Consider the following 414714-nt stretch of genomic DNA (forward strand, 5'->3'; position numbering starts at 1 on the left):
GGGGCGGGGGAAGGGAGGCCGGGGGAAGACATGTGGCCGCTGTGTCTTGTCGCGGAAAGTCAGCCCTGGCTGTGCATGCCCCACCCGGAGGAACCGGCTTGGAAACGGATGCGGACTCTGGGAACGGCGGTGGGAGACTGGGGAGGGGTTGGGTGGGTCCCCACCAGGAAAGAGCTGCCCGCTGGCGGCGGTTCTGGGGCGTCGGAACCGGGTCTCCCGCCCCCCGGGTGTATCTGGAGAGGTCACACGTGGGGGCTCAGCCAATGTCGGTCTCGCTGGAGACAGACCCGAAGACCCGGAGGCGGGAGCGGCGACGGCGGGTGGCGGGAGTGGGTGTGACTCCGGTGTCGTGGGACCCAGACACCCCAGCGCCGCGGGGGAGGATTTCCTAGCAGATGTTGGGGCGCTGGTGCGTGTCTGGGTGGCGGACGGAAGGTCTCGGTTCCTGGGGCGTGCAAGGTTGTGCGTCGCCTGGACACCATTTGGACAGTTTTGTGTATCAGGTTCTGTGGATCTCCTCGGGCAGGAGAGGGGGACCCACGACGAAGATGCTACCTGACAAGGGGGTGGGGGGTAGGATGGGATCCAGCTGTATGAAAATCTGGGAAAGTGGAGGGGCACTGACAAGCTGGGACCGGCCCAGGGATTGCGCCCTGAGAAAACCAGGCCCAGGGAATTAGTGTTTGGACTGGGAGGACTCAGTCTGATCTGAGACTTTCAAACCCCAGGTTTCTAGGGGTCTTGAGTTTACCCCTACTTCCGTTCCTGCCTCCTGCAGGCCGCAAGATTCGCACACACCTGAAGCCTTTGGCTAAAGGTGAGTAGTCTGAGGTCGATGGTTCTCGGCTGATGTGAAGTAGACACTAGGTTACTCTGGTTGGTGGGTGTGGAGGCCTCCTACACCGAATTCTGCTGTGAGGACAACCCCAGACGAGACTGGGGGAGAGAAAGAAAGATGAGGGACACTGACATAGACCCTAATATGGCCCATTTAGACCTGCACAATTTGGATCGATTTCTGTCCTATATAGACATAAAGTCTTTTAAAATTAGGGACTGCCATTTTACGCCACTCATACAATAGTTGCTCAGTAAGTGTTGGATGAAGTTTACACGGGGATGGGTACTATGTAAGAGAGGCGGAAGACAAATACTTTCATCAGCATCTCTGCTAGATGGGTATTTCGTTCTTTCTCCAAATAGGGAATCACTTCCCAGATGAGAATGTTCTGGATGCTATGGAGGTCACAGGTAAGCCAGATGGAAAGAGGGCTCCACACACTGCCAACTAAGTGTAAGGGCAACACACGGGGCTCTCCACTTTGTGTAACATTAGCTAGGCTGCAGAATTTGTTAGTGAGTGTCTGTGTTTTAAAGCATACTAATTATAAGAACATGAACTCCGGCCTTGGTGAGGAGGTCAGTTTATTCTAATCACAAAGCCATACACATATTCCAACATCTCATTTGTTTGAAGAAACCCATTAGGATGCAATCACTGAACTTTCACCCAACCTTGAATCTTATCACTGACTAGGAGAAATGCCTTAAATCCCTCACCCCCACCCCCTTTTTTTTCCTGAGGAGGCTGGAGATAGAAAGCATAAACATTTAATTAAAATAGTGTAATTAGTATTGGCCAAAGGTGGCTATTTCAGTATGTCAGCTCTCATTATGAAGTTATTTAACATCATTCTAGGAGCCTGGGCAAGGTGGCATATGCCTTTAATCCCAGCACAGGACTCAGGAGGCTGAAGCAGGAGGATCTCAAGGTATGTGCTGGAATTTTAGGCATACATCACCCCAGCCAGTAAAAGTTAATATATATGACCTCGGATTTGTCAATGAATATGACATCAAAAGCACAATGAGAACAGAAAAAAAAAAAAAAAAACGGGTCATCTAGCCGCAATATTTGAAACTATTTGCTTCCTTCAGTAGACACTGTCAAGAAAGTAAAATAAGAAAGACAGCCTGGCACTGGTGGCTCACACCTGTCAGCCTAGCTCCTCAGGAAGCTGAGATCTGAGGGTTGCTGTTCAAAGCCAGCCCAGACAGGAAACTCTTGAGATTCTTATCTCCAATTAACCTCCAGATAACTGGAAGTGGTGCTCTGGCTCTTAGTGGTAGAGCATTAGCCTTAAGCTGAAGAGCTCAAGGGCAGCACCCAGGCCCAGAGTTCAAACCCTACAACTGACAAATAAAGAGAAAAAAAAAGCAGTAAAATGATAACCAACCTGGTAGGAGGAAATATTTCTCAATCATATTTGATAAAGGACTTGTACTTGAAATATAGAAAGAATTCTTACAAATTCAATAATGACAAGATACTCCAATTAAAAGTCAAAAGGTTTGAAGAAACATTTCTTGAAGCTACTGCAATTGACCATAAATATGTAAAAAGGCACTTCACAATGTTGGATGGAAATGCAAGCCCAAACCACAATGAGGTAACACTACATTCATGAGAATGGCCATAATTTTAAAAGTCAGATAATAACCAGTGTTGGTGATATAAAGAAATCAGAACCTCCTACCTAAGAATGTACAGCAGTACAGCCACTTTGGGAAATGAAATCAGGTTCACATAAAACCTTACTAATAATACTCATAATTAACCCATGTGTGGAAATGTCTACCAATTGACAAATAAAATACACGTACAACTTATTCATTTATTAAAGAGTTAAGTACTGATACCTAATGCATTAATGGGCCTTTTAAACATGCTTTGTGAAAGGAAACATCATAAGAGACCATTAACACTATAATATCACTTTTGTGACCAGTATTTACTAGAGACAGAAAGTAGATTGTTACTCAGAATTGAGAAGGAAGACTTGTAACTTTTTGTTTGTTTCTTTTGTGGTATTTTTGACACTAGGTTTGAACTCAGGACCTTACACTTGCTATGCAAGCAATCTACCACTTGAAACACTCCCTCTTTTTATTAATAGAGTCATTAAAAGACCAGAGTTTTTTATGTAATATGATTCACTGTTTTTCCTTATATGAATGTGGTGTCTAAATAAGGAGTTGATGCCAAATCTATGGTCTTCTAGTTTCATATTCTTTAGTTTTTTGTTGTTTGTGCTTTGTTTTTGTTTGTTGGCTGGCTGTTTTGAGAGAAGTTTTTGATATGTAGCACAGGCTAGCTAGAACTCAGTCCTCCTGTCATCAGCTTCCCGCATAGATTACAGAAATGTGCCATCATGCCTCTCTATGGTTTTGATTTCTGAATGTAGGTCTACCACTAACTTTTATTTATTTGAGTTTTTGTGTTGTTGTTATTGTTCTTTGGGTTTTCTTGTTTTGTTTTGTTGCTGGGCCTGGAGCTTGAACTCTGAGCTTGGGAACTGTCCCTGAGCTTTTGTACTCAAGGCTAGTGCTCTACCACTTTGAGCCCCTTCTGGATGGTGGTTAAATAGAGATAAGAGTATCATGGACTTTCCTGCCTGGTCTGGCTTTGAACTGTGATTCTCAGATTTCAGCCTCCAGAATAGCTAGGATTACAGACGTTAGCCACCAGTGCCCAGATGGGAGTGGTGTGTGTGTGTGTGTGTGTGTGTGTGTGTGTGTTTCTCAGATTTCAGCCTCCAGAATAGCTAGGATTACAGACGTGTGTGTGTGTGTGTGTGTGTGTGTGTGTGTGTGTGTGTGTGTGTGTGTGTGTGTGTGTGTGTGTGTGTGTGTGTGTGTGTGTGTGTGTGTGTGTGTGTGTGTTTGCAAATCCTAGGACTTGGACTCAGGGCTTGGGTATTGTCCTTAAGCTTTTTTGCTCAAGACTAGTACTCTACCACTTAATCCATAGCTCTAGTTCTTGTTTTTTTTGATACTTAATTGGAGATAAGAGTGACTTTCTTCAAGGCTGGTGCCAAACCAAGATCCTCTGATCTCAGCTACCTGAGTAACTAATATTATAGGCATGAACCATCAGCATCTGGCTTTAGTTGTTGTATATTGTGCGAGGTAAAGATTGAGGTTCATTTTTGGGCCTTTTTCAATTTTCCAACATCACTATGGACTGAATTCTCTTTATATGTTTATCAAAAATAAATTGAGAGCCAGGCACGAGTAGCTCACGCCTGTAATCCTAGCTACTCAGGAGGCTGAGATCAGAGGATCATGGTTCAAAGCCAGCCTAGGCAGGAAAGTTTGTGAGACTCTTAATTCCAACAAACTACTTAGAAAAAGCCAGAAGTGACTCTGTGGCTCAAGTGGTAGACTACTAGCCTTAAGCACAAACAGGCTCAGGGACAGAGCTCAGGCTCTGAGTTCAAGTCCCAGAACCAACAAAAAAGAAAAAGAAAAAAAAATGAGCTGAGCAGAGATGGCTCACATCTGTAATTCTTGCTACTCAGAAGCCTGAGGGCTGAGGATCTCGGTTTTAAAGTTAGCCTGAGCAGGAAAGTTTTTGAGACTCATCTCCAAATAAACACTAAAAACACCAGAGTGGAGTACAGCTCAAGTGGTAGAATGCTAGCCTTGAGCCCAAAAGCTCAGTGACAGCAACCAATCCCTGAGTTCAAAGCCCAATACCAGCATACACACACAAATAAAGAGATCATTTGTGTGCTTGTCTGAACTCTCAGTTCTACTTCATTGATTTATATATGTACCATTTTACCAATACTCCACTACCTTGATTATGATAGTTTTCCGTTAAGTATTAAAATAAGGAAAAAAGAATCCTTCCTTCACATTCATTCTTCTCTTTCAACCTTTGGTTCTTTTTCCCTTCCACATGAATTTTTTTTTTTTGCCAGTCCTAGGACTTGAACTCAGGGCCTGAGCACTGAGCTTCTTTTGCTCAAGGTTAGCACTCTACCACTTGAGCCACAGTGCCACTTACAGCTTTTTCTGTTTTTATGTGCTGCTGAGGAATCAAACCCAGGGCTGCATGCATGCTAGGCAAGCACTCTACCACTAAGCCACATTCCCAGTCCATTCCACATGAATTTTATATTAAGCTTATGAAATTCTACCACCAACTCATGCTGAGATTTTAATTGGAATTGTATTAAATCTATAGGATTATTAGAATAATTAGAATAACATCTTAACAGCCTTGAATCATTAGTCCATGAGTACAGTGGTTGTTTTATTCTTTATGAACTTTGTTGAGCTGCAGTTTACATGCTGTGTAATTCACCCATTGAAAATATATACATTGGTTTTTTTAGAATATTCACCACTCCCAGCATCACAATTTCTTCAGTCATGGGAATAATGTTAACTTCTTTTTATTTTTTATTATTTTATTTTAAAGGTGCTGTACAGAAGTGTTATGGTGACATAAGTAATGAGTACATTTCTTGTTGAACATTGCTTGGAATCATTACCACCCCTTATTCCTCTAACTTTGCCTCATTGGGTGCTTCTGAGATTTTAGTAGTGATGAATCACTTGGGGGACGTGATCAAAGGCAGATTCTGATTCGGATTCTGATTCAGCAGGTCTGGTGTAGAGTACAGGATGCTTCCATACCCTTCCAACCCTCGCCTATGTTGCTGCAGCTGCTGGTCTCCATAGTTCTATCAGTAGTCTTTAAGTTGCTTCATTTTTAAGTTTCTAGTAATTTCTTTTTTTCTACTGATACAATAGGGAAAAAGAAAATAGTGATTCATGAAGTCATGTATAACTCTAGTGATTAGCTCCCTGATGTTAAAAAAATAAGTTTAAAATTCAATATATAAATTTACTAGGCAAGGTTAAATTTACCAGAATTCTCAGGGTCTGCTCTAATCCTGCAGTCTTTTGGCATTTCTTATTGTTTCTGCCTTTCCAAAGTTAACTAACATTGATTCTCTAATGACTTAGAGATTTTCATGGAGAATTCATTTAGATCTGGAAAGCTTAATTCATTTCAAACATTTGGTTGCTTGTTTCCTATATTGAACTTCAGAAGTCTTTTAATAATGTTTATTATGCCTTTAACATTTCCTGTTTTCTTCCTTCTGGTGCTGGGGATAGAGCTCAGGGCTTTGCATGCTAGGCAAGTGCTCTGCCGCTGAGCTCCATCCCCAGCTCTTTGCCTTTTCTTTTCTTTTTCTGGTCATAGGGCTTGAACTCAGGGCCTGAGCGCTGCCCCTGAGCTTCTTTTTGCTCAAGACTAGCACTCTACCACTTGAACCACAGTGCCACTTCTGGCTTTTTCTGTTTATGTGGTGCTGAGGAATCGAACCCAGAGCACTCTAGCACTAAGCCACACTCCCACCCTCTACTGTGCCTTTTCTCATTAAAACATTCTCTGGAAGAATAAAGGAATGGAAGTTGAGTAGTTTTTTTCTTGTTTTTATTATCAATAAGTAGTTGTGCAAAAACAGTTTGCCTTTTTTGTCACCTGTTGGCATTGTGTCCTCATGGCTTTCCTCATTTCTTGTTCATGCTCATCTTGAAAAACAAAAAATGATTTATGAACTTCTTGTCATTCTCTTTAAAAGCAGAAATTATCTAAGCCTGTAAGAAAGTATCACTTCTACAAGGTTTGTACTCCTCTTTCTTGCATGCTGTTAGCCAGCCACCAGTGATGCACGCCTGTAACCTTAGTTACTCAGGAGGCTGGAATCTGAGAATCACAGTTCAAAGCCAGCCTGGGCAAAAAAGTCTGTGAGACTCTTAGCTCCAATTAACTACCAAGAAGCCAGAAGGGGAGCTGTGGCTCAGTAGTAGAGAACCAACCTTGAGTGAAAAAGGTCAGAGCACCCAGGCCATAAATTTAAGCCCCAGTATCAGCACAGACAAATAGAGATAATGCATGCTCCTTAAAGTCCAGTCTCAGAAAGTCCTGTCTTCTGAGCACCCGCATACTCCCTGGAATTTGACAATGTGGCAGCCAGTCCAGAGGCTGCCTCAGTTTCCCGGAACTAATATTGCTCATTTTCACATAGTTCTTTTCTAACTATGTAGCTATCATCATGGGACCATCACTATTTCTTCGATGTGCCTAGAAAATTCATGTAGTTGAAGTCCCTCAGAATACTAGTTATTGCCATTAAATTCTTAGTCTGTGCTGGGCTCAAGTGGTAGAGCCCCTGCCTGGCAAGGAATAGGTCCTGAGTTCAAATCTAGTACCTACCTACCCACCCCCCAAAAGAATGGAGCCATACATAACTGTGTATTTTAACAGCAGTATCACTTCTGTCATTTCTGCTTCATCCTATTCATTATCCACTAATGAACAGGGTTATGCTATGTCCTCATCTTTCTTATTGTAGATATGGTCCTTCTCAACAAAACAATATTTCCTTTACTATTTCAGTCCTAAGTTCCTTTTCCCCAATATCTATTAGGTTATGTATATAACTTGTTGATTCCCCGCCCCCAAATTCTCTCTTTTGCCATTAATTCTTCCTAAGATATCTAAGGTCATTACATCGTAGTCCAAGTTGATTTTGTCTGTTTCACTAAGTCCTGTGTAGATGAACAGATACTGATACTGATGGGTTGGTATGGTGAATGTGTTTTCTTTTCTTCACCTGCCAGCATGCCAAGCTAATGTATTTTAAAAATATATTTGCCAAGGAAATGTATACATAAGAACTGATTAAAGGAATTCAATCCAAATACTGAAGGAAACTCAGGGTATCTAACATTTCCTATAGATCTGGTATATAATTCTGTTCCTGTGAAACAGAATTATAGTCAAAGAGTTATATTTTATGGAGGGTATCTTTTACATTATTAATGTTGTAATTATTTCTTCAAAAGAAAAGTTCTTAATTCATGGTATTTTGTGTAGAATTAGGTCTTCAGTATGAAACAAACAAAAAAAAAAGGCAAAATGAGAAAATGCCAAAATTCTTTTTTTTTTTTTTTTGGTTCCGGTCGTGGGGCCTGAACTCTGGGCCTGGGCGCTGTCCCTCAGCTCTTCAGCTCAAGGCTAGCACTCTACCACTTGAGCCACAGCGCCACTTCTGGCTTTTTTTTTTCTTTCTGCTTATGAGGTGCTGAGGAATCGAACCCAGGGCCTTGAGCATGCAAGGCAAGTGCTCTACCACTGAGCCACCTTCCCAGCCCCAATACCAAAATTCTTTAGCTAGATGAGGTGTTCACATCTGTAATCCTAGCTACCCAAGGGACAGAGATCAGGAGGAGGGCATCTTGACTCAACGGTAGATAGGACAAAAATTAAAAAAAAAAAAAAAAAAAGTACCTGTAAACCAATTGCTGGCTGTGGTTGTCTGTACCAGTCATCTGGGCTATGTGGGAAGCTTAAATAAAAGAATCATGGCTGGGCATCAGTAGCTCACCTGTGATCTTAGGATTGTGGTTTGAAGCCAACCCAGGCAGAAAAGGCCCTGAGGCTCTTATTTCCAATTTACAACCAGAAAAGCTGGAAATAGAGCTGTGGTGCAAATGGAAGAACACTAGCCTTGTGCAAAAAAGCTCAGGGACAGTGCCCAGAGCCAGAGTTCAAGCTTCAAAACCAGTATAAAAAGAAAGAAGAAGAATGATCCAGACAGACCTAGATATAAGTATGAAAATAAAGCAGATAGGGCTAGGCGTATGGCTTGAGTGGTAAAGCACTTGTCTAGCAGTCATGAAGCCTGAATTCAATCCTCAGTACCTCAAAAAAATTGCTTTATGAATATTTTTGCATATCAGAGTTTTAATCATACCTTGAGTTTCCCTACTTATAAATTTTCTTTGCCTTTGATATACCTTAGAGTTATGTGAATATGCTTTAGTGGGACTTAAACATCCTTGAACTGTAGAAACATAAACTTAAGCATTGCCTAGAACCAGGAACTTCTGTTTCAATTGGCAGATAAAGTGATAGCATTTGCTATGGATAAGGTCTAGTAGATACCTTATACAGTTGTTTTATAGCTAACCTAGTGAAATGGGGTTTCCCAAAAGCAAAACATAAGACAAGGAATTTTATACAGTTGTTTATTGGGGAGGTGATATCAGGAAGCACAGATGTGAACGTAGAGAAGTAAGATGAAGAAGTAATAGTTGGGTAAATGAACAGATTGCTATAGTAGGCAACTGGGGCTCCAGCATTTAGGGACCCACTGAAAAGAACTGTACCCATTGTGCCTCCAAATTGCCCAATAGCAGCTCTAAAAGACTGTGTCTCACTGACTGGTGGAGGATTTTACCTGGGTGCATTAAATTACTGGTACTTCTGTGCTACACAAGCTCCTATGGCTCCATAGGCATAACAGGAAACAAAGGCAGGTCCAGAAGTTGCAGGTGACAGGCCATGGGAACTGTCCCAGCAGCTCCAACAGGCTATGGAGCAAAGCAGCAACAGTGGCTCTTGTGCTTTAACCCTGCTTTAGTTTAAGAAACTGGAACTGGGAAAGGTTACCAGCCCAAGGTCACCTTGCAAATAAGCTATAGAACTGAGCTCCATTGTGAGTGATTACAATCGATGCTCAGGATTACTACTAAAGCAGATGAATATGCAGACACTCCCTGAAGGTCATAGAATCAATCACAGAAGTTAGGAAGTACCTTAGAGTTTTCTGAGTAAATTCTCTCAGACAAGGAACTGAAGTCCAGAAATGCTACACTAATTTGAGTCTCAGATCTCAGAAATGGATAGTGGCAGAGCAGAGCCTGGAGCCAACACTCCAGATTTCCACACAATCAGAAACTCCTTCACATAATTACATTTATCCCATTAAGAAATAGAATAACAACAACAAAGATGCATATTTATTTTTATTGCCAATTTAACACACATTACATTGGAGAGTTAAAGTTACAGAAGGGTCTTATTTCTTCTAAATAGTATCAAAAACTCTGAGCCTGATGGAATTTTAATCATCCTTAAGATTATGTAGTTGATTTTTTTTCTGTTCTTGTTGCCTGATGCTGTCTTCTATGAAGTCATTTCTTAAATAAGAGCGTTACTGCTGAAATTAAATTAACAATTAAAAATAAATGAACTGCTTGTTACAGTCTCTAGAAACTACTTTGGGCAAATGAAAGTGTTATTCAATTAGCAAACTAGAAATTGGCAGCATAATATTATTCATGTTTGCAATTTCATGATGGTGTTATGAAGAGACTGGTATAGTTTTAAAATATTAGAAAAGTAGTATAAGATGTTTTCTCTAGTGCAAAAATAATTCCAAAAAGACAATAACTTTAATCATTTAAAATGATTAAATATCCTGTCAATTATGATTATAGTAGGAAGACCCCTACTCAGGTAGGCAAGCCCACCTAGTCATCTGGAGTGACAGAGCCCACCGCAACGAAGTTGTTAAGAAAGAAGCAACTTTATTGAGAAGGTTCCTACACTGACCAGCCAGGGCCGCAGCACAGGCTCGGGAGCTGATACTGCAACCCCGAGTGGCCCACATACTTAGGTTTTTAAAGGCAAAATTCACAAGGTCGAGCCTGGTCACACGCAGGTGACCAATGGGATCATAATCGTAACACACACAATGGATTGTATGGTCTTACCAGACCACACACAGGTAGCCAATAGGTGGAGTCACCAGTTGGAGCCAGATTACAACACATCTGTTTTATGGGTAAGTCTTTAACTGAACAATCAAGGTGGGTTAGGTTGTTAAGGGGAGGGAGACCTAGAGGCATTCTTTCCATTCCAAGAACTGGGCTGGTTGGAGCCAAGGTCGAGGTAACCTTGTTTAGAGGTTTTTTTGTTTTTGTTTTTGTTTTTTTTTTTTGGGGGGGGGGTCCAGTCGTGGGGCCTGAACTCTGGGCCTGAGTGCTGTCCCTCAGCTCTTCAGCTCAAGGCTCGCGCTCTACCATTTGAGCCACAGTGCCACTTCCGGCTTTTTTCTTTTTGCTTATGTGGTGCTGAGGAATCGAACCCAGGGCCTTGAGCATGCAAGGCAAGCGCTCTACCACTGAACCACCTTCCCAGCCCCTTGTTTTTGTTTTTTTTCCCCTACAATCCCTAAAACAGAGGCAAAGCCTGGAAAGAAGCTGTACCAGCTCAAGTCTCCTCTCAGGACCCACTTCAATGATGTGCTGAAATAATTCAGCAAAATACAGCTAAACATCCTCATCTGTAATAACCCTAAACCCACTGCTTGCATCTAGAGGGAGAAACAAGTCTTTATTATAACCTAATTTGCAAATCAGTGCCTCTTATGGGGATCCTTGTATAGCAAGATCTAGTCTCAGTCCAATCTTACCATTATTCCTTAAAATGAAAACTTCAGCTCACACACCTTGGACTAGCTCTTTTCTTCATTATTTATGCAGCTGTTTCTTTAAAAAAAAAACACTATAACATCTTTATATCATTTAGGAAATATTTAGTTTACATTATTAATAACATAATTTAGTTTAAAGAACTTAACTGTTTTATTTGTGATCTTAAAATCCAGAAATTCTAGGAAATCTCATTCTATAGAATAAACCAGGGGCTGGGAAGGTGACTCAGTGGTAGAGCGCATGCCTTGCATGCCAGAGGCTCTGGGTTCCATTCCTCAGCACCACATAAGCAAAAAGAAAAAAGCCGGAAGTGGCGCCTAGGCCGAGTTCAGGCCCCATGACCGGACCCCCCCCCCCCCCCAAAAAACAAGAATAAACCAAGTGTTCCAACAAGTTGAATAAGGAGTTTGGTTTTTATAGACAGAGTTCTAGAGAAAGCAGAAAAAACAAAATATGGATTGATTATTTTAAACTTGTTTTCCTCTCAACCAGAAACAGGAAAACAGAATAGAACAAATAGATCTGTTAACATATAGTTATTTCAGATAACTTTTTTTAGGGGAGGAAGGATATGGCTGTAATTTTTCTCTACTGATGTCCCTGAAAGGTTTGATAACAATTTAGTGACACACAATTTTAAGAAAAGCAATTCCATTCTGCTTTGTAGTCCAGTCTGTTGGATGTTACAATAGGAGCCAGACGAAGTGTATTTTTCTTTAGCAGGTTTTAAAGAAGGAGGCCATAGAGGAGAACAGGGAGCCTAACAACAATGAAAATGATTAGCTCTTGTAAAACAATCAATGGAACAAAAATATCCATTGAAGGAAACAACTTGTTATACCGTTCATTCTTGCTTAGAGAGCAGTAGTTACTTTGTTTCCTAAATATTCTTGCCAATATCCAGAGACTTTGTCTTGATGGAAATAAATATTGTCATGTAGAACAGAGAATCTTTGGACAGATCCACGCCCAAATAATGTTGGGTAAACAAGACTCATTCTTTGATATCAATAAAGAATAGTAAGGAAAGAAAGTAGTTACTTTACTTTGTTTTTAAAGTATGTTTACACATTTGTGTGCTCAAAGAATGACTGGTCTTAAAACTGTAATACTTGCATTTCATTGAGGAAGCTGCTTTCTGTATTAGATTCCAGATGTAGAGCTATTGTACTATGACTTTGTAGATACTGTCCACTCAGCAAATGCAATCTTCTTCTGCACATTCCAAGGCTCTCTGAAACCAGTCTATGTCCAACAATTCCATTCAGTTTGACACTGCCTAAGTTGGTGCCAACCCCATGATTGGCAGCTTTGTCCTAGAAGACTGCTCCACTTCAGACACCAACTACACTCTCAGGTATCTCCCACATTTTTTACTAGGCAACATGGCTACAAAGTCAGGGCTCCCCATCACCCCTGAAGATCTGGTTACTTGCTAGGATTCAAGGCATCCAAGAAAGTGCCATCCTTGCAGATTTCTTTAAGAAGTATACAACTTAGAAATGGCCACCTGGAAAGGAGGCATTAGAGGAAATCATGAGAGATGGCACCTACCTTCCCTGTGTGCCGATAGGAAACTGCCACTGTTGCCCCATAATGTATGTTCATCAACCAGGAACTTTGCTGGACCTTGTTAGCTTTCATTCAAGCTTCATTACATAGGCAAACTGATTAATGCATTAACTCTAACCTCTAGCTCTGGGCTTGCTCTTGCTGGCCCCTCTTGCAAAACTACTTAAAGGCTACCTTAAGCCACTTCAGTAGCTTAAGTTCAAATATGTTTGAAAGGGCTCATTATGAAGAATAAATTACTTATAATAAAGACTGAGGTTTCCTGTGGGATAGCAGAATAGCCAGCAATGACAATGACGATCCTCTGTGTATGCAAGATTAGTGATAGTTGGTAGAGAGGTGTGTATGGGGCAGAAACATACACATTTGCTTTAAACACTAAATCAACATTTAATTAACATTAAACCATCAAATTATGGCATATCATATATATGACATGTGAGAGATATATGTATGAAACATTTGCTTTAACATTAAATCAACATTAACATTAGGCTGTCAAATTATGGCACTTCATATATATGATATATGTGAAAGTATACAAGATATATATGTATGAAATATATATTATATATCTCATACATCATATATAATGTATACACACATATTCACTGGTACATATCCTATTTAGTTTTAGGAGAAAAGAGTCAGATGCTGATCTGTTTTGTTATCTGTGTAGCCAAGGAAGTCAAGTCAACTAAGAAGATGGCCATCCAGCTGAGATTGGAATAGAGGGAAGGGGTGACATTGATCAAGATACATTGTACTCATAGACTGATATGCTGAATTGAAACTCTTTGGACAACTACTTAGAGATAATTTAAAAGAAAGAAAGCAAGGAAGGAAGAAAGAAAGAAGAAACAACAAAAAAGGTGGCCATCTGATACATAGCTATAGAAGGAGAATTTTCCAGAAAAAGTGACAATCTGGGCACACAATGATGCCTGCCAAAGCCAAAACTTTTAGGATAGTACAATTCCTAAGGATAATTATAAGTACACAGGAACACCTGGGTTGGTACAATGAGTGGAAGGATGCTATAAGATTTTAGGCAGTGTCAGGAGTCTCAAGGTATAAATGTCCTGAAATGCTCAAGATGATCCCATCAATAGACTTGTCCTGACCAAAGGCCAAAAGTGCTTCCATGGATAAACCTTTTATTTATTTATTTTTTTTAATCAGTCATGGGGCTTGAACTGTGGTCCTAGGCACTATCCCTGAGCTCTTCATCTCAAGATAAGAAATCTACTACTTGAGCCAGAGTACCACTTCTAGTTTTCTGGTGATTAATTGGAGATGAAAGTCTCACAGACTTTCCTGCGTGGGCTGGCTTTGAACTGTAATCCTCAGATCTCAGCCTCCTGAGTAGCTAGGATTACAGGAGTGAGCCATCGGTGCTGGCTTAATCAACCTATTTCTATAATAATAAACTCCCATTTTTAAACTGAGAACATGACTATTCAAAACAAAGTCTCTATTTCCAAGCTTTTAAAATAAGATGTGATAGGACACTACCATTAGAATCTAAGCTAGAGTCATGTACAACTTTTTCCTTCCTTTCCCTTTTCTTCCCTTCCTTTCTCTTTCCTTTCCCTCCCCTTCTCTTTCCCTTCTTTTTCCATTTCTCTGTCATTTCAGGATGCTGGGTATAGATCCCAGGGCTTCATGCATGTTAGACAAGCATTCTAACACTAAACTACAGCCCCTAGCCCTTACCTCATGCAAAAACTGAAGCTCAGAAAATTTAGATGACTTGCTTGAGTTCACACATGTTGTAGTCGGGAGACACTAACTTCAAAGTCTGTCTGTAACCCTGCTGGCAAAGATAATAAACTAATGAAAATGAGAACAAATGGATAATGATCATCTAAACTGGCCAGGCCAAGTGGCATACATCTGTAGTCTCAGAACTTCAGAGGCTGCGGCAAGAAGATTGTGAATTCCAGGCCAACCTGGGCTACATAGTGAAATCCTGTCTCAAAACTAAAAAGCTAAATTGCCAGTCATTTACAATTAAAAAGCAAGAACTATACTCTGAATCTCAGTTACCCCGGCATAGTAGAGATTCAGGATAAGAAAGCTCATTTTGAAATTTGGGGAAATTCCAACTATCTGTATGTATGCATTTGCCAAGGATTTTTCTGGCTTCCAGACTTTTTAATAGAGTACTAAATTTGGTTCCTCAGCACTCTTTAGATATGTGCCAATTGCAGATATAAACATCCAATTTTAATAACACATTGAGCAGATTACTAATAAGCACACCATAGCTACATGTAAAAAGGAATGTGGGTGAACTGCACCCTCCTTTGAAATCAATGAAGTCTGTCATGGGTGGGAGGAAAGGACTGGGGTCCAATATCCCTTCAAGGGCATGTCAAGAACTTAGCTTCCTTCCATTAGGCTCCACCTCCTAAAAGTTCTACCACCTCCAATAGTACTACAGAAGGTAACCAAGTCTTTAATATATGGCCTTTGGGAGACACTTAAAATCCCAATCATAACATTTACCAAGGACCCCCCCTCCTGGGATCATCATATTGGGGGTTAAGATTTCAGTATATGAATGTTTGCCATACTCCCCAACACTTGTTCTGAAGATCAATAGAGAAGAGTGTTCTAAGGTGTGACACACAGGAACAAGTGACTCCAGCCTTACACTGTTGGCTGAATGACACCTGTGTTACTATGTCACAATACTAAGGACTTACACAGATAGATCTTGGCATTCCTCCCTGTTAGAAGACTTCAGTGTCCTTGTGTAAAACTCATCATTTAATACCCCAACACACACACACACAGAGCTCCATGGTAGGTACTATTCTCTCCAATGGCTTACCTCCAATTTGTCACCGTCTCTACCTATTGTACTCAGGAAAAATGACTTAAGAAAATATGATGTTTGCTTACATTATGTTAACCTTCTGACTCTCACATGCACTCCCAGTATACCTGGTTTTCAATCCCAGGACTCCTTTAACCATTACTCTCAATCTCTTACCCTTCATCTGAGATGACTTCCTCACTATCCAACCACCCCATCACCTTCCTTCCAAGTTTGTCCATGTTCTAGCTAGCAGCCCACCATTCTGGGACTGTCCATTGCCTGCTTTCTCTGTGTCTACCCTCCTGCCCGCCATGATTCTGTGTCCTAGTGGAAAAAAAAAAAACAAACAAAACACCTTGTAATCTTGTCTGGTTGGAAATCCTGTTAGCCTCTTCCAATACCTGTAAATGATACACAGACCTTATCAATGCTTCTTTCTCTCTCCTAAGTACTTGTGCTTAGCAGAGAGCAGCCTCTTCTATACCATGGGAAATGGAGATGATTGTATATAAAAATGAAATACCCCACAGCTGAGGCAGAGACTTCCTGTCCTCCCTCGTTCCTCCTAGACATACAGTGCCGCTTCACACCTTGCCTTGCAGTTCCACATCATCTTGTGACTAATTTTCTTTGCCAGTAGAATTTCAGTAGCATTGGCTTATATTACTTCTGTATCTGGTCTACAAAAATGTCCACATTCTCATCATCATTGTCTTTCTCCTCCTGGCTACCTGTTGGGTGACATGGAAACCAGTGTGTTAAAGGTAGCAAACTTGCCATCAGCCTTAATCTTTGAGTAACTACAGAGAACATTGTGATCTGCTTGCCAAAACTGCACTAAGTATGACACAAGAAATAAACTTTGGTATTTGGACCCAAATACCACTACAAGTTAGGGTCTATTTGTTACAACAGTATAGTCTAACTAGTGCAATATCTACTTTTCTTTTGTTTATTCTATTTATCTATATTTTTTTGGCAGGGTGCTGAGAATTGAAGCCAGGTCCTTATTTGGGCTAAGGTTAAGTGTACTTACCACTGAGCTATGTCCCCAACTCTCTCTTCTCTGTAGAGAAAGTAGAGAAAGTAGCTTTCTCTTACCCTGGCCCAGGGAAGCTTTCTACCTGAACTCTAGACTTATCCGTTCGTGGCTCTTTTCCCTCCGCACATAGACGTGATCAGATCTGTTTGAAAAAAATCTTAAGTTACATGATTTGATAGTCTCTTTATCTGGACCTGCCTTTTCTTCTTTCCTTCACTGTGAAGTCTTTCTCACCCCACTTTCTACCTCTCCTCACCCCTTACTCCTCTGTGACCTGGCCTCTGTCACCGCTCTATTCTGACATTGTTTCATATTGCTCCAGTGACCTGACTGGCTCTGGTCCTGTCTGACTTCTCATCTACCTTGACAGAGACTCTAGAAGGCTGTCTCTAATTCCATTTCTGCAATATGGTACTTACTCGCCGTGGCTCCCTCAGTCCCCTTCTAAGTCTCCTTCACAGCTTCTTTTAATCCTTTGTCTTTGGTAATGTGGATTTAGTCTCCATCTCTTCCTTTTCCACTGCCCAGCTATCTCTTTCTAACCAAACTCATCCTGTGATTTAAATGATCACTATTGATTTTAATGCCATGTATCCTTAGTGCCTCAAATTTATATCGCCAGTTGCTCTTTAGATATTTCTGTCATTATGGCCCATAGGCACCTGAAACTTAGTATGTCCACTGTGGGAAAATTGTCCTGACCCCTGTCCTGACCTCTTCATACCTCCTGTATTCTGTGGTTGTCCTTGTTTAATTATGTGGATAGCTTCCAGGTTCTAGAGCGTAGGCACTGTCCCTTAGCTTTTCACTCATAGCTGCCACATAAGCAACACTTCCACTTTCAACTTTTTGATGGCTAATTGGAGATAAGAGTCTCTTGGACTTATCTGGGCTGGTTTTGAGCTGTGATCCTCAGAACTCAGTCTCCTGGGTAGGTATGAGCCACTTGGACCTAGATTCTATCTTCTTTATATCCATTTCCAGCAGTGCCAGGACAACATAATTACTCCAGAAACAGTTTTAATAATGAAGTATCTACAAAGGAATTGGGGAAATTCTGCCTGATATAGGAATAGTATATTGTAACTAATCATCCCCTTACTCTGAGGCTGTGAAAGAGAAAGAGAGGTCTGGCCACTAAACTACCGGGACACCCAGAAATCTAAAGCAATTGATTATTTTCCTTATATTCTCTGCTTTCTACTCCTGTACACTTAGTAATTCCCCTTTCAATTAAAGATAACCTGATTACAGCAACACTTCTAATTATACCTCTTTCCTTTGTTTCTTGTCTTCTTAACTGTTCTAAATCCAAGCTTCCTTCGATACTTTGGCCCCTTTTTGACTAAATTCTTTCTTTCGATAGCAGGTATTTTGAAAAGTGCCAAAGAGGAATTCTGTCCACTTATAGACTGAAATGTCCACCCAAGCTTCCTGACAATCACACCAAGAGACACAAGGAAATAGACACAAAGAGAAGCTAGAGTTTGTTGTGAAACCTTTCTTTAAATAACTACAGCAAAGGCTTTATGTTATAGAACCATTTTCTCCCTCTCAATCCTGTATCCTATCTCCCTCTGTATCCTATATCAAAACAGACCAGTATATATGTTTCCAGTTCTTTTTTTTTCTGACCTAGAAAAATTAAAGCCAAGGATTCCAGTCCATTCATGGAAAAGTACCAGAGTAATGCTGGAGATTTTAAATAAAGCTCAGCAAATGTGGCCTCAAACATAGTCTCTAAGATTGGTCCCTGCTAATAGGTATTGCTGTACCACCAACATACTTACAATGCCTTCTCTTGGTTAAAAAATAAAAATAAAAAAGATAGAGAACAGATGCTGATGTCAACTCAGACATTGTGAAACAAAGTCAGAAAATGTGAAACAATGAAATGAGTACAGGAGAGAAGAGGGTCAGATGACAGGGGAGGAGAAATAGCAAATTTGTCATGGGGAATGATGAGAAGATGGTGGGAAAGTGGCAGAGGGGCAGGTTGTGTGAAGGGAAGACAAGAATGACTTACAACAGAAAGAATTGGAAAGCAAAGCTAAAGAATGATCTAGCTAGGTGTTATCACCTATAATCCTAAGTACTCAGGAGGCTAAGATCTGAGGATTGTGGTTTGAAACCAGCCTGGGTAGGAAAGTCCATGCAACTCATATCTAATTAACCACCAAAAAAAAAAAAAAACAAAGCCAAAAGTGGAGCTGTGACTCAATGATAAAGAGCTAGCCTTCAGCAAAAAAGCTAAGGGCAATGCTCAGGTTCTGAGTTCAAGACCCAGTACTAGCATGAGAGAGAGAGAGAGAGAGAGAGAGAGAGAGAGAGAGAGAGAGAGAGAATGATGCTAAGATGCATAGATAAAAACACTCAAGTAATTTAGTTGTATAAACAGGACTGGTAAAGAACACTGAGAGGCTCTTAAGATCTCAGACTAGAAGGATCAACATGTGGACAGAGAACATAAAAGGAGTTAGCAGCTGTGAGGGGGGCGGTGGTGGCAGTGCTGTAATTCTACCTCTTCACAAGGTTAATGAAGAATACAACTCTGCTCTACAAATGGTAAATAAATTAGGGTGAATGGGCTGGGAAGGTGGCTCAGTGGTAGAGCACTTGCCTTGCATGCTCGAGGCCCTGGGTTCCATTCCTTAGCACCACATAAGCAAAAAGAAAAAAGCCGGAAGTGGCGTTGTGGCTCAAGTGGTAGAGCGCTAGCCTTGAGCTGAAGAGCTGAGGGACAGCACCCAGGCCCAGAGTTCAGGCCCCACAACCGGACCCAAAAGATAAGTGAATAAATAAATAAATAAATAAATAAATAAATAAATAAATAAATAAATAAATTAGGGTGAAGTCCATAGCACTTCAGTAGAAAATGAGAAAATTAGGCTAGCCTGTCATATTCCTTTTAAAAAAAAACAACAAACAACAACAAAAAACAAGTCCTGGGGCTTGAACTCAGGGCCTGCACACTGTCCCTGAGCCTCTCTGTGCTCTATTACTTGAGCCACAGTACCACTTGTAGCTTTTTCTAAGTTGTTTTCCTGGGATAAGAGTCTCACAGACTTTTCTGCCTGGGCTGGCTTCCAACCCTGGTCCTTAGATCTCACCTCCTGAGTAGCTAGGATTACAGGCACCGGTGGCAGGCTCAACATTTTTAATCTGTGAAGAAAACCATTCCGTATGCAGAAACTACATCAATAAGCCAACATAGAACATTCTGTACAAATCTATTCCACTCACGAAATTTAGACTAAATAAAAACAAAGTAACATGAGTATCAAATACCTTAACTGGTAAAAACATAATTCCTATCGATTTTGACTTACAAGACAATAAACTACCCAACAGTGATTTTTTTTTCCAGTCACAATTATGGAGGAAAAAGAAAGTGAGAAACCACACCAACTTCCGGGGGGGGGGTGTCTCTCAAATTTGGACTAGTGTCGCTGGACTCCTGGAAATTAGGGCCCAAGGAAAGGCTGCTCAGGATCTCCACATCTAGAAGGATTTGGATGGATCCAAGATGAGTCTCCTGGTTCTCAGTACTGATGCTGGAAAACCTGAAATGGCTCCCAGTGTTGGTAAGGAAAGGCAACTTTTGGGCCACGGCGGTGGAACACATCTGTAATTCTAACACATCTGGAGGCAGAAGGAGGATCAGTAGTTTGACGCCAGCCTAGGCAAAGATAAGGGAAATGTATCTCAAAAACAACAAAAAAGGCTGGGGGCGTGGCTCAAGTGGTAGAGCACCTTGCCTAACCAGGCCAAAGCTCTGAGTTCAACCTCTAGTATCACTAAGTCCCCCTTCCACTCACCCCCTCCCCAACACACACACACACACAATCAAAGGAAGAAAGAAAGAAAAAGGCACCTTTCGGAGAGACCACAGAGTTCCTGCTAGTCTGTCCGCCCCCACGCATGGACTTGAGCGTCCCTCGCGCGCGCGCGCGCTGGGAGAGGACAGAAACCGACCTTCTATTGCTTTTGTTTCCTGCACGGCCTGGCGGCGACTCCGAGGATCGGCCGGTCGCCTTACCTGCCTGGCGCTTCCCGGGCTCGAGCGGCTGCGCGTCCTGCGGAGCGGTGCGTGGCGGGCCCGGGTTCAGCCGTGACCTCACCTAGCGCGCTCCCCCCCCCCCCGCCCCATGGCTGTGACCTGCCTGACTGACTCATCTGGGATGGGTGGCGGGAGGTTGGGGACACCTCCGAGGGCGGAGGGACCGGAGGAGGCGGGCCAGGCCCTTCCCCCCGGAGCCCGGGAGGAGGCGTTGCCAGGGCGCAGGTGAAACCGATCCGACCTATCCTGGGAACTTTCGCCGTGGGGACTGGCTGCGAGAGGCCAGCGTCGCACCGGGGCGGCCTGGGACCCGCCCTCTCCCACCCAGGCTGCGCGCGAGGGGGCTCAGCCCCGGGGCCGCCCTCTGGGGACCCTCGGCCCTCCCGGCGCCTGGGCGGCTGATGGAGACGCGGGGTGCCGCGCTGGGTGCAGGTGACACCCGCGGGATCCAGGTTTCTGCTGGAGGCGGAGAGCGCTCCGAGGACCCGACGCAGGCACCTCGGGGGCCAGGGATCAGGCAGCGATGGCCCGAGAGCTGAGCCAGGAGGCCCTGCTGGACTTCCTGTGCCAGGCTGGGGGTCGGGTGAGCAACGCCACGTTGCTGAGCCACTTCAAGAGCTTTCTCCGAGACCCCCATGCGGACCCCAGCCAACACCAGCACCGCCGCGAGCTCTTCAAGGGCTTCGTGAACTCGGTCGCCGCAGTGCGCCAGGACCCCGACGGCACCAAGTACGTGGTGCTCAAGAGGAGGTACCGGGACCTTTTGGGGGAGGAGGGACTGCAGAGACCCCGTGAGCCGCGGGAGGCCGCCGTCCCTGCCGGGGGAGCGGCGTCCTGCTCCCCGCCCGGCGCGCGCCGCGGGGAGCCGCCACCGCCGCAGTCCCGCCGGCGGCGCCGCGAGAGGAAGCGAGAGGAGGAGCCAGCAGGTGCCGCAGCCCCGGCTCCGGACGCGGGTTGCAATGGTCTCCCCGCCAGCAGGGCCCGGGAGGCGGCCCGGGAAGAGCGCAGGCGGAAGGGCAGCCCCAGCCAGAGGTCACCCGCACCCGTGGCTCAGGCGATCGCGGCCCAGGTGGGCAGCAGGTGTGCGGCGGTCGAGACACGGGGCAGCTGCTGCTGGGAATGTCAGCAGAACGGCCTGGGGCGGTTGCAGGGAGACCCAACGGCACCAGCACTCCCGGACTCTGCCGTCACCGGGGAGGAGCCGGCGCGGGCTCCACCTGCCCGGGGGCAGCCGCTGCAAGACGCACCCACCGAGCGCGCACCGGTACCTGCAACTCCCCGCTCAGAATCTGCCACCATCCAGGCTTCTGGGAGCCGGGCGTCGCCGCCTGCTTTCCCGCTGTGCCCGACTCCCTCCGGAGACCCGCCGGAGCTGATGCCTCCGGGCTCGCTGCACCATTCCACCCATCAGCTGCAGCAGCTTCGCACTCAAGAGTGGGTGGCCAGACATCCGCAAGTGCCCGAGGCCCGGGAGCAAGTTCCTATCCGGGCCTGGTCGGTGCTGCCTGACAACTTCCTCCAGCTACCCTCGGGACCGGCCTTCTGGGTCTTGGAGACTACTAACACCTCGCTGTCCAAGTCTCCGCTTTCCTCTCACTCTCTCCATCCTGGGATTCCCCAAGGGTCTTCGGAATCGTGGTCCGAAAACCGTCCACCGGAAGTCTTTCGTAGCATACGTTGTCAGTTGTCCCTCCAAGATCTCGATGACTTTGTGGACCAGGAGAGTCATGGCAGTGAGGAGAGCAGCAGTGGGCCCAAAGAGTCCCCTGGGGGTTCAGAGGAGGGGCTGCCTGCTGCCCTGGGAACCCCAGATTGGGGAAAGCTCAGGAATCCCGTGGCAGGACTATCTGTGTCTCCAAAGGAAGGTAGTTCCAGCCAGAGCCCTCAGACGCTCAGGATCAGAGAGGATGGCCACACTTCTCAGCAGGCCCCTGTGGGGGCTAAGGGATACACACAAGAGCCTTTGTCCTGGCCAGCTCCCAGGTTAAGGAGGTCCCTCAGAAGGAGCTATGGGGCAGGCAGAGCCAAATTGTCCTCCTCTGATGAGGAGTACCTCGATGAAGGCTTGCTGAAAAGGAATCGGCGCCCACCGAGATCCAGGAAACCCTCTAAGGCAGGTCTGATGCCTAGCCCACGGTTGGATGCAGCTTTGACGCACAGATTGTCAGATGTTAAGACTGTTGTGGCAGAGAGAGGTCTGTCACACAGTACGTGGGTCTCCAGCAGGGATGGGCATGCGGCCTTGGTACCCCGAAGATCTGAGCACAAGTCATCCCTGGTCCCTCTAGATGCCAGGGAGCATGAATGGATTGTGAAACTTGCCAGTGGCTCCTGGGTTCGGGTGTTGACTTTGTTCTGGGAGGATCCCCAGTTGGTTTTGCACAAAGATTTCTTGACCGGGTACACTGCCTTGCACTGGATAGCCAAACATGGCAACCTCAGGGCCCTGCAGGACTTGGTCTCTGGAGCACAGAAGGCAGGCATTGCACTTGATGCAAATGTGAGGTCTGGTTGTGGGTATACCCCACTACACCTCGCAGCTATTCATGGCCACCAGGGGGTCATCAAATTGCTAGTGCAGAGGTTAGCTTCTCGGGTGAACATCCGAGACAGCAGTGGGAAGAAGCCATGGCAGTATCTAACCAGTAATACCTCTGGGGAAATATGGCAACTCCTAGGAGCTCCTCGGGGCAAGCCCATTTTCCCTGTATACCCCCTGGTCCGAAGCTCTTCCCCCACTAGGAAGGCCAAGAGCAGGGATGTATCTAGAAATGTCACCCGAAAAACTTCCCTGGCTGCACTACTCAAAAATCAGCACAGTAAATTGAAATTGGCCAACCAGTATGAGAAGTTCCATGCTCCCCAGGAAAGAGAAGAGTACAGTGACTGATGGAGTTTCCTCTCCAACATGCAAGAACCACACCCCAGCTTTGAATCACCAGTGAGAGAGTCTGGGAGTTGTAAAGAGATAGGTCAGGTAAAATAGCCTTCCTGGATTTCAATCAGTCCCATGGACTTCATCACAACTTTTGGAAGGTCATGTCCTTGGGTGGGTCAAAACTTAGTCAAGGGACAGAACAAAGCACTTCAAACCCAGGAGTGGCTCATCCCTCTCCAGTGACAGTGAAAATCTGGCCAAAGGCAAACCCTGTGTTTCTCTACATCAGCAATTCCAGGTCTTTGCTAGAGAGGGAACAGATGTCCAATCTAAAGAAGCAATGCAAGAGATTCACAAAGCTCAGACAAGCTCCTCTCTGGCCCAGAGCTCTCTGGCTTCTCTCCATCTGGAGAATAAATCTTGGCTGGGAGTGGAAGGCACCAGGTTTGAAATCAGATGGCGTGCTTTCTTTCTCTTTATATGCTTTTTTTGGCATTCACTAAAATAGAACCATTATTGGAGAGCAGAATTTGATTTAAAGAGATTCTTCAGCCTTGTGTACGAATCTCCTTCTGAATGTCACCTGTGGTGACTAGTGGGTGACCTGATTAGTGCCTCCCGTAGGTATCTTACGAGCAGAAAAGCAGTTTGGTAAGATCTGGTTGTGACCTCAACTCCACTCCCTAGAGAAATGATTGGCATTCAGGCCCTGCATTTTATTATCAACCCAACAGGAACTTTCCAAGTGCAAAAACAGTGTGGCTCATTTGCATGGTAACTGAAACCATCTTTCAGGGAAACTCCCTGAGGAACAAACAGAATTCTCACTAGTAGTTTTCAATAAGTTTGAATGGCCAACCTTGCTACTCATGAAAATAAAGGATTTCACTCTGGGGAAGCAGTAGTATTAAGAGGAGAATGTCTCTCCATCAGAACTCTTCTCAGCTGCTAAATATAGTTTTATTTGCACTAAACTTCTTGCCAATTAAGATTAAAAATTAGCCTGTAAGTACTGTGTGTTTAACAGGAAGTGTTCCTTTCAATTGCTTGGGAAGCGACCGGTCACTCTGAATGCCTGAAACAAGAGTGACCAGTGCACAAACCACAGTAAATCACCAAGATTTCTGAATGTAAATTCACACAGGACTGGAAAATTAAGTGTTCAAATTGAAATTGCTCGTGTGTGTGTGTGTGTGTGTGTGTGTGTGTGTGTGTGTGTGTGTGTGTGTTATGTGTGTTCCTTCTGGTTATTTCCTTCCATTAAAAGATCAGAAGATCTTTATTATATTTTATTTGTGCTGATTAGTGTTGCTTCTTTACAAACTGTGTCCCAGTGTCAAATATTTTGTAAATTTGTATTTTTACTTTAAAATTTTGCTGAAATGAATCTCTCACACACATACACATACACACCTCCTTTACCTCTCCCTCCCTCCTTCTTTCCCTCTCTCCCTCTCTCCTCTAGGAATTCAACACAGGGTCTTGGTAGGCAAATGCTCTACTACTGGGCTATACCCCTAGCCCCTATCTCTTTATAAACAACAGGATTGGGAGAGATGGAGGAGAAAGACCAATCAAGATGCTCTGTACTTATAAACTGATTTGTTTAATAGCAACCCCTTTGTACAGCTATTCAAAGATAACAAAAATACAATTTAAAAAACAATTAAATCTGTAGGCTTTCTCCACTCAAAAAATGAAATACAGGATGAACAATTGGCAAATTAAAGAGAGAGAGAGAATTCCAGATGAAAGCATAGTTAGCAGGGGCAAAGATTGCAAGATAAGCACATTTGTAAACACCTCAGTAAATGTCAACTTCTTTTAAAAAGCTATTTTAAAAAGGTATTTTTCTTAAACTGGCTTTCTCACTTATCAACTTACCCAACAAATACTTCACAACTGCTGTGGGATTTATGAGAATCTAACAATATTGGTTCTTTTTATTAAGTAGTTGTACAAAGGGGTTCCAGTTTCACAAGTCAGATTATGAGTACAATGCTTGTAGATCAATGTCACTCCAATTTTTTGATTGCTTTATACCTTGTCTTGCTTCCAGATTGTCTTTTAAATCTGTATTATATGAGACATAAGTTTGAAATACTAGAGAAGAGGAATAAAGAGGGCACCAAGAATAAGGATACACAGTATAATAAAATAGAAGGAAAAAAAATTTCAGTGTCATAGTATAAAATTAAGTGACATGGAAGATTGACAGAGACAGCAAGAAAGCAAGTAAGAGAAAGAGATAGAGAGCAAAAGAGAGAGAGGGAGGGAGGGAGGGAATGATAGGAATAGGGAGGGAAGGAAAGAGAGAGTTCCAGAGCAAGCACCCTTAGGCTGGGAAATCTATGTGTGAATGATACTGGCCTTCTCATGAAACCAGATTTGTTAGTTCTACCACATTCTTGCTTTCTGCTTCAGAGTATGCTTTACACAGCCCTGGTGTTGGCCAATTGCTCCCTAGTTGGGACACAATTCTAGGTCCCAGGTTGGTTCTCATCAGGATCCATTTCTCATCTCTTTTGGGCTTTGGCTACATGTCACACTGGACCAGATCTACTTTCTTATAGGGTTGGCATGCTGTGTTGGGTCAGGGCCAGGCAGAAGACACTGTTCAGTGAGCAAAATAGATCTGAACCTGTTGTTCCTGTTGCAAAGGCCAGGCCAGTGGGGCTGCCTGTCTGATCTGGATCTGGAAATCTTAGGGCTACTCCATAACCAATGAGGCCCACATAGAAGCCACCGGAGCCTCCTTAGGTGCTTTGGTCGCACACTCGCAGTGTCTGACATGGTGCTTAATTTCTTCTACTTAGAAACCATTTTTGGTTCATTTTTTCTGGTAAACTTACTCATATTCTTCAAAGCACAGATCAAAGGCAAACTATAACTAGGATCCCAAGCTGAATACCACCAAGCCATTCATGCCAGCTACTTCACTTGCATTCCCAGAATTCTGTATGTACCTGACATTTCGATTTTCCACATTGCATTAAAGCAAATTGCATGCTTTAGCTTTTTTAAGATGTTGAACATCTCAAGATTAGAAAATAATAGTTTGAACTCTTCTAAATATAGCATTTTCCTCTATTCTTTTTCTTTTCTCCTCTGTGTATGTGCACGCACACGCATGTATGCATGCACTCACACATGCTCGTGTGCATGTTGAAACTTGAGCTCTAGGCTTCCCCCTTTAACTTGTCTTCCTCTCAGAGTTGGCACTCTACCACTTAGGACATACCTCCACTTCTGGCATGTTGCTGATTAACTGGAGATTAAGTCTCTCAGATTTATAACTGCTGGACTGACTTAGAACTGTGATCCTCAGGTCTCAACCACCCAAGGAGCTAGGATTACAGGCATGAGCCCAGCTTTTCTTCCTTTCTTTTTTAAGAGACAGGATCTCTCTATGTTGCTATGACTGATTCCAAACTCCTGGGCTCAGGTAAGCCTCCCAATTGAATTAGAACTCAGATAGGCCGTTGCTCCTGGCTAAGTTTTCTAGAGAGTCGTCAAGCATCGAATCTGAAACAAAGACCTAATTTCCTGCTTCAGGAGTTCATTGACTGAATAATAACCAGGCAACTTGACAGTGGTGAATTCAAGCATCTAGGCTTGAGAAAGAGAGTGGCATGTATATTAGATGTTTTCTGTGTCCCAAACTATAGGCTTGTGAGGGAAACACAACATAAATCAAAACATCCTGTTCTGATGGAGTTCTGACTGAGGAAGTCAGGATGTGACAGGATGTGAAGAGGAGAGTTGGAAAGAATTTCTTAGGAGAGGAAGGACCATGAGAAAAGCTATGAGAAGTGTCTGAAGGTACTTAGTCACTTCCTGGGGTAGCAGTAAGGCTGTGTGGAAAGAAATGGAAATGGAAAGGTCATTTACCACCACATTGCATGTGTCAAATATATAGACATTGTCTAAAAAGCCAGGGATTATGGAAGTTCCTCCCCCAAAAAATCTTTGATGTTTTCCTACCGTGTGTGTGTGTGTGTGTGTGTGTGTGTACCTACCAGTGTTGATGCTTGAACCCATTAATTTCTGTGTGTATGTGTGTGTGTGTGTGTATGCGCGTGTGTGTGTGTGTGTGTGTACCTACCAGTGTTGATGCTTGAACCCATTAATTTCTGTGTGTGTGTGTGTGTGTGTGTGTGTGTGTGTGTGTGTGTGTGTGTGTGTGTGTGTGTGTGTGTGTGTGTGTGTACCTACCAGTATTGATGCTTGAACCCAGGGCCAGGGCACTCTTCCATAGCTTTTTTTGCTCAAGGCTAGCACTTGAGCGGCACCTCTAGGCATTTTGTGCTTTGCTTATTTTTCATTTAGTGTCTTGTGCTTTTTACCTGGGCTGGATTCAGGCTGCTTTATGCATCCTGTGTCGCTAGTATTCCAAGCATGGGCCTATGCCCAGCTTCTTTGTTGAGATGAGGATCTCAATAACATTTTTATGCCCAGCTGGTCTTGAACCAAGATCCTCCTAAGTGTGATTTATAGGCATGAGCCACTCATCCGACTGTTTCTGTCTGTCTGCCTGCCTGCCTCTTTCTCTATTTTTCCCTCCCTCTCTCCCTGTAGTTGCATGTAGTATAAGTGTTCTTAGTTTTCTACCTCATTTGGCCCTAAATGATTATATGCCAAATATGTAATATCCAGAAACAGGATAAAGGAGAAGGGAGTATAAAACTATACCAAGGCCATCTAGTCAAGGTCAGATTGCTACATGGACACTAAACATTGCTAACACACACACACACACACACACACACACACACACACACACACACAATATTACCAATGTGTAGAAGCAAATAGGGACAAAGATAGAACAGTAGACTCGTCTTGCTTTGACCTGGAGCTATAAGTTCTCCTCATAGAAGCTTTACCTCTGTTCCTAAGGGGCACCTGCCCTAAGTAGTATTTCATAACATCTAATTACCCTGCCACCTTCTAGGCATTGAAGAAAGATCATAAGACAAGGCCTTGGATTATGTAAACAAGATCCCTAACACCTGTTGTTAAAAACTCAGGAGCACTGAGTTCCCAAAATACTTTCAACATGTAGGGGCCACACATTTCCTTCAGAAGCAGTGTCTCTACTGTGGATTATAGTTCACAAAGTTCTATCTCTCTCTCCCCCCCTCCTCCTCTTTCACTCTCTCATATGCTGGTACTAGAACTTAAGTTCAGGGAGTACTCCTTTAACTTTTTTGCTCAAAGCCATCACTATACCATTTGAATCTCTTCACCTCTGGCTCTCCGATGGTTAATTGGAAATAAAAGTCTTATGGCTTTCCTGACTAAACTGGCTTCAAATTGCAATACTCGGATCTCAGCCTCCTTAGTAGCTAGGATTATAGGCATGAGTCACCAACACCTGGCTCCAATTTTCTCTTCTCTTTATTCTTTTTTCTTGCTCTTTCTCTTCCTCCTTCCTTCCCTCCCTCCCTCCCTGACTCCCTCCTTCCTTCCTTCTTTCATTCTTTTCTTCCTTCCTGCCTTCCTCTCTCTCCTTTTCTTTCCTTATCTCTCTCTGTCTCTCTGTCTCTGTCTTTCTCTGTCTCTGTCTCTGTCTCTCTCTGTCTCTGTCTCTGTCTCTCTCTGTCTTTCTGTCTCTGTCTGTCTGTCTGTCTGTCTGTCTGTCTCTCTCTCTCTCTCTCTCTCTCTCTCTCTCTCTCTCTCTCTCTCTCTCATGGCAGTCCTGGGGCTTGATCTCAGGGTCTGAGCACTGTCCCTGAGTTGTTTTTTTTTTTTTTCCTCAAGATTAGTACTCTCCTACTTAAGCCACAGCTCCACTTTCAGGGTTTTGTTTTGTTTTTTAGTAATCAATTGGAGGTAAGAATCTCATGGACTGGGGCTGGGAAGTTGGCTCAGTGGTAGAGCGCTTGCCTTGCATGCCTGAGGCCCTGGGTTCGATTCCTCAGCACCACATAAGCAAAAAGAAAAAAGCCGGAAGTGGCGCTGTGGCTCAAGTGGTAGAGCACTGGCCTTGAGCTGAAGAGCTGAGGGACAGTGCTCAGGCCCAGAGTTCAGGCCCCACAACCGGACCAAAAAAAAAAAAAAAAAAAAGAATCTCATGGACTTTCCTACCTGGGCTGCTTTGAACTACAATCCTCAGATCACAGCCTCCTGAGTAGCTGGGATTACAGGTGTGACCACTTGCTCCCAATTCTCATCTTTATTTTTATTCCATAATTGCAATTAAGAGGCTGATACTTATTTAGTATTTTATATTGGTATTTTATATTAGTATAAATACTAATACTTATTAGTATTTTAAATTATGTAATGTTTCAATTATGGGTGGCTCTGACATTCTACCTGTATGTCTACTGCATAGATGATGAAAGCTGAACAGGTTGAGTTTATATTCTTACCTCAGAGCTTTATTGTATTTATTTCAGCTGTCTCCTAGATTTGTAGAGCAGGTAGGTGGCTGGCTCCATGACTGCTGAAATTCCTCAGGAAAAGCCCAAGTTTGATTGAGGAGGGAATATGGTTAACTCTGTGGACACAGGGCAAAGACAGATCATCCACAGCAGAGGTGTCACCTCAGAAGGACCCTACTGCCTTATATGTGTGCTATCTACAATCCCTGGTCTCTTGGGTTCAGAGATCATCTGCTAACAGCCTTGCCCCGGCCGCCTGGAAGAGTACAGGTGTGTAGAATCACCTGGTTCTCCTGGAGCTCTGGATGCAGGCTGACTCTTGGTCTGATGACTCTTCCTTCTCCAACACTGTGGTGTTATAGGCCTTTATGTGCTATTTTCTCACATGCTGAACACTTATGTCTTTTATTCATTCTCTGAGTTGAAAAACAGCAAGTTGTATCCTTTAAAATTTAAAGCCACAACATGAGGTCTTTGCTGTGATATCCATTGGACTTGAAGTTCGAGGCTATCTGTTCCCGAAAGGAAATGGACCATGTTCTCAGAGAGTCACAAATGGAAGGGAAGGTAATTTTTGTGTTTCAAAATGAAGCCCAGGACCCTTAAGCCCTTTGTGCTTATCATTTATCATTGTATTTAGAGGCATAAAATGAGTCAGTAAACTGGGCATGGAGACTCAGGCCTGTAATCTTAGCTACTCATCATGATTCAAAGCCAGCCTGGGCAGGAAAGTTGCTGAAACTCTTATCTCCAATAAACTACCAACAATAAAAAAATAAAAAGCTGAAAGTGGAGCTGTGGCTCAAGTGGTAGACAGCTTGAACAAAAGAAGCTCAGGGACAGTGCCCAGACCCTGAGCTCATGCCCAAGGAAGAACCAGAACACACAAATACAAAACAAAACAAAACAGCCCATTAGTCAGTAAACTGGGAGCTGGGCGCTTACACCTGTAATCCTAGCTACTCAGGAAACTGAGGTCTGAGGACTGAGGTTCAAAACTAGCCCACACAGAAAAATCCATGAGACTCTTATCTCCAATTAACCACCAAAAATCTGGAAGTGGAACTGTGGCTTAAAATATAGAGTGTCAGCTTTGAGTGAAAAAGCTAAGGGACAGTGGACATGTCCTGAGTTCAGGCCCCATAACCAGCACAAAATCAAAATAAGACAACAACAACAAAGCTAGTCAGTTGACAAGATTTTGTATTTTATTTTTATTTTTACTTTATTATTTTTTTGGGGGGGTGGATCCGGTCATGGTTCTGAACTCTGGGCCTGGACGCTGTCCCTCAGCGTTCAGCTCAAGGCTAGCGCTCTACCACTTGAGCCACAGCGCCACTTCCGGCTTTTTTCTTTTTGCTTATGTGGTGCTGAGGAATTGAACCCAGGGCCTCATGCATGCAAGGCAAGCACTCTACCACTGAGCCACCTTCCCAGCCCAGATGTTGTGTTTTATGTATGGGGGAGCCTCACACGTCCTAGCCACTTGAGCCATTTGTTTACTTATTTGTTTAATTATTTATTTAGATATATGGCCTTCCCATATTGCCCAGACTAATCTTGAATTTGTGCTCTCAAAGTGGTTTTGCTGGCTTCAGTCTCAACTTGGACTACAAATATATATCACCAAGACCAACTTTACATGTTTTTAGGTTTTAAAGACTTTAACAGTGATAAAGAATAGTACATGCTTATTATAATGAAAGATCTACAACATATAAAAGAGCAGAAAGTAACTGCCCCTAATTTCTCAATTTAGCTCAAGCTAGTCATGATAAACTTTGGGGAGTACCTATCTATTATTTATAACAAAAATAAAACCATACTTTATGTTGTTAATTGCCAACCCATCTTATTATTTAGTATGTTAATTTCATCTTCCATAAGAGCTGGATATTATATGTTGAGCCAGATACAAGAAGTCTCTGTCTTCAGATCATGGCAAGTAGAGAGGGTGAGCAATTTGTAGACCATGCTATGACCTTATGCCACTTGCTTTGTCTTCTAGGGGCTACATAAGAAATGTGTGTGTGTGTGTATGTGTGTTGTTCTTTGCTTTTGTGTTACTAAGTGTTGAACTTGCTAAGTAGGCACTCTGTCACTTCAGCCATGCTTTGACCTTGTTGCTTAATATGTATCTGTGTGTGTGTGTGTGTGTGTGTGTGTGTGTGTGTGTGTGTGTGTGTGTGTGTGTGTGTGTGTGTACACATTTATGCACATGCAGCACTCCATTACTAGGGCTTGAACTAGGCCTGGACATGCTCCCTTTCCTATTTTCAACCAAGGTTGGTGTTTTACTACTTGAGACAGCTCTACTTCGACCTTTTTGCTAGCTAGAGATAATGGACTTTTCTATTTGGGGTGGGGAGTCTTGTTCCAAATTATGATCCTCGGATCTCAGACTCCTGAGTAGCCAGGATTCCAGATATGAGCCACTAATACCTTGTGTTAGTTATTTTGGAGATAAGGTCACCAATTTATGCCTGGTTGGGCCTAGACCACAGTTCTCTTATTTATGCTTCCCATTTAGCTGCCATGACCTAGAACTCACCACCATGCCCAGCTAGTGACTGAGGTAGGGTCTTGCTAGTTTAATGCCTGAGTTGGCCTTGATCATCCTAATCTCCTTCTCCTAAGGGGCTGGATTACAGGCCTGAGCCACCCTGTTCTGCCTCCTTTCTTTTGTTTTAAACAGCTTCTTTGCCAATGAGCATGTGACTATACAAGAAGGAGACTCTTTCTCTAAAAGATTGTTTACCTGCTCCCACCAGGACAGGAAGATGAGGAAACTCCCTCCGGTGGCCACCCACCCACCCATCCCCTACAGCCTTTCTGTTTGCCTCTGGGGCCATGATATCATTGAACAGGTGTGCGTCAGATGGGCCTGATAAACATTCACTCTGCTAGATTTCAATTCTAAATGGTGAGATCTACCAGTACCACTGGGCAGGCTTTCCATCATTCAACTTAAGGATATGAAAGGAAATATAGAAATCTAATGAGTGTGTATACACATATATATTTTCTGATCATATACTCTGTGGGGGGGGGGGGTAGGGGGGGGGGGTGTGTGCGCGTGCACGCGCCCCAATCCTGGGGCTTAGTGTCTGGGCACTGTCCCTGGGTTGTTTCTGTTTAAGGCTAGCACTCTACCACTTGAGCCACAGCTCCACTTCCAATTTTTTGGCGGTTAATTGGAGATAAGGATCTCATGGACTTTCCTGCCAAGGCTAGCTTTGAACCGTGATTCTCAGATGTCAGTCTCCTGAGTAGCTAGTATTATAGTTGAGAGCCAACTTAAAGTATGGTCTGAAGGGGCTGGGAAAGTAGCTCAGTGGTAGAGTGCTTGCCTTGCATGCATGAGGCCCTGGGTTCAATTCCTCAGCACCACATAAGCAAAAAGAAAAAAGCCAGAAGTGGCACTGTGGCTCAAGTGGTAGAGCACTAGCCTTGAGCTGAAGAGCTGAGGGACAGCGCCCAGGCCCAGAGTTCAGGCCCCACACACGGACCCAAAAAAAAAAAAAAGTATGGTCTGAAGTTCAAGATTGATGCTAGAGTTTTTCAGTACATTCAAACAGTTCAAACATACAAAAGATATAACCTAATAATAAATAGGACCTAATCATTCCATGCCCCTAAATCCCCTTTTAACTTTTAGTTGCATAGTTCTAGCATGTTGTATTTGATTTTACTTTGTGTTATTTTTTACCTCATACCTCATTTATTCAAACAAATTTCCTTCTTCACAACTGTTTGTTTATAGATTGGTTGAAGTGATAGGAATCAAACAGATTATTTACATTTTTAATAGCCAGAAGTAAACTACCATATAATATATTGGAGTTTTTTTTTTTTTTTTTTTTTGTCGGTCGTGGGGCTTGAACTCTGGTCCTGGGCACTGTCCCTCAGCTCTTCAGCTCAAGGCGAGCGCTCTACCACTTGAGCTACAGCGCCACTTCCGGTTTTCTGGCGGTTTATTGGAGATAAGAGTCTCATGGTCTCTCCTGCCTGGGCTGGCTTTGAACCGTGATCCTCAGATCTCAGCCTCCTGAGTAGCTAGGATTACAGGCGTGAGCTACCAGTGCCCGGCCATATAATATACTGTATGTAGCAGTTTGCCTAGTGAGTCTCTTACCTCTTTTCCTTTTTTTTTGTTGTTGTTGTGGGGTTTGAAGTCAGAGTTTGTGCACTGTCCCAGAGCACCTTTGCTCAAGGCTAGCACTCTACCACTCTGAACCACAATGTCACAGCACCACTTCTGGTTTTCTGGTGGTTAACTGGAGTAAGAGTCTCATAGGGACTTTTCAGCCTGGGCTGGCTTCAAAATATGGCCCTCAGATCTCAACTTCCTGAGTAGCTAGGATTACAGGCATGAGCCACTGGGAGTGGGACTAACATTTTTATTAAGAAACATTAGTTTTACAAAGGGGATTTCATTGTGACCTTCCCATACCCACCAACTTCACCCCCACCATTCCTCTCCCTCATTCCCTATCCTTTTGGAATTTTAGCTTTTATGTCATTAATACTGATAAAAATAAATATGTTGGTAAAAATAATGATGAAGTTCTTTTTATTCTTGGCTGTTTTTTTCCCAGGTACAGTCATATAGCTGTTATTACTCAATATGAATTGGATCATGTGAGTGCCCTAGCACAGGTGTCCTGCAAGCTAACAGTGAGTCTTGCAACTTTAATTTCCTCTCTCTGTCTCTCTGTCTCTGTCTATTTTTCTCATGTGTGTGTGTGTGTGTGTGTGTGTGTGTGTGTGTGTCTGTGTTTTTTAGGACTTGAATTCAGGTCTTCTTGTTCTTGCTCAGCTCCTTTGCACACGATTGGTACTCTACCACATGAGCCACACTTCCAGCCTGGAGGTGATTGCTGGTTAATTGGAAATGGAGTCTCACAGACTTTTCTGCCCAGGCCAGATTTGAACCTAGATCCTCCAAATCTTAGACTTTTGAGTAGCTAGGATTACAGGTGTGAACCCCAAGTACCGGTCCCAATTTTTTTTAAATCGAGCAACATTTACATTGAATTACACTTTTTTTTTTCTTTCTAGCAAAACTGTCTTTCATGACTAACAGACATGTAGATTTGTATTATTAAAAAGAAACAAGTAAGATATTCTTGGCATATTCATCTAAATATTCTTTTATTATCTGAATGCAAAAGGCTGAACTGGATTGGATCTTTGGAGGCAGGTAATCAAAGGAGTATGCAGAGGCAGTGAGGATCTGGGGAGTTCAGGTGGACCGGAAGGAAAGGAGGTCAGGGTAGAGTAGAGGTGTTAAGGCTGACACTTCAGAATTGTTGGTTCAGAAAGTGAGGGGATGGATGGGTTGGAAGGGATGGGTTGAGAATGTTGAAAGAGATGACATTGATCAAGTTACATGGTATTCATATACTGCTTCATAAAAAAGTAACTCCTTTGTACAAGATAATAACCATGAAAATAATTGTTGACTCAGAATCCAGATTAATGGAGTAATTTAATGGACTAAAAATTGTATCAAATCAATGGGCAGAACTAGGACAGTTTGAGCACCAAAGTAGTATTGGATTATAACCCAAAGCATAAAATAGATACAAATATGCTATTGTTTCATCACTATAAATCGCTAGTTGAGTAAATTTAAAGCAGAAAGGCAAATATCTTAGAGAATTTCAAATAAACTACAAACTATGTAGACAGATACTTCACTACAAACTATGTAGACAAGACAGTACTGGGGCTTATATTCAGGACTTCACAGTCTAGCTCGGCTTGCTCACTGGGCTGGTGTTTTACCACTTGAGCTACACCTCTAGACTAGCTTTTGCTTGCTAATTGGAAATAGTCTCAAGGACTTTTCTGCTCAGGCTGGCTTTAAGCCATGATTCTCCACGTCTCAGCCTCCTAAGTAGATGGTGTGAGCCACCAGCACCTTGTCAGATAATTCACCTGAAGATAGAGAATGATTCCTTGAGTCCTTTCTCCAAAAGTATGAGCTGCATAGAGGGACTGCCTTTGTAAGCAGTATGAAAAGTGGGAAAGAGGACATTTCCAGTAGAGAAGTTTGATGACACTTCCTTCGTTATACCATCCCTGTCAGTATCAACAGACAGGAGTTATGTTGTCAATATCTAGACATGATGTCATGAGAATGGCACTTACTGCTGCAGTCTCCTGTCCCAACACACATAATCAGGAGTGTGATCTTGAAGAAAACATTCCTCAAATTCCAATACAGAGGTACTCCACAATCTACTTGCTCAAAACTTGTTTTGTTTGAAAATAAGGAAACGAAAGGCAGAGCCAAGAGGAACCTTAGGAGATAGAAGAGCTACAGGTAATATCCTGGTGGGATCTTGACAGAGGAAAAGGACATTAGGAATTCTGGCTGGGAACGATAGCTCACACCTATAATCTTAGCTACTCAAGAAGCTAAAATCTGGAGGATCAAACTTCAAAGCCAGCCAAGGCAGGAAATTTCATGAGCCTGTCTCCAAAATAACCAGCAAAAATCTGGCCTGGATGCATGGTTCACGTGATGGAGTGTCAAATGTGAGCAAGCAAGATTAGCATACTTGAGACCCTGAGTTCAAACCCCAGTTTTTTGGGAGGAAAACCAGAGTAAGCTATGGCTTTGGTTGACAGGAAGGTGTCAATATTGGTTCATTAGTTATAGGTAAGGGGTGCAGTAATATAAGATATAATCAAATGAGAGGGTTGGTATCTGAATGCTATGTGCTATCTGCTCAATTTTCCTGTAAATCTAAAACACTTCTGTAAAAGTATTAATAAAGGAGACAGGAAGGACAATACACAGCTGGGATGATAGGTCTTAACATCTGAGTATCAGAGTAAAATGTAAGCAGAAGTACTTGTTCAGGTCTGCAAACCTGGAAGTTATTTCAGACTAGAAATAAAAGTGATCAATTATCCATTTCTAGAACTTCTCCTGATCTAAATATCAACACTTTCCTGGGCGCTGGTGGCTCATACCTGTAATCCTAGCTACTCAGGAGGCTGAGATTTGACAATCACAGTTTGAAGCCAGCCTAGACAGAAAAGTCTATGAGGCTCTTATCTCCAGTTAACCATCAAAAAGCCAGAAGCGTAGCTGTGGTTCATGTGGTAGAGTGGTAGCCTTGAGCAAAAAAGCTAAGGGATAGTGCCTAGGTCTTGATGTCAAGCCCCAGTGCTGGCATTAAAAAATTAATAATAATAATAATAATAATAATAATAATAATAATAATAATAATAATAATAATAAACAAATGCCAGATGCTGGTGGCTCATGCCTGTAATCCTAGGTACTCAGAAGGTTGAGATCTGAAGATCGAGGTTCAAAGCCAGCCTGGCAGGAAAGTCTGTGAGACTCTTATCTCCAATTTACCCCCAGAAAACCAGAAGTGGCACTGTGGCTCAAGTGGTAGAGCCCTAGCGTTGAGCTGAAGAGCTCAGGGACAGTGCCCAGGCCCCAGAGTTCAAGCCCCACAACCAACCAACAAAACAAAACAAAACGTAAAAACCCACACAGTTGATACTTGTTTAATCTAAAAAGACAGTATTAGTAAATAGATTTAATCCCAGCTAATGAGAACGTCACATGGTCTGTTACTAGGCAGAAGCTGGGCTCCTGGTAAATGGACAGGGGATCAGACTATTCTAGGGTAGTTTTAAAAAATGGTGTAAATGCCATCCAACTGGCATATCCAGGCAGCCACTGCAGTTTTGAACGGGTACATTGAGCCTGTCCCCTCTGGTAAGCTTCACTTTTTCTAGAATCTCTTGCTCATGGCCTCCTTCCTTAACCTCTCCTCCTGCCCTTCTCATCAATTTCCTAGAGGTGCCCTCTGGTCCAGGGATCCTCACTAATTCCCATAGAGTGAAAAACTTAAAAGGGAAAGGAAGTAGGGAGGGAGAAAGGAAAGGAGGGAGGGAAGGCAGGAAGTAGTTGTAAAGTCTAACAACCAGAGTTCAGAAGTTCAGGAGACCACTGAAGTATTGTGTGTGTGTGTGTGTGTGTGTTGGGGTTTGAACTCACACTTCGTAATTGGTACTTTACCACATGGACACACCTCCATTTCTAAGGCTTTTACAGGTTAGTTGGAAATAAGAGCTCGATTCTCGGATCTCAGCTTCCTGAGTAGCTAGGATCAGTGTCTGGTTAATTTTTTTTCTCTTTTTTTTTTTAATCGGTCGTGGAGCCTGAACTCTGGGCCCGGGCACTGTTCCTCAGCTCTTCAGCTCAAGGCTAGTGCTCTACCACTCGAGCCATAGTGCCACTTCCAGCTTTTTCCGCTTATGTGGTACTGAGGAATCAAACCCAGGGCCTCATGCATGCAAGGCAAGCACTCTACCACTTAGCCACCTTCATCTGGTTAATTCTTTTTTTGTTTTAACTTAGATTCTAGAGAATTCTTTGTATTTTAATCAGATGCCTGATAGACAAGTAAGATCTCAGGATTATCTGCAAATGAAATGAGTGAATCCCTTAGAGTTTGGTGTTGACATGCCCCCTCGATTTCCTATTTTTCCAGAGAGATTCCAGCAGCAGTCAGACCTGTGTTTGGCAGGTATGGGGCAGCAAGCTCAGACACAGGGTGCATGATGCCCCTGGGGTATCTTTGGGAGATGGATCCCTGCCATCTGATGGCAATCTACAAATTTGAAAATGGTAAAAATTACCATCAAAGTGCCAAGGACACATTATCACATCCTATCTAAAGCCCAAATCCAAACAGCGACAGATTATCCAAGATTATCTTGAAGTTAGAACATCTGCAATAGTTTTCAGCTTGCCTTCCATTAGCAGACTTCCCAAAGTCATCAGGTTAGAAATGATAAAGCTGATGGTTCACTTCTTGTGTTACTGTCCCAGGTAACAAGACATAAAATACTCATTCACACCAAACACATAAGCATTTTCTCACTACATACTTTCTAGTTTCTATTTTTTGGATGCACAATCTAAGGAATGTACAGTACTTTGTAAAGGAAGTTTGGTGAATGTTGCAGGATTTCACGCCACAGCAGAGCTCATTAGAATAGCCACCTCTGATATCGGAGGGTGATAGAAAACATATTTTCTCATGTGTGGTCTATGGCTTAGCTGGAGTTTGCTTTGTAGATCAAAAATGGCAAGTGACTGAGCTGCACCCCCAATTTAAAGAGTCTGATTCTGCAGCAGAATTGAGAACCTCATCCACCCAGCGGCTCTGCTCACACAAGTCTAAGGAGGGGCATCTGCTCTGCATCCCCTGTGGATTGTGTAATGGAGGATAATAATGCCAGTATAGTGTAAGTTTTAGAGGGACTTTAGTTTTTTTTCAGTTAATGTTGGACTACACATTTTCTGATTTACTGATGGCGCTATGACATCTCTTAAAGCATTATCAACCTTTGTTTCATGGTTTGAATGTGAAATTTCTATACAAAACCTTCATTAGAGACAGACATCCATTTTAGTCACATAGGCCTTTAAAAAGTTCCATGTTATTTAGCCAGCTCGTGCCTATAACCTTAGCTACTCGGAAGCAGAGATCTGAAGGATCTTGTTTAGAGGCCAGTTTGAGTGGAGTAGGGGTGGGGAATCCATGGGACTCCATCTCCAAAAATAGCCAGGTAGGCTGGAGGTGTGACTTAAATTGTGAGCAAGTAAGCTAAGCAAGTGCAAGGCCCTGAGTTCAAATCCCATCTGGTACAAAGTTTCATGTTGTTTCAATGTATATTGTGCTTTTCAAATTTGAAAGGTAATAAAAGCATACTTAAATTTAGAAAATGGGAAAAAAGAAAATCTATGCATTGTCTTACCACATACCATTAGCATTTTGATGTATTTCTTACCATAGCTTGCTGACATCTGCCACCCCTTTTAAAATATTGGCAATCACAGTACATTGTTTTTAATTGCATTAATGCAATGATTTTGTTTTGAAACAGTCTTGCTAGGTATCCCAGGCCTGGAACTCATGATCCTGACTCTGCCTCTGCCTCCTAGATTCTGGGATTACGGTTGTACACCATGTCTGGTTTAGTAGAAGCTTTTGTTGCGTTGACTAGAATATATACAGTCACTGCTCATTCTCAAAGCATTTGCCTCAGATGCCAGGCACTGTGCTGGAGAATGAGACATATGTACAGAGCTCACAGTCCAAGGGCAAAAGGACAAGCCAAGTAAGTATCACACAGTATGGAATGTGATGGGCTAACACTGCATACCCCAGTTCTTTCACACATCTGGTTTAGACAGAAGTGGTTGGAGAAGGCTGCTCTGAGGATTTAACATCTAAACTAGAGCCTGAAAGAATGCACATTCCAGGAGAAGAAATGGCAAACTGAGACTGTCTTAGGAGCCAATAAAAACATCCTGGAGAGAAAACAGTTGGGCAATTTCTCAAAAAGTTAAATATAGTTACCATATGGCCCAACAATTGCACTCAGGATATAAAGCCTGTAAATGGTTTGAGTGTGTATGTATCCCAAAACTCATATGTCGAAGGCACTGTTGGATCATGAGGGCATTGGTTCTATTATGAGTCAATCCACTGATCAGTTCATAAGGAATGAGCTATTAGGGAGGTCTGGTTGGAGGAAGTGGGTCACTAGGGCATACTTTGAAGCCCCTATTCCTTCCTTCTGCCTCCTGTTTGCTATGAGGTGAGCCACTTTGGCCTATCTCCTGTTTTCTGCCATAATATTCTGTGTCCCTATGCACAGGCCCAGAAACAATGGAAACTATGGACTGAGCCCTCAGAAATTGTGAACCCAAATAAATCCTTCCCCAATGGTTTTCTGAGGCATTTGTCACTGTGATAAAAAGTACATAATAGCACAGAACCAAAAAAAAACACTGAAAACATTCATACAAAAACAAATGTCTTTATAAGACCCCAAAAGGGGAACCCCACACATATAACACCCAAAAAGAGGATAAATAAAATGTAGTATATCTGTACAATGGAATATTACTAAGCCATAAAAAGGAATGGAATGCTGATACATGCAAAAACATACATGAATATCCAAAACATTACACTAAGGGACAGAAGTTAAATATTGTATAATTCCATTTTATGGAACAGGTACATCGAGACAGATAGTTTAGTTGTTGTTGGGAGACAATGTAAAGAAGGAACTGGGGTACTGCTGATGAGTATAGGATTCCTTTGAGGGTGGATAGAAGTGTTCTAGACTTGAATAGAGTTGACATTTATTCAAGATTATGAATCATACTCTTTTAAATGGTTAAAATAGTAAGTTTTCTGTTAGATACATTTTACCTTGTTTTATTTTTACTTTTTTAATTTTGTAAGTTGTGGGGCTTGAACTGAGAGGCTGAGTACTGTCTCCGAACTTTTTAGCTCAAGGCTAGTGCTCTACCACTTTGAACCATATATACACTTCCATTTTCCCCTGGTTTTTGGAGATAAGAGTCTCATGGGAACTTACCCATCTGAGCTGTCTTTAAACTATGATCCTCAGATCTCAGCCTCCTGAGTAGCTAGGATTGTAGATATGAGCCACCAGTGCCAGGCACCTTCTATTTGTTTTATTGGAAAAGAAATCCTACACATGTGAAATTCTAATCATGATGCAGGAAAGAGGCAAGGTCCATGAGAAAGAAGCCAACCAGTGAAACCCCAAGTAAATTCCATTCTATCTCAACACCCCAACCCATTAACACAGTGACATTTCCCTTGTTATAGGCTGCCCACGGTTTCTTTTAACAACACAGTAACATTATTTTTGCTTTGGTATCATCTACCACCACTTACCACTTATTTTCTTCACCCATTGAAGAATTAAAAGGCAGGAAAGTGTTTAGAGAAGACAAAACAAGTTTATTTGAAAGTGAAAAGAGCCGGGTGCTAGTGGCTCATGCCTGTCATCCTAGCTACTCAGGAGGCTGAGATCTGAGGATCATGGTTCAAAGCCAGCCTGGGCAGCAACGTCCATGAAACTCTTATCTCCAATAAACCACTCAGAAAACCTCAAGTGGTGCTGTGGCTCAAGTGGTAAAGCACTAGCCTTGAGGTGAAGAGCTCAGGGGCAGTGCCCAGAGTTCAAGCCCCACAACTGACAATAACTAAGTAAAAATGAAAGTGAAAAGAAAGCAGTGAAAAGAGTCCAAAGAGAGGGGCCTCAAAAAATGAGTCTAGAGGAGTCCTCTTCAAGGCCATTGTTATGGTACAAGGCTCCTCCCATACCTCCTCCTTTGCTCTGATTGCTCAGTGGCTTGTGCATGCACTGCCTGGCTCTTTTCATTGGTTGAGTGGACATCCAGGGCATTATGGGAAAAAGTGTTTGAGCAGAAACCCACAGCATTATGGGAAGAAGCATTTGAACAGGAGCTCAACACACTATTGGAACAAGAAGCATCCTGATGAACTACATGTTACTTGCCACATGTTATGTCCACCACTTGGTATCCCGATCCACTTAACAGTTCCCCTATCTTTCATTTAATTTTGCCTAAGAAAAAATTAAAATTTAAATAAAAAAAGAGAGAGCAAGAGCTCAGCACCTTTGAGCTAGAACTGTGAACTTCTCCAAGCCTCAGAGCTGGAAAATGCCCAAAGCCTGAAACACAGAGAACGAATGAGGAGTGGCCAGGATGAACTGAGAAGGTAACCTACCAGATCTCAAAGGGTCATCAAACTGTATTAGTGAGCTTGGCTTTATCTGAGGCCACAGGGAAGCCTCGGCGGAGACTCCTTTGCTGGCAGCCTGGCCTGAGACTGTGTGGTTTTGATGCACAAGCATTGTGGGTTCTTGTTCTCTGGTAATATAGAAATAAAACCAGGGACCAGGAGCACAGTTGCAAAGAGCTTATTTAGTAAAGAGAAAGGAAAGGCCACTCAGGAGAAGGAGCAGCCAGACCTGGAAACCAGCTGTCCATCCCGTGGTCAGGGACTAGCTGTTTGGTATTGTCCTTCCCTACCTTTTTTTCCCTCCCTTTTGGAAATGTATCAGATGGTGATTTGGTTTTGGTTTTGTTTTTGAAACAATGAAGACCCTCCCCTGGATAATAGCCACAAGATGGTTGATTGCAGGAGGGCTGGCCTGAATTATGTCAGGACCCAAGACACTTCCCTGCAGGGTGGTTTGTAAGAAGGCTAGCCTGGGTTCTGGCAAGAACCTAGACCCCCGGGCAGTAGTCATGGGTGAGTGATTTGTAGGAAGGCTGGCCTGGATTTTGGCAAGACCAAAGACCCTCCCCTGATGGTAGCCACCAGCAGTTGTGGGGGAAGGGGTGGCAAGATGTCTGGAACCAGTTGATTGATGTTCTCCTTCACTTTGCAGAGCAAGTCTTACTACAAAGAAAGGGAACCGAGACAGGGAGGTTATTTGACCTTCTTGACTGTCAGTTCAGGACAATTACAAACTGACCTGGAATGTACAACACATAGATATTTTATAGACCAGAACTGTAACTGCTCAGGAAGAGTAGGTGGAAGAAGCTTCTTAGCACCATTAAACCCCAACTAAGACATTATACATTGGTAAAATAACCTTAACAAAATGAGCCTCTGAATAAATTTTGTGTGTGTTGGGGGGAGGTAGTACTAGGACTTGAACTCAGAGCCTCACGCATTCAACTTGGCATGTTCCACTCAAGGCTGGAACTCTACCACTTGAGCCACAGGTTCTCTCATGGACTTTCTTGCCTGAGCTGGCTCCAAACTACAATCCTCAGATCTCAGCCTCCTGAGTAGCTAGTATTATAGATGTGAGCCACTAGTGTCTGGCTTCTGTTGCACATTAAAAAAAAATTAGCAAGCAGCTAAGCATGGTATCATTTATACCACTACCCCGTGAACTCTCTGAGGTCCCTAATTTTGTGTGTTTTTGGTGATTCAAACATACCATGCATCAAGTTTCATCTGTGAACTATCCAGTTTTCTTCTCATTCTTCCCCGACATTGGTATCTTACAGAACTATGATGTGAAATATTTTCAGGCAATACAAGAATTGGGCTGTTCAGATGATGACCTTGTCTCTCTCCTGCTAGAGCCATTATTGCAATGTTATTTTTAGTTGTGCTTTACAGTTAACCTTCTATGAAAATCAGATATCCTTTATAGCATCCATATAATTTAATTCTTAATAACATTATTGCTTGTTGCATTATAAAGCCTACCAATAAAATGTATTCCCATATAACTTGGCAGTTTTTATCAACATAAAACTTGTCAAACTCAGCTGGGTGCCAGTGGCTCACACCTAAAATCCTAGCTACTCAAGAAGCTGAAATCTGAGGATAGTGGTTTGAAGCCAGCCCTGGCAAAACCACCCAGGAGGAAAGTCTGTGAGACTCTTATCTCCAATTAACCACCAGAAAACCACAAGTGGTACTGTGGCTCAAGTGATAGAGTGCTTGCCTTGAACTGAAGAGCTCAAGGACAGTGCCCAGGCCCAGAGTTCAAGCCCCACAACTGACAAAAATAAAAGCCTGAAATGTGTCAAATTCATTGATGAAAGTGAACTATACAACTCGTGGGTGGAGATGGGAGGGAGAGAATGGGAGAGAAGGAGGGAACAGATGACACTGTATGAAAGGAAATATATTTATTACTTGACTCATGTAAATGTAACCCCTCTGTACATCATCTCTTTAATAACAATAAAGTAAACTTTTAAAAAGAACTTGTGAGTGTAGACATAACAGAATATATGGCATAACAGAAAATTACTCTGGGGATAAACATGAGTATTTGCTCTCTTACAGAGAGGCTAAGATTTTTACTGAAGTAGTTGGTGGCTGAGAGAGCAAGACAGATGGGAGGTTTAAATGCATAATGGAATAGTCAGGGAAGGCCTCTCTGAGAAGACATCATACCTCAGGCCAGGGCTTAATATGTTCTTGTCATATATGCAGGTATATTCATATATATATATACATATATTGTGTGTGTGTGATGTATCATACATGTCTGTCCATGCTTATCATAATGCCTGGGACAGAGACAGCATCCATCACATATACTGAGTTTAGCATCTTCATATATTGCCACTTGAAATAAAACAACAATCTAAGAATTGCTCTTTTCCCCAATAGAATGCAAAGAATCACAGAATTTTTTTTCGGTTATGTAAGAGAAGCAAATACTCATTTTTTTTTCCCCCTGAGTAACTTTCTGTTATGTCATATATTCTGTTATGTCTACATTGACAAGTTCTTTTTTAAAAATTTACTTTATTGTTATTATAGAGGTGATGTACAGAGGGGTTACATTTACATGAGTCAAGTAATAAATTTCCTTTCATACAGTGTCATCTGTGCCCTCCTTCTCTCCCATTCCCTCCCTCCCATCTCCACCCAGGAGTTGTATAGTTCACTTTCATTAATGAATCTGACACATTTCGGGTTTGTTTGTTTGTTTTTTGTCAGTTGTGGGGCTTGAACTCTGGGCCTGGGCACTGTCCCTGAGCTCTTCAGCTCAAGGCAAGCACTCTATCACTTGAGCCACAGTTACTTCTGGTTTTCTGGTGATTAATTGGAGATAAGAGTCTCACAGACTTTCCTCCTGGGTGGTTCTGCCAGGGCTGGCTTCAAACCGCAATCCTCAGATCTCATCCTCCTAAGTACTTAGGATTACATGTATGAGCCACTGGCACCCAGCTCACAGAATTTTTATAAACATAGGTGGGTCTTTAGTTATGGAACAAACTTTATCTATTAGTTATTGTTTTCTTTGTTTTAATCCTGTCTCAGGTGCTTAACAAATGGTGAACCATATGTTATACATATATACAGGTGTAGTCCAAAATTAATATTAATAATCATATGTAGCCAGGCATGGTAGCTCATATCTGCAATCCTAGGTACTCTGTAAACTTAGATCATAAGGACTATAGTTTGAGGCCAGATCAGGCAAAAAATTCACCAGACCCCATGTCAACAGAGAAAGCTATATAGGATAATGGTACCTTTACTTCAATTACAGCAGGAAGTCTAAATAAGAGAAGTACAGTCCAAGAAAAAGGTGAGACCCTATTTTAAAAATACCCAGAGCAGGGGGCTGGAAGGTGGCTTAGTGGTAAGAGTGCTTGCCTTGCATGCATGAGGCCCTTGGTTCCATTCCTCAGCACCACATAAGCAGAAAAAACCAGAAGTGGTGCTATGGCTCAAGTGGTAGAGTGCTAGCCTTGAACTGAAGAGCTGAGGGACAGCACCCAGGCCCAGGGTTCAGGACTCAGGATTGACAAAAAAAAATACCCGGAGCAAAAAAGCCTGCTCAGGCAGTAGGGCACCTGCCTCACAAACATGAAGTCCTGAGTTCTAATCATAGTACCATCACCACCTAAAATAAACAAATAAATTATGTCGTGCTTGAAAATTAGGGAAGAACTTTTCTCCATAGTTGAGTTTAGAATACACCAGACAAGGTTCATGGGTGGGGAGATTTTTTAATGCCTGTCTTCCTTCCTTCCTTCCTTCCTTCCTTCCTTCCTTCCTTCCTTCCTTCCTTCCTTCCTTCCTTCCTTCCTTCCTTCCTTCTTCCTTCCTTCCTTCTTCCTTCCTTCCTTCTTCCTTCCTTCCCTCTTTTTTTTTCAGAAACATTTTTTTCTTATTTTCTCAGAAGCATTCCTAGGGAAGAAGGTACAAACAATTACCAACAAAAGTTTTGTTTATTTATTTGTTTTTGAGACCTGATCTTGTATTGTAGCCCAGCTAGTTCAAGCTTGTGATTCTCCTGCTTCAGCCTCTTGAGTGCTGGGATTACAGACATGCTCCACCACTCTCTGCAAAAGAAGTTTCCTAAACACATTGAAAGATATTGAAATATAATCTTATTATTCTTGGTTGTCTAGCAGCTTGTCACTTCAGGAAGAACTGATCCTGGGCTTTCTTTTTCTTACCCTACAGTCAAACTCTAAAGAGTTGGGAAAGTTCCTTTTCTTTACTAAGGAATGAAGGGTGAATTTGGACTTTGAAGTGAAGAGCAGGGAAGTAATTTGTCCAAAGTTCAGAGGTGATACCTACCTCACTAGTTCTCTATTTCATTTGGTAGCCCAAATGGCCAGGAAGTATGAATAACAGTGTTTTTGATACAATTCATTTTCCATCCTATGTTATTTTTAGACACAGTGGAGTAACATGGTAATCTGACCCCAAACCATAATAAGGTTAAAAATAATACTTAAGGGCAAAGCATCAGTAATCCCTACTTATTAAACACAAGAAAGGAACTTCATTGTAAGAGCATTCCTGTTTTATTAGCTTCCTATAGATTGTAAACAAGATTAAACATTCTTTACCTTTTTCTATCCATTGTGTTTACTTGTAGATTTATAGGCACATTCTAATTATTACAAATGAGGGAGACCATGCAACTTACGTTTCTTTGGGTATGGCTTACTTCACTTAATATATTTTTTCCAAGTCTTTCCATTTCCTTACAAATGGAGCAATGCTACTCTTTCTGATGGAAGCATAGAACTGCATCATGTATATATAACCACATTTTCTTGATCTATTTATCCACTGTGGGGCATCTGAGTTGATTTCATATCTTGGCCATGGTAAACAATACTGCAATGAACATGGTTGTGCTAGTAGCTTTAGTGTGGCTTTGTTCTATTGGATGAATGCCCAGGAATGGGATTGCTGGGTCATAGGGAAGCTCTATGCTTACTCTTTTGAGGAACCTCCATACTGCTTTCCAGAGTGGCTGACCAAGTTTACATTCCCACCAATTGTGTAGTAGTGTTCCCTTTTGGCCATATCCCTGCCAACATCTGTTATTGCTCATTTTCTTGATAATGGCCATTCTAGGTAGAATCTCAATGTTGTCTTGATTTTGCATTTCTTTTATCTCTTCATGTGTCTATTGGCCATTCTTATTTCTTTTTTGGAGAAGTCTCTCTGAAAAAAAAGTTAATCCACCAGCCACCTTGCCAACTAATGTGATTTTTCTTAGACGTAATCAGTTCCAATGTACACCACTAGGCCTTTTTATGTCACAGCTTTTCTGAGATTAAGTTTATTTGTTCTTTGCTGAATAGTCCTAGGATACACTTGTTTATTGGATTGAACCCAGGGTTTCTGGAATGCATATACTCTGCAGAGCTTCTCCTTCAGACCCTAGATTTGTTTTTCAGGAATAGTCTGAGGACCTTCTGGGCTCTGTACAGATCCCTCACAGATGTACTTCCACCAGTTCACAAGATCCGGGGAAAGGATCTGCATAAATTATTGAATGAACAGCCCAGAAAGCCTCAGTCCTGGTAAGGTGTTTAGATGCTTTTGAGGGGAGTTGCTGGTTTCTGTTAATGTAAGGAAACTGAGTCATGAGAGTATCAGGATAAAGAAAGGGCAGAAAGTGAGTTCAACAGAGTTTATTCAGAAGTGAAGCCTAGGAAGGGCAACCAAGATTTCTTCAGCCCTGCTGAAGGGAAAATGGCATACCTCCTGTACAACTAGGCTTTCTTTAAATATTAGGCAAAAAGCGTGATGTGGGGGGCAGATGGAAGCAGGGTGTGATGCAGCGGGGTGGGAGAGCAATGTTATTTGGACTGAGGAGTTTCAAGGTTTCAACAGCATCTGTGTTAGGGGTGGCAGTATCAGATATGGCCTTGGTCTCAGGCTCTCTTCAAATCCACTGTACATTTGTTCAAGGGGAAGGTAGGGGAGATGGTTCAGTGCGGTGTGCAGCAAGGACAGTTCTAAGATGAGGCCATCAGAGAGGAAGTGAGTGCTTTAGATTAACTCATTTTCCATCGGTTAAAATATTCTAAGCACAGTGACTTTATACTGAAAGGTGTAGACAGAAGGTTGGGGGAAAAATCCATTTCCATGACAACACAGTAAAGCCTCTTGAATAAACTGCCCTTCTTTCGTTGCAATTTCAGGTTCAAAGGTCCCCAAAGTACAAAGATCAGAGGCCTAGCCTACTGCCAACAATGGAAAGGCAAGCAGCCTGGCCGCCCAGTCAGACTCTGTGGAAGATACAGTGCAGCATTTATTAACTCGTGCAGTGCACACTCCAAGTGTAGACAGAAGGTTGGGGGAAAAATCCATTTCCATGACAACACAGTAAAGCCTCTTGAATAAACTGCCCTTCTTTCGTTGCAATTTCAGGTTCAAAGGTCCCCAAAGTACAAAGATCAGAGGCCTAGCCTCCTGCCAACAATGGAAAGGCAAGCAGCCTGGCCGCCCAGTCAGACTCTGTGGAAGATACAGTGCAGCATTTATTAACTCGTGCAGTGCACACTCCAAGGCCAGTAAGTACCAGGGTAACTTACAGTCCGTTTATTTCTACAGTGAAGCCAATGTACCAGACTCAGCTTTTCACACTGTCATCACCGCAATACTGGCTCACAGGTTCTAAGTGTTTACATATGTGAGACATCGCTAATATTCAGGAACTAGTCACTATGACAGCAGACTCAAATCAGAGATGAAGAAAGATCGCAAACAAGATGGCTTCCTGGGGCTCACACCTGTAATCCTAGCTCCTCAGGAAACTGAGATCTGAGGATCATCATTCAAAGCCAGCTGGGTAGGAAAATCCAGGAAACTCTTATCTCCAATTAATCACCAAAAAAGCTGGAAGTAGAGCTATGGCTCAAGTGGTAGAGTACTAGCCTTGGACAGTTCCAAGGCCCCATATTGAAGCCCTAGGACCAGCAATCAGGCATGCGCACACGCGTGCATGCACATATGCTCACACACAGAATGCAAACATTTTGCCTAAGTTTTCTCACTTAACTAATAGTGAGCTTATAGTAGAACTAATTAAGGCTTCTTTCCACCACACAATACCTACCCAGCAACATCCAAAACTTTAGCAGTGTAAACGTTGCTTTTGTATTGACTGGAGAGAGAGACAGAGACAGACAAACAAACAGACACAGACACAGACAGACAGAAAGGCATTTGGGAGCTGGGGATGTAACTCAGTGGTAGAATGCATGCCCTTAATCAAACAGTAACAACCACAAAACTGCAAAGAGAGATTTTGACTATAGAGAACATTATGGCAAAAATGTTTAATGATGAGATTACTGGAGCAGCTTTACTGCCTTCTTTTCTTTTCCTTATTTTTTTTTTTTTCATGTTGGTACTAGGCCTGGACTCTATCCTTTGTCTTTTTTACTCAAGGCTGGTGCTCTTTGACTTAAGCCACAGCTCTACTCCTGGCTTTCTCGTGGTTGCAAATAAAAGTCTCAGACTTCTTTTCTGCCTCAGCTACCTTCACACTGGAATCCTCAGATCTCAGCCTCTAGAGTAGCTAGGATTATAGGCATGAGCCACTGGTGCCTGACTCTTTACCCCCTTCTACTTGGGCTCAGCTGTTCCCGCCACCTGCTGTGACATCACCTTTCACCTTTCACAGCCACTTCATTATGTAAACAAGGATCTTAAAAGATATGCAGTGTGAAAAAGTTAGATGAGATCACCACCTCTCAGATTTCTTTTAACTCCAAAATTCTATGACCTGGTGAGATTAGATGCTAAAGAAAGGTACCATGCCTATTAAAATTCATCCAAATAAATTGAAGTGAGAAAATATGTTGAATGTGCTTAGGGGAAGCAGGTGAATGTGTGTGTGTGTGTGTGTGTGTGTGAGAGAGAGAGAGAGAGAGAGAGAGAGAGAGAGAGAGAGAGAGAGAGAGAGAGAGAGAGAGAAACAGAGAGAAACAGAGAGAGACAGAAAGAGACAGAGAGACAGAGACAGAGACAGATAGATAGACAGAGAGACAGAAAGAGACAGAAAGAAAGAACATGCAAGCATACATGGATATAAAATTTGGTGTTCCCACTTTTAGAGGATTATATCAGAAATGGTCATGGCCACAACCAACAGAAGGCCTGATTTATGGTGGCTGAAGTGGGTATGGGTTTCCCATTTCTGACCTACGAAGAGATTGAGAGTCAGACAGCTGCCAGCCTAGGCTCAACAGTCCAACTATTCAGGACAGACCTCTGGGACTCTTTTGGCTTGTCTTGTTGGGTCACAAGAATGCAGCCTGTGACAGCCATGGAAATTTACCTCTCAGCCCTCTCACTGTGGGGAGAAATGATGGACAGTTCCAGCTGTTTGGACTCACCATGTCATTCATGCTCTCCAGGCCAGTGACTGAACACAGCAGGGATTAAAGTGCAGGCCTAGTCTCCAGATGCTCCAAAAGACATTAGACAATCTCTAAAATTTGAGTAAGATCTTCAGATTACAATAGAGTAGTGAATAGATGCTAATTTATTCTTGTCTAGATTTTGATAAACTGTGGTCCTATTAAGATAAGGTCATGTTTTAGGACACAGCGCTGCCTAGAAACAAAGGGTTCTTGCATCGACAGCTCACTCAGATATGATTTGGAGAAAAAGCATAATGGAACAGACAGGTGAGGGAAACAGCAAATGTCAACATTTGGAGAATCGGGTATATAGAAATTCTTCTTTTGCCACTTTACTGTAAGTCTATAATTGTTTCACAATAAAATGTTAAACATGCTGGGCTCTGGTGGCTCATGCTTCTAATTCTAGCTACTCAGGAGACTGAGATCTAAAGGTTATGGTTTAAATCCAGCCTGGGCAGTTAAGTCTGCCAGAGTCTTATCTCAAGTTAATCACCAGAAAATCAGAATTGGTACTGTGGCTGAAAGTGATAGAGTGCTAGCCTTGAGTAAAAGAGCTCAGGGACAGTGCCCAGGTCCTGAGTTCAAGCCCTATAACCAGCATACAACAACTAAAAAAAGTGAAACGTGTAAAAAATATGATGAAGCTGGGTGCTGGTGGCTCATGCCTATAATCCTAGCTACTCAGAAAGCTGAGATCTGATGATCGTGGTTCAAAACCAGCCTGAGGAGGAAAGCCCATGAGATTCTTATTGCCAATTAATTACCAAAAAAAATCAAGTGGTAGAGTGGTAGAGTGCCATAAGCACTAAAGCTCATAGACAACACCCAGGCCCCGAGTTCAAGCTTTGAACCGCGATCAAAAGAGTCAGAAGTGGAAATATTGAAAGAGGTGGCATTGATTAAGATGCATTGTATTCATAACTTGCTTTGTTAAATGGCAACTCCCTTGTACAACTACTTCAAGATAATAAGAAGACATTCTTTAAAATATGAAAAAAATGCAGAGATTCAAATTATGCCTAGCAATGTTAATGAATCTGTCAGGTTCTATAGTCTGAAAAAAAGCATGCCAAAATCAAAGTGGTATGTGGATTATTTATGGTGTTTTTTTGTTTTGTTTTGTTTTGTTTTGTTTTGTTTTTGTTGGTCGTGGGGCCTGAACTCTGGGCCTGGGCGCTGTCCCTCAGCTCTTCAGCTCAAGGCTAGCGCTCTACCACTTGAGCCACAGTGCCACTTCTGGCTTTTTCTGCTTATGTGGTGCTGAGGAATTGAACCCAGGGCCTCATGCATGCAAGGCAAGCACTCTACCACTGAGCCACCTTCCCAGTCCTGTGGGTTTTTTTGTTTTTTATGTCAGTAACGAAGCTTGAACTCAGGGCCTTACCTTCTTGATTAGTTTGTGTTTTTTTGTGTTTTTTGTTTGTTTGTTTTGTTTTTTGCTGCAGCTGGCATTCTACCCACTTGAGCCACATTTCCACTTCTGACTCTTTTTGGTGGTGACTTAGAGTTAAGAGTCTCTCCGATTTGTCTGCCTGGCCTGCCTTGAATCTTGATCCTTAGATTTCAGCCATCTAAGTATCTAGAATTGCAGGAGGAGCCACTGGTGTCTGCTTTAGATGCTACATTTGACCAGCTTACCCAGTATTTTTATTTTCTTATCACTTAGAAGTTTCCCTGATGAAGCCGGGTGCTGGTAGCTCACGCCTGTAATCCTAGCTACTCAGGAGGCTGAGATTTGTGGATGGCGGTTGAAAGCCAGCCCAGGAAGGAAAGTCCATGAAACTTTTATCTCCAATAAATCACCAGAAAACCTGAAGTGGTACTGTGCCTCAAGTGGTAGAGCTCTAGCCTTGAGCTGAAGAGCTGAAGGACAGTGCCAGGCCTAGAGTTCAAGCCCCACAATTGACCAAAAAAAAAAAAAAAAAAAGGTTTTCCTGATGAGTATCTCATGTCAATCAAAGCTTGCTACTACTCAATGTGAATTAGGTAAACATAACAATTTTTATTTTGATTTTTTGTCGGTGGTGAGGCCTGAACTCTGGGCCTGGGCACTGTCCCTCAACTTTTCAACTCAAGGCTACCACTCACTCTACCACTTGACCACAGCACCACTTCTGGCTTTTTCTGCTTATGTGGTACTGAGGGATAGAATCCAGAGCCTCATGCATGCAAGGCAAGCACACTACCACTGAGCCACCTTCCTAGCCCCAATTTTTAAGGCTACTGAAGGAAACAGAATTTTCATCCCCTTTCCCTGCTCAACCTCTGACCTTTCATCTAGTCTCTAGGCTTTAGGGTTTTAACCACAGTTCTGACATTGTCCTTTCTGATCTTAGGCTTATGTGTTTATCTCAGGGTCAGGTCTCTGGATTCCTCTCTATTAAACTCCAATTGAGATGATCTCTTTGACATGCTTGGTCTTGTTTCTCTAAATGATGCTTCTTGTCTAACCTTGGTCCTTATAAACTACTACTTTTCCAGCTCTTGGCTTGAAGACATTCTACCCTGCTGTCCCTCAGCGTGTCAGAAATGAAATAACCTCATTTATTTATCCCCTCAAATATTTATTAAGAATTTATGAAGAACCAGGTACTGTTTTAAGCCCCGGGAACAACACAGACAAAAACCATACCTTTGCATAGACTTTGTCTTGCAGCACAGGTAGATAGAAAACAGAACAGAGCAAATAGAACCATTTGATAGCTAATCATAGAATGGTATTAAAGAAAAGAAGATAAAGGGCGTCCTCTTCCTTCAGCTGCTGTGGTGCTGCCTGTATGAAGTGGCATCTGAGGAGAATCTGGCACTCACTCGCGATGGCCCACAAAAAGCCCAACGAAGGAGTCAAGACTGAGAACAACGATCATATTAATTTGAAGGTTGGTAGGGCAGGACGGTTCTGTGGTGCAGTTTAAGATGAAGAAGCAGGGGCTGGGAAGGTGGCTCAGTGGTAGAGTGCTTGCCTTGCATGCATGAGGCCCTGGGTTCGATTCCTCAGCACCACATAAGCAGAAAAAGCCAGAAGTGGCACTGTGGCTCAAGTGGTAGAGCGCTAGTCTTGAGCTGAAGAGCTGAGGAACAGCACCCAGACCCAGAGTTCAGGCCCCATGACTGGCAAAAAAAAAAAAAAAAAAAGATGAAGAAGCATACACCACTTAGTAAACTAATGAAAGTCTATTGTGAATGACAGGGTTTGTCAAGGAGGCAGATCAGATTCGGATTTGATGGGCAGCCAATCAATGAAGCAGACACACCTGCACAGTTGGAAATGGAGGATGGAGATACAATTGATGTGTTCCAGCAGCAGACAGGAGGCATCTACTAAAAAAGGGAACCTGCTACTTTGCTCCAGAACTTTGTTCTTATAGACCAAGAATACATTCTTAATTAGAAAACTGACTACTACAGTATAGTTTTCTCTATTCTTTTATTTTCCCCTTCTCCATTCCTTTATCGTACTTAAAGTAACTGGTATATGTGCACAACCATATTGCTTTTCTTTTTTCTTTTTCTTTCTTTTAAACTAAATGGCCAATGGTATATTTTGGCTGACATCAAATGGAGATGGGATGGGGGAAAAATACTGGTTCTGTGAAAATATCCCCCTTCTCCATTCATGGCATGCTCATTCCGCTTTTATCTTTATATTTCAGTAAGTTATTTTGCTCTCACTGTTTTAACCAAAAAAAAAAAAAACAACAAAAATCCTTTTTTGATCGGAGAATTTAAAATTTTTTCATTTATCATTGTAAAACCAAGGACAATTTTATATCTTTTTTGTACGTAGCTGTTACATGTAGGGTAATCTGTCTTTAAGTAGGGGTAAATTACTCTTAAAAAAAATCCTAGATAGTTTTCCCTTCAAATCAAGCGTCTTGTTGTTTAAATAAACTTCTTGTTTAAAAAGAAAAAGAAGGGGCTGGGAAGGTGGCTCAGTGGTAGAGCACTTGCCTTGCATGCCTGAGGCCCTGGGTTCGATTCCCCAGCACCATATAAGCAAAAAGAAAAAAGCCGGAAGTGGCACTGTGGCTCAAGTGGTAGAGCGCTAGCCTTGAGCTGAAGAGCTGAGGGACAACGCCCAAGCCCAGAGTTCAGGCCCCACGACCGGACCCCCCCCCCAAAAAAGAAAAAGAAAAAGAAAGACAAAGCTTATCTTATGGAACCTTTAGGTTCAGACCCAAAAGCAGTGACAGAGACTAAGAGGGCCAATGGGTAGAGTATTGTTATGAATTCTGAGAAGTGACCAAACAAATATCTATTACACTACATCAAACTGGCACAAATTCATCTTATTCTTTCTAGGAAGAAGAAGTGAAATGTAATTGGGACTTCTGAAATGAGCAATACAATATTCTGACAGTAAAGGGAAGTGTCTTACTGTTGAAAGCACCTAACCATCCTGATTTCAAGGTGCCATGACATTAACAAGGCATTTTCAGGGACTGGGAACTTGAAGGTGTAGTTTGTAATCTTTACCAAGTCTGAGGCAAGCATGGAGCATGGAGTCACCTGGTTGAGGGGACTGCTGATTCTAATCATTCAGGGAACACATTCAATGGGAGAATCAGCCTAGTCCGATTCTATTGATGGAGCTTGGGGCCAGACAGAAAGCTGCCCCTGAGTTCCACCAAACCCTCCCTTTTCCTATAATCAACTTATTGAGTCCATCCAAAAGTGTCCTCAATCTACTACTCACTTTTCATCATTCCATTATTTCATGGCAGGGAATCTCAGAATCAAAAGAAACCAATCAAGCCATGTCATCTCATCATAGCTTCTCTGAGAGTTGAGTATATTGTCAGTTGGGAGGATAACATGGTGAGTCCTGGGCCTCAGGCCAGATCTATTTGAATTTCTGGGAGGCTCCAAATGACTGGTATGCTCACTGAAGTTTAACAAACACTATTCTCTTCAAACCTGGAATTTTCCAAAGCCTCCATCAAAAAGGCACCTGTTCTTCTAACTTCCTGGTGCCCCCATTTCAAGATAGACCTGACTTGTAAAACAAACTGGTTCACAGGCCCAGCAGTCTCCAAGACAGAAGCCTAGGATTCTATTTAATAATCACTCTGTGTATGCCTGTGTTTTGCTTTTCTTTTATCATCAGAGAAGTCAGTGAACTGCTCTGAAAGTCTAGCAGGATAAGTTTTAAAAATAAGACAAGGTATCAAGCCATCATTCAACTGGCTAAAAACACACAACATAGTTCAATGGCATAAATGTTGTGGTCCAGTTAGATCTACTGTAAAAGTTACAGTAAGACCATGTGGCATAAAATAGAATCATTTTTACTGTAAAAAGTCATGTCAGCAGGTCTTGAATAATAATAACAGCAGTAAAAAAGATGTGGTCTATCTTCAGAGTGGAATGATTTTTAATTCACTGAAAATGGAATCGACAATCTGAATATGAGTAAAGCAGGAAAACTGTAATAAGTAGAATGTGAGATGAAAATAGAGTATAGTTGCATGACTTGAGTTTTTAGTGGGAGTTTGTGTATAATTTTATTGAGCTATCTTTGTGTGTGTGTGTGCCAGTTCTGGGGATTGAACTCAGGACCTGGACTTCTAGGCTAGCACTCTACCACTTGAGCCACAGCAGCACTTCTGGCTTTTTCTGTGTATGTGGTACTGAGGAATGGAATCCAGGGCTTCATGCATGCTAGGCAAGCACTCTACCACTAAGCTACATTCCCGGACCTATTGAGCTATCTTGAGTGAATCTTTGATCTTTACAACCATTGAAACTTGCTTACAACTGCTGAAAAGTCTTGTCTTAGTCCACTTGGGTTGCTTAGTCCATTTCTACTATAAGCTACAAACAATAGTTTATTTCTCACAGTTTTGGAGGTTGGGAAATCCAAGATCAAACAGGTTGTTTTTTTTTAATATGAATCATATCTTTTAAAATTTGCTGTATTACAAATTAAAATAAAAAATTTGGTGGGATTGGGGTTTGAAGTCAGAACCTCATTCTTGTCACAGAAGTGCTCTACTGCTAAATCATGTCCCCAGCCTGAGAAGCTTTATTTTCTTTTTGATGCTGGGGATTGAAATAGGGGCCTTATGTGTACTGAGCACATGCTCTGTCATTGAGCTACATCCCTAGCCACCAGATGGAGAAATGTTTAACCTTTTTACTTATCCTTTTATTTAAAAATAGCATTCAAGACCATTTGATTGATGATAGGAGTGTTTTACATTTTTACAAGTGTGAAAGGGTAAGAGAGGGGGAGGGGAAGAGGGATAAGGAGAAATGTACATCAGGGATATTGCAGTTCCCTTAGAAGTGGTTCTGTGTCCTGGTCTCTGCACATTTAAACATGATGGCTACCTGGGTTTGCCAGTCAGGAAGCAGATGGAGATACTGGGATGACACATGCGAATTTGGATGTAGCACTAGCTAGGATGCAATGCTTTGATCTTGTGGCTGGTGCTACTTAGTCATGACCTGTGGCTCATCAGCTGAAATAAAAACTTTGTTCTTATAAGCTGGGACAAGTGCCAGGTACCAAGTTACCTGTATGAGGATAGGGAAAAAGATAGAAAAAGTGGAAAGAATAAATAATTTATTCTGTATTTTTATTTTAATTCTCAGCCCTGAGGAAATCTTATTGATATGAGAGACTGTCTTTCTCTATTTGGAGCTAATTTGACAAATGGTATGGGGTAGGGGTGGAAGAAGACCACCAAAGTATCAACCAACCCATTCTATAGGCAAATGTCTATTTGAAAAATAAGACCTGGGGCCTGGGATGTGGTTTAGTGGTAGAGTGCTTGCCTAGCATGCATGAGGCCCTGGGTTCCATTCCTCAGTACCATATAAACAGAAAAGGCCAGAAGTGGTGCTGTGGCTCAAATGGTAGAGTGCTATCCTTGAGCAAAAGAAGCTCAGAGACAGTGCTTAGGACCTGAGTTCAAGCCCCAGGACTGGCAAAATAATAATAATAGTAATAATAATAATACCTAGTTATTTGAGATGGTAGGAAAATATCTCTCCCATAAACTGTTATTTGGAGAAGATATGGGGAGCTGCTAGGAACTTTTCAGTCAACAACAAGTATCAAAAGTCTTAGAAAATTCATCTACTTCAATCAAGGAACAATATGTCCAGGAATTTATTCTGAGGTAACCATCTTAACGTTTATACAAAGAATAATTCAGAAAGCTCTACTCTTCTGTGTTATTGCCAGTAATGAACAACGCAAATGTCCACTGACATAAATGGGCTACATTAGCATTAAAATATGAGGCAGCCATCAAAAGTTACATTCAAAGGCTGGAAAATGATTTTTAAGTGGAGAATGCATGAAGGTTCATGTTGCTATTGTCTCTGCCCTGCAGAGGGGGCGAAATTCTCCATAATAAAAAGTGGTATTGGGACTAAAGGGCCTCACAATTGCTTGGCTGCTTTACTCATATATATATATATATATATCATTCTGTAATTGTGTGTGTGTGTGTGTGTGTGTGTGTGTGTGTGAGACTATTCATATTTTTAAACAGGGTATGTTGATAGTGGTTATTCCTCTGTGGTTCAGATATGGGAATTTTATGTTTTCTTTTTTGCATTTCTTCATATTTTTAAAGATTAATAAGCTGCATTACTTTTATAGTCATAAAAATAGAAGTATTAAATGGGAAGATAGTCTTTTAAATCTTTTACATAAAGGGGAAAAAATCTGACAAGGCTGAGTCCTAACTCCTGACATACCAGGTGTGGGATCTGGGGCAAGTATCTGTGTGTATGTGTGTGTGTGCACGTGTGTGCACACTTGCATGCACACATTAGTACTGGTATTTGAACTAAGGGCTTCACAACTGCTTGACTTCTTTACCCTTGAATGATGCTCTATCTCTTGAGTCATGCTTCTACTTGCAGATGCTTTGGGCTAGTTAATTGACAGTGAGAGTCTCACAGACTTTTCTGCTGAGGCTGGCTTTGAACTGACCTTCAGATCTCAGCCTCCTAAGGAGTTAGAATTATAGGTGTGAGTCACGGGTGCCTGGTTTGGGGAAAACTTCTTAAACTTCCTAAGACTCACTCAGTTTATGTACTTGTATTTTTTAAAAAGCACAACAATGACTCTCAAACTGAGCACTGGTGGTTCACACCTTTTCCTAGCAACTCAGGAGGCTAAGATGAGGACATATTTCAAAGTCAGTCCAGCCAGGAAAGTCCATGAGACTCTTATCTCCGATTAACCACCAAAAAACAAGATGTAGAGCTGTGGTACAAGTGGTAGAGTGCTAGCCTTGAGCCAAAAAGGCTCAGGTACAGCATCCAGGTCCTGAGTGTAGCAAGGACTGGCACACACACACACACACACACACACACACACACACACACACACACACACACACACACACACACACACACACACACACACACACACCAGAAAAGAGAAGAAAAATGAACTGACGATTCCTGCTTTGTGAAGTTTATATGAAGACTTTAAAAATGTAATCTACATAAAGCTTTTAACATGGCATCTAAAGACAGTAAACATCATTTTAATAAGGTCCAAGTCTGGTGTCTGCTGTAGTTGTGATAACATAAAATACTTGAATAGTCTCCACTATGAAATATCTAGAAAAGTGAACAAGCTATTAAAACGACTGTCTTTAGGCACTGGAGAAGAGGCAGGAAGAGCTGGGTTACTGCAAGAAGAAAGCAAATTTAATGAGCACTCCAGTTCCCTGGAGACAGAAAGGAGGCGGGTCATAAGCAGAACGTGACAGCCTGAAACTTTGGAGAGGTTGAGGCAACTGGAAGCTGTGAGAAAATTATCAGAGAGAAGGGACTATTGCAGCAAAAGGTATACTTAAGTGTTCCTACAGGTGCTTTTGAGTCTCTGGCCACACGTGTGAGGTGAGACTCCACAGCTACACACAACTACTGGGGAAAGAGGAAGTTCCACAGGTGCATCTGGAAACAGCAATCCTATGAGCTTGCCTAAGACTTAGAGACATTCTAGCTCTAAGCAGTGAGACATTCAGCAGATTCCAGTAAGGACTCAGGAGCAGACCCACAGTTAAGGGTACTTCAGGAGTTCCCCCAAAAGACTTAAAAATAAGACTCAGGGAAGAGTGGATTCCAAACAAACTGCCTTCAGCAAGAATAAAATGACACTTTTTAAGGGAAAATAACAAAATCAAAACACACAACAAGACTACATTCATAATGTCTAGACTCCAGTGCAAACATGGTAAGAAAATGAGAACATATGATACTTCCACAGAAGAAAATCAGTCGATAGAAATAGGCCCAGAAGTAACAGATTGAAGGATTTTAAGAATACTGAGCTGGGTGCCAATCGTTCATGCTTGTAATCCTAGCTACTCAGGAGGTTGAGATCCGAGAATCCTGGTTTGAAACTAGCCTGAACAGACAAATCTGAGAAACTACTTCAATTGATTAATCAGCAAGACATACAGGTCAAAAGTCTGTTAGTAGTCTGCTTCAGTTCAATGGTGGAAATCCAACTTTAAAAAGCAAAATGCTCCATGACACCTACCCTGCTTTGCCACAGCCCTCCCATTCCCAGTCACTCAGACTTCTGAGTCCTCTGTGCTGCCTGGAAAGCCATGGTTTGTGTCTTCACAATGGCTTGCTCAGAGGCTTTCTCCTTCTCAGTTGCTCAAGACTCTGTCCCCACCATGCACTAACTGGTGGCAATGCTGCAGGTTGAGAAGAGAGCCAAATTAGCCACCACAAAGAACACGAGGCAAGCTGAACTAGAACATCTGTTTCCTATGTAATGCCCTTCAGAAAGCATGGTATTGTGGGTGATCCAAATCAGCTTCCAGCAAGCGAGGGGGAAATCCAACACCAAAGGTCACTGGCATCCAAGGTAGGCCTGGCTTTACTGGGATTTTACACCCTGCGCATATGGGATCAGGGAGTATTTTTACAGCCATCACCACCATTCTACATACCTTGTACACCTTTAATTTCACCAGGGAAAGCCCTCTTTCTCCTCCTCCTCCTCCTCTCCTCCTTTTCTCCCCTTCTTCCTCCTCATCTTCTTCTTTCTAGTCTTCCTCCTCTTCCTCTTCTTCCTCCTGCTCCCTTCCCCCTCCTCCTTCCTCCTTCTTCCTTCTTCCTCCTCCTCCTTCCTCCTTCTTCCTCCTTCCTCCTCCTCCTCCTTCCTCCTTCTTCCTCCTCCTTCCTCCTTCTCCTCCTCCTCTTCCTTCCTCCTCCTTCCTCCTTCTTCCTCCTTTCTCCTCCTTCCTCCTTCTTTCTTCTTCCTCCTCCTTCCTCCTTCCTTCTTCCTTCTTCCTTCTCCTTCCTCCTCCTTCTCTTTCTCCCCCTCCTCCCCCCCCTCCTCCCCCCCTCTCCTCCTCTTCCTCCTCCTCCTCCTCCTCCTTCTTCTTCTTCTTCTTTTTCTTCCAGGACTTGATCGCAGGATCTCAAGTTGGCTCAGCTTGCTTTCTCACTTTACCACTTCCCAGCCTTTTGCTATAGACATGAAAAACAATTTTAAGGTCAATTATGCTACTAAAACCTGGCTGGTTTCCAGTACCACCCCTGACAGTGTAAACTGCTGGCTGATGTGTGGTAATGCCATCTGGCTCAGGTTTGATATGAGCCTCCTGATGTCCTGCTGCACATTCTTGATTAATTCCAGGGTTTTGGATTCACTGAGAAGCATGTGGTTATTACTACATTATAAGTGCCAAATTCTTAAAAACTAAATTGTATACAAAACACCTGTGCATAAAGAGCTGGCAGGTATCAGCTCAGCACTAGCTGGGTTCTGACCATCCATTTCCTGGGATGGCTCTATGTGTCTCTGTCTTCTCACCATAGGGGAAAAGCTCCAATAAAGCAAAGCATGTGGAGGTTGGTCTGTAAAACCAGAAAGGCAGGGGCTGGAAAGTTGGCTCAGTGGTAGAGCGCTTGCCTTGCATGCCTGAAGCCCTGAGTTCGATTCCTCAGCACCACATAAGAAAAAAGCCGGAAGTGGCACTGAGGCTCAAGTAGTAGAGCGCTAGCCTTGAGCTGAAGAGCTGAGGGACAGCGCCCAAGCCCTGAGTTCAGGCCCCACGACCGGACCCCCCCCCAAAAAAAAAAAAAAAACAAGAAAGGCAAATTGCAAACAACTTCCCAGTAGTCTTTCCATGGAAAGGATGAGCACATTTCTCCCTGACACTGATACAAGGGGAAAATACCATGTCATAGGGCACATGTTGAACATTAAAATAGGAATAAGCAAGGTTCTGTGTGGCTGGACTGCAGCAGGTATAGATCTATTACAAGTATTTGAGTTCATAAACTGGGGTGTTTTCCTCCTGATCTGAATATAAATGGCCATTGACAACTTCTGGCCTAGAACTCCATGCTCTGGGGGCCCTCTGTTCAGAGAATGTGTCACTATTCAGGGCCACTGTCATTTATTACATTTGTGTGTGTGTGTGTGTGTGTGTGTATACATGCCAGGACTGGGGCTTGAACTCAGACTTCTTGCTACTGCTTCTCCTGCTTGAGCCACACCCCCACTTCTGGCTTCTCACAGGTTAATTAAAGATAAGAGTTTCAAGGACTTTTCTGCCTGGGCTGACTTTGAACCACAGTTCTCAGATCTTAGCCTACTGAGTAGGCAGAATTACAAGAGTGGACCAACAGTGCCAGGCTCATTTATTACTTTTTTAAAAAATCAGACTTTCATGTTATTCTGGTCCTGACACCTTAGTAATATCCACTTTTCTTTGATAGAAGTTTGGAGTGCAGTCTAATCCATTGATGAGAGAGTTAGCTTATCACATTCACTTTGGGTGTCTAGATTATACTAGTTGAAATTTCAGGGATGTTTGTTGGGCAGTGTTATTTATTTATTTGCAGTACTGGGATTTGAATTCAGGGCTTTGGGTTTGTTAGGCTTGCACTGTGCCTCTTGAGCCATGCTTCTAGCCCTGATTTTTGCTGCTTATTTTGGAAATGGAGTCTAGCCAACTTTCCTATTCAGGCTGCTCTCAAACTGAGTTCCTCCAGATCTCAGCCTTCTGAGTTAGTAGGATTACAGTTGTGAGGCACTGGTACCAGTCAATATTCTTTTAATTATGAAGGATGGAAAACCTAACTCAGTTTATAAACTTTCTGGCAGAGTTAGATCCAAGGTTCCATGCTCTTGGCCAAGTCCTTTGGACCTATATTATATTGTGTGGGCTTCATTTTCAGGTAGATGTTTTTTTTACTGCCAGGGAGTGGTCCCTGATAGCCCTTCCCAGTTTCAAGTCCAGTTGAAAGAGAGTTAATAGTTCAATTAAAACAAAACTTCTACAATGAAGTCTCATTGGCGTGGCTTGAGTTATATGCCCATCCTGAATGAATTGTGGTGATACCTGGGTTACGTAGAGCCTGATTTTATAACCACTCATGAGATCTGGGCTTTTGTGCATGGTTGAGGGAGTATGAAGTAATGCTACAGTTGCCAGAGATGAATGGAGCCCAGGTAGAAAAACTGGAGAGGCTACCTGATTTCTGTCTCTTGTGTATGTTCTTGGAGAAGAGTATTATTGCCCTGTTGTGTGACATCTTCAAAGCCAGTCAGTATGGATAATGTCATCCAAGAACTCAGCCTGACAACATGAATAGACATATATGCAAATAACAACACTATGTGAAGACACAGGTATTATATGACTAGTATGGAGGAAAAATGGGACTTATCACAGTTTAGAGGAAGAAGGAGTCACCATTGCCTGAAAAGGCCGAAGGGAGGGATCTATAGAAAAGCTGGCACTTGTACCTGGAAGGCTAGGATAGGGTTTGATGGGCAGAGATAAAGGGGGAGGGAACTGGAAAAACAAAAACACCATGATTAAAGAGAGATGAATGGACATGTTAAATTAAAGATAATAAAAATTAATAAATAAAAAAAGAATAGCCAGGCATCAGTGGCTCACACCTGTCTTCCTAGCTACTCAGGAGGCTGAGATTTGAGGATCAGGGTTTTAAGCCAGCCAGGGCAGGAAAGTCCAGGAGACTCTTATCTCCAATTAACCAGAAAGAAAGAAAGAAAAGGAAGGAAGGAAGGAAGGAAGGAAGGGAGAAAGAAAGAGAGAGAGAGAAAGGAAGGAAGGAAGGAAGGAAGGAAGGGAGAAAGAAAGAAAGAAAGAAAGAAAGAAAGAAAGAAAGAAAGAAAGAAAGAAAGAAAGAAAGAAAGAAAAAGAAAGGAAGAAAGAAAAGGCAGAAATGGAGATATGACTCAAGTGGTAGAGAACTAGCCATGAGCAAAAAGCTTAGGGACAGCACCAAGGTCCTGAGTTCAAACTTCAAGACACACAGAGAGAGAGAGAGAGAGAGAGAGAGAGAGAGAGAGAGAGAGAGAGAGAGAGAGAGAGAGAATAAGGTCTACCAGAATTGGTACCCACTGCAGAGGGTAAAGGTAGTTGTGATGGTGCCTTGTGTGGCTTCTACTTAAGCGTTTCCAAAACCATAGTCCAGGACACTGTATGACATTTAGGTTTCTGCCTGATCCCAGACTTTACAGGATTGGGATCTCTGAGGAATGTGTCTGTTATGCTTTTTATCTGGGGCTGAGCCAAGCCTACTTCAGCCCAGCCTCACAATTTGGCAGGAAGTGGCAGCCTGAGCAGGAACCACAGCAAGTGTTGTGGCCTGTGAGCTGAGAAGCCTGGGGTTTAGCACAGAAGGATAGAGGCACAGCTACAGACCTTTGATCTGTGATTGGAGATCTTATCAGATTTCCAGGATCAGAGACTTGTACTTCCTATAACTGCTCTCTATGGGTAGATCCGTACTGATCACGAGGAGAATTTGTTTGGGAAAAGCTAGACTGTACGACTTCCCACAGTCCTTAATTTGCAAAGTCAGTGAGCACTTGCAGGCACACACTGCTGCTGGGTGGCCTCTGGGCCTTTGTAGCGGTGGGTGGCCTTACACTCAGGTAAATAAACCCTTCAATGCAATGTAGGCCACACTGTCAACAGCTGAGGTTGTCTGCCTGCTACTGGCTCTGCATTGGGGAGCCTGATGAGTATTACTCCAGAACAGAGCATGTGCGAGGCCCTCCAGAGCAGCCTTGCCACGTTCACCGTACTCTGTGCATTCAGGAAATGGTGCCAGAATTTTTTTGGAAAGAGGAACAGTGGACTGTTCTGTTTGTATAATTTAAATTGAGCAATCAGCTGATTTGAAACTTCTACAGCTCGACTAGACACTGAAGAGGTAAGCAAAGGACCAATAGCCCTAGAAGATCTGCATCTTTTTTTTAAAAAAGGAGGTGAGGTGGGTGGTGTTGGGGTTTGAACTCAGAACCTTGCACTTGATAGGCTGGTGCTCTACTCCTTGAGTCACATGCCCAGCCCTGCCTTTTGCTGATTATTTTGGAGAGAGCATAGAAAATTTTTCTGCCTGGGCTGGCCTTGAAACATGATCCTCCAGATCTTAGTCTCCCAAGTAGGTAGAATTACAAGTGTGAGACACCAGTGCATGATAGATTTCTTTCTTTCTTTTTTTTTTTTTTTTGGGGGGGGGTCCGGTCGTGGGGCCTGAACTCTGGGCCTGGGCACTGTCCCTCAGCGCTTCAGCTCAAGGCTAGCACTCTACCACTTGAGCCACAGCGTCACTTCCGGCTTTTTTCTTTTTGCTTATGTGGTGCTGAGGAATTGAACCCAGGCCCTCATGCATGCAAGGCAAGCGCTCTACCACTGAGCCACCTTCCCAGCCCCGATTTCTTTCTTTTTTAAATTCATTCTTCTTTCTTTTTTTCCTTCCTTCTTTCTCCCTCTCCCTCTCCCTCTCTGTGTCTTTCCCTCTCTCTTTCTTTCCTTCGTTCTTTCTTTTGTTCTTTCTTTCCTTCTCTCTTGGTTTTAGTGTAGATAGTAACTTTCCTGATGACCTAGCACACCAAGCTGGGGGGTTCTGAGGGGTCCACCATGCAGTCATTCCATCTTTCTACTAGGGAGCTGTTCTGAATTAATTATGCTGCCCAGAGCTTCCTTCTCTGGACTGGGCCAGGCCTGCCCAGGGACCCCAGCTGGGCTCCCTTTAGGGTTCTTCAGGCTCAGGGCGCTTGGGCCCACACATTTGCCTGTGGAATCCTTCCATTTGTGATCTCTGTGACCTGGCTCGCGCTGATTGGCACAGGGCAGCTTACAAACCCCAGGGCGGTGAGTCCCCCAGCTCTTTCTCCATGGAGCGGGCTCCCTCTGCCTCACTTCCTCGGTACCCTTCCCCCTCCGTGGCATTTTGTTCTGTTTTCAATTCCTTAGGAGTGTAAGGGCGATCCTAATTCCCGCTGGGTGACGCCTAGTGATTTCTTTCTTCCTGGTTCCGCAGACACAACCTTTGGAATTTCTTGGCTCACTGTCAGAAGTTCTACTCCTTCCCAGCATCTGTTTAAACACCACACTTCCGGTGGCAATGCCCTTTGCTTTCTTAACCTTTTTGTCATCTGGCTCCAAGTTCCACTGGGGATTTTACTTCTGGTTAGGTCAGTAACACACAGTGCCCTGTACCGGAAGCCTAAATAATGCATTTCCTTTATGTATGGAGTTGCCAAAGTTTGTAAGGCTGGCACCCAGGGAAACTGTCAAGTTTATGCAGCATCTAGTAGCCTGGCGTGTGTTGCCCTCCTCCACGTGGGCCAGCCGGTCTCTCCAGACTTTTCTCACCCTAAAACTGTGCCCTTTAGCTTTCTCTCTACCTCCCCCATTACCTGCACCTCCTGGACCTTTCTTTCCTAAGCTTATACCTCTGTCAGGAGGATCCCTTCTTCTACTCCCTTGCCTGATTCTGTAGGATGCAATTCTGGCCCTTATTCCTAGTGTCAAAGACTACTCTGAATGCATCCCAGATCCCTAGTGTCAAAGACTACTCTGAATGCATCCCAGATCCCTCTCTACCTGATGCATTCTCTTCCAGCCCCTACACTGCCATTGTGGGATTCTTGTATATTCATCAGTCTAAGAGTCACAGCTTTTTGGTTATAGCTGTAAGGTAAATTAAAGGTTTAATTAGGTAGCTGATAAAGAGAACACCACATGGTATTCAGGCAGGAAGAGAAGTTTATTATTTATTCTGAATTACCTGGCCTGCACCTTGCAAGACCACATGGCTGAAAGGGGCAGGCTGAGGTCTGGCCTGGGTTTAAGTAGAGAAGGGGGTTGGGGGAGAAGGTGGGGAAGGTGAGGAAGGTGTGGCCACACCTGATGCAGATGTGACCTCAGGGCCTGGGACCAGCTCCCCCCCATGGGAGGTGTGACCAAGGGTGGCCCAAGTTATGACCTTGGGGGAGGGGGTGACTGCCTACAGGTGTGCCAGTTACCTAGGTGACACAGGTACAGGGCAGAGACTTAGCCAAGAGGTGGGAGGAGTCTGCCCTGCCTTCCCAGGATGGACCTTACAATAGCTATATTGAGATACAAGTTATCCACTTAAACAGTTCAATGGTGTTTAGGATAGACACAGCTCTAAAACATCCTTCCAATCAATTCTAGAATATTTTCATTGCCCTAAGAAGAAGCCTTGTACCCATAAGGTGTCACTCATGAATCCTTCCATCTTCCCCATCCCTCAGTGACCACCAATCTAGTCTCCATTTCTGTAGGTTAATTCACCTACCTGAGATGTTCCAGTAAAGAGAATCATAGGGTACGTGCTGGGTGGTGGCTGGCTTTTTTCACTTAGTAGAATATTACCAATTTATCTATGTTGTAGAAATTGTATAATGATATATCTTCAAATCAGTGATAGTGTAGTTTAATTAGTAGCACTCTCTCTCTCTCTCTCTTTTTTAAAATGATGGTACTGGAGCTTAACCTCAAGGCCTGTGTATTGACCTTTAGCTTTTTTGTTCAAGGCTGCTGCTCTTTCAGTTTTTTGCCTACACTAATTTCAAACAGTGATCCTCAAATCTTACTCTCCTGAGTATAAGGTATTTAATATACCTTACATATTAAATAGGTAGGTTTCATTAGGTAGCCAATGAAGAGAACACCACCCACTATTTGGGCAGGAGAAGTTTATTTACCGAACTGCTGCCCCCGCCATGCATGGTGGAGAGGCATGGCTGAAAAGGAAAGGGATGACCCACTCCTGGGCCAGGACTTATCTAGGCCAGGGACAGGAAGAAGTGTGGCCAGGTGGGGGAAAGGTGTGGCCACACTGGATCTGGATGTGACTTCAGGGTCTGGGACCCTCCTAAGGTCAGATGGGAGGAATGTGACCAGAGGTGGCCCAAGATGTGACCTAGCAGGAGGGGAAGGTGACTGCTTCCAGGTCCGCCAGTTACCTAGGTAACAGATACTGGGCAGAAACTTAGCCAAGAGGTAGGGAGGTGTCCCTGTGCAGACCTTACACTGAGTAGCTAGGATTACCAGCATGAGCCTCCAGCACCCGTTCTTTGTTACATTTTTGTGACAGTTTTTCACTGTTTCCCAAACTGACCTCAAGCTTGCCCAAAATGGCCTCAAATTTACAATTCTTCCATCTCTGACTCCTGAGTGCTGGGATTAGAAGCATGTGCTACCACGCCTAGCTTTTTACTATTCATACTTAGAATAATGATGTATCTTCTAGTTGATTGTGTCAAATTCAACAAAACGCTGCAGTTATGTCTCCCTTTTATCCTTAATCACCATCCGCTTTATGACCAAGTCATCTGTGGATCTGTCTTGTCTTCTAGTGGGCCCCAGAATGATGAGAGCTATGTCTTAATTATCTCCAAATGCTTTAAGGTACCTAGCATGGAGCTCAGCCCTTAGGAAGTGTTCAATTCATACAGAGGAAGAGCTAACGTTATGTTCTAGGATATATTTGCCAATAATAGTAAGAGAGCAAGCGAGAGCTGGTGGCTCATGTCTGTAATCCTAGCTACTCAAGAGCCTGAGATCTGAGGGTTTCTGTTGGAAGCCAGCATTGACAGGAAAGTATGTCAGAGTATTTTCTCCAAAGAACCACGAAAAGCCAGAAGTGGAGATGTGACAAGTGGTAGAGTCCCAGCCTTGAGTGAAAAAAGCTAAGGCCTTGAATTCAAGCCCCATATTGATACACACACACACACACACACACACACACACACACACACACACACACACACACACACACACACACACACACACACACACACACACACACACAATTACATTACAATGAGATGAGAGGCTGCCAAATAGTCTCCCAGGCAGGACAACTTTGCCTGCTCACCCATTGGGTCATTGGAATGACCTTTGTTTCCTCCCCAATTCCTGTGCTGTTTTTGAGCTGTGTGATCTTGGGGGAGGGGAGAGCAGTTCCTGCTGGAGTAGCTGGGTACTGCCCAGGGTTTTAGCAACCTGCAGGAATAATGCATGTGACCAAGGCCTTAGCTGGGCCATTGCACATTACCTGTCTCTTCACAACCCAAGTCTGAGGCCTTCGTGGGCTACTACTTAGCAAGCCAGATGAGCAAAGATGTAAAGTAGGCATAAGAAAGGTTTGGGATGCACCGTGATAGAACTCAGGGAGCTATGAGGAGAAAGAGCACTGGGAGTTGGGTTCTGGTGTGGGGACTGAGGTGGGATGTGAGAACACATTGCTGACTAGAGGAGATGGCAAATTAATTCCAATCCTATTCCTGGATGTGCTGTGTGAAATGGCTTGCCATATAGCTAAGCAGCCCTAAGGGAAACATCAGCTTTAGTTTTATTCAAAGAAAACTCAGAAGAATTCCCTAAAAAAAAGAGATGAGTGTTTTTGTGTGTGTGTTGCTCAGAAGCCTTCCAAAGAGAATAAGGCACCAGATGTGCTGCTTGGGTTGCTCCAGCATCTTCCTGTTCAAGTCAGATGTATGTTTTTAGCCAGTAACCCACACTTAGCTAGCTTCTCTTCCTTCTTATTTGCAAATCTGCTGGCCTCTTGTTACACCCCTTCTCTCTCAGCTTCCCAGCCTCTGTGACCAAGGACTTAGACCCCGTGTGGCAGCCAGCTGTCTCAGCAGAGATGGAGACCCCGCTGGGAGAAGAGGCTTGCTTCCAAGCTGGGAGGAGCCAAGCCATCATTTCCAGTGTTTGAAAAGCAAGCTGGGACTCTTAAATTGTGCGGTATTTTAGAATGTGAGCCCTAATTTTATGTTGTTAAGAATGGTCTCTCATTAAGCATTACTTGCCTTGAAAAGGATTATCATTAGGGAGATATTTCCATTGTTTATGGGCTTGGTTTTTCAATCACGTTTGCCTTCCATTTAAAATCTGTTATGCCTATGACTGTAGTCTGCAGACATAATTTGGGAGGACGTTGGATTGGATCTTTCAAAGCCTGTCCCTGAAGCTCTCAGCCTCTAGTCTTGAGGTGATACCTCCCTCTGTGAGCCACAAGGTTCCCAACTTAGTCTTTCTTCTCATTGCCTAAACATGGGACAGTCTCTTGAGAGATGCAGTCTTAGAGAACCGGCCCATCACTCATCAGCTTGTACAATGACAAAGCCCAGCAACAAACTCATGTGCATGTTTGTATGTGCACCTGGTTTATGTTGCAAACATGCCAAGTGCATGAAAGTGCACCTTCATGGGTGGAATGTGGATACACCATTTAATCATCTAATCATTTCATACTTCACACCTTCATTAAGATCTTGAGCTAGGGCTGGGAATGTGGCTTAGTGGTAGACTGCTTGCCTAGCATGCATGAAGCCCTGGATTTCTATCCCTCAGTACCACATAAACAGAAAAAGCCGGAAGTGGAGCTGTGGCTCAAGTAATAGAGTGCTAGCCTTGAGCACAAACAGGCTTAGGGGGAAAAAAAATCTTAAGCTAGGCACCCTGGTTACTCAGGAGGCTGAGATCTGAGAATGGAGGTTTAAAGGCAGCCCAGGCAGGAAAGCCCATGGCACTCTTATCTCCAAATAACCACAAAAAACTGAAAGTTAACTGTGGTTCAAGTGGTATACTGCTAGCCTTGAGAGAAAAAAAAAATCTAAGGAACAGAAAGCCCAGGCCCCGAGTTCAAGTCCTAGGACCAGCACATGCACACACATACACACCAAACCAGGTTGAATGTGAATGGAGTCCTTGCCTCAACCATTATGAATTTCTGATCCATGTTTTCTACGCAGCTCCTTTCTTCTCTCTCCCAATGCCTGTGTCCCATCTTTTCCCATTCCTAAGAGTATCTTTACCCCAGGCTTTGAAAACGACTATTTTGGAAACCATGAAGTAAATAAAAGAAATCTGGTTGGCTGCTGTCCACAAGCTAGGGGAGACACAAGTGTGGGAAAGGAAGGTGGGGAACGGAAGGAGGCAAGGGGTAACTGGCTGGAGGAATGCACAGTTAACTCCTCACCCCACACCAGAGGCGGCAGATCTACAGACTCTGCAGAACCCCTGCTCAGTGTCAGATCTCCGGATGTTTCCTTTGGACAATGATGTCTTCCACCCTATGTCTTGTCTGCTGGGGGTTGGTGAGAGGAGGATGGAGAAGGGGGCCCAACAGGAAAGTAGGGACGGAAGAGGAGGAAGTCTTCAGAAAGAGAAGCAGCTGGAACTCATCTCCTGAGTACAGGCCAAGAAGGGGGCCCAGGCCCTGGGAAATCTGCTGGCCTCTTGTTACACAGCTTCTTTCTCAGCTTCCCAGTCTCTGTGACCGAGGACTTAGATCCCGTGTGGCAGTTCCCTGAGACAGGCAATTGTCCTCAGCAGAGGTGGAGACCACGCTGGGAGTATCAATGTTGTTAATGGTTGTAGTGTGTGTGTGTGTGTGTGTGTGTATGGCAGGGGGTATATGCAACTCTGGTATATGCATGACTCTGATTCCAGCCAGGGGCAGGGTGGCCTGGAAATGCTGGATTCTTCATGTTTTCGGTGTATCTGCAGGCTTCTAGTCCATGTCTCCAGGGAAGCTCAGCAGAGGGAGAAGGAAGCAGGAAATGAGTTTGATGGAATGAATGTGGGCAGAGTTAGAGTCATCTGGAGAGGGTCTTAAAGTCATCCCAGACTGGTTTTAAATTTAGAGAAAATTAGATCATCCTGGAAGCATCCTTGGGCTGTACATGAGGTCAGGAGAAACTATGTTGGATAATAGATCATGTCATGTCTTTTCTCTGCTTGAAACCATCAGGACTTCCACACACAAAAAGTCAGGCACAAACTCCCTCAGGCTGCCTGCATACCTCAACAACATGGATGAACGTAGAGGACATTAAGTGAAATAAGTCAGACACAGACAGATTCTGCATGATCTCATTCCTTTGTCAAATCTAGAAAATCTGATCACATAGAAGTACATATACTAGTGATTACCGAAGGCTGGTGTCATAAAGGCTCAGGGTATAATTGGGAAAGACTGGCTAAGAGGTACAAAATTATACTCAAGAGGAATACATTCTACAGATTGTGTACAAGTGCTGAAACATCACACTATCCTTTAAATATGCACAAGATTATGTATCAATTCAAAACAAAATAAAGGTCTGGACATATAGCTCAGTGGTTCATTAGGTCCTTAGCATACAATCCCCTGGTTCAGCTTCTAGCATCACCTAAATCAATTTTAAAAAGATGTTGTTCCTAGCCTCACTTTATGATATGCTTTCTTTTTTGTTGTTGTTGGGCCTGAACCCTGGGCCTGGGCGCTGTCCCTCAGCTTCAGCTCAAGGCTAGTGTTCTACCACTTGAGCCACAGCACCACTTCTGGCTTTTTCTGCTTATGTGGTGCTGAGGAATCAAGCCCAGGGCTTCATGCATGCAAGGCAAGCACCCTACCACTGAGCCACCCAGCCCCTGATTATGCTTTCTAACCTACATGTTAAGACCTATTAGTGGGTGGTGAATTCAATTTTGTGGGTTATTGCCATAGTCTGTATCTTGACTCTCCCTCCCAGCCCCCCTTTAACTATGGGTTAAAGGCTTGGTCCCTAGGCTGGTGCTATTGGAGGCATGGAAACTTTCAGGGGTGGGTCAGAGAGGGAAAAGTGAGAAGGTAAGACTCTGGGGAGGGACTTTCATGGGAACATTAGAATCTTGGCCTCCTCTCTCTCTCTCTCTCTCTCTCTCTCTCTCTCTCTCTCTCTCTCTCTCTCTCTGCTTCTCGGTTCTGCCAAGTAAATAGTTCCTTTTGCCCTGTGCTCCCACCATGATTTGCTCTCTTGCCACAGACCCAAAGCAACAGGACAACTGACTAAGGGGCCAAAACTCCAAAGCCTAAACAAACTCTGGCTTTAGTTTTAGTGTTTGTATTTTGTGATCCTCTGAGATAATCCACATATCTCAGATATTTTGTCATAATGAGGTAGCACTGATTAGCAAATAGTCACAATTCTTGAAGTGAATTTAAACATAAGAGAAAATATTGGAATGCATCTTGTAACCGAGACAGGTATTATTTTATGAAATATGTAGGCATGCCTTCTGGTTGCTATAAAGTAAATTTCTTACTACTGGGTCTCAAGCTATAAATTTTGTAGCCACCAGCTTAGAAATGGGGGATAGATAATTCAGGCTTTTTCTTCCTTCCTAAGGAGCCACTTTGATTTATAAGAAGTGCTGTGATTTCTTTGTAGAGGACCTGTTACACATGCCTGCACCTGGCCCTGGAGATCATTTGCCAGCGTAACAACTTAACCATGTACCATGCCACAAAAGAAAGGGAGTGTGGTAGTTTGCAAAACAATCACAAGTTCTTCCATTTTCAGCTCTCTGACTCCCACAGTGAAACCCAGTAATCTCTTATCATGAGATGGACTTGATTTCACTATCTCTGCGCCTACCTCGTGATATGTTTTGCTTTCTGTGTTTTTGTTTATTTGGAAGTGGAGGTTGAGACAGAGTCTTGCTATGTAGTCCCAACTGGCCTTCTATTTTTTTTTTTTTGGTCGGTCGTGGGGCTTGAACTCTGGGCCTGGGCACTGACCCTCAGCTCTTCAGCTCAAGGCGAGCGCTCTACCACTTGAGCTACAGCGCCACTTCCGGTTTTCTGGTGGTTTATTGGAGATAGCGGGCTGGCTTTGAACCTCGATCCTCAGATCTCAGCCTCCTGAGTAGCTAGGATTACAGGCGTGAGCCACCAGCGCCCGGCTCCAACTGGCCTTCTAACTCATCTCCTCCTATCCTAGCCTGGATTATAAGCATGCATCACCCTTGTAACTTGCTCTGGACAATTAAACAGTAGCAAATATGACACAAACACTTGAAAATGACTTGAACCTTGTGGCCTGTACACTTTTACTGTTCTTGGGATCCATGCAAGCACTCCTAATTTATGAGTCTTCCAGACAGTGAGGGACCCCTAACCCTACCACCCTACCACCCCAGCTAAAAGCCAGCAAGACCATCAGGCCAGGAGGAGGGATATCCTCAACCAACCACCCTCAGCGGACTTTGAACTCCTACAAATCCGGTTACAATCAGGTTCTAGATCAGAAGAACTAGGTATTTGCTACATAGTGGGAGCAATAAAACATGATTGTTATGTGAAGTCACTACATTTTGGGCAGCTAGTTATGCAGCAAGAGCTAACTAACACAAGGAGAGTGGAAGTAAGAATAAAAGTTAAACTGTAATTGGAGGTTGTTGGGTCACCCACATCTCTCTAGGTCTACAGTAATCCAGGAGGCATATCCCTGTATCTCTGGTGATACTGCACAGACCAGCTCAGTACCTACCTCAAAGGCCTTCAGTAAATATTTGTGGAATAAGTCAATGCCTTGGGGATCAACTCTGCCAGGGAATGATAAGGTAAGGTTAGAAATTGGTTACTCACAGTCTAGATGTATGTCTCCATGGTATAACTACAAGAATGTGACCCCTGATTCAAAGCTCTTTGGCAAACACAACACTTTAGCCAACCCAAACTCCTATTCTCTTGCTATGTGCTGTTACAGAGATAAGAAAAGTTCAGTATTCCTTTGTTCCCCACTCCCTTCCAGATCACAATGGCCATATAACTCAGATCAATGAGATGTAAATGAAAGACTGCTGGAATGTTGGTAGGGAATTCTCTGCTTTTCTAATAAAAACAGCCCTGATTGGTAGCACATAGTGGCTCCTTTTTTATTCTACTTTTGAGTGCAGATGTGATACAGCTGTTTGAGTCTACAGTAGCCATCTTTTTTTTTTTAAGTTTTATTTTTTTATTTTTGGGTCCGGTTGTGGGCCTGAACTCTGGGCCTGGGCGCTGTCCCTCAGCTCTTCAGCTCAAGGCTAGCACTCTACCACTTGAGCCACAGCACCACTTCCGGCTTTTTTTTTCTGCTTATGTGGTGCTGAGGAATCAAACCCAGGGCCTCATGCATGCAAGGCAAGCACTCTACCACTGAGCCACCTTCCCAGCCCAGCAGCCATCTTTTGATGATAAAGAAAGCTCAAGAAAACTCAGAGAAGCTGACTTTGATCATTGTGAGTCCTGTGAACTGTGGGTGAGACATTTACTGAAATCCCAATGACTGAAGCCAAGTTCAGAGTCAACAGATAACAAATTATAGCACAGAGTGATACAAGCATATGGCTGGATACCAGCAGCACAATTCATTAGGACCATTATATAAGCTTTACCTCCTTCCCTCAGGACACTTTATTTTAATCTATTGAAACTTGTCATATATACATCTACTAAAAAATGGTTGTAAGAGGTCAAGGATGTCTGAAGTGTGAACGGTATCCTGTTAGATGGGGTAATGTGGTACAGGGTACAACCTATTTGACTGTACCTACTAGCCCTTGTAAGTTTCCTCATTCCATTCTGGTTATGATTGAAAATTAAGTTAAATTAAATTAAATTATGCATCTAATACTATGCCTGGCATTTTATGAACCTAGGTCTCCTGTCACTTTATCCAGATTTCTTTGAATTTTATGTGAAGGAACTGAGACTTTGATATGTAATCTTCTCAAAGTCACACAGCTACATATAAGGTAGGACTGAGACTGGAATTCAGGTCTGTTGGCTTCCAAAGTACATGTGAGTACCCTCTTCCAGTATTACAAGAGGAGAGTACCTCATTAAAAAAAAAAATCATTTGTTAAATGCAGATTCCTAGGCTCCCAATGACTCCTGTCTGAAGCTTGGGGAAGCAGAGCCAAAGCTAGACTTGGACCCAAGAGTGCAGAAAAATGGAAAAAAGAAAAACCATTGGCTGGTGAAGTAGTGGAGACCAAGAAAGAAAACAATGAGAGATAGGATGAGACTCAGAATACACTGTGAAAAAGGGGAGGAGTAAAAGGATGTGGGTGTGATTTACCTGGTAGAGTTTTTGACTAGCAAACAAGCAAGCAAGGAGGCCCTGCTTCAATCCCTAACTGGAGGAGGTAGGGGAGAAAGAAAGAAAGATGAAAAGAAAGAGAAGCAGCATTCTCTTAGGGCTCACGAAAGGAAATCTGGACTTTGATTTTACATGATCCAAATGATGGTGCTCTCCCACCCCATACTGGGGCTGAACTCAGGACCTTACACTCACTTAACTTATACTCTGCTCCTGAACCTTGCACCCACTTCTAACTTTGTGCTGGTTAATTGGAGATAAGAGTCTCCTGGATTTGTCTGCCTAGACTGGCTTTGAACTGTGATTCTCAGATCTTAACTTCCTGAGTAGCTAGGATTGCACTGTGAACCACCAACTCCCAGAAGCTATTTGTTTGCTTGTTTGTAAAAGAAACAAAGCACAACAAGCCAAGATCTTAATAGTTTTGTTTTTCTAACTGACAGGCACCTAAGGAGGATACTGTTAGACACAATGCTATGTGTATCCGCTCATCCAAAATGATATTTCTTGAAATGAACTCCAGGAACTGAAAACAAGGTTTTTTTTTTCCTTTGTTACTGTTTTCATTTTCTTTTCTTTTTGTCTTGTTTGTTCATTTATCTCTTTGAAAGGGTAAGGGGAGGCACAGAAATGGAGGGACAAAGGGTGAACAAATGCAGCAGTGGTACTCACTAGACACTATGTTGAAAATGAACTATACAACTTGTGGGTGGAGAAGGGAAGGAAAAAACTGGGAGAGAGCAAGGGAAGGGGTGACACTGTCCAAAAAGAGCTGTACTCTTTACTCCACTTCTGTAACTGTAACCCCTCTCTACATCACCTTTATTAAAACAATCAAAAAATTTTAATTTTTTTTAAATTAAAAAAAATTTGGGGGGGGGTCTGGTTGTGGGGCCTGAACTCTGGGCCTGGGCGCTGTCCCTCAGCTCTTCAGCTCAAGGCTAGCACTCTATCACTTGAGCCACAGCACCACCTCCGGCTTTTTTCTTTTTGCTTATGTGGTGCTGAGGAATCGAACCCAGGGCCTCAGGTATGCAAGGCAAGCACTCTACCACTGAGCCACCTTCCCAGCCCCTCAAAAAAATTTAAAACCAAACTGACAGAGCCTGGAATACCTTCTCCGAAGATTTACAAACATGGCCATGGGCCAGACAGAGCAGGGATCATTGTCTTAAAGGAAAGACTGCAGACCAAGGCTTCCCCCATCTCTTACTGCAGCCCCAGACCCCTCACAGGCAATTGTAAATGACAGTGCTCTTAGTTACACCCCAAGGCAGGGTCCCCCATCCCCTACGCTGTTCTTCCTCAGCAGAGGGGAGAAATGAGAGGAAATGAGGATTTGGAAAAACACTAGGCTCCAGCTGACACAGAAGAAAAAGCAGCCAGGATGAAGCATGCTGGCTGCCATTCTCCTCCCTCCAAGGTCACAGGAAGTGGGCAGTGCCTAGGAACAAGCATGTCCTCTGTGCAAAGTGCAGGCGCAGCAGGATGCTTGCACCAGGGTGCCCTCCCCACTGCCTGCTTTGCTTTCTCCTACTGGAGCACTCACCTAGGAGAGGCAGATGAGGACATCTCCACAGTCAGGGAAGCCTGGGGCCAGGGATTGCTGGGGAGAGGAAAAGAACTAGGGTCTGAGAGGACAGACAGACAATAGGGGGTTGAAAAGCTGCCCCCTGCCCTAGGGGCTGGGCATTAACCAGCCATCATCCATCCATCCTAGCTAAGTGACAGACAACTGCTACCCAAGCAGCTGCTGGAGAGCTTAAAAATAGGCAGTCCTATGGTTTTTCTCCATCGGCTTCAGCCCACAGGATGTGTAGGAGATGGCATAAGGATGAGAAAAAGAGAGGGAGAAAGAGAGAGAGAAGGAGCAAGCGCCTTTTGTCCTTTCTAGTAGCAAGTGCAGACAGCATGAACCATGAAAGTAAATTAAAAAATGCATTTCTCAGAAATCTTAAAAGAAAGTGATTTGTGTCACAGATGCAATTATTAACAACCTTTCTGAGCTATTTCTGACTTGCATTACCTCATCATATTGCTTTTAAGTTTCACAGGCTTTTTGTAATACATAAACACATGTTGCCCCTCTCTCATCTATACTGGGAGAAAATAGAATGGGGGGGGCGTTGCAGTCTCTTGAGTGTATACAGTAAATCAGTCCCTTCTGACACTTAGGCACAAAGGGAAGCCACATGGAAATGCAGGTGAAGCATGCAAGTCTTAGATTTAATCAGTGCCAAACCCAGGACAACTAAGCTCTAGTAGTGTGGTTCCAATGAAAGAAAGGAAGGAAAGAAAGAAGGAAGGAAGGAAACAAGGAAGAAAGGAAGGAAAGAAGGAAGGAAGGAAGGAAAGAAGGAAGGAAGGAAAGAAGGAAGGAAGACGAAAGATAAAAGGAATCCTAGTTAGGAGGCTGAGATTTGAGGATTGTGATTCAAAGCCAGCCTTGGCAGAACAGTCCATGAGATCCTTATCTTCAATTAACCAGGAAAAAGCTGGAAGTAGAGATGTGACTTAAGTAGTAGAGTTCCAGCCTTGAGTGGAAAAGCTAAGGCACAGTCCTGAGTTCAAGCCCCAGTAACAGCATCAAAGAGAGACAGAGAGGGCTGGGAAGGTGGTTCAGTGGTAGAGTGCTTGCCTTGCATGCATGATGCCCTGGGTTCAATTCCTCAGCACCATATAAGCAGAAAAAACCGGAAGTGGTGCTGTGGCTCAAGTGGTAGAGTGCTAGCCTTGAGCTGAAGAGTTGAGGGACAGCACCCATGGCCAAAGTTCAGGCCCCATGACTGAGAGACAGAGAGAGAGACAGAGAGACAGAGAGAGACAGAGAGAGAGAGAGAGGCAAGAAGGAAGGGCTAAAGCCACGCACTGGTGGCTCATACATGAAATCCTATCTACTCAAGAGGCTGAGGCTGAGATCTGAGAATCATGGTTTGAATCCAACCTGGGCAGGAAAGTTTGTGAGACTCTTCTGAAATTACTCACCAGAAAACTAGAAGTGGAGCTGTGACTCAATAGAGTGCTAGCCTTGAGTAGCTCACCTAGCCCGAGTTCAAGCCCCATGACCACCACCACCACCACCAAAAAAAATAGAACGAACAAAAGAAAGAAAAAAAGAAAGGTAAGAAATCTCTTCAGGGTATTTTGCAATGCATTTCCTGCTTCCAAAGCCTCCGGTAGCCTTCTCATTAGAACTCTATTTCCATCTTTGTTCTCCTTATATCTTCTTCCAACATTCCTCAGCTAACAAACAGGTAATGAGGCTTGAAGAAGTATCTGAAGGGGGACTCAGCATTAACCTGATTGTTCTGTCCAGACGTCCACTCTTTTTAGATCTCAATCTGAAGCAGAGGCTTAAGTCTCCTCCTGCCCCTCCTACCAGCCCCCTCTACTCCTCCCAGATGACTTCCTCTTCCCTCCAGGGCCTTTGGAGGCGCAGAACCATTCTCAGGAGAGGGAGTGAAGATGAGTGGCCATTTGGTCTTGGTTTTATGCTCCTCAAGGGGTCACATATGGCCCTTTGGCCTTGTCCCGTAATGAGATTATACAGAGAGTTCTTTTATTAGTGCATGCACCTCACAGCTTTAGTTCATTAAGGACTTTTCAAAATGTCTTTTGATTGATTTATTAGACCTTTGAAATGTACCACACATTTTTGTGGTTGTTTTAGAATATTTCCCCCTTTTTTGAGACAGGGTCTTACTATACAGCCCAGGCTGAGCTGGAGCTCATTAGCCTCCAGAGTTTTGGACTCACAGGACTGCACCACAAGGCCCAATATGTGTTTAGTCCTAAAAAGTACATTCAGAGTGTCCAAAAGGAGTGGCTCCAGACAGATACCTGTAATCCTAGCTGCTCTGGTGGCTAAGATCTTTGGATGGAGGCTGGAAGCCAGACCCGGCAGGAAACTCTTAAGAGATTCGTCTCCAATTAGCCACCAAAAAGCTGCAAGTGGAGCTGTGCTCAAGTTGTAGAGTGCCAGCCTTAGACAGAAAAGTTCAGGGACAATGCCCAGGCCATGAGTTCAAGCCCCAGTACCAGCTTAGAAAATAAAAGGAGAGAAAACAAAAAAAAGAGTGGTCCGGCCTCTCTGTTCCCTACTGAGAAGAGAGCACGTGGGCAGGGAGGCTCTCCTTGGGGGCATCAGGCAGAAGCCCCCATCCTGCGGTGGGGCCTGGGAAGCAGCTAGAGGAAGAAGGCATTTTGATTCCACCCTGGGGCGTCTAGCTCTCTAGATAGAAGTCTTTTCTGTTTCCCCAGGCCTCTGTGGCGGGCTCTATGCGTTGCAAAGCAGCAGCTTAATTAGAAACAAATGTTTTCCCTTTGGCGCTCAGAAGCCTTGGCTGGAATCACAGCTGCAGGTGTTTGGAGGAAGCGTGGCCACGAGGACCCACGCCCACCTCAGGCTGGGGGTTATATAAATGCAGACAGGGGAGAGGAACACAAGTAAGTGGAAAGCCAGGCCGAGGTGTGGCCTTGGCACCCTTGGATTCCTGGAGTAATAGAGAGGCAGGAAAAGAGGGCTGATGTAGCAGCACAGGGAAAGGAGACAGGCAGCCTGGGCTGACTGTGCCCAGAGGCTAGATGGCCCTTTAGCTGCCAGTGCCATGGATACTGCCCTTGCTCCTGTCACCAAGGATGGAGACCTGGGAAGAGGTACCCGGTGCCAGCCTGCAGGAGATGGGAATCCAAGGTAAGTGGACAGAGATGGCTTCTGCCAGGCCTCAGGCCTGCAGCGTTAACACCCAGCGAGGCTGCCAATTTGGACTGTTCTAGAACTTCACAAAGGTGATCTGTTGCGGTGTGTCACTGTTGTTACAGTGATTCCATACTTGTTCTTGCTGTTGTTTTTGTTGGAGGTCCTGACCGTCCAGAAAAGGGCACTGTGTGTTGACTTCTGTCCCCTAGAATCTATGTTGAAAACACTGGGAGTCAAAAATGCATGTCTTGGGGCTGGGAAGGTGGCTTAGTGGTAGAGCGCTTGCCTTGCATGCCTGAGGCCCTGGGTTCGATTCCTCAGCACCACATAAGAAAAAAAGAAAAAAGCCGGAAGTGGCGCTGTGGCTCAAGTGGTAGAGTGCTAACCTTGAGCTGAAGAGCTGAGGGACAGTGCCCAGGCCCAGAGTTCAGGCCCCACAACCGGACCCCAAAAAAACAAACAAACAAAATGCATGTCTTGGTTGGGCTGGATGGCCCCAGCCTGTGTAAGTCCTGGCTGAAGCAGGAAGGTGGCTGGAGCTCAGGGGGTCCATGGCGGCGCCTGCCACACAGCAACACACCACCTCTTTTTTCAGAAAAACAAAATAGAAATGTAAGTGAATGTACTACACCTGATGTCCTAAAATCCTGGCTCAGCTGTTTCCCTTCATGCTTGTGTGGTTGCCAGGGAGAAGACTGTAGTACTTATCGCTAGCTAGGGAGGTCAAGATTCAAAGTACAGCTTCTCCCGAATATACGGCTTTTGCAGCATTGTGAAGTCAACAAATCACAAGTCAGGGTTCATGTGTGCTTGGCTCAAGCCTATGTGAGGCCAGTCCCATTTTGCAGGTGATCACTTTAAGGCGTGGGATAATAGTGATCTAGGTCTGAACGTGGCCTGTTTGGATGATGTTTCTATCATAATGTAAATACAAGAGACATGGGGCAGAAATAAGGTTACCAAAGATGGGGAAACATTGAGCCTCAGGACTGAAAAATGATGAGGAGCCCTGGGAGAGTGTTTGGAGGGATGTGTGCACACATCCATGCATGTGGGGGGGTGTGTCTGGGGGGGGTGAGTCTGTGACAGACACACATAGAGAGATAGCTCTATCTTTGGTCTTGATGCTTGGGACTAGGGCACCTTTGAAGTTCTGCTCTTGTTTGGGTTACTGTGCTTGCACAGGTTGTGGCCCAGTTGCCTGACTCAGTCTGCAGCAGGTGTCCCAGGTAATATATCACTACAGATGCAGTAAAGGGGAAACTGTGCTCTCGTTTGTCTGCACTGGCTCATATTCAGTGGGAAAGCAGAGATGGAGTCACACACAGCCGGGCAAATGGAACCGAGGGCAGCTTGTTTTACTGAATGTTGAGTTGTATATGTTCCCATCTGGGTCTTTTTAATGGCATAGATACTTGGTGCTTTCTTCCTCTCTATCTAGACTGACCTTTAGAAAAGTATCTTCTTTTAGTACCTGAGTATGAATTATATGCCCATGATTCACACTAAGGTGAAAATGGCTAATAATTATTATGTATTCAACAGGCATTTAATGAGCATACCCCTAAGACTTTAATTCCCACTTGGAAATTGGAAGGGTTTAGTTTTTTTTGTTGTTGTTGTTGTTTTCTGTTTTTTTTATGGGGGCGGGGGTGGAGTGGGGGGAGATAAGGAAATCTTTGACCTCAAACAACTTTTAATCAATAGAAGTTAATTACAGATAACCGAGTCCTAAACCTGGGAGAATATTTTGCTGTCATGATAAGAGTAGAAAAAAACATTGACAAGAGAATCAGGGCACAAGTCCCTCCCTTCTCTCATAGAGGTTCCGTGTTCCTCCCCATACCCTTGAACAGCCCTGTGTTTAGACCCCTAGTGGTCTTCTACATATGCAGGCTACTAGGCATCACAACATAATCCATTGCCCTGGAAGACTTGGGCGTGAACAGTGTGCTGATTGGAGCCTGCAGGTGTGCGGTGGAACATGTGTCCAGTCAGAGGGGCTGAACAATGTATGGAGAGCTCATGCAGGCCATGTGGAGCCTCTGATTAAGTCTTGGCACAGATCAGCCCTCTGGCTGTCCAAAGATCTTGAGAATCATGTAGCTCCCTCCTCGAGACACTTCATTAATTCTTGCATGATGCACCCCAGCCTCGTGCTCTCCTTAGGGAACCCTACCGTCTCTCAGGAGGTCTGTTTATCTGTTTTCAATAAGCCTTTGCCCCTTTACTTCTTCTCTGAACTCATTCTTTGAGACCATCAATGCAAAGGACCTGATCCATATGTTGTAGGATTTTCAGTTAAAAAAAAAAAGCTGAGGAAACCATGGGAGCTTTTTTTCTCTCTCTCTTTCTTTTTGCTTATGTGGTGCTGAGGAATCAAACCCAGGGCCTCATGCATGCAAGGCAAGTGCTCTACCACTGAGTCACCTTCCCAGCCCCACCATGGGAGCTTTTATGTGTCCAAATCCACACTCTCATTTCCTTGTACAGCCCACCACTCCTGAAGATCAGAGGAGAGCCACTGCTTTGCAGCACTGCTCTGGTTAAATGCGGGCCCGGTGGGTTGTTTCAAGAAATATTGAAGGCCAGATTAGAAATGCCTGCCTATGGTTTAGTAAATTCAGACAGAATTTACTGGCCAAAGCAGAGTACCTTTGATGGGGAGAAGGGTACTGTGGGTAATTACACCGTGCTAGTAAGTGTACAACAAGATTGTCCCAGGAATATAGGAATGACTGGCTCAAAAAGGTCTGGACAGGGTCACCCAGGGCTAGACCAGGCCACTGGGTCTGAAGTGACCTGCAGACAGTGTGTGAATGGTAACCTGAATGACAATGCATGACATCCAGTAATCCTTAAGCCAGTAACATACTTCTTAATTTTTCTGTTGCTGGAGTTTGAACTCAGGACCTCATATATGCCAGGCCAGGCAAGTGCTCTACATTTTTTCTTTTCCCTCCTTCTCCCCCCTGTCCTTTCTTCTTTCTCTCTTCCCCTTCTCTCTTCCTCTTTTCTCCCTCTCCCCCCATTTGTTTTTGTTTGTTTGAGGCAGAGTCTCTCTACATGGTGTGAGCTGGCTTCACATTCATGATTCTTCTTTCTCAGCGTCCCAAAGGGCTGGGATTACAGGCATGCACCTCACAGACAGAACTGTATTCTTCTGAAGTTAGAAGTAAAGTTTCCTTAGTATCACATCTTGTCCAAATCTAGTCTTCTGTCAGTTAAGAAATTGATATCATGGAATTGTAGTGTTTTTTGTTTTTAAATTTGTCAATCTTTCTGGGTTTTTTTTTGAGATTTTAAAATAGGTACACTTATCTTTTTGTTACATGTATTTATATTTATTGTTATGTCTTTCTGATGAATTGAGGAATTTCTCATATGAATTATCCTTCTATCCAGGGGCAATACTTAGTACCAAAGTCAAATTTTCCTAATGGTACAATGACTCCAATCTTACACTTATTGATTACATAGTTTATCTTTCTTCATGTAATGCTTTGTCTATCAATTGATATATATATATATACACACACACACACACACACACACATGTACATATATATGTTATAGAAAATACATAGAGGGGTCTGCCTGTGTAATTTACTCAAAACTTCTGCCTTTAAATTGGAGTATATAGTTGAAGTAAGGAGATTGGGTCTAAGCAAAAGGCCTTGATAATAGGGGATATTCTTTAGATTACAAATGTGTTCTGAGTTAGTAAGTTCCATAAAAGTCTTACTCTCCTTAGACGACTGGTTCTTAATTTCCCTTGTGTCCACATTTGATTTGTTTTGGCTTATATTTAACACTTTTGTTAGATATGAGTGTTCACTGGTTTTTTTTATTTACTTTGATTGTGTTCACATCTTATTTGCTTTCTACTTTGTTAAGATTAATTCCATGCACCTTGTGTGGGTTTGGGGTATAGAAGCCCTGTGTTGTATTCAGGGGGTGGTAGGGTTTTGTGACAGGAATCCCCCTGCTGCCCACTGGTGCTTCAATGAAGACCCCAAATTCAGCTTTCTAAGTGGTTGCTTCTCTTTTCTCATGACTGGATTACCACACAGCATAGTCAATTAAGATGTGATAAAAATTCTATATTTACAAGGTTACTTAAGGTTAAATTTAAGACAATTGTGTTATTGTTTTCTGATTCCTTTGTCCCCCCTCCCCCCTAGTCTTATCTGCCCCTACTGGTTGCTTAATTATATTTATTTTTTGTGCTCATACTGGGGCCTGAACTCTGTGCATCAAGCTTTTCTTCCTCCTGGCTGGTTCTCTAGCTCTTGAGCCACACTTCCAGCCTGGCTTTTTGCTGATTAATTGGAGTTGGGGTCTGTCTGACTTTTCCGTCTGGGGCTGGCTTTGAACTACATTCATCCAGCTCTCGGCCTCCTGACTAGCTGGGGTTACAGACGTGAGCCGTGGTGCCTGGCCCCTTTCCTGAATTGTGATGATTTCCCAGCTCTTCTTCCTTGTTCACCTGACAGAGCACTCAGGTGGATGTTTTATATTTGGTTTAGCTTTGACAGTTTGTGAGTGTGGGAGGATTTGTTTATTAGGACTAATCTCATACTTGAAATGAATTTCCCACTCAGTTTTAAGTGAACATGGTCACATGATTAGAGGAAGCGTTTCCTAGGTATGGCTATATGCCTCGTTCCTGCCAATGGAATTGAAGCTATGTGTGTAACAGGGGAACACATTCTTTAAAGAAATTTACCTGTCTCCTACGTTCTCTTTTTTCTCCTCTTGTGGTCCTCAACCATAAAGATATTCCTTAGGGAACATCAAAGAGATAGGTAGGAAGGAACCACAGCTCGGAAGATACTATAACCCCAGATACTTTGAAGGCAGAGCTTTGGAGGATTGAGGTTCAAGGCCAGCCTCCATCTCAACCAGTAAAGCTGTAATCCAAGTTACATGGGAAGTATAGGCAGTGTTCATGGGCTGAGGCTGGTCCTGGGCAAAAATATGAAATACCTGAAAAAGTAGAAAACCTTGGAGGGATGTCTCAAGTGGTAGAATGCCTGACTGGCAAATGACAAGACCTGAATTCAGACCTCCAGACCAGGAAAAAATAAATAAAAGGAACCACAAACGTCCACAGTGTCATGAATCAGAGCCAGTACATGGCTGTAGGATAAAGATGTATTTGGTTGATGTCAAATAACTTGATGTCCTAGTTTCTAATTTCTCTCACCTTGTTTGTTTTTGTTTCAGTGATAGGGCTTAACCTCTGGGCCAGGGCACTGTCTTTGAGCTTTTTATATTCAAGTCTGGTGCCCACACATTTGAGTCACAGTTCCACTTTTGGATTTTGGGCAGCTAAATGGAGATAAACGTCTTGGGGACTTTCCTACTTGGGCTGGCTCTGAACTACAATTCTCAGATCTCAGCCTCCTGAACAGTTAATATTGTAAGCATGAGCTACTAGCATCCCACTCTTCCTATTAATAACAATAATATTGTTGTTGTTCCAGTCCTGGGGCTTGCACTCAGGGCCTGGGCACTGTCCCTGAACTTTTTGTTGTTGTTGTTGTTGGTCCCGGGGCTTGAACTCTGGGCTTGGGTGCTGTCCCTCAGCTCTTCAGCTCAAGGCTAGTGCTCTACTGTTTGAGCCACAGTGCCACTCCCAACTTTTTCTCTTTATGTGGTGCTAAGGAATCCAACCTAGGGCCTCATGCATGCCAGGCAAGCACTCTACCACTGAGCCACCTTCCCAGCCCTTGTCCCTGAGCTTTTGTACTCAAGGCTAGCATTCTACCACTTGAGCTACAACTCCACTTTTGGCTTTGTGTGTATGTGTTTAATTGGAGGTAAGAGTGTCATGGCCTTTTCCTGTCTGGGCTGGCTTTGAACCTTGATCCTCAGCTCTCAGCCTCCTGAATAGCTAGGATTATAGGAGTGAACCGCCAATGCCCGGCTCTTCTCTTTTCAACATGAGATATAATTAGCAGTGTCATTCACAGACCTTTGATGTTCTGTTTCATGAGGGTCACAGTCCCACTCATCTATGGATAGAAGAAGAATAAAAGATTTCCCCTGCCCAGATAGATAGGGCACCTGGCTGAGACCCTGATTACAGAAGACAGAGACGAGCTTGCACATGTATTGAATGCGAGCCTTGTGTGATATGGGAGTCTTCACCAGGAAGAGAGCAATCTGAGCCTCATGTGCTGTATTTGGAGCAGTGACTAGTCATAAAAGGCGTAGTGAATACTCAGAAAAGGGAGACTGGGTAAGGCTCATGGCTCAGCGTTGGAGTCCACACATCTTTGGAGACAAATGTGCTCCAAACTCTAAAGGGTCTGCCCCAGGGAAAGGGGAGAAATCCTGAGGTTTTTTTTTTTTTTTTTTTTTTTTTAAATCTTCAGAGGAGAAGCAGGGGAAGGTCCAAAACATCTTGTATATGCTGCATCTCAAATGCCATCGGCCTATCATACTTACTATGCCATAGTTTGGAGATAACTGATTTGAGCCCTATTATGCAGAGCCAAAACAAGATACAGAATATTTCTATAATTCCAGACATTTTCTCCCTGGGCTTATTTTCAATCAATTTGCTTTCCTTCTCTCCAGGCAACCACTTTCTTATTTCTATCATGAGAGATTAGTTTGGCCTTTTCTAGAAGTTAACCGAATCATCTGTGTGTGAGTTCTTTTGCTTAATGCCATGGTTTTGAATTTAGTCTGAATTGTCACATGTATCCATAAGTATTTCATTGTAGAATTTTTGCCGTGCTGGGAATGAAACGCAGGGAAAGTTAAACAAGTGTTCCACTGTGCCTCCCCTGCTTCCTGCCATTGCATTATTTTGTGGGAGTTTGGATGATCAGTTCACCTGCTAGCAGACATTTAAGCTGTTTTCAGCTTTTGGGCTGTTGTGCATCGAGCTGCTGTGGCGATTTTACACCAGTCTTTTGCATGTGTATATGTGTATGCCAGTACCAGGTCTTAAACTTGGGGCCTTGTACTTGCTTGTTCAGCTGGAGTTGTACCACCTGAGCCATGCCTCCAGCTTGGCTTTTTTTTTGCCAATCAATTGAAGATAGTGGCTGCCAGACTTTTCTGCCTGGGCTGGCTTTGAACTGAGATCATCTAGGTTATGGCCTGAAAACCCCATTGTAAGATGGAAACTATCCCAAGTTAAAAGTTTGAATACATCAAACGTACATTGGATCTTAGCCTAGCTCAGAATACTTAAGTAAACTACCTTGCACAAAATGTTCTGACCCAAAACCTGTTTTCTGTATGGTGATCAGGTAATTGCATGGCTGCCTATAGCTAGTTGCCATCAGCCACTGCCATTGAAGGGCATCACTAGCCTGGAAAAAGACAAAGAGTGAAAATTCAAAATATGCTTAATACTGAATGCTTATCATATTCACACCCCCAGTGAGTCAGAGTGAGTGAGTCAAGCCTTTATTAAGTTGAGGACCATCTGTATGTTTATTTCTCTACAATACGTGCTTAAAAATGCATTCACTAGCCGGGCGCTGGTGGCTCACGCCTGTAATCCTAGCTACTCAGGAGGCTGAGATCTGAGGATCAAGGTTCAAAGCCAGCCCGGGGAAGGAGAGACCGTGAGACTCCTATCTCCAATAAACCACCAGAAAACCAGAAGTGGCGCTGTAGCTCAAGTGGTAGAGGCCCAGAATTCAAGCCCCACGACCGACCAAAAAAAAAAAAAAATGCATTCACTAGATCGTAGTGTAAGTGTTTGGTTTTGTGCCTAAACTTTTAGAGTTGTACAAGCTCAGGTGCAGTGCATAAAAACCCCATTTCCACACCAGGTACTGCAGTTCACATCTGTAATCCTAGGCATTCAGGAGACTGAGTTCCAGATGTTGGCTCAAAACCAGCTCAGGTAGAAAAGTCTGTGAGATTCTGCCTCTGATTAACCAGTAATAACCAGGTCTGGTGGCATGGCTCAAGTAGTAGAGTGCCAGCTGAGAAACATGAGCAAATACTCAGGCGTGTGTGTGTGTGTGTGTGTGTGTATATGTGTATGTGTATGTATGTGTATGTGTGCATGTGCGCATGTGCCAGTTTGGGGTCTTGAACTCAAGAACTGATCTCTGTCCTTGAACTTTTTTGCTCAAGACTAGTCCTAAGACTAGTCCTCTACCACTTGGGCTGTAACTCTACTTCTGGCTTATTTATTTTATTTTTATTATATTTTGATGGTTAATTAGAGCTAGGAGTCTCAAGGACTTTACAGCTGGCTTTGAACCATGATCCCCAGATCTCACCCCTGGAGTAGCTAGGATTACAGGCATGAGCCACTAGCACCTGGCTAGGGGTTTTGTATTTTTAAGTAATGTAAAACACAATTTTGGGGGTTTTATTTGTAATACATTTGAAAGAATTGAGGATGCTTCCTCCAAACAAGGCCACATGGTGTTTGAGAAAACAGCAGAAGTCAGTTGCTTGACAGTGCTGCTATTGTTCTGGAAGCGTAGTAAGAGCTCTGACCAGGCACCCCCCCCCCAAACCTGTTTCTCCCCCCAGGTCATAGCCTTTTGTGCAGTGATGACTTCTGCACATCTACTTCTCATCCAGCCTGAGCATGACACCAGTTTGCCTGTTTCTTTAGGCCTTCACTTCTGAAGACTCCTGTGTCAGGTCAAACTTTTGTCACACCAACTAGTAAGCTTTTCTCTGGCTTGCTTGCTTGCTTATTTATTTATCAATGCACAATGGGAAGCATTCCCTTTTCCTCATCTCTGTAGACGTAGGAATCCCTTTGTTAGATTCCTTCCACTGATTTCTGATCAAGTTGATCTGAAGAGCTAGCTCCACTTTTGGAACTCTCATTAGCTTGCATCAGGCCTGGGTAATTGTCTAGAGTAAAGGTGAGCATACTCCTGTGCCATTCCTCCTCCTCCCCACACATTACTTAGTCCTAATTGAAATCCATGTCTTTAGCTTCTCAAACACATCACTCCTCACTCAGCTTTTTGCTTATTCTTAATTTAAAAATTCCTTGTGTGTGCGCATACGTGTGTGTATGAATGCAGGTGTGCGTGTGTGCCAGTCCTGGGTTTGAACTAAGGGCCTGGTTGCTGTTCCTGAGCTTTTTTTACCCCTCAGGGCTAGCTCTCTTCCATTTGAGCCACAGTTCTACTTCTAGCTCTTTTGGTGGTTAATTGGAGATGACTGTCATGGATTTTCCTTCCCTGGGCTGACTTTGAACTGTGGTCTTAGATTTCAGCCTCCTAAGTAGCTAGGACTACAAGCATGAGCCTCTGTTTTTAAGTAACAATTACATCTACTTAGGGATACATTTCTGACAGTGATTTTAAATTTCTTTACTACATTGTGGGAAGACCAAATCAGACTAACTCATCACTTCAAATACTGTTTCTTTATGATGAAGACATTTAATATCCTCTCTTTTAACTATCTGGAACCATAAAGTACATGATAATTGAGGGTAGTCAGCCCAATCACTGGGCTGGGCAATGGAATGGCAGAAATAAGTCCTTCTATCTCATGTTGACTGTTTCCTCTTTACCTGTTTCTCTCAGATCCTGCCCCTGCTCTATATGCTTGGACTGACTTCACACATGATGTCATACATGAAATCATTAACTATGTGCGTGTCTGCCTGACTTTCTCTTCCCTCTCCCCACTTCCTCTCATCTAGCTGGATATTGTGCATGTTAGCCAAGCACTCTACCACCGACCATTTTCCCAACCCTGCCTTAGTTTACCTAATGGATCTTCTAGGTTTACCCATGATTTACAAAGGACAGAATTTCTCATTTTTAAAGATGGAATAGACTCTCACTGCATGCACACACATACACACACATCACATTTTATTTTCTTTTGTTTATGTGGTGCTGAGGAATTGAACCCAGGGCCTCATGCATGCTAAGCATGTACTCTACCACTAAGCCACATTCCCAGCGCATATATCATATATTTTAAAAATCAATCATCTGTGGTTGGATTTAGGTTGTTTCTATATCTTGACTATTGTGAATAATGCCACAGTAAACATAAGAATTGCACAAATCTCTTGAACATAATGACTTCAATTCCTTTCGAATACAATTCCTTTGTTCCTAGTACTGGGATCAGTAAGACCAGATAGTAATTCTATTTCTAGAGTTTTTTTTTTTTTGGGTCCGGTCGTGGGGCCTGAACTCTGGGCCTGGGCACTGTCCCTCAGTTCTTCAGCTCAAGGCTAGCGCTCTACCACTTGAGCCACAACGCCACTTCCGGCTTTTTTCTTTTTGCTTATGTGGTGCTGAGGAATCGAACCCAGGGCCTCAGATATGCAAGGCAAGCGCTCTACCACTGAGCCACCTTCCCAGCCCTATTTCTAGAGTTTTAAGGATTTGCTGCACTAATTTACCATCAATAGCATATTGGGTTCACCTGTCTCCCCATTCCATGCTGACTTTTTATCTTTACAACAAGTGGTCATCTAAGTCTAATAGGTATCAGGTGATATCTCACCATGGCTTTATGTTTTGTATCTTTTAGGATAAAAGATAGCATTTTTTCATGTGTGGGCCACTTGAATGTCTTCGTTTGAGGAATGTTCATCAGATCTCTTGTTCACTTTCAGTAGGGTTATTGCTTTGTCTAGAAGCAGTTTGAGTTTCTTGTGTATTTTGGAAGTTTTGCTCCTTTTGGTGAAGATTGATGTAGATATTTGAGGTCTTTCATGGTTCTGTATTAGGATTAAGATTGCTTGGGCTGGGAAGGTGGCTCAGTGGTAGAGCGCTTGCCTTGCATGCCTGAGGCCCTGGGTTCGATTCCTCAGCACTACATAAGCAAAAAGAAAAAAGCTGGAAGTGATGCTGTGGCTCAAGTGGTAGAGTGCTAGCCTTGAGCTGAAGAGCTGAGGGACAGTACCCAGGCCCAGAGTTCAGGCCCCACGACCGGACCCCCCCCCCCCCAAAAAAAAGGCTTGCTTTTTGTGTTTTTATAACATTTGAATTTTGATAGGATTGCATTGAATCTATGGAATGCTTTGAGTAGCATTGACTTTGGGGGGCAGATATTGGGACCTTGAACTCAGAGCCTTCTGCTTGTGATACAGGCATGCTTGCCTCTGGCTCTTTTTATCTCACTGGCTATTTTTGAACAGTCCATTGAGACAGAATCTGATATTGAAATGTTACCGATTGTGGATTTTGTATCTTGCAGCTTTACTGATGGTTATTAACTCCTAAGTTTTTTTTGTTTTTGTTTTCTTCAGTGAAGTCTTTAGTATTTTCTTTATACAGCCACATCTCAGCAAACAGACAATTTCACGTCATCCTTTCCTAGCTTGATGATTTTTCTTTCTTCTGCCTAACTACTCTGGGTGGGATTTCTAGTTTTTTTTTTTTTTTTTTGGGGGGGTCCAGTCGTGTGGCCTGAACTCTGGGCCTGGGTGCTGTCCCTCAGCTCTTCAGCTCAAGGCTATTGCTCTACCACTTGAGCCACAGCGCCACTTCCGGCTTTTTTTTCTTTTTGCTTATGTGGTGCTGAGGAATCGAATCCAGGGCCTCATGCATGCAAGGCAAGTGGTATACCACTGAACCACCTTCCCAGCCCAGGATTTCTAGATTTATGTTGAACTGAGATGGCCAAAGTGAGCAGCTTTGTCTTATTCCTGATCTTACAGGAAGCTTTTGTTGAGTAAGATGTTAGCTGTGGACTTGTCATGGATGTCCTTGATTGTGTTGAGGAATTTGTTCTATACCTAATTTGTTGAATTATGTTAAATGCTTTTTTCTTTATTTTTAAATTGCTATTATAAAAGTGATATACAGAAGGGTTTCAGTTATGTAGGTCAGGTAAAGAGTTCATTTCTTTTTAGACAATGTCATCTCTTCCCTTGCTCTCTCCCAGTTTATCCATTGAATCCCCACCCACAAGTTTTATAATTCATTTTCCATTTTCAACATAGTGTCTAGTAAGTACCCCTGCTGCATTTGTTCACTCTTTTTGTCCCTCCATTTCTGTGCCTCCCCTAACACTCCCAAAGACAGACAAACAAGACAAAAAGAAGGGCTGGGAAGGTGGCTCAGTGGTAGAATGCTTGCCTTGCATGCCTGAGGCCCTGGGTTTGATTCCTCAGCACCACATAAACAGAAAAAGCCGGAAGTGGCGCTGTAGCTCAAGTGGTAGAGCGCTCACCTTGAGCTGAAGAGCTGAGAGACAGCACCCAGGCCCAGGGTTCAGATCTATGACTGGCAAAAAAAAAAAAAAAAAAAAAAAAAAAAAAAAACACAAAAAGAAAACAAAAATAGCAAAAAGAGAAAAAAAAATCCTCTCATTTCCATTTCCTGGAGTTCATTTCAATAAATATTTTATGATCAGATGCACATAGGTATTGTGCCCTTGTGTTCCTTTTTTAAGAGTATCCTCCTTTGGTCTTGTGTTTCTACTTTCATATGTCACAAGATATGTAAAATTTCTCTCCGTAGTTGTCCACTAGCATATTGTTTAATGTCTACGTATTTGTTCATTTCCCATAATTCCTCTTGTTACTGAATTCTAGTTTTCATAGCATTATGTTTGAAAAAGATGCTTAACCTCGATTTTAAAAGTTTACGAGGTCTTGTTTGGTGGCTTAACATGTGATCAGTTCTAGAGACTGTTCTGTGTATTCTTGAGAATAACATCTATTCCGTTGCTATTATGCATAATGTTCTGTATATTTCCAGCCCACTGGGTTTAAAACAGTTAGCCATAGTTTACGCCCAATATTCCCTTAATTTCTGGATAATTTGTCCAGTGTTGAAAGTTATATTTTGAAATCCCCTAATATTTTTATGTGTGTTAGTCTAGATCTCTCTCATTTCCCTTAATGTGTGCTTTGTATATTTAGGCACTTTTATATTATGTTTGTAATTGTTATATCATCTTACTGAATTGAACCCTGTAACACTAGTAATGACTGGTTTTGTCCCTTTTTTTAAAATTCAGATTTAAATGATTACATAAATTTCACAGTATTGTGGCATAGTGATACTTAGTTAAGGTCACAAAAACATTTTAGCCTTCACAAGGCACATTGTCATTATCATGGTCTATAAAGCTTATGAACTCTACAAACTTTGACAGTACAGCTATTTCTTCCAAATGGGGTGATTTGTACATTTCTTTCCTTTTGCTTAGTGTTAGCTGTTCCCTCTTTCCCTCTCATTCCCTCCCTCCCATCACTGCCCTTGAGTTGCTTAGTTCACATTCATCAATGTCCAGTGCAGCTGATGGACCCCTCTGCTGTATTTTTTCCAGTTTCCCTCTGATTCTGTGCCCTCCTCCTACCTTCCCTCAGATGTGCACATGTATATACCATATATGAGGTAAAGAACATGGAGTCATCTAGGAATGACGTGACAAATTAAGTAGAGGTCCTTTGTTTCTTGAGTCCTGTTTACTTTGTCATATCTCCTTGCATTTTGAAGTTAACATTCACATATCAGGGTGCCTTTGTCCCTTTTCATAATTTTGACCTGATGTTGAGTTTGTCTGAAATAAGGATAGCTTTCCCAGGTCTTTTTTACCTGGACTTTTCCATCTTTTCATTTTCAATCTGTGGATGTTCTTTCAGGGTAATATTTGTCTCTTACAGAAATGGATTAAAAAAATCCATTCAGCCATTGGAGAAATTAATCCATTCTCAAGACACAATTTCAAGAAATGAATCCATTTTCAACATCTGATTTTGTTGTTTTGTAGTTTATTTGTTCTTTATTGCCTTTCCTCTTTTGAAGTTTGATAGTTTTCTCTGATAGTATGTTTTAGGTCCTTTTTTAAAAAAATTCATTTGTATGTTTACTATCGGCCTTTTTCTTTGAGGTTACCTGAAGATAACAACAATAAAATAAAATTCCTTATACTTTTAACTATATTTTAAGCTGGTAAGTCAAGCTTGATTGCAAAAACAAGCTCTACAGTTTGCTCCCTCCTACATGTATTGTCTTTAATGTCACAATTTACTTTTTAAAATAATTTGTGTCCTTAACAAGTTACTTTAGCTTTAGCCTTTTTTTGATTTTGTTTTTGGTGTTCGTCTTGGGGCTTGAACTCAGGACCTAGGCACTGTCTCTGAGCTTTTTTGCTTATGGCTAATCCTCTACCACTTCAGCCACAGCTTCACTTCCAGTTTTTTGGTGGTTAATTGGAGATAAAAGTGTCTTGGGCCTTTCTGCCCTGGCTGTTTTCAAACCAGGATCTTCAGATTTCAGCCTTCTGAGTACCTAGGATGACAGGTGTGAGCCACTGGCACCCAGCTGTTTTAGTTGTTTTTTGATCATTTTTCCTTTTAGCCTTTTATCATTCCTTTTATCATTACAGTGTAGAGCATAAAAGCTTAGGGACAGTAACCAGGCCCTGAGGTCAAACCCTTAGGACCGGTACACACACACACACACACACACACACACGCATGCACGCACGCACGCACGCACGCACGCACGCACGCATGCACACTGAGCACTGGGGGCTCACTCATGTAATTCTAGCTACTCAGGAGGCTAAGATCTGAGAATCATGGTTCAAAACCAGCCTGGGCAGGAACATCTGTGAGACTGAGACTCTTATCTCCAATTAAACCATCTAAAGCCAGAAGTAGACTGTGGCTCAAGTGGTAAAGTACCAGCCTTTAGCAAAAAAATTAAAGGGCAGTGTCCAGGCCCCAATACTGACAGACAAATGAAAAATTTCCCCAAACAATTTCAAACCAAATGGTTGTATATTTTATTTCTTTTTGCCTTCAGAAAATAGCTTTAAAATTTTTCATTGTCCATGAGCCCTCTTTGTTGATTTGGTCCTTTAAAACAATTATTCCATTGTTATACTATAGAACAAAGCCACCTCATGCATTAGTTAGAGAAAGGATATAGCTTTCATCTATTCACATGTACTTAAACAATATTTAAAACTCTTTCTTTAGACACCTTCTATATTAGCTTGACTGATGTAAAACGCTTAATTTTTCTTTCAACTCAAAAATGCTAAGTTTCTACTTTACTCAGAGTTTTCCTCTTCTAGTTTTTACTTGTTCCAACTTTTTCTTTAAAAAGTCATGGGAATGAAAAAAACAAGAAGATGCCAGGCACTGGTGCCTCACGCCTATAATCCTAGCCACTAAGGAGATTAAGATCTGAGAATAATTGTTCAAAGCCAGCTCGAGGAGGAAAGTCTGTGATACTCTTATCTCCAATTGATCACAAAGAAAGCTGAAAGTGGTGCTGTGGCTCAAATGGTAGAGCACTACCCCTGAGCAAAAAGGGGCTCAGGGACAACACCCAAGCCCAGAGTTTGAGCCCCAGGACTGGCAAAACAAAAACAAAAACCAAACAAACAAGATGACAAGTATGTAAGAGACATGGAGACACAGAAAGAAGAGATACCCACAGGTAAGTACACAAAGGTCCTTAAGAGCAGAGCTCAGAGACTGAGATTGATAGATATAACACACCCACTTTATTTTGTCGTTGTGGGGCTTGAACTCAGGACTTAGGTACTGTCCTTGAGCTCTTTTACTCAAGGCTAGCATTCTACCACTTTGAGCTACAGCTCCAATTCTGGGTTTTGAGTTGATTGTGGAGATAAGAGTCTCATAGGGACTTTTCTGCCCCAGCTGGCTTTGTACAGTGACCCTTAAATCTCAGCCTCCTGAGTAGCTAAGGTTACAGGCATGAGCTACTAGCGCCCAGCTTATACCCACTTTAAACTGGCCTCAATTCCCACCTATAGTTGGGCATTTTGAATAGTGCAGATGGAGGGAGCATTGGAACTTTTTTTTTTTTTAACCCTTTGTCCTTCAATAAATGGGCTTTCCACTTGATACATGTTATTTTCTTTGAGAAATGGTTCTTAGCCAATCAGCAACTATAAAATTCAGTAATTCCAGAAGATAATCTATGGTGATAATCTAGAAGAATATATCTGTGCCCATTACCAATTTATTGCCCTTCAGCTCTTCACTAAGATGATGGAGCAAATCCCTTCTAACATCTTTCCTTCACACTGAGCACCATACTCCTCTTTCTCAGCAGAGGGCGCTAGAGCAGTAAGAGGGGAAGAAAGACAGTGGCTCCTCTAATGGGACGATGTTCCATTAAATCTGTACCAAGTTGAAAATACTGTACGATGAAATGCACTTGATAAACCTAACCTACCGAGCATCCTAGCTTAGCCCAGACTCAGAAGACTTACAAACTATTGAAGACTCAGGTGATTTACTGAATACTATATTGAAAGTGAAATGAAATGGCTATATGGATGCACTTCTGTACCATTAAGTTTTTAAGAAGTCATGTTAATCCATTATAAGCTGAGGGCTGTCTGCAGTCTTGCTGTTAGCCTTAGAGTCTGTTGCTTGATTGGGTGAGTGGTGTGGGCAAGAGGGTATCTAATTGAATTCTTCTCCATTGCCTATGCCCAAAATGTATGTTGTCTCAGTACCTTACAGCTCCAGCTTGTTGGTAACTTTCTCCTGTGCCTACTATGAACCCAAGCCCTAAAAGATTCCTGTCTCCATCTGTGCCCTGGGCTCAATGCCAATACCAACTCTAATCTTTCCCGGTCACCTGCAACCCAGAGGTTCTCACTGAGTGGCCACCCTTTCTGTAGGCATGGTCATTCTGTTGGTTGATGCATTTGCATGCCCAGGCTATTTCTTGCTTGCCCAGGGAGCGCAAATCAGTGGGCAAACCATGGAAGTGAAGCTGTGGCTCTAGTGGCAGAGTGCTAACCTTGAGCAACAAAAACCTCAGGGATAACACCCAAGCCCTGCGTTCAAGTCTCAGTACTGATATAAACTATAAAGGTAGACCTCCAGGCATATGTTTTAATTATTAAACTTCTAGTGACTTTAGATCAGATGTTAGCAATGGATTGCTAGGGGAGTTGGGATTTAAATCCTCCCAGGGGACCTCCTTCAAGCTCTTAACTCCTCACCTCAAATGTAGCCACTGTTTCTTAAGGGTTAACCCAAACGGGCTAATCTTTCAGTCTAGCGAATCTGCCAGTTGAGCAAAATGAAATGTAAAATGTTCCCTTGCTGCAAAATACAAACTGTTTGGTTTCGATAGTGTCTCAGAGAAACCCAGACACTTCCTCTGACTCCTCCCTGCATTCTTTGGGGCTGAGCGGCCACAAGAAACAAAACAGCAGGAGAAAAGGTGGAGTCACCTGGCAGGTAGTGACAGGCCCAGGACTTCCCCACGTGGCCCAGGGCAGGCAGACCTGCTGACTCTGTGGCAGGACATTGTCCTTCCCCCATTTCCCCAGTTGTTTCATTTGAGCATTGCACAACATCCCACCTAATTTGTAACAGGAAGCATGGCTGAAATGACTGATCCCCAACAAGCATGCTCAGTGATTTCAGATTTGTTCTGAAGTGCACATTGCGGCTGCTCCCATGCTCTCTCTGGGGGGATCCTGTTAGGAGGAAGGGCTTCTGATGTGAACCTTTGAATAGAGGGAGAAGAATGCAAAATGTTGAAGGGAAGAGAACACAGGCTTCTTTTCTTGCCTACAGGCATCAAATGTAAATTCTGAAAGCCAAGTTAGTCATTTCTTCAAAGCACAGAGGTTAAGTCCCAATACATGTCACCTTTCCCCGAGAATCAGATTTCAAAGCCCCACTTTGGTACCTGACTCATTTCACGCAACACACTGTGATGAAAGGGAGGGACATGGGCTGTGGCCTGTCAATCATCACCTGTCACTCTGCTGTGGGAGTCACTTCTTCATGGATGAATTAGAAAAGTCACCAAGAAAATGGAAGTCAACTCCTGAGTAGCAGGCATTTGCTGGCCAGCTCCAAGCTGGTCTCACTGCAGGACCTGAGGACCCAGTGAGGTGGACTCCAGGCTCCTGGCTTGGCCCAACTCTAAGGACTTGTCAGCCAGATACAGTTTTTGTCTCTCGTGATTAGTGTGGCTATGGACTGTGGTCCCTGCCTGTCCAGATGGGGGAGATGGGGACTGGGAATGTGTGAAGCCTTTGAAACCATTCCTGGGAAAGCAAGGTACTGATCCATTTCTACTAAGGGCGCCACACAGTGTATGTCATCTGAAAAGAAAAGCAATAGCTTTGGTTGTTTACCAGCAACTTCTGGGTGCTGTGTGGATTCTAAGTTAATCATAAGCCATCTGCACTGGGATGAAACTAAAGTCTTGATCTCTTAACCAGATGATAAAAAAATGCCATTAGGCAATAAAAATATAACTAAGGAAAAAAAGGGCATTTGGTGTATCTTTGGGGTGTGTGTACACGCATATGCTCCAGTATTGGAGTTTAAACTCAGAGCCTGGGTGCTGTCCAAGCCTGATTGGTTGGAGGGTGTCAGTCTACCACTTGAGCCACAGCTTCATTTCTGGCTTTTTACTGGTTAATGGGAGATACATTCACAGACCTTTCCTGCTCAAGTTGGCTTCAAACCTGAGTCCTCAGATCTTAGCCTCCTGAGTAGTTAGAATTACAGCCATGAGCCACTAGCACACAACCCTTTTTTTTTTTTTTGTCAGTCGAGGGACTTCAACTCTGGGCTTGGGTGCTGTTCCTCAGCAATTCAGCTCAAGGCGAGTGCTCTACCACTTGAGCCACAGCGCCACTTCGTTTTCTACTAGTTTATTGGAGATAAGAGTCTCATGGGCTTTCCTGCCCAGGCTGGCTTTGAACTGTGATCCTCAGATCTCAGCCTCCTGAGTAGCTAGGATTACAGGCGTGAGCCACCGGTGCCCAGCTTTTCTGGTGTTTTACCAGCTCTGAGCAAACATGCACTCAGGAGGAACCACCTGCTCAAAGTAGGAGGCTTCTGCCATCTCCAGTGGCTAGAAACAGCCTGGCCAGTGGCCCACAGCCTCCTCCTCCCACCTTCCAGTTTAACATGCTGCCAAGTTGGGCAACAGAATCCCCTGAGTTGCCACCAGCAAACCACCGTGGTACAAATCCAGAGGTTATACTAAAAGTATAATTGATAGGTTTGATAATTTAGTAAAAACAACTTTTCAAAAACCATCATTGAAATAGCCTGATAAATATATCTCACTAAATCAGCAATAGTTCAGAGTGAACTGTATGGGATGACCGCATGAATGTTTTGAATTGGTTTGAATGCTGAACTTCCTTCTCCAGTTGTAGAGGCTTGAGAAAATTTAGTACTAGGAAACACGGGGATAAGCATTTTGCTTAAAGTCTTCCCCCTGAGAAAGCCAGGGGATGCTGATTGGTACAGGAGACTACTGACCAAGTCAGAAAGGGAACTCGGATTCCCTCAGTTGAATGCAAGTATAGAATACTGGCTGATATTTATAAAAAATAATCAGACAAGTAACGAGAACAAGGAAAGAAAAAACGAGTCTCCACGCTTGATGCGGCTGTCTTTGGAATTCTTCATTAAGGTTTTCACAAAGTACAAAGTTCAAACATAATTGTCTACATCCACCACAAAACAGAATCAAATAAGTGGTTAGCACACAGACATCATGATCTTCATTTTTAAAAATATAAATAATAACAAAGTTCAAGGCTTTACAACTTCCTTCTCAGCGTGTGTGTCTTTTTTAAGGCTTCGTGTTGTTGACCCTTCATGTATGGTATGTGTACCCGGTTATCAGGGCACGCTGCCTACCAGCGAGGAAGGCCACTATGGATACATTCCTGAGGGTGACACTCACTGATCTCAGCTGCCTCGGTCTGTTAAAACCTACATGCCCAAACACTATCCACGCACTGGTCACAGTTTCACTAACTTTCCTTCTAATACTAAGTAATAAGAGAAAGGGGTAAGTTTCCAGCAGCATCCAAGCTCTCAGATCAATCAGGAAAGGCAAGAAGGAAAACCCAGGCTTCTTCTTGGATAGAATTTTCTTCCTTTTATCCAGGAAAACCCCAATCACCCAGAGTTTACATGGTGGTTGACAGTGAAACACTGCAGATTAAATAGTGTTGAGGGAAGTGATGATCTTTTGGTGGGGTCTCTTAGAAGAGGTTAAAGTGGAGAGGTTAATGTGGGGCCCAGGCCGGTGACAGCACAGCGCCCTACGGGGGTCCCTGAGCTCGAAAGGTCTGCAGGCAGAGCCAGGGCCCCGGTCTTGGGAGTGAAGTTGGAGGGAAGACTCTCTAGCAGACACTTGACCTGCTCCTGGCCCAGCTTTATCTTGTCATCTAGTTTTCGCTGCTCGATAAGGAGTGTAGACTTCATTTTCACGAAGTGCTGGTAATCCTGGAGTTGTTCCTCTGAGAGGTAATTGGCCAGGATGGCCAACACGGCGCGTTCCCTGCGGTCCAGGTTCTCCTTGAGCTCCCTCGCATCCTCGTGCTGCCCGGCCAGGACCTTCCTTTTCTCATTCAGAGAGCTCTGCCAAGGAAAGATGAAAAGATTAGCACAGGGCAAGAGGAAGGGATGGAGGGAGGGATGGAGGAGCGAGATAGGTCACCCATAGGGCAATGTTATATAGGACTGCAAAAAATCTAAGTTTCAGCTGGGTGCCAGTCACTTATGCCTGTAATCCTAGCTACTCAAGAGGTTGAGAACTGAGGATCGTGGTTTGAAGCCAGCCCAGGCAACAAAGAGTGTGAGACTCTTAGCTTCAATTAACCAACAGAAAGTGGAGCTGTGGCTCAAAGTGGTAGAACACTAGCCGTGAGCACAAAAGCTCAGGGACAGCGCCCAGGCCCTGAGTTCAAGCCCCACAAATGACAAAAGAAAAAATACTTCAAGTGCTTGGTTATTACTTCAAATACAGTCAGTAAGGAGACTGATAGTTGGAAGAGCAGCTTATAACCTTGTTGTTGTACTTATATAGCATGCCTTTCTCCCTTATGAAGTCACTTGGTAGTTTCAGGATGAGGGGGTAAAATGGTTGGGGTAATGACCTGGCTTTTGGGGTCTAATCTTAGAGGCAATTGATCATCCAGGCATCCTGAGGACTTTTATGATAATGGCTCCCGCAGCCTCTAGTCTACTGGCTGAAAGTCTCTGGAGAAGGAATCCTGAACTCTATGTGTTAACAGGACTTGGGGATTTTTTTTTTTTTGACATTTCAGGGTCTCTCTCTAATGTAGAACAATTGCAATATTCCCCAGCTCTGAAGACATTAATTTCCAACTTGTAGGTTTATTCAGCTTCTGAATAAAAAAATGAGGGATTCATATTAAAACTGTAAAAACTTTAAAATGACATTTTACTGTTCAGACTTTTCATGCTAAAGTGATCCCCTAGCCAGCTGTGAGATCTCATATGGCAACGCCTGGAGGGAAAGTACAACATTACCTCACAAATACCTCCATCTTCATAGGCTGCTTTCCTTAACCAGAAACAGCCCTAAAACAGCCCTGAGGGAGTAAATCTAGTGAATATAGGCACTTTTCAAAATACTGTAACTAGAGGTTAAAAAAAAAAAACAACAACACATACACACGAAAACCAGAACTTTGAACTCACCTTTAAAAAAATCATATGCCATTGTAAACATTAGAAGTGTACAGCAAATGCCCACCACTCAGTACATCCAACGTTAGCATAAATGGTTTTTATATGTATTTCAGAGTTCCACTGAAGCCTTATGGGTAATCTCCAATGCATAACTACTGTGCTCTACTGGCAGATACAGGGCCCCTGCTCTACTTATTTCTATTCATGCTTAGTTTTATTTTTCTTTTCTTGTGCTGGCACTATGATTGAACTCAGGGCCCTCATGCTTTTGCTCCTGACTGGCATTCTACCTCTTAAGCATGCCTCTGGTCCTGCTCTTTACTGGTTTTTATTGTAAATGAAGTCTCAAGGACTTTTGTACCTAGGCTGGCTTTTGAACCTCAACCTCCTGAGTAGCTAGGATTACAGGGGGGAACAACCAGTGCTTGGCTATTTTCAGGTTCTTACAAAGCACCAATCAGAATAAAAAGCTCATGTCGACAGGCTGGGCATGGTGGAATATTACCAGTTGCAGGACAGCCTGGGCTACACAGTGAGCCTCTATTTCAACAAACACAAAAGGGGAACCCCTGGCCCCTTTTATGGATGTAGGACATAGTAAGAATTTATGAGATGGGACATAATGAAAGTCCTTAGGTGAATTTTACCCAGGGAGGCCAGTGCATTGTTAGCTGGGCTCCTCCTTGCAGGAAACACAGAAGAGGCCTCAGTGCCTTTTGCTGGTGCCTGGGCCCCTCACAGCGGAGTCCCTGGAGCTTCGAGTTTATATTCCTGCCCTTCCATTACCCCTGTTACCTTTGTGGCCCAGCTCTGTTTTAGAGCACAGCACTTATCCTCATGGGGAAGCAGCTGGGAGGACATGCACTTGGGCACCTGTTAACCACTTTCCCACATGTGCTCTGAGTCCTAAGGGTCAGCATTACACCCTGGCATGGCAGAAGCCACTTTCTCTCTTGGCCACTTATATTTTAAGATGACCACAATCTTCTTGAGAAAAGAGGCCATGTCTAACTGCACCTCTCGTGTGTGCACAGGCTCAGACAGAAAGCTCCTTAAACTGCGCTGCTAGCCCACATACCCTTTCTTCATTACTGGCGTCTTCCCCAAGGCCACTCAGGACGTTCTCAACCCGGGCGAGGCGCCCGGAGAGGGATAGCAGCAGGTTGACCACCTTGTCCAAGTCCCCTATGAACATCTTGTACTTGTCAAACTCGTTGGGCTTGCATAGCTCACTGATCAAAGCCTCCACCTCTTCTCCCAAGGCGTTGTTAAGCTTGATATCCATGAGTAGACTCCCCTTTGCTTCCTGGAGGATCTCAAGTTTGTGGGTGAGGCTTCCAATGAGCTCAGCCTATGATGGAAGACATACACATAGAGATGAGCCAGCAGGATTCATACCTCACAGACACATCAGGGCACAGCTGAACGTTCCTATCTTCCACACTCCCAAATCAGGTAGAAGGGTGTGTGTGTGTGAATTTAGAGGTGTGTGTGTGTGTGTGTGTGTGTGTGCTTGAATTTAGGCCCTGGGCATTATCCCTTAGTTATTTCACTCAAGGTTAGCCCTTTTTCACTTGAGCCATAGGTCCATTTCTAGCTGTTTGGTGGTTGAGTGAAGATAGGAGTCTTTCCTGCCCCTGTTAGCTTGAAACTGCAATCCTCAGATCTGGGATTACAGGCTATGAGCCACCAGCAACCATCCAATCTCTCCTTTTCTTGAGCAGCTACACCTGCCTTTTTCTGAACCTATTCAGCCTTCACAAGCTAACACCTGACTGATTGCATGTGCTCTCATCAGGTTTTCTAATTGTCAGATTTTGCCTTTCCAGTTGGTTAGTGACTCACACTGAAAGTCCCTTTGTGGCATGTTCTTGTTTGGTGTAAGGATATCCTGGATAAGCAGCAAAGTAGGCTGACATGTTTCTTGAAGAGTCAGAAGAATGACTGGATCTGCCCGAGGTCTGAGCGCCGAGGTGAATATTAGTTGAAGAGCAGTCACTACATAGCAATATACAGTGTGAGAAACTGTGCCATATCTCATTCGGCACCCTCCCCAACCCACCCCCAATCCTGTAGAGATGACTACTCCTCACACAGCAGGCGAGGCCAGGAAGACTTTGTGATTATCAAATCACATGCATAAGGTAGACTACCTTGAGTGCAGGCAGCCTGACTGAGGGGCTCTCCTGTACCACCACTACACACACTGACACCAAACTTCACCAGAAAGCCAATGCCTTGGTTTCATAACCTCGCTGTTCTGAGTGACCAGACTCATGCACAATCTACGTACACCTATAAGACAAGGCTACACAAATACCCAGCACATCTAACTGAAGGAATAAAACAAATGTCTTTGTGACTTCAAGTCTCATTTCATTTGCATTAATAGATGTTATTTACTTTGCTCCAAGAGAAATTCATGATTTCATCTTTTTCATAGCTTAAGGCAGCCAGGAAAGAAACAACCAAAAAAAAATCTATTTATTGCACACAAAAAAAGTTGGAGCTTGCTTAGGGTTAAGCGATGTGGAATAACATATGTAGAATAACATGCGTCCCTGGGTTTGATTCCAAGTGCCACAAATACCAAAAAACTCCCACCAAGTTCCAGCTTAATCCACACACTTTTAAGCCAAGTTTTATGTCTCAAGCTGAAAACTTGGTTTGCAAAAAAAAAAAATATCAAGGTTCCAATCAATCTTTTGACTATATCTTCATTTTAAAAATTAAGGGAAAAGAACGTGTGTGTGTGTGTGTGTGTGTGTGTGTGTGTGTGTGTGTGTGTGTGTGTGTGTGTGTGTGTGTGTGTGTGTGTGTGTGTGTGTGTGTGTGTGTGTGTGTGTGTGTGTGTGTGTGTGTGTGTGTGTGTATCTTGTGTCTAGTAAAACCAAAGGATAAGAACGTGTGTGTGTGTGTATCTTGTGTCTAGTAAAACCAAAGGATTCTGACAGCTTCCTGTATTCTCTCTCTTCGTGTGAGTGCAGTTAGGAATAATATCATAGTGACATAGGAAAGTCTTTATTTCTCTATGATCTGTCCATTGGAGGTTCTTTTTCCTTATCTTCTCCTGGAAAACTCCACTGCTTTCCACAAAAAGCTCTTCTGGCCGGCGGCTGTGGTATATATCTGGCAGGGACCAGAAGAAGGCCTGGCAGGGGCGATGGACTACGTTCATACGAAGAGAAGAGCATGGACACTGGAATGAAATGCAGCAGGAGACAGCACTGCATGCGGAGTGTCATCTAGTGCTCCCAAGGGTCAGGGCTAAGACCAGCTAAATGTCTCTACTATTCCTCAGGTAGATCATAAGAGAAGCAGACAGCTACACAATGTCAGCCCTGGGATTTTTAACCTTGTAGTTTAGAGCGGTTAGGCTGTTCACTCTAAATATTATGGCAACACTTTCTTGTAGAAAACTGGGTTACAACAAACTGCACACACTGCATTCTCAGGAAAAGGCCTTCTGCTCATTCTCAGGAAAAGGCCATCTGCTCATTCCAATTTTTGGCATCCACTTCAACCTCACATCCTGAGAAGGGAAATTTCTAGAAAATACTTAAAAAAAAATCTGAATTGTGGGAAGAAAGGAAAGTAACAGGTAACTGCCTCATGGTTTTCATTACCCTTCCATTTTTTTTTCCTTTTTGTGCTGGTACAGAGTTTGAATTCAGGGCCTGGAAGCTGTCCCTTAGCTTTTTTGCTCAAGGCTAGTACTCTACCACTTGAGCTACAGTTCCACTTTTGCTTTTGCTGGTTAACAGGAGATAAGGGTCTCACAATCTTTTCTGCCTGGGCTGGCTTTGAACTGTGATCCTCCTTGGACTCCTTAGTAATTAGGATTAAGGTTTGTGCCACCAGTGCCTAAATGACATCTTTTGAAGGTCACACTGCATGTCCTTATTCCTGGAAGGAACTTAAAACACTGCTTGTAATGTAATTTGTCTTAAAAGAGCCCTCATTATAGCTTTCAGAGGCTGGACTCAAAAGGGACAAATGTGACATGTAACTATTGGCAGCAGGGATGAACAGATGGCCCTGGCAGGATGTGTCGTGATGAGGCTGGGAGAACTCGACCTCTTGAGGTTCTTCTCAGGGGTCTCAGCCGATCAGCAGTACGCAAGGGGCAGCTATGGAGTAAGCAGGGCTCGGCATACAGGATGGCCAAATGGTCTGACACAGCCAACGGGGATCAGGCTCGGGAGCCTCATCTACTAGGGCTTTCCATTCCAGACCAGTTTTGTTTTTCAAAGGCACAGATGCTGGCCAGACATAAATATAGGTCAGGAGTTCAAATGTATTCTATCTGTAGGCTTCATGGTCTAAAAAACAGTAGGAGAAGAAAATGTCTGGGGTGAGAAGAGGGAGGCTTCTGTGGGGTTTATTTTTATACTATCAAGCCCTTAAATATGAAAATTTGAATTTTAAAAGTACAGGGAAGAGGGATTTTGAATAACTGAAGGCATCAAGGGAAAATTGGCCATAGAAAGTCATTTCTTGGCCAGGCAAATCTCTATTTAAAAAAGAATATCCTAAACTACTCATTTCTACCAGCAGAATTTGCTGGGGGAGAAGGGCAGGGCGTGTGCATTAATATCAGTTTCTCTGGTGCTATTTGGGAAGTCATTGACATTTATCCACTTCTCATCTGGTATCGAATGTTAACTCAGTGTGCATGACATACCACTTATAAGGGCACATTCAGACATAGGTTAACAGACCTCCCTCCTACCTCACCATCTGTACATACAAGGCCCTGCTGGGACCTTTTTCTCTGCTTCATGGCTCCAGGATGAACACAGTCTGAGTCAGAGATTGGGCACTGACTTTTGGCATTTTGGTGTGGTTTTTTTTTTTTTGGAGATAAGAGACTTGAGGACTTTCCTGACTGGGCTGGCTTTGAATCATGATCAGATCTCAGCCTCCTGAGTAGCTAGGATTACAGGTGTGAGCCACCGGCACCTGGTTGAAGTAGGTGTGTTTGTCATTTGCATTCACTGATGAACAAGGCAAGGGAGACTGAAGTTACTGAGCTCACCTACATGTCTAGTAAGTGTCAGAGCCAGGCTTCAATTCAGGTTGTTTGGCTTCAGGGATCAGACCTGTAATCACTAAATTAAAATAGTTTACTGGAATATGACAAGGCTCAAATGAAATAAGGCTATGCTAGCACTTGACGAAGTAGAAAAGTATCACACATGTTTGGTATTGGTGTGTGTGTGTGTCTGTCTGTGTGCATGTGTGTGCGCGCTCGCATGCACACTGGCCTAAGAACTGGACACAATCTGAAGATCACATTGCACTCATTTTTAGGTAGATACCTTGAGGGGACACCCAGTTTCTCCCCACACATGATGCTTGCCTTCTGGTGACAACGATGCCAGTGACATCATTACAAACACATTACAAACACATCTATTGATGATCTTCATCTGAACAAGTAAAATTCAGGCCTACTGGCAGGATGTAAAAACAGACTAGGAAGCCGGGCACTGGTGACTCATGCCTGTAACCCTACTCAGGAGGCTGAGATCTGAGGATTGTGGTTCAAAGCCACAGCAGGAAAATCTGTGCAATTCTTATCTCCAATTAACCACCAGAATACTGGAGGTGGCCTTGTAGCTCAAAGTGGTAGAGCACTAGCTTTGAGCGAAAGAGCTCTGGGACAGTACCCAGACCCTGAGTTTAAGCCCCACAACCAACAACAACCACCAAAGAAACAGAATGGGGTTTAGGCTTCTTCTAAAAACCAAAACTGGGAAAAGCCACTTCTATCTCATAGGCTTTGATTCTTTCTTTGGTTCTAAATGGGAAAAGCAGGCTGAATGAAGGACATTACTGCTTTCTTTGGCTGAATTTCAACCAAGAAAGACAGGGTCAAGGCAGTTTCTGTCCAGCAACCAGACTAAACCTTCATCGGCTGCTGTGTGACCTGATCAAAGCAAAAAGATTATAGGGCCTGACAACCATGCCAAACATTTTCTTTCTAGCACATTTTCTGCAAAGAACCCATTGGCATTTCCTCTGGAGGAAGCCTGCAGCCAGAGTGCCATCATGTGGACTTGGTACTTTCTCTTGGTCCCAAGTATCTTTGACAACAGGCGAGAAGCTGTATTAAATCTCTAAGTTCCACTAACTCATTCCCCTCTCGCAAATGGTCTCCCATTTTTCCCGTTTCAGGAGCTAGGAAGTGAGTCACCCTGGTCCTTTTCTTCTCTCCCATTCTAATCTATCACCAGTTCCCATCTGTTTCTCTTTAATTCCTCTCTTTCTTATTGCTTTTAAACGTCTCTGCATGGTGGCTATCACCACATTCCGTATCTTGGCTGGGAGATCTCTCACCCCCAGTGACCCTGCTAACAAGGCCTCTCCTTCTGTCTTCCATACAAAGCTGCTGAAGTGATGGTTCTAGAAGATACAATTGCTATGTGTCTGTCTACTGGTAAACCTACGTAGGGACAGATGAGGCCATAGTCCCTTGCTGCCTCTCCTCACCTTATATTATAATTAAAATGTTGAGGTTCTGAAAAGCTTCCTGAAAGTTAGCTACTGCAAGGACCCTGAAGTACAACCGGGGTGTGTGTGCTTTCTGTCTCCTCAGCTTTTTATGTTCTAAGTGTGACCTGAGGACAGCCCAGGGCCACAGGCTTTAAAGCCTGAGGATAGGAAAAGCTGCTTTCTTCAGCTCCAGTGAGGGAGTGTGGGGGGGCCTTTCCAACCCCTCTCCCCTCTTCCTCTTTCCTCCCCCCACTCTGTCTCCCCTTGCCCAGCTATACTGCACAGTCGTGGTCTAAGCACTGCCAGCCCAGGAGAAACTTTTCTGCTTAGAGAAACTGGTCGTGTGTGTGTGTGTGTGTGTGTGTGTGTGTGTGTGTGTGTGTGTGTGTGTGTGTGTGTGTGTGTGTGTGTGTGTGTGTGTGTGTGTGTGTGTGTGTGTGTGTGTGTGTGTGTGTGTGTGTGTGTGTGTCTGTGTGTGTCTGTGTGTGTCTGTGTGTGTCTGTGTGTGTCTGTGTGTGTCTGTGTGTGTGTGTCTGTGTGTGTGTGTCTGTGTGTGTGTGTCTGTGTGTGTGTGTCTGTGTGTGTGTGTCTGTGTGTGTGTGTCTCTGTGTGTCTCTGTGTGTGTCTCTGTGTGTGTCTCTGTGTGTGTGTCTGTGTGTGTGTGTCTGTGTGTGTGTGTCTGTGTGTGTGTGTCTGTGTGTGTGTGTCTGTGTGTGTGTCTGTGTGTCTCTGTCTCTGTGCGTCCTGTTACTCCACGCCCCTCCCCCCTTCACTGAGGGTCTTCCCAGGTAGATCTGGCACTGTACAGGCTACTCTGATTCCTGAGAAGAGCAGGACCAGCAGTCCCTGGGGCCAGCGTGTGGGAAAGACACAGGAGGGAAGGAGCTGGGCAGGAAGGTGCTCTAAGTACAGGCACTCAATCTGCATATACCTAGGGCATAGCCACACAGTACAGCAAAAGGTTCCAGAACTGAACTGTAATAGAAATGACACTCAAGGTCCAGACTCACCTCGAAAAGCAGGACCAGGTAGGGTGGGAAGACAGGTTAGCACAGCATAATACAAGCTCTGAAAATGGTATGGATGTTGGAGCCACCACCCAAAGGTGAGACAGAAGCTTTAATGTGAACCTAACTATGGTGACTGCTTCCTGAAACTCACACAAATGAACCAATAATTTGCTGGCAGACTGTAACAGAACTCCGTCAAAGCATTTTTGAAAATGTTCAGAATACAACACATGGTTATTCAATATACAGAGAAGCGGTACTAGGATCAATTCTTGGGAACAGGCAATCAAAAAGTGCTAAACCCACAATAATCCTGATATTAGGATCAAAGTCTTTAAAGCATGTTATACAGGAATGTCCCATGGCAAAAGCCTACACTCCCGAAATGAATGGAAAGAGAAATTTTCAGCAAGGAAACAAAGGACAAATGAAAGTTTTAGAATATTATGTTTGAAATATTAAAGAGATGACTGGCTGAATGGATAGGAAAATTAGTGAACTTGAGAGCAGATCCAATCTAAAGAACTAAAGGCCAGAAAATTGAGCTTTAGGGATAATAGGAAAGATCTAATCTTGTCTCACTGAGCTTCTGAGAAGGTAAGAGATTAAGGCATAAAAATATTCAGAGACTTGGCCAGGTGCCTGGCTCATGCCTGTAATCCTAGCTACTCAGGGGGCTGAAATCTGAGGATTGTGGTTCAAAGCCAGCCCAAGCAGGAAAGTGTGAGTATCTCCAATTAACCACCAGAAAACTGTAAGTACTGCTGTGGCTAAAGTGGTAGAGTCCTAGCCTTGAGCCAAAGAGCTGAAGGATAGCATCCAGGCCCAGAGTTCAAGCCCCACAACTGACAAAAAAAAAAAAAAAAAGAAAGATTCGGAGATACGATGGCTGAAAACATCCCAAAGATAAAAATTGTCAGAATCAAGATGCTCGACACACTTCAAACAGCACAAACAGAGAAGACCACCATGCCCATAAACACCATCGCACGCAAGGCAGGCATTCATACAACTAGGAGTTTCCCAGAAATGAAGGAAACAAGAAGGAGGCATGGCATTTTTGTTTTTTTACAGTGTGGAAAGAATAAAGAATGCTGAGCATAGACTTCCAGATGCAGCACAGATGCCCTTCACTAAAAAAATGAAAGTGCCATGAAGATACTCTCAGACAAAGAATTTGCCACCAGAAAGGAGATCTATTCTGAAAGAAATGTGAAAGGAATTTTTGGCAGGCTGAAAGGAAGCTCACAGGAGAACGGGGAACTTGAGGAATGAGGAGCAACTGAGAACTGGAGGAGCCGCATATGGTCCCTTGGGGAAAGCTGAGTCTTAGGACGCACATTCTTCTCTTGGCTTTTAGAATATGGAACTGTGCAATCACTTTAAGTAGGAAATAATATTCACCATGTAGGTAGGTTTTTAAAATAGAAAATATTCATATGCAAGGGCATACTAGTATCTTCCATTACATTTTCAGTGATTAATAACCAAATACAAGATAACAAATGAATTCTTTGCAGAAGTAGGAGGCTACATTCTGCCTTGAAACAATCTTAAGTATTGACCAAGGATCATGTTTTAAAGCCATGATTAGAAAAATGTGTTGGATATCAGGAAGCAGCTGATTTTCAACTTTCTGCTGAATATGCTAAGCCTTCAACACTGTCCTCATTTAAAGATCACATGTGTTGTTTCCAAATCGGATATATTAAGTTGCACCAATAGAAATTTATGAATGTGTAAGCATGCACTGGAACAAGCACAAAATGTCAAAGGGCTCTACATCGCCTGTGGTTTCCCAGGAGGCCTGTGTGACTTCTGTGATGTGGATCCTTTTCAGCCTCACTTTCCCCATTTGTAATCATTCTTTATAATTTTTCTGTTTGATCTTTTTTTAATTTAATCTTGAAGTCTTTTATTTTACATTCCCAAATGCCAACTATTTCCAAGTATTTGTCCTTCCTGCTTACAGCATCTGATTTTTCTTCTCTCAACTTTCCCCCATGCATTTCCCTGTCTTGAATGTCTTTTTTTTTGCCAGGCTTGGAGCTTGAAACTCAGGTCTGGGTACTGTCCCTGAGCCTCTCTGTGTTAAAGGCTAGCACTCAACCATGAGTCGCAGCACTTTAAGCCTTTTCTGTTTATGTGGTACTGAGGAATCTAACCCAGGGCTTCATGCATGCTAGGCAAGCACTCTACCACTAAGCCACATCCCCAGTCCCTTGAATGTCTTTTTCTCTCATCCCCATTCATGTGGACACATTCTCACACAGAGGCCAGTTCTCCTTCCTCCAGGTAGCCTTCCCTGCCTCCATCCTCTGGGGTAGTTAATCTTGTTCCTTTGGGCTCCCCTAGCACAGTGTGTATGTCAATCAGAAGGTTTTCAATGCTGTCCTAAAGTAGTCCATCTTCCTCCCCAGCCCACAGACTCCAGGGCAGACTGGGTGCTTGCTCAGATTTGCAAAGAAGGGTCTGGAAGCAGAAATATGTGTTCTCAGTGAACCCACCATCTTACATTTACAAACTCACTTCAACTCCCAAGTCATTTACAGCCTGGGGGGGGGGGGGGAGGGGGGGAGGGTGAGGAGGGAAGGAAGAATAACAAACCAAAAGAACTCTGAATGGGAACTGGGTGCCAGTAGCTCACATCTGTAATCCCAGTTACCCAGGAGGCTGAGATCTGAGGATCAGGTTTCAAAGCCAGCCAGGCAGAAAAGTTTGTGAGACTTCAACAAGCCAGAAGTGGAGCTGTGGCTCAAGTGATAGAATACCAGCCTTGAGTGAAAAAGCTAAGGGAAAGTACCTAGGCCCTGAATTCAAGCTCCAGTGCTAGTACAAACAAAATACAGTACAATGTAGAAAAACACAGCCCACCTGAACTGTAGTTAGTATTATTTTCTATGAAAATGAAGTAGTCTTGGGCTGGGAAGGTAGCTCAGTGGTAGAGTGCTTGCCTTGCATGCATGAGACCCTGGGTTCGATTCCTCAGCACCACATAAGTAAAAAGAAAAAAGCCGGAAGTGGCGCTATGGCTCAAGTGGTAGAGCACTAGCCTTGAGCTGAAGAGCTGAGGGACAGTGCCCAGGCCCAGAGTTCAGGCCCCACGACTGGACCCCCCCCCCAAAAAAAAAGAAAAAAAAAGAAAATGAAGTAGTCTTATATCCTTTCATATTCTCAAAGTCTGAAAATACTTTTTGCCATGTTATCAGAGAAGGTGATGATAAAATAATGAAAAGGAATTAAAACCTAACATTAAGATGGGGAGATGAGTAATTTGCTACTATAATTCAGGTATGTCGATAGCAGAAACCAGGACAACAAACATCTCTATATATATCATGTTGCCATAGCAACATGATACTTGCAATGGTGTTTATGTGGCTCTGTCCTTGGGGTAAACACAGAATGGAGGCATTGAACAGAGTGATGGGGACAGAGAAGTATCTGGATAGAAACCAGTGGTCTGGAAGGTGGCAGATGACCCTAAGCTCCCAGACCTGGAAGAATACTTCCATCCCTTCTTCCTCCTGGTGTTTATGTCCTATGCTTCATCCATTAAGTCTTGGGAGACATAGCACAAAAGAAACAAAGCTTCACTGACAACCACTTACATTCTCAACATGAAGCGAGCTTGGAGCATCCTTTTGAGCGTGTGTGCCTGGGTATACAGGAGAGCTATAAGCCAGGTAGAAAGGGGAGAGGGAAAGGGGAATGACAAGAACATTCTCCCTGCAGACACAGCCTGGCTTAGCGCTCCATGGCATGTGGGAGTAGCAAGGTCATTTTAGAAATGTTTGACATTTAAAATCTCTGTAGGAGGACCAAATGCTAACAACTGAATTCCAATTATGCTCCTTTAAGCTCTTCATTGAGGTATTACAAAGAGAGCTGGGGAATGGATCAAGATGAATGTTAAATCTTCTAGATTCTCTAATTTTTATTCGCTATTTTTACTTTTTAAATTGTTATTTTTAAGGAGTTGTACAAAGGGGTTACAATTTCATGAGTCAGATTATGAGTACAATTCTTCTTAGTGTCACCCCGTCCTTTGATTCCCCTGCCTTTCCCCCCCACATCCTACCCACAAATTAGAGTTCATTTTTTACATAGTATACATTGAATACAATGACTGCATTTACTTATCCTTCCCTCCATTCCTGTGCCCCACTTTTCCTACCCCTCAAAAAGGGAAAACAAAACATTTTCAGTACTGTGTTTTGAGGCGCTGAGGATCAAACCCTGAGCCTTGTGCAATGCTAGGTAAGGACTCTAGTACTGAATGACACCAGCAGCCCCTAATTTTCCTTTTGATCATAAGCTATGACATGAAAACCACATGCACTGCTGCTGTGAACAGTGTTGGAATCCTTGGACTAGGAAGTTGGGGACCCTGGTCCAACTTCTAGCTATGAGACTGTTAAGACATCTCTCTGACAGTAGCTTACCTGCCATAGTTACAGGAAAGTTACTCGTAGGAAACAAACCAGTGCACCAAGTCAATCCAAAGCCTACTAATGATGTTTCTGGCAATGTCTGGTGCTGCCACAAGTCCCTGTCCCTCCTGATTTGGAGGCCGGAAGGCCTAACTACCAGAGGGAAGCAGAACAAGGAGTCCCATTCCTTATGTTATGTACCTTTTTTTCATTGACATCCACCTGCTCCTCCTCTTCAGGCACCTCTTCTGGCATATCTTTGATTTTGTTCAGAAGCTCAGCCTTGGCAGCAGACACACTGTAGTAGGCAGGGCAGTTGACTAACACTCCTGCTGCTTCCTTGTCTTCACTCCTGGGCCACAAAGAACACATAGGACAGTTACATACACACACACACCCCAGGACACATAGGACATTTACACACACACACACATGCACACGCACGAAACCATCTGACCAGAAATACATAAAAAGATCTATTGTATATCTTTCCCAGAAGTTGGGATAGCTTAGCAAACGTTTACTAATAAGTGATTCCTGTGTCCAGAACTACTGAAGTGAAGCACACTGGGGCTAGAAAACCACGGGAGTCAGGACTCAGGCAAACCATTTAGCCCATTTATTTTCTTGTTTCATACAAAACCAAAAGGGAGCAATGGTTTGATCAACAGGAAAGTATTTCCAGGTGCTGCTCACATCCAAGTTTTAGGTTATCTCCTTGTTTTCTGCAGTTATCCATCCTTCTGATGCCTACTGTATTATTGCTTAGGTACTTCTAAGTTTTCATTGTAAGCTGCATACCTATCTAAGCATGGAAAATTTGGAATGTGCTGGCCTAATACAAAACGTAAAATCTATTTATTGAGTATACGGTGTTTGAAGACTGTAGAAAAGAAGTTTTTTTTTTTTGGGGGGGGGGAGTGGTCGGTTGTAGGGCCTGAAAACTCTGGGCACTGTCCCTCAGCTCTTCAGCTCAAGGCTAACACTCTGCGACTTGAGCCATGGTGCTACTTCTGGCTTTTTCTGCTTATGTGGTGCTGAGGAATCGAACCCAGGGCCTCATGCATGCAAGGCAAGCACTCTACCACTGAGCCACCTTCCCAGCCCAAGAGGAGTGGGACTAGATGCTAGTGATTCAGCCAAAGCAGAAAACTCTGTGAGACATTTATCTCCAGTGAACAGGCAAAGAGCTAGAAATGGAGGTATGGTTCACATGATACATAGCCAGCCTTGATCGAAAAAGCCAAGTGAGAGCTCAAGGCCCTGAGTTCAAACACCAGTACCAGGGGGCTCACATGAGTAGGACATAGGAAGTCTGTTTTCTTAGTTGACTTCAATCTGGCCTTTCAGCCCAGCCTTTACATTTTTGTGGTGCTAGACGGAACCCAGAGCTTCACGTACGCTAGTCAGGCTCTACTCCTGAGCTACGTGTCCAGACCTAGACAAGAATTCAGATACCACTCACTAAATGACTCTACAGAAGTAAGATAAGCTTTCCTGGAGAGGAATTTCATTTAGTCTGTGGTCTTATTTAACTAATATACACCCATTATTTTATTATGGAATTAGGAACACATACACAAAGAATCATCTTTACTGGTTTCCTGCTTAATGACTGCCCATCTAAGTAGCATATCTACAGTTAACTCAGTTGATGAGAGAACAGGAAAAAGTTCTCATTATACATCATGGGTTTTCAACTTTTGTTATCAGAGCATCTGATGCATTACGACGAATAAGCTTCTTAGGTGTTCTGATTAAACCTTACAATGGCTACTTTCTAGCTCCTCTCACAATGCTTATTTTCACCAGGAGATGGCGCCTGCCATCCTTCTGAAATCCTTCAGAAAAGCAGCAGGACCATTTCACTTCCAAATTGACTGAGAAGAGAGTTCTACAGGAACTCCTAAAAGGATCCCTCCCCCTCAGGCTCTTCAACTGGGATTTGAACTTTTGGCTTTGTGTGTGCTGGGCAAGCTTTCTACTACTAGCCCCTCTAAGGATGTATTTTAAAGTTACTTTAAAAATGTGTGTGCGCGTGCATGCGCAAATGCCATTATGAGGGCTTCGACTAAGCCTGGGTGCCCTTCGGGGTGCTCCACCACTTAAGCCACAACTTTGCTTATGTTATTATTTTTTAATTTATTTTTTTCAGATTAATTCAGAGATGAGAGTCACATGGACTGTCCTTAAGATCTCAGCTTCCTGAGTGGCTAGGATTATAGGCAGGAGCCACTGGTGCCAGGCTTCAATTAGGTTTTTGATGCAACTGCATCAGTGCATTTGGAAGTGGCTCAGTCATGTAACAGCAGGCAGTCAGATAACAGAATGACCATATGACACCCACCACAGACCTGGATAAATCATTTCATCTCAATTAGCCTCTATTGCTCAAATCTGAAAATAAAGGGAGGGACAGGGTAACTATGGGGCCTTCCATGAGGATGACCTCCAATAGCACAATTAGATAGCTTCAAGTATTAAATAACACTTTCCCTTCTCCCTACAAGACCTGGTGTTCCTGTTAGCAATGGCGTTATGAACATCTGGAGAGTTCTAAAAGGCAAGCTCAAATGTGGCTGAAATGTTCTGTTTTTATTTAGTCTGGAAGCTACTCACTGCTGAGTTGCAATCTGTTAATACACACAGTTTTCACTGAAAATCAAGAGTATAAAAATCCTCCCCACAGTAGTCCTTTAAGGAAATCAAACATCTGAGAAACCATTGCAATAATCCAAGTGAAAAGGAAGGAATGGGAAATAGAGACCGTGCCGTTCTCTCACCATGTGGGTGGCACTGGCTGAGTGGGGGGGGGGGGGGGGTGAGGAGAGGAGCTTCTAGAGCAGAGCCCAGGGCCCACGCAGCGGCAGGAGAGCACACCCCTCTTATACCCTCAACTTTCAGGATCTGGGCAGGTGAATGTTCAGTACTACCAAAACACTCTCTAGCTTCAGCCTCGGGGAGGCCTGAGTTCAAATGTAGAAGCCCTCAATAATATGACCTCGGTAGAGCATGACCCTTTAGGCTTCAGTTCTCCTATTAGTAAAACAAAAGTGGCAGCTCTTTCAGAGAGGTTCTTGTAAAGATGAAATGAGATGATGTGTAAGGAAATTACCACAATGCCTGCTACATAGAACGTGAAGAATGGTATTAGAGGCAATTATTTTGTTGTTGGATATCTGTCCTATCCTCTACTCTGCATCACGGTGCCCCTAAGGCTGACATGAAAGGTCTCTCTTGGGCCAGGGACGTGTGGAAACAGAACATCAGATAAACATACCTTGCCTTAACATCACCCTGTGGAAGGAATTCTAGTGTGAGCCTCCCTGGGGACACTGCCAGGGCCTTACCTTTTGCCTTCACATCCTGGACAGCTGACAGTTGTCTGCAGGGCCTTCCTCTTCGTGCTGTTTTCCTTCGGTGTACTAATGTTTCGGGGGAACAGGCCTTCCATCAAGTCCATAGTTGTCTTCATTCTGGAGTCTGGGTCCAAAATGTCTGCTAGAGATTTGTCTTGGTAGACAATTTCCTTGGCCAGAGCCTCTGTTCTGCTGTCTTCTGAGGTCTTCTGAGGAACAGGACTGACATTCGTTTCTGTATCCAGAGTTCCACTCACTGGTTCATGGAGGAAGCTTTGGGTCCGGCTGGGAGGTGGCTGTTCTGGGCTTGGCTGTTGGCCAAGAGACCCAGCAAGTTGGGGCTGAACACTCACGATGGTGTGTGGGTTGGACTCACTGGCCTCTGAACCTCTGATAGTTTGGGGTCTGGGAGCCAGGATCTGACTGCTTACTACAGGGACTGCACCAGGCATGTGTCTTTCTCTTGTAACTGTCACCTTGGAAAACTTGCTGGAGCTGCTGCTAAGGGTATAAAAAATAGAGGTAAGAGAATAGTCAGCAGAAGGTGAAGGGAAGAGGGCAGAGGAAGAGCAAGAGGGTCCCTTCCCATATCAGGAGAAGGGAAAGGGGTTGCATTTTGGGGTCATCTTCCCCCACACAGGGGTTCTAAGCTGAGCTTAGTCTCGTTTATCTACAGGAGAGAGAGATGATGGGAATCAGTTTCGGTGAAGGTTGCTATCACACTCTAGAATTTTCTGCAAGGTTGAGGTGAAGAGAAAGTAGTGGTGACAAGTCGTAATTGTGGTACTAGGAATGCTACCCCAAGGGGTTTGTTTTGGTTTTTGTTGGTAGAGAGTTCACTTAGTCCCAGGAACTACATGTTGGGAAATGCTTCTTCCCTGTTCCCCTGTTCTTGTGGCTTCCAAAGAAGAGCTTTCCCCTAAACACCATGGATATTTAGTTCTACTCCTGCCTGTGGACACAAAGTGGCTCCAGATAGAAAGAAGGCTGCCTACAAGCTCTCTCTCTCTCTCTCTCTCTCTCTCTCTCTCTCTCTCTCTCTCTCTCTCTCTCGCGTGCGCGCGCGCGCGCACGCAGCCATGACAAATCCACTTATTTTGGGGGTTCAGTTTTGGGAGACCCCCTTATACTCTTGATAAGAGTAGGAATTGAAAAGTGACATTCTATTAGGGAATAAGGTAGGGTTTTTACCTTCTATATACTGTCCTCTTTTTTCTTCTTTGGCCATGGCAGGGAGGAGGGTTTGGTTTGGGCTTTCTCACTACCCTTAGCTCCTTGGTGCCTAACAAACACTGGCAGGCTCACCACCCCGAGCTAGCAAAGGAAACAGCTCTCTGGCTACCTGAGCTGAGCTCTGGAAAAGCTGAGGCCTTTCCATGGACAGCAGGACTTGGGAGGCCTGCACTTGGATTTCTGTTTGTGAGGGGAGCCCTGATCTCCTCTACCATGACTGCCAGGCCTGGAGGCATCCCTTACCTGCTGCCAGGCTCCTCGCAGGCCTGGTTATCTTCCAGTTCCTCAAACACCACATGGGGAGGAGGCGGAGGAAAGTCATCCAAGGGATTCACGGGGGCTTCCTGGCTCACTGGAGGAGGTGGAGGTGGGGGAAGGGCTTCAAATGTAGGGCTGGAGGTGGCCTTGTACAAGTCCTTCACAAACACCTCATCCTCATAGTCCTCCCGGAGCGGTGGGGAAGTCTGCAGGGCAGACTCAGAGATGCGCAGCGAGACCCTCCCAGGAGTGTCTGGGTCTGAAGTGCTGCATGAACTCGGAAGACTCGTCTGATGCTTGTGGTAGTGCTTCAGGTTTGCGAACTCGAGTGCTGAGGCATCCTGGGAAAGGCCGTCCTCTGTCGCTATGTGAGCCCACTTCACCCGAGGAGGGGGGGGCCGCTGGGGCAGACTGGCCCTCTTCCTCGCGCCTTCTTCTACCCCATGCTCTGGGCTGGGAGGCTGGATCAGACCATCGCTTCTGTGGGGCCCTCCAGGAGTGTAGGGTGCAAGAGGCTGTCGCCCTGCCTGACCATCCCTTCCACTCTGCGGATCAGAGGCCGGCTGCGGGCAGTAACTGGAGGAGGGAACGGGTGAAGGCAGAGGGGAGCTGTGTGGGGTCAAGGCGGCAGCCCGAGTGTCTGGGAGGAGCCCTTGCATTCTGCTGGCTTTGGGACACTCACTAGGAACCGAACAAACACTGGCTGCTTTGCAGCCTGAGCTGTCCCAGCGTGGGGTGGGAGGATGGAGGGGCACCGGAGTCTCTTCTCGGCCTCTGTCAGAACAACTGAGCAACCTGGAATAGGGCACAGGTCAGAGGGTTAGTGTCTTGAGAAAGGGCAGGCACTGAGCCCTAGGTTCACATAGATGTAGAAGAACAAGAAGAAATGAGGATCACAATCAACAGATGGTTAAGCGATGGAACCACAAACAACAGCTCTCCCTGGCTGCTTTGTAGTCAGAACAAAGTATTATGAAGGCCTAAAAAAATGCCTGTATTCAGGGCATTTCCTGCTGGTAACCCTCACGCACATACCACACGCACGCGCGTGTGCCCACACATGTGGCTTTTGAGGGCAGGCCGCAGAACAGGAAAGGACAGGAGGAGGACACTGCCAGGCCCTTTTAGGACTGCTTGGTGGAACAGCTTCTGCCTCCTGCCAACACCAATACCACGTCTGGGGGTGATGCACTTGTGGAGAGCTTGCATGGGCTTTATTTTATTTTATTTTTTGCTAATACTGGGGCTTGAACGTAAGCCCTGGGCCTACGTTCCCTCAGCTTTTTCACTCAAGGCTGGCATTCTACCATTTGAACCACAGCTTTGCTTTTGGTATTTTGCCGGTTAATTGGAGATAAGAGTCTCATAGTCTATCCTATCCTACCCTGGCTGGCTTTGAACCATGATCCTCAGTTCTCAGCCTCCTGTGTAGCTAGGATTACAGGCATGAGCCACTAGTGCTTGGCAAATTTGGAAGGTTTACTTACAACTGTTTCCGAGTCTCCCAGTGTTTTCATCTCCTAAGATGAACAACAGAAAGGGGGGATCGGAACTGAGGAGTTCATCATAAGCAATTACCTCTGAGGAAAGACAATGCAGTAAGAAGCAAAAATGGTGTATGGTGATTTAAACTGTTCTCTAGACAGCAATATTTTTTTCCCCTTTCAAACACGGAAACAAAAGAATAAGAAAACAGACTGCAGCACTGACAGAGAGCAATGCAAAAGCTAGGAGACAGCAAATCATCAGTAAATGCCACATCTGCAGTCCCTGACGAAAGAGCAAGAGAGCGGATGGCACTGCTTCCTAGGAGGGGGTTGGGCCTCACTCCCACATCACAGCAACACTGCAGGGTCAGCCACTAAACCCACTACGTGCCAGGCCAGGATAACATAGCCTGCAGAGGGGAGAGACTGCAGAGAACCGAATCGGCTCTTCTCCAGGCTGAATGTATTGTTCTTTAATAAAGATGCAGATAGTTAAGCCATAGCCCATCTCTCTCCCAGATGCAGTCCTCCCTTCCCAACACAGCCCCTCTACACCTAAGAAGGGCTGTATTGCACTCCTTGGAGGACACCCCCGGGAGGAAGTTAAACAACCAGAGGCAGATGCTCTGGGCATGGTCTTCACTTCCATGGCATGGTTGAATTGAGAAAAATGGAAAAACTGACTTGAAAAACCATGCAAAGTGGCAGAGAACAGTTAAGTACATTATCATTAGTAATAATAATATTATAGCAAACAGCTCTATGAGGCTGTAGCATGAAAACTATTCATAGATGTAGTTCAAGGAAAACCCTCTTGGGACATCTGTACTTGTTCAAATTGTTAAAAAAAAAAATAGTCTATTAGACCATTCCACTTAGAAGACATGATTTTGAAGGCAAACTGATTTTCTTAAATGACTTCTTGCTGCCTTTTATCTCTCATGATGATGAGGTGGCTTACTGTACATTTGTCTCACTCAGTGAAGCAGTTCAAGGAATGCCTACTCTTTCCCTGGTTCTTTTGTTGTCAGACCTGACGTGCGTACACACATATACCTGGGAGAGATCAGCCACACGAGCTAGGTCCCATGTGTGCACGTCACCAGTTATATATGAGAGAAGCATTGCCGTTAACTATCCTGACAGCCAACTCGATAGAAGTCAAATGTTGCCTCCACAGCACCTATTCAGAGCCCATTCTGCACCAAGTGTCATTCTTAGAAAAATTCAACTTATAAATGAAATGTTTCCCACAGGCTATTGAAAAGGCAGCCCTTGATGTTATCCAACATCATGTCCCATTTCTATCTCCTGTATAAAGGACCAGGAGTAGCTTGACCCCAAGAGCATGCACAGGCAGAGGGTATTGGAAGTATATATACATACGTAGATCCAGAGTCAGTTGGATGACATGGATTCTTCACAAAACCAAAGCCACTGTCTTCCCCCAAGAGTACATCCTTGAAACATAAGAAAGGCACAGTATAATTACCAGTAAAACAGGTGTTTACATTGGCCAGTAGTGTACAGGGAGGAGGAAGGAAACCTAATATTGTTAGGCACTATGGCATACTTTACATTTAGGTCTCAAAGTTCTAGGTAGTATTAGTCTCAACAGCATCAACCTGGACATAGGCTCAAGACCAAAAGTGGCAGTCAGGATTTGAACTTTAATCTGTCTGCTTATCTCCAGAGTTCAAAACGACTGCAACCCTTGGAATGCAATGTTGACAACAGTGACTCCAATGACTGGAAGGAAACATGAGAAATGACAGAAAAAGGAGGATTACTGAATCTTGAGAAAAAGCTCAAGTATTTTGAGGTATAGTAAGAGAAGATCTGAATTTGGTTTGTAATCCCAAATTGTATTCCCACTTGGTAAAAAAAAAAAAAAAAAAAAAATCTCATCCACAATTGATAGAATAAGTCTGAGGACTTCTTTGGGATAGTTTTTTTTTTTTTAAGTTTATGATACTCTTTTTTTTTTTTGGGGGGGGGGTCTGGTCATGGGGTCTTAACTCTGGGCTTGGGCGTTGTCCCTCAGCTCTTCAGCTCAAGGCTAGCGCTCTACTACTTGAGCCACAGCGCCACTTCCGGCTTTTTTCTTTTTGCTTATGTGGTGCTGAGGAATCGAACCCAGGGTCTCAGGCATGCAAGGCAAGCGCTCTACCACTGAGCCACCTTCCCAGCCCTCTTTGGGATAGTTTTTAAATAAGGGTATATTATGGAGTCCTGAAGGGTAAATAGTATCAAATGATAATGTGAAGTCTATCCCAGGTGGTCTGATCCATGATAAAGATAATGCATTCAACTCCTAACTAAAATTCACAGACAATCTGAAACTTACTTTTAATGATTCAGCTCACCATTTAGCCTGTTCAAAGGGTTAATGGCCTTTTATCCCCTTGTCTCTTTCCCTGCCTCAGTCCAAAGTAGAGGCATTCATAATCAAGGAAGATGCAAAGGTGGTGGAAGAACCAACAAACATTTTGAGTGTTGATAACTGGAGTTCTCGCTCATTGGGAATTTGCTGTGTGCCAGATACCACTAAGTACACCTTGCAATCTACAAATTATATGCCTGGAATATTAGCATTCATAACATGTACATGTTTGTGTAGATGAGAGAGACACACAGAGACACAGAGAGCCAGAGATTGCTCAAAGAAGAAAAGCAGCCTACAGAAATTCCTGTGCCCCATAAAATCTTATGGCCTTTTATATCGTCTCCCACTCCTTTCCTCTGTTGACAAGAAGATGCCACTTTGTCAGTAATTATTTGGAATAATCCCAAGCCCCATTTGAACTCCTAAAGCAGTTCAGTTTATATATGTTTATATTCTTTGCATTTCAGTATGAAATGAAACTAACTTCTGTATCCAAATGATCTGATCCCTGAGTTTCAACTTTAAATTGTTCTTTATATGGTTATTTATAGGTTAGTGAGAAAATTCTTTAAATTTCTGGTCAAACAAAATACTATTTGGACCTACAGAATATGCTTTCCCAAACTAGAAGTCCAAGGAATCTAAATTCTCATTGTATTTTTCTTTTTTTTCCCCCCCTTTAAAAATTTGGGTACTAGTCCTGGGGCTTGATCAGGGTCCTGATCTCTTTTGCTACCACTTGAGCCACAGCTTCATTTACAGCTTTTTGGTGTTTAACTAGAGATAAGAGTCTTATGGACTTTCCTGCTTGAGCTGGCCTTGAATGTCAAACCTCAGATCTGAGCCTCCTGAGTACTTAGAATACAGGCATGAACCAGTGGTACCCGACTTCTCGTTGCATGTTCTCACTGTGATTTTAATATATGCTCATTGTCAACACTTGATTTTTCTTAAATTTTCTATAAAGAAGGCATTAAAGTGGAGAAATACATTATGAGAGAAATATCAGAAATAGAATTATACCAACTGAATTTATTTTTTGTTAATTATCTCAAAACTGATTTAAAAAGATACTGGCAAATTTAGGATTCTAAGTGTTTTGAATCCCAATCCTCATTCTTTGGTCCTGTGTTAAGGCATTCAAATATCTCTGTGGCATAGAAATTGATTAAAATTAAAGATCCATATGAAAAATCTCCCCTAAATGTTATAATAATTGATAAACATAAACATGAACTCATTTCTCTGGATGATAGGAGGTAAGCTGTTTGACTCTTGCTTCCCTTCCCTACCTTAGCCTCTATTCCCAAGTCAGCATAGCATAGTGACTTAAGGACTCTGAAGTCAGACAGTATGGAGTCAAATCATGATTCTCAACCACCTTGGGCCAATTTCTTACCCTCCCTGGATGTCCATTCCTCTTTTTCAACACAGAAGTAATAATATATAAATAATTCCAGTGATATATATATATGTGCATATATACATGTATGTATATATTGTTATTACTAGAGCCTATATATATAATTGCATCGATATAATTGCACTAATTATATATATATATATATATATATATATATATATACACACACACATACATATACATATACAGATATCTATCTATGGAGAGAGAGAGAGAGAGCAAGAGAGCTATTACTAGGGCTTGAACTCAGCACCTGGGCATTGTTCCTTTGCTTTTTGCTCAAGGCTAGCACTGTACCACTTGAGCCACAGCTCTACTATATTTGTGAGTGTTATACTTTACACTTAGTGTAATGACTGGTGGTCTCACCAATTTTGATTATGGTTATCTACTTGTAACTTCACATTTTGTAGAGAGTTGGTTGTTTTATGCCTAAAATTAAATGATTGCTTATTGAGAGGTGCTAGAAAGGGCTTACTAAGCTGTACCCCATGAAATCAAGCCATAGATTCCAGCACTGTGATGCCATTGTTGATTGGACAACTTCCTTAGCAGATAATCAAGGTCTGCCACACCATCACAAGGTGAATCTGAGAACCAGAGAAGCTGCTCCCTCAGCATCTGGAAACAAATCCCCACCAGGAATCTTGTTTCTCCCAAGGTTTTTTGTTTTTTTTTAAATTGGCTCTACTATATTTTAGTCTATGCAATAAAGAGGGGGTAAATGTGTTACTGAAGCAGAATATTTGAGTATTTTTCTACTGCTCTGCAGGGCCTATCTATCCACTTTACAAGTTGTTTTCCAAGGTCTGCACAAAGTTACTAAGATGTGCTCTGAAGCTTCATCCCTGATATCTTATCTGTTCTATAATTATACTGTTCAAATGATGAAGAAATTAAAGCGAGAAAATGGGAGGCTACATGTTTTAGTCAGGACACCAAGCTAGCTAAGAAGAGGCTCAATCTTGCCAAATATCTGAGCAGATCTCAGGCTATTTTCCATTTAGTCATTACTTCAGGCTGAGAACAATTGTCATATGGAAAATAGATTCCCATCATGACTTGCTTTGGGAGACAGAAAGTGTCCTCACTAATAGAATTTTGAGAAGTATTCCCTTGTTAAATGCTTATAATGGTAGAGTGCCTGTTTAATATGTATGACGAGTTTAACCCTAATACCAATAAATAAATAAATAAATAATAAAAAAGATGGCTTGAAGATGTGGCTCAAGTGGTAGTGTCTGCCTAGCAAGGACAAAGCCTAGACTACAAACTCCAGTAACACCAAAACAAAACAAACTCAAAACCCTGCTCTGTTAGCATCTGATTGGCAAGAACAGGATGATGTTGAAGATGTCTTAAAATAAGTCAGGGTCACAAATAAGAGTCCACATTTTCATTTTAGCTCATTCTCTATAAGGTCACTCAACTTGTACAAGTTCTCTATGATAAGGAAAATACTTAATAAACCTTCACAAAAGCTTAATGGTAAAGTTCTTAGAATCTATTAAAAACATTTTCAAAAGTCAGACTGTATTTTTTGTTTTTTTGTTTTGTTTTTTTGTTTTGTCAGTCCTGGGGCCTGAACTCTGGGACTGGATGCTGTCCCTTGGCTCTTCAGCTCAAGGCTAAAGCTCTACGACTTGAGCCATAGCTCTACTTCCGGCTTTTTCTGCTTATGTGGTGCTAAGGAATTGAACCCAGGGCCTCATGCATGTGAGACAAGCACTCTACCACTGAGCCACCTTCCCAGCCCTCAGAATGTAGTTTGAACAAGTAACTAAATTAGTTACAAGGTAAGATTCATTTTCTTTTAGTTGTTAATGCTTGGGATTAAAATCTAGGGCCTTGTATATGAAAATTGAGTGTTCTATCTTTGGTCTACATCCTCAGCCCCCGTGTTACCTTTAACTATTTTGTTTCACTCACAAATAAGGGAGTTAGGGAACAGTATGCAAAGAGCAGACCCTGGGAGTCTGTCTCTTAGACCAATGCTGGTCCGGATGGACTTTAATTATTTTGTTTTAACCACAAATAAGGGAGTTAGGGAACAGCCTTGCAAAGAGCAAACCATGAGGGAGGGATGCTGTTTCTCTTAGGCTAGTGTTGGTTGCTGGATGGGTTTTGTTAATGGAAGTAAGAGTTAAGGAACAGACCCTGGAGGCTGTTTCTCTAGGCTAAGTGCTGGCTGCTAGATAGGGAAATGAGAGAAGGAAACTCAAGAATTTTCCAGAATGTGTTGGTACGAAGCAGCACAAAAATGATATTTCATTTTGAGAACTTTTCCCCCATGGCTTCATATTTCCTAAATGACATATCTATGTGTGGTATTCTCTGTATTTAAGGGCCATATGAACATTCTGTATTTAGTTATCTTAAAGTTTTTCAAATAATATACTTAGTGGGAACTTGAGGGAGTCTGTTCACTTCCCTACAACAACTATATTTTTACTTAACTCGATTTCCCAACAGGCCAGGCTTGTGAAATATTTAGAGGAAAAGGCAAAAAATAATATTCATAGTTATCCAGGAAATTCCCTGAGTCAGAAAAATGGAAAGCTGATGGGGCTTTCACCTAAGAATTTCTATCTTCTTTACAACACTGGATGAGAGAGAAAGAGAGAAAATGTTTAAACTGCCATCAGTCAAATACTGGTGTCTACAAAGCTAGCTAAAATATCACAGTACACATATGAATTTGACATGAGGGTTTTTTTTGTTTGTTTGTTTTTTGTTTTTGCCAGTCCTGGGGCTTGAATTCAGGGCCTAGGCATTGTCCTTGAGCTTCTTTTGTTCAATGCTGGCACTCTACCGCTTGAGCCACAGTGCCACTTCTCACTTTCTCTGTGTATGTGGTCCAGAGGAATCAAACTCAGGGCTTCATGCATGCTAGGTAAGCACTCTACCACTAAGCCACATTCCCAGCCCAAATTTTACATGAGTTTTAATGGTAGGGTAAGGAGTGGAAATTAGCACTGCTTTTCACTTGGAAGGGAGGAAATTTGCCACGGAAGGCTTATAGAAATTGTATGTATGGGTAGGATGGGAATTTATACTGGGAGATCTATCACTGGATAATTCTGAGCAGAAAATATCTGGGAAATTACAGAATTTTCTTTCAGAGGGCTGTGTGTAACTTCATGTGTTTCAAAAACAATGCAGACTTCCGAGTTGCCTAGCTATTAAACCATTGTCTAAAAGTGCTCTTCTCCTGTTAGTGTATACCCAAATTCTCCATTGAAGTCCTGCCCGTCTTTTAGCACCAGGTTCAAATCCTATCTCCTTCAGAAGTTTCTTCTATAGCATCGGGTTTATCTCCACTCCTCCAGAATTTTCTTTTCTTTTTTTTTTTTTTTGGGTCTGGTCGTGGAGCCTGAACTCTGGGCCTGGGTGCTGTCCCTGAGCTCTTCAGCTCAAGGCTAGCACTCTACCACTTGAGCCACAGCGCCACTTCCGGCTTTTTTCTCTTTGTTTATGTGGTGCTGAGGAATCGAACCCAGGGCCTCAGGCATGCAAGGCAAGCGCTCTACCACTGAGCCACCTTCCCAGCCCTCCTCCAGAATTTTCTAATATATTAATTGCACCAGCCCTGGCAAAGTATAAGTCCTATTTTCTTTGTTATTTCCTTCTACCCTCCAACATGGCATTTTTCAGACAATGTAAGTAAGCTCCACAAATCCTTGTTGGGATGGTTGACTTTCTCCAGAGGAAACAGGTAAGTCTAACAAGGACTAATGGAGGGGTGTTCTATCTCCCTGGTTCTATCTCCACAGGTGAATTCCTACATCTTCACTGGGAAGGGAACTGAGGGGCTGGCCTCTGATGTCTAAAAGGAGAGCCAGAAAAGACATGAGGATTAGGAAAATTAACCAACTTCTACACCCAAATGCTCAGGGTCTGGGTCTAGCTGCTTGAAATTTCCTGAGGAGGGTAAAAATCATATTAAAATCGTTCTTTTTTTTTAATTTTTAATTTTTTTTTTTATTTTTTGGCTCCGGTCGTGGGGAACTCTGGGCCTGGGTGCTGTCCCTGAGCTCTTCAGCTCAAGGCTAGAACTCTACCACTTGAGCCACAGTGCCATTTCCGGATTTTTTTTTTCTGCCTCATGCATGCAAGGCAAGCGCTCTACCACTGAGCCACCTTCCCAGCCCCATATTAAAATCTTTGCACAGTTTAGAGCCTTCATTGGAAAATGCTTTGATGTGAAATCTTCAAAGTCTAATTTTTCCTTCTTTCAGAGCTCAGATGAAAATCACAGAAAGACGAGTAAGTGTAAAGCGTCATTAATTGATGGCCAGGAAGAAATCAACCACCAATGAGTATCATCGTCAGTAATTCTATTGCTAATTTGTAGATGCACTATTCATACATGGTCTCCAAGGGGTGGGGGTGGGGGGGAGAGATAATCCTTCACTTTCCCTAATCATATAAAACACTGCTCTGTAAGATAGCTATATAACTATACAGACATTATATCTCTGAAGGTAAAACAGGTTGGGGTGCTGAGGGAAAAAAAAATTACAGGAAAACAAATGCTACTTTTATCTATTTAAAAGGAAAACTGAACCAAAAAAAAAAAAGGAAGGGGTTAGAGGATCCCCCTCACTCCAGATCTTCCAGGACCAAACCCCACTGGCTCCACACTCACCTGGCACTTCTTGTCTGCAGTGGGAGACGACCTGGACCGCACGTGGACAGGGCCAGCCTGGACATCGGAGCGCTCCAGCAGGTCCTCGGCTGACATGGACTTCCCGGTCCTCCTGGCCACGGCCCCCCAGGATGAAGACCCTCCAGGGTTTCTGTCCAGCTTCTGGGTGCCCCTTGGTCCGCAAGTAGCGCCATTGAGCATTTCCCTCGGGGTCTGGGGATCCCAGCGTCGCCGTTCTCCATGGAAGCGCGCACCCGCGAAGGCAAAGGAGCTGCTGCGATCTCGAGGGGCCCTGGGGGTCTCCGTGGCTGCAGCTGGCAGTGGCGGGGAGAGGGCGGCTTCCTTGGGGGGCAGCCAGCTGGGCTCCCGCAGCGAGCTCAGGCTGCAGGCCGAGGCCAGGCCCGGGCCGTCGGGGGCCTGGAGGTAGGCGCTCTGGGCGCGCTCGGGCAGCCCCGGCTCCTGGGGCCCGCAGCCGGCGGCGGTGGCGGGGCGCTTGCCGGTCTTGCGCTCGATGTAGTCGGCCAGCGCGCTCTGCTGGAACTGCTTCAGCTCGGGCCCCGACAGGCTGAGCGTGGAGCAGGCCTTGCCGTCGCGCTCGAAGAGGCGGCGCCGATCGGCCACGCTGTTCTCGGCGTACCGCAGTACCCCGGGCCGGTGCGGGCCCGAGAGCGCAGGCTCGGCTTCCTCCGACACCCCCACCTCGTTCATCTTCTCCGGCTCCGAGTAGGAGCGCTTCTTCTGCTCCAGGGTCAGGCGGCGGCGCGGGCCTTTGCGGAGGGCGGCGGCGGCGGCGGCGGGGGCCGGGGTGGGCAGGGGCTGGGCCGCGCTGCCCTCGGCCGGGGTCACGCTGTGCCGCTCCCGCGGCGTGTGCGGGGAGGCCGAGGCTGGCATCAGGGCCTCTGGGCATCGCAGCCCGACGTGGGCCGAGGCGGGCCGTGGCCGCCAGGGCCTGGAGGCGCCGGGGGCCCCCAGCTCCAGGTCCCGGCGGCGGAAGGAGGTGGCCCCCAGGACCCGGGACTGCGCGTCCTTGATGCTGTTCCTGTAGGTGCGGCTGAAGGGCGCGTCGAGCGGGGGCGACTCGGGGGCGCCGCCGGGCCTGTCTTCCGGCCCCGGGGCGTCTCCGTCGGCCTTGCTGAAGAGCTGGAAGGTGCTCTGGCTGCGGAGCAAGCGGGCGTCGGGCCTTGGGGGCTCGCTGACTCGGACTGGGGGGCCACGGCCCCCCTCTTCAGTCCTCCTCAGCTGCTGACCGCAAGGCTGCCAAGAGGCCTCTTCCAGCTTGGGCTCCCCGCTTCTGAAGTGCTGCCCCCCATTGCCCAAGGGCTCCGTGTTCTCAGGGCTCCGGAGGCTGGCTTTTGTCTCTTCAAGGTCACTCCCGGAAGTGCTGGATGTCGGGGCCCTCCTGTAGGTGTGGCCTGCACTGGGGGGCCGGGGGCTCCCATGTTCTCGCTGCTCGAACTTGGACACCTTCTCCAGCACAGAGCAGTGGGGCTTCCTGTACTGGAAACCCTGCAGGGCCGAGGTGCTGCCGGAGCTGAGTCTCGTCCTGCCCAGGCTGGATGTCTGCTGGTGTGGAGGGGTGGGGGGCTCTTCATAGCTTGGATCGGCACAGTGGATGGAGGGTGAAGTACTGGATCTCCCTTCAGGCCTCGCATAGGAAACGGGCCTGTCCAGGTGGCCTCTGTGGTCAGGGAGCACGTTCCTTGCAGAGTCCTCCACCTTGGTGTTGACCGCACAGGTAGACCTGCCAACAGGGTAACTCTCCTGCACTCCCTCGGCCAGCTCGAGGCTGCTTTGCTTTCTCAGACTCTCTGGAATGTTCTGGAGAGATGAGAAGGTCGACTTGGTCCTGCCAAAGTTGCCTGACTGGCTGTGGCTTAGGCCTTCTCTGTCCAGCTTCTGCCTCAGGTTGGCATTATGGTCTTCCTGGAAATCACTCTCCCAGGGTTCCAGGAGTCTAGAAGACCTCTTGTCTCCACCCACTTGCCAGGCCTGGGCCTGAGGAGATTTGAGGCTGTGGTGATTAGCACAGGGTTTGTTGCCATGAGAGTTCTTTCTCTCATTGTAATGAACACTGTTGCCTTCGGGAGCTGTGGGATGTCTCTTTAGGGAGGAATCCTCCTCATTTTCAGGCACTGAAGGAAAATGGACTTTGTAGGGGACATATTTGACCGTAGTTTCTGGTTTCCTCTCCAGTGAGTCATGTTCTGAAGGCTGGAAGAAGGCAAATCCAGGTCTGCTAGCTCCATTTTGGTTTCCATTCTCATCAAAGGCAGCCATCTTGTTGCAAGCTCCCTGAGGGGTGGCTGGATATCCACTCTCCTTGGCCAGCGCAGGGTAGAGTGTACCATTGCTACTCACAGAAGGCTGGGGCACCTGGGCAAAGTGTGGCTCCGGGGATGGTACAGGGTAGATGCCAGTTGGCAGCAGTGGTTGGCCAGGCTGGGCCTTCTGAATATAATTATGCTTGGGCTTCACTGGGGGGCTGTTTTCTGGACTCTTCTCTGGGACAGGATGCAGCTGATCATCTATGAATGGAGATTTCAAGGAGCCCGAAGAATTTGCCTGAGACCGGCAGAAGCGCTTCTGATCAAGGCTAGACCAAGAGCTAGGTCGTTCTCGGTGCCGAAAGGCTGCATAACTGTCACTCCGAGTTGGGGGCTGTGGTGCACCCACTTTATGAGGCAGGTTGTCAGGGCCAGTCTCTAAGGGACTGGAGCATGGTTGGCTCCAAGATGGGGATAGTGCTCCCTTGCTCCGAGAAATGCTATGCCATTTATCATAGCCCTGATCATCTGCTGATGGGTGTGTCTCCAGACCTTGAAGCAGCAGGTCTGAAGACTTCACCTCATACTCTTCTGAGATTCCCCTCCGGGTATCATAGACTGTCTTGACATAGCGGATATCTGCCTGTTTCATCCCTTCTAGGAGGCCCCCTCGAGCAGAAGTAGTGTCCATAGAGCCTGACCGCTCTCGGCTAGTGACACCAGGGGGTGGGTACTCTAGGATGCTAGAACTGGTGGAGAAGGAGCTGTATGCCGAGTCTCTCTTGTTATGGAGGTGGCTGAGCTGGTCAATGCTGCTGGTAGACTTGGCAGGGGAAAGAAGATGGCAGGCTGAGTATCCCCCACTGGGCTCCAGGCTTTCCAGGCTCCCCTGGGAGCTGCACTGGTCAGGGCTCCGCCTCAGATAAGCATGGTCGAAGCTGGAGAGGTCACTTGTAGATGAGCTGGAAGAAAGGAAAAGCAGTCAGTACTACTGAGGAGCTATTTAGTAGGTCTCCAGGCACAGGACCCAGCTTATAAATGTACTGTTATGTAATGTTTGGATTTTGAAAGGGTCAGTAAAAAGGGCCATATTTGGGCCTTGTTCAGCTTCACTGTGTCATCACTAGGATTAACTGCCCAATGCTGTAGCCTATGTGCCGCTAATGAATCATCCAGAGAAGCTAGGAGAAGGGATGCACAGAGAAAGTAATGTGGCCTGGGACACAGGCAGCACTTTGATGAGCTCTGTTGTGCTGGAATCAACATTCTCCACGTGCTGGGAGATGGGAGAGGGAAGAAAGGAGGAAGGGAAAGTGACAGAGGCTGAAATTTTGTGTTTATTGGGGATGGGAGGGGAAAAAAAAAAAAGAAGCAAGCTGAGTAAGAGATCAGGCACGTGAAGGCTGAGGGAGACTTATGAGCACATGTGTATGATTTTAGTTAATATCTTTCCTTTTTAAGGAACTGAAAGCTACATCCTGGCAATATTCCTGGAATCAAAACTGTACAAGAGACAATTGGTTTGCAATGAGAAAGCTAAACACAAAGCTGAATGAGAGAAATACAGAGATGAGAGTTAGAAAATGATGAGAGAGGGAAGGAGAGGAAGGCTTTAAAAGAAGTCTTTATCACTTATGAGTAACTTCGCAAGCCTCCATGTCCATTAAAGAGGATCAGATTTGCATTAACAAGTTTGTCCAGGTGGGTTTTCTGAGCCTGGCTGGGGAATGAGGAAAGGAATCTTCATCTAGGTATTGTATACCCCAGAAAATTCCCTCAAAACAAAATTGCTTATGAAGAGCTTTAATTATGAACTCAAAATATACTTCAACAGGGGACTCTCAAAACTCAACAGGTAAACATGCACCTGATTTAAAAAAAAAAAACAGCAAATACTCCACTGAAGGAGACACAATTGGTAAATATTACGAAAAGATGCTGTATACCATTTATCATTAGGAAATTGCCAATAAGATACCATCATATAGTAACTAGAAAAGCTAAAATCAGGGACTACAATATGACATCAAATTCTGATCAGGATGTAGACCAACAGGAGCTGGGAACAGAAGATGTGCTGCCATTTTGGAAGACAGTCTGGCAGTTCTTCATACAACTTCAGTTACTCTAGATTTCTGTTTTTGTTTTTTTGGCCGGTCATGGCGCCTACCACTTGAGCCATAGCGCCACTTCTGGCTTTTTCTGCTTATGTGGTGCTGAGGAATCGAACCCAAGGCCTCATGCATGCAAGGCAAGCACTCTACCACTGAGCCACCTTCCCAGCCCTGGATTTCTGAATGCATCCAACAAATCACCTTCTGCCATGGTTTTTGGGCTGTGGTTTGTTGTCTACAGGTTCATGTGTTCAAAGTTTGATCTCTGTGTGGGGCCTAGGGGAAAGTCACTGAATGTTACCTATGGAAGAGAGTAAGCTATCTCTGTGGGAAGCTCTCCAGAGAGTTGTTCTAAGAGTGAGCCTAATCCCTGATCCCTAATCCCTAATCTCTGGCTTCCTGTTTTCAAGATATGTGACCTCCATCTCCCTCATGCCTTCCCCGTGTAGTGAGACCATCCACTGTTAGGTCTTCACCAAAGACAAACTAGTGGGATTGTTCAGTATTAGACTTTTCAGCTTCCAAAACTTGTAGCTCTTTTCTTAAAAAGTACCTTGCAAGAGGTTTTATCTTTCTTGCTGTTGTTTTTAATGTATAGATAATGTACTATGTGATTTTTTTTGTTGTTTCTTTTGTATGTTCTTCCTCCATGGCATAACCCCTGTTTTCACTGTATTTGATTCCGATGCCCTGTATCTTGTATATACATTTTTCTGATTTGGGTAGGAGAAGGGAAATAACAAAATGCTGAAATAAGGATACAGGTTGACCCATTGTAACAATGAGATGTACAAGACACTATGTTGAAAATGAACTTTACAACTTGTGTGTGGGGGGTAGGAGCTGGGGAAGTGGGGAGAAAAGGGATGGTAGGGGAAAAACAAAGGAGGAAGTAACAATGCTGGACAGGAGATGTACTCATGAAACTGTAACCCCTCCGTACAATAACCATTATGCCTCCTTTTATTTTCAACAGAAGATTCAGACCAAGTATGTTCAGGGGGAAAGGAAGCACTTGGCCCTGAGGGCTTTCTCACTCACCAATTCCATGAACTGAATCCTCCCCCTCGCCCCCAAATTTCCTGTCTTTTACTAAAAGAATAATTTAAACCTAGCCTAGGAAAACACACACACACACAACTAAACAGAATGGCTAAAATGCTATCACTAATGTATTTCAAACCACAGACTGCCTAGAAATATAAATGACAGGCAGACTGTGCCTGGGAAATATGGAACGCATTTTCCCACTACTATCTAGAAATACTGTTTTCTATTAACGTTATCATTCCTGCTTCAGAGGTGGCATTAATGAGTGGGCATGGAGTAGAATAATTTGGGATGATGTTTTCAATCTTGTCACCATCCCAACCTAGATAGCCTTACTACTACGAGAACAGCAAGGATGTCTTAAGTGGGTCACAGTCCTTACTAGGATCTGCTTCTTTAGCAACCATATTGTCTGCTTCCTTTTATTATAAAGATTATAGAGAGTTTACAGTTACATATGTAAGGTAATGAGTACATTTCTTGTTGAATATTGTTACCCTTCCCTCATTTTTCTCCCACTTTCCGTCCCCACCCCACTCCCCCCATGTAAAGTTCATTTCCAGCATAGTGTCTTGCAAGTATCACTGTTGTACTGGATCACCCTTTGTCCTTTGTCTCACCATTTTGTTGTACTGCTTCCTTCTTGCTCACTGCATTCTAGCATAATGGCTTCCCAACGGTAACTAAATGCATGAGATACATTCCTGCCCCAGAGCCTTTGTACTGGCTGCTTTCCACCAGAGTTTTCTTGGCACTAAATACCATCTCTGCTTACATTCCCTCTGTTTTCTCTGTATTCCTGATCACTACTTGACATTATGAAATAATGGTTGTAATTCTGGTTATATGGAAGCCTTCAGTTCTATCCCTAAAAGATGTGTAGCATATACAATAATGTGTTGTTAAATTTGGTAGCAGATAAGTGCACTCATATATTAGTCTATGTGTCTTAAAGTATTTTTTAAATTCTTAAGACACAGTATATGGAAGCATTTCCTTAAATGTACTTAATGAAAACTAATTCCTTAGATGATTAAATATGCTTGGAAAACACTGGGCTAAATAAGCTAAACACTATTATTTACTGTAAGACTTAGAAGTCTTGTTTGCATGTTGGTCTAAGAGGCAAATAAATATACTAAGCAATATTTCCTAAACTTATTTGGTCCTAGCAACATTTTCCAAGGAGCATCTGGGCATTTAAGGAATAATCACTCTATGAGTCACACTTTGAGACACAAGTATTGTACCCCCAGACCAAGAAACCATCTGAGAGTGGAGACTCATTTCTGCTAATGAGTGAATCACTTGCTACATCCTGGTAGGTTAGTATTTTTTTTTTTTCTTCCAGTCCTGGGGCTTGAACTCTGGGCCTGGGTGCTGTCCCTAAGCTTCTTTGGCTCAAGGCTAGCGCTTTACCACTTGTGCCACAGCACCACTTGCAACTTTTTCGGAGATAAGAATCTTTGAAGCTGGGCGCTGGTGGCTCACGCCTGTAATCCTAGCTACTCAGGAGGCTGAGATCTGAGGATCGCGGTTCAAAGCCAGCCCGGGCAGGGGAGACCGTGAGACTCCTATCTCCAATAAACCACCAGAAAACCGGAAGTGGCGCTGTAGCTCAAGTGGTAGAGCGCTCGCCTTGAGCTGAAGAGCTGAGGGACGGCACCCAGGCCCAGAGTTCAAGCCCCACGGCCGACAAAAAAAAAAAAAAAAAAAAAAAAAAAAGAATCTCACGGACTTTCCTTCCTGGGCTGGCTTCAAACTGCAATTCTCAGATTTCAGCCTCCTGAGTAGCTAGGATTACAGGTGTGAGCCACTAGCACCTGGCTGGAAGGCATTTTGAAAATGTAATTCTGTCTCTAATCAGAGGCTGACCTACATACATGACGTTATGGTATCCTTCAGCAGTTTAATACAGTAGTACTATAGGCAACAAAAGGACAGTGGCAATGGTCTGGCTTCAGCAGTTGAGAAAATTTCGGTGAAACTGCAGGGTGCTGGTGGCTTATGCCTGTAAGTCTAGCTATGTAGGAGGCTATGATCTGAAGATCTCAGTTTGAAGTCAGCCAGAGCAGAAAAGTCTGTGAGACTCTTATCTCCAGTTAACCAGCAAAAAGTCAGAAGCCATAAGCAAAAAAGTCAAGGGAGGATGCAAGGCCCTGAGTTAAGCTCCAGTACCTGTGTGTGTGTGTGTGCATGCACACACATACGTGCGTGCGCACACATACATAACATCAGTAATCTCCAAGTCTAGCCCAGCGTGTAGTCAGAAATAAGTCATCCTCAGTACCTCTGTACGTCTCTCTCCCTCTTGCCTCACTCTACCCTCCCATCCTTATTCTTTTTTTTCAAATGAGAAACACATCCTTAAACTTAGGCCTGAGACTGCGTTTAGGGAACTAAATACGGTTGCCAAGAGGGAAAGCAGCCAATTGTCTTGGCCACTAGACCACTAGATGCCACTGTACTCCTCAGATTACACCTGGAGCACTTTGCCACCTCCAACTACCACGCCCAGACCATGTGAGCACAGCCAAGGTAGGTGAAGCCTGTGCCAGAGCTGCAAGCTCAAAGCATGGAAGGAACAGCCCCAGGGTGGGGCCCAACATGTCTGTGGTGGTAGGGGTAACCTGGGTTGTTCTTTCCCCCTCTGTGATGACCTGGTACTTCAGTGTCAACAGCCTGGCATCAGAGGGGACAGGTGGTGGACATGGGACCAGGGCACATCAATCTGCCTTGGGGGACTGGTGTGCATCTATGGAATACCATACTTCTGATGCCAACTCCACTGCTCCCTCAGGCCTGCCAGAGCTCCCTATAATAACTGTAAGCAGGGACCATGAGAATTGATGGCAGTGATCTTATTTCTGTTGTAGGATCAGCACCTTTTGTATTCTGGGGTCGGGGAAGTACCAGGAAGAGTTCAGATTGTAGGCTTCCTAAGAAGGTCAAGGGTTAAGAAGCTCCAAAGGGCCTCTGTTTAGTGGGACTGTTAATACACACTCACATAAGTGTATTCTAGTTTAAGTCCTCAGCTTGATACAATTTTCATTTACTGTTATTTGATCCTCACAATGATCCAACAAAAAAGACACTTTTTTAAAAACTCAAGGCCTGAGTAAATGTGGTATCTCACAGGCCAGGTATATATAATAATTTGTTTTTGTTGTTGTGCGGTACTAGAACTTAAACTCAGTGCCTGGCTACTGTCTCTTAGGTTTTTCACTCAAGTCTAGTACTCTACCACTTGGGCCACAGCTCCATTTTTGTGTGTGTGTGTGTTTTATTGGAGATAAAAGTCTCATGGATTTCCCTGCCCAGGCTGGCTTCGAACCATGATCTTCAGATCTCAGCCTTCTGAGTAGATAGGAGTAGTTGGTGGTAGCTCACATCACTAGTACCTGGCTTAATTTCACTTTGTAGAAAAGGAAGCTAAGATCAAAAAGGTTAAGTGACTTGCTAAAGCTCACGCAATAGCAGGTGAATGAGTTTTAAACTGAGGTCTGACTTGAAAACCCAAGTTCTCTAGCTCGGTGCTATTTCTCCCTCTTACCTCTCACCCCCTTCAAGACTCTACCTCCAGGTATATAAATCCAGGGCAGTGTGCCATCCCTGGGAGGGGCACTAGAATCATTTCTTCCTGTGGCTGGAAGCTTACTTTGATATACTGGGTTGATTATCCTGTGTCCACCAGTTAGAGGTTATCGGGTCCTTGAGCAGACATGAGCATTACAGGCTCTGGTTGAGTTCTGGCCTTGCCAAATGGCAAAAGATCACACAGACAGACACACACACACACAGACACACACACAGACACACACACACACACACAAATACTCATATCTCATTTGTATGTAGTAACTTTCCTTTTGACTTTTCCACTCCCTACCAATACCATTTCCTGAAAGTGATGCCCTGTGGAATCTGACTCTTGGGATCAGATGGTTTCTGCAGTCCTTACTTAATTTTCTCTTTACTATGATTCAATGGCTAAGTTCTCACCCTTTCACTTAAATCCTTTCAGTTGTCTAGGGTGTTTCTTGACTAGCCCCTAACCTGCATGACAAAACCAGAAAGCAGAAGGAGTGTAACCTAGCAGTTACATACAAAAACTTTGGAACCTGGCTCAAGTCAAGACATTGACTCAGGTACTGAGCAGTTGTTTGACTTTGGACAAATTAATCTTTCCTGATTTGTAAAACAGAGTTAATAACAGTTGCTTTACAAAACTTCACAAAAACTCATAGCTAGGTCCTAATGGCTCATGCCTATAATCAGAACTGTTCAAGAAACTAAGATTTGAAGATTAAGGTTCAAAGCTAGCCAGGACAGAAATAGACTCCATATCCACTCTAGCAGAAAAGCTAGAGTGAAGGCATAGATCAAATGGTAGAGTAGGAGCATGAAAGCCAAGCAACTTCAAAAGGCCCTGCGTTCGTTCAAGGCATGAATGCATGCAAGTGCACACACACACAGGATTACATGTAATTATGTATATACTAAGAGGTTCTCTCCTGCCAGGTGCTAGTGGCTCACGCCTGTAATCCTAGGTACTCAGAAGGCTGAGTTCTGAGGATTGCAGTTCAAAGCCAGCCTGAGCAGGAAAGTCTGTGAGACTCTTATCTCCAATTAACCACCAGAAAACCGGAAGTGGTACTGTGGCTCAAGTGGTAGAGCGTTCACCTTGAGCTGAAGAGGTCAGGGGCAGCGTCTAGGCCTAGAGTTCAAGCTCCACAGCCGACCCAAAAAAAAAAAAAAAAGAGGTCCTTTCCTATCTTAGTTCTGTTTGAGCATGCTGGGTAAACTGCTTTAGAAAGGACGAAAAACCAAGTAGAGAGTTCAAATGAGCAGCAACAATCAGATTAAGAAACAGATACAATATTTTGAATTTAGGTTTGAATTTAGGTTCTTTCTTGCTCTCTCTCAGCTTGCCTGCAGTTTGACTGGCACTCTAGCACCTCGGCCATGTCTCCAGACAGGCTGTTTTGCTAACTGAAGATGGAGTTTAAGAGGATGAAGAAAGTAGCAGAGAAAGAGGTATGATACTCAGGGTACAACATTCTCAAGCCACAGAAAGTGTTCTTGGCTGGAATATGACCTTTGAGGTCAACCTGTCAGTCTCAAGTGTAGTCACTTACCTGGAGTGATAGCTTTGGTGCCAAGGAGGGCCCATTGTGCCCTGAGATATCTGCATCATGCTGGCATCAGGTTGGTTCTCCCCAAATTTGGTTGTATGCCAAGAGTGAGGGCGGCCTGCAGGTTCACTGCGCCTGGGGAGACATGGAAGAGGGACCCCCCCCAACATTAGCAGCTGCTCAGCTGGGTTTCCTACAAAGGTGAAAGCAGAGTCTGCTCTGTCTTCAGTAACTATTGCAAAGAAGATGACACAGCTACCGTATCCCCATGGTTGCTATTTCCTGCCAAATATTTTACTTATTTTGATGTAATTTAAGATGACACGGCTATTTTGCAGAAGCAGTAGAACAAATTCCCAAAGTGCACCTAGACTTCATTTAACACTGTGTGAATAGGAAGCACTCAGGCCTTGATCTTTCTGGGCCAATCTCCATATATAAAACCGGGAGCACTGCCAGATGTTTGTAGTTCACATCTGTTCTAGCTACTCAGGAGGCTGGGATTTGAGGATGAAAGTTCGAAGCCAGCCTTGGCAAGGAAGTCTGTGAGAATCTTACAAACCACCAAAAAGACAGAAGTGGAGCCGAGGCTTAAGTGGTTATAGGAACCAGGTCCTAAGTCAAAGCCCCAGTAACAGCACTAATAACTAAGTAAGACAAAATAAAAATATATGATCACTGATTCCTTTCTTTCCATCTCTAAGAGATCTTGTGTGGACACATGTAGAAGGCTTTGTGGGGATGGTGAAGTCGGCTTCCTATCCTGATAAATGACGCTATTGTTTGCTTTCTTAAAATTGCAGCTTTTCAGTGTTAACAATGCTCTAAATGGCAAAATCCAGGAAACAACAGGATCTCCAAAATAGCCTCTCATTTTGCAAGTCAGTGACTTCAACTTTTAAACATCCAGCCCTTAAAACACAAAGAACTGACACAGGCAACCGGAAACCGTGGGTGTCCCTTAGCTGCAGGGCTGGAGGGGAGGATACTACTATAGAAGGCCAAAATGAGAAGACGCTGTACTGTGTTTTTGGCCAGAGTGAGGTGATCTAGCAAGCATTTCAGGCTGACAACTTTGAACTATTAAGACTTCAGGGGAGTTTTCTGATAGTTCAGAAACACTGATGAGATCCAGGAATGCACTTGGATATGGTAACGAGAATAGCTGTGACTTGTGCCTCCTTTTTTATTTTATTGTCAGTTGTAGGGCTTGAACTCAGGGCTTGGGCACTGTCCCTCAGCTTTTGTGACCAAGGTAAGCATTCCACCACTTTGAGCCACAGTTCTACTTCTGGGTTTGAGATCGTTAATTGGAAATAAGAATCTCACAGCCTTTTCTGTCTGGACTGGCTGCAAACTGTGATCCTCAGATCTCAGCCACCCCGAGTAGTTGGGATTACAGGTGTGAACTACCTGGCTGTTCTACTTACACTGTGCAAGAGAGATGGGAACCCATCCCCTGATGCCGGTGTGTCACTTGTTGAGCATATCAGGACAATACTAGACCAGGTGACAGGACACTTGGGTTCTTGCTTGGACTGTAAGTCACTTACCTTCCCTAAGCCTCTGCTAAATGTGAGGAGACTCATCACAGGCAAAATTAGACTCATTTTATCTGAAATAACTTCTTAAATGTGTAAGAGAGAAACTGATGGGCTTTGCAAGACAAATAACTATTTTCAAAATACAAATATATGGAGAATTGGTTTTTTTTGTTGTTGTTGTTGCTGGTCCTGGGGTTTGAACTCAGGACCTGGGCACTATCCCTGAGCTGTTTTGCTCAAGGCTACAACTCTAGTATTTGAGCCACAGCTCTACTCCTGGCTTTTCTGGTAGTTAATAGGAGATAAGAGTCTCAAGGACTTTCCTGCCTGGGCTGTCTTCAAAACATGATCTTCAGATCTCAGCCTCCTCAGTAGCTAGGATGAAAGGTATGAACCACTGGTTCCAGGTTTACATTTAGACTTCCTAAAGAGATGATGGTTGATGGCTGTACCACTTTAGGGATACCTGACTTCATCTGAAACAAGAAAAACAGGTGCTTTTTTTTTTTTTTAAAGCAGATATTAAGTACTTTAGGTCCAAAGGAGTGAGAAACATTCAGATCTCAAGGGAGAGGATGGTGCAATGGCTTATATATCATATGCTTTGTGTGTGTTCTCCAATGGGCTCTGTGCTTGGGGCTTGTGTGGATGTGTGGCAACTTTAAGATGTTCTATTCAGGTAGGACCTGGCTGGACATGGTGGTACACACCTGTTATCCCAGCTTTTAGGAGAACTTGAGGAGCTAAGGGGCAGCCTACCTCTCTGACTTAGGATGGCTGGCTTATTACATAGTTCCATCCAGTGATTAGAAATCTTTCCCAAAACTTTGGAACTCTCCAGACTGGCCCACACCACACAGCTAGGGTTGAAACCCAATTACGTAGTACTGAGGGTACCTGATAGATGTTACTAGTAAATCACATAGCCAAAGCCTGGGCTTGAATGAAAAAAATAGTTGTTTTTGGATGTTATACTTGGAGGCACTTCATATCCAAATCATTTTGGACACAAAAGGGCCCAATAAGAAGAAGGAAGAAACTGTCACTGTCTTTCTCCATTTTCTGGCTGGCAGGAACCCTATCAGTAGCCAGAGGGGACTTGGGTAGGTAGGCGCTGAATGACTGATGAGCAATCTCCACACTGTACCACTGAAAGAAACACCAAGGATCCTGGGCTTCATCACCCCAGGATCCCCATTCTTTTTTTTTTTTTGGTGGGTCATGGGGCTTGAACTCTGGCCCATTCATGTCTGGCTGAAACACTGGTACTGAGTTGCCTTTCCCATCCAAGGAAAACAGGCCCGGGTGAATACATGGGCACTGCAGAATCAAGATCCTTCCCCTGGCAAGAAAATGAGGCATGGGACAATGACAGATTCCAGAGAAGCTCTCTAGTTTGAAAGACTAAAGGAGACAATATAGCTCCCCAGACCTGGTATTAGTGGGCATGTCTCCTTGGTGGCAGGGGTGGGGGTAGGGGAGGTGGTCAGACACGTAGTTGAAAGACAAATAATGTAGCTTTGCCTCCATCAAGTGAGGAAAATCTTACTTTCTGTCTGGATTGAACTCTAACCACAACCTTCTCAAATGCCACCTCTCCAGTTGCTGGGATTATAGGCGTGAACCACTATACCTGTCCATGAAGCCTACTCTTCTCATGTATTTGTTACAGTAATGAAAAGCTGAGTCACTGACCTGATAGATTTTGTCATAAGAAAGGAAAAGGAAGGGTATCCACGCAGAGGGAACAGTATGACAAAGATATGGAAATGTGCAAGAACACAATACAAAGCAAGGGAAATGAGCTAGGGAAGATGATGGCTATGAAGACTAATACCGTACAGAAGAAGGCAAAACAGGAGAAAGGGTCAGATCATGAACTGGCACGTGCAGGGTAGCACAGAACCTCTGCTAGGGAGAGGCAGGCTCAAACTGGACTATCAGGAAGATACTGCCACTCACAAGGAAAATAAATGTGAGAAAGAGAAGATCATGATTACTCTATCAGCCATGATAAGAGAGAATAAGGGCCTGGCTCAGTGGCCACTGGATGGGGGGTGTGGGGGTGGGGCAGAGAGCAAGGCACAGTCACGGAGTAGAGCACTAGCCTTGAACTGAGGGACAGCGCCCAGGCCCAGAGTTCAGGCCCCACAACTGACAATAAAATATATCTAGCAAAGCATTGGAAAACAAGCCACCCACCCATCTGCAGTGGACTAATGAGGACTATTTGGTTGTTAAAAAGAATGGACTTGTTCTCTTTGTATTAACTCGGAAATACCTCCAAAATATATTGTTAAGTGAGAAGTTGTAGAACTGTGTCTATAATACAATGTGTGGGGAAGGTATGTACGCGATCACATGTTTGTATAGCATATTCTGGAGGGATTCTTTAGAAATAATGACTGCCTCCAGGGAAGAAACCTTATTTTCCCTAGGTTTCATTTTATTCTTGAATTTTGTGCCTTATACACGTATTATCTATTAAAGAACAATTTTTAAAAATAGCTTCCCATTTTGGAAGTACAATTTATTGTATCTTAAGATAACCAAAAAGGTCAAATAGCTCCTTACCAACTTAAATAAATTAGCTCACTTTAGTCACAGATGGGGGGGGGGGGAGGTTTCCCCACTGTGGCACATCTGTAGAGCATACAATGAGCCTGATCAGTCTCACCCCATCGCTCTCCCTCATTCCTGTCCTGCATCTCAGAACACACTCAACTAGTTTCACTGGTCTAGTTTCATACATGCATATCTGATATCAGATTCACCCTCATTTGCTCTCTATTTGCCCTCCCCCATCCCACTGATACCTACTCCCAACAGTCTCTTTTTAGTTTATATTAATAATGTCAAGGGATTCCCCATGATATTTCAACACATACACATATGTAAATCAGAATAGCCCCCTTTTCTTCCTCTTTCCCTTCCCTCCCCAACCACTATGACCTAACAGCTTTCAGGAGGATTCCTTGGGGAATCTTCATATAGTCACACACTGTACCTGGATACTATTCTTCTCTTCCTCCTTCGCTTTCTATCCACCTTGTCTCCCTAAACAATTGTATAATTACAACCATGTGTCTGTATACCTGTATGAATGTATCTGTATATTTTGTCTATATATACATGTTTGCGAATATGTATGTCTTAGGTTTAGATTCCACAAAAATGAGTGAAAAATGTGACACCTGGCTTTCGAGCTTGGGATATCTCACTCAGCATAATGTTCCTCCAATTCCATCTATTTTCCTTATGGCTAATATTCTATGGTACCTATGTACCTATTTCCTTTATTCAATTATCAGTTATTGAGCACCTCAGGTGATTCTAGAGTTTGGCTATTGTGAACAGAGCTGCAATGAATAGATATACGCAATTGTCTTTTTTACATACTGATTTAAATCCTTCCAGTACTTTCCTGGGAGTGACATGGTGTATAGTTCTACTTTTAGTCATTTTTTTCCCTTTCCTTTTTAGAAACCTCCACACTGATTTCCAGAGTGGTTGCACTAGTTCATAGTCCCACTAACAGAGGGTTCCTTTCCTGCCTACATCTTCATCAGCATTTGTTGATTGTTTTCTTCATGCTGGCCAATCTGACTGGATATAGAATCATAGTGTGGTTTATTTCCATTGTCTTTAAGGCTAAGGATGTTGAATATTTCTTCATGTATCTGTTAGCCATTTGTATTCCTTTTTCTGAGAATTGCTTGTTCAATTCATTTGCCTATTTATTGACTGCTTATTTATTTATATTTTTAATGTTGGGGCTCTTTGTATATTCTGAATATTAATTATTCTATTGAATAGTTGGTGAAGATTTTCTCCCATACAGTGAGCTGGCTCTTAATTCTGATAAGTTTATTTTGATTCATTAACTATTGTTCTTATTTTCTGGGAAAATAATCACCCATGTCTGTATCTTCCAGAGATTTCCCTGGAGTTGAAGTTTCAGATCTTTGATCCATTTGGAGTCTTAGAAGTGTAGATGACCAGTTTTCTTGCACCATTTGTTAAAGAGGTTGTATTGTCTCCAGTGCATGTTTTTGGATCCTCTGTCAAAGATGAGATAGCTGTGGCTGGTGTGATATTAGTTTTCTATATTATTGGTCTTCAGATATGTTTTTGTGCCAATACCACACTGTTTTGGTTACTGTGGCTCTGTAGTGTAATTTGAAGTCTGAGATTGTGATACCTCCAGCACTGCTTTTTTTTTTTTTTTTGCTCGGTTGTGGGGTCTGAACTCTGGGCCCTGGGCACTGTCCCTCAGTTCTTTAGCTCAAGGCTAGCGTAGCGCTCTACCACTTGAGCCACAGTGCCACTTCTGGCTTTTTTTCTGCTTATGTGGGACTGAGGAATCGAACCCAGGGCCTCATGAATGCAAGGCAAGCGCTCTACCACTGAGCCACCTTCCCAGTCCCCAGCACTGCTCTCTCTTGCTCAGGATTACTTTTACTTTTTGGGGTCTCTTACACTTCTATAAGAATTTTAGGATTGATTTTGTCTATGTTTGTTTGTTTGTTTTGCTGGTCCTGGGGCTTGAACTCTGGATCTAAGCACTGTCCCCAAGCTTTTGTGCTCAAGGCTAGTGCTCTATCACGTGTGCCACAACTTCACTTTAGTGTGTGTGTGTGGGGGGGGGGGGTTAGTGGAGATAAGAGTCTAATAGATGTCCCTGCCCCGCCTGGCTTTGAACCCTGATCCTCAGATCTCAGCCTCTTGAATAGCTAGTATTACAAACCAGAGCCACCAGTACCTGGTTGTTTACTTTTTGGATGGTGTAAATACTGAACATTCCTAAGAATACATCATGTTTTTACATTTTAGGATCGTGTTCATCTTCAGAAAGATAAATATTTTTCCTAATGAACGTATTATCAGCAGATTATGTGTGTGTGTGTGTGTGTACACACACACGCATGCAGGCTGGTTCTGGGGCTTGAACTCAGGGCCTTGCACTATTATTTGGCTTTTTTGCTCAAGGCTGGCATTTTACCACTTGAGCTAAATCTCCACTTTCAGCTTTTTGTTGGTTAATTGGAAATAAAAATTTCAGATTATTTGCTTTGGCTGTTCAAAACTGCAATCCTGATCTTGACCTCCTGAGTGGCTAGGATTAAAGTCATGAGCTACTGGCATGGATTTTAAAATTCAGCGAACTAAGTTTTCTGTATGGATATCAATCAAACAATGCCCTTTTGTTGCATTCCTAACCACAAAGAAGGAAGTTTGATTGTGTGGGATGGAGCAGGCTAGTGAAACTGGAATGAACAAGTGACATGGCGTCCTTCTTAGCTGATCTTGCCCTGGCAGAAAGGTTCAGAAACGCAAACCACATTTCTGAACAACCTATTATGAGCTGATCAGGTATTGCTTAGTTCAAGCAGTGTTCACTGATCATCTACTATGCGCCTTTTATCTTGCTAAGTTGTGCTTGGAGGTCAGCAAGGTCATGGGTGCCTTACAAAGTTTATAGTCTTCCTGTGGAGACTTAGGATGCATTAAATAATTTCAAGAGAACTAGTCACTAGAAAGGTCTGCATGTTGAGAGCACAGAAATGGAGGGACAAAGGCTGAACAAATGTAGCAGTGGTACTCGCTAGATAGATAATATGTTGAAAATAAATCATACAACTTGTGGATGGGGACTGGAGGGAAACACTGGGAGAGAGTGAGGGAAGGGGTAACACTGTCCAAAAAGAAATGTATTCTTTATCTGACTTAGATAACTGTAACCCCTCTGTCCATCACCTTTATAACAATAAAACGAATTTTAAATGTTTGCATGCCTACTAAATACCAATCATCCTCCAAGGCATGTGGGAATTTTCTCAATCTTTATGCCATCTTTAAAATCGAGAACTAAAATGAGGAAAAATAAGGGACTAAATTAACGGTCTAAAGTCACTCAGGTAGTGAAGAGCAAAGATGATACTTAAACTCTGAAGGGTAGAAAACTGGCTAATATGAGAGTGTTTGCAGGTCCTGGTTTAGGGAACCATCTCTTTGAGAAAGGAACATTAGATCCAAGATTTAAATGACAAGAAGGAGCCAATCATGTGAGAGCTGGAGGGATCTTGCGTAGGACATAGACTTTGGGGTGGGGGGGAGGAACTTTGTGAGGTAAGAGCACTGAAAGTTCTGAACTTAGGCCACTTGTAAGGGTCTTGGAGGCGTTCTGGATACAGGCGCTAAAGAGGCATGTGAATGGGGTCTGGAGTTAGCTAAATGGCCAGAAAGGATTGGTCTATTTTGGATAAATATACCAAGGTTCGAACTTAGAGCCTCATGCCTTATCAACTTCCTTGTTTGGGCTGGTGCTGTACTACTTGAACCCTGGCCACAGCTATACTTTGGGGTGGTTATTTTAGAAGTAGCGTTCCATGGACTTTTCTGACTGGGCTGGCTTTGAATCATGATCCTTCAGATCTCAACCTCTAGCAAAGCTTGGATTATAGGCATGAGTCACTGGCACCCTGCTCATGGTAGATCCAAATGCTTTCGTTTCCTTTGGCTGCCTGCTGTTCCCCTGCGTGTGCATGTCATATTTACTTAGCCAGACCCTCCTTGGGACATGCTTTGTTTTTGTCTTTTGCTGTTATTTATAAAGGCTGTGCTGTTTTCTACATAGGTTGATATGTCTGTAGACATTTTTAGAAGTAGAACTGGCAGCTCAAAGGACAAATCCACACTGCAGCTTCCAAGAGCAAACAAGTTCAGCTGGAAGAACTAAGTGCCATTGTAAAATAATTTTAGAGTGATTGATTCGTCCTTAGTTTAGAAGAATAGATGATTCATATTTGAAAAAACAATGCCTTTTTAGGCATTTTTCTGTTAATCGAAAATGATAGGCCCAAACCCTGATAATGCAAACATATAGCAGCTGAAACCTAGGACCAAGTTGCACTACATAGAGCTGGTTGCATTTGTAACATGGCACCATTTATAATTCCAGTCAGAACTCTCCAAAATAAGACTCATTCCATGCTCAAGAGACATTATCCAGTAACATACTGTTGGCTAAGAAAAACAAAAACAACTTTTTTTGCTAGTACCAGATCTTGAACTCAGGACCCACACTTTTTCAGTCAACTATTTCACTCATGGCTGGCACTCTACCACTGGAGTTACACCTCCAGTTTGGCATTTTGTTGGTTAATTGGAGATGGAATCTCAAGGACTCTTTTGCCTAAACTGGCTTTGAACCACCATCCTCCAGGCCTCAGCCTCCTGAGTAGCTAGGATTACAGGTGAGAGCCACCAGTGTCCAGCCAAAGATTTTATTTTGGAGAAACTGGTTAGTCCTTTCAAGCATTCCTAACCTCAGTTCCCAGGACTCCTTCAGGGGCCTTCACAGGGTTCTCTCTTAGGCTTTTTGAAGTCACAAGAAAGTGAAGGAACACAGTGTCTTTCTCTACGGTGGTCTAGGACCTGGGGCTGCCCCCAGAGGTATTAGCATGCTGAGGCACTGGGTTCAACCAGCACTGAAAAACAAAGCAATGGCTCTGGGCTGGAAAGGTCTGCCTTAGGTAAAGCAGCCCCAAAGGCACACACAGCCCTTTCTCAAAGGAAACATTCTTTTTAAAATGTCACATCCTCACCACATGCCCTTGGGACTTTTGGCTTTGATGGCTGAATCTCAGGGTGAAGGCTGCTGTCATACAGACAATGATTCTATCCCTGAGAACTGGCTTTCAAGATAAAGTCCCCTTCCTTGTACTGCAGTGCTCATTACCACATATCCATCCCTGGTCCTTCACTACATATTTAACTCCTTCATTCACACAACACACAGACACAGACAGACACAGACAGAGACACAGACAGAGACACAGACACACAGAGACACAGAGACACAGAGACACAGAGACACAGAGACACACACACACACACACACACACACAGACACAGACAGAGACACAGACAGAGACACAGACAGAGACACAGACACAGAGACACACACACACACACACACACACACATATACACACACACACATACACACACACACACACACACACACACACACACACACACACACACACACACACACACACACACACACACACACACACACACACACACACACACACACAGAGACCCCCTATAGCAGAAAGGGACTAGCAGTGGAGGAGGTGTTTTTCACTTAGATACCCTAGGCAATGTCGAAATGGTCTTTTTCTTAATATTCCTGTCTTTATACCTCCCCACCCTGACCTCTGGATACACTGACAAACTTCGGAATACACAACCGTTCTTCCCACAGGTAAACATTTATACCTAAGTCAGGGCAAAATTTGATGCAAACTTCAGTAGTAATGATCTATTATTCACTGTAATTCTTTGCCATTTGTTGACTTTCAAATAATGACAATAGAATAATGTGGACAGCATACACGCTATCAAGGAACTTAATTCTGAATTTGGAAACATGCATTTTCTTTGTGGAAGGTAAGAAAAGGAAGGGAGGGAGGAAGGAGAGGAAGGGAGGAAGGAGAGGAAGGGAGGAAGGCAGGGAGGGAGGGAAAAAGATAGAAATTGGTTCCTGCTTGTTTTTTCAGATGGAAAATTTTTCTTCACTACTATAGCTCTGTGCCACAGAATACACTAGAATTAATGGAGAAAGCACTCCCCACTGGTTTGGTGTCTTTCTACACAGATGTACACAGATTATTGGGTATCTCCAAGACTCAGAGATCTGCAGGAAAACCCATTTGCTAGAAGATGCCTGGGGTCCTTCCCTGAGGATTGCTACTACAGATCTAGGAAGGGTTCAGCAGAGCACAGGAGAAGGCGTAGGTTCCCACAATCCCCCCTTACCCACAGGGCTGAGGGTTGGGGAAGGTGATCTGCTATCCTACCCAGCTGAAAATCTCTTGTTCCCCAAGAGTTTAAATGCTGACCAAAATAGTGAAAATCAAGCTAATTTTATACAATGCTAAAGCCTAAGCTGTATTTTCTTCAATCAGATAAGAGAGTTTCATAGTTTTTTTGTGGTGATAATTTCTTCTGATTACCACTCCTTTAAACATGGACCTCTACGCTCTGACACGAAAGAAACAGATGCTGGTTTGAAGTAAATCTGATATACATGGTGGTGGTTATCTCTTCTCCTTCCTCTTTTGAAGGATAAGGCCACAAATGAGGAATTAAAAAGGTAAGAAAACAAAGGGCAGAAGGCACATAATTGGGTTCAAGACCTTTAGCACTGGTCAGAAATAGAATATATCATTTTAAAGTCATACTGGAAATGATTTTAATATTATAAAAGACCCTACCCTATTCCCTAATATAAAGGTTTCAAATTTGGAACTGAATAAAAAGGTTTTAGGGCAGAGCAGCTGACAAGATAGAATATTCTGTGGTCCCTTCATTTCTCCTGACCCATATTTCCACACTCCATTCTGCCACAGGAGTTGTTTAGCTAATGCTACTGCATAGCCACAGCCATCACCACACCTCACACTTTGTTCAAGGAATTTTATGACTCTAATAAAACTCAAAAATAAACTCCGAATAAAATTCTAAAAAAAAATCCCTGTCAACTCTCTCTCTATAAATATATGAGGGTATTTCATAACATAGTTTATATCTTTTTTTTTTTTTTACCATTTACAAGGCATAATAAAATAAATATTCAAATCCGCTGGAGATCTAGACCATTACCCTGTTCTTCTCCATACTGTATTTTATTTTAGATAAAAACATTCCCAGAGGCAAAGTATTAATCATGGACACACATTTCAAATCATGATGGGGTAAGGATAAATACAAGATTTCAAATGGCTGTGGAAAAGATCATCAAGCGACCAAACCTCCAAGTAAACACTGAGAACATACCCACAACTTCCTTTTTTTGTTGTTGTTTATTGGTTTGTTTTGATATAGAGAGTTGCTCAGGCTAGCCTGGAACCAGATTGCTTTTTTTTTTTTTTTTTTGCTGTTAAATTGACTTTAATTTTTAAAGCACATTCGAGCAGAAGATATAGACTTCTCACATAGCCTCTTCCCAAGCTAGGGCATGCAGGATCTCACTGAGGAAAGAATGGCTACATCCAAGAAAACCTCGATGAAACCTGTAAAACTAAAGAGCAGAGAGGAGGAAGGGGGAAACATAGAGCATGCAACAACCAGGAGATATAATTACAGACCCAGGTAGAGAAGCAAGAAGAAAAAAAACAAAACAAAACAGAAGAAATACTTGAAATGGTGACTGAAAATTTCCTCCAAATGAATGTCAAATGTCAAAGAGAGAACGCAAGCTAGATAAATGTCAGAAAAAAAACTATTTCCTGACGGAAGTATGCACAGTACACCAAATGATGTGAGATGCTCAAGGAAAACCTGCATGACAATTTATAGAGAACCAGGCCTCAATTTAACATGTGGTTTGTTATTTTTCTTTAAAAACATACAGTACAAGCTTGGGGAGTTTAAGCCAGGATGAGTGGCGTGTGTGTGTCATCACAGTTACACCGGAGGCTGAGATCAGGAGGATCACAGTTCCAGGTCAACCCAGGAAGAAAAGTTCTCAGGATTGCATCTTAAAAAGCTGGGGAAGGTGGCAAGTGCTTGTCAGCTACAAGAGGAAGTCAAGAGATCTCAGCCAAGGCCAGCCGAGGCAAAGGTGAGACCCTGTCTTTAAAAAAAAAAAAGAAGAAAAAGGCAGAGATGGGGCCTGGCTCAGAAAACATTTGGATAGTCGGGCACTGCTGGCTCATGTCTGAAATCCTAGCTCCTCAGGAGGCTAAAATCTGAGGATCGTGACTTGAATCCAGCCCAGAAAAGAAAGTCTGAGAGACCCTTATCTCTTATTAACCAACAAACAGCCAGAAGTGGAACTGGGGCTCAAATGGCAGAGCACTAGCCTTGAGCAAAAAGTCAAGGACAGCAAGAGGCCGAGAGTTCAAAACCCCATACAGACACATAAATAAAAAGTAAAAAAAAAAAAAGACTGTTACAGACCCTATAGCTGAGCATCTATAATGAACGCATATGAATCTCATTCCAACACTGCTGGGAATTCCCTTGCAGCAAATCCAAACACCCTAAACAGCACCCCTCTGGCCCATGTGGGGGCACATTCCAACATGGGATGAAAAGCTACATGTCTGCCCAGGCCACTAAGGCTTTCCCACTTTTGGTTGATCTCTTGAATTCACTGAGCTCACTTCAAGCAAGGGATCATCCACTTCTGTAAAAGGGCCACATTAAAATCCAATTCCTGCTCTGTAAGAGGAAGGAAGAGAGGATGCTAAGGAACTTTTCCTGTGAAGATCTACAGTGTTGGCTGAGCTTTGAAATGCTGGATTTCTATTTTGTAGGCAGGAAGAAGAGGAAAGCAAGGAAAAGTGGCTGCTGATAAGATAACTCAAACCACAAACGCGAAGTCTCTTTAAGGGATCCTCTCTGCTAAACCAAGCCCCAGAACACTTTCAAAAGTATACTGTTTGCAAAAAAGTGTGTGCTGACTGCTTCAAGCCCCCCCTCTCCCCCCCAGTGGGGCAGAGGTGCTGTAGTTACATCTCAGGCTCTATGAGGCACACTGTCCTGAGAACAGAACCCAACCCCACTGCCGGGAGAAACAGCAGCAAAACTCACCCTGCTGCTCCCTGCTCAACTGGGAGTCTGACTGAGCTTCTTTATCCATTCATCCTGAATCGCTTTACAGAGTACATGACATTTTACCATGTGGTAAATGCTGGCCGATCTGAGTTATTTTAGTGGTGGTGCTAACTGGTGATAGAAGGTGAGGAAGGAATCAGGGGACTGTGGAGGGAATCTGGCGTGGAAAATCTTCATTGTAAACTAGAGTATCTTGTCTCCTTTAAAAATTCCCTGAACTGTCTTAACCTGAAGCTCAAGGTTTTGTGGAGATATTTCTGCCAAGATAATATGCTAGGGTCATAAGAATTCTTATTAATGATTGAAATAAGAGTCTGTCTACAACTTGATCGTTTCGCTGGTCCTTACATACTCCTGGAAGGAGGGACGGCTCCCTTTTGCTTTTTCCTTTTTCTTTTTTTTTTTTTGGTCGGTCGTGGGGCTTGAACTCTGGGCCTGGGCGCTGTCCCTCAGCTCTTCAGCTCAAGGCGAGCGCTCTACCACTTGAGCTACAGCGCCACTTCCGGTTTTCTGGTGGTTTATTGGAGATAGGAGTCTCACGGTCTCTCCTGCCCGGGCTGGCTTTGAACCTCGATCCTCAGATCTCAGCCTCCTGAGTAGCTAGGATTACAGGCGTGAGCCACCAGCGCCCGGCTTGCTTTTTCCTTTTTCGTAAAACAGGTGAGGAAATCCTTTCTAGCTTCTTTTCTCAATGAAGCTATACCTCAGTCCTCCCTCTTGGATTTGGTCTTCACCCCCAGGACTTTCTAATTCCAAAATCAGTGTATAGGCCTCTGTGGCCCCCTCCCCCCACCTCAGCACCTGTACCACCCTTCCATGACAAGCTTTCTCTAGGTACAAGATCAAGAGAGCACAGCCCCACCCCTTCATCACCTCCAAACAGGATTCACATCAGAGCCAGCCAGAAAGAGCTCCCACAGGCCAAAACTGGAACAATTTGAACAAAATAAACAGTAATATTTGGTTATAACCTACAGGATAAAACAGTATCAATCAGTAGCACAGAGAAATGCGATGAATGAGTGTCACAAGAATGAAGGAAGTGGAGAATCATTTCAAGAACATTAACAGTCATCATCGTCAGAAAGAATAGCAACAGATGCTAAAATTAGTCGAGAAGGTTGAGGAGAAGCAGGACATTTGCGTCCCCCCAGGTCTCTCTCCCAACCCACTTCTAGATTAGAAGGACAAACAGTACTCTGAAAGCATAGAAACTTGGCAGACCTCACCATAACCAAGTCGTCAAAGTGAACGTCACCAACAAGGAAGCCTCACCACAAAATAACCTGGATGTGATCGGATAAACAACATTCATCCCTTTTGCGGAATTTCTGCAAAAATGCACAGTGGCCACCCCCAAACTGAAGGCTACACAAATCAGCTGGCCACATCGTTTAAAATGTGAAGGTCACAGAGACAAGGAGAGATTGAGAGAACGTGACAGATGACAGGATGCATGGCAAATGCAATCTAGGTTCCTAGTGCTTGCTCTTAGTGTCCCAACTACCAATGCTAATTTCTTAATTTGGTATTTCTACAGTGCTTATAAGAGACACTAGCATAGGGAAAGCTTGGCTTTGAGTCTAAATGGTTTCAAAATAGAATAAATAGGACAGATGTTCTGAAAGTTAATCAGAGAATCACTCCAGTCCACAATTTCCACCCACATCAGGAACACTTGGCAGGTAGGAGCTAGCTATGAGGTTATGACATTATGAACCAGCTATGATGATTATAAAGGCTTACAGTTTACAAAGGAGCCAAAACATACCCACAGAAAATTCTTAGCACATGGTCCAGTCAGTTCCCAGCCAACAGGGTGTGGGCAACATCTTGTCTACCTTTATGGATATTTAAAAAGGAACTGTGGGTTTACCTGTACCCTTCCACTACATACTCCCTTTACATACTCCCTTTACACTGATGGCTAGACTTGCCTGTGATGATGATAGCCCTGCTAGCTTCCTTCTGGCTTTTGCGGGGAAAGGAGTATCACCTGTTTCTAGGCTGGTCTCAAATTCCTGGACTCAACCCTGCACAGTCATATTCACGGCAGCACTATTCACTATAGCCAAGGTATGGAAACAGCCGAGATGTCCCTCAGTGGATGAATGGACCAAGAAAATGTAGTGTATGTGGTATGTATAGGCAATTCATCCATTCGGGAGAATACTACATCATTTGCAAAGAAATGAATGGACCTGGGAAGAGTTACGTTAAGTCAGGTCCAGAGAGACGAAGGACTCATGTTTTCTCTCATATGTGGAAGCTAGAACTAGTTTATAGATACATAAGCAAATACATCGAGGTTGTCTATCAAGTGTACACAAATGCATTGACCAAAATACGGGATTTTCAGGGGAGAAGTCAAATGGTATAATCCCTTAGAAAGACAAACATAGTCAGGCAAAATGAATACCAGGGAGGGTGGGATCAAGGGGAGGGGATAGACGAAAGAAGAGAAGAAGAAAGAAGAGGAGAATGCAGTCATAAAATCCAATGCATAGCCTACAAAATTAGGAAAACTGAGGGGAGGTATGGGGTTGGAAGAGATGAGGGAGCTCGCTGAAATGGGTGATATGGATCAAAATGCACTTCATTCATAAACTTACTGGTTAAATGGTTACTCCTTTACACAGCTACTTAAAATTCCTGGCGGGGGGAGAGGATCGAGTGGGGGGGAAGGGGGGGAGGACGGGAAGGGGAAACAAAGGAGGAGGCTACAATGCTTGATAAGAACTATACTCATTATCTTGCCCATGTAATACCTCTGTACGGTATTTTCACAATTAAAAAAATGTCCTGGGTGCAAGTGATCCTCCCCCTTTAGGCTTCCTAGTCCTGAGATGATAGGTGTGTGTCATAGGGCTCAACCCCAGACTAGTTTTAAAGACAGTTCTTTGTGGTTAGGACAACATACAGATATGCATTTCATGCACTGGTTTCATTTAACTTTTAAAGTGTGGGAAGCTCACACCTAAGTTGTGTGATATGTCTCTCTACTCTGGGGTAGTCCCTGCTCTTTCTGCCTTCCCAGTCTGGCTAATGGCCCAACAAATACCCCACACTACTCCCCTCTGCTACTGATTCTGTCTTTCTCTTGTCCCATTGCACTGGCTCAGGGCAGGGTCTTGATCATAGTCCTCCTGACCTGGAGGTCTCCACACTAGCACTGAAACCAGTGACAAACCTACAGGGCCCCGAGGATTCCTGTGGAGAAAGCTGAGTCTGCCCTGTGAAGGTGCCAGGAAGCCGAAGGAGCCATGACACTGGGGCTTCTGCTGCTTGGGCAACCCTGCCAGCTGGCTCAGTTGTGGCTGAGATTCTCACCCTATTCCAACCTGGTCCCAGGTCACCAGCAGTTGTTTCTTTACATCTCTAATGACCAAAGTGCTTTTGAATGTTTTTTTTCTTCAAATCAAGTATTATAAAGAATCTCAATGTAAACCCCAGACTCAAATATTTATATATAACAAATACATTTGAGGTATATTTGAATATTCTAAATGTAGACAGTTCAAGCATGTAAATTCTGATTAGCATAAATGCAAATTTATAATGCTTGCTTGCAGATAATGCAAGTCAACACGCTTACTTTTTCTGTAGTATTCAGGACCTTGCACATGCTTGGCAGGTACTCTACTACTTGAGCCATGTTCTGAGGCCTGCAGGTAAACATGGCTATCAGAGACACCTCCTAAATCAGGATATTGGAAAATAATGTTAACTGATGGGTACAGGTGGCTTACTCCTGTAATCCTAGTTATTCAGGAGGCTGAAATCTAAGGATTGAGGTTCAAAGCCCAACTAGGCAGGAAAAGTTCCTGAGACCCTTCACCCCAATTAGCTAGCATAATACCAGAAGTAGAGCTGTTACAAGTAGACCACCAGCTTTGGGCACTGAAAGCTAAGAAACAGCAGCCAGGCCTTGAATTCAAGTGCCTGTACCAGCACAGAAAGAGAAAAAAACAAACAAAAATGATCATAACCAGCATCTGTTGAGTATTTGTCGTGCCTGGCACAATCCTAAGTGTTTTAGTGTCTTCGCTTTTCAGTCCTTTCAGTAACCCTGGAAGGTGGTTCAGTTAGGGTCACTTTACAGACTGCAGGTAGAGAGACCTTAACACACAACCTGTAGTTATACAGTGAGAGGCAGAACGGAGCTTAGCGTTCTGGTCTCACTGCCCAGGATGATGCCCTACATTATGCCATCTTTCGTGCTGGCACATGATTCCTGTGCTGATGAATGTGAGCCTGACAGGGATGAGTGCCTGCAATAGTTTGGACAACTTATGTCTCCCAAGGTCTTTCCATGTGTGAAAGGCTTGATTCCCCAGGGTGCGGCAGATGGGAGGGGTGGGGTCTATAGGAGATGGGGGCCAGAGGGAGGTCCTTAAGTCACTAGGGTGTGCCCTCAAAGGAACTGTGGGATGCTGCCTCTTCCTGCTGAGGAGTTTGCCCCATCACGAGCTGAGCTCCCTGCCTTGCCATCCATCACCCCTACCAGAGGCCGAGAAGCAATCATCTTAGATTGGAACTTCCACAACTATAAGCCAAGCCTAACCTTTTTTTGTCAATTAATTGTGTCAGGTATGCATTAGAACTGCATTAAACCATCTCACTCTCTATAACTAGGCTTCCTATAAAGCATTTTACTAGAGATTGAACTGAAGGTCTCAAAAGAGCTTTACCTCTTGAGCCACATGCCTAATCCTTTCTCTCTTTTGTATTTTTCAGAGGGAAACTGTGCTGATTTTGTCCAGACTGGCCTTGACCTTCCATCTTCCTGCCTCTCTCTCCCAAGTAGCTGGGGCATGCATCTCCATGACCACCTACCTTATTTCTGAGATAGGATCTTCCTTTTGCACAGCTGAACTACAACTGCCAACCTCCTGTCTTCACTTCCTGAGAATCTGGGATTACCACCATGCTCAATGCTCTAAGTGCATTATCTCATCAAATTCTCAACAATTCCAATAGTGAAGCAATAGAGTGTAATGGTACAGGCTTGGCCCAAAGGCCTGAATTCAGCCTCCCTGGCTCCTAGTTCAAATGTTCTCCTAAGTACATGCCTCACAGAATGGGTATGAGATTTCATGAAACACGCAGAGCAGTAGTACACATCTCACACCTAGAAAGCACTCAGGTGCACTGACTCTCCAGCCTGACCCACACTGGCTCAGGCAGCAGATCTGTAAGACTGACATCACTGACATCCCAGATATTTCTCAGCTAGAGATGGTTAAGTGTTAAAGACTAGTTCAAAGACAAATTGTATAAAACGGACTAAATTCTAGTTTTAAAAGCAATTATAAATGTGGTTTTCTGGAGCCAGTACTGGGATTTGAACTCAGGACCTTATGCTTGCTAGGCTGGCACTTACCACTTGAGATACACCTCTAGCCCTGCTCTTCACTGGTTATTTTCAGATCAGGGTCTCGCTTCCCACTCAGGTGTACACCTGAGTCACACTCCACCTACTTTAGGTTCCCACTCATTGCTGAGATGACAGATAGGCACCATTTTGTCCAGCTTCCTTCCATGAAGATGGAGTCTTGTGAACTTCCCTGCTCAGGCTGGCCTGGAACTGTGATCCAGCCTCACAAGTAGCTAAGATTTCAGACCTGAGCCACTAACTCCTGGGATTGTAATTGTACTTTTAAAACTTGCCTCATATACATCTGACTTCCCAGAAACTTGAGAGTAACTCAGAAGGAAGAGTGAAAACTCTTGAGCCACCTCTGGTTTCCTTTTTCTTTCTCTCCTCTCTCCCCAGTCCCCTCTTTCCTTTCCCCCTTCCCTTCTTCCCTCTCCCTCTCTCCCTCTCCCTCCTCCCCTCTCTCTCTCCTGTATATCAAACCATCCTTCCCTATGCCCTGTTCTAGGAGTTGGGTTTTTTCCTGCATGGTTTGGCACTGACTTCCATTCCTCTTACCTGTGTTTTAGCCGAAGTTTAACCCCAGCAGACCACGCTGCTTTCTTGTGTTGGAGGCCAGAGGTGAGATGCTCTGGGCTGGAGGAGTCAGAGGTGCCAGGGTCTGCACGGCCTGGGTCTGCACACACATCTCTGTCAGAAATAGGGAAAGAAGAAACTGAGCATAATGTTGTTCACCAGCAGGATGAGTATACATAACAACTCACATAACAAATGCATGTGACAGGAAAGTGGACTTTGAAGTCAGGAAAAGGCAGCAAGGCTGAGGGCAGGGTGCCAAGTGTGGGCCAACAAAGATCTCAACCCTAAAGAAGCCCACTGTGAGGGAGGCTCTTTTGCCTTCCCGTGAGCTGTCTTTAAAACTCAGATTATCTCAATAAGGAGGAAGACACAATAACTGCTTGATTTAATTTTTTTGTACTTTTTAAGGGTGGAACCCAGGGCCTTGGGCATGCCAGGCAAACATTCTACCTGAGCTTCATCTCCAACCCCATATGAACTGTTTTGAAGAAACTTTCTCCTATTCTTAACTTACTAAATTTATTTAATTTTCATACTGGTACCATAGCTTGACCTCAAGAGTTTCACTCTTGTTTGGTTTTCCCCTCCCCCCCTTCAAGGCTAAATGAGCCATACCTTCACATCCAGCGTTTTGCTGGTTAAATGGAGATTAGAATCTCATGAACTTCTCTTCCCAGACTGTCTCTGAACCTCAATCCTCAGGATCTTAGCCTCCTGAATAGCTGGGATAACAAGTGGGAACAACCAACACCACCTACTTTCTCCTATACTTTAATCCTGACAAATAAGGGAAAGACAACTCCCTGCTGTGAACCATCAATCAAGGTGATTCCCTGAAACCAAGTCATTGGCTCACATCTCAAGTTCAATGTGAGGCAAGCCCTGGTCTAGTCAGTGGGTGGCAGGCAGCTCAGGCGCACATGCCAAATCCTGAGCTCTGACTATTTCAGATTGTTTAGATTCCACTGTGCTGGGAAGCAAGTCTTCCTGTGTCCATTTCAGCCCACCCTCCCACCCCCAGTTCCTAAGCTTTTTCCCATAAATGCTTTCCTCCCTTCTCCCAGGGGAACATGCACATACTGCTTGAGAGAGTTTCGGGGTCCAGAGTTTGCAGACACTGCTCTTTAATCACATTGTCCTCTGCCTCAGGCTTTGAAGTGAACATTGTCACCATCCCAGTTTTCTGAGCATGGTGGGTGTGTGTTCAGTTTCTGTCTTCAAGGATTTTTCTAAGCCTCGGAGATCCAGCTGGTCAGCCGGCCAGTAGGAATCTGGGGAGGGCATAAATGAGGGCACCCCTCCTCTGCCAATGGCAGGATTACCTAACAGCTGTTAGGAATAAGCCGTCCATCTGGCCTCAGATTTTCTGGAACATGGTAGGAATGGGAGCAAAAGAGCTCTCGGTTTTTTTTTAATTCGAAAGCAAAAAAAAGCATCTCTTTCTTTTAGGGCACAGAGGGGATGAACCGAAGGCTAGCAGCTCTATTTCCCATCCACAGTTTTCTTCATTGCTTTAGTGCTACGGTATGGGTAGTGTTTCAGCCTGTCTCCTGAGGACTGATGATTGTTGTAGCAGGATCTCCAAGGGGTGGAACCTTGGGGGAGGTGACTGACAACCCTGTACTTGGAAGTAATTAAGGTAGATCTCCAAAGGAGATGGAAGAGCAGGCAGGGCCCCTAAATTGCTCTCTGGCTCCCAGTGTTATAGTGATAGCAACTTTGCTCTGTGCCAGTTCCTGCCAGGACACCCTACTAGGATATGGTGCAGCCAAGCATATCCTCAACCCAGGATGCAATCTGCCAGGATGTGGTGCAGCCAGGAGCCTCAATGGAGGCCATATCCGTGGGTCTGTCCTGTCTTGTACTCTCAGTCTGCACAACCATCCCCTCAGCCAGACTCTTTTCTTTATGATATCAGCCGGTCATGGGGATGTCATTATAGTAATGCAGAACCTATACTTAGTTGTATCTAAGTGTTACCACCTTCTTCTGGACCTCACATTTCTCAAATTTAGGATTCCTGGTTTCTAAGATACTCAACCTAATTCTAGACTTGAAATCTAAAGACTTACAAACCCTGAGCTGTAGTAAAACATAGATAAGAGTGAGTAATGGGTAGAAGTTGTGCCTGCAGGTCACCCTGGCTCTGCCCACTGGTGGGTGATGTGACACTTTGTGCTCACTCATCACTAGGAAAACATTTAGAACAGAGTCTGGAACATTAATTGTTCAGTAAATTAGCTAGTATTATAATGCTTATATTTCAGAGTTGCTACAAAATTTCTAGAGAGTATTGTCTAGTGCACATGGTATATGCTTAATAAGCAATTTTCATCATTATTTTCTTTTTTTTCCTCCTTTTTTGGTACTGGGGGGAGGGGGGCCAAACCCAGGTCATTACACTTGCTAGGCAAGCGCTTTGCCACTGAGCTATATCCCAGACCATACTTTTCTTCATCGTAGCGCAATTGTCAGCTTAAGACATTATGTAAAGCAGTTACTATCAAAAAGACCTAATTTCTACTGGGAAGAGTATAAGAGGCCGAGGTACTTGAAACCTGCTGCAAAATCCATCATCTAATCTCAACTTAGAAATTCTCACACGATCTTCAGAGGCAACAATCCCTAAGTCAATTTGGCTTAAATTGAGGAGGAAAGGTAGACTCATAGGTACCTCACCTGGCTGGCCATGGTGACTCACACCTTATTCCAGCTACTAAGGAGCCAAGAAGTAGGTAGCTCATGGTTTGAGGCCAGGTTGGCAAGTTAGAAAAAGACTATCTGAAAATAGACTAAAGCAAAAGGGCTGGGGGTGGGGGGGGGGGGTGGTGGCTCAAGTGGTAGAGTACTTGTAAAATACCATTATCTAATGCCAAATATAAAGAGTATATGAGCAGAGGGCCGGTGGCTCATGCCTGTAATAACCCTAGCTACTCAGGAGGCTGAGATCTGAGGATCATGGTTCAAAGCCAGCCTGGGCAGGAAAGTATGTGAGACTCTTATCTCCAATAAACCACTCAAAAAACCAGAAGTGGTGCTGTGGCTCCATTGGTAGAGCACTAGCCTTAAGCTGAAGAGCTGAGGGACATCGCCCAGGCCAGATATAAAAAAGCATGTTCCAAGACCACCTGACAGCAAGGGTCAGACTTCAAACTTTCCAGGTCTCCTCTAGATTTTCAGGTCATCAGTTTGGAGAAAACAATCAGGGCCAGGCCTGACTGTCACAAAACCTTTGTGGCATTTAATAACTTCCTCATTTTTGGCCTAAACCACAATTGTTGGCTCTGTCTTTTCTGCACAATGGCTTCGCTGCTGGAGGTTGAGTGATTCTCCTCCTCCTTCCCTCCTTGTCTGGGAGTTTCCTAGAGACAGGGAGAGGCCAGGGCTTCTGGCTGCCCAGTGAAGGCCTGGCAGGACAAACAGGCCATGGGAAAGGGAAGGAAGAACACAAGTGTGCGTCAGCCCTGTAGAGATTTCCAGTGTGTGGGCCCTTCCACGCTGAGGTGCACTGCCCTCCAGTCATGCTACCTTGCCACCTGCCACCTCAGAGCCAGGTGGGGCAAGGCAACTGGGCGCGAGACTCCCGGGAACCTACTGGGCTGATTGGAACGTCCAAGCGAAGCCACAGCAGCCTCCAGCTAATTCTCATGCCGCTGCCTGGAATGAGCGGGCCGTGGATGCCTGACAGAAAGAGGTCTAAGAACCCAAGTGGGCACATGGAAGCCGAACCACATGATCTAGGCTGCAGAGAGTGTCAAAGGAACCACCAGCACCCAGATCACACCTTTCCTCACACTTCTATTTTCTGCTGTGAATAACCTGGATCTTTTGTTGTTGTTGTTGTTCCCTGTTCTGAGGATTGAACTTACTTGAGCCATTATTCCATGCTTTTGTTTTTGAGACTGAGTCTTGCAACCTTGGTCTGGGCTGGCCTGGAACTCAAGATCCTCCTGCCTCTGCTTCGTGAGTCGTGTGGATTACAGGCACGCATCACTATACCTTGCTACAAACATTAGAAATTTACATGGTGTTTTCCTTTTTTTTTTTTCTTGAGTCTGGTCATGGGGCCTGAACTCTGGGTCTGGGTGCTGTCCCTCAGCTCTTCAGCTCAAGGCTAGCACTCTACCACTTGAGTGGCAGCACCACTTCCAGCTTTTTTCTTTTTGCTTATGGGATGCTGAGGAATAGAACCCAGGGCCTTAGACATGCAAGGCAAGCGCTCTGCCACTGAGCCACCTTCCCAGTCCCTAGTGTTTTCCTTTTTTAGACTGTTGTCCTCCTATTTATACCTTCTACCTGGTTGGAATGATATACACCCAGCTTTATTTGGTTGAGATAGGGCAGCCCACAAACATTTTGCCCAGGCTAGCTTCTACCTATGAGCCTCCCCATGTTTGCCTCACAAGTAAGCTGGGATTACAGGTATGCGCTTCAATGCCTGACTCAAAAATTCCTATGTTCTAATCAAAAGAAATCCCCTGGTGAATTTTGATGGAAGACAGTCCTGAAATGAGTGTGGGTAGGCCCATCACCTCAGAGCCCTGGAATTACCATGCCCTCTCTCTCCCTACCTCACCCCCACAGCAAATGCACACTGTCTCCAGAACACATGTTCCCACATGCTACAGGCTCCCCCGCTAACTGGCATGGTGGGAATTGATACCTCTGTGGCCACTTTGGCGCCTTTCCTTCTGGGTGATTGCCCAACACAGCCAAGGTGGGAGGTCAGGTGTGCCCCACTCAGCAGACAAAGCATCAGTCCAAGAAATTCACCCCACTTCAGGGTCCCCCTCCTACCACTTCAGTAAAGACAAGCCGGCCTGGTGTGTACTGGGCCAGCACTTGCTGAATGATCAGCAGGTTGGGGGACACATCCACCACCTTCCGTCCCTCCAATCTCCTTTTAATTCACTAGCTAACTTGTTGGCAAAACTAATGAGACATTTCTTGGGGCTGTATGATGAAGACATTGCTGCTGGCCATTCCACAGCCACAAACGACCCACCATGTCTCTTCTCCTTATCCATGAAGAAGCTAGCCAGCAGCCAGGCTCCAGGGTTCACATCTGTAATCCTAGCTATTCCAGAGGCTGAGATCTGAGGACCATAGTTTGAAGCCAGCCTGAGCAGGAGAGTCTATGACATTTTTATCTTAAATTAACTAGCAAAAAGAAGTGGGGGTGTGGCTCAAGTGATAGAGCACCAGCCTTGGGTGGAAAAGCCAAGGCCTGATGTGGTTTTTTTGCTTTTGTTTTAAAGAAAAAGGAAGCCAGCTAGGCCAACCATATCCGCATTTCTGTCTGCCGCGATGAGGATGCGCTTCTCCCTTCGTGATCATAACTCCTGAATATGAGCTTGCCTGTATTTCAACAGAGGCCATTAACTGCTTTCTGACCTGAGCTTTTGCCAATATAGAAGAGAATGTTCCAGCTCATTCCGTTCCCCTGGCCTGTGTGAGCACTATAAAACTCCCAGGACAGGAAGGCCGAAGGAAGGAGGAAGGAGGAGCCAGCAGGTCCTTTGCCTTGTTGGTTTCCATGGAGCTGTGGGAGGGGTGAGGGGTGGAGCCACGCCTCACTGCTGTTTGCTGGCTTGTATGGCAGAGTCGGCCATTTCTAGTTGTATGGCTCACACTGTGGACTCCTGGCTGGCCCTGCCCTTTAGTCCAGGGTCTGGTAGCCACCAAGATGACCTTTAGAAGACACCACTGGCTGCTGTCCTCCTCCAATCAAACCCTGTGGCTTCTCTCTGCACTCGGGTACATTCCAAGTTGCTTATCTTGGCTTCTACAGCCTCAAGAGGCTGGCCTCACTTCCCCACCTCCCAATCTCTACCCGTCACTGTGCTGCACCCCTCCCCTGCACCCCTGGATTTCCCAACCCACACTCTTTGCTGTCACACAGGCCTCCTCCCATCGGAAGCATCCCTCTCAGTTCTTTTTGTAAAGCTGGCTACTCTTTAGCCTTCTGTTCCCAGGTCAAACATCACCGCAGAGGCTGCCTTATCTGACACAAATGCTCTTTCCTGCCACGTGACGGTTCTCTCCACTGCACTTATCGCCTCATGGAATTGCTCACGTATACACAGCCTGCTTCAATAAGAGTGTACCCTCAGCCAGGTTCACAGTCCCCAACTGGCTTTTGTTTTTAAACCACCTCCTACCAAGGTCAGCATAGCTGGGATTACAGGCATGTGCTACCAGGGACCCTTCTTGTTCTTTGAGATAGTACCTTGCTAACTTTTGCTACGGATGGGAGTAGTGAATGGTTTATAGTATTTGCTAATTATAGGGTGTTGTATAATGTTGTGTAATGCTTCCAATATGAACCGCTATGCCCTCATAAAAAGAAATTGTTCACATCACATCTTTATAGTCACCTGAGAGTCTCTATAAATCACTTTCTAGATGAGGCTATGAATCAATTTCTTTTGAAAACAGAATCTGGGGGTGAGTAAAATGCGAATCTCAGCTACGTGGAAGGTGGAGATAGGAGGATCACAGTTTGTGCCCAGCTGAGGCAAAAGTTAGCAAAACCACCAGTGGCTCATGCCTGTAATCCTAGCTACTCAGGATGCTGAGATCTGAGGATCAGGGTTCAAAGCCAGCCTGGGCAGGAAAGTCCATGAGACTCCTATCTCCAATTAAACATGAGAAAACCAGAAGTGGCGCTGTGGCTCAAGTGGTAGAGTGCTAACCTTGAGCTGAAGAGCTCAGGGACAGCACACAGACCAAGGTCAAGACCCATGACTAACTTAAAAAAAAAAAAAAAAAGGCAAATTGTATCCTAAAGAACAAACAGGGCTGTGTATCAGTAGCTCCTAGTTACTCAGGAGGCTAAGATCTGAGGATCATGGTTTGAAGCCCAAGCAGAAAAGTCTGTGAGACTCTTCTCTCCAATAAGCTACTCAGAAAAAGCTAGAAGTGGCACTGTGGTGCCAGCAGTAGAATGCTAGCCTTGAGCACAAGGAGGCCCAGAGACAGCGCCCAGGCCGTGAATTCAAGCCCCAGGACCAGAAGGAAAAAAAAGAATAAAGAGAAGCTAGGTACTGTTGACTCACACCTGTAATCCCAGTTACTCAGAGGCTGAGATCTGAGCAGTTTGAAGCCAGTAAGGGGAGAAAAGTCTGTGACATTCCTCCAATTAACGAGCAAAAACTCTGGACTGGAGGTGTGGCTCAAGTGGCAAAGCACCAGAAATTTATTTACTTGTTTTTGTCAGTCCTGGGGCTTAAACTCAGGGCCTGGACAGTGTTCCTGAGCCTCTTTGTACTCAAGGCTAGACCACTAGAGCCACAGCACCATTTCTGGCTTTTTCTGAGTGGTTTATCACAGGTAAGAGTCTCAAGGAGTTTCCTGTCAGGGCTGGCTTTGAACAGAGATCCTCAAATCTCAGCCCCCTGAGTAGTTAGGATTACATGCGTGAGCCACGGGCAAACAAGCTGGGCAAGCACACAAGGCCCTGCCTTCAGGCCCTGACAGGGGCACCAAAAAACAGCAGGGCATGGTGGTATACACCTGTAATTTCAGCTACCAGGAAATGGAGGTTGGCTCAAAGAAGTATGAGGCTCTACTAGAGGAATAACTAAAAGTAAAAGATCTAGGGCATGACTCTAGTGAGCAGAGCACCTTGTACTTGCCAGGCCCCAAGTTCAAAATCCCAGTAGTGAAAAAAAAAAAAAAAAAGGCAAGAAATCCAGCCATTTATTTTGGTGTGGGCTTTCTTGGGACAGAGGACAAACAGCCAGCCTGGCTCAGGGAGGTTTTGTTGCTTTGTTTGGAAGCAAATCAAATGTTTTTCATGATTAAGTAGGCAGTATGTATTTACTCAGAGCCATTTTTGTCCTGAGGACCCCTTGGAGGTGTTCTTCAAGATCTGCTCCTCGGTCCTGGTTTGCTAAGGGTCTTTTTTTATTTTTTTGATTCTGCTCTGTGTCCTCCATGTGCAAAGCCACTGCAGGGCTGCCTCTCCATCCTCTCACCCACCGCTCCTCTAAAGCCATTATCACAGGGTCCCAGCACTGTCACCCCGTCTTCAGGAGGCTCCAAGGTCTGCTTTCTGGGCTTCTCGGGTACAGATGTATGTTCTCGGCCAAACATGGCCATTCTGCATTTCCTTGTGGCTGGCCATATAGGAGAAAGTTTACAGAGCTCTTCGAAGAGTTGCCCTTAATTGAAAGTTCCCTTATTCTTGCTACTTAGAGATCTTAAACTTAACCTTCCAGGTTCTGCTTCCTCTCACTGATCTTCTGTGCTTTCCTTGCTCTCCTGTACAATCTGGACACTCCCTCTGCTTGCCTCAGGCCCGTATCCTATCAAGAGAGAGAGAGAAAGAGAGAGAGAGAGAGAGAGAGAGAGAGAGAGAGAGAGAGAGAGAGAGAGAGAGAGAGAGAGAGAGAGAGAGAGAGAGAGAGAGAGAGTGTGTGTGTGTGTGTGTGCGCCTGTATCCTATCTAGAGCTTGATTGTGTGTGTGTGTGTGCGCGCGCGCGCCTGTATCCTATCAAGAGCGTGTGTGTGTGTGTGTGTGTGTGTGTGTGTGTGTGTGTGTGTGTGTGTGTGTGTGTGTGTGTGTGTGTGTGTGTGTGTGTGTGTGTGTGTGTGTGTGCGCGCGCGCGCGCGCGCGCACTAGGACTTGAAGTCATAGTCTGGGCACTTCCCTAAGCTTTTATGCTCAAGGCTGGTGTCCTACCACTTGAGCCATAACTTCTGGCCTTTCGATGGTTAATTGGAGATAAGAGTCTCCCGGACTTTCCTGCCTGGGCCAGCTTCAAATTGTGATGCTCAGATCCAAGCCTCTGGGTTCCAGGCTTGTGCCAGCACCTGGCTCCATTGCTTTTCTTTTCTTTTCTTTCTTTTTTTTTTTTGGGTCCGGTCATGGGGCCTGAACTCTGGGCCTGGGCGCTGTCCCTCAGCTCTTCAGCTCAAGGCTAGCACTCTACCAGTTGAGCCACAGCGCCACTTCTGGCTTTTTTTTTTTAAGATTTATTTATTTATTTATTTTATTGTGAAAATACTGTACAGAGGGGTTACAATTACATGGGCAAGATAATGAGTACATTCCTTATCAAGCATTGTAGCCTCCTCCTTTGTTTCCCCTTCCCATCCTCCCCCCCCACCCCACCCCCACCAAAGTTCTGGCTTTTTTCTTTTTGCTTATGTGGTGCTGAGGAATCGAACCCAGGGCCTCATGCATGCAAGGCAAGCGCTCTACCACTGAGCCACCTTCCCAGCCCTCGATTGCTTTTCATCCTAGGCCTGACCATTAATGTGTACTTCTGGACTTCTTCTGTCTTTCTGCTCCTCCACCTGGCCCTATATAGCGTGGTGTGTTCTGGGAGAACCATACACAATCTTTCAGCTTCTCAGATGAGCTGTGTCCATCCCAGAACTGTGTCCACATTCACCCGTGCTTGCCTGAAACTTCCCCTAAAATTTCTCAAATGAGTTTATGCACACAATGATGTATACCATTGGTACTCAGCACACTTCTCATTCTTAATCGTCTTTTTATCTTAGCCACTGACCTCCATGTCTACCTTGTATGAAGGAGGAGAGAGGTACTTAGAGAAGAAGCCAAAGGACCAAGCAGATCTCAACAAATAGTAATCTACCTGGGGTTGACCTTTGACTTCAAACTCTCAGCCACAAAGTCCTTTGACATGGAAAGCCCAGTGCACAGAAAAACCAAGGGCCCCCACTCAAGGGTTGATAGTGCCATCATTAGGGTTTATAGCCCCATACTACAAACAAACAGCGCCTATAGCTTGAAACAACTCTGGTAAGTATGCAGCTGACGTGGATTCTGGAGCCAGCCTCTGGCATTCCTATGCTGGTTCTCACCTAAAGTCTAAAGTCAGTGTAGTTGGCCAGGTCACTTAACTTTGTGCCTCTGCTTCCTCTCTTAGAAACAAGTACATCTACAGCACTGGTGTCAACAGTTTAGTGTGAATGGATGGATACATGTAAAGTACTTAGACCAATAAGGCAAAAAAAGTCTACTTCTTACCAATGGAACTGAAACTCACATGTACTGCGATTGTAGTCTATTAGCTTTCTATCACTGTAACAAATACCTTGGACAATCAACTTATAAAGTTAAAAAAATTCTCTCATTTATGAATGGGATTGGGAGGGATGTGGGAGAATGACGAAAGGGTTATACTGATCAAGATGCATTGTACTCATAAACTGACATGGTGAATTGTAACCTTTTTGTACAACTATTTAAAGATAATAAAAATAAATTTTATTCTCTTATTTGACAATAAAATCATTACTCTGCTCTGGTTAAAAAAAAAAGTAAAAAAGCTTATTTTGGCTCACATGTTTAGACATTTCAGTCCATGGCTAGTTGGCCCCATAGTTTTGGGCCTATGGTGGTCTAATCTGGCAGATGTGTGTGGCAGAGCAACAATGCCCACTTCATGAATGGGAAGAGAAGGGAAGGGCAAAAAGAGGAAAGCGCAGTGCCGGTAATCCTAACTACTCAGGAGGCTGAGATCTGAGAATCACATCTGGAGCCAGTCAAAGCTGACAAATAAATCCACAAGACTCTTCTGTCTAATTAATAACCAAAAATCCAAAAATGGGAGTGTGGCTCATATACAGAGTGCTAGCTGGGAGTGAAAAAGCCAGCAGAAAGCAAGAAGACAAAATATGGGTCCCACGATCCCTTTCAAAGCCATGCCTTCAATGAACTAAGGACTGCCTACTAGGCCCTACCTCTAAAATAAGTTTCCACCAACTTCCAATAGACCACGCTGGAGACTAAACCTTTTAACACATGGTTCCAATGGGGGACACTCCAGATGCAGGCTTCAGTACATGGACTGGACTAGACAACAAGATCTAAAGACAGTAGTTCAGTTCATGCTGGCACGGAGCTTATGATGATCCTTATTTTACAGATGAAAAAAATCAAGAGTAAGAAATAAGTAGAGAGACATCTGATTGAGGGCCATGTTTTCTTAGCCACATATCTCATGAAATTCCTATTAGGATCACTGTGCATTGAGCACTTTTTCTCAGGCTCAGCTATGTGCCACATATGCTGCTAAGTTGTTCCACATCACCCTTCTTGCTCAGGGGACCCCAAGAACAGCAAATATGCCAAGAAGAATATGCTAAGTGATAACTAGTATAAGTCTAGGACAAGCAGAAAAGGTCAACAGCTATGTACATATGATCATATAAGATGATATTAAGTGAAATGAACCCTAAGATAGGGATACAACTGGTTTTTTCTTTCTTGCCATTGTTTTTAATGTATTTAAAATGCACTATATGATTTTTTTTTTGTTTCTTTTGTATGTTCTTCCCCCATGGTATAACCCGTTTTCACTGTATTTGATGTTGGTGCCCTTCATCTTGTATATACATTTTTCTAATTTGGGGAGGGGAAGGGAAATAACAAAATGCTGAAATAAGGATACAGGATTACCCATTGTAACAATGAGATGTACAAGACACTATGTTGAAAATGAACTTTACAACTTGGGGGGGAGGGAAAAGTTGCGAGGGGAGAGGGGCGGGATGGTAGGGGAAAAACAAAGAAGGAGGTAACAAAGCTCCATAGGAAATGTACTCATTACCTCACTCATGTAACTATAACCCTTCTGAACCTATTTCTCAATAAAAAAAATAAAAATAAAAAAGGAATATGCTATGCTTCTCACTTTCAACATCTTGCAACTTGTTTACAATGATCTTCTATTATTTTAATGAGTAAAGAATGTAAGATTAATTTCGTTATTTTTCTCACTAGCTTGAGTCAAAGGTTTTTCCACATTTTTTGTCTCTTTCGCAACACATGATTATTGTTCATGTGAGTGTGTGTGTAGTACTGGAGCTTGAAGTCAGGGCCAGGGCGCTGTCCCTTAGCTTTTTCAATCAAGGCTAGTGTTCTACACTACAGCTACAGCTCTTCTTCCAGCTCTTTACTGGTTAATTGTAGATAAGAGTCTCTTGAATTTTCCAGCCAGGCTGGCTTTGAATTGCAGTTCTGAAATCTCAGTCTCTTGAGTACTTTGGATTACAGGCATGAGCCACTGGTGCCCAGCTACCACACTAATTTTTTTGTTGTTGTTGTTCAGTCATGGGGCTTGAACTCAAGACCTCAGCACTGTCCTTGAATTTTTTTGCTCAAGATTAGTGTCTCTATCACTTTTAGCTACAGCCCTACTTCTGGTTTTCTGGTGGCTAATTGGTGATAAGAGTCTTACAGACTTTCCTGCCCTGGCTAGCTTTAAACCAAGATCCTTGGATCTCAGCCTCCTCAGTAGCTAGGATTACAGGCATGAGCCACACAACTCCAGGCAGTGAAGACTTTATGCTGGTAGGGGGCTTTACTTTAAAAGCCAGGCACTGGTAGCTCACACATGTAATCCTAGCTAGTCAGGTGGCTGAGAGCTAAGGATCATGGTTCAAAGCTTGCCTGGGCAGGAAATTCTTAAAACAATTAATCACAGAAAGCTAGAAGTGGATCTATGGCTCAAATGGCAAGTGGTAGAGTACTAGCCTTGAGCAAAAAGAGATCAGGGTCAGTGCCCAGACCCTAAGTTTAAGCCCTAGTACTGGCACACAAAGGCACACACAAAGGCAAGACTCACTGGAGAAGGAAGCAAAGTTTCTGGGAAACCAGAGTCAGTGGAGAAAGTTCAGTGTCTCCTGATAAAGATTCAATGCAGGCCTCTCAGCCCACTGAGGGCAAGAAGCATGTCCAAAGGACCATTCAGCACCAACTATAATTTGTTAATATTAGACACTGTAGCTTGCAAAGTCCTTTCCCATACATTATTCCACTTGGCTCCCAACAACCCTAAAGGATACTCAGAACAGGAACCACTCATCCCTACCCAACAGATGCAGGGACAGCCTCATCTAGGGACAGTTACTTCCCTGAGGTCATGTCTTATAAGCTACACAGCTGCCACAGTGGAGTCTCGAGCTCCAACAGCTGTGCCTTTTCTCTTATCTCATAATGCCTTTGCACTCCACAATCCTAGAACTCCTTTGAAAAAAGTAGCAAATATTGAATACCCACACTTCCTTAAAGGGAAAGCTTCATAAGAAGGTGGAAAGTTATTAAAATTCAGACAAGCCTTTTCTCCCAAGTTTAAATGTTTCCTAGGTCCCTAGAAATAGTATTGATTTTGAAAGGTTCCTGCTCAGGCTGCACTCCTGCCCTTGGAAGAACAGCCTAATACTGGTCGCACTGAGACTCAAAGCTAGGCCACTTCTATACCCAGCTCAATTATTCACTCAGCCAGCAGTCCCTAAGAACCAACCATGGAACACTCATAGATAAGGCACTAGACTTACATCAAAGATAAAAGATTAAAGGTAAGACAGGCAAAAAAACTGTACAATACATACTCATAAACCACAATGGGGTAGGGGTAGGAAAGTACGCAAGACCATGAGAGAGAAGTCACCTCAGTGTGTTACTTCTCATTTGCTCTCTCAAACTGTCTACACTCTTGCTTTCCCCAGCCACATGCTTCATGATACCTAGAGAGCAGGAATCAAAGCAGCAGTTGACAGAATTCTGATCAAGTCAATACAGTGTTTTGTGCCAAGCTGAGTATGAAACTGTAACTCCCTTAGCTTCTTATAGTCCTGATGACCAATCTCCAAGTCAGGTGCCTTTGTGCTATTACCTCCTTAAAGATGATGAAATGGAAACAAAGGAAGTTGTTTAAGCTCAGATACAAAAAGAATTTGAAGTCAGATCTACCTAATAGCCCAGCCTAAGCTCTTAACCTTATTTGGGATTCTTTTCTCAAAGATGATACTCAATATATATCTGTCTAATAAGAGTCTGAGTAACTAGCCAGGTGTGTATGCTGTTTGGGGGCCAGGGGAGCTGAGGTCAGCCTAGGCTACATAGCAAGTTGAAGGCTAGACTGAGCTACCGTCATGAGATCTTTTCTCAAATAATGATACCAAGAATAAGAATAAGGAGGAGAAAGAAGAGAAAGAGAGACAGAGACAGAGAGAAAAGAGATTAAATCAGACCAGACCAAGGACTGGGACTATGGCTCCATAGAGAATGCTTACGCAACATGCTCAAGGTCCTGAGTTCAATCCCCAACACTATTTAAAAAACAAAAGAGGGCTGGGAAGGTGGCTCAGTGGTAGAGCGCTTGCCTTGCAAGCCTGAGGCCCTGGGTTCGATTCCTCAGAACCATATAAGCAAAAAGAAAAAAAAAGCTGGAAGTGGCGCTGTGACTCAAGTGGTAGAGCACTAGCCTTGAGCTGAAGAGCTGAGGGACAGCGCCCAGGCGCAGAGTTCGGCCCCACGACTGGACCCAAAAAAAAAAAAAAAGATCTTGCCAGGAGCTGGTGGATCATACTTGTAATCCTAGCTACTCAAGAACTGGGATCTGAAGATCATGGTTTGAAGTCAACCTTGGCTGGCTTATCTCTTACCTCCAATTACCCACAAAAAAACAGAAGTGGAGATGTGACTCAAATGGTAGTGTGCTAGCCTTGTGCACAAAAGCTCAGGGAGAGTCTCTAGGACCTGAGTTCAAGCACCAGGACAGGCAAAAAAATACTGATAACTAAATAAATAAAAGATCCTAAGAGTACATTGAACAGTCTCTCCTAATCCTTCTGGATAGGAAGCACTGTGTTCCAGAGTTTAGTCTGTTGTTATTCTACCCATTGCTATCAGTCAGTGTATGGTGTACTGGGTGGGGGGGGAGGGGTAAGGAGAATATAACCTACCATGTGGAGACCACCAAAGGTGAACACTCTACTCTAAAGTGGGAAGCAAACAGAACATGTCCCAATCTTGGACTAGGGGGTGGTGGAAGGGAGTGTGGCTCAAATGGCAGTATGCCTGCCTAGGACACATCCCAGTCCAAAGTCCTTTGACCTGCTTCCCTAGACTATATTGGTGTGCTAGAGCTAATGAGCTCTAGGAAAGCACTACTGAGAAGATCTACTAGTGTGTATGTGTGTGTGTGTGTGTGTGAGAGAGAGAGAGAGAGAGAGAGACAGACAGACAGACAGAGACAGAGACAGAGAGACAGAGAGAGACAGAGACAGAGAGGCAGACAGACAAGACAGACAGGCAGAAAGGCAGGCAGCAACACAGAATCAGAAGAAAGATATGGTTATCTCTTCCCTTATTTCCACAAAACATTAGGAAACAGGAGTGTGGGTGGTGAAGCAGGCGCCCTAGCCCTAGGCCCTGTGTCACTATGGCAGGTTACTTGCGCCATGGACTTTTTCCTCATGTGTGAAGTAAGGGTGTTGTTCTAGACGACTTTGACTGTTATGAGCAAAAGTAGAAAGAGGCACACACCACACACCCTGAGAAAACGTAATTGGTGAAGATCTACACACTTGTGATAAGCACTTCCTATACTCAGGCTCCATGTTGCAATCTCTGTGGAATAAAGGATAGCTTGACCTCTAGTCCTGTTAGAGACACACACACACACACACACACACACACACACACACACACACACACACACACACACACACACACACACACACACACACACACACGATTTGGAAGCACATGGCTGAAGTTCAAATCTGGGCACTGCTGGTGTCTGCTCCCCAGAACCTTGCTGGTAATATAGGTGACCTGTGACGTGTAATAACCATAACCATTGTAAGATGGGAGCTCCTGGCATTCCATCACTGTAACTCACAGGAAAGAGCTCAATGTGGATGTCACCACTGCACTGTGACGAGATGCTGGGTGATGGGGTAACAGGCCCTTAACAGACTAGCAGCGTGGACACAGTGTAGAGAAGGAAATGCTTCCTCAAAGGCTGCAACAAGTAGCCAGGCACCAACAGCTCACGCCTGTAATCCTAGCTACTCAGAAGGCTGAGATCTAAGGATCACAGTTCAAAGCCAGCTTGATCAGAAAAGTCCTAAGACTCTTATCTCCAATAAACTACTCAGAAAAAGCCAGAAGTGGCACTGTGGCTCAACTGGTAGAGCTCTAACCTTGAGCACAAAAAGGCTCAGAGACAGAGCCTAGACCCTGAGTTCAAGCCCCAGGACCAGCAGAACAAAACAAAACAAAAACAAACCCTGCAATATGTTTTGTTGGGAAAGGGGGATATAAATGAAGAGAGGAAGGGTGGGCAAAGACAGTCATTATATTCACTGTGTGTGTGTGTGTGTGTGTGTGTGTGTGTGTGTGTGTGTGTGTGTGTGTGTGTGTGTGTGTGTGTGTGTGTGTGTGTGTGTGTGTGTGTGTGTGTGTGTGTGTGTGTGTGTGTGTGTGTGTGTGTGTGTAACCAGGTAACTTGAGGGGATACATGGAGAGAGATGAAGGAGAATGATAGAAAGGATGACTGATTAAAGACACATTAAAACCCGTTGGTACAACCACTTAAAAATAAAAACTTTAAAAAGAAATACTCCTTTAAGGTCAAGGATAGAGAACTAACTCAACAATCACAGGGAGTCTCAGGCCCCAGGCAGAAATGGCATGTTAGTAGATGTTCCTTCATAGCCATTTTGAAAACATCCTAGGTTGGGATCCAGGTTTTGGCAGCCCAAGTCCTGCCCCATGGGCAGGCTCGGGTGAGACCCTCTCCTCATGCAGGTAGGCAAGGTGGACTTGGGCTCTGGAAAATCCCAGGGGGGGGCAAATGAAATCCACAGGAGCCACACTTCTTTCCTCCATTTAGATGCAAATAAATTGCTTCAGCTGAGAGAAGAGCTGTGGATGCTAAAAATGCAAAGGGAGCCAGGGGATGGTGGCAACGCCAGGGGACTGACATCTGAGGATCACAGTTCAAAGCCAGCCCAGGCAGAAAGTCTGTAAGACTCTTATATCCAATCAACTACTCAGAAAAAGCCAGGAGTGGCACAGTGGCTCACGTGGTAGAGTGCTAGCCTTAAGCAAAAGAATCTTAGGGACAGCACATAGACTCTGAATTTAAGCCCCAGGACCAACACACACACACACACACACACACACACACACACACACACACACACACACACACACACACACGCACACACGCACGCACACACGCACGCACACACGCACGCACACACGCACGCACGCGCACACATGCACTCACGCACCGCGTAAATGAAGACTGTCATTCACAGGGAGGAAATGAGGCCCTTGCTAAATTTGGCGCTGGCTGAGAAATCTTAGCAGAAATGAACCCACTGCCTTGTTTGTCAGGAGCCTAATCCTTACTTTGCCCAAGAGGATTACTGGGTCTTAGAACGGATCTCACCTGCACCTTGTTAACGCGTGTGCCAACGGCATTCGTGTCCACAATATCTAAGATGCCATCTGCTCTTTAGGATAATAGGCATTCTATGTTATTTAAAGTCTCCAAATCTCAAATGCAAAGATTTTTAACCTATGTTGTCATGTAAACCAGATGCTCTGTTTCCCAAATTAAGTTGCTTTAATTCTGTTTAATGACAATTTACATGGAAAGTAAGACCAAGATTGCAGCCAAGATGTGGAGAATTGGTTGTTTGCTGCTTTAAATTTCTAAGTAGGCAGTCTTAAGCTGAGTTCTGCTTCCCCTGTCATTTATGATTATTATGGGGCATTGAGGTATGGGGTGGGTTCTCTTTTTGCTCACCTTGTACATCCCTACTTATACTGCACCCCTCCCCCACTCAATCACTGGAATTTCTGGGCCCATAGCCATATCTAGGTTGAACATCTTCGTCTGAAAATCTCAAATCTGAAATGTCACAGAAGCCAAAAGTGTCGATCACTGACATGATGCTCCCAAAGTTTGGAATTCTAGAGCATTTCAGATTTCTTGATTAGGGGTGCTCTACTAGTAAAATCACCTGAATATTCAGATTCCATATCCCTGAAGCACCTCTAATCCTAAGGATTTCAGATAAGACACATTTGGCCTGTACAACACAAAAGTAAGTCAGTTGAAAGCTATGCCTGAATTAGCACAGAACTGTCAAAAACATCATGTAAAAATATGACATGATGTACTTTTATCTAACACATTTCATCTTTATAATAATCCTATGACATGTTACAGGAAACTGAGGCACACAGTTTGAGTAACTTGATCAAGATCACAAACTAGCAGATCTAGGGCTCAACCACACAAGGCTCCAAGGATCTCCATTAACTCCCCGTCCACCCTATCTGGATGGCCAATATTAAGCTATCTGTGGGGCCTGAGACATCCAGAAGTTTCCTAATCCCAGAAGAACATAACATTCCTCCAGGTCTGCATTCCTCAGGAGTGATGCTTCTAGGTGGTTTCTACTCATGACAACATCCCTTCACCCAGCAGGCTTGTGCTATTTCCCCTCCAGTTACCCCCAGTTACCAGTCCTGTCTACTCTGAGGCCAAAGTGGACTCCAAATGAGGAGTCCCCAAAGAGCAGCAGGAGTGAGCTCCAAGATATACTCTTGGCTAGTTTATACTCGCTGAAACCTTACGACCACACACTTTCCTCTTTTCCTAGTGCTTGCCTGGTCTGCCAGGCTGAAAACCTGCTGCTCAGACCACTTCCTCCAGCCCTGGGCCCCCGCCTCTCAAATGTCAACTCAACTCTTAAACAGATGGCTCAGGGAACAAAGTCCAAGGGAAAGCAGGTGGGGCAGTGAGTGATCAGCTCTGGTGATCAGCTCCGGTGAGTGAACTCGGAAACCCATCCCCGGCCCCTCCCCCTTTGCAGGCCACTGACACAAGGCCTTAAGCAGAAGTCTGGCAGGTCATGGGACAGCCAGGCTAGCCTTGGGCAGGAAATTCCCCAAGCATGGTTGTCCATCAGTCCCCAGGTCACCCTCCCTCTGCAACCCCGATATGTCAAGCTTGGGAAAGGTACAGAACCTAGGACAAAGAAGCGGTATTGGGCTGTGACCCCATTTCATGAATCCAGCTGCAGATCAATGGCCTCCGCCCCAGCAAGGCCTGGCTCAGTAGGGGAGGCAGCCTCCTCTCACTACACATTCCAGCTGCTGGTAAGTGAAGAGGTAACCATGGAAACAGACACAAAGGGCTAATGTGAGAGGGAAAGGCTGGAGGGGATAGAGAAGAAACTGAGGGGGACTTCACTGACAGTCCTGCATTCTCCTAGCTAGCCATGCCTCTATTGTGAGTCATGATGACTAAAGTAGAGCTTGTGCACAGCCTGACACAGCCTTAAGGATGGCAGGGGCAACCAGAGATCTGAGATCCTTATAGAATCTTCTTCCAGATTTCTTCCCCCCCCCCCCCCCTTCTATCCAAAGTTTGATTGTCCAGTAATCGTGCCCTGAGATAACACAGCTCATAAGGATGCACAGGGCTGGTCCAATGGCATTCCTGCAAACACAGGGCCACAGACAACACATTTAAGGGTCCATCCTCTCCGTACCACCTGGCTTCAGCCCTATCTCCAGAGCTACACACTCAGCATGCTCGTGGCCTCTGCAAACAGGGTGGTTAAGAAAGTGGCCCTGGGGCTCTTGCTCTTGCTCTTCTTCTCTTGCTCTTGCTGCTCTTTTCTTTCTCTCTCTGTTCTATTCTAGCTCACTCTCTGTTCTTTTCTTGCTCTCTCTCTTTCCCAGCCACGTGGTGTGCCAACCTTGCCTGGTCCCAGCAAGTCTACCCCTTACCTGAATACCACGTGAGTGCTACTGGTCTTACCCCTCTCTCTGCTCTTTTCTGGCTCTTTTCTCTCTCTTTCCTCTCTTCCCAGCTCTCTCTCATTCCCAGGCCTTTCCCAGCCAGTGCCAACTTTGCCTGGTCCCAGCAGGTCTCAGTACCTGCGTTACCTAGGCAACTGGGACACCTGGAAGAGGTCACATCCGCATCCGCTGAGGTCACATCTTAACCTGATGTGGCCACACCTTTCTCCCACCTATTTTTTATAAATAAAAATTAAAAAAAAAAAAAAAAAAGAAAGTGGCCCTGGGGTTCTAGATGTCAAGTGAACCCTGTCTTAAGAAGGAAAGTCTTGGATGTAGAGATTAATAATCCAGAGTATCTAGCCCAACAATAAAGACTTTAGCAGGGAGAGGTAAAAAAGCCTCATCTCTAAACACAATAAAGGTTTTGGGCATGTGGCTCAAGTGGTATACATTGGTTGGCCATGGATTCCATCTCTAGTACCACAAAACAGAGAAAACATAACAAATAAATATAAAACAATATTAGTGTCCATATAGTATTGTATTTATTTAACTGTCTTCCCCCTTGGCATCTATAGTTTTAGTAATATTGGCCAACAGAACTTTTTAAGCCTTTATCAGCCTATATTAATTGTGCAAAGTAATGGTTTTCATTGTGATATTTTTATTAGATGCATATAATATTCATCCCTTCTGTATTACATGGCCCTTAAACAACTTTATTGGATTTTATTGTGATATTTTCATAATGAATTAGATGTAACTGGATCTCTCCTTCCCATTACCCTTTCTTTTTCGTCTCTCTTCTCCCACTGGTCCCCCTGAATAGTTCCCCTTTTACAGTCATGCCCCTTTTTGTTCTATATTTCACATATAATAAAAAAGCAATATTTGGCCTTCAGGACTGGTTCATTGTGCTTGACAGGATGATCTCCAGTTCTTCCTGTTTTCCTGCAAATGGCATAAGGTTTCCAAACTTCACCTTGCAATTCATTCTCATTTAAAGTTTTAGTTCAAATTTCTCCAGAAACTGGGAGCTAAGCAAATGTCAGTAGAATATAAAATGTCAATAGCTGATTTCTATTAGAGTACTTCTCTGCACCTGCATCCCAACCCCCAACTTCTCTGGAGAGAAAAAGAACCTATGTCAATACCTACCCCAGGCTCCGCAAGCCTAATGGTGAGAGTCTTGATCTTCCCTTCCCCTTGGTCCCTCCTCCCTCCCTTCACAACTTGAACTTCTAATTGAACTTCTATAGGAAGCTGATGGGGTAAAGTGGAACTCAATGGCAGAAGGGTCTTTGACAGGTAGACATCTGAGGGGCAGGGGAAGAGACCCTGCTATGTTCATAGTGCCTTTCCTGTACCACTACCTCCACCAGCAACAGGGGAAAACTTCCACTATCTACTGGGCACAAAATCCCAGTACTCAGGAAGCTGAGTCAGGAGGATTAGGGTTCTGAACCAACCTGCGCTACCCAGAAAAATTCTGTCTGGAAAAGAAGAGAACTTTCTCAGGGCCACTCTCATTCCACAATAATGAAATCTCAAAAATAAGTTCATCAAGAAAAACAGGAGAGGGGGACAGAGGGACAGAGGAAGGGGGAGGGAAGGGAACAGTGGGGGGGAGACAGGGGGCGAGAAATAACACAGGATTCTAACCCTGCCACCTATATACAAGCATTAAGAGAAAATAAGCAAGCGCTAGTGGCTCATGTCTGTAATCTCAGCTACTCAGGAGACTGAGATCTGAAGATCCCAGTTTGAAGTCAGCCCGGGCAGGAAAGTCTATGAGACTCTCATCTCTATCTCCAAAGCTGGAAGGAGAGCTGTGGCTCAAATGGTAGAGTGCTAGTCTTGAGATAAAGGCTTGAGGACAGTACCTAGGCCTTGAGTACCAGCCCCAGGACTGGCAAAAAAAAAAAAAAAAAAGGAAATAAGTGTCCCTCTTTCAGTAGTGTAAGAAAATGCAATCAGACAATGCAAGGGCAATTACAGACAGTTTGACTCTTAGTAAATATTTAATATTAACAATTAATACCACCAGATGCCTGGCCAGTGAGTTTGATGGGCACTGTATCATTGAATGCTTAAAACAGCCTTAATCTGGCACATATTACCTTATTTTTTGGATACAGAGGGCTTAATGGACCCTACACATCACCAGGCTAGGCAACAGTACTCACATTCAAACCTAGGTCACAATGTTTCCACTGTTTGTGACCTCTCTGCTAAACTCAACAGCCTTTATAGAGGTCCATTTTATTGTTATTTTTAGTAAAGAATAACAAGAGGAAACTTAGTAAGAAACTCCAATGTTTAAGAAAACAGCACCAGTGAAAATCAACCAAGATTTTCAATCTCTACTTTAAGCCACAGGCTTTGGAAACAAAATACATATTACACACACCAAAACAAACAAACAAAACAAAAAAGACTAACTAAAGACAGGTTGCTCTGCTATGTAAAACATCCCAAAAGAAACATTCATACTCAAAGTCAGAATATCCACAAACATTGGAGTACAATGTCTTTACTGTTCATCACTGAATTTCCAGGTGCTAATATTTCTCAAGAAATGTTTGCTAAGTGTTAACTGAGTGAATTAAACCAATCCAAGGACAGGAGTAGGCAAAATATATAACAACTTTGTTGAACTTAAATAAGAGAACTGAAACTTGGTAAGTAAATCTGTCACGTTACTGAAAACTTAAACGATATAATTACTCCCTTAAAAACCCACATTATTAATTTGACATCAAGGTCAAGAGATTTCCTCCTCCTACCAATTCTCTTCGGAAAGAGGATGTAACACATAAATGTTTCCTGAATTCCCACAAGATGCTGGGAGCTTGGGGGCTGGGAAGGTGGCTCAGTGGTAGAGTGTTTGCCTCCCATGCATGAGGCCCTGGGTTCAATTCCTCAGCACCACATAAGCAGAAAAAAGCCGAAGAGGCGCTGTGATTCAAGTGGTAACTAGCCTTTAGCTGAAAGCTGAGGGACAGCGCCCAGGCCCAGAGTTCAGGCCCACAACCGACCCCCCCCCCGAAAAAAAGATGCTGGGAGCCTCAGTATGGGGGTTCAGCTTCAAATGTTAGCACTATTCCAGCAGTCAGAAGGGTTTGCCCACCTCTCTTTTGGGGGGTTACTTTCAAAGAGAAGCTCTATTGATATTTTCATTAGGTAGGCATAAACTTTCCATTTCAATTCCCCACAAGTTCAAAAGACCTACAAAAATGAAGATATATGAAATGCTAAAGCTATCATTTAGTTATTATGGCAACCCTGATAACCTTGAATACGTATGTTGGTTTACATAATGACATAAAAGTGCTCTTAACACCAGTGTTAAAATTGATCACAGAGCATAGAAATAAGAGATGCTATCTATTGAGCTTTTACCAAGCTAAGTACTTTTTTATGGGGAGTGGGTGGGAGAAGGGGGTGGGTCAGTGTGGAGATTGAACTCAGGTCAGGGCACTATCCCTGAGCTCTTTTTGCTCAAGTCTAGTGCTCTACCACTTGAGCCTCATGCCACTTCCTGTTTTAGAGTGGTTAATTGGGGACTTTTCTTCCCTGGGCTGGCTTCGAACCACAGCCCTCAGATCTCAGCTTCCTGAGTAGCTAGGATTACAGGTGTGAGCCACCTGCACCAGGTGCTAAGAACTTTTAATCATTATCTAGCTCAGTCTTCACCACCACCCAGGAAAACTTGCTAATACCATCCAGTGCTCCACTCCACCACTCTGAGGGGCTTTTCCTGACTTGCCCAAGGTAATCTCTGCCTGGAGGCAGAGAGAGGAAGAGCGTGCTTGCACAACTCTCTACCACCCATCTAACTGATGCACAGGTCTTTTGTGCTATTCAGTGGGGTTTGTTAACTGCATTTGTCATTATCACTGAACATTTTTATCACTCTAGAAAGTCCCTTACCTCTTTCCATCTGACCCCTTTCCCCCAGCAACCACTGTCAACCTACTATCATGGATTACTTTGTCCTATTTTAGGGCTTCATACACAGAACTGCTGTGTACTCTTTTGTGTCAGGCTTGAGTTAACACATTTATGGGATTCATCTAGATTTCTTTGAGTGTTTACTACTCCTGGGTAGTATTCCATTGTATCGATATACCAGTTTATCTACCCATTTTCTTGTTGATAGATACCTGGCCATTTCCAGTTATGGACAACTGTGAATAAGGTTGCTATTAACAAGTGTATACAAGTTTCTTTCATGGGCACTTGTTTGCAAGTATCTTAGGTAAATAACTAGGCGTGGAAATGCTGTGTCATAGGTTGGTATATGTTTAACTTTACAGTAAACTGATGTTCTTAACCCTTGTACTATACTTCCTGAGAATGGTACTAGCTTATTAACATGTTTTAGTTTCCCTTGAGGGTGGGAACCCAGTCCTAGGTCCTGGAATGCTTCCCACATAGTAAATGTTTGCAGAATACATGACCATTGTTCAAGCTTTTTAGTTCTTTTTGGGGGTGTTCCTATAGTCCAAAAAAACGAGCATGGTGCTTGCATGGAGAACAAGCCGCAGCGTGAGCAGTGAGCACGCTGGGCATTGAGGGGGTGGTGTTAGATTGCCCACTCAGGAGACTCACACTTCCCACTTTTTCTTTGGATACGCCCTTTGCCAGAAAGTGATCTTACAGGAAGACACAGTGGTAACTCCTGTTCATGTGATATTATGGGAAGGGAGGAAGGTGTCACTGCAGTTAAGCAATGCATAGGGATTAGAATTACAGTTGCTCTGTAAAAGAGGAGGCAGAGGAAGCAGCAACCTATGATGTCCTGCCCTTCTCCAAGTTACCAGCAAATTCCAAGCCCTGCTGGCATCCAGGGGAATATCCTCTAACAGAAATGTTTGTCAGGGCCAGGCACTGGTGGCTATAATCCTATAATGCCTATAATCCTAGTTACTCAGGAGGCTGAGATCTGAGGATCACAGTTCATGCAGGAAAGTCCATGACACTCTTATCTGCAATTAAACACCAGAAAACTGGAAATGGAGCTGTGGCTCAAAGTGGTAAAGCACTAGTCTTGAGAGCAGACGCTCAGGGACAGTGCCCAGGCCCTGAGTTCAAGCCCCATGACCAACAACAACAACAAAAAGTGCTTGTCAGGAATGCTTGGCTTTGGCCAAGTGCCATAGGACTTCCATATGAACAGAAAAAGAAACTTTGAGGAGAAAGTGAAATGTACTTTTTTTTTTTTTAATGTAACTATAAAGAAATGATAAATGCTTACTCTGAAACACTATGCCCTGTATACAAGTATCAAAACATCACATGGTATCCCATAAACATGTGCAATTTTATGTCATTTAAAAATTGTTTTAGCCGGGTACTGGTGGCTCACATCTGTAATCCTAGCTACTCAGGAGGCTGAGATCTGAGGATCTCGGTTCAAAGCCAGCCTGGGCAGGAAAGGCTGTGAAACTCTTATCTCCAATTAACCATCAGAAAACTGGAAGTGGTGCTGTGGCTCAAGTGGTAGAGTGCTAGCCTGGAGCTGAAGAGCTCAGGGACAGGTCCAGGCCCCAAGAGTTCAAGCCCCAAGAAATGTTTTAATGTAACAAGATTTAACTTGCAAGATAAGGTATTTTAAAAAATAGCATTAAGTTAAAAATGGAGAAGGTAAGCTGTAGTGGTGTGTACCTATTGTCTCAGTTACATAGAGGCTGAGGCAGGAAGATAGCTTGAGCTCAGAACTTCAAGGCTAGACTGAGTAGCATAGGGACACCATATCTCCAAAGAGGTTAGAGAGAAGGAGGAAACAAAGTGGAGAGAGAGAGGAAGGGGAAGGAAAATGGGGAAGATGAGAAAGGGGAAGGAGGAGAAAGGAGGAGGAAGGGGAAGAAGAGAGAATAAATGTGTGAATGCACTCAGGATCACCATTCTTAATTCAGAGGTTTATTACACACATCCTTCCCACCTTTGAGTCAAAATTTAATTACCATGAATCAATTCCTTCGTTTTAAATCATAGAATTTATTCTGTATTCAACTTGCAACTCCCTAGAAAGCAATTAAGTTGTTGGTAAGTCCTATTAAGAATCTAAAACCTTTGTCTCATATAAATCAAAACAGTGTTCCTCTGCATGCTGGTTGAGGTATGTTGGACAATTGTTACTTCTCTGGTCTCAGGTCCTCGAGGATGGGAATTTGTTTAGAATTCCTAAACTGTGAATTTCTGAGAGGTGACAGATCTTGCTTTATTCAGACAGTACTGTGAGGAAGCCATCCAAGGCAGATGGATGTTTATTCTATTCTTAAGATCTCCAGGGAAGTAGATTCTCTACAACATCCCTTGGTAACCTTCTCCAGGGTTTTATCAAGGGCTGGGTGAGGAAGTTCTGATGTAGAAACCAATAAAAATATTAACTTTATGGGCCAAGCTATAAGCACTGGGGAAGGGAGGGGTATGTGCTGGGCACTTTGCCTGAGTGATGGAGGGGTATATTTACAAAACAGGCTGTACAAACAGGAACCATTTGCCAGGGCAGATGTGGAAAGTTGACTTAGAGAAATTGCCACAATAAACTCTATTCCAACCCAAGAACAATGTGAATAAGTTATTGCTACTTACAACATTTTAAATGGGTTTATTTTCTTGCAAACTTACTTGTAGTCCCTAAACCAGGTATGTCAGCAGTGGGGAAAAAAAGTTGATACCTGTAAAGTTTTTGAATAATAAAGTTTCTAGGGAAACTTTAATCTTAGCAAATAGGCATGTTATTGTTATGTTTAGTTGCTTCTCTGTTCTGTATATTCCATCTTTTCTGCCAACAGTCATGGATTACTGTTGGAATGGGGTGGGGGAGAGGGAGAAAAACTTAAAAGACGACAGAACATAACCATCAAAATTAAAATCTAAACCAACTTCAGAGGAAGCTATCAGACTGGCCATAAATCTGGCCAACGTGGTTTGAATTAGAATATAAATCAAGTCGTTTAAGCTAGCCTTTGAAAGTAATCTCAAGTAGAAAAGTGCACAGAAGTATCTGTAGTCTAGGGCTTCCCGTGGCATGCCGGTATCGCAGCTGTGGTGGAGACTGTATTAATTCTATGCATGTGGGAATCCATTTGCTCTCAACCCAAAAGCAGAAAAGGAGGGGGGGGGGAGAGAGGGATGGAGGGAGAGAGGGATGGAGAGAAGGGGAGGGAGGAGGAAGGAGGGAGGGGAGAGAGAGAGAGAGTCCCTGCACACAAGTACTCCGCCAGCAACACGAGGATTGGGGGGAGGGGGTGCCAACAGACATCCGAGAGAAAGGACCCATCCTGCCCTCAAAGGATGCCCTAATACGTTGAAATTTTATAACAGCGCCCACCCTCGCCCCCGCCAAGCAACGCAGCTCTGGATAACCCAAGAAGAAAAGCAAAGGTCTACTATCGCTGCATTTGCATGCTACCTGACGCGGGAACACACTTAAAAGAGAAAAGAAAAAGAAGAAGAATTGCCGTAGGGTCCGGAGGGGCGGGAGAGGGGGCGCCGCGCGCCCCTCAAAGCACTTCGGAGGGCTTTTCCATCGAAACCCAATCCGGTAAGACGAAGAAAGGCAGGGCGTTCCGGACGCGGTAGGAACCCTCGTGGGAAGCCATCGATCAAAATTAAAATATTTCACAGATCGTTTCTTCTGAAAAGTGTTCGTGCTGTCAACAATCCACGATTCTCTGCCTTTTGGCGTGGCAGCCACCGTCCCCGGGTACAACAGCCCAGGCCTGGGGAGGGGGGGGGGTGTCAGGAGCACCCCACCCCGCCCCGCGGGAACAAGCCACCTGCCCCGCGTCCGGCGCGAGGCGGACTGAAAACGGACACACGGCGCGGAGCCGCCCGCTCGGCCCGCCCGACGCCCCGCGGTCTCCCCCGCCACGCCCCGCACTCACCATCTCGGCCCAGGGGCGCCGGGCTCCACTCGAGCGCCGACGCCAAGTTCAAACCTCGTCGCCCCAGCGAGCAGGCAGGGGGCGCGGGGCATCGCCTGCCCGGCTCCGCCGCCTTCAACAATGGGCGTCCCGGCCGCGCCCTGCGCCACCGCGCGCGTGGCTCCGCTCCGGCTCCTGCTCCAGCTCGGGCTCCGGCAGCAGCTGCGGCAGGCCCGGGGCGCGCGGCGCGAGCGCAGATCCCGCGCGGGGGGCCGCCGAGGGTGCGGCACGGCACCGCCACGCCTCCAGCCCGGGGGTGCGCACGGCCCCGGGGCGCGCCCGCGCAGCGCTCGCCACCAGGTAATCCTACAGGAAGCCTCTGGATTGGCTGCGCGCTGAGGACGCGATTTGCATTTCAATCACAAAGAAGGCTGGGTAAGGTTTGAAAACCGACTCTGCGACCCAGTGGTCGCAGAATCGCGCTCCCTGTGGCCGCGTCCGCGGTCCTGGGCTGGCGACAGCCAGCCCCACCGCCTCTCTGGTGAATTCACACTTAGAGGTGTCTTCACGTACCCCTACGCAAACACCACTTTGAAACGAATAGGGAATGCAAAAACAAACAAACACCCCCCCCCCCGAATATCAGACTTAAGAACCGGGTCTAGCTTTTCAGGGGCAATACAATTAGTAATTGACCAAATGAAGCATGAATGATGCAAGGTAAAGAGTTCACAGCTTAAAAAAAAAAAAAGCTCACATTACAAGGAAAACACCCATCCTTTCTCCTCAGTGGGTCCTCTTTTTAGTAAATCAACCACAGATTAGTATGGAGGGTGAATGGGGAAAGCTGTTGACTCCCTTCCTGCCTCCTTTGGTTTTCCATCAGTACCAAGTCAAGATTAGTTGAGTGGTTATGACCGATCTTTTGGAGATTGTTCATTTTAATTTCCAATTGAAGGGGGTGGGATTAGACAATATATACATTTCCATTTGTATTGCATATGGGGTGTAGGCTTTTGCTAATGTTCTTATGGTGGGTGTTATTTTCCATTTGATCTTCAAATGTTCTTCAGCCCTCTCCCAAAGCAGGTGAGATTCTTTATTACTCTTGACAGTGCTTTCGATTGCTTTCACATGTGGTCTCCAGAGACTAAAATAATTTAAATTGGCTTTATTCTCATTGAGCAGAATCCCTGTTGTTACATTTCCAGGTTCTGTATCTAAAGCAATAAATAGGCACACTGAAATACTTCACAGGAACTGGTCACCCCAGACAGCACCACATGCCTTTGCTTTGTTCTTTGTTATGTTGGGGTGGGGCTGCAGAAGTACCAGCTGCCAAAGACCTTTATTGAAGCCTTCCTGGTCAGCCACCCAAGGTATTATTCCTGTTAAAGGTGAATTCTGCTTTACTGGAATCACAAGCAGCACCTCTGCAGACATCACACAGTCTTAAGGCACTGTTGCTAGGCATTGGTGGCAGCAAGGTTAGTATTACTTGTTAGTATTACTGTGTCCTAATGTTCTGTGAGATTCCAAAGCTGGGAAGAGGCAGAGAGGATGACCAGAACTAAAGCTTGAAAAAACAATCTTCCAGTTTATAGACCATGTTGCTTTTGAACCACCCTGCTGGGGGAATAGAACATGTAGGGTGTTCTAGGACAGAACAAGTAAAGCCCCTCTCCTGTGGCTGCTTTATTTTGTATTCTAAGTGCTCAGGGTCAGGTAAATCCCTAAGGCTGAAACAGATCCCTCTGTGCCTGTGTAAAATTGCAGGGGTGGTGGGGGAGGGTAACTGAGGTTTGAATTCAGGGCTTTGTATTTGTTAGTTGGCACTCTACTTCTGAGTGCAGCCCCTGAGCTTTTTTGCTCAAGGCTAGGACTCTACCACTTGAATCACAGTTCTACTTCAAGGTTTTTTGCTGGTTAATTGGCAAGAAGTGTCTCATGGACTTTGCTGCATGGCCTGGCTTTCAACATTGATCCTCAGATCTCAGTCTCCTAAGTAGCTAGGTTTACGGGTTAAGGATCACTGGCACCTGGCTACGCTTGGGTATTTTTGAGATAGAGTTTTGCTTCCTACCCAAGGGAACACTTGGACTGTGTGCAATCTGCCCAGCTTGCTGTAGCTATTGGAATAATAGGTGTGTGCCACCATGTCCAGCTTCCTTCCACCGAGATGGAGTCTCACAGAAACTTTGATCCTGTGAATTTCAACCTCTCAAGTAACTAGAATTATATATGAGCCTTGGGTGCCTGACTAAAACATCACTAAATGGTGATTAAAAATACATTTTGGGGCTGGAAATGTGGGTCCCAATTTTCTCCACATAGCCGGCATTGTACTGGACCTCCACTATATCATGGCTTCTGGTAAAACACTCCTTGTGTGTCTGTTTTACTACAATATATCCAAGACTCACATCAAACTCACCATCTGTGTGTCACAGCCTTCTGAGTGCTGAGATTAGAACATAGTAACTAAGTTGGTTAAGAAACGTTTTTTTCTTCTCTTGGTAATTTAGAGGCATCAGCAGATAATTTTTAGGAGAAAGGAAAGCAGGCTGTTTCAGGGAATCAAAGGTGAAACATGAAGGAATTTCAGCAGCAAGACAAACACTGACAACACCTCTCTCTGTGAGCTGAGAGCCACTCCCTCATTGGGTGCCTCAGTCCTCCTGTACAATTCTATACCCCTGCTTCTGACAGCAAAACTAGACACCCCAGAGCAAAACATATCCAGTGTGCATATGTGGAAACAAGCCAGCTATTAAAGATGGTCCCGGTACAGTCACACTGATGTCTAGCTTCTGTACTGTGTTTAGAAGTGATACATTAGAATCCCAAGCCTATTATTTATTTATTTACCACTTGAGCCAGGCTCTGCGCTTCAGCTTCATCAAAAGTGGCTTTTTCAAAAAGGTCTTGCTTTTTGTCCATCCTGGCAAAGACTACTATCCTTCTCTCGACATTTCTCACAGAGCTATGCAGTACACTACACTCAGCTTTTTATTGGTTGCGATTAGGCTGTTGTAAGCTTTTCTCTCAGACTGGCCTGGAACTGCGATCTTCCCAAATCTTCTTTTCACTGGGTGCAAAATCACCATCAGAGAGACACACCATGGTGCCAGGGTAGGGGCACAAGGACCCACAGGTGCTGATACAAGAATCAGTATCTTTTTCAAACACAAAGTTCTCGAAATTTAGAATTACTGACATGTGGCTCTAACGTCTATACGCAAATATTATTTGTATTGTTCTACTTTAGTATAATATATTTAATTAACTATATTTAAAGAGACTACATATAAACCACATATTCATGCTTTAGATTGTTTTGTATGTTATGATACTATAGCTTTATAACACTGGTATACTTTAAAAAACTAATGGACTGTCAGTGTAGCTCAAGTGGTAGAGCCCTTGTCTGCTATGTACAATGTCTTGAGTTCAAATTCTAGTATCAAAACACCAATAAATTAATTAAAAAATATATAAATTGCATGTAGAAATAGTCTACTACTACTATTCTAGAGTTTAAAATGTTAAGTAAATTTTACTCAAAGATAAATAACCATTATTTCTTACCAATGTGATTTGTCATTCTATTTTCCCAAGCAAATAAACTTATGATGTCCAAAATATAATTATTTGAAACATGTATCTTTGCAAAATCATAATAATAGCATTTTTCTCTTGCCATAATATACAATAATATTATGGGTTCATCTGTACTCCTCTTTTAAATGTTAATACTTCAAAAATACAATATCAGCTAGGCGCTGGTGGCTCACACCTGTAATCCTGGCTATTTCTGAGGCTGAGTTCTGAGGATCACGGTTCAAAGCCAGCTAGAGCAGGAAAGGCTGTGAGACTCTTATCTACAATAAACCACCAGAAAAACAGAAGTGGCACTGTGGCTCAAGTAGTAGAATGCTTGCCTTGAGCTGAAGAGCTGAGGGACAGTGCCCAGGACCAGAGTTCAAACCCCACAACCGACAAAAAAACAAAAACAAAAACAAAAACAAAAAAAATCAATATCTGTTGAATATTGAAAATTAGTTCTTGGGACAATGGAATGGCTAATGTCAAGAAATACATATCTAAAATATAGATGCTTTGCTTTTTTTTTTTTTTTTTTTGGGTCCGGTCGTGGGGCCTGAACTCTGGTCCTGGACACTGTCCCTCAGCTCTTCAGCTCAAGGCTAGCACTGTACCACTTGAGCCACAGTGCCACTTCTGGCTGTTTTTTTCCCCTGCTTATGTGGTGCTGAGGAATCGAACCCAGTGCCTCATACATGCAAGGCAAGCACTCTACCACTGAGCCACCTTCCCAGCCCCAGATGCTTTGCTTTATAAAGAAAATATTAACAATTTTGGCGGGGGTGGGAGGCGGGGGTGGGGGTGGGGGTGTGGGAGATGGGAAGGGATGTGAAGGGTAAACAAAGGAGGAGGCTACAATGCTTGATAAGAAATGTACTCACTATCTTGCTCATGTAATTGTAACCCTTCTATAAGGTATTTTCACAATAATTAATTAATTAATTAATTAATTAAAATATTAAGAATGTAGTGTGCTGCTTTCTCAAATGAGTGTTTGGATTTCAAAGGGACATTATATAACTTCTCATGTAATATTTACTTTAATAATTTATTTTATTTTATTTTATTTTTGCCATTCCTGGGGCTTGAACTGAGGAGGCTGGCCCTAAGGTTTTTTTTGCATTCTATCACTAGAGCCACAGTTCCACTACAGTTTTTTTTTTCAGTAATTAAGTGGAGATACAAGTTTCATGGACTTTTCTGTCTAAGCTGGCTTCAAACCACAATCCTCCTATCTCAGTCTCCTGATGTGCTAGGATTATAGGCATACCAGTGCCTGGCAATATTTTCATTTTTTGAGCCCCTCAAAAAAATGTGAAAAGCAAGTAAATAAAAGTGGTAAGATGGAAACAAAGAAATGAATTTATGTCTGCTTCAAATCTTAGAAATGTCTTATTTTATGAAGTGGTTTACATGAAGGGAATGCGATATACTTTCTATCCGCCTCTCAGAATTACTTTCTTTTCAGCCAATGTGTGCTGCTTCTAGCATAGACCTTTCCCTTATATACCCCACAGTTTCCAAATTCTCTGACTTGATGCTTTCCTCACCTTTTCCCCTCAGTTAAAGCATCTTCCACTGCAGGTGCTAATTCATACTTACAAAACACCTCCAAGTTTTCTGCTCTTTGGAGACCTGGAACTAGGGTACACACCTTTATGCGGCCTGCTACAGCCCAGCCTATGCAGTCTGCAGAGGTTTGAACCCACAGAAAGTGAAGGAGAGGACTAGGCAAGCAGAAGTTCTCTTGCCAGATGGGCAGCTGCAAATACATCGGTATAGCCTCTACTGTCATGTATGCAGCAGATCCGGAATTCTATGTCAAACCTGCACCACATCAAACAGAAGCAACAAGCTTTGGGGAACACAAGACAAGATGGGGGCCATCTAATAAGTTACCCTGATCAGCAGTAAAGCCCATTAAAGAGATAAGAATTAGCAGTATCAAGCCGGGCGCTGGTGGCTCACGCCTGTAATCCTAGCTACTCAGGAGGCTGAGATCTGAGGATCGTGGTTCAAAGCCAGACCGGGCAGGAGAGACCGTGAGACTCTTATCTCCAATAAACCACCAGAAAACCGGAAGTGGCGCTGAAGCTCAAGTGGTAGAGCGCTCGCCTTGAGCTGAAAAGCTGAGGGACAGCGCCCAGGCCCAGAGTTCAAGCCCCATGACCGACAAAAAAAAAAAAAAAAAAAAAAAAGAATTAACAGTATTCTTTTAGGGAAATCTTGGTTGAAAGTTGAGAAATGCATCTTAGAAACTAAAGGCACCCTGGATTTCATGTGGAAATGACTACATTAATATAGAAAGCAATCTGAATATACATGTAGAAAAAGGTTGAATTAGTTATGAACTACATTATGTGGTATTTAAAAAAAAATAGAGTTGGACCTACAAGAATTGACATGGAGAGATGTCCTCATTGGCCATGGGAAAGTTTCCTAATTACTACCTATTTGAACATTACAAAAAATACTTATCATATGTACTATAAATGCCCAGAAAAGCAGTTGTGAGAAAAATACAAATCGATGTCTAGAAAAGTGGAGTCACAGGAATCTGTGACTGCCTTTTTGCTTCAAACACCTCTATAGAGTTTGAAGGTTTTAAAAAATAACAAGAGCTAGCCACCAGTGGCTCACACCTATAATCCTAGTTACTCAGGAGGCTGAGATCTCAGGATTGAGGTGTAAATCCAGCCAGGGCAGGAAAGTCTGTGAGGCTCTTATCTCCAATTAACCTCCAGAAAACAAGAAGTGGTACTGAGGGTCAAAGTAATAGAGTGCTAGCCTTGAGCAGAAAAAGCTCAGGGACAGCACCCAGGCCCTAAGTTCAAGTCCACAACTGACAAAAAAAAAAAAAAAACAAAGACAAAACAACAACAAAATATACAATCAACTTATGAGATGAATATATACAATATGGAATTTAGTAATTTGTGTGTGTGCTGGTCCTGGGTCTTGAACTCAGGGCCTGGGCTTTCCCCTCCCCTCTCCCCCTCCCCCCCCCCCCCCCCCAGCTAATGCTTTACTACTTAAGCCACAGCTCCTCTTCCTGCTTGCATGCATGAGTGCTTATCTGAAGATAAAAGTCCCACAGACTTTCCTGCCTGAGCTGGCTCTGAACTGTGATCCTCAGATCTCAGCCTCTTGAGCAGATAGAATTACAGGTATGAGCCACCAGCTCATACCTGTAAGAAATTTTAAAGTGCCCTAGATTCCAAACTATTTCAGCCAAGTAAAGTAATTTTAATTAGCTGGATATTTTATTTTCTGCCCATCTTTTCCTTCTCATTCTGTTATGCCAATGTATAAGACAGCGTCAGAATAAAGCTCACACTCATAAACACAGAGGAAACAGTCATACTTTAAAGTAGGTTAATTTCCCTAAAATGGGTATTCCACAAAATCTGCAATGAAAGAAAGAGGAAAAAGATGGGAAATGGAAAAGAAGAAACGAGGAAGGCAGAGAAAAAATGAGATGGAGCTGAATGGAAAAGAGGAAAGGAGAAAGAAAGGATGTTAGCCAGAGGGTGAATGACAATGAAGGAGAAAGAATATATAAGAAGGATTGTGAATGTGTGTGTTAGAACCTATGTATTAAATGAACCAGGAAGAACACACACTAAGCTATGAATGGGGGTGGCTAAATGATTGCCTTTATCACTTTACTTATAGTGTTGTAGTAGTATTTGTTACCACATCAAGTAAAGAAATGTTCATAAATAAAACATATGAATAGATGATCTTAGAGAAGAAAAAAAAATAATAGGCAAACCTACCCTTACTGTAGCTCAGGCATTATAGCCTGAGACCTATGTGCATAGTCAAATAAATATGGTATTCTTTATCAGAAGTGTTTATGTGGCTAAGTGCCAGGAGCTTGTACCTGTAATGCTAGCTATTCAGGAAGCTGAGATCTAAGGCTCAAGGTCTGAAGCCAGCCTGGGAAGGAAAGTCCTTGTGACTCTTATCTCTAACTAATCAGCAAAATGCCAGGAGTGAAGCTGTGGTTCAGTTGGTAGATAGCCACACCTTGAGCTAAGCTTGAGTGAGAGAGGTTAAGTGACTAAGCAAGAGTTTAAGGCCTTAATTTAAGCCCCAGTACATAAGAAAAAAAGAAAAGGAAGGAAGGAAGGAAGGAAGGAAGGAAGGAAGGGAGGGAGGGAGGGAGGGAGGGAGGGAGGGAGTGAAAAGAGAGAGGGAAAGGAGAGAGGGAAGGAGGGGAAAAAACTGGGAAAACAAAAATCTTCAGACAAAATTTAATAGAAAGTTGTGGCATTCATAAGCTTTTAAATTAACCCTCTACCAGCCTCCTGGATGACAGTATTTAATAAAAATCAAGCTGGACTACATCTGCTGATAGCAGCTACCAACAATCCTGGTCCTGCATGTCATTGCTATATCAGCAAGCACATTCGACATTCTTCTGGACACCAAGAATTAACTTCTATGTCTAAAATAATCTGACAGTATAATGTATGAAGAGTCCAGTTCTGGGCATGGTTTAAATACTATCATGTAACTTTCAGTTAGACATTTTAGCTGACAGAATATCATTCAAAAAGTTTCAGGAGGGCTGGGAAGATGGCTCAGTGGTAGGGCGCTTGCCTTGCATGCCTGAGGCCCTGGGTTCGATTCCTCAGCACCACATAAGCAAAAAGGAAAAAACCGGAAGTGGCGCTGTGGCTCAAGTGGTACAGCAGTAGCCTTAAGCTGAAGAGCTGAGGGACAGCGCCCAGGCCCAGAGTTCAGGCCCCACGACCGGACCCAAAAAAAAAAAAAAAAAAAAAAAAAATGTTTCAGGAGCTCTGAGAGAGAGGAAGAGTGGGTGAAAACAGTTATAAGCTTGGCACCAGTCCTACCTATTCAAGGAGGCTGAGATCTGAGGATCATGGTTCGAAGCCAGGTAGAAAGTCCCCATGAGACACTCATCTCCAATTAACCACTCAAAAACCGGAATTAGTGAGATGGCTCAAAGTGGTAGAACACTACAAGTCTTGAAAGCCCTGAGTTCAAGCCCCCACGTCCTCCAACAACAACAACAGTCAATATTCAATGTACGTATGTGAAAATGGAAGTAGGTAACTTGAATAGATACATGGGGTTGAGAGAGATGGGAAAAATGATGAAAGATGTATGAAAATGATGAAATGATGATCAAGATGCATTATACTCATAAAGTGACATGTTGAATTGAAGCCCCTTTGTACAACTACTAGAAGATTAAAAAAAAAATAGTTTCAGGGGCTGGAGGTGAAGCTCAATGTGTATAGCACATTGTGAGGCCCTGGACTCCATACTCAGAAAAGAAAAAAAAATGTTATCAATGCTTGAGATAAAGAACATTTCCCATCCATCCTTTTTTTTTTCTTTCTTACCTTCTTTCTCTCTCACTGTCCCACTTCAGTTCAATTACCACGGAGTACCAGCTATGTGACAGATCTTGGGGTCACAAGATGGAAATCCTAACCCCAAGCTTCAAAAGCTTACAGTTGCGAAAGATAGAAACTAAGGCCTCTTCAAAAAAAAAAAAGTAGCATTTGGGAAGCTGAGACAGGACGATGGTAAGTTCCAGGCCAGAGTAGGTTATATAGTGAGATCCTGTCTCAAAAAAAACAAAACAAACAAAACCACGCTGCATTTTACACATAAATTGACATGTTGAATTGAAATCCCTTTGTACACCTATTTAAAGATAATAAAAAATGTTTTAAATTATTTCAGTCCCATGTGATAAAGATTAAGTGGAAAGGTTAATAACATTAACTAGATTCAACAGCTTGCCAGCTTAGGGAAAGGTAAATTGATCTCACTAAAGCCTCAATTTTTCTCTGTAATATAAGAATAATTATACCTTTACCTCCTGCAGCAGGCTATAATGAAGATTATATTGGATAATTGCTGAGTGTGTATGTTTGGGAGAAGGATAACAGGGAGCTATTGGTTATTCTTATCCCTTCTATTGAATTCCTGGTAGCCCCTTGTCTATTTCTCCCAGCTGGTGCTATTCACTGGCCAGGAGGAGTTGACTCATCAGATCTCAAAAAACAAAGCCGTTCAAGCACAAGGCTTAAGATTTAGAAGAATATTCAGTCAGAGCCAGTTTTTCTCTCCAGAAGACATTCCAGCTTTCTAGGGGCACAGAGTGCTTGGGGGAACAAAAGACTATTAGAAGCCTAGAACAACTCTCAGACATGTATAGAGACTTCAGGGAGGCCTTGGGATTTGACACAGAAAATAGGTGGTCCCTAACCCAGATAAGTGTGTGTGTGTGTGTGTGTGTGTGTGTGTGTATGTGTGTGTGTGTGTGTGTGTGTATGTGTGTGTGTGTATGTGTGTGTGTGTGTATGTGTGTGTGTGTGTGTGTGTGTGTGTGTGAGGAGCCCACTAGATACCATCATGGGGAGATGGCAACCCAGAACCAGAAGGTAAAACCTCACACACCCCTCCACCCTGCCCATCCACACCTCTGCATTATCTGGCCTTTTACCATGCAGCTGCATCCCAAAGGAGCTAGAGGAAACCCTGAATTAGCAGGATGGAAGTTTCTGTCTCCCCCAGCAGAATGAAGTCTCAACATAGAAATTATGGTCCATTTTCTAAAGAAGAAACAGTTACATTTCTTTCATATTCTATCACTTAAGAGACTGGTAGCCAGGAGACATTCGAAGGACAAGCTTGACATTATATCTGGGGCATGCGCTCAGTAATGCATTGGCCAATTGGGATAGCGTAGGTAACAGCACTAGGGTGGCCATCAATGTACGTGCAGAAACAGATGATATAAGATGACAACTTTTCAGGATACCCATAGGATTTAGATCTTATAGGCAAAGAGATATCACTAAAACTTTTCAGCGGTGCTATGATCCAATCTGTGAAGAAGTCACAATGTCAGGTGTGGACCCAAGCTGAACAGGAAGTGCTGAGCTTTGACTTGGACTGTTTTCCTTCATCACCACGGTGAAATGGCTTTCTAGGGGGGCCAGCATTGTGGCACAGTGCAGTCTCTGGAATCAGCAGAGGTAGATGGAGGGCTGGCTGTGACATTTGTTGGGTGTCCTTAGGCTAGTCACTTACTTCCAGAAACATCTTGCTCATCTGTGAAATGGGATCCAGACACTGAATCTGAGCCACAATAGTCATATGAAGCACTTAGAAGTATGTTAGGTACTGGTGGCTCACGCCTATAATCCTAGATACTCAAGAGGCTGAGATCTGATCAGGGTTCAAAGCCAGCCCAGGCAGAAATGTCTGTGAGACACTTATCTCCAAATAACCAGTCAAAAGTTAGAAGTGGAGCTCTGGATCAAGAGAGACACAGTGTCTATGCCCTGAGTTTAAGGCCCAGGACCAGCACACACAAAAAAAATTCTTTCTGCCTGGTATAAGGCATCTGTTGGATTTTACGTATTAATTAGGTGGTATTTAAAATTCTCTGTATAAGGAAGTATAGTGATTATGTTGGAAAATTATAATAAAGTCTCCCACTTATATTTATTTCCATTTTGATCACTGAGGAAAATTTTAGAGAAGAAAGTAAATTTGCAAATGTACTCCCTAAAGGTAAAAATGAAGCTAGATTCAGATAACCAGCCTAATACTGATTTTGGCAGTTTGGGCAGGAGAAAATGTTTTAACTTTTCAAGCTTAAAGCTCTGCACAGAGCTGCCACAAGTCACTAACAGCTGCCGCCTCCCATCAGAAGCAGCAACTCTCCGGATGAAGGTGAAATGAGCTTGGTATGCGAAGGGCACTGACTTTAAACAAGGCATGTGATTCAGGTGACAATGAGCGCTGCCAGCCCAGGAGCCTGAAAGGTAAAACCCCACTAGTGACAGGTCCTTCACAGCCAGAGTTCAACTAGAGTACACTCACATCCTGGTATGTCCTTGTCACAGACAAATGTGCACAGGGCAGTGGGGCAGCAGAGTGCACAGCAGTGGACAGGACCAGGCCAGACAGGATTCGTGACTGCAGCTGCAGCTGTGCAGAATCTGGATGCTATCATCTGTCCAGACAATGAGGATTTTCATTGAAGAAGCGACTGAAATCTTTTCTGGAACCATATGCTCTGATAGAAGCTATATCACACACCCTCTTTTTTTTTTTCAGAAAAAAAAATTCACGTTTCTTAAGATATAAAGATAGATTTGAGGGAAGCATGGGGGAAAAGAAATATCACTTATTTAGAGCCAGAATTAGTATAATTACTGCCCTGGGTTTGTGATTTGGATTCTTCTTTTTTTTTTTTTTTTTTTAATTGGTCATGGGGCTTGAACTCTAGGCCTGGGCACTGTCCCTCAGCTACTCAAGGCTAGCACTCTACCAGTTGAGCCACAGGGCAACTTTTGGTTTTCTGGTGGTTAATTGGAGATAAGAGTATCATGGACTTTCCTGCCCAGGCTGGCTTTGAATTGTGATCCTCAGATCTCAGCCTCCTGAGTAGCTAGGATTACAGATGTCAGCCACCAGAGGCCGGCTGGATTTTTTTTTTTTTTGGTCATGTGATTTCTTTGACCTACAGTAGCACTTCTAGTTTTCTGGTGGTTAAGAGAGTCGCACAGACTATCCTGTCCAGGCTGGCTTCAAACTGCTATCCTCAAGATCTCAGCCTCCTAAATAGCTAGGATTACAGGTGAGAGCCAAAAGTGCCCAGCCCCATGATTTGGATTTTAATAAATACAGTTGTCCCATGGTGTCTAAGAGAGATTGATTCTGGAATCCCTGCTTCCAGACATCTTCCCATCACTCAGACAGATATTGAAATCCATAGATACTCAAGCCTCTTACATAGAACAGCTTTGTCTTTGCATTTAGCCATCCAACATCTTCCTGTAGACTTCAAATTATCTCTAGGTGATTTACAAGACCTATCATAATGGAAATGTTATAGAAATAGTTGTTACACTGTATTGTTCAGAGGATGTTGACAAAGGAACAGTCCGCATGGGACTACCACAGTCACAATCTCATAGGTCTCGCTCCATTTTTGATCTATGGTTGGTTGATTCAGCCATACAGAGGCTGAGTGTTGGGCTTCTTGATTCTAGCACTTGTCTGGCTAGAGCCAGAGAGACAATGCAAGAAGGAAAAAAATGCTTGGGCCAAGAGGTGAATGGGAATAGAAAACAGCAGCTTGCCTGAAGGTCAGTTGAGGGCATGAGGGTTTAGAGCCAGGTTAAAGCTAATCACATGTGATAAATAGGGAGAGAGAATTAGAAATGGAGACAGGTGACACTCTTATAAACTGGCATGAAAAATTAGTAAAATGATGTATAGAAATCCATTTTAAGAACTATTGCTATCACTGTTTACAGACATGTGACTTACTGCTCCTGTGACTCATCACCAAAGACACTAACAATTATTTCTTCATAATAGTACATCAACACTCACTAAACCAATGATACTTAAAAAAATACAAGAACTTACACATTGCTTTTGTACTTCCTATCTTTGTATTGTGTCAGATGACTGAGTCTTTCAAGAGGGATCTTTTGCTACTTTTATTTATAGCATCAAGATACCTGTTCTATTTTTTCTTAAGACTAAGACTATGTATTATGAAGTCTTGACTTAATATAAGTGTTTTAAGTATTGAAATGTCTTCAATATTACTGTTATGGTCATTTCTTTAAGAATAGCCAAGGAGGCTGGGAAGGTGGCTCAGTGGTAGAGCGCTTGCCTTGCATGCCTGAGGCCCTGGGTTCGATTCCTCAGCTCCACATAAGCAAAAAGAAAAAAGCCAGAAGTGGCGCTGTGGCTCAAGTGGTAGAGCGCTAGCCTTGAGCTGAAGAGCTGAGGGACAGCAGCACCCAGGCCCAGAGTTCAGCCCCACGACCAGACCAAAAAAAATAAAAAGAATAGCCAAGGAAAGCTGGGCACCAGTGGCTCACACCTGTAATCCTAGCTGCTTAGAAGACTGAGTTCTGAGGATCACAGATGGAAGCCAGCCCTGTCAGGCAAGTCCATGAAATTTGTATCTCCAATTAACCATTGAAATACTGGAAGTGGAGCTATGGCTCAAGTGGGAGAATGCAAGTCTTGAGTAAAAACACAAAGGGACAGCATCTAAGCCCTGAGTTCAAGCCCTAGTAGTGGTGCTCATGGGCACATAAAAGAAAAGCCTAGGTGCCTGGAAAAGTAACTTCAAAAGATAAAAAAAAATGGCTGGGCGCCAGTGGCTCACACCTATAATCCTAGCTACTCAGGAGGCTGAGATCTGAGGATCACGGTTCAAAGCCAGCCTGGGCAGGAAAGTCCATGAGACTCTTATTTCCAATAAACTACCAGAAAACCAGAAGTGGCCCTGTGGCTCAAATGGTATAGTGCTAGCCTTGAGCTAAAGAGCTGAGGGATAGTGTTCAGGCCTAGAGTTCAAGCTCCATGACCGACAAAAAAGAGATAAAAAATAATTTAACAGTACATTTTGTCAAACTGAAACCCCTTTGTACAACTATTTGAGGATAATTTTTTTTATTGTGAAAATACTGTACAGAGGGGTTACAATTACATGGGCAAGATAGTGAGTACATTTCTTATCAAGCATTGTAGCCTCCTCCTTTGTTTACCCTTTCCAGCCCTTCCCATCCTCCCTCCCCCTCCCACCCAATCCTCCCCCCCCCAAAGTTGTAAAGTGACAACTTGTACTTCTCATTGTTGCAACAGGTCCACCTGTATCCTTATTTAAACGACTTGTTTTTCCCCTTCCCCTCCACAAATTATACCAACATCAAATACAGTGAAAGCAGGGGTTATACTGCGGGGGAGGGACATACAAAGCAACAAAGAAATAATCTTATAATTGCGTTAGAAACAAATGCATGAAAGAAAAAAAACATTTAAAATACATATCTTAGGGTTCATTTTTCTAACATCACCTTATCTGACCTTTTCTGCTTGACTCATACATACACTAGATATTGCAAATAAGGGAAATCATGGGACCTATGTTTCTTTGGGCTTGGCTTACTTCACTTAATATAATTTTTTCCAAGTCTTTCCATTTCCTAACAAATGGGGCAGTGTCATTCCTTCTGATGGAGGCATAGAATTCCATTGTGTATATATACCACATTTTCTTGATCCATTCATCTACTGAGGGGTATCTGGGTTGGTTCCAGATCTTAGCTATGGTAAATAATGCTGCAATAAACATAGTTGTGCTGGTAGCTTTAGTGTGGTCTTGTTTGTAAACATTTGGGTAAATGCCCAAAAGTGGGATTGCTGGGTCCTAGGGGAGCTCTATGTGGAGTCTTTTGAGGAATCTCCATACTACTTTCCAAAGTGGTTGAACAAGTTTACACTCCCACCAACAATGCAGTAAGGTTCCCTTCTGTCCACATCCCCTCCAGCATCTGTTGTTATCAGAGTTCTTGATTTTTGCCATTCTAACTGGGGTGAGGTGGTATCTCAATGTTGTTTTGATTTGCATTTCTTTTATGGCTAGGGAGGTTGAGCATTTCTTCATGTGTCTATTGGCCATCTTGAGGATAATTTTTAAGTGAACTTAGACTTATAAAAAGAGGAGATAAAACAAGGAAAATACCTGAGATAAAAAATTATGTGGGGGACTGAGAATGTGGCTTAGTGGTAGAGTGCTTGCCTAGCATACACAATTCCTCAGTACCACATACATAGAAAAAGCTGGAAGTGGCACTGTGGCTCAAGTGATAGAGTGCTAGCTTTGAGGAAAAGAAGCTCAGAGACAGTACCCAAGCCCTGAGTTCAAGCCCTGGGACTGGCAAATAAAACAAAAACACAAACAAAAACAAAAAAATTACATGGGATTTTTAAACATGCAGGTGATTGATGCTTTACTGCTATAGAGACTCAGACAATAGGGTACAGAATGTGTACATATTTTTCAAAAGGACATAACACTTCTTTTGGTGCTCCAGTTTTAAAAGACATGCCTTATTATCTTCACTTATAAACCTTAGTATTTATATTTGAAAATTTAAAAAAATTCCATCAGTAAGTTGGCAGCTTCGTGGGTCTTAAAGGACTAGCTTCTTTGGTTCTCAAAAGAAAAACAGGAACTAAATGCAGTCCCTGTTGACTTTTTTGGCAGTCTGGGATTTAAGACTGACTTAGAGAAGCCAATCTCCTCCACCGCTCCTTATTCTTCAAAGACCCACAAAGAACATACTTCAAAAAGGGATTCTAGCCACCAGCCATCAGGATAACTTTTTCAGAGCAGTTAAATCTCTAGGATCTCTTTCACCTGCCCCAAACATCCACATGAAGATTTCAGCAAGAGGAAAACCTGTTCTTTTCTCTCTTAGCTTATTTATTTTTTAAGCACAAGTCCCTCCCAGTAGGCGTTCAGGAAACTGTTCTATTCCAAGCCGGATGTCAGCCTTATTCCGCATACTTTAGAGTTCTTGCCTAGGAACGAGAAGATAAGATGGGGGAGAAATTTTATTTTTAAAGGTCTTGTAATCAGCACATTTGGGAGGTATCCAAAGTGTGCTTGCATTGGCCAAAGGCAAGAAGATAACAGAATCTTAAGCAGCAGAAAGAACCACGATGTTAGAATCATTACAAAGCCTGACTCACCCAGAGCCCAGGAACAGTAGCAGCCACTATTAGCTTTATGTCTGGTTTGGATCTACACCATGTCTTGAGCTTTATGTGCTTTATTTTTAACTCCTACAATCCTAGCTCAAGGCATTTCTTGTCACACCTGTTTTATAGAAGAAAACACAAAACCCATCTCTGAGGCAGCTTGCCAAGATTACTTAAGGTCACCCATAAAGACAGGAGGAATTAGATATCCTGACCAAAATAGGCCTTTTTCTATACCATGCCGGATGACCAAGATAGGCTGTAGGTTAAACAAAGCTTTGCTTGTCTCTAAGAGCATGAAGGCAGGAAAGTAAAGACTTTGCTGCAATTCAGTCATCAAAAGAAAGCAACTTACAAATCTTTCAGTCATAAATTTAATGGAGGATAAGAGAAGCCCTAGATCTCTCCAGAATGATCTTTTCCATCAACAAATAAAAACTTAGTAGATTTTCCCCTTTGAACAGTATGGCTTTTCAGGATTCCATCCTGATTGGGGAGGCTATAAGGACAGAGTGTTCCTAAGGCTCTTATTTGCAATATGCAAATTTGCATATTGCAAATAAGATCCGGTTTCCCTCCTAGGTACCTGTTTCACCTTTTCCTTTATCTGAGTTTCTATTTCTTCCTTAACCCCAATCCCCTGGGTGGAAATGCTGCTCTTCCTTCTAGGATCTGCAACATGTAATTCTTTCTCAGAGGCCCTCCTCTGATCCTTACCCCAAAGGGACTCTGGACCTCCTCTGAATGTTCAAAATTGCATCATCCAATCAGTTCCTATTGCTTTCACCTCATTTTCTCTTAAAGACGCTTTTGGTGTTATTAAAATAAAAATTTCTCCTCCTAGTCTGACTGTGTCCTCAGAGTAGGATTCTGATTCATTCATCTTGGATGCTGATTGTGCCAATCACAGATATGGTTAAAATAAGGTTCTCTCTTGGTAGTAGAGCATTTACCTAACATGCCCAAGGCCCTGGATTTGATCCTAAGCAATTGAAAATCAAACAAAATGATCTCTAACGGGTTATTCAAGGCCAATCTGGGGCTACATAGAAAGATCTTATCTAAAAAAAAATTCTCTGCTATCAACACAGACCTATCATCTTTTGTTGTTGTTGTTGTTTGTTTGTTTACTCGATTTTTGCAGTGCAGGTGATTAAACCATTTGTGCAAACTAGGTAAGTGCTTTTCCACTGAGCTATATCCCCAGCTTTCCATCTTATTATTTTTATGTGTCCAGGTTGTCCTGGACTTCCTTTGTTGATATGAATTTCATTCTTTCAAAAATTTTCCTCAACTATTCTAACTATTGTACACTACATTTAGGGGCCTTATCACAGACTTCTGTAAACTATATATAGGTGTGTGTGTGTGTGTGTGTGTGTGTGTGTGTGTGTGTGTGTGTGCGCACACACACGCACGCTTTCCAGCATGAGCTTAAACTCAAGATCTTGCACTATCACTTGGCTTTTTCACTCAAGGCTGGTGCTCTACTACTTGACCCATACCTCCATGTCTGGCTTTTTGTAGATTAATTAAATATAAAAGTCTCTGATCTGTGTATGCATTATCCTGCCCATGTAATTGTAGCCCCTCTGTACAGTATGTTCTCAAATAAAATAAAATAAAATAAAATAAAATAAAAAAAGTCTCTGATCTGTCTGTTCAGGGTCGTTTTGAACTGAGGTTCTCAGATCTCAGTCTCCTGAGTAGCTAAGATTACAGGAGTAAGCCACTGGTGCCCAGCTGTATATGTTTTGTAGTTCCAATTTGATATTCCTCAGACTAATCTATCTGTAAGATGCCATTACTACTGTTGTTTTTAAGAGTAGTTTTCATGGGGCTAGGAAGGTGGCTCAGTGGTAGAGTGCTTGCCTTGCATGCATGGGGCCCTGGGTTCGATTCCTTAGCACCACATAAGCAGAAAAGGTTGGAAGTGGCACTGTGGCTCAAGTGGTAGAGCACTAGCCTTGAGCTGAAGAGCTGAGGGACAGGGCCCAGGCCCAGAGTTCAGGCCCCACAACTGACCAAAACAAAAAAAAAAACTTGTTTTCATATTTTGGGCAGTGTCTCAGACATTCTGCTGAATGCTTTATTTACCTTTCTTTTAAATCGCCTAGAGAACCTTAAATTCCTCTGATCTTGTCCTTCACTGGTATCTTAGCCCGTTCTTTCATGAGATACTCCAGGGTCTTGACAACTGGACAGTAAGATTTCTGGCCAAACCGTTCCTCCTCTTATGGGTACTGTGTATGATTAAGAACATAACCCCAATAAACAGTCCACTGGAGTTTTAAAACTTCCAAGTTCACAAAACTAATAATGCTCTAAAATCTATTTTTAATGGTGTTTCCATATCATTGACCCTTGAGTGAGAACCCTTCTCGGTCAGTATGGGAGCAGGCAGATTGAGAATTTTGCTTTCCTAAAACAAATCCAGCAGGAAGTTATCCAGTGACTCATGCCTGTAATCCTAGCTACTCAGGAGCCTGAGATCTGAGGATTGTGCCTCGAAGCCAGCCAGGGTGCAGAGTCTGTGAGACTCTTATCTCCAATTAACCACCACAAAGCCAGAAATGAAGCTGTGGCTCAAGGGACAGTTTTCCAACCTTGAGCAAAGCTAGGAGACAGCATGCCAGCCCCTGAGTTCAAGCCCCAGGACAACACATGCATGTGCCCTGTACCCAGCACCTGGCATGGACCTCCACGCTTGATAACATGGGTATGTCTCAGCTTGCATTAAACATCCTGGTTTTGCACTTCCCTCCACTCCCTATACCACCTTGTCTGTATTTGTATTTTTGTCAGAAGACCCCCACCTTGGTTGATAATAATTTTTCTAGCTGAAAGGATCACTGGTTCTCTTTCTCAAGTATAGGACTGAAAAGACCTGACAGGACTTAAGATCTTCCCCATGATTTACATACCTAGTTTTCCTATTAACTGCCAGACTTCAGAAAACTGGAGCCAACCCAAGTGGGGCCCCTTGCAGCTGGTGTGAGCCATGAGACCAGGGACGAGTGTGTCCCCATTGTCACAGAGTAGGGGGATAGACAGAGGAGTGCTGGAGAAGAGGGGGGAGATGGCTTCTAGAATCACATTTGCGCTCAGGCTAGTAGGACACATCTGCTTCTGTGCAACCACAGAGCAATGCATCTTCCATGCCCCATTACAGGGACAGCTGGAGAGGACACTAAAAGCTAGAGGATGAATTACTTCTCCCGTTAGGTATCTTAAATTGTGTAGAACACAAGAAAATACAAGTACCCTAGAGAATCACAGGTAAGTAATTACTATTTGTGGAAAACAGATATCTCTTACTTTACATTAAAAAATAAAAAAGCAATTGCCAGTGGGTCACACCTATAATTCTAGCTACTCAGGAAGTTGTGATCTAAGGATCATGGTTCAAAATCAGCCCAGGGAAGGAAAGTCTGATATACTGTTAACCTCAATTAACACACACACACACACACACACACACACACACACACACACACACACACACACACACACACACACACACACACACACACACACACACACACACACAAGAAGTGGAGCAAAAAAGCTAAGGGACAGCACCCAGAACCTGAGTTCAAGCCCCAGTACACTCTCTCTCTCTCTCTCTCTCTCTCTCTCACACACACACACACACACACACACACACACACACACACACACACACACACAAATACACACTTTAAAACTTTGACTTCCTGACAATGAGGTGTTGAAGACATTATACAGAATCAGAAAGTTCACCTTTTTAGCTTTAATTTTAAAACAGCAATAAATCAGAAAAGTAGAAACTGAGCAATACGTATAGAATTTCACTTCTCAACATGGAAACATTCCAGATTGGCTCTACAATGTGCATGTACTTAATGCTACTGAACTGTACCATTAAAAAAGGATAAATTTGATGTGGTGTTTGCAACAAGTAAAACATTGTCAAGTTTTAAAAGTAAAGAATAAGAAAGAAAATAGCTAAATCCACATAAAGTTTCTGCATAGCAAAAGGACATAGTTACTAAATTAGAAAAATAGCCAACAGACTGGGAGATCTTGACCAGCAATACTTCCAACAAAGGCCTAATATCCAATATATACAAGGAGCTTAAGAAATTAATCCCTCCCAAAGCTAAACAATTACTAAAAGGGTAAAGGAGACACTAATGCTCAACATCCCTGGCCATAAAGGAAATGCAAATCAAGCAACTTTGAGATTCCATCTCACCGCAGTCAGACTGACCAATATCGTGAATTCGAACAACAAATGCTGGTGGGGATGTAAGGGAAAAGGAACCTTATTTCACTGTTAGTAGGAATGTAAACTAGTACAACCACTCAGGACAGTAGTATGTTGCCCAAAAAACTAAACATAGATCTTCCCTATGACCCAGCCATACCACTCCTGGGCATCTACCCAGAATACCACAAGCCAGGATATCATAAAGACACTTGCATATGCGTGTTTATTGTTGCACTATTCACAATAGCCAAGTTGTGGAAACAGCCCAGATGCCCTACGATAGATGAGCGGATCCAAACACTGTGGTACTTATATGCAATGGAATTTTTCATAGCCATTAGAAAGAATAATATTATGTCATTTGCAAGGAAATGTATGGACCTAGAAAAAGTCATGTTAAGTAGATAAGCCAAGCTAAGAGAGACAAACATTGCATGTTTTGTCTCATATGTGGAAACTAGATCTAAAACCCACCAGGACATGCTAAATTATACAGGGCTCTAGACAGTCACACAGAGTGAGACCAAAGGAGGGGACTCTTAGGAGAGGAACACAAAGATGCAATGCCTCTGTGATTCTAATTATATAAAATAATATTTATCAAAATGAGTTTCAGGATGTAGAAATAGGTGGGGTTTTTTTGTCTTACGTGTCCATTTATCTGTCTTTCTCAGGGGACCACGGAAATGGAGGGACCAAAGATAAACAATGGCAGCAGTGGTACTCAGTAGACACTATGTTGAAAATGAACTATACAACTTGTAGATGGGGATGGGAGAAAGCAAAGGAAGGAGAGACATTGTCCAAAAAGAAATGTACTCATTACCTGACTTAAGAAACCCCCTGTATACCACCTTTATAATAACAATAATACCAGCAGTATAAAAACCTCTCCTCCTCCCTCCCCCCCCCCAAAAGAAAATAGCCAAGTCCATTTTGGAAAGAGAAATTCAGTACTATTCTCCCAGTGCTATTTAAACGGAAGCCCCTAACATCCCCCACAAACCCAGTTCTTTTCTTCTGGGGATGGACTAGTAGTTCCGCTTAAATATCCTGCTCTTTATGTGGACAAAGGAGTAGGGGAGACCTGAGGTTTCAGAAACAGAGGAAGGATTGTGGGTCAACTTCTTTGGAAGAATGTCTTTTTACTCAATCACTCGCCAATAAGGCTATTTTTTAAATTATATATTATTTGAAGAGCCAAATAGTAGACTATATTAAGTCCCTGCTATGTGATTCCAATGGGAAAGTCTGCTGGAATTCCATAGTACCAGGGACCTAATCGTTGAGGGCAGATACACCAACAAGCAAAACCCAAGAACTTGGGAAACTCAACTCTATCTCTGTCCTAATTTTTCTCCCTTCTCTTCTTACCTTGCACCACACTCCATCCCACTTTTCTTCCAATGAAGAGGTCAAGCTGTATCTATTGACTGAATTTGAGGAAAGGATATTTAAAAAAAAAAATCTTAGCCTTGGTTGGTGTTGTTCTTCTTTTGGATTGGTGATTTTGATCAAAGAAACAGCTAGCTAATGGACATCCTCTCCCTAGCATATGGATCTGCTAAGTGTCAGTGGCTCATTCTTGTAATCCTAACTACTCAGGAAGCTGAGAGCTGAGGATCTCAGAAAAAGTCTATGAGACTCTTGTCTCTAATTAAACAGCAAAAAGATAGAAGTGGAGCTGTGGCTCATTGGTAGAGTACCAGCCTTAAGTAAAAACACTAAGGGACAGGATACAGGCCCTAATTTCAAGCCTTAGCACTGATACAAACAAACAAACAAACTCCATGGTATTACATAAGTAACAAAGTCAGTGCCAGCTAAGCCTGTCTCTCTCCAGGAATTTCTTTCTGGTTGTCCTATCGTCTAACAGACATGTTTCATTGAGCACCTACTAAGGAGAGACTCTGTCTAGTAGGTTGGGAACTACAGCAAGTCTCTATAACTTGAGAAGTTCTTTTTTTTTCTCTCCTGGTACAGAGGCTTGAATTCATTTTTCTGCCTACGCTGGTCTTGATCTGTAATCCTCAGACCTTAGCCTCTGGAGTAGCTAGGATTACAGGTGTAAGCCACTGGTGCCAGGCCTGAGAAGTTCTGAAAAGATCTATCTTGAGCTCTAGAGACTGAATGGGAGTGAGGCTGGTAAAGAAAACAGAAGGAAGAGAGCTGTGAGTTCCAGGAAAAGGGAAGAAAATTAGTATGGGCAGAGGAGAATATTTTTGGTCCTTTTGCAAGTGGTTAGAGGGGCAGACAGAGGCATGGAAACAAAGGTCCAGTAGGTCCTGGACATGTTGATCTAGCCTGGTCCTGATTAGATATCTATAGCTTATCCCAAAGGCAACTAGAAACCACTAGAAACTAAGCAGGTAGTCAAGTTGGCATGTATAAGCATTGCCCTGCTTGCAGCAGCTTGTTGATGGGAAGAGCAAGGCAAGAAGCAGGGACAGAAACAGCCACAAGAATACAGCTTAGGGATCCCTGCTTGCTTTGTTGACTATATGCTCCCCCGCCCACCACTGATCTGCTTCTTGTCTCCATACATTTGCCCTTTTTTTTTTTTAGGTATTTCAAATAGTCAGACTCCCTTCACTAAGCAGGATTTGAGACTCCTCCAGGTTGTAGCAGGTATCAATAGTATATCCCTTTAGATCACACAGATGTACAGCGTTTTCCTTACTTACCAGTTGATTGACATCCAGGTTGTGAATAACTGTGTTATTCTTTTGTCTGTTGTGAATAACCCTGCTCATTGATTTTCAAATGAATGTTCACAGTAGTGTTGATTTTCCAGCCTTAAGAGATGGGTACCACTGGACTTGCTTTCAACTCTAGGCCCACAGTGTATACAATTGTACCTTTTGTGTTTTTGGACATATCACTTTAAATCAATAAATACTTCAGCCTGCAATTTTCCTCATAAAATTCTTTTTTCCCCATAATCTATAAGGTCAAGAAAGTGACCTGTTTTCTGTTTGGTTTGGTGATAAAAGTGTCTGGCTGGATCTTTGTAATGCACTTTAAGTTTTCTGAAGCAGGCTCGGTCAGGCAGGGCAGCCTGATACAGTGGAATTTCAGGGCAATGCTTATCAGGGAAAGAAGGTATGACCTATGGGGTCAGAATGTCACACTGATGGCAGAGAGAATGATTAGACATACACCAGCAAAGAGTGGGAAAGGTTTTGAATTTATATTACAAAGGAAGGACACACAATTTAAGCATCATCAACTTGTATTTGTTTCTTTAAAAAAAAAAAATTGCTGCTCTCCCCCACAAATGGACAAAGCAGGCAATTCATGGAAAATGCCAGACCAGGGCAATGTTTCTGTTCTCTCAGGCTCAGAAGAGTGATGCCAGGAATTAAAGAAATAAAGTCAGCAAGCTTCAATAGCCATAAACATCAGAAAACACTAGCATAATTGCAGCAGGAGTTGTAGCAAAACAAAACAACAGCAAAAAAAAAAAAAAAAACCCACCACCAAATCCATGGACCAGCCCAGCACTTCAGACAAGATTACAAATCTTACCACTGTCAGCTCAAGAAAGCCATGTAGACTTGGGCCTTCTAGAACCTTCTCTCTGCCAGATGGCTGGTTCTCCTGACAGGTCCACACATTAGGCCCAGGGTGACCCAGGAATGCCACAGCTTCCTGGTGCACCCTCCCAGATGCCCCACCCACTGCTGGTATGGAGGGTGGGTCAAGAAACTAAACACAGGCTATCAGAGGTAGGGAGATAGGAGAGCAAAACCCCCTGGACCTCAGCCAGGCCACCCAGGCTGAGCTGTGCTGCAGCGGAACTGAAATGATCCCACTGCTTTAGGCCGGAGGCAGAAGAGAATTAACCCTCAAAGACACGGGAGGTCCTGAGACTAGGTTGCAGCAATCAACCCCTCCTACTTTTGCATGGTGTTGGCAGCCATATAAATCTAGATAATTACTGTAAAGGCCTAGAACCCCTTTGGGGTAGGGAATATTTCCAGTGGTTCTGTTTGGGGCTCATCTGAATCACATAAAAGCCTTAAAAATCAAGGTCCAGCTGCTGGTGGCTCACACCTATAATTAGCTACTCAGGAGGCTGAGATCTGAGGATCGCACTTCAAAGAAAAAGTTTGTGAGATTCTTATCTCTCCTTGACTACCAAAAAGCTGAAAGTAGAGCTGTGGTTCAAGCTGTAGAGCGTTAGCCTTGAGTGTAAAACTAAGGGATAGCACCAGGCTCCGAGTTCAAGCCTAACACACACACACACGCACACGCACACGCGCACACACACACACACACACACACACACACACACACACACACACACACACACACAATCAAGATCCAGCTGGGGCCTGTGCCTGAGGAAACAGAGTTGCTTTTTAATATGTGTAGAATTTGTTTTCCAACATGAGAAAGTTCTGGAGATGCATGCATAATACATAACAAGATGCATATATTTAACATTACTGAACTATACAGTTACAATACACTAAATTTAATGTTATATGTCAGCTAGTTGTTTACCACAATAAAACAAAACACAAAAGTTAAAATACCAGAGGCACAAAATTGTAATTTCTAGGCATCATCACCATTTTCATTTTATTAGCAGTGCTGGGGTTTGAACTCAGGGCGTCATACTTGCTGAGTGGGCACTCTATTACTTGAGCTACACCACTAGCTCATCATGATCTGTTGTTCTGTGTGTATATATGTATGCTAGTACTGGGGCTTGAACTCAGGTCTGGATGCTGTCCCTTAGCTTTCTCACTGAAAGCTGGTCTGCAACGTAAGCTACAGCTCCATTTCCAGTTTTTGTTAGTTAGGTTAATTAGAGATGTGTCGCATGGATTTTCTTATCCAGGTTGGCTTTGAACCATGGTCTTCAGATCTTAGCCTTCTGAATAGCTAGGATTATAAGTGTGAGCCACTCCTGTCCAGATTCATGAGTGTTTTTAACAGCATTATGGGAAGCACTATTTTTTTTTTTTTTTTAATGTGCTGGTCTTGGGGCTTGAACTCTGGGCCTGGGCTCCTTTTGCTCAAGGCTAGCACTCTACTACTTAAGCCACAGCACCGCTTCAGGCTTTTTCTGTGATTGATTGGACATAAGAGTCGCACGGACTTTCCTGCCCAGGCTGGCTTTGAACCCCAATCCTCAGATCTCAGTCTCCTGAATAGCTAGGTGTGAACCACTGGCACCCAGAAGGCACCACTGTTTTTTGCAAGTTCCCGCCTTGTTTATCTGTATAGAGTCATGTCCTTTGAGAATCACAATTATCCATTAACTATGGAATCTGGCTATATAAACTTACAAGAATTACCAATAACAAACACTACATGTATTTCCTGAGGCTATACTGAGTTTCCCTCAAAGAAATCCAGTTTAAAATCAGCTCCTTCAGTGAAAAAGTAGCTTCTAAAAATAAACTCTTTTGATTTCACAAATATCAAATGTTTTCTGGACCTAAAGTCAGAATTTTCTGATGAATAAGAGACAGGATACTTTCTGAAGTCATATGAATGCAAAAAGCCACAAGGATCCCATGTGGTAACTGATGATAGCCTAGGAAGAACAAAGCCAAACTTAATGCCAGGAAGTAGCTCACCCACTTTCAAAATCTGGTTTGTTATCTTCAACTGCCAAGAAGTGAGAACCAAGCATACTTGGTATATGGAGGCCAGATAAGAAAGTGTTTGAACAGTTAGACAAGGTGTCTCAAAGCTGCAGCTTGGAGTAAGGCAGGTGTCATGACTCAGATCCCTACAGAAGCAGAGAAGGTAAGTTGGAAGGTAGATTGGATGGGACTCTGGAGCTGTGAAATACTTTGCCCTGTGAAAAGAGGCCATCCAACCATCCTGGTGTCTTATGGGAAGTGAGGGTTCCCAACTTCTCAGAAAACAGCTGGACAAATGGCCAATTTTTAAGTACTGTAAATTGATTCGATTAAATAACCATCTGGGTGGGAATATAGGTCAATAATAAAGTGCTTGCTTGCCATTCACAAGGCCCTGAGTTTGAAACTCACGTGTGTGTGTGTGTGCGCGCGCGCACATGTGCACATGCGTGTATTTTTGAACCAAGAATAATGGTACACACCTGTAGTTCCAGCTACTTTGGTGGCAAAGGCAGGAAGATTGCTTGAGCCCAGGAGTTCAAGGTTAACTTTTGGCAATATAGTGAGATTCTATCTCAAGAAAAACAGAAACTCTATAATCCCAAACTAGCCAACTAAACTAACAAAAGCCAAAGGCCCCAAAGAAACTGTGGTCAAACAAAGTCCAACTACAAGAGAGACTGGTTTGCTTCTGGTTATATATCTATGGAGCAGCCACAAACTAGAACCTGCAATGCAGGCACAACCTGAAATGGTGTGTGACTTCACAACCAATTTCTCTGGAATTTATTTTCAAAAAACAAGAGGACTTGCTGGGCACCAGTGGCTCACTCCTGTAATCCTAGCTACTAAGGAGGTTGAGATCTGAAGATGGAAGTTCAAAGCCAGCCTTGGCAGGAAAGTCTGTAAGACTCTTATCTTCAATTAACCAACACTAAAAACAATAAAAAGCCAGAAGTAGGCTATGGCTCAAGTAGTGGAGCACTAGCCTTGAGCAAAAAAGCTCAGGTACAACTAAGTCCCTAAATTCAAACCCTAGGACTGGCAAAAGAACACACATACACACACACACCACCACCACCACCACCACCATCAGCAACAACAACAACAACAACAAGCCCAAGCCCAATGGGATTTATGATGAGTGTCTTGAAGATCAGATTCAATTGTTTTATTCTCTACTAGGGAGAAATGCAGGGTGCCTCCGTCTATGAGATTTCATGCACATAATCGAGCACAGAATAGGGACTAGATTACCAGAGATTCGATCCCACTTCCTTTCAGAACCATCCATGTCCTCTAATTCAAGGAGGCTTCAGGGAACAGTAAGCAGTGTTCTCACCAGAAATCCAGGGATGCCACTCTAAGCCATCTCTCACTTTAGCTAACTGAAAATTAGTTGTCGGATCTTCACCTTGGACTATAGTTAGAACTTCTTAGCTTTAAATTCCATTATTCTAGATTCAAGTTAAAATATTGGGATTTTTTTCATTGTGCAATCAGTTAAGAAATAACCCCCCAAAATTAAGGTTAAATCCCTTAAACATATGTGTAGATGTTCTAATATTGCCAGGTAATTTGGTCATGTTGACAACCTCTGTCACACTTAACATTGATGAAATACTTGGATGTGTTTGAGTGAAAAATTATAAAAAGGTAGAGATTTAAAAAAAAAAGTATTGAGCCAGGTGCTGGTGGCTCATGCCTGTAATCCTAGCTACTCTGAGGATCTCAGTTCAAAGTCAGCCCAGGCAGGAAAGTTCATGAGACTCTTATCTCCAATTAACCACCTGAAAACCAGGAGTGGTGCTGTGGCTCAAGTGGCAGAGCATTTGCCTTGAGGCTAAAAGCTCAGGGACAGCGCCCAGGCCCAAGTTCAAGCCCTACCACCCACAAGAAAAAAATAAGTTGTGAACACAAAAGCTAAGGGATAGTTATGGACACCACTGTAGGTAAGGTTCTTTAGAAGGAAAATGTACAAGTTGAGAATCCCTAAGTCAAAAATTTGAAATCTGAACTGCTTCAATCCAAAACTTCCTAATTTTTTGAATTAGGGATCCTCAACTTGTATATTTTCTTTCTAAAGAATCTTATTTACAGAGGTTCCAATAATTATCTCACCTAATGGCCTGTGATGGACTAGTAACAGTTGAAGGTATACGGATTCCCTTCTAGAGGCATCCATTTACAATTAGGCAGAGTGACAGATGGGATGCAAGGTCCTGAGCAGCTGGGAGAAGGACTTTAGAACTAGGAGGCCTCCCCAGAGAACCTCAGAGTGCTCATTCAGTCAGATAGCCCTGGAGAGTACGCTATGGATTCATCTTATACCAAAGTCCAAAATGCTGACAGATGCAAGTTGAGGAAAGGCTGGGGGGGGGGGGGGGGGATCTAGGGTACGGGGACAGGTGACAGTGTCTGTGCATCTGAGTGAAGGATGAGCTCCACACATTCAGATCTGGTCATTGAAAGACAATTAGCAGCCAAGTTCATGAGATAGCCCACATCTTGAGCAATGAAAGCCCAGAGGAATTCTCCTGAGTGGCTTCTGTCTTAGTTTCTTTAGTAATGACACACTGAGAAATACTTATATTTGGGGTGGTTGCTTCAATTAAAATAAGCCTGTTTCCCCCGCCCCCCCCTCCTCCTACCATCTCTCCTTCTCTCTCTCTCTGGAGAGATTGTGAACACCTCAGACATTTAAAACACACACTCAGCCATTGAGCTACAATTCTATGCCCCACATTATTTTTCCTTACTTTATAAAAAGGCTCTTCAAAATCGACCGTACTTCACAGGATTCCTTGGATTTGTAGCTTGGTGCTTATGTTAAAAAAAAAAAAAAAAAGGATTCTAAAACTGTAGGTTACAAATCTCAGTTTATCAGGGAGTCTAAAGCTGTCTCTGGCAGGAGATGTGGTGTTTTAAAATGCACGCTTGAGTTTTGCCAAAGGAGCCCAAATGTCTGCATGGGACAACAGAGAGCGTGTTCATAGTCATGGCACTTGTATCTTGCCAAGTCCTGAGAAAATTCTACCTGAGCCTGGGGAATGACACCACACACCTTGTCCACCAAGGGTCAGTTCACATGGAGGGAGGGAGAGAGAGACAGAGACAGAGAGGGACAGAGACAGAGACAAAGACAGAGAGAGAGCAATCTAAATGAGACCACTTAACAGGAAGAAGCATGTTGAATGGCCAATGGAGAAGAAATACTGATCTGAATGAGATTCCTTTTTAGGGAAGGCCTTGTTTTTGGTTTACTTAATAGTAAGAATGATCCAAGAAAAAAGCTTTACCAGTGAGTCGGCACTGAGTTTGGCTATATAAACCACAAACTAGTGACAAATTCTCAATTGCTTCCTCAATTGTTACTATGGGATGACACAGAGTAAAGTTGAAAGCTTGGTTTTGTTTCCAGATGTCTGATGTCACCAATGCCATCTGCTTGCTTTGACACTTGAGAAAAATTTTATATTCTGCCTTTGAGTCAAAGTGAGACTGTCCTCTTGTTTTTCCATCCAAAGGTACTGCATGCACCGCTTTCTTGAATCCTACCAAACACACACATGCACACACACAACATACACACATGTGCACATGCACACACTGGGGAGAGGGTGTTGTAAGGGTGTTCTATAACACTCTGTGGGAATGAGTATTAAAAGTCACTCTTAGGCTGGGAAGGTGGCTCAGTGGTAGAGTGTTTGCCTTGCATGCATGAGGCCCTGGGTTCGATTCCTCAGCACCATATAAGCAGAAAAAGCCAGAAGTGGTATTGTGGCTCAAGTGGGAGAACACTAGCCTTGAGCTGAAGAGCTGAGGGACAGTGTCCAGACCCAGAGTTCAAGCCCCACAATCAACCAAAAAAAACAAAAAGTCACTCTCTGACTCTGTATCCCTCACTTGACAAAGAGATCTTAAAGGACATGAAACAGTTTGTCTTTTTTATTCTTTTTTTTGGGGGGGGGGCACAGTACTGGGCATGGAACCCAGGGCCTGAGCATGCTAGATGCCCTGCAAGTACTTTGCCACTGAGCTCTCCTCCCTCTCTCTAGCTGTTCTTCATTCTTATGCTTCCTAGAATGCCTGACATATAGTAAGTGAACATAAAGGTCTCAGCCAGTTCAGTTCTGCTCTGTTCACAGTGAAGGTGGAAACCTGCCACCCATCTACTTGAAGATGCTTGCTCCTGCAGTCTCGTATCCAGCTATGGAAACTTTCATCTTCCATCTTCAGATCTTCTTGGCGCTCTTCCTGAAATCTGGGAGTTTTCTATAATGACTATGCCCAGCCCCAACTGCAGAGTGGTGAAGCTCTACAGGCTGATCTGTACTTTCACCATTTTCACAACATAAAATGTGTGGAAAATTCCTTGCTAACTACAAAGAACTACTGCTATTGAGATCACTTTATCAGCATGGACAAGGTCTACACATGAAGAGATTTGCCTGGTTCAATGGTACATTTGGATCAACATTCATTAGCATATCTGAGTCTCAAACCAACGACTTCCACAGACCACTGAAGATATAGAACTCTGCAGGGAGGACACATTCCAGGACTGCCCCCACAGGAAGGCCCGTGTGCCACTGATTCTGGAAGATACATCATTGGGAAGGGTCCTGAAGCCAGCCCAAACTCTAGGGGACCAGACACTATGTTGATCACTAGCTTCACTTGTTGACCCCGGGGCCAATGTGTCCTCCTTGGCCTCTAAAATAGGAAAGTCAACAGTCACAAGGCTAAGAAGCAAAGTTTGTTCTATCATTAGCTCATCAGGCCAATGGATGTCACTCTTGTACCACTGAAACAGAATCTAAACCCCAGGGGAACATTGTGAAGCTATATACATCCTATGTCACTTAAAGAAAGGAAAGCACGGGGCTGGGAAGGTGGCTCAGTGGTAGAGCGCTTGCCTTGCATGCCTGAGGCCCTGGGTTCGATTCCCCAGCACCACATAAGCAAAAAGAAAAAAAGCTGGAAGTGGTGCTATGGCTCAAGTGGTAGAGCTCTAGCCTTGAGCTGAAGAGCTGAGGGACAGCGCCCAGGCCCAGAGTTCAGGCCCCACGACTGGACCCAAAATAAAATAAAAAAGAAAGGAAAGCACACTCTGAACACAATATAATTAAATTTAAATGAGATAAGACTTGATATCCTATTTTTAATTGTTAGAGCTAGCACTGAGCAGGTATGATCACAAACAAGTTAAGGCAAATAGCTTCAAACTCAGCGAACAGTTTTAAGTCACAAAATAAATCCAAATAAGTTCATTAGCTTCAAATATCAGGTGTTTCCCCCCTCAGAATGACTGTCTCTCATGGTTAAATTAAGTTCAAATTTTTATTTTAAAAACCATGCACATGTGTGTGCATGTGTGTGCATGCGCACATGTACAAAGAAAAGACCTCTTCCTATATCAATAACCTCACATTAAATGTTTTGAAAAGAGATACTTCTCAACCTAGTATAATGATCAAAACAACAAATGAATTTATTAAGCACCTATAATGTGCTAATAACTGTGGTAGACTTATATGTGTGTGAGGGAGAAAGAGAGAGAGACAGAGAGAGAGAGAGAGAGAGAGAGAGAGAGAGAGAAAGAGAGAGAGAGAGAGAGAGAGAGAGAGAGAGAGAGAGAGAGAGAGAGAGAGAGAGAGAGGGAGAGAGAGGGAGAGCAGAGAGCTGGGATATGAACTTAGGGCCTAAAGCTCTTGCTTGGCTTTTTCCACTCAAAGCCAGTGCTCTACCACAGCTCTACTTCTAGATTATTGCTCATTAATTGGAGATAAAAGTCTCATGGTCTTTCCTGCCTGGGCTAGCTTTAAATCAGGATCTTCAAATCTCAGCTTCCTGTGTAGCTAGGAGGTGTGAACCACCAGGGCCTGACCGTGTTTTTCACGACTTTAAGTGTTGCTGCTTCTACTCTGTCATATGGGGACATTTAGAACAAGTAACATTGGCTACTAATTGTCAATCTCCCCCTGTTAGCCCATGTATCTAATATGTACTCCAAGGCAGTCCAATTGTTCCTTTACTGCCCACTGTGGGTCCTCACTGGACATACTGCAATGAAAACAAGCCCTCTCTGTCCCCAAATGAATCCTAATGTCTTTCACTGACAGTTACAATAGATGGAATCTTGCCAGGTGCTTGCCATGCAACCCAGGGAAAGGTCAGAAGGGGAGAAGAGGAAGCAAGCTAGAAAATGAGATGTGGACAGCGGATAAAATATGGTGGCAAAGGGAAATACAGGTCAAGGGTGTGTATAGTCTGGAGCGCTATCTAGTGCGTAGGCAGTAAGTAGGGGACTATTAGAGTTACTTGTCATGAGATTTTTTTTTTTTGGGGGGGGGGGGCCTGTCCCTGTCTTTTGGCTCAAGGGTAGCGCTCTACCACTTGAGCCACAATGCCACTTCTGGCTTTTTCTGAATAGATTGTTGGAGATTAAAGTCTCCCAGACTTTCCTGCTCAGGCTGGCTTTGCACCACAATCCTCAGATCCCTGCCTCCCTCCCTCCTTCCCTCCCTCCCTCCCTCCTTTCCTTCCTTCCTTCCTTCCTTCCTTCCTTCCTTCCTTCCTTCCTTCCTTCCTTTTCTTTCTTTCCTTCTTCCTTCCTTTCTTCTTTTTCTTGTGTGTGTGTGTGTGTGTGTGTGTGTGTGTGTGTGTGTGTGTGTGTGTGTGTGTGTGTGTGTATGCATGTGTTGGTACTAAGACTTGAACTCAGGGCCAAGGTGTTGTCCTGCTTTATCACTCAAGGTTGGTGTTCTGCACCTGCACTTCTGGCTTTGTGCTGGCTAATTGGAAATAAGATTTGTCTGCTCAGGTTGGTCTTGAACTGGGATGCTCAGATCTCAGCCACCTGAATAGCTAGGATTACAGGCATGAGCCACTGATACCTGGCTTCAATTGTTTGTGTGTGTGTGTGTGTGTGTGAAAGAGAGAGAGAGAAAGAGAGAGGTGGGGGGTAGGGAGGGAGGGATGGGGAGGGAGGGAGGGAGGGAGAGAGAGAGAGAGAGAGAGAGAGATAGAGAGAGAGAGAGAGAGAGAGAGAGAGAGAGCATACATTTTGGGGTTTGAACTCAGGGCTTGGGTACTACCCCTGAGCTTTTGTGCTTGAGCTGGAGCATCAAGCCCCTCCTTAGGAACAGTGGGGCCAGATGTAGGAGAATGGCCTCATGGTTCCCTTGTCATTGGAAGCCAGGCGCAGGGGAATGAGGAATGAGGAATGAAGAACCTCTGTTAGTTCTCCTGCTACACTTACCTGCCTAAGGTCCTGACTCAGATCAAGGAATATCTGCTTTTGCGGGGAAAGCAGGCCACAGCAGAATGGCCTAAGCCAGTCTAATTTCAAATACAGACCTGTGACCATGTATGTTTTCAGTTTTAATTCAACATCCCCACAATACACAGATAGGAGAAAGAAGCAGCTCTAAGCCACCAGACTGCTTTGAGTCTTTTTCCATTCAGGTTGAGAACTTTCTCTCCCTGGCAGTGGCACGGAAGATGAGCCCGAGACATAAATACCAGTGACATTCCCTGGCAATTTTTCCAGGCTTTTAGAGCTGTCATAGGTCACAGACTATAATCATTCTCGAATTTTCTGACGAAGAGACCTGTCACTGCTGTCAGGCAAGCTTAACTGGATACCTGGGACACTCGGTTAAAGTATGAGTAAATTAGGCACCTAATCCTAAACTGCTGTATCTGGGTTTTACTAGGAGCTTTGAAGTTTAGATTTAAGGAAGGAAAGATTAAGGGAGCAACCATAGATGAACTAACACAGGAATGTCTTTGTGTTTATCTTACCAACATCCATATCAGTTTCTACCTTTGCTCCAGTGATTTTCTTACCCATTTTCTTGCCTAATAGTCAGTTTTAGTCTCGGTTACATTTAATATTTCTGGACAGAAATGAAAATACATCTTCTTATTGTCCCAGAATATAACATTGAGGCTTATAAAAGAATATAGTAAGCTGGGCGCTGGTGGCTCATGCCTGTAATCCTAGCTACTGAAGAGGCTGAGATCTTACTGTTTGCTCTATTTCCTTGCCATTATACCTAAAGAGACATAGTAAATATTCAAAGCAGCACTATGGGGCCTGCTGACTTTACATGTATATGCAGCACCTAAGGGGGAGGGGGGTGGGATAATTTGCAGGTAACATTTGGCAAGCTATTTTTCTTCTCATGTAGAATGCATGGAAACGATATGTAAATATGTCAAAGATTTTCATTGAAATCATTCCTCCCCTTAGGAGCCACTGCGCACCTGCAAACATCTGCAAGCAGGTGCTCAGTAATCGGATCTACTTCCTGAATAAACTCATTTTTACTAGCTGAATCTTCATATAGTGAAAGCCATGTATGTATGTATGTATGTATGTATGTATGCATATGTGTGTATGTATGTATGTATTGTGTATGTATGTATGTGTGTATGTGTGTATGTATGTATGTGTGTGTGTGTGTGTGTGTGTGTGTGTATGTATGAATGATAGGCTGGAAGTTCTCAAACCCTGACTTCTCTACTCACTGCTATTTGCTAATTTGGGTATCCACCTTGTCCTCTGAGCTTCAGTTTTCTCACTGGAAAGGGATGTGAAATTAATATGATCGCATAATGCAGTGGCTGCTCACTGGGCATTTTTCACAGGCTAGACAATGAGAATGCTCCCTGATGACAACCCAGTCATTGCTTCACCTTCACTCTTCATTTCCTTCATCAACAGTCTCTAAGCCAGTCAGGTATGGTAGCTCATTCTTGCACTTCTAACTGCTTGGGAAGTGGAGACTGGGAGGATCGCCATTTAAGGTCAGCCCAGGCAAAAAATAAAAAAAAATTGTGAGACCTTCCCCATCTCAACAGAAGACACTATGGATATGATGGCATACACCTGCTATCCTTGCTATAGTGGGAAGCATAAATAGGGCAATCAAAGGTAGAAAAAAAGGTAGGAAAAAAAGAGCACAACCCTGTCTCAAAAGCTAACCAGAGCCGGGTATTGGTCGCTCACACCTGTAATCCTAGCTACTCCGGAGGCTGAGATCTGAGGATCAGGATTCAAAACCAGCCTGGGCAGGAAAGTCCCTGAGACTCTTATCTCCAATAAACCACTCAGAAAACTAGAAGTGGTGCTGTGGCACAAGTGGTAAAGAGCTAGCCTTGGCTGAAGAGTTCAGGGACAGTACTCAGGCTCAGAGTGCAAGCCCCATGACCAACCAAAAAAACTAACCAGAGAATAAGTGTGGCTTCACTAGTAAAAGGGCTGCCTCACAAGCAAGAAGCGCTTTGTTCATACCCCAGTACCACCAAAGCAAGCAAAGAAACAGTCACTAAACCCATGCTGTTTTCGCTCCAAACTTTCTTGAACCTCTCTCCTACTCCCCTTGTCCTTGTTCAGGCCTTCATTACCTTTTAGCCTACTGGTCTCCCGGCTTTCCCTCTTGCAGCCCCGACACCCACTCCCTGCATTCCAATCCAAGCCATCAGTTTGGACAAAAACATGTCACTCTCTCACTTGAGACCTTTCAGTGGCTCCCGACTCCTAAAGTACAAACTTTCAACACAGCACACAGGCCATCCTATACCTCCCCATGCTTTTAACATTCCCCAAGCAATACTCAACACACTCTATGCTTTTTCCTCCCCTGCCTCTTCTGCTTCAATGAGGTCTCTGTAACCCTCAATTATGCCTCTGCTTCAGTGTTCTTACTTCCTCCATTTCCTGAGTCTTTTAAGACTCAGCTCAAACTAGGCAATTCCAGAAAGCATTCTTCATAGACTCCAGCATCTACCCCAAGTGGGGTCAAAAGCTCTCTGCCCTGGACCAGACTCCTGTGTACTTTTACTTCAATGTACTAAACACATTGGTAATTTACCAATTCTACAAACTAAGCTAATATGCAGACTTGCTCAATAAACAAACAGAATATCATACAATTCTGTGACTTATGTCTGATAGTGACTTTACCCCTAGTACCAATTAGTTGCCAGAGTTCAGAATCCTCTTCTAGAGCTGGCTCTTTCTTTTTTGTTGTTGTTGTTGCTACCATTAACATTTTGGTCTGTTTATTTTTTTAATCTATTTATTCATTGCAGAGGGGTTCTCCTGGGCATTGTAGGATGCTCAGACACATCTTTGCCTTTTCCCCAGCAGATGTTAAAAGCATCAACTTGCTCCAACTGGACACCCAGTGTTTGTTGTCAGACATTTGCAGAATGTCCCCTGGGAGAGCAACATTGCATCTGATGGCAAAGCATCGCTTCAGACACGTGATATTCTTGAGATGGGGTGTTGGATATGCAGAAAGTCCGAGTCAGACAGTAACGTTCTTGTCTATGTCTTTTTTTTTTTTAAGTTCCAGTTCTGGGGCTTGAACTCAGGGACAGGGTACTTTCCTTTAGTTTTTATACTTAAGGCTGGGGCATTTGAGTTAAACCTCTACATCCAGTCTTTTCTTTTTTTTCTTTCTTTTTTTTTGGGGGGGGGTCCAGTCGTGGGGCCTGAACTCTGGGCCTGGGCGCTGTCCCTCAGCTCTTTAGCTCAAGGCTAGTGCTCTACCACTTGAACCACAGCGCCACTTCCGGCTTTTTTCTTTTTTGTTTATGTGGTGCTGAGGAATTGAACCCAGGGCCTCATGCATGCAAGGCAAGCGCTCTACCACTGAGCCACCTTCCCAGCCCCTTTTCTTTCTTTCTTTTTTTTTAAACACTAATTGGAGATAAGAGTCCTATGGACTTTTCTGCCCAGGAAGGCTTTGAACTGTGGTCCCCAGATCTCAGTCTTTTGAATAGCTAGGATTATAGGCATGAGCCACTAGCAACTGGCTATGTCTTTGTTTTATTGAACCTTTGCTATTTGCCATGAGCTGTTAGGTGAGGGGGACACAAAAATGAATAAGAAGTGTTTATTAAGTCTGGTAAAGAAGTAAGTTACCAATGCATTTAGTACATTGAAGTAAAGTACACAGGAGTCTGGTCCAGGGCAGAGAGCTTTTGACCCCACTTGGGGTAGATGCTGGAGTCTATGAAGAATGCTTTCTGGAATTGCCTAGTTTGAGCTGAGTCTTAAAAGACTCAGGAAATGGAGGAAGTAAGAACACTGAAGCAGAGGCATAATTGAGGGTTACAGAGACCTCATTGAAGCAGAAGAGGCAGGGGAGGAAAAAGCGTAGAGTGTGTTGAGTATTGCTTGGGGAATGTTAAAAGCATGGGGAGGTATAGGACGGCCTGTGTACTGTGTTGAAAGTCTGTACTTTAGGAGTCACTAAGGATGTTCAGTCTTAATTTGAAAGTCAGACTGCAAATAAAACAGAACCAGTGTGTACCCCTGCAGAGTCAGCCAGAATGCCTGGCTAAAGAATTAGCTTACCAACTGATATTTTGAGTCATTTAAAATATACAGAGGAAGATACATTTCATAACCTGTATTATGGCTTTCCTAGAATTATAGGGAAATGCCAAGATGAAAACTGTTAAGCTGTTGGGAAAGTTTTATTGGCTATCAGATATAAGTAAGGCAGCAGCAGTGGCATGAGCCTGAATCACTGCTTTAAAAAAATTATTGTTATTATAAAGGTGATGTACAGAGGGGTTACAGTTACATAAGTCAGGTAATGAGTACAATTTCTTTGTGCACAATGTCACCCCTTCCCTCATTCTCTCCCAGTTTTTCCCTCCCATTCCCACCCTTAAGTTGCAAACTTCATTTTTTAAAATTTTTTGTGAACATACTGTACAGAGGGGTTACAATTACATGGGCAAGATAATGAGTACATTTCTTATCAAGCATTGCAGCCTCCTCCTTTGTTTACCCTTCACATCCCTTCCCAGCCTCCTCCCCCCCACCCAATCCTCCCCCCGCCCCACCAAAGTTGTAAAGTTTGTTTTCGACAGGACAACTTGTACTTCTCATTGTTGCAACGGGTCCACCTGTATCCTTAAATGACTTGTTTTTCCCCATCTCCTCCACAAATTATACCAACATCAAATATAGTGAAAGCAGGGGTTATACTGTGGGGGAGGGACATACAAAGCAACAAAGAAATAATCTTATAAATGCGTTAGAAACAAATACATGAAAGAAAAAAACATTAAAATACATATCTAAGGGTTCATTTTCCTAACATCACCTTATCTGACCTTTTCTGCTTGACTCATACATACATTAGATATTGAAAATAAGGGAAACCATGGGACCTATGTTTCTTTGGGCTTGGCTTACTTCACTTAATATAATTTTTTCCAAGCCTTTCCATTTCCTAACAAATGGGGCAATGTCATTCTTTCTGATGGAGGCATAGAATTCCATTGTGTATATATACCACATTTTCTTGATCCATTCATCTACTGAGGGGCATCTGGGTTGGTTCCAGATCTTAGCTATGGTAAATAATGCTGCAATAAACATAGTTGTACTGGTAGCTTTAGTGTGGTCTTATTTGTAAACATTTGGGTAAATGCCCAAAAGTGGGATTGCTGGGTCCTAGGGGAGCTCTATGTGGAGTTTTGAGGAACCTCCATACCACTTTCCAAAGTGGTTGAACAAGTTTACACTCCTACCAACAATGCAGTAAGGTTCCCTTCTGTCCACATCCCCTCCAGCATCTGTTGTTGTTAGAGTTCTTGATTTTTGCCATTCTAACTGGGGTGAGGTGGTATCTCAATGTTGGCAAACTTCATTTTTAACGTAGTGTCTACTATCACTGCTGCATTTGCTCACCCTTTGTTCCTCTACTTCTATGCCCCTCATTATTCTCTCAAAGACAGATCAATGAACAAACAAGATGAAAAGAAAACTAAAACAGCAATGAAGAAAAAAAAAAACCTTTTGTTACCATTTCCTGTCTAAATCACTTCTTGAGAATCTCATACTTACAACTATGCATGACCCGTAACGTATTTATCGTAAGCCATTCTTTTCATCTATGCCTCTTTTACCTGATGAGGTTTGGAGACGGAGTGCATGATGAAGGATTTTTGTCTAGAGGTGTCAAAATCAGGACAAAAGCTCTACCACCACCACAGTGACCCTTGCCTATAACTCAGCTGCATGACCTCCTGTCTGAACCCTGAGGCAAATTTATGATCAGTGTCCTGGTTATCTTTAGCTCCTCACTCAGGGGCCTTCTTATCAGTCCAGATGTCTTTAACTTTTGAAAGAGTCATCTTTCTCATCTCAGAACTCCCCCTTTTTTGTTTATTTAGCTCAAGTTATTGAACTGCCAAAACTGACTGCCAACACTGATGAACTTTGCTTAATCCACACAGACACAAATGTGACTGTGTATCTTTTTCTTTTCTTTTCTTTTTTCTGGTAGAAATTGAATTTAACACTTTAACTTGTCTTAGGACACATAATTTATCCTATTTCCAAGTTGAGATAAGACATCCTGGAATCTATAAGGTAGCTTAGAGTCCTAGTATAAACAGGAATGACCCCATTATGTGAGAAAACTTTTACAACTCTAAAATAATAGTACTAGCCGCCACTAAACCCACAACCAGATAGAAGTTCAGTTGTAAAGTTGGACGTGGTGAAACTTGCTTTCCCAATGTCTGACTTGCTGGGTAATTAACCAGTGTTCAAAAGCAATGGGTTATAATGGGGAATCCCATTGGCCATGTTGCTGTTAAATGTATCTTCAGGGAATTCAAGCAAATTTGTAATGCAGAGGCTTCTGCTGATTATGCTCTTTGGCTAGGACAATTAATTCACTTATGATTTAAATAAATATAGCACAAACTGGCTTTTAGATTCCTGGCTACCTGTCAGCCACCCACCTTAATTATCCTTTAAGTGGCAAAAACATTCCCCACTGATACAGGAGTGTGGCAGGAAACTTTGCCCCTGTCAAGCCAAGACCTTATTTCTTGATCTATATGTTAGGTAAAGTAAATCGGCAGCTGAGGAAAGAGAGAGCAGCATGTGGTGTTCAGGAAGGGGAAAGGTTTACTTTTGAGCTGCAGGCTGCCTCTGGTCAAGTTGGAAGCCCATACAGTGGGGAAAAAGGGTTGAACCATAGCTGGACCAGGAATTATCAAGGCCAGGGGAGGAAGAAGGTGTGGCTACAGTGGATGCGGAAATGACCTCAGGGAGGGGGAGAGGTGGCTGCCTGCAAGTGTGCCAGTTACCTAGGTGACACAGGTACCGGATGGAGACTTCACCAAGAGGAGAGAGGAGTCTGCTCTGCCTTCCCAGGGCAGACCGTACACTATTCTTTATTGTTGGGTGGTATTAGGAAATAAATGTTATATGTCCCCCAAACATATCTGTTGAAGTCTTAATTCAAACTGTGGCTAAATTTGGAGATGGGGCGTTTAAGAAATTCTTGAGATTAAATGAGGTCATAAGGGTGGGTTCCTGATCAGAAGAATCAGTGTCTTTATAAGAGAGACTAGAGAAGGAGATGTAGCTTAGTAGTAGAAGACTTGCCTAGCATATACAAGATATATATAAGGTCACAAGTACCACAAAAAGACAAAAACAAAAACACTAGAGAACTCATTATCTGTCTCTATCCAACTTCATCCACTTAGATCAAGCTTTGTAAAGATACAACAAGAAGCACCCATTTACACAAATGAGAGCCCCCACCAGAAACTAAATCCTTCAAGTACCTTGAATTTGGCTCTTATTGCCTCTAGCATTATGGGAAAATAAATTTCTGGTATTTAAGCCACACGGTCTGTGATATTTTGTATGGCTATTCCGGCAGACTATGCAGATGGTTATAATAATGAGGAATGAACAAATTACCAACGTTATATTAACTACAGGCACAGTGGTCCCAAAACAACCTCCTTACAGGTCATCCATGCTAGACTTTAATGCAGAAATTATTTTGCATTGGTTGAGAATCACACACACACACACACACACACACACACACACACACACACACACACACACACACACACACACACACACCACGTCCTAAATGTATATTTAAAATATTGTTACTCTTGAAATTTGTTTTGGAATGTTTGATATAATTGGGAAGAAAAAGTAGTTTATCTCTTAGGATACTAGACTAAATTTGTGTAGCATATTTCTCCCAAGAAAGTTCAAAGGCTTTTGCTCAAAATTTGTTGTGAATTTTGACTGAAGTCTCAAGGTCTAGGAAAAGGCAAATTCCATTGCCCTATTTTTTTTTTTCATTAAAAGTCATTTTGCTTTTTCCTGGTATTGGATAAGAGAAGTAGCTCTTTGATTTGGGAAGTCTTTTAAAAACTGACTTTGTTCTTTTTTAATCCCAGCTGCTCTGGGCATCATTAGCTCCTTTGAATAGAAGTTTCAATTTCCTTTTATCCCTTTGAGCATGGGTTCCAATATCCTCAAAGCAACACCTTTTAATTGGCCAGGACAGGTCACCTCTTCTAAGAAGAAGAAATCATATCACATATCTTGAGATGAAAAGGAATGGTTGCTGGGGGGGCTGGGGGTGGATTTATACCCTAGCAAAATGCTGAAGTAGATAGCTAGTGGCATGTGATTACATTTTCATCATAATTACTCTGTAATTACAAATCCTGACTCTCATCCAACACATTCCCTGCTATAATTAGTTGGTTTTATTTCAGATTCATCTGTCTTAAAGAGTTTGTCGTCCTTGTTTTATTTAGCCAATGGCTGAATGGCACTGTGAATTTGAACAGTCATTTCTTTATGTGTTATACTTTTCTGTAACACTCCCCTACATAGGCCCTCCTCCCTGATCATCTAAGTCTTGGAAAATGATACAAAGCCTTTGTGTGTTTGCCACCTTTATGCATCCTACCAACACATGCTTCTGTGTACATCTACCAGTAATTTCTCCAGAAAAAGTCATTTCTAAGGGTATCATCCCATCGGACATGTATATGGTCACAGTTTGTAATCAAACAAAAGCTTTGTGTGGTAAGCTTGTCACTTTAATTTCATATCTTCCAGTGTGACAAAACTAATCTGGATCTGGAGAGGGCATCCAAGTCTACCCCAGTCTTGGCTGGGTTTGGTGGCCCATAATCTTACCTCCTTTAGATGTAGAGATTGGGGCATTGTGGTTCAAGGCCAGCTTGGGCTAAAAGAACTTTGCAAAACTCCATCTCAACCAGTGGTGCAAGCCTGTTATCCCAACTGTGGCCGCACAGAGAGATACAGACAGGACAGCCCTGGAATAAAGAGCAAGGCTCTACCTCAAAAATACCCAATATAGAATGGAGCTGTAGAGAACCTGCCTAGCAAATAGGAGGCCCTGATTTCATTTCCAGTACTGCAAACAACAACAACAACAACCTTTTAAGAAAGCATATAAGAAAGATAGTATAGGGCTGGAAAAGTGGCTCAGTGGTAGAGTGCTTGCCTAGCATGCATGAGGTCCTAGGTGCAATTCCTTAGCACCACATAAGTAGAAAAAGCTGGAAGTGGTGCTGTGGCTCAAGTGGTAGAGCACTAGCCTTGAGCTGAAGAGCTGAGGGACAGTGCCCAGGCCCAGAGTTCAGGCCCCACAACTGTAGTACTGACTGAAGGAAAATGAAACCCTTGCTTTCCACTGGGTAAAATCCAAAGTTGAGCATACCTAATGAATGGAAAGAAGCCACCAGAACAAAGGAGATTGTCTTTATCTGTATCTTGACAAATGCCCCAAGACAATTGAGAACACAATCCAGGTGGAAGATCTTAAAAGCCCAGGACTATAAATCAATGTGTAGAGACAACAGCTAAAGGGATGAGTAGTCTTAACCTGAAAAAGAAAAAGGTTGGCATAGAAAAATGACTGCTCCCACAGGTTGGAAGATGATCAAGTGGAAAATGTTTTCTGTGATTCAAAGACAAAAGGACAAAGATCGGAGGACAGCAGATAACAGGGTTGCTATAAAGAAGAAGGTTGAAATTTGACATTTTCTGAAAACACAGTGTTCTGCTTTTGAACTCAGTGTGCCCACCTGTCATACAATGGATCTGACAATAAGAGAACCCTGAAGTTCTATGAAAATGCCTTCCTTAGGGAGTATGCTTCCATGATATAAATAAGAAATCGTTTTTTGGATTTCATCCCCAGATTCACAGCCTTGAGTTTCTAAAACTTCTGACTTGAGTGACTGGGTGAGAAAAGCATCTTTTGCTATTCAAAAGCAAGCCTCCTCCAACCATATTCAACTTAGTGCTAAGAAGATAGATGACTCTTGGAGAATTAGGACTTGTTATCAAAAAAAAATCAATCATGTGTTTACACATGATTGGACATTTTTTTGGCTCCACACAGAGCTCTGGGGAAAGGAGATCAGCAGCTTGAACTCACTAATGGCTAATAATTCAATCAATTCTGGCCGTGTGATGGAATCTCCATAAAACTCTACGTGAAGTTAGGGCACCTGTGGCTCACATCTGTATTCCTAGCTACTCAAGAAGCTGAGATCTGAGAATTGCAGTTTGAAACCAGTCCAGGCAGACAAATCTGTAGGAGTCTTATCTCCACTTAATCCTTTTCTCAGAAAAAAGCCAAATGTAGAGATGTAGCTCAAGTGGTAGAGTGCCAGCCATGAGCAAAATAGCCAAGTGAGAGAGCAAAAGGCCCTGAGTTCAAGACTCAATAATACCACAAAACAAACAAACAAAAACTCCAATATAATGGAATCGAGAGCTGGATTTCTGGAATGTTGAAGACACAAAGTGCTGGTCTTCCTAAAAAAGCCATTGAGCTCTGCCTACCCTGAGCCCTGGTTATTATCTTGCCCTATGCATCTCTTCTATTTGGCTATTCCTTAGTTATATACTATACAATTAACCACTTGGTATCAGAAGAGCTGAGAATATAGAAAAGATATTTTCTGTTTAAGGACAAATATCTGATGTAACAAAGCTTGATACAACCAAATAGTAGTAGTTTCAGGGATAGAATGGGTGAGGTTGATCTCATACATCTGTGAAGGCTGTCCTATCTTAGCTAAAGAGAGCTAGGTTATTCAATAGAAGAGATTGAATAGCAAATCAGTTGAGTTCACATACAAAAACAACAACAAAAACAAAAACAGGACTGTTTAATCTAAGCTCATCTACTTAGATAGGCTCCATGGAAAGTTCTGTGTGGGTTTTGCTGGGTGGAAAGACAGGGCATTTCTGAAACTATTATGTGGCCCAGCTGGGATATAGAGAACATTATAACAACCAGGCAACACTGTCCATTGCCTCTGTCAGCAACACAGATACTAAATAGGTCTTCAAGTCCTAGAGGCAACTTCTGGGGACACTGAGGGGCAGCAGTTCAAACTCTAGGATAACTTGTGACCTGAGAGAAGAGACTGCAAAAATGCAGCAATAGAAAGGAAAGGGGCTCCTTCAGACAACCCCCTCCTCTTTCAGAAGCTAGTGTGAAGTGTGCTATACAGAGAAATAGTAGAGCTCATCTTTATTAACTTTTACTCTCCAATTGACCTCCACACATTGCTATGGAGACCGCTGCATTTTAATCAGTTCAAGTAAAAGACTCATAAAAGCAGTAACAACAGTGTGCTGTTAAATGTACAAGCTCTAAAGTCAACAAGCCAGGGTACAAGTTCAGACTTTCTGACTTCTAGAAAGAAACAAGGAAGTTACTTCATCTCTCTAGGCCTCAGTTTTGTCACCTCTAAAATGGGGCCAGGAATAGCTGCTGGCTTATAGTAAGTACCAGATCAATACTAGCTTGTATTATTCCCACAGAAACGGAAAACTGAGTTCCATTTGCGCTTGCTTCTCCTTGAGTCCTAAGACACAAAAGGGACAAGAGTGACATTGAGGTAAGAATCTAGGTCACATCAACTCAGTTGCTCAGCTGATTGGAAAAGAAGACAAATCCAGACTAGGTGGTGGTCACAGAGAAATTGAATTCTATGCAACTTTTTAGAAAACCTTTCCTTCCATTATCTTTTTTTAAAAAATCATTATTATTAAAGGTGATATACAGAGCCATTACAGTTACATAATGTAACTCATTACATAGGTAATGAGTATATTTCTTTTTGGACAATGACACCCCTTCCCTTGCTCTCTTCCCGTTTTTCCCTCCTTCTATTCAACTTTTAAAGGAAATACAACTGGGTGTCCCACCCAATGCTGAAGGTCGTATAAGTTAAATAAAAATACATGCTTCAAAACAGTGTAGAAACTTATAGAAAAAAAAGGACAATTGTAAACCTAAACAATGATAATATACCAGCAATGATTATACAAGAGAAAAGAGAATTTCTACCCAACTATGAATAATGACTTCAGGGGCCACTAGGATGACCAGAGTTTTCTACATTTGTAAAGTTTGAATTTTTATACTGAAATTCTTCCTTTTGAAATAAAAAGAATCAATGTTTAAAGGGCAAAGGAAAAACATGTAATTTTGTCCTAGATCTTAACATATTAATTTCTTCCAGATTTTAATGTTGCTGGGTACTGATCTTACACCAGAGTGGGCAATTAATAATGATGATAGATAAGCTAATGTGGGAAACACCTCTCTGATCTCCTTCCAAAATGATGATAACACACATCACGTTTTGAACATCTCTTTCATCATGCCATAAGTCCTCCCACAAACCTGTAGAAGTAGGTATTTGTGGTTAACACTTGGATCTGCTCAGACTTACATCCTGTTTGAGTCCTGGCTGTACACCTTACTAACTGTCTGATCTTAGGCAATTTACTAAATCCCTCTATGCCTCAGTTGATTTATCTGTCAAATGGAACTAATAATTGTACTTCAAAGGGATGTTGGGATGATGAATGTAGATACTAAATTGTAAAAAATGCCTAGAATGATGACTGGCATGTAATAAAACACGCAGTGAAATGTTTCCCGATGATTATTTTAACGCTCATGTAGCGAGAAAACTCTGGACACAAACCTCTGCACCTAGCCAAATAAATCAGAACCCTGAAATTCCTTCCCTCAGATTCTCACACTTTGGTGCATGTATTGTTGATTACTGAGCTACGTGCATTGTTAGAGGCAAAACATCTAAAAGATGTGAGGACCCCGACATGGAAGCAATTACAAAAGAAGAAATCAATATTAAAGGCGTGAAGTTTTTTCCTTACCCATTTCATCTCTTCCTCTGGCTGCTTCAAAACATACAAATAAATCTAGAATATTTTAAGATCCTGTCCTACTTAGGTCTCAACATGACCAGCTCTGACCGGTTCCCCTCCCCAGCACTGGCCTCTCCCTGGAGTATATTTCCACCTTCCCTTCTACTTAATTCACTTCTATCTGCCTATTAGTTTAAAATGTGAACCAACTGGTCAGGTACAGTAATCTAATTCTGCATTTGGTGTGAGGCCAATGCATTGAGGGCATTCAATAAATAATAGTGTTTGGTGTGCCTTTCTTAGATTCTGGCTGCTTATATCTGCTAGGATCCTAGGAGGGAAACTTAAGAGATAGCAAATGAAGAAGACTGGAATGCTTAAGCCTACGGAGGCAAATTTGCTCTCATTATCCAGCCCAGAGATTATACACCTGTGTGTTGACTTGCCTGTGACATGCAAATGTCTCTCCCATGAGTCGGTTAGGGTGTGTCCCTCTTCCTGACATAGTTTTCCCTGATTCAATCTGGGTAAAAGTACATAAAGGCTTCCTCCCTATGGGCACACAGGCTGTGGTTCACTTGCCTTCATTAAGGAAATGCTCCTTCCTGTGAGTGGGTGGTTGCGAGAAGGGAGAGACAGGTGTCTTCTGGGTTGTACAGATGTTCCAAGGGAGGATGAGAAGGGAGAAGATGGGAGAGCTTCAGAAGAAATCCCACAGGTACTGCATGTTCATTTGAACATCATTTCATCCATTCTGTCTTGTCTACAATATGGTAGGCAGTGGGATACCAAGATAAATATTAAGGGACCTGGCTCATGGGAAACACTCATAAATACTTCCTGAGTCAATGATTTACTTTTATGCTTTGGATTTTCTCTGATTCCCCTTCCCTACTGGAGGAGACTGTACTTTCTATAGATCAGATATTCTCTGGCATCTTCCAGCCCATAATTGAAAGAGACATCATGGCCCGAATTTAAAAGATATTCCAGAATATTCCCAACATTCCTAGACACAGACCTCCAATTTCCTCTTCTTTAACCTTCTTTCCTGTCTCCACTCAACTTGAGTGGCCCTTCTGCTCTGAACTACTGATTTCTCTCGGCCTCTGAAGGATGATTTGAAAACACATAATTTTCAGGCAACAGTGGGTAGGGGTAAAGCTTCTAGCTTTCCTCTTCTATGTTGAGTTTTCCTAAGCAACATAGAACTGGAGAAAAGTCAAGGGAGTTGACTCCAGTTCCACCTGGATCACTAGCTTTGCGGAAATTGGGCCTGCCTAGCTATACTGCCCGCTCTCCATCTGTAGAAGAAAAGTCTCGAGCTGGGTACCAGTGGCATATGCCTGTAAGCCTAGCTACGTAAGATGCTGAGATCTGAGGAGCATGGTCCAAAGCCAGCCTGGGCAAGAAAGCCTGTGAGGTCTTATCTCCAATTAGCCAGCAAAATCTGGAAATAAGAGGTGGTACTCTCATGTGTAGAGTGCCAGTCTTAAGTGCAAAAGTGAAGGGACAGTACCTGTGCCCTGAGTTTCAAGCCTCAATATTGGTGTACACGCATGCACGCGCGTGTATAACACACACACACACACACACACACACACACACACACACACACACACACACACACACACACACACACACATACAGGAAGACAGCTCCCCTTCATACCTTTAATGATGCTAATTGGCACAGAGATGCGGCAAAGGCTGGTGAGCCCCTGGCTAGAAAAGGCAATGTCCTCAGGAATGAAGCAATATTATAAGGTGAAAATCAGATTTTATGGTCCCTTAATGCCAAGCCTTACACTGTCTGGCTTTTCTTGCTTCTGTGATTTTGGCACAGAACTTCAAGTGGGAGGTTTTAATAATAAGACTGACTAGTCTTCTCAAGAACACGGTCCCAGATTTAGAATGGAGTTGGCTCATAAGGAACACCAGGTAGTGGCTGGCTACTCATCAAACACTGCCGGCAGGTGAACATGGCACACCTGCTTTAGAGAAGCACTTTTGATGTAGGACAAGTTCCTCAAAATGTCACTCAAAGTGGATTCAATTAAACTACAAGTTTGAGAAGAATCACGTTACAAAATGAGAAACTGATTTTCGTGTTTGACAATGCAGAAATCTTTTCAGATTATAGCTACAAGAAAAATTACACATGTATAAAACCAAAGACATCTGTAAAATTTTCACCCTACAGTATATACAAAACAAATTCTTTGAGTAACAACTATGAGGGGCTTTCTAAAAGAAAATCCCTTTTCTGTATGCTTATCATAATCTGCTGGCAAAAAATATAAGCAATGTAACACAAGAAAACCCCAAACAAACACTTCTTTCTATATGCAGAATGAAAAATAGTAAAATCAATCCAATCAAGTACAGATATTCATAATCACTCTGATATTGTAATTTTCAAACATAAGAAGGAGCAAACAGAGGTTACTTAATTGAAAAGAGAAACTTCTAGAAATACGATTCCTCTAGAGAAAAGACCACCTAACCCAGAAGCAGCCCAAAGGTAATGAAAAAGTCACTCAATTTACTTCTTGTGTGCCATCCAGCACTTTCCATCCACCTCGTGGAGAAGGAAGGAGAATGAATGCCAGAGACTCCTCCCCACCAAGCCTCAGGCAGGATTACAGGCCCCTTAGCACTTACAAACTTTGTCGCTTTCTTGAGTTTTGAGTCCCAAGCCTGGGCAGCATAAGACCCAGGCAACCACCTTTGCTCACAACCATGTCTGAAAGAGGTCAGCAGCAAGATCAGTGTGGAGAGGCCAGCCACCCAGAGGGAAGAGGAAGAGGTGCTTACTCACCATCCACTCAGAGCTGGCACTGCTTACAAAAACAACACAACTCCCCTGGGGAGACACACCTCCCAGCCACCTTGCTCATCACCAATTTGCAGCCAGCAGTTCAGCTGTGGGCATGAAAGGGAAGAGGGCTGGGGCATAGGAAATGGTTGACAGAAAGACCACAGGCAGGAGACCCCTCAGTACAACTCCGAGAAAGTCATTAGAGGTGGGCTTTGTGATACAGGTCTGTTCCTTGTAGAGGAGGTACCAGGGAGTCAATTGGACATGGATTTATGAGGTACTTAGGAAAAGGGCTACGGCCAGTTCTGTTGGGGGTTGTTTAGCCTGTTCTGTAAATAGAGCCAGCTGCCTGTTTAAGGGTGCCAGCCAAAGGTAGGAGCAGTTACAGTAGCTTCTGGCACCCCTTCATGGCCTGGCTGCCCAAGGGGACTGCCTTTCAAATATGATGGAAGATGAGGATGCTCTCTTCTATAAAGCCCCTTCAGTGCTTACACAGGGGAGAGTTTACAGGCCCCTGAACAAATGTTCCTCCCCCAACTTCAAAAAGAGAGGTCACTTTTAGGGCTGGCAAAAGCTTTAGGGTCTTCAGAAGCAGTGACAAACCCCCCTTTCCCAATCTGATTCACAGAGAGCTCATCCCCTGGGATCGAACTCTAGAGGGAAATGGATTAGGTTAGATTAGAAGAGATAGGTTCACTTCCACATTTCTTTTTTAAAAGCAGTATTTAGTGTTTGAATTTAGCCCTTATGCTTGGTAGGCAGGCACTCTACAGCTTGAGCTATAGGTCCAATTTTGTTTTGTTTCTCTTATTTTTCAGATAGGATCTTCATTTTTGCACAGGCTGGACTGGACTACAATTCTTCTAGTTACACTTCCTGCCATAGTTGGGATGACAGGCCTAAAACTTCATGCTCAACTTTTATCTGCTGATAAAACCTCTCAAACTTTTGTCCCTTGGGCCCCTCCAGATCTTAGCCTTTCCCATAGCTGGGATGACAGGTGTGACCCACTGACATCTAGCCTCTCTCTTGCTGTTGAATTTAGCTTTTCAAAGTTAGCTGTATCACCTTATTCTTCTTTCTTTGGTCAGTGGTGGGGCTTGAACTCTGGGTCTGGGCGTGGTCCCTCAACTCTTCAGCTCAAGGCAAACACTCTACCACTTGAGCCACACTGCTACTTCTGATTTTCTAGTGGTTAATTGGACATGAGTCTCACCTGCTTGGGCTGGTTTGAACTGCAATCCTCAGATCTCAGCCTCCTGAGTAGCTAGGATTACAGGTGTGAGCCACCAGTGCCTGGCTTGTATCACCTTATTCTTGAACTTTGCTTTGTGGACACATTGGGAGAAAATGAGGAGGTGTGGTCTTTATGGATGAAAAATATTATTCACTTGGCCTGGTTCCATCACATGCTATGAAAATTTATTTTTTTGAAATGGCGCTGTGGCTCAAGAAGTAGAGTGTTCATCTTCAGCTGAAGAGTTGAGGGATAGGCACCCAAGCCCAGAGTTCAAGCCCCAAAACCAACAAAAAAAACAAAAAAAATTTACCTTTTACTAGGTTCTTATTGCTGTTTGTCTTTTGTAGTGCTGGTGATTGAACCCAGGATTTCACATGTGCTAAGCATGTACTCTACCACTGAGCTACATCCCTAGCCCTAACTAGAGAATTTTGAAAGAAGACTATGATTAAAAGTACTTTTCATTTGTTTTAACACTTATGCCCTGAGTAAAAAGGAAGTCCATGTATGGAAAATAACTAACATCTAATCAATCCATCATCTAGGCATCTAATATCTCATAAAATATTTATACACAATATCAGACAATGCATGCTTGGTTTTTAAATATATATTTTTATATACAGTAAACATATTTTATATATAATAAAAAAATATATATATATATATTACTATATAAAAACTTGGGCTGGACAAAAGCAAAGATCCAGCTGGGCACTGGTAGCTCATGCTTATAATCCTAGCGACTTAGAAGGATGAGATCTGAGGATCCTGGTTCAAAGCCAGCCTGGGCAAAAAAGTCTGTGAGACTCTTATCTCCAATTAACCAGCAAAAAACTGGATGGTGAGCTACGGCTCAAGTGGAAGACAGCCAACCTTGAGTGAAAAAGTTAAGCAAGCCTGGTGCTAGTAGCTGGCTTTATCCCTGTAATCCTAGCTATTCAGGAGGCTGAGATCTAGGACCGTGGTTCAGATCCAGCCCAGGCAGGAAAGCCTATGAAACTCTTCAGTTAAACAACAGAAAACTAGAAGTGGAGCTGGCCTCAAAGTGGTAGAGTGCTAGCCTTGAGCAAAAAGAGGTCAGGGACAGCATCCAGAACCTAAGTTCAAGCCCCAAGAACGACCAAAAAAAAAAAAGAAAGAAAAGTAAAGAAAAAGAAAAAAAAAGATATAAAAGCTAAGCAAGAGCATGTAGCTTTGACTTCAATCCTCAGTACACGTGTACACACACACACACACACACACACACACACACACACACACACACACACACACACACACACACACACACACACACACACACACACACACACACAGAGGCAGAGACGCAAGGCTCTGTCTGTGACTCCTAAAAGGCTTGGCAGAGCTGAGCTCCCCCACAGACCTTCTGAATGTCTGGCTTAGTCATTCCATTTCGCCTCCAACCCTGGTGTGGGTGGGTGGCGGTACTAGTTCTCCTGAGCCAACCAGATGCCACTCATTGCAGAGCCTGGGAGGCATTCCATGCTCCAGACCTGACCTCCTGAACTGGGAGGGAACAGCAGTTAGGAGAGGTAGTAAACCTAGTTCCTCCCATTCATGGCACTCTCCTAGACTCCAGGCTGGAGACCTTGGCTTTTATTCCTAATCCCTAGGCCTTAGAGCCAAGGGTGTTTCCCCAGTGCAAGCCATAGAGAAATTGCCACTGAAGTCATTCCCACAACTTCTCAGAGCAGATTGGTCATCATCCTGTGTAATCCTACCTACACAGGAAACTGAGATCTAAGAATTGAGGTTTGAAGCCAGACAGGTAGAAAAGCCTATGAGATACTTATCTCTAATTCATCAGCAAAAAAATCTAGAAGTAGAGGTGTGACTTGAGTAGCAAAGTACCAGCATTGAGTGAAAAAGCCAACCAAGAGAGCGAGACCCTAAACTCAGGACCCAGTACTGGCACTACACACACACACACACACACACACACACACAAATTCAAGGATATATATTATTTATATATTTATATGTGCATATATATTTGTATTTATTTATATTTATATATTAAGGAAGTCATTCAAATACACACACACACACACACACACACACACACACACACACACATAAAAAACCATCATTCTGGGGAATTATAGGCAAATGGGGCAGGTAGGCACCTTAGGAATAGAAGTTTTAAATGACTGATATAGTTTCAGAGCTGAAATAAAAGTCCACTCCTGAGTCCCTAGCTATATGCAATGTGAAAGTGAGCACATAGAATGTCCATTAAATAATTATTTGTAAATAAAATTAACTTGTTTTCTCTTTTTTCTTGGGTTCCTAATGGTTGGGGGCATTTATTAAACAGGTATAACTCTGGGTTGTGAAGCCTGCCAATTTTTTGGTATTTTGTTTTTTGTTTTGCCAGTCCTGGGGCTTGAACTCAGAGCCTGGGCACTGTCCCCAAGCTCAAGGCTAGCACTCTACCACTTGAGCTATAGCACCACTTCTGGCTTTTTCTATTTATGTAATACTGAGGAATTGAATCCAGGGCTTCATCAATGTGGCACTCTACCACTAAGCCACATTCCCAGCCCCTGACAAACATTTTTAAATAACTGTCTTCAAATATGTATCACATGTGCTAGGCACTGTTGGCTCATGGCTATAGTCCTAGCTGCTCAGGAGCCTGAGATCTAAGGATTGTGCTTTGAAGCAGACAAATCCTCAAGACTCTGTCTCCAATTAACCAGCAAAAAACTAGAGATGAAGGCATGGCTCTAGTGATAAAATGCCAGACATGAGCATCAGACCTTTAGTTAAGCCCCAGTACCAGCATATACCACATACACACACATCCATATATATCTCCAAATATATATATATAATAAACACATATATATGGATGTGTGTATGTGGTATGTGTAAATATATATATATACATATATGATATATGCACATACAGTATATATACACACACATACACACATCTCATGGCACTTAAAAAAATAACCATCTTGAAATTTTAGAATCTCAATTGAAGAGATAAAGCTTCCCGTGAAATAAAGGGAGACAGAGCATCTCAGGGCCTGGCTCTGCTTCCCTCTCCCCTCACCCACATGGATGATGCTCCCAATCCACATGCTTTCCTCCTCTCCACCTCCACCTTGGAGTCCCATGGCCCAAGGGACATCAGTCACATGATCTGCCCATTTGGGAATCATGCTCACAAAACATGCTCAGATATTAAAAAGGATTCCCAGGAACCATTTTAAAGAATTGGATTTGATAGCATAAGAAATAAGTAATCTACTTCTTGGTTGTGAAAGTCTATAATGATGGCAATTTATTGGGATACCATCAGGAAAATTTTTACACAAGGCACTATGGTGAATGTCTATATATCATATAAAGGAAAAGGGCAAGTATCTAAGGATTGACCTAATAGCACAAACCAAATGCCAGAAGTTCCCCTGGAGTTCTGCTGTGTACTTTTGCTAACCTTGATGGCTCACAAACTGGATATCTGGAGTTTCTTTCATGGGGAAGAGTTTCTTGGAGCACCTGTAGAGTTGTTTGAGCACTCAAACTTCAAGGAACTCATGAGAATATAGAGAGAAAGATCTTTGAGTTTCCCAGGATTGCCTGATGCAAGTCCAGGGGTGCCTGGAAAAGGATGGTGCTCTTCATTTCTCCAGATGTGTATTAGAGTAGCTTTAGGCACCCCAGAAAGCCTTTGGGAGAGTTATAGTTTTATAAACTATGACTATGTCATATTCCTAGAATTTCATAGCCTGGATGATAGTTTTGCTTCTTTATCAAGATATAAAAATGAATGTTTTCATCCAGAGATAAGAAGCCACTGCTTTCTTTGTGACTAGCTCATGACAGATCCCAAAATGAAGACAGAGGAGCAGGTTCCCTAGGAGAAGAAAGTACACTTTCTCTAAAGGGAAGATCATGATCCCTAAGACATGGTTGACAAGTGATCAATCCATGAGTTAGCAGAAGCTGGTCCTACTTTGAATGACCCTTTGTTGAGAAGACAGTCAGAAGCAGCATGGCAAAGATGGTACATGAAGGTTCTGCCTTTACCTTGACTGTCTTGACCTTCTAACTGCATCTTTCAAAGCACGTTTAAAGATCTGAATATCAGCTCAATAAGAATAAGAGTTTATTTCTCAGCTCCTTCTGTATTTCCAGCCTTTAGAATAATGCCTGTCACAGAGCAGGTACTCAATAAATCTTTGTGGTGTAAATATAAGAATGTTATTTCTAGCATTAATAGATAGATAGTTGAGCCTATTCTTGGGAAAGGATGTAGTGTGATCAATCCAATACAGCCTTCTCTTCCCCTCAAAGTCAAATAACCCCTTTCCCTGCTTATATTGCATAATACTCAATCTTTAAATAACAACACTGGAAAATAAGGTTAGGCTTTGAAGAACAAGTCAACACTTGTTGACATATATGAACACAGTTGGAGGCTGTTCGTAGTGTTAGGAGATTTGAGGATGCTTTCCCTTTTTTGCATCTGCATCTGCAGATAAAGAGCTTAGAATTTGATAAAAATTATTAACCTAATGAGGCTTCTAACTCCCTCAGACAGTCATTAGCTGCCAGGAAATGATCGCTGTTATTTAATTATAAGATGAAACTAACCATTGAGAAATGCTGAAAGTGGTCTGATTGGCCAATAGGCCAGGACTAATTCTACAAGCATGACCCTACGTACCAATTAGAGCTGTATCACCCTCAATAAAATGCTGCCTGCCGTTGGCTGTGTTCTATGCTGTCATTTTCAGATTAGGACAACACAAACAATTCCAGTGGAGGGCATTCCCAAGCACAAGGGACTTAAGGCCCTTCCTAACCTGGGTGATGCGGTATCTTCCTGGGGCTCATAGTTCCTCTGCTAAAGTCCTTTAGTCTCACCTTGACCCTATCCAGCTCAAAGGGGAATTAAAGATAAGAAAGGCAACTGAACAATCATCAGTTTTCCAGGCTATCAAGGAGAAAAGTAGCAAAAAGAGTACCCTTTCCGAAAAGGTAGCAAATCTACTTGAAGTTTTCACTTTGATTTTGAAGGGAAATTCTTTTTTTTTTTTTTTTGTCGGTCGTGGGACTTGAACTCTGGGCCTGGGCGCTGTCCCTCAGCTCTTCAGCTCAAGGCGAGCGCTCTACCACTTGAGCTACAACGCCACTTCCGGTTTTCTGGTGGTTTATTGGAGATAGGAGTCTCACGGTCTCTCCTGCCCGGGCTGGCTTTGAACCATGATCCTCAGATCTCAGCCTCCTGAGTAGCTAGGATTACAGGCGTGAGCCACCAGCGCCCGTCTTGAAGGGCAATTCTTTAGCAGGGTGAAGATGAGTCATGGGGCAAAATACTAAGTCATAAGTTCACAAAACTAGCACTATATGAGTGCAGGCTCTGTTGGTAAACAGATTTTTTTTGAATACCATTAATAAGGAATTTCCAGAAGAAAAATGTCAAGTCCAGCTGGGTACCAGTGACTTATAACTGTAATCCATGTAGTTGGGAGGCTAAGATCTGAGGAAAGTTGGCCAGAAATAGGGCTGTGGCTCAAATGGTAAAGCACTAATCCTGAGCAAAAGAATCTCAGGTACAGTGCCCAGGCTCTGAGTTTGAGTTCCAGCAGACACACACACACACACACACACACACACACACACACACACACACACACACACACACACACACACACACACACACACACACACACACACACACACACACACACACACACACAGTGAAAAAGTAAAATCTACTTCAATACATTATGATTTTTTTTCAGTCCTGTATCAATTCTGTTTGTTTGTTTGTATGTTTGGTTGGTTTTTGTGCCAGTCCTGGGGCTTGAACTAATGGCTACAAGGTCTTGGTTAGTTTTCTTTGCTCAAGTCTGGGATTCTGCTACTTGAACTATGCCCCTACTTTCAACTTTTTGTTGATTAATTAGAGATATGGGTCTCTTAGATTTGTCTGCCAACAATAGCTTTGAACCTTGATCCTCAAATCGCAACCTCTTGAATAGCTAGGATTATAAACTTGAGCCACCGATACTTGGCTCTAATACTGGTTTGATGAAATGTCATTTGTGTCCTCCTTCTACTTGTCTAGAGTTAAAAGATAATGGGTTGGTTGAAACCAGAGACTCAGCTCCCAGATTGTCTGGGTTTCAATCTCAATAGTGCCATTTAAGAAGTTGTACTTGGGTAAAAGGAAAAGAGCACATGGAGGAAAACAACAACAACAACAACAACTAAACACAGGGACCTCTCCCACCCCATCTAATTACAAGGTGTATTGCAAAATTTCAATTACACATTGATAGTGACCATGTGGCCTTATCAAAAAAGGATTACAATAGCTCCTATCTTGTGAGAAGGTAGGAAGGTTAAATAAGCCAACACACCTTTACATAGCATCATAAAAGGTAAGTTTTTATTTTATTGCCTTTTATTCTATTTGAGGGGAGGAGCTGCTAGAAATAGACCCAAGAAAGTAATACTAAAAGGTAGTTAGGGAAGCTCACTAACATTAACATTAACATTACAATTAACATTAAGGTTGACTTCATCCTTCTACGTGAACACAGCAGGCCAAATTCCCCAGGAATGTGTGTTGCCTTTAAATCATATATTTTATTTATTTAAGGTCAGTTATTGGCACTGTCCCTGTGCTTTTTCACTCAAGGCTAGTGCTCTATCAGTTTGAGCCACAGCTCTACTTCTAGTTTATAGGTGGTTAATTGGGCTTTCACAGACTTTCCTACCCAGGCTGGCTTCAAACCATGAGCCTCAGATTTCAGCCTCTTAAGTAGCTAGGATTACAGGCATGAGCCATCAGTGCCTAGCTTTAACTTACCATTTTAAAGCCTAAGCTTTGAATCTTTGGAGCAATGATTCTTGAAGTCCTACATCATTATTGCCAAGGCCCTAAGTGGTAACAGTAAGTCCAGACATGAATAAGCTGTGTGCACTTGTGTTGGTCTGTGAGTTCTGTTCTCCCTTCAGCCCACTGCCCCTCAGTCTTCTGCCTTACCCTTCCCAGTCACTTCTTGCCAAGGTCAGTCAGTAATGCTCATCCACTGGCTCTCAAGCATTCATACTCAGTTATTGAGCCCTTCTTGAAATGCTTCCGTTCCCCACTGCAACAACACTGCATTCTCCTGAACTTCTCTTTCCTTCTCCCAACTCAGTTTCTTCTAAAGAGCTTTTGCTCACTTCACCTTCTCTCCAGCTGCTAAGCCCCAGGGCTTGGCTTCTCATCCTTCTTCTTCCCTATAACTCTCCTCAGGTGAGTGATCCCTTAGTAATATTTAAAGTCGGTTGGTGGCTCTCACCATTATCTCTCCAGCTCTCCCCCTAGGATCCACACCCTTACTTACAATCACCTACCCATTCATCTGATTGGTATATCAAACACCATCCATCTAAAACACAATGCTTTTAGTATTATCTTTAAGTAGGAAAGGAAAGCTAGGTAACCCTAGCTATTCAGGAGCCTAAGATCTGAAGATCACAGTTCGAAGCCAGCCGGGGCAGAAAAGTTTGCAAGACTCTTATCTCCAATAAACTACCAAAAAAACTAATAGTGCCCAGGCCCTAAGTTCAAGCTCCAGGACTGGCAACAACAATAACAAAAAAGGACTTGCCATTCAACAAAGCAGTTTATGAACACAATGCATCTTGATTAATGTTACCCATTTCAACAGTCTTACCCGTTCCTCCCAACCCATCCTTTCCCACCCTTTTCTTAATTTTGTCGGATATGCACTGAATTCTTGACTGCATTCTCCCCTTGAAATTGGGTAGGATAGCTGGCTGAAACTTTCAGGCACCCATTTTCTAGTAAAACACAACTCTTGTTTCTGCCCACTCCCCATCTATCTACCTTCCAGTTTGCCATTCTCTAGTTTTCCTCATCTAACCTCATGGTTCCATTATCATCCCAGTCATTCAGACCAAACCTGGTGTCATGGTTATCACACCTGGAATATAATCCAACTCTTTACTATGGTCTAAGGCCCTATAGGATGTGGCTTCTGTCAGCTTGCTCACTGGGTGTCAGTCATATTGACTTCCTTTTCTTTCCTTCAGCATTCTAAGATTGGTCTTTGATTGGTCCTTGCTGCCAGGATTGCCTGACAGGGGTATTTTCTTTGATTGGCTCCTTTTTTTTTTTTTTTGGTCGGTTGAGGGCCTGGGTGCTGTCCCTGAGCTCTTTAATTCAAGGCAAGAACTCTACCATTTGAACCACAGCGCCACTTCTGGTTTTCTAATGGTTATTGTAGATAAAAGTCTCATAGACTTTCCTGCCTGGGTTGGTTTTGAACCGTGAGCCTCAGATCTCAGCCTTCTGAGTAGCTAGGATTACAGGTGTGAGCCACCAGAGCCTGGCATGATTGGCTCCTTATGATTCAGTTCAGGTTGAAAGCCACCTATCCTGCCCAAACCTTTCTACTAAAATAGCTCACCGAATCTTGCTCTATCACATAGCTCCTATTCCATTTTCCTCAACATTTTTTTTTTACTATCTGAAATTCTTTTCTTCATTTATTTACTTTTTTGTCTGTGTGCCCTCAGGAGAAGGTAAGTCCCATGAAAGCACATTCCTCTCCTATGATGTTTCTAACTGCATTCCCATGCCTGCTGGGTAGTAGGTACCCCTGAAAGACATGTGCAATGACTTTGCTGTCGCTCTGCAAATTATACAGAGTGGCCCATTGAAAGTCAATGACTAATCCAAGTAATTTACCTATAATTTTAAAAGTCCAGGAAACTCTGATCTCCATTTAGCCACTGTGGCTCTCTGGCTCAAAGTAGTAGAGCATGACCTTTGAGTGAAAAAGCTAAGGGACAGAGTCCAGGCTCTGAGTGAGTTCAAGCCCCACAACTGACAAAGAAAAAAAAGAAAAAAATCACCAAAACCTTATGGCAGAGATGTCTGTACAATCCTCCTGCTTGTTCTCACAGGCTGAGAATCCTTTTAGTATGGGTTATGAGATGAAAGTAGTGATTCCTCCTGCACTTCAGCTTCCTCTAACTCAGCATCACTCCCTGACTCATGCAAAGCTGGCCTGAGCAACTCTGGCTAAGACAGCGAATCTGCAAACTTTTGAGCTTTCTACAACAAAGGATGCAAGGTGTAAAGTCAGTGCAGGAGACAGCACTACTACCTGGATAATGGCTTTGAAGAGAACCATTGGTGGCAGGGATGACCTTGGACTTCCTCTCTGCTCTCACTTTTCCTGCTCCTTCTAAGGGATTTGCATATATGCTAAGGAGTGTAAAGAAGAGAGAAGCTAGAAGGTAGATCTACTCTGGCCACTACCAGTGCCATTCAGTGTCTTTAGGGGCAAGTCAGTTCATTTCTCTAGGCCTACTTTGTGTATCTAGAAAGTGAGTTCAGGGTGTAAAACTGTGCTGAATCCAGTAAACATCAAACAGCTTAACTGATGCGGCTAGTTCTGAGCAGAGGTGTTAGAAGAATTTCAACCCAGTAGAGTGGGGAGAGTCAACTTGGCCAGAAGACTGGACTGAACCCTATGTCATCACAACTTCTAGAGATAAGCATTTCCAGGCCTATTCAGGATTCATATATGTCCTGAAAACTCTAGAAGTCTTATCTCCAGTGTAGTTCCCACTCCTTAACACCAGAACCAGCTACCAAGCTATCTCCCCAACATCTTCATTAGAGATTAAAACTGGCAATGTCCCACTTGTCCCATTCCCTACCACAGTTGAGGGCCATTCTATTCTCTTGGGGGAGCCTCACCTCCTTTCTTCTTTGGACCCCACATTTCACCTCCCAGAAGATAATGTGGCTTCAAACCAGAACCCCACAGCATCTCCACCACCAAGACCCAGGCCCAGGGTCATCTTGCCACCATTGCTGCTGCCACAGCGTCCTCACAGAAATGCCTTTTCACCTTACCTCCTACCTCCAGCCTTTCCAAGGCCAGAGTGACTCTCCTGAAACATGGGTAAATTACATCATTTCTTTGCTCAAAACTTTGTTGTATAACCTCATTCAGTCAGCATAAAAGCTAGTCGTTTCAAGCCTCCACAAGTCCCCCTGTGATCCACTCTTTCTTATTTGATGGGGATGGGTGGTCTTGGACTTGATTGGCTATGTTCTGTCCACTCACTCAAACACAGCTGTGGGGGAGGGGTTGGGGAGGGAGGAATATGTCTTCTTAGTCTTCCAAACATGCCTCAGAGCCTTTGCATGGAGAGTTTCCTTAAGTGTTCCCAAAGTTACCTCCTTACCTCCTTCACTTCAGTACCAAGGCTTACCTTCACCTATTTAAGGTATCTATCTATCGTAGGCTTTGTGCAATCTTGGGAGATGGCTGATTGTCTCTAGCAGATTTTCAGAGTTTGAACCATTCTCCTTAAATCTTTATCACTTTCCTCATCCTGTTCCCAGTACGAACACTAGAGAATACAATACTGGATAGAATCTCTACTGGGTATTGCACTGGCATGTCTACAAGTCCTGAAACTTCAGTTTCTTACAAAATTAGAATTGGTTCAGCCACAAGTCTCTGAAGAAAGGACTGTTGTGCTGTGTCAGAAGAAAAACCACAGGGGCCCTAGTCTAAGACTACATATAGTCTTATATTTTATGTAGTGTACATATAGTAGACTGTATAAACTATGCAAATTTTATATATATATATATATATATATATATATATATATATATATATATATATATATATAGTCTAATACAATTTAAATGGATTACATATAGTAGACTACATAGTCTTGAACTATATGGGCTGGTGCCTGCAGGGCGCCCTCTAGAGGTTCTTGGGTTTACCTTCTGGACTAGTGAAGGTTGGGAGAAAGTCTGAGAAAAAGCACCTATAGGATCCACTTTGGCATAGCTGCAAAAACAAGTAGCTAGCCATTTGAGGTTAGGGGAAAAAAAAAAATAAAAACAAAATATTTAAGGCCAATAATTCCGCACAAGGAAATGTCAAACAATGTTTGACAGCATTCATGTTACTAAGCTTGAAAATGTGACCACACTGCCATTGTCGTTTGGATACTCTTTTGGTCTCCTGGAAAGGCAAAGCTAAGGTTTGTTATCTGTTTTAATATAGTAGCTGCAGCCCCAAGGACCATATAAGCTAGGAGTCTGACCATTCAGGGGGTACCTCATTACCAAGCAAGAGTTGCTAATTCCTTTTCAATTTCAATAATTAATAATGTAACAGTGTCATATTGGGATAGATGAAGGGATAAATTATAAATCCATTATTCTGTGTGTGTATGTGTGTGTGTGTGCATGGTGTGTGTACACGCTCCCCAGTATTAGGGCTTTCACCTGGTTTTTTCACTCAAGGCTAGAGCTCAACCACTTGAGCTACATTGCCACTTCCAGCTTTTTGCTGGTTAACAGAGATAAAGAATCTCACAGGTATTTCTGCCTGGGCTGGCCTTGAACCACAATGAACGGTACAATGCTCAGCTATTAGCCTCCTAAGTAGCTAGGATTATAGGCATGAGTAATAATAGCTGGCTGCTATTATTCCTTTTGAGTAGACAAATACTGAGATTCATTACAGATCACATCCAAGATTTTTTACAAATTCACCAAGTCTTATCTGTCAAGTGGGTTTTGAGGTGTCCTGAAATCTGCAACATACATACTTACCCCATATCAGCTCAGATGTTGGCCCTCTGTTTCATTTCAGACATGTCCTCATAATTCGCTTGACTTCTGAAGCACAGCCCAATTTTCCCAGCACCAGGATAACCACTGTTTAGAAAAATGACACTCAGGAAAACCGAGCGACTCTTATTTTGACATGGAGTGGTAATGATCCAGTCTGGGAATTCTCATGCCCCTCACCCACCCTGTAAACCTGAAGGACAAAATAGGACTTGGGGGCCTCCAGAAATCACAGAGGCTGGAGCAAATGGTGCTGCCTCATCTCCTGGGAAACCCAGAAACTTCCCAAGAATGAAGTGACAAAGAGCAAAGCCCACAGCTGAGCAGACCCAGAGCTATAATGCACCGTCTGTCACAGACAACGGTGCTTCAGTGTCAAAGCCACAGACCAAAGGCAGGCACGAGACAGATCACAGACAGGTGGCCCTGGGGACAGGACCTGCGCACCGCACTCCGGAATGTCCCAGTTCAGAGACAGCCATCATGTTTTCACTCTGGCATTTTAATGAGAAATGGGAAAGGAGAAGGGTTTATGATCATTTTATTCATGTGTCAAAAAAAAAAAAAAATACCGGGTAAACTCACTCTTGGCTAGAAGACTAGGAAGTGATGGGCAAACTCTTTTGGAAGGTCAGTTTCTCTCTAATTAGGTTTTTGAAAAAATATTTGCTTTGAGGGGCTGGGAAGGTGGCTCAGTGGTAGAGCGCTTGCCTTGCATGCATGAGGCCCTGGGTTCGACTCCTCAGCACCACATGAGCAAAAAGAAAAAAACCAGAAGTGGCGCTGTGGCTCAAATTGTATAGTGCTAGCCTTGAGAGCTGAAGAGCTAAGGGACAGTGCTCAGGCCCAGAGTTCAGGCCCCACCCGGACCCCCCCCCCAAAAAAAAATATTTGCTTTGAAAATTTAAGATAAGCTAAATTTGAAATATAGGTACATGAATTACATTTATTAACATATTGGGGACTTGAGACAAAAATGATTTTTTTTTCTCCAAATTCTGCCTAAACTTTCCCTACATAATAATTTTGAAAAGAAATTCAAGCTGTTCATGTCTGTAATCTTAGCTATTCAGGAAGCTAAAATCTGAAGATTGAAGTTCAAAACCAGACTGGGCAGGAAAGTCTGTGACAGTCTTATCTCCAATTAACCAGCCAAAAGCTGGAAGAGAGCTGTGATTCAGTGGTATAGTACCATCTTGAGTGAAAAAGCTAAGGGACAGCACACAGACTTAGGGCAAGAAAGAAAGAAAAGAAAGAAAGAAAGAAAGAAAGAGAGAGGGGCGAAGGAAAGAAGGAGGGTAGGAGGGAGGGAGGGAGGAGAGAAGAGAAGAGAAGAGAAGAGAAGAGAAGAGAAGAGAAGAGAAGAGAAGAGAAGAGAAGAGAAGAGAAAAGAAACTCAGTTGGATGCCAGTGGCTCATGCCTGTAATCCTAGCTACTCAGGAGGCTGAGATCTGAGGATTGCATTTCAAAGCCAGCCGGGGCAAGAAAGTCTGTTAGACTCTTATCTCCAATTAACCACCAGAAAACTGGAAGTAGCACTGTGGCTCAAGAGGTAGAGCGCTTGCCTTGAGCTGAAGAGCTCAGGGACAGTGCCCAGGCCCAGAGTTCAAGCTCTATGACCAATCAAGAAAAAGAAAAGAAAAGAAAAGAAAAGGAAAGGAAAGAAAGAAAGAAGAAAGAAAGAGAGAGAGAGAGAGAAAGAAAAGAAAAGGAAGAAACTCAGACAAGCACTGGTGGCTAATACCCATAACCATAGCTACTGAGGAGGCTGAGATCTGAGGATCAAGGTCCAAAGCCAGTCCAGGCAGAGAAAGGTCCCTAAAACTCTTATTTCCAAGTAATCACCTAAAAGCTGGAAGTAGAGGTATGGCTTAAGTGGTAGAACATTAGCTTTGAGCAAAAAAGCCAAGAGTGTGAGGCCCTAAGTTCAAGACCCAGCACTGACAAAAAGCAAGCAAACAAGATAGAAAGAAAGAAAGAAAGAAAGAAAGAAAGAAAGAAAGAAAGAAAGAAAGAAAGAAAGAAAGAAAGAAAGAAAGAAAGAAAAGAAAGAAAGAAAGAAAGAAAGAAAGAAAGGCAGGCAGGCAGGCAGAAAGGAAGGAAGGTAAGTAAGTTCAGCATCCTCAGTAATAACATACCAGATCATGCAAGGTATAGAGCTCTTCCCTCACCTCTACCAAGATCACTTACTTCAAATCCAAGAGTGTTACAAATTCAAAGCTAAATAGGAAAGAGGCAGAAAACAATTTGGAAAACAGCTCTATATTGTGTTTGCTAAGTTTATGAAAAACAAGTACTTTAGGAACTTTCCATTGAATAATAATTTTTTTTAGGCACCATATTTCTTAAAGGAAATACATCAGTTGGATGTGGAAAATATAGAAAACTCTTACTAACCCCTTGAAGAAGTTCAGGTGACCAGGACCATGATGTCCTGGGAAGTAGCTCAGGGCTTTCTTGGGCTCTCTGACAATCCGCTTTGTAGCCTGAGGTCAAGTTTTATAGATGTGAAGTATACCGGCAGACAAACCGGCTCTACAAGGAAATGTTTCCAATCTGAGTCCTGCTTCTGGTTTTTGACCTTAAAAGTCAAGTGTCACCAGACATTCCTCCAGATGGTGTACTGAGTGGTCAGCTTCACATAGTCAACATTTCGGACCTTCTTATCTTGCTGTCCACAGACTTGGGACAGTCAGGAAGGAAGAGGGAGCCAAGGAAGGGAAAAGTCAAAACCCAAACACATTCCTTGAAGACAAACTATCCTCAACATAAAGAGTCACAAATGAAGTCAAAGGAACAAAATATGTGTTGTAAGGGGCTCTTCTTCCTAAAATAAACAAATATATCACTAAAAGAGTAAACAGAAGTGAGCTATAAATCAAAATCTTCTGTCTAACACATTTTTAGAATGTCTTTCTGAGAGCAAATGCTGGTAAGAAATGGGCTTCCAGACATCTGGCTCACTCAAAGGTCCAAAAACAGCTGTTTTTCTGAAAGAGATAAGATCACTCTGCTCTCTCCAATAGCCTTGAAGCTAATGCTTCTCTGCTGAACTCAAACCCATGAACCCAAAGGTAAAAAGCCCTTGGCTTTTACCCCTTATCACTAGCAACTTAAGCAAAGCCACTACTTGAAACAACACCAATGTCCACAGGGCCACAAACATTTCCCCTTGCACCATGATTCTTCATTAATGGGGCTGAATTTACCACAGCCGCCTTTCCTCGATGAATGGAAAACACACCTTCCAGGTCCCGTTACTGTTCCTTCTCAAACCAGTTATACTCAAAGGTGATCCAGCTTTTTAACTAGGTCAAAGACAGTTCTGCAAAGTGAGAACATTTACATGCTTGTGAGAAATGGAATGAACTGAAAACCAAACAGAAACTCTGGTAGGTATACTATGGCAAATGGTTAAATATTTACAACATAAGAATCAGTTCATCTGAAAACAAATGTACCCAGAGCCTGGCTTCTTGCCCTGCCTCGGGATTCAAGAATGTTCTCTTGCTGAGAGTTGCCATTTTATGGACATTCAGTAAAAGATTTGGCTCCAGGAAGAGGGTAAGAGGGAGTGCAGGAGCCATAATTCTACAAACCAGTGTAGGAAAAGATGAGCTCTTTCTGATGGAGCTATTCTTTAAAATGGCAAATGCACAAAGAAGCATCATTTTGATTTTAAGTAGAAGAGTGTCCCTATGAGTACTCATCTCATTTGGCACCCAATTGCCCCCAATAAACAGGCTAGATCTAAAACACTGGAAATGGCTGGTGACTCATGTCTATAATACTAGCTACTCTGGAGGCTGAGAGCTAAGGATCGTGGTTAGAAGCTAGCTTGGGCAGGAATGCCCATGAGACTCTTACTGCTAATTAGACCCGAAAAAAAGCCAAGTGGCAAGTGTGGCTAGCCTTGAGCAAAAATGCTAAGGACAAGCTGGGTGCTAGTGGCTCACACCTATAATCCTAGCCTCTCAGAAGGCTGAGATCTGAGGATCACAGTTCAAAGCCAGCCCAGGCAGGAAAGCCCATGAGACTCCAATGAGCTACCCGAAAACCAGAAGTAGAGCTCAAAGTGGTACAGTGCTAACCTTGAGCAAAAGAGCTCAGGGACTGTGCCCAGGCCCTGAGTTTAAGCCCCATGAACCTCCTTACTTTCCCCAAAAATGCTAAGGACATTGCCCAGGACCTGATTTCAAGCCCCAGTGCCAGCACATATGTGTGTGTATGTGCACGCACACACACACAGACCATCACCACCACCAATAACACAATAACAACAATAATACAACATGTCTCCTAAAGGAGAAAGAGAAATGAGGAAGAGAAAAACCAAACTTCAACTACTTTCTCTATACCTGAATAAATAACTTCCAAGCTCAATATGGGAAGTTTTCTTTGGTGAAAAAACGATGAGTGATATGGGATTAGAAAAATATATAAAGTAATTCTTATTTGAGATCCTTCTTTGCCTTATCTGGCTTTCTCTCACTCAGCTTTAGTCAGCTCAGTGTCTGTGAAAGTTGACACTGACATTAGGAGACTCAGCCCAATGTCCTCAATTGACTTCAGCTCCAGAGCGATGATCATCTGAGCTTGTGGCTGCATAACTCTGGCATTTGGAACTGGCCTACCTGCATCTTTCCACAGTGCTGAGACTGCTTGCTTAAAAGAGGACTTAAAAAAAAAAGATACTAGACAATAAGAGGCATTTGCAGATGGAAACCAAAAAAAAAAACAAAAGAAAATCAGCACAAAAATCCTCTGGTGCCAGCTTCTCTAGTCTAGACTTCCTTTTTGTTTTGTTTTGCTTTTTTGTGATAGGATCTTACTGTGTATCCCAAGTTGCCCTGCAACTAATCTTCCTCCTGCCTCAGCCTCCTGAGTGCTGGGATTACAGGAGTGAACCATAATCACACAAGAGGGCTGATAAGGCTGTTCTCTGTCCAACACAAGGAAAAGTGACGTCCACCCTTTTCTCTGCTTCTGAGACAAACGACTGACTGCTGAACTGTTTTAAAGAGTCACTAACATGGGTGCTGGTGGCTTGTGCTTGTAATCCTAGCTACTTTGGAAGACTGAAATTGGGAGGACTCCAGTCTGAGGCTACTCCAGATAGAAAAGTTTTCCAGACTCCCTTTCAATCTACAACTGGGTTCCATGTTATGCACTTGTCATCCCAAGTTTGGGAAGACTGTATTGGCAGGCCAGCTCTGGGCAGAAAAGTCCAGAGAGTCTGTCAGGAGGGAAACTGGACCCAGTGGCATATGCAGTGGTATGTATATATCTTAGCAAAGACAAGAAGCCTACAGCTCAAGTTTGTTCCCTAAGCAGAAAGTAAGACCTTATCCTAAAATAACCAGTGAAAAACAGGATTGGAGACGTGGTTCAGGAATTAAGCACCAACTCAGGAAGTACAAGGCCCTGAGTTCAAACCCTAGAACCCACCCATCCTCCGAAAAGAAAACCATGTTACAGGATAGACCAGAACGTTTTCCCTGTCTAAGGCTAAATGGCATTCCATGTATATGTCACATTCTGCATGTTCAATCATTCATCGGTGGCCAGTTGGGTTGCCTTTACCTTTTGGCAAACTGTGACTGATACTGTTCCAAACAGAGGTGTACAAATCGCATTATTTTCACATATTCTTTCCAAATAATTTTGTTACCATTTTTTGCAGCCTTGTGATTGACCCAGGGATAATGCTAAGTAAATGAACTACACTCCCAACTCCAGATGAGGGTAACACACTATTTATTAGATCGAGGGTGTAGTTTAGGAGTAGAGTATGTGCACAAGGATTTCAGTTTGAATTCCTAGCACCACAGAAAACAAGCAAACAACCAAGAGATTCCCAGCCAATTTGTCAGTCACAGGATATCAGATGGGTCAAGGACAGAGACTGTATGGCACAGTACCACTGTGTGATGCCTGAATTGCTTTTTAGAACATCTGTCAGCAAGGTGATGCTTGATCTTGACCCAAGGCCTTTCTTGTTTTCAAACAATCTAACTGGTCTAAAATCCTTCCCAATATCAAGCCTCCCTCAGTCTCTTTTCAGGTTCCTTTCATTGTCCTGCTCCCAACCTGTGGAGGCCAACCCAGCCCTCAAATCATGGTCACACAGCCCCTCTAACTCTTCTCTGAATGGGCCCAGATGTAAAGAGAAGCAGCAAGGGAGAGCAACATGACTTCCACAGAGCCAAGGGTCTGAAGGCCCCACAAGGCACACTCAATGTGTAATTTTTGTCTGGATTTTTGTGGATGCTGAGGTCCAACTCAGGTCTCACAAGGTGCTAAACACACACAATCTACCACTGAGCTCTGTTCTCAGCCCCCACTCAACACTGTCTACACAGAATCTACACAGATCTGAAGACCTGGACCACACTCTTCTTGGACTCTATTTCCTGCTCATATGTCATTCAAAACTGGGCCATCATGACATGAAGAGGACTGGACCATCAGCACTATGTCTAGATGCCACTGGGGGGAGAGGAGGGGAGGGGCTTCCATCCTGCTCTGTTCACTCCCCCAGAACTCCAACCAAGGCTCCCATACAATCTCTTCTAATCACTTCTAAAAGCCTTAGCCATAAAACAGCTGCTAAGCAGCAACATCATATGATTTACCTTCACCTTCAGGCAGGATTTGTAAACATCAAGATGAATGGTGAAGCACAATGGCCACATTCCTTTAGCAGGGCTTCTGAACCTACCCCCTGAGTGCACTTATGGACACTACCACATGGCATAAATCCTTCCTTCAAATCAGAACTGCAGTCCTGACAAGCCCCTTCCAGGTCCCCTCCAACCCCCCTCCCACACAGGGGGAGTCCATTGGAATTAAAGGCTGTAGTGAGACAGCAATAATTCCAAACCCACTAACTACGCAATATATGCAGTGTGTGCCAAGTCAATGGATCTTTCTAAAAAAGGGGGGAAAACTGTTCAAGGTTAGGAATCAGGAGCTGAAGTCTGTCTTGTGGTATGTGACCCTTCTGTGGTCCCTTGTGTTCATATTCTCTTCTTGAGTATTAAATGTTTTTTTTTTCTCCATACTGATATTTGGGGCTGGCTTCCTTCTTTGTACTGTGATAATTCTCTCTCGCTATCTCTTCTTCTCCGTGTGTGTGTGTGTGTGTGTGTGTGTGTGTGTGTGTGTGTGTGTGTGTGTGTGTCCTTCTTTGTACTGTGATAATTCTCTCTCGCTATCTCTTCTTCTCCGTGTGTGTGTGTGTGTGTGTGTGTGTGTGTGTGTGTGTGTGTGTGTGTGTGTGTGTGTGTGTGTGTGTGTGTGTGTGTGTGTGTGTGTGTGTGTGTGTGTGTACTGGGGCTGGAATTCACGTCCCAAGTGCTGTCTGCCCCTTACCTTTTTTGCTCAAGGCAGGTACTCTACCACTAGAACCATAACTCTACTTCTACTTTTTTTGGTGTCAATTAGAGATAAAGAGACTCACAGACTTTTCTACCCAGGTGACTTTGAACTGACATGCTCAGATCTCAGTCTTCAGAGTAGCTAGGATTACAGGAGTGAGCTACCAGTACCCAAACTAACCTGGTAATATTTGATCTCAGAGGGCAACCAGGTATTTCTCCAGAGTGGCACAGAGCTTAGCTCTGTCTTTTCTGAGGAAGGGGAAGGGAATGATAAAGGCAATGGGTGAAAATATGGGCTCACTTAATCCTATCCTTCATGCTGTTACTAAAAACATAATCCTCTATGAGCTTTTCTATGCCTACGCCAGCATCTGCAAATGGATTTTGACTTAAAGATGTTTGGATTGGACTGGATGGCACTGGTTCATATAGTGCTTTTAATCTGTATTGCATTAATTGGAATCATTTCCATGAAAAGGCAGATTCCTGGACATACTGGGTCTGAAATCCTCCTTAATAACCTTCTGAAATTAAGAGATTGCAAATGAATGCATTTCTCCCTCCCTCTCTCTCTGTCTCTGTCTCTGTCTCTCTCTCTCTGTCTCTCTCTTTCACATATGCTGGGTCTTGGCATGTAGCCTAGGGTGGCCTTGAACTCACGATTTTCCTGCCTCCTAATTCTAGGATTACATGAACCACCACATCCACCTTTAGAAGAGACAGACATGAGTCTTCCAGTTTGCCTCACCCCTTACCTATTCCCATGTGTCCTCAAACAAAGGACCATTTTGACTTTGTACCTGTCTCATATCACTCATTTATGTTTCTCCCTTGGTCCTGTGGCCATTTAAGTTTATGAGTCAGGTAAATATTCTGTCAAAAACTATATCTGTTTCCTATCTGCCAAATACTGGGGTTGGCCTTTCAGCTTCAGGATTATTTGATTGAGGGGATTATGGGCAAAAATGATATCATAAGGGATTATTGGGGATCAAACCTAGGATCTTACACTTGCTAATCACATGCTCTACTACTGAGCAACACCTTCAGCCCTTATGGATTCTTTGCTTTTTTTGATTTGATTTGTTTTTTTGAAACAGGCTCTTGCTAAGTTGTCCAGGTTGGCTTCAAACTCACAGTCTTTCTGCCTCTGCCTGGCAAATGCAGGGATTACAGACATGTACTACCACACCTGACCTCATGCTACTTTTGACCTCATTTCTCAATAGTGAGGTTGAGGACACAGCATGGCCAATGAGAGAAAGAACTGACTCACCTCCAGCCCTCCCTACCCTCAGATATTCCCTGTCATGTGAATAAGGAGCGGCTCTTTCTCCTTGCCATGAACATTATAACAGGAGGAACCAAATGACAGCTGAGGATGAAGTTGGGGGTAAATGGATCACTTCCATTGTGGTCCTATTTTTTCAAAATCCATGCCAACCTTCCCACCTAGAGCATGTAGACCAGTCTTCAGGGCATTGAGGGTGTGTTCCCAAAGGGAAGACAGTAGGCCCCTGATCCCTTCCTCTTCCTCTTGTTGGTGACCCTGTCCCAGGATGAGCTCTACCACTGACTTCTGTCACATTGCCTAGGCTGGGCCTAACCTCACCTCAGGCCCAAAGCCAGGGCCAACCAAATATGGCTGAAACCTCCAAAACTGTGGGTCCAAACCCTTTATGCTCTTTTTTTTTGGGGGGGGGGGAGGGTCCAGTCGTGGGCCTGAACTCTGGGCCTGGGCGCTGTCCCTCAGCTCTTCAGCTCAAGGCTAGCGCTCTACCACTTGAGCCACAGCGCCACTTCTGGCTTTTTTTCTTTTTTTTTTTGCTTATGTGGTGCTGAGGAATCAAACCCAGGGCCTCATGCATGCAAGGCAAGCGCTCTACCACTGAGCCACCTTCCCAGCCCAGAACTTGGAATATTTTTTTTTTTTGGGGGTCCGGTCGTGGGGCCTGAACTCTGGGCCTGGGCACTGTCCCTCAGCTCTTTAGCTCAAGGCTAGTGCTCTACCACTTGAGCCACAGCGCCACTTCTGGCTTTTTTCTTTTTGCTTATGTGGTGCTGAGGAATCGAACCCAGGGCCTTGAGCATGCAAGGCAAGCACTCTACCACTGAGCCACCTTCCCAGCCCCCCTTTATGCTCTTAAATGGACTAATCTTGGATATTTGTTGTAATGAGATGGAGAGGGGACTAACACATTATGGTACAAAAGTATTTTTCAAGATAGGAAGATTAGAAGTAGCAATTGGTATAAAATATGCAGTCTGTGACAACTCCACACAAAAGCAAACACCTAAAGCCTACCTAAGCTGGCCTCTGGAGCTACTTAGCAACTCACTGTGTCCTGGAACTCATTAGCAGCTTAATGGGCATTATTAGTAACCATTAAATGTCCATGGAGTTTTAAGAATTCCTGTAGGGTGAGCATTACTTGCACTTGTTTTTTGTTTGGCTAAATGGTTTTATACCTAATATTATATATAATAATTTTATATATAAATATGTTATTTATATATATTTTATATATTTATATACATTTTATATATATTTATATATATATTTATATATATAATATATATAGCCAATTCTGGGGCTTGAACTCAGGGCCTGCATGCTGTCCACAAGTCTCTTTGTGCTCAAAGCTAGTACTCTACCACTTGGGCCACAGCACTACTTCTGGCTTTCCCTTTGAGTAGTTTATGGAGATAAGAGTATCGTTAACTTTTCTGCCTAGGCTGGCTTCAAACCGCAGTCCTCAGATCTCAGCCTCCTGAGTAGCTAGGATTACAGGTGCCCAGCTCTAATATTATATTCTTAATTTTGGCCAGAGATTTATTAAATAGAATATGTCTGCTTTAGGAGAAGCTAAACATGGGAGTAGCTACCTGCAAAATCAAAGTTTGAGCTGTGTACTGGTCTCTCATATCTATAATCCTATCTACTCAGAAATTTACGACCTGACGATTGCTGTTTGAAGCCCTCCTGGGCAGTAAATTTTGTGAGACTCTTATCTCCAATTTACCATCAAAAAAGCTGAAGTAGAGCTGTAGCCTTGAGCACAAAAAAAGCTCATGGACAAAAAGCTCGAGGAACTGTGTTCAGGTCCCAGGACACACACACACACACACACACACACACACACACACACACACACACACACACACACACACACACACACACACACACACACACACACACACACACACACACACACACACACACACACACACACACACACACACACACACACACACACACACACACACACAGGCTTTTTCCCATTCAAAAAAACAACTACTTCTAAAACAAAAATTCAGAATTCCCTCAGAGAAGGTTAAGACTACAGAAGGGGAACATTTGGAGCTTATGAGATGGGGAGGCAAAAGAGGATACAGGGTGTTTGGATCAGAAAGAACTATCTCAGTTTGTCTGTAGAGAAAACACTACGTTATTCCAAGAATGCTCCAGAAAGTAAATCTGCCTAACTCAACATGGGGCTGATTTAGCTCCTATGGTCAATAATGTAGACACTGGGAAGATACCTGTCCTCCTTCAGATATTCCCCCAGACAAATGAGCAGAAGGCCTGCCCACAGGTAACAGTTCCCAGGTAGGCCAAGACTAGAGCTAGCCTGAGTTCCAGGTGTACAGTGCACCTGGCAGGAAGTCAACAGTGAAGAACTTCCCTCTGCCCAGGGCACTTAGACTTTAATGTTTTATCTTCCCAGAGTAAAAGAGAAAATCACTAAGGAGGGAATCTGAAAGCACAGCTTTTTCCAAGACAAAAGCTGGGGTTCTCAGTTTAGTCCAGAGGCCAGCATGCCCCATTAGCACCCAGAATATAGTTCCAAGAATGATGTAATATTACCATCATTTAGTCTCTTTTGCTAAGTGGACTAAAAAAAAAAGTTGCCTCCTGTTCACCTCTTCCATCACTCACAGGAAAAAAATCAGTACTTCTGATAAGAAATAAGGAAAACAGCAAGATTGTTTGAATTCCACAGGAACCAATTCATCATGAAAATTTTTTTCAAATATCCTTTCTACTTCTCTAAGTTAAATAAGCAGGACAGAAAGGGGCACAGACTTTTATTTACTCATCCATTCATTTATCTGCCTTGGGTGTTACTAGGGTTTGAGTCACATCAAGGAACATGATTAAAAGGGTGTGAGGAAAACTGGGTGCGCAAATCAACTGGAATGTGGTCACTGAGACCAAAAATGGAGAGTAGAAATGGTTTCCCAAACTGAATTGTACACTTAAAATGGCTGAGTCAGTTTTATGTTACACACTTCTTTTTGTGTGTGTTATTGGAGGTTTAATTCAGGTACTCTACTGCTGCTAAACCATGCAGGCCTCCAGCCCCTTTCTGTACCTTTTTTTTTTTTTTTTTTTTGGCATTTACTTTATACTAAATGTATTCCCATGTGATAGGTTTTTGTTTTTTCAGTTTACACTGGTTATTTTTAAGATAAGAGTCTCGCTTCCTGCCCAGGTAAATGTCTGAATGGCTGAACTTTGATCCTCCAAGGTTTTTTTGTTTTATTTTGTTTTTACTTCCCACCCTCACTAGAATTATAGGCACATGCCATTGTGCCCAACTATCAGTTGAGAAGGAGTTTTCACAAGTTTTTCTGCCAGAGCTGGACTCAATCTCAGCCTCCCAAGCAGATTGGATTATAGGCACGAACTATAACACCTGGCACAACTAGTTATTTTAATGAGGGTGTGTGTGTGTGTGTGTGAGAGGAGAAACTAGCCTAGAATTCTTTATCCAAACATAAAAGGTTAGGGTTAGTAAACTTCCAGAGTTTCTCTTTTGAACAAAGATGACCCAAATTGAATGGAAGCAACATCCATTTCACCAACCAACAGAATCTTTACCCCTGCCCCTTTCTCTTCTTCCCCAATGCCTAGCCTTGTCTGGAGAGCTGCTCATTAGTGCCACACTGACTCATCTTTGACTCCAGACCTCTCTGAGGAGGGAGAGAAGCTGGACATTTGGCTTGAAGAGGACCCCTCTCCCAGATCCAGAACCTCTGCAGGGATGCCAAGAAGATAGTAAAATAAAACTCCACAGTACAGGGGAAAAAAAAAAGAAAACAAAAAAGTTAGGGGTGGAATCCTAGGAGGTACATCTCCCTGAAAAGCATATCCACCCACACAAAACAAGAGTGACTGTGGAAATGCATCAATAGATGTGACTATGTGGAGAGGGATATTTTGAACAAAATAGAATATATGCACATCTGGAATACCATGGTTACCACCTCTTGGTGCAATTAACAGGTACTAGGGGGGAAAATGAGAGGAAAGTACAAAAGGCTCTATTGGGGCAAGGGTACCAGTGAGCTATGCCGGGGGAGGGGAGGGGTTGCTGACAAAGAGGGTAAATGAGAATGAATATAGTCAATGTAGTCTATTGGAATGGGTGAAATGAAGCAATTTCAACAGATTTCATTGTTCTGGAATAATGGAGAGTGATGGAGGCGATGAGGTTGATCAGGATACAGTGCATACATGTATAGAAATGTTACAAGGAAGGCTCCTTTCTACAACTAATGCATGCTAATGAGAGAGAAAGAGAGAGACAGAGAAAGGAGGGGGGGTGCTAGTTGGGAAATATAAAATGCAAATGGCCCAAAACAAAGGATTGCAGTTAGGCTTGCGCTCCAAACTTTATATTAATACATAAAATACTAACCATTCTATTCTTTGGTTTCATTTTACATTTTTTACTTTGTTTTGGGTGCTCCAAAATCTTCTTCATCTTACCATGGAAAGTTTGACATTAATCAAGATGCATTATACTCATAAACTGACACACTGAATTGTCATCCCTTTGTACAACTACTTGAAGGTTATGTTTTTTAAAGATAAAACATACTAAAAAGAAAACTTTATCTTTAAATCAGAAAAATCCTCAGTGTGCTAAAGATTAGCAAAAACCACATTCAAATCTACTACTACCACTGAGGAAATCCAGAGTAGCTGAAAATGAGTAGCTGTGGTTTTGCTGAACAAATAAAATCTCGCCACAGAATGGCAACATTTAACTCAGAGCTGGCTGGCATGTCACTCAGTGAGGACAGGAGTGAACACCCTCTGAACCGCCAGGGCTTCCTTTGCTGGGCAACCCCCACCTCGCTTTGATTCTGCTTTCACAAGGAAAGACCAGCCCGTGATTGGGTCAAGTGTGGCCAGCGATGCCCTCATTGCCATTTGTAAAGGAAGACAAAGTACAACCAACTTTTGTGGCCAAAAATGCTTTTCCTCTCTTCCCTGGGGGATTCTTCAAAGCTCTCTTACCTTTGCTATATAAAGCAAAATGGCTGGGTGCTACTCAGGAGGCTGAGATCTGGCGATTGAGGTTCAAAGCCAGCCTAAGCAAGAAAATCCGTAAGACTTTCATCTCCAACTAGCAAAAAGCCAGAAGTGGAGGTGTGGATCAAGTGGTTGAGCACTAGCTTTGAGCAAAAAAAGCCAATCAAGAGCAAGAGGGCCTGAGTTCAAGCACCAGTGCCAGCACAAAAGAAAGGACAGAAAAAAAGAAAGAGGGAAAGAAAGAAAAAAGAAAGAAAGAAAGAAAGAGAGAGAGAGAGAAAGGAAGGAAGGAAGGAAGGAAGGAAGGAAGGAAGGAAGGAAGGAAGGAAGGAAGGAAGGAAGGAAGGAAGGAAGGAAGGAAGGAAGGAAGGGAGCCTAGGAGTCTATGAGGCCCTCCTAGTTATTCATTTCCATGGATAACCAATGGCTGGTGATAAGCCAATAATCACCTTGCACTGAAATACTGGAGTAAAGCAATTCCTCCCCTCAGTCAAGTTGGATCAACTTGGATTTGCATTTCACGTTCCTGATGTCCACGTGGTGACTTATTCTGATGTAAAGCTAGCTAGTTAAAGACCAGTAGGAAATTCTATTCTTTATTAGTAATGAAAAGGGGGGGAAAAATCCACCCTTTCTAGAAAACAGGCCCAGCAGAGTTCTCATACAACCTGGGGCTTTGTGTGGCTCTCCCACAGCTGCTAACTAACAGAAAATGCAGAGGTCGGGAATGAAGACATGGCTAGTGTTTGTCTTTAGATACTGGCATTCCCAGAAACCACCACAACAAAAACAGAATTAAGATTCAAAAGGAATTCAGTCCCTTCCTGGGCTGGCCCAAGCCTGGGAATCCTTTCACATTTAAATGAATATCTGTCAAACTAATTAAGAGAAGATGCCATGCCCTTGTTGGATGCTCATTAGAGAACACTTACTGGTCATAAATTCCCCGGGGAGTTGGAGTAAATAGTCTCCCCACATTTGGCTTAAGATTCCTGGCTTTGTGATTTCCAGTTTGTTCCGTTCGCTTCCCAAACCCAGGAAGACCACAAAACATGCTGTTGGACCCAGTTTCCATTCCATAAAACAAGAAATGATGAGATGTTGCAACAGATGCTTTGAAAGTGGAGCAAAGTTACCAAGCAGTCATTGGTATCTGAGTGGCACCTTTGTTTCCAACAGGTTTTATATTCAGGAGTTCATTGCTAACACATGTGCATGCGTACATATCCCTGTTCACCTGCCACGTTAGCAGATTGTGAAATTGAAGCTAAGGAAGTGGATTAAGTAGTCTATGAACATTTTGTCAAAGTCAGGCTAGAGTTTATCATCTCAAACTACTACTTGCATGGTACCAGAGCACTTATTGGACTCCTGCCAACTCAGTACCATGCAATGTATGTGTACCAATGTGACATGCATGAAATCAATATCCCCACCTTGTTCTACAGGTAGCTGTTTGTGCTCCTGCTTTACAGTATACACAAGAAAACTAAGGTGTGTGGTAATTAACTAAGTTATTATTAGTAAGGAAACCCCTGAAAAATGTTTGATTTAGCCAGGTATAGTGGTGCAGGCCTGCAACCCCAGCATTCAAGAGGATGAGGTAGGAGGATCACAAGTTTGAGATCAACCTGGGCTATATAGGAAGATCCTGTCCCAGTAAATGTATGTGTCTATGGTTTTATATACATATACCAAATATATGGCATTAGTGTAAATATATGTGGAGATGTAACAATGAACCTTCCCTCTGCCAGCTCTGGATAACAGACATAAGCCAATTTTTTTTGGGGGGGGGGTCTGGTCGTGGGGCCTCAACTCTGGGCCTGGGCACTGTCCCTCAGCTCTTCAGCTCAAGACTAGCGCTCTACCACTTGAGCCACAGCGCCACTTCCGGCTTTTTTTCTTTTTGCTTATGTGGTGCTGAGGAATCGAACCCAGGGCCTCATGTATGTAAGGCAAGCGCTCTACCACTGAGCCATCTTCCCAGCCCCAAGCCAAGTTTTTTTAAAGAAGCTGATGCATCAAAAATCCCAAATGTATCTTATTATGTCTTTTACACATTTTTTGGAGATCTGAATGCAAAAGAGTGATTCTATAGCTAAAAGTTTCATCATTAGCAAAGTCAAATCTTTTAAAAGTCAAAATCTTTTCACTATTTTTTCTTGGATCTAGGATAGATAGCACTGACAACCTATTTTTCATCCTGCTCTATTATCTTAGATGATTCTTCTATTTGACATTTCTTTACCATTTGCTTCATTTGCTGTTCACATCTTACTTAGTGGTATCTTAACTTCTAGAGGGTTATGGAATAGGATGTGTAGAGGCTAAAGTGCCTGAACAAATACCACTCTGCCTAATTCAAGTGCTCACTACTTGCCCAACTTTTCTTAGAAATTCTGTACTAAGAATAAAATGATACTTTAAAATATCTCTTCTGGCCAGGTACCATGGCTCATGCTTGTAATCCTACCCACTCAGGAGGCTGAGATCTGAGGTTCTTGGTTTGCAGCCAGCCTGGGCAGGAAAGCCCATGAGACTCTTATCTCCAATTAACTATCAAAAAGCCAGAAGTAGAGCTGCAGCTCAAGTGGTAGAGTGCTTGCCTTGAGCAAAAACATCCAACAACTACACCGGCCCTGAGTTGAAGCCCCAGGACCAGTATCAAAAAAATTAAAGAAGAATAAATATAAATAAATATCTCATCTGGCTGGGTGAGAAGTCACTTGTTTCTTAAATGCATTTCATCTCCTGATTTCTTCACTCATGGTTTTTTTTTTTTTTTTTTTTTTTTTTTTTTTTGGTCGGTAGTGGGACTTGAACTCTGGGCCTGGGCGCTGTCCCTCAGCTCTTCAGCTCAAGGCAAGCGCTCTACCACTTGAGCTACAGCGCCACTTCCGGTTTTCTTGTGGTTTATTGGAGATAGGAGTCTCACAGTCTCTCCTGCCCGGGCTGGCTTTGAACCGCGATCCTCAGATCTCAGCCTCCTGAGTAGCTAGGATTACAGGCGTGAGCCACCAGCGCCCGGCAGCCACCAGCGCCCGGCCACTCATGGTTTTTGTTTGTTTGTTTTTGCCAGTCCTGGGGCTTGAACTCAGGTCCTGGGCACTGTCCCTGGGCTTTTGTCCTTTTGTTCACTCTACCACTTGAGCCATAGCACACTTCTAACTTTTTCTGTTTATGTGGTACTGAGGAATCGAACCCAGGGCTTCATGCATGCTAGGCACGCACTCTACCACTAAGCCACATTCCTAGCTCTTCACTCATGTTTTAAATTAAAGTTCACTCTGACAAATGTCATCAATGCCATAACAATTATATCAGTCATTCAAGTCATCTTGAACAGGTCTGGCCTATCTTTGTACTCGGTCCCTCACTCTAATGCTTTTATGGCCAGGAGACATTACTTTTAAAGAGTCCATATATGAGTCATACATGAGCCATTTAAATCCAAATCAGCCTTTGATTAGCATTGTATCAAAACATATCTATTCTGGCCTTTGAGGAATTCAATACAGAAAAACACATTAAATGGATTTTGACATTTAGAGACAAGATATACCCAAGTAATCAACTAATTCACATTTGTTATTTTATACATAAGCAGATCCTTAGCCTTGCCAATTACTTAGATAACTAGTAATTTTTAGCAAACCAATCTAGAATTAGTAGAATTCTCTGGCCTTGAATGCAATACCACTTTTGTCTTAGAAAACTTACAACTTATTGTTTTAGGTTTTACATCCTTACTTTTCCTGTATTGCATTAAATAATTAGATTTCAAATGTTTTAGACATAGCAAGGATCAATACTGATGTTTGAAAACATGGCTGGTTCTCATCTTAAATGAAGAAATTCAGGCTTCCAGAGATCATTTAGATCGGGCTCCTCTGTTTACTGGAGTAATACACAGGCAATTTAGATACCAAGCTATCTGGTTAAGCTGAAAAGTAATCATGTGTCTTTACTTAGGAGAACAAGTGAGAGACGTTTCTAGGAAATTGCAATGTCAAAGCTATAAAACCATCTCCCTCTATTTGTGTACAGCATTTTGACTTTTATCTTGTTTTAGAAAGCTAAATACAATAAATACCACATGCCAACGTAAATATACCAAATATATATATATACACTTTAGAGGACAATCATCCAATACCCCCAGGTATGACATACTGCAGGCCAAAGGAGCTGACTGTGCTTCTATGGCAACCAGAGGCTCCAATGCAAATACCCATCCTCTATGGCCAAAAGACCAACCTGCACCAGAGACTTGAAGATCCAAGATGCAGATCTCCTTCTGATTTCACATGGGCAGACTGCATAGCAAGTCCATAAATCTCTGTCCTGTCAGCTCCAGTGTATGTGTTCTTAAACAATAACTATATCGCCCAGTGCCTGTGGCTCACATCTGTAATCCTAGCTACTCAAGAGGCTGCAATTTGAGGATCACAGTTTGAAGCCAGCCTGAGCAGGAAAATCTGTGAGACTTTTATCTCCAATTAATCACCAGAAAACTGGAACTGAGGCTGTAGCTCAAAGTGGTGGAGTACTAGCATTGAGCAAAAGAAGTCAGGGACAGCGCAGACCCTGAGTACAAGCCCCATGACTGACAGAAAAGAAAAAAGGTAAAAAGGTAACTATCTCAAAGAATATGAGTATCAAACATAGGTGTCTAGAAAGCGGGGTGCCAGTGGCTCACACCTGTAATCCTAGCTATCTAGAAGGCTGAGATCTTAGGATCAAAGTTCTAAGTCCTTGAGAATCTTATCTCCAATAAACCACTAAAAAGCTGGAAATCAGATGTAGCTCAGGGCTGGGAAGGTGGCTCAGTGGTAGAGTGCTTGCCTTGCAATGCATGAGGCCCTGGGTTCAATTCCTCAGCAACACATAAACAGAAAAGGCTGGAAGTGGCACTGTGGTTCAAGAGGTAGAGCGCTAGCCTTGAGCCAAAGAGCTCAGGGACAGCGACCAGGCCCAGAGTTCAGGCCCCACGACTGACAAAAAAAAAAAAAAAAAGATGGAGCTCAAGTGGTAGAGTACCAGCCAGCCTTGAGCTAAAAAACTCAGGGTTCAAGCCCCAGGACCAGCACAAACAACAACAAAAATGTCTTTAGATCACATGGAACATGAATGGGCCACAGAGCCCCCTTGGACTTTTGCTCAGAACAAATACACACTAATCACATACTGTGATGGTGAGTATGACAAGAAAAGAACTAAGACAATTTCAACACCTTCTCTGTGCCAGTTTACAGGCAGCAGCCCTTTTAATTGTCAGAGTCACTTTCTGAGAAAACACTATGCCTATTACAGTCTCTACGCAGATAAGGAAACTAAGGCAACATGAACAAGGCTATCTGCCCAAGCTTGCACACTCATTACATTTGCACCTTCCAGCTAGAGTCTACCAGCAGCTACCCCCTCATCTTGGCACCATGAGTTCTGCTGGAGCCCCTGAGAACACACTACTTTTATCATATTGAAAACAATTTTGCTGTCCCACAAGCCAGACAAGAGGGACTCAAACCACTTCATAGAATCAATTGTTTCCTCTATACCCCTTGGAAGAAGTCAATGCTGACATCAACAATAAATTTCCACTAGATCTACATACAATATTCATCCAACTATGTGGTTTTAGTAAATTGTGGGCTATTCAGGAAACACTGTTTTTATGACCTGTTTGACCTTGTGCTAAAGATCAGGACCCACAGCCACCAAATCTGCTGTACTGGCTACAGGATAAAGTAACTAAAAGCAACTAATTTCCCTTTCTACACATCAGACTCTAATACTCTCTCTGTCCTCTCTTACTTCACCCTGGGTTTCCATACTTCTGCTCCCTTGACCTGCTAAAAAGCAAAATTGCTATGTATATATATGATCGAATTAGTTTCTTCTTGAATGATTTCAGTGTTTTCTTTCACAGTTAGCACACAGGGACTCCTTTCTGCTGGCCCAGGCAAATGGGGCCTATTCTATAGCTGGTGAGTCTATGTGCTTTTGGCAAACTGGCCTCTTTCAAAGTTTGATGACAGGGTACCTAGTTCCAGTAACTCCCGTCTGCTTTGATCAGAGCCTCCCATAAACTGTTAAACAAACAAACCCAAGGCCTTTTTTTCTTACTTCCTTTGGAGAGTAAACAAGGCCCTGAGTTCTGAGTCTAACCTCTGCTTTCATTCTTGAGAGAGAATTTGACTATGTAGCCCAGGCTGGCCTGGAACTGACAACCTTCTACCTCAGCCAGTTGAATGATGGGATTATAGGTATGTACCACCGTACCTGTGGCTTAATTTCTCCATTCTAACCAACCAAGTTTCCATTAGTTGATACATGTAAATTTAATCAAAGTTATGTGATTTTTTTCCTTAAAAAAATTAAAAAAGGATTATTTAATTCAACTAATTTTTTTATCTACTATTACTATTTTCTTCATTTCCTTCCACTAGAAATAAAGTAAAACCTTTCTAAAGTTGAAAATTAACATAAATCTATAGCATTTATTATGAATTTTCCTGTTTTCAATAAATACAATTAAAAGCACAGCAAAATATGGGTTAATCTACAAGACAGAGATACCTAAATAACCCTAAGGGAGAACTTCTTTGCTCAACAATTCACCATGCTGTTGTTAAGATTAGGTGACTTTTGATACGATTCAGTCATTTTAGCTATTCTTTTTTTTTTTTTTTTTAAGTGTCAATCTCGGGGCTTGAACTCAGGGCTGGGCACTGTCCCTGGGCTTCTTTTTGCTCCAGGTTAGTGCTCTTCTACCACAGGAGCCACAGTTCCACTTCCAGCTTTTAGGGAGGTAGTTTATTGGAGATAAGAATCTTAATAGACATTCCTACCTGGACTGGCTTCAAACTGCTATCCTTAGATCTCAGCTTCCTGAATAGCTAGAATTACAGGTGTGAGCCACCTCTGCGCCCCTGGCTTTTCACTCTCCAAGAAGCAGCAAGAGGAAGGCCATCTTCCCCCTATTTTACAGATGTGGCTCATAGTGTTGTGTTCTGCCCCAAGGGTTAGAGGAACTTGGAATTCAAACCGAAGATCACTAATCATCACTCTGTGGCAAGTTCACCATCAGAAATAAAACACTTTCAAACAAAAAAAGGAAAGGGGGCTTGGGATACTCAAAAGTCTGTATCATTTTACGTGTGTGTGTGTGTGTGTGTGTGTGTGTTTGTGTTTGTGTGTGTGCGCGCCTGTACTGGGGCTTCAACTCAGAGCCTCACACCTTAAAAGTACTGTATCATTTTACACGTGTGTGTGTGTGTGTGTGTGTGTGTGTGTGTGTGTGTGTGTGTGTGTGTGTGCCTGCCTGTACTGGGGCTTCAACTCAGAGCCTCACACCTTTGCTTGCTTTTTTTGTTTTTACTCAAGGCTGGCACTCTACCAATGGAGCCCACAACTCCACTTCCAGCTTTTTGGTGGTAAATTAGAGATAAGAGCATCATGGACTTTTCTGTCCTAGCTGGCTTGAACCAAGGTACACAGATCTCAGCCCACTGAGTAGCTAGAATTACAGGTGTGAGCCTGGCTCATCTTATTCTTGATAGGATGAATAAAGATAACAATGATGAACCAATTGTATGATCGGAGGCCTTGCTTTCTGTTCTCTTTGAATGGCCTGATTTTCTGGTAGGGCTTTTGCTGTACTTGAAAGAAATGTTAACCCAAAGGACAGCTATAATTTCCTCTCATAACAGTCAGTCATTCTTGGAAGGAACACAACTCAAAATCAGCATGTTTTTCCTCTGGGTCAAATCTACTATGCTACTATTGAAGCGTACCTTTTAATCTTTAACCATAATGTTCATATAAGAGACATCATCATCATCATTATTCAAGAGTTAACCAGCTTTCCACACTCTATGTCAAAGTTCTTGGGCTTATCAGTGTTGGCTGGGTTACAATAACTTTCCACTGAGCAGCTAAAGCTAAGTCTGGGGGTGTGGGCATCATCCTTGGTCCTCCTTACCTAAGTAAGCTGCTTGTCACCAAGCCTATCTAAGCTAGCTTCTGGAGAGCAAGTGTTCCCCTGCCCTTACCCTCACCGCCCTTGTTCAGACCCTCCTCTCTTCTCACCTGATCAGTCTTTTCTCATTAATTTCTTCTCCTCCAGACTAGCCATCTTTAAAACCACATTCCACAATATGACTTGAAGGGTCTTGTCACACCAAAATGAGGTCTGTCATTGCTCTGCTTTTTTAGACCATCATTAACTCCACATGACCTTGCAGGTCCTGCTCCAATTTATTGTCATCCACACATATATCTTCCATCAAAGACCTCATCCAATCACAGGAGGGCTACCCCAGCCCATGCCCCACCTCCTTTCCCAGGTGGATGTCACTGTGGCAAGAAGCCAAGCCCAGGCTGGATGCTAGCACCAGCTCCCTGCTTCTTGGCCACATCCACCCATCCCTTTCAACAGGTCACAAATACAACACTGGCCTTGTGGCCCTACTTGAGGTTTTCCTTACACACCTCTCTCTACCTACACACAGATGTTTAACCTGTCTAAATACATCACTAACTCCTCAATCTTCCCAAAGTCAAGACAGCACCCTACATTTTGTGTGTGTCCGTGTGTGTGTGATGGTGGGGACTGAAACCCAGGACCTTGTGCATACAAAGCACACATTCTACCACTGAGCTACAACCTCAGCCCCATTCTTTTCTTATAGTCCAGTTATAATCACAGATGCTTAGCTTAGGAAGCAAGGACCCAGTGTTGGAGATCTGTGTCCCTACAAAGCCTACCAGAGCACCTGGCAGATAGTAGAAGACTAACTGTGAAACACCAATGGAATGAGGCCTCTTGCTTTCTTAGCCCAGTCACCACGTAAGATGGAGGCCTTTCCTTCCCTATCCAGCAATTTGGAGATTAGGCCAAGAGGCTAGCTTCCTCAAATTACATAATCCCTACTCAAAGAGCTAGCAGCCAGATCTCATTTAACAATTATTTCATTAGCCTATGATTAAGGAGAACAAACATCTTGGATTTCAGCTTCCTGTCCTCTCCTGACAAGTTCAAGACACCTGTCATCGAATGCTTTGTCCCATACTAGATTCCTGCTCGCTCCTCTCCTCTTGGCCCTCACCCATGTCTCTTAATGTCATCATCCCACAGATTCTGTGTGTGTAGAAATCTCTACATTCACCAAAGTTTGGATGTTTTCATAATAAAAATATTAAACAGATTTTTAAAAATCAGCTATTTATGCTAAGCCGCATATCTGACATCTTATATTTCTGCCTCTCATGAGATTTTTCTTACTGGTCCAATTTGCCTGCCTCTGATGGCCATTTTTGTTTAAGACTACACTTGGCCTTCCTGGTCATGTCTGAGATCCCTCTCTAATTCTTTTTCCTTTCCTTTTCTTGCTAGTCCTGCAGCTTTGAACTCAGGGCCTGAGCACTGTCCTTGAGCTTCTTTTGCTCAAAGCTAGCCTTCTACCACTTGAGCCACAGTGCCACTTCTGGCTTTTTCTGTTTATGTGGTACTAAGGAATCAAACTCAGGGCTTCATGCATGTTAGGCAAGCACTCTACCCCTGAGCCACATTCCCAGTCCCCCTTCTTTCTCTCTTTCTCTCTCTTTCTTTCTTTCTTTTCTTTCCTTCTTTCTCTCTCTCTTTCGCTTTCTTTCTCTCTCTTTCTCTCTCTCTTTCTTTCTTTCTTTCTTTCTTTCTTTCTTTCTTTCTTTCTTTCTTTCTTTCTTTCTTTCTTTCTGTCTGTCTTTCTTTCTTTCTGTCTGTCTTTCTTTCTTTCTGTCATTCATGGGGCTTGAACTCTGGGCCTGGATGCTGTCCCTCAGTTCTTCAACTCAAGGTGGACACTCTACCACTTGAGCCACAGCACCACTTCCAATTTTTTGGTAGTTAATTGGAGAGAGGAGTCTCACGGACTTTCCTTCCTGGGCTGGCTTTGAACCACGATCCTCAGATCTCAGCCTCCTGAGTAGCTAGGATTATAGGCATGAGCCACCAATATCTGCTCTTCCCTAATTCTTTACTGTACAATTCCAGAATTCTCTTCTCCTATTTAACTCAGCCCAAGGGAGTAGAGGCATTGGATTTTTGCCTTCCTATTAAAGGTACAGCACATCTAAAATCCAGTTTTGTGCTTTTCAAGTGAAGAAGGCTTAGGAAGGACTGAGGCAGACACCATCTGTGTGTGTAACAAGGGTCATTATGTCTGTGCCCTATCTACATACATTCTAGCAGAACACAACCTTGGGGAAGGCCCTGCTAAAGGGCCGAGGCTGGACCAGCTCTTCCCTAGCTATAAGCTGCCAATAGAATTTTTTTTGGGGGGGAGGTGGTTATGGGGCTTGAACTCTGGGCCTGGCTATTGTCTCTCAGCTCTTCAACTCAAGGTGAGCACTCTACCACTTGAGCCACCACACCACATCCAGTTTTCTGGTGGTTAATTGGAGAAAGTCTCATAGACTTTTTTACCCAGACTGGCTTTGAACAGCAATCCTCAGATCTCAGCCTCCTGAGTAGCTAGAATTACAGGCGTGAGCCACCGGTGCCCCACTGCCAATAGAATTTGGAACTGAGGCCCAGGCTGTGTTGGCCAGATAACAAGGCCTCAGAGCTGTGGGGTGCATGGTGGAGATGGAGCAAGCAGGGCAAGCAGGAGGTATGGCAGGACGGGGGGGGGGGGGGGGGGGGAGCGGGGGGAGGGCAGTCCCTGAATCTTCAGGCAATGTACCTAACAGGATTTCATTGTTGTTACTTCAAATGGAAAGAAATGAAATTGTGTTCAGGCCATGGATGGTGATGGAAAAGATTGTGGTATTCTCCCTGAGCCCTACCCAGCAGTTGGGTGGGGCAGAGGAGTGCCTTTTTCACTAGACATCTATCTCACTATGATATCTAGATACATGTGTGTGTCTATCTATCCATGATAAAAATAAGATACACCTACTTTCCTTATCTATGGGTGATAGAATTCAATGTATGAGATGGGAGAACATACAGACAACAAGCAAAAGTGGGGAACTGGAGTTAATTTCACCCCAGATTAATGACTTCCAAAGAGAGAGGGTACTGCCTCTTCTTAGATTCTGAATAGGAAAATCATTAATTTCCACACATGGACCCTGTTTGCCTGGCTTAAACTCTTGTTTATCTAAAATAGGCCCTTGTGATTAAGTACTCAGCGGTCACTGTCCCTTCATCCCTCACAAGTGTCACCCTACTTCCCTTGAGATATCAGATGTCTGTGTGCTCAGGAAGGTAAGCCCTTCCATGACCCCTGGAGATGAATCATGGCTGATCTACAGCAGTCCTGGTCATCTGACTCCCTGCCCACTACTGCTGTGGAGATGGTACAGCCACAGTCTTAGGTATGAGATCAGGCCCAAAGCAAAGTTTATAGCAGAAGATAGATTGAAATGTAGACTATTTTCTTACTTTTCCTTCCTTCCTTCCTTCCTTCCTTCCTTCCTTCCTTCCTTCCTTCCTTCTTTCGTTCCTTCGTTCCTTCGTTCCTTCCTTCCTTCCTTCCTTCCTTCCTTCCTTCCTTCCTTTCTCCCTTCCTTCCTCCCTTCCTCTTACTTTCTATTTCTCTTTTTCTCTCTCTTTTTCTTTCTTCCTTTCCTTTCCTTTCTTTCTTGTATTTGGGATCCAACCCAAGGTCTCAAGCATGCTAGGCAAGTGATCTGAGCTGTACCTCCCTTGCCTCCCTCATTTTTGATAAAATACACAAAATCAGGACTACTTTCATTTCTTAGAGCCCTGTAAGGACATGATATCTGGAGCTGTAGTCACTATCCCTCTCATCATGAGGAGGAGGGGCCAACCTAAGGATGAAGGCCATCATATGAGCATGGTAGACTGGAAATATAGGCAAGCCCTTTGGCACCATCACTATGCCATTAAGGTAACTTTGGCATCAGGGCTTCTAGGAAACCAGTCTGCAGGGAAGGCAATGGAACTTCTATTCAAAATAGACTGAAATGAGCAACTATGTGAGAAAAATGAATCCTGCCTACTTTCTAAATAATTACAAGGGCTAATGGTTATTGAGCTTCTGTGAGTCAGCAGCATCCCAGGAACTTTAAGTATATGACCTTATTATTTTTTTAATATTGAAAAGTATATTGTTGTTAAAACTAGCCATAAACCTATTTCAATTTCATATTGCTCAAGATTGTTTCATAACCGAAAGTTCTTTTTTTTTAAACCTATTTGTTCTGGAAATAAGTTCTCAGACAGATAATTTGTAGAAACAGAATAGAAAAATAAGTGTGGTAGTACACTTCTGTAACCTCAGCATGTGGAAGCAGGAGGGTCTGCAGTTCAAGGCTGCCAGGAAACCCTGTCTCAGAGAGGAGAAAGACTTCATCAGATTGTTCCTGTGCAAAGCTGTACAAAAGCCTTTTGTTGTTGGTGGTGGTGGTGGTTATAGGGCTTGAACTCAGGGTCTGAACACTGTCCCTGAGCTCTTTCACTCAAGGCAAGCACTCTACCACTTAGAGCCACAGAACCACTTCTGGACTTCTGGTGGTTAATTGGAGATAAGAGTCTTATGGACTTTTCTTCCTGGACTGGCTTTGAACCATGATCCTCAGATCACAGGCTTCTGAGTAGTTAGGATTATAGGCAGGAGGCACCAGCACCCAACTCAAAGACTTTTTTTCCTTCCAATTTACTTTATTGTTGCTTTAGAGGTAATATACAGTGGGGTTACCTTTACATACATCTGAAAATAAGTATATTTCCTTTCTTTTTCTTTCTTTTTTTTTTTTTTTTTGGTTGGTTGTGGGCCTTGAACTCTGGGCTTGAGCGCTGCCCCTGTGCTCTTCAGCTCAAGGCGAGCGCTCTACCGCTTGAGCCACAGTACCAATTCCATTTTTCTGATGGCTTATTGGAGATAAGAGTCTCACAGACTTTCCTGTACGGGGCTGGCTTTGAACCGTGATCCTCAGATCTCAGCCTCCTGAATAGCTAGGATTACAGGCGTGAGCCTATATATAGTATCATATAGTGTCATCTGTTCCCTTATTCTCTCTCATTTCCTCCCCTCCATCTCTACCCACCAGTTACATAGATCACTTTCATCAATGATAATGACAACATTTTAACCCACAGTAAATCCAACAGGGTAGATAGATGCTTGATTTTGGAAAGAAGGTCCAGAGATGCTGAGTGATGCAGCCCATGTCACACATTCAGCAATGTGAAGATTGGGGTTCAAACCCAGGCCTGTAGACTGCAGAGCTCAGCCACGAGGTCAGGGCTGAAGTATTCCTGGCTCCCTAGAGTCAGATTTCACAAGATTCCTTCATTATCTCCTCACAGAGCCCTCTTATTGTTTGAACTGGTCTCAGTGATTTGTGTTTATTCCCTTCCCGCTCCTCCATGTGTCCAATGGCATAGGCTAGTCCTAAGCTTTCTTTCTCTATCCTGGAACAAATCTGTCTTGCTGTCTACTGATTCAATGTACCAAATCCAAGCCACACAGCAATCCATCTCATCTGGGTACGCCAAAAGCTCACCTGGATCATTCTTCCCCCAATTGTCCCATGGCAGATGTTAAGTTGACATCTGGGTTCTTTAGGAGTGTTACTTTCAGCATGCTGTGGTTTTCTAAGTAAAATCTCAAAGAGCAGGAACTGGGCTGAAACTGTGACACTGCTTTGAATAACAGTAACATTATATCTAACTCGTCCATGTTTTAACTTTGCAGAGTTAAGGTTTTGCATGGTAGCAGGTATCTGCACCTACATCGGTCTCTGTGGCTCTGGAGATGGAGGATGTTTCCCTGGCCTTCCTACTGTTTATTCATATCTCGCCCCACTCATTCAACACTCCCCACTCCCATTCATTCATCAAATATTTGAGTATCTGTACCAGGCACCAGGCTAGGCACTGGGTATCCACAGTCTGTGTTCTCTGGCCTCCCATAGGCAATAAAGGCTAATGATGCACCAGATGACTTGCCCTTCAAATCAACAGCACAGCTAAGACTAATTAAAAGCACGCACAGGGTCAGGGTTCCATCCCCAGCAACACCCCCCCCCCCCCCCCCCGCGCACACTGCACAAATAGCATGAAACAAAGTTATTTTGTGGGCAAATCCAACATGTAATTAAAGCACAGACCCTCTGGCAGACACCCTGGGTTCATATCCAGCTGTGCCACTGAATGAACTTGGGCTACCTTCTCACCAGGTACCTCAGCTGTATGACCTGTGAACTGGGGATAAGACTACCATTCTGTCATAGGATTATTAGGAGTTAATGTCTTTGGTAAGTCATTTGAAACATAGCAAGAGTTATACGAGTCTTTGTAGGTCGCACAGATGCTGAGTAGCAGTGATGTTAAACTTGTAGCCCTTGACATCTACAAAGAGGGTCATGGTGCCAATAGGGTTGGGGAGGTCTCAGGGTGCCAGGTACCAGGACCTGAGTGACCACCACAATTCCCAGTCACTAGCCCTAAGTGAAACAGTCTCTGCAGTTGCTCCTCCTTCCTTCCTTCCTTCCTTCCTTCCTTCCTTCCTTCCTTCCTTCCTTCCTTCCTTCCTTCCTTCCTTCCTTCATTCCTTCCCTCCTTATGGCTTTTTGGTTACTTGGATATAAGAGATAAACCCATTTGGCTTCTAATTGTGTTCCTCAGATCTCAACCTCTTGAATAGCTAGAATTACAGACATGAGCCCACCAGTGCCCAGCTCCAGTCAGTTAATATTTTTTAGAGAAACTCCAAACTAATTTATCAATTAAAGCACATGTTAAGTGACTTCCAGGATAATTTGGGTTTTCTAAATTAATTAATTAATTTATTGTTATTGTAAAGGTGATGTACAGAAGTATTACAGTTATGTAAGTCAGATAAAGGGTACATTTCTTTTGAAAAATGTTACCCCTTACTTTGCTCTCATCCAGTTTTTCTTTCCTGTCCCTACCTACAGGTAGGGACATAGTGTCTAGTGAGTATCACTACTGCATTTGTTTACCCTTTGTTTCTTCATTTCTGTGCACCCTTACCCTCCTAAAGACAGATGAATGGACAAACAAGACATAAGGAAACAAAAAAAACAGCAACAAAGAGAAAAACCCCTTTTGTTTCCATTTCCTGTGGTTCACTTCCATAAATACCATTTTATATGTTCAAATGCACATAGCTATTGAGCCTTTGTGATCCTCTCCTAAGAATATCCTCCTTTGGTCTCAGTGTGTGAATGTCTAGAGTCCTGTATAACTTATCATGTCCCAATGTATGTTTTTTTCCTCTTATCATCCAGTGGTTTTACTTGTAGATTTATAGGCATATTCTAGTTGCCATAAATGAAAAAGAAGCATGCAACCTATGTTTCCTTGGGTCTGGTTGCTTCACTTAATATAATTGCTTTAGTTATTTGTTTACTTGTTAAATATTATACAAAGGGATTTCAATTCAACTCATCAGTTTATGTGTACAATGCATCTTGACCCCATCTGTGACCCCATCCAGTATTCTACCCTTCTCGCTGTCTCGCCTCACCTGTCCCCTCCAATATCTGGATTCCATTTTCACCTATGTACCTTGCATGGAATGACCATTTTTTAAAATTTAATCAGCAGATCTTGGAAGAAGAAAGAACCACAAAAAATTTGGGAAGGAACTTGGCAGGCAAGTTCTCACCCAGATGTCTGAGAAGGCTTGGAGACTCAGCATCTCCTGGAACAAAGAGGGCACACAGTTTTAGACAAGACACACATATCCTAGTTTGGCAAGGAGAACCCAGACTCTAAACAACAGTCTGCATGTTCCTGGGGAGCAGCACTCCCGGTCTTCTCCCTTCCCCAGAATTGTTAAGCTCTCCACTGGATTTCAGGCCTCACCAATGCAGACATGCAAAGGGGTGTTGGGAGGATGGTGGGATCCTGCAGGGCAACCTTGCTCCTTATTTGTATCCCACCTACAACAGGCTCCTCCCAACCTCAGACTTCATGCCTAGGGAACATCCATGCTCAGGGAAGAAAAATCTTATCCACACTCAAGCGCAGAATCTCAACTACTTAGGAGGCCAAGATCTGAGCAACTCAGTTCAAAAGCAGCCTGGGCAGGAAAGTCCATGAGACTTTTATCTCTAATAAACCACTAAAAAAACCAGAAGTGGAGTTGTGGTGAAAGTGGTAGAGTGCTAGCCTTGAGCAAAAAAAAAAGCTAAGGGACAAGAATCAAGCCCTGAGTTCATCTGTCCCTTAAGTGTATGGACTTTCACATAATAGAAGCAATGGGTTTAGCTTAAACAAGGCCAGTTCTTTTAAAGAAAGGTTAGTGGGAGGGCTGTAAAGAATAATGAGGGAAGCTGGGTGCTGGTGGCTCACACCTATAGTCCTAGCTACTCAGGAAGCTGAGATCTCAGGATCACAGTTCAAAGCCAGCCTGGACAGGAGGGGTCTGTGAGACTCTTATCTCTAATTAACTACCCAAAAACTGAAGTGGAGCTGTGGCTCAAAGTGCCTTAAGCAAAAAAGCTCAAGGACTGTGTCTGAGCCCTGAGTTCAAGCCCCAATACTGACAAAACAACAACAACAACAATAATAATGAGGAAATTTGCTCTAAGTGTACCATATATAATGGGAACAGGAAGAAACTACTGTCATTGAGCCTTACCATTCTAAGCCAAAGGGCCTATCACAACCCAATCTAAGTTTAAGTCTCTGGTAACTGACTCCAGACAAGCCAATCAGCCATAGCCTGGGCTTCCTCCAACGGCCTCCACCCCCTCTATTCATGCCCTTAAAAACCCCTGTGGTCTGCAGGATTCTCTATCTCACTGTCTCCCTCTCTCCCTCCTTCCCCTCGCAGTGAGCCAGGCCCTCTCAGGTTTTCTCTAATAAAACCTGCCTTTCATAAAGGTGGCTTCTATCTTGACTCATTGTCTGTTCAGACCTTAAACACTTTACTTATGATACAGTACACGTGTGGAATGCCACAATGAGGCTTGGTATAATTAATATACATTAATTTTAGAAAAAAAGATAAATAAAATGTCAGAACCTAACTAGTTAATAAAATTGAATATTGTTTGAGGCCAAGGTTGGAGGGACACAGTGACTCATACTTGTAATTGGGAGGCAGAGATAGGAGGATTGTAATTGGATGCTAGCCCAGTGTCATCCGAGTGATGAGGCTGAGCCTTCCTAACATAGCAAGTAATCAGATAAGGACCTGTCCTCTAAACCCAGGGGTGGGCAGTGAGGAAAGAGAATCTCAATTGTTTAGTTCCCCATCTATGGTGCCAGCCCCAGGTTTCAGGGGTTTATTATAATCCTGAGACATGACCTCTGATTTTGTAGGTGTCTAATTTAATGTCTAACCAATTACAATGTAAAACTACAAAGACTAGTTCCTTTCCCTCTTTTTCTGTGGTCAGCTGTTACCCAGATCTGAGCCTTTTATGGGGGCCCAAACACACATCATTCCAGTACAACTAGCATCTGTTTGAATTTCCTGTCACCTGAACAGCCAGGCTTATAAAACTCATATTATCACCAGGGGAAAATATAGCTGCCCACAGAATTGCTAAGAAGCAACAAAGACTGGGAAAATCTCCAAATCCTAACTACAATTTTTTTTTCCAAGCATATTTTTGCTAATGACTTTGCCCGCAGCTTTAGAAACTTGTGTTCACCTCCATTCTTTTCCAAAGAAAAAGAAAAAGAATTCTACCCCAGGGGGAATGCAGATCTCAACCTGAAGTACAAATTGCTCATTTAAAGAGCAGGCCTTTTCTTCCTTAAAAGCTCAGTACTCTGAAGAATGAATCTGAATCCTGCCCTGATTCTTCTTGCGCAGCAGAGCAAGTTTTTTTGTTTTTTTTTTTTGGGGGGGGGGTTGTGTTAGCTAATTTTAATTTAAAAGGGAGGGGGCATTCTTGAGTTGCAGCCACAGCTGTTGCTAGGAGACCCCAGGACCACAACAGAAAGCCACAAGAACAGTTCTCATAGCTCTGAGGCCCGCCACTCAAGCATACCATTAACATTCCTCACATACCTTAGGAGGCCACGGGGCCCAGGCACCTTCACACTGGCTCTCCCTGATCTTGGGCTGGCTGGCCTACCCTGGTCAAAGAGCCCAAGTTGAAATCTGTTATAAATGATCCAATGGGGCCTCTCCACGGCAAAGCCCCAGGGGAAACACTGTCCTTTTTTCTCAGATAAAGCATTAGACAAACTTCAACCAAACACCGGGCTTTGACGTTGTTCAAGCAGGCAGAGCGCGCACACACACACACCAGTGCACACACGTGCGCACACCTGTGCACAAGCATCCATCCAACCTGCACAGGCCCATATGGTATCTTGATATTTTTGTCTTGAAATCCTGACTCCCTCCCAAGTCCAGAGTGATCCAGTTATAAAAGCCAGCACATCTGGCCCTCAAGCTAGTTTACTGCCCAGACAGAATTGCTGGAGGAAAGAAAAGTTAAAGGATTCCTAACTTTCCCTTTGACAAAAGAGAAGGGATGGATGGCATGGAGTTGCTAACTTCTCACATAACTTGCGGCTGCTGTTGGGCCAATCTGCTTCCAACTTTTCCTCTCTCTTCCAGAATAGGCCAATGATCCTGACCTACAGGGCATCCGCTGGAGGAATTAGTGAACCTTGCCTAATGCTTGGCTGAGAAAGTAAGGTCACTAAGACCTCCACTGCTACCTGGAAGAAGATGGAGTGGGGGATTGGCGTCTAGTTGCTAAGACCAGGACCCTAGCAGGGCTGGTCCCACACCTGCCCATGGGTTTTGGTGTGTAGAGGTTCCTGGGAGCCTTACTTAAAACGAGGCTATTAACTGCCATACCTTCTTAGGGTAGGGTTGGTTTACATTGTGCTCCTAGAGTGTTCCTTTAAAACCAGGCCAGGAGTGCAGTGGCCAAGTCCTCCTGAGAGCTGCCACCATGGCTCACCTAATCACAGGAGTCTGCAAATTCCAGAACATGTCATTCAAGGAAAGCTCAGCTCAATGACAAGCCCTAAGCCACACTGCTACTACCATTTATTTGAGTGTCATTTCTGAACCCAGTCTGTCCAACTGAGACACAAGAAGATCCCTTAAGTCTTTCACCTTCCTTCTAAAACCTCCAGTGTCCCTCTCTGCCTAGGTCTTAGCTCCTTTGCTTGGCTCTACAATATGAGCATTTGAATCACTGTAGAGTCTGGGATTTGCTTATAAACAGAAACAAGCCTTTTAGAGGTTTGGCTTCATAAGAAGTGCCAATTTTCTCCATCCACGAGTGACTTTGTCTGGAGGCAGCCATCTATGGAGGGGTGCAGGTAAGGAGGCTGCTCCTTTCTCCTTAGGCATAGGGCTTTGGAACCTCAGCCTGACCATCTGGTGCCTATACCAGACCACAGTGTGCCCAGGGGAGCTGCTGCCCAGCTATCCAGCTTCTGATCTCCCAGGTCTCCCAGGCTCAGAAGTCAGGAGCCACGGCAGCTGGGGAGTGGGGGTGGATGGGTAGAGACAGACAAAGCCAAACAGACAGAAGGGGGAAAGATAAGAGAGTGGGAAGGAAGGAGGAGAGAGAGAGTAAGAAGCAGGGAGAAAGAGAAGGATAAAAGGGAGGTAGAGAGAAGGAAGAAGGAAGAAGGGAATGAGGGAGGGATGAGGGAGAGAGGGATGACGGGAGGAGGGAGGGAAGATTTCCTTGTGCAGAGCACAGCGAATGGGGTGGCAATGTGTGCTGGGGAGAGGGCTGAGCAGCTCTATTGTGCCCCATCGTGTGCTGGCTATGCACCAGAAGGGACCCTCACCACCCAGCTGTGGAGGGAGCCTGGCAGGCATTCCACAGCTCTAGGAAGGGGACTTTTAATGTAAGTAACCCCCGGGCACTCCAGTCTAGGTCTCTAATGATATTGTCCTTGGAATGAAATACCTCCGTTTCTACCTCAGCTAATGTAGTTTATGCTGAGTTCTATATTTGCAGTCCCTTGGTATTATATTTTTTTTTCTGTATTCTCCATATGAAATGTGAGGCATCTTAATTTTTAAATAAGATAGAGCTTTTCAACTAGCTTTCCCCTCCTTCTAAACATTGTTAAAAACTGAAAAATTGTGTGTGTGTGTGTGTGTATTTAAGGATAGCGATTACAACTAAGATTGTTTTTGTACTTCCCCATACAAAAATGACTTAATCCTGGAAGACATCTCTGATAAACAAATTCTCTAGGCTGTAATCTATAAGCAAAAGGTGAAAGTTTAAAATAAAAACAATGCTAAATATTCATCATCTATCCATCTTTCAATATTAATTTCTCTTAAACTCCTCTAACACTTAGATATCCATTTAATATAACCTTCCTATCAATCTACTTATTTAAAACATCATCAAACATATATATATATATATATATATATACTGTTTGCACAAATATTGTATTTTAAATGATTGTTATAGTTAGGAAATAGTCACAGTTCCCTGAATGGGTACTGGCAAAGCAATCATTTGAGTATTTATATTTAGTATTACTTACATGGTGATCTCTTAGGAAAGTGTTTTTATTCAGACATGTTGGTAACAAATGAGAAATACAGAAAATATTACTGACATTGGAAGGAAAAGATATATTTCTAGATGGTTAATGCATAGATTTTCAGGAAATAGTTACTACTTATTTAGGACCCTTGATCAGTTTCCCTTCTTGCTCTTTACTAACTGGTTAGAATTCTTGCAATTGGTAGACACCTCCCTTTCATGAAGATCTTTATATTCTTCAGACCAATAAAGATAGGAAAAGTAGACTCAAAACCTCTTTGCATTTATAAAGTGAAAAATCCAAGATGAACGGCATCAGGCCTATGTCAAAGCAAGATGAACGGCTTCAGGCCTATGTCAAAGCAGGCAGGGGAAGCACACGTTCCAAATTCATTAAACTTTTCCCAGATCTTTGGATTGCTAAATCTCCAAATGGCAAGTAATGCTAACAGCAAACTCAAAAGGGAGGATAGGAAGGTCCTTGAAGTATTTGTCAATCAATTTGCAAGTAAAATGAGATCAGAGTCCAGGGTGAGCTTAATCAGAATCAAGGCTTAACATTCCTAAGCCTCCAACTGTTGCTCCAATTTAGATGCTCGAATTTAGCATCTGACCCCTGGAAGTAGAAGGATGGGCAAAGTAAAGAGTTGCCTGATAAAGTGGAATTCACTAACTCTCCTATGTTGAGTGAACTTGTCAAAGAAAAGTTGCATCCATATGGCCTGAGAAAAAAATAGCTTTAAAAATAAGTTATCATTCAAATTAGACCAGAGAGCCTGGAGTTACCCTACCCCCACTCCCAGAGGGAATTTTTCAGCCTGACTTTCTGTGATCGCACAAATTCACATGCACGCGCACACACATATGTATTTGTTGGCTTTAGTTAAAGGTTACTTTACCATGGTTTGAGTTCACATCCAACTGGAATAAAGTGCCAAATGCCTGCCAGGGTTATAGGTATCTGTCAGGTCTCCCTTCTCCATTTATGCCTTTATTTCTTCCTTTGTATCCTTTTGCCAGTGCATCGGACGGCACATTGGTGACTGAATGCTAACGATGGCAACTGAACAATGTCCCTGCCCCTTTTCAGTTCACTTTCCTAATGCTGGCATTTCTGTCACAATGAAAACCTGGTTTAAAATGAACTTACCTTATGGAAGTCTAAGCCGGGCATATTCATTGTCCTCAGTTTTCTGCTGGACACTGCTGTCCAGTGAGACACTGGACTGAGCTGACCCTCCAAACAGGACTTGACACCAAGGCAGGATTCTGGCTCAGGAAAAAAAAAAAAAATCCCCAGAAGCTAGTTGCTGGAAGGCGAAAGCTAAGACACAGGTGTCTGACACCCAGGCACCTCTGCTGGGAACCTGCCCTGCCCTGATTAGCCAAGTACAAAAGGCAGTTCAGATTACTGCCCTCTTCTCAGCCAATCACCACTGGCCGTTCTGACAGGAGCAGGCCCCCACGGAAGGGAAGTCCACTCAGCCAGAACCTGAGAACCGGTTTTTACTGTAGGTGGGGGCAGCCTGGACTCACGGTGCGCCCAGGAAAGGCGGCTTGTCTGGCCATAGTAAGGAACGTGTGGAGCAGCCCAGCTCGCTCCTACCCTTTCTACAGGAGTCCTCAGACTCACAAACACAATGCACTGGGATGATCATCAAAGTGAAGGTCAACATGAGACACCCTGGCGGTTGAGCCTCTTTATCTGCCCCTCCTCCCTCCAGTCTTGGTCTCCTAGATGACTCCCTAAAGCTGATAAAGTTCAATTTTTAATTAGCTGTGTGTTTTGTTTTTGTTTTTGTTTTTGCTAGCAATAGTTTCCTAAAGAAACTGGGAGCAAGAGAAGGAGAAGCAAAAAAGATCTTTTTATATTCACTGTTTCCAATATTGTAAAAAGAAAATAAGCATCTGAGATATAAAAAAAGCTAAAAAGATATTACATCTCAAAAAGAAAAAAAAAAAAAAAAAGGCTGGGAATGTGGCTTTGTGGTAAAGTGCTTGCCCAGTCTGCATGAAGCCCAATTCCTCAGTACCAACATAAACAGAAAAAACCAGAAGTGGTACTATGGCTCAAGTGGCAGAGTGCTAGCCTTGAGCAAAAGAAGCTCAGGGTTGCTGTCCAGGCCCTGAGTTCAAGCCCCAGGACTGGCAAAAAAAAAAAAAAAAAAGAAGGAAATAAAAAAACACAGGAGAAATAAACAAAATACCACATTTTTAAACTTCAGCAAAATGTAGCCCACCTGTGGCTGGGCCTGTCCCAGGTTACCCCAAACTATGGCAGTAGGAACGAACTGTACTTCAAATTTTCATCTGTGCTCTGAAACTACAACCCTTCACAGCTCTATGGAGAAGCAAGGCGTGATTCAAGTTTGGTATTTGCCCTAGACATAGGGGTCAGCTCAACAGTAACCATAGACACAAAGAGTGAGAGGGAACAGCACACACAGAAAGAAAATGGTTACGCCAAGTGTGTCTGAGTTTGAGGGTATATAAATGCATTCTCAGGGTGAAAAACCAAATCATGAGAGCCATGGATGATTTGTAAAAATGCCCCCCCTCAAAATGTTTTAACAGGACTTACAACCATTTTTTAGGTATGGAAAACAAGACAGAATAGGGAAAATGTCCCTACACACACACACACACACACACACACACACACACACACACACACACACACACACACACACACACACACACACACACACACACTGTACATAGCTGGATATTCTGATCAAAGGAACAGTAAATTCTACAAGCAGTAGTAATTTCCATTTAAAAATGACATGAGTTTCATTTGCAAATTATTTCTATATAAATGAGAAAAGCTGTCTCTTTAGAATGTTCCACTTGAATTCCAAAGCTATTTATATATGTGAAATCTAAGAAAACCATATTTTGGTCTACATGTGTGGGGCTAGGGGAGGTGCTGACTTGTCTTTATTAAAAAAAAGAACTTTCCTTTAGATCTTGCATCATAGATGCATTCTTTCAAAAGTAGCTTTCTTTTCCTTTTGGTGGTAGTGGGGAGGAGGCAAAATTCTCACCCCAGTCTTATGTTTTCTTTGCCCTACCCCCCAATTTTCTAAACACCACAACTAAATTGCCCCACAGGCCAGAGTTCAAGAGCAGCAGGCTACAGGATTCCAGTTGAATGTGTCAAATTTAACAACCTCCTGCTGCGGGCTGAGCCCTTGTGTTAACTGTGCAGAATGACAAATGGTTATGTTTGACAGTTGTTTATCCCAACCAGCCTTCTACTCTGGGAAGTCCATTCCCTTCAACAGCAGAGTTAAAGGTGCCAGGGCTTAACTCCATTTCACCAGTCATTCTGTCCTAATTCAGCTCTGTCTGCCCAGGTCCCATTATGTGATTCATCAGGGAAGCTAAAACAAATATGTAATCTTAGCTATTCAGGAGGTTGAGAATTGGTAGATCATGGTTCAAAGCCAGCCAAGGAAAGAAAGTCCTCAAAACTCCACCTTCAAATATAGCCAGCAAAGAGCTGGGTTGGAGGCATTGGCCCAAGTGGTAGTGTCAGCCAAACAAGCAAATCTGAGCAAGCTTGAGACCTTGTGTTCAGACCCTGGTACTGCCAAAACAAACAAAAATCAACCTGTCCTTCCTCAAATTATGAGACAAATAAAGGAACATATGGATGGAGCCAATTCTACAAGGATGCCTCCTTGCAGAATTAGATTAAGTGTATGTACTTGCTCATAAGTGACTGCAATAGTAATTTCATCAGCTTTAACCTGAAGTTCACCAACCACACAATTGTTACTATGTGTCTGTAGTTAGTATGTTATATGCTTATCATCCAATTCCATAAGGAAAATCCAGCCTTACAGATGTAGAAACAAAACCTTCAAGATTTTAAGAGGAACTTGTCACAGCCAGCAAGCAGCAGAGCTGGAATTAACAACTTCAATCACCACCCTCTGTGATGCAGGCCTTGACACCCACTAGCTTTGTGATTCTGTGAAACTGACCGTATTTCCAAGCCTCTATTTTCTCTCCTCTGAAATAGACATCTATTGTATATGAAGACTGAAAGAAATATAAGCAAAGCACCTAGCACAGTACCTGGCCTGCAGAAAGAGCTCAGATGTCACCTCATAGCAGTGGTATGGGTTATTTCTGGGTGATTGTTTCCCTCACCTCTATCCCTGAATTGAAATACTCCAGTATGCTCCCATCACCCTTGGTGATCAGGTAGCCATGCATGGGTATTGACATACAACATAGAACATTGACATGAGACATAGGGTTCCTGTGTACTTGAAGCTTCATCTTTAGTGTGGTGATGCTGGAAGGTGGTGGAGCCTTTGAAGAGCCAGAGTCTAGCGCAAGATGATTAGGCCACCGGGAGTCCTGCCCTTGGAAGGCATTCATGTAGCTTCCATGAGACTAGTTAGTTCACAAGAGAGCAAGACTAGCCCCTCTCTTCTTCTCACCAGGTGAGTCCTCATCTCACACTGCTACAACCATAACATGAAGCAGCCTAGGGGATATTGACCAGAGTTGGCATCATCTCCAAAACTATAAGCTAAATAAACTTTTTAATAAATGATTCAGCCTCAGGTATTTTATTACAGCAATGGAAATATACCCTTCCCATTTTGAAGAGACCAACTACACCACAGGATTTTCCTCCCCACTGCCCAGCTAAAGCCCTGCCTTAGTTCTATGCCCTATTCCCTGCTTTCTCTATGTCAGAGGTCTGCTGAGCATCTGAAAGGCTTTCCCAGACCTCTTGACTTCTCATTTACCAACTGTCTAGCCTCACTGTAATCCTGTGTCCCGGCTTGGAAGCATAATTATGATGATCTAATCCAGAAGCAGCACTGTGAGGCTCTCACATCAGATGGGAGGGGCCTGCTTGTTCCTTTGTGTTCTACCATTGATTAGTTCAGCTGCCTTTGACAAATCTCTTACCATGACTGCACTACATATCCTTGGAGTGCCCTGGCCCAGAACATCATTAAGATTCTCCCCATTCTCGTATTTGTTCTGTGTGAAGAACAAAGGGGAATAAAAGGACTATTGCAGAAAAAAAGATAAAAACATTTTGTGCCAGGACTGGGGTTTGAACTCAGGACCTGGGCTACTCACATCTGGTGATCTATCACTTGAGCTACCTCTGGATTTTTGATGGTTAATTGGAGGTAACAGTCTCACCAACTAGCCTGCCTAGGCTGGCTTCAAACAGTGATCCTCAGATCTCAGCCTTCTAGTAGGTAGGATTAGAGGAATAAGCCACCAATGCATGGCTCAGAAGAGATTTTTAAACACTAATGTTTTTATTTTCCCTCTGTCTAAGCTCATCTACTCTGGAACACCCTGTTTTCTTCTGATTGCCTATTTAAAAACAAAGGGACAGAAGGGAGTTTCTGGATTTCAGAATATCAGATTTCCAGTCTTTTCCCTAATGATTTGCACATGTCCTTGCAGACAGTAGAGGTGAGCTGAGGGTCTAGGGGGAAATTGACACAAAAGAACAGTGTGGCTGCTTCACTCTGTTTCATTCCTGTGTTCCCATGCAGAACAGTTTCATTTTTCTCTAAGAGATATAGGCTAGACATCTTCTAAGTAAAGTAGACTCATATGCCTAAGAGCCTTCGCTTTTTTATACCATACTCTTGAAGCTCAAACAGCTTCCTAGAGTCATTTGTTTTGTTTTGTTTTTGTTTTAGAAATTTGATGTTTTAGGACTGGAGGTATGGTTCATCAGTAAGAAATTAAAAGTTTATTCATTAGCTGGACATTGGTAGTGCATGCCTGTAAGTGTAGCTATTAGGGCGGCTGAGATCTGAGGAACATGCCAACTTAGGCAGTCTCTAAGACTACTATCTACAATTAATCACCAAAAAGCTAGAAATGGAGCTATGGCTCCAATGGTAAAGTGCTAATCTTGATTGAAAAAAACTAAGGGACAGTGTCCAAGCCCTGAATTCAAGTCCCAGAACCAACACACACACACACACACACACACACACACACACACACACACGTCCTTAATACTCCCAGAACCAACACACACACACACACACACACACACACACACACACACACACACACACACACACACACACACACACACACACACACACACACACACACACACGTCCTTAATACTCCCAGGAAAAATTTAAGAAATTTTATGAATGGAGGAGACAAAAACAGCCTCTTAATCTCTAATCTGCTTTTCTTCTTTGAACCCGTCAACTTTCAACATCCGTTTTTTTGCCTCTGCTTCCAAGAATGTCAGCTCCACAAGGACAAAGGTGAGTTTGGATCACAGCTATGTTCCAAGCACCTAGCAGGGGAACAGCAGATCACAGAAGACTGTTGGTATGTGGCAGGTTGGACACATGCTTTTTGCTTGCTTCTCGAGGCCTGTATTGGTTATTTGTACAGCCCTAGATTGACATCACAAATATCCAAATGGCCTTTGGCAGAAAAGAGGTTCCCCACCTTGACAAAAAAAAAAAAAATGCCTGGCATCTATTAGATAATAAACAAAATTTATAAAAATCCTATAAAGGGGGGCTGGGAAGGTGGCTCAGTGGCAGAGTGCTTGCTTCCCACATGCATGAGGCCTGGGTTTGATTCCTCAGCACCACATAACAGAAAAAGCTGGAAGTGGCACTGTGGCTCAAGTGGTAGAGTGCTAGCCTTGAGCTGAAGAGTTGAGGGGCATTGTCCAGGCCCAGAGTTCAGGCCCCACAACCTACCCCCCCCCAAAAAAAAAAAATTTTCCTATAAAAGATTTTGGCAAAACTGGTATGCTGTAAACCCCACTTTTAGAGATCTCACTCCATCTTCACCAGAAGAGACCACCATAGGGAGATAGTAACAATAGTCAAGGAGATGATAACATGCAAGGTGAGAAAAGGTTTCAGAAAATAAAACCTCATGAAATTCAGATTTCATTTTGCGCAACTCCATAAATTCCCACACACAGCTCCAGGCTGAAAAAAAAAAAATGGAGCAGTGAGCCAAGAGAGAAACCTAGTAATCTCAGTTTCCCTATCCTGGGCCATTTTCCTTGGATGCCATAGGAAGGTGGGTCTGTCACAGAACCCCAAGTATCAGAAAGAGGCAGATATTTAAGGATGCTCACAAGAATGTGGACACAGCCAAGCCTGTGCTCACTTAGTATTTGAATAAGCATCTTTATTATTATTATTTTTTGAAAGATCCAAGCATCCTATGCCAATCTGATGGTACCTTACCATTAATAAGTTGATGAGATAAGGCCTGTAGGACGGTTGATGTCATAAAAGATGACAACTCAGCCTGAAGTATCCTTATTCAATTCCTTTCCCATATAATAATTATAGGTCATGAGTCACAAGTGACACAAAAAGCAAAAGATTACTGCTGAGATTACTGACAATGGTCAGGACCCTCTCTAATTCTGCTGCCACTCTGCTGGCTGACAACAATCTCACCTCCACACTGCTCTGCTCTGCTCTTTGATTGTTCTCTCTCTTTTTCTCTCCCTCTGTCTTTTTTTTTGATGGTCCTGGGGCTTAAACTCAAGGTCCGGGTACTGTCTCCAAGCCTCTTTGTGTTTAAGGCTAGCAGTCTACCACTTGAGCCACAGCACCACTTCTGGCTTTTTTCTAAGTGGTTTATTGGAGATAAGAGTCTCATAGACTCTTCTGCCTGGGTTGGTTTTCAACTATGATCTTCAGATCTCAGCTTCCTGAGTAGCTAGGATTACAGGTGTGAGCCACCAGCCCCCCCCCATTGTTCTCTTTTACACTGACACATTTCATCAATTTAATAATTAAGGGTTTTGTTATGGCATTTCATACACATATGGTCATGTTACTCCTGTTTTTTCTCTCTTTCATCCTGTTCTCTAATGCTTTGAGAAAACCATTATAGCAAATTTCCAGCATGAATTCTTAATCATGTCAATGACTACATTCATTCCAGAGCTACTGAGAGAATGAAAAAGATGTCAAAACAACAGTATATATGAACGATGCCTATATACATGCATGTTCTTAATATGGAGTGAGCTAACTACCTATCAAGCAGGAAATGGTTTATCATAACCCTTTCAACAGCCCTTCTAGGGAGGTTCTATTACACCCATTTCACAGCTGAAGAATCTCAGCACAGAGATTGCCCAGGTCACAGTACCAACAATGGTTCTAACTGGACTCAAATCCAGGCAGCTTGACTTCAGATCATGTGCTCTTAAGCACTGCTGTCCACACTGGACTTGTACAATGCTTAGGAACTTTGAGAGTTTTTCCAGGTAGCAGAAATTCTTCTTGGTAAAAATATGCCCACCGGCCCCAGCTTAATATCAGCAGAGTTGATCAGCTGCATGGCGCCAGCCAGCAGTAACAAGAGAGGCTGTCATGCAATTAGCCTGGTGATAATTCGGCATAATAAAACCTGCTCTGAATCATTTAAATAGACAGGGAAAAGAACATATTTTTTCCCCTTCACTTTCCTAACCCTACAATTTATACTGCAGTAGGAAAAGGTGCTTAGAATCCCACTGAGGCCAGGAAAGCCACAAGCCTCTAGAAGAAGCGTGACAGCAGATTCATACAGACAAGCAGTGACACATCTTGTGAGACTTTTCATCCAGTCAGCAAACTTTTCCTGAGTGCTTGCTATGAGAGTGGCTCAGAGTGCCCAAGGAGTGATACCCACAGGTCCCGTCCCCAGGCTAGAATTACAATCGCTTATCTTACCAGCCTGTTTCTAAGAAAGGCAGTCCAGATGGCTGTTTAGTGATGCTCAGTTTCTGGACTACCAGGCTGACCAGGGCTTCCTGAGCCAGGCCAGGAAGTGAGTCAAATGACAGGAGTGAGATCCCAGAATGCACTGGGGCCCCCTAGACAACCAGAGAGGAAACACTTCTCCTGATGGATGTGGAACTCCACATCATGGCGCCAGATCCTCTGGTTTTGCCAGAGGCCACAAACCTGGATTATGTGAAACTCTCCAACTTTCAGTCCATATAAAACTTTTGTGGGTTTATACTTAAGTTAGATGTCACTCAGCTTCCTAAGTAGCTAGGATTATAGGCGTGAGCCACCAGTGGCTGGCTGTGGCTGTCTTTCTTAAACTGTTTTCTTTAAAAAAAAAAAAAAGAAAGAAAGAAAGAAAAAGAAAGATCTGGGCACCAGTGGCTCATACCTGTAATCTGAGCTATTGGAGGATCAAGGTTCAAAACTAGCCCTGGCAGAAAAGTTTTTGAGACTCAATCTCTAAGACAACCAGCAAAAGGCTGGGCTTGAGGAGTGGCTCAAGGGGTAGAGTGCCAGCCAATTAAGCAAGCTCAAAGCTCTAAGTTCAAATCTTGGTAACATTAAACAAAACAAAACAAAAAAAGTGAGCAAAGCTGGCTGCCAGTGGCTCGCGCTTGTAATCCTAGCAACTCAGGAGACTAAGATCTGAGGATTGTGGTTCGAAGCCAACCCAGGCAGGGAAGTTTATAAGACTCTTATCTCCAATTAACCACCAGAAAACTGGAAGTAGCACTGTAGCTCAAAGTGGTAGACTGCTAGCCTTGAGTGAAAAAGCTTAGGGACAGCACCCAGGCCCTGAGTTCAAGCCCCACAACCAACAAAAGCAAATTTTAAAAAGTGAGCAAGTAATAAGCATCAGTTTTTAATACCCACAACCACTAATCTTTCAAATGTTAATCACAAAATCTTAATGAAATTCTAAATGGTATTAGGTCCATTATGCCCCTAGTTAGGAAACAAAACTATTGTGTTCTTGTGGAAACACAATTCTCTAATAAATCACTAGCCAAGGTAATTTTTATATTGGCTGGGACTAAAAAATATTACTTTGCTTCCTTCTTTGCTCACTAGCAGAAGTGAGTTTGTAAAGAATAGCAGATTAGGGGCTGGGAAGGTGGCTCAGTGGTAGAGTGCTTGCCTGAGGCCCTGGGTTTGATTCCCCAGCACCACGTAAGCAAAAAGAAAAAAGCCGGAAGTGGCGCTATGGCTCAAGTGCTAAAGCGCTAGCCTTGAGCTGAAGAGCTGAGGGACAGCACCAGGCCCAGAGTTCAGGCCCCACAACCAGAAACCCCCCCCCCCCAAAAAAAGAATAGTAGATTAATTTAGAGAAAATAAAGAGCCTACCTGGTTTATTAGTTTGTTTTTAACTCTGTACACATCTAACTTGTAATATGAGTAGGTTTGCCAGGTAAAACCAAGAACATACTTTTACTATAGGAATTATTCATTGTTTATCTGGAAGTCAGAATTAACTGGACATCTTGTTTGTTTGTTTTTTAATTTTCTAAATATGACAACTTTACTTATAACTTACTATAGCGCACGTTTAGGGGAGAAGAGATTATTCACTTATCCACTTTATCACATTGCCTTCCTCAGCCCACAGATCTCCAACATTACACAATCTCATTACTGTGCCAACTGAGAGGAAGGAGCAGATCCAAACCCTTATTTTTGAGTCTTATGCTTGTACTAACATTTTCAGAAAGAACCGAATGATAGAAAAAACAGCTTAGGATGAAATTATCCTGGCAGACAATCCACAAAGGGAGAATCCATCTCCTGGCATTATGTTTACCAACAGAACTGTACCTGTCAATATTTACCTGCCATGATTCCTGTATGTAGTGATCTAAGTTAGATTTAATTTCCATCCAAAGTAATCTACTTCTTCAGTGCCTACTATGAATCCTATGAATGTGACTGGTAGTCCAGCCCAATTGGCTTGTGTTTAGTCCATGCCAATGGCCCATTGTTTTATCCTGTGTGTGTGTGTGTGTGTGTGTGTGTGTGTGTGTGTGTGTGTGTGTGTGTGTGTGTGTGTGTGTGTACGCGTGTGCACCAGTACTGGGGCTTTAAACTCAGGGCCTGAGTGCCATCCCTTGTTTTTTTTGCTCAAGGATAGTGTTTAACCACTTGAACCACAGCACTATTTCTGGCTTTTTTGTGGTTAATGGGAGATTAGAGTCTTGTGGACTTTCCTACCTGGGCTGGCTTTGAACTTTGATCCTCAGACTTAGTCTCCTGAATAGCTAGAATTACAGATGTGAGTATCCCACTAAATGTAGGATGTTAATCCCAAAGAATTGTAATTCCTATACCACTCAAATAGTCTATGCATTTAGAAGCTGCCAGAATATGCACAAATTATGAGATTTTAAAAAAATCTTACTATTGTAAAATTCCAAAAATAAAGAGAGGGAAGACTTCTCTCTATTTTATTAAATTTACAACTAGATGATGCCTTGTGAAAGCAGCCACAAGTATTCAAAAAGGAGAAATGTGACTTCTACTACTAAATAAAACTAAATCATGAGCTGAGAAGGTGGCTCAGTGGTAGAGTGCTTGCCTTGCATGCATGAGGCCCTGGGTTCAATTCCTCAGCACCACATAAGCAAACAAGAAAAAAGCTGGAAGTGGCGCTGTGGCTCAAGTGGTAAAGCGCTAGCCTTGAGCTGAAGAGCTGAGGGACAGCGCCCAGGCCCAGAGTTCAGGCCCCACGACCGGACCCAAACACAAAACAAAACAAAACAAAAACTAAATCAGATGCTGACACTGTGGGCTTGAAGTTTCCAAACATGAGCTCATTTTTCTGTTTGTTAATGTCCTGTGGAGTGACATGAATTTTTGACCTCTGATCTAACTTTGAGGAAGTGACAGAAAAATAAAGAATCATGAGCCAGAGGTTGAAAGGACCCTGAAAGCAAACAGCTTTGACCAGCCTTGCTGGTCAAGGTTTCCAGGCCGAAATCCCAGGTTGAATTTTACTAACAATTCCCAGAGACCAATGCTGATCTCTCAGATTCAGCCCTGTTGTTATGAAGGTGTCAGATATAAACTTGTGTAAACACACTCTGACAAGAAAGCCATTTCTGCACAGTGACCCAGACATGAAAGATCTATTTTTAGAAACGGCCACAGGCTGCTGTGCTCTTAGAAAGAGGGTAAGCTGCAAATGACTGGTATTTTTAAAAACATGTTTGTGTGTTTGGGCTGCATTCTCAAATGCTTGGGAAATAATAACTACTCACAACTCTATTTGAACTTGAAACTTTAAATTTTAAACTAGGCCAAAGCATGATACTGGAGACTTTATTTCCTTATTTAGTGGTGGGGAATTTAAAATCAGAGTATCAAGCTTGCTAGTCAGGTGCTCTGCCCTTGAGCCACACTTCCAGCATACAGTGCTCTATTGTGAATTAACTACCAAGTTGCTCACGTAGACACTGATCCATTCTTTTGTGTCTCCTGTAGGCCAAGGAAATAAGCCAAGAGCCATCTCCTAGTGTTTAGGCCACAAGCTTTAGTCAGTGTAAGAACCACTTGACATATTTGTCAAAAAAACAGACCTGCAAGCCGGACACCAGTGGCCCATGCCTGTAATCCTAACTACTCAGGAGGCTGAGATCTGAGGATCATGGTTCAAAAGCCAGCCCTGGCAGGAAAGTCCGTGAGACTCATCTCCAATTAGCCAGCAGGAAACTGGAAGTGGGGCTGTGGCTCAAGTGGAAGAGTGCTTGCCTTGACCTGAAGAGCTGAGGGACAGAGCCCAGGCCCAAAGTTCAAGCCCCACAACTGACAAAAAACAAAAGCCAAGAAAAACCCCCCAAACCAACCAACCAACCAACAAACAAAAACAGACCTGCTGGCTCCAGTAGCTCATGCCTGTAATCCTAGCTACACAGGTGGCAGAGACTTGAGAATCAAGATTTGAAGCCAGTAAGGCAGGAAAATCAGTGAGACCCTTATTTCCAATTAACCACCCAAAAGCCAGAAATAGAGCTGTGACTCAAGTAGTAGACCACTACTAGCCTTGAGCAAAAGGGCTAAGGAACAGCAATCAAGCTATGAGTTTAAGCCCTAGGTACCAGCATGAAAAAATAAAAAGAATAAAAAGAAAGACTAGAGGGGCTGGGAAGGTAGCTCAGCGGTAGAGTGCATGCCTTGCAAGCATGAGGCCCTGGGTTCGATTCCTCAGCACCACATAAACAGAAAAAGCCGGAAGTGGTGCTGTGGCTCCAGTGGTAGAGTGAGGGACAGCGCCCAGACCCAGAGTTCAGGCCCCATGACCGGCAAAAAAAAAAAAAAAAGAAAGACTAGAAACTTCAAGGTTCTACAACTAAGTAAAGGTTATATAAATTATTTTTGAAGCCAGAACATTTAAATGATGTAAAATTTTATTAGGAACATAGGAAGTTGTTTATGATGCAATAAGTAAAAAAAAAGCCAATAAAAGTAAATAAATAGATTTGTACTATGCTCTCCTTTTGTTAAAAAACAAACACCTGAGCATGAGTATATAAACAAGAATTTAAAATAAGGGGCTGGTCCAGGTATAATGGTACATACCTGTAACTTCAGCCAGTCAGGAGGAGAAAACAGGAAGACAGTGAGCTTGCGAGCAGCATAGGCAAAGTTGGCAAGGCCCTACCTCAAAAATACAACACAATAAATAGAAAATCCCTGAGGGTATGTGTGTCTCAAGTAAACAGGGTTTGCTTAGCACGTAGATGGCCTTGGGTTTAACCACCAGGACTGGAAAATAGAAGAAGAAATAAATGCATAAATTTAAAAAGAAGAGAAAAGAATACTCCAAATGATCAGCATCCTGATGTGCACAAGAAAGGCAAGGCCATGGGCCATGGGACTCAACCACAAAAGCAGCTCTGGCCAAGGGTGTCTTCCCAGTGTAGGCTGAGCCAGCTGACTTCCTCATTCCCCCATCTTCCTGTGTCCTATGGTAAATCCTTTCACTCCTGGGGCTTCAACTTTCATAACAAAGGATGTTTCTGGGAATAGCAGCAGGGAATTACCAAGGACTTCCTACTCACCTACCTCCAAGCCCACCCTCCTAAAGTTTGGGAAGATTGATGTGTGTGTGTGTGTGTGTGTGTGTGTGTGTGTGTGTGTGTGTGTGTGTGTGTGTGTGTGTGTGTGTGTGTGTGTGTGTGTGTGTGTGTGTGTGTGTGTGTGTGTGTGTGTGGTGTGTTGTGTGTGTGTGTGTGTGTGTGTGTGTGTCTGTGTGTAGCTGTGTATGACTGTGTGTGCATGTGTGCATGTGTGCATCAGATCTAGGACTTCTAGGACTTGAACTCAGGGCCTGGGTGCTGTCCCTGAGCTTCTTTTGATCAAGGATAGCACTCTACCACTTAAGCCACAGCTCCACTTCCAGTTTTGTTTTTGTTTTTTTTTTTTGTAGTTTAGTGGAGATAAGGCTGACTTCAAAACTTGATCCCCAGATCTCAGCCTCCTCTTGAATGGCTAGGATTAAAGGCATGAGTCACTGGTGCCTATTTTTATTTTTGAGACTGGGTATCATACAAGGCTAGCCTTGGCCTTGTGATCCTTCTGTTTTAATCCTCCTGAATTCTAGTATTATAGGTGTGTGCCACTACACCCGGCATATTTCTTCTATTTCCACAGTCTTTAGCGGCTAACAATTTCCCAATGGCTTTTTGTCCCTGGGCAAGTTTGATTTCTTCTAATTTTAATTTAGCTCTTGTTGGCAAGAATTTAAGCCCCAAATGAACCTTGAATTTTGCTCTGCTGCCACCTTATTAGACTTTGGTGTTAGAAAATGGCACTACAAAGGAAAGAGTACATTTTTCTCCATTCAAGGAACATTTGCTAGGTGCTAGTACCCACACCTCCTCAATAACCTTTACAGGAATTATCAATGAAAGTGTCCCAGATCTGAAGCTGAATTTTTCCTCTGCACACATCTTCATTGTCACACGGAGAGGTCTGTCATCCATTAGGCAAGATCTCACAAAAGGGCTAAGTGGCAAACCAAATTCTCCCTGGATCAAAGCCCAGGTACCTGCTGGTCACCAATGGCTCACACCTGTAATCCTAGCTAAAATTTATATTTTATAAAATTTATATTTTATAAAATTTATATTTTATAAAATTTATATTTTATATAAACCACCTAAGTAACATGGAACCAACCCACCAGTGGAAAAACAAAGCTCCTTCCATCCTTCCTCCTTTTAGTTATGATGGTGAGGGACAGAAGGCTCTGGAAAGTCCCCTGGGACCGTTCATGAAAGCCTGTGTTAGGTGTCCAGAGCTGGTGACTCCCACTTATTTGCAATCAATAAATAACAATGACTGACTCCAAGAAATACCTGTAAGGAAACATTCCAGAGAATCCTTTTCAAATGTTTCTTAGAAGCATATCCTTCACGAAAACAGCATAGCAACCTTCTTGTGTCAACAATAAACACATGGACCAAGCACTAGCCGCCCCTCTATAATTTTACACATACCACCCACTAAGCAAACACATCAGACTAGAGTTAGACAGCAGAATAAGCTGGTAGTGGATGAATAGCATGTTGCAAATGCATTCACAAACTGAGCTAAGCAGTTCAGTAACACCCTCTAGACTAAGCTTTGCACTTGAACAAATATAGGGGTTTTGTTTTGGTTTGCAGTCCTAGAGTTTGAAATCAGGGCCGTTCAATTTCTAAGCCTTGTGAGCCAAAGCTCCAGATCTTTTAGCTTTCATTGCTTCTTGAATATGGTCTTATTCTCTGCCTGGAATGCCTTGGACAATAATCTTGCTATTTATACTTCTCTCAAACCAGGAATGGCATGTATTTATCACCATGTACAACTATTGACTGAAGTGGGGTCTTGTGAACTTTTTTCTCTGGGCTGGCCTTGAACTGTGATCCTCTCAATCTCTACTTTCCAAGTAGCTAGGATTATAGGCATGAACATTAGGCTTGAGCAAACATTTTAGTGACAGGGCAAAGCACAAAGAAGCTGCTTTTAGAGGTATAGTTTGACAAAGAACAAAATAGGTTCTTTGAAGTTGCTACATTCACAAAATCTTAGGAGATAGGGAGCAATATACATAATAAGCTTTGCTAAACAATTGTCAAAGAAAATGATCCCAGAGTTCATCTGAAGCCAGACACAAGCAGGGATTCTTTGCCTGTTGGAGGTGTAGAGCCTGCTTAGGGATCTCAGTAACCTACAAACCTATTTTAAGACTTCCTCGGGACCTTAATAGGGATGCTTGTGATATTAAAGTGATTAAAAAAAAATAAAATGGGCCTGGGGTATAGTTCAGAGGTACAACAATAGCCTAACATACAGAAGGCCCTGGGTATGACTCCTAACACTACAAAAACAAAGTCATAAAAACACATAGTCCAGAAAAATGAGGGTACAACAATGGAAGAGTAGAATTGTCCAGAATAGGACAAAACTGTCAGGACCTTCAACAATTAGCTTTCCACTAAAGATGTGAACTGCAGGTGTTAGTGAACTGCAGGTAGTCCTTCCTGGGGAACCATTTCCCTACCCCCACCCCACCCCAAAGGTTCAGGGATATATGCTCAGGTTGTACCACATGTGCTCTCAAAATCCAGAGACTCATGAAATAGATGAAAATTCCCCAAAGATGCTCTGGCTCCAATACCTGGGTGAGGGAGTAAATCCGTTAGGCTGAGCATGCATAGCACTTAGCCTTGTTTCTTTCATGGATTGTCTCACATGAGGACCACCTAGACACCACAGCTGGCATGCAGGATGAACATGGCAACTGCAGTAGGATGGGTTGGCTTTACCTATTGGGTTCACAGAGCTGAGGCATGTGATGACAGCTTGGGGACAAAGGTTCATGAGGAAGGGTTAACATAAGGAGTGGCCCACTGAAAACCTCCTTTTAGTCCAGCTCCTCTTATCGGTAGTGACATCACTTATTAATAAGGGAATTAGCTGGAGTACTGGTTTGAGCTATCCAGCCAGCTGCTGAAGCAGCTAAGGCAGCAGAAGGGCTTGTGCCCAGGAGTTCAGGTCTAGGCTAGGCAACATAGTGAGATGAAACCCCATCCCCCCAATCCTGGAAGAAAGGAAAGAAGATGGGATGAAAAGAAGGAGGTGAAGGAGGAAGGGAGGAAGGGGAGGAGAGAGGGAGGGAAGGAAGGAAAGTAAGGAAAAAGAAACTGGAGGTGCTGTTGAAGAGGCCCTGCCCAACCAGCCACTCTCTGTAGTACAGAGCCATCAACAACAGAATTCTGTGCTACTCTGTCCTTGAGTACGTCATAAAGGATCTGCTCTGTTCCCATCTCTCTTCACACACCTTCAATTCTCCTGCAGTCACATTCCCTAGGCAGTAAGGAACACTCCCACCTTAGTCACCTAGTTATTGTATTTGTGTGATCAAAATTTAAGTAATTTTTAAAGATATCAAAAGAAACTGTGTGGACCAAGACCCAGCACCTCTGTGCAGCTCAACCCAGCAAAGCAGATCAGAGCTGGAGAAAGCAGCATTGGCCCTGTCATGGAGAACTGATTCATACATGATGATTATCAGAACACTGAAGAATAGCTTCAATCTCATACCAAGCACCAACCATAAGTGACAGTGATCTGTGGCCCTGAGTTAGGAGGCCTAATTGACTGATAAATTAACTGAGGCCCAGAACTTTGAGTACACAAAGATACCCAACATTCCCCCCAAAGCACAGTGCTAGGTCATGCTGGCTGATTGGTATCTGGGATCCTGAATGGCAGAACTTGTGTGATGATGAAGAGAAAGTTTCATATGTATAAAGGCTACCCACTCTGGAAGGTGACATTCCCAATAGGGGTTTACCGGCTCCTGGGTGTGGATACCCTGGAGGTCACAAACGCAACTGGAGGGCTCAACCCCAAGTTTGAGGTTGGAGATATGCTGATCCATGATCACATCAATTCACCTAGTTTTCTGTGGTCAGAACCCTCTCCAAGGGCCTAATGATGAAAGGTTTGGAGTTTGTTTCACTGCCATGTATGATACTTATGACCAGAGTATAAGGCAGAAGACACTGAGTGCCTGGGAACAAAGGGAGGAGCAGCGAGAGCTCCAGGATGGGACCTGTGTGATGGTGGTGGGCCCAAGCTTTGAGACTACCACTGAGTGTGGCCTGCTGCAGAGCCTGGGGGCAGATGCTGTTGGAATGAGCACAGTATGGGAAGTTATAGCTGCCCAGCACTGTGGACTTCAAGTCTTTGGCCTCTCATCACTGACAAGATCACTATGGATTACGAAAATCTGGAGAGGGCCAGCCATGAGGAAGTACTAGAGGCCAGAAAACAAACTGTCGCAACAGTTGTCTTCTTCCATGTTACAGCCAATATTCCTCTGCATAGCAATACCAGCTGACCAGCTCTAGAGGGGTCTGGTGCTTCTCTGACTATTTTGGCCCTTTGCTGGAGTCGTGTGCCTCTTCCTCTAGGTATTAGCTGGAAGGAAAGATGAGGACTATAGCCTTTACCTTCTTTTCCAGACTTGCCTTCCCTAGACCATCCCAGTACCACATCTTCTTGTTGCAGTTTCCTTCTCAGCAGTTCACTTGATTCTCTGTCCCGTAACAGCGGAGCCCATGTGCTACCACACCTAGGCTCTCCCCATGATTGGGTGTTCACCTTTGAACTTCTAGCTTTGTGCCCTCTGATCCTGAGTGGCTCAATTCTACTTCACTGGACCAAATAAACATCAGTCCAGTGTGTCTTGGGCTTTTATTTAGCACTGTCATATTTTGAATACAGAGATGAAATGTTTTTAAAAAATATATCAAAAGCACTGGGTACCTGTGGCTCACACCTGTAATCCTAGCTATTCAGGAGACTGAGATCTGATGATTATGGTTCAAAGCCAGCCTGGACAGAAATCCAAGAGACTCTTACCTTGAATTTATTAGCCAAAAGCTGGAAGTGGAGACACTGTGGCTCAAGTGGTAGAATATCAGCCTTGACTCCAAATCTAAGCAAGAACACAAAGCCTTGAGTTCAAGCCCCAGTGCTAGTATACTAAGAAAGAGAGGGGGGGAGGCTGGGTGCCAGTGGCTCATGCCTGTAATCCTAACTACTCATGAGGCTGACATCTGAGGATCACAGTTCAAAGCCAATCTGGGCAGGAAAGTCTGAGACTCATTTCCAATAAACGACCCAGAAAAAGCAGTAGAGGTAGAGTGCTGGCCTTGAGTAAAAAGAAGCTCAGGGACAGACGGTGCCTGGGCTGAGTTCAAGCTCCAGGACCAGAAAAAAAAAAGTAAAAAAATGCATTAAATTCTTGTACACATATTACACAGGTCAGTTGATTCCTAATGAGAATTCTCAGTCCCAGGTTATCATCAGTTATGATTAAATTATTGCATGATTGGACCTTAATTTCATAAAAATCTGCCTCCCAAAAGAGCAAATGGTTCCCCAAAAGCAAAGAAAAAGTGAATGTGTTTAATTAGGGTGATAAAGGGAAAAGTGATTGGTTGAAAGGTGGCATGTCCTTAGTGGGAATTGGGCAGTTTGGGGAAATATGAGTCAAACATGTGCAGTACTGACCCCTGTACTCTGAGCAGCGTGGTTTATCCTTGCTAGTAGTCAGTCTACTTGAAATGATATACTGATAGATTACAAGAATGTACTAAGTCCCGTTCAACTCTTTCTTTTTTCCCCTCCCTCCCTCCCTCCCTCTCTTCCTCCCTCCCTTTCTTCCTTCTTTCCTGAGCTTCTTTCATTCAAGTCTACCACTCTACCTCTTGAGACAGTGCCATTTCCAGCTTTTTCTGAGTGGTTTATTAGAAATGAATCTCATGGACTTTCCTGCCCAGGCTGGCTTTGAACCTCGATCCTCAGATCTTAGCTCATAATTAGCTAGGATTACAGGCATGAGTCACTAGTGCTAGGTTGCTATGTATCTTTCTACTTCATCTTAGTTCCCATCCGCTCTCTGTTTCTCTTTTTCACTTCAACTCTCAACTTTTACCAATGCTCCTCTGCCTCTGCTCCACATCAGGAGCTTTTCATCTTTCCATTATCAAGTTGCCGCCTGTTTCAGGTAAACTAGAATCTCCAGAAGGGACTCAAGTCATCAGGGTTTCATGATTGTTATTTTAACCTCCCTAGGTGATCATCATGGGTGGCCAAGTATAAGAAGAAAGAGTGGCTTTAAACCATTTTAACTCAAAACTGTAGAATTCCAAATATTTAGATACATTCTAAATTGGAATCATCCAAATATACTTGTTCTAATTCACATGCCCACACTTAGAACTGGGAGAGATTCCATCACAACTTCACTGTGAGCTCAAAACTCACAAAGGCTCCCACAGACATTTGAGTACCATTCTTTAGTGGTTTGGAATGGAATGGTGACTCCAGTTTGGAATACATCTGTCTGAATTAAAGCCATGTTATCCCAGGAATGAAATCAGGCCTTTTCTCGTCAACTCTCCTTCACTGAGGAACAAGAAGGCATTCCTTTGTGTGTGGCTAGTGTTCAGTACATAGCCAGTGAGCATACGTAATCCACTGATTAAATATAGTGGTTAGCATTAGATGCAACAGAAAAAAAAAATGTCTCATCTCATCAAAGTAAGGGAATCTTATTGCATACCTCTCAGGAAACCCAATAAAGTGTTACATGATTTTTCCATGGGAAGGAACAACTGGGTAGGAAATTAAATACTATCCTTCTATACAGTGATATTTAAGCCCAGAACTCCAGGGAAGCCAAAAAGCGCTCTGAGCATGGTCCCAGCAGGATAGAAATACCTCCTCAAAGCATACTGAGCAAATTCCCATGATGCCAAGCCTCTTGGAAAAGGTTCTGAGGGTCGAAGGCCACTGCAGCTGCCTCCTCCTCCTTCTCCCCACCACTTGCTCAAGTGGAAAAAATGTCTAGAGGGTAAGTTACCACCATTCTCAGTTGTACCGATTTGCCCTCTGGGGAAGTCTAATCCTGGCTCCAAAAAAAAAAAAAAATGGAATACAAACTGTATTACAGTTTGGGATTTCTACTTGTGTGCCAGGCCTCTCTCCCAAATTAACAACTTCAAAGAACACAAGGGTGTGTGAACTAGTGGTGGGAGGACCGAAGGCCCAGGACGTCTTCACAGCTATCAAGAAGGCACCTGTAGGTAAGAGGTATCATATGAGACAAGAGGAGCTCTCCACATAGTTTTGAGGAGTTATGTCACCCACTATATTGGCTGCCAGTCCAGAGCCTAGCACTTTCCTCTAAGGGACCTCGGTATGAACACATCACCTCAACAGAGGATAGTATGGAGCCCTTTTATATTCTGAGAGCCTGTTTTGGGTATTTATACAGAGGAAGAATATTTCTCATGTGGCTTCTTTGTCTAAATCATAGAAACCCATGGAGGAAGCCACATTTGTGCACAAAAGTAAGTATCTTATGCACAAAAGTGAGTATCTTGACCCTCAACAAGAACAGCCTGGTGGCTCACAATTGTAATCCTAGCTACTCAGGAGGCTGAGATGTAAGGATCATGGTTTGAAGCCAGCCCAGGCAGTACAGTCCCTGAGACTCTTATTTCCAATTAACCACCAGAAAACTGGAACTGGGGCTTTGGCTCAAAGTGACAAAGCACTAGCCTTCAGCAAAAAAGCTTAGGGACGGGGCCCAGGTCTGAGTCCAAGTCCCACAGCTGACAAGAAAAGAAAAAAAGAAAAAAAAGAAGCACTCTGCAATTGCCAATGAAAATCTCTGCCTAAAGTCGTCAGCTCCCCTTGCCTGCTCATTTGACAGTTACCTTGTGTGGGTGTGGGTGTGTGCAGCACTCTACCACTTTAGCCACAGTTCTACTTCCCGTTTTTTGGTGGTTAATTGGAGATGAGTCTCACTGGACTGTTGTTGTTGGGGGCGGAGAGGGGAATGGGATGGCTTTAAACCACAATTCTAAGATCTCAGCCTCCTGAGTAGCTAGGATTGCAGGCATGAGACACTTGTACCTGGTTGATGGCTATCTTTTAACATCTAAATTTTGCCAAGGCAGCATATTATTCATTACTTAGCACCTATCTTCAAGCACCTCATCTGTCACTACTGCCTGTGTAATTCACAAGCTCATTCAAGCTGATGAATTCAGAGCAGCACCAGAAGGTGTGAAGCCTGGTTGAGAAAACCCTTTCTATGTTGTGTCCCAAACTCTTCCATCTTAAGACAACATGTTATTTTGTTCAAAACCCATTTTCAATTGAGCACTTCACAACTACATGTCCTCTTAGCAAAAGGGTTAGAATCAGCACCATTACAATCTACATGTTTTTATTTGCATAAATGGTCCAATTAGTGGCACTGAATAAAATAATCATACAAGAACCAAGTCAGGAAATTTTGTTTGTTATTTATTGCCAGTGCTGGCATTTAAACTCTGGACCTCATGCCTGTTAGGCTTGTGTGTTCATCTAGGGCTCTAATGCTCACTTGATACATACTTTGAGCTTGGCTTTTGCTGGGTATTTTGGAAATTGAATCTTGTAGACCTTTCTGCCTAGCTGTTTCAAACTCAGGATCTTACCTCCTAAGTAGTTAGGATTGTAGATATGAGCCCCCGGCACCTGGCTAGTCAGGTCCATTTTTTATTGGCATAGAATAATTATACAAAGTGAAGGGTTTCTTACCTGCATATTATTTGATCATATTTACCCCTCTATCTCTCATTCCAATTCCCCCTCAAGCCCTCCCTTTCTTACAGATTTTTCTATGGGTTTCATTATGACCTTTCATTGTACATATATTATTCTTTGACCATGTTCTTCCTCTCTCTCCTCCCCTTTTCTGCTCTTACCTCCCTGAGGCTCTTCTACCCCATAGGTCTCCACTTATATTAATGACTTACTTTCTTTTTTTTTTTTTTTCCTTATCTCAGCTCTAGATTCCATATATGAGAAAACATGCTTTGTCTTTCTGAATTTCATTTATTTAGCTTAACATGAGTATTTCTGGCTCCATCCATTTTTCTACAAATATCATAATTGAATTCCTCTTTATGGCTGAATAATATTCCAATAATATTGAATAATAATAATACACCACTGTGTGTGTGGGGGGAGATTTTCTTTCCCCATTCATCTGCTGTTGGGCACCAAGGCCATTCCATAGACTGGCTACTGTGAATAGTGCTGCTATAAACATGGCTGTGCAGGTGTCTCGACTGCATATTGTTTACATTCCTTCAGATGTATGCCCAGGTGAGGAATAGCAGGATCACATATTAGCTCTACGTAAACCCTCCATATTGATTTCCATAGTGATTGCACTAATTGACATTTCCACCCACAATATATTAATTCACCTCCTCCATCGTCACCAGCATTTGTTTTTGTCTGTTCTCTTAATGGCTACCATTCTGCAGTTAGGTAAATTTTGCTTGAACTGAGACTGTACGATAGACTATTCCTCACGGAATATAGATTTCAGATTTCATTACAGTGAAGTATTTTCATATAAGCTATCAGTACCATATAGCAATTCAGTATGGAAATGTTATTATTTATTGCTTCCATATTAAGAAAAAAACTTACAGAGGCTAATGATGTGTGCCCAGAGCACTACAACCAGCACACAGCAAAGCTAAGATTAGAATCCAGTCTGAGGATCACGGTTCAAAGCCAGCCCAAGTAGGAAAGTCCGTGAGACTATTATCTCCAATAAACCACCAGAAAACCAGAAATAGCACTGTGGCTCAAATAGTAGAGTACTCGCCTTGAGCTGAAGAGATGAGGGATAGCGCCCAGGCCCAGAGTTCAAGCCCCACGACCAAAAAAAAAAAGAAAGTTTCATTCAATTTTCTTTTAAAACTATTAATGAATTATTTCCTTAAAGTGTTTTAAAACATACAGCAGGGGTTGTTAAGGTTTAGATCTGAATATATACGCTGAAAAAAGCCCATGTGTTAAAATCTTTTTTTGTTTGTTGACAATTTTGTATTGTTATTTATAAAGGTGATGAGCAGAGGGGTTACAGTTACAGAAGTCAAGTAATGCGTACATTTCTTTTTGGACACTGTTACCCCTTTCACTCTCTCTCAGTTTTTCCCTCCCATCCCCACCTACAAGTTGTATAGCTCATTTTCAACATAGTGTCTAGTGAGTACTACTGCTTCATTTGTTCATCCTTTGTCCTCCATTTCTGTGCCTCCCCTTAGACTCCCAAAGACATATAAGCGAACAAGCAAAACAAAAAGAAAAGAAAACCCTCTTGTTTCCATTTCCTGGAGTTCATTTCAATAAATATTATTTTATATGATCAGATGCATGTGGTGACATCTCTGTCCAGGGTAGCAGTGTTTATTTTACAGGCAGGCCTTTAGAAAGTAACTGGATGGTGAGAGATCTGACCTCATTGATAGATTGATCCATATATGACTGTCTAACTTCCCTGTGTATAGGCTGGTACTAGGGCTTGAACTCAGGGTTTTACATTCTCACTTTTTCCACACATAGCTGGTGCTCTACCACTTGTGTCACACCCCTTCTTAAGTCTTTCTGCTGGCTAATTGACGGACTTTTCTGCCTTGGTTGGCTTTGAATCATGATCCTCAGATCTCAGACCCCTGAGTGAGTAGCTAGGAGGACAAGTAAGAGCTACCAGCATGTGGCATGGATGTATAATTTTAATAGACTACTAACAGGTGCGGGAACTGGAGGAGGAGGGACTTAGTTGGAGGAAGTCAGTCGCTGGAGGCACATCCTTGAAGGATATATTCTGTCTCTAGCCTCTTCTTTCTCTCTTTGTTTCCTGGCCACCATGAGTTGAGCGGCTCTGCTCTGCCATGCACCTTTGGTCAGGACACTCTGCCTCACCTCAAGCAACAGAGCCAAGTGACCCAGGACTGAACGTCTGAAACTGTGAACTCAAACAAGTATTTCTTCCTTTAAGTTAATTTTCTTAGATATTTTTCTCACAGCAATGGAAAGCTAACCCAAAGATTAGTCAGGGCAATTGCTCTAAGAATATAGTTGTGTTTTTAGGGGACAGTTAGATAAAGGTGTGGGAGATAGCAAAACAGTGTGAAGTATGTGGGGAAGGGCTACATTCTAAGGAATGTTTTTTAATAAACTGAAACCCTATATTGTAAAAATGAACTTATTTGCCCAACCCTTTTATATTAATAGTTAATAGAGTTAATTTTGTACCCAATAAGAGGGCTTTAAACAGCACTCACTCATTGCTTCTTTGAAGATCATTGACTAGCAAATCCTGGGCAAGTTGCAGTTTCACAACTTAATCTAGAAATAAAAAGGTCACAGGAATCTGACACAGAGGTAGCAAATGTGTGAGCCAGACATTCCATTCCATTCCAATATGTCATCCCACCCAGTTATAAAAAAAGAACCATCAGAAATGTGGGATGGTTCCAAGAGAAGGGTAGGAGTAGGGGCTGTGTGGGTCCCAGGGCAGTGGTATACTTAGTTTCAGCACCATTTTTATGAGGATGGTTGAAGTTTTATTTCAGGTGCTGATGCAGAAACGCAGGGCAACTGGAGGACCAAAACAGCACAGTGTATTTTCCATAATTCTGCAGGAAGTTCAGGATCAGTAGAGTATTGCCTCTGTGTTTAAAATATTGTCCTACCTGTTGCAACAATGAGAAGTACAAGGTCATGTCGAAAACGAGCTTTACAACGTTGGGGGGGGGAGGGGGGAGGATTGGGTGGTGGAGAGGTGGGGGGAGGTAGGGAAGGGATGTGAAGGGTAAACAAAGGAGGAGGCTGCAATGCTTGATAAGAAATGTATACTAGCACAGGCCTCAGGACTAGCATGCACACACACACACACACACACACACACACACACACACACACACACACACAAAGCCTGGACACTAGCACAGGCCTCAGGACTAGCATGCGTGCGCACACACACACACACACACACACACACACACACACACACACACACACACACACACACACACACACACACACACACACACAAAGGCAGTCTGGTCTTTTTCTGGCTTGCTTTTTGTTTTTTAGCAGAATAAGTATTCTAAAACGAGGATACCATGGATGGAAGGCTGTGGTGCATCACCCCACTACTTCGGGAAGGTGCCCTCAGACCCCCAAAACTTGGATTCTAATTCTAAGCTCATTCAGGTGTTCATAGGCAAGTCCCTACATGTTATCAGATGCTGCTTCTTTATTTCTACCTTCAGGCAGACCCATGGGCTGAAAGTCACAAGACCTGGGTTTTCATTCCAGCCTTACACAGCAAGATCACCACATATTTTAGACAGATGCTTGCAATTTTTATCTATCTACATATTCATTTCTCACCAGCTTTTTCTCCCAGTAAAATGGATGGAATACTCTCTTTTTCTCTCTCTCTCCCTTTCTTTCTTCCTTCCTTCCTTTCCTTTCTTTCTCCATCCTTCCTTCCTTCCTTTCTTCCTTCTCCTTCCTTTCTTCCTTTCTCCCTCCCTCCTCTCCCTTCCTTTCCTCCCTTCCTTTTCCTTTCTTTCCTCCCTTCCTTCTTCCTTTCTCCCTCACTTCCTCTCTCCCTCCCTCTTTCTTTCTTCCTTTCTTTCTTTCTTCTCTCTCCTTCTCTCCCTCCCCTCCCCAAAGCCTTTCTAATAGATCGTCAACTCAGAATAAATGGGAAGTAGGAAAGTTCTATCCAACGTGAGGAGACTGTGAGGGGTTTAGGAATCCCACTTTGCAAAGGAGCTCAGTTTCCCTCTCTGCTCTGAATGAAGGATGTGCTCTCCTCTGCCCAGAGAGATCATTACCCCACTAGAGTCCTCTTGTTAACTAAGACACCACTCCCATGCTCCACTCTGGAGATTAATGTGGACCTTCTCAAAGAGGTAATTTACCTAACAAGTATATTTTCAGGTAAAACGCTGTACTTACCACACTAAGCACTGTACCCAGGTATTTCTCAGTTTTAAGCCTCACAGAGATTATTTGCCTAAAATCACAGAGCAAGTACCTAATGCTATGAGCTCTCAAGCCCTGGCAATCACAACCTTTACCACTATCCCCTCCCTCCTGTGAGTTTTGTGTGGCTTACATGTAAGTCTTGTTAAAAAGTACAAAACAATTATCATGAAAAATACCAACTAAAAACTAAAACCCACTAATACCAAGTTTAGGAATATTTGGCAAAAATAGCATCTTCATGTCCTTTTTGTTTGCTTTGTATTGTTTGAAGTAGGGTCTTGCTATGCAGGCCAAGCTAGCCTTAAACTAATAATCCTCCTGCCTCAGCTTCTCAAGTGCTACTGTTAAAGGCTTGTTCTACCATAGCTAACTAAAGATAGCATCTTGATGCAGAAGTATGGGAAGTTGAGTCTCCCAAGGAAAATAGGGAAGAGAAACCTTGCATGTTGGCACACACCTGTAATCCTGGCATTTAAGAAGACAAAGGAGAGTTCAAGGCCAGGCTGAACTACATAGTGAGACTGTATGTCCCCCCCCACCCAAAAACATGGGAAATAGATCAGAATTGGCAGAGCACTGAGAGGCGTTTGTGAGGCCCTAAATCTGATCTCCAGAACTGCAAATAAATTTGTGTTTGTGTGCGTTTGTGTGTGTGTGTGTGTGTGTGTGTGTGTGTGTGAACACACAGGAGTTAACTCCAGTCTCTTCTGGGGGGGGGGGGGGGTAACCTTTTTTTTTTTTTTTTAAATTTAGGCTTTAGATGACCTCTGAGCACCAGAGAACATTTCCAATATTAAAAGTACCCAGTAGCCAGGTGCCAGTGACTCACACCATCAGTGGCTCACACCTATAATCCTAACTACTCAGAAAGCTGAGATGTGAGGATTCCAATTCAAAGCCAGACTAGGCAAGAAAGTCTGTGAGACTCTTATCTCCAATTAACCACCAAAAAGATGGAAGTGAAGCCATGCTTCAAATGTTAAAGCACTAACCTTGAGTAAAAACGCTAAGTTACAATGTTCAGATGCTCTCTTAAAGCCCCAATACTCCACCCTACCACAAAATGTCTAGCACCACACTCAGGGATTCAAAATTAAAGCCGAAGGCCATTCCTTTGCCTGCCAGTTTCCATTCTAAAGGTTATATGATCCTCAAGTATTTTACACATATCTGTCAAATAAAATCTCTCCTGATCTCACAGAGAAGATTTGGAGTCCTGACTCTTCATTTGTGTCTATGTCTGCTTTATAAATTCAAATACTTCTTACTGTCTTTGCAAGCACAAGGTCTTCCTCCAATAGGGAGATGTTTAAGTCTATTTTTTGGCCTACTTATTTTTACCATTTCTTCTTCTAGTATCCACCCCAGCTTCCCTCTTTGTGTAGCAAGCAGCTATATCACACTGACCCATTCTCTCTCTCTCTCTCCTCCCTCCCTCCCTTCTTTTCCCCTTCCCTTCCCACTTCCAGAGAGGCTGAGCTCTGCCCTCTTCATGGGTCAGCGGATCTCCCAAGGTCTCTGACCCACAACTCACAGGAGACTATGCAGTCTCTTGTCACTGTGGCCTTTTAAGAAGTTGTTTCTACTTTTCATTGTTTTTAGTCATTGGGTAGGATCCCCCCCCCCAACTTCTATAAACACCAGTACTCTGTTACCATTCTTAGCATTTTTATGACAGACATGAAAACCTCACAGGTGTTGCCTTCACCCACCGAACATAACTTCACAAGAGAGAGGTAGAGCTGAGCTGAAGCTGATGATACATAAATTTTGATTGCACAAAAGACTTCTCCAGGTAACACACACACACATACACATACACTACTATTACTACCACTACTACTACTACTATTACTATTACTACCAAGGGAGTCATCCTAATCTTTTTTCTAAATGTAAAGATCCCTTAGGGGGGGAAAAAGAGAACTAGTACATGAAATATCACAATTCAGTCGATCATTAAATGAAAGGTATAAAATTTCAGAAAGGAAAGATAAATAAGATTTCTCAGGGATTAGTGACAGCTCTACTAAAACCAGTCTAATCCAGATCTCTGAAAGGTAGAGGACAAATTGTGCACCTAAAGCACATTTGTTCACAATTCTTGTCTCTAAGTGTGTATGAGAAGACAGGCTCCTCTCCCTCTACCTCTGAGAGTCTAACCCTAAATCTCATCTTAGAACATAATAGACAAGATAAGATATTCAACAGGCATCTTAGACACAAAATGTTCCCACACCCCATAGCACTGAATGTAACACTGCTCCATAACCTTACTGATTTAATTAGCATATCTAAAGAAAGAATGTGTCAATCAGAAAGGGGATTTGCGATGGCACAGAGCAGAAATGAGAAGGCAAAAGAGCACTTTGGCTTCAGGTTTCCCTGGGGTCCAGAGGGGACAGGCCCTGCCTGGCCCATGAGAGCTCTAGGCAGCCTGGCAGACAAGTCCTTAAAGGGCAGATGGGCCATCCTGGCCATCACGAAGGGGTGCCCATACCCATTGGAACCTGCAGGTCCACCATACATAATAAGACTTCTTGAGTGTTCCTATACAGATGCACTGATTCCTTGTCTATTTAGGAAAACTTACCTTCCTACATTGTCTTTCAAACTGAATGAATGCATTGGCCTTCACTTTCGAACTTTCTGTTGGCCTTCACTTTCCAACCTTCTGCTGTGTGTGAGTTTAGATAATGTGACTTAACAGTCCTACGCTCCACAAGCTCATTGGACCAGTTTTAGACCTATGAGGCTGTGGATCAGTCCCGACATGGTGGTAAATTCACCAAAGGAAGCAAAAGGGAGGCTGGCTTCTGGATAACCAGGTAGCCACCATGTCTGGTAATTAGGCAACACTTCTCCATGCTGCTCTTTAACCCAGTCCAGAACACTAAGAGAAAATATTGCACATTGACTATATAGTCAGATTTTAGTCATCGTTAAGGGGATCCTTACAATGAATGCCTTTGGAAGCAGGAACTATTATTTCATTAATGAGGAAAATAAGAAGCTGATAGCAGCCCAAGGTCACATAATTTACAAATGCAAAAGCCAGATTTCAACCCCTAGACTGTTTACAAAGGTCATGCTAGGAAGTAACTTGGATCTCAGATCTCCACCAACTGGCCAGTATACCTAGCAACACTAGGAACCAAGGCAACCTTTCCAGAGGCTAGGTAATCTAGGACCAGAGTCTTGTCAAAACATATCAGGAGTGTGGATTCCTTGATAGCTTTCAACAGATAAAACACCTGTGGGGTCTATGCCCAGGTGCATTCCATAAGGAATGGGTGTGGTGGTCCTGACCCTTTCCATCCATCTCTTTGAAAAAAAAAAATCAGCTACTGTATTTGAAATAACCATTTACTTTTCTTCAATCTTTACCCAGGGAGCAAGCCTATGCCTAGGATTGGCTAATAATAACAGGAGCAGGAGTATCTCTTCTTACCAAGCAGAGTATTCCATTTAATCTTTTCAATATCTTGTAAAGTAGATTGGACAACCCACACACATACAACTTTAGTGAAGTATGGTATATGAAAGTCCTATTTATTCCGTGGGGCTGAGGTATAGCTCAGTGGTACAGCATGGGCTTAGCATGTGCAAGGCTGTAAGTTCAAAGTTCACCACCCCTCTAAAAATTGTATATATTCAAGATAGACAATGTGACTATATATATAATTTATATACAAAGTATAAGTATTCTACAAATTATATGTATTATATATATACAGATATAATTTTTTTGTGCCTTTACCTGGCTTGAACCCAGGGCCTCACATTCTTGCTTGCCTTTTTTCACTCAAGTCTCTGGTGCTTTACCACTTGAGCAATACCTCCACTTCTAGCTTTTTGCTGGTTAATTAGAGATAAGAGTTTCATGGACTTTTCTGCCTGGGCTGGCTTTGAACTGTGATTCTCAGATCTCAGACTCCTGGTTAGTTGGGCAGCCAGCAAAAACCATATATATCTATGTTTTATCTGTGTGTGTATATGTGTTTACTACATTCAAATTAATAATATATACACACTGCTGGGCGCTAGTGGCTCACGCCTGTAATCCTAGCTACTCAGGAGGCTGAGATCTGAGGATCGTGGTTCAAAGCCAGCCCGGGCAGGAAAGACCGTGAGACTCCTATCTCCAATAAACCACCAGAAAACCGGAAGTGGCGCTGTAGCTCAAGTGGTAGAGCGCTCGCCTTGAGCTGAAGAGCTGAGGGACAGTGCCCAGGCCCAGAGTTCAAGCCCCACGACCGACCAAAAAAAATAATAATAATAATATATACACACTATACAAAGTTACAGTGTGTGTGAGTCTTTATAGTAGAGACAAATTAAAAAATCTTTTTTTTTTATTTTGTAGTTTGAAATCAGGGTCTTGTACTGCTTGCTCAGCTGGTGGTCTACCAATTGAGCTATACCTCTATCCCAGCTTTATGCTGGTTCCTTTGGAGATGGAATCTCACAAACTTTTCTTCCAGGGCTGACTTCAAATTGTGATCCTCCAGATCTTTCTAAAGTGTCTAGGATTACAGGTGTGAGCCACTAGCCCTTGGATAAAAGATCTATTCTTACAGCAAATTACAAGTATATAATACAGTATTATTAACTATAATCACTAGGTTGAACACTAGATTCCCCAGAACTTATTCATCCTGTAACTGAAAGTTGACCTCTGACCATCTTTCCATCTTTTCCATGGCCCATCCTGGCATTTCACTATTTATACTCCCACATGCAAATGAGATGAGTATTTTTTCTGTTTTTGGCTTATTTTACTTAATATGAAGTCCTACAGTTTCATCCATGTTGTTGTAAATGATTTAATTTTCTTTACTTGTATGGTCAAATAATATTCTTGTATGCCTATATGATATTATAAATATGGATGCATGTGTCTATACATTTACATTTTCTTTTTCTTTCTTTCTTTCTTTTTTTTTTTTGCCAGTCGTGAGGCTTGAACTCTGAGCTTGGGCACTGTCCCTGAGCTCTTCAGCCCAAGGCCAGCACTCTACCACTTAAGCCACAGCATCACTTCCTATATTTACATTTTCTTTGTCCATTCTTTGTCTGTGGGACACAGGTTGTTTCCAGATTGTGACATAAAGTAGACATTTTGATCCTCACTTAAAGATGAAGAAACTGAATAGCCAATAAGGTTAAATAATCGAAGGCCACACAGCTAGAAGATGATGGCCCTGGAATTTGGATTTAGTTACCTATAGGAACTTCCTTAACCCAGGCTAGGTGAAAAAAGAGAAAAGAACAGCAATGGCTATCTCAAGTGGTTCTTGTGCACATTAAATGGGCTAACATACACAAAATAACTCAAAAAGAGCTCCATCTATAATGAAGAGGAATAGTCAATTTCCTTTCCTTTTTCATAAATAACTCCCTCTACCTTGAAGGTTCCTGGGAAGTGCTTCGAAGGCATTGAAATCAACCACAATCAAACCTTTCCCACCACTACTGAGCCCAGGAAGCAAAACAAAACGGAAGGAGCCAGGGTAATGGTGACACATGCCTATAAAAAATCCTAGTTACTCCGGAGGCTGAGATTTGAGAATTGTGTGTGTTTTGAAGCCAATCTGGTCAGACAAATCCCAGAGACTCTCATCTCAAATCACCAAGGCGGGGGAGGGGGGAGCTGGAAATGGAGTTGAGGCTCAAGCAGTAAGAATATTTTCTGAGTGGAAAAAGCCAAGCAAGAATGTGAGGCCCTGAGTTCAAGTCCCCAGACCAAAAGCAGGAATTCGCAGGTTTTAATGACCCCTGTGTTTTGGGTGTGGCTAATGAAATGTCTCCAGGAGCTCCAGGTCGCCTAGGCTCTTCATTTCCAGGAGACAAAGCTTCTCAGAGCCCTTATCAAAACGGGAAGGAAGGTCACTTTTCAACTCTTAAAAATTCAGGAAGTCTGCAGAGGCTCCACCCAGACAAGCCCGTATCCACGGGAGCTTTTCAAAAAGTGAAGGAGGTCCAGAATGTCTCCACTGGGCTTCTTCCTCTCATGTGTGTCTAACATGGGTCAGATGAATGGAAAAGAGGCCTAAGGGACCTCTTCCCCACCACGCACAGCACACCTTTAACGACCAGCTACCTCCTCCCACGTGAGGCGGGCCAGGTAGCCGGAGGAGCAGGGTTGGGGCAGCCGCCCACCTACCTGCGCACCACCAATCTGAGCGTCTTGTAGGATCCTTTCACCAGGGAAACGGCCTCGCTCCTGGAGCTGCTCAGCGCCACCTCATTGATGTGCACGACCTCGTCCCCAGCTCGCAGCTTGGAGCTCACCAAGTCAGCCTTGCCCCCTTCTTCGATCTGCTCAGGGAAGAGAGAGCACAGGTGAGCTTCCATCCAGCCTGGGGTGGGGTCCAGCGGCCCTGGGCCCTGCCTGGAGGTGTGCAGAGCTAATGGACAGACTGTGACCCCGCCCTCAGGCTTCCCCACATCCTCTGACGCTCAATACCGTGACTGTCCAGAGAGGGCGCTCACACGTATTTGGTTGAATGGATAAATGAATGTCCTTTCCAACCGAGGCCACTATTCCCAGATCCTAGGGAGGTCCCCTTCCCCTTACATATCCAACTTGCCAGGCCTACTTTGTTTACAAACTGAATTATATTTGTCCCATTTTTTGGTCCAAAATTTGAACGTATCGCCGGGCGCTGGTGGCTCACACCGGTCAGCCTAGCTACTCAGGAGGCTGAGATCTGAGGATCGCGGTTCAAAGCCAGCCCTGGCAGGAAACTCTGTGCGACCCTTATCTCCAATAAGTCTCAGAAAACCGGAAGCTGCGCTGTGGCTCAAGTGATAGAGTGCTAGCCTTGAACTGAAGAACTGAGAGACAGTGCCCAGGCCCAGAATTTAAGCCCCACGACTGAAAAAAAAAAAAAAATTGAATGTACCAAATAAGTACAGAGGTCTAGACAATGAAATATTATTCGGCTCTAAAAAGAAATGATATACCAAGTCCTGAAAAGAGATGGAGGGACCTGAAATGCATACTATCAAATGTAAGAAGCTAGTTTGAATAATAACATACCTGTTTGATTCTAATCCTATGATATTCCTTTTTTTTGTCTGTCCTGGGTCTTGAACTCTGGGCCTAGGCACTGTCCCTCAGCTCTTCAGCTAAAGGCTAACACTCTACCACTTGAGCCACAGTGCCACTTCCATTTCTGATTTTCTGAGTAATTTATTGGAAAGAGGATTCTCATAGACTTTCCTGCCAGGGCTGGCTTTGAACCATGATTCTCAGATCTCAGCTTCCTGAGTAGCTAGGAGTACAGGCGTGAGCCAGTGCACCAGACAGCTACTGTTTTTAAAAATCACATACCATGAAGATACTGCTATTCACCAGTAAATTAACATCCTGGCTATTGGCTGTACAATACTCTACAGTGTAAATATGACATGATATATTTAGCCAGCCTGTGTTGATGGCTATTTCTTCCTGCCTTTCTAGCCATTTCATCCTTTTAAGTTTTTCCACTATAAATTCCCTCTTGCCCTGGCACATTGAGCACTCGGACCTCAAGTCCACTACATGAGTAGCTCACAGTTCCCCACCTCAGCTGGATTCCTGAGCCACCTATAAAAATTGGAATAGACAATAATGGCAAGAGTACAGGCTGGGAAGGTGGCTCAGTGGTAGAGTACTTACCTTGCATGCATGAGGCCCTGGGTTCAATTCCTCAGCACCACATAAGCAGAAAAAGCCAGAAGTGGTGCTGTGGCTCAAGTGGTAGAGTGCTAGCCTTGAGCTGAAGAGCTGAGGGACAGCGCCCAGCCCCAGAGTTCCGGCCCCATGACCAACACTCCCCGCCCAAAAAAAAGTGATTAATAATGGCAAGAGTAAGTGTTCTGGCTGGGTATGGTAGCACATGCCTATTATCTTGGCACTCAGGAGACTAAAGCAAGAGGGTTGAAAGTTTAAAGCCAACCTGGCCTATATAGCAAGACCTTGTCTCAAACCAAACAAAATAATTGTGGATTCTGTGAAGCTAGACTCTATATGGCCATCTCTGATCCGCTCTGTAGGTTGAGCAGGCTATTGACTGATGGATTGATTGATGGATGGATGGATAGATGGATGGTTTGTACCACTACAGGGGCTTGAACATAGGCAACTAAGTTGTTCGTTGGCTTTTCTACTCAGGGCTAATGCTTTACCACTTGAGCCACACTTCAACATCTAGCATTTTGCTAGTTAATTGGGGATAAGAGTTTTTCCATGGCTGGCTTTGAACCATGATCTTCAGATCTCAACCACCTGAGTAGTTAGGATTATAAGGCATGAATATAAGGCATAAACCACTGGCACGGGCTTAGGTTATTTAACTTTGATGTGCCTCTGTTTACACTTGCATAAAATGGAAATATTTGTAGCATATATCATAGAATTTGATAAGTTCATGCAAGTAAAGTGTTTAAACAGTGGCTGGAACATAATATGTATTTGGTAAAGCTTAGCTATAATTACTATAACATTGACGTCAAATTTAACTTCCATCCTCACCAAGGCTTTCCCAACCACTCTTCTATACACACTCCTTCAAGAAATAATTTCTGCTGGGCGCTGGTGGCTCATGCCTGAATCCTAGCTACTCAGGAGGCTGAGATCTGAGGATCATGGTTCAAAGCCAGCCCAGGCAGGAAAGTCTGTGAGACTCTTCTCTCCAATAAACCACTAGAAAACTGGAAGTGGCGCTGTGGCTTAAGCGGTAGAGCACTTGCCTTGAGCTGAAGAGCTGAGGGACAGTGCCCAGGCCCAGAGTTCAAGCCCCATGACCGACAAAAAAAAAAAAAAAAGAAAGAAGAAAAAGAAATAATTTCTCAGACTGGGGATGTAGATCAGTGGGAAAGTGCTTGACCAGTACACACAAAATCCTGAGTTTGTTCCCCAGCACCAAAAGAAAGAAGGATGAAGAAGAGAAAGAATAGGAAGGAAAGGAGAAAGGGGAAAAATACCTTTCTTTCTCTTATTTGTGCGTGTGTGTGTGCGCGTGTGCGTGTGTGTGTATGTGTGCGTGTGTGCGTGTGTGTGTTGGGGATGGAATTCCAGCCCCTACTATTACCTGTTTTGATTCCCATGTCTCCCTGCTCTGTCTCAGTGATACATTCTATCTCAGGGTTTTTACTTAAAGATGACTTTTCCATCTTTTCTCTACCATGGGTATTTTGCATAGGCCTCTATCTTGTATTTTCAGTTTCTTGTTCTCTCTTTCTTTTTTTTCTGCCAAATGCTGCTCTTCTGTTGAGCAAGATCTCATCAACCCAGACAGGTCTCATCTGCCTTCTTCCCCTTCCTCCCTCCCTACTGGCTCTACCTCTCCCTGTCCTCCTCTGAATGCCTGTTTTGAGACAAGTCTCAAGCCCAAGTGCACTGTCACATGTATTTCCGGGCCTCATCTTCCCCTGTAGCTTTTAAACTGAGGTCAGAAACGTGGGCCACGCTCATTCTTTCTTTCATCTCACACATAGGGTTGGAGCATCTACCTTGGCCAAATACTGCTCTAGGCCTGGGGAAATATCAATGAAGGAAACAGACTGGATGTAATCTTTTCTTTCCTGGAGTTGACACACTAGTATATTTTCAGCATACCTTATGTCTTTGAATTGAAGCCTGCTCTGATCTCTCTAAGTGACATGGGTGATCTTATATGAAAGATGCATCTTCTCTGATATCTGTTTCTTTACCTTAAATGTGGGAGTAGCAAGGCAAGCAAGTGAGGGTTACAGCAAAGAAGGCTCAGAAAGTTCCTTTCACATAGCAGGAGCTCCAAAGAAGCGTGCTTCATAAAATTGCATGGTTTTATTTGTTGTTGTTTGTTTTGGTTTTTTTTTTTTTTTTTTTGGGCGGGGGGAGGGTTGGTGCTGGTTTTGAAGCTTGAACTCAGTGCCTGGGCACTGCTTTTGAACATTTTTGCTCAAGGCTAGTATCTACCGCTTGAGCCACAACTCCACTTTTTTGGTAATTAATTAGAGAGAAGAGTCTCACGGGTTTCCTTTTCCAGGCTGGCTTGAACCAGGATCCTCCAATCTCAGCCTTCTGAGTAGCTAGGATTGCAGGCATGAGCCACAGGCACCCACAAATTACATGGTTTTGTTTAGTAAAGTGTATTACCTTTTTGACTGTTTCTACTACAGTAGCACCTCCAGAGACCAAGGGAGGAAAAGTACTGGAAAAAGAGGAGGGTTATTTTCTTAAAGTCAAAGGAGATTTCACCTGGTTTATAAATGAAACAGGAGCTGTTCTCTCCCTCGGAAGGATGTATTTGTTTTGGAGAGAGGTCCCTGGGCAGGAAACTGCCCAGTAACACCCCAAGGATCAGAGCTGCAGCTTTGGAAAACCAAGACACACCGGATGTACTTGATTTACTGCACCTCAGGAGGAAGGATCTGACCACAGCTGTGGGACAGCATCACGCTTCACTGAAGCAACCTCTGCCACTCAAAGAGTTCACAGACTTCTTTGGAGGTAATTAAAAAGTTGGTGTTTTGTTTCTATGTGCTTTACTAATAGCCTGCCTCTTCTTGGAGAAGATTTAAGGCAACATCTTAGAAATATGAAAGAATAAAAGAAGAAATTGAGGTAACTCAAGCAAAAAGAAACACGTAATAAAAGGCAAGATTGACTGCAAGAAATGCATTCGGGATGTCCACTGTCTATCTAGGGGATCATTTTCCACATTTTCCCAGTTTCAAGGTCTGGAGGCAGAGGTTTCCTAATTCAAAAACACTCACTAGGGCTAGGAAGGTGGCTTAGTGTTAGAGTGCATCTAGCATACATGAAGCCCTGGGTTCCATTCCTCACTACCACATACATAGAAAAAGCTATAAGTGGCACTGTGGCTCAAGTGATAGAGCACTAGCCTTGAGCAAAAACAAGCTCAGGGACAGTAAGTGCCCAGGCTCTGAGTTCAAGCCCCAGGACTGCCCAAAACAAAAACAAAACAAAAAAAACCCCACTCACTAAGCCCAGCACTGGTGGCTCATACCTTTAATTCTAGCTTCTCAGGAGGCTGAGATCCAAGGATCATGGTTTGAAGCCAGCCTGGGAAGAAAAGTCCATAAGAATCTTATCTTTGATGCTAAATTGTATTCAAAAGCTGGAAATGGAGCATGGCTAAAAGTGAGAGTGCCACTCTTGAGAAGAAAACACCAAGTGAGGGTGCAAGGCTCTGGGTTCAAGTCTCCACACACTGAAAAAACAACTCAGTAGATAAGATGAAGTCCCCACTCAACAGCCTTGCAGCTTAGCAGTAACTTCATCTCTGGCTCTCCCTTTAAGGCCTTTGCAGTCAGCCTGGATGTAGGACAGCCAACAACCAGCAACAAACTAAACTGCAAATCAGTTAACTTGAATATCCTCCAAATTTGGTTAACTATAAAGAATAAAACACCAAGCGATCTTAAAATTTGGTCAAGAAGTTGAAGTTAAAAATAGTCAACCTAGGGACTGAAAAGGTGGCTCAGTGGTAGAGCGCTTGCCTTGCATGCATGAGGCCCTGGGTTCGATTCCTCAGCACCACATAAACAAAAAGAAAAAAGCCGGAAGTGGCACTGTGGCTCAAGTGGTAGAGCGCTAGCCTTGAACTGAAGAGCTGAGGGACAGCGCCCAGGCCAAGAGTTCAGGCCCCACTACTGGACTCAAAAAAAAAAAAACAAAAACAAAAACAAAAATAGTCAACCTAGGGGCTGGGAAGGTGGCTCAGTGGTAGTAGTAGTAGTGCTTGTCTAGCATGCATGAAGCCCTGGGTTCGATTCTTAACAGAAAAAGCCAAAAGTGGCCCAAGTAATACAGTGCTAGCTCAGAGATAGTGCCCAAGTCCTGAGTTCAAGCCCCAGGACTGGCGAAAGAAAGAAAGAGAGAAAGAAAGTAAGAGAGAAAGAAAGAAAGTCAATCTGGTTTATTTTTCATTTTGAGGATCAGCACAAGGTTGTCATCATAATTTTTTTAAACTAAGGTTAAATAAAGCTAGTAGTGGGGCTCAAGTGGTAGAACCCCTGCCTAGTAAGCCTGAGACTATAAGTTCAAATCCTAGTACCTACCACCAAACAATCAAATCAACAAAAGGAAGGCTAAATACATTTATTTGTTTTGATTTTCAACTTTATATGATCAAAAATCATATTTTGGTCCCTATTTTTAAGTAAATTCCCTGAGACTTTTTTTGTTTTCGGACACCAACTTCTTGCAGACAATACAAGCTGGAGTGAGACATGATACAAATTTCACTGTAAGTATCTTAGAGGCCAAAGCAAGCAAACAAACAAACAAAAACCATGCTCTGAGAGAAAATTCTTCAGGGCAGAACCATACAAAAAGAAAATTGGGGATTTGCTGGGGACGATGACACTGAAATCTACTATTGATAAAAGACACAGCCCCAGAGCTTCCAAGGAGTTCAAAAGACAGAGTCCAGTCTTTGTAAATAGCTTTGTGTTTGGCTTATAACAGCATCACGTGCTATGTGCCCAGTGAACACAGTGATGTCATTAGTGTTGTTTAACCAGAATTCCTGCTTCTTCCTCGGCTGCAGAGGAAATGTTCCTCTTCTCTGAGTGGGAGGCTGCAGCCCTCCTACTTGGGTGGAACCATGAAACTATTTCTCCTCAATGTGTTTTGAACAGTATCGCAGGTGTCACCTCCACCTCTCCAGTCCTCCTTTCCCTTTGACATGGGGACTGACGATTTGCAATGCTGCTCTGCAAGGCTCTGCTGTAATGCAAAGCTCTGAGCCACAAGAGCTGCTGCCTTGTAGCAACTGGATGGACCTGTGGACAGAGCAAGAATTATGGCTATGCACTGTGACTAGGGGCTAGGTACTGTAGCTCACACCTTTAATACCAGCTGCTTGGAAGGTGAAGATCAGGAGGGTTGTGGTTTGAGGCTAGCCCAGGCAAAAGTGGAATGAAGGCTCCTCATCTCAGCAGAAAGTGCTCATTATGGTAACATCTAGCTACAGTGGAAAGTATAAATGGGAGGACCAAAAGTCCATGCGAAAATCAAGACGCTATCTCAAAAATAATCAGAGCAAAAAGGAATAGACTCCAGGAGTGACTCAAGCAGTGACTCAAGCCTTGAGTTCAAACCCAGTACTGCCAAAAAGAAAAGGAAACATTTTTAAAAAGGAGAGACTTACCCCATAAAGGTATAAGCCATTGAGATCCCTTTTCTCCATTCCATTCAGATCAAAAACACTTTCACTGTAAAGGCATCATTTATAATGCATACAACTCTTCAAATAATTTCAGGCTTACTTAGCATATTTTACCCATTCCCAGGAAAGATCCCTGAATTGCCTTAAGTTCTTTACATTTAGGTCCTAATGTTTTCAGTCCTTTGACTGAAATTCTGCTGTTTTTATTCATGGAAAGGAATATATTCTTTATATGCAACACGTCTGCATACAGCAAATTTATAAAACATTTTATAACAGGGCTGGGAATTTGGCTTAGTGGTAGAGTGCTTGCCTAGCATGCATGAAGCCCTGGGTTCAATTCCTCAGTACCACATAAACAGAAAAAGCCAGAAATGGCACTGTGGCTCAAGTGGTAGAGTGCTATCCTTGAGCAAAAGAAGCCTAGGCGGGCTGGGAAGGTGGCTCAGTGGTAGAGTGCTTGCCTTGCATGCAGGAGGCCCTGGGTTCGATTCCTCAGCACCACAAAAGCAAAAAGAAAAAAAGCCGGAAGTGGCACTGTGGCTCAAGTGGTAGAGCGCTAGCCTTGAGCTGAAGAGCTGAGGGACAGCGCTCAGGCCCAGAGTTCAAGCCCCACGACCGGACCCAAAAAAAAAAAAGAAGCCTAGGCCCTGAGTTCAAAGCCCCAGGACTGGGAGAAAAAAAAAAATCATGAAGTATATATTATAGATTTTATTTATTTTCCCAAGACCCATGCTCTCTGTTGACATGGTTAGTGAAGAGTCCTCCTTTTATTATTTTTAAATTATTTATTTATTTATTTGTTGGTCGTAGGACTTGAACTCAGCCTGGGCGCTGTCCCTCAGCTCCTCAGCTCAAGGCTAGTGCTCTACCACTTGAACCATGTGTTTTATAATAATATACAGAAAGTCTACTTTTTATCACCAAATAGGAATAGGGTGTAAGGGACACTAGATATACACATAGGCATACACATAGACAGATACCCTATCTCATTTTATGTAACAAACTGCAAATCTTACTCCATAAAATCTATAGCAAAGTTGCTGTCATATTACAAGCTAGGTTTCACTCTTATCTATTTTTCTTTTTGCCAACACCATGGCTTGCACTCAGAACCTCACATTCTACTCAGCTGGTTTGCTCACAGCTGGCGCTCTATCACTTTAAAAGAAATCAAAAGAGCAAAGAAACGTATGGTATAAGCCACACCCCCAGTCTAGTATTTTGCTGGTCGATTGGAGATGGAGTCTCTCAAGCCCTCATTTGAGGGCTTGCCTCAAACTGTGACCTTCCATATCTGAGTAGCTAGGATTACAGGCATGAGCCACTAGTGCCCAGTTTAGTCTACCCTATTTTAAGTGTTTTATCATAACCCAACACACACAAAAGAAACTGCTTTAGCTATGAGATCTCTAGCATTTAAGAAAAAGATTACTATGTAAAAAAATGGAATAATTTATTCTAAGAGGAGTTTCACAAATGCCTAATTGTTCAGTGTTAGGCCAGAAAGTCTGCTTCCTAAGGAGAAGTCCACTTGGCCAAAGAATAAAGGTGACACCAATTCATCTTAAAATATTTTGTTTTTCCAACATTTTCCTGATGTTTTTTTTTTTACTTTTAAGACATAGCCTTCCTTGCAGTCCAAACTGACCTTGAACTCACAATTCTCTTCCTCATCATCTTGAGTGCCTTGGATTACAGGAATATGCCACCACACCCAGCTCCCTCATGTATTTACATTAATGATACTGAGAAGTTTTGTAGTTTCACAGCATTGACTTTAATGTTAGTATCGGAACTTGGCTGGCAACAAGCAAAAGTGTCATATAACAACTGTGGATACTAATCCTACCGTCTCAGAGGGATTGACTCCTTTGTCTTTGCCAAAGAATTCTCAGGGGTGGCTGAGCTAGAAGGAAGCGGGGTAAGAAAACTAACAAGGAGGTATGCAAGGCTCCCCTCATGTCAAAGTATTCTATTAGTCATCGTTCTGAGCCACTAATGTTTTTACAAGTGGCAGGACATTCTGAAGGTCAGAAACCCAAGCAGCAACAGGCAAAAGGATTTATTCACTCTGCAGTTCTCAATAGTTTGTTTCCTTTTCTCCATTTGCCACAGATTCTCATGTCCAGATCCTGCCCCTTGCTTAGAAGTGATGTGACCTTCAACACATTCTTTCATCACTCTAGGCCTGTTTTACTTTGCATGAGATAAAAAATACTTACATCTTAGGATTGTTATGAGGATTAAATAAATTAGCATTTAGAAAAATATCTTCTTACATATGTCCAATAAGTGCTGGCAACTTTGTCTTTTTGTCTTCTCTTCAACACATTAGGAATATGACTTCCTCCTTTCTATATTTTTATACTTCACGGGGTTATTGTCAAGAGTAAGATCGTGAACATTTTATAAAACACCTGGATTTTTTTTCCTTTTTTGTAGTGCTGGGGATTGAACCCAGGATCTCAGGTATGCTAGACAGGTGCTCTCCTACGGAGCCACATCACCAGCCCACTATAAACTTTAGCAAAATGTAACCAGTACAGTAGAGCAAATAAGTACAGTAAACCTATGCCAGTGTAGAGGTCAGCTTGATCATTTCAACTAGCCTTGGATGGCTCTGATGAGATGTGGGGCCCTGAAATGCTGGGAGCTGGGGATATAAGAGTAGAAGCAGAGAAGTGGAGCTGTGGCTCAAAGTAATAGAGCAGTAGTCTTGAGCAAAAATGCACAGAGATAGTGCCCAGTCTTCAAGTTCAAGCCCCACAACTGACAAAAGAAAAAAAAAAGCACAAGATGAGTAGAAGCAGGTAAGAGAAGCCTAGGAGAGGATTTGCAGAAGAGACCTGATTAGAGATTCACAACCAATCAGCATGTTGTGGTACACAACCAGTATAAAGTTCTACCTTCCAGAATGCCTAGTTATAATAGGGGCCCAGAGAAGAGCCACCTGAATAAGAGAAGAGAGATGACTGATGAAAAACATATGATGGATAGATAGAGCAACAGTGGCAGCAGCCTCAAGCTAGCTACTTCTCTTCTTCCCATTCTTCCTCCATTGTCCTGGACTTCCTTCATTGAACTCCTGAGGCAAAAACCAGAAGAGGCTACAGCAGCCTTGACAGTAGAATTGCAACACTGGCAGGTGTTGTCTGCTGCTGGGCAGCAGACCCTAGTGGTCTCTGCCAGCTACTGGGCCAGACGGGCTATGTGAGCTCTGCCCACCACGAACAATAGCAGAGATTTTTTAATTACTAAAACAGCCATACCCTCTGGTCTTCTAGTGAATGCCCACATTCCTGGCTATATGAGGAGGTAGCCAGCCACCTGAGTAAGAAGAGTGCTAGAGAAAGAATAAATGACTGTTTCATGGACAAGTAAATGAAGGAAGGAAAAGTACAGCAGGGCCTTTAGTCCTTAAGGATAGATAGATAGATAGATAGATAGATAGATAGATAGATAGATAGATAGATAGATAGATAGATAGATAGATAGATGGATAGATGGATAGATAGATAGATAGAGATAGATGGATAGATAGATAGATAGATAGATAGATAGATAGATAGATAGATAGATAGATAGATATAGATAGATAGATATAGATTTTTTTGGTTGGTTGTGGGGCTTGAACTCTGGCTTGGGAGCTGTCCCTGCACCTATTCAAGGTGAACACTCTACCACTTGAGCCAGAGCACCACTTCTGGTTTTCTAGTGGTCTATTGGAGATAAGGGTCTCACACTTTCCTGCCTGGGCTGGCTTTGAACCGCGATCCTCAGATCTCAGCCTGCTGAGTAGCTAGGATTACAGGCGTGAGCCACCGGCACCTGGCTTTTATATTTTTTTTAACATCCTTCACACATACTCAAATTCCAGAATTCTCTCTAACCACACCCCTGTTTTTGAACTTCCTGCGATCAGATCCCTATATGCTTAGCTTCCTGATAGTCACCTGCAAACCCTCAGGGCACTGCCCAGCCTCCCACTCAGTCCCTGGAAATTTTGTACTCCCCATTCCCTGGTTTATTCTCAGGTCTCTTGCCAGTGTACTCCTGCCACCAATTTTGGTGTCGCCTCCTGGCTTTCTTGGCTCCCTCCCTCAAGCCACCTTAGCCACATATCCATAGTAAAACTCTAGCCCTTGTCATTATCAACATGAAAGCTTTTCATAATCTCAGCTCCATTCTGACCACCTCCTCCCATCTTTATTTATTGCTAACAGTCATATGCTGTAATTTAGATACCATAAACCCCTCCCTTTTAAAGTACACAGTTCAACATTTTTAATGTATTCCAAAACTATACAACCATTGCCATAATTAACCTCACAATATTTATACAATTTTTCCTTCAAACTATTGCATCTATTATTCATCACCCACCCCATCCATCTCCTCCATTGTTGATTGCTCTAGGAAATAAATCTACATTTTTGTTTCTGTAAATTATTTTATTCAGAGTATTTCAATCATATACATTTTTATGTATGTATTTATTTATTTATTTTTATTTATTTTTGCCCGTTGTGGGGCTTGAACTCTGTGCCTGGGCACTGTCCCTCAGCTCTTCAGCTCAAGGCTAGTGCTCTACCACTTGAGCCACAGCGTCACTTCCGGCTTTTTTCTGCTATGTGGTGCTGAGGAATCGAACCCAGGGCCTCCCGCATGTGAGACAAGCGCTCTACCACTGAGCCACCTTCCCAGCCCATACACATTTTTAAATTACTGGTTTCTTCTACTTAGTATAATGCTTCCAAGTTTCATCCAAATTGTAGTGTGGATACACAATACGACTTTGCTTTATTCTCTTGTATGGCTATAGCATGTATTATTTATCTACTTATCCGCTGATAGAAACTTGGGTTGTTTCTAACTTGGAATTATAGCCAAAAATGACTGCTATAAACATGGAATACAACTTGGTGGGCTTTTCTTTGGGGGGAGGGTGTTGGGGGAGGAGCAGGGAAGGGAACAGACATAGTATTTTACAGTGTAATATAGTCTGGCCTCAAAGTTGCTGTGGCTCAAGCTGGCTTGGAATTCTCCAGCCTCTACCTCCAGAGTGCTAGGATTACAAGTAGGTACCACAACGCTAGGTTTGGGTACAACTTTTTCAATTATGGATTTTTGTTTCTTTTCCTGGGTTTGAACTCAGGTCCTTGTGCTCTCACTTGGTTTTGTTGCTCATGGCTGATTACCACCGGAGCCCCACACCTCCAGTCCTGGTAGTCTAACTCTGGTGATGAGAGAGAAATGGGTGTTGCAGCCAGGTGGAGGGCAGACTTTAGGCGGTGTCTCTTTTTTTTTTTTTTTTTAATTTTATTTTATTTTATTTGTGAACATATTGTACAGAGGAGTTACAATTACATGGGCAGGATAATGCGTACATTTCTTACCAAGCATTGCAGCCTCCTCCTTTGTTTACCCTTCACATCCCTTCCCAGCCTCCCCCCTCCCCCCCATCCCAATCCTTCTCCTTCCCCCCCAGGCGGTGTCTCTTGATTCAGTCTGTTTTCTAAATGCATTGCAAAGTCCGTTAATGTAGTGTTAGACTCCAGTGTGCAACTCTGTATGTAGAGATTGGCTTTTATTTCTTGGATTGTAGAAATAGAATTTCTGGGTCATATTATAACTTTATGGCTGACATTTGAGAAATTTCCACACCATTTTTCAAAGTGACTGTGCCCTTTTATAACCATACGAGCTGTGTGTGTAGGGGGTGTTCCAATTTCTCACATCCACTTCAACTAGTTATTTTCTGCTGGTTTGTTTTTTTTAAATTAGAGCATTGCTAGTGGGTAGGAAGGGATTTTTCACTGTGTTTTGATTCGTATCCCCTTCTTCCTTTTCAGATCACTTCCTCTAAACTTCCATAACAATCACTTCCATAACAATCCACTATTCAATGATCCTTTGGTTCTTTCACTGCCGGTCATCAAGTCATACATTTACTCCCCTTCCTCATCTCAACTTATCATCCATTACCATCATGGTACTCAATTATTTGCATAAACTCTCAGCTCTTCTGCCCTTCTGTTTCTGGCAAACCCAGTCCTGGTTAAACTGAGCTTTCCTCCTACTTCACCTTTTTATTGGCACAGAAAAGAACGTGGTCTCAGTTTAAATCTGCGACTTTGGGCCTCTAGTAGTTCCTTAATGCTATCTGACAGTTCTAAAGCCATTCGGCAAACCCATATCCATTCATTCTTCTGCTCCATGGTCAACTTCACACCTTTGTTAAACTCTGGAAGCCAAGGCCCCCTCCACCACTATCCTACATTAACGGACATTGCAATGCATTTAGAAAACAGACTGAATCAAGAAACCCCTTAGTCCTGCCTGGAATATCGGGTGGGGTCCTAACTGGTGCCCCTTTTCCTGTTCACTCCACATTCTTGCTCGTTAAATCTTTCCAACATGGTAGCCACAGCATTTCCTTACAAACTAAGTCAAAATGATAGAGGTTAGTAGAAAAGCAGGCCTATATGGCTTGCAAATGGCAGGATAAGCTAGTAAACCAAAACCTGCCGGACCATGAAATGGGGGCAAGGGACAACAAAAGACTAAAGAAGTAAGAAGGAGGAAAGAATGAGGAAGCAAGGACAAGATGTGGCATCACAATCCCATAGGAAGCAGAAAGAAGACCCACCAATGGAAAAGCCATCCAATTCTCACTGTTTAATCCAAGGCCAAGCTCTGAAACAAGAAAGACAGCCAAGGTGGCAGAAATAGACCCAACTGCCAGCTTCCATGTCTATGCCAGGTGCTCTCTTACTCTGTCATTTTTCTCTTCTTCCTTTATGTTCACATCTTCCCTGAATGCTTCTCTTGCCAAACATGAGTACTAAGGTTGTTTAACTGCCTACACTTTCTGGTAACAGGTTTGGTGCATTGGTCAGGAAGTTAGAAATCAAATATGTTTTTTTTCTGACTAGGACTTATCAAAAGATTACAATAATTTCATTTAATTCTCTCAGCCTATGTAACAACTATAATTATATATATTTTACAGATCAGATAAAAAGGACCCAGAAGGAATAAAAGTCATAATCCCTAAAAGCTCTGGTGAATGGTAGAACTAAGTGTTCACTGAAAAGATCTACCCTCCAAACCTATCTTCAGTCACCAACTCACCCACTTTCAGCCACCAGCTTACTTGAAAGCAAGCTGGAAATGAATGCCTGCTAGAAAACCCCAATATTTGCAAAAGTACAGAAAATCAATACAGTGTATTTTTTAAATAAGGGTTTAAAAAAAACCCTTTAACTCTAAAATGAAACCTTTATGTACTCAACGGAGAGTTAATTAGATTCCAGAGATTCCTGGCAATCTTTCAAGTCATCACCCAGGACCACGATAGCATGATAAAAATGCCATCCACTTGTTCTGAGCCAAGTTGTCTCCTCTTCTAGCTCCCCAGGGAAAAAAGATCTTGCCACTGCCGGCCAAGAAAGTAAAAGAAAAGGGATTTTGTCTGTGGCCTTCCTCAGTAGTGCCATGTCCAAAAGTCCCATGCAGGTTGGCCTAAATATTTCAAAATGTGTGCCCTATGGACTTCTTTAAAGATGATTATAACCCTGGGCCTTACGCAGATGCCTGGGGTGTCTGGCTCCCCATCTTACTATGCTACCCCACTCTCACATCCATTATCTTTCAATTATCAGCTGTGCATTCCATCCTCTCTCCCTCCCTCCCTCCCTCCCTCTCTCTCTCTCTCTCTCTCTCTCTCTCTCTCTCTCTCTCTCTCTCTCTCTCTCTCTCTCTCTCTCTCTCTCTCTCTCTTTCTCTCTCTCTCTCTCTCTTTCTCTCTCTCTCTCTCTCTCTTTCTCTCTCTCTCTCTCTCTTTCTGGCCTCTCTTCATTCTGGACCTACTGCCACATCTATTTGCTTTTCCCTATCTGGAATTCCTGCCCAACCAAACTTGAGTCACTCGAAACTCAGTCTCTATAAAATAGAGATGGGGGAAGGGTGTTGTGATAATCCAGTTACTCATTAGCAGTGCTATGATATCTCCCCATTTTATGATGATGAGTTATTAACATTGGGAGAGAGAAAGGGGAACTGTTAGGCAGATAGGGATAAAAAAGTGGAAGACAAACATGGCGGGAACAAAAGTGGATGACATCACATATAGCAGATAACATGTAGCCCATCTTAGCACTTCTTTTCCCATTGTGCCTCAGGTTCCTGCTCAAACATGTCTTCCCACAATGCCCTAGATGCCTGCTCACCTAATGAAAAGAGCCAAGGGATGCATACTCAAGCCCTCAAGCAAGCAGCACAAACCCCAGAAGGAGGTATGAGAGGAGCCCCATACTATAATAATGGCCCTCTGAATGGACTTCAGGGAATCCCTATTTGAGGACCTTTTGCAAATAGAGTCTCAGGCTAGTTTTCTACAAACATTAAATCAGCTCAATAAAGTAGGTTATTTCAAATGTCTGACTAGGTCAGGATATTGACAAGACAGCCTCAAGTCTGTCTTATCCTGTCCCCCCACACACACTCTCTTTCTCTCTCTCTCTTTTCTCTGTCCTCTTCTCTCTCCTTTCTCCTCTCCCCACCTCCCCCAAGCTTTACCAACACTTCCTTAGTCTGTACTTTATTTTAAAATTATCCTACTGTAAAGACCACAGAAGCAGTTGCAAATCCTAAATTCCCATCTGTCTGGCAAGCAACCATGTTTTCATACAAGAACATTTTCTTTCATGTTAAAGCTGAGAGTCTTGGAAGAAAAAGGAAATATTAAATTTCCACATATCACTACTCACCTCAAGAGCATTGGACCAGGAAACCAGTAACAGATGAATAATGTACTTCCAGGAACAGAATTAGTAAGAAACAAAGTTTCTACCAATATACACTATTCAACTTGAGAGCAAGTTCTACTGTTTGTTAAAGCTGTGAAAGCTCTTACACATCACCTGACTGCAGTCCACACCCACACCTAGAGCAAAGCTACTAAGTACGCCACAATAAAGAAATTCAAAAGAATGAACATTTATATATAAGCACCCTCCCAAATGGCAAGAGGAATTTTTATTTTTTATTTTCCCAAATCTTCCCTAGTTTGGAAGAAAAACAGGTCAATTGGGAAGGAGAACAAGAGATTGAGTCTAAGATCCAAATCCCAAGGGTAGAAGCAATAAAAACCTCAGATGGCTTCCAATCTTCATCATGAATTCAGCACAGGAGGCCAGCATAATGGCTCACTGCTGTAATCCAGGCTACAGGGATCAAGGATCAAAGCCAGCCCCGGCAGGAAAAAAAAGTTGGCAAGACCCCCTTTTCAATTAATAGGCTGGGCTCAGTGACCTGCATCTCCTAGGGTAGACATAGGAAGATTGTGGTCCAAGTTAGCCCTAGGCAAGACTACAACACAATAATAACTAAAGGAAAAAGGACAGGAGGCCTAGTTCAAGTGGTAGAACATTTGCCCTGAGTTCAAATCCCAGTGCCACATCAATAAATAAATTGTGCTCAGGGTCAAGAACATCCGTAATCCTAGCTACTTATGGGGTGAATTGTGATTTAAAGCTAGCCTTGGCAAAAGCTAGTGAGACCCTATCTTAACAAATAAGCCAGGATGGTAGCTTGTGTCTGAAATCCCAGCTACCTGGAGAGGACGGGGAGGGGGTACTAGAAGATCAAGGTCTGAGGCCAGCCCTGGGCAAAAATGTAAGATTCTATTTGAAAAATAAATGAGGCAAAATAAAAGGCCTGGGTATGTAGCTCGGGTGGCAGGGCATCTGCCTAACAACTACAAGGCTCTGAGTTCAAAACCTACAAAAAAAATTACTAATTGTGCACAGAAATATTCTCAGAGGGCCCTAGGCCAAAACAAATGGCCACAGGACAGGTCCAGCCAGAAAAAGGACCTGAGACAGCTGAAGTCTCTCCAAGGTCCCCTCCCTCCCACACTTTCCTCTTATTTCCCCAACAATGGGCTGGAACAGCTGATGGTAGTAGGGACCTGAGAGCAAAGGGGCAGTGGACGGCAGTGAGGACACAGTCCAAAACTGAAAGCCACTTCAAAAATGAGAACCCCACAGCTGCTCGCCTTCGAACACCGAGACTTGCCTTACAGCATCTGTGATCAAGAGCATCACCCTTAGACAGAAGGTGATACCAGGCACCGGTGGCTCATGCTTATAATCCTAACTACTCAGGAAGCTGAGACCTGAAGATCATGGTTCAAAGCTAGCCTGGACAGGAAAGTCCGTGAGACTCTTATCTCCAATAAACCACCAGAAAACTGCAAATGGCACTGTGACTCAAGTGGTAGAGTGCTTGCCTTAAGGTGAAGAACTGAGGGACAGCGCCTAGGCCCAGAGTTCAAGCCCCATGACAGAAGAAGAAGGAGGAGGAGGAGGAAGAGGAAGAGGAAAGAAAGAAAGAAAGAAAGAAAGAAAGAAAGAAAGAAAGAAAGAAAGAAAGAAAGAAAGAAAGAAAGAAAGAAAGGAAGGAAGGAAGGAAGGAAGGAAGGAAGGAAGGAAGGAAGGAAGGAAGGAGAAAGAAAGAAAGAAAGAAAGAAAGAAAGGAAGAAAGGAAGAAAGGAAGAAAGGAAGAAAGGAAGGAAGGAAGGAAGGAAGAGAGAGAGAAAGAAAGGAAGAAAAAGAAAGAAAGAAAGAAATTAGTTTCCAGCATGCTATGGGGAAAATCCCAGTGGTGCATACTGAAGGATCGGATCAGATCCTGCGTCCACATTGAAGTGAGGATGCATTTGGAGTTGAGTCCCCGCTAGTTAGAGCTATAGCCTTCCCAATTCAATTGGAAAAAAACCTCACTGACCACATAAAGTAATCCTATTATAAAATGGGCAGGAGAAACAGGATTTTTATAGCAAATAAGCAAAATTTATAATAGATAAGCACAAGTGTTTGACATAAATAGCCATTATGGGATTGAAAATGAAGATAACAGTGAAACAGGGTCCAGTGGCTCAAGCCTATAATCCCAGCAGTTTGATAAATAGAGATCAAGAGGACCTCAGTTCAAGGCCAGCCTGGGCAAAGAAAGAAAGAAAGAAAGAAAGAAAGAAAGAAAGAAAGAAAGAAAGAAAGAAAGAAAGAAAGAAAGAAAGAAAGAAAGAAAGAAAGAAAGAAAGAAAGAAAGAAAGAAAGAGAGAAAGAGAGAAAGAGAGAAAGAAAGAAAGAAAGAAAGAAAGAAAGAAAGAAAGAAAGAAAGAGAGAAAGAAAGAAAGAAGAAAGAAAGAAAGAAAGAAAGAAAGAAAGAAAGAAAGAAAGAAAGAAAGAGAAAGAAAGAAAGAAAGAAAGAAAGAAAGAAAGAAAGAAAGAAAGAGAAAGAAAGAAAGAAAGAGAAAGAAAGAAAGAAAGAAAGGAAGGAAGGAAGGAAGGAAGGAAGGAAGGAAGGAAGGAAAGAGAGAGAGGAGGAAGGAAGGAAGGAAGGAAGGAAGGAAGAAAGGAAGGAAGGAAGGAAGGAAGGAAGGAAAGGAGGGAGAGAAAAGAAAAGAAATCTGGGCATGGTGATTCATGTTTGCCATCTCAGCTATAAAGGAAATGGAAGGTATAGACAGAAGGATCAAGGTCCAGGCATAATTTTTTAAAATTTTTTATTGCAATTAAGTGATTACATAAATTTCACAAATTTCATAGTATTGTGAGATAGTGATACTTTGTTAAAGTCACAAACACATTCTAACCTTCATGGGCAAATTGTCTTTTTCTTGGTCTATAAAGTTTGTGCATTCTGGGCTGGGAAGTTGGCTCAGTGGTAGAGCGCTTGCCTTGCATGCCTGAGGCCCTGGGTTCGATTCCCAGCACCACATAAGCAAAAAGAAAAAAGCCGGAAGTGGCGCTGTGGCTCAAGTGGTAGAGCACTAGTCTTGAGCTGAAGAGCTGAGGGACAGCGCCCAGGCCCAGAGTTCAGGCCCCACGACCGGAAAAAAAAAAAAAAAAGCAGCTATTTCTTCCACATCAGGTGATACGTACATTTCTTTCCTTTTGCTTAGTGTTAGCTGTTCCCTCTACTCCTCTCATTCCCTCCCTGTCATTGCTGCCCTTGGGTTGCCTAGTTCAATGTCCAGTGCAGCTGATGGGTCCCTCTGTTGTATGTTTTCCCCTGTTTCCCTCTGTTTCTGTGTCCTCCTCCTAGCTTCCCTCAGATGTGCACACATATACCATATGTGTGGTCAGCAGCATGGGGTCATTTAGTAATGATATGACCTCCCCTCGGAGGTCCTTTGTTTCTCGAGTCATATCTCCCTACATTTTGTATTTAACATCCACATATTAGGGAGATCATGTCCCAGGTGTAAATTTAAGACCCAATCTGAAAAATAGCCATGGTTAAAAAGGTGCTGGTGGTGTGGCTTGGGTTGTAGAATGCTTGCCTAGCAAGTACAAGGTCTTGAGTTCAAACCCAGTACTGTCCCTCTCCAAAAGGACAACAGTGAGGTGGTACTATGTAACTGTTAGGATAATCAAACTAAAAACAGTAATAATATCCAACATTCCAGATACAGAGGATCATGACACCTCACATATTGCTGGTAGAAATATATTTTAGCCACTCTGAACATAGTTTTGTAGTTTCTTTAAAAGCTAAACATATATTTACTAGATGACCCAGAGATTTGCACTGCTGGATGTTTGTCTCAAGGAAATTAAACTTTCTGTCCACACAATAATCAATGCACAATTATTCACGTCAAATTTATTAGTAGCCAAAACCTGGAGACAACCCAGATGTCCCTCCAAAGGTGAGCGGTTACCCATAATCCAAGCTACTTGGAAGGTAAAGATTGGTTTGGCGACAGCCTGGACAAAGTTAGTGATACCAGCTACTACCATCTCAACAAACAACCAAGTGTGGGCAAAAGCAGAAGACCCTGTTTGAAAAATAGCTAAAGCAACAGGTCTGGGAGTGTGGCTTATTCATCAACAATTAAATGACAAAACTAAAACTGGAAAACAGATGAGTTGCTGTGGATTAGGGATGAAGTGGTAGAGAGAGTGAGCTATGACTGTCAGGAGGTGACATGGAGGCTGTATCAGCCTGTTGTGCTGCTGGCCACACCAACCTACAGGTGACAAAAATGCATGGGACTGCACATTATGCACAAGGGCACATCCTGGTCTGGATATTATGCTATAATGATGTAAGATGGAACCACTGGGGGCAGGTCTCTCTCCACTGCTTTTCTCCCCAACTTTCTGCATATAAAATTATTTTCTAAAATGCTTCACTGTTATTATAAAGGTGATAAAGGTTATTATAAAGGTTACAGTTCCATAAATCAGGTAATGTCACCCCTTTCCTCTCTCTCACACAGTTTTCCCCTCCCATCCCCACCCCACAAGTTAGATAGTTCATTTTTAACATAGTGTCTAGTGAGTACCATTGCTGCATTTGTTCACCTTACCCTCCCAAAGACTGCTAAGAAAAGATTTGGGCTGAGGACTTAAAGTGGTAGAGCACTTGCCTACCAATGCATGGCCATAGGCTGAATCCTCAAATAATAATGATAATAATGATAATAATAATAATAATATTTTAAAAATTCCTACCAAGGATTTCTGGACCTAAGCCATGCTGGGACCTTCTATGGCTTTGGCTCTTCAGCATCAATTCACAGATCATTTTGTTAATTGTGTCTATACTTCCATCTGTGGGGATTCCTCATAGCTACTTTCAGCCCAAGTAGCTCAAGTGAAGGCACAATCCAGGGCAGCATAGGTTACCCTTCCACCTGCATATGACAGAGAAATGCACGACGGTGCAGGCACATGCTCTTCTATCCTATCAATGAACCTGGACGCTCTTGGGGGCTGCCCACTAACCAGTTCCCTGCATCAGTGGTCCCACGGGACACCTGGCCCCACATCTATCAAAGCAGCCCTTGTGAGGGCAGATGCTGAAACCCAACACCCTCCCATCCAGGTGTACCTAAAGGATGGGGCAGGAAGAAGTCATGCATCATTAATTAAGGGAGGACACTGAGCCTCTGAGTTAATAATTCTGAGGCTTCTTCTCTCCCTCCAACTCTCCATTCCGATCAATGCTGGCTATTTTGCATAGAGATTCTTATTTTTTACTGCTGCTGGCTAACTTGTTCTCCTCCTTCTTGTCTACCAAATCTCGCAGTCTTTCCCAGGGACCTGCCTGGTCCTTGTCCTCTTCTTCCTTAGCCCTCATAAGGGCCTGAAAGAATCTGAGGCCCTCCTCCCTCCCCACCCCCCAGCCCTGCCTCATCAGCTCTGGGGAAACAGGGTTCTTTCCTCCTGTATTCTGGGTCCTACACCCCCAGGATGTCTTTATCCACTCTTCTACCCTCATGCTATGGAGGATGGCTCCAGCCCAGGATGCTGTGGGCTTTCTGCCTTTCCAGCCACCTTTCTTACCACACTCAAATGCTCATCCTGGCCAGCTGCCAGTTTCCCAAATACAACTCTCCCCTGTACACAACTCTTACACATCCTTCAGAACCCTCTTCCATTGGGTGGCAGGTCCAGTGGAAGCTCTTCCTCCGCTCAAGCTGACTCAACTCTGCTGTCCTGTCGCTGCAGAGGCCTGCATGGATAGCACTGTGACCCATGGCCCATTCCACAACACTGAGCAGCCTTAAGGGCAAAGCGATGCCTTTGACTTTCTTTGGCATGCTTCCCATTTGAATATTTTGAAACCCTTTGAAAATTGGAAAGAATGCTACAAAAATTTTGGGGCCAGAGAGGTAACTCAGGGGTGAAAAACTGGATAGCATATATAGGCCTTGAGTTCAATTCCTAGCACTGCAAAGTTGTTGTGTTAATCATCTTTCTTTCCTTCCTTCCTTCCTTCCTTCCTTCCTTCCTTCCTTCCTTCCTTCCTTCCTTCCTTCCTTCTTTCTTTTTCTCTCTTTTTATGTCAGTCCTGGGGCTTGAACTCAGGGCCTGGGTGCTGTCTCTTAGGTTTTTTGCTCAAGGGCAGCACTGTATCACTTAAGCCATAGTTCAACCTCTGGCTTTTTGGTAGCTAATAGGAGATAAGAGTCTCATGAACTTTCCTCCCCAGGATAGCTACAAACCATGATCTTCTGATTTCAGCCTCCTGAGTAGCTAAGATTACAGGCATGAGCCACTGACACCCACCCATTTATTAATTTTTAAAAAATCACTTGAAAATCCCTTTCTTCCCCTGACCTCTCTATAAAAAAATCTATCAATGGTCTTTCATTTACAATGGTTGTATGTGTTGATAAACCCATCACAAACTGAAAATATTCTAAGTCTGTAATGCCAGCTACTCAAGAGGATGAGATCCAGATTTAAATTCAAGGCCAGCCCTAACAGAAAAGTCTTCAAGAAACCATCTGCAATTAACTAGTAAAAAGCAGAGTTGGAGGCATGGTTCAAGTGGTAAAACACCAGCCTAGCAAACAAGTAGAATTAATGAGAGCCCTGAGTTCAGATCCCAGCAAATACATTCAAGCTGAGTGTGGTAGCAATGACAATTTCCATCATTAGCTAATATAGCAGCCACATTATAAAATAATTCTGAGAACTGTATCTTTACACACACACACACACACACACACACACACACACACACACACACACACACACACACACCAGATCTTTTAAATCCTAGCACTTATTGGCTTACTAAATATAAATTTCTATCATATTTAATCATAGGTCAATATTTTTTTTAAAGATGCTCAGCTTTAATCAACCTGTTAAGGGAATGTTACAGATTAGATCATGAGTTATCTTAAAAAATAAATAAAAGGGGGCCGGGAAGGTGGCTCAGTGGTAAAGTACTTGCCTTGCATGAATGAGGCCCTGGGTTCGATTCCTCAGCACCACATGAGCAGAAAAAAAAAAGCCAGAAGTGGCACTGTGGCTCAAGTGGTAGAGCGCTAGCTTTGAGCTGAAGAACTGAGGGACAGCGCCCAGGCCCAGAGTTCAAGCCCCACGACCGGACCCTAAATAAATAAATAAATAAATAAATAAATAAATAAAAGGCTTCTGTTATAGAACCAAATACTGAGAAACCATCTGCTTTCGCTAACTCCAACTACTACAGAAAGCTCCCTAGAATCCACAGATGAGACCCACAGTCTCCAAGTCCTCTAGGAAAGTCACTGATTCTCATCCCCAGAGAGAACTCTCTTCTATGATGTACTCCCCCATTTTAGCTGCCCAAGTGCTGAAGGAAAGGAGAAAGGCTCTGTCAAGCTGGCATGGTTGGACTTAGCTCCATTCATTCAGAATGGCACAGGGCTAACTGCATTTGTAAAGCAACCTGTGATGCTCCTCTTTGCTTCAGTGTTCAGACAGAGGCTGAGCATGCACCTAAGGAACATTCAAAGCAGAAAATGCAGTTCACATGCAGACAGCACTGTAGGACTACATCCACTTGTGAAATCTGTTTTAGGAACTATAAGAACTAGTTGGATCCCACTAAGAAGGAATATTATCTAGAGGAGATGCTCATGATCAAAGTGCCTGGGTTCAAAGTTAGGCTCTGTTACTTCCTCGCTCTATAATTTGGGCATGTTACTCAACATCTCTGAGCCTCAGTTTTCCTTCAGGGCCAGGGTACTCTTGCTTAGCTCTTTCCTTCAAAGGCTGGCATTCTACCACTTGAGCCACAGCACCACTTCTGGCTTTTTGCTGGTTAACTGGAAATAAGAATCTCACAGACATTCCTGTCCATTTAGCTCTGGACCTCAGATCTCAACGTCCTGAATAGCTAGGATTACAGACATGAGCCACAGTGACTAGCTTCTCAGTTTTCTCATCTATAAAAGGAAAGTAGAACTTACCTTACTGAGATTTACATTAAACATGTATATTCATATAAATTAACATATTAATTTATTACATTATGTAATAATAAATATACAGTTACGTAGAACAATACTGGCTCCCATTATACACCCAGTAATCATTATTTATTAGTAGTGTTCCCATCATCATTAACTGTTGTCATTAGCAGTGAGAGAAAAGAAAACAGAAAATAAAAAGGAGACGTGTAGGGACATGCCTGGCCTCTTCAAAGTCTTGAAATGTTGCCAAGAGGCAGAGAGATTAGATGACTTCTTTTTGACCCTGGAGGCAGATATAATATCAGAGTGCATAAATTACAGGAATTCAGATTTGAGTTCAATAGAAAGAGAATGTCATTTTAATGATCACAGTTGTCCAAAGATGTAAGGCTTTCTATGAATGGGACTGGATGATCTTTTTGAATTTACAACATTTTTTTTTGAACAATTGAGTTAGGTAGCCCCAGAAAAAACGTAACCAATAGACAAATATACCAATAATACCTATAAGGCCAAATATTGAGAAATGTTGAAAACACAACAAAGTGGGTGTAAACAAAAATGTCCATGTTGCAATCGTATAGCACAAACCTCCTTAGACATCTCTCCCATTTCCACGCAATACTACAAGTAAAAAAGAGATCAAGAAAGAAGATCTCATTCTGAATAATATCCTCAGGTGCACATATAAAAGGGTAAGGGAGCTCATCATGTGAGACTTTGAATTTTAAGATTAGTCACCATGTATAGCAAAAACAAAACACACAGGTGAGCATAGTTCCTGGAAAATCTCCTAGGACAGTGCTACCTTGGTACCTGCCTCGGCATTGGAGCCTCCCCACTAAATAAAGGTATTGGCTAGAAGCTGAGCGCCAAATCTTTGACCTAGGCATATCAATATTTTTCAACAGTTGGGCTGGAGTTGTAGCTCCACAGTAAAGATCTTTTGCCTAGCACAAGGCTCTGGGATCAGGCCCCAGCACTACTAAACAAAACCAACACTAGACTTGCTTGGTGGGAAAGATATTTGTCTAGGGGAAATGATAAAACTCATGTAGTCCAAGCCGGGCGCTGGTGGCTCACGCCTATAATCCTAGCTACTCAGGAGGATGAGATCTGAGGATTGCGGTTCAAAGTCAGCCCGGGCAGGAGAGACCGTGAGACTCCTATCTCCAATAAACCACCAGAAAACCGGAAGTGGCGCTGTAGCTCAAGTGGTAGAGCGCTCGCCTTGAGCTGAAGAGCTGAGGGACAGCGCTCAGGCCCAGAGTTCAAGCCCCACAACCGACAAAAAAAAAAAAAAACCTCATGTAGTCCACTAATCTTCACGTAGGTAGGACATTGTGAATAGAACATTGAGCTGCGTACCTTGGACCATTTATATTGTTATTTTGTTGATGTCTTCTCTTTTCCCTATCTGTCTAAGTCACATGGGTGATGGAAGTCACTGAATTTAAATGCATCTTCAAAACATCTGGAAGCCAAGTAGGGGCTTTTTGGTCTGTTTCTAAACAACTCCCTGGTTCACTGGGATTTACTTTGTTTATCCAGAACCTTTCTTTCTTCTAGAAAAAGCACCCTCTGTTTGGGACTCTGCCTCACTCCTCTGCAGCCAGTGGTTCTAGGAGGCCATTAACTATAGTGCTGTATTGACCACACATATGGACACGTGATTCAAGCAGTGCCAACCAGAGGCCTGCTCTGGGGTTCCTGCACTTGCTACAGGGAAGCAGTTCTCAGCCACCTGCAGAGGGCGGAGACACACTGCACCCAGAGCCTCTGCCCACTGTCCAGCCAATGAGTGAAAGAAGACAGGAGGCTGAGAGAGTTGGTGTTGAGAAATGGACAAAGGAGTCAGTCTGGTTTCAGTAATCACTTGTATTTGTAATCTCTACACCTCCAACTTCCTGTTATGATCCAACATTTTCTTTGGGCTTAACTGGGTTTATATCACTTGTAATGAAAGCAATTTTACTACCTCCCTCAAGACTTTGATTCCCTGACCTGAACCAATTTCAACACTCTAACAAATCAGACAAGGGCCAGAAAAGGGCTTGGATGCCTAGCCTCGTTCTTGCTACAGCATGCTTACAAACATATTCACTTCCAGATAAGCTCCAAGGGGTCCTATCAAATATGAAGAACCGTTCTGATTCCTTTAGATCACTTATGTATTGGGAGAGGAAGGACAAAAGGAAATGGAGAAAAGAAAATGGAAGAAAACCCTGGGCCTCCATGAGACCTCATCCTGCTTTTGCCACCCAACCAAAGCAAGCATTTATTGAGGACATCTTCACTGCCAGGGAAGAGGACACCACACAGAGAAATGGAACCCCTAACTAGGGCTTTGTCATCCAACCATTTACCTTCCCAAAGTACTTCTTCTTTTCCTTATATATCAGAAGTTGAGATAATTTGATTGTGTGTGTGTGTGTGTGTGTGTGTGTGTGTGTGTGTGTGTGTGTGTGTGTGTGTGTGTGTGTGTGTGTGTGTGTGTGTGTACAGGAGCATGAACTCAAGACCTGGGCTCTGTCCCTGAGCTCCTTTTGCTCAAGGTTAGCACTCTTCACCATTTGAACCACAGTTCTACTTCTGGCTTTTTGGCAGATAATTGGAGGTAAGAGTCCCATGCATTTTTCTACCTGGGCTGGTAGAATCCTAGCTCAGCTGCCTGACCTAGGATTACAAGTGTGAGCCACTGGAACCTGATTTGATCATTTGATATTTGATAGGATTACTAGGATTGTAGTCTCAACTCCTCACTAGGCGCACACACACACACACACACACACACACACACACACACACACACACCACCACCACCACCACCACCACCACCACCACCACCACCAAAACAATCACCACACAATGTGAGAATTATGTAGACATTTCCTTTTAGTTTAAAAATGCCTTTCATCTTAAAAGTTAAAAGTCTGTATTAGTTAGGAAAACTTACCATCATCAATTCATAGCATTTTTTTCTAGAAGGCAAAAGCCTCATGCCTACTGTAGCCACAGTAGGACAGATGTTGTTTGCAGGCCAGTGAGGCCAGGAAGCCTGTATTAAATTAGCAGTCCAAGCCGGGCGCTGGTGGCCCACGCCTGTAATCCTAGCTACTCAGGAGGCTAAGATCTGAGGATCGCGGTTCAAAGCCAGCTCGGGCAGGAGAGACCGTGAGACTCCTATCTCCAATAAACCACCAGAAAACCGGAAGTGGCGCAGTAGCTCAAGTGGTAGAGCACTCGCCTTGAGCTGAAGAGCTGAGGGACAGCGCTCAGGCCCAGAGTTCAAGCCCCATGGCCGAAAAAAAAAAAAAATTAGCAGTCCATGGACACAAACTGACAAGTTCTAGCTCAGGGTCCACATTGGCAAACATCTAGTCTCCCCTCATTTTCTGCACCTATGCATTGGCCTTCCTGGGTCTAAGAATCAGTAGCCCAGATATTCTAGACATTTCCCAAATGACAAGCAGCCTCTAATGGTAAGCCTTAATGTCTAATATTAACCTCTAAAACTTCTCTACTGAGTAAACAATTCATCTAGGTGAAACACCTTACATTGCATCTTCAAGAATATGCAACCAAAACCTTATCTGTCTGGTACAACATCTGAGAAAATTACAAGTTAGCCAGACAGGAATCCAGAGAAGTTTCATAGCTTGAGCTTAGATAGGCAGGGTTTGGAACAGGCACTAGGTGTGCAGGGGAGAATGTTCTGGACCCAGACACAGCTTTACTGCAAGAATAGTGCTGGGAGTGGGCTCCTAGGACACTTTATCATTAATCACTCAGGAAATATACTTACCTACATGTGATAGCACCCTAAGTAAACTGGAGTGTCTTGTCAGTTCTGGGACAATAGGGTATGGTCTAGGATGGCAACTTGGAGACACTTAGCAAAACTCAGATTCCTTTTACAACAGAGAAGACCAGATGGTTGTCAATGAAAAGGAACTCCATGACTATCCTTGCAATAAATGGTCCTTCAGGCACTGATAGTTGGAAGATTAGAGGTAACAAGTTACTAAGCAAGAACCCTAATGAAGAGTTTTCAGGAGTTCCAGAAAACACATGAGTGGTTCTTCAAGTGAGAACATAAATACATTTTCATCCTGGCTAGCTAGGATGCAAGTTTACCTGAGAACCAAACTCTCTGCCTGGCTGGCCCAGAGGGGTTCCCAAACCTTCTCCACCTCTTCCCCCTGCAGCCCCCCACCTCCTTGGGCACCTTTGTCCCTTGATTTTCTGTTTGTGGTCTGGGGTTGGAATTGGAGTTAGCAACTAGAGTTTCCTGAAGGACCAGGGTGAGAAATTGGCAGCCCTGTTCCAGTATTACTGCCTCAACTTTCCCTGAAGTCTGTAACTGGCCACACACTCAGATACTCAGTTTCTGGAATATGCTGATCACAGAGATGTTGTAGCTGAGGGTTTTGGTTTCCCCTCTTCCCCCTTTCTCTTGAATTATGACCACATCAATAGTAGCCACTGTCACAGGCCACGCCACACAGGAATTTCTCCAGGCTTCCACTGGGGGCTCAGGAAAGGCAAAGTCCAGTGGTCTTACATGGGAACTCTAGTCATTCCAGTCATCAGCATTGTCTCTGTGGATAACTCCACAGGAAATGAAAACAGGGAATGAATGGGCTAGGGATGATATATAACTTGGATTGAAGAAATCATACTTTCAAGCTGAGCATTCTGGTGCACAACTGTAATCTCAGCTACTTACATGACAGAGACCAGTAAGATTACAGCTTGGGGCCAACCAGGCCAAATATTACCAGGATGCCCCCCCCCCATCTCAACCAACAAGTAGGAAGATAATGATCTGGGGGTCAGTCAACAGGCAAAAATGTAAGACACTGAAAACTAACTAAAGCCAACAAGGGCTAAAGGCATGGCTCAAGTGGGAAAGCACCTGAGTTCAAAACCCAGTACCACCCAAAAGAAGGAAAAGAAAAGAAATATTTCATGCTGTGACAGATGGGCTTTTTTGGAGGGGATCAGAAGAGGAGGAGATTAGACGCTAGAAACTGTGTTCCAAAGCCATTGCAATTGAGCAGGCAAGAGATAAAGAAGGAATGTGTGGGGAAAAGATAGCAAAGAAACTATACATTTGAGGAATGGTGGGAGGTAAAGTCATAGGCCTGGTGTCTGACCAGAGAACATGTGATCACTTCTGGGAAGCCCAGCATTCATGTCCCCTCTGACTGGACACCAGTTTCTATAACCTCACACTAAATCAGGATTTCCCAACCTGCTTCATTATCTTTGTTTCATTATGAAACATATGACCAATGACTTAGCACATAATTATAGTCCATGCCAGACCCAACTGGCTGAGCTTTCTATTCATCTGGAATTTGAGAACAGGTCAAGACCAACTTATGCTTGAGACCTCAAATTAATTATTTACCTGTAAATTGTACCAGGTGGATTGAGAGTTGTACATCTAGGAAAAAGAGACTTGTTTGTCTTCCCAATGTGACAGCAAATCATGAAGTTAAATCTGGGAATGGAAAATCTGTTATCCAGACAAGTCCCAGAGCAGGAGTTGGCATGATTTCGCCATATAAAACCAGACTCTAAGCTGTTGAATGCTAATAGTGGGGATGGGGAAAGCTGGAATAAACAAAGGGATCACTCTGCTTAAAATACTGTATATGCATTGTGAAATACTCCAGTGGCATGCCTTTGTTTTGTTTTTTTGGTATCAGTCCTGGAGCTTGAACTCAGGGCCTGAGCACTGTCCTTGAGCTCTTTTTGCTCAAGGCTAACGCTCTACCACGTGAGCCACAGCTCCACTTCTGGCTAGTGAAATGCCTTTGAACAACTAGCATGCATTTTATTTATTTATTTATTTATTTTTTTGGGTCTGGTCGTGGGGCCTGAACTCTGGGCCTGGGCACTGTCCCTCAGCTCTTCAGCTCAAGGCTAGCGCTCTACCACTTGAGTCACAGTGCCACTTCTGGCTTTTTTCTTTTTGCTTATGTGGTGCTGAGGAATCAAACCCAGGGCCTCAGGCATGCAAGGCAAGCGCTCTACCACTGAGCCACCTTCCCAGCCCAGCATGCATTTTTTTTAATGGATAAGAGGAATATAAAACAGGTCTTGTCACTGAGCGCCAGTGGTTCATGCCTGTAATCTTTGCTACTGAAGAGGCTGAGAGCTGAGGACTGGGGTTCAACACCAGCTCAGGCAGCAAAGCCTGTGAGAGTCTTTTTTGAGTGCTCTATATAGTTTTTTTTTTTGTCGGTCGTGGGGCTTGAACTCTGGGCGTTGTCCCTCAGCTCTTCAACTCAAGGCGAGCGCTCTACCACTTGAGCTACAGTGCCACTTCCCTGTGAGACTCTTTTTTTATTTTAATTTTTTATTGTTTTTCAAAAGATGATGAACAGGGGTTATGGTTACATAAGTCAGGTAAAGAGTACATTTCTTTTTGGACTCACTCTCTTCCAGTCTTTCCCTCCCTTATCCATACACATCATTTTCAACATAATGTCTAGTGAGTACCTTCTGCTACATTTGTTCACCCTTTGTTCCTCCATTTTTTCTGCCCTCTCTTACCCTCCCAAAACATATAAACAAACAAGACAAAAAAAAATTGTGTTTCCATTTTAGGAGACCCTTATTTCCAATTATCTACCAAAAGGACAAGACCAGAAGTAGACCTGTGGCTCAAGTAGTACAACACCAGACTTGAGCAGAAAAGGGTAAGGCATAGCACCCAGGCTCTAAGTTTAAGCCCCAGTACCAGCACAAAAACAAAACAGGTAATCTGGGGTGTGGGGCAGATGACTAGGCAAATGGAGAAGGTGAAGGAGGGTGAATATGGTCAAATACTTTATGAACATGTAGGAAATGGAACAATGAAGCTCGTATGGTTTGGAAGGAGGAAGAAAGATATGAATGAGAAGAGTGGAGGGATGAGTCTGATCAAGGTATATTGTGCACCCTTATTATATGTCAAGAATAGCCCTTGTATGACCAATTGATGAGGATAAAAAACAAAAACAAACAAACAAACAAAAACATCCACTGGGTACTGATGTCTCATGCCTGTAATCCTAGCTACTCAGGAGGCTGAGATCTGAGGATCATGGTTCAAAGCCAATCTGGGCAGGAAAGTCCATGAGATTCTTATCTCCAATTAACTACCTGAAAACTGGAAGTGGCGCTGTGGCTCAAGTGGTAGAGTGCTCGCCTTGAGTTGAAGAGCTGAGGGACAGCGCCTAGGCCCAGAGTTCAAGCCCCATGACTGATAATAAAAAAAACAAAAACAAAAACAAAGCAAAACAAAAAAACCCATCTCAACTCTAGTCACCAACTGTACTGTAAATCAGAAAACTATTTTATGTCCTCAGCTCATTAATTCCAGGGGGGGTATAAAACCCAAGCCCCAGAAGAATTTAAGAGCTATGGGCAATTAAAACATCTGAAAACAATGGTCAACTTGTTCATTAGAAGTTTGAGAGTCAATATAGGTAATATTGTTCTGAACACCACAGCCCAAAGGAAGCTCAGAGAATGAGAGGAATTTTTCTATTATTCCAAAAATCTTGGCATTAACATTAATCTTTTTCTCTAGTTCAAAGTTTTTTGAGCCAAGTTTTTCTCTCCTATCTTTGGCTATTGTCTTTTCCTTCTTCACCATATTTTATTTATAACTTTAATGTTTTAAGTGTGTGTGTGTGTGTATGTGTGTGTGTTGGAAGGTCCTTGTGCACACAAAGCACACACGCTACCACTGAGCTATACTCTCCTCCCATAATGTATATCTTTCATAAAGTTTCAGATTTCACACTTTACTATTTCATATACAATAAAATTCTGCCTATTGAATTGTACAATCTGGTGGCTTTTAGTATGCTCACAGATGGTGTAACTGTCACTACCATTCCATTTCAGAATACTTTTCTATCCCACAAAGGGACCCCGTACCCATTAGTAGCCATTCCCCAATTATTGCAAATACTTAACCCTGGGAACCATGAGTCTACTTCCTGTCTATATGGATTTGCCTACTCTGTGCCCTTCATGTAAATAGAATCACACAAATGTGGCCTTTTGTCTGGCTTTAGTTAGCAGTGTTTTCAAGGTTTCTCTATGTTGCAGCATGTGTTAGTGTGTCATTTTTAATGACTGAATAGTATTCAACTGTATGGCCACACCACACTTAGTTTATCCATCAAGAACTAATAGAATTGTAGATATTCTTTATATCCAAGTTATTTTCTAGTTATTTGTAGCTATTTTTAATGATGCTGCTAGGAATATCTATATGCATAGTTGGTATGTATCTCTATGCATAGGTATGTATCTAAAACAAGAAACCTGATCATGTGGTAAATCTGTTTTTCAAGAACTTCCAAACTATTTTCCACAATGGCTACATCAAGTTATGATGTTTCACACTTTACACTTAAATATCCAGCCAGTGAAAGGCTCTTTGAAAGGATAAAGTACACAGCTTCTTGCTCTCCTTCAGTTTTGGATTGTGTGTTGTGTTATGTTTTGTGTATGTATGTACTCAGGGCTTGGGCAATGTCCTTTAACTTTTTCTGCTCAAGGCTAGCACACTACCACTTGAGCCACAGCTCTACTTCTGACTTTTTAGTGGCTAACTAGAAGTAAGAATTTCACACCCAAGGTAAGTATTCAAATGTTTTTTGGGTTTTTTTTCCTTTCATGCAATTGTTTCTAACATATTTATAAGATGATTTTTATGTTGCTCGTTATCTTGCCCATGTAATTGTAACTCCTCTGTACGGTATTCTCACAATAAAAAAAAAAATTAAAAAAAAAAGTTTCACAGATTTTCCTGCCCCACCTGGCTTGAACCACAATCATCAGATCTCAGCTTCCTGAGCAGCTAGAATTATTGGCATGAGTCACTGGCATCTAGCTAGCTAGCTAGATTGATTAATTTTTGGTAGATTGATTAATTGTTTAACTCAGGGCCTGAGCTTTTTTACTCAAAGCCACAGCTCCAGTTCCAGTTAGGTGGTTAATTGGAGAAAATAAGAGTCTCATGGACTTTCTTGCCTGGACTAGCTTTGAACAGAGATCCTCAAATCTCAGTCTCCTGATCAGCTAGAATTTCAGGTGTGAGCTACTGGTGCCCAGTGGACTGATTCTTAATCACAGGTCCCACCTTGCTGTGGATCTGCAGCATAACAATTCTCATGATTACTTAATGACCATCCAGTGGCTGCCATTTTTAAAAGATCATGTCTGACCTAGATAAGGAAAACTCCAGTCCCAAGTCCTCCACCTTTGCCCTTTATCCTCACTCAGTATGTCTCCAGAGTCTGCCAAGGAAGGACAGACATCCCATCTCTTGGGTCATTTTTCTTTTAGAGACCTTGGTCAGCAATTACACAGTCCTCCCTGCTCCCTTGAGGAACGTGTCATCAGTAAATGTAATCAACAAGGTAAAAATATTCTTTTTAACAATAGAATTTGAATCAGCAACCAGCTTCCCCTTCTCCCACAGCCAGCCTGCACAGCCTTCTCTCCCTTTCATCCCACATCTCTGTAGTGAATCAGGGAAGACCCCATGGGGTCACTTCCATGGAAGGCCCTTTGAACTCAAGAGAAATCTCTGGAGGTCAATGCCTTGTTCTAGCGCCCTGCTGGAAACCTGGAGCTGGTTGGCATGAGCTAAGATGATGGGGCACCCTTGCAGGCCTCAGCATTGCAGCAGTTGATAGGACTTGTTGGCCCAGAGTTGCACACACGCTTCACTTCAGCTACTGTTGTGGCATTGCCACTGAAGTCCGACCCAACTCAGTCTCCTTTTTTCCTTGCATGCCAGCAAAACAGGACATAGCCATATCCCCTCCCCCCCCCACCCTCCACCCCCGCCAGCCCCGCTCCTCCATAATGCTGTCCACATGTGCTAATCATTCAGGTCTGTAGTAGGCCTTTCCTGTGTTTTCACTGAACTACTCCTTACACCGTGATACTTTGTGGTACCTCACTACCCACCACCCCAAGTCCCCTAGCTGGGTTAGGGTTCCTTTCCTCTAGACACCCCAGTAATTGGGAAGATAATTTAGATAGAGACTGACCAAAAAGGCCACCAAATTTTAGGGGTTCTCCCTCCCCCTGCCTCTGTCCCTCACACCCTGCAGAAGGAACAAAGCAAAGAGAGCTTGTGAAAGTGGGATCCTAGGAGAGTGAAGGAATTTTGAGAAAATAGTTGACATTGTTCACCCAACAACCTGCAGACCGCTGCATGCCATGATGAAAAAGAAAGAAGGAAGGGGACCTTTGAAACTCCAGACTCTCTTCCTGGCTTGCTGTCCTGTCTTTCTGGAGATGACGTCTGTCTTCAGATCCAAACCTTGGGAAATGAGCTCAACATTATGTGGAAGGCAGGCTATAAGACCCTTTCTAGAAACGATCTAAGCCATTAAACCCCCTCTTCCTAGTATATGTGTGTTAATTCCCCTCCAGTCTACCTGCCAACCCTTTACCTAACCCCTTAACCCTATCTTTTCATCTTCTTCATTCTACTTCCACTGGTTGGCTTAGGTCACCTTCTATTTGAAAGTCTCCCAGAGTCACTGGAGAAAGAAGGGCTTTTTATTTGGACTTCATGACAACTCCCTTTAGCCTCAGGTTGAAATTCTTCCCCTGATGGTCATCTGACCTTTCCCACAACCAGGGCCCCAGCTTCTGCCCTAGGGATCGTCAGAGCTACCTTCTCCCCCACCCCTCTTTTCAGCCTACCTCTACCTGGCCAGGAGTTACTAGCCCTAACCAGATCAGAATGTCCCAACCCACAGAGCAGCAAGATCTTTCACCATTGTTTGTAACTGGAACACAGTTGAATAGATTGGCAAGCCCTGGGCATTTTTTTTTTATTATGTTTATCTCCCTGGGTGAGTATCGCCACACACCATACTTTAAGTCTTCTCAGATCTTGGAAGAGAGAAGTTATTTTCACACAGCTGCCACCCTGCCACCGGCCCCTAGCTTATTCCAGGCAAGCATTTGGCAGGTGTTTTGCAAGAAGTAGAAAAGTGATGGAAATGATCTGAGGAAGGGCAAAAGATGGAGCAGCTACTGAGCAGGGACTCTGTACCTTCGGTGCACATATTGGAAAAGTATGAAAATCCTGGCAAGAATGATAGAAGTATAATTCCAGGATATTAGACCTTGACCCCATTGAAACCACTGAGAGCTAGTTTATCCTTAACTGGTTTTTGCAAATGGCAGCCAAGAGAGCCTTGCCTTCTGCTGCCACCTTGTGTTTGGGAGAAGACAGTCTAAATTCATAGCATTAACTGTGGCCTGGAGAAACTAGAGGTGGAAGAGATCTTAGCAATTCTTTAGTCCAACTCCCTTCACTTCATTGAGAATCTCTCTGAGAGCAGGATCCAAATTTACATCCCCTTCCTACTTCCTCTGTGCCACAGACTTTCTCCAGTCATCTACACTCATACCATATGCATCCATAGCAGTCAGTGGAAATATTTCCAAAGGATTTGGGTCATGTGGGGCAGAAAAAGAAATCCAATACTCCCCAAGGCACTCCCAATAGATCAGGCACTGCGCCTAGTATTTGACATGAAACTGTAACTATACTGACCATGCTTTACATTTCAGGAAACTAAGGCTTAGTGAAGTTAAGTAATGTGCCCAAAGCCATACGATTGTATCTGGAAGAGGGACAATTCAACCTTAGGGTTGTCATTTGTATAGTATGTACTCTTCACTCATATTATTTGTCATGCTGGTTTTACTTCTTTCTAGTTTCACTTCACATGAAAGGCTCACACCAGGAGAGATCCTTTACAGCTTCTTCGCTTACTACTTTTCTTCATTGACTTCCATAGTTTCCTTTTCCTCATTCCTTTCAACTGAGCTAACTACTACCAATGGTTCCCAAAGAATGATCATCAGACCAGCAGATTCACCACCATCCAATGTGTTAGAGTCAGACCCATGCTGGACAATCAATCTATTTTCCATCCTCCATAACTGAAAGCAATATATTTACACTGCTTATAAGTTACCCAGGCTAAGGTATTATGGCATAGTAGCTAAAAACAAAACAAAACAAAACACACACACACACACACACACACACACACACACACACACACACACACACACACACACACACACACACAGATGGGGCTTGTGGGGACATGATTAGCATTAGGGTAGAATCCCCATAGATAAATACTGGTGGTGATATAGGAAGAGAGGAACTCCCCAGGGTGGGATACAGGCTGCAGACACCATGCTCATGCCTTGTCTCCTGCCCCGTAATGATACCCTGTGCCACCCAGGGTGTCATCAGCAAGACACCCATCACCAGATGTGGGTCCATGAGCATCGCCATTGTGAGCCAAATAAATATTTTTTTTATTTTTTTGTTTTTGAATTTTTGTTATCTTTAAGTAGTTGTACAAAGAAGTCCCCACTCTACAAAACAGTCTATGAATTAAAGTATGTGATAACATTATCACCCATTGGCTCCTAACCCACCCTTTCTCTCACTTTTCTTTTCTTTTTTTTAAATTGAGATTAGGTGAGTACATAGATTTCACATATTTTTTTAACAGCAGCCTCAAATATTTTGTCCTAGTGATGCAAAACATACTGATGCATACTTTACTTCACACCATACTTTTTTTTAAAAAAAAAGTTAAAATATCAAAGATCTAACTATAGGAGCTGAAACTACAAAACTTGTAGAAGAAAACATAGGTATAAATCTTCATGGTTTTCAATTTTAAGAAAACACAAACTGAGCACCAAGTTTGGCATGGTGGAGCATGTCTGTGATCTCAGCACTCAGGTGGCTGGAAGGGTCATGAGTTCCAGTCTGGGTAACACAGAAAGAACATTTCTAACAAAACAACAACCAAAAAAACAGCAACCCAGAATGAAGAAGGAGGAGGAAGAAGAGAGGGTGAAAAGAAGAAAAAGAAGAAAGGAAGGAAGGAAAAGAGGGAGGGAGGGAAGGGAAGGGCAAAGACAAACTTGAAAATGAGAGAAAATTGTTGTAAGCCATAGAGAGAGAGAGAGAAAGAGAGAGAGAGAGCCTTTATCAGTATATATATATGCAATCAGGACATATCTAGAATAAACAAAGTACTCTTAGAATTCAATAAAAGAACAAATAACTCAATTTCAAAGGGTAAATGGTTTATAGGCATTTCTCTGAAGACCTACTGGTTACTGGCAAAGACTACCACCATCATGAACAATGGGAGACATGTGAATGAAGACCCCAGTGAGATGCACCTCACACACCTAGTGGATAACGAAGACAGATAATCACAGGCATTGCTATGGGTACCTTTTGCTCTACTGTCCAATGTGAAATGGTGCCACACTGCTCTGAAGACAGCATTCCTGACATGCTACACAAGGTTGAATTCTGCAAATGTTCCTTGGGCACATGAGTCTATCTGGAGACACATTGGGATTTTATGTTTGTAACTTTAAATCCTCTGCATCCTTTTTAGTTTTCTCTATTTAATCAAACATGTACAACAATCTTATCCTTTATCCTCTCTGACTCTCTGACTAGAGTTAGGTGAAAGCTACAATTTCAGTGTAAATTGTGTGTGTGCATATATATATATATATATATATATATATATATATATATATATATATATATATATATATATTTGCCAGTCCTGGGGCTTGAACTCAGGGCCTGGGCTCTATCCCTCAGCCTCTCTGTGCTCAAGGCTAGTGCTCTACCACTTGAACCACAGCACCACTTCCAGCTTTTTTCTGGTTTTGTGGTACTAAGGAATCAAACCCAGGGCTTCATGCACGCTTATAGGCAAGGCATTATATCACTAAGCTACATTGCCAGCCCAATTGTATTCTTTTATTATAAATGTATCTTAGCCTCATTAATGACTTAAACTTCCATTTGACTGACATAAATAAGAAGAAGTAAGAATTTTTTTGGTTCATATTTGCCCAGTATGCCCTGGTCCACATTTGGTTATTGTGGAAAAGGCCAAATATAGACATAAATACTAATACTATTTTACATAGTCACAAATGTGGGGAGAATACTGTAAGAAAGCTAAACTTTATCTTCCATAATAAAATAATTAATAATACCTACTTCTGAAAAAAATCAAGGAAATGATGTAACTTTTATCAGTATATAACTAAAAATATGGTACCTACATGTAAAAAAGAATTAAGAGTTTCAGGGTTACCTTAGACAAGAATGAGAATGGAAGCTGGGCGTTGGTGGCTCACACCTGTAATCCTAACGACTCAAGAGGCTGAGATCTGAAAACCAGAGTCCAAAGCCAGCCTGGGCAAGAAAGTCTGTGAGACTTATCTCCAATTAACCACCAAAAACCTGAAGTAGAGGTGTAGTTCAAGCGATAGAGTACTCACAGACTTTCTTTTACCAGCTGGCTTTGAAACTCAATCCTCAGGTCCTGGTCTCTTGAGAAGTTAGAATTACAGGCGTGAGCCACCAGTACAGTACTAGGCATGGATCCCTTTAATTTGGTGGGACAAACAAGCACAAAGTACTATGGAATGGGGGCTGGGAAGGTGGCTCGGTGGTAGAGGGCTTGCCTTGCATGCATGAGGCCCTGGGTTCGATTCCTCAGCACCATATAAGCAAAAAGAAAAAAAGCCGGAAGTGGTGCTGTGGCTCAAGTGGTAGAGCCTTGAGCTGAAGAGCTGAGGGACAGTGCCCAGGCCCAGATTTCAGGCCCCATGACCTTGCCCCCCCCCCCCCAAAAAAAGTACTATGGAATGACCTACTATTCTTTTTTGCATAACCTCCCATGTCCACAAGAGGGCGCAAGGGCTCATTAAATTCAAGAGCGGTGTTCAAAGGGTAAAGTAATTGTATCAAACTGTTTAAATATCTAGAATGCCAGAAAGCTACAAAAGTGTTTTTTTTAGAGTCTACCTGCAGACTTTTCAATGTTATAATCCAATTATCAGTTGTTTACACAGTCCTCACTGCCCAACTTTCCAGGACCACCCAGAAACTGTTAATGAGGGAAGGGACCATCTGACCCATGTCTTACACAGCCACCCACCACTCACTCACATCTTGTGTGGATGCTAGTGTATCTCACACTGGACGGAGAAATATCTATCACATGTGTAATTTGAAAAAGGCTGAATCCATAGTTAGAGACTATATTTGAATATTTATCACATGTGTAATTTGAAAAAGGCTGAATCCATAGTTAGAGACTATATTTGGAAAACAGCTTGTTTCTACAATACAAATATCAAATGAAGGTATGACATGGGGTTTTGTGCTTATCAAATAAGGAAGCATAGGTTTAAAAAAATGAGAATTCTTGGGCTGGGAAGGTAGCTCATGGTAGAGTGCTTGCCTTGTATGAATGAGGCCCTGAGTTTGATTCCTCAGCACCGCATGAGCAGAAAAAAATCGGTGCTGTGGCTCAACTGGTAAAGAACTAGCCTTGAGCTGAAGAGCTGAGGGACAGCGCCCAGGCCCAGAGTTCAGGCCCCACAACCGACTCAAAAAAAAAAAAAATTGAGAATTCTGGTCCTATCTCATTTCAACTCATCTGGGATGATACAGAATACTTCTATTACAGAGTACCAAGTAAGATCTCCCCATTTGTTTCCTTCCATGTCTACTGCCACCTCCCTGATTCAGGCCCATGATGTCCAGTTTTTGTTGTATTTTGTGCAGGTAGAGGTAATGCCAAGTCTGGAGAAAGGCCTATAAAATTAGAACCTAGAGGCTGGGAAGGTGGCTCAGTGGTAGAGCGCTTGCCTTGCATGCATGAGGCCCTGGGTTCGATTCCTCAGCACCACATAAGCAAAAAGAAAAAAAGCTGGAAGTGGTGCTGTGGCTCAAGTGGTAGAGCACTAGCCTTGAGCTGAAGAGCTTACGGACAGCGCCCAGGCCAAGAGTTCAGGCACCACGACTGGACCCCCCCCCCCAAAAAAAAAAATTAGAACCTAGATTTGAGTCAGTGCAGAAGTGGACATCCCCAGATATGCAGAGGAGCATCTGATGAGAATAAGCACCCAATCATGGTTTTGGCTTGTCTTGGTTTTTGTGTTTGGTTTTAGTGCTAGAACTGGGCCTTGAACTCAGGGCCTCAAACTCTCATTTAGCTTTTTCACTCAAAGATGGTGCTCTATCATTTGAGCCATATCTCCACTTCCATCATTTTTTTTTCTGGTTCATTGGATATGAGTCTTTAGGGTTTGTCTACACAGGCTGGGTTTAAGCCATGATCCTCAGATTTCAGGTTCTTAAGTAGCTAAGATTACAGTCATGAGCCATTGGCGACCAACTACATTCTGAGTTTTAAAGAAAATCTTAGCAAACTAGAGTAGGGAAGGAATTAATAAAAGGTATCTCTCCAAAGTCTCCTACAAAGATTATACTTGAGAATTTATACACTCACAAGACAAAATGGTCAATATACAAAAGTCAATCATGTGTGTTATAATAGCAGCAAATAAATAGAAAATGATGTTTAAATAATACTGTTTACTGTAGTAAATCAAATACAAAGGAATAAATTTAATGAAATATGTGTAAGTCTTCACTGATAACTCTAAAACATCACTGGGGCTAATAATAGAAAATATTCAATCACATTCACAGATTGAAATACTCAATAATGTTAAGATCACTATTTTTCTATGAATTAATCTACAGGTTCATCTAGATCATTTTTGGCTTATTTATTTGGGGTTTTGTTTTTTGCCAGTACTGGGGTTTGAACTCAAGGTTTTATGCTTGCTAGTGCTCTAACACTTGAGCTATGGCCTCTAGCCCTCATCCCAATCATAATCAAGATCTAAGCACATTTTTGGTAGAAACTGACAACGTGTCTCTAAGATACATATGCAAGTGTGAAGGGCTGAGAATAGCAGTTGAGTCCGTCTTAAAGAAGAACGCTGGAAGATTTCCATTTCCATATATCAAGATTCATCCAAAGATGGCTCGGCAGCTCCCAAGCTGCTTGGGAGGCTGAACAACTTAAGGAGTCATTGTCTCAAAATAAAACTGAATTAGGGGTGCAAAGTTCAAGAGAAGATTATTTGCCTACTATGCATCAGACACTGGGATTAATCATCAGTACCATAGACAGACAGATGGAGGGACGGACAGACACGAACAGACACGGATACACACACACACACACACACACACACACACACACACACACACACACACACACACACACACACCAGATTCTAAAGCTATAATAAACAAAGATCCATAAGCTGACCAATGGAACAGAACAGAGCTCAAAAGAGAACCACACATATATTAGTCATTTGGTTTAAGAAAAAGGAGTCATTAAAGCAGGCTGATGGAAAATTTTTTTTTTCCTAACAAAAGGCCCTAGGTTCACACCTGTAATCCTAGCTACTCCAGAGGCTGAGATCTGAAGATCATGGTTCAAAACCAGCCTGGGCAGGAAAGTCTATGAAACTCTTATCTCCAATTAACCACCAAAAATCCAGAAGTGACGCTGTGGCTCAAGTGTCAAGAGCACCAGCCTTGAGCAAAAAAGCTAAAGAACAACAACCAAGCCCTGAGTTCAAGCACTGATATTGGCACCTACATACTAAAAAGGTTCTCGATTCACTGGATGGCCATATGACACCACTTGCAAAAAATCCAAACCAAAACAAAACAGTTTAGAGCCCAATGTGAAAGGTAAAAATTATAAAATGTTCAGAGTAAAGCATAGGAAAATTGTGACATGGACTGGCAAACATAGCTTTAAAAAAAAAACCATAAAAATAGGTCAGGACAAGAGAAAAAAAATGGGTTTGTTATTTCCAACTGTCTACTCTCACACAATCACTCACATACCACCAGCAGCGATTCCCCCAGCAGACCCTACCCTGGAATCTTCGATTCAATTCAGTCCTGACATCCATGCCATAAACTGAGGGCTTGGTGGCACATGGCTGTCCTCCAAAGCTCTGGGAGCCCATAGCAGGAACTTTTATAGAGGTTTCATGGGCAGGCATGATCACTAATGAACTGTTCCAGGCCCTCTGCACAATCTGGGGGGTGGGGGGGAGGGCTGAAAGTTCCCAGCTTATAACTGACTTGGTATTTTGGGTGGCTAATTCCCCAATCAGCCACTCATCAAGAGCTGCCTTGTGAAAAAGAAGAAGAAAATAAAAGTGTCCCTCACCTAGGAAAATCCCAGTGTTCTACTTCAGGACCTGGGGTCAAAGACCAAGTATTCGAACAAAAGATTCCCTTAGCATCCTCTTCCTTCTGGAAATTACAGGGATTTAGGAGGTCTGTGCCAGGGCCTGAGGACAGAGGCTGATGTGTTTATTTTGCAAATAGTAACAATATATAAATTGGAGTACACTAAAATTAAGAACATCGTTTCAACAATGTGATTACAAGCATGACGGGCTGGTTCAGTGGCTGTGGGAGGTGAAGATGGGATGATTTGCCAGACCAGGGAAAAGTTAGACTAGAGACTAGGTCTCAAAGAATAAGCTGGGTGATATAGTACTTGGCTATCCTCTTAGTGAGAGGCAGGGGTAGGAAGATCAAGGCCTAAGATGGCCCCACCCACCCTCCCACTGGAAAAAGCAGGAGACTCTTACTGGACAATAAAGCAAAAAGGGCTGAGGGCATGGCTCAAGTGCTAGAGTACTTACCTAGTAAACTCACGACCCTGAATTTAAAAAAATGATTAGCCAGGCACTGGTGGCTCATACCCATAATACTAGTTACACAAGACACTGAGAGCTGAAGATCAAGCTTCAAAGCCAGCCCAGGCAGAAAAGCCTGTCAGATTCTTATCCCCCACTAACCACGAAAAAGACAGAAGTGAAGCATGGCTCCTCAAAGGGTAGAGCACCAGCCTTGAACAAAAAAGTCAAGTGAGAACATGAGCCCGAGTTCAAGTCTCAGTACATGTTCTCTCTCTCTTTCTCTCATACTCACAGTATTGAAAAGACTGGCTGAATATGAGGCTCCGTGATCAAGTGCCTGCCTGGCATGCTTAAGGCCTTGGATTCATCCTAAATCCAGTAACGGGAAAGGAGGGAAGGGAAAGGAAAAGGAAGGGAAGAGAGAAGAACAAAGGAAGGGGAAGGGGAAGGAGAAGGAAAAGGGAAAAGGAAGAGAAAAGACATATCTCAGTATGTCAAAGGTAGTTACAGTGGGTGGGGCTGGGAAAAATGGATGAAAATGATGAAGTGGGTCCCACTGGCAACATGCATTGTACTTAGACACTGACATGGCAAATTCAAACCCCTTTCTACAACTCCTTAAAATTAATAAGATAACACTTTGGTTTAATTTGGTTCTTTTCATTTTGGCCATCCTAGTGATTAGAATTTCCTTTCACTGATAAGGAAGTTGGACATTTTTTCATATGTTCATTGGCCATTTGTATAGCTTCTTAGGTGCGGTATTAATTAGTAAAAATTGTCTTTGGCCTTTATTTTGTCTTATTGGTTTATGGATATGAGTTTTATGTTTTGGGTAAAGTCCTTCTAATCACTAGGATGGCTAAAATGAAAAGGACCAAAAAAATACCAATAGTTGACAAAGAATGGACAAGTAGAACCTCAGATACTTACCAGCAGGAAGAGAAATTGGTATAATCTAGGCAGTAGGTTTGGCTCAAGTAATAGAGTGCCTGCCTAGCAAGCACAAAGCCCTAAATCCAGTCCTCAGTACTACCTAAGGAAAAAAAAAAAGAGAGGGAGGGAGGAAGAGAGAGAGAGAGAGAGAGAGTTGGTATAACAAGTAAGGGACATAGCTATGACTCCTAGACATCTCCTCAAAGCTATATCCATGGCTCCTCAAATTTGTATATAGTGAGGCCAGGTATGAACAGGTGTCTCAGCCTTTTACTAGTGTCGTTAGTGTGTTCAACAGGGGAGAGGGCTCTAAAAGCTCTAAAAGGTACAATTTTGAAGACGTGACTTGTTCTTAGGAAGTGCCTGAGCTGTTCTTGCTGGGCTCTTCTTCTCCATAAGTAGGTTAGAATATACAAGTGTTCTTGGTTTCATTGCACAAATATAAGAGGCAGGTCTGGTGAAACTGCTTTCTTTCTATAGGACTCAAGTTTCCCCTTCTTCAGTTTCATGGGTTACAACGAAGTCAACAAGAGTATAATTTGTGCTTGCATGAAACCAGAATACAAAAGAAAAAGATCCAGGCATTATTGAGCATTCAAGAAAGAAAATGCCCCACACCAAAAGGACAAAGTTCAGTTCTGCTGGCCACTCCTGTTATTCACATATGTGTCTCTAGTATACAAATAATAGCCTAACAAGAGCTTTCCCACTGCCTGGTGAGGTGTCTATTTTGCTAAACTGGAAAATATTGATACGGAGCAGGAGTTAAGGTAATATCGATCCAGTTATGCCACTTCTGAATTCTATTTTGTGACTTAGTAAGAAAAATCCAACCAGTCCTCCTTATCTACTCCCTAAAAGATCTCTCTGTTCTTCCCTCTCCCTCTCTTTCATAATGCATCCCTTTCCCCTCACTCTCTCCCTCCCTTCTTACCATCCATCCATCTATCCATCCACCCATGGGCCATCCATCCATAAATCCATCTAAGCTATCCTGTTTATTCTATCCGTTTATCCTTTTATCTTCCTTGAGCTCCCTCTCCATCTGAGCCTCAATCCAGCTTGAGGAACAGAGCACACAGCATGTAAATTACAATTAGGACAAACAACAATGAAAAAAGCAGTCACCCCTATCTGTATGAAACCCCTTAAAACTAGACATACAAACTTCCAATCTATAACATGAAAGAAAAACCAGCTCAAAGAAACAGCCTATGTCTGATAATATAAAATTTGATTTTCTTTCTGAACCCAAGAAAATACAAACCTGTGTGACTAAAAGCAAAAGAACGAATAAGAACTTAAAACAGCCAGGTGCAGATGGCTCACACCTGAAATCCTAGCTACTCAGGAGGCTGAGATCAGAGGATCACGGTTTGAAGTCAGCTGGGGCAGTAAAATCCATGAGACTCTTACATTCAATAAACTACTCAGAAAAAGCTGGAAGTGGCGCTGTGGCTTACATGGTAGAGTGCTAGCCTAGAAAGAAACTCAGGGACTGTGACTAGGCCTTGAGTTCAAGGCCCAGGGCTGGCAGGAAAAAACAAAACAAAACAAAACAAAAACCAATTTATAACACAGGAGAGGGACTGAAGGCTTTTTCACTTCTTTGCCGAAAACACCCATCATACTCAGAGGAAAAGCTCAAGTCTCTGAGTTGGCCAAGACCACCAGCAGAGTCTGTCTGCTGGCTACCCATTCTTGCTTGCTGTGCTTTAGCCACTTAGGGCCTCAGTCCTGACATATGAACACAGCATGCCCTGCCCTGCCTTGCCCTGCCCCAGAACCCTTGGATCAGCGATCAGTACCCTCTGACTTGACTATTGTGCTTTCAAAAGATGGCACAGTCCACCATCTCTCCTTATCTCATTGGCTTCCACTCTGAATCTTATTATTACCTTCCTTTTCTAATTATTTTCTTAGGCCAATAAATATGTGAATTGTTATTTAGCAATGGAATGGAATGCAATGGAAACTAGTTTTTCTAGAAATAATCTACTTAGAAAAGTGCTAGGAGAATACTTTTAGTTAGCCCAGGAATACTCTTGGAATTAAGAATTGCTCGGATGTTAGAGTTGACCTATTGTGAAATCACATAATTTTTAAATGAGTAAACTATTATGTTGCTTAAGGAACTGAAGTAATTTGACCAAGATCACACAGTGGAGTAGGAAAATATCTAGCAATAGAATTGGACTCTCAGTTCAATATGCACTCACTTGTTTGTCCCACAAATATTTACTAAGCATATTCTTCACATGGTACACTATGCCAGGAGCCAGGGAACCCTTAGAGAGACCCAGTCCATTAGGTGAGAGAGACCTTGAACAAGGAATTAATGTCTTCTGTCATTTATTTAATTACAACTGTGCTAAGAGTCACAAAGAGAACCAGGGTCCTCTGAGTATATGTAATGAGAGGAGGCTCTGGGGCAAAAGAAAAAAGAAAAAAGACTGAGACCTTTAAGCAAAACCCAGAGAATGAGTGAGGAATTAGCTGAATGAGGAAGGGCATGGGGGAACATTCCAGAAGGCAGAAAAGCATGTGTCCTTTGCATTACATAAGACAGAAGCAAGTAGCAATACAGGGAAAGAAGAGAGGAAGTGAGGGCTGATAATAGACCTCTTCTACCTGGGAGATTTAACAGGAATATCAAGTCACACAGAAAAATGGAAGCATTTACACTATTAACCAGTGGTTTGGCTTCTAGACCACCAAGAAAAAAGGTTTCCTTAGGAAGTCCTGTACCATCAATAATTTGTCTTTGGCCAGCATTCATGAGAAGCACATACCACCCAGACACAGGAAGTAAGGCCCAGAGACTGGAAGGAACAGACCTCCCAGCATGGACAGTTCAGTGTGAATTTTGGGTCACTGTCTCTGTTGAAAATGTCTGTGAGGATGGCCATGAAGTCCCTAAGACTGCTGCCTTTGATTTACTGTGGCCTCCAACTGCCAAAACTACCACCTGGTAGCATCTGCTGATGTTTTTAAACCCAAGACTGCTAAGTGATGAAGAAAACAATGCCATAAATACACAATGGAGCCACAGAGACATTTCGGTCTCTCACCTAAGCTGATGAGCAAATACCATTCCCATTTCCCACATCAGCCAAGCACTCTCCCCCCCCAGCCATCCTCCCACCCTGTTCACCACGCCCATCTATTCTCTCTCTGCACACCAGACATCCCAACCTTCTCCACCACCTTCTCTTCCTTTTTCCCACCCCCACACCAGACAAAAGGAGCTCACAAGGCCAGAGCTAAATTAACTTCCTGTTCCTCTACTGTCAGATGAGGTTTCCTAGAGATGGTGCCAGGGCCTCTGTGAAGGCATTCTCTAGAGTAACCTTCAAGGAAGTGAATGAAGCAGGTGGCTCAGTTTCATATGAAATGTGTCCTTAGCCTGATCCTGTAGCACAGCACCCAGGTCTGTCTGCTTGGGAACAGAAAGCCAGATTTTCTGGGAGCATCTTTTCAACCAGACACTGTTGCTAGGTCATCCCTGGGAGGAAGTATATTTAGAGGTTTTCTATTCTTTTCAATAGAAGACAATTTTCCATGAGAGAGTGGTTCTAAGTTTTAGTAGCTAAGTACTCACACCAGTAGTCCTGGCAGGGGACCTGCACACATAACCACCAGCAATTCTATGATAGCCAAGCCCACAACTTCCCGTGCCTCTAAAGTCTTCCTTCCTGTCCTTGCTCAACTTCTGAGTATTCCTGTACCTCCAACATGCCCCTCAGCAGAATGAGCTATCGCCACGGCACTTGGCTGGCACCCTGTGTCTTTGTTATCTGCTTATATTACCTTGCAAGCTGGCAGAGAGTGGGGACCATTTTCTTCTCAGCATCCCTGGTGACAAAATACATGGAAGGAAGCCATTCTGAACAAACATTTTATTTTCTTAGTGTTTCCAGTAGAAGGAGTCAGGTTTTGCTTTGTTTTGTTGACAGAAGGGACTTACATTCTTCAAATAAATAGCTTGGGCAACAACTTTCAGAAGCCTCTTTAGAACTGACCTTGACCAATGACTATTTGTCAAACTCCTTACCTCCTAGACTGCACACCAAACAAAGGCTGCCGGGCACAGGGTAGCACAGGGTAACACCACAAACCACCTAGCTAGGTTGGTGGCTGTTTTTGAGTTGCCAATATGTTAGGGGAACCGCACCTTACCGTTAAGCACCTACCTCAATGATTTCTTCAACCACACATGTGTCACTGTCAGCACATTTGGTATCTGTCCCATTCATTCTCAGGCTTCTCGTAACCTAAGGACACACTGCCTTGGAATGCCTCCCATTTGGGAGAAGCCACCTCCAAGTCTCAAGCTCAGCAGGTCCCTCTCGTTCACAGGAAAGCGCAGTTACCCAACCGGATGTGTTAGGTGTTCTTGTTTGACAAACAAGAACACATTCAGTAGTGCCCAGGCCTATCCTCCCCCACGTGTCACAGACAGCCATGGGTCAGGCAAGCCCTGTACAGTCCTATGCTATGTCTGATGTAAAACTCAAGAGTTTCCATTTTCTTAAAGACACTTGGTATTGGATTAAGGGTATACAAACAACTCGGCGATGAACAGAAATAAAATCAGAAAAGGCCCATAAATCTAGAAAGGAATTTGAGAAATTTGGCAGTCACTTTTCTATTGAGAAATAACAGGTCCACAGAAGGGAAAATCAATGCAGGGCCCGTACTGTCAGGTCAATCCATCGGGGAAGGGAAGAGAACAGGGAAATAAGAAAAAACAAAGGCCAACCCAGAGCGGGAACTAGAAGAAGGAGAGCAAGACTACAACCCAACAAAAAGAATAGATATGTTCACCTTATAGCAAAGCCAAGTAAAGAAAAAGAGAAAGAACAGATAAATATTCAGGGCAGAGTGAAGGAGAAAGGAGAAGGAGGTTTGGTTCTCTTCTTAAGCAGGTTCAGAAATTCACTTGTCTTTTTACTTACTTTAAGCTGAATTTCTGGGGCCTCTTCCTGGCCAATTGGATCTCTAATCCACAGACTTCCACAATTTCTCCCAAATTCTGGTTGCCAGCATTAGCAAATGCAAATATGGGCTACCTTTTTTCAGTATAATTTTTAGTATAAACATATCTTATGCAATATTTGGGAGATTTTATATTAAAAATAAAAATTACATATACTTATATATGTTTATCTTATGCATTTGAGATACATTTATATTAAAATTATATATATGGTTCTTTTTTCTCTCTCTCTACCTATATATTAGTACCATATATGTACATACACATACACATATATGTATAGTAGCACATATATATGTATATATGATACTAATATTGGGGCTTGAACTCAGGGCCTTGTGAGCTCCCTTTGCTTTTTTGCTTAATGCTGGTACTCTACCATTTAAGACACAGCTCTACTTCTGTTTTTTTACTGTTTAATTAGAGATAAGAGTCTTATAGCCTGAGCTACCCTTGAACTTCAATCCTCAGATCACAGGCTTCTGAGAAACTAGGGTTATAGGCCTTGGGCACACAAACCTAGCTAAAATAACTCTTTGTTGGTTTGAAATTCAAATTAAAAAAGGCATCCTGTTTTTCATCTGGCATATCCATCTAGAATCTCATTACCCAAGACAAGTTTAATTGAGATAATACCTCTAGCAAGAAATTCATTTGCTTGGGGCTAGGAAGGTGGCTCAGTGGTAGAGCGCTTGCCTTGCATGCCTGAGGCCCTGGGTTTGATTCCTCAGTACCACATAAGCAAAAAGAAAAAAGCCGGAAGTGGTGCTGTGGCTCAAGTGGTAGAGTGCTAGCCTTGAGCTGAAGAGCTGATGGACAGCGTTCAGGCCCCACGACCGGACCCAAAAAAAAAAATTTTTTTTTTTAAAGAAAAAAAGAAATTCATTTGCTTAAGCTCTGGTTTAAGGGAAAACCTTCACCCAACCCAGCCGCAGGCAGAACATGGGAATCTGTCTTCCTATGGACACTCATTGTGGACAGGATCTCACACATGTTTTGTCCAACACTTTCATATGAAAGTTCAGAAAGATTACATTATTTTCCCTGGGTGGTGATTCTTCATGAAAGGCATAGCTAGAATCTACATAGCTAGAATTGTTTCCCTCTCTCTTTTCACAAGAATTTATTGTAAACTTTATAAATGCCATTTTCAGTGCTGGGGTTCAAACTCACAGCCACTCTACCACTCAGCTAAGCTCCAGACACAGCTTTTTGAGACTGGGTCTCACTATGTACTCTAAGCTGGCCTTAAACTTGTGATCCTCCTGCCTGTACCTCTCAAGTGCTGGACTTATAGGCATGTGTCACCATGCCTACAGTATCAGCTTTATATATTATACACAAAGTTTGAGAAGGCTGATGGTGAAATTGGTACTGCATTCTAAAATAACTTTGCAAACTTAAAAAGAACCAAATGAATAAAAAGGAAAGTGTAACAAAGAAAGCTGGCTTCTGCAGGATGTAATTTGCATGTACCTTTTGAATCTCATTTTGAAATTTTGCAATCAATTACTTTTCAATCAACCAGTCATTTAGCCCTTCAAAGCTGCATACTTGTTGCAATTCAAAAAAGCTTCACAAAGCAGGCTGATCTCAGTGCTCATCCATCAAGGGGTGAACATGCCTTCCTGCCAGCAGCCCCCAGGAACTGCAAGGAAGGAGGGAGGAGGCCAATGGAAACAGCAGTGGTTCTGAAAGAGGAAAATGTTTCCTATGCCTGGTTTGTATCTAAGGGCTGTGGGAACGCTTCCCTTACTAAGAGGCACAGTGCAGCACTGAAACCTACCAGGGACTCTTGCCTAGCAGCAAATGTCTGTTCTGGGCCAGAGACAACATTTAAAGGTCAATTTAAGCTTAAATTGACCATTGCCAATTTAGGCTTAAAAACCCTTGTGTTCTAGAAATGTTACCCAAAGTGCATTCTCTCCTGTTCTGCTTTGGATCACAGATGATTAAATCATAGATATCCTAATGATCTCTCCCCATAAGGTATTGCATTTAAACATTTTAAATTTGTTATTATAAAGCTGATATACAGAGGGGTTATAGTTACATAACTCAGGTAAAGAGTACATTTCCACTGGGACGTGATAAATTATACAAGACTCTAGGCATTTACACAAAGTAAGACCAAAGGAAGATACTCTAGCAAAGGAACACAAACTTGCAAAGCTTATGTGCATTTGATCATATAAAATAATATTCACATTTCTTTTTGGACAATGTTACCCCTTCCTTCTCTCTCCCCCAGTTTTCCCCTCCCATCCCCATCCACAAGTTGTATAGTTCATTTTCAACATCGTGTCTAGTGAGTACCACACCTGCAATTTGTTCACCCTTTGTCCCTCCATTCTGTGCCCACTTGTACGCCCAAATACAGATAAATAAACAAACAAGACAAAAACAACAACAAAGGAAAAAAGTCTTGTTTCCATGTCCTAGGGCTTATCTCAATAAATATTATTTTATATGATCAGAGGCACAAAGTGTATTTTTTCAAAATTAATGTCCAAAAGACAAAATATAGTGATGCTTAGATCAAGGGCATATGGATACATTTTATGCATAAATTTTTATGTCCAGTTAGATGCTCTGGGGCAAATAACAAAATAACTAAAAATGATTTGGACAGTGGTACGTGTGTGTGTGTGTGTGTGTGTGTGTGTGTGTGTGTGTGTGTGTGTGTGTGTGTGTGTGTGTGTGTGTGTGTGTCCACATGACAAATGTAGAGATGGTTTTATTGTTATTGAAGAGGTTTCCCCACATGTCAGGGACTTGAGTCAACTTCCTACCTGCTTTCCTGGTCTGTCCTCAAGACTGCAAGATGGCCACAGAAAGTTCCACTGTGCTTATGAAGTGAGAAAAAACAAATATCAAGAGTTTCAGGTTCTGTTTTGTGAGGCAAAGGCATGGACAGCCAGGAGAGAGCTGGATATCTGGCAGCCAATGCCCTGCCACCACCTCGTATGTACATTCATCATAGACTCCATCCTTTCTCTCATCCCTAAGTCTAAGGATCACCTTCGCTCTCAGTTTTCTATCTCTCCTCTTTTTGCTTCAAATCTGGTGTGTTAATTTACACTCATTACTTCTCATTCAGGCAAAGGTGTCCAAATGAACAGTTATTCTGCCCCCATCTGCACTGTGTTTCCTGTTTAGAAAACTTCAGAGATTCCCAGATTAATCCCAGAAGACATTTAAACCCTCTTCTTTTTTTTTTCTTTCCTTTTTTTTTGTGCTGTACCTGGGACTTGAACTCAGGGCCTCAGCATTGTCCTTGAGCTTTTATACTTGAGGCTAACACTCTACCACTTGAGCCACAGTTCCACTTCCAATTTTTGTGGTGCTTAATTGGAGATAAGAGTTTCATAGACTTTGCTGCCTGAACTGACAGCCTCCTGAGTAGCTAGGATTACCAGCTTGATCCACCAGCACCAAACCCAAACTCTGTTTGTAAGGCCAGCACAATGGGCTACTTTGGTTAAGAAAGTAAACTTTGTACCGTGTGCTGGTGGCTCACACCTGTAATCCTAGCTACTCAGGAGGCTGAGATCTGAGGATCATGGTTCAAAGCCAGCCCAGGCAGGAAAGTCTGTGAGACTCTTTATCTCCAATTAACCACCAGAAAACTGGAAGTGGTGCTGTGGCTCAAGTGGTAGAGCGCTCGCCTTGAGCTGAAGAGCTGAGGGACAGCGCCCAGGCCCAGAGTGCAAGCCCCACAACGGACCAAAAAAAAAAAAAAGAAAGAAAAGAGAAGAAAAAGAAAAAAAGTGAACTTTGTAGATAAATGTTCATTCTATACTTCCTAGCAAATAAATTTCCAAGACAGATTTTTTTTCATCCCTAAAATGGAGGTAACAAAATAGAGAACAAATTGTTATGTCACCAAATTGTAATGGTGGTTTTACTTTATTTTGTTTGTTTGGTAGTACTGGGGTTTGAACTCAGGTCCTCTAGATTGCTAGGCAAGAGCTCTACCAACTTGAACTGTACCTTCAACTCCTTTAGTTTTAGTTATATTTCAAGTTAGGTCATGCATTTTGTTCACTGTCCTGGATGGTGATTTTCCTATTTACACCTTTTACTTTCACTCAGCTTTTTTGCTCACAGCTGGCTTGCCTTAAGCCATGCCTCCATTTCTGGCTTTTCTTCCTGATTAACTGGGGATAAGACTGTTGAGGTTTTGTCTGCCCAGGCTGGCTTTGAACTGCAAACCTCAGGTCTTAGCCTCCTGAGTAGCTAAGATTACAAGCATGAGCTACCACATCCTGCTCCTTGACTCATTCCTATAATGTATGTCATGTGTCAGAAGCTATCAGCAGTGCTTATTTATCTACATCTGATGGTGTATAGCTTCAAAAAGCAGAAATGAAGCCGGGTGCCGATACCTCATGCCTGTAATCCTAGCTACTCAGGAGGCTGAGATCTGAGGATTGAGGTTCAAAGCCAGCTCAGGCAGGAAAGTCCGTGAGACTCTTATGTCCAATAAACCATTCAGAAAACTGGAAGTGGTGCAGTGGCTCAAGTGGTAGAACGCTAGCCTTGAGCTGAAGAGCTCAGGGACAGTGGTCAGACAGAAACAAAAAGACCCGGTTGATCTTTTGTTTTATGGCATCACTGTTAGATTATTTTTGTCCATTTTAAAGACCAGATATTAGAACTCATGTTAAATCTAACAACCACACAAATTTCCCTCATTTTGCTATGGCCTGTGCTTTTCCTTCAGGATTTGACATCTTTTTTTGTTTTTGGTAGGTTGTGGGGTTTGAACTCTGGGCCTGGGCACTGTCCCTCAGTTCTTTAGCTCAAGGTGAGCGCTGTACCACTTGAGCCACAGTGCCACTTCCATTTTTCTCATGGTTAATTGGAGATAAGAGTCTCACGGACTTTCCTGCCCGGGCTGGCTTTGAACTGCAATCCTCAGATCTCCACCTCCTGAGTAGCTAAGATTACAGGTGTGAGCCACCAGCACCAGGCTTCACATAATTTTTGTTTGTTTGTAGGTACTAGGATTTGAACTTAAGGCCTCACCCACTAGACTGTATTCTATTATTTGAGCCATGTTCCCAGCCCTTAGCTGCTCTAACTTGACTTCTTTGCCAGTCCTTACTAACCTTCCATTAAAAAGGACAGTATTATATACAAGAACATCCATTCTGGTTTGTTTTATTTGTTTGTTTTAAATCAGGTATCTTTAACAAAGATGTAGCTCTGGCCAGCTAATACCATCTTGCTACAGAAGTATTCCATCAAATTAAGGCATCTTTTGCCCTCAGCAATGATCTAAGAAGTATCAGGCCAGGACAAAGCCTCATTTCATCAAGTTTTGGCCAAGTGCTGGCAGAGAACTAAACTCCATCTCTGATGCCTCTTAAGCTCTGTTAGGCACATGGGATAGGTGCCCAAATGCCCTGGAGTTTCTGCACACTTAGTGATCATGAGACTGACCCTGGAACTAGATCACCTGGGTTCCTAGCATGACCTTGGGTGAGTTCCTTAACCTATTTGTGCCTCAGTTTCCTCGTCTAGCTTGGGGGTGAAAAACCGCCGGTGCTCCCAGGCTTGCTGTGAGAATTGCCTGAGTTAATCATGTCGTGAGCTTCCAGCAGTGGCTGACATCTGATTAAGAACATGTTAGAGTGAGCCGTTGTTATTACTCATACTCTTTCCCTGCCTTGGCTCCCTATCAATAGTCTTGATGGCTTACTGGAACCCTTCCTAAGCATTCTTCCAAAGCTCTCTATTCAAAACCTTCAGCCAGCCTATGAATCAACCAACTTCATTCAGTGGAAAAAAAGAGTCTAGGGAGGGAGGATTCAATGTGGAGTGCTTGATACGGTGGGGAAAATGATTCCCATCAGGGCTTTATGGGTTCTCAAAGTCCAGCCAACAGAAAATGCAAACTGCTTTGTTTCAAGGGGAGCCCATATATTACTCCTTTCCAGTGCAACAATGTCCCCTAAGAAGTCATGCAGCCTCTCTTCCCTGCATGTTCTTTACAATCTGTTTCCCAAGCACACACAACACCTTTAAAGCATTAATGTCTGTACTGTTTAAAACCACCAATCCTAGGATGATGACCCTCAGATTATGTTCCCTTTGTAAAGCCTCAGCTCCTGGGCACAAAGTTACCAGCCTGAAATATAGTCCATTAAAAAATATTCTCACTTAGTGACTTCCTTTAAAAAAATATATTAATATGAAAGCCGGGTGCCGGTGGCTCACACCTGTAATCCTAGCTACTCAGGAAGCTGAGAGCCGAGAATATTGGTTTAAAACCCAGACAGGGCAGTAAAGTCCGATAGACCCTTACCACCAATAAACGACACAGAAAACTAGAAGTGGCGCTGGAGCTCAAGTGGTAGAGCACTAGCCTTGAGCAAAAGAGCTGAGGGACAGCACCCAAGCCCAGAGTTCAAGCCCCATGACCAAATATAATATATATATATATATATATATACATACATACATACATACACACATGAAGTACAGATATGGTTCAAGTCAGCTTTGAGTGAAAAAGCCAAGGAAGAGTGGAAGGCCTGAGTTCAAGCCCAAGAACTGGCACACGTGTGTGCACATGTGTGCACACGTGCAAACACACACACACACACACACACACACACATGTTAGGGATAGTGATAGAGTACCTGCCTAGCAAGTATAAAGCTCTCAGTTCAAACTCCAGTACTGAAAAAAAAAAATAACAAGCAAAAAGGCTGAGAGCATATTTGCCTCACATGTCTGAAAGTGCCTAGTATTGAAAAAAAGAGTATTAAATAGCTTATTTCTAATATAGATTGTTTTTATCATCCTTAATAAGAACAACTCTATTAGCACACCACTAGAAGCTAATATTAGTTTGAAAGAAGGTACTTGAGATGAATTCCCAGCTTTGGGATAAACTACAAATTTTTTTTTGGGGGGGGGTCCAGTCATGGGGTCTGTACTCTGGGCCTGGGCGCTGTCCCTCAGCTCTTCAGCTCAAGGCTAGCGCTCTACCACTTGAGCCACAGCGCCACTTCCGGCTTTTTTCTTTTTGCTTATGTGGTGCTGTGGAATTGAACCCGGGGCCTCAGGCATGCAAGGCAAGCGTTCTACCACTGAGCCACCTTCCCAGCCCCAAACAATACAATTTTTAAGAGGCATAAAAACCAAGATGACACATATATTACAAGTTCTTTTCACCTAAAGACTATAAAAATAAGCTGGGGGCTGGTGGCTCACGCCTATAATGCTAGCTACTCAGGAGGCTGAGATCTGAGGATCACAGTTCAAAGCCAGCCCGGGCAGGAGAGACCATGAGACTCCTATCTCACCAGAAAACCGGAAGTGGCGCTGTAGCTCAAGTGGTAGAGCGCTCGCCTTGAGCTGAAGAGCTGAGGGACAGCGCCCAGGCCCAGAGTTCAAGCCCCACGACCAACAACAACAAAAAAAAACTATAAAAATATTTGAACTGAATTATCTGTGTTCTCTTAGCCCAGTGAGTGGCACTAATGGGAAGCAAAAAGACCAAAAAGAAGGAGGCAAAGAACCAAGAGAGCGAGGGTCCTGGAGTGATCTCAAATTGGCTCCATCTGTCTTTTGAGAGTAAACCAATGAAAACAGGGAACCTCTGTTTCCAGTCTATGTTCCAAATCTTAGTGAACACTGCCTGTGTTCCAAGTGCAGTAGCAAAACAATAAATCAGAGCAAATTCAATGTAAGTCTGACCCTGTCTAAACAGACTAAACATTTAGTACAATTCAATTTTCTGTGGTTCACCCACTGGCTTTCAACATGGACAAACCAGGAAGGGGAAGTGGAGGGTTGGTGCAAGAACCCCGAATTTCTAGGCAAGACAGACACTTATCATTAATAAAAAGCCTTTAAGAGCAAAAGTTTAAAATGTAGTGACATCTAAGTTAAAAGTTTCCACTCCTAGGTATATATGCCTAAGAAAAATGAAACCATACATCCACATAAATAGTGTGTATACAAATGTCCAGAGTAGTGTAGAGGCAATTCAAATGATTATTAATGGATAAATGGATAAATGAAATGTGGTATATCCATTCACAAAATAGAATATAATTTGGCAATGAAAAGAAATAAAGCTGGATTCTTCTGGTGGTTCATGCCTATAATCCTAACAACTCAGTAGGGCAGATCTGAGGATTATGGTTCAAAGCCAGTCCTGGCTGGAAAGTCCTATGAGACTCGTCTCCAATAAACCACCAAAAAGTCAGAAGTACATCTATGGCTGAAATGGTACAATACTAACCTTGAGAAGAAAAAAAAGCTCAAGGACAGCACCCAGGCCCTGAGTTCAAGCTTCATAACCAGCATCAAAAAAAAAAAAAAAAGAAAGAAAGAAAGAAAGAGAGAAAGAAAGAAAGAAAGAAAGAAAGAAAGAAAGAAAGAAAGAAAGAAAGAAAGAAAGAAAGAAAGAAAGAAAGAAAAAGGAGAGAGAGGGGCTGGGGAGGTGGCTCAGTGGTAGAGCGCTTGCCTTGCATGCCTGAGGCCCTGGGTTCGATTCCTCAGCACCACATAAGCAAAAAGAAAAGCCGGAAATGGTGCTGTGGCTCAAGGGTAGAGCGCTAGCCTTGAGCTGAAGAGCTGAGGGACAGCACCCAGGCCCAGAGTTCAGGCCCCACAACCAGACCCAAAAAAGAAAAAAAGAAAAAGAAAAAGAAAAAGGGGGGGGGGGGGCGGGAGGGAGAGGGGAGGGAGAAGGAAGGAAGGAAGGAAGGAAGGAAGGAAATCAGGCAGGAAGGCAGGCAGGCAGGCAGGTAGGCAAAATGAAATACAGAACCATCCTACTTCACCATGGATAAATCTAGAAAACATTATGCTAAGGGAGAGAAGCTATTCACAAAAGACCCACACTGTGTAGTGCTCCATTTATACAGAGTGTCCAGCACAAGGAAATTTATAGGGACAGAAGTAGATCCCTGGTTTCTAGGAGCTGGGAAAAGAAAAAATAGAGAGTGACTGTTACTAGCTATAGAGTTTGGGGTGGGGTGGGAGAGGTAAAATGATTTGAAATTGATTGTGGTGATATTACTCCATGGTTACACTAAATAACGCTGAGTTTAAGCAGATAAATTTTATAATACACATATTATAGAGCAATAATGCTTTTTAGCTTAAATATTATAATATGTAATTCCTAAAATATATTACATAATCACAAGAAAAATTATAGAAATGTAGGAAATTTAATATTGGTACATCCTATTAGCAAACCATAATCCATATTCAAACTGCATTTGTCAAAATGAAGTCAATTTTATTTTTTTCAGTTTATTATGTCTATATATATATATATATAGAGAGAGAGAGAGAGAGTCAGTCATGGGGCTTGAACTCAGGGCCTGAGTACTATCCCTGAGCTCTTCCACTCAAGACTAATTCTCTACCACTTGGAGCCATAGCTCCACTTCCAGTTTTTGTGTGGTTAATTGGAGATAAGAGTCTCCTGGACTTTTCTACCTGGGCTGGGCTTGAATCCTGATCCTTGGATCTCAGCCTCCTGAGTAGGTAGGATTACAGGTGTGAGCCACCAGTACCCAGCTTAGTTTATTACACTTTTAGAAGAAAATAGGGGCCCATTGTTCATACCTGTAATTCTAGCTACTCAGGAGGCTGAGATCTGAAGGTCTTGGTTTGAAGTCAGCCTAAGAGACAAACCCAAGAGACACTTACTGCCAATTGATCAGCCAAAGGCCCAAACTGGAGATGTGACTCAAGCTGTAGTAGAACATCAGCCTTGAGTAAAAATGCTAAAAGCATGATGTCATCTCCTGAGTTTAAGCCTCAGTATTGTGGCACACGTGCACGCGCACGCGCGCGCACACTCACACACACACACAGAGTTTATTTCATGTTTGAATTAGCATACAGTAAAATAAAGGAGTTCATTATAATTCCATCCATGTGTACGTTGTGCTTTGAACAAGTTCACTCCCTTTATTATAGTCCTGTTTCTACCTCCTTTTTCAAGCAGTGCTTAGTGAGTTTCATTGTATTCTGTGTGTGTGTGTGTGTGTGTGTGTGTGTGTGTGTGTGTACTTTCTATTCTGAGAGGTGAAGAAGTTCTTTTTATAAGACTGTTTTTCTCATTTATTGAACAAATCCATATTTATTAAGCAGTTACTTGACAGAAGCTGCAGGGTTAATAGTAAAGCTACACAGTAACCTTTGTCCTTCACCAAATACTTCTGGAAAGATTTCCAAATTGGCAAATAAATGATTGCCACTAGAGCTGAGACATTATACAACAATGAGGGTGTCATTGCTTCCGGAACTTATGTGAATGGTGCCCGGGGAACATGCAGAGCACACTACACATGGCCATGCAGGGTGGTCCTGGCTACCACTAACACACCAGCATGTGGCTTTTTCTCTGGAACTCCCTTCCTCCCCTTAACCCTTCCCTTTCCACTGAATACATGGCATGGATTGGGACACTGAATGTGATCGGTGGTCAATCAGCCAGGCTATGTGGCTTATTCTCTGCAGGTACTATCAGTACATGTGTGTATGCACAGGGTAAAGCTCCGCTATCACCCTTACAGCTTCACTTCATTTTATTCAAATATTGATGGAAGAAGTAAAATCCGTCATGTAGTATAAATTGTCATTTACAGGCACACAATTGTTTTTGACCTATTTTAAATGCCCTCTTCAAAATGTATTAACTGCTATTCACTGTCTGATCTGGCCCTTCTTGAACTAATTAAACAGCCAGCTTCCTGTGCTTTTGAAATAGACAGTTAGCAATGCAACTACTTCTCCCTAAAAATCAAACATGTCATGCTCACCTCCATCCTGATCCACAGAGATGGAAGCTACTGTTGGTTTGTTTTGAATTCAGGGCCTAGCCATGGTCCCTTAGCTTTTTCACTCAAGGATGACACTCTATCACTTGACCCATACCTCTACTTCTGGCTTTTTGGTGATTAATTGGACATAAAAGTCTCCACTTTCCTGCCCAAGTCTGTCTTCAAATCATGATCCTCCAATCTCAGCCTCCTACGCAGTTAGGATTATAAACATAGGCCACTTGTGTCTGGCAGTTACTAGTTTTTAAGTAAAGGGGAGTACACACAGATTTTCTTCTGTATTTCTGGGAGGTTGGGAAGCAACTAGTCCCACGCTTGTAAAGGGTAAAATAAGCAATAAAAGTTTTAAATTATCTTATTCCCATGAGCCCAGGCAATGCTCAGGAAGAAGGAATGGGTAAGAGGTAGGGAGAGGATCCTCTCATCCAACATCCCGCTTCTGAATGCTGAGCACATTCGGGACAGAGAAACACATGGAAAGGCTGCTTGTGTCCCTGTGTCCCAGGTGATCCAAGAGGGGATGCGTTCCTCTCCTGACACTGAGTTATCACATTGGGCCCTGCCTCCTAACAGATCTGGCCCCGTTGTATTCTGCTGGGAAGAGTGGATTGGAAAGGATCAGCAGCTGTGCAGCTTCTCAAAAGACAAACCTGGCTGGGCAGCAGAGAACTTGGGTCCTTCAAAGTACAGAGTTGGGGACAAGAGGCCTGGCCCTGTTGTTTCCTCTGATGTCAGACCCTCCCACCCAGCTCCCAAGCTCAGACTGTAATCACAGCCCTCTCATTTTCTGCTCACAGGTGTGTGTGTGGGGGGGGGGGGGGAGGGGCTCCCAACCATTCCATCTCAGCCACAGTTCTGCAATCTGAGAAAAATTCCCAGCATTAGAAAGAAGGCAAAGTCAGAGAGCTGCTTCTGTTGAATTGTGATCAACTCTCTCGACTTATTTTTATCTGCTTTTGGTTTTATGTCATCTTTCCATCCTCCCTGTTCATAAGGAGCATTAGCATCCCTTTATAGAACGTGCTGTGGGAAAAGGTTGTGGGAAGGATAGGCAGTGTCCTGGACACATCTTGTACTCTTGTTTTGGTTTGGTTTTTGGGAAGGGCCCTTGTCATATAGCCCAGGCCTGAAACTCTCAATCTTTCTGCCTCCACCTCCCAAATTCTGGGATTGTAAGTATGTTGTACCATACCATCTAGCTTATCTATAATTCATCATGGATTTGTATTTCACTTATTTCCAAAAAGAATCATAGCCAGCTTCATAAGAAAAAAAATGAGCTACATATATGCTGTTACTTACCATATTTATATATGCATATAGTCAATCATATAAACCATATACATACAAATAGAAAAATTGCTACCATTATGTAAAAAATGTTAAAAATTAATGTAGTTACTAAAACTAAGTATTGAGAATACATTTGAGGGGTTGAAAGAATGGCATGGCTCAGGTTGTAGAGAACCAATCAATGAGCAAATATCAGATACTGAGTTTGAGTCCCGTTCTCAGACAAAAAAAAAAAAAAAAGAATTAATTTGAGCTGGGCATGGTGGTGCATATCTGTAATGCAACATTTGGGTGGCTGAGACAGGAGGATTATGAGCATCATGTTAGCCAGGGCAATATAGCAAGACCCTGTTCAAAAACAAAACAAAACAAAAAAACCAACCAACAAACAAAAAAACAAAAAAGGAAAGAGAAGCCAAGTGCCAGTGGCTCACGCCTATAATCCTAGCTATTCAGGGGACTGAGATCTGAGGACCATAGTTCAAAGCCAGCAAGAAAGTCAGTGAGACTTTTATCTGCAATTAACCACCAGAAAACCGGAAGTGGCCCTGTGGCTCAAGCAGTAGAGCGCTAGAAGAGCTGAGGGACAGCATCCAGGCCCAGAGTTCAAGCCTCATGACTGCCAAAAAAAAAAAAAAAAAAAAGGAAATGAAAGAGAGAGAGAGTAAGAGAGAGAGGCAGATATAGAAGAGGAGTAAGGAATGAAAGAGGGAAGGAATAAAGGAAGGAGGGAGAGAGGGAAAGAAGCATGGGAGGGAGGGAAGGAAAGAAGGAGTGACTCTGATCATCTGTGTATTCCAGGTAAAAACAGAAAGAATATTATGTTATATGAAGTCTTGAAGCAAGGGACAACAGTCTGAATGTCCCTAAGGGGGGGGGGGGCTATCTTTTGATCTCACCACATATCAAGTTCAAATCCCATTTAGTTTAGAAAATGTCCCATTCTCTCTGTCTTACTTTGTCCATTAGAGCTACTCTGGATATATTTCATGAACATTCTCTTATGTCTTTAATCCTCACTTATCTTTTTAAACTCCCAGGAACTCCAGACACACAGAAATCATAGCCAAGCCTGTCCCCACTCACAAGCCAGCACCCACACTGCAGAAACCTACAGCACATTCCCAGAAGCTTTATCTTAATGCCTCGGATTATACATGGGGGATTAAAAGATGAAAGGAGAGGCCTCATATCCTCATTCTTCATCTTCCTGCTGTGTCTGCTTAAAAAAAAAAATTCAGTGGACTAAAAATACAGCACTACCCAGCAAATAGCTAAGAAAGAACCAAAGATTATATATGGCCAGGTTTTTTTGGCAGCAGACAAAATTAATAATAAAATAGGTCCATGGACTTATTTTCTGTTTTTCTTTAACCAAAAAAGAGAAAGATAGAAGGGCTCAGCTGAAGAAGAAAAAGCTAATATCTAGAGATGAATTGGATTCTGTTGCCACTAAGCTGGTTTACAAGAAATACAGTAATTTGATGCTTAGAGGCTAAGTCTCTTAATAATGGATGGATCTGCATGTAGAACACTATAGAAAACATATCCTAGGCCGGACTTTAGAAGAGGTCATATAATTAAAGCAAATGGCTTTGGGAATCTAGGAAAAGTATAAGAGATCAGTTCCCCTTGTGTGCAAAACACACAGTTTCTCTAACCTAATTGGGTAACCTACTCATTCAAACAGTTCTCAAATTGCTCTTAAAAAAAAAAATGCTGCCTTCAGATTCTAAGTCCACAGTCCCTCACCAAAGGCTTATTTTCATCAGGGTCAGTGTGTGGCATATTGCCCAACTTGGAGAAATATTCTGCTGTGGAACTGCCCTCAGATTGTGCTGCATGCCTGTACCATTTAGCAGGTTTTGATAAAATAGAATGGTAGATAAAGGTTGGATTGTTTCAGTCACTTTTAAGAATGAATTATTTTTAGGGGTGTGTGTGTGTGTGTGTGTGTGTGTGTGTGTGTGTGTGTGTGTGTGTGTGTGTGTGTGTGTGTGTGTGTGTGTGTGTGTGTGTGTGTGTGTGTGTGTGTGTGTGTGTGTGTGTAAGAGAGAGAGAGAGAGTTGCTACTGAGACTTGAACTCAGAGCCCTGAGTTTTTTTGTGCTCAAGGCTAGCACTCTACCATTTGAGCCCACAGCTCCACTTCTGACTTTTTGGCAGCTTATTGGAAATAAGAGTCTCATGAGGGGCTGGGAAATAGGCTCAGTGGCAGTGCTTGCCTCACATGCATGAGGCCCTGGGTTCGATTCCTCAGCACCACATAAGCAGAAAAAAGCCGGAAGTGACGCTGTGGCTCAAGTGGTAGAGCGCTAGACTTGAGCTGAAGAGCTGAGAGACAGCGCCCAGGCCCAGAGTTCAGACCCCATGACCAGATGACCAGACCCCCCCCCCAAAAAAAGTCTCATGAACTTTCCTGCCAGACTAGCTTCAAACTGCACTCCTCAGATCTCTGCCTCTTAAGTAGGTAGCGCTTAAGCCACTGATGTACAACTGAATTTCTTTTAGAATAGTATTACCTTGCATTAATTAGACCATAGGGATTAAATGGAATATTGTAAAAAAAAAAATAGTAGGGAATTTCACTATTGAATTTGCTGTCACTTTTCCTTCACTGCACAATGTTAAATTTAGACAGTATTTGAAAACATTGAAAGTTTAATTAATACATAGTACTGAACCTGCCCTTCACAAAGAGTGAATAAATGCAGCAATGGAACTCATTAGACTATACATTGAAAATGAACTATACAACTTGTGGGTGGGATAGGAGGAAAAACTGGGAAAGAGCAAAGGAAGGGGTGATATTGTTCACAAAGAAATGTACTTTTTTACCTGACTTATATAACTGTAATCCCTCTGTATACCACCTTTATGATTACAATAAAACATTTTAAAAGAAAAGTTCAATGCTGTGACCAAGTTCCAGTGATATGCTTTGGACCACTTATGTTCTATTTCAACATACAGTTTTCCACCAGTATTTACTTTCTAAACTTCCAAATGTGCTATAAAGGAATATTTAAAGAGTAACCTTGGGAAGTATACATTTTCTGCATTTAACATTTAATTTTACATTTATTAGCACTTTTCAGTACTAACTTGACCCATTTATAAATATCCTAAACCATGCACCAGTGGCTCACACTATAATCCTAGTCACTCAGGAGGCTGATACAAAAGAGTCATGGTTGAAGCCCAGGTCAGATAGAAAAGTCTGTGAGACTCCATCTCCAATAAACCAGGAAAATGCCAAAGTGGAGGTATGGCTCAAGGGGTGTAGCACATTTGAGAGCAAGCAAATCTAGAGGAAGTGTGAGGTCCTGAGTTCAAACCCCAGTACTGGAGGTAAAAATTCCATAGGTAACAGCAGATTAAAGACAGCTACCACATTTCTGATCTCCACAAATAAAACTTCAGGTACATGGCTACCAGGAAAGGCGGGTGATTTAGAAAGGCAGAGAACGTACCTGTAAACCACTAGACAGAGACCAGGGGAAATTCAGAAACATTGAAATTTAGCTGGTGACTCATGCCTGTAATCCTAGTTACTCAGGAGGCTGAGATCTGAAGATTCTGGTTTAAAACCAGCCTGGGCAGAAACATATGAAACACTTATCTCCAATTAACCACCAAAAATCCAAAAGTGGAACTGTGGCTCAAGTGGTAGGACACCAGCCTTGAGCAAAAAAGCTAGGGGACAGCACCCCATGCCTTGCATTCAAGCTTCAGTATTGGCAGACAGAGAGAAAGGGGAAATGAGGGAGAGAGGAAGGAAGGAAGGAAATGAGGGAGGGAGGGAAGGAGAGAAAGAAGGAGGGAGGGAGGGAGGAAAGAAAGAGAAGGAGGGAAGGAAGGAGGGAAGGAGGAATTGGTTGGCCTTTACAGCTATAATAGAAACAAAGAGAAAATTTCAGGTAGATATGTCTCAGAGCAGCCATGTTCAGAGGTTCTCTCACACCCACCCTCACGAATCCCTGCTAGCTGTAGCAGAAGGCAAGCTGTAGAGTACAGCCTGACCCCTGTGTCCTTAAAACCTCCCACCCCGCACATTCGCAAGGACTAGCCTTCTGCTAGGTGCTACTTTGCACCACCCAGAGATCTGGAGGGGGAGGCAGAAAAACCTTCCTGTGGACAAAGCAGAACCACCCAGGTGTCCTAAATGAAGACAAGCCTCATGAAGGCCCCAAGTAAGCTGGAAGAGAAATTCTAGTTGAGTCCATTCCACTCACTAAGTTGCATTTAGAAGCTGCTATACACACACTTCTCTCGGCTGCTGCCACTGGCACCTGGACCTGCCCCACCCCCACAGAACCACTACAGAAGGCAGGAGCTGCCACATGCAAGGAGCTGCCCTGCCCTCTGGAATTGTGGCTACTGGACAGGTCCTGCCCTGCCTGCCCACCATCTAGCCATAACCCTTGGCCCAGGCCTTTCACCAACCACTGACCAAAGTACCTATGTAGCTCATTGCCAATCGCTGGCCCAGAGGGAAATGGGGCACAAACACATTAGGAGAGCCACAGACAGAACTCTGATGGTCAAAAACTGTAGGAAAAACCTGTCCTTCTCCCCAACTTCCTGTCCTTCTCCCCCATCTTCCTTCTTCTTTTACCCTTTTTCTTCTTTGTGCTATTTAAATGTTCATTTCTATACCTTCAACTTAACCCTAGTTCCTGTTACACACAACTTTATTTAGGATATAAATGATGTTGCCAATAGATTTTTATTTTATTGAAGTATCTGTAATTAGTCATTTCATCATCACGGAGCTACAACACCCTGGGTCCAGTGGTGAGAAATGGCATATTAATATTGCTACTACCCAGTCCCGCTTGGATACTGAGAATACTTCAACTGAAAGAGTTCCAACAGAAACTCTAAAAGCAAGAAAGGTATGCAATGATGTATGAGAGAAAATAAGTGTTAATCTAGATGGCTGTGTCCAGAAAGCTATCTTTACAAACTGGAGAAGAAATAAAAATCTTTTACCATAAACAAAAACCGAAGGAACTTATGAGAATTAGGAAAATACTTAAAAAATCCTACACAGAGAAGATGAATACAAATGTAACCAGGAAAGCACAGGGAAGAAGTCTTACTAGATGAGTAGATATGCAAATGAGGATCATTACAAAAACAACAAAATGACAGAAATGCTAACTTTGATCACTAGTGGTCTCAATTCTCAACCAAAAGACACAGACTAGCAATAGATGGATCATCCAGGAAAAATAAAATCAACAAGAATATCAGAATTAAATGACACTATAGATCAAATGGACTTTACAGTTAGGTACAGAATATTTTATTCACCGAGTACAGATTCATCTCAATAGCCCATGGAAATTTTTCCAAAATAGGCTATATTTTAGGATGTTAAGCAAATCTCAGCAAATACAAGAAAACCGAAATAACTTCCATAATGGAATAAAACTAGAAATCAACAACAAGAGAAACTACAGGAAACGTACAAACACATGAAGCCTAAATAATCATAACATACTCTGGGGGGATGGGTTTTTCATACATGCATATAAAGCACTTGCACCATATTCACCCTCATTCACACTCTCTGTTGGTCTTCCACTCCAGATGGTCCCTACCTAACAACAGTCTATTTTATTCCACCCTACCCTTGTTATCCAACAGCTTTCAGTGAGCTTCCTCTTACCATCTTCATACTATATATTAACTGAACTCCATCACTCTCTTTTCTTCTTCCCTTCTGTCTCCTCCTTCCATCCCCCAGTCCTTCAGTTACAATCATTTATAGCACAATATAAGTGTGTACATATATATGCATACACATATAATTTATATATACATATAGAAAGCATGCATGTATGCATTTACATATATATCTATGCATATGTCTATCTTTTAGGCCAGATTCCACATATAAGTGAAGAAATTGTTTTTGAGGTACTGGGGATTTAACTCAGTGCCTCAAACTTGTAAGTGGGTGCTCTACCATTTGAAGGATATCTCTAGCTCCTTTTTGCTTCAGTTAATTTCAAATTAAGGCCTTGCTTTACGCCCAGGCTGGCCTTGGTTGCAGTCCTTCTACTTGTACTCCCTCGTGTTTCTGAGGGCAACATGTGTGAGCCAGTGTTTTCTAGTAGATAGGCCAACAAGTGCTTACCACCATGCTCCACTGAGATGGAGTCTCAGGAACTTCTATACTGGGACTGGCCCTGAACTCTCCATCTCTCAAGTAGCTAGGATTATATGTTTGAGTCACCACACTCAAATGATACCTGGCTTTTTGAGCTTGCATTATCTTACTGAACATGATAATCTCTTGTTACATTTTCTTGCAAATGACTTAATTCCATTGTTCTCTGTGACTAAGATTTCATTGTATACACACACACACACACACACACACACACACACACACACACTGTAGGTACTATATTTTCTTTAACCAATCATTTATTCTTCTAGTTTGGCTATTATGAGCTTAGTAAAAATGAGTATATAGGTATCTTTTCTAAGTATTGATTTACCTTTCTTCAAGTGTATGCCAAATGGTATGCTGGGGTCATATGGTAGTTCTATTTTTAGTTTTTTGAAGCACCTCACTATTGACTGCACTAGTTTACATTCCCATCATTAGTGTATGAGTGTTTCTTTTCCCTCTCATCCTCAGCATTTTTTGCTATTTGTTTTCCTGATGACTGCTATTCTGACTGGGTGAGATAGGATCTTAAGTGTAATTTCTATTTGCATTTACTTTATGGATGAAGATGCTGAAAATTTTCAGGTACCTATTAGCCATTTCTATTTCTTCTTCTTCAGAAGTTACAGTCATCTACTTGACAAAGAAACCAAAAATGCACACCACAGAAAAATGAAAGATGCCGAATAAACTATTTATCCACATGTTGTAGACTGAAATTAGCCTCTTAACCCTCACCTTGTATAGAAACAAACATCAAATGGAACAAAGATCTTAATGTGAGATTCAAAACCACTATGGGAAAACATAGAGAAAATTATGGAAAATATAGGCACAATAATTATTTTCTGAATAGGACCTCAATTGCCTAGAAATAAAGAACAAGAATTTACAAGCAGAACTGCACTGAATTAAAAGGTTTCTTCACAATTACCAATAGACAACCCAAAGAATGGAGACTTTTTTTAAAAGAGCTATTCAACAAAGAGCTCAAAAATTAAATAGTAAAAGAATAAACAATCCAATTAATAAAGGGGCAAGTAAATTGAAGACAGTTCTCAGAAGAACAATACACTTTTGAATGATTAATAGGTTACTGAAGAATTAAACAAGAAAATCAGAAAATTCCTAGAACTGAGAACACCAATTCCCAAAACAGTTGGGACACAACAAAGGCAGTGCTAAGAGAAAAGGATAAAACAAGTAACTTCATTTAAAAATAGAGAGGACTTGAATAAATAACCTAATTATGTACTTGAAGCACTTGGAAAAACAAGAACAAGTGAAACCCAAGCAGTAAATGGAAAGAAATAATAAAGATCAGGGCAAAAATTAATAATGTAGAGATTAAAGAATGATACAAAGAATAATTGAAACAAGCAAAAGGTTCTTTGAAAAGATAATATTTATAGGGCTGGGAAGGTGGCTCAGTGGTAGAGTGCTTGCCTTGCATGCCTGAGGCCCTGAGTTCAATTCCTCAGCACCACATAAGCAAAAAGAAAAAAGCAGGAAGTGGCGCTGTGGCTCAAGTGGTAGAGTGCTAGCCTTGAGCTGAAGAGCTGAGGGACAGCGCCCAGGCCCAGAGTTCAGGCCCCACGACCGGACCCAAAAAACAACAACAACAACAAAGAAAAGATAATATTTATAAACCCTGGGCCAAACCTGGGTCTTCTATCAGTATCCATGAAACTGTGGCAAGGGTTAGTCTGTATTACATTATTAGAGCAGAATCCAATAGACTATGTATTTTAAAAAGAAAGAACGTGGGGCGGGAAGGTGGCTCAGTGGTAGAGTGCTTGCCTTGCATGCATGAAGCCTTGGGTTCAATTCCTCAGCACTACATAAACAGGAAAAAAAAACCAGAAGTGGTGCTGTGGCTTAAGTGGTAGAGTGCTAGTCTTGAGCTGAAGAGCTGAGGGACAGAGCCCAGGCCTAGAATTCAAGACCCACGACCGACAAAAAAAAACACTTCTGGCCTCTGTGATGTTATCCCATGACAGAAGATAGAAAGGCAAGAGATCAAGAGGGCTATAGACTAGCTTTGGTAATAAGCTCACTCTCAAAAATTAACTTACTTCCACAATAAGGATATTAATCCATTCATGAAGGCAGAGCCCTCATGACCCAATCACCTTGAATTAGCCCCACCTCCCAACAGTGTTATACTGGGGATTAGGTTTTCAACACATAAATTTTGGAGGACATTCAAACCATAAAACCAAGTTAAGGGGCTGGGAAGGTGGCTCAGTGGTAGAGCGCTTGCCTTGCATGCATGAGGCCCTGGGTTCAATTCCTCAGCACCGCATAAGCAGAAAAAAAAAGCCGGAAGTGGCGCTGTGGCTCAAGTGGTAGAGTGCTAGCCTTGAGCTGAAGAGCTGAGGGACAGTGCCCAGGACCCTCCCACCCACCCCCCAAAAAAACAAGTTAACTTGTTAGCTTGCTAGTAAATTCTAATGTCTTTCATAGTTCTTGATAATCATCACTAAATTACCCTAACATAGCATCCTATTGAGATTTGAACTGATACAGTACTGTTTCTCTTTCCTGTTCTCCAAATATTAGTGCACATGACCAAAACTTCACTTTTTCCCTAATAATATTATTTATTGCCTATAAAACAAAGCTATCCATCTATTTATACTCGTTATTATATTAGTGTATATAATTCAGTGTACCAGGCCAACAAGATCAAGGTTTATTTAGGCAGGGTGCTGGTGGCTCATGCCTGTAATTGTAGCTACTCAGGAGGCTGAGATCTGAAGATTGCAGTTCAAAGCCAGCCTGGGTAGGAAAGTCAGTGAGATTCTTATCTCCAATTAACCACCAGAAAAGAAGTAGTAGTGCTATGGCTCAAAGTGGTAGAGTACTAGCCTTGAGCAAAAGAGCTCAGGGAAGTACCCAGGCCCTGATTTCAAGCCCCAGGACTAGCAAAAAAAAAAAAAAAAAGAGCTCAGAGACAGTACCCAGCCCCACAACCAACAACAACAAAAGTTGTATTCAGAAACATCCCATGTCTTCATTAGTGAAATATAAGTAATAGCTAAAGACTTTTTATTGTAAATATAAGGCAGAATCTTGATATCCTTCACAAATTTTTGGAAGAGCTTTTAAGGGGGTACGATCAAGAAAAACTCACCATCAACATGAATACTTTTTGTTGAAGGTGTTATTGAAAAGCATAAAACCTGAGTGCCCCCAGCTCTCACCTGGTCATAGAGTATTTGTCTCATTTAGGGCACGCAGAAGTGAATATATTAGGTAAATTAAACTCTGCCCCAAATGTGGCATGCTAAATTGCCCATGGTTGGCTTGGCAGTTGTTTGCTAACAAAGTAATGAATTCAGCCTGAGCCTTGACAAAAGGCTTCCTAGCATCATCAGCCTGGGTTTGTTAAGTGGGGATACATTTCCCAAGGGCTTCATTAGTAGCTGAAGGTAGGAACAATCTCTATGCCATGTAATTATCCTTTTATAGTTAGGGCAATCCTGCTCCAGAGACTCTTCTATAAGAATGTGGCAAAGTAATCTCATCCTATCAAAAAAATTAGAATCAGTTTTGTATGTTGACGGTATGTTAGTGTTTTGGTGTAGTATTTTTCGTTAGAATTTACTTTGTCATGTACACTCTTGGTCTAATGTGAGTATAGTTTTACTTTAGCTTTGGCATCAATTGCTCTCTGAGTACTATATTTAAAGGATTGCTCCACAGAGTAGCGTGGATGATATTTTCTAGCTCTTGAGAACTGATAGTTTTCAAAGTACATTCATATAAAAACTAATCTAAGCTGGGAGTTGGTGGTTCATAGCTATAATCCTGGCTATTAGGGAGGCTGAGATCTGGATGATTGAAGTTTGAAGCCAGACTGGGCAGAAAGGTCTGTGAAACTCTCATTTTCAACTAACTGTCAAAAAAGCTAGACACTGAGGCTCAAGTGGTAGAGCACCAGGTGTAAGCAAAAAAGCAGAATACCAGCACAGACAAAAACAAAACAAATCTCATTTGATCTTCACACAAACATCATGAAGTAGACAGATACAGTATGGCAAGCAAATGAATCTGAAGCCAAATTAGTCTTAAATCCCTTCCCTGGATTGTAAAATGGTGTTTCTATAGAATCCTTTTCATGAAGGCCTTGCAACAAATGAGTCTATGCATATAAGACATTAAGTTTGGGCACCTTTTAATTACTGATTAGTAGTTACAAATTTTGTATTTTATTTACTTTTTTGTTTATGTGGTATCAAGGAATTGAACCGACGGCTTCATGAATGCTAGGCGAGCACTCTACCAGTAAGCCACATTCCCAGCCCAAGTTACAAATTTTGTTTAAAAGATGTGAGTGATAGCAGGATACAAAATAAACCCACAAAAATCAGTTGCCTTCCTATACACTGATAATGTACAGGAAGAGAGGGAAATAAAGGGAGCAACCCCATTCACAATAACCTCCCGAAAAATAAAATATTTAGGAATTAACCTAACCAAAGATGTAAAAGAACTATTTAATGAGAACTATAAAAAGTTAAAGAAAGAAATTGCAGAAGACACTAGGAAATGGAAAGACCTCCCATGCTCCTGGATAGGCCGACTTAATATAGTAAAGATGGTAATACTTCCAAAACTAATATACAAATTCAACGCAATTCCTATTAAAATCCCAATGACGTACATCACTGAAATACAGAAAACAGTCCAAAAATTCATATGGAACAACAAAAGACCTAGAATAGCCAAAACAATTCTAGGGGATAAAGACAATATGGGAGGGCTATCCATGCCGAACTTCAAACTCTACTACAGAGCTATAATAACAAAGACAGCATGGTACTGGCACAAAAACAGACCCGAAGACCAATGGAACAGAATAGAAGATCCAGAAATAAATCCACAGGCCTACAGCCAGCTGATATTCGACAAAGGAGCCAAAGACATACAATGGAAGAAACACAGCCTCTTCAACCGTTGGTGCTGGGAAAACTGGGCAGCCACATGCAGAAAACTAAAAGTGGACCCCAGCCTATCACCATGCACCAACATCAACTCAAAATGGATAAAAGACCTTAACATTAAACCTGAATCTCTGAAACTACTGCAGGACAGAGTAGGAGAGACACTTGAACTAATAGGCACAGGAAGGAACTTCCTGAACAGAGTCCCAGGGTCACAACAAATTGGAGAGAGACTCGACAAATGGGACTACCTTAAAATAAAAAGCTTCTGCACAGATAAAGCTATCGCAACCAAGCTAGAAAGACAACCAACTAATTGGGAAAAAATATTTACCAGCAATATATCAGACAAGGGGTTAACATCCTGTATATACAGGGAACTCAAGAAACTAATCCCTCCCAAACCCAACACACCAATTACTAAATGGGCAAGGGAACTAAAGAGGGACTTCTCAAATGAAGAAATAAAAATGGCAAAGAAACACATGAGGAAATGTTCATCATCCCTGGTGGTGAAGGAAATGCAAATAAAGACAACCCTGAGATACCACCTTACCCCAGTCAGAATGCCCCACATCCACAAATCAGCCAACGACAAATGCTGGAGGGGATGTGGAGAACGAGGAACGCTATTACACTGCTGGTGGGAATGTACACTCATACAACCACTTTGGAAAGCAGTCTGGAGGGTCCTTAGAAAGCTAAAGATTGACCTCCCTTACGACCCAGTCATACCACTTCTAGGCATCTACCCTGAACAACAGGAACCAATATACAAGGACACGTGCACCTCCATGTTTATTGCAGCACTGTTCGCAATAGCTAGGATATGGAAACAACCTAGATGCCCCACCACAGATGAATGGATCCAAAAATTGTGGTATCTATACACAATGGAATATTATGCAGCCATTAGAAATGACAAAATAATGGCATTTGCAGGGAAATGGATGGAGCTAGAAGGAATCATGTTGAGCGAGGTAAGCCAAGAACGAAGAGACAAACAGTACATGGTCTCCCTGATAAGTGGATGATGAATCCAAAATGTTAGGTGATATGACAAAACTAACAGGACTTAAGAAACAAAGAACTCCCACTCATCTGGTTGAACCACTACTAAATATCCCCATGCTGCTGATCACATATATGGTATATAACATATGAGCACCGTTATATATTACAGACTGTGATAGACAATTTGCTCCAGGAAAGTTAGAATGAACTTGTGACTTTAAATGAGCATCATTATTCCACAATACTGTGAATTTCCGGAAATTAAGTAATCACTTAATCACGATCAAAAAAAAAAAAAAAAAAAAAAAAAAGAACCTTGGGGAAGGGAGGGAGGGAGGGGATGGTAGGGGGAAAACAATGGAGGGGGTAACAATGTTCAAGAGGAAGTGGAAGTGTACTCATTACCTCACTCATGTAACTGTAACCCTCTGTATAGTATCTCTACAATAAAAAAAATTAAAAAAAAAAAAATAAAAATAAAGTGACCTTCAGGTCTGGGCAATTGCAGGACCCTTATCTACCATTTGGATAGCAGCCATAAATCCTAGTCTGCCATAATGAAGCCCCTGACCCACACTCCACATTAGGGTCTCCCCCTCCTAGCCCCTCCTAAACCCCCTAGGTTATATAGGTCACCCCAGACAATAGCTGGTGCTTCTTCTCATTCCTCCCTTGTGAGAAGGAGTCTGCCCCCCTTTCCTAGCAATAAACCTTTCTTTGTTCTCTGTAAAAAAAAAATAAAATAAAATAAAATAAAAGATGTGAGTGAATTGGAATGTACCTTCATTATAGAGCAATTGTCCAGTGTGCACAACACCCTGTTTTTTATCTCTACCACCAAACAAATAAAAAACCCATCCTAAATCTGTGTGTGATTTATGTAATGGAGATTGCAATAAGCTTTCAATAAAGATATATTTCCAGAATTTCATGAGTTATAAGTTTACTGATCTGTTCTTTCTCTTTTTTGGCACTCTACCCACAGCTCCACTTTCAGAGTTTTGGTGGTTAACTGGAGATAAAAAGTCTCACAGATTTTCCTGCCCAAGCTGGATTCTAACCATGATCCTTAGATCTCAGGCCTCCTTAGATCTCAGGAGGCCTGAGATCTAAGGAGAATTAGAGGCATGAGCCACTGGCACCTGGCTACTGATCTATTCTTGATCCATTTCAGTTTAAAGCCTATCCCTCCATCCCCTAAAACTCCATCTTTTGAACTGTACTTGATCTTGTTTCTTCAAATTAAACCAGCTCCATTCTTTAACTTATTTGTGATTTTTCCTGACTCCAGGCCTCTCATCTATATACAGTATTATATTAAGATATTGTGGACAAAACAGGAAAGAACATGGAAGAACATGGAAGAACATGGTGGCCTTGCCCCTAACAGCTTTAAATGTACCTTCAATCAGCAGCCCTTACTCCTTATAGGCAGCATCTATCTGTCCTCAACAGAGTTGGTTTTATCAGTTCTGGAAGGAATTGACCATTACTTATGGTCACCACAATACTTTCCTTCATTAAGTATATAAATACTCTTTAAGGCTATAACCCTACATCAAATCACCATGACAAAACACTGTACCCTCTTCCATGAATTCAAATGTTGTCTGCTGTTTTCCCTTGTGTCTCACCTTTTAGAATAATAGAATTGGCCCATGTCTAGCCCAAATTCTTCTATCTATATCCAATAATGGAACATTACATGCATTTCTGGAAGTCAGACTTATATCCCATTCATTTCTAGGAATTTTGGTCCTAATATTCTCAAGTCCAAGAAACTAAGGGCTCAGCGAGTCTCAGAGCCAATCAACTTATCCAATAAGCCAATAAATAGTCCATGCTATTATTTGGTTAATGAAAGTTGAAACTATATGTCTTTATCTTAAGTTGTCCCCTCCCTCCCTATTGAGTTCCTTGTAGATCACCCGCTGAGGCTCTAGTGACTTCATTTGTACAACTCTGAAAGTCTGGATATGACTTGGCAGGGCTCACTGTGGGTGATGGTCCAAAGACCTTAGTCTTTGCTTGCTCCACACTTAACCTCTCTCTAGTATTAGACCTTCTCCACACTTAACCTCTCTCTAGTATTAGATCTTCTTACCAATATTGCTTTATCTTCTATGGACCTATAATCATTCTTTATGCATATAACCATACAGGCCTGAATTTGGATCCCAAAGAGAACACAAGCACACCATGTGAATTCAGGCAGTTCAATTAACATTCTTAAACCTCACTTAACCAAATGATAAAATCAAGGGGATGGTGGATTTGGTGGTACATGCCTTAAATCTCAGTCCTCAAGAGGTTGAGGTGAGAAGACCATGAGTTCCAGGCCATCCTAAGCTACATAGTGAGTTTATAGACTGTGCCAAAAAACAAAAGAACTAATGAATTGAGATAGCGTTCTTACGTTTCTGGCTTGGGGAAGGGCCAATAAAACATATCAAATGACATCTAGTGCAAGCATCAGCCCATAACATAAATGTGACAAGTATTGGCTTCCTTCTTACTTGGCATAGAGCATGATGCTATTTTGTCAGTATTTTACTTTCTCTTAAGTCTGTGATGTCCCTGAAGCTCCAGATCTAGACATTCCTTCCTTGTATGTAGTATTGCTAAAATCTAAAACTAAACATAAACAGATCCTTCATTGCCCTTAAGATTTGCTTTTTGACATCATTATTGTTAGTTGTATTTAGTTTTTATGAAGTTTCTGCTGATGGGAATCTTAGACTGATTGTTACTATTACAACATGGATATCTGAGCTTGTACAATTAAATGTATTATTGTTGTTGTTGTTGAATGAAAGACTAAAACATCCAGGGAACAGTGGGCCCCTATTTCTTTATTAGGTAAAAAAGTATTAGAGTTAGCATTAAGGCCTAAGACTGACAGATGGCTGGTCTCGGTTCTTGTCATATAAAACTATCATTCAAAAGTTTCTGTGACCTAAATCTCTAACTCACTAATAACAATAAATTGTACTGTCCTGAAAATGCACAGAGCAAATCAGAACATAAAAGAAGAAGAAAACCCAAGAGCAGGTGCTGTGGGAGAAGAGAAAAACAATTTTGCCTTCAGTTGATCTGATTAGGCTGGGATAATGCCTGCCTCCGAACTGTCCATCACTGCCTCTCTGAGGTCAAACGAGAGTCTGACCCCCAAGGCCCAGGCGACAAAGGGCAAACAATGCCAAATTCAATTTTCGCTGATCCTGGGAAGTTAGGAAAAAAGTTTGCAGGCAGCCTCGTGAGAGCCCCAACAAACCCCACATTTTTCATTTTTGACACATTAACACTTTATGATATAAAGTAAGCAGCAATGCAAGTAAGATAAAGAGAACAGAGGTCAACAAATGTATGTAAAAATTGTTCCAGATTATGGCTTTCTGCTCCCAATCCCAGGAATCTACCCTCTTCCCTAGATTCACTTTAAAATTTTCTATTCAGGAACTAAAAATTTAGCTTAAGTAAAGTGCATGCTTAGCATGCACAAAGCCCTGGATTCAACCTCAAGGGCACACACACACACACACACACACACACACACACAGAGAGAGAGAGAGAGAGAGAGAGAGAGAGAGAGAGAGAGATAGACACACAATAACACCATATGTGGATTCTAAACTTAATTTATAAAGGGTGGTATCCAAGTATGTATAAATGTCTTTAATGAAATATAGTGCATTTGGTAGGAAACTCAAACAACATTTTTCCTTAGAGAGGCTAACTCACAGTCTAACAAATAAAATCCAGGAAACTGGCAATTGAAAGGGAGGGGTAGAAGCTAGGGGTGGGGGGAGTAGAGAAATGAAGAGAGGAAGAGGGTAGAATACAGTCATAAAATTCAATGCACATCCTACAGGGAAGGGGTGAGTTAGGAGGGATAAGGGGGAATGATGAAGAGGTGACATTGATAAAGATGCATTGTATTCATGAACATTTTGGTTGAATGTCAACTCCTTTGTACAACTATTTAAAGATAATTTAAAAATGAGTTAAAACTTACTTTCAAACATTATAGTTTCCTATTTAGATAATAGACATTTTTATAAGGAGGGAAAACCCAGGCATTGACACATGGGGCATTTAATTTTTTTAAAATTCTGTTATTTAAAAAAAAATTATGTCCCCCAAAGTCCAGAAATCCCATTATTTGTCAACAATCTAATACTCAATGAACTGCAGATGTTATCTCATGATTATTTGACTCTGTGTCAGTTTATGTCTTTAAACACACACACACACACACACACACACACACACACACACACACACACACACACACACACAAACATGCCAGGCATAGGTGGCTCCTTAGGAGGCTGAGGATCATGGTTCAAAGGCAGCATGAGCAGGAACATCCCCTCCGTGAGATTTGTTTGTTTGTTTTAGTTGGTTGTGGGGCTTGAACTCTGGGCCTGGGCACTGTCCCTGAGCTCTTCAGCTCAAAGCAAGCACTTTACCACTTGAGCCACAGTGCCACTTCCCGGCTTTTCTGGTGGTTTATTGGAGATAATAGATAAGAGTCTAACAGACTTTCCTGCCCGGGCTGGCTTTGAACTGTGATCCTCAGATCTCAGCCTCCTTAATAGCTAGGATAACAAGCATGAGCCACTGGCACCTGGCTTCCGTGAGATTCTTATCCCCAATTAACCACCAGAAAACTGGAAGTGGCACTGTGGTTCAAGTGGTAGAGCACTAGCCTTTAGCTGAAGAGGTGAGGGACAATGCCCAGGCCCTGAGCACCACAGACAGAAAAAATAAATAAATAAAACGATGTTAAGGTAAAACCAGGTGCACAAAAAATGTATTAAGGAAACAGCTATAGCTAGAGAAGATGAAGGAGAAAGGGGCCTGGAATAGAAGGAGAGGGCCCCTGACCATGATACTGATCTGGCATTTATAAAAAGGTAATAGGAAGAAAGGACTGAGGAGTGTTGACCTGCAGGACAATTCTGAGAAAGCCTTGACCAGCCTTTGCCTTGGGGCACCCCAAGGCAAAGAGTGGCTATCTTAGCCTTATGCAGGTTGGTCTGGCTTCCATAATCACTATACTTAGCCATCAATCAGCCAGTAGTAGCCTGGAATGAGCACAGCTCTGAGTGAATGCCATAGTAGAACCACACAACTCTCTGACTGTTATGTTCCTCAGAAATTTCTCTGGGAGAGGGATGGAAATTATGTAGCTACCTCCTTGGCTACCAAAAGATTATAGACTATTGGCCACTTTCAAGCATTCTTGGAATGAATATGCACACATGCATGAATTTATGTGTATCTATCTAGTCCTCTGGGTAAGTAAGTAGATGTAGATCAGTTTGGCTAGTCAGCTTGAACTCAAGTCTTGCTCTATTGAGAGAACTTAAGGTGCTAGAGATCTTTGGTGAATTCTAGATCTTACTTTTGAGTGGATGTTCATTCCTGGACCCAAGTCACTACTGGAGAGCAATGGTCAAAGAGAAGACATATGTGCTCAGGTGCTCAAGTCTGTCATACATGACCTAGCCCAGGAGTATCTTCTGGCTTCTTTATCAATGATGTAGATGTGCTTTGAAACTGGCCTTATCTTTACACATAGAGAAAAAGCTACAAAAGTAGGAATGCCAAATGGAAGCTCTTGGATGTCCCCCCTCCCTACTCCAATTACTGTAAATTAACAACAACTACATATCCCTGGGAGAATTGCCTAGAATAAGATTATCCTGAAAGACTTTAAAAATGATGTACGTTTTCTGATCTTGCACATTCCCATTAATTTGCTTGTCTGGCCTGTGTAAAAGCAATATTCATCTTGGGTAATAGTTATAGATTATTGTATACTTAACCAACCAATGCTAATTGCAACTGCTGTTTTAGATGTGATAACTTGAACAAATCAACACAAATATCTGGATTCTGGTACACAGCAATTGACCTTACCACTTTTTTCACTTAAAATCATTCTCAAGGATCAGCAAAAGCCTTCTGGCTTTACTACCCCTCTACTCCCTTACCTTAGGGTTATTGTTCTGTCACATTCTATTCTACAGAGATCTGAGTCATTCTGGCATATCACAGAACACCACATGCCCACTTTACCTATGCAGCCATGCTGAGTGAACAGGTAGTGAGCATCTTATGCTTAGTCCTCATATTAAATTACCTCTGCTATAATACAATTGTTTCCTATCTGAAACAATCACAAATGACACTTTTGAAACTGTGGACAAAGGCAAAAATGAGGGCCAAATGCATATGATTTTCTCCATAGTTTTTCCATGAAAGTCAGCTGTGTCTCATACAAGTATCTTATGAAACATTCAAACCATCCTTACTCTTTTTTTGTTGTTTTGTCAGTCATGGGGTTTGAACTCTGGGCTTGGACACTGATCCCAAGCTCTTCAGGTCAAGGCTAGCACTCTAACATTTGAGCCACAGCAACACTTCAGGTTTTCTCGTGGTTAATTGAAGACAAGGGTCTCATGGACTTTCCTGCCTGGGCTGGCTTTGAACCATGATGCTCAGATCTCAGCCTTCGGAGGGATTACAGGCATGAGCCACCAGCACCCAGCTATAACCCTTACTCTTGATTCATCACTGCCTTTGACTCCTTCAAATGATACGAGAATCAATTCCAATTCTATAGCTAACTCCACATTGTCTATGAAGCAAAAAGTCTCAATAAAAGCTTCAGTATCTCAGAATATGACTTGTCTGATTCTTAGTCCAATCTAACTGATATTGTTAAAGAAAAGGAAAATAGAAGCCCCAGAAAGATTCCTGAGATGAATGAATGCATGAAAGAATCACAGTCAGAAAGTGGCCACCTGGGATCCAAGGAGATGATCCATGGAAAAAAACAAACGTACTGATCCCTTCTTGGACTTTCAGTCCCAAGAACTGTGAGAACATTTTCTGTTATTTAAGATACTCAGTCTCTGGCATTTTGACATGCCAGCCCTATGATGTCAAGTGTTATGTGTTTTTAAAACTTTCAGTAGTAAGATGCAAAAGGTCATGTAACAAAGCTAAAGTATCTTAGCCTTTGTGTGTGTTTTGATGTGTTAGCACATCTGTGTCTGTCTGGACCTCCATCTTCCCCACTGACTTTCATGGATTTTTCCTGATTTTGTTTTGTTTTCCCATTTAACTCTGTGTTTCTCCTGCCTCCCCTCAACTCTCTTCCAGCTAACTAAAGAATACTAAAGATACTTGCCACATGTTTCCTGCTGTTCTGAGAGTCTTACTTCCATGAACTCATTTAAAGCTGAAGTCCAAGCACAGACAGTTCAGAAGCAATTATACACAACTTCTAAATTCAATTTAAAACTCATTTAAAACTCATTTAAAGTACTGTCTTATAAGATAGTGCTTTCTATCCCACTTTTACAAATGGTGATTAAGAACTTAAATAGACACCTAAATAACTTGTCTCAGGATCTTGTTAGCAAGTGATAAAAATGAGATTGGGGCCCATAAATTCCAGTCCTACAGTTTATCACTGTGCTATTTCAGATCTTACAGAAAAGGGAAGGTGGCCTGTGGATATCTTTCTCTGGTAGATATCGTCCTCTGGTAAGGTAACAGAATATCTGAAACAGGGTAATTGAGAGACATTGACAGAAATGCATTGCTCATGGTTCTAGAGTCCAAGATCAAGGTGCTTCAGGTTTGCTGTCTGGTGAGGGCCATTTCTCATGATGGCACTTTCCAAATGTCCTCATATTGCAGAAGAGCGAAAGGCCTGGCTAGCTCCCTGGAGCCCTTTCATGACAGTACTAATCTCACCTGCTAAAGACCCTGTCTCATAACACATATGAAATTAGAAGGGGTACATATATTGAAACCAAAGCAATATCCATTCACATTATCTTCTCCTTCCTTCCTTCCTTCCTTCCTTCCTTCTTTCCTTCCTTCCTTCCTTCCTTTCTCCTTTCTCTTTTTTTTTTTTAGGGGCTGGTACTCAAGGTCTTGTACTTTCACTTAGCTTTTTGTTCATGGCTGATCCTCTCACTTTAGCCACCTCTCTAGCCCAGCTTTCTTGCTGGTTAATTGGGGAAAGTGTCTCTCAGGCTTTTCTGCTCCCACTGGCTTTAAATCTCAGTCCTCAGATCTCAGCCTCCTGAGTAGCTAGGCTTTCAAGTGTAAGCCATCAGGGCCTGGTTCAGATACACTGTACTTACTGAACAGTAGGGAATGGAGAAAGTGCTTTGTATCTTGCAACACTTAAACTGAAGTTACTTTTTAAGTTTACACAGCCAGCCCTCACCACTTTTCCTTAGATAAATTATATAAAAATGTCATCTGTTTGGTACTAGCTGAAGTCCAAGCATAGACAGTTCAGAAGCAATTACACACAACTTCTAAATTCAATGTAAAAGTCTAACAACAATAAATTTAAAAATATGCCTTGATAACACACTTTTCCACACGAGCTAGTCATCTCTGGATCCTCACAAGTCTTTGTGGCTGAGAAGGCAGGAGTATATTATCCTTCCTTTGCTCCTAAAGGAATGAGTTTACCAGAGTGGCATCCAGAAAGACTGGGAGGCCCAGAGGAAGGCTGCCTAGTGACAAAGGCAGGGCTCCTAAGCCTCCTAGCCTCATCCTGCTACTTCTTAGAAAAGTCAAGCAAGCTGCAATTACCAATGCTAGCATTTTCAGGCTTGTGATCTGATCATAGCTGCAATCATAGCTACTCAGCAGGCTGACATCTGAGGATTCTGGTTGGAAACCAGCTCTGGCAGAAAATTTTGTGACTCTTATCTCCAATAAACTACTCGGAAAAGGCAGGGGGTGGCACTGTGGCTCTAGTGGTAGAGCACTAGCCTTGAGCATAAAGAGGCTCAGGGACAGCGCCCAAGCCCTGAGTTCAAACCCCAGGACCTGTACATGTTTTCTGCCTTAGCCCAGGTCACATCGTGACTCAGCACGGGTGCAGGGAAGAAAGGGCACATGGCACCATCTCAGGCTGTGGGAGATTTTTCTCCCATTGATTTTTCTTCTCCACTCACCGCTCTGACTTGATCCTGTTTAGTGAATGAGGCAAATGCAAGATGGAATAAAAAGCTCCCGCTGAAGGCTGTCACAGAGGCTCAACCTAGGCTCCCTGGAACTTTGGCAAGCGGAAGAAGCCTTTGTCTTCAGACTGTGACAAGAGGGGGGAAAAATCCCAACTATTCGGCTGTGTGGCATCATTCAAGCATGCTTTAATAGGGAAGGGCTAATGAGGAATGCAGTCTTTGAAAAGTCCAGCCTCAGAAACTCCCAAAGCTTGCTCACTGTATGATTCTACACAATTATAATTAATAGGATTCAAACAGCAAATCAGAGATTAAGTTACCACTCTCCCGGGTTTCATGGCCATAGATGCTTTTCTTTGCAGGGTATGTTCAAAGAGAACTTGACCTGTTATTATAATCAAATGTGTAAGTGCGAACATCCCTGTTCTCTGTGGATTCTATGAGGGACCAAGAATAAAAGAATAAAAGAAAAGGCAATTTTAAACTAACAAGCGAATAAACTGTAGGGCCTTCCATCTGCCTGCTTCTCTCCTGCTGAGGGCAGATTCCTGGATTTTGATTCTCCAACCTAGCTCAGCTTTCATAGGGTATGTGGGGGGGATAAGGGGGGAAGGGGAGACCAGATTCCAATGTTTTTTCCAAACACAGGAAGGATATTGGTCTCTGGCAGGTAAAATTCACTCACAATTATTTCCTTCTATATTTTCTTCCTCTATAAATTCAATTGCTTTCACTTTCAACATTGTGCTTTATGTTCAAATAAAATGCTTCCAATTAGATAAAAGATAAATAGGTCAATGGCACTTTAAATAAAAGTGTCTGTGAGGACAGCATGCAAGTTACAGCTCAATAACACTGTTAGTGTAAAAAAGTACATGCATAGTTGGGAAGATAAAATATGGATATGCTTGAATGCTAATCCCCTTTATTTTAAAAGGACATCACCAGGTGCTGGTGGCTCAGGCCTATATTTCTAGCTAGGGTTTGAGGATAAGGGTTCGAAGCCAGCCCAAGAAGGAAAGTCTGTGAGAATCATTTTCTCTGACTATTCTGCTTACGGATCACATTTTCTTTAGCCATTAGTATATAGACCAGAGGAGAGGCAGGAGTTATTCTCAGAGGAGAGGGAGAGAAATCTGCTGGTGTTTGATTCATAGAGAGAAATAAAGTGTGATCAAAATTATAATGAGGTCAATCAACCAAGTCAGTGGATAGAAAGAGAAAACAAACCCATCATGAGAGGGGAGAAGATGAATGTGATAATTACAAAGTAGTATATCTGGGGATAGAGTTCTATTTTTCCTAGCACTATTCCTTTCCCCCAAAAAGATAAAGTCTAAGATCCTCTGGGGTTCTTATGCTTGAATTCCAGAGTAGAGAAGGCCACAGGCTCTGAAGACAGAGATACCATCAGATTTCTGATTCTTGCATTGTCTTTTCTACAAGGAACTTGTCTTTATGTGGGTTTCCTCAGAAGCAGACCCTGAGACAAAACTTCAAATGCAAGATGTTTATCTGTGAAGGATACAAAGGGGCAATAGAGACACCAGCAAGGGACAGTAGTTGACTCCAAGTTAAGAAGCCAGCTAAATCTGGGTGCTGGTGGCTCATACCAGTAATCTCAGCTACTCAGATCTGAGCATAATGGTTCAAGGACAGCCTGAGCAGGAAAGTCTATGAGACTCTTATTTCCAATTAACCAGAAAAAAAAAGCAAGAAATGGAGCAGTGGCTCAAGTAGTAGAGTGCCAACCTTGGATAAAAAAAGCAAAGGGACAGTGCCAGACCCTGAGTTCAAGCCCCAGAACTGGCACACACAGACACAGACACACAGACACAGACACACACACACACACACACACACACACACACACATTACAGTACAGTACAGTACATTCCTAGTAAGCACAAAGTCCCAAAGCCCAACTCAGGAACTGCCAAAAAAACATTAAAATAGAAGATAGTAGTCATTTCCCCCCCTTTTTCTACTTTAATTCAGAAAGTTGCTACCCTTCTTGGCTCACTGGAAGGTCAAAATCATTAACTTCTATATGTAAGGGAAACTATGATAGAAATTCTTTTCAGAAAGAGCCAACAATTTACTGAAGTAACACTATGTAACTCTGTAACTATGAAGACAATTCTGAAATGTAAGACTAATTCTTTTAAGCTTCCTCATACTGCCTTATTCTTAAGTCAATGGCTGCCTTGTTTTTGACAAGCTGCTCATTTGTAAACACCCAGATGAAAAAATACGAAAAACAAACAACATGCAATAAGGCACAAGAGAAAATGTCAGCTATTCTTGCCTTCCTGTCCTAAAAAACTTACCCATTTCCTCATTGTTTCCATTTATCTGTCTTCACATCCAACATGTACACTTGTTTCTGGAGGCCAGCCAGCCAGATCCTGAGTCTGAATTCCAGAATCTCATTTCCCAGTTTCTATGAGACAAGTCCTAAAAATGCCAACTTCCCGGAGGACACATATAGCTGATATAAGCTTAAGTTATACTCATCCAACCTTTGCTATCAAGTTTAACTTTTGTAAAGAAAAGAGGAAGACCATTCTCTAAATTCCATGTTTGTCCTACATTCAAAACAGCAAATGTGTTGCTTAGGATAGAATTTAAGACCCAATGTGCTGGACACCTAGTGTAAGTAACTAAAAAGTGCTTCCTACCCATTTAGTTGCCTTTACTTTGTTCCAATTCATATCACAGTTGTTGTTGGTTTTTTTTCTTTTTCTTTTTTTGGGGGAATTATAGGGAGGTAGGTGTGTTTGCTCACACATGTGCATGCACACATGCTGGTACTGGGGCTTGAACTCAGGGTCTGGGCACTGTTTTTTATAGTTTTTTTCATTCATGGCTGATGCTATACCACTTGAACCATGCCTCTACTTCTGCTTTTGCCTGGTTAATGGGAGGTAAGAGTCTCATAGACAAGCTGGGTGCCAGTGGCTTATACCTGTAATCCTAGCTACTCAGGAGATCTGAGGATCATGGTTTGAAGCCAGCCCAGGCAGGAAAGTCCATGAGACTCTTATCTCTAGTATACTAATCAGAAATAGCTGGAAGTGGCACAATGGCTCATGTGGTAGAGTTCTAGCCTTGAGCACAGAGGCCCAGAGACAGCACCCAGGCCCTGAGTTCAATCCCTGGACCAGCAAAAAAAAAAGCCTCATAGACCTTCCTGCCAGGGTTTCTTGGAATCATGCTTCTCAGATCTCAGCCTTCTGAGTAACTAGGATATAGTCATGAATCACCAGCACTTGGCAAAATTTTTTTTTTTTTTGGGTCCGGTCGTGGGGCCTGAACTCTGGGCCTGGGTGCTGTCCCTCAGCTCTTCAGCTCAAGGCTAGCACTCTACCACTTGAGCCACAGCACCACTTCTGGCTTTTTTCTTTTTGCTTATGTGGAGCTGAGGAATAGAACCCAGGGCCTCGAGCATGCAAGGCAAGCGCTCTACCACTGAGCCACCTTCCCAGCCCCTTGGCAAAATTTTTGAGATCTGTCTAACACCAGGATCTGTTTAACTTAAGTTTCCAGAAACCAAGACAAGTGAAAAATGGAGGACTGCTACCTGAATAGGGACAGGTGCCATGTGCTCCCTCTCCTGGCAAATATGGCCTCTCTAATAAACCTTTCTCATGCCTGCTTACCCCCAGGTGGTCCCCTGGGATGGATGTGAAGGATCCTTTCAAGTTGACTTTGGACCACAGCAGCAATAGCTTAGAGAATCTTCCCTACTGTACTATGAGGACAGCTGGAAAACGTATCTTGTAAGAAAAATAAATGCTAAAGAGCAGGCAGATTGAGTATGGAAAGAATCAATGAAGGCATAGCACAAGCACCTAGTTGCTAACTAAGCAAGAACTAGAAAGCAACAAACAAATGAGATCATATTAGGTACCTGGAAACCCTGAGGACAGGCCCTTCCTTGCACCCGTCTTATAACCAGATTTCTTCACCAAGTTGGGTGGCCACAAGTTAAAGTTCCTCTCGCAGATCAATACTCTATCAGTTGGCAACTCAAGTCTGAATCCCTAGATTAACAGCAATCAGCCCTTTTAGGCTTCAAAAGACTTAATATTCATTTGATATTCTCCTTCAGTATCAAACCAGACTTGGAGATTAAGATTATATCATGGCCTATCAAGTGATGGAATTTTCCAATCGGAACAATCAGAGCAGTAAACTGATACCAAGGCTAGAATCTGATACAAATAAAACAGCAAGAGCTGGGCACTGGTGGCTCACACCTGGAATCCTAGCTACTCAGGAGGCTGTTCAGAGAATCATGATACAAATCCAGCTACAATAGGAAAATCTGTTACTCACTCCTAATTAACCACCAAAAAGTGGGAAGTGGAGATATGGCTCAAGTGGGTAGAGCTCTAGCTTTGAGTGAAAAAGCTAAGAAAGAGTACAAAGCCCTGAGGTCAAGCCCCAGTAATAAAAAAAATGCAGAATCTGGGAAGATTTAAGAGGGTCCAACTGGACCAGGCATAGAGCTCTATAGCCCTCATTTTATCACACGGGCCAACCTAACAATGCCATGGAGTCTCCAGCTTCACACCGTTCACACATACCCCTTTGTACACATTTCTTGCAACCTGTCTGACATAGATAGAAGGGTTATATTGGAACTAGAAAATTGACAATGACCTTTGCACAGTGAAAGGATTTTGCAGGCTTCAAGTTTAAAAGGTTTAGACTCTAAGTAGGTTATGACCCTTCTAATTTCTCCATCAAAAATGCAAAAGTAGGATCTCACAGAGTTTTGCGAAGCTCACGTATTCTAGTATGTCTGTGACAAAGCAGGGCCCCAATAAAGTTAGCCATATCTCTGTGGCAAGAGCAACCCCAGCAAATCTTGTCAGCTTGGGTTGAAAATAATCCAAGAGAGGACTGAAGAATAATATATTTTTTTTTTTTTTGCCAATCCTGGGGCTTGAACTCAGGGCCTAGATGCTGTCCCTGAGCTTCTTTTGCTTAAGGCTAATACTCTAACACTTGAGCCACAGTGCCACTTCCGGCTTTTTCTGTTTATGTGGTACTGAGGAATCGAACCCAGGGCTTCATGCATGCCAGGCAAGCACTCTACTACTAAGCCACATTCCCAGCCCTGAAGAAAAATAATTTATCTCATCAACAAAAGACTATTTCTTGACTACCTTAAAAAAAAAAAAAAGGTACTGGGGTTTGAACTCAGGTTCTCACATCTTCTAGAAAGGTGTTCTAAAACATGAGCCATGCCTATAGCCTGCTTGACTTTTTTCACCAATCCATCTATTTTTTTTTTAATTTTTTGCCAGTCCTGGGGCTTGAACTTGGGGCCTGGGTACTGTCCTTGAGCCTCTCTGTGCTAAAGGCTAGCACTCTACTACTTGAGCCACTTCCAGCTTTTTCTGTTTAGGTGGTACTAAGGAATTGAACCCAGGACTTCATGCATGCTAGGCAAGCATTCTACCTCTAAGCCATGTTCCCAGCTCATCCATCCATAAATGATCATTTTGGAAGTTGTCTTTTGGAAGACCCTCCTGAGCATAGTCCCAGGAAGTGCCTAAGAAATGTAAGAAAGAAGAAATCAAGAAGAGAAATTGGCATGAAGAGCCACCACCAAAAACCTCCCAGAGTTTACCTATAATTAGCCCATCTTCCCAAGAGTAAATGGAGACGTGTGGTGGCAGCTGTCTACCTGTTCATTCTCATCTCAGATACCTTCTCCCCTGCTTAAGATGCTTCTTGCCTTGCCTTTTGTTACTCAAATATTATAGGACTTCCATGCCTCTGTCTAAAGGATTATAAACCTCTGATTTCTCACTTGTCCGTCCATCAGGCCTAAGTACAGGTGTCATCTCAGAAAACTCTCATCATCCTATTCAAGGTCTCCTCTGCTCACCATAGATGCCTTCACACTGGAATCCATCAGACTGGCTTGTTTTTTATTGCTTGAGAGCATTTACTATACTCTGAGATTATCTTACATAAACATACATTTCTGGACATTGGCCTGATCACTATTGCAATATGATGTAGCAACTCTAGCCCTGTTATAGAAAATCAGCCAATTATCTTGATTTGGAAGCCATCCTGGGCAGACAAATTTGAGGAACTCTTCTCTCCAGTTAATCAGCAAAAAGTAGGAAGTAGAAGTGTGGCTCAGGTGGCACAGCACCAGCCATGTAGATTTTTAACCTAAATTTTTATTTTTAGGTGTTTTTGGTATGTCCATACTTTCTGTTCTTTCTCCCTTTCCTTTCTTCTTCCTCCTCCTCTTTCTTTTTCTTTTTTCTGCCAGAACTAGGGCTTGAACTAAGGGCCTTAGATTAAAAATCTCATAGGTCTCCAAGAAAAAAAAAAGAGGAATGATAAAGGTGAGGAATAATAAAACACACATAAGAACCACCTCAGTGTTCACTCTGCCAAATTAGGAAAGCATCCTGGGAAGGCAGCAAAGAACTTTCACTTCTATTCTAAAATCAGACATACCCAATGGTGGACTAGTGGAGCTTTGGTGAGGGAGCCACCAGAAGAGGGAGAGAGACAATGCTTAGATTCACTGGAGCCCCTTTCCCTAGTTTTATTTCTCTGAGACGTGCCTAGGAAATCAGAGTGCCAGAAATGGATGGAGTCCTGGCTGGACCACCTGGGAGAACAACCCTGTAGCACTCTGGATAAGATGCTCACTGCTTGGAACCACATCAAAGGCAGAGATGGGGAAGAATCTGTCCTGGGGTGAGTTCACATCCAGAATGTCTTTTGAGGTTTTGTGGAGCTTTTTTCAGAGATTGATAGAGAGTTTCTCATTATGTATCTCCAACCACACTGTGGGCTCACTAAAATGAGATGAATAGTTCTTCAATTAAAATGTGTTCTCTGCAGAGGAAACAAAGCCTTGGAAATATATTAACTTTAAAAGAAAACAGACTTCTTGCTGATTCTGATGTCTATTTGGCCGTAAGCATGCTACTTGAGTAAGTTATTTCCAACAACATTAAAGGATCAAAAGCTTACTTGGTGACGCCATATATATAAACATTTTAATCAAAGTTTAGGTAACTTTAGAAAGGTTAGATAAAACATGTGTTTCTTTTTTTTCCTCCAATTTTTTTAATCCAACAGACATTTTGCCAACAGACATATTTACCTAATATTATGTGTGTGAAGGACAGCATTAAACTTAACCTGCATGTCTTATTACTATTATTGTAGTGTGTGTGGGGGGGGGATTTGTGTGTGTGTGTGTGTGTGTGTGTGTGTGTGTGTGTGCGTGCACACGCTGTCCTTTAGCTTCTTCACTCAAGGCCAGTGCTCTACCACTTAAGCCACACCTCCATTTCCAAGTTTGTTTTGTTGCGTTGTTTTTGTTTTTGTGGGGGTTTTTTTTAGTGGTTAATTGGAGATAATAGTCTCTCAGATTTTTCTGCCTGAACTGAAAGATTGAATTCCAATCCTCAAATCTTAGCCTTCCAGGCATAAGTTACCAATGCTCAGCTATTGTCTTAATTTTTTTTAAGAGAGCGCGTCCATATTGTCTTAATTTTTTTAAAGAAGCTTTTCCTAATATTCTGTTTGTACTCACCCTTCACAGCTTTTCTAAGAAAAGATTTTCAAGATCTTTAAAAATATTCATTTATGTTCCCTTTTATTCAATGGCATATTTTCACTTGCATATTTGTTATGCATAAGGTAAACTTTTCTAACAGGAAAAAAAAGGAAGAAGGAAAGAAGTGAGAAAGGAGAAGGTGGAGGGGGGAAGGAAGGACTAAAGAACACATTCAGCTTCTAGAAGTTCACAGTCTCACTGGGGAACTGGGATTCATACAAAATAGTAAATATATAACCAGAAAAACAATTATCCTTTACTACCTGTGCTTTATACCCCACCACCCACCCACCCCCCTCCACACAATTGCTTGCTAAAACAAAACCACCTTGGCAAATAAATGAAGTTTTTGATATCCCAGCTTTCTCTGTATAAGAATGTGGATTACATGATTGCTAGGATTCTTTAGAGCTGAAAAATTCTATAAGCCACTTATCAGTTACTATGAATTTGCTGGGTGTGAAATAAGAAATACTTTGTCAGAAGAAGTAGGAAACACAGCGTGAATCAAATCCATGCAGCCTTAAAGAGATTAGTTTGTTCACAGGATGCTAAATGAAAATAGCTACCTTATTACAAAGTAGCATAAACTAAGGAAAGGTGCCAGGAGAGAGGAAGTACTACAATGCTGAAACAGAAGAAATGTGGATTAAATAGTGAAGTAAGAAAGAAGTTAGTGGGCTGGGAAGATGGCTCAGTGGTAGAGCGCTTGCCTTGCATGCATGAGGCCCTGGGTTCGATTCCTCAGCACCACATAAGCAAAAAAAAAAAAGCCGGAAGTGGTGCTGTGGCTCAAGTGGTAGAGTGCTAGCCTTGAGCTGAAGAGCTGAGGGACAGTGCCCAGGCCCAGAGTTCAGGCCCCACGACCGGACCAAAAAAAAAAATTTAAAAAAAAAAAAAAAAAAGAAAGAAAGAAGTTAGTTTAAAGGCAGCAGAGAGATGAGGCTAGGTGGTTTGAAGAGGAAAGGATGTTAAAGGAAAAATCAAGGCAGATATATAGAGAAACTCAGAAGGACTGAGTGTTTTAAAAGGTTAGAGCCAAGTACCATGGTATATGCTTGTAATCCTTGCACTCTAGAGACTCCAGCACAAAGATGGAGAGTTCCAGGCAAGTCTGGGCTACATAGTAAGCCCCTATCTCAAAATAAACAAATCATAGGGCACTGGTGACTCATATCTGTATTCCTAGCTATCAGGAGCCTGAGATCTGAGGATCAAGGTTCAAAGCCATCCCAGGCAGGAAAGTCTGTGATACTCTTATCATCAATTAACTACCAAAAGGTAGGAAGTAGATTTGTAGCTCTAGTGGTAGAGCACTAGCCTTGAACAAAAAAGCTCAGGGACAGCACCTAGGCCCTAAGTTCAAGCCCCAGAATAATCAATCAATCAAAACAAAGATCAGAATAATGATTAACTAGATGAGTAGCCCGTGCCTGTAATCCTAGTTACTCTAGAGGCTGAGATCTGAGGATCACAGGTCAAAGCCATCAAGGACAGAAAAGTTCCTGTGAGACACTCAAACAGTTCCAGTTAGCCACTCAAAAACTGGAAGTAGAGCTATGGCTCAAAGTGGTAGAGCACTAGCCTTGAGCAAAAGAGCTCAAGGATAGCACCCAGGTCCTAAGTTTAAGCCCCATAACTGGCAAGAAAAAAAAATACCATTAACTTCACACTTGTAGGGAATAAAAAGATGACCTTGCAGTGAACCAAATTAGCAGCCTAGACTTCTTCAAATTGAACTCAGGGAAGATCTGGTGAGTAAGCCTTGCTTTGTTGCAGAAGGAAAATGGGAGGAGATTTATGGCTGAGATTGTGTCAGAGCAGTACATGTAATGGGTATTGAACAACTTAAAGAAGTTGCTTAAACTGTAGCCAAAAGTATTTTATGGGACCTTATTTTGAAAGGCTTTTTTTTTTCTTCCAACAGATTTGAAATGTGTGTGTGTGTAACAAATATTATATATATATATATATATATATGTATGTATATATATATATATATATATATATATATGATCAGTTCTATATTTCACCCAGATAATAGGTGTAGAATCTAGACAAAGCAGGCAGTGTTGACTGGATGACACCATAGAGTAAATGCATAGATATCTGAAGCAGAAGATGAGAGTTCAGATCCCAATCCCATTATCTACAGGTATAAGAGGTTACTGACATTTGGGGCCCTATCTCCTCAATGGATATCATTGAGGACCTAGAGCTACCTTCCTTATGAAGTTACAAGTGAAACACATATGTGGATCTTTTGGACTAGAGGAGTAAACACTCAGTAAGGGCACCAGTTGTTGTTTATTGCCACTTTTGTTATCATTTAATGCACGGGCCCCTAACAGGTGCATCCCAGCTGCAGGTGGAGCTGTTTTTTCCAGCTACAATAGAGCCAGTGAGTCATAAAAATGTCATGCTGCCAACTTCCTGAACTATTGAATTGCCTGAACATCTACTTACAATCACAATTTTTAAAAAATTAGCCTGTCTGTTTGAAGTTCACCAATTCCAAGGCTCTTTCTTTATCCCCACCTTTCCTATTCAAGGTCATTAAATCCCAAAGAAAACAATTAGAAAATAATTTCTTTGATTACCAACCCTTTATAGTTGCTTTGCCCCAATCATGTTCCTGCCTCATTTGTACCAAAAGAAACACGATACTTTATCCAATCTATTGTCATCCATAAGTTGACAGTTGATAACGGCTGTGCATAGTGGATATGTGCCATTCATATGCGTGGCTCAGTGAGTCCTCTAAAATAGGGAGCCGCCCTACCTTGGGAAAATGAGGGACCTTTGATAAGCAGTACAAGGGCTCATGTGCACCTTATCACTCTCCCAGGAAGAAAATCTCCCTACCTTGGGAGAATGAGGGACCTTTGATAAGCAGTACAAGGGCTCATGTGCACCTTATCACTCTCCCAGGAAGAAAAATCTAGAAGATCCAGCCACAAAATTTCAACTTAGACTCATCTCTCATTCTGCTTTAAATATGTGAACTTTCACTAATGTTCAAACCCCTTTGGCTAAGCAAAAATAATACCCTTTCTCCCCAAAGACATTAGCCCTCTAGCCTCTGGACCCTGTGAATATGTTAGGTTTTATGGCAAATGGGAATTAAGGTTGCAAGTGGAATTAAGGTTATTAACTAGCTGATTTTAAAATAGAAAGATGATCTTAGTAGACACAATGCAAAATAGAAGACAGAAATAGGACCACAGCTCAGTGGTACAATGCTCCACTCACATTCATGAGGCCCTGGGTTCAATCCTCAGCACTGCAAAGACAAAGAATAGGAGAGAGGTAGAGTTAAAAGTTGGATCATGTGAGAAGGATTTAACCTGCTGTGGCTGGTTTGAAGATGGGAGGAGGGGAAAACATAGCAGGATAGATGGGGGACTTACTGAATTTCCAGCCTCTAGTGGCGCTGTAGCTCAAGTGGTAGAGCACTCGCCTTGAGCTGAAGAGCTGAGGGACAGCGCCCAGGCCCAGAGTTCAAGCCCCACGACCGACAAAAAAAAAAAAAAAAGAAAGAAAGAAATGAATTTCCAGCCTCTGGAAGCTATAAATAACAGAAGAATAGAAGTCCCCTGGAGCCTCTAGTAAGGAGCAAAGCCATGCTGACATTTTGATTTTAGTCCTGTAGAATCCGTCAAGTTTCCTACCTATGGAACTATAATTTGTAAATTTGTAGTAATCTGTTACAGCAGCAATAGAAAACTAATACATGTCCTATCTCTGAGATCTGTCCAGCACCCTCCTTGCTCTCTGCTTCAACTCTATTTTGTCTAGTTAAGTCAATAAAAATTATTGAGCACTTACTCAGTCTCAGGCCCTGTGCTGAGTCCTAGAAATGCAAAATGAATATGCTCTTTCATTTGTTTAACCAAGATTTATAAACCCAAGCTCTGTGTTATGTGGCAGAGATGAAAAGAAAGTCATTCCTGCTGTAAAACAAGCTCATCAGGGCTGGGAAAGTAGCTTAATGGTAGAGTGCTTGCCTTGCATGTATGAGGCCCTGAGTTTGATTCCTCAGTACCACATAAGCAGAAAAAGCCAGAAGTGGCGCTGTGGTTCAAGTGGTTGAGCGCTCGCTGTGAGCTGAAGAGTTGAGGGATGATAGCACCCAGGCCCAGAGTTTAAGCCCCATGAGTGACAAAAAAAAAAAAAAAAAGCTCATCAACTTCTGAGAAGGTGATCAACACAAGTAAAAATCATGATTCAAATGATAAGTACTGGATACAGGAATACAGAAGAGAGACTGGCTAACTCAGCTGAGTGACCTCAGGCAAACTTCACAGGGAGTAACTGGAACTAGGAATGAATAAGGCTTCACTAGACAGATAAGATGGGTGAGAAGTTCAAGAGCTGATGATGATATAACACTAGGAATATAGCTAGTGCAAATGAAAAGCAGAATTTTCCATTTTTATTTCATTTTGGGTTATCTTTATTTGAAATGGAAATAGCCACAATCTGGCTGTTGACTACCATCCTAGACAGAGAAGACTGACTTAATTGTACCCTGGTAGCAATTGCCTTGTCTTTCTCTCTGTCCCATTATTCCCTGCTGGCTGGAAAGCATAGGGGGTATCAAGTCATCTTGGACCATGCCAACAGGACATCACCTCAGGATGGAAAAAGAAAACAGAAGGAACTTGAGTCCCTGACAACATTTATCTTCCAGTTTGGCTCATGCTTAGGCTCTTCTGTGAGAGACATATAAATGCTGATGTTTTTTAGATCACTATTATTTTGGATCTTTGTACAGAAGACAATTTTGTCTCCTAATATAAAAGACTCCTAGAATAATAAAAAGCCACAGTCACAAACTTTGCTAAGATTTTTTGGGGGGTAAAGGGGGAAGGCTCCTATATAACAGGCACTGTGTTAAATGCATGGGCATATTTAATCCTACATGTACCACTAAAGTAGATAGTATTATGTACCCATTTTGTAGACATCCAGGAGGATTACAGATATTGGCTCGTTAGAGGCAGGATTAGAACATTCTAATGAATGGGTATATAATATTTTATAATTAAAGGACAGGCAGTTTGAATGTGCAATCTTGAGTTTTAAAATCCAGAGATAACCATGGTTCATGCCTTGAGTTCAAACTCTATTACTGCTGATAGAGATATACAGATGATAGAGATACAGATGATAGATAGATAGATAGATAGATAGATAGATAGATAGATAGATAGATAGATAAAAATGCAAAGTTAATATGCTTTCTGCAGATATTCTCAGCTGTTTACTCAATAGCCATTCACCACTTCATCCCATTTTTCAGGGCAAGGTCCTTGACTTCTGAAAGGTCCCTAATACAGAATCCATGAGACAATCCCTAACTGGTATAAACTACTCTGGTAATTTCAATTCCTTTTGCCAGTGATTGGCCTGCAAGTAGTCATGTGGCCCAGCTCATAATCAATGAGAACTTAGCAAAAGGAAACAACAAGCCAAGAACCTGTCTGGAATGAAGATACAGTACTGGAGATGCAGCATCCATCTTGCAATCATGGAGACAAGAGCCCATACATAAAAATGAAAGAAACTAGGTGTGGTGATGTACATCTATAATCCTAACTACTCAGGAAGCTGAACTCTGAGGATCCCAGTTCAAAGTCAGCCCATACAGAAAAGACAGTGAGATTCTTATCACGAATTAACTAGCAAAAGCTAGAAGTAGAGGAATGGCTCAAATGGAAGAGCTTCAGCCTTGAATCAAAAAAAAAAAAAAAAAAAAAGCCAAGGAAGAGCTCAAGGTCCTGAGTTCAAGCCCCAGTCCTGGCACAATAAATAAATACATAAAGAAATAATATAATTTTCTCCTTCCATTACAAACATTCCTTGTGAAAAGCATTTAAATTGTGTGTATATTCATCATTCTTAAAATAAATACAGCAAATAATGTTAATCAGTTCAGTAGAACACAAAAGCAGAAATGTCAACCCTAATGCACACAAAGTTATTCAATAGTCATAATAACTCACACCAAAAGATAAATGAATTGAGACATGTTGGAGGATAACTAAGGTCCAAAATACATTTAAATACACAGAGGCACATTTACTTACACAGAAATAATTAGGCAGAGATAGTGTTTTGTTCTGGAATAATCCTGAAAGCTGAGGTAATTCTCCTCTCCATATTAAAAACAATAAGTGAGATCTATACACTCAATTATACAAAAATAGAAACAAATTTTAAAAATCAAAGCTGGATTTTTCAATTGAAGGGTGAAAGAATGTATTTTTCTGTACATACACTAATGTCACCATTTTACTAGGCTGATAATCTTTGATCTGGTTTATAACTGAAAAGCTCACATGGTGACTGATCTTGAATTATTTCATTCACAAAGAGAGAGAGAGAGAGAGAGAGAGGGATTATCCATCAAATCAGCATATTTCCCCCCCTGGTATTTCACAGAAGAAATGAGCTAAACATTTCGCTTTCAAATACCAAGCCATCTAAAAATTTTTCAGGATAATCAAGAACGGTATGAAACAGCAAATTAACAGGCAGTTTTCGGAATTATTTTGCATTTTTGGCAAACCTAGTGAAAGTTAGGAGAAAAACCCAATTTGCATAATAATACTGAAACAAGAAACATACCTTGGAAATGATTAATGGCTCTCCATGCTCCAGGCCACCTTTCAAAGTAAAGCCCCACGGAGCTCCTCCTTCCAGGAAAATTTCTAGATAAATATATCTTCCCTTGGGGGTCCTGTGGGGGTTCAGCGTGGCTCTGGCCTCATCGAAGTTCTCAGGAGTTCTCATCCTGTCAAACACATGATTCTAGACTTTAGTTCATTCCAAAGCTGACTCAAATAAAGCAGCATCTACAGAAATACCTGCCAAGAGACAGGTTTACAGAAACAAATTCTTCCCAATATGCAAGATCTTCCCAGCTTCACTCCAAGGTGCCGGCCCTGCACAGAGCTTCAGGTCCACAGTTCAAATGAAAATCCTCTGGAAGTTCTGGGCTCTCACGGAAGCCCCTAGCGTTGTAGATCTCTCCATTGGGTTTGCAGAAACTTGTTCCTGTGTTGCTCTGAAGATGGCTTTTGTTTCAAATATGCACAAGTCATGTATATTTTTCAGAGAAAAATTTAAAGTCTCTCATCATCTAGCAAGAAACTGGCAAAAAGTCAAAGGAATGGCACTTTTTTTTTTTTTGATTGATCATCAACCCTTTCTTCCTCTCCGAGTGAAACTTACCATTACAATAGTCCCCTCCCTTCCAGAGGAAAAAAAAAGGCGGGGGGGACTTCCCAGGCTTCAGCTGGCTTCAGAAGTCTCTGTCCTGTCTCATGGGGATCTTGAGACTCTGCCAAAACTTTTTTTTTACTCATTTTTGTCAGCAAAGTGCCTTATTTGCTTCTCAGGAAGAAAACAGATTTTTTTTTTTAAACAAAATGTCGAGAAAAATAATTTTTAAGTGTTGATTCTCAATGGAAAAAGATAACTATCAGGGAGGCTGGCTAGTTCTTTTCTTTGTTATTATTTTCAGCAAAGATCAACCACAGCTGCTCTGCAACCACAGCCACTTGCCTGGGCTGGAAGAAAGAGGAAAAGGCATGAAAGGCAGCAGAGGCAAGTAGATTAAGGCAGAGGAGTGTCTAGACCTTTCTGCACAGCAAACAGCTCTGCAGAATATAGCTGGTCATAAAGACCTGCCAATGAAATCAGTCCTAGGCTTGATAAAACACCAGAAGTTGGAAATTCCATATAGATGATAGCTAATTACCAGGGGCTAGAAAACAGTTGCTACAAGAGCCTAGCTGGTGTTAGTTAAAGCAGAACTTGCCAGTGAGAGACTGCATTGGTAATTTTTTATGTTTTTATTTATTTATTTATTTTTCGGTCAGTCGTGGGGCTTGAACTCTGGGCTTAGGCGCTGTCCCTGCGCTCTTCAGCTCAGGTGAGCGCTCTACCGCTTGAGCCACAGCACCACTTCCTGCATTGGTAATTTTTAAAACCCTTTTGGGCAATTCTGTTCTATGTGCAGCCAAGTTTGAGTGCCTATTTGGTCTGGGAAAACATTTTAAGTAAATGTCAATGTACCGGCATGGGGGTTTATTCTAGCATAATAAAATACCACATAGAATATAGAAAATATCAGACATCTTGAAGTAGGACTCTCAATGAAAACTCAAAACAGGCTTCCTGCTGTCTGCATTTAGCATAGATGGTTCCTTATCCATTCTTTTTAAATATTTTTTTAAAACTTTATTTTTAAATAGTTGGACAAAGGAGTTTTAACTTAACATGCCAATTTTAGGAATTCAGCACATCTTGATCTGTGTCACCCCTTCAACCCTTCCCTCCCTATCTATCCCCACCCTTCATCCCCTCAGGCTTCCTAGCTCCAATTTCATATGTATACATGGAGTATTATGAAAGTATTTGCCCTTGATTCTTCTCTCCCTTTGTATGCTCCATCTCAAGACATTCTCAGCTTCCTGGTATTCATTTTGGTAAGCTGTCTGTTAATTGTTCAAAGGGGTTCCACCATGGAAATTCACCCCTGTGCATAGTTTAGCCAGTTTGATTGTGTATATATACACATGGCCCGCTGAGTATTTTCATTACATTTTACATCTTTGAGAGAAAACAGGTGCCCTTTGTCTCTAAGATTGACTTACTTTACTTGATATGATGTTTCCAGGTCCATACATTTCCTTGAAAATAACTTAATATCATTCTTCCTGATGGGTGAATAAAGTTGCATTGTATGTAGGTGTTATACACACACACACACGCGCGCGCACGTGCACACACACACACACACACACATATTTCTTGATCTACTTTAAAGGCACACACACATTCATTGGTTGTAGGCATCTGGACTGTTTCCATAACTTAAGAAATGGATTAATGCCTTGTAAGTATAAGGCACTCACAGCTCAAAGTTGTTCTGATTTCAGATTTTTCTATATAACATTTAGCATTATTACTTTTTATTCAGCATTTAAACAGTACAACTCATGAGTTATTAGAAATATTTCCAAGGATTATATTTATTGAATTTTTTCTGTTTTTCTGTGTTTATAGATAGTAATATGAATTTTATTTTGGAAACTGAAGTGTGATAATGATTTGTTTTGGGGGTTTGAACTATATTTAATTGAAAACCTGATTTAGAGGAGCAAATAAGATTGGTAGTTGTTGTCCAGCATATGTCATATATATGGGGCTTGAACTCAGAACCTGGTCTGCCACATGAGCAACAGTGCCACTTCTGGGTTTTGTTTTTTTTTCTGTTTATGTGGTACTGAAAAATCGAACCCAGGGTTCATGTATGCTAGGCAAGCACCCTACCACTAAGCCACATTCCCAGCCCCATATGGGATATTTTAGTGACTTTTTGGTAATAGCTTTACCTTACAGGGTCCAAGGCAAACAAAATAGAATACACTCTCACTTTTATGTAATGGTAGTGTTTTAGCATTTTACAAGTTGTATCAGATGAAAGTAAGTGGGAAAGACTTGTTGGCTCTTATGAATGATTTGTGGAGACAGGTGCTGGTGGCTTACACCTGTAATCCAGCAACTCAAGTGGCTGAGATTGAGGATCAAGATTCAATGCCTGCTGGCACAGGAAAGTCCCCATGAGAATCTTATCCCTAATTAACCACCAGAAAACTGAAATTAGATTTTGTGGCTCAAAGTAGTAGAGTGCTGGCCTTGAGCAAAAGAGATCAAGGACAGCACACAGGCTCCGAGTTCAAGCCCCACAACCAACAAAAAAGAAAAAAAAGTGATTTGTGCATTACTTATTGGGGCTAACTTTGGCAGTTTAATTTATTTATTTTTTTTTTTTTTTTTTTTTTTTTTTTTTTTTTTGTCGGTCGTGGGGCTTGAACTCTGGGCCTGGGCGCTGTCCCTCAGCTCTTCAGCTCAAGGCGAGCGCTCTACCACTTGAGCTACAGCGCCACTTCCGGTTTTCTGGTGGTTTATTGGAGATAGGAGTCTCACGGTCTCTCCTGCCCGGGCTGGCTTTGAACCGCGATCCTCAGATCTCAGCCTCCTGAGTAGCTAGGATTACAGGCGTGAGCCACCAGCGCCCCGCTTGGCAGTTTAATTTATAAATGAAAAAGTTGCATACAATGGTGGTATGCACCTCTTCTTGAACCACAACTTTTTTTTTGCTGATTATTTGGCGATAAAGAGTCTCAAAAGCTTTCCTACCTAAACTGGCTTTGAAACATGATCTTCAGATCTCAGCCTCCCGAATAGCTAGAATTACAAGCATAAGCCACTAATGCTTGGCTCAATGTTTTAACTAGGAATTATACAAGTGGTTAAAGTAGTAGATAAAACCCCAGAATTAGT

General features: G+C 42.9%; 2 protein-coding genes and 2 pseudogenes across 8 annotated transcripts; 3 read left to right on the forward strand and 1 right to left on the reverse strand.

Annotated features, from left to right (window-relative positions):
• Positions 1-21000: 21000 nt before the first annotated feature.
• Positions 21001-24829, forward strand: Sowahb (sosondowah ankyrin repeat domain family member B). Its single transcript, XM_070012450.1, has one exon. The coding sequence runs from the start codon at positions 21173-21175 to the stop codon at positions 23537-23539; it is 2367 nt and encodes a 788-aa protein (XP_069868551.1). The 5' UTR covers positions 21001-21172; the 3' UTR covers positions 23540-24829.
• A 24189-nt stretch (positions 24830-49018) lies between these two features.
• On the forward strand, positions 49019-54387 carry LOC138820981 (small ubiquitin-related modifier 2-like; annotated as a pseudogene).
• Positions 54388-100248: 45861 nt separating this feature from the next.
• Positions 100249-411168, reverse strand: Shroom3 (shroom family member 3). 7 transcript variants are annotated; one of them, XM_070012980.1, is made up of 11 exons: positions 410989-411168; positions 315093-315247; positions 158716-158847; positions 139609-139740; positions 129043-132268; positions 121972-122045; positions 119084-119893; positions 117599-118105; positions 114450-114600; positions 103386-103658; positions 100249-101230 (listed from the first exon to the last, which is right to left on the reverse strand). In XM_070012980.1, exons 1-11 carry the CDS (start codon positions 411151-411153, stop codon positions 100862-100864), a joined length of 5994 nt encoding a protein of 1997 aa, XP_069869081.1. In that variant the 5' UTR covers positions 411154-411168; the 3' UTR covers positions 100249-100861. The 7 variants fall into 7 exon arrangements, with proteins under 7 accessions (XP_069869081.1, XP_069869080.1, XP_069869083.1 ...); XM_070012979.1 differs by having other exon boundaries at positions 117599-118108; XM_070012982.1 differs by lacking the exons at positions 315093-315247; positions 410989-411168 and adding exons at positions 248015-248119; positions 283381-283582 and having other exon boundaries at positions 117599-118108.
• Positions 299523-300398, forward strand: LOC138820918 (purine nucleoside phosphorylase pseudogene; annotated as a pseudogene).
• Positions 411169-414714: the final 3546 nt, after the last annotated feature.

This window comes from Dipodomys merriami, unplaced genomic scaffold, assembly GCF_024711535.1.
Source record: "Dipodomys merriami isolate MVZ:Mamm:240054 unplaced genomic scaffold, mDipMer1.0.p SCAF_9, whole genome shotgun sequence".
In the NCBI taxonomy this organism is placed as follows: Eukaryota; Metazoa; Chordata; class Mammalia; order Rodentia; family Heteromyidae; genus Dipodomys; species Dipodomys merriami.

Coding starts and splice junctions, on each gene's coding strand:
- Sowahb (XM_070012450.1), top strand. CDS start 21,173: ATGGCCCGAGAGCTGAGCCAGGAGGCCCTGCTGGACTTCCTGTGCCAG.
- Shroom3 (XM_070012979.1), bottom strand. CDS start 411,153: ATGAGAACTCCTGAGAACTTCGATGAGGCCAGAGCCACGCTGAACCCC. Junction 114,601..117,598: donor CCAGGATGTGAAGGCAAAAG/GTAAGGCCCTGG, acceptor TTTGTGGCCCAG/GAGTGAAGACAAGGAAGCAG. Junction 103,659..114,449: donor TGGATGTCAATGAAAAAAAG/GTACATAACATA, acceptor CTTCCATCATAG/GCTGAGCTCATTGGAAGCCT.